Here is a 576,716-nt window from a genome sequence, read left to right as displayed (position 1 = left end):
TATCCGGCAGCACAGACTGCTTCAGCTGCCGCTGGATAGCCGTTTATGGTGCCCCGTGTGGTCCGCTGACGATCACTCACCTGTCCTCGGGGCTCCGTAGCGTACTCCTCAGGATACCCTGCATTGCCGGCGCTCTCCTTCATCGTCATCACGTCGCTGCGCGCGCCGTCCCGTCATCCAATAGGAGCGGCGTGCGTAGCGATGTGATGGCGGCAACGGAGAGCGACGTTCCCAGGCAGCAGAGAACTTCCCGGAGCATCGGCGACACCCCTGGGATGCGGCAACAATGATGGCGGGGACGACATCCAGGGTAGCGGTGTTGAGCGGTGACGGTCCGGAGCGACAGGGACACGTGAGTATAACCTCCAGTACCAGTGGTCTTCAACCTGCGGACCTCCAGATGTTGCAAAACTACAACTCCCAGCATGCCCGGACAGCCGTTGGCTGTCCGGGCATGCTGGGAGTTGTAGTTTTGCAACATCTGGAGGTCCGCAGGTTGGAGACCACTGTCCTATACTTTACATTGCACGGATCCCTCAACATACGATGGTTTCAACAAACAATGGTTCATTTGGAACGGATTACCATTGTATGTTGAGAGACCACTGTACTAGATCACTGTGTGCAAATACTGCTTCACTTTTGCAAACAGAACTCTGGACAGTTACTTTTCAGTCGAATGCATTTATGCAGGCCAGGCATGGTTTGTTGCACAAAGCACACCCTACTGTTAGAACGAGGAATTGCAGCAACAGTGACATTTTCACCAAGTAATGCATACAGTATATATTGCTGTGGCCAGGAAAAGGAGAATGGTCTAGGTGCCAACTTCCACATGCTCGCTCAATATGTAATTTTGCGTGATACTGCCAACTTTTGTTAATATCTTCTAAAATGTATAAAGAAATGTGCACAGGCAGTATGATAATAAATTCCTTATGCAAGATTTTAAAAGATCCCTAGTTACAGAAGAATGGAAGGCGACCCTTTGATGTACTGTTAACTTTCTTACACTGTAACTTACTATTTCATTTTCAGATAAGAATTACTTTGGCAATTTTATCCATGCAGTTCATCATAATAGGTTTCGCAATTTTCTCTGTGTTCTGACTGAAAATGAATGATTGTAGTGATGATCACTACGTCTCATTGAGCTAAGTAATGTGACCCGCTACAACATTCCAATTGATCACCATTAAGGCTTATCAGGTAAGTGGGGATTTTTACAGAAGACTTCATTAACAGAACAGAAGGGTTTGTTTTACTAAAACGAGAACAATGAAACCTGTAAAACTGCTTAAATTATGGGAAAAAATATATGTGAAATTGGCTTAATCGTGTGATCGTCCTGATAATGAATTATCAAGGAAAAACTTTTAAAGTGCGACTGTCACCTGCTTTGACCATAGCAAACTCCACACAATAAAGGAGAGGATTTAGGGCACTAATAGTAAGCATACCTTTGTTATTGCTGCCTGCTTTAAAAACTGCGAAAAGCAAGTTTATTCATTGCATCTGAACAGTCAGATGGGTGGTGCCAAAGCTTGAGAGCCAGCAGGCAGCTTCTAAAGCTTGGGACCGCCCATCTGACTGTTCACCTGCAATGAATAAACTTTCTTTTTGCCATTTCTAAAGCAGGGACAGATATAACAATGACTAAGGGTCCAGCTTGACCCGAAACGCGTTGGGGTTTTCTGTGTATTCCATTTGATCCGTAATAAAGAACCTGTTGCATTGATCCTGCACTGGAAATTATTTTTTCTGTACAGATATAACAAAGATACTTTCATTATTACTGCCCTAAATCCTTCCCTTCATTGTGTTGGTTCTGCTATGGTCAAAGCAGGTGACAGTCGCACTTTAAAGTGACTGACACACTACAAGAAACTGCGATCAACTGATTGAGGCTAGCCAGATATTTCACCTGCAGCGGCCACTGTAGGGAATATGCAGTATTACAAGGTAGTAGTAGCTCCAGTCTACCAGGGTGGGAACCACTCTACAGATAGCACTGTAGCCAATCAATCTTCCAAGGGATTAAAAAATAAATAAATCACATTGAGTTTGTACAAAGTGGCAAATTATTAGGAGAATACAGATGAATATGACATACACATACATTTTTCCCAGCTGACCACAAATGAAAAAGTCAGTTATGGCGTATCAAAAAAAAAAAATAATAAATAAATAAAAAAAAAAAAAAAAAAAAAAAAAAAAAAAAAAATATATATATATATATATATATATATATATATTTTTTTTTTATTTTATTTATTTATTTATTTTTTAAATAAAAAAGTCACTTTGATTTTTGTTGCAGTTTTCAACCCGAAGTGGATTCAAATATAGCATTATTTTTTAATCCACCCCTGGCTTTGGTTTAAAAACTAAATGAAGATCTACCATAAATATTGTATGTAAAAACAAACATTACAAAATAGCTCTTCATTGTGGCTTGTGGGGGTAAATACTGAGCAAGGGACACCCACTTATGACATGAATAAACCCTTTTAATTAAAAAAAAAAAAAAAAGAAGAAGAAAGAAATGGAACTATGCACAATGATTTAAACATTTAAGACTACTGATACAATATAGTCAAGAATTTTTGGTTATACCAATAAGCTGTGCATTTAAAGAGATTTAAAGGTAAGTTGTCCCATTGACAGTGCAGTCCAGTTGGCGTCATGTTAAAGAGCAAGGGGAGTGGAACAGGTTGATTTATATAGTAGTTTTATGGGAAATGTTTCAGGGTAACTCGTCATTTATTCATGTAAATCTTTGCTCATTCTGGACTAAGTAGTCAAGTGGTGGGACCGCCCATGACTACTTACCCCAGAATGAGCCAAGATTTCCATTAATAAATGATGAGTTTTCCTTGAAATTTCCCTGCAAAACTACATATCAGTCTGCTTATCCCCACCTACTCTATAACATGCTACGTGCAGGCTGGACAGATTTCTAGATTCCTTTAAAGTGATTTAATTGATTTGATCTTTTTCTAAGATATATAATATTTTATGCCTTATTGGCAAACAAGTAATAACCTGTAAATGGGAAAAAAAACAATTATGATGAATGAAAGGTCTTTGCTTAGTCATTCCACTGAGCTCGGACTGGTCCATTAACATTCAGGGCTAAATTTACATTTGCAGTTTACTATATAATTTTTTAAGCAGTTTTTGAGCCAAACATAACAGTGCATACAAGAGAAAAGTACAGGTCTTTTATTTATAATTTTCTTTATTTTTATATCTATGTTCTATTTTTGGCAAAAAAATTACTGAAAGCATGAATGCAGCCTTAGGCTGGTCTTAAACAAACGTAATAAGGTTGAACTTTTGCTTTGATAAGTCCCAGTCTGAGTGTAAGTCTGATGACTTCTAGTGTTGGGTGCGAATATTCGCATTTCGATTTTTTATCGTGAATATTGCAAATTCATGAATATTACGAATATATTCCCTATATATTCGAAATTGTGAATATTTGCTTTTTTCCCCGCATAAGTGAATATTCGTATATGCGCATATTCGCATATGTGAATATTTGCATATTCCTCCTTTTCACTTCAGGGCCAATTAGAATGATGCAAATACACTTGTCAGAGGTTATCAACAACATCCCCAGCAATCAATAGTAAAGTTGCCCACCCCCTCACTGTATTCCTCCTCGAATTTGCGAATTTGCGAATATTCACATATGCGAATATTCACATATGCGAATATATAACGAATACGCGATATTCACGAATATAGGATGAATATTTGTCTATATATTCACGAACTATCGCAAATTGAAATATGGGCATTGCCGCTCATCACTATTGACTTCAACAGAAAGCTGTCAGTTTGGGTTATCAGGCTTCCAGTTGGCCAGAACTTGAGGAATTAATGGGGTACTCTGGCCCTAGACATCTTATGCCCTATCCAAAGGATAGGGCATAAGATGTCTGATCGTGGGGGTCCCGCCGCTGGATCTACCTGCTGCACCCGGTGTTTGTTTAGATTGTCGGGTACAGTGCCAGAGGCTTGTGATGTCACGACCACGCCCCCTCAATGCAAGTCTGTGGAAGGGGGTGTGATGGCCATCACGCCTAGGGATGAGTGGATCGAATCTGACAAATCCGAATTCATTAAGAATTTCAGGAAAAATTGGATTCGTAACAAATGCGAATATCTCGGCGATTCGATTGTGCAAATTGATTAATGAAACACCATTTAATGCGGTCCAGGGGCCGGGCAATCTAAAATGGCGGATCCACATGTGAGGACATGGGGCAAGGAATCCTGGGAAGGCGGGTAGGCTGGATGACCCTGAATCACATGCAGCATGCAGCCTATCAGCAGCCCTGTGATGTCATAGCCCTATATAATCAGCAGCCATCTTGCAGCCAGTCACATCAGCGTTCTATTACAGAGAGAGAGGGACAGACAGCAGTGTGTGTTCCACATAAAACCTTTTTTGCAGCAGCGATTCACCTCCCAGTCACATCAGCGTTCTATTACAGAGAGAGAGAGGGAGAGCGAGCAGTGTGTGTTGCACAGAAAATAATTTTTACAGCAGCGATTCACCTCCCAGTCACATCAGCGTTCTATTGCAGAGAAAGAAGGACAGAGAGCAGTGTGTTGCACAGAAAAGCCTTTTTACAGCAGCTATTCACCTCAAGCCCAAATCCAGCCTTGAAGCACTGATAGGGAAGGCAGTGAGATTGAGAGAGAGAGTGCAATTTTGGGTGTAGTACACAACGACTGTGTGCTGCAGCACTGGTGTGTACAACAACTGAAAAGCTAATAGTAGCCAGACAGTTAGGGCGAGCAGAGCACTAAAAACGTATTGTCCTCTATTAAGTGAAACCTGTGCGTACATCTAAGTGGTGTACCATTTTGTTCCTGTTAAAGTCTTAAGGGGCTAGCTACTGTGAAAGGCCAGCCAAAAGTACCAACCTGCTGGTGTTGTAGACAAATACTGTTTTAAGCGTACTGAAGCGCATTGTCCTCCCCTCATAAATGCATGCCACATACGTACATCTAAGTGGTGTACCATTTTGTTCCTGTTAAAGTCTTAAGGGCCTAGAAACTGTGAAAGGCCAGCCAAAAGTACACATCTACTAGTGTTATAGACAAATACTGTTTTAAGCGTACTGAAGTGCATTGTCCTCCCCTCATAAATGCATACCACATACATACATCTAAGTGGTAGATGTATTTTGTTCCTGTTAAAGTCTTAAAGAGGTACTATGGTGGAAAGACAAAAAACAAATTCAAAAATAAAATAATTTCCTCTGTAGCATACACCTGCTAATAAGTACTGGAAGGGTAAAGATTTTTTAATAGAAGTAATTTACAAATCTGTTAACTTTCTGGCACCAGTTGATTAAAAAAAAATAATGTTTTCCCCTGGAGTACACATTTAAGGGCCTAGATACTGTGAAAGGCCAGCCAAAAGTACACACCTGCTGGTGTTGTAGACAAATACAAAGGAGAGGCAGAGGCCTAAATTCATCAGGTAGAGGTCACAGCAGACTAGGAGCGAGTGGCAGCAGGAGTCGCAGTGAGAGGCCTGAGCTCCATATATCAGCTAGCGGTCGTGTCTCGACCAGCAACCCATCTGCCGTCATCGATTGTTAACACGGTCATCCACTTCATCACAAGTGACGTCTGACACCCCCAGTCAACAGTTCCTCAGACACAACCCACAGTTGGCATGGCCTGGGAGCAATCCCTGTCCTCCCATTGCCTCTGTCCTATCCCCACAGAAGTATCATATCTATTTAGTGAGGACGATCTACTAAAGAACAGTCAGCAGCTACTGCCCAGCCAAGAAGTGGAGGAGACATTCGCTGCTTCCTCTGCTAGGCGGGCAAGTAGTGATGAGGAGAGTGGCGTGGGAGGTGGTGTTGCGAGCATTCAGTCTCCTGAAGCAGACACTGTTGAGGAACCTGAGGAGGACATCAGTGACGTGCAGACACAACTTGATGATGATGAAGCTGATCGCACTTGGGAGCCAGGTGCAGAAGGGGCTTCATCATCAGAAGAAAAGGGTTGCAGGTTGCCTGTGAGGCAGCAGCTGAGCCATCAAGGTGGTAACATGGTTGGCAGTCAGCATGGTGGCAGAAGTGGAAAGTCCACTCCCTGTTTCAGCCAGCCAAAGCTCCACTACCTCAGCCGAAGGGAGCTGTGTTTCATAACGTTATTCTGTCGCTCCAGATGCTCCTGCTCCTTCTACGCCGAGTCAGTCATTCCGACAGCAATTCATCAGCGAAGCCATGTCCAAGAGACAACAATATGCGCCCACTCATCCAACGGCACAGAAGCTGTATGTGCTCCTGCCCAAGCTGCATGTGCTGCAGTCCCTCCCTTTTCAAGCGGTGGACTCTGCACCTTTCAGAGAACTGATGGCTTGTGCTGAGCCGAGGTGGAGAGTCCCAAGCCGTCATTTCTTTGCGAAGAAGGCAGTACAAGCCCTGCACAATTTTGTGAAACAGAAGGTGAGCCAGTACTTGAGCCTGTCGGTGTGTACCAAAGTGCATGGCAGTGAAGACGTGTGGAGCTGTAACTACGGTCAAGGATAATACATATCCTTTACAGCCCACTGAGTGAATGTGGTTCCTGCACAGTCACAACAGCAACTTGGACCGGTCCCAAGGATTATGAGGAAGGAAAGGCAGAGGACCCAGACACACAGTGGCAGTATGCAGTAGAGATGGAGGCAGGGATTTCCTCCGAGTAACTTGCACAAATGGCACAATGCATGCTCAGTTGCTTGCGTAGTGAGCGCCGAATTGTCACCATTCGGCAGCAGGATGACTTCTGGCTCTCCACCTTATTGGACCCTGGCTACTGGCAGAAAATGGGTGCCTTTGTTACTTCCCCTAAGAGGGAGGACAAACTAACCTACTACAGAGACATCTTACGTAGTCAGTTGGCCAATGCCTATCGGCACCATCGTCCATTCTCTCGCAGTTCGGACTCGGGGGCCCTCTGCGCTTACCTTCCACTGCCATGGCTGCTGGGGAGGGGTGGGGTGGCAGGAGCAGTACCAGCTCCATTAGCAGCAGCCTAATTCTACAGTCGCTGATGAATACTTTCTTCACCCACATAGTGAAGCAATTCAGCAGCAGGTAGACCTGGAGCAGGACCTGAACCAGCAGGTGGTGGCATACCTTGACATGCCCATGCCAACCTACCTTGAAGATCCGCTGGACTTCTGAGCAGCCAAACTTGATTTGTGGCAGCAACTAGCAGAGTTTGTCCTGCAAAAGCTGTCTTGCCCGGCCAGTAGTGTGCCATCTGAGTGAGTGTTTAGTGCAGCGGGGGGCCATAGTAACCCCAAGGAGAACTCGTCTGTCCACAAACAATGTGGAGAAACTGTCCTTTGTGAAGATGAATTAGGCATGGATCAGCCAGGATTTCCAACCACCAATGCCTGATGCATCAGAGTAGATTGACCATGGTGCCACACAAACACATAACAAATATAGATAGTGCAAAACATATTTAACCCCTTCCCGACCCAGGACATACCGGTATGTCCTGAGTCTTCTCCCATTCTATAACGCAGGGCCACGGCCAACGTCTGGGACCAGTGGATAATAGCACACGGCTATTAACCCTTTAGACGTGGTGTTTAAAGTTGATCGCCGCATCTAAACTGAAAGATAATCAGTGCTGGTTCGCTCAGTGGGCATTTCGGGACTGCCGCGGAGAGATCGCAGTGTCCCAAACAGCTGGAGGACACGAGGAGGGTGCCTTACCTTCCTCCTCTGTGTCCGATCGCTGAATGACTGCTTTGTGTCTGAGATCCAGGCATGGGCAGTAAAGCAGCAGAATCATTTATCAATGTTATCCTATGAGATAACAATGATCAATGTATAAGATCAGTGTGTGCAGTGTTATAGCCCCCAATGGGAGCTATAACATTGCAAAAAAAAAAAAAAAGGGAAAAAAAAAGTTAATAAAGATCATTTAACTCCTTCCCTAATAAAAGTAAGAATCAACCCCCTTTTCCCATAAAAAAGGGTGTAAATAAAAATAAAAATAAACATGTTGTATTGCCGTATGCGGAAATGTCCGAGTTATAGAAATATATTGTTAATTAAACAGCACGGTCTATGGCGTACGCGCATAAAAATTCCAGTGTCCAAAATAGCGTATTTTTGGTCACTTTTTAAAAAGTGATTAAAAAGTCCAATCAATACAAACATGGTACCGCTAAAAACTTCAGATCATGGCGCAAAAAATTAGCACTAATACCACCCTGTTTTCGGAAAAATAAAAAAGTTATAGGGGTCAGAACATGACAATTTTAAACATATACATTTTCCTGCATGTAGTTAGGATTTTTTCCAGAAGTACAAAAAAATCAAACCTATATAATTAGGGTATTTGCGTAGAAACGGAAACCCCCAAAATTTACAAAATGGTGTTTTTCTTCAATTTTGTCGCACAATAATTTTTTTTCTGTTTCACCATAATTTTTGGGGTAAAATGACTGATGTCATTACAATGTAGAATTGATGGTGCAAAAAATAAGCCATCATATGGATTTTTAGGTGTAAAATTGAAAGAGTTATGATTTTCTAAAGGTAAGGAGGAAAAAACGAAAGTGCAAAAACAGAAAAACCCTGTGTCATGATGGGCTTAAGGTGCTGTTTAAATGTTAAAAAATACCTTTAATCTTTTCAATTGTGAGGCACTACGGTCTCGTAAGGTTGTTTCCATCTCCAGGCTGGATCATTCAGCCAGTATATGGTATGCTCTTGCTGCCGCCAACTCCATGCTGTGTCATTCAGCCACTATATGGTCTCCTCATGCTTCTGTGACCTCCAGGCTGTGTCACTGTACCACCATGTGGTCTCCTCATGCTGCTGGCACATTAAATAAAACTTTTTAGGTTCATCTATTTGAAATCTTCAATTTAAATGTAAAAAATATCTTTAATATTTTCAATTGTGAGGCCCTATGGTCTCGTCAGGCTGTTGCTACCTCCAGGCTGGGTTATTCAGCCACTATATGGTCTCCTCATGCTTCCGCCACCTCCAGGCTGTGTCACTTTACCGCCATGTGGTCTCCTCATGCTGCTGGCACATTAAATAAAACATTTTAGGTTCATCTATTTGAAATCTTCAATTTAAATGACTATATGGTCTCCTCATGTTGCCGCCAACTACAGGCTGTGTCATTCAGCCACTATATGGTCTCCTCATGCTTCCGTAACCTCCAGGCTGTGTCACTGTACCGCCATGTGGTCTGTTCATGCTGCTGGCACATTAAATAAAACTTTTTAGGTTCATCTATTTGAAATCTTCAATTTAAATGCTCTTTCTGAGTGTTGCTGTGTAAGAGTGGGCTTGAAAGAGGAGTTTCAAAAAAAGTTAGGTCTATAGATTGACTGCCTATAGACCTCATTCATATTTTGGGTAAGTATTTTTCTCTTGCACATAGTGGGATAACTGTTAGAGTTTAAACACCCTTTTTCTGCTCTTTTTTTCTCTTTTTCTCTGTTCCACCTCTAGGGGGAGGAGTTGATTGGGCACAGGTGTATAAATCTTAGCTTGGGACTCTTTATTGAGCTTGCTCTTTCTGAGTGTTGCTGTGTAAGAGTGGGCTTGAAAGAGGAGTTTCAAAAACAGGAGTTTGAAAGTAGGAGGTTGAGATCGCTGTGAGTGTTAAAATCTTAACCCACAAGGCCTACAAAAAATTTGAGGTGTAATTTTGACTGTCTGTTTTTGCCAATACATTTGTGAAATCCCCATAACTAGATGACCTCTATGTTGGAAAATGCAGTCCGGTGTACATCCTGCGCGATGTATGCAATCCTTGAGCAGCAGTTCGAGGGTGCATACTAATGTGTGAGATGTGAGCGAGTTGTTCATTTGGAAGTCCAGATCCTGGATCTAGAGGAACAGCTTGCAACATTGACACACATTGACAACCCGGAGAGGAGTCTCCTGCTCACTGAGCAGGTACTCTCTGGGGTAGAGGTGGGGGAGGATAGTGGGACGGAGGTGCAGGACAGTCAGGCAGTTAGCTGGGTTACAGTTAGAAAGCGGGGTAGGGGAAAAAGTGTCAGGGAGGCTAGTCCTGAACTGGCACACCCCAACAAGTTTGCCCGCTTGGCAGATGAGGGGGATGCCATTACAGAGCTAGCAGAACTGCAGCAGGATACTGCCTCTGACCACCAGGGGGGTGTCTGCTTCAGTAAGGAGGGAGGGAGGAGTGCAGGGCAGGTAAGACAGGTACTAGTGGTGGGGGACTCAATTATCAGGGGGACAGACAGGGCGATCTGTCATAAAGACCGGGATCGCCGAACAGTGTGTTGTCTGCCTGGCGCTCGAGTTCGGCACATCGCGGATCGGGTTGACAGGTTGCTGGGCGAGACTGGAGAGGACCCAGCAGTCATGGTACATATTGGCACCGATGACAAAGTAAGAGGTAGGTGGAGTGTCCTTAAAAATGATTTCAGGGACTTAGGCCGCAAGCTTAAGGCAAGGACCTCCAAGGTAGTATTTTCTGAAATACTGCCAGTACCACGAGCCACCCCAGAGAGGCAGCAGGAGATTAGGGAGGTAAACAAGTGGCTCAGAAGCTTGTGTAGGAAGGAGGGGTTTGGGTTCATGGAGAACTGGGCCGACTTCACTATCGGCTACCGGCTCTACTGTAGGGACAGCTGCACCTCAATGGGCAGGGTGCAGCTGTGCTTGGAGCAAAGATGGCTAGAAGGGTGGAGGAGTGTTTAAACTGGGGACTTGGGGGGAGGGAACCTACAGCAAACAGGGGGAAGATAGTGTAGATAGAGAGGGGGGACTTAATAATGTACCTGGGGGTGGAGCGTGGGGAGGGGTTAGAATAGTTAATAGGAATAGGCTTCATAGGAAAATAAAACTTAAACCCTTGAATCCCATTAACCCCAATAACATAAAGGATGGAAATGTAAAGTGTATGTTCACAAATGCCAGAAGCCTAGCAAATAAAATTGGGGAGCTTGAGGCCTTGATACTGAAGGAACATATTGATATAGTTGGGGTCACTGAGACATGGCTGGACTCCTCGCATGACTGGGCAGTTAATCTGCAGGGGTTTACATTGTTTCGCAAAGATAGAATGAACAGAAAAGGTGGTGGAGTCTGTCTGTATGTAAGAAGTGGTATGAAAGTCAGTGTGAACGATGCCATAGTGTGTGATGATTCTGAGGATGTGGAATCACTGTGGGTAGAATTACAAAAGGAGGGAAATACTGATAAAAATAATATTTGGTGTAATCTACAGACCCCCTAATATCACTGAAGAGATAGAAGGTCGGCTGCATAAACAAATAGAGAGGGCCGCCCGGGCAGGTACAGTGGTAATAATGGGAGATTTTAACTATCCAGATATAGATTGGGGTCCGGGGTCGGCTAAAACTGCAATGGGGCGACAATTCCTAAATTTATTGCAGGATAATTTTATGGGCCAGTTTGTGGAGGACCCAACAATAAGTGATGCCTTGTTGGATCTGATCATTTCCAACAACGCAGAGCTGGTTGGTAATGTAACTGTGCGGGAAAACCTTGGTAATAGCGACCACAATATAGTTACTTTTGAATTAAAATTTAGAAAACAAAAACAGGCAGGGAAGGCAAAAACATATAACTTTAAAATGGCGAAATTCCCTGGGCTGAGAGCTGCACTGCAGGACATAGACTGGGAGGAGGTGTTGTCAAACACTGATACAGAAGGTAAATGGGACATCTTTAAATCAACTCTAAATAACTATACAGCTAAATATATACCAAAGGGGAACAAATATAAACGATTAAAACTAAATCCTACATGGCTGACAAATGATGTTAAAAGAGCAATAAACAGCAACAAAAATAGCTTTCAAAAAAATACAAATCTGATGGGTCAGCTATAACATTTAAACAGTACAAGGAGCTTAATAAAATCTGTAAAAATGTAATAAAAACAGCAAAAATTCAAAATGAGAGACAGGTGGCAAAAGAAAGCAAAACTAACCCTAAATATTGTTTTAGATATATAAATGCAAAAAAAACAAGGACAGAGCATGTAGGACCCCTTAATATTGATAATGGGGAGGTTGTCACAGGCGATAAAGAGAAAGCAGAGCTACTGAATGGGTTCTTTACTTCTTTATATACTAAGGAAGAAGGAGCTGACATTGGACAGGTCAGTGCTGGTAACACATCATGTAATGTACTGAACTGGCTTAATGTAGAAATGGTACAAGGTAAGTTAAGTAATATAAATGTAAGCAAATCTCCAGGGCCAGATGGATTGCACCCAAGAGTTCTTAGAGAACTAAGTTCAGTAATATCTGTACCCCTGTTCATGATATTTAGAGATTCACTGGTGTCTGGTATTGTGCCAAGGGACTGGCGCAAGGCGAATGTGGTGCCAATCTTCAAAAAGGGCTCTAGGTCTTCCCCAGGAAACTATAGACCGGTAAGTCTAACGTACATTGTGGGTAAATTGTTTGAAGGACTTATAAGGGATTACATACAGGAATACATAGGGGATAATTGTATTATAAGTGATAGCCAGCATGGGTTTACTAAGGATAGAAGTTGTCAAACCAATCTAATTTTCTTTTATGAAGAGATGAGTAGAAGCCTTGACAGAGGAATGGCTTTGGATACTGTCCCTCATAGACGTCTGACAGGTAAGTTAAGGTCTTTGAGTTTGGAAACTTTAGTTTGTAGCTGGATTGAACACTGGCTCATGGATCGTACCCAGAGAGTTGTGGTCAATGATTCGTACTCTGATTGATCCCCGGTTATTAGTGGTGCACCCCAAGGTTCAGTACTGGGCCCGCTGTTGTTTAATTTATTTATCAATGATATAAAGGATGGCATTAACAGCTCTGTTTCTATCTTTGCAGATGACACCAAGCTTTGTAGCATGGTACAGTCTATAGAGGATGTGTATAGGTTACAAGATGACTTGGATAGACTAAGTGTCTGGGCATCCACTTGGCAAATGAGGTTCAATGTGGATAAATGTAAAGTTTTGCATCTGGGTACTAATAACATGCATGCGTCGTATGTCTTAGGGGGGATTAAACTGGCAGAGTCACTGGTAGAGAAGGATCTGGGTGTACTTGTAGATCACAGACTACAGAATAGCATGCAATGTCAGGCTGCTGCTTCCAAGGCCGGAAGGATATTGTCAATTATAAAAAGAGGCATGGACTCAAGGGACAGGGACATAATACTCCCCCTTTATAAAGCATTGGTACGGCCTCACCTGTATTATGCTGTTCAGTTTTGGGCACCAGTCCATAAAAGGGACACTGCAGAGCTGGAAAGGGTGCAGAGACGCGCGACTAAACTAACATGGGGCATGGAACATCTTAGTTATGAGGAGCGATTAAAGGAGTTACAATTGTTTAATCTTGAGAAGAGACGTTTAAGGGGGGATATGATAAATGTATATAAGTATATAAATGGCCCATACAAAAAATATGGAGAAAAACTGTTCCAGGTTAACCCCCCCCCCCCCAAAGGACGAGGGGGCACTCCCTCCTTCTGGAGAAGAAAAGGTTTAGTCTCGAGGGGCGGCACGCCATCTTTACCATAAGAACTGTGAATCATTCTACCTCAGGAACTGGTCACAGCAGGAAAATTTAACAGCTTTAAAACAGGGTTAGATACATTCCTGGAACAAAATAACATTAATGCTTATGAAGAAATATAAAATCCCATCCCTTCCCCAATATCGCGCCACACCCCTACCCTTCAATTCCCTGATTGAACTTGATGGACGTATGTCTTTTTTCAACCGTACTAACTATGTAACTATGTAAATGTAAAAAATATATCTTTAATCTTTTCAATTGTGAGGCCGTATGGTCTTGTCAGGCTGTTGCTACTTTCAGGCTGGGTCATTCAGCCACTATATGGTCTCCTCATGCTTCCGCCACCTCGAGGCTGTGTCATTGTACCGCCATGTGGTCTCCTCATGCTGCTGGCACATTAAATAAAACTTTTTAGGTTCATCTATTTGAAATCTTCAATTACAATGTTCTTTAATCTTTTCAAATGTGAGGCCCTGTGGTCTCCTCAGGCTGTTGCCTCCTCCAGGCTGGGTCATTCATCCATTATATGGTCTCCTCATGCTTCCGCCACCTCCAGGTTGTGTCACTGTACCGCCATGTAGTCTCCTCATGCTGCTAGCACATTAAATTAAAAACTTTTTAGATTCATCTATTTGAAATCTTTAATTTAAATGTTAAAAAATATCTTTAATCTTTTCAATAGTGAGGCCCTATGGTCTCATCAGGCTGTTGCCACCTCCAGGCTGGGTCATTCAGCCACTATATGGTTTCCTCATGCTGCCGCCACCTCCAAGCTGTGTCATTCATCCACTATATGGTCTCGTCATGCTACCGCCACCTCCATGCTGTCATTCAGCCACTATATGGTCTCCTCATGCTGCCGCCATCTCCACGCTGTGTCATTCAGCCACTATATGTTCTCCTCATACTGATGCCACCCCAGGCTCTGTCATTTTACCGCTCTGCGACAGTGATTCTAATAGTGACGCCTCTAATCTGCATGTCATACTGAATAACAGTATTATTTCACTAACCCAGCACACAACCTATGCGTGTTATAGCAAGGCAAAGAGTTCTACACCCCTATTGAGGCTCTCTGTAGGCCAAAAATAGCCATTTTTAATACAGGTCAAATCGAACTGTTAAAAAATTTGCTCATCTCTAGTCACGCCCCCTCCCATAGACTTGCATTGAGGGGGGCATGGCCGTAACATCATGAGCGGGTGTGACCATGACATCACGAGCCTCCACCCCGCATTGCTAGTCATCCGGCATGGAGCGAAGTTCGCTCCGTGCACCGGATGTCTGAGGTACCACAGCTGAGAGTGCCTATCCTTTGGATAGGGGAACCTGTAATCATTTTTATGTTGCCTGAACAACAAGTCACCAGCCTTCATTGAAAGATCTCTCCTTGTTTGAGTAGAGGGAGGTCTATTAATCAAGGCTAGAACGGCAGGCAGAAACCACCGGGGACCTCCCTAATGACTCATGCTTCAGGCAGAATAAATATGATTATAGGTTCCCTTTAAAACAAAGGAAGGTTGGCTGCATAGCTTTCTTTGCTCTGGAACGTGTAAGACAGGAATAAGTCAGAAAGGTGTGATTTCTCTAATGTAAGAAGGGAGTGAACCTCCCTAGCCACAAGGCAATGCACGCTGGATGGTTGCACGTGTTTTTCTTTTCCACATCATATTATTTCTTGTTTGTTGATCATTACGTTGACAATCATAGATAATTGTCCTAGGATTTTCCATATCTGTGAAGGGGCCTCACACTGTTGTATGACTAATTAATGGAGCGTGACAAACAGCACAGCACTCGGCAAGATCATAGCAAATTTGCCAAGTGCACCTCAAAGGTACGGCATAGCAGAACACCTATTTTTAGGTTTTCATAACTATTATTTGTATGCAGCTTCCAATTTAGACAGCATTTAATGCCGTTTACCACAACATGAAAACATAGCCAATATCTTAAGTATCAGTTCATGTAAACAGACTATACCAGTAGCTGCTGCTGAGCAGACAATGACATACTGTTACCAATTTGCTGGCAACAGAAAAAGCTAAACACAAATAATCCTCTTGGTAATTTCTAACTGAAAACTATGTGGAAAAAAAACTGTGACCACACAGTTGACAACAGTATGTTTGTCAAAATCTATTATTCATTTCTTTCTGGCACCCTTTCCTCAGACTAATTACTAGTGAGTTGTCATAGCCTTGTGATTTCTTGTCAGTTCTGTTGACCTAATCTTGGCTTAGAAGAATTTAGCTTTTTTTTTCTCTTAAGGCAGAAAAAAAAGACAAACATACTTGTCAACTTAGCCCACCCACATATCACTGAGCCAACAATTCCATAGTGTGGTTCACCACACACCAGCTTCACCTGACTGCCTCTTACCTGGTGCGTGACCTTCAATTGAAAATTCCAACAATGTGCAACTTGTGTTTGGCAAATGAATTGTAAGTATGCCAGCTGCCAGATGTCTTCATTCTTATAACACCTTCAAGACTGCTTCTGGCAGAGATCCACATACAAAGCAGGCTAAGCGGTAATCGCACTGTGCCACTGTCCATGCGCTGCAGGAGAAGAAAAAAAAAGGCACAACTACACTAGGGTAAAAACAGAATAATATAATTAGAAAGATGACATTGATAAACTAGAATGTCTTAAGGTATTCTGCTGTTCTGAATAAGTTTGGCAGTTTTTGTTTTTTAAATCAATTGATTACAGAATGACAAAATTAATGATGATAGTATATAATGATAAATAATAATAACAAGGAGATAACTAAATATATTTTATTGGTAATTCATTGGCTTGCTTGTGGATATCTTTTTCCAATTCAGAGGGTTACAGAGATATCCAAAACGCTAAAAGGGGTACTCCGCCCCTAGACAACTTATTTCCTTTCCAATGGATAGGGGATAAGAAGTCTGATCACGGGGGTCCCGCCGCTGCACCCGGCATTCGTTTAAAGCGCCAGGTGCAACGCCAGAGGCTTGTGATGTCACGACTACGACCCGCTCATGATGTCACAGCCACGACCCCTCAATGCAAGTCTATGGGAGGGTTCGTGATGGATTTCACGCCCCTCCAATAGACTTGCATTGTGGGGGCGTGACCGTGACATCACAAGCCTCCACCCCACATTATCAGTCATGCGGCACAGAGCAAAGTTCACTCCGTGCACCGGATGTCTGGGGTGCCGCAGCTGAGATCGCGGGGGCCTCCAGCGGCGGGACCCCCGTGATCAGTCATCTTACCTTAGGGGATAAGATGGCTAGGGGCAGAGTACCCCTTTAAAGTAAATGTGTCATCAGAAAATGACCTATTGTTTAATCAAGTTTTTAGCTTAATCATTTTTTTTTTTTAAAGTGTATATAAATAAAGAGAAAGTAGCGGAGCACTCACGCGGTGATTGTATTCAAGGCAGGTAGATAGACATCAAGAGATTTCTTCTGTTAACGAGGAGGCGGTAGATGGTCCGGGAAGAGCCTCAGACATTGGCGTCTGAGGCTCCCCCTGGACCATCTACCGCCTCCCCATTAATGGAAGAAATCTCTTGAAGTCTATCTATCTGCCTTGAATACAGTCACCATGTGAGTGCTCCCCTACTTTCTTTCTCTTTATTTATGTGCATTGATACCTCTGTTACAGCGTGAGCACCTCCGGACATCCCGGTTCCCAACATATCATCCATAGTACACAATACCCATATACTTTGTTCTCCAACTATCAAACAGTTACTTTTCACAGGTATAACAGTGCCGGTTAATACAGTCTCATTTAAAAAATATATATTTTGTGATGTTTTTCTAATATTTAATTTTACTATCCATATTTTGTAAAGTGATTCTGATATGTTACAGCTTTTACTCCGACTACTAAGCCGAATAATATTTGCGACAAAAATATAGTATCGTTTTGGTGCATGCTGTACACAAATACAATAACTGAACTCACCATGGCAGCCCTTTAAAATTTGAGAAAAGAAATGATCCAGCACTTGGCACATTTTGCGGCTTTATTGTAAATGGGTCGAGATTTGAATCTGCAATGTAAAGTTGGTGTACTTTTAATTAGTGAGAATGTACACAAAGCCGCATAAAGTGCAAAGTGCTGGATCATTTCTTTTTTAATTTCTAAGTGTACTATAGGAATGAGCGAATCGATTTTGATGAATTCGAATTCGTTACGAATTTCAGGAAAAATTGGATTTGCAACGAATGCGAATATCACCGCTCTTCGATCGCACAAATCGCTTCATTAAAATTCATTTAGTGCGGTCCATGCTCCAGGGCATCTAAAATGGCGGATTCATGTTTGAGGACATGGGGCAAGGAATTATGGCAAGGTGGGAAGGCGGATCGGCGGGATGACCCTGAATCACATAGAGCATGCAGCCTATCAGCAGCCAGCCACCCCTGTGATGTCCGCGCACTATACAATTGGCAGCCATCTTGTGACCAGTCACATCAGCGTTCTATTACAGAGAGAGAGGGACAGACAGCAGTGTGTGTTGCACAGAAAACATGTTTACAGCAGTGATTCACCTCCCAGTCACATCCAGTGGCGGATCCAGGGGGGGGGGGGCAACGGGGCAATTGCCCCCCCCCCCCCCCGAGATTGCTGCCCCCCCGCCCCCTAGAATGGTGGAGCCGAAGCTGTAAGCTTCCGCTCCACCATTCACCAACCCTGGCTGTCACACGCTGTGAGTACACAGCATGTGAGCTGCGGGGACGCGATCCTCTGCAGGCCGGCGCAATGACGTCACATCATCGCGCCGGCGCCCGGAAATCCCGTACCCGCGGCCGGCATACTGTAAGTACTTAGAGTATGCTCAGGGCCCAGGGGATTTGGGGGACCGAATATGTGCCACTGTTAAGGGCACTGTATCGGAGGGGGAGGGGAATTTAAAAACTTAGGAGGGGGGGGGAAGAGAAAGGGGAATTCTTAATGTGAGGTGCTGCAGCGAAAAGCACTGGGGGCACTATATGTTAAGAGCACATGACAGGGGGGCCCCCTGTGCTGTGCCCCTCACATATAATGCCCCCTATGCTGTGCCCACACATATAAATTATATGTGTGGGGCACAGCGCAGGGGGCATTATATGTGTGGGGCACAGCACAGGGGGTATTATATGTGTGGGGCACAGCACAGGGGGCATTATATGATATAATGCCCCCTGTGCTGTGCCCCACACATAATTCCCCCTGTGCTGTGCCCCACACATATAATGCCCCCTGTGCTGTGCCCCACACATATAATGCCCCCCGTGCTGTGCCCCGCACATAATGTCCCCTGTGCTGTTCCCCTCACATACAATGCCCGTGCTGTGCCCCACACATATATTGCCCCTTGTTCTGTGCCCATCACATACAATGCCCCCTGTGCTGTGCCCCACACATATAATGCCCCCTGTGCTCCTCACAAATAATGCCCCCATCATGCGCCCCTCATATATAATGCCCCCATCCTGTACCCTCATATATAATGCTCCTGTCATGTGCCCCAAACATATAATGCCCCCTGTGCCCCTCACATATAATGCCCCCTGACTGGACAGGACAGGGGGCATTATATGTGAGGGGCGCATGATGGGGGCATTATATGTGAGGGGCAAAGAACGGGGGCATTATATGTGAAGGGCACAGCACGGGGCATTATATGTGAGGGGTGCATGATGGGGGCATTATATGTGAGGGGCAAAGAACGGGGGCATTATATGTGAAGGGCACAGCACAGGGGGCATTATATGTGTGGGGCATATGACAGGAGCATTATATGTGAGGGGCACAGCATGGGGGCATTATATGTGAGGGGCACAGCACAGGGGGCATTATATGTGAGAGGAACAGCACAGGGGACATTATATGTGAGGGGCACAGCACGGGGGGTATTATATGTGAGGGGCACAGCACAGGGGGCATTATATGTGAGGGACGCATGATGGGGGCATTATATGTGAGGGGCAAAGAATGGGGAATTATATGTGAAGGGCACAGCACAGGGGGCAATATATGTTAGGGGCACAGGGCATTATTATGTGGGGGGAACAGGACGGGTCATAATTATTACATGTAGGGGCACAAGATGGGGCATTATTACTATATGTGAAGGCACAGAGTGTTCTGCATTTCAGAAGTATATTGTAGATTATGAGGAATTTCTGGGATGGTACATTTTTTAATGGGCCACAATACATTTGGGTATTTTATTCAGAGGGTGCACTGCACAGCAAGTTATATTCAGAGAGTGCAGTGTGTGGTACTATTAAATTTAGAGGGTACAGTGTGTGGTAGTATTATTTTCAGAGAGTGCAGTGTGTGGTAGTATTATATACAGAGGGTACAGTGTGTGGTAGTATTCTATTCAGAGAGTGCAGTGTGTGATAGTATTATATTTAGAGGGTGCAGTGTGTGGTAGTATTATATTCAGAGAGTGCAGTGTGTGGTAGTATTATATTCAGAGAGTGCAGTGTTTGGTAGTATTATATACAGAGGGTACAGTGTGTGGTAGTATTCTATTCAGAGAGTGCAGTGTGTGGTAGTATTAAATTTAGAGGGCACAGTGTGTGGTAGTATTATATTCAGAGAGTGCAGTGTGTGGTAGTATTCTATTCAGAGAGTGCAGTGTATGGTAGTATTAAAATTAGAGGGCACAGTGTGGTAGTATTATATTCAGAGAGTGCAGTGTGTGGTAGTATTATATTCAGAGGGTGCAGTGTTTGCTAGTATTAAATTTAGAGGGCACAGTGTGTGGTAGTGTTATATTCAGAGGGCACAGTGTGTGGTAGTATTATATTTAGATGGCGCAGTGTGTGGTAGTATTATATTCAGAGGGTACGGTGTGTGATAGTATTATATTCAGAGGGTACGGTGTGTGGCGGTATTATATTCAGAGGGTACAGTGTGTTGTATATTCAGGGGGTACAGTGTGTCAGAATTATATTCAGAAGGTATGTGCCAGTATTATATTCAAAGAATACAGTGTTTGGCAGTATTATAATAATTATTGTTTTCATATAGAGGATCAGAATCCGCTGACATAGTGAGGAGACGTCTGGGCATCAAGTTCTGCAGAGAGAGCATTTAGCTGGAACAATTCCTGGCGGTATGTACATCTGAATTAGATAAGGAAAGACTATAGAGAAGACGTCACCTGTAGTCACTGATATCATTCTGTATTCTCCTCACTATAGAGAAGACGTCACCTGTAGTCACTGATATCATTGTGTATTCACTATAGAGAAGATGTCACCTGTAATCACTGATATCATTGTGTATTCTCCTCACTATAGAGAAGACGTCACCTGTAATCACTGATATCATTGTGTATTCTCCTCACTATAGAGAAGAGGTCACCTGTAGTCACTGATATCATTCTGTATCCTCCTGTGTGTGTCCCATCAGAGCTGGAGTCACTTGTAAGTTCTGCAGTAATGATGGGTGAAACAACAACTCCCAGCATCCCCTTACCACTACTTATGTCATACTGGGAGCTGTAGTTTTAAATGGTAAAAACTTCTTTAGCACTTTCCCATTCTGTGGCAATTGGTATATTTGATAATTATTCTGACATGTGAACATGGCCTAAGAGTCTTAAACAAGGTTAGGACTGTATGATACATTTAATAATATTGTAAGTTCCGTAAGCAACACCTTGTTTTCTGTCCGCCAACACAAAATATTCTAATAGTGCCCCTCCCGAGACTCGACTCTGGATCCGCCCCTGGTCACATCAGTGTTCTATTGCAGAGAGAGAGGGACAGAGAGAAGTATGTTGCACAGAAATTAATTTTTACAGCAGAGATTCACCCAGAGCCCAAATCCAGCCTAGAAGCACTGATAGAGAAGGGAGTGAGATTCAGAGAAAAAGTGCAATTTTGGGTGTAGTACACAGCGACTGGGTGCTGCAGCACTGGTGTGTACAACAACTGAAAAGCTAATAGTAGCCAGCCAGTAAGGGGGAGCAGAACACTAAAAGCTTATTGTCCTCTATAAACCCTTAGGGACTCAGCCTATTTTCACCTTAAGGACTCAGCATTTTTCCGTTTTTGCATTTTCATTTTTTCCTCATCACCTTCTAAAAATCATAACGCTTTCAATTTTGCACATAAAATTCCATATGATGGCTTATTTTTGCACCACCAATTCTACTTTGCAGTGACATTAGTCATTTTACCCAAAAATCCACAACGAAATGGAAAAAAAAATTAATTGTGCGACAAAATTGAAGAAAAAAATGTCATTTTGTAACTTTTGGGGGCTTCTGTTTCTACGCAGTGCATTTTTCGGTAAAAATAACACCTTATCTTTATTCTGTAAGTCCATACGGTTAAAATGATACTCTACTTATATAGGTTGGATATTGTCGTACTTCGGAAAAAAATCATAACTACATGCAGGAAAATTTCTATGTTAAAAATTCTCATCTTCTAACTAGTGTTGCTCGCGAATATTCGCAATTCGAATTTTATTCGCGAATATCGCATATTCGCGAATTTGCGAATATTCGCGAATATAGCGCTATATATTCGTAATTACGAATATTCGTTTTTTTTTTTTTTTTTTTTTTTTTTTTTCACAGTACACATCACAGTGATCATCCCTCTCTGCTTCCAGCTTATGTGGTGTAAGAAGGCTCTAATACTACTGTGTGAGACTGGTGTGCGAATATTCGCATATGCGAAAATGTGCATATGCTAATTTTCGCATATGCTAATTTTCGCATATACGAATTTTCGCATATGCTAACTTTTTGTATATACAGATTTTCGCATATATTAATTTTCGCATGCGTGAATATTCGCATATGCGAAAATAAAACGAGACTGTTACGAATATGCGAATATTCGCGAACATGACGAATATTCGTCCATATATTCACGAATATTCGCGAATTCGAATATGGCCTATGCCGCTCAACACTACTTCTAACCTCTATAACTTTTTTTTTTCTGCATACATGGTATGAGGGCTCATTTTTTGCGCCGTGTTCTGAAGTTTTTATCAGTACCATTTTTGTATTGATCTGACTTTTTGATCGCTTTTTATTCATTTGTTCATGATATAAAAAGTGACCAACAATACACTATTTTGGACTTTGGATTTTTTTTGCGCGTACGCCATTGACCGAGCAATAATTTAATTAACAATATATTTTTATAGTTCAGACATTTCTGCACGCGGCGATACCACATATGTTTATTTTTCTTTTTTCTTTTTATTTTTTTCCATATTCAAAGTTTTATTGAAGTTTTTCAACAATGGTGCATCAAAAACAGCATTACAAATATAAATCTGTATGAGGTACATATGTACGTAAGTAACTAAACAATAGTAAGAAGCATAAAAGCAAAACATACTGTATGTCAGCCTTCCAAAATATCAAGACACCATTATGTATAGACAGTAGGCAAGCGATCGCCATGAAAATAAGGACAGGTTGCTAGTATAGAGCGGTGCGCAATGCATTTCTGGAATGTGTGTCTAAGGCACATTCGGCATCTAATACTAGCAGAGATAGTGGTCATTCGCTACGTCGTCTGTACTGCGTACATACATATCAGGTAGTCATACATCACAAGTCTACTGGCATAAGTTGCAGGGCCGTGTCACTTTGATAAAAGTACGGTCTGATGGCTACATACTCTTGTGGAGAAGAAGAACAAGTATAAGAGGCTCAGGGGTAGAAGAAGAAAGAGAAGAGGAGAGAGAGATGGGTGATGGGAGTAGGGTTTACTGAGGGGTACACACAAGAAGACAAGGGGAGGGAGTACGAGAGGGCGTGTAGACGGATCACTAGAAAGAGGGTAAGACTCACCTTGCAAGCCGGATCGGTTACTCTCCCTTTGGCAAAGTCCAGTCAGTTTGGAATTAGGCAGTCAGCGATGGGCATATTGGGTCTGTATCCGGATCAGGGGGAGGGGGGGCCATGTGTTAAGTGTCGTGGTCGTGGGCTGGGGGAGAGGCTGTGTGTCAAGGTGGGTGGCAGAGAATTCTGGTGAATTTAGGAAAGTGGTCCAGGGATGCCAAATGGTGAGATATCGAGTGATTTGATTGGATGTGTCGGCCGTGAGTTCCTCCATCCTATGGATATGGGATACCTCCTTGAGCCACATTGAGATCATCGGGGGAGCCGTAGATTTCCACAGTCTAGGAACAATGGTTCTAGCTGCCATCAAGAGAAACCCAATCAATCTCAAGGTAGGCCCAGGCAAGTCTGTCGGTAGAATGGACAATATAATCACTTCTGGGGTGAGAGCTAACCGTGTTGAGGTGATATGTTCTATGACGTCGAGTACGTTAGTCCAATAATCAGATAAAGCAGAACACGTCAGCCATATGTGAGTCCTGTTCCCTCTACCCGCGGAGCAGCGCCAACACACCTCCGAAACTCCCGGGTAAATGGCAAAGAGCAAAGTAGGTACTCTGTACCTCCGGGTTAAGATTTTATAGTTCGTTTCCTGGAACTTGCAGGATATGTAGACATGGTAGTGATGGCCCTGCGCCACTGACTCTCCGGGATCTGGCGATCCATTTTCTTCTCCCAACCTAGTTTGAAGGGCAAAGGAAGTTCGGTATCTGCCTGTAGAAGGGTGGAATAGAGTAGGCTGATTGAGTGAGAGATAGGGCGAGTGGAAGCACATAATGTCTCAAAGTCAGTCAGTTGTCTGGTGAGGTTCAGCTATTTATTTCTTTTTATTGGAAAAGGGGGATGATTCAAACTTTTATTAGGGAAGGGGTTAAATGGCCTTTGTTAACTTTTTTTTTCACTTTTTTTTTGCAGTGTTATAGCTCCCATAGGGACCTATAGCACTGCACACACTGATCTCTTATGCTGATCCTTGCAAAGCCATAGCTTTGCACGGATTAGTGAGATAGGGGCTTGATTGCTCAAGCCTGTAGCTCAGGCTTCGAGCAATCGAACCCCGATCGGACGCTGCGGAGACAGGTAAGGAGACCTCCGCCTGCGCCCCAGCTGATCGGAACATCGTGATTTTATCGCGATGTCCCAATCAGTCCGACTGAGCTGCCGGGAAGCGTTTACTTTCACTTTCAGACGCAGCGGTCAACTTTGACCGCCGCGTCTGAAGGGTTAATAATGCGGCACAACGATCGGTGCCGTGCGCTGTTAGCCCAGGGTCCCGGTTATGACTTGCAGCCGGGACTAACCCGGTGTGATGCGGGGTCACGGCGTGACCCCAATTTAAACACCGGGACCGGGCTCAGGGTGTACAGGTACGCCCTAAGTCCTTAAGGATTGGGGATGCATGGCGTATGCATACGCCCTGCGTCCCCAAGAGGTTAAGTGTAACCTGTGGGTACATCTAAGTGGTGTACCATTTTGTTCCTTATAAAGTCTTAAGGGCCTAGATACTGTGAAAGGCCAGGCAAATGTACACACCTGCTGGTGTTGTAGACAAATACTGTTTTAAGTGTACTGGAGCACATTGTCCTCCCCTCATAAGTGCATACCACATACGTACATCTAAGTGGTGTAACATTTTGTTCCTGTTAAAGTCTTAAGGGCCTAGATACTGTGAAAGGCCAGCCAAAAGTACACACCAGCTGGTGTTGTAGGAAAATACTGTTTTAAGTGTACTGGAGCGCATTGTCCTCCCCTCATAAGTTCATACCACATATGTATATCTAAGTGGTGTACCATTTTGTTCCTGTTAAAGTCTTAAGGGCATAGATACTGTGAAAGGCCAGCCAAAAGTACACACCTGCTGGTGTTGTAGACAAATACTGTTTTAAGCGTATTGGAGCGTATTGTACTCCCCTCATATATGCACTAAGTAGTTACAGAGGCCTAAATTCATCAGGCAGAGGTCGCAGCAGACTAGGGGTAAGTGGCTGCAGGAGTCGCAGCGAGAGGACTAAACTCCCGGTATCAGCTAACGGTCATGTCTCGACCGGCAACCCATCTGCGGTCATCGAATGGTTAACACGGTCATCTGACACCCCCAGTGAACAGAAGGTGGGTTCCTCAGACACAACCCTCAGTTGGCATGACCCGGCAGCAGTCCCTGTATTCCCATTGCCTCTATTCTATGCTGTTCCCTCCCCACAGAAGTATCTTATGCTGTGGGTTCAGCTCCACTATTTAGTGAGGACAGTCAGCAGCTACTGCCCAGCCAAGAAGTGAAGGAGACATCAGTGGCTTCCTCCACTAGGTGGGAAAGTAGTGATGAGGAGAATGGCGCGGGAGGTGGTGTTGCGAGCGTTCAGGCTCCTGAAGCAGACACTGTTGAGGAACCTGAAGAGGACATCAGTCATGTGCAGACACAACTCGATAATGATGAAGACGATCGCACTTGGGAGCCGGGTGCAGAAGGGGCTTCATCATCATCAGGAGAAGAGGGTTGCAGATTGCCCGTGAGGCAGCAGCAGAGCCAGCAAGGTGGTATCATGGTTGGCAGTCAGCATGGTGGCAGAAGTGGAAAGTCTGGAGCCAAATGTGCCCGGGGTAGAGCACCTGCTTCACGGCAGCCTACCTTCCCGGGAGGTAGTGGAAAAGGGGTTCCTGGAGTCTGCAGCAGTAGCGATGAGTCAGTGCGGACAGTTGGTGGGAAAATCAGCTACTCAGCGGTGTGGCAGTTCTTCATCTGGAGGATGTTAACCTGGCCACATGCCAGATGTGTCGGCAGAAGGTGAAGCTTGACCAGGGTCCCAATGTTGGCACCACGGCCCTGCGTCAACATATGCAGCATCACCATAAAGCGGCCTGGGAGAACTGTGGCTCTGATATGGTGGTCCAGCCTGCTGCATCACCCAGTGGCGCGCCTCTTTGTGTTTAGCCAGCCAAGGCTCCACCACCTCAGCCAAAGGGAGCTGTGTGTCATACCCATCTTCTGTCCCTCCAGATGCTCCTGCTCTTCCTACTTGAGTCAGTCATTCCACAAGCAATCCATCGGCGAAGGCATGTCCAAAAGACAACATTATGCGCCCACTCATTGCATGGGGCAGAAGCTGAATGTGCTCCTGTGCTGGTGCTGCAGTCCCTCCCTTTTCAAGTGGTGGACTCTGCACCTTTCAGAGAACTGATGGCTTGTGCTGAGCCGAGGTGGAGAGTCCCAATCCGTCATTTATTTGCGAAGAAGGCAGTACCAGCCCTGCACAATTTTGTGGAACTGAAGGTTGGCCAGTCCTTGAGCCTGTCGTTGTGTACCAATGTGCACAGCATGTGGAGCTGTAACTACGGTCAGGGACAATACATGTCCTTTATGGCTCACTGGGTGAATGTGGTTCCTGCACAGCCACAACAGCAACTTGGACAGGTCACGCCACTTCCGCCTCCACACTCTCATGCCGTTGGTCCTTTGACAGTGTGCGACTCCACCTCCTCATCCTCCACCATGTCCTCAGCCTCCACTGCACGTCTCAGTGCCCCTCCAGCATACCATGTGTGCAGGGCACCGCAGTGTCACGCTGTTCTTCACATGGTTTGCCTTGGCAAACTGAGTCACACAGGGGAGGAACTGCTAAAAGTCATTTATCAAGATATCGAATCATGCCTTACTCCACGAAACTGGTAATGGGAACCATGGTGACCGACAACGGGAAGAACATCTTGTCTGCGCTGCGTCAAGGAAGCCTGAGGCATGCACCTTGCATGGCACACGTGTTCAATCTGGTTGTCAAGCGGTTTCTGAAGTGTTTCCCCCATCTGCAAGACATCCTAACAATGGAAATGAAACTTTGCATGCACTTCAGCCACTCGTACACAGCAAAGCACACCCTCCTTGAGCTGCAGGGTCAGAACAGTATTCCCCAACATAGTTTGATTTACGACGTTTCCACACGTTGGAATTCCACCCTCCTTATGTTGGACCAACTATACGAACAGAGAAAAGCCATCACCGATTTCTTGATGATCCAAGCGGATCATCAATGTCAACCAGTGGCAGTTCATACATGACATCTGCCGTTTGCTCAGGCCCTTTGAGGAAGCTACCTTATTAGTCAGTTGCCAGGATTACGGGATGAATGACGTCATTCCACTGCTTCATTTACTACAACATATGTGGGAAACGATGGCTGGTCAGGGCACTGGAGACGTGGTGCCTACATCTCACTGCCACATGAGCCCTGTGGGGTCTGAACTGGAGGGGGAGGGGCACAGTGGAGCCCAGTTTAGGTTTTGCGAGATGGACAGTTTTTCTAGTCATCTGACTGGAGAGGAGGTGCAGGAGCAGCCAGAGGAGCTAGAGGGTTATGAGGATGGCGAGACAGAGGACCCAGACACACCAGCTTGCTCTTTCTGAGTGTTGCTGTGTAAGAGGGGGCGTGAAAGAGGAGTTTCAAAAACTGTGATTATCTGTTGTGCGGAGTGAATCTGTGGAGTGGGTGCGACTGCCTATAGGCCACATTCATATTTTGGGTAAGTTTTTCTCTTTTGCACATAGTGGGATAACTGTTAGAGTTTAAACACCCTTTTTCATTTTTTTTTTTTTTTTTCTCTGTTCCACCTCTAGGGGGAGGAGGAGTAGATTGGGCACAGGTGTATAAATCTTAGCTTGGGACTCTTATTGAGAGCTTGCTCTTTCTGAGTGTTGCTGTGTAAGAGGGGGCGTGAAAGAGGAGTTTCAAAAACTGGAGTTTGAAAGCAGGAGGTTGAGATCGCTGTGAGTTTTAATTTTTGAACCCACAAGGTCTACAAAAAATTTTAAGTGTAATTTTGACTGTCTGTTTTGCCCTATACATTTGTGAAATCCCCATAATTAGATGGCCTCCATGTTGGAAAATGCAGTCCAATGTACATCCTGTTCAATGTATGCAATCCTTGAACAACAGTTTGAGGGTGCATATTGTTGTGCGAGATGTGTGCTAGTTGTCCGTTTGGAAGCCCAGATCCTGCATCTAGAGGGGCGACTGGCAACAATGAGAAGCATTAACAACATGGAGAGGAGTCTCGTGCTTACTGAGCAGGCACTCTCGGGAATAGAGGTGGGGGAGGACAGTGGGACGGAGTTGCAGGACAGTCAGGCAGTTAGCTGGGTTACAGTTAGAAAGAGGGGTAGGGGAAAAAGTGTCAGGGAGGCTAGTCCTGAACTGGCACACCCCAACAAGTTTGCCCGCTTGGCAGATGAGGGGGATGCCATTACAGAGCTAGCAGAGCTGCAGCAGGATACCGCCTCTGACCGCCAGGGGGGTGTCTGCTCCAGTAAGGAGGGAGGGAGGAGTACAGGGCAGGCCAGACAGGTACTAGTGGTGGGGGACTCAATTATTAGGGGGACAGACAGGGCAATCTGTCACAAAGACCGGGATCGCCGAACAGTGTGTTGTCTGCCTGGCGCATGAGTTCGGCACATCGCGGATCGGGTTGACAGGTTGTTGGGCGGGACTGGAGAGGACCCAGCAGTCATGGTACATATTGGCACCAATGACAAAGTAAGAGGTAGGTGGAGTGTCCTTAAAAATGATTTCAGGGACTTAGGCCGCAAGCTTAAGGCAAGGACCTCCAAGGTAGTCTTTTCTGAAATACTACCAGTACCACGAGCCGCACCAGAGAGGCAGCGGGAGATCAGGGAGGTAAACAAGTGGCTCAGAAGCTGGTGTAGGAAGGAAGGGTTTGGGTTCATGGAGAACTGGGCTGACTTCGCTGTCGGTTACCGGCTCTACCGTAGGGACGGGCTGCACCTCAATGGGGAGGGTGCAGCTTTGCTTGGGGAGAAGATGGCTAGAAGGGTGGAGGAGTGTTTAAACTAGGGACTTGGGGGGAGGGAACCTACAGCAAAGAGGGGGAAGATAGTGTAGATAGAGAGGTGGAAATTATAAATGTACCTGGGGGTGGAGCGGAGGGAGGGGTTAGAATAGTTAATAGGAATAAGCTTCATAGGAAAATAAAACTTACACCCTTGAATCCCATTAACCCCAATAACATAAAGGATGGAAATGTAAAGTGTATGTTCACAAATGCCAGAAGCCTAGCAAATAAAATGGGGGAGCTTGAGGCCTTGATACTGGAGGAACATATTGATATAGTTGGGGTCACTGAGACATGGCTGGACTCCTCGCATGACTGGGCTGTCAATCTGCAGGGGTTTACATTGTTTCGCAAGGATAGAATGAACAGAAAAGGTGGTGGAGTCTGTCTGTATGTAAGAAGTGGTATGAAAGTCAGTGTGAACGATGCCATAGTGTGTGATGATTCTGAGGATGTGGAATCATTGTGGGTAGAATTACAAAAGGAGGGAAATACTGAAAAAATAGTATTTGGTGTAATCTACAGACCCCCTAATATCACTGAAGAGATAGAAGTTCGGCTTCATAAACAAATAGAGAGGGCCGCCCGGGCAGGTACAGTGGTAATAATGGGAGATTTTAACTATCCAGATATAGATTGGGGTCCGGGGTTGGCTAAAACTACAAAGGGGCGACAATTCCTAAATTTATTGCAGGATAATTTTATGGGCCAGTTTGTGGAGGACCCAACAAGAAGTGATGCCTTGTTGGATCTGATCATTTCCAACAACGCAGAGCTGGTTGGTAATGTAACTGTGCGGGAAAACCTTGGTAATAGCGACCACAATATAGTTACTTTTGACTTAAAATGTAGAAAACAAAGACAGGCGGGGAAGGCAAAAACATATAACTTTAAAAAGGCAAATTTCCCTGGGCTGAGGGCTGCACTACAGGACATAGACTGGGGGGAGGTGTTGTCAAATACTGATACAGAAGGTAAATGGGACATCTTTAAATCAACTCTAAATAACTATACAGCTAAATATATACCAAAGGGGAACAAATATAAACGATTAAAACTAAAGCCTACATGGCTGACACATGATGTTAAAAGAGCAATAAACAACAAAAAAATTGCCTTCAAAAAATACAAATCTGATGGGTCAGCTATAACATTTAAAAAGTACAAGGAGCTTAATAAAATCTGTAAAAATTTAATAAAAACAGCAAAAATTCAAAATGAGAGACAGGTGGCCAAAGAAAGCAAAACTAATCCTAAATATTTTTTTAGATATATAAATGCAAAAAAACCAAGGACAGAGCATGTAGGACCCCTTAATAATGATAATGGGGAGGTTGTCACAGGCGATCAAGAGAAGGCGGAGCTACTGAATGGGTTCTTTAGTTCTGTATACACTATGGAAGAAGGAGCTGACATTGGCCAGGTCAGTGCTGGTAACACATCATATAATGTATTGAACTGGCTTAATGTAGAGATGGTACAAGGTAAGTTAAGTGATATAAATGTAAGCAAATCCCCAGGACCGGATGAACTACACCCAAGAGTTCTTAGAGAGGTAAGTTCAGTAATATCTGTACCCCTGTTCATGATATTTAGAGATTCTCTGGTGTCTGGTATAGTGCCAAGGGACTGGGGCAAGGCGAATGTGGTGCCAATCTTCAAAAAGGGCTCTAGGTCTTCCCCAGGAAACTATAGACCGGTAAGTTTAACGTGCATTGTGGGTAAATTGTTTGAAGGACTTTTAAGGGATTACATACTGTCACGATGCCGGCTGGCAGGAGGTGGATCCTCTGTGCCAGAGAGGGATTGGCGTGGACCGTGCTAGTGGACCGGTTCTAAGTCACTACTGGTTTTCACCAGAGCCCGCCACAAAGCGGGATGGTCTTGCTGCGGCGGTAGTGACCAGGTCGTATCCACTAGCAACGGCTCAACCTCTCTGACTGCTGAAGATAGGCGCGGTACAAGGGAGTAGACAGAAGCAAGGTCGGACGTAGCAGAAGGTCGGGGCAGGCAGCAAGGATCGTAGTCAGGGGCAACGGCAGGAGGTCTGGAACACAGGCTAGGAACACACAAGGAAACGCTTTCACTGGCACAATGGCAACAAGATCCGGCGAGGGAGTGCAGGGGAAGTGAGGTATACATAGGGAGTGCACAGGTGAACACACTAATTAGAACCACTTGCGCCAATCAGCGGCGCAGTGGCCCTTTAAATCGCAGAGACCCGGCGCGCGCGCGCCCTAGGGAGCAGGGCCGCGCGCGCCGGGACAGGACCGACGGAGAGCGAGTCAGGAACGGGAGCCGGGGTGCGCATCGCGAGCGGGCGCCACCCGCATCGCGAATCGCATCCCGGCTGGAGGCGGTATCGCAGCGCACCGGGTCAGTGGATCTGACCGGAGCGCTGCAGTAGCGAGAGTGTAGCGAGCGCTCCGGGGAGGAGCGGGGACCCGGAGCGCTCGGCGTAACAGTACCCCCCCCCCCTTGGGTCTCCCCCTCTTCTTAGAGCCTGAGAACCTGAGGAGCAGACTTTTGTCTAGGATATTGTCCTCAGGTTCCCAGGATCTCTCTTCAGGACCACAACCCTCCCAATCGACCAAAAAAAAAGTTTTCCCTCTGACCTTCTTGGAGGCCAGTATCTCCTTTACGGAGAAGATGTCCGAGGAGCCAGAAACAGGAGTGGGAGAAACAAGTTTGGGAGAGAAACGGTTGATGATGAGTGGTTTAAGAAGAGAAACGTGAAAGGCATTAGGAATACGAAGAGAAGGAGGAAGAAGAAGTTTGTAAGAGACAGGTATAATCTGGCAAAAAATTTTGAAAGGACCAAGATAGCGTGGTCCCAATTTGTAGCTAGGGACACGGAAGCGGACATATTTAGCGGAGAGCCATAACTTGTCTCCAGGAGAAAAAATGGGGGGAGCTCTTCTTTTCTTATCAGCAAACTTCTTCATGCGTGATGAAGCCTGTAAGAGAGAATTTTGGGTCTCTTTCCATATGGTGGAAAGATCACGAGATATTTCATCCACAGCGGGCAAACCAGAGGGCAAGGGAGTAGGGAGGGGGGGAAGAGGGTGACGGCCGTACACCACGAAAAATGGGGATTTGGAGGAAGATTCAGAGACTCTGAAGTTATATGAGAATTCGGCCCATGGTAGAAGATCTGCCCAGTCATCCTGGCGGGAGGAAACAAAATGCCGTAAATAATCACCCAGGACCTGGTTAATTCTTTCTACTTGCCCATTGGATTGAGGATGATAGGCAGAAGAAAAGTTTAATTTAATCTTGAGTTGTTTACAGAGAGCCCTCCAGAATTTTGACACGAATTGGACGCCTCTGTCCGAGACGATCTGCGTGGGCAACCCGTGAAGACGAAAAATGTGTACAAAAAATTGTTTTGCCAACTGAGGCGCTGAAGGAAGACCAGGAAGAGGGATGAAATGTGCCATCTTGGAGAATCGATCAACGACCACCCAAACAACAGTGTTGCCACGGGATGGGGGTAAGTCTGCAATAAAGTCCATACCAATCAGAGACCAAGGCTGTTCGGGGACAGGCAGAGGATGAAGAAGACCAGCGGGCTTCTGGCGAGGAGTCTTATCCCGGGCACAGACAGTGCAGGCTCGCACAAAATCCACAACATCCGTCTCCAGAGTCGGCCACCAATAGAAACGAGAGATGAGTTGCACGGATTTCTTGATGCCCGCATGACCTGCGAGATGGGAGGAGTGACCCCATTTGAGGATTCCGAGGCGTTGGCGTGGAGAGACGAAGGTCTTCCCTGGAGGAGTTTGCCTGATGGAGGCTGGGGAAGTGGAGATCAGACAGTCAGGAGGAATGATGTGTTGCGGAGAGAGCTCTACTTCCGAGGCATCCTAGGAACGAGACAGAGCATCGGCCCTAATGTTCTTATCGGCAGGCCGAAAGTGAATTTCAAAATTAAATCGGGCAAAGAACAGAGACCACCTGGCCTGGCGAGGATTCCGCCGTTGGGCAGACTGGAGATAGGATAGGTTCTTGTGATCGGTGTAAATAATAACTGGAAATCTTGATCCCTCCAGCAGATGCCTCCATTCCTCAAGTGCTAATTTAATGGCTAGTAGCTCTCGATCCCCGATGGAGTAGTTCCTCTCCGCCGGAGATAAGGTCCTAGAAAAAAAACCACAAGTAACAGCATGCCCGGAAGAATTTTTTTGTAGAAGGACCGCTCCAGCTCCTACTGAGGAGGCATCAACCTCCAATAGGAAGGGTTTAGATGGGTCAGGTCTGGAGAGCACGGGAGCCGAAGAAAAGGCAGACTTGAGCTGTTTAAAGGCGTCTTCCGCTTGAGGAGGCCATGACTTAGGATTGGCATTCTTTTTGGTTAAAGCCACGATAGGAGCCACAATGGTAGAAAAATGTGGAATAAATTGTCTGTAATAATTGGCGAACCCCAAAAAACGTTGGATAGCACGGAGTCCGGAGGGGCGTGGCCAATCTAAGACGGCAGAGAGTTTGTCTGGATCCATTTGTAGTCCCTGGCCAGAGACCAAGTATCCTAGGAAAGGAAGAGATTGACATTCAAACGGACATTTCTCCTTTTGGCATAAAGTTGATTGTCACGAAGTCTCTGAAGAACCATGCGGACATGCTGGCGGTGTTCTTCTAGGTTGGCAGAAAAAATCAGGATATCGTCCAAATACACAACAACACAGGAATATAAGAGATCACGAAAAATTTCATTAACAAAGTCTTGGAAGACGGCAGGGGCGTTGCACAGGCCAAAGGGCATGACCAGATACTCAAAGTGTCCATCTCTAGTGTTAAATGCCGTTTTCCATTCATCCCCCTCTCTGATGCGGATGAGGTTATAAGCACCTCTTAAGTCCAGTTTGGTAAAGATGTGGGCACCTTGGAGACGATCAAAGAGTTCAGAGATGAGAGGTAGGGGGTGGCGGTTCTTTACCGTGAATTTATTAAGACCGCGGTAGTCAATGCAAGGACGTAGGGAGCCATCTTTTTTGGACACAAAGAAAAATCCGGCTCCGGCAGGAGAGGAGAATTTGCGGATAAAGCCCTTTTTTAAATTTTCCTGGATGTACTCAGACATAGCAAGAGTCTCTGGGGCAGAGAGAGGATAAATTCTGCCCCGGGGTGGAGTAGTGCCCGGGAGGAGGTCAATAGGACAATCATAAGGCCTGTGAGGAGGTAGAGTCTCAGCTTGTTTTTTGCAAAAAACATCCGCAAAGTCCATATAGGCCTTAGGGAGACCGGTTACAGGGGGAACCACAGGGTCACGGCAAGGAGAACTGGGAACCGGTTTAAGGCAGTCCTTGAAACAAGAGGAACCCCAACTCTTGATCTCCCCAGTGGACCAATCCAGGGTTGGGGAATGGTGTTGAAGCCAGGGTAGTCCGAGGAGAATTTCGGAAGTGCAATTGGGGAGGACCAAAAACTCAATTTTCTCGTGATGAGGTCCGATGCACATTAGGAGGGGCTCCGTGCGGAAACGTATGGTACAGTCCAATCTTTCATTGTTAACACAATTGATGTAGAGGGGTCTGGCGAGACTGGTCACCGGGATGTTGAACCTGTTGATGAGAGAGGCCAAAGAGTTGACATCAAGGACTGTCTCACCTTTGTGCGGAGTCAGCGTACGTCTTTCCAGGCGGGGAGGACGGATAGGACAATCCTTCAGGAAGTGTTCGGTACCGGCACAGTACAGGCAGAGATTCTCCATGCGGCGTCGTGTCCTCTCTTGAGGTGTCAGGCGAGACCGGTCGACCTGCATAGCCTCCACGGCGGGAGGCACAGGAACGGATTGCAGGGGACCAGAGGAGAGAGGAGCCGGGGAGAAAAAACGCCTCGTGCGAACAAAGTCCATATCCTGGCGGAGCTCCTGACGCCTTTCGGAAAAACGCATGTCAATGCGAGTGGCTAGATGAATGAGTTCATGTAGGTTAGCAGGGATTTCTCGTGCGGCCAGAACATCTTTAATGTTGCTGGATAGGCCTTTTTTAAAGGTCGCGCAGAGGGCCTCATTATTCCAGGATAGTTCAGAAGCAAGAGTACGGAATTGTACGGCGTACTCGCCAACGGAAGAATTACCCTGGACCAGGTTCAACAGGGCAGTCTCAGCAGAAGAGGCTCGGGCAGGTTCCTCAAAGACACTTCGAATTTCCGAGAAGAAGGAGTGTACAGAGGCAGTGACGGGGTCATTGCGGTCCCAGAGCGGTGTGGCCCATGACAGAGCTTTTCCAGACAGAAGGCTGACTACGAAAGCCACCTTAGACCTTTCAGTAGGAAACTGGTCCGACATCATCTCCAAGTGCAGGGAACATTGAGAAAGAAAGCCACGGCAAAATTTAGAGTCCCCATCAAATTTATCCGGCAAGGATAGTCGTAGGCCAGAAGCGGCCACTCGCTGCGGAGGAGGTGCAGGAGCTGGCGGAGGAGATGATTGCTGAAGCTGTGGTAGTAGCTGCTGTAGCATCACGGTCAGTTGAGACAGCTGGTGGCCTTGTTGCGCTATCTGTTGTGACTGCTGGGCGACCACCGTGGTGAGGTCGGCGACAACTGGCAGAGGGACTTCAGCGGGATCCATGGCCGGATCTACTGTCACGATGCCGGCTGGCAGGAGGTGGATCCTCTGTGCCAGAGAGGGATTGGCGTGGACCGTGCTAGTGGACCGGTTCTAAGTCACTACTGGTTTTCACCAGAGCCCGCCGCAAAGCGGGATGGTCTTGCTGCGGCGGTAGTGACCAGGTCGTATCCACTAGCAACGGCTCAACCTCTCTGACTGCTGAAGATAGGCGCGGTACAAGGGAGTAGACAGAAGCAAGGTCGGACGTAGCAGAAGGTCGGGGCAGGCAGCAAGGATCGTAGTCAGGGGCAACGGCAGGAGGTCTGGAACACAGGCTAGGAACACACAAGGAAACGCTTTCACTGGCACAATGGCAACAAGATCCGGCGAGGGAGTGCAGGGGAAGTGAGGTATACATAGGGAGTGCACAGGTGAACACACTAATTAGAACCACTTGCGCCAATCAGCGGCGCAGTGGCCCTTTAAATCGCAGAGACCCGGCGCGCGCGCGCCCTAGGGAGCGGGGCCGCGCGCGCCGGGACAGGACCGACGGAGAGCGAGTCAGGTACGGGAGCCGGGGTGCGCATCGCGAGCGGGCGCCACCCGCATCGCGAATCGCATCCCGGCTGGAGGCGGTATCGCAGCTCACCGGGTCAGTGGATCTGACCGGAGCGCTGCAGTAGCGAGAGTGTAGCGAGCGCTCCGGGGAGGAGCGGGGACCCGGAGCGCTCGGCGTAACACATACAGGAATACATAGGGGATAATTGTATTATAAGTGATAGCCAGCATGGGTTTACTAAGGATAGAAGTTGTCAAACCAATCTAATTTGCTTTTATGAAGAGGTGAGTAGAAGCCTTGACAGAGGAATGGCTGTGGATATAGTGTTTCTGGATTTTGCTAAAGCGTTTGATACTGTCCCTCATAGACGTCTGACAGGTAAGTTAAGGTCTTTGGGTTTGGAAATTTTAGTTTGTAACTGGATTGAACACTGGCTCATGGATCGTACCCAGAGAGTGGTGGTCAATGATTCGTACTCTGATTGGTCCCCGGTTATTAGTGGTGTACCCCAAGGTTCAGTACTGGGCCCGCTGTTGTTTAATTTATTTATCAATGATATAGAGGATGGTATTAACAGCTCTGTTTCTATCTTTGCAGATGACACCAAGCTTTGCAGCACGGTACAGTCTATAGAGGATGTGCATAAGTTACAGGATGACTTGGATAGACTAAGTGTCTGGGCATCCACTTGGCAAATGAGGTTCAATGTGGATAAATGTAAAGTTATGCATCTGGGTACTAATAACCTGCATGCATCGTATGTCTTAGGGGGGATTAAACTGGCAGAGTCACTGGTAGAGAAGGATCTGGGTGTACTTGTAGATCACAGACTACAGAATAGCATGCAATGTCAGGCTGCTGCTTCCAAAGCCGGCAGGATATTGTCATGTATCAAAAGAGGCATGGACTCAAGGGACAGGGACATAATACTCCCCCTTTATAAATCATTGGTACGGCCTTACCTGGAATATGCTGTTCAGTTTTGGGCACCTGTCCATAAAAGGGACACTGCGGAGTTGGAAAGGGTGCAGAGACGCGCGACTAAACTAATATGGGGCATGGATCATCTTAGCTATGAGGAGCGATTAAAGGAGTTACAATTGTTTAGTCTTGAGAAGAGACGTTTAAGGGGGGATATGATAAACGTATATAAGTATATTAATGGCCCATACAAAAAATATGGAGAAAAACTGTTCCAGGTTAAACCCCCCCAAAGGACGAGGGGGCATTCCCTCCGTCTGGAGAAGAAAAAGTTTAGTCTCAAGGGGCGACACGCCTTCTTTACCGTGAGGACTGTGAATTTATGGAACGGTTTACCTCAGGAACTGGTCACAGCAGGAACAATTAACAGCTTTAAAACAGGATTAGATACATTCCTGGAACAAAATAAGATTAATGCTTATGAAGAAATATAAAATCTCATCCCTTCCCCAATATCGCGCCACACCCCTACCCCTTAATTCCCTGGTTGAACTTGATGGACATATGTCTTTTTTCGACCGTACTAACTATGTAACTATGTAACTATGTAACCATGACAGTATGCAGTGGAGATGGAGGAAGGGAGTCCCTCAGAGTCACTTGCACAAAACGCAAGATGCATGCTCACTTGCTTGCATAGTGACCGCCAAATTGTCACCATTCGGCTGCGGGATGACTTCTGGCTCTCCACCTTATTTGATCCTCACTACCGGCACAAAATGGGGGCCTTTTTTACACTCACTGAGAGGGAGGACAAACTGATTTACTACAGAGACATCCTCTATATCCTACAAAGAAAATGGTAGATTGAAACCGGTGCAGGCGGGAGAATACTGATACAATACAAAATATAAAATATAAAATGCAAGTAAAAGTACAAAAATTGCTAAAACAGTACACTAAGCGATGTGGACATAGATGGTTAGGACAGATTTAGAAAAGCAGTAGCATAAAACAGTATCATGTAATAATGCTCTAAACATATAAATAATATATAGATGGAAAAACTGCATTTTCAAGCGAGGAGGTTGCAATGCGGTATTAATAGTGAAATAATAATTATCTTTTTAAATTTAACCCTTTAGGGGCACTAGTACCCAAGGTAAATTGCCAATATGCTTCACGTTCAAGTAATTTTCGCCGCATGCAACCGCCACGGGGTCCTGTGTGAACACGCTCTATTGCATATATTTGAAAACTATTGGTGCTTCCACCAGGAACAGTTTTAAAGTGTAATGAAGCTGCTGAGCGATTTCTAATAGCATTACTAGATATGTCATTGAGATGCTCCAGTGCCCTGATTTTTAACTTTCTAGTAGTTGATCCTACATATTTTAGCTGGCACTGTGAGCACTCAATGACATAAATGACATTGTGGTGATTACAATTAATGTAATCTTTTATGCTATAGTTTTTAACTTGTTCCGCATCTGAAAAGTGTGTACACAACTTGGCATAGTTACATGTTCTACAAATCCTGCCACCACATTTAAAAGGTTCTAGAAGGTGTACCTGCAAGTTTCCCGATCGATATCAGAGACTTGTTAACTTAGCGAATCATTTTGGATTTTTAAGATTAATTCTTTGTGGCCCCTTGGTCTGAATGAAACTATTGAGTGAACAACGCAAAACTGAAGAACCACATTTTGTTCTCCACTCCACTGCTTGCATGTCTCCTTGAGTTCGATGGTGAAGTCAATTCCGGTCTTAGTGTATTGAGGTATGTATTTAACTGATGTTTCTGTCTGTATCCTGCATGTCTGATGAAAGGGGCAGACCGTCCCTGAAACGCGTTACATGTTACATAATGTACACTTTTTTTTTCTAAATTTTTCACTTATCTCTGCACCTTATCCTTGGCAGTGCTCTTTTGAACATCCCAATAACCGGCACTTTACTTAGTGTGGGAACCTCTTGTATATTACAGACTATACGAAGAAATCTTTGGCCCCTTGCTGTGGCAGTGTGCATAGTTCACAAGGTTGAAAAAAGTCCATCAAATTTAAAGAGTACCTCTCATTAATTTGATAAATCTTATAATCCTCCCAGTTCACTGCCCACATCATAATAAACCACTCCCTGCCTTTATTTTTATTATTTGTTAGTTTCTACCTTTATATTGCTCTGTATTTTCTGCTCAGCCTCAGGTTTAGGTTCACAGACTGGGAAGGGGCATTACCAAGCAGGTGTGACATCATTGGAAGCCAAACAGGGGAGAACTTCCTCCCTTACTCTGTAACCAACAGCACACAGCAGTTAAGTGTGAGAGGAACTATGATTAGATAAGGCTGGACACACCCCCTCAGCACTCCAGACTGCATTTCCTGTGTTTGGACTTCTGCCAGGCCAGCAAGAGTCAAAAGTCTGTGCAAAAGATGGGTGGAAATGTGCTCCGGGCAAGTAGGGAGACACCTAGTGGCAGCTTTTTTAAACACAACTTCATATTTTTTTTTAAACAAAGTGCATTAGAAGATACAGCATGCGTGTATTTCCAACTCTTCCATAGAGATACATGGAGGGGGCATGTCAACCACTGCACTGCAGAGATCGACAGTCTCCTTGCATGGAGCAGAGATCACTCCATGCATGGGAGAGCTGGGGCACCATGTAAGAGATCGTGGGTGATCCCCTCGGTTTGAACCCCTGCAATCAAAAACTTAACTGCTATCCTTTCGATAGGGGATACGTTATTTAACACTGCAGTACTCCCTTACGATACTCTAGAATATCATCTCTCAGAAAACCCTCCATCATGAATTGAGGGGGCGTGGCCATGATGTCATAAGCGGGGCACGGCCGTGACCTCACGAGCCTCCAGCGCTGCTTTTGAGGCTTTAAACGAATGCCAGATGCAGCATGGAGGTGAGACCTGTTTCGTAGGTTATTACCTACTTATTTAGACCAAGAAGTAGGTAGCAACGTACGAAACAGCTGTCACACCAGTTTCAGGATCGCTCCGGCAGCCATGCCCACTGCAGAAAATGCTGTTCGTTGCACTATGTCACTTTATTAAGCATGAAGAATAAAGAGGAATCACTCTCTTAATAGGTGGTGAGTACTATCCTTTCATCTATATACCTGTATTTGGATTTAGGCGCTGTGTGCAATACTGGAGGGAAGCCCTCCTCTCAGCTCCTGTGTTAGAATCAAGGTATCGCACCTGAACTGTATAACATGGCTACATATATCTTCAGTGCAGTGCCAGACATACACATCTTTTCCTATTACATTTCTTATTATTTAAGAAGGTGAATAATATTTGGGGGGGGGGGGGGGGGGGGTCTTTTAACTTTCTGTGGCAATTGTTCTCTCTGTTCCAATTTTTGACATCTTTTTATTTTTTTTACAGAATTTTTTCTTCTCTTTATAATTTTTAAGTGCCTGTCATCTGAACACTTTCCTTTTATCATTTATCACATCCCTAACTGTTTTGGTTAACCATAGTGATTTCTTTCTATTTCTAACACCTATTGCCGTATTGAATGTGTAATTCACAAGATCTACTCAGGATGCTCCTAAAATGTCCCATTTAACTTTTGTTCTTTTGTTCCTGAGGACCCAATCCATGTCACTAATGTCCTCTCTTAGCTGGTGGAAAATGGCATTCCTGAAGCTTAATGTTTTTGTAGCCCAACTAGTTGACAGGATGAATGAAAACTTATTGGGGGACATTTATCATTGCTGTTTTTGGTAGGCGAGTTCTGAAGGTATTTATATATTTTTTTTGTATGGCATGTGGTATAGCTAAAATTTCAGAGAATTCTACCATGGAGGTCCTTGCCTTAAGTTTACTGCCTATATCACTGAAATATTTTTTAAGGACACTCCACCTACCCTTAATTTTGTCATTGGTGCCAATTTGCACCATGACCGCTTGGTCTTTCCCAGCCCCTCCCAGTAATCTGTCAACCCGATCAGCGATGCGCTGCACTCGAGCGCCAGGAAGACAACACACTGCTCTGTCTGTTCCCCTAATAATTTAGTCCCCCGACACCTGTTTACCCTGGCCTGCACGCCTCCTTCCCTCCTTACTTGAACAGGAACCCCCTGGCTGTCAGAGGTAGTGTCTTGATGGAAAACTGCTAGCTGTAAACTGACATCCCCCTAATCTGTCAGCTGTACAAACTTGTTAGGGTGTCCCAGCTCAGGGTTGGCCTTCCTGACTCTTATTCCTCTACCCCACCTTCTGTCACAAATCCAAATGTCTCTTTTTCTGCACATCCATACTCCTATGCCCCAGAGATTGCTCGCTTAGTGAGCAGCAGACTCCTATCCATGTTATCCCTGTCACTCAATGTTGCAAGTCATTCATTTGGATCCAGGATCTAGGTTTCCAAGCGTACACCAAGCTCACATCTTATACAGCAATATGCTGTATCGCCCTGATGTAAGGATTTTTTAACATCATCAGATGTCCGTACGTTTTTAGCTGTTAATTGGCTCTTGTTGTGCTCTATTTAGAGCTAAAGGACCTTTGATGAAATTATCATAGGTCCTTAAAGGGTAGCTCCCACCAACCCTCTTTTTCTTTTTTTTTGTCTCTGCCTATTGCCCTTCTATCCCTAACCCCCCACCCGCCTTTATTTTTATATTTATTGACTAATAAATGCCATTTTGTCTGCCTGGTAGTGTGCTCACTACCAGGCAGACTTCCCCAGCAGGCACCACGTCACTGATGCCTGCTGGGGGCGACTTCCGCCCTTAGTTCTAACAGGGTGCCTCCAGCTGTTTCACAACTACAACTCCCAGCATGCCCTGACATCTATTAGCTTACAGGGCATGCTGGCAGTTGTAGTGGTGAAACAACTGGAGGCACCCATTCATACCCATTCATGCCGCCGGCAGCAGATGGGGAGAAGAAGCCGGGACCGCGAACTCTGTGTTGCGAGCTGCGGAGATACAGGGAAACCGGATGCAGGACGTTCCGTGGAATCCAATTCGGTTACCGGAGTCTGCAGAGAGAGTGCGGCCGCCATGACACCAACTGGGCTGAGGTACAGGCTGCGTACCTGCTGCGGCCAGGGAGGCTGCTCCTGGACTTTACTGCGCTGGCTTCCTGCCTGTTTGATTGACAAACAGGAAGCCAGCGCACAGTGAACAAATTTCGACTCATTGCCAGGCTGAAATTAGTCGAAATTCTGTAGTGACATCACTAGGAGGGCGACCCCTTGTGGCCGAATTTAAAAGTGATTTTAAACTGTTTTAAAATCACTTTTTTTTTTAATTAAACTATATTAGAAATATGTTGTAGTACTTAAGTACTACAACATATCAATTTTTTGTTTTCATGACAGTGCCCATTTAAGTTTCTAGCGATTAAATTGCTGTTTTCCTCTAGCTAAAGTTTAAGGACCTCTGATAACATCATGAAAGGTCCTTATGCATTGGGTTATTTGTTGTTGGCCACAATTTACATGAAATTGAAGAACAATACAAAAATGTTCCTGCTGCAGCCTCTGATCTGATTCAGACAGAACCAGGATGGACAATGTATGCCCATGTCATGCGCCCCTGACACTGTGGGCCTTATAGCAGCCACTAAGGGTGCTAAGGCAGTAGTTCTGCCTCAGTGATGACAATAACCATAACATTTTGATCAAAAAGTGCGCTAAGAGCCTCCATTTTTAGATCTATAGTGCTGTTGCAACTTCCTTTTTTGTACATTATGACAATAACAATTCCTAGGGCTGATGTCAAAAGTATAGTTGAATGTCCATCAACTTAGAGCAGGAATGCTTGAAGCTGTAATGAGCAGCATTACAGAAATGACACCGCAACTCCGGAACTCTGATGGCCTGCCCCATTGACTCCAGTTACTGGATTTGTATAAAGGATGCTCTGAAAATATACAATATTTTTGGAACAAATATGATAAAAATTTTTAAAGCACAGGCATGACTTGGATACTGTATAAGAGCTCCACAGCATTGTGCAGTAGATTGAAAGGCAAAAGGTTAATGACAGGTCTCGATCAGGTCACCAATCAGATAGCTTCAATACTGGACTCTGGTTACCATGAAAAATAGATAGATAGATTGGAAATAGATAGATAGATAGATACAAAGCATCGAAAAGGTCCAACAGCACTCCAAAATTGTGCAAGCAAACATGCTTTATTAACCCATGTTCTGGTGGATGCAACGTTTTAACAGCATCACGCTGTCTTTCTCAAGCCTGCTTGAGAAAGACAGCGTGATGCTGTACAAACGTTGCATACACCAGAACATGAGTTAATAAACCACGTTTGCTTGCACAATATTGGAGTGCTGTTGGACCTTTTTGTGGCTTTGGATCTACTTTTCAGTCAGCAACTGAGTTTGAGTCTTTGTTCCATTTGGACCCTGAACTTTGATTACTGCTTTGGTTGTGCTGCTTCTACCATTTCTGCTAGATAGTTAGATATAAAATAGATAGATAAAAGATAGATACACTGCTCAAAAAATAAAGAGAACACTAAAATAATGCATCCTAGATCTGAATGAAAGAACTAATCATGTGAAATACTTTTGTCTTTACATAGTTGAATGTGCTGACAACAAAATCACACAAAAATGATCAATGAAAATCAAATTTATCAACCCATGGAGGTCTGGATATGGAGTCACACTCAAAATCAAACTGGAAAACCACACTACAGGCTGATCCAACTTTATGTAATGTCCTTAAAACGAGTCAAAATGAAGCTCAGTAGTGTGTGTGGCCTCCACATGCCTGTATGACCTCCCTACAATACCTGGGCATGCTCCTGATGAGGTGGCAGATGGTCTCCTGAGGGACGTCTATCCAGACCTAGACAAAAGCATCTGCCAACTCCTGGACAGTCTGTGGTGCAATGTGGCATTGGTGGAAGTAGCGAAACATGAGGTTCAAGATGTGCTCAATCGAACGGGCAGGCTAGTCCATAGCATCAATGCCTTCCTCTTGCAGGAACTGCTGACATACTCCAGCCACATGAGGTCTAGCATTGTCTTGCATTAGGAGGAACCCAGGGCTAACTGCACCAGCATATTATCTCACAAGTGGTCTGAAGATCTCATCTCGGTACCTAATGGTAGTCAGGCTACCTCTGGCAAGCACATGGAGGGCTGTGCGGCACCCCAAAGAAATGCCACCCCACACCATTACTGACCCACTGCCCAACCGGTCATGCTGGAGGATGTTGCAGGCAGCAGAACGTTCTCCACGGCGTCTCCAGACTCTGTCACGTCTGTCATATGTGCTCAGTGTGAACCTGCTTTCATCTGTGAAGAGCACAGGGTGCCAGTGGCAAATTTGCCAATCTTGGTGTTCTCTGGCAAATGCCAAACGTCCTGCACGGTGTTGGGCTGTAAGCAAAACCCCCACCTGTGGATGTCGGTCCCTCATACCACCCTCATGGAGTCTGTTTCTGATCTTTTAAGTGGACACATGCACATTTGTGGCCTGCTGGAGGTAATTTTGCAGGGCTCTGGCAGTGCTCCTCCTGCTCCTCTTTGCACAAAGGCAGAGGTAACAGTCCTGCTGCTGGGTTGTTGCCCTCCTACGGCCTCCTCCACGTCTCCTTATGTACTGGCCTGTCTCTTAGTAGCGCTTCCATGCTCTGGACACTATGCTGACAGACAGCAAACCTTCTTGCCACAGCTCGCATTGATGTGCCATCCTGGATGAGCTTCACTACCTGAGCCACTTGTGTGGGTTGTAGACTCCGTCTCATGCTACCACTAGGGTGAAAGCACTCCCAGCATTCCAAAGTGACCAAAACATCAGCCAGGAAGCATATGAATTGAGAAGTAGTCTGTGGTCATACCTGAAGAACCACTCCCTTATTGGGGGTGTCTTGCTAATTGCCTATAATTTCCACCTGTTGTCTGTACCATTTGTACAACAGCATGTGAAATTGATTGTCAATCAGTGTTGCTTCCTGAGTGGACAGTGTGATTTCACAGAAGTGTCATTGACTTGGAGTTACATTGTGTTGTTTAAGTGTTCCCTTTATTTTTTTGAGCAGTGTATGATAGATAGATAGATAGAAGACAAGCAAACATCTAACCTTACCAATGATAGATCATTATCAGTCCTATACTGTATATATACTCTCCCTTCAAATGAAATTGTATCTTCAGCTAACTGTGTCTTGCTAGAGCCAAACAAACTAGCGGCTTGTGAATCTAAAGGGGCTCACAGAGAATACGGATTAATGAAGGATTATGTCATAATGAGTTGGCAGAGCAAATCCAGTGCTTGTCTTGTACTGCCAAAATACAGTTCTCATTTCCAGCAACTAAAGTCTATCAGAGAGCAAGCACAGAGACTCTTTAGAAATGGAAAGTCCGATGCATAATAATAGCTAACTCTTCTTGTGCCAAAGCTCTTCAGAACTTTCAAGGTGAAAGGTCAATGCTGTGATTCACAGGGGCCTGATCCTTATCTAAGCTTTTGCAACAAAATGAGTGTTCAGTAGTCTTATTAAAGAAATGTTTGTTCCTCTGTCAATGAACTGAAAAGGAACCAACTCAATGTACTTTTCCAGACCACAGTTCAAATTAACCACTTGCTCATACATGTATAATTATTTAACTCAAAGTTTATATTTATACACGTATCTTAAAATAAAAAAAATGCAATAAAGACTAAATGTAAAGTACCGTACATTAACATATATTATAGAGTATATACATATATATATATATATATATATATATATATATATATATATATATAATAAACTATATAACTATTTAAATATTGAATATGAACTTCTGCAAGGATTTTGATAAGTATTGCTGCATTATACCTGTTTATAATATAAAATGAATTTATTGTTCATTTATAATGTTTATCTCGTTGATGTTTAGAACAACAAATAAAAAAATTCTAATTATTTATCTCTTTTTTTTTGGTAATTTTTTTATTCATTTTGAAATTTATAGTTCGGTAATTAATTATTTAGTCAGGTATATTTAAAGCATACATAATAAAGTTATCATTTTGATGGCTAAAAGTATATATATATATATATATATATATATATATTTTTTTTTTATATATATACATAAATATATTATAATAATTAACAAAAAAACATTTAAATATAATTAATTGTATTGATAATACAACATTTGAATTCACTTTAATTTCTTCTTTTCAAGCTAGGTTCCTTTGACACTTTACCATTTTTGAAACACAATGGTTATTATTATGTACGTTTTATTTTTTTACTTCATAAGCAGATAAATATGATGTCTTGAAAGATGAATAAAAGTAAAAAATGTTGTTGCTTTTTTGTTTTTTTATGTTCTGAGAAAACACACAAGAAGTGGATACAATACATGAAAATTATTAGACTCTTGAAGTTCACATTAAGACATTTCAAAAGGCAATTTGATGGGCTCTCCATAATGTTTAAATGCCCTGCAACACATATCCCATTCACTGTTCAGCAATCTGCCATGTAGGTCTGAGCCTCCCATTGCAGCTCTTAAAATATGTATTCGGTAAAAGCACAAAAGTGCTGAATATATTTGCAATCTTTTTGTACTAAGATTTAGAGCTAATGACCTCAAGCAATGTCATGCATGTAAAACAAAATTACCAGACCACCCTGGCTTGAGCAGACTTAAGATACAGAATAATGCTCTTGATTCGTATTTAAATTTAGATGGATAGAACAAAAACTACACATAGCAATAAAGATAAACCTATTTCATAGTTTTACTTTGTAGAGCCCATCTCTTCACTGGTGTTTTGATATGACAGGATTCATGTAAGTAGACAATTATCTAAGCTTAGCGCTGGGAATGACAGCATATTAAATACATGCAAAAAGGCTTCTGAATCGCCATCTATAGCCTGCGGGGATAAAACACTCATCAGTTGTTCCCTAGACTACTAGTGGTTTAAAACGTCCCTGCCCATGCTGACATCTAGTGAAATCGTAGTTTGAGTTTCATTCAGAAGCAAGCTCAGCAAAGCCTGATTTCAGGATGTCTTCCCTTGGCAGCCTGCCTCCCCCCACCCACATGCACTGCAGGCTAATTTCTGTCCCACCACTTTGAATGAAAGAAGCCCTTTTACTTAACTGCGGCAGTTGGCACATTGCCCTTTTCATGGACCAAACCAACCATCATCTTGGATGTAACAAATTAGTACATTCTCAGAATAATAATAAGTTCAGACATGAAAACACCATTGTTTTTATTTGGAATAGCAGTCACTGCATCTGAAACATGTGACTTTTTCAGTCCTCTGCTATGCTGCTTAAATGTTTTAAAGGGCACAAATGCATTTTTGGACCCTCTTAAATTCTAAATAGGTTAAAATCATAATCCAAATAATTACAGCAGCCCAAATTATATCACACTATTTTTCCTCTTCTGCACAGTAAGCTAAGGTAAAAGCTGACAGATGCATGTTTCTCTGCGGGAATATGTTTCATGACTTGCTGTTTTAACACCTTATTTTTATTTATATTCATTCCCAGACAAGCAGAATGTCTCAGAATTATGCAAACAAATAAACAATAAGCTAAAAACTGTATTTTGTTTACATTTATTCATGTATTTAACTATTTTTTAATTGTTACAAAGTATTCACTCATTTGAATGATAGCTATTAGAGATGAGCAAATTTTTTAAAAATTCGCTTCGGTCTGAATTTATTTGCGGCGAATCGCTATTAAAAACGACTATTTCTGGGCTACAGAGAGCCTCAATAGAGGTGTAGAACACTTTGCCTTGTCGTAACACGCATAGGGAGTGTGCTCTGTTAATGAAATAATACTGTTATTCAGTATGACATGTAGATTACAGGCATCGCTATTAGAATCACTGCCGCACAGTGGCACAATGACAGAGCCTGGTAATTGGAATGAGCAAACTTTAAATCCTTTTTTGAGGACTCATTGGAGGGCAAGTGTGGTGCTAGCAGCTGCGGTAATTCCGGCTCCAATAGTGTATAATTGCTGCAGTGTATAAGTTGGTGCAGTGAAAAAGCTCGTTCTTGTATCTTAAAATCGAGCTGGCGGTCCTCCGCGAGTTGAGCTTCCACATGTTCCAGCCCCTGGAACATGGCTGTACATGCATGCTGGGAGTTGTAGTTGTGCAACAGCTGGAGGCACCCTGTTTTGTTAAACACTCCCCATACACTCCACATACAATGGTCATCCCAGAACCAATAAGCAGTTTCCCATAGAGATATGTATTCAACATACAATGGTTCCGAGGCCCCAGAACCAATTACCATTTTTACATAGACATATGTACTCGACATATGATGGTTTCAACATATGATGGTTCTCCTGGAACCAATTAATATCATATGTTGAGGGACCACTGTATATATATATACGATCATGGCCATAAATGTTGGCACCCCTGATTTTTTTTCAAGAAAAATAAATATTTCTCACAGAAAAGGATTGCAGTAACATATGTTTTGCTATACACATGTTTATTCCCTTTGTGTGTTTTCGAACTAAACAAAAAAAAAGAGGAAAAAAAGTAAATTGGACATAATGTAACACCAATCTCCAAAAATGGGCTGGACAAAATTTGGCACCATTAACTTAATATTTGGTTGCACACCCTTTGCAAAAAATAACTGAAATCAGTCACTTCCTGTAACCATCAATAAGCTTCTTACACATCTCTTATTGGAAGGGCGACTTTTCCCAACAGCAATTTTAAGATCTCTCCACATGTGTTCAGTGGGATTTAGATCTGGACTCATTGTTGGCCACTTCAGAACTCTCCAGCGCTATGTTGCCATCCATTTCTGGGGGCTTTTTGACGTATATTTGGGGTCATTGTCATGCTGGAAGACCCACGATCTCGGACACAAACCCAGCTTTCTGACACTGGGCTGTACAGTGCGACCCAAAATCCATTGGTAATCCTCAGATTTCATGATGCCTTGCACACATTCAAGGCACAAAGTGCCAGAGGCAGCAAAACAACCCCAAAACATCATTGAACCTCCACCATATTTTACTGTAGGTACTGTGTTCTTTCTTTTTTTTTTTTTTGTAGGCCTCATTCTGTTTTTGGTAAACGGTAGAATGATGTGCTTTACCAAAAAGCTGTATCTTGGTCTCATCTGTCGACAAGACATTTTGTCAGAAGGATTTTGGCTTACTCAATTAATTTTGGCAAAATGTAGTCTTGCTTTTTTTATGTCTCTGTGTCAACAGTGGGGTCCTCCTGGGTCTCCTGCCATAGCGTTTCATTTAATTTAAATGTTGATGGATAGTTCACGCTGACACTGATGCTCCCTGAGCCTGCAGGACAGCTTGAATATCTTTGGAACTTGTTTGGGGCTGCTTATCCACCAACCGGACTATCCTGCTTTGACACCTTTCATCAATTTTTCTCTTCCGTCCACGCCCAAGGAGATTAGCTACAGTGCCATGGGTTGCAAACTTCTTGATAATGTTGCTCACTGTGGACAAAGGCAAATCTAGATCTCTGGAGATGGACTTGTAACCTTGAGATTGTTGATATTTTTCCACAATTTTGGTTGTCAAGTTCTCAGACACTTCTCTTCTCCTCTTTCTGTTGTCCATGCTCAGTGTGGCACACACAGACACAAAATGCAAATACTAAGTGAACTTCTCTCCTTTTAATCTGCTTTCAGGTGGGATTTGTATATTGCCCACACCTGTTACTTGCCCCAAGTGAGTTTAAAGGAGCATCACATGCTGGAAACAATCTTATTTTTCCACAATTTTGAAAGGGTGCCAATAATTTTGTCCAGCCCATTTTTGGAGTTTGGTGACATTATGTCCAATTTGCTTTTTTTCCTCCCTTTTTTGGTTTAGTTCCAATACACACAAAGGGAATAAACATATGTATAGCAAAACATGTGTTACTGCAATCCTTTTCTGTGAGAAATACTTCATTTTCTTGAAAAATTTCAGAGGTGCCAACATTTACGGCCATGACTGTATATACACACACTGTCTAATTCCTGTATACTGAGACCAATATTACCACCACTATGGCTGCTTTCACACTATAAAAATTCATCCGTAATGAACGTCCGTCATAAAAATCTTGAAAATCGACATCTGTTAGAAAATCCCTATCGGCCGTTAGAAAATCCCATGATAGTCTAAGGGATTTATCTAATAGCCGTTTTAATCCGTTATTGCCCTTTATTAATAACGGACGTTATTTTGTGACAGGCAACAGTAACGGGAGAAATAGTGCATGCATAATGGCCTTTATTAATAACGGGCGACAATGGGTTAAAACGGCTATTAGAAAATCCCATAGACTATAATGGGATTTTCTAACGGCCAAAAGGGATTTTCTTACAGCCGTTTAACGGTTGATTTTCAAGATTTTTATGACGGCCGTTCATTACGGATGAATTTTCATAGTGTTAAAGCAGCCTAATACTAGTATACTTAGCAAAAGGATTGCAGTCAGGGACCGGAGCGGGATATTGGCGGCACTACGGGAGCGCTGGGGGTATGTAAAAGTTTATTTTTTTCATATATAACATAGAATGGGCATGCTTCTAGAAAAACAAAACCCTCCACCTGGATTATCCCTTTAACCCCTTGGGGACCGAGCCCATTATGACCCTAAGGACCAGAGTGTTTTTTGAACATCTGACCACTGTCACTTTAAACATTAATAACTCTGGGATGCTTTTAGTTATCATTCTGATTCCGAGATTGTTTTTTCGTGACATATTCTACTTTAACATAGTGGTAAAATTTTGTGGTAACTTGCATCCTTTCTTGGTGAAAAATGCCCAAATTTGATGAAAAATTTGAAAATTTAGCATTTTCCTAACTTTGAAGCTCTCTGCTTGTAAGGAAAATGGATATTCCACATAAAAAAAATTTTATTCACATATACAATATGTCTACTTTATGTTTGCATCATAAAATTTATGAGTTTTTACTTTTGGGAGACATCAGAGGGCTTCAAAGTTCAGCAGCAATTTTCCAATTTTTCACAAAATTTTCAAACTCACTATTTTTCAGGGATCAGTTCAGTTTTGAAGGGGATTTGAAGGGTCTTCATATTAGAAATACCCCATAAAAGATCATTACAAAAACTGCACCCCCCCAAAGTATTCAAAATGACATTCAGTCAGTGTTTTAACCCAGGAATAGCAGCAAAGGGAAGGAGGAAATTCACAATTTTCATTTTTTACACTCGCATATTCTTATAGACCCAATTTTTTTATTTTTACAAGGGGTAAAAAGAGAAAATTTTTACTTGTATTTGTAGCCCAATTTCTCTCAAGTAAGCACATGCCTCATATGTCTATGTAAAGTGTTCGGCGGGCGCAGTAGAGGGTTCAGAAGGGAATGAGCGACAAGGGGATTTTGGAGAGTACATTTTCCTGAAATGGTTTTTGGGGGGCAATTCGCAATTAGGAAGCCCCTATGGTGCCAGGACAGCAAAAAAAAAAAAAAAAAAAACACATGGCATACCATTTTGGAAACTAGACCCCCTTGAGGAACGTAACAAGGAATAAAGTGAGCCTTAATACCCCACAGGGGTTTCACGACTTTTGCATTTGTAAAAAGAAAATAAAAAAAATTTTTTACTAAAATTTTGGTTTTCCCCCAAATTTCAAATTTTTTGCAAGGGTTATTAGCAGAAAAGACCCCCCCCCCAAATTTTCAACCCCATCTCTTCTGAGTATGGAAGTACCCCATAAGTGGAGCTGAAGTGCACGATGGGCGAACTACAATGCTCAGAAGAGAAGGAGTCACATTTGGCTTTTGGAGAGAAAATTTTGCTTGGGGGGCATGTCGCATTTAGGAAGCCCCTATGGTGCATGGACAGCAAAAAAGAAAAAACACAAATGTACATGGTGCACTCTCCCTTCTGAGCCTTGTAGTGCGCCCGCAGAGCACTTTGCGCCCACATATGGGGTATCTCCGTACTCAGGAGAAATTGCGTTACAAATTTTGTGGGGCTTTTTTCCCTTTTACCGCTTGTGAAAATGAAAAGTATAGGGCAACACCAGCATGTTAGTGTAAAAAATTAGATTTTTTTACACTAACATGCTGGTGTAGACCCCAACTTCACCTTTTCATAAGGGGTTAAAGGAGAAAAAGCCCCCCAAAATTTGTAAGGCAATTTCTCCCAAATACGGCGATACCCCATATGTGACCCTATACTGTTGCCTTGATATATACGACAGGGCTCCAAAGTGAGAGCGCCATGTGCATTTAAGGCCTAAATTAGTGATTTGCATAGGGGTGGACATAAGGGTATTGTATGTCAGTGATTCCCAAACAGGGTGCCTCCAGCTGTTGCAAAACTCCCAGCATGCTTGGACAGTCAATGGCTGTCCGACAATACTGGGATTTGTTGTTTTGCAACAGCTGGAGGCTCTGTTTTGGAAACAGTGCCGTACCAGACGGTTTTCATTTTTATTGGGGAGGGGGGCTGTGTAGGGGTATGTGTATATGTAGTGTTTTTTACTTTTTATTTTGTGTTAGTGTAGTGTTTTTAGGGTGCAGTCACATGGGCAGGGGCATGTTGGGAGCTGTAGTTTTGCAACAACTGGAGAGACACTGGTTGGGAAACATTGTCTGTTTCCTAACTCAGTGTTTCCCAACCCGTGTGCCTCCAGCTGTTGCAAAACTATAACTCCCAGTATGCACTGATAGACCATGCATGCTGGGAGTTGTAGTTTTGCAACAGCTGGAAGCTAATTTTTTCTATGAAAAAATGTGCATCCAGCTGTGGCAAAGCTACAACTCCCAGCATAATCAGACTACCCAAGGGCATGCTGGGAGTTGTAGTTGGAACTCCAGCTGCTGCAAAACTACAACTCCTAGCATGTATGGACTATCAGTGCATGCTGGGAGTTATAGTTTTGCAACAGCTGGAGGCACACGGGTTGGGAAACACTGAGTTAGGAAACAGACAATGTTTCCCAACCAGTGTCTCTCCAGTTGTTGCAAAACTACAACTCCCAGCATGCCCAGACAGCTGAAGGGCATGTTGGGAGTTGTAGTTTTGCAACATCTGGAAAAGCACAGAATGGAGACCATTATACAGTGGTCTCAAAACTGTAGCCCTCCAGATGTTGCAAGCATGCTGAGACTGTCCAGGCATGCTGAGAGTTGTAGTTCGGCAACATCTGAAAGGCCAGATGTTGTCGAACTACAACTCCAAGCAGGCCTAGGCATGCTTGGAGTTTCAGTTTGCAACATCTGGAGGGCTACAGTTTTGAGACCATTGGTATAATGGTCTCCAATCTGTGCTCTTCCAGATGTTGCAAAACTACAACTCCCAGCCTGCTGAGACTGTCCAGGCATGCTGGGAGTTGTAGTTCTGCAACATCTGAAGGGCCAGATGTTAGAAAACTACAACTCCCTGCATGACTGGGCAGGCTGAGATGTGTAGTTTTGCAACATCTGGAAGAGCACAGATTGAAGACCATTATACAGTGGTCTTCAAACTGAGGCCCTCCAGATGTTGCAAAACTACAATCCCAGCCTGCCCAGAAAGCCAAAGGCTGCTGCGAGTTGTACTTTTCAAACTGTTAGCAGCAACAGTGAAGATCACCGGATGGTCACTGTTGCTACGAACAATGCCGCTGACGTCCACTTACCCACCAACGATCCGCCGCCGACGCCGCTCCTGGTCCTCCGCTCCTCCGGTCCCCACCGCCGCTGCTCCTTCAGAGATCCAGGGGCGGGGAGACCAGGGGAAGTTAACCCTGTCCCCGGCCTGAGGCCTGCGATAGGCCATTCACAAGAGAACGGCCTATCACAGGTGATAGGAGCGGGGTGGCAGGGTGCCACCTTGCTCCTATCAGTTAGGATGATCGGGGTTGTCTATGACAACCCCGATAATCGCCATTTTCCGGGCTGGTCGGGTCACAATAGACCCGATTAGCCCGTAATAGCCGCAAATCGCAGGTGCGATTTCACCTGTGATTTGTGGTGATTGCCGACATGGGGGGGGGGTCTCAGGACCCCCCTCGGCGATGTCAGGGAATGCCTGCTGAATGATTGCAGCAGGCATTCCCCTCAGATCACTGCCAGGCGCCGCGACAGTGATCTGTTTTTGCTAGGACGTTTGAGAACGTCCTCGGTCCTTAACTACTCTAGACCGAGGACGTTCTCAAACATCCTATGTCCCCAACAGGTTAAGCCCCCTGTGCCCCATATACATCACACGAAGATTATATAATACCACCATGCCATGAGTAAATAATGCCACCATTCAGTGATTCAGGTAAAAACAACTATAGAAATACCAATATTGCCACCATACTGATACTTGATACACATACAATATATCAATAGCAGATAACACATGTTGGCCTGTAGAGTGTCACCACAATCAGTGCTGTATAAAGGATTATATTTCTGATAAGACAAATTCAGAGGCAGAATAATCTTCTCTGTTATGGTCTATTCACATGTACAGTATCCTCTGCACATTTAATGCACAGGATTTGAAAATGCAGATTTGAAGCTGTGTTCAATTAGTTTTCATTGAAATCTAAAACATAAAATCTGCAGCTTCAAATTCTGTTGATTAATTATGCGCAGGATACTGTTAGTGTTAATACCCCCTCAGGAGTTATTTTCTTTTCCCATCTTCTCACTCCACCCCAAACCGCCATAATGACTACAAAACCTCTGAGTTTGCAAAAAGAAAACTGAATAATACGTTTTCACACTGCAATACAGCCAGGGAACCTCTATACCAGAGAGCACCCATAAAAGTCATCCATCTGGCACTAACTTGGTAGTGCACTTAATTCTCACAGAAGCCAAGTGGGTAATGCTGAACCTTTTAATCCCACAGAAGTTAAAGCGCAGCAGAGCCACAAGTTAACTTTGTATTTCAGAGTGTTAAAATGTATCTCTAGAGTTCTTTTTCCCATATGACTATAACTCAGCACTGTGCATGATACTCATTTGTATAAATATGAATTATTTTAAAATCAGCGCCTAAAAAGCTAAACAGCATCAGCACCTAAAAAGCCTTCAGCTGTATATTGATGTGCAGGGCGGCGATAGGGCGGGGCAAACCAGGCAAATGCCTAGGGCCCCCATCCCGGCTGCTCAGCATAGGTGTGCGCACATCAACCAGGGAATTGAAGGGAAGGGTGTAAGGGGATAAGGGGGAGGGATGTACTTTTATAATTCTGCATAAGCATTAATGTTATTTTGTTCCAGGAATGTATCTAACCCTGTTTTAAAGCTATTAATTGTTCCTGCTGTGACCAGTTCCTGAGGTAGACTGTTCCATAAATTCACAGTTCTTATGGTAAAGAATGCATGTTGCCCCTTTAGACTAAACCTTTTCTTCTCCAGACGGAGGGAGGGCCCCCTTGTCCTTTGGGGGGGGGGGGTTTAACCTGGAACAGTTTTTCCTCCATATTTTTCGTATGGGCCATTTATATACTTATATACGTTTATCATATCCCCCCCCCTTAACCTCTTAAGGACCAGGGGTTTTTCCGTTTTTGCACTTTCGTTTTTTGCTCCTTGCCTTTAAAAAATCATAACTCTTTCAATTTTGCACCTAAAAATCCATATGATGGCTTATTTTTTGCGCCACCAATTCTAATTTGTAATGACGTAAGTCATTTTGCCCAAAAATCTACGGTGAAAAAAAAATCATTGTGAGACAAAATTGAAAAAAAACACGCCGTTTTGTAATTTTGGGGGCTTCCGTTTCTACGTAGTAAATTTTTCGGTAAAAATGACACCTTATCTTAATTCTGTAGGTTCATACAATTATAATGATACCCTACTTATATAGGTTTGATTTTGTCGGACTTCTGGTAACAATCATAACTTCATGCAGGAAAATTAATACGTTTAAAATTGTCATCTTCTGACCCCTATAACTTTTAGATTTGTCCGCGTATCTGGCGGTATGAGGGCACATTTTTTGCACCGTGATCTGAAGTTTTTAACGGTACCATTTTTGCATTGATAGGACTTATTGAAAAATGCACCATTTTGGACTTTGGAATTTTTTTGCGCGTACGCCATTGACCGTGCGGTTTAATTAACAATATATTTTTATAATTCGGACATTTCCGCACGCGGCGATACCATATATGTTTATTTTTATTTACTTTCACTTTTCACTCAGCTTTGAGTGCGCGGCTAAAGGGTTAATAGCGCGCGGCACCGCGATCAGTGCCGCACGCTATTAGCGGCGGGTCCCGGCTTCACTATGATGCCGGGCCCACCGTGATATGATGCGGGGTCACCGTGGGACCCCACGTTATATCACTGGAGCGGGACCAAGGACGTACTCACACGTCCTTGGTCCTTAAGAGGTTAAACGTCTCTTCTCAAGACTAAACAATTGTAACTCCTTTAATCGTTCCTCGTAGCTAAAATGTTCCATGCCCCATATTAGTTTAGTAGCGCATCTCTGCACCCTTTCCAGCTCCGCAGTGTCCCTTTTATGGACAGGCGACCAAAACTGAACAGCATATTCCAGATGAGGCCGTACCAATGCTTTATAAAGGGGGAGTATTATGTCCCTGTCCCTTGAGTCCATGCCTCTTTTGATACATGACAATATCCTGCCGGCTTTGGAAGCAGCAGCCTGACATTGCATGCTATTCTGTAGTCTGTGATCTACAAGTACACCCAGATCCTTCTCTACCAGTGACTCTGCCAGTTTAATCCCCCCTAAGACATACGACGCATGCAGGTTATTAGTACCCAGATGCATAACTTTACATTTATCCACATTGATCCTCATTTGCCAAGTGGATGCCCAGACACTTAGTCTATCCAAGTCATCTTGTAACTTATGCACATCCTCTATAGACTGTACTGTGCTACAAAGCTTGGTGTCATCTGCAAAGATAGAAACAGAGCTGTTAATACCATCCTCTATATCATTAATAAATAAATTAAACAACAGCGGGCCCAGTACTGAACCTTGGGGTACACTACTAATAACCGGGGACCAATCAGAGTACGAATCATTGACCACCACTCTCTGGGTACCATCCATGAGCCAGTGTTCAATCCAGTTACAAACTAAAGTTTCCAAGCCCAAAGACCTTAACTTACCTGTCAGACGTCTGTGAGGGACAGTATCAAATGCTTTAGCAAAATCCACTGCTGTGGTCTATAGGCGGAGGAGTGGTGGTCGGAACGCTGCATCATAGTCATATGTTAAAAAGAACTCTAGTCTAGAGTTACAATTTATTATACAACATAGGACTATAACTCCCAGTGTGGTCTCCCTGTCTGTACCCCTCCCCCAGCCTTAAAGTGATGTGGTGAGTAATTACATAGGCCATACCAAAAGACCACACTGGGAGTTGTAGTTTATATTGTACATTTACAGTTTGGCAAGCAACATTAACATAAGGCTCTGCTGTACTGTAGCTCATGTTGGACTAATAGACTCAGCCTGATGCAGCAAGCTGTCAGTGTTTCCTCCCCTCCCCACAAGGACGATTTTCTTACATTTAATCACATATGCAGACAGTAACAAGTACTTACATCTATCACTGTCACTGCCTGCAGTCCGGGCTGGTCAGTGTGTGTGTGTTTGTGGGGGGTGTCCTTACACTTCCTTCCTCCTCAGCGGTGCCTGTGCTATCTGACAGGATGATAGTACTAGGTAACTTGTATAGAGCAGAAGGAGAAGAGTTGTCATCTCCCTCTTGCTCTGCAGGCTCTCCTCAGCACTCCTCTCTTCTTGTTGTCTCCCCACAGACTGCACAGGCTGGTTTAGACCTGCAGTCTATGAGAGAGGGGGAGCACATGCTGGTGACCTCTGAGATGTCATCAACGTGCTCCTGCAGGTCTAAACCAGCCTGTGGCCGTAGGGCATAGGGATGTAAGTTCGGCCATGGGTCCCATAGCTGCTGCCAATCAGGGTTGTAATTGACCCTGCCAGTGCCTGAAAAATGACAAATCTGGCCCTGACTGTATTTTGCAGCTATTTGCGCAAAATTGCTATAAAACCGAAGCGATTTTACAGTGATTTGCCCAAATCGCAGCAAAATACAGTATTGTGAGTATGGATGTAAATATGTTTAGGGGGGCCTTTTTTGGATGGGGGCCCTGGGCAACTGTGGAAGGAGGAAATACCCTCCGAAACGCGTCATTGGAAGCTTTATTAATAAACGTAGTGCCTCCGGGCACTTTACTTTCGATACATATTCGTGTTTCATTAACCTGGATCTGCGAACAGCGCCTAGAAAAGGTTCTATTTTTTCTCTCTTTATTTCTTCTTGATCATACGGGAGAAGAGTTCATCCTCTCCCGTTGGACCCTGGTCCGTGTAGTTCGCTTTCACATGCTGAGTGATGAGTGGTGATATGCCTATTTCTACATACTTCTGGTGAGCAGCCATTTTATAGATTCGTGGCTCCACTAGTCCCAGATTGGGACACAGATACCATGGGTAAAACACGAGGCGCAGCCCTCTCCCCTTTTTTCTTTTTCCACAGGTCCTGTGTATGGTATGTCTCTTGATGCTGAGACACATGAACACAATCAGTTAGTAGATATTTTATGGTTCGTTGGTTTTAGATAACAACCCAAGTCTAAGAGTTTGTAAAGACCCAAGCTCAAAGGGATGGTGACCAGTGACATAGAGGAGTGGGAGGAGAAAGGTGGGCCTTATAGGAAGACTGACAGCCTCTTCTCCTGAAACACCAATTCATAGTAGACTTGAAGGAAACATATATACAGATTAAAATTGAGTATGTTTATGGTATGAGTATATATAAGGTAATCCATCTAATCCATCTAAAGACAAGATATATATGCTGTGCTACTACAAACAAACCAACTTCTCTTTGAGCTGTGAGGTCAGAGAGCAGAATTAAAAGTATTCACTGAGATGAGTGAGATGGCGAAAGGTAAATGTGTAAACTGATTATAGGTACACTTGAGATCATTCGACATGTATGAGTGTATTGGTGGAGTGGAGATTTTGGTAAATCATTGGGTAAACAAATGAAAATGTGTTCATAGTCCTAGAGCTGCCAAAGAAAGTGGCCAATATGAAGTTCAGGCCTATATGAAGGAAACAACCCCAGTAAAGGGGGAACAGATGGTGGAGGAGGCTGCCAAGGCTGCAGTGCTCCTATCCTCCCCACAGTTATTGTACAGAGTGTACAGGTGGATGGGGAGGTGTTGATCTGTCTGGTTAGGTCTCTTACATGAACCAGCAATGCATGCTGAGAGATATAATGGAAGGAGAAAGAGGTGGTACAGGGCAAAGACGGTATTTAGAGAATTGGTAAGAAACTGTGAGTGCCAGCAGCCTTGTACCCCATGGTAACTTATACGGTCCTGTACAGTAAGCGAAGGGAACTGTGTGTAGTAATGTCCGTACATTGGATGGCCTCAGGATTCAACAATGCAGAAAGAAGGTTTGCACAGAGTTGCATTATTTGCATCTGTTATGAACTAGGTAAAATATTAAAGGGGTATTCCAGGCAAAACCTCTTTTTATATATATCAACTGGCTCCGGAAAGTTAAACAGATTTGTAAATTACTTCTATTAAAAAATCTTAATCCTTCCAATAGTTATTAGCTTCTGAAGTTTTCTGTCTAACTGCTCAATGATGATGTCACGTCCCGGGAGCTGTGCATGATGGGAGAATATCCCCATAGGAACTGCACAGCTCCCGAGACGTGAGTCATCAGAGAGCAGTTAGACAGAAAACAACAACTCAACTTCAGAAGCTAATAACTATTGGAAGGATTAAGATTTTTTAATAGAAGTAATTTACAAATCTGTTTAACTTTCCGGAGCCAGTTGATATATAAAAAAAGTTTTGGCCTGGAATACCCCTTTAAAGGTACCTGCCTGACACTCCATGACCATCTTACCTGTTCCAGAGACTATGGGGAGCTTTATCAAAGCTGTTTATGTCCCGCATCAATATAGAACAAACTACAGAGTGTTAGGCCGGTCTATTGTGCACGGCCCTTGATTAATTCTGCACACAGACTTCGAGATCTATGCTTTAGACTGTATTTAAACCTGCTCCAGTATGGTTTCACATTTCGGCGTACTTTCAGCCGATGCAACTTGTCGCTGAAAAGTCGCTTTTGATAAATTCAGCACCAATGCATTTTTCCATCAAAAATAGACTAGAATGCATCATGTCCTAAAAATCCTGTAAAGCAAAAGTCACAGAAAAAACTTTCTGTGCGACAAATTTAGACAGGAAAAAACGGTCTAAATCCTTTGATAAATCTCCCCCTATGAGTTGACTTCATCTTACTGCCTAAGGTGGACCAATATAAGTATGTCCTTGTCTGACTGTACATAATAGACAATTGTATAATTATATGAAATCTTGGAGAAAATCCAGCGCAGGTTCTTGTGCAATAAGAACTAAATCTTTATGTTTATCACGCCAAGGCAGGATACAAGTGACGCGTATGAGTATAAGTAAGGCTAGTAAAAAAGTCTGAAATGCATCACTTGTATCTTGCCTTGTTATGGTGAAAATAAAGATTTACTTCTTATTGCACAAGAACCTGCGCTGGATTCCTATTTTCTTCTATTTGCCTTTCGGTGTTGGTTCACACCGTCCCATGTGCAGGGTTATGGCTAAGAAGGTGAGATGAGATATCACTTGTCTATATGAAATCTTGGAGATTTGATTTCTGTATATGTTACTAATTTCATAAAGTATAATTATTGAGGGCATGTAATAAACAAATGAGGAAAAAGACGCCCAGATGTGAGAATTCTGTCCAAATGTATCCAACTGTTCCATAGATGAAGAATATACACCAGCCATTGGAAAAGACTGTGATTCTTCAGTTGTTGTAATCTAATTGTATGGACTATGGACTTGATCAACTGCAGAAGACAATGTGGCAATATGTTTATAAACATCATTAATGATTGGCAGTATGAATAATTGATCGAAATGTTGGATCTTAACATGCCTGATAGATTTATGTTGTATATTGCTATTTCAGAAGAGGGGCTAATGTTCAAAGGGAAATTATGTTTTAAAGGGGGAAATTACATGGTAATTTTGTATATTCAAGTTTAAACATAATTCACTAAAGAAATACACTATGGGTTTTTGTGTAATACCACTGAAACATTATCTCTCCAAGAATAGTCTTCTGAGTTCCAGAGTTGTCTGTTGCATGGTTGTGACACAATATTTAGACATTACCCCATAAGCTGTGTTTTCACTTCCCAAAAGAGAAGATGCTATACATATATTGTCTGTCCTTAGAAGATTTAGTCTAAACTGCTTATTCTGCTGTATTGTAAATGAAAACACATCATCCCATTGGTCGAAATACTACTGTGGACATAAATAAAAACGCATGGGCAGCAGTCAAGTGGGAGATGAGCTGAAGCTGCTACAATGGAGTAAAAGTTGTGTGTTGTGTGTCTTTGCTTGTATGCATGTGAAGCTCACAGATGGACGAAGGGCCTGATGGGGTACACGCGGTATTACCCTAACAATGGCAGCACAATGATAGAGCCTGGAGGTGGCAGCATCGGCATGAGGAGACCATATGGCGGCACAATGACAGAGCCTGGAGGTGGCAACATCAGCATGAGGAGACCATATAGCAGCACAATGAGAGAGCCTGGAGGTGGCAGCATAAGCATGAGGAGACCATATGGGGGCACAATGACAGAGCCTGGAGGTGGCAGCAGCAGCATGAGGGCCATGCCAACTGAGTGTTGAGTCTGAGAAACCCACTGACTGTCGACTGGGGGTTTCAGATGTCACTTAGGATGAAGTGGTTGACCAAGTGAACCAATCAATCACTGCTGCTGGGTTGCTGGTTGAGACACTACTGCTAGCTGACACCGGGAGTTCAGACCTCTCACTGGGACTCCTGCTGCCACATGCCCCTACTCTGCTGCGACATCTGCCTGCGCCTGATTAATCTAGGCCTCTGCCACTCCTCTGTGCATGTCCTGGTACTTCTCTGCCTGACATACTTATACACCAGCTGAGTGCGTATACTGTATGTTACACTTGAGGACAATGCGCTCCACTATTCTTAAAACGGTGTAAGACTACAGAAACAAGTGTGTAGCTTTGTCTCGCCTATCACAGTAACTAGGCCCAAATTAGTTTAACAGGAAAATATATAAAGGACACCAATATATAAAGGACACCAAAAAGGTGTAGTGTCCAGTGTCACGCCGCTCCCTGGTACCCGCAGTTTTCCTTTTTGTTAAAGGGTCGCTCCCACCATCCTTTTTTTTTCCCCTTCCCTGCCTATTGCCCATCTCTCCCTAACCCCCTCCCTGCTTCCAAATTTTTTTTTTACTATATAAAAAATGCCTTTTTGTCTGCCTGGTAGTGTGCTCACTACCAGGCAGACTTCCCCAGCAGGCAGACGTTACTGATGCCTGTTGGGGAGGCCGACTTACGCCCTTAGTTTATCTACACAGGGTGCCTCCAACTGTTTCACCACTACAACTCCCAGCTTGTCCTGACATCTATTGGCTGTCAGGGCATGCTGGGAGTTGTAGTGGTGAAACAGCTGGAGGCACCCTGTGCAGCCCCCCCCCCCCCCAGAACAATACATTTGTTATGGCCGAGGCACTAATCATACCCCCCCCCCACGGCCGCAACCGCCGAAAACAATACATTTTCTATGGCCGCGGCGCTAACAACCACCCCCCTATCCCCCTCCCTGCTCCCCACTCCCACTCCCCCTCCTTGCTCCCGACATACCCAAGTTCTGCATCCAGCAGCAGCGCCGCGTATATGCCGGGAGGCGGGTGAGGCCATGGAGCCAATTCGCTCTTGGAGCTCGCTTCGGCCTGTCTGATTGACAGGCAGGGAGCGAGCGCAGGCTGCATGAATAAGGACCGATGCCCGGCCGGCATCGGTCAGAATTCATGCGTGACGTCACGCCAGCCTGCAGCCGGCCACTAGGTGGGAGACCCCTAGTGGCCGGTTTCCAAATGTAAAATAAACGAATTTAATGGAAAAAAAATAGATCTATATTATGTAGAGAAAACATCCGCAGCACTCCTGAAATAAAGGTGATTTATTCTCCCATAGAGGAAAAGCCAGTGTGAGACTGGTGAAACGTTGTATCACTATGGGAGAATAAATCACCTTTATTTCTACTTGGAGTGCTGCGGATGTTTTCTCTACATATACCAGGCTGACAGACCGTGACCAGGGCTGTGCCGTCGGCACCCGAATAAACTTTTTGTAAAATACAGGGTAGTGCTGCTTGCCCAACTTCTGGATAGATCTATATTAGAGATATGTTGTAGTACATGAGTACTACAACAAATCAAAAAAAAATGTTTGGTGACAGTGCTTATTTAAGTATGTATTACCATAATGTAATGAATGTTTATATCCGAGTCATATGTAGCATAAGTTGTATGCACTAGATATACATGTATGCAGCATTCATATATGTTATAGTATGGTCTTAAGTTTGTGAGGTGTTATGCCAGGGTCCAGTGTGACACTTTTTGGTGTCTTTCCCCCACTTTTGTGGAATTTCTCTATGTGTTTTAAATAAGTGCATTAATAAAATTATGTTTTTTGTATTTTGAGTGAATGACTCAATTTTTGCTTCGGTTTTTCTATGGTTAGTGGCAGTTCATGATAGCAGTCTTTATTTTGGGTTATATTTGATACTACCATTCTATATATATTAGGACCCTATACCCTGTGTACCAATATTTTTTCATCATAAATGTATTATTTATTATTTATAACCTTGTCAATGTGTTTGAGGTTTACACTTATGAGAGGTGGATAATACACTCCACTAAAAACTGTATAAGGCTACAAAAACAAGTGTGTAGCTTTGGCTGGCCTTTCATAGTAACTAGGCCCAAATTAGTTTTTCCAGGAAAAAAAACGTACACCAGGTGTACTTACAGTTTAAACTTATGAGAGGAAGACTATGCACTCCACTACAAACTGTATACATCTACAGAAAAAAATGGGTAGCTTTGGCAGCCTTTCACACTGACTAGGCCCAAATTAGTTTTACAGGAAAATATATAAAGGACACCACGTAGGTGTATGTACAGTTTAAACTTATGAGAGGAAAAATATGCACTCCGCTACAAACTGTATAAGTCTACAGGAAAGAGTGGGTAGCTTAGGCTGGTCTTTCACATTAACTAGGCCAAATTTTTTTTTCAGGGGAAAAAAGCGTATACCACGTAGGTGTATGTACAGTTTACCCTTATGAGAGGTGGACAATACGCTCTGCTTAAAACTGTATTAGGCTACAAAAACAAGTGTGTAGCTTTGGCTGGCCTTTCACAGTAAATAGGCCCAAATTAGTTTTTACAGGGGAAAAAAAACATACACCCCCTATGTACGCACAGGTTACACTTAAGAGAGGACAATAAGCTCTGCTACACAACATGCATTAGGTACTGTAATCAGGTGACTATGGCTTTTCGTGCTCACCCTAACAGGACCCTGTTAGCTTTAAAATTGTTGTACAACCAACTGCAGCAGTGCAGAATCACTGTGTAGTAGAGCCCAGTACAGTATTATTAGGCACTCATAGCAGGTCAACTCAGATCAACTCAGTAGGGACTCAATAGGGTTATAGGTTGGACTCTGGTCTTTTTTCAACCTCATGAACTATGTCACTATGTTACCATGGCTTTTAGTGCTTAGCCTAACTAGGCCCTATAAGCTTTAGAGTTGCTGTACACCACTGCAGCAGGACAGAATCATTGTGTAGTAGAGCCCAGTACAGTATTATTAGGCACTAATAGCAGGTGACAATGGCTTTTAGTGCTCAGCCTAACTGGCCCCTATAAGCTTTAGAGTTGCTGTACACTAGCGTGAATATTCGAAATGTTGAGCTCGAATATTTGAATTTTACAGCGAATATTGGCAGTTCGCGATTTCACGAATATTTATAATATAGACCAGTGGTGTACCAAGGGGGGGGGTGGGGGGGGGGGCTGCCCGGGTGCCACTCTCAAGGGGGGTGCCAGGGGCGGACTGACCCACCACCGCCGCTGCTGAGGTCCGGGACACTCATCCTAGATCCCAAGCAGACAGCGCTACATTCTCCTGTATGCGTGATACACGCACATACGGGAGAAGGCGTCCCCTCTGTGTGAGCCGCATCTGCAGCTACACAGAGGAGACGTGACCTCCGCCCCCACGCAGCACGCAGTACATCCGGCACCTGTACTGTGGAGGGGAGAAGACGCGGGCCCTGCAGCTGAGGAGATCGCTGCACGGGATAACAGGTGAGAATCCTTTTTTTTTCTCTGCGTATACCTACAGGGAAGGGGGGAGAGGGAGGGGGGGGTGCTCTGCATTTACCTTTAGGGAAGGAGGAGGGGGGTGCTCTGCATTTACCTACAAGGAAGGGGGGGTGCTCTGCATTTACCTATAGGGAAGGAGGGAGAGGGGGGGTGCTCTGCATTTGCCTATAGGGAAGGGGGGAGAGGGGGGGTGCTCTGCATTTACCTATAGGGAAGGGGGGGGTGAGGGGGGGTGCTCTGCATTTACCTATAGGGAAGGGGGCGAGAGGGAGGGAGGGTGCTCTGCATTTACCTATAGGGAAGGGGGAGAGGGGGGTGCTCTGCATTTACCTAAAGGGAAGATGGGGTGAGGGGGGGTGCTCTGCCTTTACCTAAAGGGGAGAGGGGGGTGCTCTGCATTTACCTATAGGGAAGGGGGGGAGAGGGGGGTGCTCTGCATTTACCTATAGGAAAGGGGGGAGAGGGGGGGTGCTCTGCATTTACCTAAAGGGAAGGGGGGGGAGAGGGGGGGTGCTCTGCATTTACCTATAGGGGAGAGGGGGGTGCTCTGCATTTACCTATAGGGAAGGGGGGGGGAGAGGGGGGTGCTCTGCATTTACCTAAGGGGAAGGGGGAGAGGGGGGGTGCTCTGCATTTACCTAAAGGGAAGGGGGAGAGGGGGGGGTGCTCTGCATTTACCTATAGGGGAAAGGGTGGGTGCTCTGCATTTACCTATAGGGAAGGGGGAGGGGGGTGCTCTGCATATACCTATAGGGAAGGGGGGAGAGGGGGGGTGCTCTGCATATACTTATGGGGGAGGGGGGGTGCTCTGCATATACCTATAGGGAAGGGGGAGAGGGGGTGTTCTGCATTTACCTATAGGGAAGGGGGGGAGGGGGGTGCTCTGCATATATCTATAGGGAAGGGGGGGAGAGGGGGGGGTTCTCTGCATATACCTAGGGCTGGGCGGTATGACGATATATGTGTATCACAGTATTTTTTTAACTTACGGTGGTTCCACAGTATATAACGGTATTCCCCCCCCCCCAAAACCATGTGACCCGCCAGCGCTGTTCTGCTCCCCCAATTAATGATCAGCCCAGCGGGGTACTACTCACATATGTCAAGCACTGCCCTCCTCCTCTTTGTTGGGGGCTGCCGGCGATGGAACTCACTGTACGCCAGTGGTCTTCAACCTGCGGACCTCCAGTTGTTGCAAAACTACAACTCCCAGCATGCCCGGACAGCCGGTGATGGAACTCTCTGTTCGCTGAGCCCACTGTCAGGTAAGAAGCCAGCTTCATACATGACAGTGGGCTCAGCCTATCACTGGCCAGGGCGGGGCATCGCTCTGGCCGGTGATAGGCTGATGGCTGTCCGGCGTTCCCGTCCCCAGCGTGCGGCCGACGTGGGTGAGTTAAGTTTATTTTCTGTATCTTTTGCAGCCCGGGCATAGGTATACAGCGTACAGCAGTGGTCTCAAACCGGCGGACCTCCAGCTGTTGCAAAACTACAACTCCCAGCATGCCCGGACAGCCAACGGCTGTCCGGGCATGCTGGGAGTTGTAGTTTTGCAACAACTGGAGGTCCGCAGGTTGGAGACCACTGGCGTACAGAGAATTCCATCTCCGGCTGTCCGGGAATGCTGGGAGTTGTAGTTTTGCAACATCTGGAGGTCTGCAGGTTGGAGACCACTGCCGTACAGTATAGAGTTCCAGCGGCCGGCGGCCCCCAACAAAGAGGAGGAGGGCAGTGCTAGACATTTGTGAGTAGTACCCAGCTGGGCTGATCATTAATTGGGGGGAGCAGAACAGTGCTGGCGGGTAACATAGGATTAGTTCCCCGATGTGGGGACACCGCTGTGCTAGGCTGATAATACATTCCCGAGGGGGAATGGCCCAACCGGTATTGCGGTATGGGGGAAAATTCATATCGTGCAGCCCAAAAAATTTGGTATTCGGTATGAACCGGTATACCGCCCAGCCCTAGATATACCTATGTGAAAGAGGGGGTGGGGGGTTTAGCTTTGCATATACCTATGGGAAAGAGGGGGGGTGTAACTCTGCATACACCTATGGGAAAGAGGGGGGTGTAGCGTAGCTCTGCATATACCTATGGGAAAGAGAGGGGGGTGTAACTCTGAATATACCTATGGGAAAAGGGGGGGGGGTGTAACTCTCCTATACCTATGGGAAAGAGGGGGTTACCTGGCTACCTATCTACCTGCCCTTTTACTATGCAGGACACCAAGGAGGGCATTATTACAGTTTGTGGGCCTATAGATGGGAAGATTGTGTAGAGGAGGGCACTGAATATATGCAGAGTCTGACATGTTTGTCCTGTAGATGTTAAGAGATCCACATGGCGGTCTTATCCGGACAGAGAAGAAAAGGAAAGAGGACGCCCTGATCAGAAAAGACGTAATTGTGAGTCCCAAAATGTAACTGTAATCGCTTATATGGTATACACATCCTGTGTACAGCTGATATCTACCACCATATGGTCCTGTATATAATCACTTATATTGTATATCCTGTATAGTATACTGGTCTGTGTATAGTGGTTTTATTCAGTACAGTATGGTGGTATTATCCAGTTATTGTGTGGTGGTATATATTTACTCCTTGTATACCAGTATTATTTGTCATGGAAATTTACCTACGTTAAAGTGTTTCTTATATATATAAATTTTAGTTTATTGTGTGTGGGATTTGGGTGGAATAGGGGAGCGTGGCAGAAGATTGACGAGCTGCAGAGCCTAGCAGGGGCCCTTGCCTTTTTTTGGTCCGGGGGCCCCGAGTGTTGTCAGTCCGCTCCTGGGGGGAGGGGGTGTAATTAAGGGGGGGTGCGTGTGTGTGTGTGTGTGTGTGTGTGGGGGGGGGGGGGGTGCCAAACAAAGGGTCCGCCCCGGGTGCCAAATGCTCTAGGTATGCCCCTGATATAGACATATATCTTAATGCGAATATCGGCACTTCCAGACTGAACACAGATTCCTCCCTTCTTTTAGGTGAAATATATAATTGCGCATGCACACTATGCGAATTTCATTCAGAATTTTCGCATGAAAAAAAAAAAGAGAATGAACATAGCGAATATGCCAATTTCACAAACATAGGATGAAAATTCTTCCATATATTCGCAAAATATCGCAAATTCTAATATGGCCCCTGACACTCATCAGTACTGTACACCACTGCAGCAGGACAGAATCGCTGTATAGTAGAGCCCAGTACAGTACTATTAGGGACTAATAGCAGTTGACTAGTGTTGAGCGGCATAGGCCATATTCGAATTCGCGAATATTCGCGAATATATGGACGAATATTCGTCATATATTCGCGAATATTCGCATATTCGTTATATTCTCGTTTTATTTTCGCATATGCGAAACTTCGCGTATGCGAAAATTAACATATGTGAAAATTAGCATATACAAAATTAGCATACGCGAAAATGCGCATATGCGAAAATAGCATATGTGAATTTGCGCATATGCGAATTTGTGCGCGCCAGTCTCACACAGTAGTATTAGAGCCTTCTTTACACCACACAAGCTGGAAGCAGAGAGGGATGATCACTGTGATGTGTACTGTGAAGAAAAAAAAAAAAACTAATATTCGTCATTACGAATATATAGCGCTATATTCGCGAAATTCGCGAATTCGCGAATATGCGATATTCACGAATAACATTCGAATTGCAAATATTCGCGAGCAACACTACAGTTGACAATGGCTTTAAGTGCTCAGCCTAACTGGCCCCTATAAGCTTTAGAGTTGCTATACACCCCACTGTGTATTACACCCAAAAGTGTACTTTCTCCCTCCCCTGTCAGTGCTTTTCTGCAGTGATTTTGGCTTGTGCGGAATCACTGATGTGAAGCTGTTTTTCTGTGCAACGCAACCTCTCACTCTACTCTATCTCTCCCTGCAATGAAACACTCTCTGGCCGCAAGATGGCGTTTTATTTCAGAGAGCATTTAATTGCAGGGAGAGATAGAATAGAGTGAGAGTTTGCGTGACATCACAGGGGTGGTTGGCTGCTAATAGGCTGCTTGCTGCATGTGATTCAGGGTCATCCCACCTACCCGCCTTCCCAGAGTTCCTTGCCCCATGTCCTCACATGTGGATCCGCCATTTCAGATGCCCTGGAGCCTGAACAGCACTAAATGGAGTTTAATGAAGCGATTCGTGCAATTGAATCGTAGCGATATTCGGATTCGTTGCAAAGCAAATTTTTCCTGAAATTCGTAACAAATTCGGATTTGTCAGATTCGATTCGCTCAACCCTAATAGCTATGATTTCATTTTTGATTCTATCTGTTTCTCTAGCTTCCTATCTAGCTAATATTTATAGAGATATTTACTTACTTTGTTATTCTGACCAGAGCTTGGGAACAATTCTACAAATGTGTTCTATAACAATGAATATTACAGTAAAAGGCAAGTACACGTGTATATGTGGAAGTTATTAAAATCACAAACAGGCATGCCAAAAAAAACACAGTTGCACTTTTGCTGCAAATTTTTGGTGTATAGTTTAGTACAGTTTATCTAGACCGATTGTACAGTTGATACACTCATATTGGTTTGCATTGTTTTTAGATCTGGTTCTATTTCAAGGACTTTAGTGGGCCAAACATAGTCTAATTTTGAATACTTTTGGTCCATTTCCTGAACGTATATACTTTCTCAAAAACATTATCAACCACGTTTTTGAGTCCCACACAGACAACGTATACATTCGACACATGTGGATTAACCCCTTCCCGACCTATGACATACCTGTACGTCATGGGTGGCATGGTGTTCCCGACCCATGACATACAGGTACGTCATGAACATTTTTGCCGCTACTCGTGGCATCCCGCAGCGCCCGGTAAGATGGTGGCTGATAGCCAGCCATCTTACCATGCGACCACGGGGGGTTTCATCCCCCCCCCCATCCCCCCCCCCCCAGCGATCGCTGCTATCAGCTAGTCAAATCTGACTAGCTGATAGCAGCGTTTCGCTATGAGAATACTTAGCAGCGCGGTGTGTGAGTCCCGATCACGGGGATCGGGACACACACCGCTCTGCTAAGTGTCCCTGACCCGTCCCCCAGCGTCACTTACCCGGCCATGCGGCGTCCCGAGCGGTCCCGGCGCGAGCGGCGTCCTCCAGGCGTTCCCGGCGGCACTGCGTTCTGGCGGTGAGTTTCCGGCAGCAGTGCGGCATCTTCATTGGCAGCAGGGAGATCGCCGTAAAGCGATCTCACTGCTGCCTCTGGGAGTTTCAAAACTGCAACTCCCAGCATGCCCAGACAGCCTTTGGCTTTCTGGGCATGCTGGGAGTTGCAGTTTTGCAACATCTGGAGGTCCACAGTTTGGAGACCACTGTATAATGGTCTCCAATCTGTGCTCTTCCAGATGTTGCAAAACTACAAATCACAGCATGCTCAGTCTGTCCAGGCATGCTGGGAGTTGTAGTTCTCTAACATCTGGAAGAGCACAGATTGGAGACCATTATACAGTGGTCTCCAAACTGTGGACCTCCAGATGTTGCAAAACTACAACTCCCAGCATGCCCAGATTGCCCAAGCATGCTGGAAGTTGTAGTTCGGCAACATCTGATCCTTTAGATATTGCCGAACTATAACTTCCAGCATGCCTGGACAGTCTGGGCATGCTGGGAGTTGTAGTTTTGCAACAACTGGAGGCACACTAGTTGGGAAACATTTCCTACCTCAGTGCCTCCAGCTGTTGCAATTGTTGCAAAACTATAACTCCCAGCATGCACTGACAGACCATGCATGCTGGGAGTTGTAGTTTTGCAACAGCTGGAGGCACATTGGTTTGGAAACACTAAGTTTGGTTGCAAAACACTTGAAAGTTTATGACTTAGTGTTTCCAAACCAGTGTGCCTACAGCTGTTGCAAAACTACAGCTCCCAGCATGCACGGACAGCCAAAGGGCATGCTCGGAGTTTGCAACAGCTGGATGTTTGCCCCCTCCCCCCAATGTGAATGTACAGGAAATGGGAGGCCACTGTTTTTCAAGCCTGCGATTCCTCCCATCCTCCGTGCCTTCTAACCTAGAGAATGTCAGGTGCAGTGTGTCCCATGGAGCTCCGCCGACGCGGTGATCTGACATCTACCCGGAGCAACTCTCGGCCGGGAGAACGGGTCTCCCATTTCCTGTGTGGCCAGTTCCTCCTCTGCTGTGCGGTTTTTCATCTCACCAGGAACCACGGCACTGGACCACTGAGCTTCATTACAACTATTGGCGGCCCAAACAAAGGAGCCACCCGAACCCTTAACCTAGGATCTATGAGTGAGCATACTATCATTATAGTTTCCTCTGATCTTTCCCCTTCCTCTTTTTCCAGCGGGAATTCTTTTAATCTTTTTAATGTTTATATATATTATTGATTATTGATATGTACATTTAAATAGGATGTATATTGTGTAACGCAATTTGATTCGCCAGTGTGTACTTTTTCGCTGGCTTTTTTCTGTATAAATGGGACGGGAACCTATCCCAACATATGATTGGATCTGACGAAGAGGGGGTCTCCGCCCCTCGAAACGCGTTATCCCTTTTGTTATTGCATGTGCGAATAAAGACTTTTCTCTTTATGCCATACCCGAGTTCGTAGACTACAATCTTTCGTCTCTCGCTGGAAACGAGCGCTACCAAGCACCGCTTCTTTGTGGAACCAGGATTCCACTGTCCTTTTCCTTATACCAGACGTCCAGGACCAGTTCCCGAGACGAACGGGTGCCCAGCAGCTCTTCCACCACTACCTCCCAGGGATCTGGGGAATAAGCCTTCAACGGTGTTGTGTCTGTAACACAACACCCCCAGGTGAGCGCACCAGTCTTTGTTCACCTGTGTATCTCCTATACATACAGAATCATGGCACATTAGTGCGCTCTCTTTTCTTTTTCTTTTTTTTGCATATACTTGAGTCTGTACCCTAAAAACACTACACTAACACTAACCTAAAATAAAAAGTAAAAAAACACTACATATACACATACCACTACACAGCCCTCCTCCCCCCAAAAAATGAAAAACGTCTGGTACGCTACTGTTTCCAAAACGGAACCTCCAGCTGTTGCAAAATAACAACTCCCAGTATTGCCGGACAGCCATTGACTGTCCAGGCATGCTGGGAGTTTTGCAACAGCTGGAGGCACCCTGTTTGGGAATCATTGGCATAGAATACCCCTATGTCCACCCCTATGCAAATCCCTAATTTAGGCCTCAAATGCGCATGGCGCTCTCTCACTTTGGAGCCCTGTAGTATTTCAGGGCAACAGTTTTGGGACACATATTGGGTATCGCCGTACTCGGGAGAAATTGCCTTACAAATTTTGGGGGGATTTTTCTTCTTTAACCCCTTATGAAAAGATGAAGTTGGGGTCTACACCAGCATGTTAGTGTAAAAAAATAAATTTTTTACACTGACATGCTGGTGTTGCCCTATACTTTTCATTTTCACAAGAGGTAAAAGGGAAAAAAGACCCTCTAAATTTGTAATGCAATTTCTCCCGAGTACGGAGATACCCCATATGTGGGCGCAAAGTGCTCTGGGGGCGCACAACAAGGCCCAGAAGGGAGAGTGCGCCATGTACATTTGAGGTGATTTGCACAGGGGTGGCTGATTGTTACAGCAGTTCTGACAAACGCAAAACAATAAATATCCATATGTGACCCCATTTTGGAAACTACACCCCTCACGGAATGTAATAAGGGGTGCAGTGAGAATTTACACCCCACTGGCGTATGACAGATTTTTGGAACAGTGGTCTGTGAAAATGAAAAATAAAATTTTTCATTTGCACAGTCCACTGTTTCAAATATCTGTCAAACGCCAGTGGGATGTAAATGCTCACTGCACCCCTTATAAAATTCCATGAGGGGTGTAGTTTCCAAAATGGGGTCACATGTGGGGGGGTCCACTGTTCTGGCACCATAGGGGCTTCCTAAATGGGACATGCCCCCCAAAAACCCTTTCAGAAAAACTCACTCTCCAAAATCCCATTGTCGCTCCTTCCCTTCTGAGCCCTCTACTGCGCCCGCCGAACACTTGACATACACATATGAGGTATTTCCTTACTCGAGAGAAATAAGGTTACAAATTTTAGGGTGATTTCTCTCGTTTTACCCCTTGTAAAAATAAAAAAAATTGGGTCTATAAGAACATGCGAGTGTGAAAAATGAAGATTTAGAATTTTCTCCTTCACTTTGCTGCTATTCCTGTGAAACACCTAAAGGGTTAAAACACCTACTGAATGTCATTTTGAATACTTTGGGGGGTGCAGTTTTTATAATGGGGTCATTTATGGGGTATTTCTAATATGAAGACCCTTAAAATCCACTTCCAACCTGAACTGGGCCCTGAAAAAGTACGATTTTGAAAATCTTGAGAAAAATTGGAAAATTGCTGCGGAACTTTGAAGCCCTCTGGTGTCTTCCAAAAGTAAAAACTTGTCAATTTTGTGATGCAAACATAAAGTAGACATATTTTATATGGGAATCAATATGTAATTTATTTGGAATATCCATTTTCCTTTCAAGCAGAGACTTTCAAAGTTAGAAAAATGCTACATTTTCAAAATTTTCATGAAATTTTTAGATTTTTTACCAAGAAAGGATGCAAATATCAGTGAATTTTTACCAATAACATAAAATAGAATATGTCACGAAAAAACAATCTCGGAATCAGAATGATAACTAAAAGCATTCAAGAGTTATTAATGCTTAAAGTGACAGTGGTCAGATTTTCAAAAAATGCCCAGGTCCTGAAGGTGAAAATGGGCTGGGTCATGAAGGGGTTAAATGTAGTTAAAATTAGACTAATTTTAGCCCCTTGATGTCTATGGGCCTATATATTGGCATCCCTTTTTGATATTTTTCCAATGTAGAACCTGACAGATTCACAAAACTTGATGTAAATGGGGCTTAACTTGTAGGTGCAGTGTGAACTCTGTTTGAGATGGTTAGGAAGTCAACACATGTCTTGGTTCTTTTTGTCTAGAAAGATGAGTTAACAGGAGCAATTTAAAGGAGTTCTCCAACTGAAATCTTTTATCCCCCGCTGTGCCCGGGCTGTAAAACTATACATAATAAGCTTTCACTTACCTGCCTACGATCTCCCGTTGTTCCGATATCACTGCCCGTGCTCCGGTCCCTGTCAGCTTCCTCTTCCTATGCGTCGGTGACTTCACTCTGCACTCAGCCTATCAGCGGCCGCAACGGGTCACCGACCCGCAGGAAGTGGAAGAGACCGGGACCGGAGAACAGGACGGCGATATCGGAGCAACGGGGGATCGTAGGCAGGTAAGTGAAAGTTTATTATGTATAGTTTTACAGCCCGGGCACAGTGGGGGTTAAAAGTTTTAGCTTAGAGAACTCCTTTAAAGACATAGCAAGATATAGAATTGTGGTTATTATTAAATTTAATGAGAAGGAAAAAAATATAATTTTTACGATGCGGATCCGTCCATGTGAACGTACCCTTCTACAGTACAGTGACCCCCGACAGGCGATGGCCCCGACATATGATCAAATCGACATACGATGGCCTCTCAGAGTCCATCGCATGTCGATGTCAGCATCGACATACGATGCTTTTATATGTCGGGGCCATCGCAATAACTGCTATCCGGCAGCGCAAAATGCTTAAGCTGCTGTTGGATAGCAGTGTAATGTGCCCCAGCAGGTTCACTTACCTATCCCTGCTGCACCGGGTCCTCTCCGGGGTCTGGGCCTCGCTTTCCGGCATCGTTATTACGTAGCTGCGCACGCTGGCCCGGCGCACCAACGTAATAACATCACCAGAAAGCGAGGCCCGGACCCCAGTGAAGATGCGGAAGAAGCCGGAGGATCCAGGAGAAGACGCCGGAGCAGCGGGACCCCATTGGGAGCCCCTGGGAGACCATCGGGAGCGGTGAGGACGTGGTCCGGAGTGGCGGGGACAGGTGAGTATTTAATGCACTTTTACATTGCACGAATCCCTCAACATACGATGGATTCGACAAACGATTGGTCGTTTGGAACGAATTACCATCGTATGTTGAGGGACAACTGTATGTATCATGTTTTGGGCTATTAGTGAAGAACAAGTTTGGACAGAACCAAAACTTTTTGACAATGTTCTGCAAACCAACAGAACTCAACTTTTTAAAAATATGCTAATTTCAACCAGGCAGTTAACATAAATGATCATGTATAGAGGTATGCTAGTATAACTTGCTCCAGTAAGAATTAGGAATAAAAATATTGAGTACAGATGCTGAAAGACCTAGTACACATTAAAGGGGTACTCCAGCGCTAAGACATCTTATCCCGTATCCAAAGGACAGGGGATAATATGCCTGATCGTGGGGGTCACGCTGCTGGGGACCCCCATGATCTTGCACGCAGCACCCCGTTGGAATCAGTCCCCGGAGCACGTTCGCTCTGGGTCTGATTACTGGCGATCACAGGGGCCGGAGCATTGTGACGTCACGGCCCCGCCCCCTCCGCTCCAAGTTGTCCGCCATTTAGGGTGGATGGGCAAGTAGATAGGGAGAGATGTCTTGGGGACAGCTTAGGGCTGCACTGCGACCTGGAAAATCCTGAGACCTGAGTAATTATGTTTGCTGTTAAAAATGAATAATGGGGTGGAAATCACAGAAGAATTGTGAGACAATCATTACACACAGGTACAGACACTATATTATGAAGTACACTAACTTTACAGCCACTGTAGCATAGTCAAATAAAATAAATTCCTGGAATACCCCTTTAAAGAAGACATTTATATTGTGGGAGTGGCATTTTACAGAGTTTTTCAATTGCTACATTTGCTTTAATGATAGGATAATGTGGAAGAACTGTTTGAGAAAATAATCCACACCAAAAGTCTCTATTTAAATCATCATGGTTGTAAAATATAAAATAGAGATATTTCGGGCAGAGTCCCTCTTCAGGCTGAAGGCAGAGTATCTTATGATAAAACATCATACCCTCACAAAAATGCCAAAAACTAGGACCAGGTCGCAAATTGCAAATCAGGGGATCCAAAGGGGAATAAAGGAATGGAGACTACAGCCTGAAACTAAGTACAGCTTTTTTTTTTTTTAACTCACTGTTGGGGTTATCATTATAATTTTTTTTACATACCAAACATACAGCAGCCAATCCAATATCCACTTTATCCACACTAATGAGAATTAGTTAATTAAAGTGAACATAAGATTGGTTGGCATGGGTTATAGTACAGCTTTTTGTAAGTCAGGTTATTTAAAATGACATTCCTTGCCAATATACTAAGATATCTAGAATGTACAGCAAACAGCCCAGTGAAGAGGCAGCGAAAAACTGGGGTGACATACATTTTCTGTCTAAAATTAGATTTAAAAAATCTCCTTATAAATGAGGACAGACTTAGGAAATCCCCCAACCATGACTAAATAGATCCATCTTAAAAATAAATCAGTCGCTTTATTTTACAGACATCATTAAGATATTTGGGCAGCCACAGGGAAAATACATAATCTACTTTCACATTGAGATCATATATATATATATATATATATATATATATATATATATATATATATATATATACATACAAGCTTTGCCGTAATTTGGGTTTATTAGATACTGGATGACGCTGCAATTTAGTGGATAATTCAGTGCATAGCAGAGTTTAAATGATCATATTATTAAGTGTAATGTTAAGAAACAGCAATTTTAATAATATTACTGTGTGATTATAATGTGTGTTATTGTGAGTTATAAATGTCTAACAATGCTGTTAAAATCATATCTACTGTACATTCAAATTTCATCAATTTGGAATCTGCTATTTCAGAAATTCTAATAATCTGGGCATTATTTCCAGTACAGAGCTGCAAAAGGATTGGTGATTTCAGAATTATACTGAGCAGAGGAAAACTATTTAGAAATCCCTCTAAATAGAAAACTATAGTAAATGGACATGTTCACTTGCGGTGGTCACGATGCAGATTTGTTTTACATTTGTTGCAGATTTTCCCAATTAACTTCAATGGAGAAGTCAAAATCTGCAACAAATCTTCAGCAAATCTTCAACAAGCCTGTATTTTGCTATTAGCTGCTGCAAGTCTATTAACCCTTTAGATCCTGCAATCAAAGTCCTGCAGTAAAGCTGATCTGGACCACCGCAGGGTGATCACAGGGTCCTGATCAGCTGGCATGATGGCCAAAGGGTCCCTGTCTGCCTCTGTGCCATCTGATCTTAGTGGTGGATTTCTCACCGGCAGTCACGAGCGGCCACACTGAGCTACCCAGCTGCAGCAGTGAGCTCACTCTTGTAACATGCATGACATCCGCAGTGTTAAATACGCTGCGGATGCTTCCTGTGTAACCCTACCCTTATAAAAAAATTTTTTTTTACGTAGGCCCCATTCATACTGCATTTCTGTAGTATGTTAGAGGTATCTGTCAGTATTACGTTAAAAAAGTGATGCCAATGTATACTGTAGCAGTCCCATTCATTTCTGAATAAGACTACTACAGTATACGGTGGCATCACTTTTTTGACATGACTCCAATGGACACCTCTAACATACATAGAGGGCTATAACACTGCATACTTTGATTCTATGCAGAGATCACTGCCATGGGTTACCATGGCAGCGACCAGTGCTATCGGTGCTTGACTGCTCCTGCCTGGATCTCAGGCACGGAGCAGCCATTCGGGGATCGCACGCTAAGGAGGCAGGTAAGAGCCCTCCCAGCGTACTGCTCGCTGTTCGGGACGCCAGTTTGGTTTGACAACTTGTATCCTTAGTAAACCCATGCTGGCTATCACTTATAATACTATTATCCCCTATGTATTCCTGTATGTAATCCCTTATAAGTCCTTCAAACAATTTACCCACAATGCATGTTAAACTTACCGGTCTATAGTTTCCTGGGGAAGACCTAGAGCCCTTTTTGAAGATTGGCACCACATTCGCCTTGCGCCAGTCCCTTGGCACAATACCAGACACCAGTGAATCTCTAAATATCATGAACAGGGGTACAGATATTACTGAACTTAGTTCTCTAAGAACTCTTGGGTGCAATCCATCTGGCCCTGGAGATTTGCTTACATTTAAATTACTTAACTTACCTTGTACCATCTCTACATTAAGCCAGGTCAGTACATTACATGATGTGTTACCAGCACTGACCTGGCCAATGTCAGCTCCTTCTTCCATAGTGTATACAGAACTAAAGAACCCATTCAGTAGCTCTGCTTTCTCTATATCGCCTGTGACAACCTCCCCATTATCATTATTAAGGGGTCCTACATGCTCTGTCCTTGGTTTTTTTTGCATTTATATATCTAAAAAAATATTTAGGATTAGTTTTGCTTTCTTTGGCCACCTGTCTCTCATTTTGAATTTTTGCTGTTTTTATTACATTTTTACAGATTTTATTAAGCTCCTTGTACTGTTTAAATGTTATAGCTGACCCATCAGATTTGAATTTTTTTAAGGCAATGTTTTTGTTGTTTATTGCTCTTTTAACATCATATGTCAGCCATGTAGGATTTAGTTTTAATCGTTTATATTTGTTCCCCTTTGGTATATATTTAGCTGTATAGTTATTTAGAGTTGATTTAAAGATGTCCCATTTACCTTCTGTATCAGTATTTGACAACACCTCCCCCCAGTCTATGTCCTGTAGTGCAGCCCTCAGCCCAGGGAAGTTTGCCTTTTTAAAGTTATATGTTTTTGCCTTCCCCGTCTGTCTTTGTTTTCTACATTTTAAGTCAAAAGTAACTATATTGTGGTCGCTATTACCAAGGTTTTCCCTCACAGTTACATTACCAACCAGCTGTGCGTTGTTGGAAATGATCAGATCCAACAAGGCATCACTTCTTGTTGGGTCCTCCACAAACTGGCCCATAAAATTATCCTGCAATAAATTTAGGAATTGTCGCCCCTTTGTAGTTTTAGCCAACCCCGGACCCCAATCTATATCTGGATAGTTAAAGTCTCCCATTATTACCACTGTACCTGCCCGGGCAGCCCTCTCTATTTGTTTATGCAGCCGAACTTCTATCTCTTCAGTGATATTAGGGGGTCTGTAGATTACACCAAGAATTATTTTTTCAATATTTCCCTCCTTTTGTAATTCTACCCACAGTGATTCCACATCCTCAGAATCATCACACACTATGGCATCGTTCACACTGACTTTCATACCACTTCTTACATACAGACAGACTCCACCACCTTTTCTGTTCATTCTATCTTTGCAAAACAATGTAAACCCCTGCAGATTGACAACCCAGTCATGCGAGGAGTCCAGCCATGTCTCAGTGACCCCAACTATATCAATATGTTCCTCCAGTATCAAGGCCTCAAGCTCCCCCATTTTATTTGCTAGGCTTCTGGCATTTGTGAACATACACTTTACATTTCCATCCTTTATGTTATTGGGGTTAATGGGATTCAAGGGTGTAAGTTTTATTTTCCTAAGAAGCCTATTCCTAGTAACTATTCTAACCCCTCCCTCTGCTCCACCCCAGGTACATTTATAATTCCCACCTCTCTATCTACACTATTTAAAATGTTCATTGAAAAAAATTGCTGTCAAAATAAAGAAGACATCAGAAAGTATAAGTCTCATAAACTATTTGCTCAGTAAGTATAAATATATGCAACCTATTAGTGTTAAAATAGCAAAAATATTTTTTTGTTGTTGAAAATGTTATGATTCTTTGCATTGTAAAAAAAAAAATACTAAAAATGATATCGGCTTACTTTTACTATGTACATGAAGTACAACTTGTGACAAAAAAACAATGTCAGAATTATCGTGATTGGCAAAACATTGCCAGAGTTATTCTCTAATAAAGTCAGACATCCCCGATGTGAAAAAAAACAGGCCTGGTCTTTAATGGTCGTACAGGCCTAATTGTCCTGGTCCTTAAAGGGTTAAAAGGGATCAAAAAGTCCCATCAAAACAAAAATGGTACCAATAGCAAATACAGATGACCATGCAAAAACAAACCCTCAAACAGGATTTTATAAAGAAAATTCAAAGTTATAGGGGTCAGAAGAAGACAATTTTAAGCATAATTTTTCCTCACAAAAAATTTAAGATTTTTTTTAAAGTAGTAGAATAAACCAAAACCTATAAAATCTAGCATCGTTGTAATCATAGGAACCTATATAATAAAGACAACATGCCATTTTAACCGTACACCCTCCAAAAGATGTAACATTGTGTCATTTTGTTCCGCAAATAATTTTTTTTTGACCATGATTGATTTTATGGTAAAGGGAAAGGTACAAAGTACAATTGGCCCCCCCAAACATCAAACCCTCATATGGGTCTGTAGCCGAAAACTTGAAAGAGTTATGGATTTTAAAGCAGAGGAGAAATAGGTGAAAACACAAAAATGAAAAATTGCTGCCCCATTAAGGGATTTAAGGAAATTTCTTAGACATTGAGATGCAACAAGCATTTGCAATCTCATTCACAACTTCTTAATATATTATTTTATTAAGTTTTTTTTATCTAGAAATGACACTTGCATGTATGCATTCTGTTATATGTGCTTACGGGTCACCATATGGCATCACATAGTGGATGGACCAAGTTATGGCAACAGATGGACAATCGACTTTTACTGTTTAACCATAAACCATGGTGTACAATCTAGAGAGCTCTGCCACCCACTTTCTATAGTGTTTAACTATTCATGAAAAATCTGTACTTACCTTCCCTTTGTAAAAGTTTTACAGGGAATGATCTTGTTAAGTGTCCCCCGCAGAGTCCCACTAAGCACTGGTCTATAAAATGTTCCTTCAAAGAGTCACTAGGGTTTTATGAGTCCTCTCCAAGAGAAACTTTCACACTGCTACTTGTTAACACACAATTTACAGCACCTCCCGGCCAGGTTTCTAGGTAGTAAATTTGTCGCTATGACAAATGTATAGGCGAATACTGACTACATGCTCTACAATGGTACATGCATGTCCAAAACTGTCATTTACCCAAGATATTCTGCTTTACCTCCAAGGGCGGTAAGTACTGATGCAACAGGTAAGTCAGAGCTTTGTATAAAAGCTCACATTTTAAACTACCATGCAATGAGTTGTACACTTTATGATGGTTATAATGGTCAAATATTGTGATATATTGATTCTACATTTATAAATAAGATGTAACTATTGCATCCAAATATTTATCCTACATAGGCAAACATTTAAAAAAAAAAAAACATCCACTAGCATTCAAAAACATTTTGGCTTGCTGACTTAGCTAAAAAACCAATTATGCAAATAATCGGTCTCATTATTGATCAATAACCATAACCAAAACCAGGCATAGGCAGCTTTCGGCACTGCAGATGTTTTGGACTTCATTTCCCATGCTGCTTCGGCAGCATTTAAGCTTTAAGAGTATTATGGGAAATATAGTCCAAAACATCTGCTGAATGTTGCCTATGCCTGACCTAAACCATAGTGTAAGGCAGAGTTTCCCAACCATGGTGCCTTCAGCTGTTGCAAAACTACAACACCTACCATGCCCAGACAGCCAAAGGCTGTGTGATATGTTTTGAGATCTAGAGATACAATGAGATTTTAAAACAAAGATCCAATAACTAAAATAATCTGGGTTCACATTTACAGTATGTTGCATCCGATTCAGTTGTTTTATCAAAACCAGACCACAACTAATGCCACAAAAAATTGCATCAGTTGTCACCAGTTTTTACCCAGATTTTTTTCCACTTTTCCCAAGCAAATGTTCCAGAAGATTTCATTATTCTGTAAGCATCCTGTCAAAAAGATATGACTATGTATATTGCTGTGTACCGGCAGTGGCCCCATTTATATTAGGCTGGGTTCACATATGTCCGGCATCTGGCATAGGTGAACTCAGCTTAGATCTCAACGCAACTGATGACAAGTTGTCATCAGTTGTATGGCATCCGGCGCCCATTGTTTCTGAATGGCAAACTGCTTTTTTGAGGATTATGACAGAATTCATGGTGTTCATTTGGCCTCCAAATTCTCCAGATCTCAATCCGATCAAGCATCTGTGGGATGTGCTGAAAAACCAAACACAACTTAAAGCAGACCTGTGGCCAACCCCCCAAAAATGAGATTGCATTATCATTGTATTGCATAGGGTGCTCTGATTAAACACCTTTTGACAGTATATGTTGTATCAGGAAACTGTAAAAAGGTGTGTGATCAGAGCACCCGAAGCTATTTAATGATAATGCAATCTATTTTTTTTTGGGGGGGGGGGGGGGGGGTTTGACCACAGGCCCTTTTTTAACAGGAGTTAAAGCGTGTCCTGCTTACGTCTTGGTGTCAGATACCACAGGACACCTTCAGAGATCTTGTGGAGCCCATGCTTTGGCAGATCAAAGCTGTTAAGGTGGCAATAGTGAAACTTAAATTAGGCAGGTGATTTTATTCCTATGGCTTGTTTACTGTATGTATAAGCAAAATTAGGTGTAGAAAATAGCATGGTTCAAAAAGTTTATTTTCTTTATTTTCTGGAAGTTCTTTAATTGTGGTTGCCTGCTTTAGACAATCCCAAATTGTTAGATCACCTATACACATCCACAGTAAAATAGTCTGTAATGCATAATTCAAAATAGAACCTATTCACAATTACAATGCAGGGCCAATATTATGATACACTATAAATGCTTTATTGAGCTGTACATTCATTAATACAATGGATGAAAACAAAGAAAGTAATGGTCCATTAAAGTCTATGGAATTACAGCTGTCAGTGATCACACATTGGGGAGATTTATCACAATCTGTGCAGATGAAAAGTTGACCAGTTGCTTATAGCAACCAAGCAGATCGCTTCTTTAATTTTTAAAAAAGGCTTCTGCAAAAAGAAGCAATCTGATTGGTTGCTATTAGCAACTGGTCAACTTTTCCTCTCCACAGTTTTTGATAAATCTCTCCGATTGTTTCACTGTGTGAACACTCTAGACTGTGTGAAAATAGCCTTAGTATACAGTTGTATAAAAAAAAAAGAGTCTGATAATAAAGTGTCCCACCACTTAGACCCCCATTATTCAGCTGTAATCTGTGTGGAAACTGGCCAGCATGAAATCAAATTCTCTGCAGCGCCACCACGGGAGAACTGTAGCCATAATTAACTTATCCCTTATCCCCAAGATAGAGGATAAGTAGCTGATTGCGGGGGATCCAACTGCTGGGAATAGGACCCTGTCATGCTCAGTGAGGGGCAAGTGCAAATGTCGTCTACCGCTTGACAGCACGTGCTCCATTCATTTCTATGAGAGCGCCAATGATACCCAAATGCTGGACTTGGGTCTCTTTGGAGCTCCCATAGAAAACTATGTAGCACCTTGCTGTCTACTGCACACGCTCCTCACTCAGAGCCGGGTCCCGTTCCAGAGATCGCAGGGAGTCCCAGCGCGATCAGCTACTTATCCCCTATCCTGTGGAGAGGGGATAAGTCCATTTTTGCTGCAGTACCCCTTTAAATATTACACAGTACTCAATCAAATAAATTGTCTGTCACTGTAAGGCAGAAGAGGAAGAGTATCCAGGGTGACCAACACCCATTATATATTTATTCCAAATCCTGTGAATATATCTAAGGAGGGAAGTGTGTGCAATAGGTCAGTACCGTCATGTGTGTTTTATGTTCCCAGAGATGATAAAGGAAACATTTTAATTGCCTAAAAAGTTTTGAGTTTTTAAAATGAAGAATACTACAGTATATAAAGGAGATCATTCTTCACACTAGTTATATATATTTTTTGTTTTTTAGAAAGCAAACTAAAAGTCACAAATGACCACAACAAAAAATAAATCACTACAACCAAACAGAAAGCTCGCCATATTTTCCTCTTTCTCCCAAACAGCATGCTGTACATTTCCCTTGACAATTATAGAATCATGTTACTAAAACATGAGCCACGCAGTATTGTAATCTATATACTAAGCCCTGCGGAATCTGCACTGGCACTCAATAGAACATGTAAAGATCAATTGAGGGAATCATTAGTATTTCAAATACAGTATGTGTACCAATGTTGATATGACACTTGCCAAAAGGAGCCAGGGGCCCCATGTGTCATGCAGTGTATTTCATTACTGAGTCACGGTGTGCCTTTCATTTCATTACATGCAATTTCAAAGACATTTGTGTTGTAGTCAAAGATGGGAAATCAGAGCTAGCCAATGTTTACTCCTTCTGGAAACTGTTATTCGATTGATTTCTGTACCTAATTTAATTCTTTTCCTTGGCTGTAACATCACATCTCCCACAGGGGCAAAGATGTACTCAGGGAGAAAGAATGAGACTCAATAGTGTCTAGGATGACACTGGAAATGATTTCAGTGTCAAATTACAATTTGTCAAGTGGATTAAATGCTCACTTTGAAGAAAGGCATCCTTTAGTTTTCAGTTGGATTACCCTGCACAGAGCGTACAGAGAGCATACTATTATACTGTGTATGTCTGAGTTACATATTATCTTTCTTTTAACTTAAGAGAACATTTATGCAAAAATCTACTTACTATATTTTAGTTTTGCCTATTTAAAAAAAAAAATGATTGTCTTATAATATTTTAATTACTGTTTTTTAAGAATCAGAGGCAAAATGATATATTCCTAACATATAATCTGTTATATTCCTACAGTGTTAATACCTTTATGGAGGTGTATATATGTATTTGTATTACAGATTTTAGATGAATTTCTTCTGATCTCTTTGAAGCCTGCAGTATCAAAAAGAGAATGTATTTTATTAACTGAAACACATACAGAAACATACTCAATTTTTTGTTATTTTTATATTTTGATTCTATTTTTGTGTAATTCTAGGGATGATCATCTTTAGAGATGAGCGAACTTTTGAAAAATTTGATTCGGCCGATTCGCTAAAATTTATTTGTGGTGAATCTATATTAAAAATGGCTATTTCTGGCCTACAGAGAGCTTCAATAGGGGCGTAGAACACTGTGTTCTAATACGTATATATAGTGTGCTGGGGTAGTGAAATAATACTGTTATTCAGAATATCATGCAGATTACTGGCATTACCGTCAATTGAAGACGTATGGTACCTAGTGCTACCATAAACATATATAGTTAATATCCTAGGCTCAGCAGCAGGGACGTGCACAGGAATTTTGAGGGGCAGGGGCTCAATGTGAAAAAAAAAAGGCACACCCGATCCATATGCAACTCCCTAGACCAGTGTTAACCCAAGCACGGTCCTTAACCCCTTCCCGCTATTGGACGTATGCATACGTCCAGGCAAATTACACGTTCGCGCAAATGGACGTATGCATACGTCCAAGCGATCTCCTGCTCTGCCGCGGGCAGCGCAGGAGATCGCGGGTGGGACTCAGCTGTCAATCACAGCCGGAGTCCCACCGCAGCTGCTGGGGCCGCGATCGCGCCGGTCCCGGCAGCATTAACCCCATAGATGCCGTGATCAGTTCTGATCACGGCATCTACGGTGTTTGCAGGGGGAGCGCTCTCCCCCTGCCCATCAATCGCGGCGCCGCGATAAAATAAGGGGGATCGGGGGTGTCCAAGACACCCTCGATCCTCCTTGAAGAGATAGGAGTGAGGTGGCAGGGTTGCCACCCCTCCTATCCCTGCTATTGATCGGCGGAGCGGCCGACCAATAGCAGACTGGGGCGGGGGGGTTAAAGTTCGGTTCCCCCCGCTATGCCCGCCCATCGGTGTCCGGGCACAGCGGGGGGAACCGTGTAATAGCGGCGGCGGCAGCGGCGGTCACTTACCCGGCGGCTGTGATTACGGCGGTGGTGGAGGTAAGTATGACGCCGCGTGTGCAGAGTCTGTTGCCTAGCAACATCTGCAGGGCGACAGTTTAGAGAGTGGTTTCTAAACTGTCGCCCTCCAGATGTTGCAAAACTACAACTCCCACCATGCCTTGACAGCTGTTTGCTGTGTTGGCATGCTGGGAGTTGTAGTTTTGCAAGATTTAGAGGGGTTCAGGCTGGAGATCACTGACAGTGGTCTCTAAACTGTAGCCCTCCAGATATTACAAAACTACAACTCCCAGCATGCCCAGACAGCAGTTTGCTGTCTTAGCATGCTGAGATTTGTAGTTTTGCAACATCTGGAGGGCCACAGTTTAGAGACCACTGTCAGTGATCTCCAGCCTGAACCCCTTTAAATCTTGCAAAACTACAACTCCCAGCATTCAGGAACAGCAAATGGCTGTCTCGGCATGCTGGGAGTTGTACTTGCGTGCCTCCAGCTGTTGCATAACTACATCTCCCAGCATTCCCTTTGGCAATCAGTACATGCTGAGAGTTGAAGTTCTGCAACAGCTGGAGGCACACTGGTTGGGAAATACCGAGTTAGGTAATAGGTTCTATTACCTAACTCAGTATTTTCCAACCAGTGTGCCTCCAGCTGTTGCAAAACTACAACTCCCAGCATGCACGTTCTGTCAGTGCATGCTGGGAGTTGTAGTCCCCCCCCCCCCCCTCCCATGTGAATGTACAGGTTACATTCACACTGGCGACGGATTACAGTGAGTTCCCTGCTTCAAGTTTGAGCTGCAGCCGCAGCTCAAACTCCTAGCGGGAGACTCAGTGTAATCCGCCGTCAGTGTGAATGTAACCTAAAAACACTACACTACACTAACATAAAATAAAGAGTAAAACACTACATATACACACGTACACTGCCCCCCCCCCACCACCACCCCTTCCTCCCCAATAAAAATGAAAAACGTATCCTACAGCAGTGTTTCCAAAACGGAGCCTCCAGCTGTTGCAAAACAAAAACTCCCAGCATTTCCGGACAGCCATTGACTGTCCAAGCATGCTGGGAGTTTAGCAACAGCTGGAGGCACCCTGTTTGAGAATCACTGGTGTAGAATACCCCTATGTCCACCCCTATGCAAATCCCTAATTTAGGCCTCAAATGCGCATGGCGCTCTCTCACTTCGGAGCCCTGTCGTATTTCAAGGCAACAGTTTAGGGCCACATATGGGGTATTTCCGTACTCGGGAGAAATTGCCTAACAAATTTTGGGGGGCTTTTTCTCCTTTTACCCCTTATGAAAAGGTAAAGTTGGGGTCTACACCAGCATGTTAGTGTACAAAAATGTTTTTTTTTTACACTAACATACTGGTGTTGCCCCATACTTTAAAATTTCACAAGCGGTAAAAGAAAAAAAGCCTCCAAAATTTGTAACGCAATTTCTCCTGAGGACGGAGATACCCCATATGTGGGCGCAAAGTGTTCTGGGGACGCACAACAAGGCCCAGAAGGGAGAGTGCACCATGTAAATTTGAGGTCTAAATTGGTGATTTGCACAGGGGTGGCTGATTTTACAGCGGTTCTGACATAAGTGCAAAACAATAAATACCCACATGTGACCCCATTTTGGAAACTACACCCCTCACGGAATGTAATAAGGGGTGCAGTGAACATTTACACCCCACAGGTGTCTGACAGATCTTTGAAACAGGGGTCTGTGAAAATGAAAAATAAAATTTTTAATTTGCACAGCCCACTGTTCCAAAGATCCGTCAAATGCCAGTGGGGTTTAAATTCTCCCTGCACCCCTTATTACCTTCCGTGAGGGGTGTAGTTTTAAAAATGGGCACCACGGGGGGGCTTTGCAAATGCACATGGCCAAATTCTCTCTCCAAAAGCTCAATGATGCTCCTTCTCTTCTGAGCATTGTAGTTCGCCCCCAGTGCACTTCACGTCCACTTATTGGGTATTTCCATACTCAGAAGAGATGGGGTTACAAATTTTGGGGGGTATTTTCTGCTATTATCCCTTGTAAAAATGTAAAATTTGGGGGAAAACAAGCATTTTAGTGTAAAAATTTTTTTTTTTTTTTACATATGCAAAAGTCGTGAAACACCTGTGGGGTATTAAGGTTCACTTTACCCCTTGTTACGTTCCCCAAGGGGTCTAGTTTCCAAAATGGTATGCCATGTGTTTTTTTTTTGCTGTTCTGGCACCATAGGTGCTTCCTAAATGCGGCATGCCCCCAGAGCAAATTTTGCTTCCAAAAAGCCAAATGTGACTCCTTCTCTTCTGAGACCTGTAGTGCGCCAGCAGAGCACTTTTCATCCCCATATTGGGTGTTTTCTGAATCGGGAGAAATTGGGCTTCAAATTTTGGGGGGTATTTTCTGCTATTACCTTTTTTAAAAATGTAAAATTTTTGCTAAACCAAGCATTTTTGGTAAAAAAAAAAATTATTTTTTTTACATATGCAAAAGTCGTGAAACACCTGTGGGGTATTAAGGTTCACTTTATCCCTTGTTACGTTCCTCAAGGAGTCTAGTTTCCAAAATGGTATGCCATGTCGTTTTTTTTTGCTGTCCTGGCACCATAGGGGCTTCCTAAATGCGACATGCCCCCCGAGCAAAATTTGCTCTCAACAAGCCAAATATGACTCCTTCTCTTCTGAGCATTGTAGTTCGCCCGTAATGCACTTCAGGTCAACTTATGGGGTACCTTCATACTCAGAAGAGATGGGGTTACAAATTTTGGGGGGTATTTTCTGCTATTAACCCTTGCAAAAATGTGAAATTTGGGGGGAAACACACATTTTAGTGAAAATTTTCTTTTTTTTTTTTACATATGCAAAAGTCATGAAACACCTGTGGGGTATTAAGGCTCACTTAATTCCTTGTTACGTTCCTCAAGGGGTCTAGTTTCCAAAATGGTATGCCATGTTTTTTTTTTTTGCTGTTTTGGCACCATAGGGGCTTCCTAAATGCAACATGTCCCCAAAAAACCATTTCAGAAAAACGTACTCTCCAAAATCCCCTTGTCGCTCCTTCGCTTCTGAGCCCTCTACTGCGCCCGCCGAACAATTTACATAGACATATGAGGTATGTGCTTACTCGAGAGAAATTGGGCTACAAATTCAAGTATAAATTTTATCCTTTTACCCCTTGTAAAAATTCAAAAATTGGGTCTACAAGAACATGCAAGTGTAAAAAATGAAGATTTTGAATTTTCTCCTTCACTTTGCTGCTTTTCCTGTGAAACACCTAAAGGGTTGAAACGCTTACTGAATATCATTTGAATACTTTGGGGGGTGTAGTTTTTATAATGGGGTCTTTTATGGGGTATTTCTAATATGAAGACCCTTCAAATCCACTTCAAACCTGAACTGGTCCATGAAAAATAGCGAGTTTGAAAATTTTGTGAAAAATTGTAAAATTGCTGCTGAACTTTGAAGCCCTCTGGTGTCTTCCAAAAGTAAAAACTCATAAATTTTATGATGAAAATATAAAGTAGACATATTGTATATGTGAATCCAAAAAAAAAAATATTTGGAATATCCATTTTCCTTACAAGCAGAGAGCTTCAAAGTTAGAAAAATGCAACATTTTCAATTTTTTCATCAAATTTTGGGATTTTTCACCAAGAAAGGATGCAAGTTACCACAAAAATTTACCACTATGTTAAAGTAGAATATGTCACGAAAAAACAATCTCGGAATCAGATTGATAAGTAAAAGCATCCCAGAGTTATTAATGTTTAAAGTGACAGTGGTCAGATGTGCAAAAAAGGGCTGCGTCCTAGAGGTGAAAATGGGCTGTGTCCTTAAGGGGTTAAAGGACAACTGCAGCCAAAATGTAACTTATCCCCTATCCTCAGGATAGGGGATAAGTGTTTGATCGCGGGGGGTCCGACTGCTGGGCCCCCCTGCGATCTCCTGTACGGGGCCGCGGCTGTGCCGTGGCTCTCCCGTGCAGGGGGCATGCCGGCCGCAACGAGATGCCCCCTCCATACATCTCTATGGGAGAGGCGGGGAGGCAGCGTTCATGCCTCCCCAACTCCCCCATAGAACTGTATGGGGACGGGGCGGGGACGGCGCGTAAACCTTCGAGCTCAGAGCTCGACGCTATGTGCATTAGCGCTCACAATGAACGCTAATGCCAGCGCCCTGTTAGGGAGATCGCGGGGGTCCCAGCGGTCGGACCCCCGCAATCAAACACTTATCCCCTATCTTGTGGATAGGGGATAAGTTAAATTTGGCTGCATTTGTCCTTTAAATACCCCCAACAGGTCATGTTATTAGGTGATATAGTTGTAGAGATGCCTGATGCACAGATTATTTCACCTGTGAAAGACTAAGGGAATCTTGAAAACATGAACTGTTAGGAGGACTTGAGGACTGCGCTTGGGAAATCTACAGGATAGAGGATAAGTGTTTGGCCCCCGCAATCTCCCTAATGGGGCCCCAGCATTAGCACTCAGTGAAAGGTTGACAGTTACGCAACCTCCCCGCCCTTTCCCCATACAGTTCTATGGGAGAGGCGGGGAGGCACAAACGCTGCCTCCCCGCTTCTCCGATTGAACTACATGGAGGAGGTGTGTCAGCCGTGACATCATGCCGCGGCTGGCACGCCCCCTGCGCAGCAGAGCTGTGGCCCCGTGCACGAGATTGCGGGGGGCCCAGCGTTTTGACCCCCGTGATCAAACAATTATCCCCTTTAACATACCATCCACAGCTCCCCGTTGCACTGATATAGCTTTTCTGTCCTCCGTTCCGGCCTTCTTTCTGCTTCCTGTGCACAGATGGAAACACTGCGATGAACGTATTGCCGGGCGCAACGATTTCCAGCCTTGACCAGTGGAACAATGAGCGCAGTGTCATATAACATGCCAAGGCTCCTTATATGACATGCGCTCAGCCTATTACCGACCGAGGTGGGACATTACTGCGGCTGGAGATAAGCTCATGGCAGTGTCCTGGTGCTGTCCACACCTCGTGTCACACTGGGTCTGGTGCTACATAAGCTACATATGGACTATGCTCAGTTATCAGCTGTGGACAATTCCAGGAGTGGGGAGAAAGGAGCCCTGTTAAAAGGGTACTCTGGTGGAAAACATTTTTTTTTTTTATCAACTGGTCCCAGAAAGTTAAACAGATTTGTAAATTACATAGGAGATAGTGCGGCACTGCATGAGTGTGCTGGATTAGGAATGGCAGGTGGGAGTTGGTGTAGCTGTAATGCCTCAGGTGGTGCTCAGATAATACAAGCAAAGTTCATGATATCCGTGAAGAGAAATGAAAATATCGGCACTCACCAATGTGGCTGCAGGGTCTTCTTTATTGAGACATACTCACATGCGGGGTACAGAAGAGAGGGGAGTGGGGGGACAAGTGGTGGCGACCGAGCTCTAGTTTCGCACACTTGGTGTGCTTCGTCCGGCTGGGCGGTTTTAGGTCCGGTTGAAAAACTGTATTAAACCGTATACGTTTTTTTAAAACATGGGAGTCAATGGGAACCGTACAGAACTGTATGTGCATACAGTTCCATCCAGTTTTCACCATACGGTTTTTGACTTTGCACAGTTTTTTTTCTTGGAATTTCAATCAAACAAGTAAAACTTTATTCAAAATGGAGTGAAAAGTTAAAAACGTATACGTTTTATTCTTAAAAAACGGATGCAACCGGATGTCAGTTTTCAAACCGTATATGGTTTTTAACTGTATAAGGGTGAAAATTTGTACACACGTTTTGATACAGTTTAGTCAAGTTTTGAGGAATCCGTTTTTCCTCAAAAACCTGATACGGGAACTGTATTGCAAAAACGTGGTGTGAATGCACCCTAATTTAGAAATCTGTTTAACTTTCTGGCACCAGTTCTTTAAAAAAAAGAAGTGCCCCTTTAGGGTATTTAGAAGCCAAATTGGTTCTGCACAATAGGTATTTATCATAAGCAATGGAGTTGTGCTTTACAGTGTGAATCCAGCCATTGGGATTTTGCTACAGATTTTTTTGCTGCAGATTTTATACTGTGGATTTTGTTATTGAATTACCAGCAGAAATTCTGCAGCAAAATGGGGGAGATTTATCAAAACCTGTCCGGAGGAAAAGTTGTCCAGTTACCCATAGCAACCAATCAGATTGCTTCTTTCATTTTTAACAAGGCCTTTGAAAACTGAAAGCAGCAATCTGATTGGTTGCTATGGGCAACTTTTCCTCTGGACAGGTCCACAAAAAGGTGGGGCAATACAAAGATTGTAGGGACTGATGATGTGGGGAAGATACAGATGTGGAATGGCATTATAGGGGCACAGGTGGGTAAAACTATTGGTTTATAGCAGTGTTTCCCAAGCAGGGTGCCTCCAGCTGTTGCAAAACTGCAACTCCCAGCATGCCTGGACAGCCTTTGGCTGAGAGTTGTAGCTTTGTACCAACTGGAGGCACCCTGGTTGGGAAACAATGGTTTATAGTGAGGGAAAGAACAACTATGCTGGACTAAGCATTTCAGGTACTGTAGGTGGCGGATACTATGGGGGAGATTTAACAAGACCTGTCCAGAGGTCATTTCGTTCATTTTTCAGAGGCCTTTTCAAAAGTAAAATAAGAAATCTGATTGGTTGCTATGGGCAACTTTTCCACTGGACAGGTCTTGTTAAATCTCCCCCATAGTGTATATAAGAATGAATAAGGAAAAAAACAAAACAACACAACACAAAAACACAATACAATTTCCCTGAAGCTGCTTGTACAGAGGAGGCCAGTCCTCCCTGACAGACCACCCTGCTGATCATCAGTTACTGTCACTGTGGACTCTTCTAACTCTTCTAAGTCCCCTCACACAGTCCACCGTCCCTACAGTCCTCCCTGACAGACCCGGCTGATGATCACTTACTGTCCCCTCATGGCAGCTTCAGCTGATCTTCTATCCTCCATCTCTTCCTTTCCTTACCCAGAGAGGAGCAGGGAGGGGGAGGGGCCATCAACAGCAGGACCCCGGGAGACAGTGTCCAGAGAATGCCTGTATGACAAGATGTCACTTCCTAACACTTGTATCTGCTCTTTCTTCTTGTCCTCTGCTGTTATCTCTACCAGCTGTGCCTCTATACACTCCTGCCCCTGTGCCTCTGTGCCTCACACCTTTAAAAAATAAATAAATAATAAAATAAAGTGCATTAAGGGGCAGGTGCATGAAAAGGCAGGGGCTCAAGCCCCCTATGTGTGCACGTCCCTGCTCAGCAGCATCACTAAACCATGTAGTTACCATATGACACATACAAGAGCAGGCAGCAGCATGGGTACACAAGAGGGATTCACAACTCCTAACATTAAAGGGTGAATGTTGAAATCTTTATTGAAGATGCATGTTAGCTAGTGCAACCATCCAAAAATGTAAGGCCCAAGCCCAGCAGCATCAGTAAGCCAAGTAATTCCTGAAAGACACAGTCAGGAGCAGGCATCAGCAGTACACCAGAGGGTTTCATAACCCCTTACATTGTAAGGTCAATGTTGAAATGTCAATTAAGCATGTATTTAGCTTGTGCTAAACATCCAAATATGTAAGGCCCAAGCCCAGAAGCATCAGTAAGCCAAGTATTTCCTGAAAAACTCAGGAGCAGGCATCAGCAGTACCCAAGAGGGTAACCCCTTACATTGAAAGATCAAACTTGAAATCTCAATTAAGCATTTGTTAGTGTTACGCCGAGCGCTCCGGGTCCCCGCTGCTCCCCTGAGCGCTCGCAGCGTTCTCTCATTTGCAGCGCCCCGGTCAGACCTGCTGACCGGGTGCGCTGCGATATTACTCCCAGCCGGGATGCGATTTGCGATGCGGGACGCGCCCGCTCGCGATGCGCATCTCGGCTCCCGTACCTGACCCGTTCCCCGTCTGTGTTGTCCCGGCTCGCGCGGCCCCGCTCCTTAGGGCGCGCGCGCGCCGGGTCTCTGCCATTTAAAGGGCCGCTGCGCCACTGATTGGCGCAGCAGGCCTAATCAGTATTCTCACCTGTGCACTCCCTACTTATACCTCACTTCCCCTGCACTCCCTCGCCGGATCTTGTTGCCATTGTGCCAGTGAAAGCGTTTCCTTGTGTGTTCCTAGCCTGTGTTCCAGACCTCCTGCCGTTGCCCCTGACTACGATCCTTGCTGCCTGCCCTGACCTTCTGCTACGTCCGACCTTGCTCTTGTCTACTCCCTTGTACCGCGCCTATCTTCAGCAGTCAGAGAGGTTGAGCCGTTGCTGGTGGATACGACCTGGTTGCTACCGCCGCTGCAAGACCATCCTGCTTTGCGGCGGGCTCTGGTGAATACCAGTAGCAACTTAGAACCGGTCCACCAACACGGTCCACGCCAATCCCTCTCTGGCACAGAGGATCCACCTCCAGCCAGCCGAATCGTGACAGTAGATCCGGCCATGGATCCCGCTGAAGTCCCACTGTCAGTTGTCGCCGACCTCACCACGGTGGTCGCCCAGCAGTCGCAACAGATAGCGCAACAAGGTCATCAGCTGTCTCAACTGACCGTGATGCTACAGCAGCTATTACCACAGCTCCAGCAACAATCTCCTCCGCCAGCTCCTGCACCTCCTCCGCAGCGAGTGGCCGCTTCCGGCTTACGATTATCCTTGCCGGATAAATTTGATGGGGACTCTAAGTTTTGCTGTGGCTTTCTTTCGCAATGTTCCCTGCACTTGGAGATGATGTCGGACCAGTTTCCTACTGAAAGGTCTAAGGTGGCTTTCGTAGTCAGCCTTCTGTCTGGGAAAGCTCTGTCATGGGCCACACCGCTCTGGGACCGCAATGACCCTGTCACTGCCTCTGTACACTCCTTCTTCACGGAGATCCGAAGTGTCTTTGAGGAACCTGCCCGAGCCTCTTCTGCTGAGACTGCCCTGCTGAACCTGGTCCAGGGTAATTCTTCTGTTGGCGAGTACGCCATCCAATTCCGTACTCTTGCCTCCGAATTATCCTGGAATAATGGGGCCCTCTGCGCGACCTTTAAAAAAGGCCTATCCAGCAACATTAAAGATGTGCTGGCCGCACGAGAAATTCCTGCTAACCTGCATGAACTTATTCATCTTGCCACTCGCATTGACATGCGTTTTTCCGAAAGGCGTCAGGAGCTCCGCCAGGATATGGAATTTGTTCGCACGAGGCGGTTTCTCTCCCCGGCTCCTCTCTCCTCTGGTCCTCTGCAATCCGTTCCTGTGCCTCCCGCCGTGGAGGCTATGCAAGTTGACCGGTCTCGCTTGACACCTCAAGAGAGGACACGACGCCGCATGGAGAACCTATGCCTGTACTGTGCCGGTACCGAACACTTCTTGAAAGATTGTCCTATCCGTCCTCCCCGCCTGGAAAGACGTATGCTGACTCCGCACAAAGATGAGACAGTTCTTGATGTCTACTCTGCTTCTCCACACCTTACTGTGCCTGTGCGGATATCTTCCTCTACCTTCTCCTTCTCTGCTACGGCCTTCTTGGATTCCGGATCTGCAGGAAATTTTATTTTGGCCTCTCTCATCAACAGGTTCAACATCCCGGTGACCAGTCTCGCCAGACCCCTCTACATCAATTCTGTTAACATTGAAAGATGAAAGATTGGACTGTACCGTGCGTTACCGCACGGAACCTCTCCTAATGTGCATCGGACCTCATCACGAAAAAATTGAATTTTTGGTCCTCTCCAACTGCACTTCTGAAATTCTTCTTGGATTACCGTGGCTTCAACGCCATTCCCCAACCCTTGATTGGTCCACAGGAGAAATCAAGAACTGGGGTACTTCTTGTCACAAGGACTGTCTTAAATCGGTTCCCAGTACTCCTTGCCGTGACCCTGTGGTTCCCCCTGTATCCGGTCTTCCTAAGGCTTATATGGACTATTCTGACGTTTTTTGCAAAAAGCAAGCTGAGACTTTGCCTCCTCACAGGCCTTATGACTGTCCTATTGACCTCCTCCCGGGTACTACCCCACCCCGGGGCAGAATCTATCCTCTGTCTGCTCCTGAGACTCTTGCCATGTCGGAGTACATCCAGGAGAATTTAAAAAAGGGGTTTATCAGCAAGTCCTCCTCTCCTGCCGGAGCTGGATTTTTTTTTGTGTCCAAAAAAGATGGCTCCCTACGTCCTTGTATTGATTACCGCGGACTTAATAAAATCACGGTAAAAAACCGCTGCCCCTTACCTCTTATCTCGGAACTCTTTGATCGCTTACAAGGTGCCCACATCTTTACCAAACTGGACTTAAGAGGTGCTTATAATCTCATCCGCATCAGGGAGGGGGACGAATGGAAGACCGCATTTAACACCAGAGATGGACACTTTGAGTATCTGGTCATGCCCTTTGGCCTATGCAACGCCCCTGCCGTCTTCCAAGACTTTGTTAATTACATTTTTCGTGATCTCCTATATTCCTGTGTTGTGGTTTATCTGGACGATATTCTGATTTTTTCTGCCAACTTAGAAGAACACCGCCAGCATGTCCGCATGGTTCTTCAGAGACTTCGTGACAATCAACTTTATGCCAAAATGGAGAAATGTCTCTTTGTATGTCAATCTCTTCCTTTCCTAGGATACTTGGTCTCTGGCCAGGGACTACAAATGGACCCAGATAAACACTCTGCCGTCTTAGATTGGCCACGCCCCTCCGGACTCCATGCTATCCAACATTTTTTGGGGTTCGCCAATTATTACAGACAGTTTATTCCACACTTTTCCACTATTGTGGCTCCTATCGTGGCTTTAACCAAGAAAAATGCCAATCCCAAGTCCTGGTCCCCCCAAGCGGAAGACGCATTTAAACATCTCAAATCTGCCTTTTCCTCTGCTCCCGTGCTCTCCAGACCTGACCCATCTAAACCCTTCCTATTGGAGGTAGATGCCTCCTCAGTGGGAGCTGGAGCTGTCCTTCTACAAAAAAATTCTTCCGGGCATGCTGTGACTTGTGGTTTTTTTTCTAGGACCTTCTCCCCGGCGGAGAGAAACTATTCCATCGGGGATCGAGAACTACTGGCCATTAAATTGGCGCTTGAGGAATGGAGGCACCTGCTGGAGGGATCAAAATTTCCAGTTATCATATACACTGATCACAAGAATCTCTCCTATCTCCAGTCTGCCCAACGACTGAACCCTCGCCAGGCTAGGTGGTCGTTGTTCTTTGTCCGTTTTAACTTTGAAATCCATTTTCGCCCTGCTGACAAGAACATTAGGGCCGATGCCCTCTCTCGTTCTTCTGATGCCTCTGAAGTAGAGGTCTCTCCGCAACACATCATTCCTCCGGACTGTCTGATCTCCACTTCTCCAGCTTCCATCAGGCAAACTCCTCCAGGGAAGACCTTCGTTTCTCCACGCCAGCGTCTCGGGATTCTCAAATGGGGACACTCCTCCCACCTCGCAGGCCATGTGGGCATCAAAAAATCCTTGCAACTCATCTCTCGATTTTATTGGTGGCCGACTCTGGAGACTGATGTTATTGATTTCGTGCGGGCCTGTACTGTCTGTGCCCGGGATAAGACTCCTCGCCAGAAGCCTGCTGGTCTCCTTCATCCTCTGCCTGTTCCTGAACAGCCTTGGTCACAGATTGGTATGGACTTTATTACGGACTTGCCCTCATCCCGTGGCAACACAGTTGTTTGGGTGGTCGTTGATCGATTTTCCAAGATGGCACATTTTATTCCTCTGCTTGGTCTTCCTTCAGCGCCTCAGTTGGCAAAGCAACTTTTTGTACACATTTTTCGCCTTCACGGTTTGCCCACGCATATCGTCTCAGATAGAGGCGTCCAATTCGTGTCTAAATTCTGGAGGGCCCTCTGTAAACAGCTCAAGATCAAATTAAACTTCTCTTCTTCTTATCATCCCCAATCCAATGGGCAAGTAGAAAGAGTTAATCAGGTCCTGGGTGACTATTTACGGCATTTTGTTTCCTCCCGCCAGGATGACTGGGCAGATCTTCTACCATGGGCCGAATTCTCATACAACTTCAGAGTCTCCGAATCTTCTGCTAAATCCCCATTTTTCGTGGTGTACGGCCGTCACCCTCTTCCTCCCCTCCCTACTCCCTTGCCCTCTGGTTTGCCCGCTGTGGATGAAGTGACTCGTGATCTTTTGGAAAGAGACCCAAAATTCTCTTTTACAGGCTTCATCCCGGATGAAAAGATTTGCTGATAAAAAAAGAAGAACTCCCCCCATTTTTGCTCCCGGAGACAAGGTATGGCTCTCCGCTAAATATGTCCGCTTTCGTGTCCCCAGTTATAAACTGGGACCACGCTATCTTGGTCCTTTCAAAATCAAGTGCCAGATCAACCCTGTCTCTTACAAACTCCTTCTTCCTCCTTCTCTCCGTATTCCCAATGCCTTCCATGTCTCTCTCCTTAAACCACTCATCCTTAACCGCTTCTCTCCCAAAGTTGTTTCTCCCACTCCAGTTTCTGGATCTTCTGACGTCTTTTCTGTGAAGGAGATTCTAGCATCCAAGACGGTCAGAGGTAAAAGATTCTTCTTGGTCGACTGGGAGAATTGCGGCCCTGAGGAGAGATCCTGGGAACCTGAGGACAACATCCTGGACAAAATTCTTATCCTCAGGTTCTCAGGCTCCAAAAACAGGGGGAGACCCAAGGGGGGGGGGGGGTACTGTTACGCCGAGCGCTCCGGGTCCCCGCTCCTCCCCGGAGCGCTCGCAGCGTTCTCTCATTCGCAGCGCCCCGGTCAGACCTGCTGACCGGGTGCGCTGCGATATTACTCCCAGCCGGGATGCGATTCGCGATGCGGGACGCGCCCGCTCGCGATGCGCATCTTGGCTCCCGTACCTGACCCGTTCCCCGTCTGTGTTGGCCCCGCTCCTTAGGGCGCGTGCGCGCCGGGTCTCTGCCATTTAAAGGGCCGCTGCGCCACTGATTGGCGAAGCAGGCCTAATCAGTATTCTCACCTGTGCACTCCCTACTTATACCTCACTTCCCCTGCACTCCCTCGCCGGATCTTGTTGCCATTGTGCCAGTGAAAGCGTTTCCTTGTGTGTTCCTAGCCTGTGTTCCAGACCTCCTGCAGTTGCCCCTGACTACGATCCTTGCGGCCTGCCCTGACCTTCTGCTACGTCCGACCTTGCTCTTGTCTACTCCCTTGTACCGCGCCTATCTTCAGCAGTCAGAGAGGTTGAGCCGTTGCTGGTGAATACGACCTGGTTGCTACCGCCGCTGCAAGACCATCCCGCTTTGCGGCGGGCTCTGGTGAATACCAGTAGCAACTTAGAACCGGTCCACCAACACGGTCCACGCCAATCCCTCTCTGGCACAGAGGATCCACCTCCAGCCAGCCGAATCGTGACAGTTAGCTAGTGCAACCATAACATATTTGGAGTTAATATTCCTGTCCCAGTAGCATCAGAAAACAATATATTGGCTGAATGACACAGCCTGGAGGAAGGGAAAGCATACAGAGCCCATGTAGTGTCTGAATGGTACAGCCTGAAGGTGGCTAAAGCATGAGGAGACCATTGAAATACAAGATTTTGACATTGAAATTGAGGGTTTTGAAATGGAACATTTAACTCCCAAGTTTTAGTGTCCCAGGCCCCGGAATGTGGGTACAAAGGACCTAATCTAACAAGGAGTCCCATGTCACATGGCAGCACAATGACAGAGCCTGGATTGTGTCTGAATGGCACAGCCTGGAGTTGGCAGCAGCATGACAAGACCATTGAAATCTATGATTTTTAAATTTAAGATTTTTAAATTGATATCATGGATTTAGTAATTGAAATTTCACTACTCTGCCTGACATACTTATTGCGTATATGAGGGGAGCACAATACGCTTCAGTTCACTTAAAACAGTATTTGTCTAGAACATCAGCAGGTGTGTACTATTGGCTGTCCTTTCACAGTATATAGACCCTTGATAGATTAACAGGTACAAAATAGTACACTACTTAGATGTAGGTATGTGGTGTGCACTAATGAGGGCAGAAAAATGTGCTACAGTACACTTAAAAATACTTTTTTTTTCCTGTGTCCCAGATTACAACATTCCTTTACAATCAGAAATTGTCAGAATACCACCTTGCATTCAAAATAATAAAATGATAGATACGTTCTCTGAAGAAAAGGATCCTTCATTAGATGACAATATGAGTATTGTGTGTTCCAGTGACATTAGCTCATCTGAGGAAGAGGAAAACCTGATACAACTTAATTCTGCAACTGAAGAACCACAACAAAGAATGAACAACTTAAAGCCTACTGGAACTGAGGAACTTCAAAATGGTAAATCTACCACCTGGGATAGTCAGTCAATTCCAACAGCCGGTGGTCAGTATCCACAGTTCCCTGTTTCTGCTAGTTCTTGGCAATATTCCTTGTATTATTGGTATCCACATGGCAATAATGCTGGGAGAGTAACTCAAGGATAGCCACATGTTTTCTACAATACACAGTCAATATATGGAGACCATATAGTAGCTGAATGACACAGCCTGGAGGTGGCTGAAGCATGAGGAGACCATATAGTGTCTGAATAGCACAGCCTGGAGTTGGCGGCAGATGAGGAGACAATCTCTAAGAATAAAAGATGAATTTTGAAATTTCCATTAAAGATGTATGGTACCTAGTGCTACCATAAACATATATATATATAGGTAATGTCCTAGGCCCAGCAGCATCACTAAACCATACAGTTGCTGAATGACACAGACAGGAGCCATCAGCAGCAGGAGTGCACAAGAGGTTTTCATAACACCTAAGATGGAAAGATCAATGTTGAAATATCAATTGAGCATGTATGTAAGCTAGTGCTAACATCCAAAAATGTAAGGCCCAAGCCCAGCAGCATCACTGAGCCAAGTAGTTCCTGAAACACATAGCCTGGAGAAGGCATCAGCATGAGTTTACAAGAGGGCTTCAAAACCCCTAACATTATGTTAATGTTGAAATCTGTATAGAAGATGTATGTTAGCTAGTGTTAACATCAAAAAATTTTTAGGCACAGGCCCAGCAGCATCACTAAACCATATAGTTGCTTAAACACACAGCCTGGATCAGGCAGCAGCAGAAGTACACAAGAGGGCTTAACCCCTTAAGGACCCGGGGTTTTTGCATTTTCGTTTATTCCTCCTTACCTTATGTTTTGCTCCACCAATTCTACTTTGTAATGACATCAGTCATTTTACCCAAAAATCTACGGCGAAATGGGAAAAAAAATCATTGTGAGACAAAATTGAATAAAAAAAACGTCATTTTGTAATTTTTTGGGGCTTCCGTTTCTACACAGTACTTTCGGTAAAAATGACACCTTCTCTTTATTCTGTAGGTCCATACGATTAAAATGATACCCTACTTATATAGGTTTGATTTTGTCGTGCTTCTGGAAAAAAATCATAACTACATGCAGGAAAATGTATAAGTTTAAAATTGTCATCTTCTGATCCCTGTAACTTTTTAATTTTTCCGCATATTGGGCGGTAAGATGGCAATTTTTTTTGTGCCGTGACCTGAAGTTTTTTGCGGTAGTATTTTTGCATTGATAGGACTTATTGATTCATTTTTTTCATGATATAAAAAGTGACCAAAATACACTATTCTGGACTTTGGAATTTTTTTGCACGTACGCCATTGACCGTGCGGTTTAATTAATGATATATTTTCATAATTCGGACATTTCCACACGTGGCGATACCACATATCTTTATTTTTATTTACACTGGGTTTTTTTTATGGGAAAAGGGGGGTAATTCAAACTTTTATTTGGGAAGGTGTTAAATGATCTTTATTCACTTTTTTTCACTTTTTTTTTTGCAATGTTATAGCTCCCGTAGGGTGCTATAACACTGCACACACTGATCTTTTACATTGATCAGTGGTTTCTCATAAGAAACCACTGATCGATGATTCTGCCACTTGACTGCTCATGCCTGGATCTCAGGCACTGAGCACTCATTCAGCGATCGGACACCAGGAGGCAAGGTAGGAGACCCTCCTCGTGTCTTACAGCTGTTCGGGATGCCACGATTTCGCCGGGGCGATCCTGAACAGCTCCCTGAGCTAACCGGCATGGTTTTACTTTCACTTTAGACGTGGCGGCAACTTTGAACGCTGCGTATAAAGGGTTTATAGTGCGTGGCACCGCGATCAGTGCTGCGCGCTATTAGCCATGGGTCCCACGCCGTGGCCCCGCATTATAGAACGGGAGTGGACTCATGACGTACTGGTACGTCATGGGTCCTTAAGAGGTTAATAATCCCTAACATTAAAAGGTGAATATTGAAATCTGTATAGAACATGTATGTTAGCTAGTGCTAACATCCAAAAAATGTAGGCACAGGCCCAGCAGCATCAGTAAGCCAAGTAGTTCCTGAAACACACAGCCTGGATCAGGCAGCAGGATGTGTACAGAAGAGGGCTTTACAACCCCTAACATTAAAATATCAATGTTGAAATCTTTATTGAGCATGAATGTTTGCTAGTGCTACCATAAAAAAATTGTAGGTAATATCCAAGGCAGTCCCAGCTGCATCAGAAAAAAAAATATTGTCTGAATGACAAAGCCTGGAGGTGGGGAAAGCAAAAGGAGCCCATATAGTGTCTGCATGGCAGAGCCTGGAGTTGGCTGCAGCATGAGGATACCATATAGTGGCTGAATGGAACAACCTGGAGGTGGCATCAGGAGTCCTGAAAGTGACCCTAATGCAAGGAATTTCTTAAACTGAGGACCAGCACCTTAGCTATGTTTTGCAGTATCCATGGCAGCACAATGAGAGAGCCTGGAGGTGGTAGCATCAGCATGAGGAGACTATAGAGCAGCGCAATTATAGAGCCTGGAGGTGGCAACATCAGCATGAGGAGACCATAGAGCAGCACAATTAGAGAGCCTGGAGTTGGCAGCATCAGCATGAGGAGACCATATGGCGGCACAACGACAGAACCTAGAGGTAGTAGCATCAGCATGAGGAGACCATATGGTGGCACAATGACAGAGCATGGAGGTGGTAGCATTAGCATAAGGAGACCATAGAGCAGCAGAATGAGAGAGCCTGGAGGTGGCAGCATCAGCATGTGGAGACCATATTGCAGCACATTGACAAAGCCTGGAGGTGGTACAAATAGCATGAGGAGACCATAGAGCAGCACAATGACAGGGAGCCTGGAGGTGGCAGCAGAAGCATGAGCGCCATGCCAACTGAAGGTTGAGTGTGAGGAACCCACCAACTGTTGACTGGGGGTGTCGGATGTCACTTGAGATGAAGTGGATGACCAAGTGAACCGATCAATCACGGCTGCTGGGTTGCTGGTCGCGACACGACTGCTAGCTGACACCGGGAGCTCAGACCTCTCGCTGCGACTCCAGCTGACACACACCCCTACTCTGCCGTGACCTCTGCCTGCGCCTGATGAATTTAGGCCTCTGGCACTCCTCTTTGCACATCCTGGCAATACTCTTCCTGACATACTTATTGCGTATATGAGGGGAGTACAATACACTTCACTAAACTTAAGACAGTATTTGTCTAGAACATCAGCAGGTGTGCACTATTGACTGTCCTTTCACAGTATCTGGGCCCTTGACAGATTAACAAGTACAAAATAGTACACTACTTAGATGTAGGTATGCAGTATGCACTGATTAGGGCAGAAAAATGCTCTACAATACGCCTAAAAACTTAGTAATTTTTGTAAATCACCAGCCGGTGATTGCTTTTAGCTGTCCTTTCTCAATATGTAGGCCCTTTACAGACTAACAGGTACAAAATAGATGTACGGATGCGGTATGCACTTATGAATGCAGAAAAATGTGCCATAATGAGCCTAAAAATTGCTGCGGTCCTCTCTGTTGTCTTTATTTCCCTGCAGTGATGATGTGCCCAAAAACACTGCAGCTAATCATTGACCTTAGAGGTCTCGGTCTGACTGTCACTGAGGCCAAAGAATGGGTGCAGGGTGCCCCAAAGACATGATCAAGGTAATAGTAAAAACATGCCACAAAGGAAAGTATACAAACCCATTGGGAGGACCAAAGTACCTTCACTGGACTCAATAAGCATAAAACAGATTGTATGGTGTATTTTACTACATTATTACCCTAGAGGGCAGCAATTGTTTTTATTTTAATTAACTTGGACAATCCCTTTAACTGTCAGATTTATAATGACCACCACTAAACCTCCTGCAATTGTATGAGTAATAATTATCATTACCTTGCATTTTACCCTCTGCAGTCTGATTAAAAGGATGTCTACAGCAGCAGCTTTATGCACTGAAATATTAGTCATCTACCTATAAACTTTTAATTCACCGACATTGAATGATTTTTGAGCATGAATTCTCTAAGGTCTTACTACTGCATCTTTATGGGACTGAAATCAGACACTCCAAAACTTTTATTACTTTTATTCCCTTTGAGCCATTTCAAGGTCCTGCACTTGATCTTTAGGTCATGAACTGACAGGTGGACATTCTCCATGAAGGTAGGGTCACACACAGTGCATCTGCAGCATATTTGAAGCTGCAGAAGCGCTGCCAGCAGTCACAGAGCAACTGCAGAGTGAGCCCCCTGCTGCGGCCGGGTAGACTTGCGTGTCAGCTCGTGTCTGCCGGTGGGAAATCCGCCACTAAAAGCGAACACAGAGAGCTACAGGGAGCAGGGAGCACACTGCAATTGCTCTGTGACTGCTGGTAGTGCATCCATAGCATCAAATACACTGTGGATGTGCTGTATGTGACCCTAACTTTAGTGTTTTCTAATAAAAATTACTTTTTTTTTTCATCATTTATGACAAACTGTCCAGTCCTATAGGAGCAAAACAGCCCAAGGCCATCACACTACTACCACCATTTTTGACTGTTGGTATGATGTTATTATTAGGGAATATAACTTTTAAAAAGTTCCACCTTTAAATTATCCGTTTACAGATTATGATCCTATAAGTCTTGGGGGTTTTCCAGATGTTTTTTGGCAAATATGAGATAAGCCTTTGGGGGCATTTATCAGGCCTCTACTTGGTGAAAAATATCAAAAAGTCACATCATTTTTGTGCAAACAAATGTGTCAAGTAGGCAGGGCTTGTTGTGGCGGGGCATGGTTTTGCATAAAGAGGGTGTGCTCATAATTTACTACAGTTTATACTTTCTAACAAGCATAAAATACAGTTGAAATCCAGTTCAGAGCTGGTGTAGATTTCATCAAAGGCAGTGTCAGATGCACAGGGATTTAGGCGCAGGCATTTGCATTTACATAATTCCAATGTGAATGTGTGTTGGGGGGGGGGGGGGGGGTTAATGATGTAGGCTGACGTATGAGATGCCAGTCTTGATAAATCCACCCTATGTGTTCCTTTTGGTCAGCATTATTTGTGCCTTGAAACACTGCCATAAATATTGACCTTATTTGTGCCAAGTATAGCCTGAAATTCTTTACATGTTCATCTGGGTTCTTACATGACCTCTCTGATAGGTTTTTGTTGCAGTTTTGGTGATACTTTGGTAGGCTGGCCACTCCTGGTAAGGTTTACTATTGTTTCAAGTTTTCTTCATTTGAGGATAACAGCTCTCACTTGGGTTTACAAGCTACCAGAGTACTAGGATCTCAAAGCCAGTACACCAGAGCTTGCTATCAGGAGTTTCCCCGGCGGGTGTGACATCAGCTGGAGCATTGCCAATGAAAACTTCCACCCTTCCTCTTCATAGCGGTGCTGGGTACTTCGGAAGCACGCATCAATCATGCAGCCAATCATAGCAGGCTGCTTCTGAAGCCCCTCCTATGTTTACCTCCACACGTGTTCCACAGAATGTAAGATGTTCTAAGCTGCAGACCTGTGGAGTCACCTGCAATTTACGCTGAAAGAAAATGGTGAGTGTACTCTCCACTATTATCAGCTGTATATCACCGTATATAACTCTCCACCATCAGAGGTGGATAGTTATAGGGTAGGTTCACACGTAACAGATTCACCTATGACCCGACCCCATAGTGTACCTCCAGCTGTTTTCCCCCCTGTGTCCTGCTTGTAGCAGCAATCCGCCGCTAGGAGCAGCCACACAGGGATCCGCGAGTCGTTGCGTGCACACGCAGTGTACTGGAGTGGCCGTAATGTCGGAGTACACTGTGGTTGCAACAATGTATCTCTTAAATGATAAATAAAAAAGAAAGGAAACAAGAGAAAATATTCCACCGATGAGAAAAATAGCACTGCTGTAGCTATGGCAAAAAACATATCGTGGTTGCTTCAGTATGGAAAAAAGAAAGCAGATGGTCCTTGTTGGCATGACATCATGGCTGGTCTCAAGTGTGCAAAGTGTTCTATAATTCAATAAAGAAAAGAAAAACTTTATATATAGTAAATTCATATCACAAATCATCATATATCAAGATTTCTGCGAGCGCATTGTAAGATTTATCCGTTAACGCTTAATCATTTTTGGCAAAACAGTAAATTCAACATTCAGTCTGTTAGGCTTAAGGCTATTCAATTCATATATCCACTTTAGTTCTCTGGTTTGTAGCAGGGTCACTCTATCACCCCCTCTTTTTAGGGGAAGTATGTGATCAACTATCATACATTTGAGATCTGTTTCAGCATGTCCGGCATCAACTATAGGTTTAGAGATCAGCAAGTTGCTAGGCTTTTTTCTAATAGAATAACTGTGCTGAGTTAGCCTCGTTCTCAGATCACACTTGCTTTCTCCAATGCATATTAATTTGCAGGGACGCCACAATATGTACACAATATGATCAGTTGTTTATGGGATATGTCTTCTGTGTAGCAGGATGAATAAACGCATTGCCTTTTCGTATGTGTGGTTTCCCGGTACAGGACCTGGTCCTGTCCCTTTGTCTAGAGTCCCCACAGCTAGAGTCCCTCCATGACAATAGGGCTCTCCCTTAGGACTAACCCCTAGTTGCCTCATGTAAATGTTATTTAATGTACAAATAAATGTATATTTAATATGTTATATAGGAATGCCTCTGTATAGGACCTTTAAGGTCACGTGCCTTTAACTCCTTAACGACGCAGGACATATAATTACGTCCTCATATCGTCCCCGTGTCATATCGGGTTGGTCTCGGCGGCTATCAACGGTCGAGACCCGCGGCTAATACAGGACATCACCGATCGCGGTGATGCCCTGTATTAACCCTTCAGACACGACGATCAAAGCTGACCGCCGCGTCTGAAGTGAAAGTGAAAGTATCCCGGCTGCTCAGTTGGGCTGTTCGGGACCGCCGCGGTGAAATCGCGGTGTTCCGATCAGCTTACAGGACACCGGGAGGGCCCTTACCTGCCTCCTCGGTGTCCGATCGACGAATGACTGCTCCGTGCCTGAGATCCAGGCAGGAGCAGTCAAGCGCCGATAACGCTGATCACAGGCGTGTTAATACATGCCAGTGATCAGCAAGAGAGATCAGTGTGTGCAGTGTTATAGGTCCCTATGGGACCTATAACACTGCAAAAAAAAAGTAAAAAAAAAGTGTTAATAAAGGTCATTTAACCCCTTCCCTAATAAAAGTTTGAATCACCCCCCTTTTCCCATAAAAAAATAAAACAGTGTAAATAAAAAAAAAATAAACATATGTGGTATCGCCGCGTGTGTAAATGTCCAAACTATAAAAATATATTGTTAATTAAACCACACGGTCAATGGCGTACGCGCAAAAAAATTTCAAAATCCAAAAAAGCGTATTTTTGGTCACTTTTTATACCATTAAAAAATGAATAAAAAGTGATCAAAAAGTCTGATCAAAACAAAAATTATACCAATAAAAACTTCAGATCATGGCTCAAAAAATGAGTCCTCATACCGCCCTGTAAGGGGAAAAATAAAAAAAGTTATAGGGGTCAGAAGATGACATTTTTAAACGTATACATTTTCCTGCATGTAGTTATGATTTTTTTTTCCAGAAGTACAACAAAATCAAACCTATATAAGTAGGGTATCATTTTAACCGTATGGACCTACAGAATAATGTAAGGTGTCATTTTTACCAAAATATGCACTGCGTAGAAACGGAAGCCCCCAAAAGTTACAAAATGGCGTTTTTTCTTCGATTTTGTCGCATAATGATTTTTTTTTCCGTTTTTCCGAATCTTTGGGTAAAATGACTAATGTCACTGCAAAGTATAATTGGTGACGCAAAAAATAAGCCATAATTTGGATCTTTAGGTGGAAAATTGAAAGGGTTATGATTTTTTAAAGGTAAGGAGGAAAAATGAAAGTGCAAAAACTGAAAAACCCTGAATCCTTAAGGGGTTAATTGATTGTACTATGGTTCAAGGACCTTTTGGTCATGTGATAGCCAGAGTTCACTGGGTTCATAACTGACAGGTTCTGCTGACCAATGAGCTTTGTCCAACCCCCTAAATATATAAGGGGCTGCTGCCACTAGTTTCTCTCTCTTGGTTCTGGCTCTTAGTTCCGGATTATCAGAGAAGCACATCTCAGCACAAATCATCAAATCAAGCCAGGCCCATAGCCTAAGAATCCGCAGCCACTAAACGTGAGTTACTCAAGCTCAAATTACTGAATCCTGTGTGACTACTAGAAACTGGAATCTATTAGAAATAGTAGCACAGTGGCTAGCAATCAAAGCTCATTGATCCAGAATCACAGATCCAAACCTCACCCTGGTGTCACGACATTTCAGGGTTAACATCAACATACCCTACACTATCAACAGCACCTCCCCGCCACCACATATGTATTTACAACTAATGCAGCATCTACATAAAAAACACCCTTTTGCTTTGACCGACAAATATTTTTGTGTTTTTTGAATATTGCCTGATATATCTGATTTGACCAATTGGTCCTTAAAGTTTCCTGCTCTACGATATGACATTAAAGGTGGTGTTTGAAACTGTATAATTTCACTAAATGCCAATGACTTAATGCCAATGTTTCCTGATGGCTTGAGCAATATAGCCAGACATTTCCTTTTATGTGGAAATGAATGGTATGTGATTAGACTTTTCTTTTTTTGTGATCTGGGATTTGCCAAATTTCCTTTCTGTTCTGACCCTCTGCACATGGCAAGAAATAATACTAGAAGGGTAACGCCTATCCTTAAATTGGTTGACCATCTGGTCCATTGCGTAATAAAATTTTGAATCAGATTCCGTTATGCGACTAGCTGTCAATAGTTGGCTGTATAGAAGTGAGGAGATGGATGGGCGGACTCAAATTTGAGAATGGTACTACAATCAGTAGGCTTATAGTAGATGTCAGTGGAAAGTTTATTACCCATGATGGTGACCTCTGTGTCTAGGAAACTTACTTTGTTATCTGAAAGGGTAAGAGTGAATTGCAAATTGGAGTCAATACTATTTAAAAAATCTTTAAAGTCATGTAATTCACTGTCACTGCCATTCTATATTAAGGAGATAACATCGATGTATCTCCACCACCCCAGGAGCTTCCTGGAGTGGTGGGACACATAGACAAACTCTTACCCGAAGTCCGCCATGACAATATTGGCGTACATAGGCGCCATATTACTGCCCATGGCGGTATCACGTAATTGCAGGTCTCATAAAATATGAAATAGTTATTATCATATACAAAAGACAATAGCTCCATGATGAAATCAGTTTGTTTGATAGAAAAATTGGTTCTATTCAAACCCTTTCTGACTGCTCCCAATCCCCTAGTATGTTGTATAGAGGTATAGAGAGAGACAATGTCAAATGTGGCAATAATGCAATTGTCTGGAAGAATAATTGAAGTGATGATAGAGAGAAAATGCATGGTGTCACGTAGGAATGATTTTGTGTCAGTGGCCAGTGGTATCAAGACTTTGTCTAAAAAAATGGAAATGTGATTGGATAAAGAGTCCCTGCCTGAAACAATGGGCCTACCCAGTGGATCCAGTAGGCTCTTGTGAATTTTTGGCAGGAGATATAAGACTGGTGTAATGGGGAATTCCACCAATGAGATCTCACTCAACTTTTTATCAATGATTCTATCCTCTAGAGCTCTATTCAAAATGTCCTCAGTCCTCATCTCAGTTTTAGGATCCCTACTCAATATCTTGTATACCCATTCATCATTTAATTGTCTATGTGCCTCCTTTTGATAAGTTCTTCGATCCATGACCACAACCCCACCTCCCTTGTCAACTAGCTTAATGATGAGGCTGTGGTCATGGATCAATTCTTGCATAGCTAGAATCTCATCATGAGTTAAATTAGGGTGTTTGAAACGTGTCTGTTGTTGTGTAAGATGTGAAAATTCCCTTTAAAGGCAATCAGAAAAGGTTGAAATAGTAGGTGATTGCACTGGGGATTGGAACTCACTGTTAGCTGACAAATCATTATTATTAAATACAAGCACACTAGTCTGTGAAATGTTCTGTTCTGGACCAATTTTCCCACCAGAATATTCCCTTGCTTGATTATGAAACCATACTTTCAACTTAAGTTTACATATAAACCATGTGGTATCTAGTTTTAGTTGGAATCAATCATTATACATATTTGGGCAAATGCTCAATCCTTTAGATAAAAGACATAATTGTTGGTCAGTTAATTAAAAATTAAAAGAGATATTTACCACAGTATTAGATTCTTGTTCCTTTATTTCTTCTTTTGTTGTGATGTCTTGGCTGTTACACCTTTTATGGCTCTCTGCGCTCTAGTTTTTGCGACCTCGCAAGTGCTTATAGCTCTTCTCCCTAAAAAAAGTCACTGGTTTTCCTTGGCGATTGGATGATTTAAGTTGTCTCGGAACCTCTATATCTCCGTCCTCTCCTGTATTTGTTTGTCTCAGGTGACGTCTGTTGGATAGGTTATCCCAAGAGTATATGCGACCATTGGAGTAATCTTGGCAATCCCGAAACCCAAGATCTGAGACTGTGAGCACTTTGCACACTTGAGACCAGCCATGATGCCATGCCAACAAGAACCATCTGCTTTCTTTTTCCATACTGAAGCAACCACTATAGGTTTTTTGCGGTGGCAACAGGAGTGCTATTTTTCTCATTTTTTTCTGTTGTTTCCTTTCTTTTTTTCTTTTTTAACATTCAAGGGGTACATTGTTGCAACCACAGTATGAATGAGATCCATACTTGTGAGGGTGCGTTTTGACACGTCCCGTTTATTGCATGTGTCATGGGATAGTGGACCATTATGACCATTACCATTGATGTCCTTGGATTAATCTACAGGGTGGGCATTTATATATATACACCTTAATAAAATGGGAATGATTGGTGATATTAACTTCCTGTTTGTGGCACATTAGTATATGTGAGGGGAGAAACTTTTCAAGATTGGTGGTGACCATGGTGGCCATTTTGAAGTCGGCCATTTTGAACTTTGTTTTTTCAATAGGAAGAGGGTCATGTGACACATCAAACTTATTGGGAATTTCACAAGAAAAACAAGGATGTGCTTGGTTTTAATGTAACTTTATTCTGTCATTAGTTATTTACAAGTTTCTGACCACTTATAAAATGTGTTCGATGTGCTGCCCATTGTGTTGGATTGTCAATGCAACCCTCTTCTCCCACTCTTCACACACTGATAGCAACACCACAGGAGAAATGCTAGCACAGGCTTCCAGTATCCGAAGTTTCAGGTGCTGCCCATCTTGTATCTTCACAGCATAGACAATTGCCTTCAGATGACCCCAAAGATAAAAGTCTAAGGGGGTCAGATCGGGAGACCTTGGGTGCCATTCAACTGGCCCACGATGACCAATCCACTTTCCAGGAAACTGTTCATCTAGGAATGCTTGGACCTGACACCCATAATGTGGTGGTGCACCATCTTGCTGGAAAAACTCTGGAAACGTGCCAGCTTCGGTGCATAAAAAGGGAAACACATCATCATGTAGCAATTTCGCATATCCAGTTGAATGGCCCCCAAGGTCTCCCGATCTGACCCCTTTAGACTTTTGTCTTTGGGGGTCATCTGAAGCCACTTGTCTATGCTGTGAAGATATGAGATGTGCAGCACCTGTAACTACGGATACTGGAAGCCTGTGCTAGCATTTCTCCTGCGGTCTTGCTATCAGTGTGCGAAGAGTGGGAGAAGAGGGTTGCATTGACAATCCAACATAATGGGCAGCATATTTAACGCATTTTATAAGTGGTCAGAAACTTGTAAATAACTCATGAAAGAATAAAGTTACGTTAAAACCAAGCACATCATTGTTTTTCTTGTGAAATTCTCAATAAGTTTGATGTGTCACATGACCCTCTTCCTATTGAAAAATACAAAAGTTGAATTAAAATGGCCGACTTCAAAATGGCCGCCATGAACACAAACAGGAAGTTAATATCACCAACCATTCCCATTTTATTAAGGTGTATCCATATAAATGGCCCACCCTGTACTTGGATGCCACTGGTCCAGACACCTATGGGACCTATAACACTGCAAAAAAAAATGTAAAAAAAAAGTGTTAATAAAGGTCATTTAACCCCTTCCCTAATAAAAGTTTGAATCACCCCCCTTTTCCCATAAAAAAATAAATAAAACAGTGTAAAAAAATAAAATAAACATATGTGGTATCGCTGCGTGCGTAAATGTCCGAACTATAAAAATATATCATTAATTAAACCGCACAGTCAATGGCGTACGCGCAAAAAAATTCCAAAGTCAAAAAAAGCGCATTTTTGGTCACTTTTTATACCATTAAAAAATTAATAAAAAGTGATCAAAAAGTCCGATCAAAACAAAAATCATACCGATAAAAACTTCAGATCACGGCGCAAAAAATGAGTCCTCATACCGCCCTGTACGTGGAAAAATAAAAATTATAGGGGTCAGAAGATGACATTTTTAAACGTATAAATTTTCCTGCATGTAGTTATGATTTTTTCCAGATGTGCGACAAAATCAAACCTATATAAGTAGGGTATCATTTTAACCGTATGGACCTACAGAATAATGATAAGGTGTCATTATTACCGAAATATACACTGTGTAGAAACGGAAGCCCCCAAAATTTACAAAATGGCGTTTTTTCTTCGATTTTGTCGCACAACGATTTTGTTTTCCGTTTCGCCGTGCATTTTTGGGTAAAATGACTAATGTCACTGCAAAGTAGAATTGGCGACGCAAAAAATAAGCCATAATATGGATTTTTAGGTGGAAAATTGAAAGGGTTATGATTTTTAAAAGGTAAGGAGGAAAAAACGAAAGTGCAAAAATGGAAAAACCCTGAGTCCTTAAGGGGTTAAAGGAATACAAATGATAATCTCACCCATACATCCTGTCTGCAATATACCAACTTGGAGATTACAAGCCTACAAGCAGCGCAAAGTTTTGCTGGATAATCTTTTTTTCTCTTCTAATTATGCAGAGGATATGCTATTATATCCACTACCAGCTATCAAGGAGGCTGAAGCTTCTCTATATGGACCATACGCTAAGTACAAGACAGCAATGAACTCTGTATCCAAGGACGCTTATACCTGACTGCTCTGGGCATGCGCTGACTGTGATGTTGGATTCACTGCATCGGTAGCTAGGGACATGTTGTTACATCATGGACTTACGTCCGAAACTGGAACTCAGCGCTTTCACCGCGACTCCCAGCCGGATCATGCTGACTGAACGTCCTGGATAGAAGGCATCATGGCGGGCCTGCATGAGGAAATTTACGAGCACATGGAATATGGACACTGTTTGTTTTAGGTGTATAATGTGGATCACAACTTTACTAAGCATAATATGAATCATGGCAGCATTTATATACGGTTATATACCCTGGATGATGATATATTGCACACCGATCTATGTACTGATCTTCTCCTGTATGAGATGTATGTTTTGCCTTTGTTTATTTACACATGTAAATTATAAATGTGTGAAGTCACTTCTTTGTAATGGGATGGTCTATAAAAGCCGGGGTCATATCACATGTCTTCACTTGAGAAAGCCAGTGTGATACTTTTGAAATGTAGTCTTTTGCACATTTTGGAATAAATCTACCTTTTTGATTCCAACTACGCGGTGTGCTGCATCTATTTGCATATTTGGATTGTGGGACCGGTGGACCGAGGTTCCGGATATGTGGGCACCCCAATTCATCTCTTCAATATTTCTAGATGTGCTGCTTTTATTTTAGTTTTTTATTAATTAATTTATTTATAAAAAAAAAACTGCAGTACTGCAGTGTTCACTGATAGCAGCTTTTTCTTAGTCTTCAATGGAGCACATTGTTAGAACTATCATCTTTTATATCAATTTTGGTGCAGCATGTTTGTTTTTATCTTATACTGTGTGAATCCTGCTTTAAAGTGTATGTGCATAATGAATGTGGCATGTCAGTAAGATGTGCCATAAAGGAATGGCGGGTGAAATTTCCATCACTGGCCCTTTACCCAATAGTACAGTCATAGTAAGGAATGGAATACATTATGAAAGCCAGACACTTTTTCTGTATCTCCCAATTATTATTCTTATTATTAACTTTCCACCAAGAATGGGAACCGGGGCACTATTATAATAACAGAGTGTGCATGACCCCAAAGTCCGTCATCAATGCTACACCAACTTACTGTATATTTAAAAATATTGTAAAGATGTACAGTTTTTCCACTTTAGTTTTTTCTTCTATCTTTCTAAAAATCATAACGCTTTTAATTTTTCACCCATGTAAGGGCTAACATAATCTGCAGCAAAACAAAAACAAAAAGTATTTGTTGGGTGAAATAAAAAAAACACTTTTTTGTAACTTTTGGGGGCTTCCGTTTCTACGCAATGCACTTTTTGTTAAAAAATGACACCTTATCTTTATTTTGTAGGTCTATACAATTACAGGGATACCCAATTTATGTAGGTTTTATTTTATTTTACTACTTTAAAAAATATATAATTACATGCACCAAAATTGGTATGTTTAAAATTGCAATTTTCTGACCCCAAAAACTTTTTATTTTTCAAAATATGGGGCCGTATGAGGGCTAATTTTTTGCACCATGGTCTGTAGTTTTTAATGGTACCTTTTTTGTTTTGATGGGACTTTTTGCTCACTTTTTATAATTTTTTTATGTGGTATATGAAGTGAACAAAAATGCACAATTTAGGTATTTTTTTTTACGTGTACGCCATCGACTGTTCGGTTTATCTAACCTTATTTTTTAATAGTTCGCACATTAATGCACGTGTCGGTACCTAATATGATTATTTTTATTTGTTATTACATTATTTTATTTAATAGATAGGAAAAGCAGGATTAAAATTTTTGTTAGGAACTGGTTAATTTACTTTTATTAAGTTTTTTTTAACACTTTATCTTTTTTAAGTCCCCATAGGGGTCTATAACATGCTGTTCAATCCTATGCCATAGCATAGCTGCTCCAGTCTGCAGAGCCAGGCTGGGGACATCAGAGCACCAATCGGACGTCGAGGAAGCAGGTAAGGGCTCTCCCGCCATCCTCTCAGCTGATCCGGACATCGCAATTTTACCACAATGGTCCCGATCAGCTCTATTGAGCTGCCGGGATCATTTTACTTTCCTTTTAGATGCCGCAATCAACATTGATTGTGGCGTCTAAAGAGTTAATGCAGGGCATCGGCACGATCAGCAGTGTCCAGCATTAACCCTGGGTCCTGATTGCTGATAGCAGTCAGGACCCACGAGGATCGAAGTGTGATCAGCTCAAACCCTGGTAACAGGACCAGGGCATACAGGTACGTCATTGGTCCTTAAGTATCCGGGCGTAAGGGCGTACCTGTACGCTTTTGGTCCCCAACAAGTTAAAGGGGTACTCCAGTGGAAAAAAAAATGTTCTAATCAACCAGAAAGTTAAACATATTTGTAAATTATTTCTATTTAAAAATCTTAATCCTTCCAATACTTATCATCTGCTGTATGCTCCACAGCAAGTTCTTTTCTTTTTGAGTTTCTTCAGTCTGATCACAGTGCTTTCTGCTGTCACCTCTGTCCATGTCGGGAACTGTCCAGAGCAGGAGAGGTTTATTATGGGGATTTTTTCCTGCTCTGCACAGTTCCTGACATGGACAGAGAGCACTGTGGTCAGGCTTCCTCTGGAGCATACAGCAGCTGATAAGTACTAACTAAATAATTTACAAGTCTGTTTAACTTTCTGGCACCAGTTGATTTAAAAAAAAAAAATAATAATAATGAATTCTACTGGAGTACCCCTTTAAAGAAATGCAACCAAAACAATGGTTTTCACATGAATATAGCTGATTTTCAGTCACTTGAGTTTCCTGCATCATATCTGCTGTGTGTGTACATACCCTTAACCTCTTAAGGACGAACGACGTCATGGCCTTTTCCGTTCCCTGACGCTCGCCGGGCAGAGATCGGGACTGGATGCCTGCTGAAATCCTTCAGCAGGCATCCAGGGCAAACGCCGAGGGGGGCCATGTAGGGAAATCGCCCTTGCGATCTGCGGCGATACCGGGCTGATTGGGTCTCTGGGACCCGACCGCCCGGTAATTTCGCATGATCCCGGCTGTCACAGACAGCCAGGACCATGCTAAAGCACAGGAGCGAGGTGGCAAGCCTGCCACCTCCTCCGATCCCCTGCGATCCGACGGTTAGTTAACCGACCAATCGCAGGGGGGGGGGGGGGCGGTTACTTCCTCCCGCCCTGCCCGGCCCCTGAAAGTCCGGAGAGGACGGGAGGAAGACCGGAGGACGCGGCGGGAGACAGGGGAGTGCTGGGGACCGGCCCCGGTACTTACCTCGTCCCTGAAGACCCGGATCCCGGCGAGGAAGACGGCGGCGGCGACAGGTGAGTAGATCTTCAGCCGCGGTCGGGCCCTTTACAGCAATGCACGTCGCCGTAAAGCGACATGCATTGCTGTATTGGGACCCTGTATACTACAACTCCCAGCATGCCCAGACAGCCCTTGGCGTCTGGGCATGCTGGGAGTTGTAGTTTTACAACATCTGGAGGTCCACAGTTTGGAGACCACTGTGCCCTTCCAGATGTTGCAAAACTACACATCCTCAGCATGCCCTTACTGTCCAGGCATGCTGGGAGTTGTAGTTCTGTAACATCTGGCCCTTCAGATGTTGCAGAACTACAACTCCCAGCATGCCTGGACAGTTTGGGCATACTGGGAGTTGTAGTTTTGCAACATCTGGAAGGGCACAGATTGGGAACCACTGTATTAGTGGTCTACAAACTGTAGTCCTCCAGATGTTGCAAAACTACAACTCCAAGCATGCTGGGAGTTGTAGTTCGGCAACATCTGGCTCTAAAGATGTTGCCGTACTACTTCCAGCATGCCTGAGAATGCTGGGAGTTGTAGTTTTGCAACAACAGGAGGCACACTGGTTGGGAAACATTGTCTGTTTCCTAACTCAGTGTTTCCCAACCCGTGTGCCTCCAGCTGTTGCAAAACTATAACTACCAGCATGCACTGATAGACTGTGCATGCTGGGAGTTGTAGTTTTGCAACAGCTGGAGGTCCCCCCTGTGAATGTACAGGATACATTCACATGGGCAGGGGGCTTACAGTGAGTATCAGGCTGCAAGTTTGCAATGCAGCAAATTTTGCGCGGCAGCTCAAACTCGCAGCGGGAAACTTGCTGTAACCCCCCCTGCCCGTGTGACTGTACCCTAAAAACACTACACTACACTAACACAAAATAAAATAAAAAAAGTAAAAAACACTACATATACCCATACCCCTACACAGCCCCCCTCCCCAATAAAAATGAAAAACATCTGGTACGCCACTGTTTTCAAAATGGAGCCTCTAGCTGTTGCAAAACAACAACTCCCAGTATTGCCGGACAGCCGTTGACTGTCCAGGCATGCTGGGAGTTTTGCAACAGCTGGAGGCACCCTGTTTGGCACCTACTGGCATAGAATACCCCTATGCACATCCCTAATTCAGGCCTCAAATGCACATGGCGCTCTCACTTTGGAGCCCTGTCGTATTTCAAGGCAACAGTTTAGGGTCACATATGGGGTATCGCCGTACTCGGGAGATATAGCCTAACAAATTTTGGGGGGCTTTTTCTCCTTTCACCCCTTATGAAAAGGTGAAGTTGGGGTCTACACCAGCATGTTAGTGTAAAAAAATAAAATTTTTACACTAACATGCTGGTGTTGCCCCATACTTTTCATTTTGACAAGAGGTAAAAGGGAAAAAATTTGTAATGCGATTTCTCCCGACTACGGAGATACCCCATATGTGTGCTCAAAGTGCTCTGGGGGCGCACAACAAGGCCCAGAAGGGAGAGTGCGCCATGTACATTTGAGGTGATTTTCACAGGGGTGGCTGATTGTTACAGCGGTTTTGACAAACGCAAAAAAAACAAAACCCCACATGTGACCCCATTTCGGAAACTATACCCCTCACGGAATGTAATGAGGGGTGCAGTGAGAATTTACCCCCCACTGGTGTCTGACAGATCTTTGGAACAGTGGGCTGTGCAAATTAAAAATTTTGTACAGCCCACTTTTCCAAAGATCTGACAGACACCAGTGGGGGGTAAATGCTCACTGTACCCCTTGTTATGTTCCTCAAGGGGTCTAGTTTCCAAAATGGTATGCCATGTGGGGGTTATTTTGCTGTCCTGGCACCATAGGGGCTTCCTAAATGTGACATGCCCCCCCGAGCAAAATTTGCTCTCAAAAAGCCAAATATGACTCCTTCTCTTCTGAGCATTGTAGTTCGCCCATAGTGCACTTCAGGTCAACTTATGGGGTACCTCCATACTCAGAAGAGATGGGGTTACAAATTTTGGGGGGTATTTTCTGCTATTAACCCTTGCATAAATGTGAAATTTGGGGGGAAACACACATTTTTGTGACATTTTTTAATTTTTTTTTTACATATGCAAAAGTCGTGAAACACCTGTGGGGTATTAAGGCTCACTTTATTCCTTGTAACGTTCCTCAAGGGGTCTAGTTTCCAAAATGGTATGCCATGTGGGTATTTTTTGCTGTCCTGGCACCATAGGGGCTTCCTAAATGCGACATGCCCCCGAGCAAAATTTGCTCTCAAAAAGCCAAATATGACTCCTTCTCTTCTGAGCATTGTAGTTCGCCCATAGTGCACTTCAGGTCAACTTATGGGGTACCTCCATACTCAGAAGAGATGGGGTTACAAATTTTGGGGGGTATTTTCTGCTATTAACCCTTGCATAAATGTGAAATTTGGGGGGAAACACACATTTTAGTGAAATTTTTTTACAATTTTTTTACATATGCAAAAGTCGTGAAACACCTGTCGGGTATTAAGGCTCACTTTATTCCTTGTTTATTCCTCAAGGGGTCTAGTTTCCAAAATGGTATGCCATGTGTTTTTTTCCCCTGTTCTGGCACCATAGGGGCTTCCTAAATGCAACATGCCCCCCAAAAACCATTTCAGAAAAACGTACTCTCCAAAATCCCCTTGTCGCTCCTTCGCTTCTGAGCCCTCTACTGCGCCCGCCGAACTCTTTACATAGACATATTAGGTATGTCCTTACTCAAGACACATTGGGCTACAAATATAAATATAAATGTTCTCCTTTTACCCCTTGTAAAAATTCAAAAATTGGGTCTACAAGAACATGCGAGTGTAAAAAATGAAGATTGTGAATTTTCTCCTTCACTTTGCTGCTATTCCTGTGAAACACCTAAAGGGTTAAAATGCTGACTGAATGTCATTTTGAATACTTTGGGGGCTGCAGTTTTTATAATGGGGTCATTTGTGGGGTATTTCTAAGATGAAGACCCTTCAAATCCACTTCAAACCTGAACTGGTCCCTGAAAAATTGTGATTTTGGAAATTTTGTGAAAAATTGGAAAATTGCTGCTGAACTTTGAAGCCCTCTGGTGTCTTCCAAAAGTAAAAACACGTACATTTTATGATGCAAACATAAAGTAGACATATTTTATATGTGAATAAAAAAAAAATGATTTGGAATATCCATTTTCCTTACAAGCAGAGAGCTTCAAAGTTAGAAAAATGCAAAATTTTCTATTTTTTCATCAAATTTTTGAATTTTTCACTAAGAAACGATGCAAGTATCGACAAAATTTTACCAATAACATAAAGTAGAATATGTCACGAAAAAACAATCTCGGAATCAGAATGATAGGTAAAAGCATCCCAGAGTTATTAATGTTTAAAGTGACAGTGGTCAGATGTTCAAAAAACGCTCTGGTCCTAAGGTGTAAAATGGCCTGGTCCTTAAGGGGTTAAAGTGGTTTAGGATGGCTCATATGAGAAATGTTTGCTTCCATTTTAAATTATGTAACTTTCTTGCAAAAAAATTGCTATATTGCTTGCCGGGATAGGGTTTGTTTAATGTACATAAATTTTTCAAATTTCTCAGTCATTTCAAATATCTCTGATACTGCAAACTGGAATAGACAAAGGAAAAGCTCTTCTCTTGGTCTGTCCAGTCCTTTAAATTCTGTTCTATTGATACATATTTCCTATGACTAACAGAGACCATCTCCTAACAAGTCATGGATTTATACCTAGCTTCACTAGTTTTTTATCCATCTTTCTGGTCATTGAATAGTTAATTTTTAACAATAATTGCTTTACATCTTTGTTCATAAATAATTATAAAGAATAAATTCTATGAATAATACGTAGTATTCTATATGCCAGGCTTTCAAATAGTCATTTTTCATAATTTTACACAATGTTAAATAGTAATTGTTTTATTAAATAGTTTTATTTTTATTAAATGTCATTCAATAAAAGAAAATACTCTCATATTGGGATAAATTGCGATTTTATAATGAAACAGAATGAAAAAATGTATGGAAGTTTTGTTCTGTGGCATAAAACTTTGGGCATGAATATGTGTGCAGCAATATGTGTGCAGCAGCTAGATCTTTCCCTTGAACCTAGATGTTTAGTTGTTACCCAGCTCTAACAAACAGGAGCCATACAAGATACTGCCGGATTCGGTTACTGTAGGTTCTGCTTTTTTTTACAATAAAGGAAAATTAAACTATTCTAGGACACCTTGTTAAGTAATTATATAGCAACTGTGCAATTAAATAGCCATCAGGCCCTGCAGCTGAGAAATTTCAGGTAATTATTCAAAGATAATTTAATAGACGAATTACTGTATTCAAGCAAGCATTAGCTAGTAATCTGGCTCAATTAAAGTATCCAATTAATTTCTGCACCTTGATAATAGTTGTCCTTAAAGACCATCTTTTTCTTCTGTTCTATGATGCCACATTTCAGGTTTGACTGCAATATCTGCTTTTATTATTTATTTAGGCAAGGCTACACTACATCTCGATGCCCAGTACTCATGAATAAATAAATAAAAAAATATAAAAAAATAAAATTCCAAATTTATATAAAATGACTTTAGTTTATCCATTGTTGTGTCAAGCCATTTGAAATGAGAGGTGTTAAAATGAGTATTGCGTATATATACATTAGGCAAAAATGTGTTTCCAAACTGTAACAAAAATACATGCATTTTAAAAGCCAGAGTCTGTGTCCAATGAATATATTACAGACCTCTAAACTCTGCAGAAGGCTTAAATAAAATTAAGTCTGGGGATCACTGGGTAATTTTTGCATTTCCCCAGGACACTTAATAATAGCATTCAAAACAGTTGGAGGACTATTTAAGGCTACAGCACTCTAGTCATAACCATGCAATCTCATTTTTAGGCATCATAGGTCTTAATAATAGCATTTTAGACTGTGGATTGTGGGGTGGTAGAAATGTTAGAGACCCCTGTGACCATGAACTGACATGGCAGCAGAGCGTTGTGCTACAACTGTACAAATGAGATGTAAATGTCAGGGTAAATGCAAGAAACTAGACCTACCAGGTCTGGATGTGTTATAAAGGTTAAAATAATTATCCACATAAAACAGAATCAACCTCCCCCCAGCCAGGCAGGATGCAGGCAAAGCTTTCCCTTTTCACTACTCAAAGTGACATCTACAGAAGGGCGTCTGGAATATGAATACAAAAAAAATATATAAAAGAAAAACTTAAAAAGGGCAATTTGCACGTCTCATTACCAGCTGAATAACATTTTCTATTTGGAGACTGAAGTAGTCCATTCCAGTTGTTTTATCAACAGCGTGAACTGCTTCAAAAACTTATCTAATGGCTTGTCCGGTCAATAGTTTTCACTTGGCCCATACTCCCATGAAACCAGTCTTTCTCTGAGGAACAACCATTGGGGCCAATATAATCAAGATGTCCAGGTCTAAAGCCATAAACGCATGTTCTGAGATTATCTCTGGTTATATTGCCAGGTAGATCGGTAGAAAGCTATAAACAGGCATGTGAACTGATCTAGAAAAAAAAATGTTTTAACATTAGCAATTTTTGCTTACATTTACCTGTCTCCATTAGCACAAAAAAGTTTAACATTAAATAATTATTAGTATACAGAATGTAAAAGGAAAATGTAATCCAGTATAAGTCATATATGATCATAAGAAGGTCAGAATGGTAGTTATACCTTTCTTTATCTGGTCAGATCTCTGCCCTAGCTCTATATCTAAATACTCGAACCAAGGCAGCGTGGCACCTCCATGGCACCAAGGGTATGCCGTGTTTGCTCAATTCCCTGAATACATAATATAACTGAGAAATGTAATAATAAAGGAGTTATGATAAAGACAATTCTGTAAGGTCCTGTTTACATTCTGTAGTTATATCATTTTCAGATCTCCGGGTTATTTTATGGCAGTGAACTGCTGTTAGTGATTGGAAGTTTTTGAAAGGAGAAACAGTTTAATGAGTTTTTCCTAGAACTGCCTATTTATAAATGTAGAAATATCCTATTCCTTACCCCACACACAAAATGTATAAACATACTGTGGTGGCCCATTACCCTTGCTGCCCTGTCAGACAGCCTCCTTCAGTGCCCCCAGGGCCCCTTGTACCTTCCCCCCCCCCTGTACATATGTTCTGCAGTGTATTGTACTATAAAATGTGTTGTATCTTTAAGAGTTATGTCATGTGATTGTTACCCAGGAGGTACCAGTGACCAAATTGATCCAAGGGGTGACCTATGGGCTCCCTGCTAGTCTCCCCCTTATAGGCCCCAGGTGGAGCTAGCTCTTTCTCTTTCTTTACAAGTCTTTGCTGAGGTCCAGTGCAGGCGTGCCTAATGTGTGTGTCCAGAGTGTTGGAGGCCTCAAAGTCAAGTCCTGCAGCCACCATCAATTCAAGAAAGCTAAAGTCACAGCTTTATGAGTTAAGTCAGTCAGTCCAAGTCATCTGTCAAGTCAACATGGTCTGCATTCAATTGTCCAGTCCTACTACAAGTCCAAGCAAGTCTTTATTGCCCCCGTGCCTAGCCCAGGATCCAGCAGTATACCTTTGGGAGGTTTTAGGCTAAACCACGCCCTGGCATCATGAATACAAGAGGTTAATGTCATCTGCCCCTAGGGTAACAACATCTGCCCTCATCACACCCCGCTACCACAATACCGTGTCCATAGCTTTCTTTGAAGGGTCATAATGGTGACATGTGAGAATGTCCATGTGGATCTGCCATTAGTATTGATATAGGTATCATGGAGAATAGCATATTATCATATATCATGACAGATCCGCTTTATTAGATATTTCCAGGCATCTTTTTGTATCTGCTAGGATCAATGTCCTACTTCTATGTAGTTATAAGGGGTCATGCAGATATGTATGAGTGTGTTTTTGCCTGTTTCTTCAATAACATGACAATTTTTTCTCTCGAAATTTTTGATTAAAAATCAGCTCATCATTTTCTAAAGTATAGAGGTGACTTTCTTCAACGAAATTTTGGAGCATGAAGTCCAGAATGCTGAACATGCCTCATGCCTCAGGCGCATATGTAAACCAGAGAGCTTGCATATCCCCAGCACCATCAAATATTAATAGAGGCTTACCAATGTATTTGTTTAAAACATTGAAACTTGGAATTTACATCTCACACGCTGATCTTTAGTAAAATCCAGCATCCATAGGGTTTGGCAGATTCAATAATGAACCAGCAACTGCCCTGTGCACTGTGTTGTGAAATCTAAGCTACCTTTGAGCTATCATAGATTTCTGCTACAGTATATGCTAGCTCTCTAGTATATATTTTAGTAAATTGGCTTGCACTTCGACGCTTGCACTTGGGCCTTGTCACGCCCCCTCGATAGGCTTGCATTGAGGGGGCAGAGCATGACGTCACGCGGGGCGGAGCCGTGACATCACTATGCTCCGTATCGAGCACGCTCCGGGGGCTGATTCTAACAGGGTGCGGCGTGGAAGATCACGGACATTTAAAGGTTTGAAATGCACAAGCATCATTGTTTTTGTGGATTTGCATTGTTATTGCTGTTGTTAAATAAATGATTTGCTGTTGTTAAATAGAAAGTCCTGCATGCTTTTATATTGATGGTGCTGGAGAACTTTTATGCTCTCTTGTCTATTTCATATTCCCATTGTTGGATGTTATAATTCTTACCCAGAGCAGTATTTTTGTGCACAAAAGACTAGACTTTTCTGACTGTGCTTCTTGCAGGTGCAGAGCGTGTAATTTTATGTTCAGTAGGACGCAGGCAGAAAGATTTCATAAGATCTCTGTATTTTGGAAACCATAGTCAGGTAGGCTTCGAGGGAGAACCACCCTAACCTGGTCCAAACTAAATTTATGCATTTTTCAATGCAGATATCCATGATCTAAAATTCTGTAGCATACTACTAGGTCATTTTAATAGGTGTACCAGGCCACAAGCCCTGGCCTGATGCAGGTCTAGAGATCTGAAAGCATCGTAGACCAATAGGATGCTGTCAGCTCAGATCATTAAACCAGCGATCAGGCGTGGACTTGCAGCTGTAATATGGACACACAAAAAAATTGGCCACATTGCACTTGTACAAAACCAACATAACATTTTTTGTTTTGTTTTGAAACAAACTTAAGAAATATAAAGTAGTTAATGTGACTGATGTGCCTTTATATACAATATTCCTTAAAATATTTAGCTATTTAAAACATTTAACATTATTTAAAAAGAAAATGGCTCATCCCTTTAGAGTAATTCCATTAAGGTAGTAAGGACTCAACTCAGCAGAAAGGCTTATAACATTTTTCATTTTGATCATATCAGATTGGGAACAGATACAGAGTAGGCCACACTCTTTGGTAAGTTAAGAGTATAGTAGCTATAACATTTTTGCTCCAAGTATTTTATGATTGGATAGGAACATAGTCTTTAATATTGTAGAGTACTATAAAATATTTAAAAGGTAAAAAAAAAAAAAAAAGATATTTTTTATGTCATAAATTATATTTACACTAAACTATTGACTACACTATTGTTTTAAAAATGTACCCTTCTGTGTCTGCATAAAAAGTGACCTTTTCTGCTTATATTGTCAGTGTTTCTGATAAGAAAGTATATTTTAAAGGGGTACTCCACCCCTAGCATCTTATCCCCTATCCAAAGGATAGGGGATAAGATGTCAGATCGCGGAGGTCCCGCCACCGGGGACCCCCGGGATCTCGGCTGTGGCACCCCGCTATCATTACTGCACAGAGCAGACTCGCTCTGTGCGTAATGATGGGCAATACAGGGGCCGGAGCATCGTGACGTCACGGCTCCGCCCCCTCATGACGTCATGGCTTGCTCCCTCAATACAAGTCTATGGGAGGGGGCGTGGTGGCCTTAACACCCCCTTCCATAAACTTGCATTAAGGGGATGGGCCGTGACATCACGAGGGGGCGGGCCGTGACATCATGATGCTCCGGCCCCTGTATTGCCGGTCATTACGCACAGAGCGAGTTTGCTCTGTGCGGTAATGATAGTGGGGTGCTGCAGCGGAGATTCCCGGGGTCTCCAGCGGTGGGACATCTGCAATCTAACATCTTATCCCCTATCCTTTGGATAGAGGATAAGATGCTAGGGGCGGACTACCCCTTTATGCAATTGTTATGCACACAATAACCAAATATACTAATATATATATATATATATATATATATATATATATATATATATATATATATATATCACATTTATTCCACAGACTGTTCCTTACACTTATTCTTTATCATTTCTTAGATTTAAAAAAATCCCTTACAATTTATGGAGTTCTTTGAAGATATATATATTATTCATTATATATAGGGATGAGAGAATCGAATCTGACAAATCCGAATTTGTTACGAATTTCTGGAAAAATTCGATTCACAACGAATGCGAATATTGTCGCGATTCGATCACGCAAATCGCTTCATATAAACTCCATTTAGTGAGGTCCAGTCTCCAGGGCATCTAAAATGGCAGATCCATATGTGAGGACATGGGGCAAGGAATCCTGGGAAGGCGGGTACAAGGGTAGGTGGGATGACCCTGAATATTATTCAGCATGCAGCCTATCAGCAGCCAGTCACCCCTGTGATGTCACAGCCCTATATAATCAGAAGCCATATTGCGGCCAGTTACTTCAGCCTTTCATTTCAGAGAGATAGATAGGGACAGACAGCAGTGTGTGTTGGCCAGAAAAGCTTTTTTCCAGCAGCGATTCACCTCCCAGTCACATCAGTGTTCTGTTGCACATAGGGACAGAGAGCAGTGCGTGTTGCACAGAAAAACATTCTTACTGCAGCGATTCACCTCCCAGTCACTACAGCGTTCTATCACAGAGGGACAGAGAGCAGTGTGTTGCACAGTGTGTTGCACAGAACAGCAACGATTTAGCTAGGCACTGACAGGGAAGGGAGTGAGATTGAGAGAGAAAGTACAATTTTCGGTGTAGTAGACAGTGATTGTGTGCTGCAGCACTGGTGTGTACTGCTGGTGTTGTACACAAATACTTTATTAAGCAGACTGTAGCGCATTGTCCACCCCACATAAATGCATACCACATACGTACATCTAAGTGGTGTGCCATTTTGTTCCTGTTAAAGTCTCAAGGGCCTAGATACTGTGAAAGGCCAGGCAAAAGTATACATCTGCTGGTATTGTAGACAAATACTGTTTTAAGCCTACTGGAGCGCTTTGTCCTCCCCTCATAAGTGCATACCACATACGTACATCTCAGTGGTGTACTATTTTGTTCCTGTTAAAGTCTTAATGGCCTAGATACTGAGAAAGGCCAGCCAAAAGTACACACCTGCTGGTGTTGTAGACAAATACTATTTTAACCTCTTAAGGACCCATGACGTATGCATACGTCATGAGTCCCGGTCCTGCGATATAACGCGGGGTCACACGGTGACCCCGCATCATATCGCGGCGGGCCCGGCATCATAGTGAAGCCGGGACCCGCCTCTAATAGCGCGCGGCACTGATCGCTGTGCCGCGCGCTATTAACCCTTTAGCCGCGCGCTCAAAGCTGAGCCGCGCGGCTAAAAACGAAAGTAAAAGTGCCCGGCTAGCTCAGGGAGCTGTTCGGGATCGCCGCGGTATAATCGCAGCATCCCGAACAGCTGTAGCACAGGAGGAGGTCTTCTTACCTTCTCCTGTGCTGTCCGATCGCCGAATGAATGCTTCAAGCCTGAGATCCAGGCTTGAGCATTCAATCGCCGAAAACCCTGATTGATCCATTCCTATGGAGATGGATCAATCAGTGTAAAAGATCAGTAAATGCAATGTTATAGCCCCCTATAGGAGCTATAATATTGCATTAAAAAAGTGTAAAAAAAATCATTAACCCTTTCAATTATCCCTTCCCCTAATAAAAGTTTGAATCACCCGGCATTTCCAAAAATAAAAAAAACATTATGTAAATAATGATAAAAATAAACATATGTGGTATCGCCGCGTGCGGAAATGTCCGAATTATAAAAATATACCACTTTTTAAACCGCTCGTTCAATGGCGTACGCGCAAAAAAATTCCAAAGTCCAAAATAGCGTATTTTTGATCACTTTTTATACCACAAAAAAGTGAATAAAAAGTGATCAAAAAGTCTAATCAGAACAAAAATTGTACCGCTAAAAACTTAAGATGACGGCGCAAAAAATGAGTCCTCAAAGTGCCCTGAACACAGAAAAATAAAAAAGTTATAGGGGTCAAAAGATTACCATTTTAAACGTATAAATTTTCCTGCATGTATTCATGATTTTTTTCGGAAGTGATACAAATTCAAACCTATACAAGTAGGGTATCATTTTAACCGTATGGACCTACAGAATAAAGATAAGGTATCATTTTTGACAAAAAATTTACTGCGTAAAAACAGAAGCCCCCAAAACTTACAAAATAGCGTTTTTTCATCAATTTTGTCGCACATTGATTTTTTTCCCCGTTTCACCGTAGATTTTTGGGTAAAATGACTAATGTCATTACAAAGTAGAATTAGTGACGCAAAAATTAAGCCATTATATATAATTTTAGGTGAAAATTTGTAAGAGTTATGATTTTTTAAAGTTAAGGAGGAAAAATTGAAAATGAAAAAACGGAAAAAGCCCGGGTCCTTAAGGGGTTAAGCATAGGTTTATGGAATGGACTGTTGCAGGAATTTCTACAGCTTAAACTCTCCCCCTTTTAAATCCTCCCCTTGATTACCTTGTCACATATAATACTACCTCTTTTTTTATAGCACTTTTTTTGCAGATTTTAGTGTTTTTTGAAATTTGTGTTTTTTGCACTTGTATGTTCTGTAATCAGGGCTCTGGCTCTCATGAAGCAAGTGAGGTGATCGCCTCAGGTGCGCTGTTGCAAGGGGGAGCAAGGGGGGTCCAGCACACATTACACTGAGGCATTGATTCCCAACCAGGGTGCCAGGACACTCTGGTAGGAAATATGGCGCTAAAAATTTTTGATTTTTCTACCCAGGCCTGCACACCTGTGAGTCAAAGGCGTGCAAGCCAAGTGGGAGGGAAGCCTGTGTGCAGTGCCGGGACGGGTAAAGCTGCAGCTCCGGTCCTCCTGTATCCTACCTCTCCTGTGGAGCAGCTCTGGACTCTGCATTCTCCCTGGTCCCTCAGCAGAATGATGTGGATGGAGGGAAGGAGCAGAGGCCTACTTAGCTTCAGGTAGTGCACCCCCACCCTTCTTTCACTCCTCCACACCTCTCTGTCACCCCTCGTAACCTCTCTGTAACCCCTGGACACCCCTCTGTTATCCCGTACACCCTTCTGTCACCCCTCTACACCCCTCTGTCACCCCTCTAAACCCCATAGTTACCCCGTGCACCTCTCTGTTACCCCTCTACACCTCTGTCTCTCATGTACACCCCTCTGTCACTGTGTGGGGTAATGCAGGAGGCATTGTGTGTGCTTGTGGGGTGGGGGGGCTGGAGGCATTTGAGTGAGGCTTTAAATATTGGGGGAGATTTATCAAAACCTGTGCAAAGGAAAAGTTGCCCAGTTGCTCATAGCAATCAGATTTGTTATTTCATTTTGCAAAGGCCTTGTTAAAAATGAAAGAAGCAAGCTGATTGGTTGCTATGGGCAACCGGGCAACTTTTCCTCTGCACAGGTTTTGATAAATCTCCCCTCTTTGTGCGTTGTGGGAAGGCTGGTGGCATTGTGTTTGGAGGAGGCTGGAGTCATTTGTAGGGAAAAGTGGAGGATAATGCTCGAAAAGTGCAGAGTCTGATACTAATATGTTTGTGTTGCAGGTTCCATGATGTCCTGTGCCAGATGGAGCAAAAAGAGCTAGCTACAGCTCTGTCTGTAAGGTGCATGTAACAATGTTTAGCACTTATCTGATCACCTTGTAGTTTGCAGACTTTGTTTACAGACTTTTTATAATGTATGAAAAGTGACTTGTTAATTTTGAAATAAAATCCATAAAAGCCAGGTAAGAAGTCCAGAATGGAAGGTAACGCTTGTCATTACATTCTCATGGCATGAAGGACATTTCCAAAAGAATCTGCATGTCCTACTGAATAACAGTATAATTTCACTAACACAGCACACACCCTATGCGTGTAACAACAAGGCAAAGTATTCTACACCCCTATCGAGGCTCTCTGTAGCCCGGAAAAATGTAGCCGTTTTTAATAGCAATTTGCCACAAATAAATTCGGATGAAACTGAAATTTTGGGTGAAATTCGGCGGATCGGCCGAATAAAATTTTTCAAAAATTTGCTCATTTCTACATATATATTATTATTATTATTATTATTATTATTTTAAGATTTCAATATAATCAATTTCAATCTAATCTAATTTTTATGCCAACCTATCCCTGGGAAACACACAGAGGCTATTATGCTTTATTGCACATTTTGGAATATAAATAAGTATTCTATCTGAGCAGAAGTGAAGAATGTGCATTTTTATATTACATGTTTGAGCATTGTCTAGAGGTATAGGAAGCCATTTCTCAAGGTTAAGGTGCTGAGGAAATATATTGCAGGTCACAGTTGATTTTTTTAAAACATTCTTTGCTTCATGGCTGTGGAAGTGCAATGGAAAATTAATACAAAAGACCAAAAAGTAATTCACACGGCAGGAATACAGAAATTGTAAAAGCACAGACAGCACTACAGAGGAGCAGTGCCATTCACACACAAAGAATTTTGCTCATGTAGATGGCTGATTAATTGCTGGCCTGCCTAGTTGAAACTGCAACAAGCTAGATACTGCCAGCATGCCATCTGTTACCATGGAAATGCACAATGTTCCTGGTTCTGACAAACCCTTGAATGCTGGAAAGATTGTGCCATATGTAAATAAGGCAAATTAGTTTTCCTATATCATCCAGACAAGGTTATACTAATATAAAGCACATATTCTTACCATAACCCCTAGCGTGTCATGAATAGAAGCCACCTCTTCACACAGAGGAACCTGCACAGTACTCTCACAATAAATACCCTGCACAGATTTCTGAATACCATTTCATCTGCCTGGAACACATTTAACTCTTTCATGTCACTGGGCCTGCCTATTAAGCAGAATGAGGAAATAATTGAAAAGGAAAAAAAAAAAAGAAAAGATGCCATATGTATTTTTATTGTATTAATATCCTCATTTTTGGTATGTATTTATTGGAGTGTAGCCAGGCACAGGATGTTTGCTTTTTGCCACTTCAAGTCCTTGTACGCAAAAGAGCAAGAGAATTGGCTGTTGTTCAGCGCAAAAATAGAATAAAAAAATAAGAACTCATAATGAATTGTGCTTCAAAATAATATATGTCTTGCCTATTTTAAATATGGTTTAATATTCACCAGAAGGCCCTGATGTTACTTCAATTTCACATACCCCTTTCCATGGCCCTCTGGCCAATTTGCCAGAATTGTTTTCTTGTTTACAATTCTCACCTCTCAGTAATAAAAGGAATGAAACCACCTTAGCCTTGGCCTCCTCTCTTAGGGGGCTTTATGTTAGACACACAGGCTGCCTAAGTTCTATGTACGACTTTGCTTAAGATAGTCCTTGCATTACGAACTTAAGCATTCATTTGCAAGTTCCTCTGTCATAATCATATAAATTTGTATTTATTTGATTAATAATTCTGCCACACCATGACAACATATTATCACGATACTGTTACTAAATTATAAAATATATATACACTTACCTATATCTCCCCAAGTGTGCCCATAAAGCAGTAGATACCACCTTTACACAGTCTTTGTAAGTCCGTGTAAGGGATAACAGTGCAGGTATATCCAATGACTCACAGGTTCATTTTCCCTTCTGCATGTCAATAAGGCCCAGACCGGCATTACAATTTCTTTTAGCCACAATTCATGACAAAGTTTGCAGTAGAAGGCTACTTTTTACTATTAGACCATCTTTAGGCTAAAAGAGGCGATCAGCAACACAGTTCACCATGGTTCTATGGATGCCCATACAGTTGAAAAAGGCTCAAGCTGCCCCCTTGCATATGCCCCTGATTTGTTCGGCAAAGGGCCCAAAATGTACTAACCCCTTTTTTGTGTTTTTCTTTTCTTCTAATTTCAGATATATGAATGCCGTAGACAACTTAATTTGCTTAAAGGGGTTATCCAGGAATAGAAAAACAGCTTATTTATTTTTTAAAAAATGCTACCTTTCTGTCTCCAGGTTGGGTGTGGTTCTGCAGCTCATTTCCATTGAAGTGAATGGAGGAAAAGAAGAAAAAATAAATAAAAAAAATAGGATAGTACATATTGGGCACTTTTCCCTGGGGAGAGCGCCAAAAAAGTGCATAAAGGGTTGGTTCACATTTTACATGTTTAACATTACTTTTTTAAACAAAAAGAAATGCTGAAAACCCAAAATGTGAAATGTGAGCCAGACTCACCAGCCCTGTTCCTGTCTGTCATTTTCCTCTGTAGCTCAACCTCTAGTGATGTCATCACTAGAGGCAGGGCTACACAGGACCAAGAATGGATTTCTGCTCACTGTATATAGTATACAGCCATCTTTATAGATAGTTGTATACTGTATACCCCTATCCCCAAAGGAGCTAACTAATCCTGCTCTGCAGCGCTAGCTATCTCTTTCCTTGAGGGGCTCATGCATAGTGCTCAGCCCAGGGGGGTTACAGTAAACCTGCAATCTATACAGACTTATGGTTTACTGTACCTTCTGCCCTGCCCAGCCTGAGTTGTACATGCAGCTGTATAGCCACTGGCACAGCACAGCCCCATTAGGAGCAGGGACAGTATGCAGTGGTGTACTATGCACTGTTTGTATACTGTACCACCTGAACAGGTAATTAGTAATGCTATGCATTACTACTTACTTCCATCGGTGCTGACACAGGTAAGTTGACACACTTTGATACAAAAATCCCCCAAAAAAGGGCTAATGCTAAATTAGCATGGCATTTTTCATGGCTTTTTATTACCCTCCCATATACTTTTGTTGGAGAGAAATGTCAAAAAACACCATAGATTCAGCATGCCGTCATTTTGGCAAACTGCCTGCATTTTATAATTCCCTATTCACATCATGTCAACATTTGGTTGCTGCGTTTTTGCCTTGAAAAAAATGCTGTGTGGCAGTTGTGGTGTTTTTTGGGGGCATTTTTGCACAAAAAACACAAGTTTAAACCTAACCTAATGTCGCCTTCCTTTTAAGGTGTATAAAAAAAATTGAAAAATGTGAGTGGGCTTTTTAGTGCTCTTCTGCATTTTTCTGATGCAGTTTGTTGCTTTTTTTTTTTTTTTTAAATAGCCGTTTAGTAAGTGCATGTTTTGCTTTTATTTCTTCTTGTGGTGTTTAACTCATTACAAGTCGTTTTATGACTCTTTGATCATGTTAGTCAAGGAATTTTGTGTTGAAACCTTAACCCCTTAAGGACTCAGGGTTTTTCCGTTTTTGCACTTTCGTTTTTTCCTCCTTACCTTTAAAAAATCATAACCCTTTCAATTTTCCACCTAAAAATCCATATTATGGCTTATTTTTTGCGTCGCCAATTCTACTTTGCAGTGACATTAGTCATTTTACCCAAAAATGCACGGCGAAACGGAAAAAAAAATCATTGTGCGACAAAATCGAAAAAAAAACGCCATTTTGTAACTTTTGGGGGCTTCCGTTTCTACGCAGTGCATATTTCGGTAAAAATTACACCTTATCATTATTATGTAGGTCCATACGGTTAAAATGATACCCTACTTATATAGGTTTGATTTTGTCGCACTTCTGGAAAAAATCATAACTACATGCAGGAAAATTTATACGTTTAAAAATGTCATCTTCTGACCCCTATAACTTTTTTATTTTTCCACGTACAGGGCGTTATGAGGACTCATTTTTTGCGCCGTGATCTGAAGTTTTTATTGGTATGATTTTTGTTTTGATCTGACTTTTTGATCACTTTTTATTCATTTTTTAATGTTATAAAAAGTTACCAAAATACGCTTTTTTGGACTTTGGAATTTTTTTGCGCGTACGCCATTGACCGTGCGGTTTAATTAATTATATATTTTTATAGTTCGGACATTTACGCACGCGGCGATACCACATATGTTTATTTTTTTTTTTTTTTACACTGTTTTATTTTTCTTATGGGAAAAGGGGGGTGATTCAAACTTTTATTAGGGAAGGGGTTAAATGACCTTTATTAACACTTTTTTTTTAAATTTTTTTTGCAGTGTTATAGGTCCCATAGGGACCTATAACACTGCACACACTGATCTCTCATCCTGATCACAGGCGTGTATTAACACGCCTGTGATCAGCATTATCGACGCTTGACTGCTCCTGCCTGGATCTCAGGCACAGAGCAGTCATTCGTCGATCGGACACCGAGGAGGCAGGTAAGGGCCCTCCCGGTGTCCGATCAGCTGTTCGGGACGCCGCGATTTCACCGCGGCGGTCCCGAACAGCCCGACTGAGCAGCCGGGATACTTTCAGTTTCACTTTAGAAGCGGCGGTCAGCTTTGACCGCCGCTTCTAAAGGGTTAATACCGCACATCGCCGCGATCGGCGATGTGTGGTATTAGCCGCGGGTCCCGGCCGTTGATTAGCGCCGGGACCCACGCGATATGATGCGGGATCGCGGCGCGATCCCGCTTCATATCGCGGGAGCCGGCGCAGGACGTAAATATACGTCCTGCATCGTTAAGGGGTTAAAGGGGTACTCCGGTGAAAACATTTTTTTCTTTTATATCAACTGGCTCCGGAAAGTTAAACAGATTTGTAAATTACTTCTATTAAAAAATCTTAATCCTTCCTGTACTTATTAGCTTCTAAATACTACAGAGGAAATTCTTTACTTTTTGGAATGCTCTCTGATGACATCATGAGCACAGTGCTCTCTGCTAACGTTATTATAATAATAATAAGTCTTTATTTATCTATTGTTGTTTATCTATTGTTGCCACCATGCTGCCCTTAGCATACATCTGCTATGCACAGTTGCTAAAATGGACAGAGATGTCAGCAGAGAGTATTGTGCTTGTGATGTCATCAGTGTTCCAAAAAGAAAGGAATTTCTTCTGTAGCATTCAGCAGCTAATACGTACTGGAAGGATTAAGATTTTTTAATAGAAGTAATTTACAAATATGTTTAACTTTCTGGCACCAGTTGATTTAAAAGAAAAGAGGTTTTCACTGAAGTACCCCTTTAAGGACAGAGACCATTTTTTTTCTTGAGGACACAGTTTATTTTCATTTTTGTTTTTTCCTCATGGCTTTTTAAGAGACATAAAGCCATGTGAGGGTTTGTTTTTTGCCAACTGTACTCTAAATACTCTATAAATAACCATAAAATGTTCAGCAAAATAAAAATATTACTATTTATGAACTGCCCTATTTTGACCCCTATAACTTAAAAATTTTTCTGTGTATAGTTTTTTGTTATGCTGTAGTTCTTATCAGTATCATCACTTTTTATTTCATTTTTCTGGGATGCCATCTGACCAAAAATCATCAATTTTGGACTTTAGTATGGTTTTAAGATCCCTGTATTGGATCTTTAACATTATAATTAAATAGTTTGGACAATTTTGTACTAGATGATACCAAATATGTTTATTATTTATTAATTTTGTTTATTTAAAAATTTTCTATATTAAAAATTGGAAAGGGGGTGATTTGAAGTTTTACTAGGAGAGGGCTTTTTTATATGTTACAAAGCATTTTTTATTTTTACATTTTCACTTTTTAAGTCCCCTCAGGGGACCATTATATTTAATCACTTGATTTACCATGTAATGCTATGCTATTGCATAGCATTATTCAGTTTCATTGGTGGTATGCTGGTGGATTCTGCTAAGTCAGGCTCTAACAGAAGATCTCCATGGGACCTGAATGGGCTGCAAAAGTAGGCCTTTTGGCAGAATGATCGGATCACTGCAGTCATATTGCCAATCGCTAGGTAAGAGATGCGGCACCTGCCAGAAACCTTTTAAATGCAACATGTGAGTGGCAGCTGCTGAAAGCATTTATCACTTACTGTCCATGAAGGGAGTGCAGTATAAAGTGTTGTAAGAACCAGGCAGCAACATGTTCTCTAACATGTTAAGAAGGTAAAGAAAAAATAAGCACCCAAAATGCGGCGTCTGTCTCCATCCCAGCTAATAGTAGGGGGCCTATCCCCTTTCTAATTGGCTCAGATCCATCTTGCCCAGCCCCCTTTTCTGCTTAACAGACATTCCAACTAAATAATCTAAAGCTCATTTATCATCATTTCTGGACCAAAAAATAATATTATTTTATTACTTACATTGGGGAGTTTTTTTTTAGAAGTGAACCCAAACTCTGGGCAATTCTTAAAGAAAGTTTAAATACATTTCCTGATTGGAGTCCGGAGCCAGCCAGCAGTTGTTATGCACTTAATGCTTTGTAACTAAGTTCTAACTTCCAGTTTTAGAGAGGTGTTTAAAATATTACTGCAAATGAAGGTTATGTAATTATAACCATAGGTCTTTTCAGTGAAATCCATTAGCAGAGTTTGATGAATTTTCTGGGAAATAATACAGCAGGAAGCCTTCAGCATGCAGTAGTCATTTCTCAACACGTTCTCAAAAGTTCTGTAATGATTATTTAGTGTTTGATACACAATAAACTAAAATAACAAAAGAGAGAAAATAAACTTTTAACAAACAATATATACAAAGTTATTCTGTACATATAGTAAATTGGAAGATTATTATTAGATTTATGTTAACAAGTAAGCACTTGCCATTATGTGATATAGATCATATATGGACGCATAAAATCACCATCTGAATGCACCCTTAGACCAGTTTAATCCATTCATCATCCAAATTAGGCTAGGTTCACACTGTGGAATTTCTGGGCAGAATTTCTGCCGGAGATCGAGCTGGCGGCACTAGGACCGCACGGACTACATTGCCGTCCTCATAGATGGCAATGCATTTCTGAGCAGATCTCCCAAAAGATCCACCCAAAAATGCATTGCAGTCTATGGGGGCAGCAATGCAGTCTGCTCGGTCCTAGCGCCGCCGGCTCGATCTCAAATTCTGTCCAGAAATTCCATAGTGTGAACCTAGCCTTACAGCTGCAATCCTCAACATCCTGCAGTTTAACTGATTTAACTTAGATCACCAAGTCATACTATGGTGGTCTAGATTAGGTCTAATGGCACCATGCGAGGTATTAGGACTGCAATAAGCTGCAAAAACTATGGCACCCTGGTTTTCTTTGAGGGTTACTGAGCAAAATTGCCATCATGACATGATTATCATCACCTTATTTTACTGTACTCTAAATATGGCCCTCTGGTTTCTTTGCAGATTTCTTTGCAAAACTGCACCTGCACCTTTAAATTACCCTCATCCATGCTGTAACCTGTAACTGAGGAACGGATAGGTGAGTGCCATGTTTTATTTTCACCACTGTTACATTTTTGTCAGTAAAATTATACAAATTCTCAAATGTTACGTTTTTGAATCATGTATACTAAAGCCTAGTGTTTTTGACTGTAAAAAAGGCATACTTGTTTCCTAAATATGCTAAATGTGAAAAACTAAATGGAGCTTCCTGATTGGCCCTGCATGGCACCATTCACAAATATATATATAGTGTGTGCTCCATAGTGTGATCCAGTATATCTACCTATATATATATATATATATATATACATATGCTCCATAGTGTTAGTCAGTGTTTTGTTAAAATGATCTACTTTCAACATACAAAGGTCTTAAAACATAAACAGCTTCTATACATTTTACAGAACTCAGGTTGACACAAGACCATCTATCTAGTAAATCTATATCAATCAGCTTTAGTTTCCAAGCTTATGTTGAAAGAAATCTATGAAGAGTTTTGATTCTGTATAGTAGAAATATGTAATAAATATTGTAGAGAATTTAATGCATGTTTAGGTGTGGTAGGTATTAACCCCTTAAGGGCACAGCTCATTTGGCCTTAGTTTTTCCCTCTTCACATTGTAAGAGCCATAACTCTTGTTTTTCCATCCACAGACCCATATGAGGGTTTGTTTTTTACAAGACCAAATTTTTTATGAGACCAAATGTTTTTTATGAGACCAAATTTACGAGTATTATTGTACTGCTTAAAACAACTTTCTCAACAAAATAAGTTTAAAATTGCCCTATTTTAACCCCTATTACTTTATTATTTTTCCATATATGGGGTTGTATGAGGGCTAATTTTTGTGCCGTGATCTGTAGTTTTTAGTGTTACTGCTTTTGTGTATATGTGACTTTTTAATCACTTTATATTACATTTTCTTGGAATGTGATGTGACCAAAAAGCAGCAATTTTGTACTTTTTTGTTCACAGCATTTACCATACAGGATAATTAACATTTTTTGATAGTTAGGACATTTTCACTTATGGCAATACCAAATATGTTTATACATTTTTTTTAAACACTTTTTTTTTTTTTTGTAAAATGAAAAAAAAGGTGCAATTTCAATTTTTATTTGGGGATGATCATTTTCCTTTTTTATTTTTAACTTTTATACTATTTATTTATTTTTCATTTTCATGTCCCCCATAAGGGAAAATTTTCACCTTTTGGTTGCTAATACTAAATATGCATGGGCATAGTACTGATCAGTATAATTGGCCCTCTACTTCTCTGGTCTGCTGGGAGCCATCATGCATCAAGAGAGCCCAGCTTCTGAACTTCCTACATATACAGGATGTAAATGTATGTCCCGATGCGGGAAAGTCCAATGTTCTTAAGGAATTCAGTGTTTATAACAACCTTTTGGAAAGAGATATTAAAAGGAAGGAGGCTTACCATATTAGGCTATGTTTGCATTATACAATGTTCTGGGTATAAGTTGGCATACCAGCTTCCGCAAATAATAATTTTGGAGAATACCGCGGCATGGAGTCCTGCAAAATAACAGTAAAAAGGCATAGTGAAAAATTATGAGACAGCTGCTTCTATAGTTTTTCAACTTTTACTTATAAATACATCAAGTTTATGCAAAGTCTCAAAGTTTATAGTGTTGACCCTTCTTTTTCAAGATTTCTGCATTTTTCCCTGGCATGCTGGATATCAGCTGCTAAGCCTACTCCTTACATAGTTATACAGTATAGTTAGCACCGTTTAAAAAAAAGACACATCAGCTGACTTGACTTATGGTGACCTATTCTTGCTTATCAGTGCTTGGAGTTTATCCAAGTATATGCACCATAATAACCTTTATTTATATAGTGCTCTTTTTTCTGAGAAAGCTCTGGTTCACACAACACAGTTTATTATGTACTGTATCTTTTAAGCGTACAGGAGGAATTGATACTGGAAACAAGAAAATATTGAGTACCCAAACTGGTAAACAAAAAATTGTATCATATCTTCTTAAAATCACAGAACAGAGACTATACTTACAGGTTACTAGAACAAAGACACTTTAATAAACAATTTCCAACATGATTCAGATATGCAACAATGCTACTGTCAATAAAGAATTATGCTTTATAGACAGTAGTCCCCAGTTCAGAACCTATAACCCACAGCAGAGAGTGGCTAAAAAGAGTAATTTTTTTGGAGAACATGGCACTTCTGATTTCAGTGGGTATTTAGTCATGCTTCATTTTTCCTGGTAGGGCTACACAGTAATCGATTGGTTGGTGACCTCCAGATTATAGCTGAATGCTGGCAGTCCTAATAGTGGATCAGTTTTGAGGACTCTTCTGATATAAAGTGTTGTAAAATTAGAACAGCATAATTAAAGGGGTATTCCAGTGGAAAACCTTTTTTTTTTTTTTTTTTTTAATCAACTGGTGCCAGAAAGTTAAACAGATTTGTAAATGACTTATATTAAAAAATCTTAATCCTTCTAGTACGCATTAGCTGCTGAATACTGGAGAGGAAATTATTTTCTTTTTGGAACACAGAGCTCTCTTCTGAATCACGAGCACAGTGCTCTCTGCTGACATCTGTCCATTTTAAGAACTGTCCAGAGTAGGAGAAAATTTCCATAGCAAACATATGCTGCTCTGGACAGTTCCTAAAATGGACAGAGATGTCAGCAGATAGCACTGTGCTCGTGATGTCAGCAGAGAGCACTGTGTTCCAAAAAAGTAAAGAATTTCCTCTGTGGTATTCAGCAGCTAATAAGTCCAGGAAGGATTAAGATTTTTTTATAGAATTAATTTACAAATCTGTTTAACTTTCTGGAGCCAGTTGATTAAAAAAAAAAAGTTTTCCACCGGAGTACTCCTTTAAGTGTATTTGTTTCCATAAACCAATATTGTGCTTTAAAGGGGTACTCCGCCCCAAACATCTTATCCCCTATCCAAAGGATAGGGGATAAGATGCCTGATTGTGGGGGTTCCACTGCTGGGGACCCCAGTGATCTCTGCTGCGGCATTCGAGACTTCCGGTGCATGGAGCAAACATCGCTCTGTGCCAGATGACTGGCAATGTCGGGCGGAGGCTCGAAATGTCACGGTCATGCCCCCTCAATGCAGGTTTATGGGTGGGGTGTGATTCCTTCCAGCTCTTCAAGGTCTATATACAATCAGATTTTTTCAGAATTTCAAAATCGTTAGTTGAGGGTTCTATGAAGGACACATTCAAAAACATGCTAATCTTTACATAGACTAGGCAGTTTAAGATTGCATGAGATTTTTAACAATGAGTCTGGCTGTTTGAAAATAAGCAGCACGCCCCTTTTTCCAAGGCCACTCCTACCTTTTTTAAAGATCGGCTCACATGGTGAAATGCTTTCAAAATGTGTGCTGCACAACTTTTTCAACCAATCTGGTGTAGATTACAGACATACACACACGCACAATAAGCGGATTCAGTTTTGAATATTCCCTCTTCTATATTAATATATAGCTAAAGGTAGAAGATAAGATTTAGCCCAATTAATTTTCAGACCAGGTCACAATTGAGTGTATATATTATCTTACCTTTAAATAATCTAAAAAGTTAATAACAAATAATAAATATAATTGGAAAATGTTCTTGTATTCTGTATGTTTTGTTAAATATTAATACTGCCATGTTTGCATTACAGCCATAATATCATTTGTTTTGAAAGTTCTGACAAATATTGTTAGTTTTTTTGAATTTTGTGTATGAAACATCTTTTTTTTTTATTACAGGACATTTGAAAAGTAAGCCTCACCATAAATACACATTTACACCATATATTTTTAATTTTAATGCATATGTAGTTAACAGGTAGCCAGTTTTCATGTGATGTTCTGGTTTACATGCTTGCTGAGTTTATATACAACCAGATGATCAGCGCTATTTAATACATACGTTGCTATGGTGAATTTCCAATCATTGTTAAGAGAAAGGTAAACATATAATTTAGCAGTACATATAAATCACCGTGGGTGTCAATTTGCTGCTCATGTCGATTATTTATATGCGCTTTAAAATAATTACCCAAGTTTGTTACATCCAGTTTAATTTTGCTTTTAAGTAGTTACATGTTGGAAAGAATACAGGTAGGTAAATATATTGATTCTTCTTTATTGAAGCAAATACAACAACCTTCACTATTAGTTGGCAAGGAGCGCTTTATGGAAGCTGCATATATACCTGATAACAAGATACCTAAAAGCAAATGTGTTTTTCTTTCCTTCACAAACCCTTTTTCAGAACTTATATTTTCTCTTAGGCTAGGTTTCCACTTGGTTTTTTTTGTACACCTAAAAAAACGCCAGCAAAAACGCCAGAAAAACTGCCACAGGTTTTTCCTGAGTTTTGGCAGTTTTTCTGGCGTTTTTTTCTGGCATTTTCCCTGGTGTGTGGAAACAGCCAAATTTGTCCCCTGTTGCAGTTTTCTCACTGTCTTCTGGGTACCACTCTGTGGGTCGGATGCTGAGCGTCCGGTCCACAGAGTGTAAGGAGATGATGAGTGATGTACAGCATCACTACTCACCTCCCCGGCTGTATAGTATACAGGAGTGCATAGTGTACCTGTGTATACTATACAGCCGCCGGGAATCCTGTCACCAGACTGACAGGACTCCCTGCTCCTATAGCCCCTTTGGGCGGTATACAGAATATACAGCTATCTATAGATAGCTGTATATAGTGTATACAGAACAGGAGGTCCACTTACCTCCCTCGTTTCTGTCACTACCGGTCCGTGTAGCTCCGTCCCCTAGTGATGATGTAATTAGGGGCGGGGCTACAGACATATATAGATATGTAGATATGGCATTATGGGTGCTCTCCCCTGCAGAGAGGGCAAAACATTTCCTAACCAATTTTTTTTGTGTTTTTTTTTCTTCTCGTTTCAGATCCATGTATGCAGAGGATTATGACGGATTCGATGGATTACGACGGATGAACTTTATTTTTTTAATTTTAATAAAATGATTAACGAGGGCTGTGGGGGAGTGTTTTTTTAAATAAAATATTTTTTCCAATGTGTTGTGTATTTTTTTAATTGAATATTCAGGCTTAGTTATGGAGGCTGTCTAATAGACGGAATCCATGACTAAGCCGGGGCTTAGTTTTAGCCCGTAAAACAGCTGGCGCTAACCCCCAATTATTACCCTGGTACCCACCGCCACAGAGGTGCCAGGAAGAGCCGGTACCAACAGGCACAGAGCGTCAAAAGTGGCGCTCCTGGGCCTAGGCGGTAACAGGCTGGCGTTATTTAGGCTGGGGAGGGCCAGTAACAATGGTCCTCGCCCACCCTGGTAACGCCAGGCTGTTGCTGCTTTGTTGGTATCGTGCTGATACTGAATATACAGGGAACCCTATGCATTTTTTTTCATAAATAAAAAACAAAAAAAAATGCATAGGGTTCCCCCTATTTTCAGTATCAGCCAGATACCAACCAAGCAGCAACAGCCTGACGTTACCAGGGTGGGCGAGGACCATTGTTACTGGCCCTCCCCAGCCTAAATAACACCAGCCTGTTACCACCTAGGCAAAGGAGCGCCACTTTTGATGCTCCGGGCCTGTTGGTACCGGCTCTTCCTGGCACCCCTGTGGCGGTGGGTACCAGGGTAATAATTGGGGGTTAGCGCCAGCTGTTTTTGGGGCTAACACTAAGCCCCGGCTTAGTCATGGATTCCGTCTATTAGACAGCCTCCATTACTAAGCCTGAATATTCAATAAAAAAGAAAACACAACACATTGGAAAAATTATTTTATTTTAAAAAACACTCCCCCACAGCCCTCGCTAACCATTTTATTAAAATATAAAAAAATCCTGTTCATCCGTGGTAATCCATCAAATCCGTCGTAATCCTCTGCATACACGGATCTGAAACGAGAAGAAAGAAAAAAACACAAAAAAATAGGAAATTTTTTGTGCTCTCTGCAGGGGAGAGCGCCCATAATGCAATGTCTACCTAAACAGTGAGCCTCCAATTGGTGCAAAACTACAACTCCCAGCATGCCCAGACAGCCTTTGGCTGTCTGGGCATGCTGGGAGTTGTAGTTTAGCAACAGCTGGAGTCTCCCTGTCTGGGAAGACACTGGCAGAAGGGTCTGTTCACATTATCTAATACGGACAATGTTAACAGAGCCAGGCTGGATTGCGTCTGTAGCTCAGCTCCTAATGACGTCATCAATAGGGGGCGGAGCTACACAGACCCGCGGGGACTGGACAGAGGTAAGGGGACTTCTCCATCTTCTTTATACACTATATACAGCTATCTATAGATAGCTGTATATAGTGTATACCGCCCAAAGGGTTAACCTACACTGTCCAGCAGTGTAAGTTAACTCTTTCCTTGCTGGGCTGGTGCATAGCGCACAGCTCAGCAAGGGGTTAAGTGAGCCAGCAATGTGTATACTGTATACACATTGCAGGCTCACTGTAAGTTCTTGCTGGGCAGTATGTATACGATGTATATCTACTGCTCAGGATCAGCTGTTCTCCCGGCTCTGTAGCCCTGAGAACAGCTGATCCCAACAGTCACTTTGATCGCAGCGGGTGCCAGGAGAAGTGACATCCGCTGGGATCTGTCCCTTACTGCAGGTACTAATACTCCCAACATGGAGTACACTCTGCTCCATGCTGGGAGCTGTAGTACTTGCATTAATAGACAGATTGCAGCGAGTGTCACTCCTCCTGACACCCATTGCGATCCTCCAATATAATGTATAGATGTGGCCGGCTGCTCTTCTATGGTCCCTGCACTGCCGTATATATACACATATTCCTATTTCCCACAGAGTTGTGATTGGCTGGAACCATCTGGCCAATCACAGCTCTCTGCGGAAAATAGGAATATGTGTACATATACGTCAGTGCAGGGGACCATAGAAGAGCAGCCGCTGCATCTATACATTATACAGGAGGATCGCAACGGACCCCAGCGATCTTTCAATTAGTACAGGTAACTACTACTCCTATCATGGAACAGTGTGTTCCATGCTGGGAGTAGTAGTACTACCTAAAAAATGTAAAAAAAAAGTGAAACATACACACACACTACATTTTTATTATTGTCGGCTACATTTTTAGTGCCCTACCCGCGCACATAAATTGATCCCTGTTTAAAAATTAATAAAAATGTTGTTATAAAAAAGATATATTTAGTTAAATACAATTTTTTCCATCACTACTGTATCTTTTTTATTATTATTTTTTAATAGTACCCTACTAAATTTTAATAAAAAAAGGTATCTCCAACACTTTTTTTGGATCGCTAAAGTCAAAAAGAGAATAAAAAACGCCTGAAAAAACGCCAAATTTAAAACCCACATGGCGTTTTTCTTGGCGTTTTTTCACTCCCATAGACTTCCCGAAAAAACGCCAAAGTCTCGACAAGAGGTCGTTTTTTAAAAACTGCCAAGGAGCCCAAAAACGCCAAAAGGATTAAAAAAACGCCAAACTGAAAAACGCCAAGTGGATTTGGCATTTTGCAGTTTACTATTGACTTGCAGCTAACATCTGGCCGCAGCGTTTTTTCACAAAAGAAACGCCATGTGGCAGAATGGGCGTTTTTATTGGTGTTTTTGTCAAAAAAAAAACAAGTGGAAACCTAGACTTACAGTATCTAACAAGTGAGTCCACCCGTTACATTTTTGTAAATATTTTATTATATCTTTTCATGTGATAACACTCCGCTACAATGTAAAGTAGTGAGTGCACAGCCTGTAGAAAAGCGTTTTTGCCCCCTTTAGAATAACTCAACATACAGCAATTAATGTCTAAACCTTAAAAACAAAAGTGAGTACACCTTAAGTGGAAATGTCCAAATTGGGTACAATTAGCCATCTTCCCTCCCTGGTGTCATGTGAATTGATAATTTTAAAAAGGGAGCAGGTGTTTTAAAATTGGTGTTACCACTCTCACACTTTCTAACACTGGTCACTGGAATTTTAACATGGCATCTCTCTAAGGATCTCAAAAAAAGGATTGTTGCTCTACGTAAAGATGGTCTTGCCAAGTGTATCTTGCCTGCAGTCAACTATGGTGGTGGGAGTGTCATGGTCTGGGGCTACTTGAGAGCTGTTGGCACTGAAGAGCTACAGTTCATTGAGGAAACCATGAATGCCAACATGTACTGTGACATACTGAAGAAGAGCATGATCCCCTCCCTCTGAAGACTCGGCCGCAGGGCAGTATTCCAACATTAATACCCCAAATACACCTCCAAGATGACCACTGCCTTGCTAAAGGAGCTAAAGGCAAGAGTGATGGACTAGTCAAGCAAGTCTCCAGACCTAAACCCTATTTATCATCTGTGAGGCATCCTTAAACAGAAGTTGGGGGAGTGCAAGGTCTCTAACCCCTTAAGGACGCAGCCCATTTGGGCCTTAAGGATGCAGACAATTTAATTTTTACTTTTTCGTTTTTTCCTCCTCGCCTTCAAAAAATCATAACTGTTCATGTGTATTTTCATCCACAGACTAGTATGAGGGCTTGTTTTTTGTGTGACCAGTTGTCCGTTGTAATGCCATCACTCACTTTACCATAAAATGTATGGTGCAGATAAAAAAATACTATTTGTGTGGTGAAATTAAAAAGAAAACTGCAATTTTGGTAATTTTGGATGGTTTTGTTTTCACGCCGTACAATTTACGGTAAAAATGACATGTGTTCTTTATTCTTTGGGTCAATACGATTAAAAGGCTACCCATGATGTTGTGCTTAAAAAAATTTTTGCGCCGTGACCTGTACTTTTTATTGAAACCATATTTGCTTATATAGAACTTTAAATCCATTTTTTATTAATTTTTTGGGGAATAAAATGTTATAAAAAAGCATCTATTTTGTACTTTTTTTATTTTTACGTTCACGCCGTTCACCGTATGGTATCATTAACATTTTATTTTAATAGTTCAGATATTTACGCACGCGGCAATACCAAATATGTATATAAAATATTTTTTAACACTTTTTGGAGGTGAAATAGGGAAAATGGAACAATTAAAATTTTTATTGGGGGAGGGGTTTTTTCAAATTTATTTTACTTAATTTTTTTACTTTTTTTACTTTTATTTTTACACATTAATTTCTTTAGTGTTGTCACATAAAAAGACATAAAATATTTACAAAAATGTGAGGGTTGTGTTCACTTAGGTGAGATATATGTTTTCTATACCATACATTTTGTGTTGCAGGATCCTTTTCTTTTTTTCAGAAGTGTCTTGCATAGTATCACTGTTGTATAACGAATCACTTACATGGGCATCACCTCTTTGGGAATTACATGATATCTAATCTGCAAGAATTCCTGACTACATTTAGTCTTTGAAGAACCTAGTTGGGCTTCAGGGAACCTCTTCTTTAGGAAAGTTTTATTCCTGTATCAATACTGCACCTATAAGGGCCATTTCTTGAGGTCCAAGGTAATGCTAATGGCTAGGGTAAGTAGGAGAATAAGTGAAACATATTCATTAGTCTAACTTTTTTTTGGATCCCTCTTCTCAGTTCAAGGCTTTCTTAATTCAAGATCTACCCGTCACATTATTTATCAGGTATTGGTTTAGATTCCTGTAAAGCAGCTTGAATAGCTACTTTCTATGGCTTCAGTGAATAAAGAGGTCCTGCCAGAAATCATCCACTGTGCCACAGACCCTTTGACCCCGCAGCTTGGGGTTTTTCTGGAACAAATTGCCCTTTATGTCCAATAGAGTCTTCCAGCACATGTTATTGACTAAAACACTTGCTAGATAAAACATTGAGGAGATCACTGCTTCTATCATTTTCTACCTGTCATGTGTCTTCCTTTGTCTCATCCTGTGGTTCAAAGTTTGCCAGGTCAATTAAAGCCTTATGCAGACTTTGAAGGTGTTTTTCCTTAGCAATGAGACTAAGGATGTATCTTTCAACAGAGGATTGAAGAAAAAATGGAGCACTCACCCCAAGCTGAAATCTTTATAAACATTTATTCCATTCAGGACATCACAGAACACGACAGGGAGCAAGGTTTGCGGGTGCGGATATGAGGTGGGGGTAGACGAACAAACTGAGGAGCGACAATTATTTCACGCTATGTAGCACTTCCTCTGGTGGAGAATAGCTTCATAGCATGAAACAATTGTCACTCCTTCATTTGTTCGTCTACCCCCGCCTCATGTCCGCACCCGCATACCTTGATCCCTGTCGTCTTCTGTGATGTCCTGAATGGAATAAATATTTATCTAGACTTCAGCTTGGGGTGAGTGCTAAATTGTTTTGCTCAATTTTTCTCAATGTCAACTGTTCTCTAACATATGTGAGCGCCCCCATAAGTCTAACACATGAGTCGTGCAGCCAGCATAATAGAAGCACTACATCGGTCAGTGAATGTCTCCACATATTGCTTCACATTGACTTTGGTGCCAGTGTCTGCTCTATCTTGCTGTAGACTAAGGATGTATGTTTTCAGATGTATGTTTTTTACAGTAAGTCAACTGGTTGTATTGCAGACTCAAAGTATAATGTACGTTGAACCCAATGTAGCATCTAGACAAATGAATATAGCCTGTCTAGCATGATATGGCACAGTGTTTACTCTTTATTGCTTAGTTGATGATAATGTTGGATGTACCAAAGTGTTCCACATAGTTCACTTCTGCATTATATCACCAATACATATATATATATATATATATATATATATATATTTTTTTTTTCAATTTGAGCTTGAAAGAACTGATTCCACGGGGTCGGATGTCACACATAAGTGGTACTTTTAAACATGTTAGGCTTGAAAAAAATAATATCACATTCTTTAATTTGCCGCATTAAAAATAAAATGGACAATATGTTCAGGGCAAATAATTGTTTGAACTGAGGATTTTATTATTAATCTGTGAAGACTGTTGAATTTCGGGTCACAGTAAGGGTTGATTACGTACAAGATGCACAAAGCTTATTCTGCCAATGCTTTTGAAAAAAGCAAGTAATTTAGATTCAGAATTGGTCCTGGATTGAAGCTCAGTCCATTACTGGCCATTTTCAATTTCAGCTTTACAATAAACATCAAGCTCTGCAAGGAAATTAGTACATTTGGTATCTATTGGGAGAGATGGGAGGGTCTTTGACGAGATGACACTTATCACCAAAGCTTCAGTTAATGAAATCCTTGAGTGGTATCTACGTTTGACATATTTTGACATTTTTTGAAATCACATCCAGCGTTTTTTTTAACCACAATGTTCTTCTTTATAAGATGAAAAAAATCCATCTAGCTTTCAAACGAGTGTTGAAGAACAGCAATATTAATGGAAAAAATTAATGGATTCTTACAGCAATTTGGATTTTTTTAAACCTAAGAGATAGATATACAAGATTGCGTATATTTAAATGAAATTCTCAGCGCAATGCATGTGATAACATATACTCAGGCTTAAAAGACATTCATTTACTTCAATTTGTTGTTTGAAAGTTTTTAATAATGCAGCATATGGTTATCCTCCTCTTCACTCATTTCATTGATTTAAAATATACAGAATAGAGTCAATAGGGGTGCAATTTAAAATCCATCTATGATATAAGTACACAACTACACATAGCATATGATAATTGCAAGTATCATGCGAACAGGAAAGATGCAGTAAATTAGACACTTATAGCTGACCATCATGCTTTTATGTCTCCCTTCCTAAAGTGGCATACTGCATATACACTTGGAAGCACTGAACATGGTTGCATAATTGAAATTAGGAGTAAACAGCAGCACTGTACTATGCATCAAAATATAAAGCAGTTGTGCCCCCATTTGCATATCTATAAGTGTCATCTTTATAGTACATATAACAAATAAAGATAACATATACACTGCTCAAAAAAATACCTCCTAGATCTGAATGAATGAACTAATCGTATGAAATACTTTCGACTTTACATAGTTGAATGTGCTGACAACAAAATCACACAAAAATTATCAATGGAAATCAAATGAATCAACAAATGGAGGTCTAGATATGGAGTCAAACTCAAAATCAAAGTGGAAAACCACACTACAGGCTGATGTAATGTCCTTAAAACAAGTCAAAATGAGACTCAGTAGTGTGTGTGGCCTCCACGTGCCCGTTTGACCTCCCTACAATGCCTGGGCATGCTCCTGATGAGGTGGTCTCCTGAGGGATGTCCTCCCAGACCTGGACTAAAGCATCTGCCAACTCCTGGACAGTCTGTGGTGCAACGTGGTGTTGGTGGATGGAGCGAGACATGATGCCCCAGATGTGCTCAATTGAATTCAGGTCTGGGGAACGGGCGGGCCAGTCCATAGCATTAATGCCTTCCTCTTGCTGGAACTGCTGACACACTCCAGCCACATGAGGTCTAGCATTGTCTTGCATTAAAAGGAACCCAGGGCCAACCGCACCAGCATATGGTCTTACAAGGGGTCTGAGGATCTCATCTCGGTACCTTATGACAGTCCCCCAAAGAAATGCCATCCCACACCATTACTGACCCGCCACCAAACCAGTCATGCTGGAGGATGTTGCAGGCAGCAGAATGTTCTCCATGGCGTCTCCAAACTCTGTCACGTCTGTCACATGTGCTCAGTGTTAACCTGCTTTCATCTGTGAAGAGCACAGGGCGCCAGTGACAAATTTGCCAATCTTGGTGTTCTCTGGCAAATGCCAAACTTCCTGCACGGTATTGGGCTATAAGCACAACCCCAGCCTGTGGACATCATGCCCTCATACCACCTTCATGGAGTCTGTTTCTGACCATTTGAGTGGACACATGTACAATTGTGACCTGCTGGAGGTCATTTTGCAGGGCTCTAGCAGTGCTCCTCCTGCTCCTCCTTGCACAAAGGTGGAGATTGTGGTCCTGCTGCTAGGTTGTTGCCCTCCTACGACCTCCTCCACGTCTCCTGTTAGTGCCTCCATGCTTTGGACACTACACTGACAGACACAGCAAACCTTCTTGCCACAGCTCGTAATGATGTGCCATCCTGGATGATCTGCACTACCTGAGCCACTTGTGTGGGTTGTAGACTCACACAATGCCTCATGCTACCACTAGAGTGAAAGTACTGCCAGCATTCAAAAGTGACCAAAACATCAGCCAGAAAGCATAGGAACTGAGAAGTGGTCTGTGGTCAACACCTTCAGAATCACTCCTTTATTGGTGGTGACTTACTAATTGCCTGTAATTTCCCCCTGTTGTTGGTTTCATCATGTGAAATTGATTGTCAATCAGTGTTGCTTCCTGAGTGGACAGTGTGATTTCACAGAAGTGTGATTGACTTTGAGTTACATTGTGTTGTTTAAGTGTTCCATTTATTTTTTTGAGCAGTGTATATCAATAGAATAAAAAATGACCAATTGTATGCTCTAAGAAACGAATGGCATCTTGTAGATTTGAATCATTCAACTCAAATTATTCAAAAATAGCCATATAGTCAACAAGATTGCCAAACATGCAACATTGTAGGGTCTAGGGCCAGAACTACACGTGCAAAGTTTTTAAAAAGTATCTCAGAAAGGTTTTTGCCAACATACTAAAGTAGGAAAGCATACATATACATATTTAGGACTAGGGAAAGACAAAACAGACTTTAAAAAGGTCTGTAAAACCAAACAAGTTAAGTGATCATGAAACCAGGAATCAAACAAGCCACGTTCATAATCAAAGGAAGCTCAGTTGTCCAAAGTGTGAAGAGATCGAGGCCAATTTTTTTTATATGTATTATAACTGCCCACGGGTGTAAAAAGCTTGGCTTCTAATTAGAGAAGTTATAGGAAATAGGTTACAAATGAATCTAACAGTAAATCCGTTAATATGGCTTTTGTGGATGGTAGAGAGGGTTGAGGGAGGGGGAAAAATTGTTAATAGTTAAGTTATTGTTTTTTATGATAGCTAGGAAATGGATGGCAAAGAAAGTCCAGTGGTGAAAGAATATATCAAAAGGATTTGTAAAGTATGAAATCTTGATTTTGTGAAGCTGTAAAAACAGGGAAGGTAAAGAGATTTCATGGAATATGGTATGAGCACATTTTAGAGATGCCTCTGTAAGAAACAGTACGATTGGTGGAAGGGTTAAGATGATTTGGGATATTTTTTTCTTCAGGGAGGGGAAGCAATACTTGGATGAAGATTTATGTGATGCTTGGCGGCCTACATCTATCTCAAACATGCACCAGAGTTGGTAAAGGTGGGGAGATGAGTGGTTGTTCAATTGTCAGTAAGAAGATGCTAGAGGGCTCACTGGAGAAGGGGAAGAGGCCGTAAGGATTGAGGGCTGTTAGTGTCACTTATATTATTAAAAGAGCTGACTGACTGTTGTATGTGGTGGCTTCCCAGATCATCCCACAGCAGTTGGGGAAGTGTGTCACTTCATAGCAAATACAGGATAAGTCTCACTACAAGTCCCCCCATACAAACTACTCCATGCTTATCATATCCTAAACAGAACCTGGATCCATCACTAAAGACATTATGGTTCCAGTTCATAACAGTCCAAGTTTTCTCTTGCGACACTACTGAATATAAAGAGAACGGTGGCACGCTCTCAATGGCAAGACATATAATTGGCACCATGGAACCAAATTTCCTTCTGCTAAGTGCCTGCAAATGATCCAGGCAGATGGGTGTAAAATGTGCCATCTGTGTCCAGTTGGTGAAAATTGAAACTGTGGGAGCTGTTTGTGCTTGTCAGTGGAACAAACAATCCTCTTTACTGGTGGCCTATCTGGCCATTCAGAGCCTGCTGGCAGTGTTTGCGTGTCTTTACGTAGCTGCTGCTCACATACTTTCTAAAAGCTTGGTCATGATGGTCTAGATGGCAGGCAAATACTCAAAACGACCATCCTGCTTCCTGTGAGTCAACTGGGCAAAATGTCTTCGAGCGCATTTTAGAGGCATGTCTAGTAGTCAACACTCTCTAACCAAGAGAAATACTACCCAAGAATAGTCTTTGAGGGCCGTTTTAATATGGCAATGTGGAAAGCATTTTTACACCCTCTGTGGCAAGATCTGGTGTCTTATCAGATCACACCTTTGGACACCTTTAGTCATTATACATTTTTTTTATCTACCTAAACATAACTGCATGCTGAGTTTTAAAGCAATACAACATTTCTATCTGCATTAATTTTTTTATCAATGAGTATAGGAGTGTAGTGAGGAATTAATATATCTGTTTACTGATCAAATAGACCACATAGATCTAGAAAAATAAGATTAGTTTAAAGAGATTTTTCAGAGCTGTGGCCTAGCAAACAGAGCGGGAAGCAGATACATCCAGTGAATGGGATATGAACTGTATTAACTCAGAAGGAACACTACAAAATGTATGAAGCCATCTGCTTACTGCTCTGGTTCAGTGTGCATGGTGGCATCATGGCTCTGGCAAACAACTGGCAGAGGTGTTGGGTGTCGGCAGCCCATCAATCTGTTGATGATCTATCCTTAGGATAGACCAAAAATTAATTTACCTACTTTAAACACAAGTTTCATAATAATTTATAATATAATAATTACATATAGAAATATGTTTCCACTTTATTAGTCATAGAAGTAGAAATTCATAATTTTTTGGGGTCAGTGCAGAGTGGCAAAAGTTGTACAACCTTTTTTCACAAATGCTTTCTTTGCGCAAAAAAATGTTGTACAAACTCCAACTTTGTGCAAACATTTTGTGCAAAAAAGAGATTGTAGCTAATTCTTGAGCAATTTTGCCATTCTGCAATGGCGCAAACAATGATGAATTACCCCCGAGTGATAAACAAAACAAATTATGTATGTGCCCAATTCAGAAGTTCATGTATACACAGGTGAAGAAGAGGGAAAAGCCGGCACAACTTCAGCACAGGTATAGCTTTAACACACAGTTCATAGGCAGGTAATAGCTGGTATAGTATAAATGGACCTCATACACGTAACGGCTTTGGGTGCTCAATCCATAAAGCAGAGTTCATATAGAAATATGCAAGGCAAGTATAGGAGGAACTCACCACCGAATTTCATGATAGAAAATGTTCTTCTTTATTTTAGAATATGCACCAGCAGACAGGACATGTGTGGACGCAGCACACTACAGACAGATAACAGCTATTTCACTCCCCTTCTGCTTGAGAAAGGCTTACTTTTAGCCGAAACATTGCTGTTATTGATGCAATAAACACCAGTTTGCTATTATACTGGACCTGGCGATTGTTGCTGTTTCCTTTGGAGAGAGTGTGAAGTGTACCCGTCCTTGGCGTTCGGGTGGATTACGGGCACATCCCCAGTGGTCATCCAGTGCTGGCTCCCTCTGTGTGTTTCTTTTCACTCCCCTTCTAGGGCGCTTCATCAGACTACACCCTTGCTCTTCCGTTCAGATGCTTATATCCAGACACCTGAGTGACGTCAGAGCAAGGGGCGTTTACATATACAATAAAACCACATAAAGTGCAAGAGTTAAAAGCAATGTTAAGTGTGAATAATTTTTCTATTATTCTATACATATGCAGCAGCTTAGTGAGATGTATAACTAGGGAGAAAGAATTTACAGTCAAGCATATGTTAAATAAAGGGGCTCAGATCAAGCCGATCATTGAGTCCCAGGTTCCCCTGCCCATTGGTTTTCAATATTCAACTAGCTTCATGTTGAAGCAGCATTTTTTGTCTGTTTATTCACTGCGCAGTGTGAACACGCTCCAACCCGAAAAAGGTAAGCACATTGGCATCGCCTCCGTGTTCCTCATGGACATGTTGTATAAGTCTTGGACATCCTTTTTGTGTTTTTATCCAATGCACATGCTCTTGGAAGCGTACATTTAGTGCTCGAATTGTGCATCCTATATAGAATAGAATAAAATTGGTCCTACGGCAGATGAAATCTTTAATGGCTGCCTCTACTCCTCCCAGAGATACAAATTTATTAGAGGAGAAGAAGGAACACCAAGAGCAATTTCCACAGCGAAAATTTCCTGTGGGAATCACATTTTTTAACCAGTTATTGCTTGCAGTTGGGGATTTAAATCTGCTGTGCACCAATATATCACGAATATTTTTGCACCTTTTAAAAGTCACTATTGGCTTATTTTTTGTATAATCTAGTAGATCGGGATCACTTTTCAAGATAGAGTAAGTAATTGCATATAAAACAATTTTTATAGAGTAAGTAATTGCGTTTTTGTACTAATGCCTTATTCAGAGCGGCATTTAACAATGAATCGGGGTACCCTCTTTTTGAGAGACGTTCCCGCAAATCGATTGCCTGCAGAAGGAAGTCAATATCATTGCTGTTTATTCTCCTTAATCTTAAGAACTGTCCATATGGGACAGCCTTTTTTACATGTTCCAGGGGAAACTTTGAAAATGGAGTAGCGCATTGCAGGCGGTTGGTTTGCGGTAACCAGTAGTTACTAGATCTCCTGTGTTTAATTTTATTTTTGTATCCAAAAATTCCAATTCATCTGTGGCTGTCTTGAACGTGAATTTCAAATTCATAGTATTTGATTCATTCAGGACGGACACAAAGTCACCAAAGGATGACTCCGTGTCCGTCCACACGATAAACACATCGTCCACAAAACGTCTGTAACATCTAATAAATGTAAGAAATTTATTATATTCCGAGAGGATATATCTTTTTTCAAAAGCAACCACGTATAAATTAGCTAGGGTGCATGCTACTGGTGTTCCCATAGCTACCCCTCCCACTTGGGAGTACCAGGTATTATCAAATGTAAAGGTGTTGTTGGTAAGAATAAAGTGTAGGGCATCACAGATAAAATCTATATATGCTGCACTTTTGTCTGATAGTAAAAGAATTTCTCTGATGACATTTATACTCTGGAGCTGTGGAATGCTGGTATAGAGGCTTTCGATATTAATCGAAGCTAGGATGCAATTCTCCGGCCATTCCACATCCTCCAGAGTAAGGATAAATTCATTTGTATCTTTCACTAATGTTGGAATTTCGGAAAGTAAAGGGTGTAATAACCAGTCAAGGAATTTTGACAGGGGTTCTGTGACGGAACCCACCCCGGAGACAATAGGTCTTCCGTGGGGAGTTCCAAGGTTTTGTGGACTTTGGGTAGAAAATACCAACAAGCTTCTTTTGGATGTGGAGGGTAGAGTTTTTCTGCTACTCTCCTAGATAACACTCCCTTTTCGGTATAGATTCGTAGTAATGTCTGTAATCTGTCTGAGATTTTATTTAGGGGATTGCTTGGTAATTTCTTATAATTTCTGGTATCTTGGATTTGACGCAATGCTTCCCCTTCATAATATTGTCAAGACATTAAAACAATGTTACCGCCCTTGTCGGACCTTTTAATTATCACGTTTTCATCTCTTCTTAACTTTTTTGGAGCTTCCCTCTCTTCTCCGGTCAGGTTATCGGGGGCTGTGGGGTAGCATAACGCCTTAACGTTTTCCAGAACCATGATTCAGTACCTGGTACTAGCACTTGTGTTGCCCCATTAGAAGAAGGACGAGGAGAGGGCACAAGAGAATGGCGAAACAGAAATTAAGGTAACAAGAGAAAGAAAGTTTCCTGAAGGAACCGAATAATCCTCCAGTACGTTGTGACAACTTAAATATCATTAACTTATCTGATTATGTGCTAAACGATGCAACTGTATCTGTACTGTCTAAGGGCTTAAACTTCTGTGTAACGAATGAATTTGACCAGACCGGTTTCAAAATCGACCTACACAAATTAATTTGAAAACTTAATCTGAAAAAGGTTTTTTAAAAAAAAAATGCATCTACAAGCAGACATGAAGGTGAAATACCTGTATCAATAGGGCCATTAGGTTTCAGTGCACTCCACGAAGCCGTTCCTGCAGAGTTAGGCTGCCTAGACACTCTGATGTCCCTCTTGTCGGACTCAGAATTGGTCGATGAAATCGACACGATTACTGTGCCCGAATTTATGGGCAAAGTAAAATCCTCCTTCTCTCCCTAGGTCAAGACAGGGGGATGCCTCGACGTTTTCCAGCACAAGGTGCTGGAAGACGTTAAGGCGTTATGCCACCCCCCTGCCCCCGATAACCTGACCGGAGAAGAGAGGAAAGCTCTAAAAAAGTTAAAAAGGGATGAAAACGTGACAATTAAAAGGTCCGACAAGGGTGGTAACATTGTTTTAATGTCTCGACAATATTATGAAGGGGAAGCATTGCGTCAACTCCAAGATACCAGAAATTATAAGAAATTACCAAGCAATCCCCTAAATAAAATCTCAGACAGATTACAGACATTACTACGAATCAAAACCGAAAAGGGAGTGTTATCTAGGAGAGTAGCAGAAAAACTCTACCCTCCACATCTAAAAGAAGCTTGTTAGTATTTTCTACCCAAAGTCCACAAAACCTTGTGTGGTGTCCCGGTACCGGATTGCATCTGTTACCTTGTGGTGAGGTCCCCAAAGTCAGAGTCCCTAGGTACCAGTGGGATCCTCATCTATAGTTAGCCCCTAGTCACCCCTTTAATAATTGAAATTATTCAAATTCTAATTGTCTATATGTATATAAAGTGTACTTACCTTGCTGTAGTGTCGCAGGACCTGTGGGTCACGTGATGCGTTCCAGAACTCTATGGTTTTTACTCAAGGACCTTTGGAGGTAGTCAGGTGATCACCCACCATGCTTTGTAACGGTGAGTGAATGCTGACATGGACCAATCCAAAACGGCCCTGCCCCTGCCCATATAAGGGAGCGGAGGCCATTAATCTCTCTCTTTCCTCGTGGGTTGCTGATGAGGATGGATCTGCGCAGCTGTCATCTGCAACCACTAGGCCGAAGCCTTGCGGCATCGGCCTACATTCCAAAACTGTGAGTTACTTCAATTCCCTATTACTCCGCAAGATCACTGGACCTAAACAGACCCCTAAATCCAGCGGATCTCTGCAAAACCTAATTCTACTAATCTCAGGATAACCTATCGGTCCTAAGCAACTGTCAGTCACTGCCGTGCTGATAATAGACTCTGTTACTAAGACTGTTACCGTTACTGAATGTACCGCAATTCATCAGTAAAGTTCCTTCAAGTTCAGCACTGCCGTGGACAATCGTTTATTTCTGCACGCACCTATCGTTTCTGGGAAGGTTGGAGATAGGCCTAGCAACTACCTCAGCGTATTAACCCTCACCCTGGCATCATGAGTGACAAGGGTGAAATTAACCCCTCATATTCTAACACAGCAACACCCCAAATACACTATACCCCCAAGGGCTACCACTATACCCCCCCCCCCCCCCCGACCAGAAGACCTACTGTCTCCGGGGTGGGTTCCGTCACAGAACCCCTGTCAAAATTCCTTGACTGGTTATTACACCCTTTTCTTTCTGAAGTTCCAACATTAGTGAAAGATACAAATTCATTTCTCCTTACTCTGGAGGATGTGGAATGGCCGGAGAATTGCATCCTAGCTTCGATTGATATCGAAAGCCTCTATACCAGCATTCCACAGCTCCACAGTATAAATGTCATCAGAGAAATTCTTTTACTATCAGACAAAAGTGCAGCATATATAGATTTTATCTGTGATGCCCTACACTTTATTCTTACCAACAGCACCTTTACATTTGATAATACCTGGTACTCCCAAGTGGGAGGAGCAGCTATGGGAACACCAGTAGCATGCACCCTAGCTAATTTATACGTGGCTGCTTTTGAAAAAAGATATATCCTCTCGGAATATAATAAATTTCCTAAATTTATTAGATGTTAAAGACGTTTTGTGGACGATGTGTTTATTGTCTGGACGGACACAGAGTCATCCTTTGGTGACTTTGTGTCCGTCATGAATGAATCAAATACTATGAAATTGAAATTCACGTTCAAGACAGCCACGGATGAATTGGAATTTTTGGATACAAAAGTTAAATTAAATAAAGGAGATCTAGTAACCTGCAATGCGCTACTACAAGTTTCCACCCGGAACATGTAAAAAAGGCTGTCCCATAAGGACAGTTTTTAAGATTAAGGAGAATAAACAGCAATGATATTGACTTCCTTCTGCAGGCGAACGATTTGTGGGAACGTCTCTCAAAAAGAGGGAACCCCGATTAATTGTTAAACAAAGCTCTGAATAAGGCATTAGCACTAAAACGCAATTACTTACTCTATAAAAAAAAACTACAACAAAGAAAAAACTGCAGATAATCCTAATACCAGAAATCACTAAGGGCAATGCTTCTGTTTTTCTTTTCAATATAGTCCAATGTCCTCTATTGTAAGAAAAGCTATATGCGACAATTGGGCTATCTTGAAAAGGGATTCTGTCATCCTGATCTACTAGACTATACCAAAAATAAGCCAATAGTTACTTTTAAAAGATGCAAAAACATTAGTGATATATTGGTGCCCAGCAGATTTGAATCCCCAACTGCAAGCAATAACTGGTTAAAAAATGTGATTCCCACAGGAAATTTTCAATGTGGAAATTGCTCTAGGTGTTCCTTCTTCTCCACTAATACATTTGTATCTCTGGGAGGAGTAGAGGCAGTCATTAAAGATTTCATCTGCTGTAGGACCAATTTTGTAGTGTATGCCGTCCAATGCACATGCTCAAGATTCTGTATAGGATTCACAATTCGAGCACTAAATGTACACTTCCGAGAGCGTAAAAAGGATGTCCAAGACTTATACAACATGTCCATGAGGGACACGGAGGCGATGCCAATGTACTTACCTTTTTCGGGTTGGAGCGTGTTCACACTGCGCAGGGAATAAACAGACGAAAAATGCTGCTTCAACGTGAAGCTAGTTGGATATTAAAAACCAATGCGCAGGGGAACCTGGGATTCAATGATCGGCTTGATCTGAGCCCCTTTATTTAACATATGATGTACTGTAAATTATTTCTCCCTAGTTATACATCTCACGAAATAGTCTCATCACTAAGCTGTTGCATATGTATAGAATAATTATTCACACTTAACATTGCTTTTAACCCTTGCTTTTTATATGGTTTTATTATATATGTAAACGCCCTTTGCTCTTACATCACTCAGGTGTCTGGATATAAGCACCTGAACGGAAGAGCAAGAGAGCAAGGGCTTGGTCTGATGAAGCACCCAGAAGGGGCGTGAATTAGCTGTTACCTGTCTGTAGTGTGCTGCGTCCACACATGTCCTGTCTGCTGCTGCATATTCTAAAATAAAGAAGCAAATTTTCTATCACGAAATTCGGTGGTGAGTGCCTCCTATACCTGCCCTTGCATAATTATATTTTATCCAGATGTATGCAACTACATGTTACAGAAACATAAAAAATTCAAAGGAGATGAAAACCTCATTATCCATTTAGTCTGCATTTATATTATTGCCCTTTTGGTCCATCATTTTCAAGAAGAATATTATATGTGTATACAATAATAAAGTAACACCTATCTATCATTGTATAAGTAAAAAGAGCAATGCAAAATATGTGAGGATCTTAATATGGCTTCCAAAATGTTACCGTGTTTTGTAATGCTTTTGTTGATTATGTTTTTTGTTTCCTTTAAATATTAGCAACTTAAACTTTTTTAGTCCTCTTTTATTGTTTTCACATATTTTGCGATATTCTTTATACAAGTACAGTGACACAATATAAATAATTTATTATAACATGCATAAATATGACTTGAAAAATTTTCACAACAGACTGAAATGTTATACGTCTGGATAAACTATATGTATACATAATCTAATGAGCCTTCAGACCCTTTAATTTTTTTCACATTTTGTTATGCTGCATCCAAAAAAATCATTCTATACTCAATGGCCCCTAATGAAAAGTAAAGACAAAATGTTTGCATGGCCAAAAGTATTCAGATCATTTGCTATGGGAGCCTCCCATTTCTCTTATTTCTAAGATGCTTCTACACTTTGATTGGAGTCACCTGTGGTAAATTCAGTGGAGTGGACATAATTTAGTAAGACACAACCCTATATATACAGTATAAGGTATCCAAGCTGACAATGCATATCAGAGCAAATACCAGGCCGTAAGGAAGAGAGAACCACATGTAGAGCTCAGATACAGGATTGTGTGGAGGGACAGATCTGGAGAAGGGGATTAAAAAGATTCTACTGCACTGAAAGTTCCCAAGAGCACAGTGGTCATCATAATTCCTAAATAGAATAAGTTTGGAAGAATCATGACACTATCTAGAGATGGCCACCCCACAGAGCTAAGTAATCACGGGAAAAGGGCTTTGGTAAGAGAGATGACCTACAACCTATCAGGCTGTTGAGTTATTTTTTAGCATCCAGGTCAGGGAAACTAGTCAGGGTGTAGGTTAAGCTAAAAATGGAGCAAAGTACAGAGATATTCTCAAAGAAAGCCTATACCAAAGTGCACTGGACCTCAGACTGGCCCAAAGCTTCTTCTTCCAAAAAGACAATGACCATTATCACACAGCAAATACAACACAGCCATGGCTTATTGACACCTCTGTGAATATCCTTGAGTGGCCCAGCCAGAGCCCTGACTTGAACCCAGTTGAACATTATTGCAGAGACATAAAAAATTGCGGCCCATCAATGATCCCCATCCCACCTGACAAAGCATGAGAGGATCTGCAGAATAGAATGACAAAAAAAAATCCACAAGTCCAGGAGCATAAACCTTGTGGCATCATCCTCAAGTGTAAAGGGTCTAAATGCTTATGCCAATGCAAAATTGCACTATTTCTAACCATAAGTTATTTGTATATGTAATTCATTACCAGATATCTGTTCTGAAGGCTCCATATCTAAATTCCAGTTGTACTTAAAGGGGTACTCCAGTGGAAAACAATTTGTTTTTTTGTTCCAAAAAGTTAAACAGATTTGTAAATTTATTCTATTTGAAAATCTTAATCCTTCCGGTACTGATAAGCTGCGGTATTCTACAGAGGAAGTTGTGTAGTTATTTTCTGTCTGACAACAGTATTCTCTGCTGCCACCTCTGTCCATGTAAGGTACTGTTCAGAGTAGGAGCAAATCCACAATAGCAAACCTCTCCTGCTCTAGACAGTTCCTGACATGGTCAGAAGTGTCATCAGAGAGCACTGTGGTCAGACAGAAAATAACTATACAACTTCCTCTGCAGCTGCTGATAAGTACTGGAAGATTTAAGATTTTTAAATAGAAGTCATTTACAAATCTGTAATCGGAGTACCCCTTTAACCCCTTAAGGACTCAGCCCATTTTGGCCTTAAGGACTCATTTTTTCCTCCTCGCCTTCTAAAAATCATAACTCTTTTATATTTTCATCCACAGACTAGTATGAGGGCTTGTTTTTTGTGCGACCAGTTGTCCTTTGTAATGACATCACTCATTATATCATAAAATGTATGGCGCAACCAAAAAACACAATTTTTGTGCGGAAATTAAAACGAAAAACGCAATTTTGCTAATTTTGGAAGGTGTTGTTTTCACGACGTACAATTTATGGTAAAAATGACGTGTGTTCTTTATTCTGAGGGTCAATATGATTAAAATGATACCCATTATTATATACTTTTATATTATTGTTGCGCTTAAAAAAAATCACAAACTTTTTAACCAAATTAGTACGTTTATTTTGATGACCTCTAACTTTTTTATTTTTCCGTATAAGCGGCGGTATGGGGGCTCATTTTTTGCGCCATGATCTGTACTTTTTTTTGATACCACATTTGCATATAAAAAACTTTTAATACATTTTTTATAAATTTTTTTTTAATAAAATGTATAAAAAAAGTAGGAATTTTGGACTTTTTTTTTTCTTCACGCCGTTCACCGTATGGGATCATTAACATTTTATTTTAATAGTTCGGACATTTACACACGCGGCGATACCAAATATGTCTATAAAAAATGTTTTTTACGCTTTTTGGGGGTAAAATAGGAAAAAACGGACATTTTACTTTTTTATTAGGGGAGGGGATTTTTCACTTTTTTTTACTTTTACTTTAACATTTATTTACATTTTTTTTACACTTGAATAGTCCCCATAGGGGACTATTCATAGCAATACCATGATTGCTAATACTGATCTGTTCTATGTATAGGACATAGAACAGATCAGTGTTTTCGGTGATCTTCTGCTCTGGTCTGCTCGATCACAGACCAGAGCAGGAGACGCCGGGAGCCGAACGGAGGAAGGAGAGGGGACCTCCGTCCGACGTTCTGTATGATCGGATCGCCGCAGCAGCGCTGCGGGCGATCCGATCGTTCATTTAAATCGCGCACTGCCGCAGATGCCGGGATCTGTATTGATCCCGGCACCTGAGGGGTTAATGGCGGACGCCCGCGAGATCGCGGGCGTCGGCCATTGCCGGCGGGTCCCTGGCTGCGATCAGCAGCCGGGATCAGCCACGCATGACACGGGCATCGCTCCGATGCCCACGGTTATGCACAGGACGTAAATGTACGTCCTGGTGCGTTAAGTACCACCTCACCAGGACGTACATTTACGTCCTGCGTCCTTAAGGGGTTAAACTACTGGGTGGAGACTAACCTCTTTGATGGCTCCCATACATTGCAACACATAAAAGATAATCCTCCTGATATAGATATCTCTATAGTACAGTCTCAGAAGCAGCAGACATATGGATGTTGTAAAGCAGCAGGAATCAGCCTAATATGTTAATCAAGTCCTGGGGTGAGATAGCCAAGTATGATTAACTATGACTGCACTAACTATTTGACAAGTGAAAAAGCAATTGCTTTTTACAAGCCATCCAAAAATTTCCCAATTCTGGAAAGTATCAATATGATCGGCATCCTGAAAAGTGAAAAAGAAATGTTTTATTTTACAAATTAAAAGCTGAAAAAAGGTATTCAATTTTTGGGATCATCTTGTTGGGTAGGCCTGGTAGTAGTAGCAGCAGGAGTGGTAGTAAAAGTAGCTGCATCAGCACAGGTATACAAGGTTATAGTTATAATAAAGTTATAGTAGCAGTTAGAAGCAGGAGTGGTGTACTAATTGTAGTAGAAGCGAGTCAACAGCAGGAGTGGTGGACTGATGGTAGCAGTGGTGAGTCAACAGTAGGGGTGGTAGACTGGAGGTAGTTGTTGGCAGTAGACAGCCAGGTAGAATTAGTAGCAGGGGTGGTGGTATTAGTTGTAGTTGACAACAGCAATGCGAAATCTAAATCAGTGGCATCAGGTATAGGAGTTTTAAATTCCAAATTTTAAATGATCCAAGCCTAATTCATTTTAACAAATGTGAGTATTTACACCTTGTTCGCAGACAGTCTCATTCGCATAGGGGTGATGCTGCCATCTACCACACTGAATACTCTCTCTATTGCTGTCTCTAATGCTCTCTAATACTCTCTCTAATGCTCTACTCTCTCTAAACTGGTGGGTGGACAAGACAGAACACCCATGGCAAACTGAGCAAGCTTTCACCAATGGTTTAATCTGGTGACCATAAAGTCTTGGCTGATGGTGTCTGCCAAAGGGCATAGCTCCGGTATGAATCAAAATGGTTGTTAACTTGATAGTAAAGACCCATTTGGTCACAGTTAATGTCAAGATGGCATACTGGATGTCAAAACATAGTCATCATGTACTCAAACATTAAATGCTGCTACCTCTTGAGGGGTTAGTAGTTGAAGATGCATTGGAGTATTGACTCATCATCAGAGACTAGAGAGTGGCACCCTCATTAGGCTCCTTGCCAGCTTTTCCAAGGGCCTGGCTGATTCCACCTCCATCCTATACTGCCATGGTTGTCCATCATCTTGGTTGTCATTATAACCACTCATCATCATGTTGTCTGAATGCCCTGTCCCCTAGCCCTTCCTGTGGACCAATTCCATCTCCAAATCCTCCTCAGGCCCACTTCCTCATCTAGCTTCTTCTCAACATCCATACTGCAGCAAACCAGATATGAACTTCCTCCATCCCTTGCTTTATCATCACTGTGAGACTTTTGCTCCAGAAGGGATATCAGCAGCATAATATTATTCATTCCTCTGTTCCCCCTGCTTACAAATCTTGTTACCTCTTCAACAGGCCTCACACACAACATGCCGTGCCTGAGCTAAAAATCACACTGGCTCAAATAGCTACCCCTCTCCTGCATAAGAAAATTACTCACCACATTTCACTGCTGGTACAAGCAGTCCAACATGTGTTAGTGTGAGTACCAGTGTGTTGGAACGTTGCAGATTGAGTGGTGTTTGGGTGTTCCCATTATCAGGGTCAACATTGCCCAAGATTACTATAAGACAGCCAATTTAGCACAGGTTTAGAACATGTTATACAGAGTGACAGTGCTTCTCTTTGCAGCGATGGAAGGTGGGAGAAGGAGGGTAATCTATGCTCGTATCATCTTCTGTTGCAATTACTGTACTGCACTGACTGCATGGAGTGGCCTACTCTCCCCTCAACATGATTGTGCAAGATGGGGATATTATTTTTAGAAAAATAATCGTGACTAGGTATGTGCCACCTGGGCACACTCCCTTTTTTTTTTGCATAAAGGACTCAACCAGATGATATAACAGCAACTGCACCACCAACAAATTGGCAAGATGAGAAACCAACTGCATGATAACTGGATGACTGGGGGAATATGGATAGCTTTAGCTACGGATTACTTGAAGGATGAGGGGCACAATATAAAAGTGATGATGACAACACTTCCTGTGGGTGAGGCCTGGCTAGACAAATGGATTGGGAGCTTCTGCAGCAACCTGGGAAAAGGGGAAGCATATTATAAATGAAATTATTTTTACCTCCATTTTCTTGTGCATACATCAAAAAGATACACATTATTCATAAATAGCTAAATAGCATGGCTTAAAGCAAGTTTTTAAAAAAAAATTCTGCTGTTACGGTCATTTGTATGATTTTTTTTATTTTTTTTTTTAAAGTAAACTAAACTCAGTAACCACTGCATAAGAAATAACAGAATTTACTTCATATAGAACACATTTGGCAAAAGGCCTAAAGTTAAAATGTGGCACATTTTTTGAGCGAATCAAACTTTTAGTGTAAATTGCAACAAATGTACACAATAAAGCTATGTAAATAAAATTATAAATTCCCCCTATTGTTTTATGCTGGTGATGGCTGAGTGTAGTCATTTTGCAAAATGACCAAGACTTGTAGTTTAGGAGCAAGCTGTCAATCAAACAGTAGCCCCACCCACACTTAGCTGTTTAGCATTATAAACATTGGGACCAAAACTAGTGCAAAAAGATTTTTTTATGTTTGGATGTACTGAATTTAGTATTACTATATCCAAATATTATCATATATATTGCACACAGAGACAACCCCTTTAGCTCTCAGCTACAGAAATTACATTGTGCTGCTTGGGTCCAAGAGTTCATACGACAGTAAATCTGACATTGTATCTTTATTCTGTGGGTCAGTATGATTCCAGTGAAACCAAACTTGAAGAATTTTTGTTTTGTTTTAAGGTAAAAAAAAAAAAAAAAAAAAAAAAGGTTTGTTCAATGCCATGCTCTGACCCCTATAACGTTTTTCCCACCTACAGAGCATTGTTAGGGATTATTTTTTGCGCCATGAGCTGAAGTTTTTAACAATAATATATTTGCGTGTCTATGACATTTTGATCACTTTTTATTATGTTTTTTCTGGGACGTGTTGTGACCAAAAATCAGCAATCTTGGCGTTCTGAATTTTTTGCATTTACGCTGTTCACCGTTCACAATCAGAAACACCATAAATTAATAGTTTGGACAATTGCGCACTTGGTGATACCAAATATGTTTTTATTTATTAATTTTCAGTGTTTTATTGGGAAAAGAGGGGTGATTTAAACTTTTATTTTATTAATGTATTTAATGTAATGAGCCTGTCATAAGCCATCAGTAGATTAAATAGATCTATGTAATGCTATTGCATTACATTGATCTATGCTTCAGGTGCTCGATTGCTAAGGGCTGCCAAAGGCAGCCTTAAGCAATTGTCGATCCACCGAGGACCAGGAAGAACAGGTCTCTGTTCTTCCACAGCAAATCATTTGCAGCCTGCGATTACATTGCAGAGCAGCAGATGGGTCCCTTAGACCCCAGGGATTACGACATTTAATGTTTAAATGTCGTGATCGCTATTGATCACGGCATATAACCATTTAAATGAAGGATGTCGGAGCCAGCTCCAATGTCCATCATTACCAGCAGATATCAGCTGCTGATAGCAGCAGGGATCTGCCGATTATGATGCGGACCCGACCCATGGGCCTGAGTCATATTCCCCTCACCTGACTCATGACGTATCGGTACATCATGGGTTGGGAAGGAGTTAAAAATCTTCTCAGGGCGGCAATTTGTCAGCCATGTGAAGTTGACGCCTTGGTCCAAAGGACCCAGCAGGACCCTGCATTACACAAAAAAATAAAAGATTATTTTCTAATATTATTGTGATATTTTTATAGTGTACAGTATATGACAAACTAAATTATCTAGTGGAACGTTAGTACCAATATTACTGCCCACAATTAATTTGTTTTCTTTTTAATTTCAGCAAAATAGAAATTGTATTCTAACACCAACTGAAGGATAACTTGCCTTCCACTTTGAAAGGTTACTCATGGATGGCAGGTACAAAGATGAAAAGGTTCATTCAATTTTCTGACCTATGTTACAGGTCCAACTAAATGTACTTATTCTGGATCTTGTACATTTAAGAAAAAAAATCATCGGATTATGGTGCATATAAAAAAATCACGGAAAACCATCTGTCATTTCTCTTTGAGGCTTTGAAAAGAGATTTCACACACACCAAGAAATATGAATTTAAATCTTCCACTTCACTGAAGGGATACAATGTACCTCACAGTACAGCAAGCATGGCATGTGAACATCATATTAACTGCTTCATTTCCAGGAGCAAGAGTGATGTACCAATCAACCTTTTTTTTGCAGAAGTCTTTTAAATTTATTTACAGGTGTTCTTGTTGCTGTACCCACCACCAAAGCATAAAACAACAGTGTAGGAGTATTTACACATTTTAAGATGTAGCGAAATGGCATGTTATAGCAGAAAAGTCTAGCTAATAGATCGGCATAAAGGTAATATTGGGAGTCTCTTTAATATGTTTAATATGCACAAAGAAACAAGGAGCCTCCAAGGAGGTGGCGGACATCAAGAGGCACTGGACACACTCGGAGGGTAAAATCCACTTTAATCACCCATCATGCATGATGGGTGATTAAAGTGGATTTTACCCTCCGAGTGTGTCCAGCGCCTCTTGATGTCCGCAACCTCCTTGGAGGCTGCTTGTATCTTTGTGCATCTGTTCTAAGGTGGACCGGCTGCTGGCATACTCACACACAAGCCTTTTTCCATTGTTACACTTGGCGAGTGTAACATTCTGGGTGAGCATTGTAATTACCTCTGTTCACCCTTGTTTTTAGTGGTAATGCGCTGGGTAGCGCCTTCTCTATTCCCTTGATTAGTTTAATATGACAGTAATGTGAACACATGTAGGAAACTGTTATGTCTTATCTTCCCAACACCCAGATACCCCAAGCCCCTAACCCAGCGTAATAATTCTACTGAACCATAAATCCTGTTTCAGATTGGAGTGTTGAGGTGGCAGCATCCCGGGACTTTGCAATACAGTTCTATCATATCTGATTGGTACGCTGCCTGTAAATATACTCTTTGCCTTTGTACAGATTACTTAGATAGGAATATTTTTAGTGGCTATACAGCTAAATATACATACAGTATATATTATGCATCATATATACACCATCTCTCTGTATATGTCAAGATCTATTGATGTCAGGCTTTCTGACCTAATTTCCTGATTTCTTTCTACAACTTTTTTGTGAAGGGGCACAACATTTGCTCATTTCTAATCTTCTTGGAGACTCCTGTTAGCATAGTATGGTTAACCAAAGCCGATAATGGTTTTATTGTATACCACCCAATCTTTTATTAACTTTGAGTGTATCCCATCAGGCTCATTTGTCTTTACTTTAGACAACTGACATGGAACCTCCTCTATAAAGACACATGCAATAAATGATTAATTAGTCTTCCTCCCATACTGAGGTCCTTTCCCTTCATTTTCTTTTGTAAAAAATGAACAGAAGTATTCATTGAAACAGTCAGCTAGTCATTTATCCTCTGCTACATACCTCTTTACCTTTGTTTTTAATGTATTCATTGTGTTAATTTCCTTTTGTCTTATTCACTTTTCACTGAGCTCTTTTCTCTTCTGCCTGTGCTTTAGAATCTCTTATAGGTTGCATGGCGTCTTCCTGACTAATCTTACAGATGTGTCTATTTTCTTTGCTCTGTTTTTTATTTATTTTTTATAATTAATGCTAGCTTCTTTTATTTGGGCCACTTCTGCTGAATACTACAGTGGTCTCTTCCTTTTTTGCTTTTACTGCAATTACATTAAAAAAGTATTTAGTCAGCCACCAATTGTGCAAGTTCTCCCACATGAGAGAGGCCTGTAATTTTCATTATAGGTATACCCCAACTGTGAGAGACATAATGAGAAAAAAATCCATGAAATCACATTGTCTGATTTTTAAATAATTTATTAGCAAATTATGGTGGAAAATAAGTATTTGATCACATACAAACAAGCAAGATGTCTGGCTCTCACAGACCTGTAACTTCTTCTTTAAGAGTCTCCTCTGTCCTCCACTCATTACCTGTATTATGGCACCTGTTTGAACTTGTTATCTGTATAAAAGACACCTGTCCACAACCTCAAACAGTCACACTCCAAACTCCACTATGGCCAAGACCAAAGAACTGTTCAAGGACACCAGAAACAAAATTTTAGACCTGCACCAGGCTGAGAAGACAGAATCTGCAATAGACAAGCAGCTTGGTGTGAAGAATTCAACTGTGGGAGCAATTATTAGAAAATGGAAGACATACAAGACAACTGATAATCTCCCTTGATCTGGGGTTCCACGCAAGTTCTCACCCAGTGGTGTCAAAATGATCACAAGAAGGGTGAGCAAAATTCCCATAACCACACAGGGGGAAATAGTGAATGACTTGCAGAGAGCTGGGAACAAAGTAACAAAGGCTACCATCAGTAACAAACTATACCACCAGGGACTCAATTCATGCAGTGCCAGATGTGTCCCCCTGCTTAAGCCAGTACATGTCTGGGCCGTCTGAAGTTTGCTAGAGAACATTTGGATGATCTAGAAGAGTATTGGGAGAATGTCATATGGTCAGATGAAACCAAAGTAGAACTTTTTTGGTAAAATCTCAACTCGTTGTGTTTGGAGGAGAAAGAATTCCAAGTAGCATCCAAATGCAACCATACCTATTGTGAAGCATGGGGGGTGGAAACATCATGCTGTGAGGCTGTTTTTCTGCAAAGGGACCAGGACGACTGATCTGTGTAAAGGAAAGAATGAATGGGGCCATGTATCGTGAGATTGTGAGTGAAAACCTCTTTCCATCATCAAGGGCATTAACCCCTTGAGGACCAAGACCATTTTAACCTTAAGGATCAGGCCAATTTTATTTTTGCGTTTTCGTTTTTTCCGCCTCGCCTTTTAAAATCCATAACTTTTTACATTTCCATCTACAGACAAATATAAGGGCTTGTTTTTTGTGTGATCAATTGTGCTTTGTAATGAAACCTCTCATTTTACCATAAAATGTATGGCAAACCCAAAAACTTATTTTTTTTATGGATGAAATTTAAATGAAATCCACAATTTTGCACGTTTTGGAGGGTTTCGTTTTCACAATGTACACTTTACTGTAAAAATGAAATGTCTACTTTATTCTGTGGATCAATACCATTAAAATGATACCCATGGCTAAATACTTTTATATTTTTGTACCTATTAAAAAAAAATCTAAAACTTTTTGTACAAAATCAGTAATCTAAAATCGCCCTATTTTGCCCACCTATAACTTTTTCATTTTTCCGTATATAGGGCGGTATGTTGGCTTATTTTTTGCGCCCTCATCTGTACTTTTTATCGATACCACATTTGCATGTATAAAACTTTTAGATAATTTTTTTATAATTTTTTTTTATAAAATGAGACAAAAACATTTTTGGACTGTTTTTAAATTTTTTACGTTTACGCCGTTCACCGCACGGGATCATTAACATTATATTTTGATAGTTTGGATATTTATGCATGTAGAGATACCAAATATTTTATACAAAAAAAGTTACGCTTTTTGAGGGTAAAATGGGAAAAACAGACAATTTTAATTTTTATTGGGGGAGGTGATTTTACACTTTTTACACTTTTTATGTCTCCATAGGGGACTATCTATAGCAATCATTTGATTGCTAATACTTTTCAGTGCTATGCAGAGGGCATAGCAATGATCAGTGTTATCGCCGATCATCTGCTCTGGTCTGCTCAATCTCAGACCAGAACAGGAGATGCCGGGAGACAGACGGAAGCAGGTCAGGGAACCTCCGTTCGCCATTACAGATGATGCGCACTGCCGCAGATGCCGTGATCTGTACTGATCATGGCATCTGAGGGGTTAATGGCAGACGTCCCCGTGATAGCGGATGTCAGCCATTAACGGTGGGTCCCCGGGTGCTGATAGAACCTGCCGTGTATGACGCGAACACCGCTCCGATGCTCACGGTCATACACAGGACATAAATGTACGTCCTGGTGCGCTAAGTACCGCTGTACCAGGACGTACATTTACGTCCGTGGTTAAGGGGTTAAAGATGAAATGTGGCTGCGTCTTTTAGCATGACAGTTGTCACGATGCCGGCTGGCAGGTAGTGGATCCTCTGTGCCAGAGAGGGATGGAGAGGACCGCGCTAGTGGACCGGTTCTAAGCCACTACAGGTTTTCACCAGAGCCCGCCGCAAAGCGGGATGGTCTTGCTGCGGCGGTAGTGACCAGGTCGTATCCACTAGCAACGGCTTACCTCTCTGGCTGCTGAAGATGCTGAAGATAGGCGCGGTACAAGGGAGTAGGCAGAAGCAAGGTCGGACGTAGCAGAAGGTCGGGGGCAGGCGGCAAGGATCGTAGTCAGGGGCAACGGCAGGAGGTCAGGAACACGGACTAGGAACAGACTAGGGAACGCTTTCACTAGGCACTAAGGCAACAAGATCCGGCCAGGGAGTGCAGGGGAAGTGAGGTGATATAGGGAAGTGCACAGGTGGGAGCCAATTAAGCTAATTGGGAAGATTGGGCCAGGCACCATCATTGGTGCACTGGCCCTTTAAATCGCAGAGACCCGGCGCGCGCGCGCCCTAGGGAGCGGGGCTGCGCGCGCCGGGACAGGACCGAGGGAGAGCGAGTCAGGTACGGGGACCGGGGTGCGCATCGCGAGCGGGCGCTACCCGCATCGCGAATCGCACCCCGGCTGAAGGCGGGACCGCAGCGCACCCGGTCAGTGGATCTGACCGGGGCGCTGCAACAACGAAGATGAGGCGAGCGCTCCGGGGAGGAACGGGGACCCGGAGCGCTCGGCGTAACAGTACCCCCCCCCTTGGGTCTCCCCCTCTTCTTGGGGCCAAAGAACCTGAGAAAGAAAAACTCAATTTTTTCGTGATGAGGTCCGATGCAAATTAGGAGGGGTTCTGTGTGGAAACGTACGAGACAGTCCAATCTTTTATTGTAAAAACAATAGATGTAGAGGGGTCCGGCGAGACCGGCCACAGGAACGCAGAACCTGTCGATGAGAGAGGCCAAAAAAAAACTCTCCCGCAGATCCGGAATCCAAGAAGAGCACAGTAGAGAAGGAGAAGGCAGAGGCAGACATCCGCACAGGCACAGCAAGGCGCGGAGAAGCAGAGTTGACATCAAGAACTGTGTCACCTTTGTGCGGAGTCAGCGTACGTCTTTCCAGGCGGGGAGGACGGATAGGACAATCCCTTAGGAAGTGTTCGGTACTAGCACAGTACAGGCAGAGGTTCTCCATACGGCATCGTGTCCTCTCTTGAGGTGTCAAGCGAGACCGGTCAACTTGCATAGCCTCCGCGGCGGGAAGCACAGGAACAGATTGCAGAGGACCAGAGGAGAGAGGAGCCGGGGAGAAAAAACGCTTCGTGCGAACAAAGTCCATATCCAGGCGAAGCTCCAGACGCCATCCGGAAGAACGCATGTCAATGCGAGTGGCAAGATGAATGAGTTCATGTAGGTCAGCAGGAGTCTCTCGTGCGGCCAGAACATCTTTAATGTTGCTGGATAGGCCTTTTTTAAAGGTCGCGCAGAGAACCTCACTATTCCAGGACAACTCGTAAGCAAGAGCACGGAACTGAATGGCGTACTCGCCAACGGAAGAAACACCCTGGGCCAGGTTCAGCAGGGCAATCTCGGCTGAAGAAGCTCGGGCAGGTTCCTCAAAGACACTTCGAATTTCCGAGAAGAAGGAGTGTACAGAGGCAGTGACGGGGTCATTGCGGTCCCAGAGCGGTGCGGCCCATGACAGGGCTTTTCCAGACAGAAGGCTGACTACGAAAGCCACCATAGACCTCTCAGTAGGAAACTGGTCCGACATCATCTCCAAGTGCTGGGAACATTGCGAAAGAAAGCCACGGCAATACTTAGAGTCCCCATCAAATTTGTCCGGCAAGGACAGGCAGAGGCTAGGAGTGGCCACTCGCTGCGGAGGAGGTGCAGGAGCTGGCGGAGGAGAAGATTGCTGGAGAAGTTGCGACTGAAGTTGGTGCGAAATGGTGGACATTTCCGACAGCTGACGGGTTAGAAGGGCGATCAGTCGGGCTTGCTGGGCGGCCACCGTGGTGAGGTCAGCGACCACTGACAGAGGAACTTCAGCGGGATCCAGGGCCGGATCTACTGTCACGATGCCGGCTGGCAGGTAGTGGATCCTCTGTGCCAGAGAGGGATGGAGAGGACCGCGCTAGTGGACCGGTTCTAAGCCACTACAGGTTTTCACCAGAGCCCGCCGCAAAGCGGGATGGTCTTGCTGCGGCGGTAGTGACCAGGTCGTATCCACTAGCAACGGCTTACCTCTCTGGCTGCTGAAGATGCTGAAGATAGGCGCGGTACAAGGGAGTAGGCAGAAGCAAGGTCGGACGTAGCAGAAGGTCGGGGGCAGGCGGCAAGGATCGTAGTCAGGGGCAACGGCAGGAGGTCAGGAACACGGACTAGGAACAGACTAGGGAACGCTTTCACTAGGCACTAAGGCAACAAGATCCGGCCAGGGAGTGCAGGGGAAGTGAGGTGATATAGGGAAGTGCACAGGTGGGAGCCAATTAAGCTAATTGGGAAGATTGGGCCAGGCACCATCATTGGTGCACTGGCCCTTTAAATCGCAGAGACCCGGCGCGCGCGCGCCCTAGGGAGCGGGGCTGCGCGCGCCGGGACAGGACCGAGGGAGAGCGAGTCAGGTACGGGGACCGGGGTGCGCATCGCGAGCGGGCGCTACCCGCATCGCGAATCGCACCCCGGCTGAAGGCGGGACCGCAGCGCACCCGGTCAGTGGATCTGACCGGGGCGCTGCAACAACGAAGATGAGGCGAGCGCTCCGGGGAGGAACGGGGACCCGGAGCGCTCGGCGTAACAACAGTGATCCCAAACACGCTGCTCAAGCAACGAAGGAGTGGCTTTATAGGAAGCATTTCAAGGTCCTGGAGTGGCCTACCCAGTCTCCAGATCTCAACCCCATAGAAAACCTTTGGAGGGAGTTGAAAGTCCCAAAATATCACTGCTCTAGAGGAGATCTGCATGGAAGAATAGACCAAAATACCAGCAACAGTGTGTGAAAAGCTTGTGAAGATTTACAGAAAACATTCGACCTCTGTCATTGCCAACAAACAGTATCTAACAAAGTATTGAGATAAACTTTTGCTATTGACCAAATACCTATTTTCCACCTTAATTTGCAAATACATTCTTTAAAAATCAGACAATGTGACTTTATGGATTTTTTTTTCTCATTATGTCTCTCATAGTTGAGGTATACCTTAGGTTTATGATGAAAATTACAGGCCTCTCTCATCTTTTAAGTGGGAGAACTTGCACAATTAATGGCAGACTAAATACTTTTTTGCCCCACTGTATCTCTTGCCTTCAATAATGCAACTTTTAAGTAGCGATGTACTGTGCTAGTGTTCAGAGTTTCAATCTTGAGAATATCACCCAATATAACCGATATGCTCCTTTTCATACTGTCCTCCAGGTGATGTGGATATAGCAATGTCCTTGCAGGTAATGCTTGATAGTCTGAGTTTGGGAAAGTTAGTTAGACAGCCCCGTCCGGTGGCATCTCGACCTAAACCTTTCCCGCTGAAGTCTGTGTGTTTGGTTCGAGTCACGTCACTACTGTGAACCTGAAAGGTCAGAAAGGCTTCCAATGCGTTTCAAAGGCAAATACTAGGGATGAGCGAATCGAATCCGCGAATCCGTGATTCCGTGAATTTCAGGAAAAAGTTGATTTGCAACGAATGCAAATATCGCCGTGATTCGATCGCATCTATAGCTTCTTTTAACTCTATTTATTGCGGTCCAGGCTCCAGGGCATCTAAAATGGCGGATCCACAAGTGAGGACGTTGACCAAGGAATCCTGGGAAGGAGGGAACAAGGGTCGGCGGGATGACCCTGAATCACATGCAGCATGCAGCCTATCAGCACCCAGCCATCCCTGTAATGTCAGAGCCCTATATAATCAGCAGCCATCTTGCAGCCAGTCACTTCAGCCTTTTATTGCAGAGAAAGGGGGACAGACAGCAGTGTGTGTTGCACAGTAAAGCATTTTTGCATCATTGATTCATCTCCTAGTCACATCAGCGTTCTATTGCAGAGAGGGAAAGAGAGCAGTGTGTTGCACAGAAAAGTTTTTTTTAAACCCTTAAGGACCCATGACGTACCGGTACGTTCTATAACACGGGGCCACCTCTAACAACGTCCGGGACCCGTGGCTAATAGCGCGCAGCATTGATTGCGGTGCCCTGCGCTATTAACCCTTTAGACGCGGCATTCAAAGTTGAATGCCATGTCTAAAGTGAAAGTAAAACCATGCCGGTTAGCTCAGGGAGCTTTTCGGGATCGCCGCGGCGAAATTGCGGCATCCCGAACAGTTTACATGACAGCCGGAGGGTCTCTACCTGCCTCCATACTGTCCAATCGCCGAATGACTGCTCAGTGCCTGAGATCCAGGCATGAGCAGTCAAGCGGCAGAATCATCGATCAGTGGTTTCTTATGAAAAACCACTGATCAATGTAAAAGATCAGTGTGTGTAGTGTTATAGCCTCCTATGGGAGCTATATCATTGCAAAAAAAAAAGTGAAAAAAAAGTGAATAAAGATCATTTAACACCTTCCCTAATAAAAGTTTGAATCACCCCCTTTTCCCATAAAAAAAAAAACAAAAAACTGTGTAAATAAAAAAATGCGGAATGTAAATGCGGAAATTTCTGACTTATAAAAACATATCGTTAATTAAACCGCACGGTCAATGGCGTACGTGCAAAAAAATTCCAAAGTCCAAAATACTGCATTTTTGGTCACTTTTTATATCCTGAAAAAATTAATAAAAAGCGATCAATAAGTCCTATGAATGCAAAAAATGGTACCGCTAAAAACTTCAGATCACGCCGCAAAAAATTAGCCCTCATACCGCCCCATATGCAGAAAAATGAAAAAGTTATAGGGGTCAGAAAATGACAATTTTAAACGTATAAATTTTCCTGCATGTAATTATTTTCCAGAAGTACAATAAAATCAAACCTACATAAGTAGGGTATCATTTTAATCGTATGGACCTACAGAATAAAGATAAGTGTCATTTTTACCGGAAAATGTACTGTGTAGAAACGGAAGCCCCCAGAAATTACAAAATGGCATTTTTTTTTCAATTTTGTCTCACAATGTTTTTTTTTTTCCGTTTCGCCGTAGATTTTTGGGTAAAATGACTAACGTCATTACAAAGTAGAATTAGTGGCAAAAATAAGCCATCATATGGATTTTTAGGTGCAAAATTGAAAGAGTTATGATTTTTTAAAGGTAAGGAGGAAAAAACGAAAATGCAAAAACGGAAAAACCCCGGGTCCTTAAGGGGTTAACAGCAGCCCAAATCTAGCCTAGAAGCACTGATAGGGAAGGGACCGAGATTGAAAGAGAAAGTGCAATTTTGGGTGTAGTACACAGCGACTGTATACTGCAGCATTGGTGTGTACAACAACTGAAAAGCTAATAGTAGCCAGCCAGTTAGGGTGAGCAGAACATTAAAAGCAAATTGTCCTCTTTTAAGTGCAACCTGTGCGTACATCTAAGTGGTGTAACATTTTATTCCTGTTAAAGTCTTAAGGGCCTAGATACTGTGAAAGGCCAGGAAAAAGTACACACCTGCTGGTGTTGTAGGCAAATACTGTTTTAAGTGTACTTGAGCGCAATGTTCTCCCCTCATAAGTGCATACCACATATGTACATCTAAGTGGTGTACCATTGTGTTCCTGTTAAAGTCTTAGACAGCCTAGATACTGTGAAAGACCAGGCAAAAGTGCACACCTGCTGGTGTTGTAGACAAATACTGTTTTAAGCATACTGGAGCGCACTGTCCTCCCCTCATAAGTGCATACCACATACGTACATCTTCGTGTTGTACCATTTTGTTACTGTTGAATTCTTCAGGGCCTCGATACCGTGAAAGGCCAGGCAAAAGTACATACATGCTGGTGTTGTAGACAAATCCTGTTTTAATCATACTGGAGCACATTGTCCTCCCCTCATAAGTGCATACCACATACGTACATCTAAGAGGTATACTATTCTGTTCCTGTTAAAGTCTTTAGGGCTTAGATACTGTGAAAGGCCAGGCAAAAGTACACACATACTGGTTTTCTAGACAATTACTGTTTTAAGCGTACTTGAGCGCATTATCCTTCCCTCATGAGTGCATACCACATACTTACATCTAAGTCGTGTACCATTTTGTTCCCGTTAAAGTCTTAAGGGCCTAGATACACTGCTTGTGTTGTAGACAAATACTGTTTTAAGCATACTAGAGCGCATTATTTTCCCCCTCATAAGTGCATACCACTTACGTACATCTAAGCAGTGTACCATTTTGTTCCTGTTAAAGTTTTAAGGGCCTAGATACTGTGAAAGACCAGGCAAAAGTATGCACCTGCTGGTGTTGTAGACAAATACTGTTTTAAGTGTAGTGGAGTATATTGCACTCCCATTATATACGCACTCAGTATGTCAGGCAGAGAAGAGGATTGGCAGAGGCCTAAATTCATCAGGCAGAGGTCGCAGCAGACTAGGGGCAAGTGGCAGCAGGAGTCGCAGCGAAAGGCCTGAGCTCCTGGTATCAGATAGCAGTCTTGTCTCGACCACCAACCCATCTGCCTTCATCAATTGGTTAACACGGTCATCCACTTCATCACAAGTGACATCTGACACCAACAGTCGGTGGGTTCAGACATAACCCTCAGTTTGCATGGCCCGGGAGCAGATCCTCCCATTGCTTCTGTCCTATGCTGTTCCCTCCCCCACAGAAGTATCTTATGCTGTGGGTTCAGCTCCCCTATTTCGTGAAGAAGATCTACTAGAGGACAGTCAGCAGCTACTGCCCAACCAAGAAGTGGAGGAGACTTTCGCCGCTTCCTCCGGTGGCGGCAAGTAGTGATGAGGAGAGTGGCGTGGGAGGTGATGTTGCGAGCGTTCAGGCTCCTGAAGCAGACACTGTTGAGTAACCTGTGGAGGACATCAGTAACGTGCAGACACTACTCGATGATGATGAAGCCGATCGCAATTGGGAGATGGGTGCAGAAGGGGCTTCATCAAGAGACAACAGTCCGCCAAGAGACAACAGTATGCGCCCACTCCAACGGCGCAAAAGCTGAATGTGCTCCTGTCCAAGTTGCTGGTGCTGCAGTCTTTCCCTTTTCAAGTGGTGGACTCTGCACCTTTCAGAGAACTGATGGCCTGTGCCAAGCTGAGGTGGAGAGTGCCAACCTGTCATTTCTTGCTGTCATCTCTTTCACAAAATTGTGCAGGGCTGGTACTGCCTTCTTCGCAGAAGGCAGTACCAGCCCTGCACAATTTTGTGGAAGAGAAAGTGGGCCAGTCCTTGAGCCTATCAATGTGCACCAAAGTGCACGGCAATGCTGACGTCTGGAGCTGTAACTATGGTCAGGGACAATACATGTACTTTACAGCCCACTGGGTGAATGTGGTTCCTGCACAGCCATAACACCAACTTGGACAGGTCACGCCGCTTCCGCCTCCACACTCTCAGCCATTGGTTCTGTGACAGTGCGCGACTCCGCCTCCTCATTCTCCACCGTGTCCTCAGCCTCCACTGCATGGACAAGTCTCAGTGCTTCTTCAGCATACCATGTGTGTAGGGCACGGTGATGTCCCGCTGTTCTTCACATGTTTTGCCTTCACGAACGGAGTCACACAGGGGAGGAACTGCTAAAATTCATTCATCAAGAAATCGAATCATGGCTTACTCCACGGAAACTGGAAATGGTAACCATGGTGACCGACAACATGAAGAACATCTTGCCTGAGCTGCAACAAGGAAGCCTGAGACATGCGTCCTGCATGGCTCACATGTTCAATCTGAAGTGGTTCATGAACTGTTCCCCCCATCTGAAAGAAATCCTAACAATGGGAAGGAAACTTTGCATGCACTTCAGCCACTCGTACACCGCAAAGCACACTCTCTTTGAGTTGCAGCATCAGAACAGCATCCCCCAACATAGGCAGGTGGTGGCATACCTTGTCATGACTATGCCTACATACCTTGAAGATCCGCTGGAATTCTGGGCAACCAAACTTGATTTGTGGCCACAACTAGCAGAGTTTGCCCTGGAAAAGTTGTCCTGCCCAGCCACTAGTGTGCCACCAGAGTGGGTATTTAGTGCGGTGGGGGCCATAGTAACCCCAAGGAGAACTCGCCTGTCCATGAAAAATGTGGAGAGACTGACCTTTGTGAAGATGAATCAGACATGGATCAGCTAGGATTTCCACCCACCAATGCCTGATGCATCAGAGTAGATTGACCATGGTGACACACCAACACAAATATGGATAGTGCTAAACATATTTAAGGCACTGCTCCCCAGTTACAGACATTCCTCCGCATCAGACCACAAGTAAGTATTGAGGATATGCATTACGTAAAACTTAATTTTAATAAATATTCTTAGGATAAAATATATGTACCCAAATTTTTTTTTTAATTAAACAAAAGGAAAGGTGTGCAAAAAAACACCATGTGCCACCTACACCACGAAGTATTCATGTGATGCAAAGACCTCTAAAAGGTGGCAGGGAACAACGTATGGTCCATTGTAACTGGTGGGCTTAAAAATTTCCCCTGTAAGGCCCTACTCACGCATTATTAATTCCCTTCTTGGCAAGTGTTACTCGCCCTAAAAAACACAGCAACCTCTCCCTATTTCCCCCTACAAACAGTGCCATTTCCCAGGGTTTTTAGGTGGAAATAGATAGTTTCCTTTGTGGGGCCGTCCTTTTTAGTTTGAGTAACACTTGCCAAGAAGGGAATTAACCTCTTAAGGAATCAGCCCATTTGGGCCTTAAAGGGGTTCTCCGGTGCTTAAACATCTTATCCCCTATCCTTTGGATAAGATGCCTGATCGAGGCGGGAGTCCCGCCGCTGGGGACCCCCGGGATAATGCACGCGGCACCCCGTTTGTAATCAGTCCCCGGAGCATGTTCGCTGCGGGTCTGATTACGGGCGACTACAGGGCGATGTTTAAGCACCGGAGAACCCCTTTAAGGACTAACAATTTAATTTTGACGTTTTCGTTTTTACCTAATTTCCTTCTAAAAATCATAACTCTTTCATATTTTCATCCACAGACTAGTATGAGGGCTTGTTTTTTGCGCGACCAGTTGTCCTTTGTAATGACATCACCTAAATGTATGGCACTACCAAAACAATACTATTTCTGTGGGGAAATTGATAAGAAAACCGCAATTTTGCAAATTTTTGAAGGTTTCGTTTTTATCCTGTACATTTTACGGTACAATAGACATGTTTTCTTTATTCTGTGGGTCAATACAATTAAAATGATACCAATGATTCCTTAATTTTCTATTATTATACCTCTTTAAAAAAATCACAAACTTTTTAACCAAATTAGTGCATTTAAAATCCCTCTATTTTGCTGACCTATATCTTTTTCATTTTTCCGTATAAGCAGTAGTATGAGGGCTCTTTTTCTGCACCGCGATCTGTAATTTTTTTTATATATTTGCATATATAAAACTTTTCATAAATTTTTGTAATCAATTTTATTTGGAATAAAATGTTCTAAAAAAATATTTTTACGTTCACGCTGTTCACCGTACAGAATAATTATATTTTAATAGTTCAGATATTTACGCATGCGGCGATACCAAATATGTTTATTACATTTCTTTTTACGCTTTTTGGGGGTAAAATGTGGAAAAACGGACACTTTACATTTTTATTGGGGGAGGGGATTTAAAAATTTTTATTTTTACACTTTAATAGTCCCCATAGGGGACTATTTATAGCAATCATTCGATTGCTAATACTGTTCAGTGCTATGCATAGGGCATAGCACTGATCAATGTTATCGGTCATCTTCTGCTCTGGCCTGCTCAATCTCAGACCAGAGCAGAAGACCCATGGAAGGCAGCGGAGGCCTCCATCTGCCATTCTGGATGATCGGATCGCCGCAGCAGTGCTGCACGCGATCCGATCATCCATTTTAGTGACCGCACTGCCGAAGATGCCCTGATCTGGATTGATCATGGCATCTGAGGGGTTAATGGCGGACATCCGCGTGATCGTGGATGTCGGCCAATACCGGCAGGTCCCTGGCTGCTATTAGCAGCCGGGACCTGCCTACATGACCCGAGCCTCACTCCGATGCTTGCGTTCATGTATATGACGTTAATGTATGTCCTGGTGCGTTAAGTACCACCGCACCACGATGTACATTTACGTCCTGCGTTGTTAAGGGGTTAATAGGGAAAAAGTAGGGCCTTACACTGGAAGTTTTTACCCCCACCTGCTACAATGGACAATATGTTGTTCCCTTCCACCTTTTCGAGGAAAATGTTACTCGTCTTAAAAAGGGCAGCCCCAAACAGGAACCTCTCCCTATTTCCAACTTAAATCCCTGGGAAATGGCAGTGTTTGTATGTGGAAATAGGGAGAGGTTCCTGTGTGGGGCCGCCCTTTTTATGGCGAGTAACACTTGCCAAGAAGGGAATTAATAATGCGAGAGTAGGGCAGGGGAAGTTTTTACCCCCACAGGTTACAATGGACCATACGTGGACCTTTCCTTTTGTTTGATTTAAAAAAAAAATTGGGGTCCGTATATTTTATCCTAAGCATATTATTAAAAGGTAAGTTTTACATAATGCATATCCTCAATACTTACTTGTGCACACTAACACTTTTACAAAAGAGACCGTTTTCTTCTGCCTACCTGTCTCAGCTACTATTCTAATCCTGCCACCCACCTGATGCCACACATCTAATGCCAAGTTCTCCTTTTTTCACCCACCTTCATCACCGGGTACTGGTATTGCCACCCACCGCACCACTCTGTCACCGGGTCACTTTCATGACTCCTGATGCTGCCACTGCCACCTCCAGGCTGTCTCATTTTGCCACCATATGTTCTCCTCATGCTGATGCCACTTCCAGGCTGTCTCATTTTTCCACCATATGTTCTCTTCATGCTGAGGCCAGCTCCAAACTGTCTCATACTGCCACCATATGTTCTCCTCATGCTGCTGCCACCTCCAGACTGTGTCATTCAGCCACTATATGGTCTCCTCATGCTTCTGCCACCTCCAGGCTGTGTCATTCAGCCACTATATGTTCTCCTCATGTTTCTGTCACCTCCAGGCTGTGTCATTCAGCCACTATATGTTCTCCTCATGCTGCCGCAAACTCCGGGCTGTGTCATTCAGCCACTATATGCTGCCGCCAACTCCAGGCTGTGTCATTCAGCCACTATGTTGTCTCCTCATGCTTCCGCCAACTCCAGACTGGGTCATTCAGCCACTATTTGGTCTCCTCATGCTGCTGCCCCCTCTACGCTGTGTCATTCAGCCACTATATGATCTCCTCATACTGATGCCACCTCCAGGCTTTGTCATTGTGCTCTGCGACAGTGATTGTAATAGCGATGCCTCTGATCTTCATGTGATACCGAATAACAATATTGTTTCACTAACCCAGCACACACCCTATGCGTGTAACCGCAAGACAAAGTGTTCTACAACCCTACTGATGCTCTTTGTAGGCCAGAAATAGCAATTTTTAATAGTGATTCGCCACAAATAAATTCAGACCGAAACTAATTTTTGTGGAAAATTTGGCAAATCGGCCAAATCAAATTTTTCTAAAATTCGCTCATCTCTAGCAAATACAGCCTACTTCGTCAGATAGACCTCTCCCTGATAAAGGAGGTCGTATTTGCCTTTGAAACTCATTGGAAGCATTTCTGACCCTTTAGGTTCACAGTAGTGACGTCACTCGAACCAAACACACAGACTTCAGCGGGAAAGGTTTAAGTCGAGATGCCGCCGGACAGGGTTGTCTCCCAAACCTCCCCAAACTCAGACTATCAAGCATTACCTGCAAGGACATCGCTATATCCACATTATCTGGAGGACTGTATGAAAAGGAGCATATAGGTACAGAGCCTTATTGGGTGAGATTCTCAAGACTGAAACTCTGAACACTAGCACAGAACATCGCTTCTTCATAGTAAGTTCTATTATATACTGACTTTTCTAAGTCCCTATTTTTGTGATTTGGATACACTGTTTATATAAATTTTAACCTTTTATATGGTAAACAGGGAACCATATATTTGAAAATCGTTGTGTAGTTAAATATATACATATAAGGTAGCGTGCCCTCTGATCAGCTCTGGCTCTGGTTACAAAGTCTCAGAAGCTGATTGGCATTTATGCCAAGTAAGAGTTCTCTCCAGAAGGGAAAAGGACCCATCTGCAGACAGCTGTTTAGGGGTGCTTGCCCCTCATCAGTACAGAGCAGGGTGTTCTGGCTTGGCTGAGGATGAGAGACCTGTAGCGACTAGCTAAAAGAGACAAGTATTTTCCTCAGGGAAAGGCACCGCTTCCGATGTAAAACGGAGAATCAAAAAGGCCATAAGCACTCCGCGGGCTTTCTGGGTAAGAAATATGCAAATATATATATATATGTATATATATATATATATATATATATATATATATATATATATATATATATATATAAAACTTTTAAGTAGCCTTATGTCTCCTGGACTTCATTTAAACTGTTCCAGTCTGATAGGGACTCATTTACCACTAATCTAATTTTTATAAAAGTCAGTTTTTCTAAAATCTAAAACTTTTTTCACTGTTCTTATATTACACCACACTGAATGGTGACCACTAGATCTCAAGCTTTTCCCTACAGTTATATAATATACCAAATTACTATTTGTAAACATTCATTCTAAAATGACCTCCTTTTGGGCTGGCTCCTCGACTATTTCTGGTAGAAATAATTCCATTGGTGAACTAGACATTTTGGTTATCCATTTCACATGAGAAAGACCACTGACCCTCAGGATGATAACTTCCCCTTTCAACGTCATTTTAGCAATTTGCTCAATTAGTAGTTTATTTCATTCTTTTATTTTACCAGGAAGTCTATAATTCACACATACACAAGTTACTGTATGATTACCAAACTGCAATGTAACCCAAACTGACTCTATGTTGGCTTTTACTTAAAAGGCCATCCATCCCCCTTTCTTGCCTTCTCTGTCTTTTCTATAAAAAAAAAAAACACTGGTATTGTTATATCCTAGTCATTACTCTCATTATACCATGTCTCAGTAACAGCCACTAAATCTATATGCTCAGATGCCATTTAGTCCTTTAATTTAGAAAAAAAAGCAAAGTAAAATGACATTTGGAGTGTAATCTAGCTCTATATTTTCCTGCATTGCGTTTTTGTCCTTCTTATCATTGCAGTATACAGCATCATAGGATCATATAAAGTATAAATAATAATAATACCTGTATGAATGCCGTGTTTATTCAAAGATTATTGAATGGAACTTTTACTTTGTAAAGAAACATTTCTTTCCATTTCTTTTAAATATTTCTTTATTTTTAATTGATCTTCCTTGTTCTAAATATCCTTTTATATTTAAAGATGTCATCCTCCTACTCTAGTGCCGCTGTTAATCTCATATATGCTTACCCAAGTGCTACTTTATTTTACATCCAACATATTTAATTTCAGTTGGTATCATGCTATAGAAAGCTTAACCAATTTATTTTTTCAACCCAATGTCTATTACTGGAGGAAGTGTTATCTTGCCCTGAACTATTCTTCTCTTGCTTACTAAGCCCCATTTTAATTTTAAATGTATTCAATTTGAATAAATCCTATTTTGCACTTTATATGAAATTTGCAACTGCTGTGTCTCTGTAGTCTGTGCAGAATTACAAAATTACAACCTAATTGTACAAACATTATGCTCACACTTTGGTATGAATTAATTAGTACAATTAGTCTGGAGCACAAAATCTCTGCCCAAAATATCGGCCCCCATGTTGCTAACAAAAAAGCATATTCTGCATATACACCTTCTAACTGAAGATGAAAGCAATTATGTTTGTTCAGAAGATCATAGTAATTACCAGGACTCCAGATGTATTACCATCACAGTGGAGTTTGTTATTTGAAGAACCATATGCATTGTTTATAAGGGCTCAAAGGTATTGGTGTCTTTGCTATGACTAATAAAAAGCATCCTCATATGTACAGCAACAAAATATAGAAAGGTGCAGCAGGTGTACAGAATTTGTATGTCATTATAGGGGATTATTGTGTTTTATCTCATTTGAACATTGAAGCTTACAGAAATGTCACACATCACACAAACCTAAATCAAACACTATGCAGAGTATCCAAAATTGGAAAGAAAGGTTCTAGAAAATAATGGCATAAATAATGATCAGGAATAGTTTGTCATCATACTCTATACCCCCATCTACTACTAATGCCACCAGTTAATCTTCAACAATATACTTCTTTATTATCCATGTTACCATGTCTTGTCTCACTTCTGCCTATACTTTTGCTTCATTGGCTGCCAGTGACAGATGTAGCACTACAGCTTACAGCAACACTTTACTATGTAATGCAATGGGGATAGATGAGGGAGTGATGTAGCCAGAGTATCAAAATCAATCCTAAATACTTGACATCCTCCTAAGTCCTTGAGCCTTTAGCTGTGCTGTCACTAGAGATGAAATTACCTTGGATGGAATCGTATGGATATTGTAGAAATGGCTAAGGTTTCGATGACCCTGCGGGCCTCTATAGCAGCAGCAATGGCTGCTACAACAGTTGTTTTGCTCCTAATATTATCCCTCCCACAGTTTTTTTTCCCAGGCCAAGGTTAAAGATGTTATTTTGTGGTGTCCCCATTTTCTCAACTATACAGTAGTCCCTCAACATACGATGGTAATCTGTTCCAAACCATCGTTTGTTAACACCATCGCATGTTGAGGGATCCGTGCAATGTAAAGTACAGTATAGGACAGTGGTCTACAACCTGCGGACCTCCTGATGTTGCAAAACTACAACACCCAGCATGCCCGGACAGCCGCATCTGGAGGTCTGCAGGTTGTAGACCACTGTTAGACGAAGTTGTACTCATCTGTCCCCTCCGCTCCGGACAGTCACTGCTTGTCACCGCTGCCCGGGATGTCGGCATCCATCGCTGTTGCCGCATCCCCGACGCTCCGGCAAGGCCTCTGCTTCCCCGACATCCGCGCTCTCCGTCGCCGCCATCACGTCACTATGCACACCGCTCCTATTGGATGACGGGACGGTGTGCGCAGCGACGTGATGACGACGATGGAGAGCGCCGACGATGCAGTGGATCCTGAAGAGGACTCGCCGGAGCCCCAAGGACAGGTGAGTGACCATCACCGGAGCTCACGGGGCACTTTACACGGCTATCCGGCGGCAGCTGAAGCAGTCTGCGCTGCTGGATAGCCGTTTATGCGATGGCCCCGACATAAAGAAGCATCGTATGTTGATGCTGCCTTCAACATGCGATGGCCTCTGAGAGGCCATCGCATGTTGAAATTATTGTATGTCGGGGCTATAGTAGGTCGAGGGGTCACTGTATATAGGATCTACCATGTTGTAAATAATTAGTTTGCTGTAATCGTTTGTTATCATGGTCCCCTCCTAGTATTGTGTGTTCTCCTTAAATCATTTTTTTGTCCATCTCCATATTACATACATACAAATAGAACTGTGACTGAATGTTGTCTGTGTTTATATAATAAATTATTCCTTACCTATGAGTGCAGTTAAACAGAATTCAAGTCCAATATTTGCAGGACCTCCAGCTTTTTTTTTAAGCTATGTATTTTGTATATAATATGTATTATTATAAAAATGAAGGAATAAAATAACATTTAATTAAAAACTCAACACAGATGATTTAAAATTCCAAAGTTTTGCCCCTTTATGCTTGCTGCGCTGGAAAAAGGGCAGAAATAGCATTACAGTTGTCCCTTATCTGTGCCTCACTCACCAGATAGTGTATAATTTAAGTTATTCTATGCTTAAACAACTCTTCTGGCCTTATTCAAACTAGATTTAGCATTTATTGTGCTGCCTTAACTATAGTACAGGCTGGTGAACCTCTGTAACAACCTGCGGTATAAGGTCAAGTGATTAGTATACACGCTACATTAGCTGCACGCACCATGACAATCTCAGACTGAAGGAACAAGCTGTTGAACCTCTCTGAATATACAGCCCAGGAAGAATTAAACAAATTTACACATCAAGAATTGCGTTCCCCTAAGCCATATTCCGGATTGGTTTTGTATGTAGCCATAAAAGGGTTTCCATAAGGCCACAAGACCTCTACTGTACCACTATATGGTTCATATGAAGGTTTACAGAAGGTTTTGTCTCACACAAATCAGACAGAATAAAAAAATTGGGGCATGTTTCATAAGAAGCCAATGGGGGAGATTTATCAAAACCTGTCCAAAGGGAAAAGTTGCTGAGTTGCCCATAGCAACCAATCAGATCGCTTCTTTCATTTTGCAGAGGCCTTGTTAAAAATTAAAGAAGCGATCTGATTGGTTGCTGTAGGCAACTCAGCAACTTTTTCTCTGGACAGGTTTTGATAAATCTCTCCCCATGTCTGTACATACAGAGTCCAAGGGATCCTGTATGGCAGTGCACTGTTGTGTACTAGGAGCTGTATGGGCTCCATAAATTGCTGTATAAGCTCTGTTTAGAGGGCCCTGTCATGTCTGTAAGCCTTTATATGGCAAATAGTTCACATCTGAGCACTTTTCACTACCGAGTTATTTAATCGTTCAGGTTCTAAGCAATGTAGCTGTAATTGGATATTGCACATTAATAAATCTTCCATTAAGCATTTTAAATCATGCTAGGAAAATGAAAGAGCAAAAATACAGCTGCCTGGGAATAAGCATTTTCATTAACTGAACATCAATATATTTCAACAATGAGAATATTAGAATAAGGTAATAAATAGAGAAGGTTAATTAAGCCAGAGAAAATCTCCCAGTCCACCGGTGGATGTTGTTGTGAGGATTTATCCAATACTTCGCTATCTACCCATTGGAATAGAGGATTGCCATTCTGAAGAACTTTGTTACACATTAACATCAAAGGTGGGATAAAAACATCATGCACAAGAAGACGGAGAATATGATTCATTGATATATCTTAGGAGTGATTCTTGCAGAAATCGGTAGCAACCCTCAACACTAATAATCTTGATGTTAATACAAAATTACAAATAGTCCTTGAACAAACAATGTGCAAAGTCTGTTGTTCTAATAAATACAGTGATAAGATACCAGGGAGGAAAGGCTTGGCTTAGCTGCCAAGTAAACAGGCTCTGATTGGCAAAATAAGCAATGATAACACCAGTCAATTCTCATTTGGAGATATTTCTGCCTGAGTCAATTGAAAGTTATCCATTTAACACTAATGGACAAATAGACAGCATCCTTAACAATTTATTGAGTCTCCACATCAAAACAGGAGCTGCTGTTTCCTGGTATTATATATCCTGGCAGAACACATAATTAAATATAGACAGCGGGAGCGTCTAGAACAAGTCATTTATCCAAACTCATCTTTTTAGGCGTTTTAGCCATATACCGGACTATTTAAAAAAAATTTAATTTCACATTAGGTAAAACTGTATATTTTAGGTTAATCTAAAGAAAAAAAACAGCAACATTTTCAGTCTTTAAAAACAGATTATTTATAAGAATAGCAATGTTTCAGTTTCTCAATGGAACCTTTTTTAACCAAGTGCATCAGATTAGTAATCAATCAGTGACATTCTAATACAAACCATTTGATACAACAAGTGATACATGTCATGTGATACAAATCATGCAAGACAAGTAACAGGTATATAGTAAACAAAAGTCATGTGATATGCAACATATACAGTAGTACATAAAAAAATGCTCACATAACATCAAAATAAAGTGTCAAACAAGAGTCAACCAGTTATATAAATAAAATAAGTAACACTTAAGGGGGTTGTCCGGTGCTAATAATCTTATCTTCCATACACAGTATAGGGAATAAGTAACCGATTCCATAAAAGTGAATGAGAGACAGAGCCCCATTCAGGAGATCGCAGCGTTCCAATGCGGTCTAATGCGAGTACATCCTCTATCCTATGTATAGAGGATAAAACCATTTTCAGAAACAAGGAAAGTTACTGAAACAATACTTAGCTTATATAGTGGTTTTACAAAATCTGTGCGCATGTCACTGATGCCCATGTCCCGGAATTCAGCCAAGGGAAACAAGTGCATACACAAGGATTGTAAAACAGCATAGTCAGCCATCTTACATGTTGGCACAAAGTAGGTAAGTATAAATAAAATAAGAAAATGAATAATAATAATAATTAAAAAAAAAACACCTTAAACACCTTAATTGGTAAAGTCACTGGTAGTCAGTAAAGGTTCAAATACCCGACTCTCATGGTCCATTCTTAAAGGGGTACTCCGGCCCTAAGACATCTTATCCCCTATGCAAAGGTCTATGGGAGGGGCATGATGGCCAAGTCTATGGTAGGGGCATGATGGCCAGAAGTGGGTGCTGCATGTGAGATAGCGGTGGTCCCCAGCGGCGGGACCCCCACGATCAGGCATCTTTTCCCCTATCCTTTGGATAGGGATAAGATGTCTTAGGGCCAGAGTACCTATTTAAAACTGGCCATTCATATAGGATTTTGATCAGCCACACATGATTGATCAAAGTTCTATTGGATTGTTACTATGATCATGCCACCAACATTCCAGACTAAATTGTGTTTTTGTGCAAAGTGGCAACTGATCAGCCTAATTCAGCCAATCATGCCAAACCCTAACCATGGCCAAAAAAATTCAGCATCGCTAATCACACTTTTGGAAAACATACGTTTGCCATCAGCCATAGGGAATGATACGTTGTTATGTTGTTCGCATGTCATTTCCAGATCATAGTTGGTTCTTTTGGTAGACCACTATCTTATATATGGGCAGCAAAAGGGTCCTGGACAATAAGTTTATTACCATCCAAAAATTATAGTACTATATGAAACAGATATGCATACGCACTATAATACATACCACAGGAAAAGGTATTGTGGGAACAGAGTCATTTCTTTATGAGATGATTTCTTTTTATAGATGGCAATAAAACTGTCAGGATCCGGATACTGTGAGGATACTGGTGGTGGATCCTCTGTGTCAGTGGGGTGATGACGTGGGCCGTACCAGGGGAACGGAGTCTAAAGGGTTACTGGTTTTCACCAGAACCAGGTTTTCACCGAAAAGCGGGATGGACTTGCAGCGGCATGTAACCCCCAGGTCGTTCCACCCGATAGCGACTCAACCCCAACTGACGGCTGAGATAGGCGCGGTACAAGGGATTAGGCAAGAGCAAGATCGGACGTAGCAGAAGGTCAGGGCAGGCAGCAAGGATCATAGTCAGGGGCAACGGCAGAGGGTCTGGAACATGGGCTTGGGACATACAAGGAACGCTTTCACTGGCACAAGGGCAACAAGATCCGGCAATGCTAGGAAGGGGAAGTGAGTTTATATAGAGAGGGCACAGGTGTAATCACTAATTGGGCCAGGCGCCAATCAGAGGTGCACTGGCCCTTTAAATCGCAGAGAGCCGGCGCGTGCGCACCCTAGGGAGCGGGGCCGCGTGCGCCGGGACTGAGCCGACGGAGGACAGGACGGGTAAGGAGACTGGGATGCGAACCACGAGAGGGCGCGTCCCGCTACGCGGGTCGCATCCCCGCCGGTGACATTAATGCAGCGCTCCCGGTCAGCGGGTCTGACCGGGGCGCTGGGACAAGGTGAACGCCGCGAGCGCTCCGGGGAGGAGCGGGGACGCGGAGCGCTTGGCGTAACAAAAACATTTCATCTTTCATTTTGTTTTGATTTTAATTAATTTACTATATTCTAATATATATATATATATATATATATATATATATATATATTCATATATATATTCACATCATGAATTGTAGTCAAGCAATTAACGCAATGATCCAAAGGTCTATAAAGACATAATTCCGTTTTCTGCCATGTTGTATGTTTAGTTGATCAAAGTTTCATCTTAATATAATTGTATCAAATCAATTTCCCAGTTAGCCTACTGCTGTGCCCAGGGACAGCATCCTCTTCCAGCCCTATCTGTTGTGGAACAGGTGCTATGATGGCAAATTAATTAGTCTGCCGAGGCGCACCTAGTTTTCAATCACTGCAGGCCTGCAATAGGTCAGGGCCATCACAAGAATGCCATCTGGGTTCCATTTGCCCAAGAGAGACAATCAAAGCTTATAAATTACACATTACTGAACAGGGCCATGGGGCAATTAACCTTATTAGCCTTCATTTTTACAGTTTATGCTATGTCAACATGTATGCACTCTAAATAATCTGTAACATTATACCACTGCTTCCTCAGTGACTCCACTTGTATATCATTAAGACTGGGTATTTCCTCCAAGGCTGTCAGATGCACACACTGTAAGAAGGCTAAAATTAGCATCCACACATAAAATAGCAGCAGTGTAAGTTAAATACATGTATGTTTTCAGCTAAGACAGCTATAAAAATATAAATAGACATCCTTAATTTGACAACTTACAAAGGTGTATACTCATTTTGTAAATTGCTTGCTGTTAAGTGAGAATCCTATGTCATTAACCTGCACGGTTCTTATTGTCCAAGAGAAAAAAAACTATTTGTGTTACTGCTGGTATTTTGTTTGTTTTGATATGTTCCTTTGAATCTTTTGGTCTTTGTGTATGACTTGGCGAAGAATAGTCTAACGTGTAAGTGTTTGTGCTCTATTGTATTTCTTGGTGGTGTGGAAATCAGTTTAATGGAAAAAGAAAAAAAACATTGCCTGTTTCTAGATAAACAGAAGAAGCCATAAGTTATCACAAGTTAATGATTATCAGTTAGTTTATTTTATACTTTACATTTTTCTTTAGATTATATTTTTAACTTACTTCAAAATTATGTATACCAAACAATATTCATACATTTCACATTACACACAGCTATTTTTGGTCAAAACACTAATGCACCAGGAAAGGGTTGTTGGAATTAAATGAAAATGTATATGTATATAGTTAAATAAAAAGGTTGAAAAAATAAACATGTCCATCAAGTTGAACCAAAGATGGGAGGAAGAAAAAAAAGGGGTACAGGTGGGTGAACTTGGGGGGATATGATTCTATATTACTACATACACATTAATATTATTTTGTTCTAAGAATTTGCCTAACCTTGTTTTGAAGCCTTCGACTTTTTTTTTTTTTTTGCTGTGACCAGTTCCACAGGTAGACTGTTCATTCACATTTTTTATAGTAAAGAAGGCTTGTCACCTGTGGAGATTAATCCTTTCTTTCTCCAGGTGGAGGAGTTGCCCCCTTGTCTTTTCAGGTGGTTTTACCTGGAACAGTTTTTTCCCATATTTTTGGTACGATCCATTTAAATACTTAATAAAGTTGATAGTGTTGAGCGGCATAGGCCATATTCGAATTCGCGAATATTCGCGAATAAATGAACGAATATTCGTCATATATTCGCGAATATTCGCATATTCGTAATATTCTCGTTTTATTTTCGCATACGCAAAAATTCGCGTATGCGAAAATGTACATATGCGAAAATCAGCATTTACAAAATTAGCATAAGCAAACATTCGCATATGCTAAAATTAGCATATGCAAATTTTCGGATATGCGAAAATTCGCACACCAGTCTCACACAGTAGTATTAGAGCCTTCTTTACACCACACAAGCTGGAAGCAGAGAGGGATGATCACTGTGATGTGTACTGTGAAAAAAAAAAAAAAAAAAAAAACAATATTCGTAATTACGAATATATAGCGCTATATTCGCGAATATTCGCAAATATGCAATATTCGCGAATAAAATTCGCATTGCGAATATTCGCAAGCAACACTAGAAGTTGATTACGTCCCTCCTTAAAGTCACTTCTCAAGACTAAACACATTTAATTATTTTAATCTTTCATCATAACTAATATGCTCCAGTCCCCTTATTAGTTCAGTTGAATGCCTTTGTACCTTTTCTAGCCCCAGGACATTCTTTATATGCACAGATGTTCAAAACTGAACAGCATATTCGTGGTAAAGGCACTCCAATGCTTTATAACATGGAATTATTATGTCCCTGTCCAGCCAGATCCTTCTCCACCAGAGACTCTACCAGTTTTACTCCCCCCTAGGACAAATGTGGCGTGGCAGGTTATTAGTTTCCAGATGCAGATACATAACTTTACATTCATCCAAATTGAACCTCATTTGCCAATCGGCTGCCCATACACTACAAGTCATCTTGTAACTTATGCACGTCTTTTATAGAATGTACTGTGCTACAAAGTTTGGTGTTATCTGCAAACATAGAAACAGAGCTGTAAATATCATCCTCTATATTATTAATAAATATTGGAAACAAAATTGGGCTCAGTGCTGAACCTTGGGGTACACCAATAGTAACCAGGGACCAATTAGAGTATAAATCATTGGCTACCACTCTCTAGGTACAGTCAAGCCAATTTTTTATCAAATTACAAACTAAACTTTTTAACCCCTTAAGGACCGGAGGTTTTTCCGTTTTTGCATTTTCGTTTTTTGCTCCTTGCCTTTAAAAAATCATAACTCTTTCAAATTTACACCTAAAAATCCATATGATGGCTTATTTTTTGCGCCACCAATTCTACTTTGTAATGACGTCAGTCATTTTGCCCAAAAATCTATGGTGAAGCAGGAAAAAAAATAATTGTGCGACAAAATTGAAAAAAAAACGCTGTTTTGTAATTTTGGGGGCTTTCGTTTCTACGTAGTACATTTTTCGGTAAAAATGACACCTGATATGTATTCTGTAGGTCCATACGATTAAAATGATACCCTACTTATATAGGTTTGATTTTGTCGGACTTCTGGAAAAAATCATAACTACATGCAGGAAAATTAATACGTTTAAAATTGTCATCTTCTGACCCCTATAACTTTTTAATTTTTCCGTGTATGGGGCGGTATGAGCGCTCATTTTTTGCGCCGTGATCTGAAGTTTTTAACGGTACCATTTTTGCATTGATAGGACTTATTGATCACTTTTTATTCATTTTTAAATGATATAAAAAGTGACCAAAAATGCACTATTTTGGACTTTGGAATTTTTTTGCGCGCACGCCATTGACCGAGCGGTTTAATTAATGATATATTTTTATAATTCGGACATTTCCGCACGCGGTGATACCACATATGTTTATTTTTATTTTTATTTACACTGTGTTTTTTTTTTTATTGGAAAAGGAGGGTGATTCAAACTTTTAATAGGGGAGGAGTTAAATGATCTTTATTCACTTTTTTTTTTCACTTTTTTTTGCAGTGTTATAGGTCCCATAGGGACCTATAACACTGCACACACTGATCTTCTATGTTGATCACTGGTTTCTCATAAGAAACCAGTGATCAACGATTCTGCCGGATGACTGCTCATGCTTGGATCTCAGGCACTGAGCAGTCATTCGGCGATCGGACAGCGAGGAGGCAGGAACGCTGTCCTGTCAGCTGTTCGGGATGCTGCGATTAGCCGCGGCTATCCCGAACAGCCCGACTGAGCTAGCCGGGAACTTTCACTTTCACTTTTAGCCGCGCGGCTCAGCTTTGAGCGCGCGGCTAAAGGGTTAATAGCGCGCGGCGCCGCGATCGGCGCTGCGCGCTATTAGAGGCGGGTCCCGGCTTCACTATGACGCCGGGCCCGCCATGATATGACGCGGGGTTACTGTGTAACCCCGCGTTATATCAGAAGAGCAGGACCAATGACGTACCGGTACGTCCTTGGTCCTTAAGGGGTTAAACCTAATGACCTAAATTTGCACATCAGGCATCTATGAAGGACAGTGTCAACCGCTTTTACAAAGTCCAAAAACATTATGGGGGGAGATTTATCAAAACCTGTGAAGAGAGAAAGTTATCAATCATATCGCTTCTTTCATTTTTTCAGAGGCCTTTTCAAAAATGAAAGAAGCGATCTGAATGGTTGCTATGAGCAACTAGTCAACTTTTTCTCTGCACAGATTTTGATAAATCTCCCACCATATCCTCAGCCACGCCTCCATCCAGGCTTCTACTGACCTCTTTATATAAACAAATTAGTCTGGTTTTACAACCATGCTTTGTCGTACTTCTGAAAAAAATCATAACTACATGCAGGAATATTTATACGTTTAAAAATGTCCTCTTATGACCCCTTTAACTCTTTTATTTTTCCACATATGGGGCGGTTTGAGGGCTAATGTTTTGCGCTGTGATCTGAAATTTTTATCAGTACCATTTTTGTTTTAATCAGACTTTTTGATCACTTTTTATAAATTTTTTATGGTATAAAAAGTGACCAAAAATATGCTATTTTGGACTTTGGAATTTTTTTTTACGTGTACACCATTGACCATGCGGATTAATTAATGATATATTTTTATATTTTGGACATTTACGCATGCGGCGATACCACATATGTTTATTTTTATTTCCACTTTTTTTTCAATGGGAAAAGGGGGGTGACACATATATTTACACTTTTTTTTCACTTTTTTTTTGTAGTGTTATAGCCCCCATAGGGGGCTATAACACTGCACACACTGATCTTTTACACTGATCACATGCCACTGATCAGTGTCATTGGCACTTGACTGCTCCAGCCTGGATCTCAGGCATTGAGCAGTCATTCGCCGATCGGACACCGAGGAGGCAGGTAGGAATCTTCCTGGTGTCCTGTAAGCTGTTCGTGACTGAGCTGCTGGGATACTTTCAGTTTCACTTCAGACACGGCGGTCAACTTTGATCGCCACGTCTGAATGGGTTAATACAGGTCATCACCGCGATCGGGGATATCCTGTATTAGCCGTGGGTCCCGGCCGTTGATGGTCGCCGGGACAACCCAATTTGATGCGTTATATCGTGGGAGCCAGTGCAGGACGTAATTATACATCCTGCGTCGTTAAGAAGTTAAAGGAGTAGTGTAGTGAAAGATAACTTGGAGTAGTGTAGTGAAAGATAACTTATCCCCTATCCAAAGGATAGGGGATAAGTTATAGATCGCGGGGGATCCGACCGCTGGGACCGTCTGCCATCTCCTGAATGCGGCCTCGGCAGTCTGCTGGAAAGGGGCGTGCCGACCTCTGCACGGACCAGCGGCCGACATGCCCCCTTCATGTATAACATAGAGATAGATGGAGGGGGTGTGTCGTCCATGGCTTCCTGCGGGGGTCGGAACGGCCACTTCCGGCAGACTGTTAAGGCCTCATTCAGGAGATTGCGGGGGTCCCGGCAGTTGGAACCCCTGCAATCTATAACTTATCCCCCATCCTTTGGATAGGGGATAAGTTATTTTTCACTGTACTACTCCTTTAAGGACTTAGAGATTTTCTATTTTTGCACTTCCGTATTTTCCTCCTCACCTTCGAAACAACATAACACTTTCAGTTTTACACCAACAGACCTATATGAGAGCTTACTTTATGCACTACCAATTTTTTACTCTGCCACGAAATCTACTGTGAAACCAAAACATTTTTATTTGTGGGACAAAATTGGAAAAAAAAATCTTGTAATTTTTGGCATCTTCTGTTTCTGCGCTGTGCAATCTTCAGTAAAAATTTCACTTTATCTTTATTCTGTAGGTCCATCTGATTAAAATGATCCCCAACTTATATAGGTTTGATTTTGTTTTACTTATGTTAAAAAATTATAACTTTGTGCACGAAAATTAGTACATTTAAAATTGCCCTCTTCTGACCCCTATAACTTTTTAATTTTTCCGTATACAGGGATGCGTTGGGGCTCATTTTTTGTGCCTTGATCTGTAGTTTTTACCGATACCATTTTTTATTTGATGGGTCTTTTTGATCGCTTTTTGAAAATTTTTAGGGTACGCAAAATGGCCAAAATATGCAATTTTGGACTTTGGTAGTTTTTTTTAAGTATACCCCATTGACCATGCAGTTTAGTTAACATTATATTTTTATAGTTCGGACATTTACACATGTGGCAATACCACATATGTTTATGTTTATTTATTTTTTATGGGAAAAGGGGGGTGATTCCTTTTATTAAGGAAGGGGTTAAGTCACATTTATTAACATTTTCTTTTTAACAGAAAATTGTTTAGCAGCTCACCCACTACTAGTGTCGAGTTCCAACTTCTAGTGCCACCTCTAAATACTCTCAATGAATAAATATATTAAAATATGTGGTGGTTTCTCAAGGTCACACACAACCAAATAGATTCCTATAGACTGCTACTGAATATAGAATAAAAAAATTTTTATATCATTAATTTAACCACATACATAAAAGTTACAATATAAAATTCAACTGCATATTGTCCAAATCAAGAAAAGATAAGACTAAAGAAGAAATGCAAAACAAATAAATAAAACATCAAAAGGTGCTCCAAAAATTTGAGAAAAAAAACCAAGTAAAACAAAAACTGTCCCTTACTTTTCGATATTCAATGTGCATATATTTCACATGTCTGCTTGTTTGACACCATCTATACTTTAAACATTTCTACTGATTGTGGAAACTATAAACCATAGCCCGATTTCACTAAACCTGAGGGCGGCGTCCCAGCAACTCGGTGATGATATCAAGCGGGGAAGTGCTCCAAGTTGTTCATTCTTTGGTCTGCCAACCAACGCATGCGTACACCAGCTGGTGTTGCTGTGACTTCTGGTTAAGATATTGTTGCATGTGCACAGAGTAAGGTCACGTTGTGGCTTGTAGTTGGAAATGGATCTCGCTTACGTCATCGATTCTTTTCAGGATTCTAGTATTTCTTAATGCAGGAGTTCTTTTGTTGTCCTGAGTAAACGCACCTCCGTAATAGACGGTATGCTCCTGCAACTTCCTTATTGCCAGATAATGTCCATATACATATTATAGTCCATACATGACTGCAGGCTGATGTAAAAGTCCATATATTAGTGACGCCAACTGTATGGTTCAATGCTGAATGCGTTTCAGGTTCTGCTAGAACCCTTTTTCAACAGCGTGTTCTGTTACATTGTCCGTGGCATTTTATAGGAGGCCTGGAAAATGTCCTTCTCACATAGCTTATGGAGATTAGATTCTCCAGATCAAACTTATTTTATGATTGTAGTAGATCCCGTAATGGCACACATAAAACTCCATAATATTCAAGATAAATAAAAACAAAAATAAAAGTGTCAAAACAAGAAAGAAATTTTAAAGGAAATATAGAAATCAAGGGGTACATGTATCCCCAGAGGGGACTATTACATGCAATCTTTGGATGCCATAGTAGAACATTGGTCAGTGTTATCAGTGCTCGATTGCTCACGGCTGCTGAGGCATCCTGGAGAATCCTAGCAGCCATCAGACAACAAGGAGGCAGGTTAGGGCCCCCCCCCCCTCCATCCTCTCAGCTGATTGGGACACCTGTGGCTCTGCTGCCAGGATAATTTTTTTACTATTTTAGATGCCATGATCAATTTTGATTGCGATGTCAAAGGGGTTTATTCCAGGCATCCCCGCGATCGGTGATGTCCGGCATTAGACACAGGTCCTGGCAGGTAATAGCCACTGGGATCACCCCTCAATGGCATGGGGTCAGCGTCCACATCACAGGAGGGGAGAAGGCGAGAAGGCGCAGGGCGTACAGGTATGCCCTGTGTACTTAAGTGCTTTTTTGGGGATTTATTGCCCTTTAACATCAGTTGTCAGGCATGTGGGATTTAGATTTAGTTGTTTATGTTTGTTCCCCATAGGAACAAATTAAGCAGTATAGTTATTAAATGTTGATTTGAAAATCTTCCATGTATCATCTGTATCAGTATGTGACGACAGCTTTTCCCAGTCTACATCCTTACATGTAGACCATAGCCCAGGGAACTTGGCCTATTTAACCCCTTAACGGCAATGGACATACATCAGCAACCGTGGCTTATGCTGGACATTGCCAATCTGGCCGATGCCGGGAATTAAACCTTTAGGCGCCACAATCAACTTTGATTGTTGGGTCTAAAACTGGAAAATCCCATTGATGGCAACTCATTGGAGCTGATTGGGACACTGGAGGCAAAATCACCAGGTCCTGATTAGCTGAGAGGTTGGTGGGAGGGCCCTTATCTGCCTCCTCGTCTGCGCTTCAATGCTCCAGGCATGGCAAGCTGATGCAATGGAGCACCAATAACATTGATTAATTCTGTTCTATGAAACAGCATTTTTCAGTGTTTGCAATACAAAGATTGCCAGTAATATAAAATATGGGGACTAAAATATAGTGAGTAAAATATTAAAAAAAAAAAGTTAATAAACATGAACTAATAACCCCTTCCCTAATGAAAGTTTGAATTCTCCCTCCTTTTCCCTTTTTTTAAAAAAATAAAATAATGTAAACAAAAATAAACATAAACATATGTGGTAAGTGTACAAACTATTAAAATATAACATTAATTAAACGGCACGGTCAATGGTGTAAATGTAAAAAAAATACCAAAGTGCAGAATTGCTTATTTTTGGTCACTTCATACACTAGAAAAAAATGGATAAAAAGTGATCAAATGTATCATCAAGACAAAAATGGTACCGATAAAAACTACAGATCATTGTGCAAAAAAATGAGCCATATACATTACTGTATGCACAAAAAAAATGTTATAAGGGTCAGAAAGGACAATTCTAGGCATACTAATTTTCGTACAAAAAGTTATCAATTTTGGGTGTCCTGATCTTGTTAAATTTTATAATCCTCCCAGTTCACTACCCCCATCATGATAAACCACCACCTGCCTTTATTTTTATTATTTTTTAGTTTTCTACCTTGATATTGCTCTGTATTTTCTGCTCTTTTCTGTATTTTCTGGGAAGGGGTGTTCCCCAGCAGGCGTGACATCATCTGAAGCCATGTAGGGGAGAACTTCCTCCCTCCTTCTGCTACACATAGCCCAGAGCAGTTCAGTGTGAGATGAGCTATGATTGGCTAAGACTGCACACACACCCTCAGCACTCCAGACTGCATTACCTGATTTTGGACTTCTTCCAGGCCAGCAGGAGTCCAAAGTCTGTGCAAAAGATGAGGGGAAATGTGCTCTGGACAGGTAGGGAGACACCTAGTAGCAGGTTTTTTTTTAAACACAGATGAAACATAGAAAACGTAATTTTTTATAAACAAAGTACATTAGAAAGAATTTTTATTTACCATAAGGAGTGCAATAGCGAAAATTAGTTTTAATGACAGTGCCTATTTAAGGGTTACAAGTGAATGTTTTGTCCTGCCAACGAGTGTTGCTTTCTACACTTTAAGCTGAAAGTAAGTAACTTTTGGTTGCTATTTTCAAGGTTTTTATGGACATTGAAGGGGTACTCTGGCGCTTAGACATCTTATGCCCTATCCAAAGGATAGGGGATAAGATGCCTGATTGCGGGGGTCCCGCTACTGGGGACCCCCGTGATCTTGCAAGCAGCACCCCAGTTAAAATCAGTCCCCAGAACATGTTCGCTCTCACGCCCCCTCCCATAGGCTTGCATTGAGGGGCGGAGCGTGACGTCACACGGAAGCGGAGGCGTGACATCACACGCCGGCGGCCCCCTGGTCGCCGGTAATCAGACCCAGAGCGAACATGCTTTTGACTGCTCTTAACTGTGGTGCTGCGTGCAAGATCACGGGAATAAGATGTCTAAGTGCCGGAGTACCCCTTTAATGTTTAAAATGTTATTGATAAAACCCTGCAGACTGACAGCCTAATCACGTAAGGAGTTTATCCATGTCTCAGTGACACCAACTACAATGTATTCCTCCAGTACCAATGCCTCAAGCTCCTTTATTTTTCTTGCTAGAGTTCTGTAATAGTGAAATATAATGTAAGTGATTATCATTTAAGAGTGAAAGGATACATTTATTTGGAAAAACTGTACAAGTTCGTACAATTTCGCCATGTGAATGTACCCTAAAAGGTTGTTTCTAAGAATCTATTCACATAGATATATAGGACATACCATAACTAGTGTATAACAGTAATATCTAGACAAGGGAACTTTTTTTTTTTTTTTTTTTTTAAATATTCCAGTTTAAGACTTTACAGCAAAAAATTATTTTCATCCACTTTAATATTTGTAACACAGTAGAAAACATTGCATGCAAGATTTAAAATTGCCCATGGCCAATCTATTCTCCCATCTGGTATTTTTACTTTGTAATCAATAGAACAATATATATATATATATATATATATATATATATATATATATATATCAGGCTACAATCTGTGTACATCTCCAGTTTTTGCTTTTATGTTTAATTTGTTGTTTTATTTCAAAACATTGAATAGGAAAAAATTCCAACTCTAAAATGTTAAGATAGAATGACATAATATAAGATAATTCTATTTCAACTGTTTCCATTTTTAAGGTATTTTATTGGGCAACATTAAAGGGGTACTCCACCCCTGGACATGTTATCCCCTATCGAAAGGATAGGGGATAAGATGTCAGATTTCGGGGGTCCCGCCGGCTGCAGCACCCACCAGTTGCTGCTTCTGGCAGCGCTGGAGGCTCTCATCCTAACGCCGAAGCCTCCAGCGTTTCTGGAAGCCGCAACAGGAGTGCTGCAGCCGAGATCGCAGGGGTCCTCAGCGGTGGGACCCCCGCGATCTGACATCTTATCCCCTATCCTTTGGATAGGGGATAAGATGTCTAGGGGCGGAGTACCCCTATTTAAAAATCTATTTAAAAATTACTTCTATTTAAAAATCGTAATCCTTCCAGTACTTATCAGCTGCTGTATGCTTCAGAGGAAGTTGAGTTATCCTTTTCTGTCTGACCACAGTGCTCTCTGCTGACAATTCTGTCCATGTCAGGGACTGTCCAGAGCAGGATAGGTTTGCTATGGGGACAGTTACTGACATGGATAGAGGTGTCAGCAGAGAGCACTGTGGTCAAACAGAAAATAAGTTTAAAAAGAAAACAACTTCCTCTGGAGCGTACAGTAGCTGATAATACCAGAAGGATTAAGATTTTTAAACAGAAACAGTTTTACAAATCTGTTTAACTTTCTGGCACCAGTTGATTAAAATAAAAATAAAAGTTTTCCAAAAGAGTACCCCTTTAATAATGATCAAAGTACCAAATACAGAAGGGTTTATCATCTCATCATCAGCCATGACATTACAATCACCAAGGGTAATAATTTTACAGTGACAGCCCTTGGTCCATCAAAGGCCCCCAAGCTGTTCCATCATAATGCCTGCTTTTTTCAAAACTATTATTAATTTACAAACTGGCTTAATAATATATAATATATCTAAAAACACATCACATTTGCGCGCTGGGACGTATGCATACATCCTAGCGATCTCCTGCACTGCTGCAGGCAGCATAGGAGATCGGCTGTAGGACCTGGCTGTCAATCACAGCAGGAGTCCCGCCGCAGCTGCCGGGGCCGCGATCGCGCCGGTCCCGGCAGCATTGAACCCATAGATGCTGTAATCAATCCTGATCACACATCTATGGTGTTGACAAGGTGAGCGGACCATGTGTCATTTTTTTTTTCCCGGCATGTGTGTCCCGGGCGTTGCTATGGGCAACACTCCGGTCATTCAGTCCAGCCATGAGCGCACCCCTTCTTATGGCTGCGGAGGCTCCGGGACTCGCTGTGCGGGACGCGCTCCCATATCCTTACCCCACAGTGCTCCCTGTCCCCCTCTCTCTGTGCATCGCCGGCACGTGCCTCCCCTTTCCTTAGGGCGTGCGTGCGCCGGCGCTACTAGATTTAAAGGGCCGGTGCGCTATTAATTGGTCAGCTGCAGGACCTTGTTTTAGTCCGGATCTTCGTGCCTTGTGCAAAGAGAAAGCGTTCCTCAGTGTTTACCTACTTAGTGTTCCTGACCTCCAGCTCGTGACCTGTCTTCGCTCCTGCCTCCTTACCTAGTGCCTGTGACCCGACTATGCTTTCTAGCTGCCTGCCCTTCTGACCTGTGCCTCATCTGACTACATCTTACCAACTGTGTCGAGTTACATCTGGGCAACCTGTGTGGACAGATCGTGCCAAGGGTACCGACCTGGGTGCTGCCTGCTGCAGCAAGTCCATCCTGCTTGTGAAAACCAGCATCACCTTAGATTCTGCTCCCTGGTATGGTTCAGTTATTGTCCACACAGGCCCGCGGATCCACTACCCATCCTCTTACACTTAGTAGTGGAAGCCGTCTTATTGACGGAATCCATTACTAAGCTGGGCTTAGCGTTAGCCCCAAAAACAGCTAGCGCTAACCCCCAATTATTACCCCGGTAACCACCGCCACAGGGGTGTAGGGAACAGCTGGTACCAACAGGCCCGGAGTGTCAAAATGGCGCTCCTGGGCCTAGGCAGTAACAGGCTGGCGTTATTTAGGCTGGGGAGGGCCAGTAACAATGGTCCTTGCCCACCCAGGTAACGTCAGGCTGTTGCTGCTTGGTTGGTAACTGTCTGAGAATAAAAATATGGGGAACCCTATGCGTTATTTATTTATTTATGAAAAAAAACGCCTATGGTTCCATATATTTTTATTCTCAGCCAGATACCAACCAAGCAGCAACAGCCTGATGTGACCAGGATGGGCAAGGACCATTGTTACTGGCTCTTTCCAGCCTAAAATAATGCCAGCCTGTTACCTACTACTAAGCCTAAAAATTCAATAAAAAAAAAAACATGACACATTGGAAAAATTATTTTATTTAAAAAAAACACTCCCCTACAGCCCTCATTAGCCATTTTATTAAAAGAAAAAAATCTAGTTCATCGCCGTAATCCACCGGATCCACCACAATCCTCTGCATATACAATATCTGAAACGAGAAGAAAAAAGAAGCACAAAAAATGGGTTAGGACATTTTTGGTACTCTCCAATGGGGAGAGTGCAAAAAATGCAATGTCTTCCCAAACAGAGAGCCTCCAATTGTTGCAAAAATACAACTTGCAGCATGCCCAGACAGCCTTTGGCTGTCTAGACATGCTGGGAGTTGTAATTTAGCAACAGCTTGAGCCTCTCTGTCTGGGAAGACACTGCCAGAAGGCTCTGTTCACATTATACAAAATGTACAATGTGGGCAGAGCCTCATACTTACCACTCGGCCTCCCGTCTGTAGCCCTGCCCCTAATGACGTCATCACTAGGGGTGGAGCTACACGGACCCGGCAGGGACAGGGAGTGAGGAAGGTAAGGGGATCTCCTCTTCTGTATACACTATATACAGCTATCTATAGATAGTTGTATATTCTGTATACCGCCCAAAGGGTTAACCTACACTGTCCAGCAGTCTAAGTTAACTCTTTACTTGCTGGGCTGGCACATAGCGCACAGCTCAGCAAGGTTTAAGTGATCCAGTAATGTGTATACTGTATACACATTGCAGACTCACTATAAGTTCTTGCTGGGCAGTAGATGTATGACGTATATCTACTGCTCAGCATCAGCTGTTCTCCCGGCTCTGTAGCCTTGAGCACAGATGAGTCACGAAATTCACATCAGGAGGATCGCAATAGGTAACAAGGGTGACGCTGCTATTTGTCCCTTACTGCAGGTACTACTGCTCCCAACATGGAGCACACCCTGTTCCATGCTGGGAGTTGTAGTACCTGTACTAACAGGCAGATCGCAGCGGGTTTCAGAATTGCGATCTGTGCATTAATGCAGGTACTACAGCTTCCGGCATGGAGCAGATTGTGCTCCATGTTGAGAGAAGTACCTGCAGTAAGGGACAGATCGCAGCTAGTGTGCTGTATAATGTATAGATGTGGCCAGGCAGCTCTTCTCTGGTCCTCTGCACTGCTGTGTATATACCTATTCATATTTCCCACAGAGAGTTGTGAGTGGCTGGAACCATCTGGCCAATCACAGCTCTCTGCCGGAAATATGAATTGTCATGAATACACATCGCAGAATACAGTGCAGGATAGCGGAGAAGCAGCAGGCCGCCGGCTTCTATAAATTATATAGGAGGATTGCAACGGGTGTCAGAAGTGACACCAGGGGTGATCTGTCTATTAGTGCAGGTACTACTACTCCCATCATGGAACAGACTGTTCCATGCTGAGAGTAGTAGTACTACCTAAAAAATTTAAGAATATAAAGGAAAAAAAGGGAAAAAAGTTAAAAACATACACACTTTATTAAACACATTATTAAAATACAACACTAATCAAAACTTTAACAAAATACATTTTACATTTAAAACATTTACATTTTTACATTTAAATGGCCCCTTTCTATATTTTTATTATTCCAGGCTACATTTTTAATTCCCTGCCCGCCCACATAAATTGATCCCTGTTTAAAAATGAATAAAAATGTCATTATAAAAAATATAAATTTTGTTAAATCCAATTTTTTCCATCACTACGGTATCTTTTTTCTTTCTTTAATGATACCCTACAAAATTTTAATGAAAAGGGTATCTCCAACCTTTTTTTGGATCGCTAAAGTCCACAAAAAAGATAAAAACCACCTGCAAAAACGCCAAAGTTAAAAGCCTTTTTTTTAACTCTCATAAACTTCTATGGGAGGAATACACCAAGATTTTCCCTTAAAAAGCCAAAATCTCAACAAGAGAGGGATCCAAAAAATAGCTGAAAAACGTCAAAGGGTAAAAAAAACACCAAACTGAAAAATGCCAAGTGGATGTGGCATTTTGCAGTTCCCTACTGACTTGCAGCTAACATCTGGCCGCAGCGTTTTTTCACAAAAAAAAAAGCCAAGTGGCAGAATGGGCATTTTATTAGCATTTTTGCAAAAAAATTAAAAAAAGTGGAGACCTAGCCATACTGAAGCTTTTCTGAGTAGATTTTGTATGGTTTTTGTGTTGCATGTGTGTTGCAGAATTTGCGAATACATTTTTTTGTTAAAAAACCCTACTAACTCTCCACTTTACTCAGAAAACCTAAAAAAGGGGGCATCACTGCCAGGAAAAGGGGTGTGTCTTTGAAAAGTAGAGTGTCCCTGACATTTAAAAAAAAAAAAAAAAAAAAAAACACGCCCCCTCCCATAGGCTTGCATTGAGGGGGCAGAGCATGTCATCACAAGGGAGCGGGGCCGTGATGTCACAATGCTCCGGCCCTCGTGATCGCCATTAATCAGACACAGAGCGAACGTGCTCCGGGGACTGATTCTAACAAGGTGCTGTGTGCAAGATCACGGGGGTCCCCAGCAGCGGGACCCCCACGATCAGGCATCTTATACCCTATCTTTGGATAGGGGATAAGATGTCTTAGCGCCAGAGTACCCCTTTAATAAATGAGGCCCATTGCTTGCACTGACAGTTGCTTTCAGATAGACTTTGATGGAAATCGACTATTATATTTAACCCCTTAACGACAAGTGCCGTAAATGTACGTCCTGGTGACGTGGTACTTAACGCACCAGGACGTACATTTACGTCCTAAGCACAACCTCAGGCATCGGAGCGATGCTCGGATCATGCGTGGCAGGTCCCGGCTGTTGACCGCAGCCAGGGACCTGTTGGTAATGGCAGCCATCCGCGATCCCGCGGATGTCCACCATTAACCCCTCAGATGCCGTGAACCCCGGCATCTGCAGCATCGCGGTCACTTAATTGGATGATCGGATCGCCCGCAGCGCTGCCGCGGCGATCCGTTCATCCAGCACAGCAGCCGGAGGTCCCCCCCCCCTGCCTCCGCTTTCTTCCGGGAGTCTTCTGCTCGGATCTGCCTTCCCGCAGACCAGAGCAGAAGATGACCGATAACCCTGATCAGTGCTGTGTCCTATACATAGCACTGAACAGGATTAGCAATCGAATGATTGCTATAAATAGTCCCCTGTGGGGACTATTAAAGTGTAAAAATAAAAGTAAAAAAAGTAAAAAAAATTAAGTTAAAAAATGTGAAAAACCCCCTCCCCCAATAAAAACGTAAATTGCCCCATTTTCCCTATTTCACCCCCAAAAAGTGTTAAAAAAATATTTTAGATACATATTTGGTATTGCCCCGTGCGTAAATATCTGAACTATTAAAATAAAATGTTAATGATACCGTACGATGAACGGCGTGAACGTAAAAAAAAAAAGTCCAAAATAGCTGCTTTTTATAACATTTTATTCCAAAAATTTTTTATAAAAAATGTATTAAAAGTTTTATATAAGCAAATATGGTATCAATAAAAAGTACAGATCACGGCGCAAAAAATGAGCATCCTTTCCGCTGCTTATACAGAAAAATGAAAAAGTTATAGGTCTTCAAAATAGGGGGATCTTAAACGTACTAATTTGGTTAAAAAGTTTGTGATTTTTTTTAAGCGCAACAGTAATAGAAAAGTATTTATAACGGGTATCATTTTAATTGTATTGACCCAAAGAAAAAAGAACACATGTCACTTTTACCGTAAATGGTACGGCGTGAAAACGAAACCTTCCAAAGTTAGGAAAATTGCGGTTTTCTTTTTAATTTCCCCACACAAATAGTATTTTTTTGGTTGTGCCATACATTTGATGGTAAAGTGAGTGATGGCATTACAACGGACAACTGGTCACGCAAAAAACAAGCCTTCATACTAGTCTGTGGATGAAAATATAAAAGAGTTATGATTTTTTGAAGGAGAGGAGGAAAAAATGTAAACGTAAAAATAAAATTTTCTGCGTCCTTAAGGCCTAAATGGGCTGCGTCCTTAAGGGGTTAAAAACTACCACATTGTATACCTAGTTCACTGCAGTATTTTTGCTTTCATTTTACACTGTGTGAACACTGCCTAATAAATCTAACTTTTAATTTGTTCAGTGGAGGTAACATTTTTTATGTACTCCATAAAAAATGTGAACAAATTAGGTGGTACGTTACCTGTTTAAGAAAAATATCATTAAAAAAATTTTTGTAAAACAAAAATCACAAGAACTCACAAACAACTGTCAATGAAAAAAGGTTATGCCAAGAGGCAAAAATGAAAAATAAATAAATAAAAGTGCATCCATATGGGTAATATAAGAGTAGTTTCCTGTGAATAAAAAAAAAAAAAGTACTAAAATTGAGGACACATTGGATAAAAAGTGTTAATGCTTCAAGGTAAAGTAGTGAGAACACTGGCAGGCTACTGAGGGATAAACCTCTCTGTTGCAATCATTTATTGGATAATTAAAAAGTGATAGCAGTTTGTTTGTATTGGCAGAGTATCTTTCACAGCAGGTCCCCATGGTCCACAGATCATCTCTCTTGAAATATAAGGGTTTAATAGAGTTTAAGCAAGTCTTCAAACAGATGGTGTGGAAGGTTCTGTCAACATTGCCAGTAATTGCTGAAAAACAGAGATACTTGTTAAACTGATAGGTCCTTGGAGACCATCTCTCCGGGCTTTATCTAAAGCACTGGATCTCATCTACAAACAAGAGCGGCAGCACACAGAGATTTTCCTTCAGCTGATCTTGTCATTATTGAATATTGCTCTGATCATATAAATGAAGACATGGCAAGGAACCGGAATCAAAGCAGCAGGGCTGTTTACTGAATGTGTTTGTAAATGTACTGTCTGCATGAAAAAGAATATATACTCAAGTGGATTACACAAGACTCCGCTCTTTTTTTCTTTTCTTTTATTCTATTCAACGGAATAGAGTTTACTAGAGTCAGCTGACTATGTAATAACTGTGTTACACAATTATTATTATATTTTACACAGCGGGAGCCATTTATGATGGTAAACTATACAGGTTTAAAGTGAGGTTCTGTTTCCATTGTAAAATTGTGTGTGCTCCAAAAATAGCATCTATTTTAAATAGAAAAAAATTATCTGGATTTACATATAAAAACACTCTGTTTGCAGGCAGTGTTATCAGGGTCCCACACACATAACAATCCCGGTGGGTGCCATTTACTTTGAATTGCTATATCCCATGATGCCCTGAGCTGTGTAGAACTTGCAAATCTTTAAGATACTTTCCTCCCTTTCCTACACTCATTTTATTTCCTTTTTTAGAGACTTGGCAGAGATAGTGTCAGCCGCAATGCCTCCTACACCAGTACCAGCTACATTTCCTTCCAAATGGAATCAACCCCATAACAGTATAGCAAAAAAGAAACCAACACTTGGGCAACAGTTATAGTCTCCTATTAATTGTCCCACTCTACAGCGTGGCGTGCGCTTCATCGCTACTATCTGAAACACACTATCAGCGTGTGGTGCTCACTCATGTAGGTTACAGTTCATGAAATATATTCAGTGGAAGATATGAAGAAAGAGAGGGCACTCACCCAATTTCTGATGAATCAAGTAGATTTATTCATGGCAAACAGTGCAGCATGTAAGACAAAGACAGGACGGACGGGTCTGTCCGGTCTTTGTCTTACACGCTGCACTGTTTGCCATGTATAAATCCCATAACAGTGCCCTACAACAGTAATACCTACATACCCATCCAATGCCCCAATACATCTTCTACAAAACTCCTTATATAGTGCAGTCCATGCATGCCAAATGGCAATCTCCCTCATAAGGTGACAAAAAGTGCCTTTCAAATATGTTAACTAGAGTGCCCCATATACAGTGTCAGACATAGACAATGCTAAGCACTTTGCGGGAATTTATTAAGCCTTTTACCCTGGTTTTCTTGGGTAACATTGTCGCAATATTTTGGTGCAGTGTGTCTTTTTGCGACTTTTCATTTACCTGTGTTTTTGATTGTTGCAGTGGTAGACATGTTTTTTCTTGATCTTTTTGCAGCGTTCAGGTATTTATGAAACTGCAACTTAAAAAAAATGCATACTTTGGTGCAACCCACCAAAAAGGGCGTTAATCACCATCAAATGAAAAAGAGCTTACAAACCAGCTGTGGACAGCGTTATTTAAAAAAAAAAAAAAAAAAACACATTGGAAGAGATTTATCAAAACCTGTGCAGAGAAAAGTTGCCCAGATGGCTTTTCATTTTTAAAGAGACCTCTGAAAAACAACAGAAGCAATCGGATTGGTTGCTATGGGCAACTGGGCAATTTTTCCTCTGGACAGGTTTTGATAAATCTCCCCCATTGTTAAGAAACCAGCAAAAAACATACCATAAGACGCACACCAAAACTGGCAATACATATAAATCTTTATTGTTGCAGAATAATAGAAAATCGTGTACAAAAAACAGACAGAATAAAAACACAGGGAGGGCAAGAAAAATTCTAAAACCCATCCCTCAACCATGGAGGGGATCCCAAATAAATAGGACCTCCCCACAGGGACACCCTAGCTCCACTAATAATAAATAGAAAATCCCTATGCAGACACAGGTATAAAATAATACATCCTTAAAATAACTGTATACAATACCCGTCCTTATTTGGGTATATAACCTGGAAACATACACAGGACACAATAGAGTCAGACAAGATAACAGTCCTCTGAGTCCCAACACCTTTCGTCACCCAATAGTGAATTCCTCAGGGGCACTATGGTTCTATATGCCATCTATACAAATATATTAAACTTCATGCCAGCAGGTGCCATTCCACACACACGCCACATGCACACTTCCTTGCACTCCCGCTTCCGGGATCATAGGCACCCTGTCCACCTCCTCTCCTGTCTACTACAAACTGCAGCTGCATGTTGGCACAGGAATAAGAACTTGTGTAGGGTTGTGTTTTCCAACCAGTGTGCCTCCAGGTTTGCAAAGCTACAACTCCCAGCATGCCCAGACAGCCAAAGGCTGTCCGGGCATGCTGGGAGTCGTAGCTTTGCAGGGGAAAGAAACAGCACCTATGTAGCACTGCTTATTTCAGTACAAACCAACATAACAGCAAGAGATCAATACAATTCAAATATACATATGTGTCAATATAAGCACTAGAAAGTAATAAATGGCAAGTAGATGCTAGTTTATAGTTTGATTATAAATCCAAAAATGTAAACATATGCTAAGATTAGTGGGAAAAAATAACCAACTGGAAGAAAAAACACTGTAAACACTGATTAAAAACGGAATGGATACATTGTATAACAATAACAAACATACTAAATAAATAAATATATCTATCTATCTATCTATATATATATATATATATATATATATATATATGCTCAACACTCAAGCCTTCATTTACAAATAGTTTTTTTTACAGATGTCAAAATCTCTAAATCCATATGTTATCCAATTGAGTTGTCAATACATGCAGAATATGGGGTAAATAATGGAGCCAACTGGCAGAAATATTTTTCTATCTCCGATACATCTCTTTAGGAATCAAATTTAACTAGAGTATACATAACTCTATGACCCATCAGAGCAGAAGGTGCTAGCAACCATAGTACCCCCTACTGGCAGTCTCCTGCATAGCAGATTTTAACATTCGCTTCTCAGTCTGCAGGTGGTGGTGATGCACAGTATTGGCAACTGCTGCAAATTGCAAAGAGTAAATCATTTAAAAATCTGGCTGCTCTTATTTAACTGTGCACTGCTGGAGGAGTATAAGCCCAGCTGCCCGTAGTGGTCTGCGTATTATTGCTGTCTAATAAGGAGGTAAAGCTGACTGTGTCTATGCATAGAATGAAAACAAAGAGCAGTAGTATATTTGCTTCCTATACCTTGCAATGTTAGCAAATCAAAACACAGGAAAAGGAAGTACAAGATTTATAAAATTCTATATTTTTAAGTTAAAGGGCTACTCCGGTGGAATATTTTTTTTTTAAATCAACTGGTGCACGAAAGTTAAACAGATATAAAAATTACTTCTATTTAAAAATTGTAATCCTTCCAGTACTTATCAGCTGCTGTATACTAAAGAGGAAGTTCTTTTATTTTTGAATTTCTTTTTTGTCTGACCACAGTGCTCTCTGCTGACACCTCTGTCCATGTCAGGAACTGTCCAGAACTGGAGCCAATTCCCATAGCAAGCCTATCTTGCTATGGACAGTTCCTGACATGGACCCTAAGTGTCCCGATTCCCCAAGGCTAGATTTCCACTTTTATGCCAAAAACCCCCCAAAAAGTGCAACAAATGCTGTACCTTGTTTTTTTTGTTTTATAACGCTATGGACATATCTTAGCTGCAAGACTATAGAGATTTTTGAAACGCCATACCCACTTGATTTTTTTTTTATCTTTGGTTTTATCCCTCCAATTTGGGGCTTTTCTGCTATTTGCAAAATTCTAGGACGTTTTTTTTCACTGAAATCTTAGTATTTCTCTCCCATAGAAGTCCATGGGAGATTTAAAAAAAAAAAAAAACACCATTAAAAACGCAATGTGGGTTTTGCATTGGCATTTTTTCTGACGTTTTTACTTTTTATAAAAAATATTGAAAAGAAGGGTGAACATAGGAACTGTAAAAACTGTGAAAGGTGAAAAAAACACAATTTCTACACAAAGGTAAAAATGCTGGAAAAATGCCAGAAAAACAGCAAAGATGCAGGAAAATGGAGTGGCAGGTTCTCAGGCATTTTGTCCGGTGTGTCTATTAACAAAAATAAAAAAAAAACACTGGCAACAACTGGAAACCTAGTCTACAACTATGTTCACAATTTTTTATTTTTTTTTATGAGCATTGTTTTTAACAGTTCACAAACTCTTTTTTCATTTTGGGCCTTTTTAAGCTATTTACAGCTCAAAAAAGTGTGTGTAAACATAGCTTAAGGGTCGGTGCACATGAATAACTGTAATAGACTATACATTAGAACACATCACATTTATTTTTCACCCTGACGCTATACAGTATAAATTTGTGAGAACAAAAAATGCTATGTGTCTGTGGTTAAAACTGGAGGCATAAGAAATACAGTAGTCAATAGCAATATACCCTAAAAAGGATTGTAGTTTAATGTGACTACTAGGTCCATAGCATGTCTGGGCATCACTTACAAAATGCTCTATGTTCTAAGTTCTAGAACGTGAATCTAAAAGGGAAAACCTAAGCAAAAACACAATGCAAGGAACCCAAAATCTATTAAGCCGTGGGAGGGACTTGCAACCTCTCTGCTGTACTATGGTACCGTAGCCCTCTTCTGTATAGAATGATGACAGAGTGAGAGGTGCACGCACCTTTCCTCGCATTAAATGGTCTTGCTGTGCTGTTCTGAACACCTGCACTATTACATTCTTTTCTTGGATTGCTTTTAATAAGAAGAAATTAACAAAGTAAAATTTGTTGACAGTGTGCACAGTCTCCCCAGCAGGCGCTCTGCTTCTCTGCTGTCACAGTCCTCACGTTCATTTCTGCAGGTGCTAAATACATGCTGACAAGAACATATGTTACTAATCTTAACCTCTTCACTGCCAGATGGACCCTCTAGCAATAAAGACTCCCTTTGTTAAGTGCCTGGCAAATGCACAATAGCATAATCCTAATTTATACTAAGTGTATATTTATTATGGCTGCTAATTGCTTTATTTTATGCCTGGCATCAAAATGTAAATGGTGTGAAAAATGTCACTTTTACTAATAGCACTATCCTCCATGCGAGAGTTGGCTTCATATTAAAATAAATATGTTACTTTATCTTAATAAATTACAATCACAATTTAGAAGCAGTTATTCTATTACTGCCGCAGATGTGCCACATCATCATGGATCTCACGCTTTTTCCACTTTTGCTACTGTACAGCAAACCAAGTACAACCTGTTCCTATGTACTAATACACTTCTAAAAAAAAAAAAAAAAAAACATATATATATATATTTTTTTAAATCAACTGGTGCCAGAAAGTTTAACAGATTTGTAAATTACTTCTATTAAAAAATCTTAATGCTTCCAGTACTGATTAGCTATTATCCACAGGAAGTTCTTTTCTTTTTGAATTTCCTTTCTGTCTGACCACAGTGCTCTCTGCTGACACCTCTGTTCCTGTTAGGAACTGTCCAGAGCAGGATATGTTTTCTGTTGGGATTTGCTCCTACTCTGGACAGTTCCTAAAATGGACAGAGGTGTCAGCAGAGAGCACTGTGGTCAGACAGAAAGGAAACTCCAAAAGTCAAAACTTCTTGTGGATCATACAGCAGCTGATAAGTACTGGAAGGATTAATTTACAAATCTGTTTAACTTTCTGGAACCAGTTGATTTAAAAAAAAAAAAAAAAGTTTTCCAGTGGAGTACCCCTTTAAACAACACAATGTAACTCCAAGTCAATCACACATCTGTGAAATCACACTGTCCACTCAGGAAGCAACACTGATTGACAATCAATTTCACATGCTGTTGTGCAAATGGAACAGATAGCAGGTGGAAATTATAGGCAATTAGCAAGACACCCCCAATAATGGAGTGGTTCTGCAGGTGGTGACTAGAGACGAGTGAACTTACAGTAAATTCGATTCGTCACAAACTTTTCGGCTCGGCAGTTGATGGCTTTTCCTGCATAAATTAGTTCAGCTTTCAGGTGCTTCCGTGGGCTGGAAAAGGTGGATACAGTCCTAGGAGACTCTTTCCTAGGACTGTATCCACCTTTTCCAGCCCACCGGAGCACCTGAAGGCTGAACTAATTTACGCAGGAAAAGTCATCAACTGCCGAGCCGAGAAGTTCGTGACGAATCAAATTTACTGTAAGTTCGCTCATCTCTAGTGGTGACCACAGACCACTTCTTAGTTCCTATGTTTCCTGGCTGATGTTTTGTTCACTTTTCAATGATGGCGGTGCTTTCACTCTAGTGGTAGCATGTGATGGAGTCTACAACCCACACAAGGGGCTTAGGTAGTGCAGCTCATCCAGGATGGCACATCAATGCAAGCTTTGGCAACAAAGTTTGCTGTGTCTGTCAGCATAGTGTCCAGAGCATGGAGGCGCTACCAGGAGACACTCCAGTACATCAGGAGATGTGGAGGAGGCCGTAGGAGGGCAACAACCCAGCAGCAGGATCGCTACCTCTGCTTTTGTGCAAGCAGGAGCAGGAGGAGCACTGCCAGAGCACTGCAAAATGACCTCCAGCAGGCCACAAATGTACATGTGTCCACTCAAACGGTCAGAAACAGACTCCATGAGGGTGGTATGGGTAAACGTATCTAAAAAACAAAGTGGAGCTTCTCATGGGACAGTAACTCGAGTTAAATCAATAGGCGAACATGATAGGGCAATCTTGCTCACCTTTTTTGGTTGTGTGCCAGACGCTACCACCTTAAATAGCCTGTAGTAAACGGTGCAGCCACCCGGGTTTTGGCAGTGGAATGTCCTCAGCCGACAGTAGAGATGTCTGGATGCAGGAAAAAGGACATGGGTAATCCATGCAGAAATACTCACAGTCAGTGGTATATGTTAAGAAAGTCCATTTATTAAGGTGCCAATATAAACAAATGCGTTTTGAGGCCTTTGCTAGCCTCTTTCTCAATGTTAAAAGTGGCATGAGGGTGGTATGAGGCCCCGTCGTCCACAGGTGGGGTTTTGCTTACAGCCCAACACCATGCAGGACATTTTGCATTTGCCAGAGAACACCAAGATTGGCAAATTTGCCACTGGCGCCCTGTGCTCTTCACAGATGAAAGCAGGTTTACACTGCGCACATGTGACAGACGTGACAGAGACTAGAGACGCCGTGGAGAATGTTCTGCTTCCTGCAACATCCTCCAGCATGACCGGTTTGGCGATGGGTCAGTAATGGTGTGGGGTGGCATTTCTTTGGGGGGCCGCACAGCCCTCCATGTGCTTGCCAGAGGTAGCTTGACTGTCATTAGGTACCGAGATGAGATCCTCAGACCCCTTGTGAGACCATATGCTGGTGCAGTTGGCCCTGAGTTCCTCCTAATGCAAGACAATGCTAGACCTCATGTGGGTGGAGTGTGTCAGCAGTTAATGCAAGAGGAAGTCATTGATGCTATGGACTGGCCTGCCTGTTCTCCATACCTGAATCCGATTGAGCACATCTGGGACATCATGTCTCGCTCCATCCACCAACGGCACATTGCACTACAGACTGTCCAGGAGTTGGCGGATGCTTTAGTCCATGTCTGGGAGGACATCCCTCAGGAGACCAACCGCCACCTCATCAGGAGCATGCCCAGTCATTCTAGGGAGGTCACAAGGGCACGTTGAGGCCACACACACTGATGAGCCTCATTTTGACTTGTTTCAAGGACATTACATCAGCCTGTAATGGTTTTCTACTTTGATTTTGAGTGTGACTCTATATCCAGACCTCCATGGGTTGATAAATTTGATTTCCATTGATAATTTTTGCGTGATTTTGTTGTCAGCACATTCAACTATGTAAACACGAAAGTATTTCATATGATTAGTTCATTCATTCAGATCTAGGATGTGTTATCTTAGTGTTTCCTTTATTTTTTTAAGCAGTGTATATATATATATATATATATATATATATATATATATATATATATTATACAAAAAAGAAGGTTGCAGCAGTACTCTTGGTCAAAAAATGGAGACTCTTAGCGCACTTTTTGATCAAAATGCCCTCTGTAGCCGTGCACCTCTCCGTGTTCCACTGGAGGTTTTTTAAATTGCTAGTTGATCCAGCATGTCACCCAGTCAGAGGCTGTATGCCCAGCAGAAGTGAGTGAAATGAGTGTTAGGGTCCCATCCGAAATGAGGCCACCTCCACGTGGTGGATGGGGGACACGTTTTGATCAAAAAGTGTGCTTAGAGCCTCCATTTTTTGACCAAGAGTGCTGCTGCAACCTTCTTTTTTGTATACTTTGTACTTGCCACAGCAGCGTGCACCCGTGTATTAGGTAGTTGTGCTGGCTATTTTTCTTTTTGTTTTTGCTGTGCAATTTTGGGAGAGTGGCACCCTCTGTAGCCGTGCACCCCTCCCTGTTTCACACAGCAGTATTAGGTAGTTGTGCTGGCTATTTTTCTTTTTGTTTTTTAGAGATATATAATATATATATATAGATATATATATACATATATATATATATATATATATATATATATATATATATATATATAGTAAATTTGAGTAGCCGTATTAGTCCAGTGATGCAGATGCAAATCCTAAAATGTTGCAGTATCTTGTAATACCTTTTTTATTGGACTAACAGCATTTTGTAGAGACAAGCTTTCGGGATTCCTCCCTTTATCAAGTCCTGCTTTGGACTTGATAAAGGGAGGAATCCCGAAAGCTTGTCTCTACAAAATGCTGTTAGTCCAATAAAAAAGGTATTACAAGATACTAGACACCTACATAAGAGCCTATACCTCAAAGAGGTAAGTAATGTGCATGATAGAAGCACCACCAAAAACACAGAAAAAATTATGCACAAATGGGGTTGGTAGGTAAGGTCTGGCATACTTGTCCTTTTTAGTCTTTGGGTTTGGCTCTCTCATTTATTTCCTCCTTGCCCTCTTGGGTTTAGCAGTATTTTGGTGCGATCTTATGTTGATATAGGTATCAACTTAAGATTGCACCAAAATACTGCTAAACGCAAGCAAGAGGGCAAGGAGGGAATAAATGAGAGAGCCAAACCCAAAGACTAAAAAGAACAAGTATGCCAGACCTTACCTACCAACCCCAACGATGGTTTCACCACTGAATGGCTTCCTCAGGGGTTGTGGCTATCCTACCTTCACACCAGCCTAATATACCAAGATCCAGCCACTTACATCTCATCACAATTAAACTGACATTAATCACCCCCAATCAGAACATCCTAAGAGATATCACCGCCCATAGAACCTAGCTATATCCAATCCTGCTTTGATGATTTTCACACACCTGAATTTCATTGCGTCTCACATATACACACACATATATATATACATTTTTCGTCTTCCACCAATCAACATTACACTAATTAACTATTAGCACTTATCCATTAGTAATTTATAAAATATATGTTTTTTTTTATTTTTTTATTATTCACTATTATTTCTCATTTACTATTCATTATTATTCTAATTCATTTTGTATTTTAATGAATTATATTTTATCATTTATTATTTATTTATAAATTAATTAATTTTTTTCAAATCTACTTATTCATTTTATGTAGTATTATCATTAGTATCAGTTTTTCTCATTTGTATAATCATGTTTCAAGCTTTTTCTAGCATTATTCATTTATTCACTGCATGATTAGCATTTGGTTGTATTGGGTAATTCATTAAATATATTGATTTTTCTTGTATCTTCACGGTTGGGTTGCTGTGTTTCACTTTTTTTCTCTCATTCAATTTCACTCCCCTCTCTCACTTCACTTCTGCCCACACTTCTCCCCTTCTTGTTTTTTTTTTTCTGTCATTTTATTTGCCTGATCACGTGGGATACACATCATGTGTTACTATTTTCTTACCCTTCTGCGCTTGCGCTTATTCTTTTATCCACGCTAGCGCCTCTTGACTTACACTGCGCCTGCGTGTTCCTGCCGGAGAGCCCGGTCATATGGTCGATGTACCACATGACCGTACCCTACTCGCGGAAGACGCAGTGCGCGTGTGCACGCATCTTCATAGCCCGGTCATGTGATTACATTAGTCATGTGACTTGGCTTGTTTTACCGGAAGCACGCAGACGGCGTCCCGGACATCAGGAGTTCTGGCAGACACCATCTCTAGGTAAATTCGGAACACCATTGGATATAGCTAGGTTCTATGGGCGGTGATATCTCTTAGGATGTTCTGATTGGGGGTGATTAATGTCAGTTTAATTGTGATGAGATGTAAGTGGCTGGATCTTGGTATATTAGGCTGGTGTGAAGGTAGGATAGCCACACCCCCTGAGGAAGCCATTCAGTGGTGAAACCATCGTTGGGGTTGGTACGTAAGGTCTGGCATACTTGTTCTTTTTAGTCTTTGGGTTTGGCTCTCTCATTTATTCCCTCCTTGCCCTCTTGCTTGCATTTAGCAGTATTTTGGTGCGATCTTATGTTGATACCTATATTCCATTGCCCTCTGACCTCATACTTATGTTTATTATCATTTCTATGCTGAGTTCCAGTCCCTACCTACCTATTTGAAGTTTCTTTCGGTGCCTTGTTTTTATCATGTATATGTATTGTTGTTTTTAATTGATGATACACTTTAATAAAGATTTTGTTAACTTTTCTTCTATATGCTGTCCATTTGTGCATAATTTTTTCTGTCTTTTTGGTGGTGCTGCTATTACAAGATACTGTAACATTTTATGATTTGCATATATATATATATATATATATATATATATATATATATATATATAAAACAAAGAATAAGTTGGCCAGCACTATTGATTCCAAACTATTATACGGACCTGGCTTACAGGTTCAGGCTGCTGGGCTAAATATACAGCAATTCACACAGAGGCATATTCATAGTGTAGGGTCCGTCCCAATGAGATCACCTTACCGTGGTGGGATGGTCCAAGCTATTTGGCCGCCAAATTACAAGCTAAGTATCTCACTATTTCATTACTGCACCATAGCTGAATAGCTTCTCATGTTGTATCTATATACTCATGTTTTATCTATATCTTTGTGCTAGCAGTGTGCTGCTGTATTCTCCTGTTGCTGTGTATACATATATATATGTTTTATATGGATTTGTTTTTAAAACCACTAACCCATGTCTGGATGATTTATGTACATCCCCTAAATTGTTTGTGATGCACTTTGATTGCACGTGCACTTTATACATTTGTATACATTGTTTTAATTATGTTTTGCAGTATCAATGGAAGCACAATTAGAGAGCCTGGAGGTGGTAGCATCAGCATAAGGAGACCATATGGTGGCACAATGACAGAGCCTGGGGGTGGCAGCATCAGCATGAGGAGACCATAGAGCAGCACAATGAGAGAGCCTGGATGTGGCAGCATTAGCATGAGGAGACCATAGAGCAGCACAATAAGAGAGGTTAGAGGTGGCAGCATCAGCATGAGGAGACCATAGAGCAGAACAATGAGATAGCCTGAAGGTGGCAGCATCAGCATGAGGAGATCATAGAGCAGCACAATGAGAAAGCCTGGAGGTGGCAGCATCAGCATGAGGAGACCATATAGCAGCAAAATGAGAGAGCCTAGAGGTGGCAGCATCAGCATGAGGAGACCATATGGTGGCACAATGACAGAGTCTGGAGGTGGCAGCAGCAGCATGAGGGCCATGATAACTGAGGGTTGAGTCTGAAGAACCCACCGACTCTTGACTGGGGGTGTTGTACGTCAGTTGGGATGAAGTGGATGACCGAGTGAACCAATCAGTCACGGCTGCTAGGTTGCTGGTCAAGACATGACTGCTAGCCGACACCGGGAGCTCAGACCTCTCGCTGTGACTCCTGCTGCCACACGCCCCTACTCTGCTGAGACCTCTGCCTGATGAATTTAGGCCTCTGCTGTGACCTCTGCCTGCGCCTGATGAATTTAGGCCTCTGCCACTCCTTTGTGCACATCCTGGCATTTCTCTGCCTGACATATTTAGTGCATATATGAGGGGAGTGCAATACGCTTCACTATGCTTAAAACAGTATTTGTCTAGAACAGCAGCAGGTGTATAATCTTGGCTGGCCCTTCGCAGTATCTAGACCCTTGGCAGATTAAATGTTACAAAATAGTACACTACTTAGATGTAGGTATGTGGTATACACTTTTGAGGGCAGAAAAATGCGCTATAGTACGCTTAAAAAAGTATTGGAGTAAAACACCAGCCGGTGATTACTTTTACCTGGACTTTAACAGTATCTAGGCCCTTGACAGATTAACAGGTACAAAATAGTACACTACTTAGATGTAGGTATGTGGTATGCACTTATAAGGGGAGGACAATGCGCTACAGTACGCTTAAAATTATTGGAGTAAAACACCAGCCAGTGATTACTTTTGTCTGGCCTTTAACAGTATCTAGGCCCTTGACTGATTAACAGGTACAAAATAGTACACTACTTAGATGTAGGTATGTGGTATGCACTTATGAGGGGAGGACAATGCGCTACAGTACGCTTAACAAAGTAGTGGAAAAAAAAAACAGCTGGTGATTACTTTTGCCTGGCCTTTAACAGTATCTAGGCCCTTGACTGATTAACAGGCACAAAATTGTACACTACTTAGATGTAGGTATGTGGTATGCACTTATGAGGGCAGAAAAATGCGCAACAGTACACTTAAAAAATGTATTTGTGCACAACACCAGCAGCACACAACAGTGCTACAGCACACAGTCACTGTGTACTAAACCCAAAATGTCACTCTCTCTAAGACTATTAGGAATGGACTTCTGGGTATGTATTATACCGTCTACAGACTAGTATAACCAGCAGACCATTTGCTGTGGAACAAAGACACAGAGTTGTGCTAAAAACTTATTCCTCCCTCCTCTGCTAAGGTTTCTCCAGCTGAGCCAGCTTGTTCAAACATATGAGGCAACACACAGATCTCTGTCCCTCACTGTAATACAATGCTGTAGAAAGTGACTGGGTGGTTAATCGCTGCAGTAAACATTATTTTCTGTGAAAAACGCACTGCTCTCTGTCTACCAGAACGTTGATGTGACTAGGAGGTGAAACGCTGCTGGAAAAAACTTTTCTGTGTAATACACAAAGCGCTGTCTATCATATCTCTCTGCAGTGAAAGGATGAAGTGACTACCCGGAATATAGGGATGTGACATCACAGGGGTGACTGGCTGCTGATAGGCTGCGTCCTGCATGTGGATCCACTATTTTAGATGCCCTGGAGCCTGGACCGCACTAAATGAAGTATAATTAAGCGATTCGCACGATAGAATCATTGCGATATTCGCATTCGTTGTGAATCAAATTTTTCATGAAATTCGTGACGATTTCGGATTCGTCGTATTCGATTCTCTCATCTCTATTCACAATGAAAGACAAACCTAGTAACAAGTTTCTCTTACACAGCTAAATAGAGGAAACTAGAGTGGAGTCTAAGTTTTACTAGTTCCAGCGCTTTGAGGGAATACCTGAAGCTTAGTTCCAGCGCTTTGAGGGAATGCTCCAGTGCTTGCATCATGTTCAGGAGGTAAAGTCCCAGGGCACCAGGATGTACATTTATGTCCAATGTCCTTAAGGGGTTAAAAATATGTTATCAGGCCCCCTCCCAAGCTATGAAAAGGTTACGCTAACTTGTTTCTTTATGAGTGACCACAAGTCCTTTAAAGTTTATTCTTTTTAAAGTTATATAGCTTTAACTGATAGAGGAATAAATAACAATACCTTCCATGTAGAATACAAATTTAACAAGTACACTAACTTTAAAGTTTTGTCAATAGGATAAACAATCATCCAAACAGTGTAGGAGAAAAGCGGTCAACATTTACAAACCTGAAAAGAAGATGAAGTCCCATTCATAGCAGAAACATTTCCTCACAGACATTAACACTAGATGTTTAAATAGAGGTAATATCAGAGCTATGACATATTCGGGGCAATAAAGTTTGGGCAGTCTGGTTGTCTGTCCTGCCGATTTATTAATAAAAAAAAGAGGAGCACGTTGCTTAAAATGAGGTGTGCCAAAAGCTGTCAATCTGGCAACTTAAACTTGGCATAAAATGTGTGATCATGCGTCAAAAAAATGACACGCAACTTTTAAAAATACTTCTGGGAGGTTAGTGTTCTGTCAGGTCATTGGGTTTCCTCCGATTTGATAGGAAGAACAAAGACTGGCACAAACAATTGTGCAACTTTGGTACATGACACAACAAAGTTTTGTAGAAAAGTGCTTTAATTACCCCCCACTAAGTATCCTTGCATTTTTCTACTGCTTCTGCTGCTACTATTAGGGTATGTTCACATGACAGAATTTGTGCGGAATGTCCCCACAGAATATTCTGCATAGACATTCCGCTGAAGCAGAGTCCCACTGAATTCAATAGGATTCTACAAAATTCTCCTAATCTAGCAATGTTATGGCATACCTGTATTAGAAAGAAACAGTGGTGGATAGAAGAAGTAAGATGAAGAGGTTAATATGCCATATCATTCCAGTGTTTTTTCTTCCCATGAAAAGATTTAGTTTCAATATCACCAAATGTAGACATGTCTCACCTGTCGTATTGTAGAGCTTTAAGATCTAGCTTCATCTTAGGGTCCATCACTGGCCATAATCAATGCCTTCCTCCTGAGAACATTAATTGTGTATAATGACTGCCTCCCACCAATACATCCTTGAACTTAAAAGGTCTTTACAGCCTTTTCCTTTATTCAATCAAATCATCTCTACAATTGTCCTTCTTAAGTTAAATAATACCTTTTAAGTTCTGTATTTTAATATTAAAAAAATGAGATGTAACAGGCAAACCTAATGGAAGTGCTAACATTTGAGAACTAGTAGAATGGCTGCCATTATACTATATAATGTTTGAAGATTACAGAAAACACAGTGGCCCTGATTTACTAAAACCCAAGTGTTTAATGTGGAGTGTTTTTCTTTTTACTCTGGTTTCCCCCCCCCCCCCTTGATTTACTAATCTGTCGCCCATCTCCGTTTTTTTGTGTCGCAGGGGTTTAAATCTGTCGCATGAAATGTATTCTCCCCTAACAGGCAATATTGCCATGATGATTACAGAAACATCCAATTAAAGATAGGAAACTGAGAAGCAAAAACACTAAACAGATTAAGATATATGGGTCAAAAAGAATTTTAAAAAGTTGTACAATGTAACATGTTGAAAGGCTGCATTCACACAGCCGTTTGTCTCTGTCAATTCAGACTAAATAAGTGCTTGTACTACTACCCCCATCATGGAACAGGGTCGGTTCCATGTTGGGGGCAGCAGTACACGGGCTGAGGGATTGATCGTATCCAATCAGAAGTTATTAAGCAGGGGAGTGGGCATCCCCAGCGATGTACAGTGTACTTTTAATTTAATTTTTAAATTCCCCTCCGGGAGAAACGATGCGGTGGGGAAAGATATATAGAATGGCTGAGGGGTGTGTATATGTCTGGCCCCTGCAGCGCTTCTATATATCTTGCCCCCTGCTGCACTGTATAAGTCTTGCCCCCTGCAGCGCATTTATATAGATATTGTCCCCCGCAGCGCATGTATATATATATATATATTCCCACCACAGCGCTATCATAAGCCCCCGGCTTAAAGAATAATTTTCTTTCATAGCGCTGCGGCGGCACATGTACATAGAAGCACTGTGGGGGCAAGATAACACTATATGTCTGGCTCCCCATGGCGCTTCTATAATCATATGCCTCCACAGCTCTATAAATGAAAAGTATTCTAACAGCAGCGCATCTGGCCAGGAAGCCGGACTGCCCGATGCGCTGCTGATAGAATACTTTTCATTCATAGCGCTGCAGAGGCATATAATTATAGAAGCGCTGTGGGGGCCAGAGATATGGATGTATGTCTGACCCCCGCAGCGCATCTATATACAGATACTACCACAGCACTATGAATGACAAGTACTTTTTCAGCAGTGCATCGGGCCGGCCGGCTTCCCGGCCAGATGCGCTGCTGTTGGACTGTTGGAATACTTTTCATTCATAGCACTGCTGGGGACTTAGGATAGCGCTGCAGAGGGGAAATATATATACACATGCGCTGCGGGGGGCATATGATTGCGCTGTGGGGGACAATACCTATATAAATGCGCTGCGGGAGCAAGACTTATGTAGCGCAGCAGGGGGCTAGATATATAGAAGCGCTGCAGGGGGCCAGACATGTACCCCCCCAGCGATTCTATATATCTTTTCCCACCGCATAGCTTCTATTTGAAAACCCCGTTGGGAGCCCTGAATGGCTCATCAGTACCGGCCATTCAGGGCTCCCAGTGGGGAATTTAAAAATGAAAGAAAAAGTACACTGTACATCGCTGGGGAGCACAGCATGCTGCCTGCTCCCCTGCTTAATAACTTCTGATCGGGTCTCAGGAGTGAGACCCGGTGTGATCAATACCTCGGCCCCTGTACTACTGCTACCAACATGGAACAGACCCTGTTCCGTGATGGGGGTAGGATTCACTCGGTTTTGAATAATTTTCTGACAGCTCAGAGCTGTCGGGTTTTGGTGCAGCAAAATTCACATGTTTTCCTGTGAGTTTTTCATCATACTTGGAGTGTTTTTTCTTTTTTGTCGGGGATGTGCACCTTTTTTGGCTAACCACGCCCATTTTAACGGTTTTAAAAAACACTCTGAGTGAGGGTATTTTGTGTTGAGAAATTGTGTCGCACAACGTGTCGCATGGGCTATGCGACACAAATTTGATCGCACAACCCGAGAAAACGAGTGGGGTTGACATTAGTAAATAAGGGCCAGTGTTTCAAAAGGTAGAAAATAATCCAGCACTTTGAAATAATTTCATGAATAAAACTCATAGAATAATAGTTTTTCTTCCAATGCATATATAGCATTTCAATAATATGACTGGGGAAAGAAAGGCAGAAGGTAATATACCGTATTACTGGCAAGTATTGGGGGAAAGTTACCTTAAGCATCTTTACATTGATATAGTTACATTTCTGTAGATTGTATTTTGCTAAATATTAAATATTTAAACACAGAACCATTTGATGTAAAATATTTAGCAATAACAAATATAAAGTGCATGTATAATATACAGTGACCCCTCGACTTATGATGGCCTCGACATATGATCATTTCAACATATGATGGCCTCTCAGAGCCCATCGTATGTTGAAGGCAGCCTCGACATATGATGCTGCTGTGTGTCGGGGCCATCATACAAACAGCTATCTGACAGCGCTGACAACTTCAGCAACTGACAGATCGTTGTTTAATGTGCCCCGTTCTGCCTCCTGTTATTCACATGCTGTCCTGCTAACTCATACAGGCTTTCACTGTGAGCTCCGTGTAAGCCCCGCCCCCCCAGTGCCTTGACTTGCTGCAGGCATCCAATGAGCTGTTCCCCTTCCTTTCCTATAGAGCTGTAATCGGCAGGATCGTAATGGAGGACATTCTGTCCCCCCTGAAGGTATTTAAAGAACTGTACAGTACTGTATGCGATGTCACATCACATACAATACATATACACACTATACACCCCATACATCAATGTTTCCCTATCAGTGTGCCTCCAGCTGTTGCAAAACTATAAATCCCAGCATGCCCAGACCGTCAATGGCTGTACATGCATGCTGGGAGTTGTAGTTGTGCAACAGCTGGAGGCACCCTGGTTTGTTAAACACTCCCCATACGCTCCACATACAATGGTCATCCCAGAACCAATTAGCAGTTTCCCATAGAGATATGTATTCAACATACAATGGTTCCAAGGCCCCAGAAGCAATTACCATTTTTACATAGACATATGTACTCGACATATGATGGTTTCAACATATGATGGTTCTCCTGCAACCAATTAATATCATATGTTGAGGGACCACTGTACTAAAAAGATGATTCCATTTTAAAGAATTTTCTTTTCTCATTGAGATTATAGATACCGTATTTATCGGGGTATACCACGCACCGGCCTATAACACGCACCCTCATTTTACCAAGGATATTTGGGTAAAAAAAGTTTTTTACCCAAATATCCATGGTAAAATGAGGGTGCGTGTGTGCGCGTGTATACCCCGATATACCCCCAGGAAAGGCAGGGGGAGAGAAGCCGTCGCTGCCCGCTTCTCTCCCCCTGCCTTTCCTGGGGTCTAGAGCGCTGCTGTCGCCCCTTCTCACCCCCTGGTTATCGGCGCCGCTGCCCGTTCTGTCCCCCTGACTATCGGTGCCGGCGCCGATAGCCAGGGGGAGAGAAGCGGCGCCGACAGCCAGGGGGAGAGAAGGGGCAGCGGCACCCATTGCCGGCGCCGCTGCCCCGTTGCCTCCTCCCATCCCCGGTGGCATAATTACCTGAGTCATGCGCCGCGCCGTTCAGCGCATAGCAACGATGCCGGGGACGCACGACGGAGGCCTGCAGCAGCGCGGACCTGACTCAGGTAATTATGCCACCGGGGATGGGGGGAGGCAACGGGGCAGCGGCGCCGGCAATGGGTGCCGCTGCCCCTTCTCTCCCCCTGGCTGTCGGTGCCGCTTCTCTCCCCCTGGCTATCGGCGCCGGCACCGATAGTCAGGGGGACAGAATGGGCAGCGGCGCCGATAACCAGGGGAGAAGGGCCGACAGCAGCGCTCTAGACCCCAGGAAAGGCAGAGGGAGAGAAGCGGGCAGCGACGGCCTCTCTCCCCCTGCCTTTCCTGGGGGTGTATCGGCGTATAACACGCACACAGACTTTAGGCTAAGAATTTTAGCCTAAAAAGTGCGTGTTATACGCCGATAAATACGGTAATTTGTTGTTTTATTTACAAAAATATTCCTGTGACAAATAATCTATTATATTGTGTTTATATGTGCCTAACGTTTACATGGTAATAGCTTGTGTCATTTGGGGGTACTGGTGGACAGTAAACTCTAAACAGTAAGCCTTAGTGATTAGTGCCAAGCAGCTGCGGACAAACCTAACAAAGTCATGGGATGTGTCAAGAGAGGCATAGAGGCTCGTGACAAGGACATAGTTTTGCCTCTGTATAAATCATTAGTCAGACCACACATGTAGAATTGTGTACAATTTTAGGCACCTGTATATAAAAAAAGACATGGCAGAACTAGAGAGGGTGCATAGGAGGATGACAAGGATAATTGATAGTAAGAGAGGATTAAAGGACCAAGACAGGTTATCAAGCTTGGGGTTATTTAGTTTAGAGAAAATATATCTTAGGGGAGATTTCATCACAATGTCCATATTAGAGAAAAGAAGGTTCCGCCATCATCACAGACGGGGATTCTTTATGGGTAATGCAGTGAGACTATGGAACGCTCTGCTGCATGATGTAGTGAAGTCTGACTCCATAAACAAGTTCAAGGGGGGCCTGGATCTTTTTCTAGAGAGTAATAACATTAAAGGTTATGTTTACTAGGTTTATGGGGATAGAACGTTAATCCAGGGATTTATTCTGATCGCCATATTGGGAGCCTTATGGGGGGGGGGGGGGGGGGTTGCCTTCCTCTGGATCCACACAGTCGATAGACAGTTTTTTCAACTTTACAAACTATGTTACTATATTCTGCTTAAGTGCTAGGTGGCTTGTGTAGGTAGTCTTAGGGTACCCATAAACCTTCAATAGCTGTTGGCTGAACATTTATATGGACAACAGCTGTCTCTCCTTATTTTCCCCTATGCATAAACAGGCTAAGTCGCTGGCAGACAGCTCTGGTGTTGGCCTATTTCTTGGAGAGCAAAAGGTTTGGGCAGTTGAAATTTAACATGCCTGACCCGTCTCTTCCCCAGTTTAAATGAAGTAAGAAGGCCCCTATACAGGTAAGAGAGACAACCAAACCTAACAAAGTCAGCAGATTCGCTGACATTTGAACTGAAGTGTTATCCCAAGCCAGACAATTGTTACCTAGGAAGAAAATGTGCAGATTAGTAGGGATGAGCGGATTTCTGAAAAAAATGTATTTGGCTATATAGTGGCTGAATGGCACAGCTTGGAATTGGCGCAGCATGAGTAGAACATATAGTGGCTGAATGACACAGCGTGGAGGTGGCGGCAGCATGAGGAGACCACACAGTGGCTGAATGGCACAGCCTGGAGTTGGCGGCAGCATGAGGGGAACATTTAGCGGCTGAATGACACAGCTACTAGTTTGCGGCAGCAAGAGGAGACCATATAGTGGCTGAATAACACAGCCTGGAGGTGGCGGAAGCATGAGGAGACCATATAGTGGCTGAATGGCACAGCCTGAAGTTGGCGGCAGCATGAGGAGAACATATGGTGGCTGAATGGCACAGCCTGGAGGTGTTAGCAGCAGCATCAGGAGTCCTAAAAGTGACCCAGTGACAGAGTGGTACGGTGAGTGGCAATATCAATACCACGTGACGAAGATGGGTGAAAAAAGGTGTGATGCGGAGTAATGTTTTTAACTGGGGAGCAGTGCCTTAAATCTATTGGGCACTATATATATTTGTGAAGTGTTGGTGTGGCACCATGGTCAATCTATTCTGATGCATCAATAACAAAACACCAGTGCCAAAAAGGCACAAAAAGCCCGTTACCCCTAATATTAAAACATAACTTTTATTTGATGTATGTTAAGATAGACGTGAATTAAAAATGCCTATATTGTCACAGTCTTATAAGGTTCTTAAATTGACTCAGTGTGGTAGTATTGGGAAAACTATTTAGCACCCAATACTAGGGCCAATGCCTCCAACACTGTAATACACTTAGAATGTATAATATTTTAGCCCAAGGCTGCAGTCCATTATGCTGTGTACCGTGACAACAATGAGAATTTTAAAAGCAAACAGACACTGCCACCTAGAAAACAGCAAGTAGCCAGCGGTAAAGGAACTTCACTTTATTTCACGATCAGACAACAGTAAAAGCACTCAAACGGCAGTCCATAAAAACAGGAACGCTGAAACATGCATGACGTTTCTGGTCTTGCGACCTTTATCAAATGCAATGAACTGGTGGTATGGGATGAAATATATGGGATACAGACAGGTGTAGGTAATAGGGACTGCTGATGGTGGAGGAGGAGTAAAACTTCCAAACCTCCAACCAAAAGGGGTGCTACCTCATGGGATTTTCTCCACCTACCTCGACATACCAGCCAATGGCTTAGCTTACCTGGATAATAAGGGTAATAAGGGTATCGGTGGTGTTTTTTCTCTGATGCATCAGGCATTGGTGGGTGGAAATCCTGGCTGCTCCATGCCTGATTCATCTTCACAAAGGTCAGTCTGTACACATTTTTCTTCGACAGATGAGTTCTCTTTGGGGTGACTATGGCCCCCGCCACACTAAATACCCGCTCTGATGGCACACTACTGGCCGGCTTTTCCAGGGCAAACTCTGCTAGTTGCGGTCACAATCAAGTTTGGCTGCCCAGAAGTCAGGCGGATATTCAAGGTGTGTTGGCATGTTCCTGTCAAGGTATGCCACCACCTTCTGGTTCAGGTCATGCTCCATGTCTACCTGCTGATGATGAGTTGCTTCACTATGTGGGTGAAGCAAGGTACTCATCAGCGACTGTAGACTCAGGCATCTGCTGATAGAGCTGGTACTGCTTCTGCCACCCCACCCCTCCCCAGCAACCATGGCATTGGAAGGTGAACACAGAGGGCCCCCCGAGTCAGACCTGCGAGAGGATGGACGATGTCGCCGATAGGCATTGGCCAACTGACTACATAGGATGTCTCTGTAGTAGATCAGTTTGTCCTCCCTCTCAGTGTGTGTAAAAAAGGCCCCCATTTTGTGCCGGAAGCGAGGGTCCAATAAGGAGGAGAACCAGAAGTCATTGCACAGCCGAATGGTGACAATTCGGCGGTAGCAACTGAGCATGCATCGTGCCATTTGTGCAAGTGACTCGGAGGGACTCCCTGCCTCCATCGCCACTGCATACTGCTATGGTGTGTCCGGGTCCTCTGTCTCGTCTTCCTCATAACCCTCTAACTCCTCTGGCTGCTCCTGCTTCTCCTCTCCTGTCAAATGACTAGAAAAATTGCCCATTTTGCGAAACCTAAATTGTGCTCCACTGTGCCCCTCCCCCCTCCTCTTCCAGTTCAGCTCCCACGGGGCTCATGTGGCCGTGAGATGTAGGCACTGCGTCTCCAGTGCCCTGACCAGCCATCGTTTCCAACACGTGTTGTAGGAAATGAAGCAGTGGAGTGACGTTGTTCATCCCGTAATCCTGGCAACTGACTAATAATGTGGCTTCCTCAAAGGGCCTGAGTAAATGGCAGGTGTCACGTATGAGCTGCCACTGGTTGACATTGAAGTTACACAGGGGAGTCCCGTTATCCGCTTGGATCAGCAAGAAATCGATGATGGCTTTTCTCTGTTCGTATAGTCGGTCCAACATATGGAGGGTGGAATTCCAACGTGTGGAAACGTTTCAAATCAGACTATGTTGGGGGATACCGTTCAGACACTGCAGCTCAAGGAGGGTGTGCTTTGCGGTGTACGAGTGGCTTAAGTGCATGCAAAATTTCCTCCCCATTGTTAGGATGTCTTGCAAATGGGGGAAACACTTCAGGAACCGCTTGACAACCAGATTGAACACGTGTGCCATGTAGGGTGCATGGCTGAGCCTTCCTTATCGCAGTGCAGACAAGATGTTCTTCCCGTTGTCAGTCACCATGGTTCCCATTTCCAGTTTTCGTGGAGTAAGCCATGCTCCGATTTCTTTATGAATGACTTAGCAGTTCCTCCCCTGTGTGACTCCGTTCACAAGGCAAACCATGTGAAAAACAGCATGACACTGAAGTGCCCTGCACACATGGTATGCTGAAGGGGCACTGAGACTTGTCCGTGCAGTGGTGGCTGAGGACACTGTGGAGGATGAGGAGGCCGAGTCGCACACTGTCACAGGACCAACGGCCTGAGAGCGTGGAGGAGGAAGCAGCATGAACTGTTCAAGTTGGTGTTGTGGCTGTGCAGGAACCACATTCACCCAGTGGGCCGTAAAGGATATGTATTGTAACTGACCATAGTTACAGCTCCAGACTTCGGCTCTGCCATGCACTTTAATACACCGACAGGCTCAAGGACTGGCCCACCATCTCTTTCACAGAATTGTGCAGGGCTTTTACTGTCTTCTTCACAAAGAAATGACGGCTTGGCACTCTCCATCTCAGCTCTGCACAAGCCTGCAGCACCAGCAACTTGGACAGGAGCACATTCAGTAAACTGTTGTTTATTGGACATGGCTTCGCCAATGGATTGCTGGCGAAATGACTGACTAAAAGTAGGAGGAGCAGGAGCATCTGGAGCGATAGAAGAATGTTATGACACACAGATCCCTTCGGCTGAGATGGTGAAGCCTTGGCTGGCTGAAAGAGGGAGCTGCGTGCCACTGGGTGATGCAGCAGGCTGGACCACCGAATCGGAGGTTCTCCCAGGCCACTGGGCCGTGGTGCCAACATTAGGACCCTGGCCACGCTTCACTTTCTGCCGACACATCTTGCATGTAAACCTCCTCCGGATGCTTAATGAAAACCTGCCACCCCGCTGAGTAGCTGATTTTCAGTCCCCTCTAATTGACTGCTACTGCCGCTGTCTCCAGGAACCCCTGTTCCACTACCTCCTGGGAAGGTAGGCTGCCGCGAAGCAGGTTGGCTTCCCTTGGTCCCGTTTGAGTCCATATTTCCACTTCTGCCACCATGCTGACTGCCAACCATGCTACCACCTTGCTGGCTCAGCTGCTGCCTCACGGGCAACCTGCAATCCTCTTCTCCTGATCATGATGAAGCCCCTTCTGCACCCCGCTCCCAATTGCGATCGGCTTCATTATCTGCACGTCACTGATGTCCTCCTTAGGTTCCTCAACAGTGTCTGCTTCAGGACCCTGAACGCTGGCAACACCTCCTCCAACGTCACTCTTCTCATCACTACTTGCCCGCCTCGCGGAGGAAGCAGCAGATGTCTCCTCCACTTCTTGGCTGGGCAGTAGCTGCTGACTGTCCTCTATTAGATCGTCCTCACTGAATAGTGGAGCTGAACACCACAGCATAAGATACTTCTGTAGGGGAGGGAACAGCATAGGACAGAGGCAATGAGTGGACAGGGACTGCTCCCAGGCAATGCCAAGTGAGGGTTGTGTCTGAAGAAGTCACCAACTGTTGAATGGGGGTATCAGATGTCACTTGTGATGAAGTGGATGACCGTGTTAACCAATCGCTGATGGCAGATAGGTTGCTGGTCGAGACACGACTGCTAGCTATACCGGGAGATCAGGCCTCTTACTGCGACTCCTGCCTCTGCCTGCACCTGATGAATTTAGACCTCTGCCACTCCTCTGTGCACGTCCTGGCACTTCTCTGTCTGACAAACTTATATGAGGGGAGTACAATACGCTTAAAACAGTATTTGTTTAGAACAGCAGCAGGTGTTTACTTTTGACTGGCCTTTTACAGTAACTAGGCCCTTAAGACGTTATCAGGAACATAATGGTACAACACTTAAATGTACGTATTTGGTATGCACTTATGAGGGCAGAAAAATGCGGTATAGTACACTTAAAAAAGTATGTGTACAACACCAGCCGGTGAGTACTTTTGGCTGTCCTTTCACAGTATCTAGTCCCTTGAGACTTTATCAGGAATAAAAATGTACAACACTTAGATGTATGTATGTGGTATGCACTTATAAGGGCAGAAAAATGCACTACAGTATGCTTAAAAAAGTATGTGTACAACACCAGCCAGTGAGTACTTTTGGCTGTCCTTTCACAGTATCTAGGACCTAGAGACTTTATCAGGATCAAAATGGTACAACATTTAGATGTACATATTTGGTATGCACTTATGAGGGCAGAAAAATGTGCTACAGTACGCTGAAAAGGGTTTTTGTGCACAACACCAGCAGTAGATACAAGTGCTGCAGCACACAGTCGCTGTGTACTACAGCCAAAATTGCACTTTCTCAATCTCACTTGACTAGGAGGTAAATCGCTGCTGGAAAAAGCTTTTCTGTGTAACAAACAGGTCTGTCTGTCCCTATCTATCTCTCTGCAGTGTAAGGATGAAGTGACTGGCCTCAATATGGCTGCTGATTACCGTATATACTCGAGTATAAGCTGACCCGAATATAAGCCGAGGCCCCTAATTTTACCCCAAAAACCCAGGAAAAGTTATTGACTCGACTGTAAGCCTAGGGTGGGAAATACATCATTCCCCCATGTAATCATCCAGACCCCGCCATCATCCCCCCCTTCATCATCACCGTCTGTCAATCCCTTCATCAGTGGTCTTCAACCTACGGACCTCTAGATGTTGCAAAACTACAACTCCCAGCATGCCCGGACAGCCATCGGCTGTCCAGGCATGCTGGGAGTTGTAGTTTTGAAACCTTTGGAGGTCCGCAGGTTGAAGACCACTGCGGCCTTCCTCATCACTCCCCCCCCCACCCTTCATCATCACCGCCTGTCAATCCATTCATCAGTGGTCTTTAACCTGCGGACCTCCAGATGTTGCAAAACTACAACTCCCAGCATGCCCGGACAGTTTTGAAACCTCTGGAGGTTTTGTACTCTTTTGTTTTGTACTCACCTCCCCTCGGCGGGAAGTTAGGGTGAGCTGGTCCGGGCCATCTATGCTGCAGGGACCGTCCGGTGGGGATGGTTAGTCATTGCGGGCTTTCCATTTTCACCAGGGGGGGCCTCTTCTCCGCGCCCGGCCTCGGACTAGTGACGTTGCCTTAACGACGACGCACAGGGATGTTACGCATGAACGTCCCTGTGCGTCGTCGTCAAGGCAACGTCACTAGTCTGGGGCAGGCCAGGAGGGCGGAGAAGAGGCCCCCTCGGTGAAAATGGACAGCCTGGAACGACTAACCATCCCCACCGAACGGTCCCTGCAGCATAGATGGCCGATGGCTGTCCGGGCATGCTGGGAGTTGTAGTTTTGCAACATCTGGAGGTCCGCAGGTTGAAGACCACTGATAAGGGAATGACAGGTGGAGAGTTCACTCGAGTATAAGCTGAGGGGGGCGTTTACAGCACGAAAAATCGTGCTGAAAAACTCGGCTTATACTCGAGTATATACGGTATATAGTGTTGTGACATCACAGGGGTGATTGGCTGCTGATAGGCTGCATCCTGCATGTGATTCAGGGTCATCTCGCCTACCCTTGTTCCCGCCTTCCCAGGATTTTTTGCTCCATGTCCTGGACCGCACTAAATGGAGTTTAATGAAGCGATTCGCACAATAGAATTGTGGTGATATTCGCATTCGTTGCGAATCAAATTTTTCATTAAATTCGTAACTAATTCGGATTCGTCAGATTCGATTCGCTCATATCTAACGATTAGCTCTGCTCCCGAAAGAATGTGGTATCTCTAGAGCCACCTATTGGAAGAAGCTTTAAACTAGCCCAAACCAAAGCTTTGAAACATGAGCAGAGATTTTAGCCAAGCCATATTTTCCTCCAAATAGAAAACACACTGATCTGTAAATAGATGTTTCAGTTTCTTGTAAGGTACTGGTTGGCTGGGAGAGTAGCCTTTAACATAGTTCTTGTGAAGATCTCCAGCTGGCATGGGTAGTTTTACAAGCCAGGAAATGCTACCTGGGAACAGTATTCAAAATAATGCTACTCCAGAAGTAAGAAAGCTGTCTCTCTAATGGCACCTACAAGCAACTACCCTGTAAGGCAGTGAACGACCCATATGCATACAGTGATTTGCCGATACTGCATATTTTTTACATTCTAGCATCAACTGACTGCTATCTCCATGACTCAAATAAATCAGATAAATAAACGAGTCAGTGTGTAGTATTTGCCTGTCCCTACAAAGACATGTATTAAAGGCCCAACTAACACATAAAAATGACACTATCCTGTTGTTTAGACTAATTCAGATCAAGCTGGCGTGTTGGTGCATTCTTTATGTAAAAAAAAACTTTTGGGACAAGTGGAACTCAATGACTCTGACCAAAGCTGAAGTGATTAAATAAAAAAAAATATTGTGTTATTATAGCTATATATTTAGTGCCTAGGTTGAGATCAAATTGTGCTTGTGTAATGCTGGATCAGGGAAACCTTTCCATTACCCTTTATTTGAAAAGCCTTTACTGATCTACTGTTGTATGATCCTGTTTTTGTCACTGAATGTACCATACCCTGACAACATACATGAAGAGCAACACTAATCATGTCTTGGCTGCCCATGTACACTACAGATGTGGCACTAAACATTGCCTCTATATAGACTACAGGAGGATGATAGTCTATATAGAGGCAATGTTTAGTGCCACATGGGTAGTGTACAGTGAGACCACAAAGAGCCCTGAGATAGAAGTAGGCCTGAACTTGTCCACTGAAATACACTTGTGGGCTGAAAACCTGGGGCAAGGGATGGTGTGCTTGAGTGGAATCTGTGAATTGAGACACCAGAAGTTGAAGCAGAGGTCCAGAAGTATAGGTGTGTTATGTGCAGCAAGGCCAGAGTGTTGTCACCAAGAGACAGTCAGTGGCCCTCATTTACTAAGAAAATCGGGTTGTAAGTCTATGTTGCTTTCTTACCCGACTGCTTTTTTCCCCTGGTATTTATTATTATGTCGCATCTTGTTTGTCGCACGTGGGTTTTGTAGGTTTTGGTTTCCAACTCCTCTGAGCTGTCGGGAAAAAAATCCACAACAATTCAACAAATTCGGGTTGGAAACCTTAATAAATACGTGGGAAAGCTCAGAAATGTCGGGTAACGCCCCTTTTTCGGGTTTGGGAGAATCCACATCGGGTCTGTCGGGAAAAAATGTCGCATAGTGTCGCAGACTGGCGCACGATGTCTGCGACATGGCGCAGACAAAGATGCGACAAAAAAACCCGACAAAAGAGGTCGGGTTTAGAATAGTAAATGAGGGCCAGTGTGTTGGTCTAGGAGAGTGTCATAAAGTCTGGTTAGGCTTTGTGAGACCTCAGCCTTGTGAAAAGCCAAATAAAACAGACTGTGTGAGCTGTGTGAGGCTTCATCACTGTAAAGAGTCATAGCTAAGGTAGTGTAGTCTATGTTAGGCCTAAGCCATGTAGGGTATTCTAGTTAGGTCAACAAAGTCTGTGGGTTCCCATTGGAGGATAATATACAGGGGGAGAACAAGTATTTGATACACTGCATATTTTGCAGGTTTTCCTACTTACAAAGCATGTAGAGGTCTGTAAATAATTTTATCATAGGTACTCTTCATATGTGAGAGACAGAATCTAAAACAAAAATCTAGAAAAACACATTTTATGATTAAAAAAACTATTATTAGCATTTTATTGCATGACATAAGTATTTGATCACCTACCAACCAGTAAGAATTCCAGCCCTCACAGACCTGTTATTTTTTCTTTAACCCCTTGGGGACCGAGACCATTTTTTTGACCTTAAGGACCAGAACATATTTTTTGCACATGTGACGATTGTCACTTTAAGTATTAATAGCGCTGGCATGCTTCTACTCATGAATTTGATTCCGATATTGTTTTTTCGTGCCATATTCTACTTCAACATAATGGTAAATTTTCGTTGATACTTGCACCATTTCTTGGTGAAAAATTTGAAAATGTCATGAAAAATGAGAAAATTTTGCCTTTTTCGAACTTTGAAGCTCGAAAAAAATATTTGAAGCCCAAAAAATTATACATTGATTCTCATATACAATATGTTAACTTTATGTTTGCATCATAAAGTTGACATGTTTTTACTTTTGGAAGACATCAGAGGGCTTCAAAGTTCAGCAGCAATTTTCCAATTTTTCACAACATTTTAGAAATCTGAATTTTTCAGGGATCAGTTCAGTTTTGAAGTGGATTTGAGGGGCTTTCTTATTAGAAATACCCCATAAATGACCCAATTATAAAAACTGAACCCCTCAAGGTATTCAAAATGACATTCAGAAAGTTTGTTAACCCTTTAGATGTTAAACAGGAATAGCAGCAAAGTGAAAGAGAAAATTCAAAATCTCCATTTTTTACATGAGTTCTTGTAGACCCAGTTTTTCAATTTTTACAAGGGGTAAAAAGAGAAAAAGCCCCCCAAAATGTGTAACTGTGACGATCCGTCTTGGGGATTAGCTCTGGGATCGTCCTGGACCACGCCACAGGATGCGTTTCTTCTCAATAAACCAGCAAACAAACGCTTATAATGCAAATCTGGCACCTTGCCAGTTTTATTAGACAGGTTGCAGGGTAAGAAATAAACAAAAAAAACAGGAACAAAACCAAATCCTAGACAGTCTGGTCACTGACTAAACAGATCAGCTTGTCCTGACTAACAACCGCTGAGCTTCCCTCAGCCGGTTAAACATATGTCCCCTGCAACCTTCTACTGACAATTCATGGCAGTCTCTTTGAGCCTCTCATAGCTCGGGCTGTGTACTCCTCAGCAGGCTCTGTCTCTTCCCTACAGCCCACATGCTGTCTCCTAGGAAGAGCCTAGATTAGACTGAGTCTCCATCTCATATACACTTCCCTTCCTTCCTGCCTCATTACCTAAGAAGCAGGTGAGAGCTTCTGCAGAGTGAGCCAAGGAAATACACCCTTTCCTTGCCACACTGCCACAGTAACCTAATTTCTCTTGAGTAAGGAAATACCTCATATGTGAACGTAAAGTGCTCTGTGGGTGCACTAGAGGGCTAAGAAGCGAAGGAGCGACAATGGGATTTTGGAAAGTGAATTTTGCTGAAATGTTTTTTGGGGGCATGTCACATTTAGGAAACCCCTGTGGTGCCAGAACAGCAAAAAAAAAAAAAAACACATGGCATACTATTTTGGAAACTACACCCCTCATGGCACGTAACAAGGGGTACAGTGAGCCTAAACATCTCACAAGTGTTTGACGACTTTTCACTAAAATGCAGTTTTAGGCAATAGGAGAAAATACCCCCCAAAAGTTGTAACCCCATTTCTTCTGAGTATGGAAATACTCCATGTGTGGACGTAAAGTGCGTTGTGAGCGCACTGCAATGCTCAGAAGCGAAGGGGCCACATTTGGCTTTTTGAAAGGAAATTTGTCTTTTTTTTTTTTTTTTGGGGGGGGGGGCATGTTGCATTTAGGAAGCCCCTATGGTGCCAGAACAGCATACTATTTTGGAAACGACACCCCTCAAGGCACGTAACAAGGGGTACAGTGAGCCTTAACATCCCACAGGTGTTTGACGACTTTTCATTAAAGTCGGATGTGTAAATGAAATTTTTTTTCACAAAAATGCATTTTTTTCACAAAATTTACAATTTTTATAAGAGGTAATAGGAGAAAATGCCCCCCAAAATTTGTAACCCCATTTGTAAAGAATTTGTAACCCCATTTCTGGAACTACCCCATGTGTGGACATCAAGTGCACTGCGGGTGAACTAAAATGCTCAGAAGAGAAGGAGCCCCATTTGGCTTTTGGAAAGCAAATTTAGCTGGAATGGTTTTTGGGGGGCATGTCGCATTTAGGAAGCCTCTATGGTGCCAGAACAGCAAAAAAAAAAGTCCCACATGGCACACTATTTGGGAAACAACACCCCTCAAGGCACGTAACAAGGGGTACAGTGAGCCTTAACACCCCACAGGTATTTGACAAATTTCCGCAAAATTTGGACATGAAAATACATTTTAAATTTTTTTTACTAAAATGCTGTTTACCCAAATTTTTCATTTTAACAAGGGGTAATAAGAGAAAAAGCCTCCCAAAATTTAACCCCGTTTCTTCTGAGTATGGAAATACCCCATATGGGGATTTAAAGTGCTCTGCGGGTGAACTACAATGCTCTGAACAGAAGGAGCGCCATTGGGCTTTTGGAGAGAGAATGTGTCTTGAATTGAAGGCCATGTGCGTTTACAAAGCCCCCATGGTGCCAGAACAGTAGACCCCCCTTCCCCACATGTGACCCCATTTTGGAAACTACACCCCTCACGGAATGTAATAAGGCGTGCAGTGAGCATTTACACCCCACTGGCATTTGACAGATATTTGGGACAATGGGCTGTGCAAATGAAGAATACAATTTTTCATTTTTACGGACGACGGTTCAAAAAATCTGTCAGACACCTGTGGGGTGTAAACGCTCACTGCACCCCTTATTAAATTCTGTGAGGGGTGTAGTATCCAAAATGAAGTCCCATGTGGGGGAGGTCCACTGTTCTGGCACCATGGGAGCTTTATAAATGCACATGGCCTTCAATTCCAGACACATTCTCTCTCCGAAAGCCCAATGGCGCTCCTTTTGTTTTGATCATTGTAGTTCATCGGCAGAGCACTTTACATCCACACATGGGGTATTTATATACTCAGATGAAATGGTGTTACAAATTTTGGGAGGCTTTTTTCCTATTACGCCTCGTGAAAATAAAAAAATTTGGATAACAATTTAGTGAAAAAATTCTAAATTTTCATTTTCACATCCAACTTTAACAAAAAAATTCAAACACCTGAGGGGTGTTAAGGCTCACTATACCCCTTGTTATGTTCCCTGAGGGTATAGTTTCCAAAATGGGGTCACATGTGGGTGTGGGTTTTTTTTTATGCGTTTATGTCAGAACCGCAGTAACCTTCAGCCACCCCTATGCAAATCACCTCAAATGCACATGATGCGCTCTCACTCCTGAGCCGAACATTTTATGTCCACATATGGGGTATTTCCATACTCAGAAGAAATTGTATTACAAATTTTGTGGGTCTTTTTTTTCCTTTTACCTCTTGTGAAAATGAAAAGTATGGGGCAACACCAGCGTTAGTGTAAAAAAAAATAATAATAATTTACAATAACATGCTGGAGTAGACCCCAACTTTACCTTTTCATAAGGGGTAAAAGGAGAAAAAGCCCCCCCCCCCAAAAAAAAATAATTTGTTAGGCAATTTCTCCCAGAGTATAGAAATACCCCATATGTGGCTCTAAACTGTTGCCTTGAAATAAGACAGGGCTCTGAAGTGAGAGAGCGCCATGCGCATTTGAGGCCTAAATAAAGGATTTGCATAGGGACGGACTCGGATGCAAGAATTAGACTTGCCTCCGATACCAAAATTATCCTACGGCAGTGTTTCCCAAACAGGATGCCTCCAGCTGCTTCAAAGCTCCCACCATGCCTGGACTGTCAATGGCTGTCCAGCAATACTGGGAGTTGTTTCACAACAGCTGGAGGCTCTCTTTTGGAAACAGTGTCGAATGAGACATTTTTTTTTATTTGGGGGGAGGGGGGTAAATGTGTAGGGGTATGTGTATATGTAGTGTTTTACTTTTTATTTTGTGTTAGTGTAGTGTAGTGTTTTTAGGGTACATTCACACAGGCAGGGTTTACAGCGAGTTTCCTGCTGGGAGTTCCTTACTGATCTTCACTGCTGCCTCCGCCGCCGCCTCCTTACTGCAGCCGGACCCACCGCTGCCTGTTGCCGGTCATTCGCCGCTGCCTGTCGCCGGTCCCTTGCTGCTGCCTGTCGCCGGTCCCTCGCCGCTCCGGCACCTGCAGCCATCTTCCCCCCAGCTCTGCCCGGACATCCAGGGCTGGGCAAAGTTGGGATTTCAACTTTAACCATCCCTCCCCCAACTTCCATTGGTCGGTCAGTCCTAACCAACCAATGGCAGGGGATCGCTCCTATCCTTCGGGATGGTTGGAGCTGTCTCTGACATCATCCCTATTTCCCGGGCTATCGGGTCATTAGAGACTGCTTACAGGTAATAGCCGCAAATCGCCGATCTGAATTAATCGGCGATTTGTGGCAATCGCTAACATGGGGGGGTTCTCAGGACCCCCCAGGTATTGCCACGGGATGCCTGCCCACGCGGGATGCCAGCCGCGCGGCAGGGACCGAAATACAGGTACGCCCTTGGTCCTTAAAGGGGTATTCCAGGATTTTTTTTTATTTGACTATGCTACAGGGGCTGTAAAGTTAGTGTAGTTCATAATATACTGTAGTGTCTGTACCTGTGTGTGACAGTTTTCTCACAATTCTTCTGTGATTTTCACTCACTTCTGTGATTTTTCCCAGCTTGCAATGTGGCTGAGACCTGACTAACTAGTCAGCTGATGACAGGGAGCCTGTCTGCTTCAATGGGTGGAGGGATCAATCCGCAACTAATGCAACGGATGTAGGCACCCTGATTGACAGCCACACTGATTTGAATGGATGCAGCTCATTTATGTTTCAATGGTTGGGGTGGCTGATGTGTGGGAGGGAGGAAGATGGAATTATGGGATTTGTATTCAAAAAAAGAAAAGTCAACCAGGAAATACTAGTTCACAAACAGCTAGCCACAGTGTTAAGGTAATCTCACAACATAGCCATTTAGCCCCAAGACAAGCGCAGATCCTTCCTAAGCATGTCCATTACTGTCTGCCAGGTACATACTAAAATCACCTTATGGTGGATAACCCTTTTAAGCACCAGGGCGCAAGGGTGTACCTGTACGCCCTTGGTCCCCAAGAGGTTATGAAGCCCTCCTGTTCTTCACTCATTACCTGTATTCACTGCACCTGTTTGAACTTGTTACCTGTATAAAAGACATCACACACTCAATCTAACAGACTCCAACCTCTCCACAATGACCAAGGACAGAGAGCCGTGTAAGAATATCAGGGATAAAATTGTAGGCCTGCACAAGGCTGGGATGGGCTACAGGACAATAGGCAAGCCGCTTGGTGAGAAGGCAACAACTGTTGGTGCATTTATTAGAAAATGGATGAAGTTCAAGATAAACGGTCAATCTCCATCGGTCTGGGGCTCCATGCAAGATCTCACCTAGTTAGGCATCAATGATCATGAGGAAGGTGATGGAACAGCCCAGAACTACACAGCAGGACCTGGTCAATTATCTGAAGAGAGCTGGGACCACAGTCTCCAACAAAACCAACAGTAATGGTCATGGATTAAAATCCTGCAGCGCACACACAAGGCCCCCCTGCTCAAGTCAGCGCATGTCCAGGCCCATCTGAAGTTTACTGATGACCATCTGGATGATCGAGAGGAGGAAGGGGAGAAGGTCATGTGGTCTGATGGGAAAAAATAGAGCTATTTGGTCTAAACTTCAATTGTGTTTGAAGGAAGAAGAAGGATGAGTACAACCCCAAGAACACCATCCCAACCGTGATGTGTGTGTATGTATATATATATATATATATATATGTGTGTGTGTGTGTGTGTGTGTGTTGGTATCATTGCTAACATTTTTGTAGACATGTTAGAAGATTTATTAATATTTTCTTATATGTAAGCATTTAGAAACTTCAGAGCATGCCTGCCTGCAAAGGGTGTCTAGAGCGAGTGGCTTGTAACACAGTTGCTTTATTTCATTGCTCAAAGACCACACACACATAAATGTGTGCAACAATTAAATGTTCCCAAAAGAAAATCAATAAGGAGGTATTGCTGCCTGCTGTACCTGTAACAATTACTGCCATTGTATGAATAGACTTACAGAGTGTACCTCCTGTTCTTCAATAATTGTTTTTTATTCTTACATGGAAAGATGAGCTTGCAAGATGAATTCTCTCCACAATCAACACTATACGAAGGCACACTACATAACACAGACGACTGTCAGCTCAAGGACAACAGACTGATATTTTTTTTACATTGCAGCCTAATAACATTTAAAAAAGAAAAGTTGTCCTTGAGATTATTTGTAATGATTTCCTTCGTATTGTTTTTGTTTTCGTACTTTTACCAGATTACAAAAACTTTGTACGCTTTGTAAGAAGCCAAGGAAGGTGTATATGAGGCAATACAAGCAGTAAAATAGAATAAACCCATAAACTTCATGACACGTACCTCAAAGAGATTTATTGATAATATTTATAAATTTTTTTTGAGGTACAGTCCCCAGACATATCACATAAGTTTAAAAGGGAGAGAGCTCTGTCTCTTAAAGAGAAACTGACAGAGCAAAAGTACTAAACCCAATATACTAAGTTATAGTGCCAGTAAATAGGTGTAAAAGAGGGGTTACTCACATAGGTGTATTGTGTGTACTAGGTGTACTGTTTCCTGAGTTCTGCCCATTCCTAATTCCGTTGCCATTGCACAGTTTTGGGAGAGAGCCAGTTTGCTGAGCTTCCCTGCCTCATCAATATTCACTCCCCGTCCGACAACTTCCTGAATATGCAAACTTCATGACTCTCACGTCATTAGGACATGAGAGCCTGCGAGAGAGGGTGAGTGCTCTGTTATGGTTGCAGAGCGCAGGCGCTGCTGTGAGGGCTTCTTCTTTGGGGGCCTATTTTACAAATTTGGGGGGGTTTGTTTTTATATCGTAAAGGTTACAGTAAAACTAACATATCTGTATTCTGCGGGTCATTTGCATCACAGTAATACTCAATTATAAAGATTTTATAGTTGTATAGTTCTTTTCTGTCTGACCACAGTGCTCTCTGCTGACACCTCTGTCCATGTCAGGAACTGTCCAGAGCATTAGATGTTTGCTATGGGGATTCGCTCCTACTCTGGACAGTTCCTGACATAGACAGAGGTGTCAGCAGAGAGCCCTGTGGTCAGACAGAGAAGAACAACTCAACTTCCTCCCTAGTATTTAGCAGATGATAAGTACTGGATGGACTAAGATGTTTAATAGAAGAAATGTACAAATCTGTTTAACTTTTTTGTACCAGTTGATTTAAAAAAAATTGTTTTCCACTAGAGTACCCCTTCAACCCCTTAAGAACCAAGCGTTTTTTAAATCATTGAAGAAAACACAATATTGAAGAAAAAAACACAATTTTGTAATTTTTGGGAGCTTCCGTTTTCGCAGTACAATTTTTGATAACAATTACACCTTATCTTTATTATGTAGGTCCATACAATCAAAATGATACCCTACATAGGTTTGATTTTGTCGTACTTCTGGAAAAAATCATAACTACATACAGGAAAATTAATACGTTTAAAAATGTCCTCTTCTGACCCTCGTATGGGGTGGTATGAGGGTTCATATTATGCATCGTGATCTGAAGTTCTTATTGATTCCATTTTTGTTTTGATCAAACTTTTTTTTTATTTATTTTTTATTTATGGTTTGGAATTTTTTGGCCCGTACGCCATTGACAGTGTGGTTTAATTAATTATATATTTTTATAGATCGGACATTTACGATGGCGATGCCTCATATGTTTATCTATTTTTTTTACAGTTTTTTTTAATGGGAAAAGGGTAGTGATTCAGACTTTTATTAGGGAAGGGGTTAAATCCCATTTATTAACTTTTTTTTACACTTTTTGTCTGCAATGTTATAGCCCCCAAAGGGCTGTTCAATGCTGCGCTTGATTGCTCAAGCCTGGATCTCAGGCTTTGAGCAATCAAACGCCAATCGGACAACATGGAGCCAGGTAGGGAGCCTCCCGCTGTCCTCTCAGCTGTTCACTTTTTACTGTGGCGGTCCTGAGCAGCTCCACTAAGCTAACCGGCAGCATATTTTCCCGCTTTAGATGCCGCAATCAACTTTTATTGTGGCGTCTAAAGGGTCAATACCGGACATTAGCCAGAACGGCGATGTCTGGTATTAGCCACGGGTTCGAAGCATGCTCAGCTTGTGAGCACGCATCACAGATCGGGAGCCGGCCAGAGACGAAAATATACGTCGTAAACTTTAAGGGGTTAAGCAATCGTCCGTTCTTCCCCACAACCTGTCTGTAGCTCTGCGATGTAATCGTCCCCTAGACCCCAGGGATGATCGTTATTTAATGATAAAATGCTGTGATGGTTATTGATCACGGCATTTAACCATTTAAATGACAGACAGCAGAGCCAGCTCCAACGTCCGTCATTACTGGCAGATGTCAGCTTCTGATAGCAGCGGGGATCTTCCGGTTATGACCCACTGGTCTCCGTAATATTCCCTTCACCTGACCCATAATGTACCAGTACATCATAGGTCAGGAAGGGGTTAAAGGGAAATTGCCACCACAAAAATATAATCTAATCTGATAGCATAATGTTATAAAACAGGAGTAGTGTTGTACTGAACAAACTACCCTAGTAGTAAGGAGCCATATATCAACTCAATAGCTAAACCCCAAGGCCGGAGCCCGGGGTGTAAACCCCTATTGCTTACCCCTTAAAAAATAACTTTTATTAATTATTGTTGAAAGATATCTCCCAACTACAAAATAAGGTTAAAACTGACAACCAGGTGATCCAAATATAACAGTGAGTTCGTTATGTGGGAGCAGTCTCCTCTTAAGTAACTAGGTAGCCCTGCAGGGGCTACCTATTATAAGGATCAATTTGGTGTCGCTTAAAAGATCCCACAATTGCCGCCTCTACATGTTTCGCCACCTCCGCGGCTTTCTCAAGAGGCAATGGTGGCAATGACAATAATTAATAAAAGTTATTTTTTAAGGGGTAAGCAATAGAGGTTTACACCCCGGGCTCCGGCCTTGGGGTTTAGTTATTGAGGAGTAGTGTTGCTCGCGAATATTGGCAATGCAAATTTTATTTGCGAATATCGCAAATTCGCAAATTTGCGAATATTTGTGAATATAGCACTATATATACGAAATTACGAATATTTTTTTTTTCACAGTACACATCAGTGATCATCCCTCTCTGCTTCCAGCTTGTGTGGTGTAAAGAAGGCTCTAATACCACTGTGTGAGACTGGCGCACAAATTTTCGCATATGCGAAAATTTACATACGTTAATGCTTGCATATGCGAATTTTCGCTCATGTTAATTTCCGCATATGCTAATTTTCGCATATGCGAAAATAAAACGCAAATATTACGAATATGTGAATTTAGCGAATATATGACAAATATTCATCCATATATTCGCGAAATATCGCGAATTCGAATATGGCCTATGCCGCTTAACACTAAACAGGAGGAGCTGAGCAGATTGATATATTGTTTTGTGGGAAAGTTTCCAGGATAATTTGTCGTTTATTCATGTAAATCTCTGCTCATTCTGGGCCAAGTAGTTAAATGGGGGGTCCTACTCAGTGATTGGCAACTCCCTATAAGCATGCTTATACACAGATAGCTGAAGAAGGACCACACACATCACTACTCAGATATACATGAATAGATGACGAGTAATACTGCATTTTCCCCACAAATTTATATATCAATCTGTTTATTTCTACCTGCCTTATAACATGCTGCCTGCAAATAGGACTTCATTCATTCATTTTTATAGTGGAAGGTTTCTATTCTGTTTTTGAACTGTTGCCTCGAGCTATCTGATCATGATCTGATTAGATATCTGATATAATGATCATGAAAATGACTGACAATGCTAGCTCTCATTTCATCTTCTGTTTACATTGTTCAGTTTATATTCTATAGGTTTCCACTTTGACTTTGCTAAAGGCAACTATGTACACTCAATAAATATTATGCAGGCCTCCAGAAACCCCATTACTGCTGGAAAACTTTTTTTTTTAAATGAACTGGTGCCAAAAAGTTAAACAGATGTGTAAATTACTTCTATTAAAAAATCTTTACCCTTCCAGTACTTTTTAGCAGCTGTATGGTACAGAGGAAATTATTATCTTTTTGAATTTTTTTTGTCTTGTCCACAGTGCTCTCTGCTGACACCTGATGCCCGTATCAGGAACTGTCCAGAGAAGGAGAAAATCTCCATAGCTAACCTATGCTGCTCTGGACAGTTCCTGATATGGGCATCAGGTGTCAGCAGAAAGCACTGTGGACAAGACAAAAAAAGAAATTAAAAAAGAAAAGCATTTCCTCTGTGGCATACAGCTGCTAAAAAGTACTGGAAGGGTAAATATTTTTTAATAGAAGTATTTTACAAATCTGTTTAACTTTCTGGCACCAGTTGATAGAAGATAGAATGCGGGGTCACGTGCTGACTCCGCGTCATATCGCATCGGTCCCGGCGGCCATCAATGGCCGGGACCCGCGCCTAATACCGGACATCACCGATTGCGGTGATGCCCGGTATTAACCCTTCAGACACGGCGATCAAAGTTGATCGCCGCGTCTAAAGTGAAAGTAAACTTTGACGGTTAACTCAGTGGAGCTGTTTGGGACCGCCGCAATGAAATTGCGGTGTCCCGAACAGCTTGCTGGACAGCTGGATCACTGAATGACTGTCCGATCGCTGAATGACTGCTCCGTTCCTAAGATCCAGGCAGGAGCAATCAGGCGGAAAAAATGAGCCATAATATGGATTTTTAGGTGCAAAATTGAAAACTTTATGATTTTTATAAGGGGATGAGGAAAAAATGAAAATGCAAAAATGGAAAATACCCTGCGACATTAAGGGGTTAAATATGGTATAAAAACCTGCAACATTTCCACAACACAATGAGCATGTTGTTTCTATGCAGATCTTTTCCGCTAAGTGTAGACAGTTTTGAATATACCACTCACATGTACTGTTCTGTAAAATTTCAAAGATTTTGATTTTCATTTCATGGTAAGCAGCAAAGAACATTTAGTTTTATATTCTGACATAATACAAGCCCACTGAGTTTCATAACCTCACTTTGTATGCCACATAATATGCCTCATTTACTTAGCTGAAATCGACCAGTTTTTGTCAGGTTATTTTGGCGCAGAGTGTCTGCGACATGTCTGCGCCAGTCTGCGACAATCTGCGCCTGAAAAATCCGACAAACGCGACATTTCACTGTGAAAAGCCGAAAAAAGGGGCGTGGTCTGTCATAAAGTAAAAAAAAGGGGCGTGGTTTCACAACTCAACCGATTTACTATTGAAGTCACAGAAAATCCTGTGGATGAATGACTGGAAATTTCCACCTAGAAAAAGCTGGTCAGAAAATGTTCCCGACTTTTCCCAATAGTAAATAGAGAGGAATCCTGCAAGTCTGAAACAACATTTCCCACTAGTAAAATCGGGGTTAGCATACCCCTTCGTCAGATTGACAAATCTGTCAATCTGAAGAAGGGGTATGCTAACCCCGAAAGGCGTTGTTGTATACTAATAAAGCTTGAATTCGTATCCACCTCCATGACCTGGTTGTGAGACTTCCTTGGACCTCCGAGCGCCTGATGAAAGGTCACCTTTTCTATTATTAAGCTCATCAACAGGATCTCCTTTTGGATCCATCCTGAAGACCTATAGACTTGCACGGATTCCTTCATGATTACCTCAAACTGAGGTTATATGCGTATATACTATACGCTCCAGGTGAGCGGCCATCTATTAGACCCCTTAGTTTGGGTTTTTTGAAATATATTTTTTAGGGTAATGCACTAGGCACCTTTTTGGGCCCTTTCTCTTTTCTTCTGCTTACAAAGTCTGTCAAGGCATGCTGGGAGTTGTAGTTTTGCAACAACTGGAGGCACACTGGTTTGTAAACACTAGCATACACACACACACACAACCGGGACTTCAACTCCCAGCATGTGTCATTCAGGAGTCCCCCCCTCCCCCTTCACATATAGGGGGAGATTTATCAAAACCTGTGCAGAGGAAAACTTGCCCAGTTGCCCATAGCAACCAATCAGCTTGCTGCTTTAATTTTTATGAAGGCCTGTGAAAAATGAAAGAAGCGATCTGATAGGTTGCTATGGGCAACTGGGCAAGTTTTCCTCTGCACAGGTTTTGATAAATCTCCCCCATAGAGATCATTCCCAGTATGAGATTTATTCTCCTGCAGTCCATACATCCCCAGCCCGTGCACCTTCTCATCCTCCCCTTCAGATAACACTTATCTTCTCTGTGTTCCTTCTCCTGTGCAGACCTGCGTCCTCAGAATACAGAGCAGGGGGAGGGGAGGTGAGGAGCTGTGTACTCAGCTGGATGAGATGAGGGGGCGTGGCTTATTCCTCTCATGCAGACAGAGAAAAAAAAGCTGTGACATCTTGTCCACAACAGACTCAGAACTGTAGACAACAGTAAAAGAAAACACTCAGAACTACAGAACTTCCTGCCCAACAAACAGGTAAAAAAAAGACACACATGCTGCCAAAACATATAACACATGTTTATTGCAAAAAAACTAAACTTACAAAGAAGATGCCATATAGTCAAAAAAATCAACCACCGGAGTACCCCTTTAATTAAACTCCATTTAGTGCGGTCCAGGCTCCAGGGCATCTAAAATGGTGGATCCACATGTGAGGACATGGGGCAAAGAATCCTGGGAAGGCGGGAACAAGGGTAGGCGGGATGACCCTGAATCACATAGAGCATGCAGCCTATCAGCAGCCAGCCATCCCTGTGATGTCAGAGCCCTATATAATCGGCAGCCATATTGTGGCCAGTCACTTCAGCCTTTCATTGCAGAGAGATATATAGGGACAGACAGCACTGTGTGTTGGCCAGAAAAGCATTTTTCCAGCAGTGATTAACCTCCTAGTCACATCAGCGTTCTGTTGCACAGAGGGACAGAGAGCAGTGTGTGTTGCACAGAAAAATATTTTTACAGCAGCGATTCACCTCCCAGTCACTACAGCATTCTATTACAGAGAGGGACGGAGAGCAGTGTGTGTTGCACTGAAAAGCATTTTTACAGCAGTGATTCACCTCCCAGTCACTACAGCGTTCTATTACAGAGAGGGACAGAGAGCAGTGTGTTGCACAATGTGTTGCACAGAACAGCAGCGATTCAGCTCAAGCACAAATCCTGCCTAGAAGCACTGATAGGGAAGGGAGTGAGATTGAGAGAGAGTGCAATTTTGGGTGTAGTACACAGCTGTGTGTTTCAGCACTGGTGTGTACTGCTGGTGTTGTGCACTGGAGCGCATTGTCCTCCCCTCATAAATGCATACCACATACGTACATCTAAGTGGTGTTCCCATTAAAGTCTCAATGTCCTAGATACTGTGAAAGGCCAGGCAAAAGTACACACCGGCTGGTGTTGTACACAAATACTTTTTTAGGGGGCGTTCCCACCTGGCGTATACGCAGCCTATTTCACGCTGCGCAAAATTTGTGGCAGCAGCGGGAAATGCGCTGTAAATTCCTCGCTCACTATACACACAAGGCTTTCCGGCGGCAGCCCTATGCGTGTTGCGAGTTTTAGAGGTGGGGCCGTGTGCTGGCATGACGGTGACGCGTGGCTCCACCTCCAAAACTCACTACACATATAGGGCTGCCGCCGGAAAGCCCTGTGTGTATAGTGAGCGAGGAATATGCAGTGTATTTCCCGCTGCTGCCAAAAATTTTGAAATACACTGCATATACGCCAAGTGGGAACGCACCCTTAAACGTACTGGAGCGCATTGTCCTCCCCTCATAAATGCATACCACATACATGCATCTAAGTGGTGCACAATTTTGTTCCTGTTAAAGTCTCAAGTACACACCTGCTGGTGTTGTAGACAAATACTGTTTTAAGCGCAGTAGAGCGTATTGTACTCCCCTCATATATGCACTAAGTATGTCAGGCAGAGAAGTGCCAGGACATGCACAAAGGAGAGGACGAGGCCTAAATTGATCAGGCAGAGGTCGCAGCAGACTAGGGGCAAGTGGCAGCAGCAGTCGCAGCTAGAGGCCTGAGCTCCGGATATCAGTTAGCGGTCATGTCTCGACCAGCAACCCATCTGCCATCATTAATTGGTTAACTCGGTCCTCCACTTCATCCCATGTGACATCTGACACCCCCAGTCAACAGTCAGTGAGTTGTATAGCAATTATTTCTTTAAATTATATGAAATATTATTTAAAAATGTACAAGCCACATGCAGATTACAGGCGTCGCTATTAGAATCACTGCTGCAGAGCATCTGGATGTGGCAGCAGGGTCGGGGGACCATATGGTGTCACAATTGAGGATATTAAAGAGATTTTTTATTTACATTTTTATTTAATTTAATTTTAATGTATTTAAATTTTTTTTAATCCTTTTTTGAGGACCCATTGGAGGGCAAGTCTGGTGCCAGCAGCCGTGGTTATTCCAGCTCCAAGAAGTGGAAGTGTTAAGATTTTTAAGTAGAAGAAAATTACAAATCTGGATAAAAAATTTTGAAACCAACTGGTGGCAAAACATTAATCTCAGAGCTCCCCTCACCAGGTTTATGGAAATTTCTACAACTTAAACTGCCCCCCTTTTAAATCACCCTTGATGACCTTGTCACATATAATACTACCTCTTTTTTTTTAGCACTTTTATCACAGATTTTAGAGTTTTTTGAAGTTTGTATTTTTTGCACTTGCATGTTCTGTAATCAGGGCTGTAGCTCCGATGAGGTGAGTGAGGCGATCGCCTCAGGTGCGCTGTTGCAAGGGGGCGCAAAGGGGGTCCAGCACACATTACACTCTGGTGAGAAATCTGTCGCTAACGTTTTTCGATTTTTCTGCCCAGGCCTGCACACCTGTGAGTCACAGACGTGTAGCTCAGGTGGGAGGGAAGTCTGTGTGCAGTGCCGGGATGGGTGATGCTGCAGCTCTGGACTCTGGATTCTTCCCTGTCCCTCAGCAGAATGATGTGGATGGAGGGAAGGAGCAGGGGCAGCGCTGACAGAGGCCTACTCAGCTTCAGGTAGTGCACACCCACCCTTCTTTCACTCCTCTACACCTCTCTGTCACCCCCTCGTAACCTCTCTGTAACCCCTGGACACCCCTCTGTAATCCCATACACCCCTTTGTCACCCCTCTAAACCCCTCTGCCACCCCTGTACACCCCACGGTTACCCTGTACACCCCTCTGTCACCCCTCTACACCCCTCTGTCAACCCTGTATGCCCATCTGTTACTCATGTACACCCCTCTACACCCCTGTCACCCATGTACATCCCTCTGTCACTGTGTGGGGTAAGGCTGGTTATAAGAGCCTTGTAGTTTGCAGACTTTGTTTAAAGATGTTTCATAATTTATTTAAAAAAAAAGGGTCTTGTAAATGTAATCAATAATCATAATTTATTTTGCATTGTGGGAAGGCTGGTGGCATTGTGTTTGGAGGAGGCTGGAGTCATTTGTAGGGAAAAGGGGAGGATAATGCTGGAAAAGTGCAGAGCCTAATACTAATATGTTTGTGTTGCAGGTTCCGCCCAAGAGTTTTGGCTGGAACAGATTATCATGATGTCCTGTGCCAGATGGGGAAGAAAAAAAGAAGAGAATGACTCTGATCTGTGAATATGTCATTTGTGAGTATGTAATTTTGCTGCATAAAACCGTACAGTAATTTACATAAAAAAACATACTTAAAAAACTATTCGGTAAGGGTGTCCTAATTTTTTTTCTCCAAGGGGTGCCCCAAGCCAAAATGTGTGTGTGTGTGGGTAAGGGGGGGGGGGGCACAATTTTCTGTTCTCGCCTCAGGAGCAAAAATACTTTTTTTTTTTTATACTTTATGAAAAGTTTCTTGTAAATTTTGAAATAAAATTTAATAGAATTTAAATAAGTAATTTTTATCCATAAAAACCAGGTAAGAAGTCTAGAACGGAAGGTAACTCTTGCCACCACATTCTCATGGCATGAAGGACATTTCCAAAGGAATCTGCATGTCATACTGAATAACAGTATCATTTCACTAACACAGCACACACCCTATGCGTGTAACAGCAAGGCAAAGTGTTCTACACCCCTATTGAGGCTCTCTGTAGCCCAGTAATAGCCGTTTTTTAATAGTTATTCGCTGCAAATAAATTCGCACTGAACCAAATTTTTTCGGAAAATGCGGCGAATCGGCCAAATCAAATTTTAAAAAATGTCATTCATCTCTAGTGTATATAATAGCCAAAAACTATAGAAATTAATAAATAAACATAAATATCATTAGATGGCATAGCAAAGAGGTATAGAGAGGTTTCTACATGTTTAAAATTTTGTACTAAAAACACAGAACATTTCATCTTGAAGAATATAATGTAATGTGTCATTTTAAGTGTAAAGTAATGTTCAACTCTTTATTCTTTACATTAAGATTCAAAGTGAGTTGAAAAAGTGAGGGACTTGTAGTACAGGCAGTCACTAGGATTAGTATCACAGCAGCGACAGTGGAACCTCTGGCCCTGGGGGAACTTTTAAGGTAAATACAGCAAGAAGTGCACTAGTAATGAAAGTCTCAGTCCCCTGGAGCTTACCCTGCGTTGCATAGTAAATGAAGGTGTCCGTGCTGCTCACAGTGCAATAAGGTAGCCACACAAGGGTTTAACAAAACAATTGAACAGTTATTTACTGAAGTCAATTTGGCAATACAAATCCTGGGAAGAAGAATTAGGAAAACAAATCTCTCCTGTGGTACAGATATAAGAGATGTCAAAGTCTTAAAATGCTTTACTAGGGAGATCTTCTCTGGTTGGCTTCCAGTTGGTGTATAGTGTTAAAATAGTATTCACTAAGGTTAAACTGCAGTTTCCTATTGCAGGATGTAGGCCTGAAGCAATTTCAGGTACCAGGAAAGAGCAAAAAGGCTTTTTTTTTAAAGCTTATACTCACTGGTTTGACAATAGTTTCCTCTCAGGAGTGGTAGAGTATGCCACTCCTTCTTGGAGTGATGCAAAAAATTGCAAAAAAATTGGTCTGCAGTGGTGCTGCCTTGTAGAGAACGGAATGGAGTTTCAGTCTTATAATTTAAAATCTCATTTATTGAAACATAAACTGAGATGTGGAAATGCAAAACGCGTTTCGAGGGTAAGTTCCCTCTTTCTCAATTGCAAGGAATAATATTATAAGGTACATACAGTCGGGCGCCATTTATATAAGAAAAAAAGGCTCAAAAAACAAAAACTCTGTACTGCCCACAAAGGGGCGTTTTCAATAAAATTCACATTCACTGTTAAAAAATGCATATGATCAGTTTTCTACACATATTATACAAAGACTTATAAAAGAACAATGCAAGTATAAAAAGCATGTGATTGCGTAGAATTATGTTAAAATTCTATATATCTGTAGTCTTTTATGAGCGAGCGTTGTATTACAGTGTATAAGTCCAGAAAACAGGGTTGGACTTTGGGATAACCAAGACGAGGCTTGGAGCCGGATGTATACGTCATATCTAGCGCTGGTACGCTGGTTCATTCACAAACCACAGCGACCAATCATCATAGAGCCGCACATGACGTCAAAATAGTTAGTAGCCAATAGAGCACGTTATCGGCTGGGGGAATGTACGTCGTAAAGGTCGCTTCGTATGTGATAAATACGCCGACCAATCGCTATGAAGTGCAGAGCGAGGTGGCCAATCAGAATCACTTGTATTCTGTCAATGGATTGTGCAAGATTCAGATTTCAAAAAACGGCTGCTAAGCCATTCAGATCTTTTGCCGGATTGTTTGGTATTATCTGGTAAGGTGCTCGTATGTGTACGTACGAGCACCTTACCAGATAATACCAAACAATCCGGCAAAAGATCTGAATGGCTTAGCAGCCGTTTTTTGAAATCTGAATCTTGCACAATCCATTGACAGAATACAAGTGATTCTGATTGGCCACCTCGCTCTGCACTTCATAGCGATTGGTCGGCGTATTTATCACATACGAAGCGACCTTTACGACGTACATTCCTCCAGCCGACAACGTGCTCTATTGGCTACTAACTATTTTGACGTCATGTGCGGCTCTATGATGATTGGTCGCTGTGGTTTGTGAATGAACCAGCGTACCAGCGCTAGATATGACGTATACATCTGGCTCCAAGCCTCGTCTTGGTTATCCCAAAGTCCAACCCTGTTTTCTGGACTTATACACTGTAATACAACGCTCGCTCATAAAAGACTACAGATATATAGAATTTTAACATAATTCTACGCAATCACATGCTTTTTATACTTGCATTGTTCTTTTATAAGTCTTTGTATAATATGTGTAGAAAACTGATCATATGCATTTTTTAACAGTGAATGTGAATTTTATTGAAAACGCCCCTTTGTGGGCAGTACAGAGTTTTTGTTTTTTGCGCCTTTTTTTCTTATATAAATGGCGCCCGACTGTATGTACCTTATAATATTATTCCTTGCAATTGAGAAAGAGGGAACTTACCCTCGAAACGCGTTTTGCATTTCCACATCTCAGTTTATGTTTCAATAAATGAGATTTTAAATTATAAGACTGAAACTTCATTCCGTTCTCTACAAGGCAGCGCCACTGCAGACCAATTTTTTTGCAATTTTTTGCATCACTCCACAAGTTTATTGCCGATCTCTCATCGAGGACCCGGCTGGACCCTGCAGGCTGCAGCCAGAGACCATCTGACCCCATACGGAGGGGAGATATGCACATATCAAGCTATACCCCAGGTGAGTACCACTAATACTGGGGTTGCGGACCGGGATCATCCCACTGAATTACGCGAGGCGCTATCCTCTCCCTGTCTCTTTTATCTTTTTTCCACACTCCTTCTTGGAGGTATACAAAAGCTTGTAATCCTCTAAAATGTGATGAGTGAATGATGATGAATGAGTTAACTCTGTGCATTCCCAGGTAAGAAAATGTTTTTTGGCTATGCTAGACTAATTAATTCTGGTCTGATCTAAACCAGATCCTGCCCTCTAGCTAAGAGGGTTAGAGAACATCCAACTTCAAATTCTACATGCTGCGTTTATGAAGCTGCTTTTTGGATGGGGTCCTTCCTCACATGCACATACAAAAATCTAACAATAGATGTCAGCAAAGTAGTGGATGCAGAAAACTCATAGTACAGAATTAATACAATGACCGTGATATACTATTGTAAACCCATATGTAAGTGTGAACCCAGCTCTCTTCCTCCAACACCATGCGCACGGACTGGCGTGGCAGGAACGAAGGAAGATTGTCCAGTGCAGAATAAGTCCAATGGTGCAATTTTACTGTTTAAAAACCCTTAGTACATGGATACAGCAGGCACAGGTGATGCGTTTCGGCTCAAAAGGAGAGCCTTAGTCATACAAAGTGCATACATAGACGCCAGTCTTTTATGGAGCAAGATGATTTGGAAGACGTGGTGATCTGTCAGGCAGATAAGGGAGGGGCTGTTGTGATCTTGGACAAGGGTCTGTATGCTAAATTGAATCTGAACATGTTGCAGGATTCGAGCACATACAGGCTACTGACAGGACATCCAACAGCCCCTTTCAAGAGGGAATTGTCACTCCTTGTGGACCATGGGCTAGCTAGTGGAATTTTTTCTAAAAAAACAGGCTGAGTATATGATTATTGAAAATCCCGTAATTCCCATTTTTCACTCTCTGCCAAAGGTCCACAAGGAGTGTTTTCCTCCCCCGGTAAGACCCATTGTGGCGGGGATTTCTTCCCTAAATGAGAGAATTTGTTCATCGGTGGATAGGACATTGCAACCCCTCATCATACAAATGCCAGGTTATATTAAAGACACTGGACATGTCCTCCAGATGTTGGATAGAATGAAGTGGAACGACAATTTGGTCTGGATTACAGACGATTTTGTTTCCCTTTATTCAGTAATCCCCCTCCGGCTAGCTATCTCCGCGCTATCCTGGTTTCTCAGGACCTATTCTCACTACACACTGATTTTACAAGAGTACATCCTTCAGGTTGTGGAATTTTTGCTTGTCCATATTTTTTTCATGTTCAATAAAAAAATTTACCTCCAGATTACTGGAGCTTCGATGGGGGTGAAGTTCTCCCCCTCTCTCGACAACATTTATATGTGTTGGTGGGAGAGGGGGACAATCTTCTCCCCTTCGAATCCATTTATGTCATCCATAGTCTGTTATGGTCGCTACATTGATGATCTGCTCCTTATTTGGGGGTCTGGAGTGGCGACCATACCAGACTTTAACACTTATTTGAACAACAATGTCCACAATCTTAAATTCTCAGTTTCCCATCATGAGGACACTGTGAATTTCTTGGATCTCTGTTTAAAGGGATGTTGGGACTATGGTAATATTAGAACCTGCACATATAGAAAGAATACAGCAGTGAATTCTATTTTGCATGCTACATCCTGCCATCCCCCCATGTGGTAAAACATTTGCCTGTGGGGGAGATGGTGAGAGCCCACAGAAATTGTTTTGCGGACTCAGATTTTGAACGGGAGGCTCCTCAAATCCAGGAACGACTTTTGAATCGGGGTTATTGCATACAAGACATTGATCGGGGGAGAATGATTGCCAAACAGAAAAATCACAATGTGATAAATAAATAAATGTGATAAATAAATAAATAAATAAAAACCTAATAATGTCCGTAGAACCAGACATACAGATTCACCTGTGGTCTTCTCAACTAAATACAGTAACGAATATCACATAATTTTTGTAATATCATACATAGATACATGCCAATTATAACTTGTGACCCTGCATTTCAAGGGGTATTTTCACAAGGTTATAAGAGTGTATCGAGGAGAGCTCCGACAATATCACAAAGTATTTTTCTGAGTCTTTTTGTGGAACACACTTCTACCCAACAACCCACCTGGCTCCGTCATTCTGGTTCATTTAGATGTGGACACACAGTATGCATATGCTGTAGATACAGGGCCAATTGCAATTCTGTTGTGTCCACAACTACAGGGGAAACGCACAATATTAGACAGTATATTAACTGTAACACCTCCAACATAGTATATGTTTTTCAGTGCACGGAATGTCAAGTGCAATATGTGGGGTGTACGACCACCCCACTGAAAGTATGCATTCGAAAACACATTTCGGACGTTAAACATTTCAGTTTAAGGCATGTTTCGATGGTATCACGGCATTGTGCTGAAATACATCAAGGGAACACTTTTTTACTCACACTACAGGGACTGAACGGGTTACTCCCCCCGTGAGAGGGGGGGATGCCAGGCAGAAACTTTTGTATCGGGAGGTGTATTGGATTTTGAGGTTAGACAGCCGGATCCCAAAAGGACTGAACAAGAGAATGGACACCATCCTACACTATTGATTATGTTGTACATTAATATTATTTAGGGGATGGTGTTCTTTCTCTTTTATGTCAGACCTTTTTACCACCAATACTATTTTCTCATAGCTATATATGCTATGTATGTCTATATTATCATCACACATATTTGGTGTCTTTGACACTAATATTTATAGGCATATTCTTTACTCCCCTCTCATAGGCATTAGAATTCCAGTGCTTTTTCTTCTTCTTTTTCTTTTTTCATGTGTATTTTTGTCTTTTTTGTTTCATTCTCTTCTTTTTCCTAATACATGCTTATAAGGTGTTTTCATATGGATGTTTATTTATTGATCATGATTTATTATATGTATCGGAAATATCAGGAGAGATGCTCTAGTTCTCAACTGTAGCATATTGATAGTTGGATGTATACACGTTGCATTATACGGTATTGAGCATGTTTAATTCATTTTCAATATATATAATTTTTTTATATTTTTATAACATGTTCTAGATTATTATATGTTCTACATATTTCATGTTACCTGTATCTCCTAATGTGTTTTTTATATTTTGCACTTTCTTGTGTTATCCCCGTATGTTGTCAAGTTCAAATATAGCCTCATTTATGGGCTCGTTTCCACCTGTACATACGGGGAGGACAGGTCACACCCGATCCTGCCCCTCTATTTCCTGGGGAGGTTCCCGGTTTGTCTTGCTCCATAAAAGACTGGCGTCTATGTATGCACTTTGTATGACTAAGGCTCACCTTTTGAGCCGAAACGCGTCACCTGTGCCTGCTGTATCCGTGTACTAAGGGTTTTTAACCCCTTAAGGACTCAGGGTTTTTCAGTTTTTGCACTTTCGTTTTTTCCTCCTTACCTTTTAAAAATCATAACCCTTTCAATTTTCCACCTAAAAATCCATATTATGGCTTATTTTTTGCATCACCAATTCTACTTTGCAGTGACATTAGTCATTTTACCCAAAAATTCACGGCAAAACGGAAAAAAAATCATTGTGCGACAAAATCGAAGAAAAACGCCATTTTGTAATTTTTTGGGGCTTCCGCTTCTACGCAGTGCATATTTCGGTAAAAATGACACCTTATTATTCTGTAGGTCCATACGGTTAAAATGGTACCTACTTATATAGGTTTGATTTTGTCGTACTTCTGGAAAAAATCATAACTACATGCAGGAAAATTTATACGTTTAAAAATGTCCTCTTCTGACCCCTATAACTTTTTTATTTTTCCACGTACAGGGCGGTATGAGGGCTCATTTTTTGCGCCGTGATCTGAAGTTTTTATCAATACTATTTTGGTTTTTATCAGACTTTTTGATCACTTTTTATTCATTTTTTAAAGGAATAAAAAGTGACCAAAATACTCTTTTTTGGACTTTGGAATTTTTTTACACGTACATCATTGACCGAACGGTTTAATTAATGATATATTTACTAGCCACCGGGACCGACCCGATATGACGCGGGAACACCGCGTGACCCCGCGGCATATCGCGGGAGCCGGCGGAGAACGTAAATATACGTCCTGCGTCGTTAAGGGGTTAAACAATAAAATTGCACCGTTGGACTTATTCTGTGCTGGACATTCTTCCTTCATTACTTTTGTAAACCCGACCTGTTTTGTCGGGTTGTGTGCCAAAATGTGTTGCATTGCGCCAGAAGTTGTGTCTGTGCCAGAATTTGCACACAACACACACAACAACCAAAACACTTGGGACTGGGATACTGCAAATACAATTATCAATATCTACACCAGGAAACTCCCTGTACGATTCAGGTATTGTCATTACGCAATCTAGTCACCGGCATTCCTCCCTAGGTGCTAAGACTGACAAGCAGAGGCCAAAGTGGCATCTAATGAGGACAACGTGGACTTGATAACAGATGAGGGTCTAAAAATGCTCAGGGGTCACAGAGCATTAAATTAATTGTGTGGACACAGTGAATTGAACAGTATAGTGTATGTTATCATTAATGTTATTAGAGGCACATTGTGCATTATAATATCAAGGAGTACAGTGTGTTTTATAGTTAATGTCAGGGGGATCAGTGTTTATAAGTAATATCAGAGAGCAATGTATTATAGTTAATCAGGGGACACAGTGTAAGGTATAATAAATATCAGGTTGCATAGTGTGCTATTATAGTTAATATTATAGGCCAGGGTATGCAGAGTATATATTATAATGCATTTTACTTGTATCTGTATATATTATAATGATTTTTAAGGAGCCCAGTGTGTATTATAATGCATTTCAGGGGGCACAGGGTAAAATAAAATGAATTTCAGGAAGTATGATATGTTATATACAGGAAACTGAATTTCAGGGGCCACAGGGTATATTAAAATGAACTTCAGGAAGTATGGTACATATTACATTGAATTTCAGGGGAAACAGTGTATATTATAATGAATTTCAGGGAACATCGGGTGTATTTTAATTCATTTTGGGGGCATGAGGTTGTTTTTAGGTGGTACAGTATGTGATGGTATTATATGTAGGGCACAATGTGTGGTGGCACCATATTCGGGGGTCCCAATGTGTGTAGCTACTGTTTTTAGAGGGCACAGTGTATAGTAGTGTTAAAATCAGAGGCACAGTATGTGGCAGTGCTATATACATTGGGCACAGTGTGGAACTTTCTTTTGGGGGGGCATAATGTGTGAAGCTGTAGTGCCACTATGAGGAGCTTGTCTTTGTATAGAGGACAAGGGTCTGCTGCAAAGGTGAGCAGCCAAAGATTTCTGTGCATCAAATTCTGCAGATAAGGGCCTTATTTTGACCCATGCACTTTTTTACGATGCAGAATAAGGTGGCTTGTGGTGGGATAGTGGGACCTTACAGCTGGGCACTTGCAAATCATGACTGCAGCATTTAAAGTATCTGCCACCCCTTCAGCAGCTCATAACATAATTGTCAGGTGTAGATAATGGCAGTTGTGGGCATGCACATTACCTTTATACAGCTTTACCTGTCAGTGCACACACATAGAAACAAGTCAAGCACCCAAAATGTTAACTTTTATCTACAAGAACATGCTAAACATAGGGGCTAAATAAAATATGTAAATTTGACCTACAAGCCAGATCTAACAGAATTTTCCAATCTCATAAACTAATAAAAAAAAAGTCTAATATTGTATATTGTCACCCAATATATTATACATTCTTTTGGCATTCCTCATTGTTAATAGTTTTATCAAAGGTTTCAGCAATCTACTATTGTTGAGCGGCATAGGCCATATTCGAATTTGCGATATTTCGCGAATATATGGACGAATATTCGTTATATATTCGCTAAATTCGCATATTCGTAATATTCACGCTTTATTTTCGCATATGCGAAAATGTGCGTGTGCGAAAATTAGCATATGCGAAAACTAGCATAAACCAAAATTAGCATAAGCAAAAAATTTGCAAATGCGAAAATTAGCATATGCAAATTTTCTCATATGCGAAAATTCGCACGCCAGTGTCACACGGTAGTATTAGAGCCTTCTTTACACCACACAAACTGGAACCAGAGAGGGATGATCACTGTGATGTTAACTGTGAAAAAAAAATGTTTTAAAAAATAATTAAAAAACTAATATTCGTAATTACGAATATATAGTGCTATATTCGCGAATATTCGCGAATTCGCGAATATGCGATATTCACGAATAAAATTTGCATTGCGAATATTCGCGAGCAACACTACAATCTACAGAATGAAATTCGATGAATTACGATGAAATTCAATTGCACCGTAAAAATGTCACCTACGTTACGTCACCAAACCGTTTTAAAGTGCAAAAGGGAAAAAATCCACCCTGTTCCAGAACTTGGAAAATAAGTAGCTTCTGCTTTTATGAGCTGAAAGCTCAGAACCAAGATAGAAATATAATGTGACATTTAGTAATGATCTCTAATAGATGTATATAATTCAACACTGCATTCTGAAGTTATATCAAGGAGGAAAAACCCCTTACCACCCTTTCCATTGTAGTCAATGCCTGTTTTGCTCACTTTTTTCTATCTCATAGGCTGAGAAAATATTGAACTCACGTTCTCAGTTTGATCCTATTATAACCATGATGTGTTTTAAAAAAAAAAAAAAAACTAAATGAAAACTATTCCCAAAATATATTAAACAGTTGGTAAGTGAGATGTAAAAATGATATCCTGTCAGCCAGTGGCTCCAGTAGGAAGCACAATGTATTCTTTCCTGGCAAGAAGCTGAAAAATAAGGATAAAATGAAATGAATGAATTACATTCAGGACACAATGGGACATGAGATTTGTCTGAAGTATATTGCACGGCAGGACACTACTCCAAATGAAGACCATGTTAAAAAAGTAATTTTCGATATTTTACAAATTTTAATGGATAAAAGGAATATTGGAGCCGACATAGCAATACACTAACAGCAGTATATCTGGATTTTACATTTGTATAGAACATTTTACGCAACACTTTTAATGCAATAAGGGGATGTTTTAATGCAGGAAAACCCTACACAATTATTTCTCAACAAGTATCATTCACAGCACTGCTCAGTTTCTTGTGATACAGTCTTCTATTCAGTACATTCCTGATAGAAAGGAGCGATTCTGTGAAATTCTCTTCCCCAGCATTTCGATTACAGGTAAGTCGCCTATTACAAAGCTGTGTTTCCTTTCCTGTATAAAACAATGGATCCTGACATACATAAGCTAGTGACAGAAAATTCAATTTCAATTATATATTACGTACATTGTGTAATAAATAGTGTTGCTCGCGAATATTCGCAATGCAAATTTTATTCGCGAATATCGCATATTCGCGAATTCGCGAATATAGCACTATATATTCGTAATTACGAATATTCATTTTTTTTATAATTTTTTTTTTTTTATCACAGTACACATCACAGTGATCATCCCTCTCTGATTCCAGCTTGTGTGGTGTACAGAAGGCTCTAATACTACTGTGTGAGACTGGCGTGCGAATTTTTGCATATGCAAATTTTGTATACGCTGATTTTCGCATACGTGAATTTTCACATATGCGAAAATAGAACGCGAATATTACGAATATGCGAATTTAGCGAATATATGACAAATATTCGTCCATATATTCGGAATATTCGCGAATTCGAATATGGCCTATGCCGCTCAACACTAGTAATAAAGCCATTCCTGTAATATATTTGCTGATATTGAGAAGACCATGCACAAGGAAGAACAGCTGCATTGCAGTATGTAGATAATTGATCATTGTAATCCGCTTCAATAGTTTATGCCATTAAATTAAATGGAAATGGTCACATTTTTTACAAGTTTTCCCTCTGCAGATTTTAGTTGTCCCTGTGCTAGTGGGTGGACACTAGCTGCTATTATGTCTCCCATAATCTGCACACACAGAAGAAGAATCCTCTGCTATTTCTCTATACCATACCCTTGAGGTGTTGACTAGGTGATGAATCGCCCGCTTCACCAATTTTAGTTGGAGTCGGTACACGGAGTGAGAGGTAAATGTTTAGCTTTATTGTTCCAAGTCATTACAGAAAATTACAGTGGTCATTTGTATGTAATTATATCCAGCAGTTCAACTTGTAACAATTCAAATAGAACAATGTTTTGGGCTTTTGCCCTTCATCAGGTTTGGAGAGGTTTGTCACAAGGGTCTGCCAGCAAGTATGCAAGGGTGAATTATAATGAGGGCAATCTGGGCTACTGCCCCTCCATAATCCCCTCTAATTTCCCTCCTGTATAATCTTTTTTTGCTGTGCTCATCCTAGCTGTGCCGCACCCTCAATCAACTGTAGGCCACACATAACAGTGACACCAGCCTGGGACTCAAGAAGGCAGAAGGCCCTTTATTCCCAATGTAGTGTGGAGATAGAGCTGCACTGCCGCACCATCATCACACCGAACGGGAGGAGATCAGGAATAGTGTTGCTCGCGAATATTCGCAATTCGAATTTTATTCGCGAATATCGCATATTCGCGAATTCGCGAATATTCGCGAATATAGCGCTATATATTCGTAATTACAAATATTCGTGTTTTTATTTTTTTGATTTTTATTTTTTTCACAGTACACATCACAGTGATCACCCCTCTCTGCTTCCAGCTTGTGTGGTGTAAAGAAGGCTCTAATACTACTGTGTGAGACCGGTGTGCGAATTTTCACATATGCGAAACTTTGCATATGCGAATGTTCGCATAGGCGAATTTTCGCTTATGTTAATTTTTGTATATGCAAATTTCCGCATATGTTAATTTTCGCACACGCGAAAATTCGCATATGCGAAAATAAAACGAGAATATTACGGATATGCGAATATTCGCGAATATGACGAATATTCGTCCACATATTCGCGAATATTCGCGAATTCGAATATGGCCTATGCCGCTCAACACTAATCAGGAAGAGTGATAACCACAAGCTGCAGCAGGCTTTCTGGGGGTTGGGGGCACCAACAGAAAAAGAATGTATACTATGTGCACAGCAGCATATTACATAGCATTATTATATAGGCAAAGGGATAAATGCATTAGATGAGAAAACCCTATGCTGCGAATTTTGAGTTATCATAATCATTTATTATACCTATAAATGCAACATAGGATTTTGCCATGTAGTTTATTTAAGCTTTTACTTACATAATTATGCCCTATGTGAAACTATCTTCCTGCTGGGGGACCAATAAACCTAATGGGAGTCAAATCTATCTAATGAATTACCAGAAACACACCATGGGTAAGAATCAGAGGTCAGCAAAAGAACCAAATCAAAATCTAGCACAACAGAAGGTCTTGTCAAGGTCCAAATCAGAATCCAGAAGGCAGAAGTCAGAAACACGGTCAGGGGTAAAAGAATCCAGGATTATAGACAGCAGCTAAACACAGCACAAAAATAAGCCCTCATACAACTCCACAGGTGGAAAAAATAGTTATAGTGTCAGAAAATAGCAATGCACATATTTTTTTTCCATAATAAATTATAAGATAAAATCAATGCCAAAAAAGTACAACTTGTCCCACAAAAAATAAGCCATCATATTACTCTGTCAGAGAAAAAAAAATGCAATGGGACTTAGAAGGTGAAGAAGATAACATAAGCAAATTTTAAATTAAAACATTAACTTAATTTTTGGGGAGGTCACAGGGTTAAAGTATCCTTTAGGGGAGGTCAGAGCTTTGAAGTATCCCTGTCCTGTCAAGTAAGTGGGTGCCACAGGGAGTATGATCCGTGTATGTGGCTGCCATAGGTAGTATTGTGTGTGGCAAGGGGGGGGGGGGCGACGTGGTGACTTTGCTTGTGACATTGATTACGTGGTCAACATTTGCCATGTTGTCCTCTCTGCTGTCCTCGTGCTTAATAACAGCTAATGTAAGTAATTAGGGTCATCTTGTAACTCCCACATTACTACGCCAACAAATCCATCCTGGATGGAATTATCATGTTTGTCAGATCATAGTCACAGCCACTTGCGGTTTGCATGACAACCTGATTTACTCAGATTAGCTGAGACACAGCGCAATTCAGGGAGCACAGCATCATGATCTTTGGTCTGGCAACCCACAGCCCCATTTTTAATATTTTCCAGGGCCACACCTAGTCTAAAACCGGCCCTGTCTGCAGGCAATTAACAGCTTCCTGAAGGGAGGCAACTAACTGCTATGATGTGTACCCTACAAAGCACACACTCTTGGAGTACATTATGCAACGGTATTAAGCAGTGTAATCTGTAAACCTATAAAACACATACTACAAGCTTCATCTGCCCCTCTGTGTCTCATTCTATCTCTATTTCTCCAATTGCTTACTCCTCTCCCCCTACCTACTCCAAAGACATCTACAAGCAGCATGTAAACTGACCCCTTACTGAGCTAATAGCCTATCTCATCTCTAAGTCCTCCAAATAGATGTTTGTACTCTGTCTGAGATCAGTACAAGTTCAATTTGCATAATGTGGGTACTTCAACCACAAATAAGCTTATGGACTGGGTTAAGTTACCTGAAACATAGATACACATTAACCTGAAATTCAGAATCGAGATTGCCTTCAAGCAGCATTGGAATCACATAATAACTTGTCTACAAGAGATTTAGTAATCTCGTTGATTAATTGAGAAAGAACTACTCAATTCTGCCTAATGGACTCTCATTGCTAATGAGAATTTATCAGTTGTCTATGGGAATCTCCACAGTATTTTCATGGTGTTCATGTGTTGTCACAAAACAGTTTAGACTCTAAGATAATTGAGAACAACTACTTACAATTAAATCCAATAAACCTTTAGAGGAAACACAGACCTTTTAGCTAAGTCATTTCCTCTTGTGGCTTGTTCAATAAAATAAACAGAAAGTGGCTATACTTCATACTGTGAACTAACACGATGGTGATGCTAGAAAAATGAACAAATTACAGACATGCTTAAAAGCATGCATTAAACATTTTGACTTCTCAGATTCCCAGCAAAGGATCACAAAAAGCTTTTTTTTTTATTTCTAGCTACACAGTGGCATAGTGTTGGTTGCCAGAATGTTGGTCTAGGCAAGTATTGTGCCACCTAACCCAGCCTGGTGAATGTAAGGTGAGTGTTGATGCATAAATATTCCACAGTTGTACAAGTGCTAGCACTCCTGTTCATTGCCACTCCCTGCCATTTACAGTACAGTACTATGTGGGGTATGTATTGCTGCTCACTTCATATTCACTGGACCAGGTACAGAAGCAATGATGAATATAGTGTATGCAACACTGCTTACTTTGCACCCCATCTTTGTTCCATCCAGGGTAACCTCGCCTGTGGCCTCCCACAAATTACATTGCTTTAATGGTTACTTTTTCCCTTTGCACAGGGCCTACAAGTGGGAACTGCCAAGAAGCAAATAGTATTGCCTTCTTGATGGTAAACATTTATTATTTGATATACTGGGCATGTCTTTCTTAAGGCCCTTTTGGCCACTTATTAGGAGAAGGGCTAGAGTTCAGAATAGCAACAAATAAATACTCACCAGCATCTATTGTGCAGCCAATACAATTGGAGATTTTCCTATCCTAGGTTACCGAAAATGTAGATTTTATGAAAGACAGGTGGCATTCGCATTATGCAAATCCTTCTTATGCAAATAGTGAAAGGTTTTTTTTACAATAATGAACAGAAGAAAACCTTTAAGATACATAGGAATACAGGTACACAGGTGTATAGACAACCAAACGTGCTATGTAATGACATTAGCCAATTAGTGTGTAGGCTAGGTTATATAAGACCCAGAGTAACGGAAATAATCTTTTTTCTTTGAGGGCAAAATAATAGACAATAAAATATGTAAAATAATAAGAAAAAGTCCAAGTCATAGCATGAACTGAAGAGGAAGACATTCCATTCTTCCAATGGAGAAGTCAGGCTTGAGACTCAGTAACAATGTAGTCCATCAGAATAGGAGAACTGTATAATAAACTTGAACTCGTAGAACTAGGAGATATGTAGCAACGATGGAACATAAGATGAGTGATATCCATGATGATCAATAGGCTGAAAAAGAAAAAATTATATGCAAAGAATTATCATGAGGGATGGGTCAATGGGTGGGATAATGCTCTCCTCCTGTCTTTCATAAAATCTACATTTTCCGTCACCTAGGATAGGAAAATCTCCAATTTTATATCAGACAGGAGGCATTCGCATTATGCAAGTTTAAAGCTAATAATGCTACAAAATTAATATAACACAATGTAGTTTAACAAACAAGTATTTATAAAAGATTCATAGAAATATGGGTTTCAGGTCTGAAATAGAAGGTCTTGAAGGTAAATTCTGAAGACCAATCTGCTGCCTTAAGGAGGTCTGATAGGGAACCACCCTTTTGAATAAGTTTGGTAGAAATGGCAACCCTAGTAGCGTGTGCCCCAAACGCAGAAATATCAATAGTTGCTTGGGACATAACTTGTCTAATCTATCTGGCTAGGGTTGCAGAAAATTCTGGTAAGTAGGGTTTACAGTAAGAGATTAGTAATTGAGAAAGAGATGAACATCTAAGAGGTTCTGTCCTAGATTCATAAGATTTAAGGCAACAAACTACACAAAGTTTATCCTGATGAGGAAAAGCAGGGTAGAAAACTTCATGTAAATTGTTTTTTGTGCCTCTATGAATAGAGAATACAACACCTTGAGGAGAATAGCATCTTCATGATATGTAGTAGGATGGACTACACCCAAGAGTTCTTAGAGAGGTAAGTTCAGTAATATCTGTACCCCTGTTCATGATATTTAGAGATTCTCTGGTGTCTGGTATTGTGCCAAGGGACTGGCGCAAGGCGAATGTGGTGCCAATCTTCAAAAAGGGCTCTAGGTCTTCCCCAGGAAACTATAGACCGGTAAGTTTAACGTGCATTGTGGGTAAATTGTTTGAAGGACTTATAAGGGATTACATACAGGAATACATAGGGGATAATTGTATTATAAGTGATAGCCAGCATGGGTTTACTAAGGATAGAAGTTGTCAAACCAATCTAATTTGCTTTTATGAAGAGGTGAGTAGAAGCCTTGACAGAGGAATGGCTGTGGATATAGTGTTTCTGGATTTTGCTAAAGCATTTGATACTGTCCCTCATAGACGTCTGACAGGTAAGTTAAGGTCTTTGGGTTTGGAAATTTTAGTTTGTAACTGGATTGAACACTGGCTCATGGATCGTACCCAGAGAGTGGTGGTCAATGATTCGTACTCTGATTGGTCCCCGGTTATTAGTGGTGTACCCCAAGGTTCAGTACTGGGACCGCTGTTGTTTAATTTATTTATCAATGATATAGAGGATGGTATTAACAGCTCTGTTTCTATCTTTGCAGATGACACCAAGCTTTGTAGCACGGTACAGTCTATAGAGGATGTGCATAAGTTACAAGATGACTTAGATAGACTAAGTGTCTGGGCATCCACTTGGCAAATGAGGTTCAATGTGGATAAATGTAAAGTTATGCATCTGGGTACTAATAACCTGCATGCATCGTATGTCTTAGGGGGGATTAAACTGGCAGAGTCACTGGTAGAGAAGGATCTGGGTGTACTTGTAGATCACAGACTACAGAATAGCATGCAATGTCAGGCTGCTGCTTCCAAAGCCGGCAGGATATTGTCATGTATCAAAAGAGGCATGGACTCAAGGGACAGGGACATAATACTCCCCCTTTATAAAGCATTGGTACGGCCTCACCTGGAATATGCTGTTCAGTTTTGGTCACCTGTCCATAAAAGGGACACTGCGGAGTTGGAAAGGGTGCAGAGACGCGCGACTAAACTAATATGGGGCATGGAACATCTTAGCTATGAGGAGCGATTAAAGGAGTTACAATTGTTTAGTCTTGAGAAGAGACGTTTAAGGGGGGATATGATAAACGTATATAAGTATATTAATGGCCCATACAAAAAATATGGAGAAAAACTGTTCCAGGTTAAACCCCCCCAAAGGACGAGGGGGCACTCCCTCCGTCTGGAGAAAAAAAAGTTTAGTCTCAAGGGGCGACACGCCTTCTTTACCGTGAGGACTGTGAATTTATGGAACGGTCTACCTCAGGAACTGGTCACAGCAGGAACAATTAACAGCTTTAAAACAGGATTAGATACATTCCTGGAACAAAATAAGATTAATGCTTATGAAGAAATATAAAATCTCATCCCTTCCCCAATATCGCGCCACACCCCTACCCCTTAATTCCCTGGTTGATCTTGATGGACATATGTCTTTTTTCGACCGTACTAACTATGTAACTATGTAACTATGTAACTATATCAAGAGCCCTGACATCTGAAACCCTCTTGATAGAAATAAGACAGAGGAGAGTGGTGAGTTTAAAAGATAATAACTTAAGAGATAATGAATCATTATCATCCCAAGAAAGAAATACATTAAGAATTAAATTGACATCCAAGGTGGAATGATATTTGGGTAGAGGAGAAGCGAATACCTTTAAGGAGTTTGCAGACAAGAGGATGTTTACCTATAGGTAAAGAATTAATGAGATAGTGATAGAAAGAAATAGCCGAATGATACAGATTTGTAGTACGGTAAGCTTTACCCATGTCAAAAGAAATGGAAAGGTAATTCAAGATGTGTGATAGAGATGCAAGAACGGGATCCAAGTTCCGTTGTGCACACCAATCAACCTAAAGTTTCCAGACTGATTGGTAAGCAGTCCTGGTACCTGAAGCCCAGGCTTCAGAGAGGATAGCTCTAGTTGATGAAGAAAGTGTTTGACCCGAAATTAGCCATGCAACCAGAGGAAGTTGAAGAGAAACAACGAGAGGATGAGAAAAGTTGGATGGGTCCAAGAGAAGGTCTGGGAAGAGAGGAAGAATCCTCGGGAAGTCTATGACCATGCTGAGGATTTGGGGAAACCACGATTGAGTCTGCCACCAAGGTGTGATCAAAACTATGGTCGACTTCTGAATGAGAACTTGAAATCATACCCTGGAAATGAGGGTGAAAGGAGGAAATGCATAAAGTCTCTGTGTAGGCCAGGTTTGGAGAAGAGCGTCCACACTGGAAGCTTCCAGATCTGGGTGCCAACTAAAGAATAGCGGGAGTTCCAATCTGCTACAGTATTGGATAGACCAGGAAGATATTCTGCTTTCAGAATAATATTCCTGTCTAGACAGAGGTGCCAAAGATATTTTGATATGTTGGCAAGAAGTTCTGATCTCGTTCCCCCCAAGCGATTTATATATTTGACAGCAGAGATGTTGTCCATGTGAAGGAGTATACAGCAGTGAGACATTTCTCTTGCAAAACTTTTTAGAGCAAAGAAACCTGCTGTGAGTTCCAGGCACATGATGTGTAGAGTAGATTCCAAGGGAGACCATTTGCCTCCCGTGGAAAGGGAACCGAAGCTTGCTCCCCATCCTATCAGGCTGGCATCCGATTCCAGGATCACATCTGGATGGTGTTGAAAATGGTCTTGCCATTCCATTCTTGAATGTGTTGAAGCCACCAAAGGAGTTCCTTTTTGGCTTCTGGAGAAAGTTGAATTTCGTCCGAGTGTCCCAAGCCTTCCTGTAAGTGTTGGATTTTTACAGTGGGGATCAAAAGTTTGGGCACCCCAGGTAAAAATTTGTATTAATGTGCATAAAGAAGCCAAGGAAAGATGGAAAAATATCCAAAAGGCATCAAATTACAGATTAGACATTCTTATAATATGTTAACAAAAGTTAGATTTTATTTCCATCATTTACACTTTCAAAATAACAGAAAACAAAAAAATGGCGTCTGCATAAGTTTGGCGTATCTTTGCCCATTCTTCCTTACAAAAGTCTTCCAGTTCTTTGAGATTTCTGGGCTGTCTGTCACACACTGCTCTTTTAAGGTCTATCCATAGATTTTCAATTATGTTGAGGTCAGGAGATTGTGAAGGCCATGGCAAAACCTTCAGTTTATGCCTCTTGATGTAATCCCCCGTGGATTTCAAGGTTTGTTTAGGATCATTATCCATTTGTAGAAGCCATCCTCTCTTTAACTTCAGCTTTTTCACAGATGGCATCAAGTTAGCATCCAAAATTTGCTGAAATTTTATTGAATCAATTTTTCCTTCTACTCGTGAGATGTTCCCTGTGCCACTGGCTGCAATACAACCCCAAAGCATGATTGATCCACCCCCATGCTTAACAGTTGGACAGAGGTTCTTTTCATTAAATTCTGTTCCCCTTTTTCTCCAAACGTACCTTTGCTCATTCCGGCCAAAAAAGTTCAATTTTAACCTCATCTGTCCACAGAACTTGTTTCCAAAATGCATCAGGCTTGTCTATATGTTCATTTGCAAAGTTCAAACGCTGATTTTTGTGGTGAGGATGTAGAAGAGGTTTTCTTCTGATGACTCTTCCATGAAGACCATATTTGTAAAAGTATCTCTTTATAGTGGAATAGTGTACCACAACTCCAGCGTCTGTCAGATCTTTCTGGAGGGATTGTGCAGTCAAACGTGGGTTTTGAATTGTTTTTCTCACAATGCTGCAAGCTGTTCTGTCTGATATTTTTCTTGGTCTTCCAGATCTTGCTTTAACTTCCACTGTTCCTGATGACTGCCATTTCTTAATTACATTCCGGACAGAGGATATTGACATCTGAAAACGTTTTGCTATCTTCTTATATCCTTCTCCAGCTTTGTGAGCGTCAACTATTTTCAGTTTCAGATTTCTAGACAACTGCTTAGAAGAACCCATGGTGCTGATTGTTGGGGCAAGGTCAGATGTCTGGGAATTTAAAACTTTTGAGATTGACATCAACCAGTCTTCCCAGATGATGATTGAGAACAATCCACGACACTGGCAGGTCTCAGCTTTGCAAAGGGGGCACTGCATGCTATAAATTCTGCAGGGTGCCCAAACTTTTGCAGACGCCATTTTTTTGTTTTCTGTTATTTTGAAAGTGTAAATGATGGAAACAAAATCTAACTTTTGTTGACATATTATAAGAATGTCTAATCTGTAATTTGATGCCTTTTGGAGATTTTTCCATCTTTCCTTGGCTTCTTTATGCACATTAATACAAATTTTTACCTGGGGTGCCCAAACTTTTGATCCCCACTGTAGTCGTTGTAGAGCCCTGTAATGTAATGGGGCAGGAAATATCACTTGTATGGAGGCTGATAGGAGACCTACAACACGGGCTATGGAACAAAGAGATATCAGATCATCAGGCCATGATGAGGATGTTGTCTAAATAGATGATCAAATGTACTACTCTGGAGCGAAGGGGTGCTGCCACAGGTTTCATTATCTTTGTAAAACACCATGGAGTTGGAAGAAAGGCTGAAGGGAAGGCAGGTTACTATCCATTTTTTGTTGTTTCAAATAAATTGGAGAAAATGTTGAGATGATTGGTGAATGGGAACCGTGAGGTATGCGTCTTTGAGATTGATTTTGATTAGCCAATCTCTTTGGATCAAAAGGTCTCTGAGAAGATGGATTCCTTCCATCTTGAAATGGCGGTAGTGAACAAAATTGTTCAGAATCTTTAGGTTTATGACCGGTCTGTGTCCGCCATCCTTCTTTTTCACTAAAAGGAGGTTGCTGATAAAAACCCAGGGAATGTAGAGGTACCTGAATGATAGCATTTTTGGAATAGAGAACTTCTATATAGAGAACTTCTATTTCTGAGTTCACCAATTTTTGATCCTCTTTCAAAAATTGAATGGGATGAGGAAGGTGAGTCTGAATGGGATTGAACATAAATTCTATCTGATAACCTTTTACAGTAGACAGTATCCATTGATCGGAAGACACCGTCTCCCATTCATGGGAAAAAAGGAGTCTTCCGCCCACTGGAAGATGGAAAGAATTCAAATTGGTTAGACTTACCTGAGGGCATGGAGCGTGGTGCACCTCTCTGGCCTCTTGCCCTCCAAGGGCGTCCCCAATAAGGGAAGAATGGTTGTGGTTGGACAGGAGGGATATATATTGGTCTGTCTTGTTGTAGTTGGGGCCTTTATATTGATTTCTAAATTGTGTGGCCCAGCTGGGAAAACGGCCCGGTTTTTCCCAGCCCGTCCAAAAATTTTATTAGTAGAGAAAACCTTCTTTAGCGAGGTCTGAGCTGTGTTCAAGCTAGAGAAAAGACCCACGTACTTGGAGATTTTCTTTATAAAACTTTCTCCAAAAAAGAAAACCTCCAGTGGATGTAGATGGCTCCAAAAATGCCAAATTTGTCAATTGAGGGTCTAGTTTCATCAATATAGATCGCCTTCTCTCTGTACAGAAGGCTTCGTTCACATTGCCAAATAGGCAAATTGCTCTCTGCGCCCAACCTCTAATGCTTGGAATATAGATAGGGGTGCCAGAAGTAAGGGCATCTTCAGAAATATACAACATTTTGGAAAGAGAACCCAACAGACTAAAGACTACGGTCAATACCCTTTCTTGCCGGATTTCTGATTGGGTTCTTGCCGGATTTCTGAATATATTTAATTAGAATGGGGTCCACTTCAGGAGTTTGGGCAGCATTCAATGACAATGTGGGTCTTTGGCATTCTGCCCGTAATTTGTTTCTGGTTTTTCTGTCAAGGCCTTTTTTAAGCCAATGACAGATAAATCTTTCTACTTCGGGATTGGATGCCCATTCCCCAGATCTCAGGTGCTTGATTTGGCACGGATTGAAAAATGATACCCCTTGCCTGTCAAGGACAGTTGTGACAGTAACCATGACAGAAAACTCCCTGAAGGAGTCAGGTTTAGAGGCTCTCCCCCCCCCCCCATGTATTATAGGCTTTCTCACGGGTAGAGGGTTGTAGATGCAACTGATGGGCATCTGTTTGGTGGCTGCAGGAGGGATGCACGTTTTTAAATATGTCTTGACCCTGATCAATACTGGGGTCGTCTTTATTAAGTGGCCTCTTTTTTGAGTGACTCTTGGATGATTTCTCAGTCTGCGCTTTCGGAGAAGAAAATTGAGTAATCGTTATAGCAACAGACTTAGCAATTGTTTCATGCATGGAAAACATAGCAGAGGAAACTGCAGATTTTACTGATCTGGCTACAGATTGATCCACCAGTTCTTGTATCTGGTCACTATACAAGAAATTAGGGTCTTTAGCAATGACCTCTTCAGTAGACATCTTTTAGTTTAATATGATATATGTAGTATATACCAAATAAATTAGTTGTAATATGATAATATTTAGTAGTAATATCAAAATGATCTATTGATAATTGCCTTGTAAATATTATAATATATTAGAATAATGATTTAATAAATAAAATTATATGGATGCAGTTAGGGCCCGTTCACACTGAGTAATTCAAGAGGAATTCACTCGAGTAATTCCTCTTGAATTCTCCGCTCCAAATTAATACACATCTCCTCTGCCCATTGACTTTAATGTTTTTTCCGCTGTCCTGTTCACACTGCGGAAATTCCGCTAGCGGAATTCCGACACTTAAGTCCTTTCTGCTTGAAGACAGAACATGAAATAATGAAAAGATATATAGATTAGATTATAAATAGATATAAATAAGGAAAGAGAAAAAATTTTTATGAAATGAAAGCGTAGTGACATAAAATGAAAACGGAGGTCCTGTAAAAAAAAGAATAATAAGGATAAGAAAAAAAAGAAAGGCGAATTATAATTATTATTGCTAATATAGGTTGAGAAATATAAATATATACTAATACAATTATACATAAACAATGACAGTAAAATACTTAACTTAAGCTGAGGGCAGCAGCAAAGAAAGAAGATTATTTCAGTTACTCTGGATCTTATATAACCTAGCCTACACACTGATTGGCTAATGTCATTACATAGCATGTTTGGTTGTCTATACATCTATATACCTGTTCATTATTGTAAAAAGCTTTCACTATTTTGCTGCTAGGCTTTGCAATATATAAAATCATAGTTAGAAGCCACACATCACGTTATGTAAACAGGGGATGTGAGGCCAATAATGATGAATTTAAAGGGCCAATAGTACAATCCAGTGATCCTTTGTTTGCCCTGGCTGCACTGTTATTCAAGCCTTCTGAAGGATCTCTTCCCCTCAGCCCATTGGCCCATGTAAAAGGGCTAGGTTCAGATTATGTTTTCACATTATACTGTATTTAGTTGGACATATAGTTCTATATGCCCGTATACTTCCATATGTCTGCCATTCACAGCTCCATCGACAAGTGTAAAATAAATAAAATAGGTAATTACAATTTTCAATTGAGGTAAAAGTATAATGACATATCAAAGATCTTGGGTAGGTGTAATTCTCCATAGCACCATATTATGGGGTTATGGAGCAATGCTTGTTAAAAAAACAATTCTATAATGTATCATTCAATGAAGCATGCCACTGTTATATCTATTCATATTCCATATAATTAAAAACAAGAGTCCTTGAACAGTCATTTGAAAAAGGCCTTAAAACGACACATAAACAATTAACACACAGCAGAGTTACATGGTTGTTTAGGCCTTTAAAGGGGTACTCTGCCCTAGACATCTTATCCCCTATCCAAAGGATAGGGGATAAGATGTCTGATAGCAGGGGTCCCGCTGCTGGGGACCCCCGCAATCTCTCCTGCAGCCCCCCGAGTCATCACAGCACAGAGCTAAGTTTGCTCCCTGCGTGATGATTCACGGTACAGGGGCCGGAGTGTCGTGAAGTCAGGGCCCCGCCCCTCATGATGTCACGCTCAGCCCCCTCAATGCAAACCTATGGGAGGGGGTGTGATGGCGACACTACGGCCCCTGTATCGTGAATCATCATGCAGGGAGCAAACTTAGCTCCATGCAGTGATGACTCGGGGGGCTGCAGGAGAGATTGTGGGGGTCCCCAGCAGCGGGACCCCCGCGATCAGACATATTATCCCTTATCCTTTGGATAGGGGATATGATGTCTAGGGCTGAGTACCACTTTAAGCTATAGATGAAGGACATGTTCAAACATCTATCAAGTGCTAGAGTAATTAAAAACATATTTATAGGTAATGTGTGCCTATCTCTAAGGATATGGCTCTTCCTTCATCCTTATCTATAAGTCAAACAGCTTGATGTGGGGTTTCGCTCAATGTATTTTCTTTCTATGTAGTGGACTGAAGCTGTTTCAGGGTCATATACAGTACATGCAGCCTTCTTCTGGTGTCAAAAGGAGCAAAACATATACAATACATCCAACACCGCACTATATCTCATTGATACACTATGGGTATTTTAAAAGTTGTTCTTGTTGCTATACGTACATTTTGAGTGCCTGTGGCATTTGAAGTTGAATGCAATTTTAATTTTTGATGGTCAATTAAATAAATTGTAAGTTGAAAATATTGTAAATGGAGGTCATTTTAACCACTTTCCCAACCAATGATGTACCTGTACGTTGGAAGTCAATATACTGTTATCTGCAGATCCCTCAGATGCCATTCATTTTACTGTTCAATAGTAATCACAGCATTTAAACAGTGTTGACATGCATTATTGGTTTCATGGAATCAGATTGTCACCCACCACAATGTTATCACAGGGTGCCAGCCAGTTGACAAGGCAGCCTAAGACCTTTACCAGGCCTTCATGACTGCCATGACAGGTCTATGACACGGTCTACCATTAGAGCATTGATTGAATAGATCAATATAATGCATATGCATTTCATTCATCTATATAAGCCATAGTAGATCTGCTAATCAGGTTGGTAGACCAATCAGAGCAAAGACTGAACTGATCCATGTTATACCAGAGCACTGCATGGATTAGTGTAAGCAATACAATGATTGTTTATAATAGTCCACTGGGGTGGGGGCTAAAAATGTATAAAAAATGTAAAAATTATTTTAAAAACATTTAAAAAAATCCTGTAATAAAAATTTAAATCCCCCTTTCCTATTTTACAAATAAGTATATATATATATATATATATATATATATATATATATATATATATATATATATGGTAGTGCAGTGTTTGTATCTGTCCAGTCTATTAAATAATAATGTTATTCATCCTTCAGGCTCAACAATGTTAGCAAAAAAAAAAAAAATTGCCAGAATTGCTGATTTTGATCACATACCAGAGAAAATTGTAATAAAAAACAATTGTAGTTAAAAGTCCCACCTATGTCAAAATGGTACCGATAAAAACTACAGATCATGGTTCAAAAATTAGCCCTACATAGCTCCATAGGTAAAGGGAAAAAAAGTGCATGGGTCAGAACAAGGCAATGTAGAGATTTTTAGCTTTTTAAAAGTAGTAAAATGGAGCAAAAAGGATACATGTTTGGTATCATTGTAATAATAATAATGACCCATAGAATAAAGATATTACAGCAGTTTTAGATTCTGTTGACGCTAAGGATATTCTAAATTCCACAAAAAATCAGCTTGTAGCAGCCTCCCATTGGAGATGGTGCATTTCTGTTATGCGAATATTGCCTTACTATGTGATGCTCAATGCCCCCAAAAAATTGCTGAATTGCATTTTCTTAAAAATGTTGCCGCATAAATAATTTTTTATGGTTTCAAAATACATTATGGGGTAAAATGAAGGGTGCCAGAGAAAGTTCCAACTTGTCCTGCAAAAAATAAGCTTTTAAATGGAAAAATAAAAATGTTATGAGACTATGACAATGTAGAGGAATAAAACAAGTGCAAAAATCGAAAATTTGGGGTGTCAGGAGGCAATCATTTGTGAGACCACTGTACCCTAATATGTCATGTATTGTGGATCTTCTCAGTGTTTTCTAATAAATTATTTAATGAATGTGCATTAATAATTGGAACACATTGTCCCTATAGAAGTCCTTATGGTCTCACACACACAGTAGAATTACATGCATTGACCCTGTACAACATGGAATATTCATCCATGCCAGGAAAGGGACCCCTCTAAAAGGCAGGAGTCCCTGCTTCTTTACTCTGAGCATCCCATAGGTAAACGGCCAAGTTGGCACCTCACGTGACGTTCTATAGTGCCTCTGTGTATACAGTGGTCCCTCAACATACGATGGTAATCCGTTCCAAATGGACCATCGTTTGTTCAAACCATCGCATGTTGAGGGATCCATGGAATGTAAAGAATAGGACAGTGGTCTACAACCTGCAGACCTCCAGATGTTGCAAAACTACAACACCCAGCATGCCCGGACAGCCAACGGCTGTCCGGGCATGCTGGGTGTTGTAGTTTTGGAACAACTGGAGGTCCGCCGGTTGTAGACCACTGTTAGAGGAAGTCGTACTCCCCTGTCCCTGCCGCTCCGGACCGTCACCGCTCATCACCGCTGTCCGGGATGTCGTCGTCCATCGGTGTCGCCTCGTCCCCGAGGTGTCCCCCGGCATCCTCGCTCTCCGACGCTGCCATCACGTCGCTACGCACGCCGATCCTATTGGATGACGGGACGACGTGATGACGTCGATGGAGAGCGCCGACGATGCAGGGGATCCCAAAGAGGACGCGCCTGGAGCCCCGAGGACAGGTAAGAGACATCACCGGAGCTCACGGGGCACCGTAAGCGGCTATCCGGCGGCAGCTGAAGCAGGCAGCGCTGCCGGATAGCCGTTTATGCGATGGCCCCGACATACAAAAGCATCGTATGTTGATGCTACCTTCAACATGCGATGGCCTCTGAGATTTACATAAGGAAAAAATTCCTGGGAATTGGAGGCAGACAGACATGCTGTGATGTGTGCCTTGACCTAAAACAAGATGTGTTTAGAATTAGAAAAAAACATTTTAGCGGAACACTGCTATGAGGTTTTATCTGGCATTACACTTCATACACCAGATGATTCTGGGAGGATGCATTTCAATATATGTAAATATTTCCAATCTATATTTGGCAATAACATAAATAACCTTACCAGTTCCTGCTTAAGAAGTATATTTCTCACTAAACGCTGCTTATTCTCTTGTGAAAACAAGGGAAGGGAAGGTACGAAAGCCGCTGCTTACTAATTTTCTGAAATACTGTTTGTGCAGCAATCTGAAGGAAAAAATAGCATTTTTTTTACCCCTTCCTAAAACATGCCTTTGAGGGGAGCGTGAAGATCAGATAAAGAAGCGAAATGCTATTCAACTTCAACCTTGAGTTTTACTCTGTCTCTTTAAGAAAAGGTGGCTAAATCAATACAGACCAATAATAACTTCACATTTGTGGAAGCAACATGAATGGTTCTCCAAAATATTGAGACACATCCAAGTACATTTCAGCAGAGCTGATATTTATCAGAAGTCATTTGCCCTCAAGCAGATGCTTTCTTTCATTGTCCTCCTGTCACAAATGACTAAGATTTATGACAGACAATTACAGCATCTGCAGTTAGCAGCCTTATAATCAGCGCCATTATTTAACGATTGGCGCAATAAACTGACTCCTGTTACTGTTTATCAGATATCAGTCAGTTTCGCCTATTTTCTTCAGCTCCCAAATCACAGTATGGTGCAACCACTGGCTTTTAATGGCCACTAAGAAACACAATTTTTACAGACTGCTAGGGAGAGAGAAAAAAGAGCAACCAATTACATATAAACGTGGGGCCCTCACATTTCAAATGTCTGTATACATAACTATCTCTTTACCGGCTGAGAGAGAGAGAGAGAAAAAAAATAACAGCTCTACTACAGCTGATAAGTGGCTTTTATTTAGACTCCTTGCATGAATTTTTCTCACCTTATTACATTTTTTAGCATTGTTAAGAAAATCCATGCACGCAACATGCATCATGATGTGCACTGGAAAGCACAGAATTTGTATCCAGCGCCCTCCTACTGAGCGCTCAATAGTCCTCCTGTTAGTCTATTAGTATAATCATGTAAAAATAAATATACTGTTCAGAATCATTGCAGCTCATCAGCTTTACAGCTCTCTTTTTTTCCCTTTTTTTTCCCTTTTTTTAAACAAAACACAGTAAATAAATACACACGGGGGATTTCTCAAGCTGTCTTATAGTAAGATTCTCTTTACTGCTTATAGCAACCAATCGCAGCTCAGCTTACCTTTCTTATATTACTCTGGTAGAATGAAAGCTATTGGTTTATTGGTTATTGGTTATTATTGGTTGCCATGGGCAAGAAAGAGAATCTTATTATAAGATAGCTTGATAAATCTAGCCCATACTCCTAGATAGATAAATAATGTGAGTAGTGTGTACTGCATGTGTAAAAAAAAAAAAAAAAAAAAAAAATATATATATATATATATATATATGATCCAACAACAACGCAGCACTCCAAAAAATGGTGAAAAAAGTGTTGATTTATTCCTGTCACATCAGTACAAGCAATGTTTCTGCTCCTATGGAGCCATTTTCAAGCTTAGTGTCACACATCAGTAAGGGGTTTAAATACCCATGTGCGTAAAACATCATTAAAATCCCAATTGAGTGCTAATTATACAAATACATTAAAATTTCATAAACCGTGTGTACATAAATCTTCATTGTGTGTATACCGTACATATATTAATGAGTTGGCACCTCATGTGACGTTCTATAGTGCCTCTGTGTATACAGTGGTCCCTCAACATACGATGGTAATCCGTTCCAAATGGACCATCGTTTGTTGAAACCATCGCATGTTGAGGGATCCATAGAATGTAAAGAATAGGACAGTGGTCTACAACCTGCGGACCTCCAGATGTTGCAAAACTACAACACCCCGCATGCCCGGACAGCCAACGGCTGTCTGGGCATGCGGGGTGTTGTAGTTTTGCAACATCTGGAGGTCCGCAGGTTGTAGACCACTGTTAGAGGAAGTCGTACTCACCTGTCCCTGCTGCTCCGGACCGTCACCACTCGTCACCGCTGCCCGGGATGTCGCCGTCCATAGCTGTCGCCGCGTCCCCGAGGTGTCCCCGACGCTCCAGTAAGGAGTCTGGTTCCCCGGCATCCGCGCTCTCTGACGCCGCCATCACGTCGCTACGCACGCCGCTCCTATTGGATGACAGGACGGCGTGCGCAGTGACGTGATGACGTTGATGGAGAGCACCGACAATGCAGGGGATCCCGAAGATAACGCCCAGTAAGGGGTTTAAATACCCATGTGCGTAAAACATCATTAAAATCCCAATTGAGTGCTAATTATACAAATACATTAAAATTTCATAAACCGTGTGTACATAAATCTTCATTGTGTGTATACCGTACATCCTTAGTGCACATCTCATATATTAAAGTGCATATTAGTGCATATAAGTGTTTTAAAAATATAACAGCGCTCGAAATGTAATGCTCCACTATCATTATGTTAATACATAGCAGCTGTATGATATAATTATACATACATAATACAATGAAATAGGGAGTTTGACTCTTACCCACTCTGTACTTGTTTAATGGCGTCTGATAGCGTGGGTAAAAACACCACTGCGCCTGTGCAGGGAGCGATCCCGGTCCAGAGCCGTCGCGCGAGCAAGTCACGCGACTCGCTCTGGGTCACATGATCGCTTCCGCATACTACTGCAATGAAAGCGTCGCCCGTTGTCCTGGCTACCACCTGAGCTAATCAGCCCCTGTGTAAGACAGAAAACAGACGCAGCGATCGCCATGAGGATACATGCCAGACCTGAATATAAGTTTTAATCTACAAAGAATTATAATATACATTCATTAACAACTTAATCTACATATACCATGCATGAAGGTCAGTTCCCAAGCCAATAAAGAAATACTAAATGTCGGGTCCCGACATGAACACAGCACATAACTGGCGCTGTGAGTCACCTCTCATGGGAGCTGGAGTCCTGCAGTGTGAAGCCTTAAAGTGTAGTTAGCTTTGGACATGCAGGGAAGCCCTGTTAGAACTATAGAACTATATGCCTGTGTGCCTGGCTCTACGGGGCTAATCTCCCACAACATAAATGTATATGTATAAAATATAAATGTATATATGTATATATATATGTATGTTATTATTTTGTGCAGTATTTGCAGGGTTAGTGTCCACACAAAGAACAGTCTGCTCAGCCAATCACTGCCTGCAGCAGTGTATCGGCCATTAATTATAGGCAATTTCTCATGCCAAACCTAGGAGTACTGTGAATCTGAACCAGGATCTGTGAAAAGAATGGCGGTGGCAGAGACTAAGTATAGTTTTTATTTTTTGTTTTTTTCCACCTTCCTTTGCATAATTATACTGAAAAATTATTCCATGAAATATTTATTTTAAAGCAGAATTGGGGTCTAAATTCTGACAGAATCTTGAACATGTGAGCATGGCTTTCTGATGTAAAAAATTATATTCAATCTTCAGTCTGTAATGACTTGAATTAGCTGCAGGTCACATCGTATATTTGTGGCTAATTCATACTTTTCAATTAAACAAAGAAATAAATTACTGTGGGGGACGTTTTGACAGGTTCACCTTGTTGAAGCATCAGCCACTACACCTTACAGTATGTCCTCTTATCTCATTTACCTGCTATTTACCAGTTTTCATTAGCTCAGATGACAATATGTCTCCATTAAAATGGAGAAAGTTTATCGTTTTGATCTGAGAGGCTTTTTTTCCTCTGCTGGATTTGTGTAATAAACTGTTTTATATCACATAAAGTTATTTTTGTTGCTTTAGGTTGTATTCACTCACAGTATTCCTCAGCAGTTGCAAGATGAGCAAAGTTAGGGCTTGCTGAAACGGCCTAGCAGGAGAAAATTGTATAGAAATGGAAATCTCCTGCTCTGACATGTCATCTAAGAAAGCAGACACAAGCGGGGAGCAGTTGAGGACTGCAGTTGAAATCTCTGGACTGGAGGCTCCAGGGGACTGGGGTAGGTAAGTATTGTTTAACTTTATTTTTACCAATGGCCCTGGCATTCCCCTTTAACAAGTGTACACCAAGACAATGCATTTATTGATGATGTAAAACACTAAAATCTTCATCAATTTTCAGTCCTCTGCCATTGATTGTGTATTTTTCCAACCAACCCTCCAAGCCGACATCAGTACCTGCCAAATGTGGAACATCAGAGATACCTTCTAATCACTCCATAAATGTGTGATTACTTTACAAATGACTACCATTCCTTCCTGTAATTTATACAAATTAGCTTGTACGTCAGATTTGCAGCAATGGAATTCTGTTTTCAAAGCCTTAAATGAAATAATTTTTTAAATCAAGCTTCAAAAAAATCCTATAGATATATATATAGCATTAGTCAAAGTGGTTCATGCTCTAAATTGGAATTTTCTTCCCAACTACCACACACATTTTATTTATAGACATATTTATTTTGCCTGTTTATGTTGAAACCTATGAATTTATCAGTCAAATAAATTATACATAATGTATACAGTAATGCACACGTTAGAATAAATGCTAAAATGGTGTTATTCTAGTTAACGTAACCCTAAATCATAACAGATTTTATTTTGCAAGGTAATATTATAGTAATGAGATAGGGCAGTGGATTGGCAGTTTACTTATACAGCATAGGACCTAAAGATGTAAAGTCCTCCAGTATTATTCTTTTATTCTTGTACTCTTTGATCCCAATTTGCAGTATGGCTCACGTAACCATGTGAGTGTGAGAAAGGGGCGACAAAAAAGACATAGGCATACAGGCTGAAGTCTAAATTCTCTATCTGAGGTGAAATATCTCATGGGGTACAAACCAGATCTCTCTGGGGTACACTAACTGTCCTTAAGCTGTGCTTTTAGTGTGTTGAACTGTTATTATTCATGGTTTTTAATTTGAGTTGAAGGTTCTTGGCTTTGAAACACTGAGCAACACTAGGCTAGAACACAGGAGGAAAGGAAAAGAGCATGCATCACAGGGAATGCCTACTTACAGCTGGCAGCTTACATGAAGGCATGTTAAGGAAAGTAAGCATGTCAGATGAAACACTGATAAAATCAGCCAGAAACAAGTGTAACTCTTAAGGTACATATGTATTGTCTGTATTCCATGTTTTTCTGTGTTGGTGTGTATTCACACCATCTTTTCATGCCTCACCAGTTTTTGTATGTTGTGTGCTTTGATAGTGTTAATGTTTCCAGCCAATAGGCTCATGGGTGGGGTTATTTAGACCCCAGCTCTGCTTGTATTTCTGGCTGCTAACTGTACTATGTTTCATAGTGTGGTAGCCCTTGGGGGGTGTATGGTAGTTGGGGTGTTGTTTAGGTAGATGAGGGGTTAAGGTTAATCCTATAGTTCGTGACGCCAGGCTGAGGGCTAGTATGCTGAGGTAATTCTCCGGCCTATCGCCGCCCTTCCCAGTAACGATAGGTGCATGTATAAAATGACTGAAGGTCCACAAGGTAGTTGAACTTGGATAAACTTTACTGAAAGGCTTGCGGTACATCCAATGCACAATAACAGTCTCATGCAAACTGTCTCTATATGGTTCAGTGACTGACAGTTGTTGCGGACCTTGAATAGTAATTCAAGTCTCTGAATTTAGGGTAATTTGTGAAGATCTGTCCGGATTTAGGGGATAGATAAGGTCCGGTGATCTTGCGAAGTGCTTGGGGATTGATACACTCACGATTCTGAATAGATCAGCCGTTGCCGCAATGCTCGGGTCTAACTCACTGCGGAAGATAGCTGCGCAGATCCTGCTCATTTGACAGCCCGGGAACAAGAGAGCGATTAATGGCTGCAGCTCCTTTATATGGGCAGGGGCTGAGCTGTTTTGGATTGGTCCAATCAGCTGTCACTCACTGTTACAAAGCATGGTGGGTGATCACCTGACTTCCTCCCAAAGGTCCTTGAACCATAAACCATAGAGTTTCACCCGATCACATGACCCACAGGTCCTGCAACACTAACTAGGTAAGTACACTTACTATACAAATATATACATTACATTTAAATAATTTTAATTACAAAAGGGGTGACAAGGGGCTAACTAAGGATGAGGACCCCACCTACACCTAGGGACTCTGACTTTGGGGACCTCACCACAAGGCAACGGATGCAATCCAGTGCCAGGACACCACAATAGCACCTTAGTCTGTGTGTGTGCACATGTATCTTGAGTTCAGCCATGCCTTCTTATCCTGTACTTGTGAATCTAGATTTTAGCCTTGTTATATTTGGACTTGGCTTGGGGTTTCAGTGTTATGCTTTGTATATATTGTGTGTACCTTATTTAGACCCGTGTTCATATTGTATTCTGTTATCAGTCCTGTTTAGTCCTGGTAGTCAGTCCCTTTAGAATCTTGACCCGTATTCCTCCATGTTATGGAGTTTGGCTTTTGAAGTTCCCATATTCCTCCATGTATGAAGTTTGGCTTTTGAAGTTTTTCATGTATCTGTCTAGTTTGAATTGTGTTCTAGTATCCTGACCTGTATGGTGTCTGACCATCAGTCTGACCCCTGCACATCCTGCTCCTGTTTAGCTGTGTTATTATCCAGTCTTGTTGATATAATATATCTTGCCTTGATATTTCTGTTTATTGCTATTTAGCATTCCTGCTGTGTATTAGGTCCTTTATTCCTGTTTGTTGGTTATATTTACCCCTTGTGTTGTTGAAGTGTACCCCGATCTAGTACAGTTCTTTTATTATTTTGACTCTTACGTTCTTTGCAAGTAGTCAAGGAAAGTGTCATTAGGGAACGTTAGGGCACACTTTTTCCCTGCCCTAAGTGATGTGATCATGACAACATATTTCTAAAAATCATATTCACCATGCAAAATGGACATGTATGCTTCATGTCCTTTGTGCTTTAGTAAAATTAGTAGTTTTGTAATCCAATAGCTTGCAGTGTTCATGATTGTTTGAAATTAGTTTATTATCAATCATATATATCAGCAGATATAAATCTATGAGTGAAATATTTACATTTAAGAGGTATTCCAATATCAATAATCAATAAAATTTTTTCAACTGTAATTTTTATTGAAATGTTCAAGTATATAAATCCAAAGAAAAACATCCAGCGAATAATAACAATACAGGCCACGCCTGCAACAACGTAAAAATGTATACAAAGAAGGCTTGTAGTAAACTACCATGGCACATCTAAAAGAGGAAGGGCGTACCCCTGAGGAGACGTCCCACCCCGGGAGCCACAAAATAGTGAGCAATACAAAAGCTAAACAATGCCAAAGATTAAGGCACATCTCTGTATGTGGACACAGTAACCTACAAGGCCCAAAGGGCGATACACCCACATACATAAGGGGGGGGAGGAAGATGAGGTTAGTGAGAGGGGAGGAAAACACTAAGGGACCATGTAGACTAACACAAAACAAAACATAAAACATGAAACACGGAACTAGGAGAAAGAGGAAAAGGGAGGGGAGAAAGAAGGTGAAAAGAAAATAGAGGCCGACAGATCAAGGCGGCTGCCGGTCAGAAAGGCGATCCCAAGGTTCCCAAATCTTGAAGAAAGGAAGGGACAGAGTTGATATGTTGCTGGGGGAGTGGTAAAAAAACAAAACAAGTCACACTTACCTACCTCCACAACTCCCCTTCCAGCAGTTCTCAGTCCCCTGCTCAGAATTTTTTGTTGCTACTTAGAAGACAAGTCCTGCTCTGACGTCTCATGTTTGGAGCAGTAAGAAGCAGTGACCAGCAGGGGACCAGAAGGCTCTGGAATGGGATCTGTGGGGGACCGACATAAGTAAGTATGACTTACTTATGATACCAAGTCCCCAACAGCATGTCAACAGTTTTTTATTTTATTTCAAGATATTATTGAAAAGAACAACAAAACTCATTAAAAGGTAACATTTTTTTTAGAATTACTTAAATTATTCTTAAGAACCAACTTCATTGTTATGACATGTGTTTGTAATACCAGTTAAGGACTGAAGACATATTGTAGAGTGTACTGTTCTGTGGAGAGCAAGGCACACAGTCATGTAAATCATAAACAACTCAAAGTAACAAATGAAAGCTTGGGTCATTTTTTCTCATAAAGAAGTTTGCCACTGTTTTCTTACATGACCTAGAGCAAAGCTTTGCAAACTGTGGCTTTACATCTATAGCAAAACTACAGCTCCCAAACTTCAACGGTCAGGACGTACTTGCAGTTGTAGCTGTAGCGCAGACATCACACGCAGGCAGGGTGTAACATCACAAGGGAGCGGGGTGTGACTTCACGATACTCTGCCCCCTGTATCATGAGTCATCAGCCACGGAGCATACTTAGCTCCGTACAGCTGATGACTCGGGGAGCTGCAGGAGAGATCGCGAGTTTCCCAGCGACGGGACCCCTGCGATCAGACATCTTATCGCCTATCCAAAGGATAAGATGTCTAGGGGCGGAGTACCACTTTAACCCCTTAAGGACCAGGCCCATTTTGGCCTTAAGGACCAGACCAATTTTATTTTTGCATTTTCGTTTTTTCCTCCTCGCCTTCTAAAAATCATAACTCTCTTATATTTCCATCCACAGACCCATATGAGGGCATGTTTTTTGCATCACCAATATTACTTTGTAATAACATCACTTATTTTACCATAAAATCTACGACGCAACCAAACAAATATAATTTATGTGGTAAAATTGAAAAGAAAACCACAATTTAGCAAATTTTGGAAGGTTTTGTTTTCACGCTGTACATTTTCCGGTAAAAATGACATGTTTTCTTTATTCTGTGGGTCAATACAATTAAAATGATACCCATGTTATATGCTTTTATATAATTGTACCGCTTAAAAACAAATTTCAAACCATTTTAACAAAATTAGTATGTTTGAAATTGCCCTATTTTGACCACCTATAACTTTCAAATTTTTCCGTATATGGGGCAGTATGAGGGCTAATGTTTTGCGCCATGATCTTTAGTTTTTATCAGTACCACTTTTGCTTAGGTTTTACTTTTTATTCATTTTTCATAAAAATTTTTTGGAATAAAATGTGACAAAAATGCAGCAATTTTGGACTTTTTAAATTTATTTCTTACGTTTACGCCGTTCACCGTACGAGATGATTAACAATATATTTTAATAGTTCTGACTTTTACACACGCAGCGATACCAAATATGTGTATTAATTATTTTTATTACGCTTTTTTGGGGGTAAAATGGGAACAACGGACATTGTACTTTTTTATTGGGGAGGGGATTTTTCAAATTTTTTTACTTTTTTATTTTAAATTTTTTTTACTTTTTTCTTTACACTTTTCATTTCACCATAGGGGACTATTCATTTCAATCAGTTGATTGCTAATACTGTGCAGTGCTATGTATAGGACATAGTAGTGATCAGTATTATCGGTCATCTTCTGCTCTGGTCTGCTCGATCTCAGACCAGAGCAGAAGACCCCGGCAGTGCTGCGGGCGATCTGATCATTCGTGCAAAATACCACACTGCTGCAGATGATCTGTATTGATTACGGCATTTGAGGGGTTAATGGCGGACATCCGCGCGATCGTGGATGTCTGCCATTACCGGCAGGTCCCTGGCTGCTGATAGCAGCCGGGACCTGCTGGGCATGACGCGAGCACCGCTCCGGTGCTCGCGATCATGGCGGCGCGTAAATGTACGTCATGGTGCGTTAAGTACCACGTTACCATGACGTCCATTTACGTCCATTGTCGTTAAGGGGTTAAGGTGTACTTGTCATTTCAGGTAACTTTTCAGAATATGCTGTTCTTTGTGTGTACATGAGAAGTAGTATTTTTGTGGACATGGTATAACTTATAAATGTTCTGCTTTCTGCTCTGTAGGCTTTATCTGTATTTTAAAGCTGTATTTTAAAGCTGTCCCTTAGCTGGTGGGTGGAGCCAAATGTCAAGGATGTATGCTATACGCAACCGAAAGAGGGGACTCTGCATGTCCATGTCTCCCTACACACCAAAAGAAATAGCAGCTTGAAAGGCATTATTGAGTACTAGTGAAGTTTTCCCAGATTTCAGTGTGGCCCAAGGCATTACATAACTAGTCATATGTTGAAAGGGAGCCTGCCTGAGTTTCAATGGGTGGAGTGACTGCGGGGTGGGGGCAAATCATTCTCCACAGGGCTGCAGGGATTGTAGTTTCATGAACAGAACGCATAGCTTGGGTGTGCTGCAAATGTTGGGTCGACTGATGTGTGGGAAGGAGAAAAGTGAACTCACTCTTACAAACAAGGTATCCTGGGACTTTTAGTTGGAGGGAGGGAGCTCCAACAGGAAATAGCCATTTCACAAAATAAAAGCAGCAGCATTATGGTGAACTCACAACACAGCTATTTAGCCCTAGGTCAAGCACAGACAGAGGTGTGGAAATAAATAAAAAAAAATCCACTTGTCCTGGTAGACAAAATAATTTTAACCAAAATAGTACGTAAATTTGGTCTTTATTGGTTTCTGCGCTTTCATTTTTTCCTCCTCGCCCTATAATAGCCATAACTCTTATTTTTCCATCTACAGACCCATACAAAGGCTTGTTTTTTGTGGGACCAGTTGTTCTTTGTAATGACACCTTTCATTTTTCCATAACTTATGCTCTTAAACAAACAAAAATGATTTGTGAAGTGAAATTGAAAAAAAAAATAAAAACATGCAAATTTAGGGGTTTTCTTGTTATTTCATTCACCTTGTGGTCAAACTTACAAGTTATTTTGATACTTTAGGTCAGACTGACTACACCAATACCAAATTTGTTTAGTTTTCATCATGTTTTACTAATTTAGAAAACATTTTTGAATTAAAAAAAAAAGTTCCTGACCCCTATAACATTAAAACTTTTCCGTATACTGGGCTCTATGAGGGCTCATTTTATGGGCCGAAATCTGCTGTTTGTATTGGTACCATATTGGTAGTGATCAGACTTTTTAAACACTTTTTACTTTATTTTTTCTGGGATATGATGTCATAAGCATAAAATATGCAATTCTGTGGTTTGGTATTTTTTTTTTTATGTTAACGCCATTGACCTTACGGGATATATTATATATATATTATATTATATATATATATATTTATATATATTTTACGACAATTACGCACACGCCAATACCAAATATTTTTGTAGTTATTGGGCCTCATTTACTAAGACCGGAGGCTTTTTTTGGAGTGTTTTTGCTTTTCCTCCATTATTTTTCTCACATTATTTACTATTGTGTCGCAAGTGTCGGGTATTTTCTGTCGCACGGAATATTGTTTGGTCGCACAAACTAGGCGAGTAAAACCCGAGTAAAAAAAAAAAAAAAAAAAGCAGACTTGGAGACCCTATTGAGAAGAGAGGGCATTTGTAGAAAATGTTCACAGCAACAACAATCAAAATATTCATCACTTGTCAAAATTAATTTTAAAGTTTACAAAAATAGTCCATGTAAAGAAAAGCTGACTAAAGGGCACAAAATCCACCACCAGCTTGTTTATCTAGCCTGAGAGATGCTCTCTGTTGTTGTGAACATCATTAAAAACCCTCCGTTTTTATGAACTTTCCGACTGCTGCCCGCAGGCGGGTTTTCATTTTCACAATCTCACACTTTTTCCGTGTGTTTCACATTGTACGCCGAGAGATTTTTTTCTAATTTACTCGGGAACACGCCCCATTTTGTTGAAAACACGCCCATTTGGTGTGTTTTACTAACTCGGAGAGTTTGCAAATATTCTGTTGCACAATGTATGCGACAGTGTGTGGTCACACACACTGTCGCATACATCGTGAGACAGAATATTAGGCGCAAAACCCGACAAAAACACTCGGGTTCACGTTAGTAAATCAGGGCCATTATGTTTACATATTTTTTATAAGGAAAATGGCAAAGGGGGTGATATGAACAGTTAATATGGAAGGGGTTAATGGGTGTTTTTTAAAACTTAAAAAAATATTTTTTTTTTAAAGACACTTTATTAGGAGGAATCATTAGATTTCTCATACAGATCAATGCAGTTCTATTGAACTCCATTGATCTCTTCATTTGGTTGAACACCAGGGATGGTTATAAGATCCCTGTAGATGCCGCTATATCCCTTTAGAGCGGCGATCTAAAGCGTTAATAGCCAGCCACTGCGATCTCCACATGTCGGGCTATTAGCAGCCTTCAGGTGCTCCCGTGGGCTGGAAAAGGTGGATACAGTCCTAGGAAAGAGTCTCCTAGGACTGTATCCACCTTTTCCAACCCACCAGAGCACCTGAAAGCTGAACAAATTTATGCAGGAAAAGTCATCAACTGCTGAGCCGAGAAGTTTGTGATGAATCGAATTTACTGTAAGTTCGCTCATCTCTAGTGGATAACCCAATTAAGGCTGGGTTTCCACTTCTGCTATTTTTTTTTTTTTACTGCCCCTGCAGTTTTTGAGCTAAAGCCAGAAGGAATGGCAAATATAAGGAAGAATTTATACTTTTGTTTCCTCCAACTTCCGGCTTTGGCTCAAAAACTGCAGTTGCAGTTTTAAAGAAAAAAAAACACTGCCAAGAGGAAAATGAATGGATACAATTAACCTGTTAAGAACTAAGGGCATACCTGTACACCCTGGCCTCGTTACCGGTGGGTCCCGGTTGCTATCAACAGCCAGGTCCAACGGTTATTGCCAGACATTCACGATCAGGCCAATGCCCGACATTAAAGGGGTTCCCCGGTGGAAAACTTTTTTTTTTTTTATAAATGCACTGGTGCCAGAAAATTTAAACAAATTTGTAAATTACTTCTATTAAAAAATCTTAGCAGTTTCAGTACTTTTTAGCAGCTGTATGCTACAGAGGAAATTCTATTCTTTTTGAATTTCATTTTTGTCTTGTCCACAGTGTTCTCTGCTGACACCTCTGTTCGTGTCAGCAACTGTCCAGAGCTGCATAGGTTTGCTATGGGGATTTTCTCCTGCTCTGGACAGTTCCTGATATGGGCATCAGATGTCAGCAGAGAGCACTGTGGACAAGACAAAAAAAAGAAAAGAATTTCCTCTGTAGCATACAGGTGCTAATAAGTACTGGAAGGGTAAAGATTTTTTAATTGAAGTAATTTACAAATCTGTTTAACTTTCTGACACCAGTGGATTTAAAAAAAAATGTTTTCCACCAGAGTACCCCTTTAAGCCTTTAGACACAGTGAGCAAATGTGAAAAGCTGAGTGGATGACAGGAGGGCCATTACCTGCCTCCTCTCCATCCGATCGGTGCTCTGAGGCTCTGGCCAGGCTCTGCAGGCTAGAACAGCAAAACACCGATAACACTGATCAATGCTTCGCCAAAGCTCAGCATTGAACAGTGTATGCAATCAAAAGATTGCATGTTATAGCCCCCTATAGGGACAAAAAAAGTAAAAAGTGCAAAAAGAAAGGGGTTAATAAAAGTGAATTAACCCCCTTCCCTAATAAAAGTTTGAATCCCCCCCTTCCTATTTTTTAAATAACATAATGTAATTAAAAATAGACATAATCATATGTGGTACTACCACATGCGTAAATGTCCAAACTATTAAAATATAAGGTAAGTTAAACAACACGCTCGATGGCATACAGGTAGAAATTTTCAAAGTCCAACATGGAGAATTTTTGGATCACTTCATATACCATAAAAAAAATTATAAAAATCGATCAAAAAGTCCCATCAAAACAAAAATGATATCAATAAAAACTACAGATCACAGCGAAAAAAATTGGCCCTCATAAATCCCCTATGTGTAAAAAAAAAAAAAAAAAGTTATAGGGGTCAGAATTGGAAAATTTTAAAAATATTTTGGTGCATATAGTTAAGATTTCTAAATTAATTTTTATAACCCCTTAAGGACGCAGCTCATTTTCACCTTCAAGGGGTATTCCAGGCGAAAACTTTTTTTTTATATATCAACTGGCTCCAGAAAGTTAAACAAATTTGTAAATTACTTCTATTAAAAAATCTTAATCCTTCTAATAGTTATTAGCTTCTGAAGTTTTCTGTCTAACTGCTCAATGATGATGTCACGTCCCGGGAGCTGTGCATGATGGGAGAATATCCCCATAGGAACTGCACAGCTCCCGGGACATGAGTCATCAGAGAGCAGTTAGACAGAAAACAACAACTCAAATTCAGAAGCTAATAACTATTGCAAGGATTAAGATTTTTCAATAGAAGTAATTTACAAATCTGTTTAACTTTCCGGAGCCAGTTGATATATAAAAAAAAGTTTTGGCCTGGAATACCCCTTTAAGGACTGAGCCCTTTTTTGCAATTCTGACCACTGTCACTTTAAGCATTAATAACTCTAAGATGCTTTTACCGATTATTCTGATTCTGAGACTGTTTTTTCGTGACATATTCTACTTTATTTTGGTGGTAAATTTTCGTCGTTACTTGCATCCTTTCTTGGTGAAAAATCCCAAAATGTCATGAAAATTTTTAAAATTTAGCATTTTTCTAACTTTGAAGCTCTCTGCTTGTAAGGAAAATGGATATTCCAAATACATTTTATACTGATTCACAAATACAATGGGGGAGATTTATAAAAACCTGTCCAGGGGAAAAGTTGCCCAGTTGCCCAAAGCAACCAATCAGCTTGCTTCTTTCATTTTTAACAAGGCCTCTGCAAAATGAAAGAAGCAATCTGATTGGTTGCTATGGGCAACTGGGCAACTTTTCCTTTGCACAGGTTTTGATAAATCTCCCCCAATATGTCTACTTTATGTTGGCATCATAAAATGGACATATTTTTACTTTTTGAAAAAATTAGAGGGCTTCAAAATATAGCAGCAATTTTCAAAATTTTCATGAAAATTGCAAAACCTGAAGGGACAGATGTTACAGAACTACAACTCCCAGCATGCCTGGGCAGTCTAGGCATGCTGAGAGTTGTAGTTTGGCAACATCTGGAGGGCTACCGTTTGGGCACCACTGTAATAGTGGTCAAACTGTGACCCTCCAGATGTTGCCAAACTACAACTCCCAGCATGCCCAGACAGCCTTTGGTTGTCTGGGCATGCTGGGAGTTGCAGTTTGGCAAACACAAGAAGGGCAGCAGTAAATATCGCTTTACTGCCACCTTTCTTTTTCCCCCCACAGTCGCCTCTCTACCTGCGCCGCTGATCTCCGCTGATGTCTCCGATGATTGGCGGTCCCCACGGCATCTTCTTTCCAGGTACCGGCCGCCATCTTCTCCCCTCGTTCTGCCCGACATCCAGGGGTGGGCATAGCAGGGGGTTTCCATTGCAACCCCCTGTCGTGCACTGCCATTGGTTAGTATTAATTTCTGACTAATGGCAGGGGATAGGAGGAGATCGCAGCACTGCAACCTCGCTCCTATTCCTCAGGATGATCGGGGCTGTCACTGACAGCTCTGATCATCCCTATTTTCTAGCTGATCGGGTCAACAGAGACCCGATCAGCCCGGAATAGCAGAAAATCGCATGTCTGAATTGACATGCGATTTCCTGCGATCGCCGACATGGGGGGGGTCTCAGGACTGATGACTGAATTATTTTAGCAGGCATCCTGGTCCGGTCTCCAACCGGCTAGCGGCGGGGACCGGAATTACCACGGGCATATCCATACGCCCTACCTCCTTAAGGACTCGGGATGCAGGGTGTATGCACACGCCCTTTGTCCTGAACAGGTTAAAGTAGTAAAATAAAATAAAACCTACATAAATTGGGTATCCTTGTGATTGTATGGACCTACAGAATAAAGAGAAGGTGTAATTTTTACACTGCGTAGAAACGGAAGCCCCCAAAAGTTAAAAGTTACAAAATAACGTTTGTTCTTTTATTTTCAATTTCACCCCACAAATATATATATATATATATATATATATATATATATAGATATGTGGTGTTCCGGTAACGCATCCTATCCGGTAACTTTGTATATAAGTCCCCATAGCCAGAGTCCCTAGGACGTCGGGGTTCTTCTTAACTAGCCCGCCCCTAGTCACCTCTCATCTAGGTATTAGTTTTCTAATAATTCTTCAGGATTTGTATATATATATAGGATTGTACAAGTGTATATAAATGGTTAATTATCTATGCATAGCGTAACAGGACCTGCGGATCACGTGACCGGGTGAACTCTATGGTTTCATGCTTGAGGACCTTTGGAGGTTCCTGTGACGTTTATCTCCCATCACTCCATGTAACAGTAAGTGACAGTTGATTGGACCAGTAAAAACGGCCCTGCCCCTGCCCATATAAGGGAGCGGCGGCCATTGCTCACTCTCTTTCCTCGTAGGCTGTTGATGGAGAAGGATGTGCCCTGCTGTCATCAGTGAGTTTAGGCCTGAGCCTTGCGGCGACGGCTGATATCTGCTAAATTGTGAGTGTGTCAATCCCTAAACACTCTGCAAGATCACCGGACCTTATCTATCCCCTAAATCCAGACGGATCTTCGCAATATTGCCTATTTCTTTTATGAGAAGTCAAGGTCTGCAACAACTGTCAGTCATTGCACTAGATAGAGACTGAATTCCTGAGACTGTTACTGTTCATTGGATGTACCGCAAGCATTTAAGTAAAGTTATCCAAGTTCAAGTTCAAGTACCTTGTGGACCTTCAGTCATTTTATGCATGCACCTATTGTCATAGATTTTATAATGAAATGATTGATGTCATTGCAATGAACAATTGGTGACGCAAAAAACAAGTCCTTATATGGGTCTGTAGGTGCAAAATTGAAAGTGTTATGATTTTTAGAAGGGGAGGAAGAAAAAACGAAAAACTGCCATGTCGGAATTCTGCCCCGTGCAACAAGAATTTGATTTATCTAGGCCTTACAGCCACAGTACAGCCACAGGCATAGTCCCTTGAAGAGCCTAGTGCAGGTAGTAGGATATCTGAGATGTTGTCAATGTTCTGCATCACCAGGAGGCTTGGGCTCCAGTTTTACTCCAATCAGAGAGTGCATCGACAGCTATTGGGAGGTGTCAGTGGAAGGGGCTGGTTTTATGAAAGAAAAGATCTGTGGCTTGAACATCAGGCTTAAAACTTGTCCTTCTGTAAGAGAGGTAGAGTGGCTGGAGGCTGCTGTGACACAAGTCCACTTGAGACTGTGATTGTGAAATGGACTGTGTAAATATATAAAAGAGGGTTGCCTGTGTGGTAAGGGGCTAGTTTCTGATGAAGAAGCAGTCCAGTTGTTTTGCCACAAGGGCCTGATCCTCGTGAAGTACATGGTGAGCAGATAGTAAAAAGAAGCTTCTACTAGTGTAAAGTGGAAGTCCAGGAATAGTTAGATCTGGGGAGTCTGCCTGGTATGAGGAATGGTAGACTACTCTACTGTTGGAAAGCTAAAGGGGAATCCATAATCCCGGGACATAGCTGTAGTGGGATTTGGTTGCCCTGCAGGGTTGTAGAGTGCCCTACTGTAAAGTAAAGTGTCGCCTAGATAGTAAAACTAAAGAAAATAATAAAACTGGAGGGGAAAAAAATTAAAGTACCAGCACTGCATAAATCACAAGGAATAACCTTAAGGGTAGGATCACTTGTGTCGTATTTTGCTGTGTATTTGCTGCTTTGTATTTTGCTACCCATTGACGTCAATGGGTAGGAAAATACGCAGCAGCAAATACTCAGCAAAATACGGCATATGTGACCCTACGCTGAAGAGGACCCCCTGACATATCTATTATAGTATATTAACTTAGACTTTGGCATTGGGCCTTTTCTCAGCTATTTCCCCTAAAAAATTTAATGAATTGGTACAGAAATTCTCATTTCATTTTATTGTTTGTTCCTGTAACATTATCATAGCATTAATAAGTCTAGATATCATAGTATCAGTAATACTGCTATAAAGACATAGCTATTTTTCAGACTAGAATATGATTTTTTTTTTTTTTTTAACACTGCCCACTACCATTAGAGGGTGCAGTGAATGGTTTAGACAGAAAATTACAATATTACTTTTGGTAGAAATGCAATTTGCATAATGTATTCCCTAATACTTCCATTTATAACTGTAAAAGTTTAAACATATAGTTTAAAATGACTCCCCTTTGACCTAAAATATTTGTAACATATATTAGCTTGATTTTTGTATCTACCCGTACACAAGCAAAAACATTTTGTTTGTTTTTAATCCATTTTTTATTTGCTAAAAAAGCATAAATGAAATATAAAATCATGTACATAAGCTGAACTGAGCAATCTAGCACTTCTATTCCCTGGGGAATTCTACTATTACAGTCTATCAACTTTAAGTATTCTAATTTGACCAAGCCTTCCCTTTGAAGCACCACACTTAAGAAACCGTATTGCAGATTTGATTTGAAATAGTTCTGCAATCATTCCTATAAGTATTCTGCACTGGTGGGAAATGGCTAGAATGTTCCTACACAGTGTATTTGCTTTTAACCAGTTTTCGATAACTGCCATAAGAAGATCACTTCTTGGAATCATATATGCAACTGCCTAAAAAAGGATGCGCTTCATTTTTATTTCCACTTCCTGTTTTTCTGTTTTTATTTTCAATAAAATAAAAATTCACAAGACATAAAAAAAACTAATGTTTTTTGCAACAGCTTGAATAAGGATATTGGAATCTTTCCAAGATATCTCTGTGGTCTATATACTTATATACTGTTATGCTGGCAATATTTTTTCACGCCATTTTTTTTTCATGCAGCTATTCATATAATATTCTGTATGTTGAAGTATCAGAATCACACAGAATACAGATACTGGCATATAGTTAACCCTTAAAGGGGTACTCCGGTGCAAAACAATTTCTTTTAAATCAACTGGTGCCAGAAAGTTATACAGATCACTTCTATTAAATAATCTTGATCCTTCCAGTACTTATCAGCTGCTGTATACTACAGAGAAAGTTCTTTTCTTTTTTAATTTCTTTTCTGTCTGTCCACAGTGCTCTCTGCTGCCACCTCTGTCCATGTCAGGAACTGTCCAGAGTAGGAGCAAATCCCCATAGGAAACCTATCCTGCTCTGGACAGTTCCTGACACAGACAGAGGTGTCAGCAGAGAGCACTGTAGACAGACAGAAAAGAAAATAACTTTTTCTGTAGTAAACAGCAGTTGATAAGTACTGGAAGGATTAGGATATTTTAATAGTAATAAGTCATTTACAAATCTGTTTAACTTTCTGGCACCAATTGATTTAAAATAAATAGTTTTCCGCCGGAGTACCCTTTTAAGGAAACAGCCAGTTTCATTTTTACATTTTTGTTTTTTCCACTTCGCTTTCTAAAACCCATAACTTTTTTATTTTTCCATCCACACACCCATATGGGGGCTTGTTTTTTGCGTGACCACTGTAATTTGTAATGACCCCTTTTATTTTACCATAAAATGTACGACGCAACCAAAAAAATAAAAATTTTTGAGGATATTGAAAACAACAATTTAGCAAATTTTGGAGGGTTTAGCTTTTATGCAGTGCACTTTAATGTACAAATTACATGTTTTCTTAATTTTGTGGGTCAATACGATTAAAATAAAAAAATGTTTACTTGCTTTTCTATTATTTTACTTCTAGATTTGTTTTTTTAAACGAGTGTGTTTTAAATCACCTTATTCTACACCCCTCTAACTCTCTAATTTTTCTATATACGGGGCTGTATGAGGGCTTATTTTTTGCCACATTTGCGAATGTGTGACTTTTTGATCACTTTTTATTTCATTTTTCTGTGATGTGATGTGACAAAAAAAAACAGCAAATAAATTTTTTTTACGTTTACACAATTCATCATACGGGATCATTAACATTTTATTTTGATAGTTAAGATATTTGCGCATGCGCCGACACCAAATATGTTCAATAATAATTTTTTTAATGCTTTTTAATTTTTTGTTGGGGGAGGGTCTTTATTTACATTTTTCTTTAACTTTTTTTCACATTAATTTTACACTTTTAGTAAATTAAAAGGGTTTTCCAGGGAGCAGAAAAGGTCCTAAGGACCTATTGACGCGGCAGAATTTCTGAACATCCACACCAATTCCGTGTCCACATTCATTTAAGTGAGTTCTGGCTTGTGCGGTTTTGTGCAGAATTGGTGCGGAATCCGTGCAGAATCCGCATGCAGAAATTCTGAATTGTGAATGGGAGTGCGGTATCCCATAGAAGTCTATTGGGCTTTAATTTGAGGCGGAATCCGCATGCGGATATTCTGCTGTGTGAATAGACCCTTACTCTTCTCTTCTGCTCCCAGGTGCTCCCTTTCAACTTCTCCTCATTTCAGAACTATACCTTGCAAGGAGAGAGGGTGGTGGCTGGTAGTCACGATCATCACATGAGGGCCAAACCACGACTGCACGCATTGTCTAACAGCTGTAAGTTGTCGCACCATCAGCAACATCGTGCACTTTCTAGTTTCTGTGACTGAGATAGTGATAGTGCCATCTGCCTCATCTTGCAAGCTATTGTTCCAAGATGAAGAGAGGTCGTAAGTGAGCACTGGAGAGCAGAAGAGATATTACCTTTTCTGGACAGCCCCGCTATAAGAATATTTTGAATTGATGTACTTTACTCGGCTGTAAGTTGCGATGTAAATGTTTGACACATTTGGACAATATGACAGTGACAGTAAAGTCCTGTAATTACGGTTTAGACTTGTTTTCCCAGCACATCCCACAGATTTTAGATTAGATTAAACTATTTCTCATGTTCTTTAAACCATTCCTGAATATTTTTTTGCAGTGAAGCCCAGTTGCACTACCTGACTAAAATACCACTTTCATAAAGGATGCATTCCAAGTTCTTCATTTTTTGCCCATATAATGCATACTCACAATCACTATTCCCACTATGCCATATGTTTTATTCCTACCCAGTTGCAAGGTGTTTCATTACTGTTACTGGGCCATGTGATCACTAGCTTATCCCATACAAAATCACAGTGTTTAAAGTGTCAGAAAAATATGTCTGTCCTGGGCCAGCTGACTTCTTGTAACCTATTAGATGTATCCAGGTAGCTCTCTTTGGGCTTGTCCTCTTCTAATAACGCATCCTGCACATGGTGTAAAACAATACATGGTTTATCAAACCAGATCATCTTCTTCCATTGCTCCATGGTCGTGTTCTGATGTGCATGTGCCCAAAAAAGGACCTTAAGGGGTGGACAGGGGTTCGCAGCAACACTGTGACTAGTCTTTAGCTACACAGCCTCATATGCAGAAAGCTGCAATACACTGTGTGTGTGTGTGTGTGTGTGTGTGTGTGTGTGTGTATAATAAGATCTTTACTCTTGTTTTGGATAGTTGATGACACAGACAGAAGTGTCAGCAGAGGGCACTGTGGTCAGATAGGACAGAACTACACAACCTTCTCTTGAGCATACAGCAGCTGATAAGTACTGGAAGGATTAATATTTTTAAATAGTAATTAAAAAAATCTGTTTACCTTTCTGACAACAATTGATTTAAAAACATGTTTCCCCCTGGAGTACTACTTTAAGCCGTTAAGACCTAGTGACCTTAGCAACAAATGTTTAGAAAAAATTGCAGAGTACTTGAAATCACAGTGAAACAAAAAAGGAGCCTATGCTGTCTTGCTTAATCTTTTGTTTACATGACTACAGTGATTATTTGCCCATGATATAACCACATCATATTAACCCCTTTAGGATACACCCCTTTAGGATACACCCCATTTTTTCCCCTACCCTCTTTTAAGAGCTATAATTCTTAGATTTTTTTCATCCAAAGACCCATATGGAGGGCTTGTTTTTGCATGACCAACTGCATATTTTTTTTGTGACACCTTTTATTTTATACAACACAACCCAAAAAAAAAACATTATATGTGGTGGGATATTCAATAGAAAATCAAAAATGTTTGCAACTTTTGGGGTATTTCGTTTTATGCAGTGCACTTTATGGAAAACTGACATGTTTTCTTTATTCTGTGGGTTGATTCGATTAAAATGGTACCCCTGTTTATATTCTTTTCTATTATTGTAATGCTCTTAAACAAATTCAAATTCAATCAAAATAAGTATGCTTAACCGGTTGCCGTCTAAGGATGAGCCGGCTCGTCCTGAGACAGCAACCGTTGTATTATTCCTGTAGCTGGGGGCCGGCGTTAATAGCCGACATGCGGTGATTGCCACGGCCGGCTATTAACGCTTTAGATTGCCATTGACAGTGCCGTCTAAAGGGACATATAAACCATCCCTGGTGGTCCAGTAAGGTGGATCGCCCCCTGCAGTGCCATCGCAGCGGGGCGATCCACTGTTGAGGTAGCCAGGTAGCTTACCTCTTCTCCTGTGCTGGCTGCTGCGCTGAGAATGATAAAGCCTGGCAGGACCAGGCTATATTAATCGAGCCCAGAGCACACAGATCAATGTGGTTCTATGAAACCACATTGATCTGTATGAGGAATCTAATGATTCTTCCTATAAGTCCCCTAGGGGGACTAAAAGTGAAAAAAAAAAAAAAGTTTAATAACCCATTAACCCCTTCCTTATTAAAAGTTTAAATCACCCCCCTTTTCCCAAATTCCATATAAAAAAATATGTAACCATAATAAAAATAAACATATGTGGTATTGCCACATGCGTAAATGTCCAAACTATAAAAATATATCATTAATTAAACCGCATGGTCAATGGCATACACGCCAAAAAAATTTAAATTCCAAAATAGCGAATTTTTGGTAACTTTACATCATGAAAAAATGAATAAAAAGTGTTCAAAAAGTCCAATCAAAACGAAAATGGCACCGCTAAAAACTTCAGACCATGGCACAAAAAAATGAGCCCTCATACCACTCCATACACGGAAAAATAAAAAAGTTATAGGGGTCAGAAAATGACAATTTTAAACGTATACATTTTCATGCATGTAGTTATGATTTTTTCCAGAAGTAAGACAAAATCAAATAAGTAGGGTATCATTTTAATTGTATGGACCTACAGAATAAAGAGAAGGTGTAACTTTTACTGAAAAATGTACTGCGTAGAAATGGAAGCCCCCAAAACTTACAAAATTGTGTTTTTTCTTCAACTTTGTCACACAATGTTTTTTTTTTTTGTTTAACCATAGATTTTTGGGTAAAATGACTGATGTCATTACAAAGTAGAATTGGTGGCGCAAAAAATAAACCATCATATGGATTTCTGGGTGAAAAATTGAAAGGGTTTTGATTTTTGAAATGTAAGGAAGAAAAAACGAAAGTGCAAAAACGGAAAAATGGTCTTTCCTTAAGGGGTTAAAATTATCCTATTCTGACCCATATAACTTTCTTATTTTTTTCATATACGTAATTTTTTTTTTTATTTATTTATTTTTTGAGATAACATCTTTATTTTTATTTAAATTTTTTTTTAATATGTTCCAGTTTTCTATATTTGTGGCTTTATTCCTTTTATTATTTTTTATTCCTTTTTTTTCCTGGAATGGGATATGACCAAAAATTATCTAGTTTGTACTTGTATTTTAATAGTTCAGACATTTTCACATGCTGCGATACCGAATATGTTGGTTTATGAATTTCTTTTTTTTACATTTTCTTTTATTTGTAAACCAGGAAAAGAGGGATATTTTATACATGTTACAACTGACACATTATTTCCTACAAATGTAGTCATTTTATGACAAAGTAGAAGTGCTTTGGTCGGGGTCATCTTTTAAGCCATTTCACAGATGTTGATTAGTATTATGTGTATCTAAGTAATGAGTAAATAAATGATCAACACAAGGCAGGACTGAAAGATGAAAGTTATTTCTTGTCCCCACAAAGTACATGGAAACATGTATAACATATTGGTTCTTGAAGTAATGTAACAAGTTTTAGCTAATAGTGGAATAAAAAAAAAAAAAATAAATAAAAAAAAAAATATATATATATATATATAGATATATATATATATATATATATATATATATATATGTCTAAAGGTTGTTAGGCTGTAAAGTCTGGTTGTGACCAGAAAAGTTAAAATTGAGTTAAAGCAATGAATAAGCTATACATAGAACACGTAATCTATACAAAGGGAGATAATTAACGCGCACCTAAAATCTACATCCTCACAGATTTTCTTTTTCATGGTTAAGGTCATGTTTTTCAAGAACATAAAAAAAGGAAATTTTTTAGAAATATGGATTGATCTGTTTCATTTGATTTCATTGCACCTCAGCCAGCATACATCTTGGGCAGCGAGACAAGAAAGTAACTGCTTTATCAAGCTGATTATAAAGCTATCCATGGATTGTCAGCAGGTGTTTCTGAAAAGAGTGATCAGTCACTATTCAGAGGCACACACAGATGGCAATTTTCTATTGCACCTCTATGGCTGCCCTCCGCATTGAGAGAAAAACACATGGAGAATTACATGAGCAGAGACATAGATGAAAAACTGAAGAAAGGAAAAGGATGAGCAAACATATAGAAGGAATATAACCAAAGGCCAGAATAAAAGGATCTCTTAGGGGGCAGCTTATAATAACAAAAAATTCTATGGGAAAATGTTACAATAATGTAGAGTATAGCACTGATTTTTTTTGTGTAATGGTCTCCCCTCTCCACACAACCTCTTGTATAGGAAAGTCATACATTTATACTTTAGTTCCAACCTGCCTTGTCTCAAAATAGCTGCATTATATTGTAGAATAAATATCAAATATATAAAGTGTTTTTATCTTTTCAATTTATTTGAATCAAATAATGTATTTGTTTCTCTATTTGTGTTTGCATTGTGCTGTAATACCAGGTCTGAAATCTTTTTTTAAGCTTGGGGTCACATTTTATGCAAGCTCTACAATGCCAGTATATGGAGAGATACCCACAGGGGCTATCCAGCGTTAGAAAAGCACAGAATTGCGGTATTGCAGTTCAGTCCTATTGAATTGGACAGAGCCAGTTGCAATACTACACAGGAAAGGAGTGGAGCTGTTTTTGGAGAAAGCAACCTTGTTTCTGTAGTCCTGGATGTTTGTTTTCCTACCACACAGAATGCTCTGGGTATGGGATTTTTGGAGTTCTCTGATAGGCTTCTTTATTACACATAAAAAAAAATGGCAGATCACATACAAACTGTCACATTTGACAAAATTTTACTAAATGACTGGTGAATGTTACAGTGAGATGAAAAAAACACAAAACCATTAAATAATGTACCTATAAGTATGCTTATAATGTAGTATAAGGTATAATTCCAAAGTCTAAAAACATGCACATTAATTATGTGCTTAACTTGCATTGAAACTGCGTCACTTAAATTAAACAGCTTGCAATTTTGCCCTGTGGTACTTACAGCAAACTACCACATCATGGCTGCTACTTGTGTACCCAGCTCAAGCCTCTGTTCATATATTATTTCTGCACTACATTCAGTTTATGTGCTGGGAAAGCTCCTGTCCTTATGCATATGCTGAATGTATCCAATGGGGGCTTCCTTGACTATGCTCACATCAAGTGTCTAATTGGCATAAGCAAGCTACTATGTGTCATTTTCCTTTTTATGTTGTATAGAAAAGAGTAGTCTACTGCACTTTCCTATACAGAAGGATATTGTCACATTGGGCAGAGATAGAGTGCAACCCTAAACTAGCCTACACCCTTTGTCCCTGCCTACTAGCATACCCATCCTAAATAACGGGTAAACAACCACAAAGACTGTCCCTTCCTATAATATGTGAAGGGACAGTAAACATCAAAACAATGAAATACAATACAGTAGGCATTGGGAAACAGCTGGAGGCACACAAAACCAACAGGAATAAAACTAGACAAACACACAGTCAAGTCAGAGTCAAAACAAGCCGAGTCAAAGCCGAGTACAACAACAAAGAACAATAGAGGAGTCAAAGGCTGAGCCAAGATCAACATCCAGATAACAATAAATGCTCGTTACTCTAAACTTAGTTCTTTCACTGGTAGCTAGACACAGAGTGAGCTGGACTTGAGTAACTAAGCCCACAGGTGCAGGTTCCGCCTGGTAACACCTCACAGTTTGACCAAACAGTTATCCCCCATCCTGTGGATAGGAGATAAATTACTTTTTCGATACACAACCCCTTTATTAAAATCTGTAAAAATGTAATACAAGCAGCAAGCAAATCACAATGAAAGGCAGGTTAAAGGACAGAGGATGTAGGACCCCTGAATAATTATAATGGGGAGGTGGTCACTCAAGAAAAGGAATAGCTTCTGAATAGGTATTTTAGAAAAGGGAGTAGCTGATGCAGGCTGAGCCAGTGCTGGTAATACATCATGTAATGTACTGAACTGGCTTAATGTAGGTATGGTCCAAGGTAAATCAAAAAAGTGAAAGTAAGCAAGTCCAGGACCAGATAGAGTACACCCAAGAGTTCATAGGGAATTGAGTTAGTCATTTATGTACTTTTGTTCATAATATTTAGAAATTCTCAGGTGTCTGGCATTGTGCCGAGGGACTTGCGCATGGCAAATGTGGTGCTAATCTTCAAAATGGCTCTTGGTCATATACAAATAATTATAGCAAAGAACTTGTAAATTTATAGCAATTTCCTACAAGAGGAATAATCACTCCCAGCTCATAAATAATACAAAAAGTACCAAAAATAACAAAAATAAAGTACAGTGGGGAGGTGCCTAACTGTTAAAATGACACCACTTTGCCGCTACTCCTGGCTATACAGTTCACTCCTCAGACGAACCTGTAACAAAAGGGATACGGAAACCAATCACAAATACTCCCTAATGCCAGCCTATGAGTCGAAGATGTATAAATTGCAGCTCACGGCTACTTGCAATCCCCTGTCCAGTAAGGCATTCACGGAGCAGCGTGTTACCATTGCCGTGTAAACAGGCTACAGCTACCATACACTGACAGCTGAGAAGCTGGCGCTTGATGTCATATCCTGTCGGCTGGAGTCTATGTCAGCATTCCCTGCCAACTGTGACCGCAGCAGGACTGAGTTGAAATCATGCTGTAGGAGAACAGGTCCCAGCCAGGTAAAAAAAATAAACTGTGATTGCGGCTGTTGGATGCAAAGCTGCTCCATCTGGATATACACTTATTTGGGTATCTAAAATTTTTCTTGGATTGTCAAATGCTCGCTAACTATTATGCCCTCCCACTGTGTAGTAGGGGACCACAACTCCCATGTGTCCCAAACTTATTATTAGAAACACTGGGTCCCTGCATCATTCATGGAGTTGGGGCCACCACCCCACAGTTATATTGTATAGGGCATATAGAACAACATATGTTGGGATTCTATTAGTCTAGTGAACAATTTACCAGTTCAGATATATGCACAGAGAATGACGGGGGGGGGGGGGGGGGGGTTATCTACTGAATTAAGTATATTATTAACAAAGGTTGGCACAGTAACCCCCTATATATGGGGGGAAATCCCGTTTGTCACATATAGGGGGCAGGGGGGATTAGATATGGGCCTCAGGTACCTGGATCTCCCTAAACTAACTATATAGGTGCTAGTCTTAGGCGGCGTAACTGCCCTAAAAAGGGTGACCCGCTCTCCAACCTCCTATCAACCCTATTATCCCCTTACTATTGGTAAGTCTATCTGTAGATCAGCTACAATCTAAACTAGCTGCCTAAGCATCACCGTTTTAATAGGGGGTCACAGTCCACAACTTATAAGTAACATGCAAAATTCAACTGATCATTAAGTCCTGATCATTAAGTAATATGGTTCCTAGTTTATAGATCCATCAGCATTCTTTTTGGTCTCCCACCTCAGGAGACTGTTCGTTGCCATGGCCTTTCTGTAAATGGTAGTTTGCAACTGACCACTGTCATCCTTCTGAACACATACATCCAAAAAAGATAATTTAGTTACATGAGTGTCAAACATGAAAAATAGACCAATGTTGTTTACATTTATAGATTTTAAAAATTCCTCAAAAAAAGAAACCGAACCCTGACACAAAATCATAATATCATCAATGAATCATGCCCATAAGAGAGTACATTCACTGAAATGTTCTCTATGATCGGCAAAAGCAATGGTCTCCCCCTACCAGCCTAGGTTTAAATTAGCATATGTGGGAGCATGAACTCCATAAGCTACAATAATTTCATGTGAATCCCTATAAATGATAGAAAATATGCCAACGCCTTTAATCCAACTTCATGTGGGATAAACGAATATAACGACTTGACATTGATGTTTGCTAGGAGTGTATCCTTATCCACAATTAGACCTTCTAGCTTTTTAAGGAGGTCTGTGGTATCCCTGGTGTAAGAGGGAAGAGACAATCCAAATTCACGAATCACCTGGTCGACATAAATGCTGATATTTTGTCCTAAACTACCTATCCCAGACACAATGACACAATGGGGCGACCCCTTTGTGAATTTTTGGCAGTGCATAAAAATTTGGAATTATCACAGTCTTAGGTAACATGAATTCACTTTCTTTATTGCTAATTAGTTTCTCAGCCCATGCTTGAGCCACAATAGTGGACAATTCCTGTTTGTATGATGATGTGGGGTCCTGCTGCAATACCTCATAAGTAGATTTGTGTTCGGGGCTCCATACGTGTACTAGTGACAGGAAAGATTGCCTACATACCTATACAAGATCTTATCCTAGCATAGCGGTCTGAGTTGTGCCATAACCGCGCAATGAGGGCACGCCTATAGAGGGCATGCACTATAGTGAAGGAATAAGATAAGGGAGGGTTGGGAGGGTTCCACAAACGACACGTGCTCCGCCCCGTAGGAGAGGGGGAAGTTATATACACACGCCCCCACCTGTTCCCAATAAGCCACACCTGGAAGTGCAGGGAGCGATAATTACTTCCGTGAAAATGTAAGGAACGTTATGAATTTATGCTCTAACAGCATACATGCCTAGAAAATAAAGTGTAAACAACATATATCTAAAAAGATAAAAGACAACGTGCAACTATGCCAGGTAGTTGAATATGTCTACTATAAGTAACTGATAACGTGGTCATGAAATACCACGGAGGAGGCTGTATCTGTCCTGAGAACGTCTCAGGTCATGACAATAAACCACAATGTAATTGCTCTGAAAATTCGTCGGTAGCAACCGACATTAACCCCTTAAGCCGAAGGAATCAGGCAAATAGGGCAACATCCTAACAAAGCTGTATAAGCTTTCCGTATAAACACTATGCACGAATATGCAGTATGAAAGCTATGAGCATGAGTACAGTAAAGCTACGGGAGCATATGTGTAGTGTAGACTCTAAGGATGGAAATGCAGAAAAACTATTACCCATGTGCAGTACAACAAAATAAAGCTATGAACGTAACCAGACTACCAGACTATGAGCGTAACGTGCAACTATGCCAGATAGTTGAATCTGTTTACTATAACGAAATTATAACGTAATCGAGAAATACAACAGACGAGGTTGTATCTGACCTGAAAACATGTCAGGTCATAACAAATACACAAACGACAAAATTGCTCTTAATACGAGTCAGTAGCAACCGACATTACCCCTTAACCTGAAGAGGAGTCAGGCAACAGGTTAACATTGTGAGTATTCCTGAAATTGGTTGCTCTGAATGTGAGTCAGCAACAACCGCAATTCAACCCCTAATCCTGAAGGAACGAGTCAGGTGACCGGGTATTGAACAGCCGATTATTGCCACTAAAATGATGACCACCCTTTGAACGAGTACCTGTGCCGGATAGTTGAATATGTGTACTATAACTAACTCATAACGTAATCATGAAATACAACAGAGGAGGTTGTATCTGACCTGAGAACTTGTCAGGTCATGACAATAAACAACAATGCGATTGCTCTGAACGAGTCAGTAGCAACCGACATTGACCCCTTAACCTGAAGAGGAGTCAGGCAATAGGGCAACATCCTGACAAACCTGAGTGAACTTTCCGTATGAAAGACTATGCACGAATACACAGAATGAATGCTATGAACATACGTACAGTAAAAGCTACGGGAGCATGTGTGTAGTCTAGACGCTATGGATGAACATGCAGAATAAATACCATTACCCATGTACAGTAAACGCTATGGATGTTAGTGCAGAGAACATAACAGAATGAATGCTACATGTACGCAGAATAAGTACTACAATGTGTCAGCATAATAATTACTACCATCGTATGTACAGAATGAATGCTACAAATGTCCGTGTAGTGTATTGCTACAATTATATGTGCAATATACATGACGTGGACATGTCTGGGGTATGAATACAACGAGCGTATATATGGTATAAATGCTATGAGCGTATAGTGGTATGATACTATGAGCAGTATAATGCTATGAGTATACATGCGGTATCAATGCTAAGAGCGTATGTGCCTGATGTAGGCCATGTGTATGTGCAGTATAAATGTTACAAGTACATGTGCAGTATAAGCGTCGAGCATATGTGCTACGAATTAATATGTGGTATGATGCTATGAGGTATGAGTACTATGAGCAGTATAATGCTGTGAACATGCTATGAGCGCGTGGCCACAACTGCACGAAACAGCATGACACTATGTGTGAGAACCGTAAGAAACCTGCGTGTATGAATGCGGTGAACGTGTGAACAACAAAACCATGACCGTGTAACCAATCTAACTGCCATGAGCGTATGAACCGTATGAACCCTGCGTGTATGAATGCGGTGAACGTGTGAACAACAAAACCATAGCCGTGTGACCAATATAACTGCCATGAGCGTATGAAACCTGCGTGTATGAATGCGGTGAACATGTGAACAACTTAAGAACCTTGAGCATGTGACCACTATAACTGCCATGAGTGTATGAACCGTATTATTGCCATAGGCAGTATACTGCCGTAACCAGTATGAAATACCATTAACATATGAACCTAATGATACTTTGAGCGTATGAACCAGTGATAATTACGAGGTGTTTGATTGCCATGAACGTAACATGGTAGAAAGAACGTAAGACCATGAACATGCCAAGAATATGTGAACAGCATAAAAGCAAAGTTTGTGGACCGTGTAAAACACCAGTGAGTGAGAGAATAACCATGAGGTGAACAGCATAAACGAGTTTGCACAGTATAAATGCTGTGAATGTATCGTCAGTGAGTATATGTACCGTATATAATAATATTAGCACATGAAACTGTATACATACTATGCGTGTACGAGCAGTGTGCCATAAGCGTATGAATTAACCATGAGAGTAAGGACGATGAGAAACTCATGGAGTTATCAAACCGTGAAGATGCTCTACTCGTGTGCACCTTATACCAGTAATGCGTGTATGCCCATTGTAAACCAAGCGTATGAACACCATGATCATGCAAATAACAAGTATTACACTGTGTATACTATGATTTAATTAGATGTAGCCTATGTTATATCTCTACAGAGCATTGCACCCTACTGTATACTATATTGAAACAAGACACTCTGCAGAGCACTGCAACACCACACACAGCATATGCTACCCTGCAACGAGATCCTCTGCAGAGTATTGCACCACACCAAACAGTAAATGCCACCGTGTTGCAACGAGACCCTTCGAATAGCATTGCACCACACTGCACATGCTAACTGTAATGACCCTCTGCAGAGCATTGCACTATGCCCTATATAATATGTTATATTGAAACCATCCCATCTGAAGAGCATTGCACTAACTAATATGGGGAATGGAACATCTTAGCTATGAGGAGCGATTAAAGGAGTTACAATTGTTTAGTCTTGAGAAGAGACGTTTAAGGGGGGATATGATAAACGTATATAAGTATATTAATGGCCCATACAAAAAATATGGAGAAAAACTGTTCCAGGTTAAACCCCCCCAAAGGACGAGGGGGCACTCCCTCCGTCTGGAGAAGAAAAAGTTTAGTCTCAAGGGGCGACACGCCTTCTTTACCATGAGAACTGTGAACTTATGGAACAGTCTACCTCAGGAACTGGTCACAGCAGGAACAATTAACAGCTTTAAAACAGGATTAGATACATTCCTGGAACAAAATAAGATTAATGCTTATGAAGAAATATAAAATCTCATCCCTTCCCCAATATCGCGCCACACCCCTACCCCTTAATTCCCTGGTTGAACTTGATGGACATATGTCTTTTTTCGACCGTACTAACTATGTAACTATGTAACTATGTAACTGTATAAAGTTTGTTTATAATGAGACCATCTTCAGAGTATAGCACTATACTGTATATAGTATATATTATATTGTAACAAGACCATCTGCAGAGCATAGCACCATAGCTGTATATCATGTATACTATATTGTAACGAGACCATCTGCAGATTATTGCACCATAACTGTATATCATGTATACTATATTATAACGAGACCATCTGAAGAGCACTGCACTATACCGTTATACAGTACATGTTATATTGTAACGAGACCCTGCGGCACCGCAGCAGACAGCAAAAGTTATATTGAAACGACACTTTGCAGAGCATTGCACCACACTGTATACAGCAAACGTTATATTGAAACAACCCTCCGCAGAGCATTACACTATACTTTAGATTAACGATAGCAGACAAGCTGACAGGACAGCCTAACGAGGACTGGGCAGCTGCCGCAACCTGTCCCAAGGGCATAGACAATTGTAGCTGTGCGGGTGGCGGGCGGTCCACATGTCGCCATGAGGCAGCTAGCGGGCTGCGCGAAATGCTAAGGCCGCACCACCCCCAGGACTGATTTAAGTCACCTGCTTGCCGCTCCTGGCCCCCACTACCGCTGCGGGCAGAGCCAGCGAGAACCATACCTGCCCAATATTACCTTATAATCAGAGTGAGACACAGCATCCCCAGATAAGACAGGCAGCGGAGCTGCCAGGGATGCCGCGCCTGCACCCTCCAAGCCAGACTCATGAACAGCGAGGCCTCTGCACCGTGAGAAGCAGCTCTGAAGATTTTTGTTGGAGATTCAAACACCAGACAAAGGAAGCAGAGATTCCACAAACGACATGTGCTCCGCCCCTGTAGGAGAGGGTGAAGTTATATACACACGCCCCCACCTGTTCCCAATAAGCCCCACCTAGAAGTGCAGGGAGCGATAATTACTTCCGCCCCTCGCACAAATACAGGCCATCAGGCTTTATACTTATTATCAAGCAATCTATAGCACATATGTTTATATTGTGAGAGGTTCATGACAATTATATTCCCCCCTTGTCCACAGACTTGACAACAAGGTTGGAATTGGCCTGTAATTGTTTTATGGCCCTTCTTTTTTTACCTTGTCTGTAACAAAGGGGACATCTATACATGATGTTTCTCCAATTGGAGGTAACTTTTTGTTTTAGGTTTACGAGTTGTGAAAGGGCCCTCAGGTCTAGATCTGTAATTTTCCTCCATTAGAGACGCCATTTCTCTAATCGCTGGAAGTTCACTCATGTCACTATCCAGTTCTTGGCACTCTTTTCTTTCACGTATTTTGCGAAATTTGTGCCTGAACAGGTGGAAATTTCCAAATGAACAGGTGGAGGTCCTCGGTCCAGTTAAAAGGGTCAAAGCCCACTGTAGGGACAATTGATAAGCCACGACCAAGGACCTCCAGCTGCGCAACCATTAAGGGGCGTCCTGACAAATTGACCAACCTGCAATGATTTCTTGTTCGTCACTGACTGTCCTATTTTGTTCTTAATTGGTAGGGATCCCGATTGGTCTCTCAATTGGCATCCCCTAAAAAAGCAGAGGAAGAGGCAGATGAACCATCTTTAGTTCATTCTAAATTGTATTGTTTTCTGTTTGTTCCTCGGTTTACAGTAGGGCCTCGACCTTTCTGATTACTATTATTCCCTCTGCCTCTCCTTCCTTGTGTACCTGATCTATCACTATCCCCAGGTTCTTTATCTGATGAAGATATTTCCGTTTCTGTCTCTAAAATTGCAGATGATCTCTTTATTACAGTATGAGCCTTGTTTCCCTAAAATCTTGAAGATCAGGAATGAATTGTGAGTGTTTACGCTCCTTGAGTTGATACTGAAACCTTTCAACTGTGTTTTGTGCTGGAGTTTCATTGGTCACAAAATCAGGATTGTCCTTAAATCGAAGGACTATCTCTTTTTGTTCATTTAGTTTTACTTCCGCTAGTGCTAGATTGCTATTTTCTTCCTCAAGAAGAATCTGTATACATTTCAGTGAGGTATTAGTTGCCTCGGTTTCCTACTTTTTTTTTTTTTAGTACTCTAGGAGTTCTGAGCCTTACTGCTGGGAGAAAAGGGATCCTGAGGCCCCTCAGAACTATTCTGTGTTTCAGGTAGCTTTCAAATCCCTGTATCTCCCAGAAGGAGGTAGCGTATATGTTTATGGCAGGTCACTAGGTCTCTATCTGTAAATTAATACCTCCCCTGCTGATGCCAGCTATTATGAAACGAGTTGGAAATTTATATCTACTGTATGGGAGTGATTGGAATTACATATATTCCTAAAGTGGGGATCAAAAGTTTGGGCACCCCAGGTAAAAATTTGTATTAATGTGCATAAAGAAGCCAAGGAAAGATGGAAAAATCTCCAAAAGGCATCAAATTACAGATTAGACATTCTTATAATATGTCAACAAAAGATAGATTTTATTTCTATCATTTACACTTTCAAAATAACAGAAAACAAAAAAATGTCATCTGCAAAAGCTTGGGCAATCTGCAAAGTTAATATCTTGTACTGCCCCCTTTGGCAAGTATCACAGCTTGTAAACGCTTTTTGTAGCCAGCCAAGAGTCTTTCAATTCTTGTTTGAGGTATCTTTACCCATTCTTCCTTACAAAAGTCTTCCAGTTCTTTGAGATTTCTGGGCTGTCTGTCACGCACTGCTCTTTTAAGGTCTATCCATAGATTTTCAATTATGTTGATTGAGGTCAGGAGATTGTGAAGGCCATGGCAAAACCTTCAGTTTACGCCCCTTGATGTAATCCCCAGTGGAGGTGTGTTTATGATCATTATCCATTTGTAGAAGCCATCCTCTCTTTAACTTCAGCTTTTTCACAGATGGCATGAAGTTAGCATCCAAAATTTGCTGAAATTTTATTAAATCCATTTTTCGTTCTACTCATGAGATGTTCCCTGTGCCACTGGCTGAAATACAACCCTAAAGCATGATTGATCTACCTCCATGCTTAACAGTTGGACAGAGGTTCTTTTCATTAAATTCTTCCCCCTTCTCATTCCAGCCAAAAAGTTCAATTTTAACCTCATCGGTCCACAGAACTTATTTCCAAAATGCATCAGGTCTATATGTTCATTTGCAAAGTTCAATGCTGATTTTTGTGATGAGGACTTAGAAGAGGTTTTCTTCTGATGACTCTTCCATGAAGACCATATTTGTACAAGTATCTCTTTATAGTGGAATAGTGCACCACAACTCCAGTGTCTGCCAGATCTTTCTGGCGGGATTCTGCAGTCAAACGTGGGTTTTGAATTGCTTTTCTCACAATCCTGCAAGCTGTTCTGTCTGATATTTTCCTTGGTCATCCAGATCTTGCTTTAACTTTCATTGTTCCTGATGACTGTCATTTCTTAATTACATTCCGAACAGAGGATATTGACATTTGAAAACATTTTGCTATCTTCTTATAGCCTTTTCCAGCTTTGTGAGCGTCAACTATTTTCAGTTTCAGAATTCTAGACAACTGCTTAGAAGAACGCATGGTGCTGATTGTTAGCGCAAGGTCAGATGAGTCTGGGCATTTAAAACCTTTGAGATTGACATCACCTGGTCTTCCCAGATGATGATTGAGAACAATCCATGACACTGGCAGGTCTCAGCTTTGCAAAAGGGGGCAATGCATGCAATAAATTCTGCAGGGTGCCCAAACTTATGCAGATGCCATCTTTTTGTTTTCTGTTATTTTGAAAGTGTAAATGATGGAAATAAAATCTAACTTTTGTTGACATATTATAAGAATGTCTAATCTGGAATTTGATGTCTTTTGAAAATGTTTCCATCTTTCCTTGGCTTCTTTATGCACATTAATACAAATTTTTACCTGGGGTGCCCAAACTTTTGATCCCCACTGTATAGGGAGACAACAGATTCCCCTACTTGGATTATTTTAGTGGAACTGGGTTTCACTGGAGCACAAGAGGGGTGTGGTTTTAACAGCACACCAATAATAGTTATGTTTTAGTCACCTCCCCACTGCGCTTTATTATTGTTATTTGTGGTACATTTTGTATTAACAAATAATTAAAGACCATTAATGGTCATTGTTGAAAATTATTTAAGGGGGTTATAAGGGACTGCATACAGGAATACATAGGGGGCAATTGTATTATAAGTGACATCAAGGATGAATTTACTAAGCATAGAAATTGTCAAATAATTTACCTATATGGCGAAGTGAGTAGATATAGCCTGGATAGAGGGGTGGCTGTGGATATAGAGGGAAATGTATCATAACCTGTGAAGATAAAAAGTCAACCAGTTGCCCATTGCAAGCAATAAGCTCACTTCTTTTATTCTTAACAAGGTGTAACGCCTGCGCTCCGGCCAGACACGCCGGCCATGAGTGCTCTTTGCTCATGTCCCCGCTGCTGGCGGGGCTGGGATTCGCATTGCAGGACGTGCCCGCAAGCGAATCCCAGCCCGTCACTTACCTTCCGCCTTTCCGTATCCTCGCAGCTCCGGTGCATGTGCTCCCGCCTCCTAGGGCGCGGGTGCAGGAGCTCTCACTCTTAAAGGGCCAGTGCTCATTTAATTAAGTGTCTACACCTGCACCCTGGTCCTTAAATATCAGCTCCTCCATTGGTTCCCTGCCGGATCTTTGGTTGTCTATTGCTATAGTGAAAGTTCTGTATCTCTTTTACTTTGTACCTGTTCCTTGCTACCTTCCTACCTTGCACCTGTGTTTCTGCCCTGACCTACTGCCATCTTGCCACATCCTGCCAGTCTCCTTCTGTGCCACGCCACCTCCCATCTACCTGTGTGGACAAGTCATGCCAGGGGTAGTGACCTGGGTTCTGCCTGACGCAGCAAGACCATCACACTTTGCGGCAGGCTCTGGTGAAAACCAGAAACTCCTTGGACTCCGCTCCCTGGCATGGCTCACATCATCATCCACACAGGCCTAGAGGATCCACCACCTTTCGTGACCATAACACAAGGCCTCTGAAAAAAAAGAAGCAATCTTATTGGTTGCTGTTGGCAACTGGTCAAGTTTTCCCTCTACAGGTTTTGAGAAATCTCCCCCATAGTATTTTGTGGATTTTGCTAAAACGTTTGCCACTGTTCCTCATAGATGCCTGATACGTAAATTAAATGGGTACTCCAGTGGAAAGCATTTTTTTATATCAACTTGTGCCAGAAAGTTAAACAGATTTGTAAATTACTTCTATTTAAAAATCTTAATCCTTCCAGTACATTTCAGCTGCTGTATAGTACAGAGGAAGTACTTTCCTTTTTGAATTTCCTTTCTGCCTGACCACAATGCTCTCTGCTGATACCTCTGTACATGTCAGGAACTGTCCAGAGCAGAAGCAAATCCCCATAGCAAACTTCTCCTGCTCTGGACAGTTTCTGATATGGACAGAGGCGTCAGCAGAGATCACTGTGGTCAGACAGAAAAGAAATTCAGAGAGAAAATAACTTCTTGTGGAGCATACAGCAGCTACTAAGTACTGGAAGGATTGAGATATTTATATAGAAGTAATATACAAATCTGTTTAACTTTCTGGCCCCAGTTGATTTGAAAAACATCATTGTTTTCCACCAGAGTACCCCTTTAAGGTTTTATAGGTTAAGAAAGTTTAGTGTGTAACTGGATAGAAAACTGTAGAGAATGATGGTCAATGATTCGTACTCTAATTGGACCCTGGTTATAGGTTTACTGCAAGATTCAGTATGGGCCCGCTTTTGTTTAATTTGTTTATCAATGATATAGAACAGCTTTGTTTCTATCTTTGCAGGTGACACTTAGCTTTGTACCACGGCACAGTCTAAAAGTCTACAGTATAGAAGACATACCTAAGTTACAAGCCGACTTGTATATACTAAGGCTACGTTTACACGTATTCACATGTATTCGTGCTGAATCTGCATGCATTCCGCATGAAATCTGCATGAACTTTGACTGTTGAATTAAATAAAGTCTATCTTTTTATTTAGCTGCAGAATATTCTCCATACATTTCCACACCAATTCCGCAAATGTTTAAAAACTGTCCGGGTTCACACAGCAGAATTTCTGCATGAATTTATAGCCAATACACTTCAATGGGATTCCACTGTCCCATTCACACAGCTGAATTTCAGCTGCAGGAATTACATTGAAGTGGATTGGCTATAAATTCACGAAGAATTCCATGCAGAATTCAGTGCAGAAATTCTGCCGTGTGAACCCGGTCTAAGTATGTGGGCATCCACTTGGCAAATGTGGCTTTACTGTGGAAAAATTTAAAGTTATCCATCTACGTCTGGAGGCATCATATGTCCTAAGGTGCGTGCTGTTTTGTAGTCTATGATCTACAAGTACACCCAGATCCTTCTCTACCAGTGACTCCCCCTAGGTGAGTTAAACTGGGAGAGACATTGGAAGAGAAGGTTCTGGTTATACTTGTAGATTATAGACTACAGAAAAACATGCACTGTCAGGCAGCTGCTTCTAAGGCATGGACTTGCGGGACAGGGAAATAATACTACCGCCTTATAAAGCATTGGGCATCGGTTTATAATAGGGACATTATGGAAAGATTACAGAGGAATGCAACTAAACTAATAAGGGGCAAGGAACACCTTAGCTATGAGGAAGCTTTAAATAATTAAATTTGTTTAGTCTTGAGAAGAGACATTTAAGTGGGTAAACGATCCACTTATTTAAATATGTAAATGGCCAATACAAAAAAATTGGGAAAAACTGTTTAAGGTAAATTCCCTTGAAAAGATAAAGGGCCCTCCCTAAAGGGGCAAAATGTCTTATTTACCATAAGAACTGTGAATTTATGGAACAGTTTATCTGAGAAACTGGTCACAGCAGGAACAATTGAGGGCTTCAGAACAGGCTTAGATATATTCATTGAGGTTAAATTGTGGTTAAACTTACATACTGTATAATCATTGTGGTTACTGAAGTATTAGATGAAAACTATTTTTTTTCCATTATTTAAAACAAAATTAAAGCAAAGACAACAACTTCACTAATTATACTATATTTGCCTAAAACTAATGCCAGGCGTTTGAGCATAAAGGGGTACTCCCCTGAATTTTTTTTTTTTTTAAATCAACTGGTGCCAGAAAGTTAAACAGATTTGTAAATTACTTCTATTAAAAAATCTTAATCCTTCCTGTACTTATCAGCTGTTGTATGCTCCACAGGAAGTTCTTTTCTTTTTGAATTTCCTTTCTGTCTGACCACAGGGCTCTGTACTGATACCTCTGTCCATGTCAGGAACTGTCCAGAGTAGGGTCAATTCCCATAGCAAACCTATCCTGCTCTGGACAGTTCCTAAAATGGACAGAGGTGTCAGCAAAGAGCACTGTGGTCAGACATAAAGTAAATTAAAAAAGAAAATAACTTTCTGTGGAGCATACAACAGCTGATATGTACTGGAAGGATTAAGATTTTTTAATAGAAATAATTTACAAATCTGTTTAACCTTCTGGCACCAGTTGATTTAAAAAAAAATGTTTATCAGGGGAGTACCCCTTTAACCTGTTGGGGACGAAGGGCATATGCATACGCCCTTGCGTCCTGGTACTTAAGGACGAAGGGCGTATCCATACGCCCGTGGGAATTTCGGCCCCCGCCGCGCGCCGGGCGGGGACCGGGCCGGGGTGACTGCTGATATCTATCAGCAGGCACCCCGTGCAAATGCCCAGGGGGGTCATTAGACCCCCCCCCCATGTCAGCGATCGGCGCAAATCGCAAGTGAATTCACACTTGCGATTTGCGCCGATTCCGGGTCATTACGGGTCTATGGTGACCCGGTGACCCGGAATAGAAGGGGGATCGCGGGTGTCTAAGACACCCACGATCCCCCTAAAGCGATAAGAGTGAGGTGACAGAGTTGCCACCCCTCCTATCTCTTCAATTGGTGGTCTAGACGCGACCACCAATAGCAGATCTGAGGCGGAGGGGTTTACTTTCGTTTTCCCCGTCCTGCCCTCCCACAATAGGCGGGGCAGAACGGGGAAAACGAAGAGGAGCGGCGCCGGAGTCCACTTACCCCTCCAGAGGCAGCGGAGCGACAGGGATCGGCGGTCGGCGACGGAGATCTGCTGCGGCGTGCGGCAGAAGAGGACGGCTCCCGGATGCGACGGAAGCCGGTGAGTAGTTGCCTAGCAACATCTAGAGGGCTACAGTCTGAGACCACTATAGTGGTCTCTAGACTGTAGCCCTCCAGATGTTGCAAAACTACAACTCCCAGCATGCCCAGACAGCTGTTTGCTTTGTGGGCATGCTGGAATTTGTAGTTTTGCAACAGCTGGAGGTCTGCAGTTTAGAGACCACTGCACAGTGATCTCTATACTGCCCTCTAGATCTTGCAAAACTACTACTCCTAGCATGCCCACACAGCTGTTTGCTGTCTGGGCATGCTGGGAGTTGTAGTTTTGCAACATCTGGAGGTCCACAGTTTGGAGATCACTGTTCAGTGGTCTCTAAATTGTAGCACTCCAGATGTTGCAAAACTACAAATTCCAGCATGCCCACACAGAAAACAGCTGTCTCGGCATGCTGGGAGTTGTAGTTGCGTACCTCCAGCTGTTGCATAACTACATCTCCCAGCATGCCCTTCTGTGATCAGACATGCTGGGAATTGTAGTTTTGCAACAGCTGGAGGCACACTGGTTGAAAGATACTGAGTTAGGTAACAGAACCCAACTCAGTATTTTCCAACCAGTGTGCCTCCAGCTGTTTCAAAACTACAACTCCCAGCATGTACTGACAGACCGTGCATGCTGGGAGTTGTAGTTTTGCAACAACTGGAGGCTCATTGGTTGGAAAATACTGAGTTAGGTAACAGAACCTAACTGAAGGTTTTCCAACCAGTGTGCCTCCAGCTGTTTCAAAACTACAACTCCCAGCATGTACTGACAGACCGTGCATGCTGGGAGTTGTAGTTTTGCAACAGCTGGAGGCTCACTGGTTGTAAAATACTGAGTTAGGTAACAGAACCTAACTGAAGGCTTTCCAACCAGTGTGCCTCCAGCTGTTGCAAAACTACAACTCCCAGCATGTACTGAAAGACCGTGCATGCTGGGAGTTGTAGTTTTGAAACAGCTGGAGGTTTGCCCCCCCCCCCCATGTGAACGTACAGGGTACATTCACACGGGCGGGTTTACAGCAAGTTTCTTGCTTCAAGTATGAGCTGCGGCAAATTTTTCGCCGCAGCGCAAATTCCTAGCGGGAAACTCACCGTAACTCGCCAGTGTGAATGTACCCTAAAAACACTACACTACACTTCACTAACACTTAATAAAGAGTAAAACACTACATATACACCTCCTTACACTGTCCCCCCCCCCCCCCCCCAATAAAAATGAAAAACGTATTGTACAGCAGTGTTTCCAAAACGGAGCCTCCAGCTTTTGCAAAACTACAACTCCCAGGATTTCCGGACAGCCACTGATTGTCCAGGCATTCTGGGAGTTTAGCAACAGCTGTAGGCACCCTGTTTGGGAATCACTGGCGTAGAATACCCCTATGTCCACCCCTATGCAATCCCTAATTTAGTCCTCAAATGCGCATGGCGCTCTCTCACTTTGGAGCCCTGTCGTATTTCAAGGAAACAGTTTAGGGCCACATAGGGGGTATCTCCGTACTCGGGAGAAATTGCACTACAAATTTTGGGGGGCTTGTTCTCCTTTTACCCCTTATGAAAAGGAAAAGTTGGGGTCTACACCAGCCTGTTAGTGTAAAAAAAAATTTTTTTTACACTAACATGCTGGTGTTGCCCTTTACTTTTTATTTTCACAAGAGGTAAAAGGAAAAAAAAGACCCACAAAATTTGTAACTCAATTTCTCCTGAGTACGGAAATACCCCATATGTGGGCGTAAAATGCTCTGCGGGCGCATAACAAGGCTCAGGAGTGAGAGCGCACTATGTACATTTGAGGCCGAAATTGGTGATTTGCACAGGGGTGGCTGATTTTACAGCGGTTCTGACATAAATGCAAAAAAATAAATACCCACATGTGACCCCATTTTGGAAACTACACCCCTCACGGAATGTAATAAGGGGTACAGTGAGCATTTACGCCCCACAGGGGTCTGACAGATTTTTGGGACAGTGGTACGTGAAAATGAAAAATTTAATTTTTTTGTTTGCACAGCCCACTGTTCCAAAGATCTGTCAAACACCAGTGGGGTGTAAATGCTCACTGTACCCCTTATTACATTCCGTGAGGGGTGTAGTTTCCAAAATGCGGTCACATGTGGGGGGGTCCACTGTTCTGGCACCACGGGGGGCTTTGTAAATGCACATGGCCCCCGACTTCCATTCCAAACAAATTATCTCTCTAAAAGCTCAATGGCGCTCCTTCTCTTCTGAGCATTGTAGTTCGCTCGCAGTGCACTTGACGTCCAAACATGGAGTATTTCCATACTCAGAAGAAATGGGGTTACAAATTTTGGGGGGCATTTTCTCCTACTACCCTTTGTAAAAAAGTAAAATTTGGGGAAAAACCAGCATTTTTGTGGAAAATTTTTTTTTTTCATTTACACATCCGACTTTAACAAAAAGTTGTCAAACACCTGTGGGGTGTTAAGGCTCACCGTACCCCTTGTTACGTTCCTTGAGGGGTGTCGTTTCCATAATAGTGTGCGATGTGGTTTTTTTTGCTGTCCTGGCACCATAGGGGCTTCCTAAATGGGACATGCCCCCCAAAAACCATTTCAGAAAAACTCACTCTCCTAAATCCCATTGTTGCTCCTTCGCATCTGAGCCCTCTACTGCGCCCGCCGAACACTTGACATACACATATGAGGTATTTTCTTACTCGAGAGAAATTGGGATACAAATTTTGAGAGGATTTTTTTCCTTTTACCCCTTGTAAAAATTCAAAAACTGGGTCTACAAGAACATGCCAGTGTAAAAAATGAAGATTTTGAATTTTCTCCTTCACTTTGCTGCTATTCCTGTGAAACACCTAAAGGGTTAACACACTTACTGAATGTCATTTTGAATACTTTGAGGGGTGCAGTTTTTATAATGGGGTCATTTATCGGGTATTTCTAACCAGAAGACCCTTCAAATCCACATCAAACCTGAACTGGTCCCTGAAAAATTCCGATTTTGAAAATTTTGCGAAAAATTGGAAAATTGTTGCTGAACTTTGAAGCCCTCTGGTGTCTTCCAAAAGTAAAAACTCATCAATTTTATGATGCAAACATAAAGTAGACATATTGTATATGTGAATCAATATATAATTTATTTGGAATATCCATATTCCTTATAAGCAGAGAGCTTCAAAGTTAGAAAAATGCTAAATTTTCAAATTTTTCATGAAATTTTCAAATTTTTCACCAAGAAAGGATGCAAGTATCGCCGAAAATTTACCACTAACATAAAGTAGAATATGTCACGAAAAAACAATCTCGGAATCAAATTTATAAGTAAAAGCATTCCAGAGTTATTAATGCTTAAAGTGACAGTGGTCAGATTTGCAAAAAATACTCCCGTCCTTAGGGTCATAATGGGCTCCGTCCCCAAGGGGTTAAAGAGGCACTACCGTGGCAAACTTTTTTTTTTAAATCAACTGGTGCCAGAAAGTTAAACAGATTTGTAAATCACTTCTATTAAAAAAAATCTTAATTTTTCCAGTACTTTTTAAGGGCTGTATACTAAAGAGAAATCCAAAAAGAAATGCATTTCCTGTGATGTCCTGACCACAGTGCTCTCTGCTGACCTCTGCTGTCCATTTTAGGAACTGTCCATAGAAGCATATGTTTGCTATGGGGATTTTCTCCAGTTCCTAAAATGGACAGCAGAGGTCAGCAGAGAGCACTGTGGTCAGGACATCACATGAAATGCATTTCTTTTTTGGATTTCTCTTTAGTATACAGCCCCTAAAAAGTACTGGAAGGATTAAGATTTTTTTTATAGAAGTGATTTACAAATCTGTTTAACTTTCTGGCTCCAGTTGATTTTAAAACAAAAGTTTTCCACGGTAGTACCCCTTTAAGCCTTTAAATCATAATTGGTAAAAATGGTCTCCCAGCACAGAACTGGGAATAACAGCCACTGTAACTTCTACTCCAAGCTTTCAATCACATTTGTCCTTCTTTTATTATAATATGTCATTTTTTAGGTTATAGTCTATTTTTTATATTTATTTATTTAACATTATTCACTATGTTTAAAAATTCACCACCACAAGTCTTCATTCAAGAGTTTTTAGTAACGCATCCCTAACTGTATAGGGGTTAATGCAATCAAAAGGGCAAAAAATAAATAATACATTTATAAGTAAACACAGATACATTAAGGTATCAAATCTCATTGCAAGTGTGCAGGATCCAGACTTTTTCTGTGATCCTGTAATTTTTGTGAAAATGTCAAACATTTTGTCAGCAGCTGATGGGAAGGCAAGTGTCCACATAGCACTAAGCCCTGTATTAGGTGATTGCTTCTTCTTGAGAAGGAGGAGATGTCTTCCCAGTTTGATGGCTAAGATATAAGCAACAAAATCAATCTCTCTAAATAATAAAATATATTTAGAAGGGCATGTAGATTTTCACCACTACAACACATTCGGATGTGAGCTAAATTATAGCTTAAATGGAATGTCAGTGAGAAAACTACAGCACAGGGATATTCCCTTAAAATCATCAGAGTGAACCTTCAGATGGAGGATGTTCAACATCCCCCTGAAATTGCATTACACATTAAGTGCATGTTTGAAGTCAGCAGGGTGCCAGCCTAAGATGTTCTCCATGGCTAATTTGATACATATTGTGCTATAAGCTGCTGCAAGTAGCTAGTAATGAAGAAAGTCAAAGAAATTTATGGATGAGCAAAATAGGAGCTCTTATGGATGGAGTGTTTTTAAATCAGGTGCATAATTTACCCAGCATCAGACGATCAGACCACATGGAGAGTACATTACTAAATTGGACCTGCAAGCAGATAGAAAAGCAGCTTCTTTTAATAAGTAGTCCTTCAACTTATTGGCTCTACAATTACTCACACCAAATTATCAGCAGCTGCTCAGTGTTTGGTGATTTATCCAGATAGAGAATTACATTTATTTCCAATCAACAAACCATTCAAGTGCTCTTCAGAACTTTCTAAAATTATTTTCAAAGCCAGCCTCGATATATCTATAAAAGTGCTAGATAGAGTGTGAGCTCTTCATTTTTTTTAAAATAACCTATTGTGAAATGACCTCGCTTTTATAAATACAGTATCAGTGAATGCCTATTCTACTCTGGCATAGACCTTGTGAACTTGACACAATCCACCTCTGGTTTACCCTTAAGAAAAATAACCATAGCAGACAACTTTTTGACAAAGTGCACGATACCATAGATTCATATCAATGAAGCCACACTATTAAAAATATGAGTATCAAGAAAAAGAGAGAAAACGGTGCGCACCTCGTGCAGGTAAACCAGGATAATATGGTCAGCAAGAAGTAGTCAAATCACGGGCCAGCAAGATGGACCCTTACCTTAGGGTGTTATGCTAAGAGCATAATACCTACAGTCGCTTGTAGTGTGGTTTGAAGGTCGCAGCATCCAGGTTCCTCTGGAATACCAGCTGTGGGATCCAGTGCGTCAATGGAAGAAAAGAACCGATCAGGTCGATCACGTAAAATTGGAACATCGGAAGGAGCGCAGACCTATAATCACACAGTCACATGACCATCCCAGAAGGTATCTCTTCCAGCACCTCGCGAGATGCTGGAAGAGATATCTTCTGGGATGGTCATGTGACTGTGTGATCATGGGTCTGCGCTCCTTCCGATGTTCCAGTTTTACGTGATCGACCTGATCGGTCCTTTTCTTCCACTATTAAAAAGACAGCACTTCCAAGATTTGTATGTATCTTTTGGTTGCTACCCATACCTATTACAACAAAGATATTGTTCTTCTACCAAAGTAAAATACCCCAAATTACACTCTGTACAATGATCATGAAAACAAAAACTGGAAGACAGTCCGGGCCTAACTTTTCTTTTTATTAAAAGGCAGCACAAATATCCCTGCTAACTATAGTGGGAACCACACTGAATTCCCCTAGATGGGTCAATGTAGAATCAGCATGCCATTGGTAACCATATTTCCAGCATGCCCCAGATCCCCAGACTTCACTTGTTAGTCGCAGAACAAACTGTAACAACTACATTGTTAAAGGCTTGGCTCCTAACTACTCTCTGTAGATGACTTTAAAATACATAAAATATTTCCCAACAAAAAGTTTTTCACTTACACCTAATTTATAATTTCTTCTATTCACTCCCACCCCTTCCAATCTTCTTATCTCCATTCAGTTTGAGTCAATTTATCAATCTGTCCCTTTGGATGGGGAACCATATCCCTTTTGTGCTCTTCTATTTCAACTCTTCACCCATGCAGACCAAAGTAAATATCAAGGAGCAATGGGTGTCAGATCTGGAACTCCACTCTCTGAACAGGTTGAACAGCTGTGTAATTGTAATGAAAGATAGCAACCAGATTTCAATAATGGAAACTTCTAAGTCTACCATGTTTTAGCTTATTATATTGGCTCTAATTAAATTAATTAGATAAATGTTTTAAAGGATGCAATGTTACTGGGACTCTGTGGCACATCTCTTGGTCTTGGCCAATAGTGGTAGCTTTATGGCAACAATTAAACTCCCTTCTTACCAATTTGTTTCGTTGTAGGTTTTCCCAGCCATTAAATGGGCACTGCCAGAATTAAAAACTTTTTATATGTTGTACATCTAGGCAAAACATAAGCCTTGTTAATATACTTTAGAAAAAAATTTATCTCTTTTATAGAAGTCAATGCTTATTGAAAAAAATAAAAATAAAAAAAGACCACTAGAGGACCCCATACCATCCAGAACATAATCTGCTCTAGTCACAGCAGCATCATCAATGTTCTAGCTGAAGCACAAGCTGGGACAAAGTCCAATAAGTGAGTTTGGGACATGGATTCCTCTGTGCTAACTCCTGTCTATCAGACTTTGAAAACAGAGAGGGGGGTAAGGAGCAGCCTGCAGTGACTGGATGAAAAGACCCAGCACAGCAGACTCAGGGAGGAAGTGAATGCATGTGAGTGGGGGGGAGGGACTTGGCACTTGCCTCAGAACAGAGAGTTTTGTGAGCCAAATGCAGAAGCTAGACACGTGTAAAGACATGCAAAGCATTTGCATGACCTTGTGAGTAACATATATGAGCATTATTTTGTTTTCAGTGTGACCACAGTGCTCTTTGCTGACACCTTTGTCCATGTCAGGAACTGTTCTAAGCAGGAGAGGTTTTCTATGGGGATTTGCTACTACTCTGGACAGTTCCTGACACAGACAGAGGTGTCAGCAGAGAACACTATGGTCAGACTGAAAAGAACTACTCAACTTCCTCTGGAACATACAGCAGCTGTACTGCAGCTGTACTACAGAAGTACTGGAAGGATTAAGATTTTTTTCCATAGAAGTAATTTACAAATCTGTCTAACTTTCTGGAACCAGTTGATTTGAAAAAGAAAAAAAAAAAATTCCACCGAAGCACTGGCCTTAGTACCCATTTAAGCACTGGCCTTAGTTTTGATGCTGCCCTGTGTGAGAATTTAGATCATTGCCCTCGCAACCCTTTATGCTTTGCTCATACAGTGCTTTTGAATGTTCACTATGCCAGTTTAACTGTAAAATAGTTTTTAAAAAATCTACTTTTTATGCAGCTACTCGAACAGCATTGCTCTTACCGAATTCATCCCCCCTACATAACTCAGACACCTAATAGGTATGTTATAGTTTATTTTCACCTTCATCTCACTGGGAGCCGGGTCCGACACCACTTGGACACCTCTAGTCTAGTCTAGTGTCTGGGACACCACACATCTATCTCCTTGCGAGCCTCTGTCCTTCTTCTCTTCCTTTCTTTTCTATATCTTCTTTCCTTTCTTCTCTTTTCCTATTCATAATCTCTCTTACACACTTCCTATTTCACTCTTACAATCTGGCATAGCCAGAAGAATTCTTAGTTAGGAATTCACGAGTTCCTTCATAGGCCTGTCGAACGTTATAGACTATTTTATTGGAGGGTGTTAGGTTATATATAGAATCTCTTGTTAACATTGCCTGACCATAGAGGGCGGATATGTTTGGTGAATTTTTAGGGGGCAGGTACATGTAGGTGACTTAGCTGGAAGAGGAAATGACCAACTTCTGACATGTACAGGTCTTTTCAATGTCCTCTGTAATGATTTGTTATATGTTTTAAATGAAAACTTAAATAAAGCATTGACAAAAAAAAAAAAAAAAAATCTAATTTTATTTGTTCCCCAAACTGTGGCAAAACCATCAGAAACCATGGGGCTACCATTTTGTGATGTTTACAGCAATAAACCTTGATTTGACCCTTACTTTAAAAATAAGCCCATAGATCCCATTCACACTTTTTCAAGCAGAATTCCACTTGGAAATTCCCCTTCCTTTACCTGTTCACACTGCAGAATTTCCAAGGTAGAAAATTCCACAGCTGAAATTTCATATTCTGGAACAAGTGAAAAAATGAAAATTTTCATTCTTACAGCAGAATTCCACATGGCCTGCGTTGCTATCAATAGATGCTGTTTGCTAAATATTTGCCTGGAGTTTTTTGATGTGGATATTCCATATTGTGAATGGGACACTAGGGTGTATTCACATGTGTTTTTATTTGCAATTTCAGGAGTTGATGAAAGTTATAAAAAATTGTGATTATATCAGGAAAAAGACAAATGTGAGTACATTTCAAAACTGTATATTTTACTTGACTGGTCCTTTACTTCTATAGTAATTGTTACACTATGTAAATGCAACTTGCACGGCCTTCCACCAAATTTTTCTTACCAATGTGCTTGATATGCATTAGTTGCATGAATATCTCCTGAAAGATGTATATACATTCAGCATTATATTCCTGTCACTGGTTTTATTATAAAAGTTAACAGTACTGCAGCTCAACCTAAAGTCTTCTCAAAGGCCCTGGACTACTAGTCGCAGGTGGGGGGTTTGACTGGGGCTCGGTCAAATCGTAACGCAGGTGTCCTAAGCGAGCTCAGGGAGGAAAGAAACCTACCGTGGAGCAGTAGTATACATAACATTGTTGTTATGTATACTAGATCTATAGGGATAGAAGGATGATCCAGAGATTTATTCTTACTGTCATATTTGGAGTCAGGAAGGAATTTTTACCTCTAGTATGAGGGTTTTTTGCCTTCCTCTGGATCAACTCAACTCATTAGGGTTATAGGTTGAACTTGATGGACTCTGGTCTTTTTTCAACCTTATGAACGATGTTACTATACCCTTGTGGGCACCACAGAAAAAGCATCTATTACTCATCAGTGGCAGCCCAAGGGAATACATTGAGTTGTATGTACATGCAAGTTAAATGGAAATTTATCAAAGCATATTTTTTTTAAGTCAATGACAGATGCATTAATAAACATGTGAATATGTTTGCATAGTACAAATTATGGAATTGCCCTAATCCAGTTTTCACGGCATCAAAGTTGTTCCTTGTTATCCCTTAGAGGATAGGCTACATGCATGTACGCCACAGGGTTCTGCGATCACCCCATGTTCCGACACGGTGATGGGAACCAGTCAGCAGCACCAACCTATTAGATACTCACTGATCATGGCATCTGAAGTGTCTGAGGAGCTCGGGGGGACACTCATCGGACAACCTGCAGCCCAGCTGCACAAGTCCAATAAATAAAGATAGTGGCAGAAGCTTCTCTTACCTGCTACTTGTCAGATCTAGCAATATCACTCATCAGTGCTATGCCTATTAATAGTTTTTTTTAGTGCTTATATAATTGATCATGCTGTAGTTACACTGTGCGACTACTACAGTGTGATTGGAATCAGCTATTATCTATCTGTTAGTTGACAAAATAAATACTCGATTGTTCTCCTAATGCTAAATGCATGAGCCATATAGATCTGTTATGCTATATATGAGTCATCCTATCACAGAGTACTGTAATCAACGCAACTCCCGACACGGTGATCAGAGCCAGCCAGCTGCTGTTCTCAGAGGCCGCAACCTTATGGATAATCACTGATCATGGCATCTAAAGCATCTGCAGAGCTCGGGGGGGGGGGGGGGGGGGTGGACTTATCTGACCACCACGACTGGAGGGGTCTAATGATTAAAGGTTGTAAGCTCATCAGTGCTATGTCAGACATGTCAAAAGTTGTTGATCACACCGGGTCTCAAGAGTGAGACCCATCGTGATCATGAGTTATTAGCCAGGGAAGCAGCAGCATTGCGCTCCACTCTCTGGCCAGCTGAGAGATTTATACATTTCTCAGTATAAAAATCTAGAAGCCAGGGAGTGAAGTGCAATGCCATCTGATTTTCTGAAATATAATCCACAATTACAGCGGGCCTCAGAAATGAGAAAAGGTGTTATCAACAACTTTTGACATATCTAATTGACATGTCAAAAGTTGTTTTCAATGACAGTAACACTTTAAAGCTTAGAAGAAAATGGGTGTTCCAAATCTAAAATGACCTGAAGGGGGTTCTCCGGTTCTTAGACATCGATAAGATGCCTGATCGCGGGAGTCCCGCTGCTGGGGACCCCGTGATCTTGCACGCGGGACCCCGTTTGTAATCAGTCCCCGGAGCGTGTTCACTCCGGGTCTGATTACCGGCGACCACAGGGCCGGCGGCGTGTGACGTCACACCTCCGCCCCGTGTGACATCACGCTCCGCCCCTCAATGCAAGCCTATGGGAGAGGGCGTGACAACCATGACGCCCCCTGCCGCAGGCTTGCATTGAGGGGTGGAGCGTGACGTCACACGGGGGCGGAGGCATGACGTCACACGCAGGCGGCCATGTGGTCGCCGGTAATCCTTCGGATAGGGGATAAGATGTCTAAGCACCGGAGAACCCCTTTAAGAATGCTCCAAAATTTTGCAAAATGGCTTAGCCGCTTAAGGACGGACCCATTTCTTACCTTAACCCCTTACTGACAATGGACCTAAATGTACATCATGGTGCTGTGGTACTTAACGCACCATGGCGTACATTTAGCACAATGCTCGCGTCATGCGCCGCACGTCCCGGCTGCTATCAGCAGCCAGGGACCTGCCGGTAATGGCGGACATCCGCGATCTCACAGATGTCTGCCATTAACCCCTCAGATGCCGTGATCAATACAGATCACGGCCTCTGCGGCAGTACGGTACTTTAAATGGATGATCGGATCGCGTGGGGATTTGATCATCCAGCATGGCGGCCGGAGGTCCCCTCACCTGGCTCTGGCCATCTTCTGGGCCCTATGCATAGCACTGAACAGTATTAGCAATCAAATGTTTGCTATAAATAGTCCCCTATGGAGACTATTAAAGTATAAAAATGAAAGTAAAAAAAGTTTTTAAAAAAGTTTTAAAAATGTGAAAAATCCCATCCCCCCAATAAAAATGTAAAATGTATTTTTATCCCATTTTATCCGTATAAAGTTTAAAAAAATAAATAATCAATACACATATTTGGTATCGCCGCGTGAATAAATGTCCAAACTATTAAAATATAATGTTATTGAACCCGTACAGTGAACGACGTGAATGTAAAAAAAAGCGCAAAATTGCTGCTTTTTTATTACATTTAGAAAAAAAAGATATAAAAGTTTTATATTCACAAATGTGGTATCAATAAAAAGTACAGATCATGGTGCAAAAAATGAGCCCTCATACCGCTGCTTATACGGAAAAATTAAAAAGTTATAGGTCATTTTAAACATGCTAATTTGCGTGTGGCCACTGCGCAAACATGTCAGGTGCTGGGACTCATGCATACGTCCTATAGTGGGAAGGAGTTAAGGAAATTGAGCGGCCCTCACAAAGCTCTGACCTGAACCCCATAAATTAAAATTTTAAGTTAGAAGAAATTTAGGCAAAGAAAAGGAAGCACATGGGAACCATTACATACACAGAAATTATGGTTGTAGCTGATTTCTAAAGAAAAGCTGTTACTGCTATATCAGTTACTGCATTAGAAATACCCCCTTGGTGGAATCTTCTACATTTTGTCATGGTATAACCACAAATTCAAACTTATTTAACCCCTTAAGGACCACGGGCGAATGGGTACACTCTTGCTCGTTGGTACTTAAGGACCATGGGAATTTCCGTCCCTGCTGCGTGCCTGGCGCCGGGTCCTGAGACCCCCATGTCAGCGATCGCTGCAAATCACCAGTGAATTCACACCGGAGATTTGCGGCAATTCCGGGTCATACGGGTCTCTGGTGACCCGGAAAATAAGGGGGATTGGGGTGTCCACCCCCGGTCCCCCTGAAGGGATAGGCGTTAGGTGGCAGGGGTGCCACCCTTCCTATCCCTGCTATTGGTCGGTCAGAAGCGACCGACCAATAGCAGATCAGGGAAGGGGGGGTTAAAGTTTGGTTCCCCCGCTCTGCCCACCCACTGTAGTCCTTGCAGAGCAGGGGAACTGTCGGTGACCGGCACTGGAGGTCACTAAACCATCGGCGGCGGCAGCGAGTGGCGATTGGCAGCGGTGGCAGCAGGCGGCGATGACATGCGGCTGGCTCCCTGGTGCAGACTATGGAAGCCGGTGAGTTGCCTAGCAACATCTGGAGGGCCACAGTATGGAGATCACTGTGCAGTGGTCTCTAAACTGTGGCCCTTCAGATCTGGCAAAACTACAACTCCCAGCATGCCCAAACAGCTGTCTCTGCATGCTGGGAGTTGTAGTTGCGTACCTCCAGCGGTTGCATAACTACATCTGCCAGCATGCCCTTCCGTGACCAGTACATGCTGGGAGTTGTAGTTCTGCAACAGCTGGAGGCACACTGGTTGGGAAATACCGAGTTAGGTAACAGAACCTAACTGAAGGTTTTTCAACCAGTGTGCCTCCAGCTGTTGCTAAACGACACACTCCCAGCATGCACAATCTGTCAGTGCATGCTGGGAGTTGTAGTTTTGCAACAGCTGGAGGTTTCCCCCCCCTATGTGAATGTACAGCGTACATTCACACAGGCAGGTTTACAGTGAGTTTCCTGCTTCAAGTTTGAACTGTGGCAAATTTTCCTAGTGGGAAACTCACCGTAACCCCCACCAGTGCAAATGAACCCTAAAAACACTACACTGCACTACACTAAAACATAATAAGGGGTAAAACACTACATATACACTCCCTTACACTGTCCCCCCCAATAAAAATTAAAAATGTATATCGTACAGCAGTGTTTCCAAAGCGGAGCCTCCACTGACTGTCCAGGCATGCTGGGAGTTTAGCAACAGCTGGAGGCACCCTGTTTGGGAATCACTGGCATAGAATACCCCTATGCCCACCCCTATGCAATCCCTAATTCAGTCCTCAAATGTGCATGGCGCTCTCTCACTTTGGAGCCCTGTCGTACTTCAAGGAAACAGTTTAGGGCCACATATGGGGTATTTATGTACTCGGGAGCAATTGCACTACGAATTTTGTGGGGCTGTTTCTCTTTTTACCCCTTATGAAAAGGAAAAGTTGGGGTCTACACCAGCCTGTTAGTGTAAAAAATTAAAAATTTTACACTAACATGGTGTTGCCCCATACTTTTTATTTTCACACCCAAAATTTGTAACGCAATATCCCCTGAGTACTGAAATACCTCATATGTGGGCATAAAATGCTCTGCGGATGCACAACAAGGCTCAGGAGTGAGAGCCACTATGTACAGTTGAGGTGTAAATTGGTGATTTGCACAGGGGTGGCTGATTTTACAGTGGTTCTGATATAAACGCAAAAAAATAAATACCCACGTGTGACCCCATTTTGGAAACTATACCCCTCACGGAATGTAACAAGGGGTATAGTGAGCCTTAACATCCCACAGGTGTTTTGACAAATTTTCGTTAAAGTTGGATGGGAAAATGAAGAAAACATTTTTTTTTCATTAAAATGCTAGTGTTACCCTTAATTTTTCAAATTATGGAAAATAGGAAAAAAAAGCTCCCCAAAATTTGTAACCCAATTTCTTCTGAGTAAGAACATACCCCATATGTGGATGTAAAGTGCTCTGCGGGTGAACTACAATGCTCAGAAGAGAAGGAGCACCATTGGGCTTTTGGAGAGAAAGTTTTTCCGGAATTGTTTTTACAAAGCCCCCATAGTGCCAGAACAATGGACCCCTCCACATGTGACCCCATTTTAGAAACTACACCCCTCACGGAATGTAATAAAGGGTGCAGTGGGGCACAGGTGTCTTACAGATTTTTGGAACAGTGGTCTGTGAAAATGAAAAATTTAATTTTTCATTTCCACAGCCCGCTGTTCCAAAGATCTGTCAAATGCCAGTGTGGTGTAAATGCTCACTGCACCCCTTATTAAATTCTGTGAGGGGTGTAGTTTCCAAAATGGGGTCACATGTGGGGGGGGCAACTGTTCTGGCACCACAGGGGGCTTTGTAAACACACATGGCCTCTGACTTCCTTTCCAAACAAATTCTTTCTCTAAAATATCAATGGCGCTCCTTCTCTTCTGAGCATTGTAGTTCGCCCCCAGTGCACTTTAGGTCCACACATAGGGTATTTCCACACTCGGAAGAAATGGAGTTACACAATTTGGAGGGCATTTTCTCCTATTACCCCTTGAAAAATGTAAAATTTAGGGAATTAACAGCATTTTAGTGAAATTTTTTTTCATTTACACATCTGACTTAAACAAAAAGTCGTCAAACACCTGTGGGTGTTAAGGTTCACTGTACCCCTTGTTACATTCCTTGAGGGGTGTAGTTTCCAAAATAGTAGGCCATGTCTTTAATTTTTTTTTTTTTTTTTTTTGCTGTTCTGGCACCATAGGGGCTTCCTAAATGTGTCATTTCCGCAAAATTTGCTTTCCAAAAGCCAAATGTGACTCCTTCTCTTCTGAGCATTGTAGTTTGGCCGCAGAGCATTTTTCGTCCTAATATGGGGTATTTCCATAGCTGGGGTTACAAATTTTGGGGGACATTTTCTCCCATTACCCTTTGTAAAAATGTTTTTTTTTAAATTTATTTACACATCCAACTTTAAAGAAAAGTCATCAAACACCTGTGGGATGTTAAGGTTCACTGGACCCCTTGTTACGTGCCTTGAGGGGTGTAGTTTCCAAAATAGTATGCCATGCGGGTTTTTATTTATTTATTTGTTTTTGCTGTTCTGGCACAATAGGGGCTTCCTAAATGCGACATGCCCCCCAAAAACCATTTCAGAAAAACTCACTCTCCAAAATCCCATTGTCGCTCCTTTCCTTCTGAACCCTCTACTGCACTCGCCGAACACTTCACATACACATATCAGGTATTTCCTTACTGGAGAGAAATTGGGTTACAAATTTTGGGGGCTTTTTCTCCTATTACCCCTTGTAAAAATTCAAAAACTGGGTCTACAAGAGCAAGCTGCTATTCCTGTGAAACACCTAAAGGGTTAACAAACTTTCTGATTGTCATTTTGAATACTTTGAGGGGTGCAGTTTTTATAATGGGGTAATTTATGGGGTATTTCTAATATGAAGGCCCTTCAAATCCACTTCAAAACTGAACTGGTCCCTAAAAGATTGCGATTTTGAATATTTCATGAAAAATTTGAAAATTGTTGCTGAACTTTGAAGCCCTCTGATGTCTTCAAAAAGTAAAAACATGTCAACTTTATAATGCAAACATAAAGTAGACATATTGTATCTGTGAATCAATACATAATTTATTTGGAATGTCTATTTTCCTTACAAACAGAGAGCTTCAAAGTTAGAAAAATGCAATATTTTCAAATTTTCATCAAATTTTGGAATTTTTCACCAAGGAATGATGCAAGTATTGACGAAAATTTACCACTATCATAAAGTAGAATATGTCACAAAAAAAACTGTCTAGAATTCAGACTGAAAAGTAAAAGCATTCCAGAGTTATTAATGCTTAAATTGACAGTGGTCAGATGTTCATAAAAACGCTCTGGTCCTTAACCCTTTAGCAATGCAGGACGTATATTTACGTCCTGCGCCGGCTCCCGCGATATGAAGCGGGGTCGCACTGCGACCCCACATCACATCGCGTCGGTTCTGGCGCTCATCAACGGCCGGGACCCGCAGCTAATACCACCCATCGCCGATCGCGGCGATGTGCGGTATTAACCCTTTAGAAGTGGCGGTCAAAGCTGACCACCGCTTCTAAAGCGAAAGTATCCCGGCTAGTCATTCGGGCTGTTCGGTGAAATCGCGGCATCCCGAACAGCTTGCAGGACACCGGGAGGGCCCTTACCTGCCTCCTCGGTGTCCGATCGACGAATGACTGCTCTGTGCCTGAGATCCAGGCAGGAGCAGTCAAGCGCCAATAACACTGATCACAGGCGTGTTAATACCCGCCTGTGATCAGGATGAGAGATCAGTGTGTGCAGTGTTATAGGTCCCTATGGGACCTATAACACTGCAAAAAAAAAGTTAAAAAAAGTGTTAATAAAGGTCATTTAACCCCTTCCCTAATAAAATAACCCCTTCCCTAATAAAAAGTATGGGGCAACACCATGTTAGTGTAAAATTTTTAATTTTTTACACTAACAGGCTGGTGTAGACCCCAACTTTTCCTTTTCATAAGGGGTAAAAAGAGAAACAGCCCCACAAAATTCGTAGTGCAATTGCTCCCGAGTACATAAATACCCCATATGTGGCCCTAAACTGTTTCCTATCTGTCAGTGCATGCTGGGAGTTGTAGTTTTGCAACAGCTGGAGGTTTCCCCCCCTATGTGAATGTACAGCGTACATTCACACAGGCAGGTTTACAGTGGAAAATAGGAAAAAAAAGCTCCCCAAAATTTGTAACCCAATTTCTTCTGAGTAAGAACATACCCCATATGTGGATGTAAAGTGCTCTGCGGGTGAACTACAATGCTCAGAAGAGAAGGAGCACCATTGGGCTTTTGGAGAGAAAGTTTTTCCGGAATTGTTTTTACAAAGCCCCCATAGTGCCAGAACAATGGACCCCTCCACATGTGACCCCATTTTAGAAACTACACCCCTCACGGAATGTAATAAAGGGTGCAGTGGGGCACAGGTGTCTTACAGATTTTTGGAACAGTGGTCTGTGAAAATGAAAAATTAAATTTTTCATTTCCACAGCCCGCTGTTCCAAAAATCTGTCAAATGCCAGTGTGGTGTAAATGCTCACTGCACCCCTTATTAAATTCTGTGAGGGGTGTAGTTTCCAAAATGGGGTCACATGTGGGGGGGGGCAACTGTTCTGGCACCACAGGGGGCTTTGTAAACACACATGGCCTCTGACTTCCTTTCCAAACAAATTCTTTCTCTAAAATATCAATGGCGCTCCTTCTCTTCTGAGCATTGTAGTTCGCCCCCAGTGCACTTTAGGTCCACACATAGGGTATTTCCACACTCGGAAGAAATGGAGTTACACAATTTGGAGGGCATTTTCTCCTATTACCCCTTGTAAAATGTAAAATTTAGGGAATTAACAGCATTTTAGTGAAATTTTTTTTCATTTACACATCTGACTTAAACAAAAAGTCGTCAAACACCTGTGGGTGTTAAGGTTCACTGTACCCCTTGTTACATTCCTTGAGGGGTGTAGTTTCCAAAATAGTAGGCCATGTCTTTAATTTTTTTTTTTATTTTTTTTTTTGCTGTTCTGGCACCATAGGGGCTTCCTAAATGTGTCATTTCCGCAAAATTTGCTTTCCAAAAGCCAAATGTGACTCCTTCTCTTCTGAGCATTGTAGTTTGGCCGCAAAGCATTTTACGTCCTAATATGGGGTATTTCCATAGCTGGGGTTACAAATTTTGGGGGACATTTTCTCCCATTACCCTTTGTAAAAATGGTTTTTTTTAAATTTATTTACACATCCAACTTTAAAGAAAAGTCATCAAACACCTGTGGGATGTTAAGGTTCACTGGACCCCTTGTTACATGCCTTGAGGGGTGTAGTTTCCAAAATAGTATGCCATGCGGGTTTTTATTTATTTATTTGTTTTTGCTGTTCTGGCACAATAGGGGCTTCCTAAATGCGACATGCCCCCCAAAAACCATTTCAGAAAAACTCACTCTCCAAAATCCCATTGTCGCTCCTTTCCTTCTGAACCCTCTACTGCACTCGCCGAACACTTCACATACACATATCAGGTATTTCCTTACTGGAGAGAAATTGGGTTACAAATTTTGGGGGCTTTTTCTCCTATTACCCCTTGTAAAAATTCAAAAACTGGGTCTACAAGAGCAAGCTGCTATTCCTGTGAAACACCTAAAGGGTTAACAAACTTTCTGATTGTCATTTTGAATACTTTGAGGGGTGCAGTTTTTATAATGGGGTAATTTATGGGGTATTTCTAATATGAAGGCCCTTCAAATCCACTTCAAAACTGAACTGGTCCCTAAAAGATTGCGATTTTGAATATTTCATGAAAAATTTGAAAATTGTTGCTGAACTTTGAAGCCCTCTGATGTCTTCAAAAAGTAAAAACATGTCAACTTTATAATGCAAACATAAAGTAGACATATTGTATCTGTGAATCAATACATAATTTATTTGGAATGTCTATTTTCCTTACAAACAGAGAGCTTCAAAGTTAGAAAAATGCAATATTTTCAAATTTTCATCAAATTTTGGAATTTTTCACCAAGGAATGATGCAAGTATTGACGAAAATTTACCACTATCATAAAGTAGAATATGTCACAAAAAAAACTGTCTAGAATTCAGACTGAAAAGTAAAAGCATTCCAGAGTTATTAATGCTTAAATTGACAGTGGTCAGATGTTCATAAAAACGCTCTGGTCCTTAACCCTTTAGCAATGCAGGACGTATATTTACGTCCTGCGCCGGCTCCCGCGATATGAAGCGGGGTCGCACTGCGACCCCACATCACATCGCGTCGGTTCTGGCGCTCATCAACGGCCGGGACCCGCAGCTAATACCACCCATCGCCGATCGCGGCGATGTGCGGTATTAACCCTTTAGAAGTGGCGGTCAAAGCTGACCACCGCTTCTAAAGCGAAAGTATCCCGGCTAGTCATTCGGGCTGTTCGGTGAAATCGCGGCATCCCGAACAGCTTGCAGGACACCGGGAGGGCCCTTACCTGCCTCCTCGGTGTCCGATCGACGAATGACTGCTCTGTGCCTGAGATCCAGGCAGGAGCAGTCAAGCGCCAATAACACTGATCACAGGCGTGTTAATACCCGCCTGTGATCAGGATGAGAGATCAGTGTGTGCAGTGTTATAGGTCCCTATGGGACCTATAACACTGCAAAAAAAAAAGTTAAAAAAAGTGTTAATAAAGGTCATTTAACCCCTTCCCTAATAAAAGTTTGAATCACCCCCCTTTTCCCATAAAAAAATATAAAACAGTGTAAATAAAAATAAAAATAAACATATGTGGTATCGCCGCGTGCGCAAATGTCCGAACTATAAAAATATATCATTAATTAAACCGCACAGTCAATGGCGTACGCTCAAAAAAATTCCAAAGTCCAAAAAAGCATATTTTGGTCACTTTTTATACCATAAAAAAATGAATAAAAAGTGATGAAAAAGTCCGATCAAAACAAACATCATATCGATAAAAACTTCAGATAACGGCACAAAAAATGAGCCCTCATACCGCCCTGTACATGGAAAAATAAAAAAGTTATAGGGGTCAGAAAAGGACATTTTTAAACGTATACATTTTCCTGCATGTAGTTATGATTTTTTCCAGAAGTACGACAAAATCAAAATTATATAAGTAGGGTATCATTTTAACCGTATGGACCTACAGAATAATGATAAGGTGTAATTTTTACCGAAATATGCACTGCGTAGAAACGGAAGCCCCCAAAAGTTACAAAATTGCGTTTTTTCTTTGATTTTGTCGCACAATGATTTTTTTTCCGTTTTCTCATGAATTTTAGGGTAAAATGACTGATGTCACTGCAAAATAGAATTGGTGACGCAAAAAATAAGCCATAATATGGATTTTTTGGTGAAAAATTTAAAGGGTTATGCTTTTTAAAAGGTAAGGAGGAAAAAAGGAAAGTGCAAAAACGGAAAAACCCTGAGTCCTTAAGGGGTTAAGGTGCAATTGGGCTTGGTATTTAAGGGGTTAAATAGTGATTTTATGTAATGGACCAACACAAAATAGTCCATCATTTGAAAGTGGAGAAATAGTACGTGGATTTCAAATTTATTTACAAATAAAAATCTAAAAAATGTTGAGTGCATATGTATTCACCCCTTTAATGTAAAACTACTAACTGTGATCCGGTGTGACCAATTGCCTTCACAGGTCACATATGAAAGTGCATACTGTCTACATGTCTGAAATTTAATCTCAGCATAAAAACGCCCGTTCTCTGAAGGCCTCAGACTTTGTTAGCATTACTGAATAAACAACAGCATGGAGAAAAAGGAACAAGCTTTGAACATTTCACCATAAAATCCATCAGCAGAAAATAGAAAAAATATGGCACAATTTCAAACTGACATAGACAAGGCCGTCCCTCCAAACTAAAAAGCCTGGCATGGAGAAAATTTATCAGAGAAACCAAAGGTAACACTGGAGGAGCTGCAAAGATCAATAACTATTAGGCTAAGTCTCCACTTGTTTTTTTTTTTTTGCAAAACGCAAAGAAAAACGCCAATTCTGCCGCATGGTGTTTTTTTGGGTCAGAAAACGCTGCGGCCAGATGTTAGCTGTAAGTCAATGAGAAATCGCAAATTTTGAATTCCACTTTGCTTTTTTTCGCTTTGGCCTTTTTTAATCCTTTTGGCCTTTTTTTCCCTTTTTCTGCGTTTTTTTCCGCTCTTTGGCGTTTTGAAAAAAAAGCTGTAGTTCCCTCAAACTGGCGTTTTTTGTCAAAATAGTGGCGTTTTTCTCCAATAGAAGTCTATGGGAGTGAGAAAACGCCAAGAAAAGCGCTATGTGGATTTTAACTTTGGTGTTTTTGCAGGCGGTTTTTAATCTTTTTTGGACTTTAGCTATCCAAAAAAGTGATGTAGATAGCTGTTTTTAATGACATTTCGTAGGGTACCATAAAAAATTTTTTATCAAAAATATACAGTTATGAAGGAAAAAATTGTATCTAACGAAATGTATATTATTGGGGAAAAAAAACTATTACTTTTTAAACAGGGATCAATTTATGTGTGCGTGGAAATACAAATGTAGCCGACAATTATAAAAATGTATTGTGTGTTTTTCACTTTTTTGCTTTATTTTTTACATTTTTTTAGTTAGTACTACTACTCCCAGCATGGAACACACTGTTCCATGATGGGAGTAGTACTACCTGTACTAATAGACAGATCGCCCACTGCGATCTTTCTGTATAATGTATAGATGCGGCGGCCGCTCTTCTATAGTCCCCTGCACTGACGTATATTTACACTTATTCATATTTCCCACAGAGCTGTGATTGGCCAGATGGTTCCAGCCAATCACAGCTCTCAGTGAGAAATAGGAATATGTGTATATATACGGCCGTGCAGGGGACCATAGGAGAGCGGCCGCTTCTATACATTATACAGGAGGATCACAGCAGCTGTCAGAAGTGATATCCGCTGTGATCTTTCCATAACTGCAGGTAATACTACTCCCAACATGGAGCACACTCTGCCTCATGTTGGGAGCTGTAGTACCTGCATTAATAGACAGATCACAGCGGGTGTCAGAAATTACACTTGCTGCGATCTGTCTATTAATACAGGTACTACAGCTCCCAGCATGGAGCAGAGTGTGCTCCATGTTGGGAGTAGTAGTGCCTGCTTAAGGACACATCGCAGTGGATGTCACTACTGACACCCGCTGTGATCGTCCTGTCTATAGCAGAGATGGAGCGACTGTATACATCGCTCACATCCCGGCTCTGCACTATACTCCGGGCCGGCCACTCATTCATTCATCTTTTCCTCAGAGCTGTGATTGGCTGCAACCATCCGGCAAATCACAGCTCTGGGTGGGAAATATGAATTTCTGTTGACATCAGTGGCCGGAGTATAGTGCAGAGAGGCGAGCGCTGTATAGACCCGCTCGCTTCTCTGCTATATTATGGACGATATACGTCTATAGTACAGGTACTATCACTCCCAGCATGGAACAGTCTTTTCCTTGCTGGGGATAGTAGTACTACATAAGAAATTTAAAAAATTTATAAAAAAAAGTGAAACACACACTTTATTAAAAAATAATAAAAAATTGGGTTATAAAATATATACATTGCGTTTAATAAAAAAAATTTCCATCACTGCTGCATCCTTTTTTTTTTTTGGTACCCCAGAAATTTTGGGTACCAAAAAATACCGCCAAGGTGCAATTTCCAGACAAATGAAAAAAACGCCGGAAAAAACGCAAGAAAAAACGCATGATGATGTCACTTGCACTGGCGATTTTTCAGGCGTTTTTTTAATCCCTAAAAACGCTGTGCAAAAATCCAAGTGGAGACTTAGCCTTAGTCACATACTCCACAAATCTGAGCAACAAGAAGGAAGCCATTGTTGAAAGTTAGCCCCAATAAATCCCATTTGGAGTTTGCCACAAGCCATGTAGAAGACACGGCAAACGTGAAAGAAGGTCCCCAAAAGATCTGTACACTGGTGCTTCAAAGTAAATGGAAGATTAAGATATATCCACATAGATGCTAAAGTTCCACAGTGTGGAACCCCATATTTCACACTAATAGAGTATGCAAAAATCAATAAATAGAACTTTTTGGCCATTGGGATGAGTTTAGTAGAGCTGCCGCCAGCCTGGGCAGTCTCCCATTACCTCTAGAAAAAATCTGTGGTCTTTTGTTTTATCTACGATGGTGGATTAACAATAAAGAAAGGATATACAGGTACCTATATTCATTACTGTAGGAGAGATGGTTCATTTACAAATGTATCATATACGTCAGTGATCTGAACCACGCTGGTATTAACTCTATATATGCAAACCATGCATATCAGTTCCACCAAGTGCTGAAAGTTCTATTTATTGTTTTTTGCATACCAAGTGAAAGAAGTTGCTTTAGTTAGATGAGATCAAAATGTGACGTTTTGGCCTTGGTGCAAAACGCTATGTGGGGCAGAAACCTATCCCTTCAGTGAAACATGGTGATGGTAACATCATGCTATGGGGATCCTTTGCTTCAGCAGGTACAGGGAAACTAGTCAGTATTGATGGAAAGGTGGATGGAGCTAAATGCAGGGCAATCCTTGAAGGAAATCAGATGCAGGCTGCAAAAGACTAGAGCTTGGAACAAGCTAATCATTCAGCAGGACAATGGGGGAGGTTTATCAAAACCTGTGCAAAAGAAAAGTTGCCCAGTTGCCCATAGCAACCAATCCAATTGCTTCTTTCATATTGCAGAGGCCTTGTTATAAATGAAAGAAGCAAGCTGATTGGTTGCTATGGGCAACTGGGCAACTTGTCCTCTGGACAAGTTTTGATAAATCTTCCCCAATGGCCCTAAACATACAGCCAGATATACAATAGAACGGTTTAGATCAAAGCATGTTAATGTCCAAAAATGGCCCAGTGAAAATCGAGACTTGAATCCAATTGAGAATCTATAGCAAGACTTGAAAATTGCTGTTTACAGATGAATGGACAAACATTTCCATCTTTAGACACAAACACATACCCCAAAAGACTTGCAGCTGTAATTGCAGAAAAAAGTGGTTCTACCAACTGACGACTATTTTTTGTCACATATGGGCAGAAGAAGGTGAAGTCCTGCACTCACCCACAACCCTTGTCCTTTCCTATTGGGTATCCACCCTAACTGATGGATCCACAACCCAGAAGAGGGTCCCTGTCAATCTACGTGCTGGGACTTCAGAGTCAAAATAACAGACTACAGTAAACTCTTGGGAAAATTTTGGGAATACAAAAATGATAAATGCACAAGACAATACTCAGGGGAGGCAAACAAACACAGAGGATAGTCAACACGCCGAGTTGGAAACCAAGAAGACAAATACAAGGCAAGACGAAAAACCAGAGAGAATATTCTAAGACAAAAGCCGGGGTCACATAATGACAGATAATCCAGAGGAATGCAGGAAGCAGTATAGAGAAGGTAGCTTCAGAAACAATGTTCTTTCACAGGAAACCCAGAATAGATCATGCAGACGTAAAAAGTTATTTTAAAGTCTGTTGGAATTGTAACAGTAGCAAAATGGGCAAAAGGTCTTATGCAAGGCACAGTATAATAATAATAATAATAAAAGTAATATTTTTTTTATAAAAAACAGATAGATAGATATATAGATTGATGGTCTGAATAGTTTGCACAAAATTTATAGTATGTATTGGATAGCATATTTTGATTTTGTGCTCTGTTCGCCTCAGTGTAGATTTTTTTTCCCTCTTTGGGACGTGGTTTCTCATTGACATGTGTTTTTGAGTGATTTATTGTATTGTTTAATTGCAAAAATCATGCAGAATTATTTGCATCTGTACTCCACCTCTGACCAGGCACAGCTTATAAACACTCAACCCAAAGGTAAAGGGGTATATGAAGAAGCTTGCACATTATTTTAACTGTGCACAAAAACTGCATGTGCAACAGTAGTAAATAAAAGCCCCAAAACAACAACAACAAAAATACAAATGATACATTTCCCTGTATATATGTCTTATCATTCCGAAGTAAATCCATTATTCTGCCTGCTGTCAATCTAAAAGCAAAGCATTAGGAAAGTATGACGCTCTGTGACAGTGCTAGATTAGCGAGAAATTGAGGTTCAGATGCTCCAAGCAGTTATCACATGAACACGACAGGGAAGTATGGATTAACCTTTTCATAAAGTGGCCGGTGTGAGGTCAACAAGACATCTTACAAATATATAGCAGAATGGATTATATGTTTTTATGTCTGGGTTTAAAATTTGTAGGCTACACAAACTGCATCAGCAGCCTTAGCAACAATTTAGTGAAAGTTGTAATCTATTTGTCTGCAGGACAGATATAATCCTCCAAAGCAAACCACAGGGATAATAGACAGATCTAGATATCTATTATATATATAAAAAAAAAAAAAGAAAAAATATATTGTCTTCATTTTATTTTACTAGAAACTGAAAAATTCTGAATTATGTCTTCAGTATATTAAAAATAACCATACAGAAGTGAACCTTAATTATATTTCACACATGATGAAGAAGCACAATATTGCGGTTTCAACAAATAAATATTATTTTTTGTAAAATGGAAAATGACATTTGTATGATACCTTTTTGCATCAATTGTCTGAATAGGGGATAAGTGTCTGATAGTGGGGGGGTCCGACCGACTGCCCGGCAACACAGCTCTCCTCTTGAAAGGAGCTTTGTCAACCACAGCACAAAGAGGTGGTCAACATGTAACTTCGGCTCTCCCATAGAGATACATGGAGGGGGCGTGTCGACCACCATTTTGATCTCCTGCCCAGCGGTCGGAGCACCTTACCCCGTGATCAGACAATTATTCCCTACATTTTACTATGCGAGTACCCCTTTAATGTGGATGATGCCATGTCATACTACATTTATGAGAAGCTGACTGCATATTATCAGTTTGCTGGAGTACTTAAATTGTAACTCTCATTAAAACTAATTTTGGTACATTATGGTAATTATGGTAAATAAAACATATTTCTAATATACTTTGTTTGAAAAAAAAAGAAGTTTTCTATGTTTTATTTGTGCTTAAAAAAGCTCAAGAGCACATTTTCCCCCTTCTCATACACAGACTTTGGACCGAAGCCCAAACACAAGAAGTGCAGCCTGAAGTGCTGAGGGGGGTGTGTCCAGCCTCATCCAATCATAACTCCTCTCACACTTAAATGCCATATGCTGTTGGTTGGACACCCCCCCCCCCCCTCAGCACTCCAGGCTGCACTTCCTGTGTTTGGGCTTCAGTCCAAAGTATGTGTATGACATGGGGGAAAATATGCTCTTGAGCTTTTTTTAAGCACAAATAAAAAATTTTTTTTAAACAAACTGTATTAGAAATATTTTTTATTTACCAAAAGGAGTGCAATAGCAAAAATTAGTTTTAATGAGAATGACCATTTAAGAATAATTGGCTTAGATAAAACTCATTTAACAATTTTTTTTTTTTTTAAACACTATGGACAAAGCTACAAAAAGTTATTACCAGAATCATTATTGATGATAAGTGGGAGAAATTCTGAGAATAAAGGAGTGTCTCACTGATGGGGTGAAAAAAAAAAAAAAAGATTTTGTAACTTTTGGGGTCTTCTGTTTCTACGCAGTGCACTTTTCAGTAAAAATGACACCTTATCTATATTCTGTAGGTCCATACGATTACAAAGATATCTAATTTATGTAGGTTTTATTTTATTTTACTACTTTAAAAAAAATGATAACTACATGCATCAATATTTTTCCACAAATGGGGCTATGTGAGGGCCCGTATGCCGTACGGCTCTTCCATAGAGATACATGTCGTGATGTGCCACTCTGTGGGAGAGCCGGGGCTCTGTACAGACGATCGCGGGGGCCACAGCGCTCGGTCCCCCTACCCCCCCCCCCCCCCCGAGATCTAAAACTTATCCCCTATCCTGTCGGGCATAAGACTTCTTTTTTAACACAATCATTGTACTCACCTCGGCTGAATTCACTTTTCATCAATTTAACACCTTAAGCACACAGGACGTAAATGTACATCCTGGGGCCCTGGTACTTAACACACCAGAATGTACATTTACATCATGTTCATGATGCTAGCACTGGAGCGGTGCTCGCATCAGTCACGGCAGGTCCTGGCTGCTATCAGCAACCAGGGACCCACCGGTAATGTCAAACATCAGCGAACTTACCGATGTACGCCATTAACCCCTCAGATGCTGTGATCAATACAGATCACGGCATCACGGCACAGCCCGGAGGTCCCCTCATCTGCACTGGCCATCATCGCGGGTTTTTTTACTCTGGTCTGACATCAAGCAGACCAGAGAAGATCACCGATAATACTGATCATTGCTATGTCTAGCACTAAACAGTAGTAGCAATCTAAGGATTGCTATAAATAGTACCCAATGGGGACATAAAAAGTGTACAAAAACTTTGAAAAAGCCCATCCCCAATAAAATTTAAATAGCCTCTTTTTGCCATTTTACCCCACAAATTGTAAAAAAAAATTATTAATAAACATATCACCGCATACGTAAATGTCCAAACTATTAAAATATAATGTTAATGATGGTGAACAGTGTAAATGTTAAAAAAATCCCAAATTGCTGCAATTTTGTCACATTACATTCCAAAAAAATTTAATAAAAGCTATTAAAAAGTTACATATATGCAAAATTGGTACCGAAAAAACTACAGATCCCATCGTGCAAAAATGAACCCTCATACAGCCCCATATACGGAAAAGTTGGAATGTTATAGGTGGTCAAAAAAGAGTAATTTTAAACATACTAATCTTGTTAAAAAAACTTTGAGGTTTTTTTAGCAATGCAATAATGTAAAAAATTGATTGCTTTACTAGAGCCTAGGGTCCCAATAAGTCTTGTAAAGACCAGCTGCAGAAAGCCGGACCCTGTTACAGTGTCTAGTATACACGAGTATATCTGGGGGTATGAAACTGTTGTTGCTTGTATTTCGGCTCAAGGTATGGGAACCACAGTGTGTCCCAAGGTTGGGATAGACCCTGCTTTGAGTACCCTGCTTTGAGTATGATGTTGTTCTAGGAAAGGATTTTCAGCTACTGTGGGAAGGCAGTCGAGACAGTAGAAAGCGTACACTTAATAGGCCCACAACACCTGACTTGCGCCACACACTAGTTGAGAGTTACTCAGCAGAGGCTGAGGATGAGGAGTGTCTACAGTCACTGGATATCTGTCAGTCAATGATCTGCCAGAGTGCTGGAAGAGCTAAAGATCAGACTAAGAATCAAGTGCTGGAAGATACAGAAACTGGAGCGACAACTGATCCTGTGCCTAAAAGAGCGTCATCTGTAAAGGCAGAAATAGAGCAAGTGCAGGAACATGGGTTCCATCCGCCAGCTGGTGATGAGCCCAAAGTGGGGCTAGAGTCACACTGTCATCTGGAAGAAGTGATGGTGACCGAGAAAGAGAAAGATTTGCTGAAAGTTGTGGATAATGCAGAGCCTAAGGTAGGGCATATCCCGATTACCTCCTCAGAGCTTAAAGAGAAGAGGAGTGGAAGCAGGGTAAGGGGCCCTGGTCTTTCCCAAGCCAGAGAAGATGCTGAGTGAAGTGCATGAGGAACCGGGTACTGCACTTACTGTCACAGACAGAGTCCTGAATGAAGGAGACATGACATCTGTACCAGAGACTGAACGTGGCTAGAAGGTTGAACGGCTGAGCCAGAGATGGTTGCACACCCTGGAGCCCTAGTCGTCTCTGCCAAACAGCAACAATACAACAAAAGAAAATACCAGGAGTGAGCAGAGAGACAGAGAGAGACTGTCCGGGAGCTACCCTGAAGTCCAAGTGGCCAAGACACTTGCAAGGGGGATGACCATTCCTAAAGGTGAAGAAGAGTCAGACCAAGAAAGCTCAAAGAAAGAGACAGACCAAGGACAGGTGACTGTAAGAAAGTGAAGAGACCACTGTAAGTAAAAGACCTCTGAAAAACCAGACCGATCCTGATGAGAAAAGGGGCAGGTATGTGAGGCCATGGCGGAGGAATAAAAGTCTGGGAAGCAGACTGATGAGGACTGCAAAGAGCCAAAGGCTGAAGAGTCTGAACAATTTAGTCTAATGTTTATAAGCAGGGGAGTCTGGGCTCCGATAAAGCCAGTGGAGTTAATTTTATCTTGACTTAATGTAGGCCAGAAAGGTTCTTTTAGATCAGAGAGAGTAAACATTTTAGCTAACATGCAAAATAGTAAAATGACATTCCTTAACCCCTTAAGGACCATGGACGTACGCGTACGTCTAAGCATCCAGGTAGATAAGGACCAAGGACGTACGCGTATATCCGTGGGAATTTCGGTCCGTGCCGCGCGCCGGGTGGGGACCGGACCGTGGTGACTGCTCATATCGATCAGCTGTCACACTGCACAAATGCCCAGGGGGGTCATCAGACCCCCCCATGTCGGCGATCGGCGCAAATCGCAAGTGAATTCACACTTGCGATTTGCGCAATTCCGGGTCATTCCGGGTCTATGGTGACCCGATGACCGGAATATAAGGGGGATCGCGGTTGTCCAAGACACCAACGATCCCCCTGAAGGGATAGGAGTGAGGTGGCAGGGGTGCCACCCCTCCTATTCCTGCTATTGGTGGTCTAGACGCGACCACCAATAGCAGATCGGGGGAGGGGGGGTTAACTTTCGTTTGCCCCATTCTGCCCACCCACAATAGGCAGGGCAGGACGGGGAAAAGAAGGGGACCGGCGCCGGAGTCCACTTACCCTGCGGGTGAGGCTGCGGGTGACAATGACTTGCAGCAGGCTCCCTGGATCCGACTGAAGCCGGTAAGTTGACTAGCAACATCTGGATGGCTACAGTCCAAGACCACTATACAGTGGTCTCTATACTGTAGCACTCCAGATGTTGCAAAACTACAACTCCCAGCATGCCCAGACAGCTGTTTGGGCATGCTGGGATTTGTAGTTTTGCAACAGCTGGAAGGCTACAGTTTGAGACCACTGTACGGTAGTCTCTGAACTATAGCCCTCCAGATCTTGCAAAACTACAACTCCTAGCATGCCCACTCAACTATTAGCTGTCTGGGCATGCTGGGATTTGTAGTTCTGGACCACAGTTTGCAGCGGTCTCTATACTGTAGCTCTCCAGATGTTGCAAAACTTCAAATCCCAGCATGCTGGGAGTTGTAGTTGCGATCCCTTCAGCTGTTGCATAACTACATCTCCCAGCATGCCCTTCGGCGATCAGTACATGCTGGGATTTGTAGTTTTGCAACAGCTGGAGACACACTGGTTGGAAAATATTGAGTTAGATAACAGAATCTAACTGAAGGTTTTCCAACCAGTGTGCCTACAGCTGTTGCAAAAGTACAACTCCCAGCATGCACGGTCTGTCAGTACATGCTGGGAGTTGTAGTTTTGAAACTGCTGGAGGTTTGCCCCCCCATGTGAATGTACAGGGTACATTCACACAGGCAGGTTTACAGTAAGTTTTCTGCTTCAAGTATGAGCTGCGGCAAATTTTTGGCCGCAGCGCAAACTCCTAGCAGGGAACTTACTGTAAACCTCCGCCAGTGTGAGTGTACCCTAAAAACACTACACTACACAAACACAAAATTAAGGGTACACTACATATACACCCCCTTACACTGCCCCCTCCCCAATAAAAATTCAAAATGTCCTGTACGGCAGTGTTTCCAAAACGGAGCCTCCAGCTGTTGCAAAATAACAACTCCCAGCATTTCTGGACAGCCACTGACTGTCCAGGCATGCTGGGAGTTTAGCAACAGCTGGAGGCATCCTGTTTGGGAATCACTGGCGTAGAATACCACCCCTATGCAATCCCTAATTTAGTCCTCAAATGCGCATGGCGCTCTCTCACTTCAGAGCCCTGTCGTATTTCAAGGAAACAGTTTAGGGCCACATATGGGGTATTTCCGTACTCAGGAGAAATTACACTACAAATTGTGGGGGTCTTTTTCTCCTTTTACCCCTTCCCTTATGAAAAGGAAAACTTGTGGTCTACACCAGCCTGTTAGTGTAAAAAAAAAATTTTTTTTTACACTAGCATGCTGGTGTTGCCCCATACTTTTTCTTTTCACAATAGGTAAAAGGAAAAAAAGACCCCCAAAATTTGTAACGCAATTTCTCCTGAGTACGGAAATACCCCATATGTGGGAGTAAAATGCTCTGCGTACGTATAACAAGGCTCAGGAGTGAGAGTGCACTATGTACATTTGAGGCCTAAATTGGTGATTTGCACAGGGGTGGCTAATTTTACAGTGGTTCTGACATAAGCACAAAAAAATGAATACCGACATGTGACCCCATTTTGGAAACTACACCCCTCAGGTAATGTAACAAGGGGTATAGCGAGCCTTAACACCCCACAGATGTTTGACAAATTTTCAATAAAGTTGGATGGGAAAATGAAAAAAATTTCTTTTTTTTCACAAAAATGCTGGTGTTACCCTAAATTTTTTATTTTCACAAGGGAAAATAGGAAAAAGCCCCCCAAAATTTGTAACCCATTTCTTCTGAGTAAGAACATACCCCATATGTGGATGTAAAGTGCTCTGCTGGTGCACTACAATGCTCAGAAGAGAAGGAGCGCTATTGGGATTTTAAGAGAAAATGTGTCCGGAATTGAAGGCCACGTGTGTTTACAAAGCCCCCATAGTGCCAGAACAATGGACCCCCCCAACATGTGACCCCATTTTGGAAACTACAGTGACTCCCCGACTTATGATGGCCCCGACATATGATCATTTCAACATATGATGGCCTCTCAGAGCCCATCGTATGTTGAAGGCAGCATCGACATATGATGCTGCTGTGTGTCGGGGCCATCATACAAACAGCTATCTGACAGCGCTGACAACTTCAGCAACTGACAGATAGTTGTTTAATGTGCCCCGTGTGCCCCGTTCTGCCTCCTGTTACTCACATGCTGTCCTGCTAACTCACGCAGGCTTCCACTGTGAGCTCTGTGTAAGCTCCGCCCCCCCCCCCCAGTGCAGCCATAGCCAATAGCCTGCAGCATCTTGCTGCAGGCATCCAATGAGCTGCTCGCTGCCCTCCCCTTCCTTTCCTATAGAGCTGTAGTCGGCAGGATCGTAATGGAAGACATTCTGTCCCCCCCTGAAGGTATTTAAAGAACTGTACAGTTCTGTATGCGATGTCACACATCACATACAATACATATACACACTATACACCCCATACATCAATGTTTCCCTATCAGTGTGCCTCCAGCTGTTGCAAAACTCCCAGCATGCCCAGACAGTCAATGGCTGTACATGCATGCTGGGAGTTGTAGTTGTGCAACAGCTGGAGGCACCCTGGTTTGTTAAACACTCCCCATTCACTCCACATACAATGGTCATCCCAGAACCAATTAGCAGTTTCCCATAGAGATATGTATTCAACATACAATGGTTCCGAGGCCCCAGAACCATTTACCATTTTTACATAGACATATGTACTCGACATATGATGGTTTCAACATATGATGGTTCTCCTGGAAACAATTAATATCATATGTTGAGGGACCACTGGTACTTTGTAAAGGCACATGGCCCCTGACTGCCATTCCAAACAAATTCACTCTTCAAAAGAGGCGCTCCTCCTCTTCTGAGCATTGTAGTTCGACTGCAGAGCACTTGACATCCACACATGGGGTATTTCCATACTCAGAAGAAATGGGGTTACAAATTTTGGGGGTCATTTTCTCCTATTACCCCTTGTAAAATGTAAAATTTGGGGGAAACCAGCATTTTAGTGAAAAGATATATTTTTTTTCATTTGCACAACTAGGGGTACTCCGCTGGAAAACATTTTTTTTTTTTAAATCAACTGGGGCCAGAAAGTTAAACAGACTTTTAAATTACTTATATATAAAAAATCTTCCAGTACATATCAGCTGCTATATGCTTTACATGAAGTTCTAGCCTTTTTAAATTTCTTTTCTATCTAATCACAATGCTTCTGCTGACACCTTTGTCTATCTTAGAAACTGTCCAGAGTAGGAGCAAATCCCCGTAGCAAACCTATCCTGTTCTAGACAGTTCCTAACATGGACAGAGGTGTCAGAAGAGAGCACTGTGGTCTGACAGAAAGGAAATTTAAAAAGGAAAAAACTTCCCGTGGAGCATACAGCAGCGGATAAGTACTGGAAGGGTTAAGATTTTTAAATAGAAGTAATTTAAAAATCTGTTTAACTTTCTGACATCAGTTGATTTAAAAAGAAAAGGTTTTCCAGCGCAGTTTACCTTTAACCCCTTAACTACCCATGACAAAAAAGTGCACCATGGCTGGCTGTCAGTGCCAGCACTGCAATGTTACAGTGATCTGACAGTGATCAAACATTTTTACTCTATTGGAGGCAAATAGTTTGACGGGTAAACCAGGCACACAAGCTTGGTGGTTCTTAGTTAGAGGCACAATTCTTAGATACAATACTCAAAAATGCAGATGGTTGCGGCTGCGCCTACAGTTCCTACATAAGTAAAGAATTCAGTAAAGAATTGAAGTCCATAATAAAGTGGTTATCCAGCAGGAGGGAGGAGGGGGTTCAGAACTTTGTCAGTTAACAACATTTACTCACCTCCTGTGCTCTAGCAGTAACTCTGGTGACCCACTCTGGTCCCTGGCAGCAAACCTCTTTTTTTGCCAAAATCGTGAAGCTTGGGCCCAGAGTGACAATGGGGCCCAGAGTGTCACACTACCCCTTAGCCAATTACTGGCATCAGCAATGTCCTGCCTTTGCCAGTGATTGGCTGAAAGGCAGTGTGACACTCTGGGCTGCGATGTCACTCCAGGCTTAAGTGTCATGATGTGGGTAAGGAAGAGGATCGCAGCCGGAGACCGAAGAGGGCAACTGGAGACTGCTATAGCTCAGGAGGGGAATAAAGTTTTTTATTTTTTCAATTTCTCCCAACAAATACTTTTTTAAATTTTATGGTTAAATGAAAGGAGCCATTGCAAAGTACAATTGATCCCACAAAAAACAAGCATCATTTGGCTCTGTGGATGGAAAAATTAGAAGATGGGGAGGAAAAACATAATGTTATGCCCTGCCTCCTTAAGGTGATACATTTGATAGGTTAGGCTAAGTCAAGGAAGGATGAAAGTGAATATGACTGCAGGATTAGACCAGAAAGGGTTTGTTTGTTGTTTGTGACCACGGAGAAGAATATGTCTGTAAAAGAAATGATTGACTCTTTTTTGAAGACTTAGTTGTTAGGTATCATGCCACTTTGAAAATGCTGTGTAATCTATGTGCAGTTTGTTTTTTAGCTGAGCAATTTAATGTATAGTATTGTGCAAAAACATTTGTTATTTATTGATCTAAGTTACTGCACACTCTGACTAGGAAAATACGAAAACATCATTGCTTTGTTTATCCTATTTTTTCATTTTTTTAATTTCACCAAAATCACAACAAAGCTGCTATATTTGAACTCTGCCTAAAATATGTAAGGTATACAGTATTTACAGTTGCATCTCTGTTTTGACCTACCTGCACACTGACTTGCATTACAGGCAGTGCCCCCTCTAAGCCTTTTAAGTAAGTGAGTGGGAAATTAAGGGAACTGGGCACTGGTTCCTATAAGCTGGGTAATACAGAACATCATCAGATGGGCATTAAAGGGGTACTCCACTGCCCCAACTTTTGGAACATTTTGTTCCGAACGCTGGGTGCAGGCTGCGGGGGTCGTCAAGACCCCCGCAGCCCACACTCAGCTTATGGAACAAAATGTTCTGAACGCTGGGGCAGGGGAGTACCTCTTTAAAGGGGTCTTTCCACAAAGCAAAAGTTGATAGCAAAGTTGGTAAAGTCATATGAGTACCACACGTATGTAAAGGAGGACAAATGTGCTGTTTCTAGGTAAAATGATCTATATGCCTGTATTTTTCTTCTCCCCTACGGATCCGATCACTTCCCGGTTCCCTCTTTGAACTGTGACCCATGCAACAAAGCACACACTTTTCCACATCCCCCTTGCTTATACAGGGGGGCAAAAAAGTATTTAGTCAGCCACCAATTGTGCAAGTTATCCCACTTAAAAAGATGTGAGTAGCCTGTAATTGTCATCCTAGGTATACCTCAACTATAAGAGACATAATGTGCAAAAAAGTCCATAAAATCACATTGTCTGATTTTTTAAGAATTTATTTGCAAATTATGGTGGAAAATAAGTATTTGGTCACCTACAAACAAGCATGATTTCTGGCTCTCACAGACTTGTAACTTCTTCTTTAAGAGTCTCAGTTGTCCTCCACGTGTTACCTGTATTAATGGTGCCTATTTGAACTGTTAACAGTATAAAAGACACCCGTCCACAACCTCAAACATTCACACTCCAAACTCCACTATGGCCAAGACCAAAGAGTAGTCGAAGGACACCAGAAACAAAATTGCACCAGGCTGGGAAGACTAAATCTGCAATAGGCAAGCAGCTTGGTGTGAAGAAATCAACTGTGGGAGCAATTCTTAGAAAATGGAAGACATACAAGACCACTGATATTCTCCACCCAAAATCTCACCCTGTGGTGTCAAAATGATCACAAGAACGGTGAGAAAAAATCCCAGAACCACACAGGAGGACCTAGTGAATGACCTGCAGAGAGCTGGGACCAAAGTAACAAAGGCTACCATCAGTAACACACTACGCCGCCAGGGACTCAAATCATGCAGTGCCAGTACATGTCCGGGCCTATCTGAAGTTTGCTGGAGAGCATTTTGATGATCCAGAAGAGTATTGGGAGAATGTAATTTGGTCAGATGAAACCAAAGTAGAACTTTTTGGTAAAATCTCAACTCGTCGTGTTTGGAGGAGAAAGAATGCTGAGTTGCATCCAAAGAACACCATACCTACTGTGAAGCATGGTGATGGAAACACTATGCATTGGGGCTGTTTTTCTGCTAAGGGACCAGGACGACCGATCTATGTAAAGGAAAGTATGAATGGGGCCATGTATTATGAAATTTTGAGTAAAAACCTCCTTCCATCAGCAAGGGCATTGAAGATGAAACGTGGCCAGGTCTTTCAGCATGACAATGATCCCAAACACACCATCCGGCAAGGTCCTGGAGTGGCCTAGCCAGTCTCCAGATCTCAACCCCATAGAAAAACATTGGAGGGAGTTGAAAGTCCGTGTTGCCCAGCAACAGCCCCAAAACATCATTGCTCTAGAAGGAGGAATGGGCCAAAATACCAGCAACAGTGTGTGAAAACCTTGTAAAGACTTAGAGAAAACATTTGACCTCTGTCATTGCCAACAAAAGGTATATAACAAAGTATTGAGATGAACTGAAACTTTGTTATTGATCAAATACTTTTCCACCATAATCTGAAAACAAAAATTCTTAAAAAATCAGACAATGTGATTTTATGGATTTTTTTGTCATTATGTCTCTCGTAGTTGAGATATATATGAAGAAAATTACAGGCCTCTCTCATCTTTTAAAGGAGTATTACGGCTTTAGATATTTTATCCCCTATCCAAAGAATAGGGGACATGATGTCTGATCGTGAGGGGCCCGCCGCTGGGACCCCCCGCGATCTCCCTGCAGCACCTGCATTATGTGCAGAGCTGCATCTCCAGGCTTGTAGACTGGAAGTTTTTGGGACTGGAGACGTGATGTAATGCCATGCCCCCCTTGTGACGTCATGTCACGCCCCCTCCCTTCATGTCTATGGGAGGGGGCTTAACGGCCATTACGCCCACTCCCATAGACATGAATGGAGGGGGCATGACGTGTCGTCATGAGTAGGGCATGGCGTTACATTTTTGGGACTGGAAAACTTCCGGTTTCCGAGCCTGGAGACGCAGCTCCGTACATAATGCGGGTGCCACAGGGAGATTGCAGGAGGTGCCAGCGGCGCCCCCCCCCCCCCCCCCCGCGATCAGACATCATAACCCCTATCCTTTGGATATGGGATAAAATGTCTAAAGCCAGAACATCCCTTTAGGTTGGAAAACTTGCACAATTGGTGGCTGACTGAATACTTTTTTGGCCCCACTGTATACACAGTAAAGAATAACAAGCATTTTGCAGTTTAACTGTGCATGTTGAATTAAATGGGACTATGCTGCAGCGGAATTTCCATGCGGACATTTCTGGCAGAATTCCACACAGAAATTCCCCATGTGAACATGGCCTAAGTCTTGGTGCAATTTAAACTCGCCCCTTTTCTTAAGACCACACCCTTTTATACATGTTGTGAACAAGGTGAACTTTATTTGAAAAGGAGACGAGCGCCACTTTAAAAAAAAAAAAGCGTTTTTTTTATCAAATATGATTCACATACTCCACATAAAATGCAAAGACATTTTTAGAAGATATCTCTGCAACACAATGACATACAGGGCACCGTGCAACAATGCATGAAGTGCTTATGGCTCCATAGTACAAGTTCTCTTGAATGTTTTATACAGATAATAATTTAAGATAAATATAAAGATCCACTTCCTTTTAGTGATGCTCATGTAGATATTTGTTTCAGTCTACCCCATAGATTAAGAGAAGCAGACGATAACTTTGACAATTTTAGGAAATGAAACATGCAGTCAAACTGATTGTATGTGTTGGTTTTAAAAGAAGTTACAATATTTCTAATATTTCTAAGAAAATGTAGCTTTCCTGTAGTTTTTAACCAGAACAATTAATCAATCAATAAATATATCCAAACAACATATAAATAAAAGTTGGGCATAAAAGGCCTACTACGCAGACATCTAACTTTTCTTGTGGCAGGGATTTATTCTTCATTGTCCACACACCGACTGTCACCTTTCCAAAAGATGCTCGCAAGCTCTCAGCAGCACATTCACACAAATGTGTAAATGATGCTGCAAATGAAATTAAAAACAATTACCTACAAAATGGATAAACTGGCATTGAACACACAGTGCAGGGCAATCAGTGTTAGATGCCTACGGCTATTATAGGGCTTGCCAATGCCACAAGGGAAAAGAAAAAAAAAACACTTGGCAGAGGAGATCACATAATAATAATATGTTTCCTTTTGCCTATGGTGACATCTGCTGGAAAAATGATGTAGTTCTTGTCATTTTTTAGCTCTAGTGATCTTAATCCATACAGAAATGCTTTCTAATAAATCAGAGTTTTGCTTACTATATCAAAAACAGTTTAACGTCTGAAAGAAATGGGCACAATAGTGTAGACTGGATATTTCAGAACACTCCAGCTGCATGCAGATATACCATGAATGAAGGATACAGTACATGGCAGGGACTACAGCTGGCGCTCATGGAAGTGCTGCACATGATATCAAATTATTTCTTAGGAATATTGAAAACCTAGTATTTCCAGTTTGTATTCTGCATACCCAACATAAAGAACATCAATATATAAAATCACCTTACTAGAAAAGAATGGAGGATTTAGGAACCAAGAGAAAAATAATAAAATATTTTATATTTATAAAAATATTGTAAATACTGTAAAAACTGCTGTACTTAAAACAAAACTAGACCGAGTTCATGGCAGAACAAGAGTGATGGTGGTGAGACCAAGATTCATCACTTGCTGCAGTTTATGCATAGTGTGTTATGTAAGGCTATATCACATAATAATCGGCTGGTATGTTTAGTAGAACTGTTTGAAAAAGACCCATTGAATGCATGCCCAGATATTTGCTACTGTAAGCCTACAACGTTCCATATATCTGGTATATTTCATTACTTTTTTGTATACAGTTTTAGTTTTTAAAAAATCATTGTTTTTTCCATATAGTTGTGGCTACGAGATTCCAATGTGTTTTGTCCAAATGTTTTCCAAAAGGTTACCCTTTTGATGTATGTATAGCTGTTTAAATATATGGGTAGGGTATCTTTGTAGATTGTCCCTACAAAAGTATACATAGACATATGCAGCACTGGCTCTGTGGCACAAACAAGGAACAGATTTACTGTGAAGTCAATAAGAAAATAAATTCTCAAAAGCACCAATAAAATGTCATATCTCTAGCAACTGCAATTCAAAAACACAATGAACACATATGGCCAAAAATGCCCTAAAACCTATTATTTACACGATAACATGTAACATCCAGCCACTAAAACAATGTCACAGAAATTAAAAAGGTTACAAAATGCTGAATATGAACCCAACCTGAAAGGTCTGTAATAGGCTGGATTCACCCAACTACATACAGGGTTCTTCTTCTTGCCCACTTGAATAGATCAAACACACCTGCAGTGATGCTGGCACACAATAGTAAATTGTGAGATTGTAATATAAATATCCTATTGACATCATCCCCTGATGTCCAGGAATACTCAAAAATAAAAGATTTTCCACCATGATTTATAGAAATCAAAATACATTAATAAAAACATATCTATCGCGTTGCAATATTTGGCTTATAAAGTAATTACTGAATGGTATATACAAGACATACAAAAGTAATATATGATAAACCAACAATAAGACAATTGCTTTTAACACTTCTATTTCCATCTGTGAAATGTGATTTGACACTGCAGACTATGTTGATGTATGTTTATTTGACTCATCCTCACATAGCAGGATCTGATTTTACTATACATGAAGAGTCTGTAGAAAACATTACCAGATCATGTCCTTTTTTATTTTGATATTTTTCCTCTCTTTCTATAATTTTATGATCAAGGTAACATAAAAATATTTAAAATCATAACTGGCTAGATATTTATACAGAATGGGTGCCATAACCAAATTAATACTTTTTTAAAGGAAATAATACAACATTAACGTAATGGTTTTGATTATGGTTCTCTATCAATAAACTTTATTGTATTTATTTTGTAGTATATTTTTTTATTTATTGTGTATTTAATTTTTTTTTATTTATCTAGTTAGGTATAACATATACGCATATATTTCAGTCACCATTCTCTTGCATTTAAAGATGTATAGAAAGCATGAAATGATCACACAATAGGTGATGCGCATTTATATGTTGAAGGAAAAGTAATGTAAACATGACTATAGGGGATCACAATATAATTTCTTTAATAGTATAATATATATATATATATATATATATATATATATATATATATATATATATATATACACAGTATTTAAAGGGCTAAAATAGTGATAATAATAAGATTTTCCTTAGTTATTGTTAAGCACACATAACAAAAATTACAAAAATAAAATGATGTAAGAATATTATTTGTGCTGTTATTATTTTGGCAACTAAATCACCCATACAAATATAAAAACTAAAAATGTGTGCAGTACCTAGTGTGACCAAACCCCTCAGAATTAAATGATCAACACATGGATTAATCTGTTAAATAAAGCAGATGTGCCTGGCACCCTGCCATAAGTGTTGTTTGAGACTGCTGTCATTAGGAGGCAGCAAATGGCTCTCAAATGAAAATAAATCCGCTTTAGCAATATCTACCTGGTCTACAAATTTTCTGTCTGGTTTGCAAGCATGTAGATATGTTTTTTGTGTATATATATATATATATATATATATATATATATATACATTTACATATTATTTTCATGTTTTGCAATAACTCTTACATATAGAAAAATCAAAAAATATTTATGTGCCACATAATGTTAAAAACAAGAAATACAAACGTGAGTGGTATGAACAAATAATATAATGAATTATCTGCTAAATATATATTTTATATAAATTCCAATTTTTCTAAAATTATTATCATTTGATATACATTACCAGAATATTGTATAATAGAACATGTTGTTTTTTTTATTTATTCTTTCTGATATGATTAAAAAGCTAAATAAATAACAAAATTCTACAAAAAGCTCCTGTTCTTTATGCCATGAACATATTGTGACTATTTGAAATTAATTCCATGAACTACAGATTTTATTGCTATAAGAGGTTTACCTCATGGTTATCATTTCAATTCTACAAAGGTATTTTTGCTGGCAATTATGCATATTACCCACAGTTGTCCCCCATAAACACACGCCAGCATATTTGTAACGACAGGCCCCGGATGACACATCATTAACCCCTTCTGCCTCAATAATCTGCCGGCACATCTTCCTTAGTGTATTCTGCAGTGCGTTCTGTCAGCGCGCAGGTTAAATGCTGATTTGCAGCAGAACGCACACGTTTAGCTAAATGAATCTCAGTTTCTCACTAGCAAGAATCAAGCAAGCTGAAAACTTACAGAGAGGGGAATGTCCACAATAATCCATCTTCAATCCAGTCATGGCAATCGATTGGTGGAAATAGAGCAGGAAGCAAAATCTGTGTCCCAATGTTTTCGTCCCTTGTTATTACAGGCTAAAGAATAAACATGGCTACAAGCAAATAAAAAACTATTGCAGCTCTGTGAATGATGTCAAACTACAGGAAACTTTCAGCAATAGAGGCACGAAATCCAAGCGATACAAGAAAAAGTTCGGGTTGTCAGTATGGTACGTGAATTGTAGTATATTCCCCGAATTTGGCAACTTTCTATATTCCATCATTCATGCAACGGGCACATGAGGTAGTTCATCCCGAACACCCTGAGCAAGGCCTGGCTTTCAAATGTGTTTCTGTCTCTACACACAAGCTGCTTTCATCATGTGTAGAGTCCCACCAAGGCCCAGCTTTAAAAGCTACCAATTCTTTTATCTTTAGCCCGGCTCACAAAAGAAGGGTATTTTGTAAATTACCAGCTCGTTCAGATCAACAAAAGGTACTTTCATAGAAAGCCCCATTTGATTTTTCTCAAATTTGATTACAAGGATGGAAAAAAAAGGAGAGGAAGTCAAAAAAGAAAAACCCCAGATGGCTTTTTCATTCATCACACTGAATGAGCTTTATCTGTTCCCTTTCAAACTGGAGCTGTGGAGAAGCATTTCTGTTGGCTTATAAAACTTGACAAAAATTATTGGTTTGCCATCTCTCATGTAACTGCCATTGGGAACTGGATGAAAAGACTTGGGATCGCCTGCTTGGATCAAAATAATGGAGATTAGGTATTTCATTATAAATTACAGTGGGATATAGAGGAGGCTGTCATATTAATAGCAACCTGCATGGCTGTCAATAGAAGCTATTCTGTTAGCGAGAAGGCCCGGAGGGAATGACTGTTGAACTGGTACATTGGGCCTCATCGATTTTCTATCACCTACAGTAGGCAAAAGAAAAGGTGAGATTATGAAGTAGAAATTTCATACAGGAATGACCAATGACTTCTCTTTCTGGGACCTAACATGCTGAACAAACATGGGAAAAATTCTATCAAACTTATTGACCCGAAAATGCTAATAAAAATTATTACTATAATAAGATGTTTATATCCCCACCAACCTGAAAAATTAATGAACAATAAGATTTAGTATCCTGAAATAAAGGAAATAGACCAAATGAAATAAAATTAACATGGAAGGAAACTATGTAATTTCATATAAAAGAAAAATAGGTAAAAAAATAATAAATGCTAAATGCATAAAAAGGACACACATGGGGGTGTGTGACCAGCAGAGCTTACCAGACACATGTTTCAGTACCTCCTGTACCAGTGGCTTCTACAGTGGTTTAAACCCCTTTAAAGGTAAAATTTTTCTTCTGCCCCTAAGCGGGGGGGATCAGATTGAGCTATTACTTGCCTAAATTAGTGCGGCTTTTACTGCTCCAGCACCTGAGGCCTTCCTCTTCTATGCGGGCCCTTCCTAACTGCCTCACCCAGAGCCACGGCTTTTACCATTAGGCACACATGCTGGGATATCACTGCCTGTTTATTGGCCCACCAAACTTCTCACAAACAGCCAGGAACCTCAGGAGTGAATCCACTTAATGGAGAAGCTCTCGGTCTAGCACAGCAGGCACCATTTTGCACGAAAGGCTAAGAGGCTATGCAGCAAATCTCAAAAATGCTGTTGCCAACACCACTACACCTGAGTGAAAGTCAGCGGTCTCCTGTTACCTCCCACCACTGCCTGCACCCGACTTACCAGGTGTCACTCCAGACTAGTTATTTGCTGCATTTGGCAGGTATTGAGTTGCAACAGCCTAAGAGGCTCCTCCGATGGTGGATGCTATATTGGCTCCTTCACTCCCTGCTATCACCAGTCTCAGAGAAGGACATCTTCCCAGCAGCTCTCTGCCTCTGTTGACTGAAACGGATGATCAGGTACTCATACCTATAGGTTTGAGTGATGGATCAGCGAATGGCCTGCTCAGTTTATTTTAAGGGAAACTGACAGTAGCATCACAAGCACTAACCTGCTGGTACTGCACTGCCTGATAGTGTGAGTGACACTGATCACAAGGGTGTTTTTGGTGTGTCTTTACATTGTGCCGGTGCAGAGATATAGGTAAAAATAGTTATATGTAAATTTGGTCTTGTGAACTTTGGGCATTCCCTAGCCCCTTCGTGCACTTATACTTCTGTCCGGCTGGTACCTAAACAATGCGCCTTTTATAAATAATCATAACTTCCTCACAGGTACATAATCTTCCTAAGCTGAGATCCCATGCCAGCAATGTGAGACCTATAGGAGAATCCCTGCACATGCGCCACTTCCTCATTACACCAGGAAGCGGAAAGCACATCAGCTTCATAGAAGCCACTGAAGATCTCACATTGCTAGCACAGGATCTTGACACATTTTTATTTTTACCTACTGCATATCTCAGCATAACATTTAGATACACCTGAGTGCCAGTAGGTTAGTGCAAGTTATGTTATAGTCTGTTTCCCTTTAAATTTTTCATACAGCCTGGCAGGACTCTTTGTCTGTCATTGAATTTACTGCCATATCACTAGGAAAAGTACAACTTAGGGCTTACTGGCCATAGAAGTGCATTTCCCCTGGCACATCCTCATCTTAGAATGGGCATTTCTTTTTTCATACTTGAAACAGTGATGTTCTCCTGCAACATAACCATTATTTATCATTGAGTCTGCTTAGAGCCTTTGCTATACTATCATTTCATGGAACTGGGCTCTTTAAGTTTTGCCTTAGGCCATGTTCACACGTCTGGAATTTCCGTGCAGAATTCTGCCAGAAATTCCAAAGCAGCAGAGTCCCGTTGAATTTAACAGGATTCTGCTGTGCTGTACACACTGCAGAATTTCTATTTTCCTTGTCCGCAGAAAAAATTAACCTGTTCATTCTTTCTGCGAACTCTGCAGGGAATGCATATCCGTCTATGAGATGGCGCATTCCTGTGGGGTCCTAGCACATTCTGCCGGTGCCCGCAGTCCCGGTAATGTCCGTGCAGAGATTTTTCCTACATAGCAAAGACACAGCTTTGGCATTACCTTTGAGTGCACCATCAGGGTACAAGTGAACTTTCCTAAGACTTGGCTTCTTTATATCTTCCTTCTACACTGGATTTACCTGTTAATGTGTGCACACTCCTTTTACTCTACCTAATGCTTTAACTTACAACCTCTCACATGGACCTCTAGGCGTGTGCTGGGTTCTGCTTTAAATGGCTACAACTACCTCCTAAAGGGGACTTTTATGTTGCTTCAATTCATTTAATGGATAACATTGTGATGCAGTTCTTCCATCCCTCTTCTCCCTCACAATCTTTTACAAGATCAGATCCTCTCCCTTCAGGGTCTTGTGCTGCCATCTCTCAGAAACAGAAAAGGTCTACTGCCTGCTCTGTCTCTACACTTTGTGTTCTTTCTACATCTAAGCCTTCATCTGCATTGCCAGAAACAACGATTGGCATGATTCTTAGGACTTCCTTTGCCCTTCTGCACTTGGATCACACTTTGGTCTCTCTTCAGGACTCAGACCCAGATTGGTCAAACCTCCCACCTCTGTGGTGGCATCAATAGCTTCAGCAGCTTCCCACATAAGATAATTTCACGGTTATGATCTCTGAGGTCAATGAAAAATTCGATTCGGCCGATTCGCCAAATTTTTCCAAAAAAATGCAGTTTGGGTCGAATGTATTATTTATTTATTTAATCGCTATTAAAAATGCTATTTCTGGCCTACAGAGAGCCTCAATAGGGGTGTAGAACACTTTGCTTTGTCCTAACGCCCATAGGCAGTGTGCTGTGTTAGTGAAATAATACTGTTATTCAATATGACATGCAGATTACAGGCATCGCTATTAGAATCACTTCGACAGAGCGTCTGGATGTGGCAGCAAGGAGACCATATGGCGTCAAAATTGAAGAGAGAAAATCCTTTTTTTATGTAATTTTTATTTAATTAAATGGCATCAAAATTGAAGAGAATAAATAATGTTTTATGTAATTTTTATTTAATAATATTTGAATTTATTTCAATTTTTTGAGTACCCATTCTGGTGAGCATCGGGCTAGCGGTTTGACGTGAGGCGTGCTACCACCTGTTTCAGTCCGTGCTTCTCAGTGCCCTTGCCCCCCCCCCCCCCACTGTCTTACTCTTTGTGGAACTGCAAATGTTTCATTTAATCAGTTATGGTTCATTGTGGTCGCTCCAACCTGTTTCATTGGATTCTTGTGGTAATTCCACAGTTACTATATGATGTCGACGACCATAGGGCCTCAGTTTTGAAAAGATTACATCGACTTTTTTAAATTAAAATTTAAAGTTTTGAAACTGATATTTAAAGGGGTACTCCCGTGGAAAACTTTTTTTTTTAAATCAACTGGTGCCAGAAAGTTAAACAGATTTGTAAATTACTTCTATTAAAAAATCTTAATCCTTTAAAACAGATATTTGAGAATAAGAAAATAAAAGTACATATTCTATGTACTTTTATTTTCTTATTCTCAAATATCTGTTTTAAAGAAAAATTCTTTAATAAAAAAAACTGTTATAATAAAAAAATTAAAAATAAAATCTTAATCCTTCCAATATATTTTATGGGCTGCATACTACAGAGGAAATGCTTTTCTTTTTGGATTTCTCTAATGTCATGTCCACAGTGCTCTCTGCTGACCTCTGCTGTCCATTTTAGGAACTGTCCAGAGCAGCATATGTTTGCTATGGGGATTTTCTCCTGCTCTGGACAGTTCCAAAAATGGACAGCAGAGGTCATCAGAGAGCACTGTGGTCGTGACATCAGAGAAATCAAAAAGAGAAAAGCATTTATTTTGCAGTATATAGCCCCTAAAAATCACTGGAAGGATTAAGATTTTTTAATAGAAGTCATTTACAAATCTGTTTAACTTTCTGACACCAGTTGATTTAAAAAAACTAAAGTTTCCACAGAAGTACCCCTTTAAGATTTTGAAATTGAAATGAAAGATTTGGAAATTGAAGTGAAAGATTTTGAAATTGAAATGAAAGATTTTGAAATTGAAATGAAAGATTTAGAAATTTAAATTTAATATTACACTCCCTAATTTTAATGTCCCAGACCCTGGCGTTTACTTTGAATAAATAGTGTGCTTACAAAGGACCAAATCCAACAAGAAGTCACATGTCACATGGCGGCACAATGACAGAACCTGGAGGTGGCACCAGTATGAGGAGACCATATAGTGGCTGAATGACACAGCCTGGAGTTCGCAGCAGCATGAGGAGAACATATAGTGGCTGAATGACAAAGCCTGGAGATGGCAGAAGCATGAGGAGACCATATAGTGGCTGAATAACACAGCGTTTAGGTGGCAGCAGCATGAGGAGAACATAGAGTGGCTGAAAAGCACAGTCTGGAGTTGGCGGCAGCCTGAGTAGGACATATAGTGGCTGAATGACACAGCCTGGAGATGGCAGCAGATGAGGAGACCATATAGTGGCTGAATGGCACAGCCTGGAGTTGGTGGCAGCACAAGTAGTACATATAGGGGCTGAATGACACAGCCTGGAGTTGGTGGCAGATGAGTAGGACATATAGTGGCTGAATGGCACAACCTGGAGTTGGCTGCAGCATGAGGAAAACATATAGTGGTTGAATGGCACAACCTGGAGTTGGCAGCAGAATGAGTAGAACATATAGTGGCTGAATGACACAGCCTGGAGTTGGCAGCAGATGAGGAGACCATATAGTGGCTGAATGGCACAGCCTGGAGTTGGCGGCAGCACAAGTAGTACATATAGGGGCTGAATGACACAGCCTGGAGTTGGTGGCAGATGAGTAGGGCATATAGTGGCTGAATGGCACAGCCTGGAGTTGGCAGCAGAATGAGTAGAACATATAGTGGCTGAATGACACAGCCTGGAGTTGGCGGCAGATGAGGAGACCATATAGTGGCTGAATGGCACAGCCTGGAGTTGGTGGCAGCACAAGTAGTACATATAGGGGCTGAATGACACAGCCTGGAGTTGGTGGCAGATGAGTAGGACATATAGTGGCTGAATGGCACATCCTGGAGTTGGCTGCAGCATGAGGAAAACATAAAGTGGCTGAATGGCACAACCTGGAGTTGGCAGCAGAATGAGTAGAACATATAGTGGCTGAATGACACAGCCTGGAGTTGGCTGAAGATGAGGAGACCATATAGTGGCTGAATGGCACAGCCTGGAGTTGGCGGCAGCACAAGTAGTACATATAGGGGCTGAATGACACAGCCTGGAGTTGGTGACAGATGAGTAGGACATATAGTGGCTGAATGGCACAGCCTGGAGTTGGCAGCAGAATGAGTAGAACATATAGTGGCTGAATGGCACAGCCTGGAGTTGGTGGCAGAAGAGGAGACCATATAGTGGCTGAATGGCACAGCATGGAGTTGGCTGCAGCATGAGGAAAACATATCGTGGCTGAATGGCACAGCCTGGAGTTGGCGGCAGATAAGGAGACCATATAGTGGCTGAATGGCACAGCCTCGAGTTGGCGGCAGCACAAGTAGTACATATAGGGGCTGAATGACACAGCCTGGAGTTGGCTGCAGCATGAGGAGAGCATATAGTGGCTGAATGTCACAGCCTGGAGTTGGCAGCAGAATGAGTAGAACATATAGTGGCTGAATGGCACAGCCTGGAGTTGGTGTCAGATGAGGAGACCATATAGTGGCTGAATGGCACAGCCTGGAGTTGGCTGCAGCATGAGGAGAACATATAGTGGCTGAATGACACAGCCTGAAGTTGGTGGCAGCATGAGTAGAACATATAGTGGATGAATGACACAGCCTGGAGGTGGCAGAAGCATGAGGATACCATATAGTGGCTGAATGGCACAGCTTGGAGTTGGCGGCAGCATGAGTAGAAAAATAGTGTCTGAATGGCACAGTCTGGAGTTGGCGGAGGATGAGGAGACCATATAGTGGCTGAATGGCACAGCCTGGAGTTGGCAGCAGAATGAGTAGGACACAGTTCCTCATTTCTTTGAAAAAGCCAGGGTACACTGGCGAAACCATATAGTGGCAGCAGCATGAAGAAACCATATAGTGGCTGTATGGCACTGTTGGCGGCAGCAGCATGAAGAGACCATATAGTGGCTGTTGGCACTGTTGGCGGCAGCATGAGTAGAACTTCTGGAGGTGGCAGAAGCATGAGGATACCATATAGTGGCTGAATGGCACAGCCTGGAGTTGGCGGCAGCATGAGTAGAACAAATAGTGTCTGAATGGCACAGTCTGGAGTTGGCAGCAGAATGAGTAGGACATAGGTCCTCATTTCTTTTAAAAAAAGCCAGGGTACACTGGCGAAACCATATAGTGGCAGCAGCATGAAGAAACCATATAGTGGCTGTATGGCACTGTTGGCGGCAGCAGCATGAAGAGACCATATAGTGGCTGTTGGCACTGTTGGCGGCAGCATGAGTAGAACAAATAGTGTCTGAATGGCACAGTCTGGAGTTGGCAGAGGATGAGGAGACCATATAGTGGCCGAATGGCACAGCCTGGAGTTGGCAGCAGAATGAGTAGGACATAGATCCTCATTTCTTTGAAAAAGCCAGGGTACACTGGCGAAACGTCAGCAGGAGGGGCTATAATGTTTTTAAAAATGGCATTCAAGTGACACATTAGCAATATTTGCTGGAGGGGGCAGAAGCATGATATAGAGGCTGAATGACACAGTGTGGAGGTGGCAGCAGCATGAAGAGACCATATAGTGGCTGTATGGCACAGCCTGGAGTTGGTGGTAGCATGAGTAGAACGTATAGTGGCTGAATGACACAGCGTGGAGGTGGCAGCAGCATGAGGAGATCATATAGTGGCTGAATGGCACAGCCTGGAGGTGGGTGTAATAAGGTCTGATGCGGAGAAATGTTTGTAACTGGGGAGCAGCGCCTTACATCTGTTTGGCACTATCCATATTTGTGAAGTGTTGGTGTGGCCCCACGGTCAATCTACTCTGATGCATCAGGCATTGGTGGGTCGAAATCCTGGCTGATCCGTGCCCGATTCATCTTCACAAAGGTCAGTCTCTCCACATTTTTCATAGACAGACCAGTTCTCCTTGGGGTGACTATGGACCCTGCCACACCAAACATCCGCTCTGATGGCACACTACTGGCAAGGCAGGACAGCTTTTCCAGGGCAAACTCTGCTAGCTGCGGCCACAAATCTAGTTTGGTTGCCCAGAAGTCCAACGGATCTTCAAGGTGTTTTGGCATGGGAATGTCAAGGTATTCCACCACCTGCTGGTTCAGAAGAAAGGTACACATCAGCGACTGTAGACTCAGGCTGCTGCTGATGTAGCTGGTACTGCTCCTGCCACTCCACCCCTCCCCTGCAGCCATGGCAGTGGATGGTGAGCACAGAGGGCCCCCCTAGTCAGACCTGCAAGAGGATGGACGTTGGCGTAGATAGACATCGGCTAACTGACTACGTAGGATGTCTCTGTAGTAGGTCAGTTTGTCTTCCCTCTCAGTGGGTGTAAAAAAGGCCCCCAATTTTGTGTCGGTAGCAAGGGTCCAATAAGGTGGAGAGCCAGAAGTCATCCCGCTGCCGAATGTTGACAATGTTGTCTGGGTTCTCTGTCTCGCCTTCCTCATAACCTTTTAGCTCCTCTGGCTGCTTCTGCTCCTCCTCTCCTGTCAGATGACTAGAAAAATTATCCATTTTGCGAAAACCAAACTGTACTCCACTGTGTCCCTCCCCCTCCTCCTCCTGTTCAACCCCCACAGGGCTCATGTGGCTGTGAGATGTACGCGCCATGTCTCCATTGCCCTGACCAGCCATCGTTTCCAACACATGTTGTAGAAAATGAAGCAGGGGAATGGCGTTGTTCATCCCGTAATACTGACTAATAATGTGGCTTCCTCAAAGGGCCTGAGCAAACGGCAGGTGTCACATATGAGCTGCCACTGGTTGACATTGAAGTTATTCCTGGGAGTCTCCCTATCTGCTTGGATCATCAAGTAGTCGGTGACTGCTTTTCTATGTTCGTATAGTCGGTACAACACATGGAGGGGGGAATTCCAATGTGTGGCAACGTCGCAAACAGACTATGTTTGGGAATTCCGTTCTTATGCTGCAACTCAAGGAGGGTGTCCTTTGCGGTGTATGAGTGGCTGAAGTGCATGCAAAGTTTCCTTCCCATTGTTAGGATGTCTTGCAAATGGGGGAACACTTCAGGAACCGCTTGAAAACCAAAGTGAACACGTGTGCCACGCTGGGTGTATGGCTCAGCCTTCCTTGTCGCAGCGCAGACAAGATCTTCTTCCTGTTGTCAGTCACCATGGTTCCCATTTCCAGTTTTTGTGGAATAAGACATGCTCCGATTTCTTTATGAATGACTTTTAGCAGTTCCTCCCCTGTGTGACTCCGTTCGCCAAGGCAAACCATGTAAAAAACAGTGTGACACTGCCATGCCCTGCACACATGGTATGCTGAAGGGGCACTGAGACTTGTCTGTGCAGTGGAGGCTGAGGACACAGTGGAGGATGAAGAGGCAGAGTCGCACACTGTCACAGGACCAATGGCCTGAGAGTGTGGAGGAGAAAGCAGCGTGACCTGTCCAAGTTGGTGTTGTGGCTGTGCAGGAACCACAGTCACCCAATGAGCCGTAAAGGACATACATTGTCCCTGAACATAGTTACAGCTCCATACGTCGACACTGCCGTGCACTTTGGCACACACCGACAGGCTCAAGGACTGGCCCACCTTCTCTTCCACAAAATTTTGCAGGGCTGGTACTGACTTCTTCGCAAAGAAATGACGGCTTGGCACGCTCCACCTCAGCTCGGCACAAGCCATCAGTTCTCTGAAAGGTGCAGAGTTCACCACCAAAAGGGAGGGACTGCAGCACCAGCAACTTGGACAAGAGCACATTGGATGAGTGGGCGCATACTGTTGTCTCTTGAATAGTGTTGAGCGGCATAGGCCATATTCGAATTCGCGAATATTCGCGAATATATGGACGAATATTCGTCATATATTCGCGAATATTCGCATTCTCGTTATAGTCCCGCGTATGCGAAAGTTACATATATTAATAATAGCATAAACAAAATAAGCGCACGCAAAAATGCGCATATGCGAAGATTAGTGCAAATGTTCGCATATGCGAATTTCTGCACGCCAGTCTCACGCAGTAGTATTAGAGCCTTCTTTACACCACACAAGCTGGAAGCAGAGAGGGATGATCACTGTGATGTGTACTGTGAAGAAAAAATAAAAATAAAAAAACGAATATTCGTAATTACGAATATATAGCGCTATATTCGCGAAATTCGCGAATTCGCGAATATGCGATATTTGCGAATAATATTCGAATTGCGAATATTCGTGAGCAACACTACTCTTGAACATGGCTTTGCTAATGGGTTGCTGTAGGAATGACTGACTAAAAGTAGGAGGAGCAGGAGCATCTGGAGCCACAGAAGGAGGGTATGACACACAGCTCCCTTCGGCTGAGGTGGTGGAACCTTGGCTGGCTGAAAGAGGGAGCGGCGTGCCACTGGGTGATGCAGCAGGCTGGACCACTACATCAGAGCCACGGTTCTCCCAGCCCGCTTTATGGTGGTGCAGCATATGTTGGCACAGGGCCATGGTGCCAACATTGGGACCCTGGCCACGATTCACCTTCTGCCGACACATCTTGCATGTGGCTATGTTAACTTTCTCTGGATGCTTGATGAAAAACTGCCACACCGCTGAGTAGCTGATTTTCCCACCAACAGTCCACACTAATTGACTGCTACTGCCGCTGTCTCCAGGAACCCCTGTTCCACTACCTCCCGGGAAGGTAGGCTTCTGCTAAGCAGGTGGTCTCCCCCGGGCATGTTTGGATCCAGAATTTCCACTTCTGTCACCATGCTGACTGCCAACCATGCTACCACCTTGTTGGCTCAGCTGCTGCCTCACGGGCAACCTGCAACCCACTTCTCCTGATGATAATGAAACCACTTCTGCTCCCGGCTCCTAATTGCGATCGGCATCATCATTATCAACAAGTGTCTGCACGTCACTGATGTCCTCCTCAGGTTCCTCAACAGTGTCTGCTTCAGGACCCTGAACGCTAGCAACACCACCTCCCACGTCACTCTCCTCATCACTACTTGCCCTGCCTAGTGGAGGAAGCGGCGTATGTCTCCTCCACTTTTTGGCTTGGCAGTAGCTGCTGACTGTCCTCTATTAGATCGTCCTCACTGAATAGTGGAGCTGAACCCATAGCATAAGATACCTCTTTTGGGGAGGGAACAGCATAGGACAGAGGCAATTGGAGGACAGGAACTGCTCCTGGGCTGTGCTAACTGAGAGTTGTGTCTGAGGAACCCACCGACTGTTGACTGGGGGTATGAGATGTCACTTGTGATGACGTGGATGACCGTGTTAACCAATCGATGATGGCAGATGGGTTGCTGGCCGCTAGCTGATATCGGGAGATCAGGCCTCTCGCTGCGACTCCTGCGGCCACTCGCCCCTAGTCTGCTGTGACCTCTGCCTGTGCCTGATGAATTTAGGCCTCTGCCACTCCTCTGTGCACGTCCTGGCACTTCTCTGCCTGACATACTTAGTGTGTATAGGAGGGGAGTACAATACGCTTCACTAAGCTTAAAAGAGTATTTGTCTAGAACAGCAGCAGCATGTGTGTACTTTTATCTGTCGTTTCACAGTATCTAGGCCCTTGACAGATTAACAGGTACAAAATAGTACACTATTTAGCATCTATTTAGGTAAGCCAGTATCACTGGTGGGCGATCAGTGTCATTGGCTGGCAGGCATGTCCATTATTGCTGTTCTCCCATTTGATTGGTTCCCTAGCTATATGTAACCTACAGCTAGAGTCAGTTTTAGCCACTCCCCCTGACGAAGCGCAGTAGCGCGAAACGTGCGCTGGGGTAAGTGCAGGTGGCATATGGCTCTACACTGATGTCTTATGTTTTCCTTTTGTGCCTATGTTTCGGATGTTATCATTACCTGTAGGGTTGATATGTACCTATTATGACATACTTATACCTGTAACTACCATTTACTGGCACTTGTATCTACTTTTTCCAGTGTTTGTTGCCTATACCTCCTGTATTTTATCAGTTCTGCGCACTGTGCTATTTTATCTACAATTTATTATATGTACTATTCCAATAAAGTTTTCTATTTTTCATACATACATTGTTTATTGCTGACGTCTGTTATTTGGTGTTTTGGTATGTTAACTTTTCAGCAATTATAGTCTTATTATATTTGTTTGGTGATGACAGATGAACACGTACAAAATAGTACACTACTTAGATGTACGTATGTGGTATGCACTTATGAGAGCAGAAAAATGCGCTACAGTATGCTTAAAAAATATATTCATTGCGAATCAAATTTTTCATGAAATTCGTAATGAATTCGGGTTCATCATATTCGATTCGCTCATCTCTAAAGTGCACAGCAAGTGCTTGACAGACACATATATCTGTCATGCAACAATATTCAGCATATTATTACTACTCATATTGAGACTCATGACTCAAGGAGAACCAATCTGTTACTATAAGAGATATGCACAGGCATATTGAGGACTTGGACAATGATGGCCATAGAAACAATTCATTAGTTTATGGCCTTCCAGAAGTCACTTAACAGATAAATTTGCATGTGACCCTTGAAGCCATGTTTAATCTTATCCCTGAGAACCAGCCACTTATACAATCCATCTGGATACCTTAATCCACTCACCTCCCTTTTAGGTTTGGCAAGAGGTCTGATGAAACCTCTACTGAGTGTTTACCCTACTCTCTTTTGGAATGGCTCTTTCCTCCCCGATGCCCCCTATTAATTAATTCGTTTCTATTAATGAACATCGTTTAGTTACAAGCCTGTATACAAAACCTACAGACTGTAACTCCATGTTACATTACAAAAGCAACCATCCTCGCCCGATGGTCCGATCTCTGCCCACAAGTCAAATGATGAGGGCGAGACGGATCATCGAGAGAGAGGATGAATTGGAACCAGCCCTGGACAAAATGATCAGAAATTTTTCTCAACGTGGCTATCCCTCCAAACTCTTGGAGGAGAGCAAACAGCATGTCATGCAGATGGATAGAACAAAATTGATTCATGAATCTAGAACTAAGTCTTCTGTGCCCCGAGTCCCTTTTGTATCCACATTTGGTGATCACTCGGGATTAATTTCCAGAGTGATCAACAAACATTGGAGATTACTGGGTGAGTCTTTTCCGCAAATCCCCGAGTTTGCGAGTTCGCCCCTTATGTCCTATCGGCGACCTCGCAACCTCAGGGATAGATTGATTAAAGCTGATGTGTCTCGCCAGACTTCTACTCAGCGTTATCTCACAGTACAAAACAAGGGCTCATACCCTTGCTGCAGGTGCGTTAACTGTCCCCAGATGGCCAAGGGTCCACAGTTTACGCATCCCACTAGCGGCAAGGTGTATGATCTCAAGTACTATTTGACCTGTACTTCCACATTTGTTGTGTATGCCTTGGTTTGCCCATGTGGTCTCATCTATGTAGGTGAGACCACATGGGATTTTAAAACTCGGTTTAATCACCACCGGTATACGGTAAGGAAAAAACGGCTAGACCTGCCAGTGGCAAAACATTGCACTGAATATGGTCATACCGAACGGGATTTGAAATTTACTCTGATCGACCACGTACCCCAACAAAAGAGGGGAGGTGACCGGATTAGTAAATTGAAAAAATTAGAACTGAAATGGATCTTTGAGCTACAGTCACTTCGCCCAAAGGGTCTCAACGTGGATTTTACTTTAACACCCCAAATATATAGTGCATAAACCCCACTTCACTGAGGACTTAAACATCACGAATGTATAAGAAATGTGATCACTTACCAAATATTATAATACTTTGTATTGACCTCAATTTTCTCTTATGTTTTTCAGGTTGGCGAGAGGAGGACGTTGCAGCCACCCTATAAATTTTGTTATCTTGCCACATTATTATTTAGTTCAGTGTGACCTATATTTAATTTCATTATGCCATTATCATGGTGACTCTTTCTTTCAATAAATGATTCTTCATTTTATCTTCTTTTTCTGGTTTCTTTTATCTCTCAATTTTTAATTCTTATTTTTATTTTATTTCATTTATTTATTTATTTATATATAAAAATTCTTTATTTTTTCATTGTATTCATTTATTTATATTTTCTTTTGGACATATAGAGCACTAGTCTGATAAAGTACGGATGACTCTATGGATACAGTGGCCATTAAAGGGGGTGACCCAACCTCATGATTTGGCCTTCCATAGTCGGCTAGATGCCGTTTAATTACGCCTTCGCGTCTCCTGTGGTAGGGCTCACCTGGGTGAGGATACACCACCTTCCTGGGTGGCCCTATAATAGGCACAGAGGTATAACAATATAAAAAATTGGCCCTGAGTGATTGATATACATGCCTGGTTAACAGACAGAAATGTGCATCTTTGTCCATTTTGTTTAACATCTTTATTTATTCTTATTTATTTCTATTTGATTTTTATTATTTATTTATTTATTTATTTTTTATATTTATTTTTATTTTTATTTATTTATTTATTTTATTTTTATTTTTTATTTATTTTTTATTATTCATTTTTATTTTTTATTTATTATTTTTTTATTTATTATTATTTTTTTCATTTATTTTTATTTATATTTATCTATATTTTTATTATTTTCTTTTCTTTTCTTTTCTTTTCTTTTATTTCTTTTATTTTATTCCACTTATATTTTATTCTCATTCTTCGTTCTATTATTCTACACATCTTCCTCTGTTTAATTTATCTTATTTCACTTTATTTATATTTTTCTCTTATACTTGCTATTTCTCAGACTCTATTCTGACCCCTTTTGCGGCCGTTGCGAACCGCATATAGAGTCACATCGTTGGACATGCGCACATGCGCATTTGTTCCAATAGGGCTGTTCATTGTTTACGTGTCGGTGCGCATGGCCGGAAGTGCGCGCGGACACGTGACGCGATGGAGGAGGATCATGTGACTTGGTTTGTCACGTGGCCGCGTGCGCGGACGCCCATGCTGCATCGCTGGTTACACTGTACGTATGATTTGAATATAACATATAGGGTGAGTGCAACTGAACCATCCCGCCTCCCGTATTGTCATTAATTATGCAACACATGTTTGAACTTAATGATGTAATTACTGTATTATGATATTTTCGGCTGTAAAACGTAGCCTTTGTAAAGTTTTATTGTGTTTTTAACATACACTGTCCACCATGCACTTTATCATTATAGTGGCAATTTATACTCTATATCTTATAGCACCTTACATGGTATATACCTCTTAATTTTTTGATTGGTTACTTTATTGATTTGTTTGTGTATTTGCATATATATATAGCACCCATGTGATCACTGTTTGTTGCTTGAAAAAGGCTGCACTGGCAGCAGAAACGTTGCGCTTTTTGTATTGATATGGAATAAACACCTTTTCTACACTCGTAATCTTGAGTGCTGCAGCTTCTTCTTGGATATATATATATATATATATATATATATATATATATATATATTTTATTTTTTATTCGCTGATGGTGTCTTTATTACCTTAAATGAGTACTCCGGGGAAAACTCTTTTTTTTTTTTTTTTTAATCAACTGTTGCCAGAAAGTTAAACAGATTTGTAAATGACTTCTATTAAAAAATCTTAATCCTTCCAGTACTTATTAGAAGCTGAATACTACAGAGAAAATGATTTTCTTTTTGGAACACAGAGCTCTCTGCTGAATCAAGAGCTGTCCAGAATAGGAGAAAATTCCTATAGCAAACATATGCTGCTCTTGACAGTTCCTAAAATGGACAGAGATGTCAGCAGAGAGCACTGTGCTCGTGATTCAGCAGAGAGCTCTGTGTTCCAAAAAGTTAATAATTTCCTCTGTAGTATTCAGCATAAAATAAGTACTGGAAGGATTAAGATTTTTTAATAGAAGTAATTTACAAATCTGTTAAACTTTCTGGCACCAGTTGATTTAAAAAAAAAAAAAAAAAAAAAGCTTTCCACTGGAGTACCCCTTTAAATATATTGTTAACATTAAAAAAAGATTAAAAAAAATCAAAATGACTAAATTTTGGTCCCATCACATCCCCAAAAAATTTAAGAGTGATTCAAAAGTCACACATACCAAAAAGTGGTACTGATAAGAAGTACAGATCACAGTGATAAAATGAGCCCTCATACAGCTGTGTATACGAAAAAATTTGAAAGATATAGGTGGTCAGAATAGGCCAATTTTTAACACCCTTTTTTTTAAAAGCATACCAATAATAGAAAAGCATGTAAACATGGGTATTATTTTAATCATATTGGCCCACAGAATTAAGAGAGCATGTCAGTTTTACCCTAAAACTAACTTCATAAAAAAAACTACAAAAGTTGCATTCATTTAGCTTACTAGTCTGAATTCCTCTCAAGGGGAGGTGTGGCCTCACTGTGCAGGTCTCCACCCCCTCCCTCAGTATGCTGTCTGATCACATCTCCCCTAGCATTAGCAAAACTACAACTCCCAGATTTTCCTCACTGACAGTAGCGGGACACAAGCTGACAGGGGGAGAATTTTTCCTCCAGCTGTGAGCCCTGCGCTCACAGCTGTCAATCAAGGAAGTGTGTCCATGACATAGGTGATGACACATGGACACAGCAGGACTAGTATGTGAACCAAGCAGGCATGGGGGGGGGGGGTCAGTTGTTTGACTGGCTTTTTCAGTATGAAATACTGAAACTTTTCTAACGAAAGCACTTGTAAAACCTATTGGTTTTGTATGCTTTACAACATATCACAAGTTTTTGTATCTGACAGTGCCCATTTAAGGCAAAAATAAGCTGTGTCCTTAAGAGGTTAACTGGGTATTTTATTTCCCCTAAAGACTTCTTGTTTGCAACCATTAGAGACAGACAAAGTGGGTGAGTTATAGAATTTGAATAACTCCCATTAACTCCCCGGAGTTATGTAAACAGCCTAGCACACAGGGCTATGCCGTTTGCACAACTCCCATTTCCACGTTTACGACCATGGATGTGTATACACGTCCAGGGGGGGATGCACGTTGCCGCACCTGGACGAGTATTCACGTCCATGGTTCTCGTGGGTACTACCCAGTGTACCCACGAGATCGTGGCAGGGACTAGGCTGTAACATGCGGCCAGGACCCTGCCGCACTGCCGGGACCAAAGTAAACTTCTGGCTGTAAGGGTTAAACTGCCTGGACAGAAGTGACAGGGGGCTGTAAGTGTTTTGACAGAGGGAGGGAGCTCTCTCTGTCTTCCCTGCAGCACCCCACAGCGAGATCACGGGGTGCTGTGTGTGATCTCTGGCGGGCGGGGACCTGCCGGACTGCAGGGACCATTGGAAGCGACCATGAGCTGTAAAGAGTTTGACAGAGGGAGGGGGCTCCCTCTGTCTCTCTCCTGTAGTACCCCGCATCGATCGCGGGGTGCTGCTAGATACCTGGGCAGCCGGGGGTCTTACAAGGACACATCCTGATATACTGCCTGCCAGTGTAAAACTAGCAGGCAGCATATAGCTGCAATGCTTTGGAATGCTAAGTATTCCAAAGCATTAATAAAAAGTGTAAAAAAAAATATGTGCTACCTGTGGAAGAGGCCTGACACCACACGGGGGCGGAGTCGTGATGTCACGATACTCCGTCCCGTGGTCGGGGGGGCATAAGACTTGGAGCCTCTAACGCTTCCTGCAGTGCTCACAGGTGGGTGCTGCATGCTAGATTGCAGGGGTCCCCAGCATACCCCTTTAACAACCAGACCGAGGCCTAACTCAGCAGTCCCCTTTCTCTGACAGATACCATGAGCCATCTGTCCTCCATCTCATGCTATACGCTAGTGACATCAGTCCGCCATCTCATGCTGTATGCTAGTGAAATTGTCTGCCATCTCATGCTGTACACTGGTGACATCTGTCCGCTATCTCATGCAGTACGCTAGTGACATCTGTTCGCCATCTCATGCTGTACAATAGTAACATCAGTTAGCCACCAGCCCACCACCTTCCTGCTACTACTAGTCCACCATCTCATGCTTTACTCTGGGGACATCAGCCCACCATCTCATGCTGTACACTAGTGACATGTGTCCGCCATCTGATGCGGTACGCTAGTGACATCTGTTCGCCATCTCATGCTGTACAATAGTAACATCAGTTAGCCACCAGCCCACCACCTTCCTGCCACAACCAGGCTGCCATCTCATGCTGTATGCTAGTGACATCTGTCTACCATCTCATGCTGTATGCTAGTAACATATGTCCGCCATATCATGCTGTACGCTAGTGACATCTGTCTTCCATCTCATGCTGTACTCTATTAACATCAGTCAGCCACCACTTGCTGTACACAGGCTACTACAGGTAACACCAATCCACCATCACCCTACTTCCAGCCAGGCCTACACATGCACAAACCATCATCCGCAGAAAAGGGATCATTTTTTCGGCTTTTCATACAAGAGCTATTTCTTCTTCAGTCTTCACTATTTTAGAACGCCAATTCTGTTACTATTCCCAGAAAAGACATAATATTTGGAACATTTGGAAAAATCCATGCCATCTTCTTCTCTTGCTAGACTAAGAACCTGTTATTACTCCCAAAAAGGCCATTATAAACTAGTTAAAGGCTTGCCAGTTAAGCTAGAATATCAGCACAAAATACAAAAAAATAATGACCAATATAAGAACAATAAAAAAAAGAGAAAAAGGCCTCCATGATAAGGTTATAGCACCTGTTGTTATGGCAGACTGTCTCTTATTGGAGGCCATTGTACGCTATCCACATGATTAAACCAAAACTATGTGATAAAGTTGTTTTGGACACATTTAATCATGTGAAGAAATGAATATTTGATGACCTAAGGTAGTGATGTCCAAACTGTAGCCCTCCAGATGTTGCAAAACTACAACTCCCAGCATGCTTCCAGCATGCCTAGACAGCCGTTTGCTGTCTGGGTATGCTGGGATTTGTAGTTTTGCAACATATGGGGGGCCGCAGTTTGGACATCATTGACCTAAGCTATTTTGCATTGCCTTAAAATAGTTTCTAATGCCTGCTCACATGTCATCCTGACTATAAAATACAGGATAAGCAATGCTAGGCCTTAACATTTGAGGTGTGATTACTAACAAAGTGCAAGGAGTAAGGAGTATGCGGAACAACAGAATAACAACACTATGTGCAATTTTGAAACTCTATTAAATATTATAATAACACGTGTTTCATGTCTGATACTGTACACAGCTAATTATATGCAGAGTGTGTATCAAATATATGTCAGGTGTGATGCACCATTTTATCTTCAAATAAATAACATTTATTATTTAGTCCTGAGACCCCTCATGTTGGCGATCGACGCAAATCGCAGGTTGGTCAGAAGCGACGACCAATAGCAGATCGGGTGCGGGGGGGATAAAGTTTGGTTCCCCCATTCTGCCCACCCACGGTAGTAAGGGGAGAGCGGGGGAACCGTGATGTGACCGGCGGCGGCGGTGTAGGACCCTTACCGGCGGCGATCATCTCCCTGGTGCGGCGTGCAGCGATCCTGCTGACTACAGAAGATGGTGAGTTGTTCCCTAAAAACACTACTCTACACTAACACATAATAAAGGGTAAAACACTACATATGCACCCCCTTACACTGTCCCCCCAATAAAAATGAAAAACGTATCGTACAGCAGTGTTTCCAAAACAGAGCCTTGAGCTGTTGCCAAACAACAACTCCCAGCATTTCCGGACAGCCACTGACTGTCCAGGCATGTTGGGAGTTTAGCAACAGCTGGAGGCACCCTGTTTGGGAATCACTGGCGTAGAATACCCCTATGTCCACCCCTATGCAATCCCTAATTTAGTCCTTAAATGCGCATGGCGCTCTCTCACTTCGGAGCCCTGTCGTATTTCAAGGAAAGAGTTTAGGGCCACATATGGGGCATTTCTGTACTCGGGAGCAATTGCGTTACAAATTTTGGGGGGCTTTTTCTCCTTTTACCCGTTATGAAAAGGAAAAGTTGGGGGCTACACCAGGCTCAGGAGTGAGAGCGCACTATGTACATTTGAGGCCTAAGTTGGTGATTTGCACAGAGGTGACTGATTTTACGGCAGTTCTGACATAAATGCATAAAAATAAATACCCACGTGTGACCCCATTTTGGAAAGTACACCCCTCAAGGAACATAACAAGGGGTATAATGAGCCTTAGCACTCCACAGGTGTTTGATGAATTTTCGTTAAAGTTGGATTGGAAAATGAAAAAAAAAATGTACTAAAATGCTGGTGTTACCCTAAATTTTTCATTTTCACAAGGGAAAATAGGGGAAAAAAGCCCCCCAAAATTTGTAACCCCATTTCTTCCGAGTAAGAAAATACCCCATATGTGGATGTGGCTTGCTCTTTCTGAATGTTGCTGTTAGAGTTTAAACACCCTTTTTCCTCTTTTTTTTTTTTTTTCTCTCTGTTCCACCTCTAGAGGGAGGAGTAGAGTGGGCACAGGTGTATAAATCTTAGTTTGGGACTCTTTACTGAGCTTGCTCTTTCTGAGTGTTGCTGTGTAAGAGGGGGCTTGAAAGAGGAGTTTTAAAAAAAAAAACAGTGAATATCTGTTGTGCGGAGTGAATCTGTGGAGTGGGTGTGACTGCCTATAGTCCACATTCATATTTTGGGTAAGTCTTTTTCTCTTGCACATAGTGGGATAACTGTTAGAGTTTAAACACCCTTTTTATGCTTTTTTTTCCTCAGTTTTTCTCTGTTCCACCTCTAAGGGGAGGAGTAGAGTGGGCACAGGTGTATAAATCTTAGCTTGGGACTCTTTACTGAGCTTTCTCTTTCTGAGTGTTGCTGTGTAAGAGGGGGCTTGAAAGAGGAGTTTTAAAAACAGGACTTTGAAAGCAGGAGGTTGAGATCGCTGTGAGTGTTCATTTCTGAACCTAAAAGGTCTACAAAAAATTTGAAGTGTAATTTTGACTGTCTGTTTTTGCCTCTACATTTGTGAAATCCCCATAACTAGATGTCCTCTATGTTGGAAAATGCAGTCCGGTGTACATCCTGCGCAATGTATGAAATCCTTGAGCAGCAGTTCGACGGTGCATACTGCTGTGTGAGATGTGAGCGAGTTGTTCATTTGGAAGCCCAGATCCTGGATCTAGAGGAGCAACTGGCAACACTGAGAAGCATTGACAACCCGGAGAGGAGTCTCCTGCTCACTGAGCAAGTACTCTCTGGGGTAGAGGTGGGGGAGGATAGTGGGACAGAGGTGCAGGACAGTCAGGCAGCTAGCTGGGTTACAGTTAGAAAGCGGGGTAGGGGAAAAAGTGTCAGGGAGGCTAGTCCTGAACTGGCACACCCCAACAAGTTTGCCCGCTTGGCAGATGAGGGGGATGCCATTACAGAGCTAGCAGAACTGCAGCAGGATACTGCCTCTGACCACCAGGGGGGTGTCTGCTCCAATAAGGAGGGAGGGAGGAGAGCAGGGCAGGCCAGACAGGTACTAGTGGTGGGGGACTCAATTATTAGGGGAACAGACAGGGCGATCTGTCACAAAGACCGGGATCGCCGAACAGTGTGTTGTCTGTCTGGCGCTCGAGTTCGACACATCGCGGATCGGGTTGACAGGTTGCTGGGCGGGGCTGGAGAGGACCCAGCAGTCATTGTACATATTGGCACCAATGACAAAGTAAGAGGTAGGTGGAGTGTCCTTAAAAATGATTTCAGGGACTTAGGCCGCAAGCTTAAGGCAAGGACCTCCAAGGTAGTATTTTCTGAAATACTGCCAGTATCATCAGCCACACCAGAGAGGCAGCGGGAGATTAGGGAGGTAAACAAGTGGCTCAGAAGCTGGTGTAGGAAGGAGGGGTTTGGGTTCATGGAGAACTGGGCCGACTTCACGTAGGGACAGGCTGCACCTCAATGGGGAGGGTGCAGCTGTGCTTGGAGCGAAGATGGCTAGAAGGGTAGAGGAGTGTTTAAACTAGGGACTTGGGGGGAGGGAACCTACAGCAAAGAGGGGGAAGATAGTGTAGATAGAGAGGTGGGAATCATAAATGTACCTGGGGGTGGAGCGGAGGGAGGGGTTAAAATAGATAATAGGAATAGGCTTCATAGGAAAATAAAACTTACACCCTTGAATCCCGTTAACCCCAATAACATAAAGGATGGAAATGTAAAGTGTATGTTCACAAATGCCAGAAGCCTAGCAAATAAAATTGGGGAGCTTGAGGCCTTGATACTGGAGGAACATATTGATATAGTTGGGGTCACTGAGACATGGCTGGACTCCTCACATGACTGGGCTGTCAATCTGCAGGGGTTTACATTGTTTCACAAAAATATAATGAACAGAAAAGGTGGTGGAGTCTGTCTGTATGTAAGAAGTGGTATGAAAGTCAGTGGGAACGATGCCATAGTGTGTGATGATTCTGAGGATGTGGAATCACTGTGGGTAGAATTACAAAAAGAGGGAATACTGAAAAAATAATAATTGGTGTGATCTACAGACCCCCTAATATCACTGAAGAGATAGAAGGTCGGCTGCATAAGCAAATAGAGAGGGCCGCCCCGGCAGGTACAGTGGTAATAATGGTAGATTTTAGCTATCCAGACATAGATTGGGGTCCGGGGTTGGCTAAAACTACAAAGGGGCGACAATTCCTAAATTTATTGCAGGATAATTTTATGGGCCAGTTTGTGGAGGACCCAACAAGAAGTGATGCCTTGTTGAATCTGATCATTTCCAACAACGCAGATCTGGTTGGTAATGTAACTGTGTGGGAAAACCTTGGTAATAGCGACCACAATATAGTTACTTTTGACTTAAAATGTAGAAAACAAAGACAGGCGTGGAAGGCAAAAACATATAACTTTAAAAAGGCAAACTTCCCTGGGCTGAGAGCTGCACTACAGGACATAGACTGGGGGGAGGTGTTGTCAAATACTGATACAGAAGGTAAATGGGACATCTTTAAATCAACTATAAATAACTATACAGCTAAATATATACCAAAGGGGAACAAATATAAACGATTAAAACTAAATCCTACATGGCTGACAAATAATGTAAAAAGAGCAATAAACAACAAAAAAATTGCTTTAAAAAAATACAAATCTGATGGGTGAGCTATAACATTTAAACAGTACAAGGAGCTTAATAAAATCTGTAAAAATTTAATAAAAACAACAAAAATTTAAAATGAGAGACAGGTGGCCAAAGAAAGCAAAACCAATCCTAAATATTTTTTTAAATATATAAATGCAAAAAATCCAAGGACAGAGCATGTAGGACCCCTTAATAATGATAATGGGGAGCTTATCACAGGCGATATAGAGAAAGCAGAGCTACTGAATGGGTTCTTTAGTTCTGTATATACTAAGGAAGAAGGAGCTGATATTGGCCAGGTCAGTGCTGGTAACACATCATGTAATGTACTGAACTGGCTTAATGTAGAGATGGTACAAGGTAAGTTAAGTGATATAAATGTAAGCAAATCTCCAGGTTCAGATGGATTGCACCCAAGAGTTCTTAGAGAGGTAAGTTCAGTAATATCTGTACCCCTGTTCATGATATTTAGAGATTCACTGGTGTCTGGTATTGTGCCAAGGGACTGGCGCAAGGCGAATGTGGTGCCAATCTTCAAAAAGGGCTCTAGGTCTTCCCCAGGAAACTATAGACTGGTAATTTTTTTTTTTAAATACGTTTTATTGAAGATTAAACAAACATCAGCAAAATCGCCTCACAGAAACAAATTGGTACAAAGTGAGTTATACAGATAAAAAGGCACTGAGAACATGGACATGTGGGCAGAATGTAAATGACAGAATACCATAGAAAATCTGTCAGTAATCAGTGCAGTGAGGACATAGACTATAGACCGGTAAGTTTAACGTGCATTGTGGGTAAATTGTTTGAAGGACTTATTAGGGATTACATACAGGAATACATAGGGGATAATTGTATTATTAGTGATAGCCAGCATGGGTTTACTAAGGATAGAAGTTGTCAAATCAATCTAATTTGCTTTTATGGAGATGTGAGTAGAAGCCTTGACAGAGGAATGGCTGTGGATATAGTGTTTCTGGATTTTGCTAAAACATTTGATACTGTCCCTCATAGACGTCTGACAGGTAAGTTAAGGTCTTTGGTTTTGGAAACTTTAGTTTGTAACTGGATTGAACACTGGCTCATGGATCGTACCCAGAGAGTGGTGGTCAATGAATCGTACTCTGATTGGTCCCCGGTTATTAGTGGTGTACCCCAAGGTTCAGTACTGGGCCCGCTGTTGTTTAATTTATTTATTAATGATATAGAGGATGGTATTAACAGCTCTGTTTCTATCTTTGCAGATGACACCAAGCTTTGTAGCACGGTACAGTCTATAGAGGATGTGTATAGGTTACAAGATGACTTGGATAGACTAAGTGTCTGGGCATCCACTTGGCAAATGAGGTTCAATGTGGATAAATGTAAAGTTATGAATCTGGGTACTAACATGCATGCGTCGTATGTCTTAGGGGGGATTAAACTGGCAGAGTCACTGGTAGAGAAGGATCTGGGTGTACTTGTAGATCACAGACTACAGAATAGCATGCAATGTCAGGCTGCTGCTTCCAAAGCCGGCAGGATATTGTCATGTATAAAAAGAGGCATGGACTCAAGGGACAGGGACATAATACTCCCCCTTTATAAAGCATTGGTACGGCCTCACCTGGAATATGCTGTTCAGTTTTGGGCACCAGTCCATAAAAAGGACACTGTGGAGCTGGAAAGGGTGCAGAGGCGTGCGACTAAACTAATATGGGGCATGGAACATCTTAGCTATGAGGAGCAATTAAAGGAGTTACAATTGTTTAGTCTTGAGAAAAGACGTTTAAGGGGGGATAGGTTTAATGTATATAAGTATATTAATGGCCCATACAAAAAATATGGAGAAAAACTGTTCCAGGTTAAACCCCCTCAAAGGACGAGGGGGTACTCCCTCTGTCTGGAGAAGAAAAGGTTTAGTCTCAAGGGGCGACACGCCTTCTTTACAATCAGAACTGTGAACTTATGGAACGGTCTACCTCAGGAATTGGTCACAGTAGGAAAAATTTACAGCTTTAAAACAGGGTTAGATACATTCCTGGAACAAAATAACATTAATGCTTATGAAGAAATATAAAATCCCATCCCTTCCCCAATATCGCGCCACACCCCTACCCTTCAATTCCTTGGTTGAACTTGATGGCCGTATGTCTTTTTTCAACCGTACTAACTATGTAACTATGATGTAAAGTGCTCTGCGGTTGAACTACAATGCTCAGAAGAGAAGGAGTGACATTTTTGAGAGAAAATTTGTCTGGAATTGAAGGCCATGTGCATTTACAAAGCCCCCATGGTACCAGAACAATGGACTTGTGACCCCATTTTGGAAACTACACCCCTCACGTAATGTAATAAAGGGTGCAGTTAGCATTTACACCTGACAGGTGTCTGAGAGTTTTTTGGAACAGTGGTCCGTGAAAATGAAAAATTTAATTTTTAATTTGCAAAGCCCACTGTTCCAAAGATCTGTCAAATGCCAGTGCGGTGTAAATACTCACTGCACCCCTTATTCAATTCTGTTAGGGTTGTAGTTTCCAAAATGGGATCACATGTGGGGGGAGTCCACTGTTCTGGCACCACAGGGGCTTTGTAAATGCACAAGGACCCCGACTTCTATTACAACCAAATTCTCTCTCCAAAAGCTCAATGGCGCTCCTTCTCTACTGAGCATTGTAGTGCGCCCCCAGTGCACTTGACATCTACACAAGGGGTATTTCCATACTCAGAAGAGATGGGGTTACACATTTTGGGGGGGGGGGGCATTTTCTCCTATTACCCCTTGTATAAATGTAAAATTTGGGGATAAAACAGCATTTTAGTGAAAAAAAATTCATGTACACATCCAACTATAACGGAAAGTCGTCAAACACCTGTGGCGTGTTAAAGCTCACTAGACCCCTTGTTACATTCCTTGAGGGGTGTAGTTTCCAAAATAGTATGCCATGTGGGTCTTTTTATGCTTTTCTGGCACCATAGGGGCTTCGTAAATGTGACATGTCCCCCAAAAACCATTTCAGAAAAATTCACTCTCCAAAATCCCATTGTCGCTCCTTCCCTAGTGCACCCACAGAGCACTTGACATACACACATGAGATATTTTCTTACTCGAGAGAATTTGGGTTACAAATTTTAGGGTGATTTCTCTCCTTTTACCCCTTGTAAAAATTCAAAGACTGGTTCTACAAGAACATGCGAGTGTAAAAAATGAAGATTTTGAATTTTCTCCTTCACTTTGCTGATATTCCTGTGAAACACCTAAAGGGTTAACACATTTACAGAATGTCATTTTGAATACTTTGAGGGGTGCAGTTTTTATAATGGGGTCATTGATGGGGTATTTCTAATATGAAGGCCCCTCAAATCCACTTCAAAACTGACCTGGTCCGTGAAAAATTCTGATTTTGAAAATTTTGAGAAAAATTGGAAAATTGCTGCAGAACTTTGAAACCCTCTGATGTCTTCCAAAAATAAAAACATGTCAACTTTATGATGCAAATGTGAATCAATATCTAATTTATTTGGGATGTCCCTTTTTCTTATAAGCAGAGAGTTTCAAATTAAAAGAAAATTTTGGAATTTTTTACCAGGAAATAATGCAAGTATCGATGAAAATTTACCACTAACATAAACTAGAATATGTCACAAAAAATATTCTCAGAATCAGAATGAAAAGTAAAAGTATCCCAGAGTTATTAATGCTTAAAGTGACAGTGGTCAGATTTGCAAAAAAGGGCTGAGTCCTTAGGGTGAAAAAGGGCTGAGTACTTAAGGGGTTAAACATGGCTGCCAGAGTAAAAATGGAGACTCATGTCTCTCTGCATCATTCTGACCTGGTCAGACTGTATGACATTACCTACCCACCACCACACAATTTCCCTACCCTTCCCCCACAACACACTTACCTACTCCCTTATACTATGCAGGGCACCAAGGGCGAGGGGGATTATTTGGGGCACGGAGGGTAGTGAAAAGGTGGGGAAGGTGCTGAAAAAATTTGGAGCCTAATATGTTTGTTGTTATTGGAGGAAGACTTTATGGTGGTCTGAGCAAGACAGAGAAGAAAAAAAAGAGATTGACTACAAGAAGAAGCCCCCTGTGAGTCAGTAAATGTAATTGCACTGTAATCACTTATACAGTCTGCAGTCCCTGTGTAGATCCGGGGTTACCCCTTTATATGAGCTTTGTATGGGAATATATTGTTCTATCTACAGTGATTTTTATACAATCACTATGTGGTGATAATGGTAGTGGTTATGGTGTGGTGGTACTATTCTACCTCTCTATAGTGACAGGGACTGTTCCCCTGGACTGGTGCATAGCAAATGTGGTGCTAATATTTAAAAGGGGTCAAAAAGCATCCCCTTGAATAATAGGCCTGTTAGTTTAACTTCCATTGTATGTAAATTGTTTGAGGTTTTCTAAGAGATGCTATTTTGGAGTATCTTGATAAAAATAAATGTATGACTCCATATCAGCATGGCTTTATGAGGGATCAGTCCTGTCAAACTAACCTGAACAGCTTTTAAGAGGAGGTAAGCTCCAGATTGGACCAGGGGGAATCGCTGAATGTTGTATATCTTGATTTTTCCAAAACATTTGATTCAGTGACACATAAAAGATTTGTACATAAATTGAGAATGCTCGGGCTGGGGGAGAATGTGTGCAAGTGGGTAAGTAATCGGCTCAATGATAGGAAACAGAGGGTGGTTATTAATGGTACTTATTATGGTTGGGGTACTGTTAATAGTGGGGTACCACTGGGGTCAGTTTTGGGTCCTATTCTATTTAAAATATTTATTAATGGCCTTGTCGAGGGATAATATAGTAAAGTAGCAATCTTTGCAGATGATACTAAACCCTGTAAAGTGGTTAACACAATGGAGGCCAGTGCACTATTACAAATGGATTTGGATAGGTTTGAGGTTTGGGCTGAGAAAGGGCAGATGAGGTTCAACACTGATAAATGTAAGGTAATGCACATGGGGAGGAAAAATCCAGGCTGGGATCATGTATTAAATGGGAGAACACTTGGGACAACTGACGTGGGAAAGGACTTGGGAGTCTTAGTTAACAGTAAATTTAGCTGCATCGACCAGTGTCGGGCAGCTGCTGCCAAAGCAAATAAAATCATGGGGTGCATCAAGAGGGATATAGATGCCCACGACAAGGGAATAATTCTACCACTGTACAAATCACTAGTCAGACCACACATGGAATACTACGTACAGTACTGGGCACCAGTGTACAAGAAAGATATAGTGGAGCTGGGGAGGGTTAAAAGATGGGAAACCAGGGTACTAAGGGGAATGGAAGGACTACAGTACCCAGAAAGATTATTAGAATTAGGGTTATTTAGTTTAGAAAAAAGAAGCCTAGGGGGCAACCTAATAACTATGTATAAATATAACAGGGGACCGTACAGTGTTCTCTCTAATGACCTATTTATACCCAAGACTGTATTCATAACAAGGAGGCATTCTCTATGTTTAGAGGAAAGAAGGTTTCTACACCAGCACAGATGGGAGTTTATACTGTAACTACCTTCTGGAGGAGGTGGTCAGGGTGAACTCAGTAAAAGAGTTTAAAAGGGGTCTTCTAGAGAGTAATAACATTACAGGTTATAGATACAAAATTTATAGGGACAGAACGTTGATCCAGGGATTTATTCTGAGTCGGGAATGTATTTTTACCCCTAGTATGAGTTTTTTTTTGCCTTCCTCTGCATCAACTCAGCAGGGACTCAATAGGGATATAGGTTGAACTTGATGGTCTTTTTTCAACTTTGTGTACTATGTTACAATTTTACCTTGTGTACTGGTATTATTGGTAATATTGGTCTCGGTGTACACGATTTGGTCATTAACAGTATTTTGGTGATAATACTTTCTTTTTTCTTCCTTATTTAACTAAAAGGCTCTTGTTTTTCATAGACAGTGAGAAAAATAATGGACAGGTCCTGGGGGGGGGGGGGGTGGGGGGGTTCCAGGCCTTGAGCTGTGTAAGGGGCTCCAATACTTCTGATGGCATCTCTGTGTGTAATCTATGCTGAGCACATATCCTGTTTCTCTTAGCTTTTCCTCCAAGCAGAAAGTCCAATAATTCTTATCACACATGATGACTTGGGGGAATCAGTTTGTCCTGTGGCCACATGTGTTGCGTCTCATAGTAGGGTTTACAGCTAGCATTTTTCAGCAAGATAATGTTCCTAAGAATGTCTCTGCCAGATTACAACTCTCCCTTGGATTGCCCTGTCACCAGAGTTAAAGGGGTATTCCATGAAAAAACTTTTTTTTTATATATCAACTGGCTCCAGAAAGTTAAACAGATTTGTAAATTACTTCTATTAAAAAATCTTATTCCTTTCAATAATTATCAACTGCTGAAGTTGAGTTGTTGTTTTTCTGTCTGGCAACAGTGTGCAGTTCCCGAGACAAGCAGAGATGTCAGCAGAGAGCAGAGTAGAAGAGGTTTGCTATGGAGATTTGCTTCTAAACTGGGCGGTTTCCGAGACACGTGTCATCAGAGAGCACTTAGACAGAAAAAAACAGCTCAACTTCAGCAGCTCATAAGTACTGAAAGGATTAAGATTTTTTAATAGAAGTCATTTACAAATCTGTTTAACTTTCTGAAGCCAGTTCATATATATATAAAAAAAAGTTTTTTCCTGGATAACCCCTTTAATGCCAGTTTCAGCAACCTAAAAGTATGCAGGATAGCTGCAACAATTAAGGCAAAATTAAGGCAAAAAGGATGACAATTAAGGCAATAAGGATGACATGTGGTACCTGTATGTCTCCATGTTCACCTGCATCTCATCTTGTATCCAGGCTAAAGGCAGTCCAATAGAACTTCCTTTCAATAGCTTAGTTTCCCCAATAAACCTACCCTTTCACACTAATATTGTAATCACTTTCATGTATCATCATTACATTAACACACAGGGGGAGATTTATCAAAACCTTTCGAGAGGAAAAGTTGTTGAGTTGCCCACAGCAACCAATCAGATCGCTTCCTTCATTTTTAAAAAGGCCTCTGAAAAATGAAAGAAGCGATCTGATTGGTTGCTATGGGCAACTCAGCAACTTTTCCTCTGGACAGGTTTTGATAAATCTCCCTAACAAAGTCTTATTCCATTCAAACAACTACTTCTTGGTGCTTTATTTTTTTGGGCTCAATTATTATACATCACTAGTTAAACCTTCTACAACAGTGAGCCTAGATTCAAACATCACATATTTTGGCCTCTTTCACATTGCCGGTATGCCCCGTCAAATATGGCCGTCAAACTCCCTATGGGCCCCATTATAGTCAATGGGGTCCGTCCGGCACCGTTACTTTCAGAGAGAATAGCTGGAGAAAAAGACAGTGCAAGCACAATTTTTTGCCCGGCTATTCTCGATCCAAAATAACAGGCTTCACACTGCCGGAGACAAACGGCAGTGTGAATGTAGCCTAATACTGTTCTTCCTGGCATATTTTTTTCTGCTTTCCTTTGGGGAAAAAATGAAAAATTATTGGTTGTTGCTGATCATAATATATCAAATGTAATGTCCCTGTGTACACCAGAACGCAAAAAAAAACATGGAAAATGGGAAAATTATGCAGAGTCTCTCTGTGTTTTAAGGAATTAGCTCCAGATGAATTCTTAAAGGAGTACTCCGGCACGCACTTTTTTCCTTTTATCCCGTCCGGGCTGCAAAATAAAAGAAAACACACTTTCACTTACCTGCCAACGAGCCCCCGAAGCTCCGGTACAGGTGTTCGGTCCCCGGGCTGTATTCTTCTTACTTCCTGTTAGCCCGGCATGTCACACGGAGCTTCAGCCTATCACCGGCCGCAGCGATGTCCCGCCTCGGCTGGTGATAGGCTGAAGCTCCGTGTGACATGCCGGGCTATCACCGGCCGAGGCGGGACATCGCTGCGGCCGGTGATAGGCTGAAGCTCCGTGTGACGTGCCGGGCTAACAGGAAGTAAGAAGAATAAAGCCCGGGGACCGAACACCTGTACCGGAGTGTACTGGAGCTCCGGGGGCTCGTTGGCAGGTAAGAGAAAGTGTGTGTTCTTTTATTTTGCAGCCCGGATGGGATAAAAGGAAAAAAGTGCTCGCCGGAGTACTCCTTTAATACAAAAGAAGTCAAATGCAACAAGCTGTAAAAGAATCATGTTGGGTCCTGTTTAGGCTAGGGCTATACCTTTCTTTCCCAAAAAAATTACAGTGAAATCGTTGTCCATGAGAATGTATTGAATAGCTTGAACATTTCTTCAAAATCTCTCCCTTCAAGCAAATCACAAGAAATGTATTATTTTTTCCAATGGGTACATGCTGGGATTTCTGAGCAATTTTAAAAAGTTGTAGCTACATTTATCCTCCAAAGAATACACTGAAAACTAAATGAAAACCACTTGTTCATGTTTTGATTACTCCATAGAGGAAACTACAAAAGCTCTAGGTGCTGCCCTAACCTGAAAGGTTACTTTTTACTTATCCTGCAAAAAAAGCAGTACCTTTCAACAGGATAAAAAATATGGTGTGAACTGTGTTTTTAAAAAGACTGTTTAACTATAATTTTGTAATCTAAATTATATTTCCATAAAAAAATGTAAATGTTCCCATAGGAACTAAATGAAAAGTTACAGGCAGAGAGTTGTTATGTTATTTCATTCATAATATTTGTTGTTGCTTGGTAGAGTAGAAAACCTTATTGTTAGTTGTGGGATGATGAACTTACATGCCCACCTTCAAGCAGGAACATGGTAGAGAAGGCTCTTAAAGGGGTACTCCAGTGGAAAACTTTTTTTTTGTAAATCAACTGGTGCAAAAACGTTAAACAGATTTGTAAATCACTTCTATTAAAAAAAATCTTAATCCTTCCAGTACTTATTAGCTGCTGAATAGTACAGAGGAAATTATTCTCTTTTTGGAACACAGTGCTCTCTGCTGTCATCTCTGTACATTTTAGAAACTGTCCAGAGCAGCATATGTTTGCTATGGGGAGTTCTTAAAATGGACAGAGATGTCAGCAGAGAGCACTGTGCTTGTGATGTCAGCAGAGAGCTCTGTGTTCCAAAAAGAAAATAATTTTCTCTGTAGTATTCAGCAGCTAATAAGGACTGGAAGGATTAAGATTTTTTTAGTAGAAGTAATTTACAAATCTGTTTAACTTTCTGGCACCAGTTGATTTAAAAAAAAAAAGTTTTCCACCGGAGTATCCCTTTAACTGCACTGCATGGTTGTTTCTCTATCTCTTTTCTTAATAAATCTGCGCCAATCGACTTTAACCATCGACAACCCCATATGTGTCTTCTCAATATAGCTATACATATAGCCTTTGTCTTGGGTACAGTTTGATCTCCTCTGTCTCTGAGAATTAACTTGTCAGACCCTCAAACCCTTCTAGGATCTTGAAACCAAATACTACGCTAAGTCTAAGTTTCTACTTGTTTTTTTGTCCTGCGTTTTTTGGTTTGAAAAAAACGCAAGAAATAACGCCTGAAAAAATGGCAGTGCAATTTCCTGCATTTGGCATTTTTTCTGGCGTTTTTTCATTTGTGTGGAAATTGCATTTTTGGCACCTTGGCAGTTTTTTCTGGTACCCAAAATTTGTCGGGTACCAAAAAAAAAAAAAAAAAGAATGCAGTAGTGATGGAAAAAAAATTATTTAACGAAATGTAAATTTTTTAAAACTGAACTTTAAAAATTTTCAAGAAAGGGTGTGTGTTTAATTTTTTTTCCTCTATTGTTTACATTTTTAGGTAGTACTACTACTCCCAGCATGGAACAGACTGTTCCATGATGGGAGTAGTAGTACCTGTACTAATAGACATATTTCCCCGGGTGTCAGTCGTGACACCCGATGCGATCGTCCATAATATAGCAGAGATGCGGAGCGGCTCTATACAGCGCTCGCATCTCTGCTCTGTACTCCGGGCCAGTGATGTGAATAGAACATCACTCACTCATATTTTCCGCCCAGAGTGGTGATTGGCTGGATGTTTGCAGCCAATCACCGCTCTCAAGTGAGTGACCGGCTGGCATATAGTACAGAGATGCGAGCGCTGTATAGAGCCGCTCCGCATCTCTGCTATAGACAGGACGATTGCAGCAGGTGTCAGTAGTGACACCTGCTCTGATCTGTTCTTACCTGCAGGTACTACTACTCCCAACATGGAGCACACTCTGCTCCATGCTGGGAGCTGTAGTACTGCATTAATAGACAGATCGCAGCGAGTGTAACTTCTTACACCAGTTGCGATCTGTCGATTAATGCTGGTTCTACAACTCCCAGCATGGAGCAGAATGTGCTCCATGTTGGGAGTAGTAGTACCTGCAGTTAAGGAAAGATCACAGCGGATGTCACTCCTGACACCCGCTGTGAACCTCCTGTATAATGTATAGATGCGGCTGGCCGCTCTTCCATGGTCTCCTTCACTGAGGTATACATACACCTACTCATATTTCCTACAGAGAACTGTGATTGGCTTGAATCATCTGGCCAATCACAGCTCTCTGCGGGAAATATGGATATGTGTATATATACGGCAGTGCAGGGGACCATAGAAGAGCGGTCGGCCGCATCTATACATTCTGCAGGAGGATCGCAACAGACCCGGGGCGATCTGTCAATTAGTACAGGTACTACTACTCCCATCATGGAACAGTGTGTTCCATGCTGGGAGTAGTAGTTCTACCTAAAAATGTAAAAATAAAAGAAAAAATGTGAAAAACACACACACACACACACTACATTTTTATTATTGCTGGCTACATTTTTTAGGTCCCTGCCCGCACACATAAATTGATCCCTGTTTAAAAATTTATAAAAAATTTTGTAATAAAAAAGGTACATTTCGTTACATACAATTTTTTCCATCACTAACTGAATCTATTTTATTATTATATTTTTTTTTAAATTGTACCCTACGAAATTTAATTAAAAAAGGTATCTCCATCACCTTTTTGGATCGCTAAAGTCCAAAAGAGAATAAAAACCATCTGAAAAAACGCCAAAGTTAAAACCCACATGGTGTTTTTCTTGGTGTTTTTTTACTCCCATAATTTTACTCCCATAGACTTCTACAGGAGAAAAATGCCATGATTTCAGGGAAAAAAACGCCAGTGGCTCAACATGCTGCGATTTTGCAAAACTGCCAGGGAGCTGAAAAATGCAAAAAAAGAGTGAAAAAACACCAAAGGGATTAAAAAAACGCCAAACTGAAAAACGTCAAGTGGAAAAAAAAATTACATTATCACATTGATTTACAGCTAACATCTGGCCGTAGCGGTTTTTTTTTCTTTGTGCCAAAAAAACGGCATGCGGCAGAATTGGTGTTTTTCTTGGCGTTTAAAAATTAAAAAAAAAGAAGTAAACTTAGCCTAAGATATATAGACAAAACATAATGGCTACAGTTTGCCTAACATGAAGTTAGTTGAAGTGGAAAATGTCTTATAGCTCGAGATGACCACCAAAACACCCAACTACTACAATAAATTGCGGCAACAGTCCCTTGTTAGGGCTATACATTTCAACAGCAAGCCTAAAAAGCTTGCAAAAATAGAAGATAAAATACTGAAAATTCTGGGAAATTCTGTAGGAAAATGTGCTGTAGTCTGCAAGAGAACTGTAACATTAGGGGATATTTACTGAACAGCAAGACAAAGACCACAAAGTCAAAGCTACACAGGAATGTCAATGAACTTAAAAGGCCAAATCTCAAAACACTACTTACTGATGGTTTATAGGAAGCCTGACAAAAGATAGACTACCTGTCACATCCCACACAAAATGTTACATGTTAGTACCTAATTGTGATCATGTACATATCATTTTTATATGTCTAGCACTAATTTTTCTCTAGCATATCTCTTCATCCCATCACTGCAGGCTGCTCTGTGACCCTCTCTTCTCTTTTTTTATGCTGCAGTCTGATAGGACTGGAGTGAGCACAGAGGAGTGCTAGTCTCATCCTTAACTTACTGGACATTATCCCTGCCTGTGCTTTAGCTGGGACAAAGTTGACGCTGCAGCCGGATAGGATTATGTTCTAGATGGTATGCCAAGACTTACAACATATAAGACTTACTACCCTCGGTCCTACATAAAATTTACCCTCTGGTCTTTGACTCTTGCTGGAGATGCATGAGAGAAGTGGGCACACTGTTTTATGGATGGTGGGGATGTTTCTTACTTCAACCATTTTGGCTAGGGGGTGTTGGATTTAAAGGGGTATTCCAGGATTTTTTTTTATTTGACTATGCTACATTGGCTGTAGTTCATAATATAGTGTCTGTACCTGTGTGTGACGGTTTTCTCACAATTCTTGTGTGATTTTCCCCCCAATATTTATTTTTACCAGCATACAAAATGACTGTTGACTCAGATTTTTCCCAGCTTGCAATGCAGCCGAGACCTGACTCACTAGTCAGCTGATGACAGGGAGCCTGTCTGCTTCAATGGGTGGAGGGATCAATCTGCAGCTGTAGGCACCCTGATTGAAAACCACAGGTCTTTGAATGGATGCAGCCCATTTATGTTTCAATGGGGTGAGGTGGCTGATGTGTGGGAGGGAAGAAGATGGAATTGTGGGATTTGCAGTAAAAAAAAAAAAAGTCAAACAGGAAATACTAGTTCACAAACAGCTAGCCACAGTGTTATGGTAATCTCACAACATAGCCATTTATCCCCAAGACAAGCGCAGATCGTTCCTAAGCATGTCCATTACTGTCTGCCAGGTATGTACTAAAATCACCTTATGCTGGATAACCCCTTTAATTTTAAAAATATCAGGTGTCCGTATTGAGAATGATCCAGCCCTTTACTCCTCTCTGTACTCCAGAATTAAAAAATCATTATAACGTTTTCTATTGCTGGCAGTGAGGCAGATGATACCCCATTTATAGAAGAATACACATCCTCCATTTTTCATGGAGCGGTTTGCAGTGATAGGTCATTAGCACCATATGGAAGAATTGCTGGCAGATTCACATGAGCTTCTATAGAAGCCATGGATGGATTTTCCACAGTCGGATTCATATAGGAGGATAACTTCTTCCTGCCAGGGTTCATCCTGACTGCACTATATTCTACCCTCTGAAGTGTCTTTAGCTGTTTACTGTCCTATGTGTTATTAATATTTTGGATAGTCTTTTGTTTATAGTCTAACTGAGAGGCTCATGATTTGATCCTCTATACACTTATGACCTGTTCGGTTTCCATCGTGGGGAATTTGCCGGTCTTGTTATTTTCATATAGATGACTCTGTTGTTACTATGTTGAGGTGTTTGACCTCTAAGTTTTTGTTCCTCTTTTTATTTTTTTGTACCCTCTCCCCCCCCCATTGACTTTTATTGTTCATATATATTATAGAAAAATTTTGAATGAGAGAAAAAGTTTTTAAATCTGACATTGTCCTTTAAAATGAGTTTGTTAACGAGGCGATATAGCATAGATTGAAATAACGGCACACCCACTCTAGATATTCAACTTCATTTTATTCATCTCCGGTGCATGATAAAAATTGCATATCTACAGTGGGTGAGTGCCGTTATTTCACTATATTGCCTAATGTTGGAAGTTTCAGTACTGAGCACAACCCTGAATGTAGTAAATGGTGAATGTTTTTGCACAGCCTTCCTATTCTAATGTGAATACGGCCAGAAAACTCGGATAGTGCCAGACTAATACTATTACTATATTTGGTTTGTTAATGAAGCCCAATAGGTCTGTAACACTCATGTTTCTGAAGACAGGACTCCGGTGTATGTGGATCCGCTGGACCTGTGTGGCAGATGACCCGGATCATACCAGGGAGCGGAGTCTAAGGTGCCGCTGGTCTTCATCAGATCCCCCCACAAAGCAGGATGGGCTTGCAGCTGCAGGTGACAATCAGGTCGCTACCCCTGGCATGGCTCGACCACACAGGCGGCTGAGGAAATGTGAGGCACAGGAGGGATGAGGCAACTCATAGTCTGGATAGCAGTAGGTCAGGGCAGGCAGCAGAGGAGCAAGGTCAAGTCACAAGAGCAGGAGATCTGGTGCACAGCAAGGCAATACAAAGGAACGCTTTCTCTAGGGCACAAGGCAACAAAGATCCGGCAGAGAACTGAGGAGGGTGGAAGAATTGATAAACAAGCCACTGGTGGTAACACTAATGAGCGTACTGGCCCTATAAATCTTAAAGCTCCGGTGCGCGCACGCCCTAAGGGACAAGGACACGCGCGCCGGAGCAGAGAGGTGGAGGCAGAGGCAGGAGAAACACCTGGAGAGTGACGGACTGGGGCTCACATGCGGGCGCGTCCCGCGATGCAAGTCCCAGCACCGTCGGCAGCAAAAGGTAAGGGGACCATGCGCTCACGGCCAGCGTGTGAGGCCGGAGCGCATAGTGTAAGAGTGTAAGAGTACCCCCCCCCCCTTTGGTCTCCCCCTCCTTTTAAGAGAGAAAACTCCTGAGAAGGTCATGGTCCAGGATATTCTCCTCAGGTTCCCAAGATCACTCCTCAGGACCGTAACCCTCCCAGTCGACCAAAAAAATAGTTTACCTCTCACAGTTTTGCAGCAAGAATCTGTTTAACTTTGTAGACGTCAGATAAGCCGGAGACAGGTGTTGGGACAGGATTCTTCTGAGAGAACCGGTTTATGACAAGAGGCTTGAGGAGAGAGACGTGGAAGGAGTTGGGAATCTGTAACGTAGCAGGTAGACAGAGTTTGTAGGAGACTGGATTGATCTTTTGTAGAATCTGGAAGGGACCAAGGTAGCGGGGACCGAGCTTGTAACAGGGGATCTTGAAGCTGATGTATTTGGATGAAAGCCCCACCATGTCACCAGGAGAAAAGGACGGAGGAGGTCTTCTACTTTTATCCGCTTGCGCCTTCATGCGTGAAGAAGCTTGGGACAATGACTGTTGGGTCTGTTGCCAGATGGTGGAGAAGTCACGCACCAGCTCATCAACAGCAGGCACACTGGAGGAGACTGGGAGAGGAAGAGGAGGATGGAGATGGAGTCCGTGGACAACAAAAAAGGGAGACGACCTTGTGGACTTGGAATCCTTAAGATTATATGAGAATTCAGCCCAGGGGAGAAGGTCGACCCAATCATCTTGGCGAGCTGAAATAAAATGCCGAAGATAAGTCTCAAGGATTTGATTAATCCTCTCCACCTGACCGTTGGACTGAGGGTGGTAGGCCGAGGAGAAGTCCAGACTGATGTCCAGACGGTTACAAAGGGCTCACCAGAACTTAGAGAAAAACTGCACCCCTCAATCCGAAACTATATTCTGTGGAAGACCATGTAAACGAAAGACATGCAACAAGAAGTACTTCATCAGCTGGGGAGCAGAAGGAAGACCTGGTAGAGGAATGAAATGAGCCATCTTGGAAAACTGATCTACTACGACCCAGATGACAGTGTTATTATGAGAACGTGGCAAATCGGTGATGAAATCCATGGCGATTTAGGACCAGGGAGTCTCTGGAATGGGTAAAGGCTGTAAGAGTCCTGCAGGTCTTTGCCGAGGAGTTTTGTCACGGGCACAAGTTACACAGGACCGAACAAAATCTGAAACATCACGTTCAAGATGGGGCCACCAGTAGTGCCGGGAAATAAGAAGTAGGGTCTTGCGTATTCCAGGATGTCCTGCTGTCAAGGAAGAATGACCCCATTTCAGTGCCTTGCATCTCAATCTGGTGGGCACAAAGGATTTTCCTGGAGGAACTTGCTGAATCTCGGCAGGAGCGGCAGGAATCAAACAGTCAGGAGGAATAAATTGCCTAGGTGTGGAGTCCAAACCAATGACGTCAGAGAACCTGGAGAGAGCATCAGCCCTGATATTCTTGTCTGCTGAACGGAAGTGAATGAAGAAGCTGAACCTGGAAAAGAACAGTGACCATCTTGCCTTGCGGGGGTTCAAACGCTGAGCAGACTGAAGGTATAGAAGATTCTTATGATCGGAGTAGATGCTGACCGGATGAGAAGAACCTGCTTGATAGCAAGGAGTTCACGATCTCCAATGGAGTAATTCCTCTCAGCAGGAGAGAAAGTCTTGGAGAAGAACCCACAAGTCACACTCTTGCCCTTGGCGTTTTTCTGAGTGAGAACAGCACCCGCTCCAATAGATGAGGCATCAACCTCCAAAGCAAAGGGCCTCTCTGGATCAGGTCTTGTAAGCAAGGGAGCAGAGGCAAATGCAGACTTTAAACGGGAGAAGGCCTCCTCAGCCTCTCGAGGCCAATATTTAGGATTAGATGCCTTTTTAGTGAGAGCCACAATAGGAGCAACCCAGAATGAAAAATGTGGGATAAACTGAAGATAATAGTTAGCAAATCCCAGAATGCATTGAATCGCACGTAGGCCCGAGGGATGAGGCCAATCCAATACTGCAAACAACTTATCTGGATCCATCTGCAGGCCCTGATGAGAGACAATGTAGCGGAAAGAAACGGAAGACTAGATTTCTCGAACAGGCATTTCTCCAGTTTGGCGTAGAGATGATTCTTCCGTAGTCGCTGAAGAACCAGACGAACATGAGTACGATGCTCCTCTAAGTTGGAAGAGAAGATCAGGATGTCATCTAGGCATACGACAACACAGGTGTAGAGAAGATCAAGGAAGATATCGTTGACGAACTATTGGAAAATGGCTGGAGCATTGCAGAGACCAAAAGGCATTACAAGATACTCAAAATGTTGAATATTGTGTAGCTCACTTAGAGTAGAAGAAGGGGTGAGTGCTCGAGCTTAAAGGTGATGCCTTCACCAGATAGGCCTATGACAATATGTTAAATGGGGAATATAAATAAATAATTAATATGGACCAGTCCTCGAGAGCACAAGGGAAGAGAGAAAAAAGTGAGAGAGAGAAGTTAGGATCCAATAAGTATGTATTTATTATGTGATATAAGATAAAATAGGATATATTATAAAACAGGATAGATATAACACCAATGACCTAGCAGGGCCCTTGCATATGGAAAAAAGTGTATATCATCTAATAAAATTAATACAATAAGCAAATGAACAAAATAAAAATGGATACAATAAATATTATAAATAAATAAATAGACAAAATGGTAACACCAATAAGAATAAAATTTAGTCCATATCCGCTATAATGTGCATAAGTTGTAATAAAAGAGAAAGTCACTTATAAATTGTTCAGTCCAAACTCAAAGTTTTCAGTGGCAACAGTTATCCACAGTATCAAGAATGTAGCAGAGATCAAAGATTAGTAGCAATAATGTGCCTCCAGTTAAGATAGTGTAGCAAGGCAATATCAATGGTGGTACAGGGAATGCGATGCTGCGGTGCACGACACCGCTTGCCCTCCTTTGCAGGCCTTATTAGAAACAATGTAGCAAGGCAATATCGGTGGTGGTACAGGGAATATGATGTGACGGTGCGCAGCACCACTCACCCTCCTTTATAGATCTTCGTAGACGGGCTGGCACGGCTGTATCCGGCGCATGGGAGGCGATACCCGTCTGAGCTGCGGTCCGGGTGAGTGGCTTGATCTCCGGCGGCTTTGTGTGTCCTGAACTGGTACGGAACGGCGTCCGGCCCGATGTAGTTAGACTGTCCAAGAGAGGCTCTGCCGTCCGGGGCTGTAAGTAGATTTTAGGAAGCAGGTGAGTGTGTGAATGCTGCGCTATCAATGCGCACGTAGCAGTGGTCGCGAATCTGGGGGCATCCAGCTGTTGCAAGGCGTGAATAGTGGATACAGTCTTTAAAAAGTGATATACACTTATGAATATGGTGTCACAGGATGGCTAGATGCGTTTCAAGGCCACGGGCCTTTTCTTCAGTAGCGGTAAGTATAATGGGTGGAGGAATTTATAAACATGCCACAGGTGGTTACACTAATGAGCATATTGGCCCTTTAAATCTTAAAGCTCCGGTGTGCGCACGCCCTAAGGGACGGGGACACGCGCGCCGGAGCAGAGAGGTGGAGGCAGAGGCAGGAGAAACACCCGGAGAGTGACGGACTGGGGCTTGCATGCAGGCGCATCCCGCAATGCGAGTCCCAGCCCCGTCGGCAGCAGAAGGTAAGGGGACCATGCGCTCACGGCCAGCATGTGATGCCGGAGCACATAGTGTAACAAGGTCTATATTAATTAATTATGTAAATCAAAAATGCTTTAAAAGTTAAAACATTTCTAAAAAAATACTTACTAAACTAGCCCATACTAATGCAGGCTATAAACATCTTCACTGGATAAATAAAGTCTCATATTCCTCATGACATACTTCTGGAACATTTTTGGGTGAACACCTGTTATTCCTCCTACTAATGTATTAAAAAGAAGTACAACTGTATTCAACCACTCTGCCTGCCAAATGGTGTGTCCTTACACAGTTGTCTAATTATTCACAAATACCTTGGAGAAACAACATAGGAACAGCACAACAAAGAATTCTAAGAAATGTGTTCCATAATCCTTATTTCATGGGAATACAATTGTTTAATAAAACATACATGTCCTGGTTACAGGTCCTTTTTAACCATTTTCTGCCATAAGATGTATGCATCCTATCTTCTGACAGATTCACGCAATAGGATGTATGCATATGTCCTACTGATCTTGTCACATCTGGGTAGGGAAGGAGTGCACACTATACTCACCCACTCCCCCTATCCCTGCCCACTTACGTACCTGCCCTAGGTAGCGGATCCATAACCATGGTGACGGTCCCTACTTACAATAAGTAAAGGCAGTCCAGTCAAAATAATAAACTATAATGCAGACAGAGGTCGGGACACAGAATGGAATCACTCAGACTGACAGAAAAATAACTAAACATTCACACAATAAGTTGCTGTCCACAGTCCGAGTTGATACCAAGTGGTTACAGATAAGCCAAAGCAAAGCCAGGTGAAGAGTCAGAGAGCAGAGCCAAAGGGTAAAAATGCCAGAACTAACAGATACAATATAAATGCTAGCTAGGATTACACAGAGCTCTATAGCAGGCAAGGATTGGGAGTAGACTGCCAGCTTATATGGAGCCAGAACAGGTGCTTACATCAAGTCAGCAGACCAGTCCAGAAAGCTGGGAATAGCCCAAACCAAAACAAAACACAGAGCTGTCAGAACCGTTTAACCCCACGGGTTCTGACACATCTCTTTTGCTCCAGGATGCTGGAGATTGGCCGCGGGTCCTGATGGATGTCATGACAGTATGAGGCCAGCTGGTGTCTTCCTGTCTGCCAAGCACAGAAGCTCATGAGGTCCAGCCATAGGTTATAGTATAACAGGTAAAAAATATAAAAAATAAAAGGGTTCAAAATAAATAAAGTGTAAAAAAAATTTAATTCAAAATTTTATTCATCCAGCACAGTAAATAGCTTTAAAAAAATGAGCAAGAATCACATATTTTGGTCCAAAACCTAATAAATATGATCAAAGGTTGATCAAAAAAGGGTACCAATAAAAAGTAAAGATTGTCCCACAAAAAATAAGTGTTGTCATATTCATACCAACCCACACCACAGAATAAAGATGACAATTTTTACCGCACAGTGAAAATATATACTAAAAATACTAAAAATTTTAAATTTTTGACAGTATTTTGTTTTGTTTAAAAAAAAATGCTGCATTAATCAGCAAAGATTTACCACTAATATGAAGTACAATATGTCATGAAAAATCATCACAGACTAGCTTTTCTCAGTAAAAGCATATCAAAGTAGCTAACAGGCTGTGTTCACACAGAAGAATTTCCCAGTGGAATTCCATGGGAATATTTCGCTTGATTTCAATGGGATTCTGCTGCACTGCGCACACGGCTGGAAATCCTGTTTCTGGCCTATGCAGAAAGAATAGAGACGTGTATTCTTTCTGCAGATTTCATTCGAAAATGCATTGTCGCATTTCTGAGCGGTCCTGGCACCCGCTGGAACATTTCCGGCCATATGAACAGTGCCTTAAAGAGACACATGCCAGATTTTAACCCCTTAAGGACCAGGGGTTTTTCCGTTTTTGCACTTTCATTTTTTTCTTCTTTACCTTTAAAAAATCATCTCTTTCAATTTTGCACCTAAAAATCCATAAAATGGCTTATTTTTTGCGCCGCCAATTCTACTTTGTAATGACATCAGTCATTTTACCCAAAAATCTGATGAGGAAAAAAAGAAATCATGTGAGACAAAATTGAAAAAAAACGCCCTTTTGTAACTTTTGGGGGCTTCTGTTTCTACGCAGTACATTTGTCCGTAAAAATGACACCTTATCTTTATTCTGTAGGTCCATACGGTTAAAATGATACCCTACTTTTATAGGTTCGATTTTGTCTTACTTCTGAAAAAAATCATAACTACATGCAGGAAAATTTATACGTCATTGTCTGACCCCTATAACTTTTTTTTTCCACATATGGGGCAGTATGAGGACTCATTTTTTGCGCCGTGATCTGAAGTTTTTAGCGGTACCATTTTTGTATTGATCGGACTTGTTAATCGCTTTTCATTCATTTTTTCATGATATAAAAAGTGACCAAAAATACACTGTTTTGGACTTTGGAATTTTTTTGCGCATACGCCATTGACTGTGCGGTTTAATTAATTGTATTTTTTAATAATTCGGACATTTACGCATGCAGCGATACCACTTATGTTTATTTTTACTTTTACTTAGGGGAGTGATTGAAACTTTTATTAGGGGAGGGGTTAAATGATCTTTATTCACTTTTTTTCACTTTTTTTTTTTGCAGTGTTATAGCTCCCATAGGGGACTATAACACTGCAAACACTGATCTTTTACATTGATCACTGGTTTCTCATAGGAAACCAGTGATTAATGATTCTGCCGCTTGACTGCTCATGCCTGGATCTCAGGCACTGAACAGTCATTCGGCGTTCGGACACCAGGAGGCAAGGTAGGAGTCCCTCCTCCTGTTCTACAGCTGTTCTGGATGCCGCAATTTCACCGCAGACATCCCGAACAGCCCCCTGAGCTAACCGGCAGTGATTTACTTTCACTTTAGATGCGGCGTACAAGCTTGATCGCCGCGTCGAAATGGTTGATAGTGCGCGGCACCGCGATCATTGCTGCGCGCTATTAGCCACGGGTCCCGGCCATTGTTAGAGGCTGGGCCCGACCCGCTATGACGCGGGCCACGTCATGGCCCCACGTTATAGAAAGGGAAAGGACTCAGGACGTACTAGTACGTCCTTGGTCCTTAAGAGGTAAAAAATTGGGCCAGGTCAGTAAGGTAAAGACAGGTGGTGTCCTTATTGGGGTAAGCTACAATAATAAGTACAGTTCTGGTTACGTAAAACTTAAATTCTTTGACACATTAAGGTCATTCAAGTTCCAAAAGGCACAAGCTTTCATTTTATAATTCTAGCTGATTAAATGGTGATGTGGGAATACCATCTCACCTTACTGCTGCCACATGGAGACATGTTAAACCTTAATGCAAAATGGTAACATTCTAGAAACTTCAGCTCTGTGTCACCATGGCAACAATACCATATAATTATAAGGAGGATTGGAAACAAAATTAAAGAGCATTACAAAAGCATTTGGAAAACTCTCTTCTACTTTATAATAAAAGGCACTGTATCGTAATAATGATTGTGTTAATATGAATGGATTTGTCATAAGGAAAAGAAAATATATATATCTGTATCAGCGCTAATTATCTCTAACATGGATTTTAAATTAAACTGCTAAAACAATAGGAAAAATAATAAAAAATATTAGCACTACGTGAATTAAAGTCAAGTGAGAAGATTTTAAACAGTAAATGAGATTTGACTATCGGCTAAAATACATATTTGAGTCAATTAGTTAAGTAATCAGATAGGTAGTACAGTTAAAGGGCTACTCCTGTGGAAAACTTTTTTTTTTTAAATGAACTGGTGTCAGAAAGTTAAACAGATTTGTGAATTACTTCTATTTAAAAATCTTAGTCCTTCCAGTACTTAATAGCAGCTGTATACTACAGAGGAAATTCTTTTCTTTTTGAATTTCTTTCTTGTCTTGTCCACAGTGCTCTCTGCTGACACCTGATGCCCGTATCAGGAACTGTCCAGAGCAGGAGAAAATCTCCATAGCAAACCTATGCTGCTCTGGACAGTTCCTGATACGGGCATCAGGTGTCAGCAGAGAGCACTGCGGACAAGACAAAAAAAATTAAAAATAATAATAATTTCTTCTGTGCTGGAAGGACAAATATTTTTTTAATAGAAGTAATTTACAAATCTACTTGGGGATGTATATATGTGTGTAATGAACATATATGTTACAGTACGCGCTTACATTAATGGCTACACATACCTGGCTGAGATAGAAGAAGTCGGACCATAGGTATGGTATATTTGTTTTATGCAGGGTTATTCTTTTACGTTGTGCTCTGATTTGGACAAAAATGTATATATATATTAGTTGTATTAATGGACTTCTAGTTTTAGAATGAGTGAAATTAAAGTTATATATATATACTAGTATAATATATACCAGTATTAGTCATGGATATATAAAGATCCTGAGTGGCGTTTCTATGTCTTTGTTTCTGTAGATGTCAGGGTGTGCAAAGTGTTCTATTTCATTCCTTATTGCAGATAACAGTAGATAGCTATTGCTTTGCTTGTGGCACTATAAGTCAAAGAATACCCATTAGATTATTCCGTACGGAGTACTGTTTAGCTAGGCAAAATGAGCGGGCTTCGATTTAGTTATTGGGTGCACACCTATGACTATGCGTGATGATAATACTACAGTGCGGATTTTTCAAAGGTTTTACTTGCGGTTACTTAGGCCGATATTCCTTCGTGGTTCTTCTATGTTCTGTGGTGTTGCGGAGAATGCGTGTCCTTTTTGCTGAAGATCCAATTGGGGATTACGGGAGTACGCCCCGGCCGATGGCGTTCTCTGCCGTGGTAGCCGTGGTTCGCGGTTTGTCGAAGATCGGTTAGTGACGTCACTACGGTACAGGGTCAGATCCAAGATACCTCCAACGGGTTTTGAGAAGCACGGCTTCCTTCGTCAGGGAAGCTTACTGGTACCAGATGACTTAAAAAAAAAATGTTTTCAGGAGTATCCCTTTAAGTTTGTCACCAAATTTGAAAAATATATTTAGCAATGGTATATCAAGTACTAAGGAAAAAGGGCTGAGACCAGAAATGTCATTATGAAAGGGTCATTATTAGAGATGAGTGAATCGAAGTTGACGAACCCGAATTCGTTACGAATTTCCTGAAAAATTTGATTCGCAACAAATACGAATATCGCCGCAATTCTATCGCACGAATCGCTTCATTAAACTCCATTTTACAGCGTTCCAGGCTATTGGGGACCTAAGATGGCGGATCCACATGTGAGTACATGGGGCAGGGGATTATGGGAGGGGCGGGAAACAGCGGCGGGAATGAAGGTAGGCGGGCTGACCCTGTATCACATGTGAGATGCAGCCTATCAGTGTTCACTGACCCCTGTGATGTCACAGCCCCTATATAATTGGCGTCCATCTTGCCTCTCTTCGTTTCATCTATGCACTCAGATGGAGAGGACGAGACTGCGTGTGTGTGAATAGCTCATACCACAGCGTTACACTGCAACTGCTAGTCACATCAGCATTAGGGAAAGGCAGGAGTGCAGAGTGCTTTGCTGTTACACTGAGAAGGATCATTGATTGCTAAACCTCCTATTCACGTTATTGAGCATTGCAGCAGAGAGGGGCAGATAGCTGTCAGCTGCCTCATACAGATCTCCAAGCTGCCTGAACTTTCTGAAGCATCTCATCTCCTCATTGTTCAGCCCAATTGAGTTTATTTTTATTTGCTTCACAAATCTTCTGCTGCTCATAATTGTGTGACAGAGTGCAATTTAGGGTTTAATCCCTGGATAATTTTTTTTTTTTTTGTGGTGCTGCACTGTTGGGTCCTGCTGCTGTTCAGAAATATGTGATTGTTCAGTGGACTGTAGTGCATTTGTACCATTTTGTACCTGTTAATCTGTCAAGGGGCTGACTACATACTGTGCAAGTCCAAAAAATACTATTCACCGGCTGTTTTTTTTTTTTTTTTAAACAGTTTTTTCTGCGTATAGTTACGCATATATAACTGCCCTCATCAGTGCATACCGCGTAGGTACATCCAAGTATTGTACCATTTAGTACTTGTTAAGCTGTCAAGGTGCTCAATACCGTCAAAGTCCAAACAATAGTATCCACCGGCTGGTGTTTTACAAAAATACAGAGTTTTTTCTGCTAATAGGCATATTACTGCCCTCATCAGTGCATACCGCATAGGTACATCCAAGTATTGTACCATTTAGTACCTGTTAAGCTGTCAAGGTGCTCCATACCGTCAAAGTCCAAACAATAGTATCCACCGGCTGGTGTATTACAAAAATACAGAGTTTTTCTGCTAAAAGGCACTCATCAGTGCATACTGCATAGGTACATCCAAGTATTGTACCATTTAGTACCTGTTAAGCTGTCAAGGTGCTCCATACCGTCAAAGTCCAAACAATAGTATCCACCGGCTGGTGTTTTACAAAAATACAGATTTTTTTTCTGCTAATAGTTAGGCATATTACTGCCCTCATCAGTGCATACCGCATAGGTACATCCAAGTATTGTACCATTTAGTAGCTGTCAAGGTGCTCCAAACCGTCAAAGTCCAAACAATAGTATCCACCGGCTGGTGTATTACAAAAATACAGAGTTTTTCTGCTAAAAGGCACTCATCAGTGCAAACTGCATAGGTACATCCAAGTATTGTACCATTTAGTACCTGTTAAGCTGTCAAGGTGCTCCATACCGTCAAAGTTCAAAAAATAGTATTCACCGGCTGGTGTTTTACAAAAATACAGATTTTTCTCTGCTAATAGTTAGGCATATTACTGCCCTCATCAGTGCATACCGCATAGGTACATCAAAGTATTGTACCATTTAGTAGCTGTCAAGGTGCTCCAAACCGTCAAAGTCCAAACAATAGTATCCGCCGGCTGGTGTTTTACAAAAATACAGAGTTTTTTCTGCTAATAGTTAGGCATATTACTGCCCTCATCAGTGCATACCGCATACGTACATCCAAGTATTGTACCATCTATTACCTGTTAATCTGTCATGGGCCTACATACTGTTCAAGGACAGCCGTAAGTAATCACCTGCTGCTGTTCTAGACAAATACTGTTTAAAGAGTAGTGTAGCGTATTGTAATACCCTCATAAATGCATTAAGTATGTCAGGCAGAGAAGTGCCAGGACGTGCACAGAGGAGTGGCAGAGGCCTACATACTTCAGGCAGAGTTGGCAGCAGACTTGGGGCGAGTGGCAGCAGGAGTCGCAGCGAGAGGCCTGAGCTCCTGTTATGAGCCAGCGGTCGTGTCTCCACCAGCAACCCATCTGCCGTCGTCGATTGGTTAACACGCTCATGGGGTTCCTGGAGACGGCACCAGTAGCAGTCAATTAGTGCGGACTGCGGGTGGGAAAATCAACTACTCGGCGGTGTGGAAGTTTTTCATAAGGCATCCGGAGGAGGTTCACGTTGCCACATGCAAGATCTGTCGGCAGAAGGTTAAGCGTGGCCAGGGTCCCAATGTCGGCACCACGGCCCTGCGTCAACACATGCTACGCCACCATAAAGCGGCCTGGGAGAACCGTGGCTCCGATGTAGTGGTCCAGCCTGCTGCATCACCCAGTGGCAATCCGCTCAGTCCTTCATCCAGCCAAGGCTCCACCACCTCAGCCGAATGGAGCTGTGTGTCAAACCCTCCTTCTGTCGCTCCTGCTTCTCCCGCTTTTAGTCAGCCATTCCACCAACAATCCATTGGCACAGCCATGTCCAAGAGACAACAGTATGCGCCCACTCATCCAACGGTGCAGAAGTTGAATGTGCTCCTGTCCAAGTTGCTGGTGTTGCAGTCCCTCCCTTTTCAAGTGGTGGACTCTGCACCTTTCAGAGAATTGATGGCTTGTACCGAGCCGAGGTGGAGAGTCCCAAGCCAATTTTTTTTAGAAGAAGGCAGTACCAGCCTGCATAAGTTTGTACAAGAGAAGGTGGGCCAGTCCTTGAGCCTGTCGGTATGTTCAAAAGTGCACGGCAGCGCCGACGTGTGGAGCTGTAACTACGAGTAGGGACAATACTTGTCTTTTATGGCTCACTGGGTAAATGTGGTTCCTGCACAGCCACAACAGCAACTTGGACAGGTCACACCGCTTCCTCCTCCACGCTCTCGCTCCCAGGCAGTTGGTCCTGTTACAGTGTGCTACGCCGCCTCCTCATGCTCCACCATGTCCTCGGCCCCCACTGCACATCCAAATCTCAGTGGCCATTCATCGTACCATGTGTGTAGGGCATGGCGGTGTTAAGCTGTTCTTCACATGGTTTGCCTTGGCGAACGGAGTCACACAGGGGAGGAACTGCTAAAGTTCATTCGTAAAGAAATCCGAGTATGGCTTACTCCACGAAGTCTGGAAATGGGAACCATGGTGACCGACAACGGGAAGAACATTGTGTCCGCGCTGTGACAAGGAAGTGTGAAACATGCGCCCTGCATGGGACACGTGTTGAATCTGGTTGTCAAGCGCTTGCTCAAGTCTTCACCCCATTTGCAAAACATCCTGAAAATGGCAAGTAAACTGTGCATGCACTTCAGCCACTCGCACACCGCCAAGCACACTTTCCTTGAGCTGCAGCGTCAGAACTGTATCCCACAAGATAGTCTTATTTGTGACTTTGCCACGTGTTGGAATTCCACCCTCCATATGTTGGACAGACTATACGAACAAAGAAAAGCCATCACCGATTTCTTGATGATTCAAGCAGATAGGAGTACTCCCCTGTGTAACTTCAATGTGAACCAGTGGCAGCTCATACGTTACACCTGCCGTTTGCTGAGGCCCTTTGAGGAAGCCACATTATTTGTGAGTCGCCTGGATTACGCCATGAACAACGTAATTCCACTCCTACATTTCCTACAACAAATGATTGAAACCATGGCTAGTCACGGCAATGGAGATGTTGCGCCTACATCTCCAGGCTACATGGGCCCTGTGGGGGCTGAACTGGAGGAGGAGGATGATGAGGTGCAGAGCAGAGCACAGTTTAGGTTGGATGAGATGGCCGGTGTTTCTAGTCTTCAGACAGGAGAGGAGGAGCAGGAGCAGCCAGAGGAGCTGTAGGGTTATGAGGAAGTTGAGACAGAGGACCCAGACACACCATGGCAGTATGCAGTGGAGATGGAGGCAGGTAGTCCCTCCGAGTCACTGGCGCAAATGGCATGATGCATGCTCAGTTGCTTGCGTAGTGACCCCCGAATTGTCAAAATTCGTCAGCGGGATGACTTCTGGATCTCCACCTTATTAGACCTTCGCTACCGTCCCAAAATGGGGGCCTTTTTTACACCCACTGAGAGGGAGGACAAACTGACCTACTACAGAGAGTTTCTACGTAGTCAGTTGGCTGATGCCTATCAGCCACATGGTCCATCCACTCGCAGGTCTGACTCGGTGGGGCCCTCTGTGCTCACCTTCCACTGCCATTGCTGCTGGGGAGGGGAGGGGTGGCAGGAGCAGTACCAGCTCAATCAGCAGCAGCCTGAGTCTACAGTCGCTGATGAGTAGCTTTCTTCACCCGCATAGTGAAGCAACTCATCAGCAGCAGGTAGACATGGAGCAGGACCTGAACCAGCAGGTGGTGGCTTACCTTGACATGGCCATGCCAACAACCATTGAAGATCCGCTGGACTTCTGGGCAGCCAAACTTGATTTATGGCCACAACTAGCAGAGTTTGCCCTGGAAAAGCTGTCCTGCCCGGCCAGTAGTGTGCCATCAGAGCGGGTGTTTAGTGCGGCCGGGGCCATAGTCACCCCAAGGCGAACTCGTCTGTCCACTAAAAATGTGGAGAGACTGACGTTTGTCAAGATGAATCAGGGATGGATCAGCCAGGATTTCCAGCCACCAATGCCAGATGGCTCGGAGCAGATTGACCATGTCCCAAGAACAAAAATTTCTCAATTATGGTGGTTATGAAACCCTCTGGGGCAGACCTGGGCATTGTATGGCCCGCTTGCCATATACGGCCCTTTGATTGGCTCTGACCGGCCCGCGCTGACTGGGGGACAACTATGCTGTCTAATCTGGGGGACATCTATGCTGCCTAATCTGTGGGACATCTATGCTGCCTAATCTGGGGGACAAGTATGCTCCTAATCTGGGGGACATCTATGCTGCCTAATCTGGGGGACATCTATATTGCCTAATCTGGGGGGCATCTATGCTGCCTAATCTGGGGGACAACTATGCTCCTAATCTGGGGGACAACTATGCTCCTAATCTGGGGGACATCTATGATGCCTAATCTGGGGGACAAGTATGCTCCTAATCTGGGGGACAACTATGCTCCTAATCTGGGGGACATCTATCCTGCCTAATCTGGGGACAACTATGCTCCTAACATGGGGGAAACTGATGCTTCTGGCCTTGGGCCTATAATTTTTTGAAGTTTAGCAGTAGCTAAATACATGTTTAATGCAAATGTCAACATTGATCTTTAAATGTAAGGGGTTATGAAACCCTCTTGGGTACTGCAAATGACTGCTCTAGAATCCTCTAGAATCCTCTAGAATTCTGTGTCTTTCAGGAACTACTTGCCTCCCTGGTGCCTCAGGCCTTGGGCCTATAATTTTTTGAAGTTTAGCAGTAGCTAAATACATGCTTAATGCAAATTTCAACAATGATCGTTAAATTCTCGGCGCTCTGCCAGGGCCTTCTCCTACCCCGCCGGGGCCGATCCGAGGACCTCACTAAACCATCCAATTGTTAGTAGAGACATGCGGTGTGTACAAGGGGCAGGGACTTAATGAACCCTAGCTTATGACCCGCACTTAGTTGTGATTCTTCTTTCCTGGCAAAAATGATCCCTATCGCCAATGGGAGCCGGGTGCAGAAGGGGCTTAATCATCATCAGGAGAAGAGAGTTGCAGGTTGCCCTTGAGTCAGCAAGGCGGTAGCACGGTTGGCAGTCAGCGTGGTGTGGCAGTAGTGGAAATTCAGGAGACAAACGTGCCCGGGGGAGACCACCTGCTTCGAGGCAGCTTACCTTTCAGAGAGGTAGTGGGTTACCCTCACCTGTCGGTGAAAGATAGAGACACGCTAATCCGTTCAGGGGAGCGCTAGTCTGACCCAGACATCTGAGGCCATAACACACCTGTTATTGCTCGATCTCGCAGTTGATTGTGCAATGTAAGGGGTTATTAAAGCCTCTTGGGTACTGCTGAGGTCTACTCCTGACTGTTCCTGGTGCAATGTATGGGGTAATTAAACACTCTTGGGTAGTGTTATTTTTTTATTTACTGATAGTTTTATCAGTAATAAAATTTAATTTTACAGAATGCTAACCGTTACACAACGGAACGCTTGTTGCGTGTGATTTTTAATGAAAATGAAAAAATAAATACGGAGAGGGATTAACTCTGCTTAATCATTTTTGGCGAAAAAACTCCTTTGGTGATCTGATCTTTTGGAGACAGATGCGCTTACACACATATGTCATAATTTTATTTTTTTTATTTCAAACATTGTGTGGTTTATTATTTTTGAGAAGAAAGTCTTTGGGTGGTCCACCATCCTGCATTATAGAGTCTTCTGAACTGTTGGATATGCGCTTGTTTTTACACAAAGGAATACATTTTTTTTTTTTATAATACAATTTTGTTGATTTTGGGGGGGGGGGGGGGGGATTGTGAAGCCCTGTGTGTACTGATGCCGCTGTTGGGCCTGGGTCTGGGAATTTCAAATTTTCTCATAGGTAGCACCCGCTATCCAAAATCTTCGGTTTAAATTTCTTAATTCATCTTTTAAACTTAGGGATTGTGAAGGCCTAGTGCCTACTCATGCTGCTGGCAACTCCATGCTGTGCCATTCATCCACTATATGGTGTCCTCATGCTGCCAACACCTCCACGCTGTGTCATTCAGCCACTATATGGTCTCCTCATGCTGCCAACACCTCCACACTGTGTCATTCAGCCACTATATGGTCTCCTCATGCTGCCAACACCTCCACGCTGTGTCATTCAGCCACTATATGGTGTTCTCATGCTGCCAACACCTCCACGCTGTGCCATTCAGCCACTATATGGTGTCCTCATGCTGCCAACACCTCCACGCTGTGTCATTCAGCCACTATATGGTGTTCTCATGCTGCCATCACCTCCACGCTGTGCCATTCAGCCACTATATGGTGTCCATATGCTGCCAAAACCTCCACGCTGTGCCATTCAGCCACTATATGGTGTCCATATGCTGCCAAAACCTCCACGCTGTGCCATTCAGCCAGTATATGGTGTCCTCATGCTGCCAACACATCCACGCTGTGTCATTCAGTCACTATATGGTCTCCTGACACTGTTGCCACCGCCAGGCTCTGTCATTGTGCTGCTGTGCGGCAGTGATTCTAAGAGCGATGCCGGTAATCTGCATGTTATTCTGAATAACAGTATTATTTCACTAACCCAGCACACTCCATATGCGTTTTAGAACACAGCAAAGTGTTATATACCCCTATAGAGGCTGTATGAAGGCTAGAAATAGGTTTTTTTAATTCCTTGGGGACGGAGCCCATTATAACCCTAAGGACGGGAGCATTTTTTGCAATTCTGACCACTGTCAATTTAAGCATTAATAACTCTGGGATGCTTTTAATTTTCATTCTGATTCTGAGATTGTTTTTTTTGTGACATATTCTACTTTATAATCCGTAGAGAAGAGAAAAGAAAACCAGGGCAACTCACCAATTACGTAAACTTCAAGCTTCATTATTGATCCATGAAGGGTATAAACTGTGCAAGACACGGGTGGACAAACAACAGGGGGACGTTCGTTCGGGGCTACGGTGCCGTTTCGCAAGATATGCTTCAACTGGCCCACTGGGCCAGTTGAAGCATATCTTGCGAAACGGCACCGTAGCCCCGAACGAACGTCCCCCTGTTGTTTGTCCACCCGTGTCTTGCACAGTTTATACCCTTCATGGATCAATAAAGAAGCTTGAAGTTTACGTAATTGGTGAGTTGCCCTGGTTTTCTTTTCTCTTCTCTACGGATTATTTGCATTGGACTTTGCTATTACCAGTGAGCACCATCAGACGTGGTTGAGCCAGCAGAGGCATTGGATGTCAGGTGCTAATAATTAAGGAAGCAGTGCCGAGTTTGTTTCTTTCTACTATTGAATATATTCTACTTTATGTTATTGGTAAATTTTTGTCGATACTTGCATCATTTCTTGGTGAAAAATTCCAAAATTTTATGAAAAAATAGAAAATTTTGCATTTTTCTAACTTTGTAGCTCTCTACTTGTAAGGAAAACAGACATTCCAAATAAATTATATGCTGATTCACAAATACAATATGTCTACTTTATGTTTGCATCATAAAGTTGACATGTTTTTACTTTTGGAAGACATCAGAGGGCTTCAAAGTTCAGAAGCAATTTTCCAATTTTTCACAAAATTTCCAAAATCTGAATTTTTCAGGGACCAGTTCAGTTTTGAAGTGGATTTGAAGGGCCTTCATATTAGAAATACCCCATAAATTACCCCATTAAAAAAACTGCACCCCTCAAAGTATTCAAAATGACATTCAAAAAGTTTGTTAACCCTTTAGGTGTTTCACAGGAATAGCAGCAAAGTGAAGGAGAAAATTCAAAATCTTCATTTTTTACACTCGCATGTTTTTGTAGACCCAGTTTTTTAAACTTTACAAGGGGTAACAGGAGAAAAAGCCCCCCAAAATTTGTAACCCAATTGCTCTCGAGTAAGGAAATACCTCATATGTGTATGTCAAGTGTTCGGCGGGTGCAGTAGAGGGCTCAGAAGGGAAGGAGCGACAACGGGATTTTGGAGAGTGAATATTGCTGAAATGGTTTTTGGGGGCATGTCACATTTAGGAAGCCCCTATGAACAGCAAAAAATAACGCCATGGCATACTATTTTAGAAACTACACCCCTCAAGGCACTTAACAAGGGGTCCAGTGATCCTTAACACCCCACAGGTGTTTGACGACTTTTCGTTAAATTCGCATGTGTAAATGAAAAGAAAATTTTTTCACTAAAGTGCAGTTTATTTTCCAAAATTTACCATTTCTACAAAGGGTAATGGGAGAAAAATCCCCCCAAAATTTGTACACGCAATTTCTCCCGAGTATGGAGATAACCCATATGTGGCCTTAAACTGTTGCCTTGAAATACGACAGGGCTCTGAAGTGAGAGAGCGCCATGCGCATTTGAGGCCTAAATTAGGAATTTGCAATAGTGGTGGACCCGGTTACAAGGATGGTGCTTGCAACAGCTGGAGGCACACGGGTTGGAATCACTGAATTAGGAAACAGACTCTAGCTCAGTGTTTCCTAACCAGTCTGCCTACAGCTGTTGCAAAACTACAATTCCCAGCACGGCCAGACAGTCAGGGATGTTGGGCGTGTAGTTCTGCAATATCTGGCCCTTCAGATGTTGCAGAACTACAATTCCCAGCATGCCTGGACAGTCTGGGCATGCTAGGAGTTGTAGTTATGCAACAACTGGGGAAGAACAGTTTGGAGACCGCTAAGTAGTGGCCTCCAAACTGTAGCCCTCCAGATGGTGCAAAACTACAACTCCAAGCATGCCTAGACTGTCCAGGCATGCTGGGAGTTGTAGTTCTGCAACATCTGAAGGGCCAGATATTGCAGAACTACACGCCCAGCATCCCTGACTGTCTGACCATGCTGGGAGTTGTAGTTTTGCAACATCTGGAGGGCTACAGTTTGGAGACCACCATATAGTGGTCTCCAAACTGTGCTACTTCAGATTTGCAAAACTACAACTCCCAGCATGCCCAGATAGTCAGTGCATGCTGAAAGTTGTAGTTTTGCAACAAATGGAGGACCACAGTTTAGAGACCACTACACAGTGGTCTCCAAACTGTGACCCTCCAGATGTTGCAAAACTACAACTCCCAGCATGCCAGGACAGCCTTTGGCTGTGTGGGCATGCTGGGAGTTGTAGTTTTGCAGCTTTTAGAAGGCCACAGTGAAGATCACTTATCGCGATCTTCACTGCAGCCTTCTCCGACGCACTTTCCGGCCGCCGCTCAGATGATGACGTCGCTGCTCCGGGATGCCGCCTCCACCGCCGCAGGTCCGGGTAAGCCGGGCCATGTCCCCCCCCCCCCCCCCCTCGCCGCCCGTGTTCCCCCCGCTCTGTACCGACTTCGATGGGCAGAGCGGGGGGAAATTAACTCTAACCCCCCCGCCCCCCTCCTGCCATTGGTGGTCAGCCTGACCGACCAATGGCAGGGGATAGGAGGGGGTGGCAAAACTGCCACCTCCCTCCTATCCTTTAGGCTGGTCAGAGCTGGCTCTGACAGCTCCGATCACGCTTATTTTCCGGGAGATCGGGTCACCAGTGACCCGATTTGCCCGGATCGCGGCAAATCGCAGGTCAGAATTGACCTGCGATTTGCTGCGATCGCCGACATGGGGGGGTCTCAGGACCCCCCTAGGCATTGCCACGGGATGCCTGCTGATAGATATCAGCAGGCATCCCGGTCCGATCACCGCCCGGCGAGCGGCAGTGATCGGAAATAAGGAGGGTGTATGGATACGCCCTCCATCCTTAAGTGACGGGATGCGAGGGTGTATGCATACGCCCTCTGTCCCCAAGGAGTTCATATAGATTCGCCACGAAAAAATTTGAAACAAAACAAACTTTTTCGAAAAATTCGGCGAATCGGCAGAATCGTATTTTTGAAAAGTTCGCTCATCTCTAGTCATTATTGTTTACAGAACAATCCAAACTTTAATCCAAACCACTGTAAAGATAAAACATTTTGGGAGTCATTTAATAATGTTATCCTGACTGATCTTGTGCGACAGAATTTGCAAATATTTTATAAACCCAACCTCCTTTCTATTTTACTTTGAAAACCATAAAAAGGGGACATGACCACTGGAGGAAGAGGGCGTGGCCACTGAAAAGGGGCGTGCCCCAGACAGTGTCGAAATATCACAACATATTTACTAATGTTCCAACATAAAATGTGGTTTATTTGAGCTCAGGAAAACCTGACCGCTCAGAGCAGTTGTAAAAAAATAAGCAAAACATTGGGAAAAAAATGTAAATACCATGGAAAATACCTGTCTGGGGAAAAAAAACACAAAGAAAACTACACTTCACAAAAGCATATCCCTTGTGTCATTATTGTTTCCATTTGTTATCATTAGTAGGGCCAATTTATTTTTCTTCCTATGTAAAATCGTGATGATCAACTAAGATAATGGCAAATGTTCTGGATATACAATCAATATTTTTTTCCCAGATAAACTAAGAGGTGCTAATACCTCATTAAATACTACTGTATACTGTATACTACAAGTGTATGTTTAAACATGGCAATTTTTTTTCTTACTGAAAGTTCTCTTAAAAGGGTACTCTGGTGCTTAGACATCTTATCCCCTATCCAAAGGATAGGAGATAAGATGCCTGATCGCGGGAGTCCCGCTGCTGGGGACCCCCGGGATCTTGCCCGCGGCACCCCATTTGTAATCAGTCCCCGGAGCGTGTTCGCTCCGGGTCTTATTACCAGCGACCACACGGCCGGCGGCGTGTGACGTCACCCCTCCGCCCCCGTGTGACTTCACGCTCCGCCCCTCAATGCAAGCCTATGAGAGGGGGCTTGACAGCTATCAAGCCCCCTCCCGTAGGCTTGCATTTAGGGGTGGAGCGTGACGTCACACGGGGGCGGAGGCATGATGTCACATGTCGCCGGCCGTGTGGACGCTGGTAATCAGACCCGGAGTGAACACGCTCCGGGGACTGATTACAAACGGTGTGCCGCGGGCAAGATCCCGGGGGTCCCCAGCGGCGGGACTCCCGCGATCAGACATCTTATCTCCTATCCTTTGCACCAGAGTACCCCTTTAAATTCCCTCTGTTTTTAATTCATTAGAGGAGGGAACATTCCCTAGATTTTATAACTGATACTTGCATTAGTTAGAAGGTAATTGCTACTTGGCAACTTTCACAATAGGATTCCCATAAGAATTCTATAACTACAATAGATGATACGTCAGGTACTGATGTACAAATGATCAGTTAAATATCCTAAAGGGGTAATCTGGATTTTTACTATTTTTATGAGCCTCTGTTGCCAAGTTATGAGCCCCTGACTACAAGTTATGTAACTTTGAAATGAACTAGTAGTATCTGTGAGGGGTTGATTGTTCTATTTTTTGTCATAATGCCCCAGGAAGTTCTGCATATGTCAGCTCTAGGGATTAGTATCATCTTAAACCTTTGTGATGTGCAGCTTAAAACAATCCGTCATAAATCAGATAATCACAGGGGGCTTGGCTGCTTCTCATTTTGCCTGACAAGCCAGCCCCCTGCTGACGTGTGTCTCCAATATCCGCAGACTGTGCTGAGATCATGTGATAGCGGGGACGCATTGAACACCGTACACATCATCAGGGGGCTGGCCTGTCAGGCAAGACAAGTAGCCGCCAAGCCACCTGTGATGAGCTCACATGTGCCAAAAAATTCAGAACTGTCGGTGGCATCAAAAAAGACAAAAAAGGCGATGATCCACCCTTCACAGGTACTACAAGTTAAGGGGGTATTCCAGGCAAAACCTTTTTTTATACATATCAACTGGCTCCGGAAAGCTAAACAGATTTGTAAATTACTTCTATTAAAAAATCTTAATCCTTCCAATAGTTATTAGCTTCTGAAGTTTTCTGTCTAACTGCTCAATGATGATGTCACGTTCTGGGAGCTGTGCATGATGGGAGAATATCCCCATAGGAACTGCACAGCTCCCGGGACGTGAGTCATCAGAGAGCAGTTAGACAGAAAACAACAACTCAACTTCAGAAGCTAATAACTATTGGAAGGATTAAGATTTTTTAATAGAAGTAATTTACAAATCTGTTTAACTTTCCGGAGCCAGTTGATATATAAAAAAAAAAGTTTTGGCCTGGAATACCCCTTTAATTTCAATGTTACATAACTTGACATTAGGGGCTTATAACTTAAAACTAATAAAATTTGAATGTCCCTTTAAAGATGAGGTAGGGTGTGATGAATGTTCTCATTTATTTTTTATATTCTATGTATGGGTTTGGCAAACATTTTTATCATGTGGTTACATATTTTGTAAGTAATAGAATGTGCAGCTCAAAACTTGTTAGCTAGAGGTTTAACCGTACAAGGCGCTAATACCCAAAGCATCCATAAAACTATATATAGGAAAGTGCATATCTGCATCGTGGGAAAGACTCCACAGGGGTCTTTTTAGCTATTGAGGACCATCTTTCCTATTTTTCACTTTCCAGTGGTTACATATGTTGGTTAAAGACTTCATTGTTCATATTTACAAACCTTAGTTGGCACAAACCAGGCAAAACCAATGAATAAAGAGCCCCAGTAGAAAGTCCTTCTTGACCGCTTAAAGGAATCCGACAGATTAGCATGCAACATAACATAATTTCTTCTACATCAGTTTCCTTTTTAATCATATATATTAAATGTATATACTTGTTTTTGTTTTCCTATTTTTTGTATAATAAATTCATTTGACCCCTTTATGACCCCTTTTCTTTACCCCATTTTGTTCCAAGTTTTCCTTTTCCTTGCCACACTTTATTTTATCATATAAAGTATTACAAAGCCATGAAAAATTATATGTATGGCTATATTTAAAAAAAAAAAAAAAAAAAAAAAAGACTAAATGGAATTGCATAATTTGGTGGGGCAATAATTTTTTGGGAGATTCCAATATGACATGATACAGTAACTTTATTCTATGGGTCAGTAAGTTTCAATTGATACAAAATTTGAATAATTTCTGTTTTGTTTTTTATTTTTGTGTAGTTCTGCCTTGATGATCACCTTTTAAAAACATTTTCTGGGATGTGATATGACCAAAAATCAGCAATTTTGTCATTTGGAATTATTTTGGACTTACGCTGTTGAACATGCGGGATCAGGAATTAAATGATTTTATATTATATTGAGGGGAGGCGCGGCCCTAGGACTGGTTTGAGTGGCATTGGGGCTGCTCTGCCAGTGGGTCATTCCCCCTGTGGGCTCTGGTGTTGCAGCGGTGGTGGTCGCCGCTCAGTGCTACGCCATTTTATGCTAGGGACATTAGGGGCCTGCTACTTACAGGTGGCTGTGACGTGGTTGGCGGGCTTGCACTTCATGATCATAAAGTAGGATAACGACTTGTTAGATTTCTTGATGTTGCTGGATGTGCGACCATGTCTGTTTTCTCTATTTTAATTCACATTAAAATATAATGTTTATTTATTTATTCATTATTTATTTTTTAATTCTTTATTTTTCACATTTTCATACTCCACAGTAACAATTATATTCAACAGCACAATGCAGTGGTCCCTCAACATACAATATTAATTGGTTCCAGGAGGACCATTGTATATTGAAACCATTGTATGTTGAGTACATATGTCTATGGAAAACTGTTAATTGGTTTTGTAGCCCCGGATCCATTGTTTGTTGAGTACATATCTCTAACGAAAACTGGTAATTGGTTCCACGGACGACCATTGTATGTTGAGTGTGTGAAGGTCCATACGATTAAAATGATACCCAACTTATATAGGTTTGAATTTGTTTTACTTCTGTTTAAAAAATATAATTGCACGGAAATTAGTATGTTAACAAATTTCCTATTCTGATCCCTATAGCTTTTGAATTTTTCCGTATACGGGGATGTGTGAGGACTAATTTTTTGCACCATGGTCAGTAGTTTTTATCGGTACAATTTTTGTTTTGATGGGAGTTTTTGATCACTTTTTATAAATGTTATTTAGTGTATACAAAGTGACAAAAAATACGCAATTGGACTTTGGTATTTTTTTATGTATATGTCATTGATCGTGAGGTTAACATTATATTTTTATACTTCGGACATTAACGCATGCGGCAATACCCCATATGTTTATTTTTATAATGTTTAAATTTTTTTAATGGAATTTGGGTGTTTTTGTTAAACTTTTATTAACCCCTTAAGGACCAGGCCCATTTTGGCCTTAACCCCTTAACGACCAAGGATGTAAATGTACGTCCTAGCGAGGTGGTACTTAACGCACCAGGACGTACATTTACATCCTATGCATAACCGCGAGCATCGGAGCGATGCTCGCGTCATGCGCGGCAGGTCCCGGCTGCTGATAGCAGCCGGGGACCCGCCCGTAATGGTGGACATCCGCGATCGCACGGATGTCCGCCATTAACCCCTCTGATGCCGTGATCAATACAGATCACGGCATCTGCAGCATCGAGGTACTTTGAATGGATGATCGGATCTTAAAGTGTAAAATTAAAAGTAAAATAAGTAAAACATAAAAGTAAAAAAAATTTGAAAAACCCCCTCCCCCAATAAAAACGTAATTTGTCCCATTTACCCTATTTCACCCCCAAAAAGTGTAAAAAAATATATTTTATATACATATTTGGTATCACTGCGTGCGTAAATATCCAAACTATTAAAATAAAATGTTAATGATACTGTACGGTGAACGGTGTGAACGTAAAAAAAGAAAGTCCAAAATAGCTGCTTTTTTTTAATAACATTCCAAAAAAATGTTATTAAAAAAGTATTAAAAGTTTTATATAAGCAAATATGGTATCAATAAAAAGTACAGATCACAGCGCAAAAAATTAGTCCTCATACCACCGCTTATACGGAAAAATGAAAAAGTTATAGGTCTTCAAAATGGGGTATTTTAAACGTACTAATTTGGATAAACAGTTTGCGATTTTATTTAAGTGCAACAGTAATGGAAAAGTATATTTTCATGGGTATCATTTTAATCGTATTGACCCAAAGAATAAAGAACACATGTCATTTTTACCGTAAATTGTATGGCGTGAAAACGAAACCTTCCAAAATTTGCAAAATTGCGGTTTTCTTTTTAATTTCCCCACACAAATAGTATTTTCTTGGTTGCGCCATACATTTTATGCTAAAGTGAGTGATGGCATTACAACGGACAACTGGTCACGCAAAAAACAAGCCCTCATACTTGTCTGTGGATGAAAATATAAAAGAGTTATGATTTTTTGAAGGTGAGGAGGAAAAAACAAAAACGTCAAAATAAATTTGCGTCCTTAACCCCTTCAGGACGGAGCCCATTTTGGCCTTAAAGACCGGAGCGTTTTTTGCACATCTGACCACTGTCACTTTAAACATTAATAACTCTGGAATGCTTTTAGTTATCATTCTGATTCCGAGATTGTTTTTTCGTGACATATTCTACTTTAACATAGTGGTAAATTTTTATCGATACTTGCATCCTTTTTTGGTGAAAAATCCGTAAATTTGATGAAAAATTTGAAAATTTAGCATTTTTCTAACTTTGAAGCTTTCTGCTTGTAAGGAAAATGGATATTACGAATACATTTTTTTTTGGTTCACATATACAATATGTCTACTTTATATTTGCATCATAAAATTGATGAGTTTTTACTTTTGAAAGACACCAGAGGGCTTCAACGGTCAGCAGCAATTTTCCGATTTTTCACAAAATTTTCAAACTCAGTATTTTTCAGGGACCAGTTCAGGTTTGAAGTGGATTTTAAGGGTCTTCATATTAGAAATACCCCATAAATGACCCCATTATAAAAACTACACCCCCCAAAGTATTCAAAATGACATTCAGTCAGCGTTTTAACCCTTTAGGTGTTTCACACGAATAGCAGCAAAGTGAAGGAGAAAATTCACAATCTTCATTTTTTACACTCGCATGTTCTTGTAGACCCAATTTTTGAATTTTTACAAGGGGTAAAAGGACAAAATTTTTACTTGTATTTGTAGCCCAATTTCTTTCGAGTAAGCACATACCTCATATGTCTATGTAAAGTGTTCGGCGGGCGCAGTAGAGGGCTCAGAAGGGAAGGAGCGACAAGGGGATTTTGGAGAGTACGTTTTTCTGAAATGGTTTTTGGGGGGCATGTTACCTTTAGGAAGCCCTTATGGTGCCAGAACAGCAAAAAAAAACCACATGGCATACCATTTTGGAAACTAGACCCCTCGGGGAATGTAACATGGGATAAAGTGAACCTTAATACCCCACAGGTGTTTCACGACTTTTGCAAATGTAAAAAATAAATAAAATTTTTTGCCTAAAATGCTTGTTTTCCCAAAAAAAATTTATTTTTAAAAAGGGTAATAGCAGAAAATACCCCTAAAAATTTGAAGCCCAATTTCTCCCGATTCAGAAAACACCCCATATGGGGGTGAAAAGTGCTCTGCTGGCGCACTACAGGTCTCAGAAGAGAAGGAGTCACATTTGGCTTTTTGAACGCAAATTTTGCTCTGGGGGCATGCCGCATTTAGGAATCCCCTATGGTGCCAGGATAGCAAAAAAAAAACACATGGCATACCATTTTGGAAACTAGACCCCTCGGGGAACGTAACAAGGGGTTAAGTGAACCTTTATACCCCACAGGTGTTTCACGACTTTTGCATATGTAAAAAAAATTTTTTTTTTTTTACCTAAAATGCTTGTTTTCCCAAAAATTTTACATTTTTAAAAAGGGTAAAAGCAGAAAATACCCCCCAAAATTTGTAACACAATTTCTCCCGAGTACGGCGATACCCCATATGTGACCCTAAACTGTTGCCTTGAAATACGACAGGGCTCCAAAGTGAGAGCGCCATGCGCATTTGAGGCCTAAATTAGGGATTGCATAGGGGTGGACATAGGGGTATTCTACGCCAGTGATTCCCAAACAGGGTGCCTCCAGCTGTTGCAAAACTCCCAGCATGCCTGGACAGTCAACGGCTGTCCGACAATACTGGGAGTTGTTTTGCAACAGCTGGAGGCTCCGTTCTGGAAACAGTGGTGTACCAGACGTTTTTCATTTTTATTGGGGAGGGGAGGGGGGTTGTATAGGGGTATGTGTTTATGTAGTGTTTTTTACTTTTTATTTTATTTTTTGTGTTAGTGTAGTGTAGTGTTTTTAGTGTACAGTCGCACGGGCGGGGGTTCACAGTAGTTTCTCGCTGGCAATTTGAGCTGCAGCAGAAAGTTTGCGGCAGCTCAAATTTGCAGCCGGATACTTACTGTAAGCCTCCGCCCATGTGAGTGTACCCTGTACGTTCACATTGGGGGGGGGGACATCCAGCTGTTGCATAACTACAACTCCCAGCATGCCCGTTGGCTGTCGGTGACTGCTGAGAGTTGCAGTTTTGCAACAACTGTAGGCACACTGGTTATGTATCACGGAGTTTGTGACCTAACTCAGTGTTTCACAACCAGTGTGCCTCCAGCTGTTGCAAAACTACAACTCCCAGCATGTACGGTGCATGGTGTACGGTGACTGCTGAGAGTTGTAGTTTGCAACAGCTGGAGGCACACCGGTCGTGAAACACTGAGTTAGGTAAAAAAAAACTCTGAGTTTCACAATCAGTGTGCCTTCAGCTGTTGCAAAACTACAACTCTCAGCAGTCACCGACAGCCAACGGGCATGCTGGGAGTTGTAGTTATGCAACCAGCAGATGCACCACTACAACTCCCAGCATGCACTTTAGCTGTTTGTGCAAGCTGGGAGTTGTAGTTATACAACAGCTGAAGGTACACTTTTCCATAGAAAGAATGTGCCTCCAGCTGTTGCAAAACCATAAGTCCCAGCATGCCCATAAGGGAATGCTGGGAGTTGTGGTGGTCTGCCTTCTGCTGTTGCATAACTACAGCTCCCAGCATGCCCTTTTTGCATGCTGGGAGCTGTTGCTAAGCAACAGCAGGAGGCTGTCACTCACCTCCAACGATCCAGACGCTGCAGGTCAGTCCCGCCGCCGCAGCTGCTCCTGGGGCCCCGATCCCAACAGGGGCGCCGGGGATCGGGGTCCCCAGCACCGGGGGTCGTCTTCCCGCACCCGCTCACGTCCTCCGGAAGAGGGGCGGAGCGGGTGCGGGAGTGACACCCGCAGCAGGCGCCCTGATTGGTCGGCCGGTAATCCGGCCGACGAATCAGGGCAATCGTGAGGTGGCACCAGTGCCACCTCACCCCTGCAGGCTCTGGCTGTTCGGGGCCGTCAGAGACGGCCCCGAACAGCCAGTAATTCCGGGTCACCGGGTCACTGGAGACCCGATTGACCCGGAATCGCCGCAGATCGCTGGACTGAATTGTCCATTGCTGAATTGGCATAATGACCCCCCTGGGCGATATGCCGGGATGCCTGCTGAACGATTTCAGCAGGCATCCGGCTCCGGTCCCCAACCGGCTAGCGGTGGGGGCCGGAATTCCCACGGGCGTATGGATACGCCCTCGGTCCTTAAGGACTCGGGATTCAGGGCGTATCCATACGCCCTATGTCCTGAAGAGGTTAAAGGGGTACTCCGGTGAAAAACTTTTTTTTTTAAATCAACTGGTGCCAGAAAGTTAAACAGATTTGTAAATTACTAGGAAACAAAAGAAGAAGAAATATGTGCAGCTCACAATTATATCACCAACCGAGGACAAATGGGTTATGCACCGATACCTATGGTGCCAATAATAAATCTTAGAAAAAGAGACAAAAATACCCAGACCTCAAGGAAGGTAAACTATATGAATCAATTGAAGGAAACAAGGATCGTGCTTCAATTATAATAGGATATACAGATTTTATTAAAAATGTATATAAAATATAAAATATTCCACCTCACAAGGGGCCCCTTGTGAGAGGAGTAGACAATGACCTAAAATAGACTATCACTGGTAACTAATTAATATCACAGAATGCACTATTAAACTGGAACAGTTATAGACAAATTGCACTGTAATAGTGAAGGCAAAATATGCTGATTACATTTAATGATTTTTTTTAAAGAAGTCATTTACAAATCTGTTTAACTTTCTGGCACCAGTTGATTTAAAAAAAAAAAAAGTTTTTCACCGGAGTACCCCTTTAACCCCTGAAGGACTCAGCCCATTTTGGCCTTAAGGACTCAGATAATTTAATTTTTACGTTTTCATTTTTTCCTCCTCGCCTTCTAAAAATCATAACTCTTTTATATTTTCATCCACAGACTAGTATGAGGGCTTGTTTTTTGTGCGACCAGTTGTCCTTTGTAATGACATCACTCATTATATCATAAAATGTATGGCGCAACCAAAAAACACTATTTTTGTGGGGAAATTCAAATGAAAAACGCAATTTTGCTAATTTTGGAAGGTTTCGTTTTCACGCCGTACAATTTACGGTAAAAATGACATGTGTTCTTTATTCTGAGGGTCAATAAAATTAAAATGATACCCATTATTACGTACTTTTATATTATTGTTGTGCTTAAAAAAAATCACAAACTTTTTAACCAAATTAGTAAGTTTATAATCCCTTTATTTTGATGACCTCTAACTTTTTTATTTTTCCGTATAAGCGGCGGTATGAGGGCTCATTTTTGCGCCATGATCTGTACTTTTTTATGATACCACATTTGCATATAAAAAACTTTTAATACATTTTTTATAATTTTTTTTATTATAAAATGTATTAAAAAAGTAGCAATTTTGGAAATTTTTTTTTACGTTCCCGCCGTTCACCGTACGGGATCATTAACATTTTATTTTAATAGTTCGGACATTTAGGCACGCGGCGATACCAAATATGTCTATAAAATTTATTTTTTACGCTTTTTGGGGGTAAAATAGGAAAAAACGGACGTTTTACTTTTTTATTGGGGGAGGGGATTTTTCACTTTTTTTTAACTTTTACTTTTACATTTTTTTAAATTTTTTTTTACACTTGAATAGTCCCCATAGGGGACTATTCATAGCAATACCATGATTGCTAATACTGTTCTGTTCTATGTATAGGACATAGAACAGATCAGTGTTATCGGCTATCTTCTGTTCTGGTCTGCTCGATCTCAGACCAGAGCAGAAGACGCCGGGAGCCGGAAGGAGGAAGGTGAGGGGACCTCCGTGCGGCGTTCTGAATGATCGGATCCCCGCAGCAGCGCTGCGGGCGATCCGATCGTTCATTTAAATCGCGCACTGCCGCAGATGCCGGGATCTGTATTGATCCCGCCACCTGAGGGGTTAATGGTGGACGCCCGCGAGATCACGGGCGTTGGCCATTGCCGGCGGGTCCCTGGCTGCGATCAGCAGCCGGGATCAGCCGCTCATGACACGGGCATCGCGGTTATGCACAGGACGTAAATGTACGTCCTGGTGCGTTAAGTACCACCGCACCAGGACGTACATTTACGTCCTGCGTCCTTAAGGGGTTAAGGCCCAAATGGGCTTCATCCTTAAAGGGTTAAGGACCAAACCAATTTTATTTTTGCATTTTCGTTTTTTCCTCCTCGCCTTCTAAAAATCATAACTCTTTTATATTTCCATCCACAGACCCATATGAGGGCTTGTTTTTTGCGTCACCAATTGTTCTTTGCAAAGACATCACTTATTTTACCATAAAATGTACCGCGCAACCAAGCAAATATTATTTATGTGGGAAAATTGAAAAGAAAACCGCAATTTAGCAAATTTTGGAAGGTTTTGTTTTTCACGCTGTACACTTTCTGGTAAAATTGACATGTTTTCTTTATTCTGTGGGTCAATATAATTAAAATGATACCCATGTTATATGCTTTTCTATAATTGTACCGCTTAAAAAAAATCTCAAAACAATTTAGCAAAATCAGTATGTTTGAAATTGCCCTATTTTGACCACCTATAACTTTCTCATTTTTCTGTATACGGGGCGGTATGAGGGCTCATTTATTGCGGCATGATCTGTAGTTTTTATCAATACCACTTTTGCTTAGGTTTTAATTTTTATAAATTTTTTCAAAAATTTTTTTGGGAATAAAATGTGACAAAAAAGCAGCAATTTTGGACTTTTTAAAAAAAATGTACGTTTACACCGTTCACCGTACGGGATAATTAACAATTAACAATATGTTTTAATAGCTCAGACTTTTAAGCACGCTGCGATACCAAATATGTGTATTCATTATTTTGTTATGCTTTTTTGGGGGGGGGGGGGGAATGGGAAAAACTGACGTTTTACTTTTTTATTGGGGGAGGGGATTTTTCAAATTTTTTAATTTTTAATTTTATATATTTTTTAACTTTTTTTTTTACACTTTAATAGTCCCCATAGGACTATTTATAGCAATCATTTCATTGCTAATACTGTTCAGTTCTATGCATAGGACATAGCACTGATCAGTATTATCGGTGATCTTCTGCTCTGGTCTGCTCGAACTCAGACCAGAGCAGAAGAGCAGAAGAACCCGGGAGACAGCCACAGCCAGGTGAGGGGACCTCCGGCTGCTATGCTGGACAATCGGATTCCCGCGGCAGCGTTGCGGGCGATCCGATCATCCATTCAAAGTACCGCACTGTCGTAGATGCCCTGATCTGTATTGATCACGGCATCTGAGGGGTTAATGGCGGACATCCGTGCGATCGCGGATGTCCGCCATTACCGGCGGTTCCCTGGCTGCTAAATGTACTAAATGTGCCTAATCAACTGGTGCCAGAAAGTTATACAGATTTCTAAATTACTTCTATTAAAAATGTTTTATCCTTCTAGTACTTATAAGCTGCTGTATGCTCCATATAAATTCTTTTCTTTATGAATTTATTTTCTGTCTGACCACAGTGCTCTCTGCTGACACCTCTGTCCATGTCATGAACTGTCCAGAGCAGGAGAGGTTAGCTATGGGGATTTGCTCCTGCTCTGGAAAGTCCTGACATAGACAAAGCTGTCAGCAGAGAGCACTGTGTGTTACGCCGAGCGCTCCGGGTCCCTGCTCCTCCCCGGAACGCTCACGGCGTGTCTCTCCCTGCAGCGCCCCGGTCAGACCCGCTGACCGGGAGCGCTGCACTGACATTGCCGGCGGGGATGCGATTCGCATAGCGGGACGCGCCCGCTCGCGAATCGCATCCCAAGTCACTTACCCGTCCCGGTCCCCGGCTGTCATGTGCTGGCGCGCGCGGCTCCGGTCTCTAGGGCGCGCGCGCGCCAGCTCTCTGAGATTTAAAGGGCCAGTGCACCAATGATTGGTGCCTGGCCCAATTAGCTTAATTAGCTTCCACCTGCTCCCTGGCTATATCTACTCACTTCCCCTGCACTCCCTTGCCGGATCTTGTTGCCTTGTGCCAGTGAAAGCGTTTAGTGTTGTCCAAGCCTGTGTTACCTGATCCCCTGCTATCCATATTGACTACGAACCTTGCCGCCTGCCCCGACCTTCTGCTACGTCTGACTTTGCCTCTGCTTAGTCCTTCTGTCCCATGCCTTCTCAGCAGTCAGCGAGGTTGAGCCGTTGCTAGTGGATACGACCTGGTTGCTACCGCCACAGCAAGACCATCCCGCTTTGCGGCGGGCTCTGGTGAACACCAGTAGCCACCTAGAACCGGTCCACCAACACGGTCCACGCCAATCTCTCGCTGACACAGTGGATCCACAACCTGTAAGCTGAATCATGACAGTAGATCCGGCCATGGATCCCGCTGAGGTGCCGCTGCCAAGTCTCGCTGACCTTACCACGGTGGTCGCTCAGCAATCGCAGCAAATTGCCCAACAAGGACAGCAGCTGTCGCAGTTGACCGCCACGTTACAGCAACTTCTGCCTCTGCTACAGCAGCAACCATCTCCTCCGCCAGCTCCTGCACCTCCTCCGCAGTGAGTGGCCGCTCCTAGCCTCCGCTTGTCCCTGCCGGACAAATTTGAACTGGGACTCTGCTTGCCACAAGAAATGCCTCTCCCCCCCTCCCAGTCCCGTCAGGCAAGCCTCAGTGCCTCCTCATGGCCCCCGTCCTGGTGACACCCTGCCCCGTGCCAAGCTTCACCCTTTGCCCTCCCTCCCCATTCCCACTCCTGCTGTACTGCCTGCCTTTGAGGAAACCCTAATTTCACTCCCGGTGTCCTCGTCCCAGGTAAAGCAGTTGCCGGACAAAAAAAGGGGGAGACCTAAGGGGGGGGGGTACTGTTACACCGAGCGCTCCGGGTCCCTGCTCCTCCCCAGAGCGCTCACGGCGTCTCTCTCCCTGCAGCGCCCCGGTCAGACCCGCTGACCGGGAGCGCTGCACTGACATTGCCGGCGGGGATGCGATTCGCATAGCGGGACGCGCCCGCTCGCGAATCGCATCCCAAGTCACTTACCCGTCCCGGTCCCCGGCTGTCACGTGCTGCCGCGCGCGGCTCCGCTCTCTAGGGCGCGCGCGCGCCAGCTCTCTGAGATTTAAAGGGCCAGTGCACCAATGATTGGTGCCTGGCCCAATTAGCTTAATTAGCTTCCACCTGCTCCCTGGCTATATCTACTCACTTCCCCTGCACTCCCTTGCCGGATCTTGTTGCCTTGTGCCAGTGAAAGCGTTTAGTGTTGTCCAAGCCTGTGTTACCTGATCCCCTGCTATCCATATTGACTACGAACCTTGCCGCCTGCCCCGACCTTCTGCTACGTCTGACCTTGCCTCTGCCTAGTCCTTCTGTCCCACGCCTTCTCAGCAGTCAGCGAGGTTGAGCCGTTGCTAGTGGATACGACCTGGTTGCTACCGCCGCAGCAAGACCATCCTGCTTTGCGGCGGGCTCTGGTGAACACCAGTAGCCACTTAGAACCGGTCCACCAACACGGTCCACGCCAATCCCTCGCTGACACAGTGGATCCACAACCTGTAAGCCGAATCGTGACACTGTGGTCAGACAGAAAATAAGTTAAAAAAGAAAATAACTTACTTTGGAGCATACAGCAGGTGATAAGTACTGGATGGATTAAGATTTTTAAATAGAAGTAATTTACAAATCGGTAAAAATTTCTGGCACCAGTTGATTTTAAAAAAATCGTTTTCCACTGGAGTACCCCTTTAAAAGCCGGCCACAGCAATTGCCACAGGCAGTGGCGTTGCTAGAGTTGGTGTCACCCGGTGCGGTAGAAAATGGTGTCACCCCCATACGTACCCCCTCCCCCCAGTAAGTTTTTAGCCTGTTGTGACAGACACCACTGTTGTAGCGCATTGTGAGAAATTCCAGTATAAATAATCAGATATACCAGTTGCCACAGAATGGGAAACTGTTAAAGAAGTTTTCACCATTGAAATATACAGCTCCCAGAATTACTTAAAGGGGTACTCCACTGGAAAACATTTACTTTTATATCAACTGGTGCCAGAAAGTTAAACAGATTTTTAAATTACTTCTATTTAAAATCTTAATACTTACAGTACTTATAAGCTGGTGTATGCTCCACAGGAAGTTGTGTAGTTCTTTCCAGTCTGACCACAGTGCTATTTGCTGACACCTCTGTCCATGTCAGGAACTGTCCATGTCAGGAACTGTCCAGAGGTGTCAGCACAGAGCACTGTGGTCAGACAGAAAAGAAATTAAAAAAGAAAATAACTTCCTGTGAATCGCTTATACAGCAGCTAATAATTACTGGAAGGATTAAGATTTTTAAATAGAAGTAATTTACAAATCTGTTTAACTTTGTAGCACCAGCTGATTAAAAAAAATGTTTTCCAGTAGAGTACCCCTTTGAGCAGTGGTGAGGTTATGCTGGGAGTTGTAGTTTCACTGACCTAACTGTAGAACTGACAAGTGACTACAGCTCTGATAGGACATAGAGAGGAGAATGTACAATGATATCAGTGACTACAGGTGACGTCTTCTCTATAATGAGGAGAATACACAATGATATCAGTGACTACAGGTGACGTCTTCTCTATTGTGAGGAGAATACACAATGATATCAGTGACTACAGGTGACGTCTTCTCTATTGTGAGGCGAATACACAATGATATCAGTGACTACAGGTGACGTCTTCTCTATAGTGAGGAGAATACAAAATGATATCAGTGATTACAGGTGATGTCTTCTCTATAGTGAGGAGAATGTACAATGATATCAGTGATTACAGGTGACGTCTTCTCTATAGTGAGGAGAATCTACAATGATATCAGTGATTACAGGTGACGTCTTCTCTATAGAGAGGAGAATGTACAATGATATCAGTGACGTCTTCTCTATAGTGAGGGGAATACACAATGATATCAGTGATTACAGGTGACGTCTTCTCTATAGTCTTCCCTTATCTAATTCAGATGGTACATACCTCCAGGACTTGTTCCAGCTAAAACTTCTCTCTGCAGAATGTGACGCCCAGACGTCTCCTCACTATGTCAGCGCATTCTCATCCTCTATATGAAAACAATTATTATTATAAACCTGACAGACACTGTATCCTCTAAATATAATACTACTATACACTACACTCTTTGATTATAAACCTTCCATACACCATACCCACTGAATATAATACTACCAACCACACACTGTACATTCTGAATATAATACCAACACATACTGTACCCTCTGAATATAAATCTGCCACATACTATACCCACTGAATATAGTACTACCACATACTGTACCCTCTGAATATAATACTACCACAAACTGCGCCCTCTGAATATAATACTACCACAAACTGCGCCCTCTGAATATAAATCTGCCACATACTGTACCCTCTGAATATAAATCTGCCACATACTGTACCCTCTGAATATAAATCTGCCACATACTGTACCCTCTGAATATAAATCTGCCACATACTGTACCCCTGAATATAATACCGCCACATACTGTACCCTCTGAATATAAATCTGCCACATACTGTACCCTCTGAATATAAATCTGCCACATACTGTACCCTCTGAATATAAATCTGCCACATACTGTACCCCTGAATATAATACCGCCACATACTGTACCCTCTGAATATAATACTTAGAGATGAGCGAACTTACAGTAAATTCAACTCATCACAAACTTCTCTGCTCAGCAGTTGATGACTTTTCCTGCATAAATTGGTTCAGCTTTCAGGTGCTCCCGTGGGCTGGAAAAGGTGGATACAGTCCTAGGAGACTCTTTCCTAGGACTGTATCCACCTTTTCCAGCCCACCGGAGCACCTGAGAGCTGAACTAATTTACGCAGGAAAAGTCATCAACTGCCAAGTCGAGAAGTTCGTGATGAATCGAATTTACTGTAAGTTCACTCATCTCTAATAATACTACCACAAACTGCGCCCTCTGAATATAATACTACCACAAACTGCGCCCTCTGAATATAACGTTGGCATACAGTGCACCCTCTGAATATAATACCACAACCGCAGTAACACCCCTCAACATCCGTTAGCTGATGCTATTACCACGGGAGGGGGGTATTGGTGGTGTTGCTAGTGGATGATGGGGGTGCTACTACTGGGGGGGGGTGTTGCTGGAGGATGATGAGGGTGCTACTGGCCATCCCCCCTGGCAGTATCACCCCCATCATCCATCCGCAGGATCATCCTCCTGGCAGGAGCACCTCCATCATCCACCATCAGGATCTGCTGATGGAGGTGCTGCTGGGGGGGGGGGGGTGTTGCTGGTGGATGATGAGGGTGCTACTGCCAGGGGGGGGAGCATTAGGTAGGCACAGGGTGGTTTCACACCACGTTTTGTACTTACGGTTCCCGTATACGGCTGGGAGGAGGGGGCGGGGCTTAATCGCCGCGCCCGCACTCAGCCGTATAGGGGAACCGTATTTAATGCATGTCTATGAGCCGACCGGAGTGAACTGCAGCCTCCGGTCGGCTGCGTTTTCGGCAGTATGCGGTTTTCCGACCGCAGGCAAAAACGTGATCGACCGTGTTTTTGCCTACGGTCGGGAAACCACATGCGGACGAAAACGCAGCCGACCGGAGGCTGCGGTTCACTCTTGTCGGCTCATAGACATGCATTAAATACGGTTCCCCTATACGGCAGAATGCGGGCGCCGTGATTAAGCCCCGCCCCCTCCTCCCAGCCGTATACGGGAACCGTAAGTACAAAACGTGGTGTGAAACCACCCTAACATAGTTAATAAGGTTGAAAAAAGACCACATTGCACCCTGTCTGAAGTACAGGGTGCAATACTCTGCACATACCCCACCTGTATAGTTATGTACATACATACATACACACACACACATTGCAATTTGCTATGCACATGGGTGGTATGTGCAGAGTCAGACTGAAAAGCATTGGTCCACTAAGGTGAACATTCGGCGCGGAACGGTCCTCCCAGTGTGATCCCCCCAGACAGTCTGCTCTGCGCTGCTATGCACACGGGGGTATGCGCAGAGAAGGCTGCAGACAGAGCATTTCACCTTAGTGGACATTAAGGTGCAATGCTTTTATGTCTGACTCTGCACATACCCCCCATGTGCATAGCAAATTGCAATGTGTGTGTATGTATGTACATAACTACTCTGCACATACCCCACCTGTATAGTTATGTACATACAATGTATGTACATAATTATACAGGTGGGGTATGTGCAGAGTATTGCACCCTGTACTTCAGACAGGGTGCAATGCTCTGCACATACCCCACCTGTATAGTTATGTACATACAATGTATGTACATAACTATACAAGTGGGGTATGTGCAGAGCATTCATTGCACCATGTCTGAAGTACAGGGTGCAATACTCTGCACATACCCCATCTGTATAGTTATGTACATACATACACACAAGACCTGCTGACAATTAGTGCCAAAAACTAGGAAAATGTAAATGCCTTTTAAATATCAGGAGAAATATAAAAAAGGACAAGCCCTTCTATGGTTTCACAGCTGCTTAGTCAGGGTGTAAAATATTGAAAAACCCAACAGAAACACATGATAAATCTGTTGTATAAAAACTCTGAAAAGTAAAAAGAAAAAAAAATTTCAGACCAGTGTGTGAAGATATTGTCTTGTATTTTTTATATTATGCATTCATTCATCCAGACACCCTCTGCTGCCTACAGTATGAGCTGGTGAACAATTGTCTTATCCTAGATACAGTGTCTTGGGAGGACCTGCTGCAGAAGCCAGAAGAGGTCACTAGAACATTTAGTTCTAAAAGATGTCACGGCCCCACCCCCTCAATGCAAATCTATGGGAGGGGGCGTACGCCCCCTCCCATAGACTTGCATTGAGGGGGCATGGTGGAACTAAATGGGCTTTTGGAACTAAATGTTCTGAACACTGGGGCAACGGGGTACCCCTTTATTGTGAACTAGCTGAGTACCCGGAGTTGCCCGATTTTTCCTTCCTAATCCTCATTGGGGAGGAAAATAAACAAAGGAGGGAGCTTTTCACTTCATATGCAGTCCTCATATATTGTTGTCATATCCCAACCCCTATCCCGACCTCCTGTCCCGACCTCCTATCCCGACCTCCTATCCCGTCCTCCTATACCGTCCTCCTATCCCGTCCTCCTATCCCGTCCTCCTATCCCGACCTCCTATCCCGTCCTCCTATCCCGTCCTCCTATCCCGTCCTCCTATCCCGTCCTCCTATCCCGACCTCCTATCCCGACCTCCTATCCCGTCCTCCTATCTCAACCTCCTATCCTGTCCTCCTTTCCCGTCCTCATATCTCGACCTCCTATCTTGACCTCCTATCTCAACCTCCTATCCCGACCTCCTATTCCGACCTCCCATCTTGACCTCCTATCTCGACCTCCTATCTCGACCTCCTATCCCGACCTCCTATCCCGACCTCCTATCCCGACCTCCTATCCCGTCCTCCTATCACGTCCTCCTATCCCGTCCTCCTATCTCATCATCCTAGCCCGTCCTCCTTTCCCGTCCTCCTATCCCGTCCTCCTTTCCCGTCCTCATATCTCGACCTCCTATCTTGACCTCCTATGTAGAAATCCTATCCCGTCCTCCTATCCCGAACTCCTATCCCGAACTCCTATCCCGAACTCCTATCTCGACCTCCTATCCCGACTTCCCATCCTGTCCTCATATCCCGACCCGTAATATGTGTACCAGGTATTGAAATAGCTCCAGCCATACGGAAATTATATGGGAACATACATTTCCCATTGATTTGCATGGGACTTTAAACAAAAACCCTGACCCTCACAAATGGGGGTAGTTAAGGGTTAAATTAACTAAGTGGACATATAAGTAACATGTGACCAAGTATTATCGAAATATCTCCAGCCGTTTGGAAGTTATGCAGTAACATATATTTCCCATTGACTTGCATGGGACTTTAAACATAAGCCCCGCCCCTGGCAAATGGGGGTGAGTAAGAGTTAAATCACCTATCCTATGTTTGTTGTTGACATATAAGTAACATGTGTGCCATGTTTCATGTTAATTTGTTTAGCCGTTTGAAAGTTTTTGTGGAACATACACACATACATACATACATACATACACACGTTGAGTTTTATATATATAGATGTTGCAGAGCTGAAAGTGCTGCCATGCAGTGTCTGCATGTAGGGTTGTTTGTTACATCTATTTAAAGGGGTACTCCACTGCCCCATTGTTCAAAACATTTCGTTCCAAAAGCCCATTTAGTTCCACCACGCCCCCTCAATGCAAGTCTATGGGAGGGGGCATACGCAGAACTAAATGGGCTTTTTGGACTAAATGTTATGAACACTGGGGCAGTGATGTCACGGCCACGCCCCCTCAATGCAAGTCTATTGTGTTTTGATTCCTGGAGTACACCTTTAAAGGCTGTGTGGCAATTATGTGTGGCAATTAAGTGTTGATTCCGCTGGAGCCCTGGCCTCTGCACATACCTTATGACCTTTGTGGTTCATCCAGAAAAAACTGAGCCGCGTGGCCAGCCAGGTCATGTTCACACTCACCTAGGTGTCATTTTTTTTTTTTTATCTTGTAGTGCCTAGATGCCAGCCGCTCCTGGCTGTGCTATAGGATAGTCCATAATCCAAATCCACTCCACTGTCTAACCTGTCCTTGCTAGTGAACCCATCCCTGAATCTGTGGCATCAAGGTGAGTGTTGTATTGTGGTTCAACCAGAAAAAACTGAGCCGCTTGCCCAACCAGGTCATGTTCACTTCACAATCACCTGTGTGTCACTTTTTTTGTTTTAATCTTGTAGTGCCCCTAGATGCCAGCCGCCCCTGGCTGTGTTATTGGATAGTCCATAGTCCACTCCACTGTCTAACCTGTCCTTGCTAGAGAACCAATCCCCGAATCTGTTGCATTAAGGTGAGTGTTTTATTTTGGTCCAACCAGAAAAAAATGTCCTGGCTATTTATTTCTGTAATTTTACTGAGCACCAATAATGTTGTTTTTTTTTTTTTTTGTGTAATGTAAAATGGACAACCCCAGTGAAAATAGTGAAACTGAAGAACGGGCAGAAAATGAAAAAGAAGTAGAACTAGTACCAAAATGAGGGGCCATCTCTGTTGTATGGAATTATTTCGAATTAAAAAAATTTGACGTTGATCAAACTACAATATGCTGCAAGATTTGTCAGTCTAAAGTTGTGGCCACAGGAGGCAATACAAGCAATTTGCTCCACCACCTTAGCCGTCATTATGTCCTGCAGTATCAAGAATGCATGAATCTAAAATCTTTGTCTGGAGGTAACGGTGGGACTGCTAGACAAACGACCAGTCAGATGTCAATCAGAGAGGCATTTGCTAGGGGGACTGCTTACGACAAGAAAAGCAAACGTTGGAATGATATTACAAACGCTATCACTATCTACTTAGCCAAAGACATGGTACCGCTTAGTACTGTTGAGAAAGATGGATTCAGAGAGATGATTAAAACGCTGGATTGCAGATATGTTTTACCAAGTCGCAAAAACTTCAGCCAAACAGCAATTCCCACCTTGTATCTAAAGCACAGAGCCAGGCTACAAACAGTCATGGCTGCCGTTACTCACTTCTCAGCAACAACTGATTTATGGTCTAGTCGCAGCATGGAGCCATACCTAAGCCTGACTGTTCATTTTATAAGTGACAACTGGGTGTTGCAGAGTCGTTGTCTGCAGACAAGCTTTTCCCCTAATGACCACACTGGCGAGTTATTGGCAGCAGGTTTGCAAGAGGCATTTGATTCCTGGGGACTTCCGGAGCAGAGACTAGTGGCCATCACAACTGTCAGTGGAGCCAACATCATTAAGGCTATCAAGCTAATTAATTGGACAAAACTACAGTGCTTTGGTCACATGCTTCACATAGACATTGGTAAGCATTTATTAGCCATTGGTATAAAGTTAATCACGTCTTTATGATCTAAAAAAAAAAAAAAAGGCATCAAACACGCTATTTTGGACTTTAGAATTTTTTTGCGCGTCTGCCATTGACCATGCAGTTTAACTATATATTTTAATAATTTGGACCTTCCTTTTCTTACGCGGCGATTAAAATTTTTGGATTTTCCCTTTTATTTTTAAATGGGAAAGGGGAGGGGTGATTTTTACTTTTATTAAGTAATGGGTTAAATGATTTTTATCTTTTTTTTTTAAATATTTTGCAATGTTATAATCCCCACAGGGGGCTATAACACTGCATAAACTGATCTTTTTGTTCTTTGTTATCCCATAGGATAACATTGATCAATGATTCTGCTGCTTGGCTGTTCCTGCCTGGATCTCAGGCATGGAGCAGTCATTCGGAGATCGGACGTGCAGAAGGCAGTTAGGGGACCCTTCTGCTGCATACTAGCTGCTGCATTTGTGTTTGTTTGTGCTAATAATAAATCCAAATGACCCTAGGGCAGAAAGGGGCCCTTATTATTGACAAAAACCTAACCCCAGGGCAAAAGCCCAGGGTAAAAAACCCCTTTAGAATCAACCCCCTTAAAAATTAACTTTTATTGCATGCATTTAAGACACTGCTCTGTGCCCCCAATAGGTTAAAATGTTATCAGGACAGACCCTGTGTACTGTAAATATATATATGGAGTGAACACTCCCTTTCACTAAGTAGTATGGCTCTGCAGTGCCATTATGAGGTCTGTACTGATATATTAAAAGCACTCAATTGCCCGCCTCTACATGTTTCGCCGTCTCCACGGCGTTTTCAAGAGGCAAGAGTGGCATGTTTGTGCTAATTTAACATTAGTAAAATAACATTGTTTCCTTTCCTGTCATTTTACAGAGAAAGGTGTGAAAGATGACCGCATACAACGCGCAGTTGGAGTGTGTAAAAGAATTGTGGCATCTTTCTCATACTCTTGGAAGAAAAGGAGGGACCTGGCCGTGGCTCAGGATGAACTCGGTGTTCCAAAGCACATGCTCACAATTGAGACACCCACCAGGTGGGGATCACGTCAGATGATGATCCAAAGAATACTTGAGCAGGAAAGAGCGATTACTCAGGTTCTGAAAGCTGACAAAAAATCAAGACATTTGATCCTCAGTTGGCAAGAAATGGATGTCCTGCAAGGTGCGTCAGGGTTTCCGTGGGGTTTTAAAAAGTCTCAAAAGCAATTTTATAAATTTAAGGCCTTAAGAAGTCTTAGGGGGAGATTTGTCAAGACCTGACCAATCAGATTGCTCCGCAACTTTTCCTTTGGACAGGTTTTGATAAATCTACCCCTTAAATTTGCCAAAAATGTGTGCACTTGTTTGGTCTTAAATATTTTTAGACAGGTCAAAAATGCTGTTACAATTTCTAAAAATGCTGTTACAATTGAAGATTTTCCTACCCTTGATGACGGAAAATATAGATTTTATGAAAGACAGGAGGCAAGCATTATAAGGCATATTCTTTCTTTACTGCAAATCATAGCAGCCATAAAACGTGAGTAACAGTGTAAAGAAAAAAGTTAGATGGCACACGCAGGTGCTCAGGTGTCACATACACACCTGCTAGTATAACAGGTAACCAATAGGTGAATACAGTAGGTTATATAAGGACCTGCAGTACAATACCGGTCCTCTTTCTTTGTTAAAAGTAATAATAAACACAAGTCCAACATAACAAGTCGATAAACAGTCGATCAGATGTCATCAGATGAAGATGAAGGTCCCCGTGGAAAAAAGTCCGATTCCGGATGTCGTTTCATCGGAAGAAGAGATGATAAGCTTGACAAATCAGTAGTAGACAGAACCAGGAAGATATGAAGGAGACCATGCAAGTGCCGAAATCAAAATTTTTTGTACGCTGAAAAGAAAGCAAAAAACATTATAGGGATGGAAAATAGGGAGGAATAATGCTCGCCTCCTGTCTTTCATAAAATCTATATTTTCCGTCATCAAGGGTAGGAAAATCTTCAATTTTAGATCAGACAGGAGGCTCCCATTATAAGGCAAGTTCAAAGCTGTAATAATAGCATGAATTATCATCATTAAAATATACCATAAAAATATTACAATAAAGACATTGAGACATGAGGTTCAGGTCTATAATAAAACGTTTTAAAAGGAGATTCTGAAGACCAGTCTGCTGCCTTGAGCAGATCTGATAAAGAACCTCCTGATTGAATTAATTTAGTAGAGACAGCGCCCCTAGTTGAATGAGCTCCAAACATTGGAGTATCAATGTGGGCGAAGGACATAACTTGTCTGATCCAACGGGCTAGAGTAGCCGAAGATACAGGTAAGTGTGGTTTACAGAAGGAAATGAGAAGTTGAGGTAAAGAAGGAGGTCTAAGAGATTGAGTCCTTGATTCATATGATTTAAGACAACGAACTACACAGAGTTTTTCCTGATGTGGAAAGGATGGATAAAAGATTTCATGAAGATTAGTTTTAGTTCGTCTATGTATGGTAAAGACTACCCCGGAGGGGATGAAGCATCTTCGAGAGATGTCCAAAGCTTTGACATCAGATACCTGTTTAATAGAAATGAGACAGAGGAGAGTAGTGAGTTTAAAAGATAATAATTTTAAAGAGAGGTCTTCATTATCCTCCCAAGAAATAAAGAGGTTAAGAACTAGATTCACATCACATGTAGATTGATATTTGGGACGAGGGGGACGTTTAAGATGAATACCTCTTAGGAGTTTATAGACCAACGGGTGTTGGCCGACAGGAATGGAATTGATAGAGTCATGATAAAAAGAAATGGCAGAACGATATAGGTTGATGGTACGGTAGGCTTTACCTGAATCAAAAAGAGATGAAAGGTAATTTAATATTTGTGGGATAGGTGCCGTAACGGGATCCAGATCCCGTTGTGTGCACCAATGAGTCCAAAATCTCCAGGCTGATCGGTAAGCCGATCTGGTACCTGGAGCCTAGGCTTCTGAAAGGATGGCTCTAGTTGATGACGAAATTTCTGAATCGAATGCGTTTGGCCCGAAATCAACCATGCCACTAGGGACAACTGGGATGATAAGATGAGAGGATGTGGATTGTTCGATGGATCTAAGAGGAGGCTCGGAAAGGATGGGATGAGTCTCAGGAAGTCCACTAGCATACTGAGAAGTTGGGGAAACCAAGCCTGTGTTGGCCACCAAGGAGTTATTAGGACAATGTTCGATTTCTGGAGGAGAACTTGGGTAAGTATCCTGGTGATAAGAGCGAATGGGGGAAAAGCATATAGTGTTTGGGGTGGCCAGGGTTGAAGGAGAGCATCTACTCCTAACGCTTCCGGATCCGGACGCCAACTGAAGAACCGAGGAAGTTGACGGTTTAGGCGAGATGCAAAGAGGTCTAAATGAATGGGGCCCCATAAAAGATTGATCTGTTGAAAGATTCCGGGATCCAATCTCCAGTCGCTGGAGTCCACTAAATACCGTGAATTCCAATCTGCTACGAAATTGGAAAGACCAGGGAGGTATTCTGCTTTCAAAAAAATCTCCCTGTCTAAACAAAAATGCCATAGATCTTTTGTTAGATTGGCTAGACTTTCCGATGTCGTGCCTCCGAGGCAATTGATATATTGGACAGTGTCACGATTCGGCTTACAGGTAGTGGATCCTCTGTGTCAGCGAGGGATTGGCGTGGACCGTGCTGGTGGACCGGTTCTAAGAGGCTACTGGTGTTCACCAGAGCCCGCCGCAAAGCGGGATGGTCTTGCTGCGGCAGTAGCAACCAGGTCGTATCCACTAGCAACGGCTCAACCTCGCTGACTGCTGAGAAGGCGTGGGACAGAAGGACTAGGCAGAGGCAAGGTCAGACGTAGCAGAAGGTCGGGGCAGGCGGCAAGGTTCGTAGTCAAGATGGATAGCAGGAGTTCAGGTAACACAGGCTTTGGACAACACTAAACGCTTTCACTGGCACAAGGCAACAAGATCCGGCAAGGGAGTGCAGGGGAAGTGATGTGAAATAGCCAGGGAGCAGGTGGAAGCCAATTAAGCTAATTGGGCCAGGCACCAATCATTGGTGCACTGGCCCTTTAAGTCTCAGAGAGCCGGCGCGCGCGCGCCCTAGAGAGCGGAGCCGCGCATGCCAGCACATGACAGCAGGGGACCGGGACGGGTAAGTGACTTGGGATGCGATTCGCGAGCGGGTGCGTCCCGCTGTGCGAATCGCATCCCCAACGGCCATGTCAGTGCAGCGCTCCCGGTCAGCGGGACCGACCGGGGCGCTGCAGGGAGAGAGACACCGTGAGCGCTCCGGTGAGGAGCAGGGACCCGGAGCGCTCGGCGTAACAGTACCCCCCCCCCTTAGGTCTCCCCCTTTTTTTGTCCGACAACTGCTTTACCTGGGACGAGGACACCGGGAGTGAATGGAGGGTTTCCTCAAAGGCAGGCAGTACAGCAGGAGTGGGAATGGGGAGGGAGGTCAGAGGGCGAAGCCTGGCACGGGGCACTGTGTCACCAGGACGGGGGCCATGAGGAGGCACTGAGGCTTGCCTGACGGGACTGGGAGGGGGGGAGAGGCACTTCCTATGGCAAGCAGAGTCCCAGTTCTTGATCTCCCCGGTGGTCCAGTCAAGGGTGGGATAATGAATCCGGAGCCATGGCAGACCGAGGAGGACCTCAGAGGTACAGTTAGGAAGGACGAAGAACTCAATCACTTCGTGATGGGGTCCAATACACATCAAGAGGGGTTCTGTGCGGTAACGCACGGTGCAATCCAATCTGACTCCGTTGACCGCGGAAATGTAGAGCGGCTTGACGAGACGGGTCACCGGGATGCAGAATTTATTCACCAAAGACTCCAAAATGAAATTCCCAGAGGCACCAGAGTCCAAGCAGGCCACGGCTGAGAGGGAGGAGTTGGCTGAAGGAGAAATCCGCACGGGCACCGTGAGACGTGGAGAAGCAGACTTTGAACCAAGAGACGCCTCACCCACGTGAGCTGGGTGCGTGCGTGCGTTTCCTAGACGTGGAGGACGAATAGGGCAATCCACCAAGAAATGCTCGGTACTGGCACAGTACAGACAAAGATTTTCTTCCCTACGGCGATTCCTCTCTTCTTGGGTCAGGCGAGACCGATCCACTTGCATGGCCTCCTCGGCGGGAGGCCCAGGCGTAGACTGCAAAGGATGCTGTGGGAGAGGTGCCCAGAGATCTAAGTCTTTTTCCTGGCGGAGCTCCTGATGTCTCTCAGAAAAATGCATGTCAATGCGGGTGGCCAAATGGATAAGTTCTTGCAGGTTGGCAGGAATCTCTCGTGCGGCCAGCACATCCTTGATGCTACTGGATAGGCCTTTTTTAAAGGTCGCGCAGAGAGCCTCGTTATTCCATGATAATTCGGAAGCAAGAGTACGAAATTGGATGGCGTACTCGCCCACTGAAGAATTACCCTGGACCAGGTTCAGCAGGGCAGTCTCGGCAGAAGAAGCTCGGGCTGGTTCCTCGAAGACACTACGGACTTCAGCGAAGAAGGACTGGACTGTGGCTGCGGCAGGATCATTGCGGTCCCAGAGCGGTGTGGCCCAAGACAAGGCCTTTCCTGAAAGAAGGCTCACTACGAACGCCACCTTAGACCGTTCTGTAGGAAACAAGTCCGACAACATCTCCATATGCAGGGAACATTGAGACAGAAATCCACGGCAGAGTCTAGAGTCCCCATCAAATTTGTCCGGCAGGGACAAGCGGAGGCTAGGAGCGGCCACTTGCTGCGGAGGAGGTGCAGGAGCTGGCGGAGGAGATGGTTGCTGCTGTAGCAGAGGCAGAAGTTGCTGTAACGTGGCGGTCAACTGCGACAGCTGCTGTCCTTGTTGGGCAATCTGCTGCGATTGCTGAGCGACCACCGTGGTAAGGTCAGCGAGACTTGGCAGCGGCACCTCAGCGGGATCCATGGCCGGATCTACTGTCACGATTCGGCTTACCGGTAGTGGATCCTCTGTGTCAGCGAGGGATTGGCGTGGCGGTGGACCGGTTCTAAGAGGCTACTGGTGTTCACCAGAGCCCGCCGCAAAGCGGGATGGTCTTGCTGCGGCAGTAGCAACCAGGTCGTATCCACTAGCAACGGCTCAACCTCGCTGACTGCTGAGAAGGCGTGGGACAGAAGGACTAGGCAGAGGCAAGGTCAGACGTAGCAGAAGGTCGGGGCAGGCGGCAAGGTTCGTAGTCAAGATGGATAGCAGGAGTTCAGGTAACACAGGCTTTGGACAACACTAAACGCTTTCACTGGCACAAGGCAACAAGATCCGGCAAGGGAGTTCAGGGGAAGTGATGTGATATAGCCAGGGAGCAGGTGGAAGCCAATTAAGCTAATTGGGCCAGGCACCAATCATTGGTGCACTGGCCCTTTAAGTCTCAGAGAGCCGGCGCGCGCGCGCCCTAGAGAGCGGAGCCGCGCGCGCCAGCACATGACAGCAGGGGACCGGGACGGGTAAGTGACTTGGGATGCGATTCGCGAGCGGGTGCGTCCCGCTGTGCGAATCGCATCCCCGACGGCCATGTCAGTGCAGCGCTCCCGGTCAGCGGGACCGACCGGGGCACTGCAGGGAGAGAGACGCCGTGAGCGCTCCGGTGAGGAGCAGGGACCCGGAGCGCTCGGCGTAACAGACAGCAGAGATGTTGTCCAAGCGAAGGAGGATACAACAATGAGACAGGTCATTCGCAAAACTCTTCAATGCGAAAAATCCTGCTAAAAGTTCTAAATAATTGATATGAAGGCAAGATTCCGAAGGAGACCATTTGCCTCCGGTAGAAAGATGACTGCATCGGGCTCCCCAACCTATCAGACTTGCGTCTGATTCCAAGATAACGTCTGGTCTAGAACTGAATATAGTTTTCCCGTTCCAAGCTTGTACGTGACCAAGCCACCAGAGAAGTTCCTCTTTGGCTTCTGGGGATAGGGCTATTTCGTCTGAATAGGCTAGACCTTCTCGTAAGTGTTGAATTTTTAGCCATTGGAGAGCACGGTAATGCAAAGGCGCTGGAAAGATCGCTTGAATTGAGGCCGAAAGGAGGCCTACTATACGAGCAATTGATCGAAGGGAAATTAGATCCCTGTTGAGAACGGATCTGATCTCCTTCCGTATTGTTTTGAGTTTTTTCGGAGGAAGACTAAAAAGAGTGGAATTGGTATTGATCAAGAAACCTAAAAATTCCAATTCCTGAGTGGGAGTCAGAACTGATTTCTCGAGGTTGATGAGAAAACCTAAATTTGATAAGAGAGAGATTGTCCAATCCATGTGACGAAATGCAATGGATCGGGAAGAAGCCATAATGAGGATGTCGTCTAAATAAATTATTAGACGGACTCCTCGAGATCGTAAGAGGGCTACTATGGGTTTCATTAGTTTCGTAAAACACCAAGGGGCTGATGAAAGCCCGAATGGGAGACAAGTGAATTGCCATTTCACAGTTTCCCAGATAAACTGAAGGAAGTGTTGAGAAGTAGGATGGATAGGGACGGTTAGGTAAGCGTCTTTCAGATCGATCTTTATTAACCAGTCTCCTTGAATGAGTAGATCTCTTAAAAGATGGATTCCTTCCATCTTGAAGTGCCTGTAATGGACGAAATTGTTCAAGAGGCGGAGATTTATAACTGGTCTGTGACCTCCATCCTTTATCTTTACTAGAAAAAGATTGCTGATGAAACCTGGAGAGTCCCAGGGGACCTGAATTATGGCTTGTTTGGCGGACAGATCTACGATCTCTGATTGTATTAGATATCGATCTTCTTTTGAGAAGTGTATGTCCAGACTTTTCCTAAGCCAAAAGGCAAAGAATTTCTCAACCTGAGGGTTTAGAGTCCATTCACCCGAGCGGGGATGTTTTATTTGTGAAGGGTCAAAGAAGGGCAGTCCGAAACTGTCCCTTACAGTCTCACTGTTAGTGAGAGGATTGTCATCTGTAAAATCACTTCCCTCATCATCATCCGGATAATAAGAGGGGTCATTAGAGTCTGAGGACTCATCATTATCATCTGATTCTTCCTCAGAATGTTCTACAAAGGAATCAGGTTTAGAACGTTTTGAGGGTCGTTCTCCCCGTTTATCATAGACTTCCTCTGGGGAAGAGGGTTTGTGATGCACCACAGAGGCATCTGTATGGTAGCTGCACGAGGGGTGTGAGCCGGTATTTGAAGGGTCAGAGACCGTTTGTTGTGTGGTATCATCATTGGTATGGTGTCTCTTAGTTGTCTTTTTACGTGGTCTATTTTCAGGTTGAACCTGTTGAGACCCAAATTGTGTGATAGATTGTGCCACTGACATGGCAAGTGTCTCCTGCATTGAGGACATAGCTGCGGACACGGCCGATTTGACAGATCGGGCCACGGATTGGTCCACAAGGTCTTGGATGTCATTGGAAAGAGTAGAGGGGTTTTTAGTCTGTTCGGTAGACATAGTTATGTAAATAGATGTATATAATAAATATATTATTTATTAATATATTTTTAATATATTATTTAATATTATTTATTTAAAGTAGATATTTAATATTATATATTTATTAAATGTATTTAATATAGTTGATAATAAATTAATTAATATTTAATAAGTTAGTCAGAATTTATAGACTAAATAAACTATGCTATGTAATAAGCTATGCTCAGCAATAAATGATGTCTCTAATATTAATTATTATAGGCAGGACAATATATATTATTAATAGGGTAGGACTGAAATATAATAAGTTGTCCTAAAAAGGACAACAGAGGGGAGAAAGCTACAAGGAGAGCCGAAATTTGTGACAGGAATTATGTGAGTGACAGGACCGGGCTGTGATAGCGATCCTCCCTCTGACGAGCTCCTGACGCGTCTGAGGAAGGAGGCGGGAACGGCCTGACTGAGCGCCAATCAGGCCGAGATCTCGCGAGAGGTGGGGAAAAGATGCTACGTCACACACAGCAATGACACAAAGGAGAGCCGGAGTGCGCGAGGAAGAGAAAAAACAGATAAGTAAAATAAGGGATAAGGTATTAATTGTAAGAAAAGACCATAAGAAAAGAGTATGTTGTGTGAATGTAGCGATATAAAACCGGAGGAGACCGTGACTGAGTAGCGAAGGATAATAAAAAATATACGTGCACGAGATGAAAATGTATTAATAAATATAAAGGGACATTTTAGCAATAATTAATAACTAAATTAATAAACAATAAGTCTGTATAAGCAAGATTAATGAGAACAACACAGTCATTAATATACTCATCTGAACAGTAGCGGAGCAGCAAAGAAAGAGGACCGGTATTGTACTGCAGGTCCTTATATAACCTACTGTATTCACCTATTGGTTACCTGTTATACTAGCAGGTGTGTATGTGACACCTGAGCACCTGCGTGTGCCATCTAACTTTTTTCTTTACACTGTTACTCACGTTTTATGGCTGCTATGATTTGCAGTAAAGAAAGAATATGCCTCATAATGGGAGCCTCCTGTCTGATATAAAATTTTCAATTTTCTAATCTGCTGAGGAAGCACTTCTTTATTTTTTTAATTATGGAAATAACAATACTGTCTTTCTCTTTCTCTCTCTGTCAGGTGTTGAGCCCACTTCAGGACTTCACAGATGCCTTGTCTGGAGAGCGGTATGTCAGTGTATCCTACGTCAAGCCTGTACTTCATCTGTTCAATACCACAATTCTTGTTGAAGAAGACAACGATACTGAACTAACCAAAGATATAAAGAGAAACATTCTAGCCTATTTGAACGAGAAATGCTCAGATCCAGACACATATGACCTGCTCGATATCGCATCTTTCCTTGATCCACGATACAGAACCACCTATACAAAAGAAAAAAAAGGTCGAACATGTAATTTCCAGAGCAGTCGAAGAGATCAAGTCACTAAAGGATCAACAGCAGGCCCCTCTCTCAGGGCATCCTGGTGCCACCGATGCAGAAGCAGCAGGGCCTGTTGCTCCTCCTGAGGAAAAAAAGAAAAAGTTGTCCAGCTATTTCAAAAAGCACAGCACTAGCAGCATGAGCATGGGCGAGACCAGTGAAGCTCTTTCAGAGGAGGAAACCATCAAAATTGAGCTTAAAGCCTACTTGCAGACCACAGAGGTTGACATTGATACAGACCCTTTGGATTGGTGGAGATCCCATGAGGCAAATTTCCTAGTTCTACTTCTTTTTCATTTTTCATTTGTCCTCAAACACCCCCAACAGGTCATGTTTTCAGGATTTTGCTAGTTTTTCACAGGTGATATAACTGTGATGATTCCTGAATCACTGACCATAATTATATCACCTGTGAAAGACTAAGGAAATTCAGAAAACATGACCTGTTGGGGGGTGTTTGAGGACCACGTTTGAGAAACACTAATGTAGTGCATATAGTGCCTAGTTCAACGAGCAAAAGCAAATCTATACGCGTTTCAGGGTACTTGAATTTGTTTAGTATGACCCCTTCCTCAGTAGACATAAAGTTGTGCCTTTATGTCTACCGAGGAAGGGGTCGTACTATACAAGTTAAAGTACCCTGAAACGTGTATAGAATTGCTTGTGCTAGCCTGAACTAGGCACTATATGCACTACATCTATGGGAGAAATTTTGAGACGGACTTACTAACCATCTATCCGGTCCAGAGTTTGTGAAATCTCATTTGGAACCTGTGAGATCCATCTGCACATATAACGCTGAAAACCACAAGGGACGCCGTATTCTGCTACCAGCCGGCACCGCATCTCTGTTTAGGAGACAGCACGGAGAACACTGCCCTAAGCACACCTCTGTATGAGTGACAGCCCAGCCATCGCTGTCACACGCACATCCTTGTAGGAGCGACAGCCCAGCCATCACTTACAGCGCATCCCTGGAGAAGTGACAGCCCAGCCACCGCTGTCACCGCACCCCTGTAAGAGCAACAGCCCAGCCATCGCTGTCAGGTACACGGGAACAGAGAGAGCGGCAGGTATGGGTCTCATCTGGTGAGCGCATATAATACCAGTAACTTTATAACATCATTATATGAACTGTCTCATTATAACCATCCTACAAAAGGCCTGTGGCAGTACAGAACAGTGACATTCAATATAATATCTACTCAGATTGGAGTTTCACGAGTTGCCTTTCCTGGCATCACGACATTAGGGACTAGTGTTGAGCGGCATAGGCCATATTCGAATTCGCGAATATTCGCGAATATATGTACGAATATTCGTCATATTCGCGAATATTCGCATATTCGTAATATTCTCGTTTTATTTTCGCATATGCGAATATTCGCGTGTGCGAAAATGAACACATGCAAAAATTCGCATATACAAAAAATTCGGATAGACGGAAATTCGCATATGCGCAAATTAACATATGCGAAAATTAGCATATGCACATTTTCGCATATGCGAAAATTCGCACACCGGTCTCACACAGTAGTATTAGAGCCTTCTTTACACCACATAAGCTGGAAATAGAGAGGGATGATCACTGTGATGTGTACTGTGAAAAAAATAATAATAAAAAAAAATTAAAAAACGAATATTCGTAATTACGAATATATAGCGCTATATTCGCGAATATTCGCGAATTCGCGAATATGCGATATTCGCGAATAAAATTCGAATTGCGAATATTCGCGAGCAACACTATTAGGGGGACCTCATACCTAATTACTATACCGGATTATATGTTGCCGGACTATCGGATTTATTACTAATCCAGCCATTTACTACATAGATCTAAGTGCATTTCTATTTTATGTAATTACCACTAGGGCCCAGTAGTTTTTTATAATATAAATTCATAGTGACGTTATTTTATGCATTTACATTTACTTCATTTGTTTTATGTTTGTCAGGCTACGTTTCCACTTGGCTTTTTTTCTTGCAGTTTTTGGATTTCTGCCACTGCAGTTTTTGAGCCAAAGCCAGAAATGGATTAAGAAGGAATGGGAAATATAAAAGGACGTATACTTCTCCTTCCTTCTTGATCCACTTCTGGCTTTGGCTCAAAAACTGCAGGGGCAGATATGAAAAAACTGCCATAAAAAAGCCAAGTGGAAACGTCTTAGCCTAATTTATGAATTTGAAGCATGTCCCTATCATCTATTTTACTTAGTTAATTATGTACCAGCAATGGTAAGGTCTTTGAGAAGTGGTTACACATTTTACTAATTTACAAATCTGTTTAACTTTCTTGCACCAGTTCATTAAAAAAAAAAAGTTTTCCACTAGAGTACCCCTTTAATGCAAGTTGCACACCTTTCCTATGTTTTTTATATGGCTGGTACCATAATGAGTATTCAGTGGATAAAGAAGTCTTCCCTTTGCAGTTACAGGGAACGTATTGTTAGCCCGTTGGTTTACAAAATATGTTTTTTCAAGTTGCACAACATGCACAATAAAATGTTCTGTATTTTGACTGCAGCTGTCAGTATTCTGATTCCTTCACTTCATTACAATTCTGATGGACACCTCTTTAGCAACAGCAGGAAGCATTTTGTGGGGCCATGCAAGCAAACCTGTATTAGTACTAGTGTGAACATGATTAATGTTTTTCTACAATATTCAGTACTCTTTACAGTAAAATAGGTAACTGTACGGCAATTTACTGCAGTAATTTGTCTAAATTATTAGAAAATTAGGTTAAAAAAAAAAACGTGCAATACCGTGATACTCATTTTTGGTCATATCGCCCCGCACTACTCCTATCTTGACCTCCTATCTCGACCTCCTATCCCGTTCTCCTATCTCGACCTCCTATCCCGTCCTTCTATCCCGTCCTCCTATCTCGACCTCCTATCCCGTCCTCCTATCTCAACCTCCTATCCCGTCCTCCTATCTCAACCCCCTATCCCGTCCTCCTATCTCCACCTCCTATCCTGTCCTCCTATCCCGGCCTCCTATCCCAACCTCCTATCTCCACCTCCTATCCCGTCCTCCTATCTCCACCTCCTATCCCGACCTCCTATGCCGTCCTCCTATCTCGACCTCCTATCCAGTCCTTCTATCCCGTCCTCCTATCTCGACCTCCTACCCTGTCCTCCTATCCCGTCCTCCTATCCCGTCCTCCTATCTCGACCTCCTATCCCGTCCTTCTATCCCGTCCTCCTATCACGACCTCCTATCTCAACCTCCTATCTCAACCTCCTATCCCGTCCTCCTATCCCGTCCTCCTATCTTGACCTCCTATCCCGTCCTTCTATCCCGTCCTTCTATCGTGACCTCCTATCCCGTCCTTCTATCCCGTCCTCCTATCCCGTCCTCCTATCCCGTCCTCCTATCCCATCCTCCTACCCTGTCCTCCTATCCCGTCCTCCTATCCCCTCCTCCTGTCTCGACCTCCTATCCCATCCTCCTATCTCGACCTCCTATCCCGTCCTCCTATCCCGTCCTCCTATCCCGACCTCCTATCTCAACCTCCTATCTCAACCTCCCATCTCAACCTCCTATCCCGTCCTCCTATCCCGTCCTCCTATCCTGTCCTCCTATCTCCACCTCCTATCCCGACCTCCTATCTCCACCTCCTATCCCGTCCTCCTATCCCGTCCTCCTATCCCGTCCTCCTATCTCGACCTCCTATCCAGTCCTCCTATCCCGTCCTCCTATCCCGTCCTCCTATCCCGTCCTCCTATCTCGACCTCCTATCCAGTCCTCCTATCCCGTCCTCCTATCCTGTACTCCTCTCTCCACCTCCTATCCCGTCCTCCTATTCCGTCCTCCTTTCCTGTCCTCCTATCCCGACCTCCTATCCCGACCTCCTATCCCGTCCTCCTATCTCGTCCTCCTATCTCGACCTCCTATCCCGACCTCCTATCCCGTCCTCCTATCCCATCCTCATATCCCGACCTCCTAACTCGACCTCCTATCCCGACCATCTGTACTCCTATCTTGACCTCCTATCCCGACCTCCCATCCTGTCCTATTATCCCGACCCGTAATATGTGCACCAGGTATTGAAATATCTCCAGCCGTACAGAAGTTATGTGAGAACATACATTTCCCATTGATTTGCATGGGACTTTAAACAAAAACCCCGACCCTCACAAATGGGGGTAGTTAAGGGTTAAATTAACTATCCTATATTTTATAAAAGTCAATACAAAAAGTCATATGTATCCTATATTTTAAGTGGACATATAAGTAACATGTGACCAAGTATTATCGAAATATCTCCAGCCGTTTGGAAGTTATGCAGTAACATCTATTTTCCATAGACTTGTATAGGACTTTAAACATAAACCCTGCCCCTGGGAAATGGGGGTGAGTAAGGGTTAAATCACCTATTCTATGTTTGTTGTTGACATATAAGTAACATGTGTGCCAAGTTTCATATTAATATCTTTAACCGTTTGGAAGTTTTTGTGGAACATACACACATATATACACACATACAGACATACATACACACACACATGTTGAGTTTTATATGTATAGATAGATTCCAAAATAGCATGTCTTAGAAAACCCTCAAACAATTTACATACAACAGAGGTTAAACCAACAGGCCTATAATTCCCGGGGTCACCTTTTGACCCTTTTTTAAATATTGGCACAACATTTGCCATGCACCAGTCCTGGGGAACAGTCCCTGTTACTACGGAGTCCATGAATATTAAAAAAAAAGGGGTCTGTCTATTACATTACTTGGTTATTTTAGAACACGGGGGTGAATGCCATTTGGACCTGGTGATTTGTCTATTTTGATTTTTTGTAGGCGGCACTGCACTTCTTCCTGGGTTAGACAGGTGACCTGTACTGGGGAGTTTACCTTATCTTGCTGTATTTCACCTGGCATTTCATTTTCCTCAGTGAACACAGTGGAAAAGAGTTTGTTTAACCCCTTCAGGACCAAGCCCATTTTGGCCTTAAGGACCGGAGCGTTTTTTGCACATCTGACCACTGTCACTTTAAACATTAATAACTCTGGGATGCTTTTAGTTATCATTCTAATTCCGAGATAGTTTTTTCGTGACATATTCTACTTTAACATAGTTTTTAAATTTTTGTGGTAACTTGCATCCTTTCTTGGTGAAAAATCCGTAAATTTGATGAAAAATTTGAAAATTTTGCATTTTTCTAACTTTGAAGCTTTCTGCTTGTAAGGAAAATGGATATTACGAATAAATTTTTTTTGGTTCACATATACAATATGTCTACTTTATGTTTGCATCATAAAATTCATGAGTTTTTACTTTTGGAAGACACCAGAGGGCTTCAAAGTTCAGCAGCAATTTTCCGATTTTTCACAACATTTTCAAACTCAATATTTTTCAGGGACCAGTTCAGGTTTGAAGTGGATTTGAAGGGTCTTCATATTAGAAATACCCCATAAATGACCCCATTATAAAAACTACACCCCCCAAAGTATTCAAAATGACATTCAGTCAGCGTTTTAACCCTTTAGGTGTTTCACATGAATAGCAGCAAAGTGAAGGAGAAAATTCACAATCTTCATTTTTTACACTCACATGTTCTTGTAGACCCAATTTTTGAATTTTTACAAGGGGTAAATGGAGAAAATTTTTACTTGTATTTTTAGCCCAATTTTTCTCGAGTAAGCACATACCTCATATGTCTATGTAAAGTGTTCGGCGGGTGCAGTAGAGGGCTCAGAATGGAAGGAGCGACAAGGGGATTTTGGAGAGTACGTTTTTCTGAAATGGTTTTTGGGGGGCACCCTTATGGTGCCAGAACAGCAAAAAAAAAACACATGGCATACCATTTTGGAAACTAGACTCCTCGGGGAATTTAACATGGGATAAAGTGAGCCTTTATACCCCACAGGTGTTACACGACTTTTGCAAATGTAAAAAAAAAAAAAAAAAAAATTTTTACCTAAAATGCGTTTTCCCAAAAATTTTACATTTTTAAAAAGGGTAATAGCAGAAAATACCCCTAAAAATTTGAAGCCCAATTTCTCCCGATTCAGAAAACACCCCATATGGGGGTGAAAAGTGCTCTGCTGGCGCACTACAGGTCTCGGAAGAGAAGGAGTCACATTTGGCTTTTTGAAAGCAAATTTTGCTCTTGGGGCATGCCGCATTTAGGAAGCCCCTATGGTGCCAGGACAGCAAAAACAAAACCACATGGCATACCATTTTGGAAACTAGACCCCTTGGGGAACGTAACAAGGGGTTAAGTGAACCTTTATACCGCACAGGGGTTTAACGACTTTTGCATATGTAAAAAAAAAAAAAAAAAAAATTTTTACCTAAAATGCTTGTTTTCAAAAGAATTTAACATTTTTAAAAAGGGTAAAAGCAGAAGATACCCCCCAAAATTTGTAACACTATTTCTCCCGAGTACAGCGATTCCCCATATGTGACCCTTAACTGTTGCCTTGAAATACGACAGGGCTCCAAAGTGAAAGCGCCATGCCCATTTGAGGCCTAAATTAGGGACTTGCATAGGGGTGGACATAGGGGAATTCTACGCCAGTGATTCCCAAACAGGGTGCTTCCAGCTGTTGCAAAACTCCCAGCATGCCTGGACAGTCAACGGCTGTCTGACAATACTGGGAGTTGTTGTTTTGCAACAGCTGGAGGCTCCGTTTTGGAAACAGTGGCGTACCAGACGCTTTCATTTTTATTGGGGAGGGGAGGGGGGCTGTGTAAGGGTATGTGTATATGTAGTGTTTTTTACTTTATTTTTTGTTAGTGTAGTGTAGTGTTTTTAGGGTACAGTCGCACGGGCGGGGGTTCACAGTAGTTTCTCGCTGGCAGTTTGAGCTGCAGCAGAAAATTTGCCGCAGCTCAAACTTGCAGCCAGATACTTGCTGTAAACCTCCGCCCATGTGAGTGTACCCTGTACATTCACATTGGGAGGGGGAACATCCAGCTGTTGCAAAACTACAACTCCCAGCATGCGCTGACAGACTGTACATGCTGAGAGTTTTAGTTTTGCAACAGCTGTAGGCACACTGGTTATGTATCACTGAGTTTGTGACCTAACTCGGTGTTTCACAACCAGTGTGCCTCCAGCTGTTGCAAAACTACAACTCCCAGCATGTACTGTGCATGTTGTACATTGACTGTTGAGAATTGGAGTTTGCAACAGCTGGAGGCACACCGGTCGTGAAACACTGAGTTAAGTAAAAAAAAAAAAAACTCTACGTTTCACAACCAGTGTGCCTTCACCTGTTGCAAAACTACAACTCTCAGCAGTCACCGACAGCCAACGGGCATGCTGGGAGTTGTAGTTATGCAACCAGCAGATGCACCACTACAACTCCCAGCATGCACTTTAGCTGTTTGTGCAAGCTGGGAGTTGTAGTTATACAACAGCTGAAGGTACACTTTTCCATAGAAAAAATGTGCCTCCAGCTGTTGCAAAACCATAAGTCCCAGCATGCCCATAAGGGAATGCTGGGAGTTGTGGTGGTCTGCCTCCTGCTGTTGCATAACTACAGCTCCCAGCATGCCCTTTTTGCATGCTGGGAGCTGTTGCTAAGCAACAGCAGGAGGCTGTCACTCACCTCCAACGATCCACGCCGCGCAGGTCAGTCCCTCGTCGTCGCCGCCGCCGCTGCTCCTGGGGCCCCGATCCCAACATTGACGCAGGGGATCGGGGTCCCCAGCACCCGGGGTGCACATCCCGCACCCGCTCACGTCCTCCGGAAGAGGGGCGGAGCGGGTTGCGGGAGTGACACCCGCAGCAGGCGCCCTGATTGGTCGGCCGGTTATCCGGCAGACGAATCAGGGCGATCGTGAGGTGGCACCAGTGCCACCTCACCCCTGCAGGCTCTGGCAGTCTCTGACGGCCCCGATCAGCCAGTAATTCCGGGTCACCAGGTCACTGGAGACCCGATTGACCCGGAATCGCCGCAGATCGCTGGACTGAATTGTCCAGCGATCTGCGGCCATCGCCGACATGGGGGGGCATAATGACCCCCCTGGGCGATATGCCGGGATGCCTGCTGAACGATTTCAGCAGGCATCCAGCTCCGGTCCCCAACCGGCTAGCGGTGGGGACCGGAATTCCCACAGGCGTATGGATACGCCCTCGGTCCTTAAGGACTCGGAATGCAGGGCGTATCCATACACCCTGCGTCCTGACGAGGTTAATATATTTGCTTTTTCCTGATTCCCGTTTGTAATTTCTTCTTTATCGTTTGTGAAGGGTCAACACTTTCATTTTTAACCTTTTTGCTATGTATATAGTTAAAGAACATTTTGGGATTAGTTTTACTCTCTTTGGCAATTAGTCTTTCTGTCTCAATCTTTGCGGGTCTTATTAGTTTTTTTTTACATATACTACATTTTTCTCTATAGCTTTTTAATGCTTCTTCACTGTCATCCTGTTTTAGTAGTTTAACAGATTGGAAAATTCCTGTGATGTAATGTATTTTGCAATCTGTGAAAAGTGCCATACGCATGCGCGAGTCTACTCTATTAGCTTAGACCTAGCATAGGCTACGTTAGTAGCGTAAACCTGCGCATGCGCAGTAGTAACTTTAGCTTATTGGAAAATACTTTAGATCATATGCTTGCGTTAATAGCTTATCTCTTAGCGTAGCCGTGGAAATTAGCGTAGCGTAGTTAGTGGGTAGGCATGCTGGGAGTTGTAGTTTTACACAGGTATAGAGTAGTTAGCGTAGTGTTTGCGCAATTTCAGTAAAGTTAGTGTAGCGTTAGCGCAATTTTAACGTATTTATTGTAGGTTAGTGTTAGCGCAGTTTTATCATATTTAGTGTAGGGTAGTGTGTAGTTTTAGTGTATTTAGTGTAGCTTGGTGTTGGAGCAGTTTTAGCGTATTTAGTCTAGTGTAGTGTTAGCGCAGTTTTAGCGTATTTAGTGAAGTGTTGTATTAGCGCAGTTTTAGCGTATTTAGTGTAGCTTAGTGTTAGCGCAGTTTTGGCGTATTTAGTGTAGTGTAGTGTTAGCGCAGTTTTAGCGTATTTAGTGTAGTGTTAGCGCAGTTTTAGCGTATTTAGTGTAGTGTAGTGTTAGCGCAGTATTAGCGTATTTAGTGTAGTGCTGTGTTAGCGCAGTTTTAGCGTATTTAGTGTAGTGTAGTGTTAGCGCAGTTTTAGCGTATTTAATGTAGTGTAGTGTTAGCGCAGTTTTAGTGTATTTAGTGTAGTGTAGTGTTAGCACAGTTTTAGTGTATTTAGTTTAGCTTATTGTTAGCGCAGTTTTAGTGTATTTAGCGTAGTGTAGTGTTAGCGCAGTTTTTGCGTATTTAGTGCAGTGAAGTGTTAGCGCAGTTTTAGTGCATTTAGCGTAGCTTAGTGTTAGCGCAGTTTTAGTGCATTTAGTGAAGTGTAGTGTTAGCACAGTTTTAGCGTATTTAGCATAGCTTACTGTTAGCGCAGTTTTAGCGTATTTAGCGTAGCTTAGTGTTAGCGCAGTTTTAGTGCATTTAGTGTAGAGCAGTGTTAGCGCAGTTTTAGCGTATTTAGCGTAGCTTATTGTTAGCGCAGTTTTAGCGTATTTAGCGTAGCTTAGGGTTAGCGCAGGTGTAGCGTATTTAGCGTAGCTTAGTGTTAGCGCAGGTTTAGCGTATTTAGCGTAGCTTAGTGTTAGCGCAGGTTTAGCGTATTTAGCGTAGCTTAGTGTTAGCGCAGGTTTAGCGTATTTAGCATAGCGTAGTGTTGGTGCAGTTTTAGCATAGCTTGGTGTTAGCGCAGTTTTAGCATATTTAGCGTAGCGTACTGTTAGCACAGTCTTAGTAGTAGGTGCAGCGTAGTATTAGCGTAGTGTTAGTGCAGTTTTAGCATAGTTAGCGTAGTTGTATGCAGGTGTAGTCAGCTAACTTAGTTTTACAGGCAGATAAAGTGTAGTTTAGTGAGTGTAGCTTAGCTTAGTTCTAAAGTGAAGGGGCTACAACTCCCAGCATGCCTAGAGAGCCAAAGGCCGTCCGGGCAGGATGGAAGTTGTAGTTTTGCAAAAGTAGCAGAGGCACTTGCGCTCTGCTACATTAAAGTAACAGAGGCCATTGGGCTCTGCTACGTTAATGTAGCAGAGGCGAGTACGTCCTTGTACGTGAAAGTAGCAGAGGCAGTTGCGCTCTGCTACGTTAATGTAGTATTCAGCCCTCTGTATAGATGGCTGGATACAGTGATCAGAAGGCCACTTACCCACCTCAGTTCCTGCTCCATCACTGGACGTGTAGCATCGCAGGAAGATGACGGAGCTGGAACGGGGGTGGTAAGTTAGGCTCTCCAGGGGAAGATCCCCCAAAAATGTACTAACCCATTTTTTTGTGTTTTTCTTCTCGTTTTAGATATGTGAATGAGTAGATAGAATGTATAAAGTAAGAGGTTAAACATGAACCCTAATTAAATAATACCTCACGGCAAGAAAGTGGAAAGTAAAAAACTGTCCTATACCTGTTTTATTTAATTATGCATGGAGGAGCTGACTCACTATCTGTCTATTTCCCAGAGGTGGCAGTATGAGGTAGAGAGGGAAGGTCCTAGTGGGCCTCTTCATCTAGAAGCCACCATTATAGTTAGGGCTAAATAGGGCATGTAGGAGGTTCCTGTGAATCCGGTACCGCCCTTTTTAGGGCGTCCATGGCGACTAGGTATAGGTAAAACAGGATAGGTCCAAACAGGGAATATATAGGCTTCACTAGGCCCTGTACTATACATTTTTTTCACCTCCTGATAGGGCATTCCACCCCTCTTTCTTTATATAGTGAGCCATAATTCCCAATATATACCGTTTGCAGTAATAATTACTGCCTGAACTTTATAATCTACAGTTATGAAATCTTACAATGCCCTTTACTGAGGCCTCGCCATTCCTATGTTAGGACCCCAAAAGATAGCTCCAGATGATGCTCCATTGGTAGCTCCCCCCCCCTTCCCCCCCCCCCTTTCCTCTGTTTCACACGTGTGCCCCAGCCTCTAGTCTGTGTATACTAACATTACCTGTCATACTAACACTCTTGTTAGCTAAATGTTTTATAAACATGAAAATACAAGATTTAGATACAAGACATATTCCTTTCTATAAATAAAAAAAATAAACATTTCTTATGAGCAATTACAAAAAGGATTATTGGCAGTTATATTATGTAAAAGCTGGCACTTGAATCCTTTTTGATAAGGAGATGGTTTACATATGTGGGCTTTATTAACCTGACATATGCTCCTGCGGAGATTAGATTGCCCATAGATATTAGTCTTATCATTAGCCTAAGTCAGGAATTTCGTTAACCCCTTAAGGACCAAGGACGTACCGGTACGTCCTTGGTCCTGCTCTTCTGATATAACGCGGGGTTACACAGTAACCCCGCGTCATATCATGGCGGGCCTGGCGTCATAGTGAAGCCGGGACCCGCCTCTAATAGCGCGCAGCGCCGATCGCGGCGCCGCACGCTATTAACCCTTTAGCCGCGCGCTCAAAGCTGAGCCGCGCGGCTAAAAGTGAAAGTGAAAGTTCCCGGCTAGCTCAGTCGGGCTGTTCGGGATAGCCGCGGCTAATCGCGGCATCCCGAACAGCTGACAGGACAGCGGGAGGGCCCCTTCCTGCCTCCTCGCTGTCCGATCGCCGAATGACTGCTCAGTGCCTGAGATCCAGGCATGAGCAGTCATCCGGCAGAATCGTTGATCACTGGTTTCTTATGAGAAACCAGTGATCAGCATAGAAGATCAGTGTGTGCAGTGTTATAGGTCCCTATGGGACCTATAACACTGCAAAAAAAAAGTGGAAAAAAAAAGTGAATAAAGATCATTTAACTCCTCCCCTATTAAAAGTTTGAATCACCCCCCTTTTCCAATAAAAAAAAAAATACAGTGTAAATAAAAATAAAAATAAACATATGTGGTATCACCGCGTGCGGAAATGTCCGAATTATAAAAATATATCATTAATTAAACCGCTCGGTCAATGGCGTGCGCGCAAAAAAATTCCAAAGTCCAAAATAGTGCATTTTTGGTCACTTTTTGTATCATTTAAAAATGAATAAAAAGTGATCAATAAGTCCTATCAATGCAAAAATGGTACCGTTAAAAACTTCAGATCACGGCGCAAAAAATTAGCGCTATACCGCCCCATATACGGAAAAATAAAAAAGTTATAGGGGTCAGAAGATGACAATTTTAAACGTATTAATTTTCCTGCATGTAGTTATGATTTTTTCCAGAAGTCCGACAAAATCAAACCTATATAAGTAGGGTATCATTTTAATCGTATGGACCTACAGAATACATATCAGGTGTGATTGTTACCGAAAAATGTACTACGTAGAAACGGAAGCCCCCAAAAGTTACAAAACAGCGTTTTTTTTTTCAATTTTGTTGCACAATGATTTTTTTTCCCGCTTCACCATAGATTTTTGGGCAAAATGACTGACGTCATTACAAAGTAGAATTGGTGGCGCAAAAAATAAGCCATCATATGGATTTTCAGGTGTAAATTTGAAAGAGTTATGATTTTTTAAAGGCAAGGAGCAAAAAACGAAAATGCAAAAACGGAAAAACCTCCGGTCCTTAAGGGGTTAATATAATAATTTATTTTATTGACCGTACCTCTGGTAGCTACCACACCCGACGTCTGAACATGTTCCAATCTTAGGAACGGGGTTCTAATGATTGACAGGGAGGCAGTGCCCCTATTGACGGCGTCATAGGGAGCGCCCTCCGGTGACGTAAAAAAGGTGCGCGCGGGCTTCAATTAGACGCCGGCGTGTTCACCCTACACGCACCAGCTCCGGACACCGCTCCGGCACTCGCTGCCATTGCAGCGTTTCTTGCGTGCATCTCTATCAACAAACTGTAAGTACATCTGGAACAATACTATGGTCTCCATACTACACACTTGTCTGTATGGCATCTCTATAGATATCTAATGTAGGCATATTGCCTTTACAGCACCCGGTGGTCTCTCAAGCTAGCCCACTATCCACACATGATCGTGAGTACAAGCCCTAAATATCCCTGTCAGGCATGATTCCTGGTGAGTTACAACATGTTGCTAAGGGAGATTTTTGTGTTTATTTTAGGTTGCGCCCAGGACCCAGAAGGGAACAAATGGTGGATAACTGATCACTTTAAGCTATTAGAGAGACACAGGCAGTGACACACCATATTCTTGTATATTATTTCACTTGGAGTACAATGTATTTGTTCTCCATATTACTATTCGGATACTTGTAATATATGAAGTTGATTTCTAGTCCCCTGATGAAGTGGTGGGAACAAAGTTATTTACTAGTTCCACCAATGGAAACGCGTTGGGACAAGGGACTCTAAAATAATATATTTAAGATGCAGTTATTCCGTTCTTTTAGTATCAGTATTGATATGGTGGCATGTTGACAAGTACTATTTGTTACAGCCTTTATCGAAACACGAGGCTGATATATGAGCGCCATACGCTAGCCAACTAGCTCTCTAGCGTCGATTTGTTTGGTATATATATATTTGTTTGGTTGCACTATTTGAGCACTATCATTTGATAAAGATAATATTTTTAAGCGATTAACTATTAAAAGTTACATTTTATTAAGGCACCTCAATCCTATATAGGGACCACTTTTTTTTTACTAGATATGTGAATGCAAAGGACTACGTCGGATTCAGTGGACTACGACCATGACCTGCATTTTTTCTTTTGTTTTAATAAAATGGTTAACGAGGGCTGTGGGGGAGTGTTTTTCCCAATAAAAATTTTTAACTTGTGTGCGCTTTTTTTTATTATTACTTTACAGGCTTAGTAGTGGAAGCCGTCTTGTAGACGGAGTCCATTACTAAGTCTGGGCTTAGCGTTAGCCCCAAAAACAGCTAGCGCTAACCCCCAATTATTACCCCAGTACCCACCGCCACAGGGGTATCAGGAAGAGCCGATACCAACAGGCCCAGAGCGCCAAATATGGCACTCTTGGGCCTAGGCGGTAACAGGCTGGCGTTATTTAGGCTGGGGAGGGCCAATAACAATGATCCTCGCCCACCCTGGTAACGTCAGGATGTTGCTGTTTGGTTGGTATTTGGCTGAAAAATGAAACGATGGGGAACCACACGTTTAAAAAAAAAAAAAACGTGTTTGGTTCCCCCGTCTTTACATTTTCAGCCAAATACCAACCAAACAGCAACAGCCTGACATTACCAGGGTGGGCGAGGACCATCGCTACTGGCCCTCCCCAGCCTAAATAATGCCAGCCTGTTACTGCCTAGGGCCTGTTGGTATCGGCTCTTCCTGGTACCCCTGTGGTGGTGGGTATCCGTGTAATAATTGGGGGTTAGCGCTAGCAGTTTTTGGGGCTAACGCTAAGCCCAGACTTAGTAATGGACTCCGTCTACAAGACGGCTTCCACTACTAAGCCTGTAAAGTGATAATAAAAAAAAAAGCACACACAAGTTAAAACATTTTTATTAGGAAAAACACTCCCCCACAGCCCGCGTTAACCATTTTATTAAAACAAAAGAAAAAATGCAGGTCATGGTCGTAGTCCACCGAATCTGATGTAGTCCTCCGCATTCACTTATCTGAAACGAGAAGAAAAACACAAAAAAATGGGTTAGTACATTTTTGGGGGATCTTCCCCTGGAGAGCCTAACTTACCACCCCCATTCCAGCTCCGTCACCTTCCTGTGATGCTACACGTCCAGTGACGGAGCAGGAACGGAGGTGGGTAAGTGGCCTTCTGATCACTGTATCCAGCCATCTATACAGAGGTCTGAATACTACATTAATGTAGCAGAGGGCAACTGCCTCTTCTACTTTAACATACAAGGACGTACTCGCCTCTGATACGTTAACGTAGCAGAGCCCAATGGCCTCTGTTACTTTAATGTAGCAGAGCGCAAGTGCCTCTGCTACTTTTGCAAAACTACAACTTCCATCCTGCCCGGACGGCCTTTGGCTCTCTAGGCATGCTGGGAGTTGTAGCCCCTTCACTTTAGAACTAAGCTAAGCTACACTCTCTAAACCATGCTTTATCTGCCTGTAAAACTAAGTTAGCTGACTACACCTGCATACAACTACGCTAACTATGCTAGAACTGCACTAACACTACGCTAATACTACGTTGCACCTACTACTAAGACTACGCTAACAGTACGCTACGCTAAATACGCTAAAAAACTGTGCTAACACTAAGCTACACTAAATACGCTAAAACTGCACTAACACTAAGCTATGCTAAAACTGCACTAACACTACGCTACGCTAAATACACTAAACCTGTGCTAACACTAAGCTACGCTAAATACGCTAAAACTGCGCTAACACTACGCTACACTAAATATGCTAAAACTGCGCTAACACTACACTACGCTAAATACGATAAAACTGCGCTAACACTAAGCTACGCTAAATACGCTAAAACTGCGCTAACACTACACTACACTAAATACACTAAAACTTTGCTAACACTACACTACATTAAATACGCTAAAACTGCGCTAACACTATACTGCACTAAATACGCTAAAACTGCGCTAGCACTAAGCTACACTAAATACGCTAAAACTGCGCTTACACAACACTACACTAAATATGCTAAAACTGCGCTAACACTACACTAGACTAAATACGCTAAAACTGCGCTAACACTAAGCTCCACTAAATACTCTAAAACTGCGCTAACACTAAGCTACACTAAATACACTAAAACTGTGCTAACACTACACTACACTAAATACGCTAAAACTGCGCTAACACTACACTAAATACGCTAAAACAGTGCTAACTGTACACTACACTAAATACGCTAAACTGCGCTAACACTAAGCTACACTAAATACACTAAAACTGTGCTGACACTACATTACACTAAATACGCTAAAACTGCGCTAACACTACACTAAATACGCTAAAACAGTGCTAACCCTACACTACACTAAATACGCTAAAACTGCGCTAACACTAAGCTACACTAAATACACTAAAACTGCGCTAACATTACACTACACTAAATACGCTAAAACTGCGCTAACACTACACTAAATACACTAAAACTGCGCTAACACTACACTAAATACACTAAAACTGCGCTAACACTACACTACACTAAATACACTAAAACTGCGCTAACACTACACTAAATACGCTAAAACAGCGCTAACACTAAACTACACTAAATTCGCTAAAACTGCGCTAACACTAAGCTACACTAAATACGCTAAAACTGCGCTAACACTACACTACACTAAATACGCTAAAACTGCGCTAACACTACACTAAATACACTAAAACTGCGCTAACACTACACTACACTAAATACACTAAAACTGCGCTAACACTACACTACACTAAATATACTAAAACTGCGCTAACACTACACCACATTAAATACGCTAAAACTGCGCTAACACTACACTACACTAAATACGCTAAAACTGCGCTATCACTAAGCTACACTAAATACACTAAAACTGCGCTAACACAACACTACACTAAATACGCTAAAACTGCGCTAACACTAAGCTACACTAAATACACTAAAACTGCGCTAACACAACACTACACTAAATACACTAAAACTGCGCTAACACTACACTACACTAAATACGCTAAAACTGCGCTAACACTAAGCTACACTAAATACGCTAAAATTGCGCTAACGCTAACTACACTATACCTGTGTAAAACTACAACTCCCAGCATGCCTGGAAAGCCTTTAGCTGTCTGGGCATGCTGAGAGTTGTGGTCCCTTCAATGTAATATAAGCTAAACTACAACTCCCAGCATGCCTTGGCATGCTGGGAGTTGTAGTATCTTCAAAACCGATACCCTACCTCCTTTCCCTATTAATACTAAACTACGCTAAATTGAAACCTACGCTAGGTACACTACACTAATATAAATCTATGGTAAGCCTAAGGCTACACTACGCTACCCACTAACTACGCTACGCTACGCTAATTTCCACGGTTACGCTAAGAGATAAGCTATTAACATAAGCCTATGATCTAAAGTATTTTCCAAAAAGCTAACGTAGCCTACGCTAGGTCTACGCTAATAGCGTAGACTCGCGCATGCGTATGGCACTTATCACAGATTGGAAAATATTTTACATCATAGGTATTTTCCAATCTGTGAAAAACACCATGCGCATGCGCGAGTCTACGCTAGAACTACTGCGCATGCACTACATTACGCAGACATTACACAATTAGCGTAGCGTACACTAATAGCATGAACTCGCGCATGTGCATGGCGTTTTCCACGGATTGGAAAAAACTTTACATCACCCCCTTAACATTTTTATTCATCCATATTGGTTTTCTTTTATTCCTGACCCTTTTATTCCCATAAGGTATATACATCTTACAGTGAGAATTTAAGATATTTTTAAAAGGACATTATATCATTTTATATTGTTAAGGGCTTCTCTGAGTTGATCAAACTTTGCCTTCCTGAAGTTCATTGTTTTTGTGGGCCCTCGCGAGGTTCCCTTATTGCAGAACAAGCTATAATGTATTATATTATGGTCACTATTTCCTAGGTGTCCTTCTACTTGCACATTAGTTACTCTGTCAGGTCTCTAGGTTCATTTTAAGTCTAGCAGGGCGCCCCCTCTGGTTGGGCCCTGCACCATTTGGGAAAGATAATTGTCTTTACCTATAGTCAAAAACCTGTTTCCTTTATGAGATTCACAGGTCTCAGTCTCCTAGTTTATATCAGGATAGTTAAAGTCTCCCATTATTATCACCTCGTTCTGATTTGCTGCCTTGTTTATTGCCTCAGTAATTTATCTTCTGGCTCTTCCATTATGTTTGGTGGCTTAAAGCAAACCCCTATCAGAATTTTTTTATTTTTATCTCCATATATTTCTACCCATAAGGATTCCACATTATCGTTTCCCTCCCGTATATCCTACCGTAGACTGGATTTTACATAAAGACAAACTCCTCCCCCTTTCCGTTTTGTCCGATCCTTCCTGAATAGACTATAACCCTGTATGTTGACCATCCAGTCACAGCTATCGTCCAACCAAGTCTCTGTTACACCCACTATGTCATAATTCTCCTCAGACATCAACCACTCCAGTTCGTCAGTTTTATTGGTCAGACTTCTGGCATTAGTCAACATGCATTTAAATGGTGTATGTTTTTTTTCCCTATGAAGCCTATCCCTATTAACTATTATAACCCCTCCCTCCGCTCCACCCCCAGGTACATTAACAAGTCCCTCCTCTCTATCTACACTATCTTCCCCCTCTATGTTGTAGGTACCTTCCCCCACCAGTCCCTAGTTTAAACACTCCTCCACCCTTCTATCCATCTTCTCCCCAAGCACATCTGCCCCCTCCCCATTGAGGTGCAGTCTGTCCCTACGGTAGAGACGGTATCCGACAGCGAAGTCGTCCCAGTTCTCCATGAACCCAAACCCCCTCCTTCCTACACCAGCTTCTGAGCCACTTGTTTACCTCCCTAATCTCTCGCTGCCTCTCTAGTGTGGCTCATGGTACAGGTAATATTTCAGAAAATATTACCTTGGAGGTCCTTGCCTTAAGCTTGCAGTCTACGTCCCTAAAAAATAATTTTTAAGGACACTACACCTACCTCTTAATTTGCCATTGGTGCCAATATGTACCATGACGGCTGGGTCCTCTCCAGCCCCACCCAGCAACCTGTCAACCCGATCCGCGATGTGCCAAACACGAGCGCCAGGAAGACAACACACTGTTCGCCGATCACGGTCTTTGTGACAGATCGCCCTGTCTGTCCCCCTAATAATTGAGTCTCCCACTACCACTACCTGTCTGGCCTGCCCTGCACTCCTCCTTCCCTCCCCCCCCCCAGGCGGTCAAAGGCAGAGTCCTGCTGCAGTACTGCTAGCTCTGAAATGGCATCCCCCTCATCTGCCAACCGGGCAAACTTGTTGGGGTGTGCCAGATCAGGACTAGCCTCCCTGACACTTTTCCCTCTACCCCGTTATCTAACTTTAACCCAGCTAGCTGCCTGACTGTCCTGCATCTCCGTCCCACTATCCTCCCCCACCTCTACCCCAGAGAGTACTTGCTCAGTGAGCAGGAGACTCCTCTCCAAGTTGTCAATGCATCTCAATGTTGCCAGTTGCTCCTCTAGATCCAGGATCTGGGCTTCCAAATGAACAACTCGCACACATCTAGCACAACAATATGCACCCTCAAACTGCTGTTCAAGGATTGCATACATTGCACAAGATGTACACCGGACTGCGTTTTCCAACATGGAGACCATCTAGTTATGGGGATTTCACAGATTAACAGCCAAAAACAGACAGTAACTATAGCCTTCCTTTGGAAGGCTTTTTTCTGCAGCCTACAAATGTAGCAGTAGTGTCCTCATCACCTTCTCTTGGTCTGACTATATGAACAGGCCTAAGTCTGAGATTTATTTCGATGTTCTGGCTGACAGTGCTGCCCCTACCATCCGGCTCTGACATCACCGCCTTGTCCCCTGGTTCTGTCCAAAACAAGATCATCATTGCCCTCCTCCCCGTCCACGCCACTTCTCTCAGTCTGAACCTATGATGTCTCATAGGCTCCTTGACTGACACTAACATCACACCACCTCTGAGGCTGAAAGAAGCGCACGTCACTGCCCGAAAATGCCGGCAGTTGCCTCTGAGTGCCCTACGTTGGGCCTGATCCTCCTGTCCTTCGGTTCTTCTATGTAGGTATTCTTGTCCTTCGGTTCTTCTATGTAGGTATTCTGAGCATCAAGTGTGCGGATAACTCTAGAGGATGAGGAATCCACTCTCATTCTGTCAGACTCTTCCTCTACCCGAGATGACCAAGAACAGTCTACAATTGGGGATATTTATCAGATCTGTATAGAGGAAAGGTTGGCCAGTTCCTCAAAGCAACCAGATTGCTCCTTACATGGTTTAGATACCTTTTTCAAAATGAAAGAAGCAATCTGCTTGGTTGTTGTGGGCAAATGGTCAACTTTTGCTTTGCACAGGTTTTGATAAATCTCAAAGGTATTATCTTCAGAAACAACACAAAAACAACACAAAAAATTGTCAAATTTCGCTTGTTGATGCTCTTACTACCACCAGGCATATGACTGCTGCTGCTACTTGTGCCAGGTCTGTGCAAATGGCTGGTGCCATCAGTGCTGGTTCTGCCATCAACATGTTTACTGGCAGAGGACATGGCAGGGGTGTAAACTTACCAAATAGAGGGTGTTTGGGGTGATTTATCACCAACAATGCAGATGCCGCACAATGTGGCAGTCAAGTTTGAATCAGATAGCAACAAATCATTAATTTATTGTACAGCCTGTGGATGAGGCCTGGCTACTAGGCAAATGACAGATTTTAATCTGAAGTAGCAACAGTAGTTAAATTAAAATTGTTATCCAGTAATAGATAAATATAGCTAATTTATTCCAAAAACAACACCATGCCTGTCCACCGGTTTGTGGTATTACAACTTGGCTCCATTTACATTAGTGGAACTGAGCTGCCAAACTACAGTCAACCTGCAGACAAATGTGGCGCTGTTTTTGGAAGAAGAGCCCGTTCACACTAAGGACCTTCCGCCAGCAGAATTTCCCTGGGGAATTTTACTTGCAGCAGGGTCACATTGTTTTTAATGGAATTCTGCTGCTCTGTGCAGACTGCAGAATTGTTGCAGTGGAATTTTGCTGGCAGAATGGACAAAAAATGTACATGTTCTTGCTCTGGGTGGAATTCTGACGAACTGCATAGCCATATATGAGAAGGTGCACCCCTGCGCAGTCCTACCCCATAAGACACTAATGGTCTTATGGTGGCTTCTATTTGCCTTTAGCAGGTGCTTGCCATAATTTAGAAGTTTTGGATCCTGTTCACATTACCAGGTACCTGGAGATATAGGCCTGAATGTATGTTGTATGTTGTTCAACTGATGTGTTTAAAAGTTTCGTTAAATTCCCTGGTTCAGGAGTACTATATTTTTATCAATGTCTTTAGCATTTACCCTAGTTACTTTACTTTACTATTACATAGAAGATATGTTGATGTATTAAAAATATTATAGGACCATGCACTAAAGGACCTTTTCTTACTTTTGCATTCTGCTTTATATAAAAAAAACTGCTAATTTATTTCTAATTGTTTTAACGAGTTATGAAGCTGTACAATACAGTACAGGGATGTGGAAATCCTATTGCCCGGTGCTCAGGACATGCAGTTCAGGGTGCCGGGCAGATAAATTTTTCATGCGTTTAGCCCTGCTTCAGGCAGGATCAGACCGACTTCCCCCCTTTGATTTCATTACATCGATGCTCGGGGTGTTTGGAGTGGGCTCCTGACCATACCCGGCGGCCCCCAGCTACTGAAAAAAGGCGATCCCCACGGGCGGCAATTAACCCTTTAGATCGCTGCTGTACATAGCCGTCATGCCTTCTCCCATAGACGAGAATGGAGGTGGCGTTGCGGCTGTGTTCGCCAGTCATCAGGCACGGAGCTGAGTTTGCTCCGTGCACCGAATGACAGAGGTGCTGCAGGGGATAGGGGATAAGATGTTCTCAGCAGAGAACTCCTTTAAAGGGGACTAATAAAAAATTTATAAAAGTTTAACCCCTTAAGGACCAAGGCCGTACAGGTCAAATCATTCAGCAGGCATATTTTGTTGGGCTTTTTCTCCTTGCAAGTACGGAAATACCCCATATGTGGACGTAAAATGCTCTGCGGGTGCACAACATGGCTCAGGAGTGAGAGTACCATGTACATTTGAGGTGATTTGCAAAGGGGTGGCTGATCGTTACAGCGGTTCTGACATGAACGCAAAAAAGGAAACACCCACATGTGACCCCATTTTGTAAACTGCACCCCTCACGGAACGTAACAAGGGGTATAGTGAGCCTTAAAACCCCACGGGTGTTTGAAGAATTCTCATTAAATTTGATGTGAAAATGAATTTTTTTTTTCTGACTAAAATGCTGGTGTTATCCAAAATTTTTCATTTTCACAAGGTGTAATAGGACCCCCCCCCCCCCCCCCATAATTTGTAACACCATTTCTTCTGAGCATATAAATACCCAATATGTGGAGGTAAAGTGCTCTGCTGGCGCACTGCAGGGCTCAGAAGAGAAGGAGAGCCTTTGGGCTTTTGGAGTGAGAATGTGTCTGGAATTGAAGGCCATGTGCATTTACAAAGCCCCCATGGTGCCAGAACAGTGGACCCCCCCCCCCCCCCACGTGACCACATCTTGGAAACTACACCCCTCAAGGAATGTAACAAGGCATGCAGTAAGCATTTATGCCCCACAGGTGTCTGACAGAATCTAACAAGGGGTGCAGTGAGCATTTACGCCCCACAATGTAATTTTTCATTTGCACAGCCCACTGTTCCAAAGATCTGTCAAATGCCAGTGGGGTGTAAATGCTCACTGCACCCCTTATTACATTTAATGAGGGGTGTAGTTTCTGAAATGGGGTCACATGTGGGGGGCATTGTTCTGGCACCATGGAGACTTTGTAAATGCACATGGTGCCAGACTTCCCTTCCAAACAAATTCTCTCTCCAAAAGCTCAATGGCACGCCTTCTCTTCTGAGCATTGTAGTTCGCCCGCAGAGCACTTTACATCCACATATGGGGTATTTTCATGCTCTACATATGGGGTATTTGCATGCTCATTTTTGGAGGTTTCTTCTCCTATTACCCCTTGTAAAAATAAAAAATTTGGGGTAACACCAGTATTTTAGTGAAAAAAAATTTAATTTTCATTTTCACGTCCAATTTTGTCAAACATCTGTGGGGTGTAAAGGCTCACTGTACCCCTTGTTACGTTCCATGAGGGGTGTTGTTTGCCAAATAGCGTGCCATGTGGGGCTTTTTTTGCTGTTCTGGCACCATAGAGGCTTCCTAAATGTGACATGCCCCCCAAAAACCATTTCAGCAAAATTTGCTTTCAATAAGCCAAATGTGGCTCCTTCTCTTCTGAGCATTGTAGTTATCCCGCAAAGCACTTTACGTCCACACATGGGGTATTTCCATACTCAGAATAGATGGGGTAACAAATTTTGCGGGACATTTTCTCCTATTACCCCATGTAAAAATTTAACATTTGGGGGAAAACCAGCATTTTAGTGAAAAAAATTAATACATTCATTTACACATCCAACTTTAACCTATAACCAGCATTTTAGGGAAAAAAATGTATTTACACATCCAACTTTAACTAAAAGTCGCCAAACTCTTGTGGGGTGTTAATGCTCACTGTACTCCTTGCTACGTTCCTTGAGAGGTCTAGTTTCCAAAATAGTATGCATGCTGTTTTTTTTTTTTTTTTTTTTTGCTGTTCTGGCACCATAGTGGCTTCCTAAATGCGACATGCCCCCCAAAAACCATTTCAGCAAAATTTGCTTTCCAAAAGCCAAATGTGACTTGTTCTCTTCTGAGCATCGCAGTGTGCCCACAGTGCACTTGACGTCCACAAATGGGGTATTTCCATGCTCAGAAGAGATGGGGTTACAAATTTTGGGGGGCATTTTTGCCTATTACCCATGTTAAAATGTAAAATTTGGGGGAAAACCAGCATTTTGGTGAAAAAATTTATACATTCATTTACACAACCAACTTTAACGAAAAGTCTTCAAACACCTGTGGGGTGTTAAGGCTCACTGGACCCCTTGTTACGTTCCTTGAGGGGTGTAGTTTCCAAAATAGTATGCAATGTTTGTATTTTTTGCAGTTCTGGCCCCATAGTGGCTTCCTAAATGTGACATGCCCCCCAAAAACCATTTCAGAAAAACTCACTCTCCAAAACTCACTGAACATTTTACATACACATATGAGGCTTTTTATTAGTCGAAAGAAATTGGGTTGCAAATTTTAGGGGGATTTCTCTCCTTCACTTTGCAGCCATTCCTGTGAAACACCTAAAGGTAAACACATTTACCGAATGTCATTTTGAATACTTTGAGGGGTGCAGTTTTTATAATGGGGTCATTTATGGCATATTTCTAATATGAAGGCCCTTCAAATCCACTTCAAAACTGAACTGGTACCTGAAAAATTCCGATTTTTAAAATGTTGTGAAAAATGTAAAACATTTCTGATGAACTTTGAGGCTAAGTTTCCACTTGTTTTTTTTTTCTGGCAGTTTTTAGAAAACTGCCACTGCAGTTTTTGAGCCAAAGTAAGAAGTTTATCCATAATGGAGGAGAAGAGTAAGTCCTTCCTTTATATGTCCTATTCCTTTTGAATACGTTTCTGGCTTTGGCTCAAAAACTGCAGTGGCAGTTATCCAAAAACTGCCAGAAAAAAACAAGTGGAAACTTAGCCTGAAGCCCTCTGATGTCTTCCAAAAGTATAAACATGTCAACTTTATGATGCCAACATAAAGTACACATATTGCATATGTGAAACAATATATAATTTATTTGGTATGTCTATTTTTCTCAGAAGCAGAGAGCTTCAAATTAAAAAAAAAATGCAAAATTTTCTAATTTTTCATGAAACTTGGGAATTTTTCACCAAGAAATGATGCAAGTATCAACTAAAATTTACCACTATGTTAAAGTAGAATACCGTATGTCACGAAAAAACAATCTCGGAATCAAATTCATAAGTAAAAGCATCCCAGAGTTGTTAATGCTTAAAGTGACAGTGGTCAGATGTGCAAAAAAATGCTCTGGACCTTAAGGTGAAAATGGTCTTGGTCCTTAAGGGGTTAAAAAACATCCATTAACCCCTTCCATATTAAACATTCACATCACCTCCCTTTTCCCATTTTCCATATAAAAAATATGTAAACATAATAAAAATAAATGTATTTGGTATCGGTGTGTTCGAAATTGTACAAACTTTTAAAATATAACATTATAAATTCTGCACTGTAAATGTAGTTCTGCAACATACAAAAAATACCAAACCACAGAATTGCGGTTATTTATAACATCATAGCCCAGAAAAAAGGTAGTAAAAAGCGTTCAAAAAGTCAGATCAATACCAAAATGGTACTAATACAAACCGCAGATTACGGTGCAAAAAAATGAACTCTCATACAGCCGGATATACGGAAAAAAAAAATATTACAGGGGTCAGAAAAAGTTTAGAATTTTTTTTTAAATTAGTAAAACATGATGGAAATTAAACAAATTTGTTATTGGTGAAATCAGGTTGACCTAAAGGATCAAAATAACATGTAAGTTTGACCATAAGGTGAAAGGCGTAAAAAAAAAGAAAAATCACAAATTTGCTAAATTGCATTGTTGGAGGTCAGATTTACCTTCAGCTCATATGCTTTTAGCATATACTCATGCTATACGTGAACCTACCTCATCAGTTGGTCTCCTTAATATCATTAAGAGCACGGCAGCGTCCTTTGACTTAAAATAGAGCACTGAAAAAAAGATAGATGAAAGAAAAAGGGTGAAGCTCACTTCCCTGCTTTCATCCCTTGCTTTTCTAATAATCGGTGGGGGTCTCAGCACTGAGACTGTGACTGATCAAAACTTTTGACATTTCCCTACGACATATCATAGGAGTTTTCAAGGGACAGGACACTTTAAAAAGGGCCATAATCCCCTTAATCTGCTGATAACGGCATTAAAATGTACATTGATCACTAGGAAAATACTGATCTTATCATGATGATAAAGAGAGATAATTTTCTCCAATGATCACTATTTTTGCTTAAACCAGCTGAAAAGGCCAGTATTCTAGTTATTATGATTAAGGATTATTTCAAAAGACTTAAAGATAGGAAGACAATGTAATGGAGCTGCAGGAAATGCTAGCAGAATGCTTGGATGTACAGGAAGAGGTATTAGCAGTAGAAAGAAGGAAGTGCTCATGCTGCTGTACAGAACACTGGTGAGGCCTCACTTGGAGTACTGTGCACAATACAATACTTTGGAGAGAGTTCAGAGAAAGGCTACTAAACTAGTACATGGATTGTAGGATAAAACTTACCAGGAAAGGTTAAAGGACCTTAACATGTATACCTTGGAAGAAAGAAGAGACAGAGGGGATATGACAGAAACCTTTAAATACATAAAGGGAATCAACACGGTAAAGGAGGAGAGCATATTTAAAAAAAGAAAAACTACCACAAGAGGACATAGTTTTAAATTAGAGGGGCAAAGGTTTATAAGTAATATCAGGAAGTATTACTTTACTGAGAGAGTAGTGGATGCATGGAATAGCCTTCCTGCAGAAGTGGTAACTTCTTTTTTTTTTTTTTTTTTTTTAAATCAACTGGTGTCAGAAAGGTAAACAGATTTGTAAATTAGAAAAAGAGACAAAAATACCCAGACCTCAAGGAAGGTAAACTATATGAATCAATTGAAGGAAACAAGGATTGTGCTTCAATTATAATAGGATATACAGATTTTATTAAAAATTTATATAAAATATAAAATATTCCACCTCACAAGGGGCCCCTTGTGAGAGGAGTAGACAATGACCTAAAATAGACTATCACTAGTAACTAATTAATATCACAGAATGCACTATTAAACTGGAACAGTTATAGACAAATTGCACTGAAATAGTGAAGGCAAAATATGCTGATATGGACTGAAAGAGTTAAAGACCCTTGAATTGCCAGAAAGTCTCTTGGAAATCAGTCCTTTTCACTGGAGAGATGATAATGTAATATTGTAACAAGTTCCTCTTAATGGATGGCAATGAAAAATGTTTGGTGTGTTAAACTGAGGAAGTATTAAAGTTCATAGTTGCTAGTTTCACTGTATCACTGTGTTAGGACAGATAACAGGCAGCTTAGTGGTACATTACCGGTCCTGAGAGCGGAAGACTCCCGTGAGGCTGGATGTATCTAGCACTTGGATGGTCACTGCAGGTGGGCTGCCTCCGAGTCCCGGCGCTGGCAGGCATCGGGGATGGACACTTTCAGAGGTGGCACTCGCTGGTGGAAAAGTCCTGCCGTGGAGACCAGGTCTGCAGCAGACCGGTAGTAGATGCCTCTGCCTCGTGAGGGTGGCGTGTGATGTCAGTGCCAGCACCTGCAGGATGTGCTTTGATTCCACAGCTCGCTGAGGATCCACTCAAAACTAGATGTAAATTATGGACCGGAGCGGCAAGATCAACAGGGTCGTCTCCGGACCGGACCAGCAAGGCCACAGAGGTATGTCCAGATAAAATTTAAGTGCCAAGTACAGTCAGTGATAGTCCGCAAACTGACTAGACGCGTTTCAGGGTATATGAATGGACCCTTTCTTCAGTACTTGACTACTGGTTTATTGATGGTAGTCCTCCTTGACCTGTTCTTCTCTCCCTCCCTCTGACTATGTCTTCCTTCTTCTTTTTCCTTCTTTGCTCCTTCTATTCTTTCCCCCCCCCATTCCTCTTATTTTTCCCTTCCTCCTCCTTCTTGTTGAGTGTTTTCCCAAGTTTTTGCCCTCTTGTCCTTTCCTCTACCACCCCTTTTTTTCCCCTATTTTCTCTGGTCGACCCTTTCGCTATTGAAGTTGTACTTTTGTGTCACTCTTACCGAGCTCTTTATTTGACTGGATTGGCTTTCATTAGCACTGTTTTTGCCTTACTACTTAAGGTCGTTTGTAATGCTGTAACTTATTTTGTTCTGCTAAGTTGAAGACGTCGTGCTCTTCTTTTGCTTTGTCTCTGTACTTTATTGTGTTGAAAACTACAAAAAACTCTAATAAAAACTTACAGTATAAAAAAAAAGAAAGCAATATAAATGGGTATCGCCATAATCATACTGCCCCACATAATGAATATACCATCACTTTTACCGCACAGTGTATACCATAAAAAAAAGACATTTTCCAGTTTTTCACAATATTTTGGAGTTTTTCACAAAAAATGCTGCATGTGTCAACAAAAATGCACCACTTACATAAAGTGCAATATGTCATGAAAAACAAACTCAGAATCGCTCAGAAAAAATGTTCTAAAGCTCTTATCAATATCCAAGTGACTCTTTTGTAGTGGTTTGGTTTTGTAATTAGTTCGGAGTGCACAACATACTATAGGCTTAGTACATACAGGGGGTATTTCAGTAGTTTTCATTTACTACATACCTACATGCTGTTGCATAGCTCTGTCATTTTTTTGACACAGATTTCTAGTGTAGAGACAAGCCTTATCTCAAAACGTTTGATAATAAGAACTAACTTCAGGATTATCAGACTCAGGCATAGAACAAGAACTAAAGGGAGGATGAAAACTGGAGATGAGCGAATTTAAAAAAAAATTGTATCTGTCCGAATTTACTTGCGGCAATTCACTATTAAAAACAGCTATTTCTGGCCTACAGAGAGCCTCAATAGGGGTGTAGAACACTTTGCCTTGCTGTAACACGCATAGGGTATGTGCTGGATTAGTGAAATAATACTGTTATTCAGTATGACTTGCAGATCAGAGGCGTCGCTATTAGAATCACTGTCGCAGAGAGGCACAATGACAGAGCCTGGAAGTGGCATCAGTATGAGGAGACCATATAGTGGCTGAATGACACAACCTGGAATTGGCAGCAGCATGTAGTGGCTGAATGACACAGCCTGGGGTTTGCGGCAGCATAAGGAGAACATATAGTGGCTGAATGACAAAGCCTGGAGGTGGCGGAAGAATGAGGAGACCATATAGTGGCTGAATGACACAGCGTGGAGGTGGTGGCAGAATGATGAGAACATATAGTGGATAAATGACACAGCCTAGAGTTGGCAGCAGCATGAGGAGACCATATAGTGGCTGAATGACACAGCCTGGAGGTGGCGGAAGCATGAGGAGACCATGTAGTGGGTGAATGACAGCGTGGAGGTGGCGGCAGCATGAGGAGAACATATAGTGGCTGAAAGGCACAGTGTGGAGTTGGCGGCAGCATGAGGAGAACATATAGTGGCTGAATGACAAAGCCCAGAGGTCGCGGAAGCATGAGGAGACCATATAGTGGCTGAATGACACAGCCTGGAGTTGGCGGCAGCATGAGGAGACCATACAGTGGCTTAATGACACAGCCTGGAGTTGGCAACAGCATGATGAGACCATATGGGGGCTGAATGACACAGCCTGGAGTTGGCGGCAGCATGAGGAGACCATAGAGTGGCTGAATGACACAGCCTGGAGTTGGCGGAAGCATGAGGAGACCATATTGTGGCTGAATAACACAGCATGGAGGTGGCGGCAGCATGAGGAGACCATATAGTGGCTGAATGACAGAGTGTGGAGGTGGCGGCAGCATGAGGAGAACATATGGTGGCATTATGAGACAGCTTGGAACTGATATCAGCATGAGGAGAACATATGGTGGCAGAATGAGAAAGCCTGGTGCTGGAATCAGCATGAGGAGAATATATGGTGGGAGAATGAGACATCCTGGAGGTGGCAGCAGCATCAGGAGTCCTGAAAGTGACCCGATGACAGAGTGATGCAGTGGGTGGCAATACCAGTACCCGGAGGTGGTGGGTGAAAAAAGGAGAACTTGGCATCAGATGTGGCATCAGGCGGGTGGCAGGATCAGAATAGTAGCCGAGGCAGGTAAGCAGAAAACGGTCTCTTTTGTAAAAGTGTTAGTGTGCACAAATATTGAGGATATGCAGTACGTAAAACGTAACTTTTAATAATATGCTTAAGATAAAATATATGGATCCAACATTTCTTTTTTTAAATCAAACAAAAGGAAAGGTGTGCAAAAAACACCATGTGCCACCTGAACCACCAAATATTGATGTGATGCAAAGACCTCTAAAAGGTGGAAGGGAACAATGTATGATCCATTGTAACCGGTGGGGGTAAAAACTTCCCATGTAAGTGCCCACTAAGGTCAGTCCACATTTTTCGTGGACAGACGAGTTCTCCTTGGGGTTATTATGGCCCCCGCCGCAGCAAACACCTGCTCTGATGACACACTACTGGTCGGGCTGGACAGCTTTTCCAGGGCAAACTCTGCTAGTTGCTGCCACAAATCAAGTTTGGCTGCCCAGAAGAACAGCGGATCTTCAAGGTGTGTTGGCATGGTCATGTAAAGGTATGCCACCACCTGCTGGTTCAGGTCCTGCTCCAAGTCTACCTGCTGTTGATAAGTTGCTTCACTATGCGGGTGAAGAAAGCTACTCATCAGCGACTATAGACTCAGGCTGCTGCTGATGGAGCTGGTACTGCTCCTGCCACCCCACCCCTCCCAAGCAGCCATGGCAGTGGAAGGTGAGGGCAGAGGGCACCCCAAGTCAGACCTGCGAGAGGATGGACGAAGGCGCAGATAGGCATCGGCCAACTGACTACATAGGATGTCTCTGTAGTAGGTCACTTTGTCCTCCCTCTCAGGGCCCCCATTTTGTGCCAGTAGTTAGGGTCCAATAATGTGAAGAGCCAGAAGTCATCCCGCTGCCGAATGGTGACAATTCAGCGGTCACTACGCAAGAATGCCATTTGTGCAAGTGAGTCGGAGGGACTCCCTGCCTCCATCTCCACTGCATACTGACATGGTGTGTCTGAGTCCTCTGTCTCGCCTTCCACATAACCCTCTAGCTCCTCTAGCTGCTCCGGCTCCTCCTCCTGTCAGATGACTAGAAAAACCACCCATCTCTGAAACCTAAACTGTGCTCCATTGTGCCCCTCCTCTTCCAGTTCAGCCCCCACAGGGCACATGTGGCTGTGAGATGTAGACGCCATATCTCCATTGCCCTGACCAGCCATTGTTTCAAACACGTGTTGTAGTAGATGAAGCAGTGGAATGACGTTGTTCATCCCATAATCCTGGCGACTGACTAATAATGTGGCTTCTTCAAATGGCCTGAGCAAACGGCAGGTGTCACATATGAGTAGTGTTGAGCGGCATAGGCCATATTCGAATTCACGAATATTCGCAAATATATGGACGAATATTCGTCATATATTCGCGAATATTCGCATATGCTCATTTTATTTTCGCATATGCGAAACTTCGCGTATGTGAAAATTTACATATGTGAATATTAGCACATACAAAATTAGCATACGCGAAAATTCGCATATGCGAATTTTCGCACGCCAGTCTCACACAGTAGTATTACAGCCTTCTTTACACCACACAAGCTGGAAGCAGAGAGGGGTGATCACTGTGATGTGTACTGTGAAGAAAAAAAAACAAAAAAAAATGAATATTCGTAATTACGAATATATAGCGCTATATTCGCGAAATTCGCGAATTCGCGAATATGCGATATTCGCGAATAATATTCGAATGCGAATATTCGTGAGCAACACTACATATGAGCTGCCACTGTTTGACATTGAATACTTGTAGAAAAGAAAAAAGAACAGACAAAGGTGCACACCTAAGTGCCGTGAATCCAACTATAATAAGACCAGATGAGTAATGAATAGTGCTCACCTGAGGATGTTATACTCAGAGCACAATATCTATTGTAGCCTCTCGCCCTACTAAGGGGCAGGTAGCCGGGGTGCAGCCAGGAGCTCTTCCCATCCGAGGGGTACTTGGTTCGGTCAGGCAGTATCAGGAATAAATAATAAAAAGAGCAGTTGGGGGGCCCACACTAAAATTTTGAATGAAGTGTATACCGAGGTTTCTGCGTTACACGTAACCCTACGTATAAAATTGAACACAATAAAAGAAAAAGGGTTGCAGACCTCAAGGTATATACTTACTATATGTGGAATGGATCACTGGGTTTTTAATAAACAGCTATTGAAAAAGGGGTCTCCCCGAAACGTGTCTAGCCCTGTACCTACTTCACACAGACCACCTCTGGAACTATTACCCACTACCAACTTTGGCAAAAGCTGGAACCTCCCATTGCCGGGACCACTGTTCAGGACGTGCACACGCTGCTGCGCATACAAGGATCACCTGCATCCACTCACCAACCTGCCTATTTGCTGTGACTCCACCCGTAAGACCGAGCAATCGTCTGTGCCCCACCGGAGGAGGTTTGGGACACACTGTGCAGACACATCTATTGTGTCGGCTGCCCAGCCGAGCCAGTCTGCGACGAGGAGCCCAGCAAACCAGGGGCTACCATCTCGAACCAAACGGAGCGGTGAGTGGTGCAGTAGCACCAGCAATCAATACTTGCTACAGTATCTCTGGATCCATACTTGTTACAAAATTTGATGGATTACAACACCTATTACTGTTATTCTAATTGCTACTGTTATTCTAAGACTGCTGATAATTGCTACTGTTATTCTAAAACTGCCGATAATACAAATCAGATAACAGAAACGGCTGGATTTGACCAAATATAATCCAAGTTATACAGAGGTGGCTGCTATAAACTATTATTTTATTTTATTTTACATCATTGTTTTAATATTATTTTGTTTTTTAATACTGGTCTCTAGCAAGGGCCCTGCTGAGACCATTTATGTAACTAATTAACCCCTTAAGGGCGGAGCCCATTTTCACCTCTAGGACGAAGCCCTTTTTTGCAAATCTGACCACTGTCACTTTAAACATTAATAACTCTGGAATGCTTTTATTTATCATTCTGATTCTGAGAATGTTTTTTCGTGACATAATCTACTTTAACATAGTGGTACATTTTTGTGGTAACTTGCATCCTTTCTTGGTGAAAAATCCCCAAATTTGATGAAAAAATTTAAAATGTTGCCTTTTTCTAACTTTGAAGCTCTCTGCTTGTAAGGAAAATGGATATCCCAAATAATTTTTTTTTTTTGGATTTACATATACAATATGTCTACTTTATGTTTGCATCATAAAATTGACGTGTTTTTACTTTTGGAAGACACCAGAGGGCTTCAAAGTTGAGCAGCAATTTTCCAATTTTTCACAAAATTTTCAAACTCACAATTTTCCAGGGACCAGTTCAGGTTTGAAGTAGATTTGAAGGGTCTTCATATTAGAAATACCCCATAAATGACCCCATTATAAAAACTGCACCCCCCAAAGTATTCAAAATGACATTCAGTAAATGTTTTAACCCTTTAGGTGTTTCACAGGAAAAGCAGCAAAGTGAAGGAGAAAATTCAAAATCTATATTTTTTACACTCACATGTTCTTGTAGACCCAATTTTTGAATTTTTACAAGGGGTTAAAGGAGAAAATGTATACTTGTATGTGTAACCCAATTTCTCTCGAGTAAGCACATGCCTCATATGTCTATGTAAAGTGTTCGGCGGGCGCAGTAGAGGGCTCAGAAGCGAAGGAGCGACAAGGGGATTTTAGAGAGTTTTTCTGAAATGGTTTTTGGGGGGCATGTCGCATTTAGGAAGCCCCTATGGTGCCAGAACAGCAAAGAAAAACACATGGCATACCATTTTGGAAACTAGATCCCTTGAGGAACATAACAAGGAATAAAGTGAGCCTTAATACCCCACGTGTTTCACGACTTTTGCATATGTAAAAAAATATATTATTTTTTTCACTAAAATGTGGGTTTCCCCCCAAATTTCACATTTTTGCAAGGGTTAATAGCAGAAAAGACCCCCAAAATTTGTAACCCCATCTCTTCTGAGTATGGAGGTACCCCATAAGTGGACCTGAAGTGCACTGCGGACGAACTACAATGCTCAGAAGAGAAGGAGTCATATTTGGCTTTTTGAGAGCAAATTTTGCTCGGGGGGCATGTTGCATTTAGGAAGCCCCTATGGTGCCAGGACAGCAAAAAAAGAAAAAACACATGGCATACGATTTTGGAAACTAGACCCCTCACAGAATGTAATGAGGGGTACAGTGAGCTTTTACCCCCCACTGGTGTCTGACAGATCTTTGGAACAGTGGGCTGTGCAAAATTTTTCATTTTCACGGACCACTGTTCCAAAGATCCGTCAGACACCTGTGGGGGGTAAATTCTCACTGCACCCCTTATTACATTCCGTGAGGGGTGTAGTTTCCAAAATGGGCTCACATGTGGGTGTGTTTTTTTTTTGCGTTTGTCAGAACCGCTGTAACAATCAGCCACCCCTGTGCAAATCACCTCAAATGTACATGGCGCACTCTCCCTTCTGGGCCTTGTTGTGTGCCCCCAGAGCCCTTTGCGCCCACATATGGGGTATCTCCGTACTCCGTAGGCTGTTTGCCACACACCCGCACAGCTCCGGCTGTTGCGCTCCTTTTCCCGATCCCACCAGGCCGACTATCCCTTACTTGATGAGAATGATGATGTAATAAAGTGAAGTTATATCCAGGTGAGTGCAGATGTGAATTCTTTCTCCGTGCAATAATGATAGTGTGTCTTGGGTTTATAAACACGGGCTCTGTACAATCTGTAAGTTTAATGGAGCCATAATACAATTTTCTTAGTAGTCTGTAGAGCCATACTGTACACAATGCCTCAGATTTGAAAATCCTGGCATGCTCCATCTAATCTGTATTACAGATATCCTCCCAAACAAACATTGGTTCTAGGGTGAACCCCTTCATAATACAGAGCACTATAATAGCACGATATGCGGCTACAAAGAGTAACTTTGGCTTTGTAATACAGAACCCATGTATGATACCTTATCGTGATCATTGTCCAATATTGAGTCATGCTTCTGCTAAAAAGTGTTAAATCAAGATTATTCTAAAAAATTGCAAGTGTAAAACTGCCTAGATCTACATTCTGTAACTTACATTATGTAGCTGAATCACGTTGGTATTCATCATTTCCAGTAATGAGCTAGGAAGGTATGTATTTTATACCAACAACAGCTGCATATTCTCAGACGGCTTCCACTGAGTGCTCTACCAATCTGTAGCTTATAAATGTGGAGCTGTTACTGATTTTGATAATAGGTTGTTCTAAGCAGGTTACTCACATCAGTGCATCAATGCAAAATTTGTTTGGCAGGTTAGTGTAATAAAAATAATGATTGCTCCCCACTGGCATTTTTTTTTTATTACACAGCAGGGTTGACTTATTCTGTGTCATATTAGATTTTAGTATTTTTTTGTGCCTTTTTCCTAAGAATTTTCAACATTATATATATATATACCCCGTTCCAAATTATTATGCAAATTATATTGTTCTCTTTTACCTAAATAATTGCTGAAAATAACAGGCAGCATAATTCTTATGTTATCAACTATTAAGAATACAATACAAATTTTATTGAACAAATCTACAAATGATAAAAGTATTTTTTTTTTAAACATAAAAAACATACAATGCACTGTTCCACATTATTACGCACAGTAAGTTCAAAACCCTTTATAGGTTGTAAAGAACTGAAAATTGTTATTTGTTGTGTTTGAAGCATATTTACTGAAATCAAAAGCTATTTCAATAACATTTTTAACAACATTTTATATTTTTAAACATTTTAACAGGTCACGTTACATTTTAACATTGGACTCCTTATTTGATGGCAGCTTCACAAGTCTTGCATCCACTGAACTTGTGAGTTTTTGGACAGTTTCTACTTGAATTTGTTTGAAAGATGTCAGAATAGCCTCCAAGAGCTGCTGTTTGAATGTAAACTGCCTCCCACCCTCATAGATCTTTTGCTTGAGGATGCTCCAAAGCTTCTCAATAGGATTGAGGTCAGGGGAGGATGAAGGCCCCACCATGACTTTGTGGTGTCCCGGTACAGTTTCCTATCCGGTACCTGCGTCTGGGTCCCCTTAGCCAGAGTCCCTAGGACGTCGGGGTCCCCATTGTCTAGTTCACCCCTGGTCACCTCTCATCTAGATAGTTATTGAGCTAATAATTTATTTAGGATGCATGTAAATATGATGATTTAAATGTCTATAAATAGTTAATTACCTGTATACAGCATAGCAGGACCTGCGGGTCACATGATCAGGAAAACTCTATGGTTTCTGCTTTAGGACCTTTGGAGGTCCCTGTGACGTATGCTACCCATAACTCCTTGTAACGGGGAGTGACAGTTACTGGGACCAATCCAAAATGGCCCTGCCCATATAAGGGAGCGGCGGCCATTGCTTTCTCTCTTTGCTCCTGTGCTCCTGACGAGGAAGGATCTATACAGCTATCTCCCGCAGTGAGTTAGGCCCGAGCCTTGCGGCAACGGCTGATCGATTCTAAATTGAGAGTGTATCAATCCCTAAGCACTCTGCATGATCACCGGACCTTATCTATCCCCTAAATCCGGACGGATCTGCAAATATTCCCTAAATTCAGAGACTGTGTCTAAAAGTCAAGGTCCGCAACAACTGTCAGTCATTGCACTATATAGAGACTGTATTCCTGAGACTGTTATTGTGCATTGGATGTACCGCAAGCCTTTCAGTAAAGTTTGTTCAAGTTCAAGCACCTTGTGGACCTTCAGTCATTTTTATATATGCACCTATCGTTACTGGGAAGGGCGGCAATAGGCCGGAGAATTACCTCAGCATACTAGCCCTCAGCCTGGCGTCACGAACTATAGGGTTAACATTAACTCCTCATCTACGGAAACAACTCCCCAACTACCATACACCCCCCCCCCCCCCCCACGAAGGGCTACCACAACTTTCTCTCCTTTTATCCCCATAGCAGCAATTAATGCAGAGGTATTCTTTGCAGCATGAGATGGTGCATTGTCATGCGTGAACATTATTTTATTACGGAAAGCATAGTTCTTCCTTCTGTACCAGGGAAGAAAGTGGTCAGTCAGGAACTCCACATACTTTGCAGAGGTCATCTTTACACCTTCGGGGATCCTAAAGGGGCTGACCAGCTCACTTCCCATGATTCTGGCCCAAAACATGACTCCACCACCACCACCTTGTTGACGTTGCAGCCTTGTTGGAACAGGGTGGCCATCCACCAAGCATCCATTACTCCATCCATCTGGACCATCCAGGGTTGCACGGCACTCATCAGTGAATAAGACTGTTTGAAAATTAATCTTCATGTATCTTTCTGCCCAATGCAGCTGTTTCTGCTTGTGAGCATTGGTTAGTGGTGGCCAAATAGAAGATTTATGCACAGTTACAAGACTCTGGAGGACTCTACACCTTGATGTCCGTGGGACTCCAGAGGCACCAGCAGCTTCAAATATCTGTTTGCTACCATGTAATGGTATTTTAGCAAGTGCTCTCTTGATCCGATGCATGGATCTGGCAGAAATCTTCCTCAATGTGCCTTTATCTGTACAAACCCGTCTGTGCTTTGGATGAGCCACAAATCTCTTAATAGTGCGATTATCACGCTTAAGTTTCTGTGAAATATCTAATGTTTTCAAACCTCTTCCAAGGCATTGAACTATTTTATTCTTTTCGGTAGCAGATAGATCCTTTTTCTTCCCCATATTGCTTGAAAATGGTGCTCTGCTTAAAAACCCACCTTTAGTAGTTTTTCCTTAAATTGGGCTCACCTGGTAATCTAATTTTCACAGGTGTCCGAGATTGTTTTCAGTGATCAAAAGGGCCCTGAGACACAATGCCATCCATGAGTTAACCCCTTAAGGACACATCCCTTTTTCACCTTAAGGACTGAGCCCTTTTTCGCAATTATGACCACCGTCACTTTACGAATTAATAACGCGAAAACGCTTTTACCGAATATTCTGATTCTGAGATAGTTTTTTTGTGACATATTCTACTTTATTTTGGTGGTAAATTTTCGGCGTTCATTTTTCTAACTTTGAAGCTCTCTAATTGTAAGGAAAATGGATATTCCAAATACATTTTATTTTTCTTCACAAACACAATATGTCCACTTTATGTTGGCATCATAAAATGGACATAATTTTGCTTTTTGAAAAAATTAGAGGGCTTCAAAGTAGAGCAGCAATTTTCAAAAATGTCATGAAAATTGCTAAATTTGAAGGGACAGATGTTACAGAACTACAACTCCCAGCAGGCCTGGGCAGTTGAGGCATGCTGAGAGTTGTAGCTTGGCAACATCTGGAGGGTTACTGTTTGGGCACCACTGTAACAGTGGTCTCCAAACTGTGACCCCCCAGATGTTGCAAAACTACAACTCCCAGGATGCCCAGACAGCCTTTGGCTGTCTGGGCATGCTGGGAGTTGCAGTTTGGCCCCCCTAGTGGTTGCCACAGTAAAGATCGATTTACTTTCACTTTCAATTCCCCCTCCCCCCCCCCTGTCGATTCCCTACCTGAGCAAAGATCCAGCAGGCTCCACCGAAGATCCCAGGTCCCCAGGCACCTTCTCCTGCAGGTACGGCCTCCATCTTCTTCCCAGAGGCCCTCGACATCCAGGGGCGGGCAGAACGGAGGGTTGCATGGAAACCCCCTGTCCTGCGCTGCCATTGGTCAGAACTCCGTTCTGACTAATGCCAGGGGATAGGAGGAGATAGCAGCTTTGCAACCTCACTCCTATCCTTTAGGCTGATCGGGGCTGTTGCTGACAGCTCCGATCAGCCCTATTTTCCGGGTGATCGGGTCACCAGAGACCCGATCAGCCCGGAATTGGAGAAAATCGCATGTCTAAATTGACATGCAATTTTCTCCGATCGACGACATGGGGGGGTCTCAGGACTCCCCATGGGCGATGTGCCAGGGTGCCTGCTGAATGATTTCAGCAGGCATCCGTCTCCAGCCCCCAACCGGCTAGTGGTGGGGACCGGATTTCCCACGGGCATATGGATACGCCCTTGGTCCTTAAGGACTCGGAATGCACGGCGTATCCATACGCCCTGTGTCCTGAAGAGGTTAAACTAAAAAAAACTAAATATTTAATCTTTGTGACACTTAAATATCATTTGCATAATAATTTGGAACAGGATGTATATATATATTTTTTTCATTTGTACTGTTTTTGCTCCAAACTTTTCACTTAAAAAAGGAAAGGGCCCCTGCTAATACATTCCTTCCCATAGTGAGATTGTTATCTAGATCACCTGTAAATGCTTACTATGTAAATGGTTACAGGCACTTTCACATGGAATAACCTGTCCCACTACACACAAGACCCTAAGGCACTGTACTAATGAGCAATAGACAGTCCGTAAGCCATCAAATTGTGTCTCTATATGACACAGTATTACTGAAATATTTCCATGAAGAAGCAAAGGTTCTTGGGAAGAAAGCTTTCAAAATTCAGATGGATTAAGTTATTTTGAAATAAATTAATACGGTCGGTACAGTAGACTACTATAGAGCATAAAAGTTTAAAGGTGGGGTGACAGTCATAAAATGTCCATATGCATGAGCCCTAAGGGATGTTTTATTATTTCATTGTAGAATTAAATAACTAGGAATTTCTCCATCTGTCATTATCAAAATAGCTTGACTTACTAATAGGAGTAATATTGAAAATCTGAGCTGTCAGTTACTTCAGATACCCCTTCCCCTTTCCCTCATAAAGCAGACAGCTGAATACAGAAGTTGTTTGTGGTACCTCATGTTGTGTCATTGCACTGCAAACACTAGAGAGACAACTTTCTTCCTTCGGGAGGTTAGCTAAATTGTTTATTTTTTTTGTTCAGGGTATATTACCTGCCTATAACGCTTACTACACCAGCTTGGTGGTCTTTCCAAGGAGACGCATTATTTTTTCATACATATAACGGAATATAAAGGAATCTCTTCCAGTCAACCAGCACTCTGATCAGTACTGACAAGGGTTAAGAATCCCAAAACAGCTGTCTCCAGATGCGTCCTCTTCCTTTTGTGGGAGATTCTGGTTTGGCAGATAATCCAATTAAGTTCCAATGCTTTTATGGTTCAAGCATTGATTTACAGGGCAAGCATGTGCCATAGAGACCTCTGCATTCCCATTTGACTGCTCAGCTGCAGCCGAGAGTGAAAAGAAAACTATCCACTAAAATCTACAGTTAAATATATTTCTATAACATATTTCTATAACAGGTATTCCTGGCAACATACAGAAGAGGGCGGGGAGGTACCATGTTTCCCCGAAAATAACTGTAAGACACTGTCTTATATTTATTCTTCCTTAAGAAGACACACTATGGCTTTTTTTCAGGGGATGTCTTATTTTTATTACGTATGGTACAACAATACAGTGACCCACAGACTGTTGCTGGTTGGTGCTGGGTGAGAGAAACCCACAGTTCTTAGTAAAATGGCAGGCATAGCTTTAGTCTCCCCCCTAAGGACCTACAAAATAGAACTTTTTGTTCCTCACTTCACTGAGGAGACTTTCACTTTCTGTCTCCCTCTGTGCCACGACTGGCAGCACGAACAGAAGGACCGGGATCTGACAGGGGGAGCCAACCTTGTTTATGGGGCTGCCTCTCTGGTCACATCTAAGATAGCAGCTGTCACGATGGGGCAGATCAGAAGATACAGTGGTAATGTGGGCTGAGCAGCAATGCCACTCTTTTTTCTTAGTGAAGAAGGAAGCAATCATGGGAGAAATTGACCCAAACAAATAAGAATTAAATTGACTTAAAAGCATTAGATTAAAAGAAATTGTAGACTCATGGGAGGAGATTTCTCAAAACCTGTCCAGAGGAAAAGTTGCAGAGTTGCCCTTAGCAACCAATAAGATTGCTTCTTTCATTTTTAACAAGGCCTCCGAAAAATGAAAGAAGCAATCTGATTGGTTGCTATGGGTAACTGGGCAACTTTTCCTCTGGACAGGTTTTAATAAATCTCCCCCATAGTCTATATTGTGACTATGTTTTCAGTCATATTTAAAGGGGAATTTTGGTGAAAAACTTTTTTTTTTCTAAATCAACTGGTGCCACAGTTGATTTCTTTTTTAATTTCTGTCTGGCCACAGTGCTGTCTGCTGACACCTCGGTCCATAGTAGGAACTGTCCAGAGCAGGATAGGTTTGCTTTGGGGATTTGGTCCTGCTCTGGACAGTTCCTGACATGGACAGAGATGTCAGCAGAGAGCACTGTGGTCAGACAAAAAAAAAATCTAAAAGAACTACCTTTGGAGCATACAGCAGCTGATAAGTACTGGCAGGATTAAGATTTTTAAATTGAAGTACCTTCTGGCACCAGTTGATTTAAAAAAAAAAACTGTTTTCCCCCGGAGTACCCTTTGAGCCATCTTTCTTCCATTGCCCACTGCACATAAATAGTTCAACAATATGGGTCACAATACATCTCTTTTCAGGTTCCACTGAATACAGTGACTTTAAGAGAAAAAAAGATATGTCAACAAAAGCTTAAAAAGTTAATTAAAAAAAAGTTCATAAAAAAAATAACACGATGGGAGCCTAGTCTGGAGGATTGCACACACTTAACATACTTTCCCACAGACGGTATATGTTCGGGAAATGGACCATAGTCAATAGCAGAGTGCATTCATTGCATTAACCCCTTAACAACAATGGATGTATAGTTATGGCCATTGCCGGCTCCCGTTGTGTGAAGAGTGCTCAGAGATCAACAACCAGGACCCGCAGCTAATATTGGAAATGACCGATCAGGATGATGTCCGGTATTAACCCTTAAGATGCTGTGATCAAAGTTGATCAAGGCATCTAAAACGGGAGAAAACACATGCCGGTTAGCTCAGCAGGCTGTTCGGGACCACTGCAGTGAAATCGCGGCATCTCCAACAGCAGAGAGGATGGCGGGAGGGTCCTTAACTGCCTCCTCGCTGTCCGATCTGTGCCTCAATGCTCCAGCCAGGCTCTGAAAGCTGGAGCAATCGAACACAGATAACACTGATCAATGCTATGCTATGACATAGCATTGATCAGTTTATGCAATCTAAGATTGCGTGTAAAAGTCCTTTATGGGGACTAAAAAAAGTTACAAAAAAAGTTAATAAATGTGATTTTACCCCTTCCCTAATAAAAGTTTGAATCACTACCCTTTTCCCATAAAAAAAATGTAAACAAAAATATGTAGTACCATCGCCTGTGGAAAGGACCAAACTATAATAATATTATGTTAATTTAACTGCACAGTCAATGGCATACACATAAACAAAATTCCAAAGCCCAAAATTGTATACTTTTGGTCACTTTGTATACCCTAAAAATTGTTTAAAGGGCGCTCAAAAGGTCCCATCAAAACAAAAATAGTACCAATAAAAACTTCACAGCGCAAAAAATGAGCCCTCATACATCCCTGTATGCGAAAAAATAAAAAAGTTATGGTGTCATTTTTACTTAAAATGCACTGCGTAGAATAGGAAGCCCCCAAAAGCTACAAAGTGGCCCCACAAATATTTTTTTTCTGGTTTCACCATAGATTTTGTGGTGTAATGATTAAATGATTAAGCCCTTCTTAAGCAGGATTGGAAATAAAATAAATTAGATTTTGACAATTTTGAAAAAAAATTCTATATTTGCTTTTTTTTGGCATTATTGCCAAGCCCTGTTGAATTATTTATTTCATAAATATTTATTTTAGACAGATAACTCTATTGTAAAATTATTAATGACATTGTTCAATTATTTTACAAGCAAGGAGCAGTAACATAGTTGCATGAAAAGCTAGTACACGAACAGGAGGGTGTACTTGCAAGGCACTGGACTGTACATGACAAGCAGACAGTATTATTAATGCCCATATTGTCTTACACCCTCAAATGGACATTATTTCCCAAATTACATGTGTATACTGCTATTTATCAGGTGGTTCTCCTTGTCTTTTAAGAGACATTACATATTTATTTTTCCATTTAGGTTAGGATTCCACTGAGGTTTTTTTTTTTTTACAAAACCCTGTGACCAGATGTTAGCTGCAAGTCAATAGAGAATTGCAAAATGCCATATCTACTTGTCGTTTTTCAGTTTGGCATTTTTTTTTATCCTCTTGGCGTTTTTTGGCTGTTTTGGGCTGAGTGGCAGTTTTTCTGAGACTGTTAAGACAATGGCATTTTTCTCCCACAGCTCTAAAAGCACAACATCCTATGCACGGCCTCCTAATGGAACCCCTCCGCTAATGCAGGCGGGGGGCACATTGTATACCGGATCTGCCTTTCATGGGAGTAGTAGGTTGCATTTTTATATATATACATATATATATATATATATACACATATATATATATATATATATATATATATATATATATATATATATACATACAGTGGTACAGTGGTCCCTCAACATACGATGGTAATTCTTTCCAAACGACCCATCGTTTGTCGAATTCATCGTATGTTGAGGTATTCGTGCAATGTAAAAAGTGCATTTAATACTCACCTGTCCCCGCCGCTCTGGACCACGTCCTTACCGCTCCCGATGCTGTCCCAGGAGCTCCCGATGCTGTCCCGCTGCTCCGGCTTCTTCCGCATCTTCTCCGGTGTCCGGGCCTCGCTTTCTGGTGACGGCGCCAGGACGGCGTGCGCACGACGTAATAACGATGCCGGAAAGTGAGGCTCGGACCCCGGAGAAGATGCAGAAGATGCCGGAGGATCGCGAAGTGGACCCGAAGAAAAGGGGATAGGTAAGTGAACCTGTCCGGGATGCTTAAACTGCTATCCGACAGCAGCTTAAGTATTTTGCGCTGTCGGATAGCAGTTAATGCGATGGCCCCGACATATAAAAGCATCGTATGTGGATGCTGACATCGATATGCGATGGCCTCTGAGAGGCCATCGTATGTCGATTTGATCATATGTCGGGGCCATCGCATGTCAGGGGGTTATTGTATATATAATATATATATATATATATATATATATATATATACATACAGTGGGGAGAACAAGTATTTGATACACTGCTGATTTTTCAGGTTTCCCTAATTAGAGGTCTGTAATTTTTATCATAGGTACTTTTCAACTGTGAAAGACGGAATCAAAAAAAAAATCCAGAAAATAACATTGTATGACTTAAAAAAAATGTTTGCATTTTTATTGCATGACATAAGTATTTGATCACCTACCAACCAGTAAGAATTCCGTCTCTCACAGACAGTTATTTTTTCTTTAAGAAGCTCTCCTGTTCTTCACTCATTACCTGCATTACCGTTACCTGTTTGAACTGTTTGAACTCAACAACAACTGTTGGCGCAATTATTAGAAAATGAAGACGTTCAAGATGACGGTCAACCTCCCTCGGTCTGGGACTGCATGCAAAATCTCCTCTCATGGGGCATCAATGATCATGAGGAAGGTGAGGAATCAGCCCAGAACTACATGGCAGGACCTGGTCAATGTCTTGAAGAGAGCTGGGACCACAGTCTCCAAGAAACACATCAGTAACACATTACGCCGTCATGGATTAAAATCCTGCAGCGCATGCAAGGCCCCCCTGCTCAAGCAAGCACATGTCCAGGCCCATCTGAAGATTGCTAATGACCATCTGGATGATCCAGAGAAAGGGGAAAGCTGATGAAACAAAAATAGAGCTTTTTGGTCTAAACTCCACTTGCCGTGTTTGGGGGAAGAAGATTGAGTACAACCCCAAAAACACTATTCCAACTGTGAAGCATTAAGGTGGAAACATCATTCTTTGGGACTGCTTTTCTGCAAAGGGGACAGGACGACTGCACTGTATTGAGGGGAGGATGGATGAGGCCATGTATCGTAAAATCTTGGCCAACAACCTCCTTCCCTCAGTAGAAGATGGGTCGTGGCTGGATCTTTCAGCAGGACAACGACCGGAAACACACAGCCAGGGAAACTAAGGAGTGGCTCCATAAGAAGCATTTCAAGGTCCTGGAGTGGCCTAGCCAGTCTCCAGACATTAACCCAATAGAAAATCTGGGGGAGTTGAAAGTCTGTATTGCCCAGTGACAGCCTCAAAACCTGAAGGATCTGGAGGAGTGGGCCAAAATCCCTGCTGGAGTGTGGGCAAACCTGGTCAAGAACTACAGGAAACGTTTGATCTCTGTAATTTCAAACAAAGGTTTCTGTACCAAATATTAAGTTGTGCTTTTCTGATGTATCAAATACTTATGTCATGCAATAAAATGCTAATTCGTTTTTTAAAAACCATACAATGTGATTTTCTGGGGATACAACCCAGCAGCAGGACCGCTACCTCTGCCTTTGTGTAAGGAGGTATATGGAGGCAGACTTCAGACAGAGGTGCCGGCTTTCAATGGCACAGGTCACAGAAGAAGCATGGATAGGTAAAAGCAAGGGTAGTTTATTCTCCCAGCATGCAACGCGTTTCACTGCGATGCCTGATGAAGCTGCTGTTGCAGTGAAACGCATTGCATGCTGGGAGAATAAACTACCCTTGCTTTTATCTATCCATGCTTCTTCTGTGACCTGCACCATTGAAAGCCGGCACCTCTGTCTGAAGTCTGCCTCCATATACCTCCTGCTCAGCCGGCTGGCTGCGGACACTACATGCGCTCACCATTGTTGTGTATGTGGGTACACAACACTTCCAGGTGAGCCTCCTCTTTCAGCGCATAATTTGCCTGACAAGTTACTCGTTTATTACACCATGGAGCGCTTTGTTTTTTATCGTTTTTAACTATTTGTGTAAGGAGGAGCAGGAGGAGCACTGCCAGAGCCCTGCAAAATGACCTCCAGCAGGCCACAAATGTGCATGTGTCCACTCAAATGGTCAGAAACAGACTCCATAGGGTGGTATGAGGGCCCGATGTCCACAGGTGGGGGTTGTGCTTACAGCCCAACACCATGTAGGATGTTTGGCATTTTCCAGAAAACACCAAGATTGTCAAATTCGCCACTGGCACCCTATGCTCTTCACAGATGAAAGCAGGTTCACACTGAGCACATGTGACAGATGTGACAGAGTCTGGACACCATGGACAATGTTCTTCTCCCTGCAACAACCTCCAGCATGACCGGTTTGGTGGTGTGTCAGTAAAGTAATGGTGAGGGGTGGCATTTCTTTGGGGGGCCGCACAGCCCTCCATGTGCTTGCCAGAGGTAGCCTGACTGCCATTAGGCAGTGGCGTACCAAGGGGGGGGGGCGGGGGCGGCCCGCCCTGGGTGCCACTCTCAAGGGGGGTGCCAGGGGCGGACTGACCCACCGCTGCAACTACTGAGGAACTGGGACACTCGTCCCAGATCCCAAGCAGACAGCGGTGCCTTCTCCTGTATGCGCGATACACGAACATACAGGAGAAGGCGTTCCCTCTGTGTGAGCCACATCTGAAGCTCACAGAGAGATGACGGGAACTCCGCCCCCACGCAGCACGCAGTACAGGCGCCGGTGACGTCACTCATCCGGCGCCTGTACTGTGGAGGGGAGAAGACGCGGGCCCTTCAGCTGAGGAGATCGCTGTGTGGGATATCAGGTGAGCATCCTTTTTTTATTTTCTTAACCCTGCCTATACCTATAGGGAAGGGGGGTGCTCTGCATATACCTATGGGAAAGGGAGGGAGAGGAGGGTGCTCTGCATATACCTATGTGAAAGGGAGGGAGAGGGGGGGCTCTGCATATACCTATGGGAAAGGGAGGGGGGTGCTCTGCATATACCTATGGGAAAGGGAGGGAGAGGGAGGGTGCTCTGCATATACCTATGGGAAAGGGAGGGAGACAGAGGTGCTCTGCATATACCTATGGGAAAGGGAGGGAGAGGGGGGGTGCTCTGGATATACCTATGGGAAAGGGAGGGAGAGGGAGTGCTCTGCATATACCTATGTGAAAGGGAGGGAGAGGGGGGGCTCTGCATATACCTATGGGAAAGGGAGGGGGTGCTCTGCATATACCTATGGGAAAGGGAGGGAGAGGGAGGGTGCTCTGCATATACCTATGGGAAAGGGAGGGAGACGGAGGTGCTCTGCATATACCTATGGGAAAGGGAGGGAGAGGGGGGTGCTCTGCATATATCTATGGGAAAGGGAGGGAGAGGGGGTGCTCTGCATATACCTATGGGAAAGGGAGGGAGAGCGGGTGCTCTGAATATACCTATGGGAAAGGGAGGGAGAGGGGGGAGGTTCTCTGCATATACCTATGGTAAAGGGAGGGAGAGGGGGGGTGCTCTGCATATACCTATGGGAAAGGGAGGAAGAGGGGGGTGCTCTGCATATACCTATGGGAAAGGGAGGGAGAGGGGGGTGTAGCCCTGCATATATCTATGGGGAAGAGGGGGGGTGTAACTCTGCATATACCTATGGGAAAGAGGGTGGGGTTTAGCTCTGCATATAATTATGGGGAAGAGGGGGTGGGGTGTAGCTCTGCATATACCTATGGGGAAGGGGGGTGTAGCTCTGCATATACCTATGGGGAAGGGGGGGGTGTAGCTCCACATATACATATGGGAAAGAGTGGGCAGTGTATCTCTGCATGTACCTATGGGTAAGAGGGGGTAGCTCTGCATATGATATAGGAAATGCAGGGGGGCAACTCAGCTCACTCACCACACCGTAATGTAGTCCTGGGCTTCGTGGAGAGAAGACAGTCTGGAGCACGAACATGCGGGCCGCTTCCCGTTTGTAGCATGCAGAAAGAAAGGGTAGGAAGTTCAGCTCACTGACCAGAGATATTAAAACGTAACCTTTACTGTGGACGGTTAAAATCCATGAGGACAAGAAAAACTAAATAATGTATAAAAACATTGCGCCAACACGTTTTGGGCTACAGACGAGCCCTCGTCTGTAGCCCGAAACGCGTTGGTGCGATGTTTTATACATTATTTAGTTTTTCTTGTCCTCATGGATTTTAACCGTCCACAGTAAAGGTTACGTTTTTATAGCTCTGCATATACCTATGGGAAAGAGGGACGGGGGTAACCCTGCATATACCTATGGGGAAGATGGGGGTTGTAGCTCTGCATATACCTATGGGAAAGAGGGGGGGAGTGTAACTCTGCATATACCTATGGGAAAGAGGGGGGTAGCTCTGCATATACCTATGGGAAAGAGGGGGTGGGGGTGTAGCTCTGCATATACCTTTGGGAAAGAGGGGGGGTGTAACTCTGCATATACCTATGGGAAAGAGGGGGTTACCTGGCTTCCTACCTACCTGCCCTTTTACTGTGCAGGACACCAAGGAGGGAATTATTGTAGTTTGTGGGTCAATAAATGGAAAGATTGTAGAGGAGGGAGGGCACTGAAAAAATGCAGAGTCTAACATGTTTGTTCTGCAGATGTAAAGAGATCCACATGACGGTCTTATCCGGACAGAGAAGAAAAGGAAAGAGGACGCCGCTGATCAGAAAAGACGTAATTGTAACTGTAATCACTTATATGGTATACACATCCTGTGTATAGCTGATATCTACCGCCATATGGTCCTGTATATAATCACTTTTATTGTATACCGATTCTTTATAGTATACTGGTCTGTATATAGTGGTTTTATTCAGTACAGTATGGCGGTATTATCCAGTTATTGTGTGGGGGTATATATTTGCTCCTTGTATACCAGTATTATTGGTCATGGAAATTTACCTACGTTAAAGTGTTTCTTACATATATAAATTTTAATTTATTGTGTGTGGGATTTGGGTGGAATAGGAACATGGCAGAAGATTGACAAGCTGCAGAGCCTAGCAGGGGCCCTTGCCTTTTTTTTTGGTCCGGGGGCCCTGAGTGTAGTCAGTCCGACCCTGGGGTAGGGGAGGGAAGGAGTGTAATTAAGGGGGGGTGCGTGTGTGTGTGTGGGGTGCCAAACAAAGGGTCCGCCCCGGGTGCCAAATGCTCTAGGTACTCCCCTGCCATTAGGTACCGAGATTAGATCCTCAGACCCCTTGTGAGACCATATGCTGGTGCAGTTGGCCCTGGGTTTGTCCTAATGCAAGACAATGCTAGACCTCATGTGCCTCATTTTTACTTGTTTTAAGGACATTACATCAAAGTTGGATCAGCATGTAGTGTGGTTTTCTACTTAGATTTTTCAGTGTGACTCAATATCCAGACCTCCATGGGTTGATAAATTTGATTTCCATTGATAATTTATGAGGGATTTTGTTATCAGCACATTCAACTATGTCAAGACAAAAGTATTTCATATGATTAGTTCATTCAGATCTAGGATGTGTTATCTTAGTGTTCCATTTTTTTTAGCAGTGTATTATCATCCCACCATACACTTAACAAAATGAAAGTAAAGTGGAAGTTAAAAAAATATGTATATATTTATTAAACAATATATAAAACAATAAAAATTCAAAAATGTATACTATTATTATGTCCTTAGATCTAACTAGCGATCACCCTTTTCCCTCTTATTGCCCAGTCCCCCTACCTTTTTATGCCCATCTCAACCCCAATAACTGCATCATGATTCCCTAAATAAAATAATATTGACGTGTTCAAAATTATTTTTATAAATAATAATTTACCTATTTGTTAGGTTTGTATTCCCAAATAGAACGTAGCAGAATGAATTAAACAGTAATGACATAAATGAAACACAAAGATTTAAACATTTATTTATTTGCCCCGGGTGCCACTCACAAGGGGGGTGCCAGGGGCGGACTGACCCGCCGCTGCCGCTACTGAGGTCCGGGACACTCGTCCCAGATCCCCAGCAGACAGCGGTGCCTTCTCCTGTATGCGTGATACACGCACATACAAGAGAAGGCGTGCTCTCTGTGTGAGCCGCATCTTCAGCTTACACAGAGGAGACGTGACCTCCGCCCCCGCGCAACACGCAGTACAGGCGCCGGTGACGTCACTCATCCGGCGCCTGTACCGTGGAGGGGAGAAGACCCGGGCCCTGCTGCTGAGGAGATCGCTGTGTGGGATATCAGGTGAGCATCCTTTTTCTTCACCCTCAACTCTGCATATACCTATTGCGAAGAGGGGGGTACTCTGCATATACCTATGGGAAAGAGGGGGGGTTACTCTGCATATACCAGGGGTCTGCAACCTTTAAGACAAAAAGAGCCACTTGGACCCGTTTCCGAAGAAAAAAAAACTGGGAGCCGCAAAACCATTGCGACATTTAAAACAAATATAACACTGCATATATTGTTTCTTACCATAATGCTATACATATAGGATCGTGCAGTCAACTGTCAATCTGAAGAAAAAAAGGACTTTCACTTAACAATGTAAAATATATTTTTGCTGGGGTGGGCTTTTTTTGGGCCCAGGCCTGGGGTGGGCTGGGGAGAGGGGGGTTAATGCACTGGGGAGAGGGGGGTTAATGCTGCCGCGGGGGGAGGGGTTAACGCTACCGCTGCCATGGGGCAGGGGGTTACTTAACCCCTCACCCCATGGCAGCGGCAGCGTTAACCTCTCACCCCGCAGCAGCGATAACGCTGCCGCTGCCTTGGGGTGAGGTGTTAAGTTACCCCTCACCCCATGGCAGCGGTAGCGTTAACCTCTCACCACGCAGCAGCGATAACGCTGCCGCTGCCATGGGGTGAGGGGTTAAGTTACCCCTCACCCCATGGCAGCGGTAGCGTTAACCTCTCACCCCGCAGCAGCGATAACGCTGCCGCTGCCATGGGGTGAGGGGTTAAGTTACCCTTCACCCCATGGCAGCGGTAGCGTTAACCCCTCACCCCACGGCAGCATTAACGCTGCCGCGGGGTGAGGGGTTAACGCCCCGCTGTCAAGTGAGTAATGTACTTTACATACTCACCAGTTCCTCGCGTGGTGTCTTCCTCTCCCGGCGGCGCTCCTCGACTGAGGCGCAGGCCGGCGACGTCACTGTCATGTGACGTTACATTGTCACATAACAGTGAGGATCCGCGTGGCCCCGGAAGAAGAGACTCCACTCCGATGGCACCAGGGCAGGTAAGTAAACCGACGACGCCGTGACGGCGGCTCACGGGCTCAGATCATTCCGGGACACTGCATTGTCCCGGAATGAGTGTGACCAGGACCCAGGACAGACTCGCCCAAAGGTGTAAAAGAGCCGCAGGTTGCCGACCCCTGGCATATACCTATGGGGAAGAGGGGGGTTACTCTGCATATACCTATGGGGAAGAGGGGGGGATGTAACTGCATATACCTATGGGAAAGATGGGGGGTAACTGCATATACCTATGGGAGAGAGGGGGGTAACTGCATATACCTATGGGAAAGAGGGGGGGTGTAACTACATATACCTATGGGAGAGAGGGGGGGGTAACTGCATATACCTATGGGAAAGGGGGGGTAACTGCATATACCTATGGGAAAGAAGGGGGCGGGTGTAACTACATATACCTATGGGAAAGAGGGGGGGGTTACTCTGCATATACCTATGGAGAAGAGGGCGGGGTGTAATTCTGCATATACCTATGGGGAAGAGGGGGGCAACTGTATATACCTATGGGAAAGAGAGGGGGTGTAACTATATATACCTTTGGGAAAGAGGGGGAGGGGGGTTACTCTGCATATACCTATGGGGAAGAGGGGGGTGTAACTCTGCATATACCTATGGGGAAGAGGGGGGCTGTAACTCTGCATATACCTATGGGGAAGAGGGGGTGTAACTCTGCATATACCTATAGGAAAGAGGGGGAATGTAACTGCATATACCTATGGGAAAGAGGGGGGTAACTGTATATACTTATGGGAAAGAGGGGGGGGTAACTGCATATACCTATGGGAAAGAGGGGGAGCGGTAACTCTGCCTATACCTATGGGGAAAGGGGAGGAAAGGGGGGGGGGGGGGGTAACTCTGCCTATACCAATGGGGAAGATGGGGGGGGGGGTAACTCTGCCTATACCAATGGGGAAGAGGGGGGGAACTCTGCCTACACCTATGGGGAAAGGAGGAGGGGGGGTGTAATTTTGACTATACGTACAGGGAAAGGGGGTGGGGGGACTCTGCTGCCTATACCTAAAGAGAAGGGGGGTTAACTCTGTTCCTATACCTATTGGGAAGGGGGTTTAACTCTGCTGCCTATACCTATGGGGAAGAATGGGGTGCTAACTCTGCTGCCTATACCTTTGGGGGAGGGGGGTTTACTCTGCTGCCTATACCTACAGGGAAGGGGTGGCTACCTAACTTTATACCTGGATGCCTAACTACTTACCTACATACCCAGCTAACTATGTACATTCCCGGCCTTCATACATGGCTGCCTAACTACCTAGCTAGCCCCCTACCTACCTAACATGTCACCTACCAACATATCTGGCTTCCTGATCTACCTACCTAGTTACCTATTTACCTGGCTACCTATCTACCTGCCCTTTTACTGTGCAGGACACCAAGGAGGGCATTATTACAGTTTGTGGGTCTATAGATGGAAAGATTGTAGAGGAGGAGAGAGCACTGGAAAAATGCAGAGTCTGACATGTTTTTCCTGCAGATGTTAAGAGATCCACTTGGCGGTCTTATCCGGATGGAGAAGAAAAGGAAAGAGGACGCCGCTGATCAGAAAATACGTATTTGTGAGTCCCAAAATGTAACAGTAATCTCTTATATGGTACAGATCCTGTGTACAGCTGATATCTACCGCCATATGGTCCTGTATATAATCACTTATACAGATCCTTTATAGTATACTGGTCGGTGTATAGTGATTTTATTCAGTACAGTATGGCGGTATTATCCAGTTATTGTGTGGTGGTATATATTTACTCCTTGTATATCAGTATTATTGGTCATGGAAATTTACCTACGTTAAAGTGTTTCTTACATATATAAATTTTAGTTTATTGTGTGTGGGATTTGGGTGGAATAGGAGCGTGGCAGAGGATTGACAAGCTGCAGAGACTAGCAGGGGCCCTTGTTTTTTCTTTTGGTCCGAGGGCCCCGAGTGTTGTCAGTCCGCCCCTGGGGGGGAGGGGAGGGAGGGGGTGTAATTAAAGGGGGGGAAGGGTGGGGGGTGTAATTAAGAGGGGGTGCGGGTTGGGGGGTGCCAAACAAAGGGTCCGCCCCGGGTGCCAAATGCTCTAGGTACTCCCCTGGTCTGAAGCCTCACCCCCCTCCCATAGATGCCTCCTCCCATAGACTTGCATTGAGGGGGTGGGGTATGATGTCACAAGGGGGTGGAGTCGTGATGTCACGATACTCCGGCCCAGTGGTCATGAGGCTTCAGACACGGAGTGATCATCACTTCGTGCAACTGAGACAGGTGAGGGCTGCATGAGAGATTGTGGGGGTCCCCAGCAGCGGGACCTCGGCGATCAGACATCTTATCCCCTATCCTTTGGATAGGGGATAAGATGTCTTAGGGCCAGAGTACCCCTTTTACCAGAACTGGTGGTAGACTGCCTGGCACGAGACAACTTAGAGTTAGGACTGTAGAGTAATACATGTCAGCCACCCAACAAGCATGGGGTCTATTGTACCACCCCTGGAATGCTAAACCATGCCAGCCACCCAACAAGCATGGGGTCTATTGTACCACCCCTGAAATGCAGGAAATACTAATGCCAAACAAGTCAGCCACCACATTTACTTTAAGAAGTAAACAGTATTTTCACAAATAATACTGTATACATAAATATTAACAAACATGTGCATAATTTTGCATTAAAGGGTTACCATCAATAACAATAATCATTTCATAAAATTTCTTGACACTACCAGGTTAAAGGGGTACTCCCGTGGAAAAAAATTTTTTTAGATCAACTGGTGCCAGAAAGATAAACAGATTTATAAATTACTTCTATTAAAAAATCTTAATCCTTCCAGTACTTTTTAGGGGCTGTATACTACAGAGCAAATGTTTTTCTTTTTGGATTTCTCTTATGTCATGACCACAGTGCTCTCTGCTGACCTCTGCTGTCCATTTTATGAACTGTCCAGAGCAGGAGAAAATCCCCATAGCAAACATATGCTGCTCTGGACAGTTCCTAAAATGGACAGCAGAGGTCAGCAGAGAGCACTGTGGTCGTGACATAAGAGAAATCCAAAAAGAAAAACATTTCCTCTGTAGTATACAGCCTCTAAAAAGTACTGGAAGGATTAAGATTTTTTAATAGAGGTAATTTACAAATCTGTTTAACTTTCTGGCACCAGTTGATTAAAAAAAAAAAAAAAAAGTTTTCCACAGGAGTACCCCTCTAATTAAAGACATATAAACCTTTAAAGGGACTATATAGTCCTACTTAAAAACTCAGAACAGAGCATGGCCTTATTATATAGACCATATTATAATGATGTTTTTTTTTCCCAATAGATCTCAATGACTGCAGCATCCAGGGAGCATCTGGTTTATTACACACAATATCTGCTGATAAATTTTTAAAGAACAAACCTAAATATACCCCAGGTAAATAATCCCTTAATGCAGATCGCTGTGTACAGCAGCTGTATTCTAACTAACTATGAAGTGACCTCACAGATAGTGGGTGTCAGCTGCCATCAGTGATCGATATCAGCGATCAAGCTGATGTTGATCATTTAACTCTATAAATCTCATAATTATTAGCCACAATAAGTGGTATTCCTGTCAGGTGTCCGATCAGCATATGTTTGCTATGTCAGATCATGCAAATGCGGGTGCTGATCTGTTACTATGGCACCCAGAGGACTGCTGAAACAGTCTGCTTCAGGCAATAGCATAGCATTGATCAGTTTAAGCAATATAGTTCCCTAGAGGTACTTAAAAAGTGTAAAAAAAAAAATGTTATGTTTTTAAAAATTCCCTCATAAATTCACCCTAATAAGAATTCAAATCACCTTCATTTTCACATTTTTCCCAAAAAAAATTAAAAATAAAAATGTAGGCAAAAGAAACATATTTGGCATCTGGAAATGTAAGAACTGTTATAATATAACATTATTGGTCTCACACAGTGAACAGCGCACACGAAAATTAAAACTACGTCAGAAGTGCTGACTTTTGGTCATATCTAAAGATGAGCGGATCGAATCGGACAAAGTCGAATTCGTTCCGAATTTCATGAAAAATTTGATTCAGACTGAAACCGGAGTTCAACTCGATTCAAAATAACAAATTTCTTCATTAGCAACACCCCTGCGATCTTCCTGTATAATGTATAGATGCAAGCGGCTTTCTCCCGCGCTCGTATCTCTGCAATAGATTGGATGATAACAGCGGGTGTCAGCTGTGATCTGTCCTCAACTGCACCACACTCTGCTCCATGCTGGGAGCTGTAGTACCTGCATTAATAGACAGATCATAGCGGGTGTCACTTCTGACATCCGAAGCGATCGTACTATATAATGTATAGATTCGGCCAGCCGCTCTTCTCTAGTCCCACTGCAGTATGAGTATATGCTGTCTATATACCTATTATTCATATTTCCCGCAGAAAGCTATGAGTGTCTGGAACCATCTGGCCAATCACAGCTCTCTGTGGGAAATATGAATAAGTGATGTGAATTCTATTCACATCACTGGCCAGCCGGAGTATAGTGCAGTGATGCTAGCATAGGAGAAAGCCGCTCCATCTCTGCAATAGATAGGATGATCGCATCGGGTGTCAGGAGTGACACCTGCTGAGATCTGTCCTTAACTGCAGGTACTACTGCTCCCAACATGTAGTGCACTCTGCTCCATGCTGGGAGCTGTAGTACCTGCATTAATAGACAGATCACAGCGGGTGTCACTTCTGACACCCGATGCGATCGTCCTGTATTGTCACGATGCCGGCTGGCAGGAGGTGGATCCTCTGTGCCAGAGAGGGATTGGCGTGGACCGTGCTAGTGGACCGGTTCTAAGTCACTACTGGTTTTCACCAGAGCCCGCCGCAAAGCGGGATGGTCTTGCTGCGGCGGTAGTGACCAGGTCGTATCCACTAGCAACGGCTCAACCTCTCTGACTGCTGAAGATAGGCGCGGTACAAGGGAGTAGGCAGAAGCAAGGTCGGACGTAGCAGAAGGTCGGGGCAGGCAACAAGGATCGTAGTCAGGGGCAACGGCAGGAGGTCTGGAACACAGGCTAGGAACACACAAGGAAACGCTTTCACTGGCACAATGGCAACAAGATCCGGCGAGGGAGTGCAGGGGAAGTGAGGTATACATAGGGAGTGCACAGGTGAACACACTGATTAGAACCACTTGCGCCAATCAGCGGCGCCGTCGGCCCTTTAAATCGCAGAGACCCGGAGCGCGCGCGCCCTAGGTAGCGGGGCCGCGCGCGCCGGGACAGGACCGACGGAGAGCGAGTCAGGTACGGGAGCCGGGGTGCGCATCGCGAGCGGGCGCCACCCGCATCGCGAATCGCATCCCGGCTGGAGGCGGTATCGCAGCACACCGGGTCAGTGGATCTGACCGGAGCGCTGCAGTAGCGAGAGTGTAGCGAGCGCTCCGGGGAGGAGCGGGGACCCGGAGCGCTCGGCGTAACAGTACCCCCCCCCCCCTTGGGTCTCCCCCTCTTCTTAGAGCCTGAGAACCTGAGGAGCAGACTTTTGTCTAGGATATTGTCCTCAGGTTCCCAGGATCTCTCTTCAGGACCACAACCCTCCCAATCGACCAAAAAAAAAGTTTTCCCTCTGACCTTCTTGGAGGCCAGTATCTCCTTTACGGAGAAGATGTCCGAGGAGCCGGAAACAGGAGTGGCAGAAACAAGTTTGGGAGAGAAACGGTTGATGATGAGTGGTTTAAGAAGAGAAACGTGAAAGGCATTAGGAATACGAAGAGAAGGAGGAAGAAGAAGTTTGTAAGAGACAGGATTAATCTGGCACAAAATTTTGAAAGGACCAAGATAGCGTGGTCCCAATTTGTAGCTAGGGACACGGAAGCGGACATATTTAGCGGAGAGCCATACCTTGTCTCCAGGAGAAAAAATGGGGGGAGCTCTTCTTTTCTTATCAGCAAACTTCTTCATGCGTGATGAAGCCTGTAAGAGAGAATTTTGGGTCTCTTTCCATATGGTGGAAAGATCACGAGATATTTCATCCACAGCGGGCAAACCAGAGGGCAAGAGAGTAGGGAGGGGGGGAAGAGGGTGACGGCCGTACACCACGAAAAATGGGGATTTGGAGGAAGATTCAGAGACTCTGAAGTTATACGAGAATTCGGCCCATGGTAGAAGATCTGCCCAGTCATCCTGGCGGGAGGAAACAAAATGCCGTAAATAATCACCCAGGACCTGGTTAATTCTTTCTACTTGCCCATTGGATTGAGGATGATAGGCAGAAGAAAAGTTTAATTTAATCTTGAGTTGTTTACAGAGAGCCCTCCAGAATTTTGACACGAATTGGACGCCTCTGTCCGAGACGATCTGCGTGGGCAACCCGTGAAGACGAAAAATGTGTACAAAAAATTGTTTTGCCAACTGAGGCGCTGAAGGAAGACCAGGAAGAGGGATGAAATGTGCCATCTTGGAGAATCGATCAACGACCACCCAAACAACAGTGTTGCCACGGGATGGGGGTAAGTCTGTAATAAAGTCCATACCAATCAGAGACCAAGGCTTTTCGGGGACAGGCAGAGGATGAAGAAGACCAGCGGGCTTCTGGCGAGGAGTCTTATCCCGGGCACAGACAGTGCAGGCTCGCACAAAATCCACAACATCCGTCTCCAGAGTCGGCCACCAATAGAAACGAGAGATGAATTGCACGGATTTCTTGATGCCCGCATGACCTGCGAGATGGGAGGAGTGACCCCATTTGAGGATTCCGAGGCGTTGGCGTGGAGAGATGAAGGTCTTCCCTGGAGGAGTTTGCCTGATGGAGGCTGGAGAAGTGGAGATCAGGCAGTCAGGAGGAATGATGTGTTGCGGAGAGAGCTCTACTTCCGAGGCATCCGAGGAACGAGAGAGAGCATCGGCCCTAATGTTCTTATCGGCAGGCCGAAAGTGAATTTCAAAATTAAATCGGGCAAAGAACAGAGACCACCTGGCCTGGCGAGGATTCAGCCGTTGGGCAGACTGGAGATAGGAGAGGTTCTTGTGATCGGTGTAAATAATAACTGGAAATCTTGATCCCTCCAGCAGATGCCTCCATTCCTCAAGTGCTAATTTAATGGCTAGTAGCTCTCGATCCCCGATGGAGTAGTTCCTCTCCGCCGGAGAGAAGGTCCTAGAAAAAAAACCACAAGTAACAGCATGCCCGGAAGAATTTTTTTGTAGAAGGACCGCTCCAGCTCCTACTGAGGAGGCATCAACCTCCAATAGGAAGGGTTTAGATGGGTCAGGTCTGGAGAGCACGGGAGCCGAAGAAAAGGCAGACTTGAGCTGTTTAAAGGCGTCTTCCGCTTGAGGAGGCCATGACTTAGGATTGGCATTCTTTTTGGTTAAAGCCACGATAGGAGCCACAATGGTAGAAAAATGTGGAATAAATTGTCTGTAATAATTGGCGAACCCCAAAAAACGTTGGATAGCACGGAGTCCGGAGGGGCGTGGCCAATCTAAGACGGCAGAGAGTTTGTCTGGATCCATTTGTAGTCCCTGGCCAGAGACCAAGTATCCTAGGAAAGGAAGAGATTGACATTCAAACAGACATTTCTCCATTTTGGCATAAAGTTGATTGTCACGAAGTCTCTGAAGAACCATGCGGACATGCTGGCGGTGTTCTTCTAGGTTGGCAGAAAAAATCAGGATATCGTCCAGATACACAACAACACAGGAGTATAAGAGATCACGAAAAATTTCATTAACAAAGTCTTGGAAGACGGCAGGGGCGTTGCACAGGCCAAAGGGCATGACCAGATACTCAAGGTGTCCATCTCTAGTGTTAAATGCCGTTTTCCATTCATCCCCCTCTCTGATGCGGATGAGATTATAAGCACCTCTTAAGTCCAGCTTGGTAAAGATGTGGGCACCTTGGAGGCGATCAAAGAGTTCAGAGATGAGAGGTAGGGGGTAGCGGTTCTTTACCGTGATTTTATTAAGACCGCGGTAGTCAAGGCAAGGACGTAGGGAGCCATCTTTTTTGGACACAAAGAAAAATCCGGCTCCGGCAGGAGAGGAGGATTTGCGGATAAAGCCCTTTTTTAAATTCTCCTGGATGTACTCAGACATAGCAAGAGTCTCTGGGGCAGAGAGAGGATAAATTCTGCCCCGGGGTGAAGTAGTGCCCGGGAGGAGGTCAATAGGACAGTCATAAGGCCTGTGAGGAGGTAGAGTCTCAGCTTGTTTTTTGCAAAAAACATCCGCAAAGTCCATATAGGCCTTAGGGAGACCGGTTACAGGGGGAACCACAGGGTCACGACAAGGAGAACTGGGAACCGGTTTAAGGCAGTCTTTGAAACAAGAGGAACCCCAACTCTTGATCTCCCCAGTGGACCAATCCAGGGTTGGGGAATGGTGTTGAAGCCAGGGTAGTCCGAGGAGAATTTCGGAAGTGCAATTGGGGAGGACCAAAAACTCAATTTTCTCGTGATGAGGTCCGATGCACATTAGGAGGGGCTCCGTGCGGAAACGTATGGTACAGTCCAATCTTTCATTGTTAACACAATTGATGTAGAGGGGTCTGGCGAGACTGGTCACTGGGATGTTGAACCTGTTGATGAGAGAGGCTAAAATAAAATTTCCTGCAGATCCGGAATCCAAGAAGGCCATAGTAGCGAAGGAGAAGGTAGAGGCAGATATCCGCACAGGCACAGTAAGACGTGGAGAAGCAGAGTTGACATCAAGGACTGTCTCACCTTTGTGCGGAGTCAGCGTACGTCTTTCCAGGCGGGGAGGACGGATAGGACAATCCTTCAGGAAGTGTTCGGTACCGGCACAGTACAGGCAGAGATTCTCCATGCGGCGTCGTGTCCTCTCTTGAGGTGTCAGGCGAGACCGGTCGACCTGCATAGCCTCCACGGCGGGAGGCACAGGAACGGATTGCAGGGGACCAGAGGAGAGAGGAGCCGGGGAGAAAAAACGCCTCGTGCGAACAAAGTCCATATCCTGGCGGAGCTCCTGACGCCTTTCGGAAAAACGCATGTCAATGCGAGTGGCTAGATGAATGAGTTCATGTAGGTTAGCAGGGATTTCTCGTGCGGCCAGAACATCTTTAATGTTGCTGGATAGGCCTTTTTTAAAGGTCGCGCAGAGGGCCTCATTATTCCAGGATAGTTCAGAAGCAAGAGTACGGAATTGTACGGCGTACTCGCCAACGGAAGAATTACCCTGGACCAGGTTCATCAGGGCAGTCTCAGCAGAAGAGGCTCGGGCAGGTTCCTCAAAGACACTTCGAATTTCCGAGAAGAAGGAGTGTACAGAGGCAGTGACGGGGTCATTGCGGTCCCAGAGCGGTGTGGCCCATGACAGAGCTTTTCCAGATAGAAGGCTGACTACGAAAGCCACCTTAGACCTTTCAGTAGGAAACTGGTCCGACATCATCTCCAAGTGCAGGGAACATTGAGAAAGAAAGCCACGGCAAAATTTAGAGTCCCCATCAAATTTATCCGGCAAGGATAGTCGTAGGCCTGAAGCGGCCACTCGCTGCGGAGGAGGTGCAGGAGCTGGCGGAGGAGATGATTGCTGAAGCTGTGGTAGTAGCTGCTGTAGCATCACGGTCAGTTGAGACAGCTGGTGGCCTTGTTGCGCTATCTGTTGTGACTGCTGGGCGACCACCGTGGTGAGGTCGGCGACAACTGGCAGAGGGACTTCAGCGGGATCCATGGCCGGATCTACTGTCACGATGCCGGCTGGCAGGAGGTGGATCCTCTGTGCCAGAGAGGGATTGGCGTGGACCGTGCTAGTGGACCGGTTCTAAGTCACTACTGGTTTTCACCAGAGCCCGCCGCAAAGCGGGATGGTCTTGCTGCGGCGGTAGTGACCAGGTCGTATCCACTAGCAACGGCTCAACCTCTCTGACTGCTGAAGATAGGCGCGGTACAAGGGAGTAGGCAGAAGCAAGGTCGCACGTAGCAGAAGGTCGGGGCAGGCAGCAAGGATCGTAGTCAGGGGCAACGGCAGGAGGTCTGGAACACAGGCTAGGAACACACAAGGAAACGCTTTCACTGGCACAATGGCAACAAGATCCGGCGAGGGAGTGCAGGGGAAGTGAGGTATACATAGGGAGTGCACAGGTGAACACACTGATTAGAACCACTTGCGCCAATCAGCGGCGCAGTGGCCCTTTAAATCGCAGAGACCCGGCGCGCGCGCGCCCTAGGGAGCGGGGCCGCGCGCGCCGGGACAGGACCGACGGAGAGCGAGTCAGGTACGGGAGCCGGGGTGCGCATCGCGAGCGGGCGCCACCCGCATCGCGAATCGCATCCCGGCTGGAGGCGGTATCGCAGCGCACCGGATCAGTGGATCTGACCGGAGCGCTGCAGTGGATCTGACCGGAGCGCGGCGTAACATGTATAATGTATAGATTCGGGTGGCCGGCCGCTCTTCTCTGGTCCCACTGTTGTATGAGTATATGCCACATATATACCTATTATTCATATTTCCCGCAGAGAGCTGTGAGTGGCTGGAACCATCTGGCCAATCAAAGCTCTCTGTGGGAAATATGAATAAGTCATGTGAATTCTGATCACATCACTGGCCAGCTGAAGTATAGTGCAGAAATGCGAGCGCAGGAGAAAGCCGTTCCATCTCTGCAATAGAAAGGACAATCGCATCGGGTGATCTGTCTATTAGTACAGGTACTACAGCTCCCATCATGGAACAGTCTGTTCCATGCTAAGATTAGTAGTGCTCCCTAAAATTTGTAAAAAATAGAGAAAAAAAAGTGAATCACACACACACACACTTTATTAAACACAATATTAAAATACATTACTAATAAAAAAAATAAGAATAATAATAAAAAAAAATATATATTATTTTTACATTTAACCCCTTAAGGACACATGACATTCTCATACGTCTCCATTTCCGAGTCCTTAAGGACACATGACGTATGAGAACATTATGTGTTTTACCGCCCCCCGCAACCATCTGGAGCGGAGCCGGTGCCCGATGCCTGCTGAAATCGTTCAGCAGGCATCGGGGCATATCGCCCAGGGGGGTCATTATGACCCCTCATGTCGGTGATGGCCGCAGATCGCTGGACAATTCAGTCCAGCAATCTGCGGCGGATTCCGGGTCAATCGGGTCTCCAGTGACCCGGAATTATTGGCTGATCGGGGCCGTCAGAGACGGCCCCGAACAGCCAGAGCCAGCAGGGGTGAGGTGGCACTGGTGGCACTGGATTACCGGCCGACCAATCAGGGCGCCTGCTGCGGGTGTCACTCCCGCAACCCGCTCCGCCCCTCTTCCGGAGGACATGAGCGGGTGCGGGACGTGCACCCCGGGTGCTGGGGACCCCGATCCCCGGCGTCCCTGTTGGGATCGGGGCCCCAGGAGCAGCTGCGGCGGCGACAAGGGACTGACCTGTGCGGCGAGGATCGTTGGAGGTGAGTGACAGCCTCCTGCTGTTGCTTAGCAACAGCTCCCAGCATGCAAAAAGGGCATGCTGGGAGCTGTAGTTATGCAACAGCAGGAGGCAGACCACCACAACTTCCAGCATTCCCTTATGGGCATGCTGGGACTTGTAGTTTTGCAACAGCTGGAGGCACATTCTTTCTATGGAAAAGTGTACCTTCAGCTGTTGTATAACTACAACTCCCAGCTTGCACAATCAGCTAAAGTGCATGCTGGGAGTTGTAGTGGTGCATCTGGTGGTTGCATAACTACAACTCCCAGCATGCCCGTTGGCTGTCGGTGACTGCTGAGAGTTGTAGTTTTGCAACAGCTGAAGGCACACTGAGTTAAGTAGCAAACCAGTGTGTCTCCAGCTGTTGCATAACTACAATCCCCAGCATCCCCAGCCAAAGTAGTATGCCTCCAGCTGTTGCATAACTTCCGCTGTCCGTACATGCTGGGGGTTGTAGCTTTTGCAACAGCTGAAGGCACACTGGTTGCAAAACACTGAGTTTGTTACCAAACTCGGTGTTTCACAACCAGTGTGCCTCCAGCTGTTGCAAAACTACAACTCCCAGCATGCACTGATAGACCGTACATGCTGGGAGTTGTAGTTTTGCAACAGCTGGATGTCCCCCCCCCCCCCCAATGTGAACGTACAGGGTACACTCACATGGGCGGAGGATTACAGTAAGTATCCGGCTGCAAGTTTGAGCTGCGTCAAATTTTCTGCCGCAGCTCAAACTGCCAGCGAGAAACTACTGTGAACCCCCGCCTGTGTGACTGTACCCTAAAAACACTACACTACACTAACACAAAATAAAAAGTAAAAAACACTACATATACACATACCCCTATACAACCCCCCTCCCCAATAAAAATGAAAAACGTCTGGTACGCCACTGTTTCCAAAACGGAGCCTCCAGCTGTTGCAAAACAACTACTCCCAGTATTGCCAGATAGCCGTTGACTGTCTAGGCATGCTGGGAGTTTTACAACAGCTGGAGGAACCCTGTTTGGGAATCACTGGCGTAGAATACCCCTATGTCCACCCCTATGCAAGTCCCTAATTTAGGCCTCAAATGCGCATGGCGCTCTCACTTTGGAGCCCTGTCGTATTTCAAGGCAACAGTTTAGGGCCACATATGGGGTATCGCCGTACTCGGGAGAAATTGCCTAACAAATTTTGGGGGGTATTTTCTGCTATTACCCTTTTAAAAAATGTTAAATTTTTGAGAAAACAAGCATTTTAGGTTAAAAAAATTTATATTTTTTTACATATGCAAAAGTCGTGAAACACCTGTAGGGTATTAAGGTTCAAATTACCCCTTGTTACGTTCCCCGAGGGGTCTAGTTTCCAAAATGTTATGCCATGTGTTTTTTTTTTGCTGTCCTGGCACCATAGGGGCTTCCTAAATGCAGCATGCCCCCAGAGCAAAATTTGCTTTCAAAAAGCCAAATGTGACTCCTTCTCTTCTGAGACCTGTAGTGCGCCAGCAGAGCACTTTTCACCCCCATATGGGGTGTTTTCTGAATCGGGAGAAATTGGGCTTAAAATTTTGGGGGGTATTTTCTGCTATTACCCTTTTTAAAATTGTAAAAATTTTGGGAAACCAAGCATTTTAGGTAAAAAAAATATATTTTTTTTACATATGCAAAAGTCGTGAAACACCTGTAGGGCATTAAGGTTCATGTTACCCCTTGTTCCGTTCCCCGAGGGGTCTAGTTTCCAAAATGGTATGCCATGTGGTTTGTTTTTGCTGTTCTGGCACCATAGGGGCTTCCTAAATGCCGCATGCCCCCAGTATTTTCTGCTATTACCCTTTTTAAAAATGTAAAATTTTTGGGAAACCAAGCATTTTAGGTAAAAAATATATATATTTTTTTTACATATGCAAAAGTCATGAATCACCTGTAGGGTATTAAGGTTCACTTTACCCCTTGTTATGTTCCCTGAGGGGTCTAGTTTCCAAAATGGTATGCCATGTGTTTTTTTTTTGCTGTCCTGGCACCATAGGGGCTTCCTAAATGTGGCATGCCCCCCAAAAACCATTTGTCGCTCCTTCCCTTCTGAGCCCTCTACTGCGCCCGCCGAACAATTAACATAGACATATGAGGTATGTGCTTACTCGAGAGAAATTGGGTTTCAAATACAAGTAAAAATTTTCTCCTTTTTACCCCTTGCAAAAATTCAAAAATTGGGTCTACAAGAACATGCGAGTGTAAAAAATGAAGATTTTGAATTTTCTCCTTCACTTTGCTGCTATTCCTGTGAAACACCTAAAGGGTTAATACACTTACTGAATGTCATTTTGAATACTTTGGGGGGTGTAGTTTTTATAATGGGGTCTTTTATGGGGTATTTCTAATATGAAGACCCTTCAAATCCACTTCAAAACTGAACTGGTCCCTGAAAAATAGTGAGTTTGAAAATTTTGTGAAAAATTTCAAAATTGCTGCTGAACTTTGAAGCCCTCTGGTGTCTTCCAAAAGTAAAAACTCATAAATTTTATGATGCAAACATAAAGTAGACATATTGTATATGTGAATCCAAAAAAAATATATTTTGAATATCCATTTTCCTTACAAGCAAAGAGCTTCAAAGTTAGAAAAATGCTAAATTTTCATTTTTTTCATCAAATTTTGGGATTTTTCACCAAGAAAGGATGCAAGTTACCATAAAATTTTACCACTAAGTTAAAGTAGAATATGTCACAAAAAAACAATCTCGGAATCAGAATGATAACTAAAAGCATTCCAGAGTTATTAATGTTTAAAGTGACAGTGGTCAGAATTGCAAAAAACGCTCCGGTCCTTAAGGTATAAAATGGCCTGGTCCTTAAGGGGTCAAATGGCCCCTTTCTACATTTTTATTATTGTCAGCTACATTTTTAGGTCTCTGCCTGCCCACATAAAGTGATCCATGTTTAAAAATGATCAGTAAAAAAAAATTTTGTCTTTCAATTTTTGGGACCGGGCAGGGACCAGAAAATTCAGGGCTCAATATTAAAAATGAACGAGGAGTGCAATTCATAATTTGTTTTTCTAGTTTTTGTTCTAAATCATATTTTTTATTTATTTTCACTTTACTTTTTTAGGCCCATTTATAAATTTTTTGGGGGCATTTAGATGTGCTTCCATGAATAATTGCGGGGGCACAGAGGAGCCAAGGACAGGAACATCAGTAATATGAATAATGCAGTAGGCAAAAAAAAGGAGTTTCCCAAATGTACCAAAAATTCATAAATTTCTTCTATCAGAAATCAAAGATTCTTCAAATTTTAATTTGCAGAGGCAGATGGCCGGGTCAATAATGTGTGTATGTATTTAAAGTAATTGTGAAGGATGATGTCATTCTAATTATTATTACTTTTTTTTGCCTAATGTATTATACAGGGTGGGCCATTTATATGGATACACCTTGATAAAATGGGAATGGTTGGTGATATTAATTTCCTGTTTGTGGCACATTAGTATATGTGAGGGGGAAAACTTTTCATGATGGGTGGTGACCATGGCGGCCATTTTGAAGGCAGCCATTTTGAATCCAACTTTTGTTCTTTCGATAGGAAGAGGGTCAAGTAACACATCAAACTTATTGGGAATTTCAATCACTGTTGGTGAATTTTAAGTATGGGGACTTCTATGGGTCTATGGGGACTTCTATGGGGACTTCAATGGGGACTTAAAAGCATAAAATATATTTTTTAACTAATATAAAAGCTCCTGTTCTAATAAAAATTACCCTTTTTTTCAAACATATTTGGCATTGCATTTGGCGTGCAGAATTGTCTGAACTATCAACTATTGTCGACAAAGGTTTATCCCCAAACTCGCATTGAAAAGGTGTCACGACGCTCCCTGGTACCCATTGGTGCTCATTGTGGTTAAGTATGTACTGGCATAATTGATGGATACTTGTATCTGATTAATATGTAGCATGATTTGTATGCACAGGATACATGCAGCATATATGTTTTAATAATTTAAGCTTGTGAGGTGTTATGCCAGGGTCCAGTGTGACACCTTTTGGTTTCTCTTTCTCCCACTCTTGTGGAATTCTCTATGTGTTTTTAAACAAATGTATTAATAAACATTATTTTTTTTTGTATTCCGAGTAAAATGCAAAAAGGGCCAATAGTTAGGGGTTTAAATGATGGAGGTCCGGCTGCTGAAGCTCCTTATGTTTAGCTGATATCAACTGTAGTGTTTTCAGCTTTTGCACATTTACTTAAACTTTAGTGTTCCACAAGTAATTTAGTCACTTGGGGGGGGGCGGGTGTCATTTATTAGCCTATATCTGCCTACTATCTTTTGCCCGCTTCCCATGCGTTAAATTTGGGGTAATATAGATCTACTTTTTATGATCCTATAGTAATGAGGCTGCTCTGCTCTGAGTTTATGCCGGACATCTGCCGGAACGGCGATGTCCGGCATTAGCCACGGGTCCTGGCTGCTGATAGTAGCCGAGACCGTAGGGGTATAATGCGAGCTCAGCTCCGGAGCTCGCTTCATAACCCTCCCATGCCGCAGCGCCGGGTAAACCCGGCGTTCTGCGGCAAGGGGTTAATTCATATAAACTTTGAACCCCCGTTTCATCCCTTCAGGGGTGGAATTTTCAAAATCATTAAAACATTTGTTTCTTTGTCTCTAATTGTTAGCCTAAAAACAAAGTTTCATGCTTCTAGCTTCAAAAATGACGGACTTCCATACAAACTTTCAACCCCTTTTTCACCCCCTTAAGGGTTGAATTTCGAAAAATCCTTTCTTAATCCTCGTTTACGTCTTAAAAACAACACCTGTGAAAAAAATTCAGCTTTCTAGGTCCAAGGGTTTAGACTGGGTGTTAATGAGTCAGTGAGTCAGGCCTTCTCTTTTTATATATATAGATATGTTCGTGAAATCGCGGTGTAAAGCATTCACCCCATTTATGATGCAACTTTCGCTGGCAAATCTAGTGGACGTTTTATGGGCATGGTTTGCTAGGGACAAACTTTATGAACTGATTTATGATGAGCGATTTTTGCAAAAATTACACAGTTTTCCGCAACGGCCATTTCTGCAGGAACCAGACGCAGATAGCAAAACTGTGCTGATTGACAAGTGTACTCCATGTTAGATCCTAAAACATTAACTGGCATTTATCAAAAGGCACAGGCATCTTGATAAAAGCAAAACTGCAAACAAAAAGAAAAAAAGTTGTACATATTAAAGGGGTATTCCAGGATTTTTTCTTATTTGATTATGCTACATGGTCTATATGTAAAGTTAGTGCAGTTAATAATCTAGTGTCTGTACCTGTGCTTGATGGTGATCTCGCAATTCTTCTGTGATTTTTGGCCCAAAGTTTTTTATATTTTTAAAGGGGTACTCTGCCCCATACATCTTATCCCCTAGGTTAGGGGATAAGATGTCTGATCGTGAGGGTCCCTCCACTGGGGACCCCTGCAATCTCTTCTATGGCACCCGCCATCATCACTTAAGAGCAAACTGGCTCTGTGAGTGATGACGGGGTGATGCAGGGGACGGAGCATCGTGATGTCATGGCTCCGCCCCGCGATGTCACACCCCGCCCCTTTAATACAAGTCTATAGGAGGGGGTGTGATGATCGCCACGCCCCCTACCATAGACTTGTATTGAGTGGGCGGGATGTGACGTCACGGGGGCGGAGCCATGACATCACAATGCTCCATCCCCTGCATCACCCCGTCATCACACACAGAGCCAGATTGATGATGGCGGGGTGGTGCTGCAGAGATCGCGGGGGGTCCCCAGAGGTCTCAGGTTTTCCCAGGTTTCAGTGCAGCCCAAGACATTACATCACTAGTCAGGTCAAAGGGAGCCTGTCTTTCCTTCAATGGGTGAAGTGACTGCTGGGTGGAAAGGAGATCATTCTGCAGTGAATTGTACCTTTGCAACAGCTGGATGCCCCCTTGTTGGAAAACACTGGTCTAATGCACTGAAGGGGGCACGGGTGTGTTTCAATGGGTGGGGTGGCTGATGTATGGGAAGGAACTCCAACAGGAAATAGCCAGTTCACAAAAAAATTAGCCACAGCATTATGGTTGACTTAGAACATAGCAGTTAAACTCCTAGACAAGCACGGATCCTTCCTAAGCATGTCCATTACTGTCTGGCAGGTAAGTACTAATATCCCCTTATGGTGGATAACCTCATTAATAAATGACACCCTTAGAATCCATCAGAACCCTTAGCCACAGTTCTTCACTCTGGATTTAGGGAAAGATGTGAGGTAGTCCTCCATAACATCCATATGCCTTAAAAAAGAAATATACATGGAGGTTTTTCTGAGTGGACAACACCTATAAGGCCCAATTCACACAGCAGAATTTCCTGACGGATATTCTGGTGCTGGCAGAACAAACTGATACACGGACTATTCAGAAATGTGCCGTTTCCATAGAAGGCAATGCATTTCCAAGCAGGTTTCGCAGAAAGAATTGACATGTTTATGAGATGTTTTCACCACTGTGCAGCAGAATCTTATTGAAAACCATGGGAGGCCGCTGCAATAGAATTTTTGAGTGGAATTTTTCAGCCAGATTTTGCTCGGAAATTCTGCCATGTAATTTAATACACTATAGCCCAGATTTATCAAACTGTGAGAGAAAAAATTTAGAGATTTCCCCACAGCAACCAATCACAGCTCAGCTAATGAGCTCTGGTAAAATGAAAGCTAAGCTGTGATTGGTTGATGTGGGAAATCACCCCACTTTTTCTCTCACACAGTTTGATAAATCTGGACCTATAAGAACAAAACATTACATAGACTACAATGCATTCCTCCTAGCCTATTAAGGACGGATGACCTAAGTACAGGATGTAGGAAAAAAAAAAAAAGAAAGGATAGGAGTGCTCTGTAGCATAGTAAATTCAATATATGTGCAACATAAAATCAAGGGGTAAAATTCTGCTTACCCCAAAAAGTTGTGTACCCCATAAACAACCATGGCACAGCATAGACAAATGATCGCAGTCATTCTGAAGCCCTTCCACCAAGTAATACAGGATAAGATGTGAGAACTTGCTTCAAAAGGTGGTGGGTAACTCCGGCTCTGAACAGACCACACAGAAGGTAAAAGCCAATAATGGTTTATTTCTCAAGATGCAGCACGTTTTGCAGCACAACAGGCTGCTTCATCAGGCATGCCAGAGTTACCCACTGCTTTTTGAAGAAAGTTCTCAAGTCTACTCCTTAGTACAGGATGTCAGTAGCAAGTGTTTAATAGTTACAAGTTCACCTCTAAACCTCTAGGTTTCACCTCTGGGGTTCCCTATAAACCACAATTAAAGCTGGAACATTGTTTTTCCTGTGTTCTATCTTTCTGCAATTACACCCACTTGCTTGGCCAGGCTTCTGTTCTATCTGCATGGTGCTCCCATCCATATGATGGCTGCAAGTAGAAGGACACTTGAGAAGACACATCATTCAGCCTGAAGGATGAGACTGAATTACATATCTCATCACATGCCCCTCTAACTAGAGCATTAAGGAGTACAATCAGGACATATGGCTGTCCAAGCAATGAGGTATGTCTTCAGAAATATGGAAGCAGGTATACAGAGCATATAATCATCCATAAAATGACCAACCCCTCTAACTTATTCATAGAATAAAGGGTTATCTTATGAAACGGAATCTGTCAGCTCTACATCATGCTCAGAGCTCGAATGCCTAGGAGGCAGTGCTAAGCCGCATGATGCACACCTCCTCCGCACAGCACATACAGTCTACCAACACAGAATGTGGATGCACTAGAAGATGAGGAGACTTAACTCTAGGGGGCACTATAATACATGCTAACATTTTCTGACACCAAAAAAATGTAACTAAATTATCATATAACCCATTAATTCTGCTTTGGGGGGATTACATTAGACCAGTAGCTGACAAGTGGCAGCCCAAAGGTTGAACCTTGGCTTCCTTCTTTAGTGTACAGTACACAATTGGACTCTGAATAATAAACTATATTATCTTCAGACCCAGGTCCAAATTCTGAGAAAACCAACAATCTTTAAAAGCAAGATTCAAGAAAAGTAGCTCAAAAGAGGAATGCCGTGTGAAAATGGAGTATGAGGAACATTAAATCTAAAATGCAACCCTTGGACAGAGCTGAAGGCTACATCTATAGTCTCCATAATGTGACATGGTTATCATCATTTGCTTTAACAATTAACATAATCAAAATGCATAATCTATATATAGGATAAATAATGTGTCAGATTGGTAGTGGTCCATCCAACTGGACCTCCACTGATCAAAAGAACAGAGTATGGTGATCCTCTGGTTGAAAAGAGCAGCAGGTGAGCATGCACAGTACTGCTCCATTCAGTGTGTTTGGTAATGCAAAAAAGTAGCCAAATATAATGCTCTGGGTAGGTGATACATTTTGGTTACTTTAAGCTCCATTGATCCATAAAGCAACATGTATTCCCTTTGCTATTGATGTATTGCCACTTATGTATATTGATGATAAATATATTTAGTATAGGAAATAGTTTATAGGTTGAACTTGTATACAATACAGAACAGTTTTTTGCATTAAATAGTAAATGATAAACGGAGGGCCAAATTGGATACTAGGTGACTTCAAATATCCAAAAGAGTCTACAGTTTGAGAACTATCCAATAGAATAAGCACACTTTCAACACAATAAGATACACATATAATTTGAATTCTAGGACTTTATCTGGTTTCAAATTTAGTAAGTTTTAAGGCATACATCAAATTGCTATATTTGGCATAAAAAGCCTAAAAACATATAGATAGGCATTCTGAAATATACAAATAATAGACACTTACCAGTGGATGTTCGGTACAGTTCTAAAAGTGTAATGTCCATAGTTTAGAATGTTTAGACATGTTCCAAGGATAGTTGGTAAAGCAGTGATCCACAGTTATTTTCAATCGTTCAAGAAGAACATCTTAGTCCTTTCTTAAGAGCCGAGATACCAGGTAGAGAAGATACCCTTATAAGATATGGTTTGGTGTGCTTAGTCTCTGTACATGCCCTCTTCCTGGGTTGTGCATCTCCATGTTTTCTGTGCTGCACTCACATCTTACTTAGTTGACACGTTTTTGTTTGCTGAATAGAATATAATAGCAGGGTGAAAAATTCCCATTCAGGCTAAAAGAAAAGACATTTTTAAAAGGAGATTAATGAACTATTTAGAATGAAACATGCATGATGTTATTTTTAGCAGCAAACAGATGACAGAACCTAGAAACTTGAATGAAAATTAAAGGGAAATAGAAAATGGGACAGCAACATAAAGATCCTTGTTTTATCATACTTAATGAATGAAATATCATGCAGATGCCACTCAAGCAGCAGCTCTGTATATTAAAAGCCTCAACATAATGGAAGCAACTGGTTGTGCAAAATCAGCATTTCCTTAAAAATTCTATACACATACAATGCATTTGCGAAATCTTCAGACCCTTTTACTTTTTTCACATTTTTGTTATGCTGCGGCCTTGTTCCCTTAAAGGGGTACTCCGGTGCTTACACATCTTATCTCCTATGCAAAGCATATGGGATAAGATGCCTGATCGCTGGAGTCCCGCAGCTGGGGACGCCCGTGATCATGCACGCGGCACCCCGTTTGTAATCAGTCCCCGGAGCGTGTTCGCTCCGGGTCTGATTATGGTCGACCACAGGGCCGGCGGCGTGTGACGTCACGCCTCCACCCCCGTGTGATGTCACGCTCCGACCCTCAATGCAAGCCTACGGGAGGGGGCGTGCATGATCACGGGCGTCTCCAGCTGCGGGACTCCAGCGATCAGGCATCTTATCCCCTATCCTTTGGATAGGGGATAAGATGTGTAAGCACCGGAGTACCCCTTCAATCTGCAGTCAACATCCCAAAATGAAAGTGTGCAAACATTATTTTAGAGAATTTTGCTAATTTATGAAAAAGTAAAAAACTAAAATGTTGCATTAAAGTAAATTAAATATTTAGACCCTTTATTCAGTACTTGAAGCACCTGTGGCATAAATTGCTGCCTCCAGTCTTTTTGCATATGATACTACAAGGTTTGCACATCTGGATTTGGGGATTTTCTACCATTCTTCTTTGCAGATCCTCTCAAGCTTTGTCAGGCTGGATGGGGACCATCGGTGGAAGCCATTTTCAGGTCTCTCCAGAGAGGTTCGATTGGGTTCAAGTCAGGGCTCTGACTGGGCCACACAGGAATGTTACCAGAGTTGTCCCTATGCCACTCCTGTGTTGTCTTGGCTGTGTGCATAGGGTCATTGTCTTGTCTTTGTCTTAGAAGGTGACCTTCAGCACGGTCTGAAGTCCACAGTACTTGTGGATCAGGTTCTTAAACATCAAGATAGCTGTAGGTCTATCCAAACCCAATGGATTCCTCAAAGCAAAGAGACAATTATGGAAAGAAACTTGAAGTGCCTAAAACATAGTTTTTAATAAATAGGTTAAAATTCACCAAACGAATGTGTTTACTTGTATAATTAGAACATCCTAACAAAAGTTCCCACTATAAGGGTATGTTCACACTATGGAATTCCCGCAGAATTCCGCGGTATGAACTTAACAATAGTGTGAATGGGTATCCGCGAGACCCATTCACACTGCGGAATTTCAGCGGTGGACAATTCCGCCGCTGAAATTGTTCCGCGCAAAGAAAGAACATGTTCATTCTTTGCGCAGAAGTCCGCGAGTACTGCATAGCCGTCAATGGTGACGGCGCAGTTCCGCACGGTCCTACCGCCGCAGTCGGCTGCCAGGCTGAATCTCCGCTCGCGGAATTCTGCGAGTGGAGATTCCGTTCACACTCCGTAGTGTGAACATACCCTAAGAAGTAGTGGGTGGGAACTCTGTGTAAATTAATCACATTATCAACAAACTAACAATATGCTACTATTAGCACAATGTAGAGTCTATAACACAATCTAAGAGAAAATGTCCCTACTGATAAAGTGCCATGAGAAACCTGAATAAGGGTGGAGTCAGTCAAAAACAATGCTCATACAGCAATTCCTCCCAAGTCTTGGAAGGTATTGCTGTATGAGCATTGTTTTTGACTGATTCCACGCTTATACAAACTCCTCGTAGCGCCTTACCTGTTAGGCCATTTTCCTGTTAGAGGGTGGTGTAGTCATTACAGTGTGCTAATAGTAGCACATGGTTAGTTAGTTGCTAATGTGATTTGTATACCTGGAGGTTTCCCTCACTACTGCTTATCTGTTTATAGTGGGCACTTTTGTAAGAGTTTACTATTTTTACAGGTACAAACATTGGGGGAATCAGGTTTTCATTAAGAATATATCTGTGCTTTGCTCCATTCAGCTTTCCTTCAACTCTGACCAGTCTCCCTATCCCAGTCGCTAAAAAACCCTCACAGCATGATGCTGCCACCACCCTGCTTCACTGAAGGCATGGTATTGGGCAGCTGAAGAACAGTGTCGGGCTTCATCCAGATGCTTAGAAATGAGGTCAAAAAGTTACATTTTGGTTTCATCAGGCCAGAAAATCTTGTTTTTCACAGAATGAGAGTTTTTTTGGTGATATTTTGCAAACTGCTTTTTTGTGACTTTTACTAACGAGAGGCTTTTTTCTGTCCACTGTGCACTGTAGTCATGCTTAAGAGTACCTGTCATTATGCAAATTTGATTGGCAGGGGTCTGAGTGTACAGACCTCCGCCGATCATGATGCCACACGCTTATCTCCCTACACCCCCCCCCCCCCCACCTGCCTGTGTCAATTGATCAAGACACCCTCATAGACACGGAGTCAGGAGAGATTGTGCTAAGCGTGAACTTCTCCCGACTCCTTCTCATGATCAACGGAGTTCTGAACACTTAGACCCCCTCCGATCTAAAAATTTTGACATGTAGCTAGGACATGTCAAAAGTATTGTAGAATGACAGTATGTTTTTCCCAAGCCAGAATAACTATTGGGTTCTTGGTCACCTCTCTTACCAATGCACTTCTCCCCCGATTACTTAGTTTGCTGGGGAAGCCATCTTAAGGTAGAGTCCTGTTTTTTCCAAACATCTTCCAATTATAACTATATAGGTCTTTATGTACACTTCTCCAAATGTGTAGTTCACACAATCCTGTCTCTAAGACCTAGAAGCAGTTCTGTCCACCTCATGGCATTCTTTCTCTGATATGCATTGTCAGCTGTCAGACATTATATAGACAGGGCTGTGTCATTTCCATTCAACTGAATTTTCCACAGGTGATGTAAAAACTTCTCAAAGAGCCATTGCTTCAAATGTTTGGCTTAGAGGGCTTGCCAAACTTTTCAAGAAACGTTGGCAATGAAATAAGCCTCAAAACACATGCATAACACTTCCTAACAGCTCTAAAGCCCTGTAAAGTACTGCTAGGAATGTATTCATGTAGTTTTAAAGTTGTTTTAAGGCTAAAAGTTCATGTCAAACTTATAGAAACATGTGGTAACCCATGGTTATGAACAGCTTGTTTAAAAACACACTACACTTATATTTTGCATAATTTTTAACACTAAAATAAAGCCTGCTGGTGTTAAAATGCACACAGAGTAATTGAAAGATTCCGTAAACATGCACACAGAGGAATTGATAGCTTTTGTAAACATTAAACCGTTGTAAACATTTTTTTAAAATCTCCCTTTTTTGGCAGTTGCAACTGGATTGGTGTCTCAAAATAGTGAATGGTAAGCAGTGAAGATATAGGTTTGTAAACACTGAAAAGTTGAAAAAATTATCAAAAATTCTCCCTGTTTTGGAGTTCTAACAGGATTAGTGACGGTGTCTCAAAATAGTAAAGAAACAGTTAACAGTAAGGAAATAACTTTTGTAAATGTTGCAAAGCTGAAAAAAAATATCAAAAATTCTGCTTTTTGAGACTTGCAACAGGATTGGTGTTTAACCCTCCCACTGTTGGAGTCCTCCAAGGCTCTGCCCTGGGGCCCCTTCTTTTCTCAATCTATTTTCTTGGCCTGGGACCGATTATTCAATCCCATGGCTTTAAGTGCCACTTATATGCTCAAATCTACCTCTCTGGTCCAGGTGTTACCTACCTTTTATCCAAAACCCTCGGTTGTCTGTCAGCTATATGTTCCTTCTTTTCCTCCCACTATCTCAAACTCAACATGGAAAAAATAAAATTCATAATATTTTTCTTATCTTTCTCCACCCCACCCGAACTATCAATTACAGTCAATAGTTCCCGTATTTCACCTGTCCCACAAGTCTGCTTTATTGGGGGACCTTCAACTCTGCGCTGTCATTCAGACCACACATCCAGACACTTATCACCTACTGTCGCCTTCATGTCAAAAACATCTCTTGAATTTGCTCATTCCTTAACTTTGACTCAACTAAACTATTAGTAAATGCCCTTATATATCTCACTTGGACTACTGCAAAATTGACCTCTGTGGCCTTCCTTTTCCCCCTCCATTTCATCCTCAACTCTGCTGCTTATCTATTCCACCTCTCACCTCCCTTCTCTTCATCTTCTTCCCTCTGCCAATCCCTTTACTGGCTGCCCATTGCCCAACATATTGGTCCCGATTTACTAAAAGTGGAGTGAAGTTTTCTTTGTGGGTTTTAATTCCTACATGTATTTTTCCAGGGTATTTACTACTGTTTCCCTACATTTTGCACTTTTCCCTACGTTTTGCTTTTTTTTTGTACACATGCTCTAAGCTGTCAGGTTTTTCTCAGCTTAAATCCACCACATTTTCTTTGAAAACCATAGTAAATATAGGAAATATGTTGGAATTTTTTGAAAATATCAGGGACACACCCCTTTTTGGAGACCACACCCCCAACAGTCACACCCCTTTTAAGGTTTTCTAAGCGAAATGGAGAGTTGGTCAGATTTTTTTTCCAATTTTGGAGCAAATTCTGGCACAGAAATAATTTCTTGCGTAACACAATCCAACAAGAAAGGTCGGGTTTACAATGGTATATAGGGGCCATAAAGTTTAAATTGTTCACCACATCATACAAGCCTTCCACAACCTGTCCACCCTGACCTGATCTCCTGATCCTTTCATGAAATCTCTGATCCTCTCAAGACCTCCACCTGTGCTCTCCCCTCCTCCACACCTCACACAACTGTCTCCAAGACTTTTCCCATAATTCCCCCATGGTATGCATTACCCCAACAAAACTGCCAGACAACTTTCACTCTCAATGCTTTTAATGCATAGGTATGTTAAACACAGGTAGAAATACTGTATATTTGACTAAACCCAGAAAATACATGTACCTTGGCCTAAGATGCCTATTCCACACTCACTCTCAATGCTTTCAATGTATATTTACTTTAACCCCAGTATAAATGCTATATGTTTGATTAAACCTAAAAAAATACACATAACTTGCCCTTAGATGGCTATTCCGTGTTCACTCTCAACTGTTTTAAATGCGTAGTTATGTTGAACACAGGTAAAAATACTGTATGTTTGAGTAAACCCAGAAAATACAGGCAAATTAAAAATAACTTAAAAAATAACTATACTATACAAGCATTCATTACCTACAAAGGCTATTGTACAAAGTATTAAATAAATATCAGTAAGCGTGTTCAATGTCATTTTACATTATTACACATAACTTAATTTCTGAACTTATGTGTTTGGGTGTCTTTGTATGTATGGATTATTTGGGTTGTTACCTACATCTGGTGAACATTTCATGTCAATAGCACCTTTGGAAATATATTTAGTGAGAAAAATGGTGATGTCTATTTTGCTGGGAAACATTAAAAGAAGGTTAAACTTCTTTAAAAGTCCTAGGTTAAGTTGAATGAGTAGACATATATACACACACATAAATATCAGTGACATTAAGTCACATCAACCACCTGTCTACTGTTGTGTAGTCCCCCCTATGATACTAAAACAGTTCTATATAAGAATGTGGTGTCTATAGCTTATAGATTCACTACATTCAGTGTGTACATCCTCTTTCTAACTTGTACCTAATACAGCTAAAGGAGTAATTTCTCTCATTTAATTGCAAGCAGCAGTAAGGAGTTATGGGCTATTGCAATAGAGAAAGTGTACTTTGAAGACCTCTATTTGCCTGAATACACACTAAGGGTACGTTCACACTGCGAAATTCTCACGGAATTCTGCAAGTAGAATTTTGTGCAGTGAACAGTACCATCAGTGTGAATGGGTCTTCCGCGAGACCCGTTCACACTGCAGAATTTTTGCAGCGGACAATTCCGATGCTGAAATTGTTCCGCGCAAAGAAAAAACATGTTCATTCTTGCGCGGAATTCCACGAGTACTTCACAGCCGTCAATGGTGACGGCGCCGTGCCCGCGGTCCAACTGCCGAAGTACTTTCGGCGGCAGCCGTCTGACGGAATCTCCGCGAGTGGAGATTCTGCAGTGTGAACATACCCTTACTGATGTAGCTAACCCTGATCTAGTCAGGACCCTATATATTTCTAGCTCATTTTTATTGATCAGCTATTCCATGACCTGCAGTGGTTTGTGATGTGTGCGTATTAAGAGCCACACCTTACACCCATTCAGCAATAAGGCAGACTGTAAATACATATTGTACAGCAGACCATTTAGCTATATCCAGTTGGACTGTATGCACCCTTTACTTGTAGTCTTGTAGTGTTAGGCTATATGACACTGGAATTTTAAACAGTTTTTCATATTAGGGTATAAGTTTATTATGTGCACATATTAAAAGTTAACTTTTATTTCTTTGGTATTAAAATTCTCCAACAACCACTGTGAAATTGGTCCTTTTTGTCTGCAGATTTGGTGTATATACAGTAATTTTATGAATGCCAGTGGGTGAAGGCCCTTTTTGTACATAAAAAAATAGGTCTGACTCATTGAGGCATGGACTCCACAAGACTTTTGAAAGGGTGCTGTGGTATCTTGCAGCAGATTGGATTAAGATTAGGGAATTTAAAGGCCAAGTTAACACTTTCAACTCTTTGCTATGCCCTTTGAATTATTCCTAAACAATTTTAGGTGCATTATCCTGCTGACAGAGGTCACTGCCATTAAGGAATACACCTGTAATGGTGGGGTATAATGGTCTTAAACACTGTTTAGATATGAGTAACATGTCAAAGCAGCAAAACATTGCCCAGAGCAACACTGTCTCTGCCATGGCACCTTCTTTCATTGCTCCATGGTTCAGTTCTGAAGTACATATTCATTTTAAAGAAAAGAAAAGAAAGGACCGATGGACGGCGCCTCGTGTATTTACCCTCAATAGATCGGGTGGTGGGTGGGGGGCAACCCCGCGGGGCTTATAGATGGCCACTCAGCTTGAGATCTATGCAAAAAAGCATATCACCCACGATATAATCGGGGTACTGTAGTGCAAGTCGCTGCTATGCCGATGGGTTACAGGAGGAAACAAGTCGTTGGACAAGATTACGCGTTTCGGGAGGATCCGTCCCTTCCTAAGATCAGATCCTGATCTGAGGAAGGAAGGGATCCTCCCGAAACGCGTAATCTTGTCCGTTTTATTGTTTTTTTAATAAAATGTCGTGCTGAGGACTTTCCTATTTCCTTTGGCATCCGCCTCATCTGTCTACAAGAGTCTGCAGCGCCATACCTGAGGGTTTTTTCCTGCTCCCTTTCTAATATTCATTGTAAGCGCTTTAAGTCTTAAACCACATGGGCACTCTCACCAGTTTGCAGTGATGAACCCTTATACATATCAAGCTGTGAAATACCGTGGATTCTCACACTATTCTATCATAATCAGCATTCAGTTTTTCAGCAATTTTTGCTGCAGTAATTCTTCCATAGGATAGGACTGGACATGCTAGACTTTTGCTCTCCATTTGCATTAAGGAGTCTTTAGTACCCATGACCCTGTAGCCAGTTCAATGTTTCTGTTTTTGTTTCTAACTACTGCATAACAGGACACTCACCGATAACCTGCCGGTTTGGAGAAGCTCTGACACAATCATCTATCCATTAAACCCTTAATGACACAGGACATAAATGTTCGTCCTGGTGTCCTGGTATTTATGTCCTGTACCTGACGCGAGCACCGAAGCCCGCATGGTAGGTAATGGCGGATATCAGCAATCACGCTGAAGTCCGCCATTAACCCCTCAGATGCTGCAGTCAATACTGTTTACAGCATCTGCGCCAATGTGGGCGTTCTAATGAATGATCCAATCACCTGTGGCATGACCAGGGGTATCTGATCATCCAAGATGGAGGTTCCCTCACATGCCTCTGCTAGTCTTCTTCTCTGGTCGGCTTTCCCTACCTTCTCTGGCTGCTGCAAACAGGCTGGAGGAGCCAGTAAATCCCGAATCCAGACAATGGGAAACCCCTTTATAAGTTATCCAGGACCTGTCGAAGAGTACAAGTTAAAAAAAATTTCTGGCAAACTAAGGGTATCTGCATCGGATTTTCCACCATTGAACAGCTGCCGCGGCTCACACCCGCAGTGGTGACTCACCGGTTACCTGCCCATGTGAACGTACACTAAGGCTGGATTTACAGATAGTATTTTGGTCAGTATTTTTAGTCAAAACCAGGAGTGGAACAAACACAGAGAAAACTGTAATGGAAAGAACCACTTGTAGAAAGCAAAGCTGGCACTCCCACAATCCCTAAATATTTTCAGCTTTCCATTCTTTTAGGTTACAAATCTGATGCTTTCCTCTGAGATGGGACACATATCAGTTATAGACAAATTAATCTCAATAATAATTTTTCAGTACTTACCATTCCATTCTGCTGCAGCGTTTTTCTTTACCCACGGTTCTGTAATGGAAAGATTTGCACCTTTCTCTGTGTTTTGGAACCACTCTTGGTTTTGGCTAAACATATTAACTAAAATACCAACCTACATACCATGTGTGATCCCAGCCTTAAATAAAATAAAAAAGACAATTGTGTACAGTTGTGTTGTGCCCAGTGTCTACAAGCTGAGCATTGGAATGTTGGCAGGAGTGTAGCATTACAATTGAGAAATCTGCTGTGGGGTTCTGGTATGCACCCCAAAAACTATTACACATGTGGGTCTAGGAAGATAATAATGATAATTCCGTAGGCTTTGTTATTTCTGATGACACACACACATTACATTTTTCAGTGCTGTTTTAGAGTGCTGCGTGCAGTGCATGTGCAAAAAAACATACACAACACACCAATTACAGCAGACAGTTAGAAGATATACAGGATGAGGCCTGTTCTCTCTGCCAATGGACATGGTCATCTCAATTCATCAAGCTGTCCTAAGTTTTCCTAAGGGTACATTCACATGGGTAGGTTACCCAAGGGTTACCTGCGGGTTTCAGTCACATTGACCATTGAAGTCAATGTGATCTGCTGCGGATTACCTGCCTTGTGAAAGTACCCTAAGAAAAGATTTCAGAAAATGTATCAGTTTTGCAAAGAAAAAATCCATAATTTTCCAAAAATAAACCAATCAAGTTATTGCTTTCATAACTGGAGAAGGATTGGTTATCTTGGGCAACACCTACCATACAACTAAATGTTTACCATTACAATTGATTGATATGTAATGTTTGTGTAATCAATACTCAGAAACATTGTATCTAAGGGAAAACAGGGAGTCCAGTCAGGTAATTTATAGCTTACAAGTCCAAGTTTGTTTTGTAGGCCATGTAAAGCCTCTGCATAGTAATAATAGTATTTTCACACTAACCCAGTTCTCATATGACAATTATATTTTTAAATGGTGTAGTGTAAACAACAGGGAGGCAGTATACAATCATGGACCTACAAAGTGCACTGTGTAAAAATAATAACACAGTCCAAATGTCATTTCTGTGCAGGCGCCAAGATTGCAGCTTTAATCTATAGTTAAAAAAAAAATCATGCCTTAAATACGGACAGTATAGCAATTTCCAGTTCAATTTTGACCTACATCTTATAGTAAAACTCAATACAAAGAAACCAAATGCTATAAAAGAGACATAAGAAGATTAAAGCTGGGAAATGATCTTATTAATGCATACTATTGCCCTATAATGTGAACATTAATTTAGACAAGGGAAGTGTGTGAAATAGTAAGAAGTTATTTGCTTTGTATTCTGCTTAATAAGGATAGATGATAAATAGATGACTGAGAGATATGTAGTTTCCTTATGGTGTAAAATTATTTCTATTTATATTGGAAATTAAAGCTTAACAACTTTCTAAATGTAAGTATTGCAATTCTTGTAATTAATGTTCTTCTAAGTAAAGATGTAAATGACAAATGTATAGGACAGAATTTTTTTAACAATTTAGAATTTTTATGGCATGACATAAACATGATTTTTTTTCCTGTAAAACAGCTGATATTAAGAAATACTGTACATTGTCATGTATTTCTTTTCATTTCACTTATTGGTCATTTTGATGTTTAAATATTACATGTGTCAGCTACAGGTTGTCCTAAGAAAATGATAGAAACAAACTTTATCTGTGCTTTTATATAGTTAATAGGGGTTCGTCATCTGTTAAGCAAGGGGAAGTGACTTATAATGAATTAGAATGATATCATGCAAACAATCTGCTAGTAAATAAAACATGGTTATAGGTCAGTTAACCTTCTATAAGGCTGGTCCTATGTCAATTTGGGGCAAAATTCTTTCTACAGTGTCTCAGGATATGTGACTGTCATATTATTAATGCTCAATAAGGAGTATTGGATTTTTTAAAACATGTTAAACAAAAGTCTAAAATTTACTCAGTAACTAATAATAACCACTGTTACTTCTTAATACATGAGCCTACTGATTTTTACCGACCACTATTCCTTACATAAAAGGGTTTTGTCAGCAACAAACTATATAATACACATCTACACATTTCAGCAACAAGTCCTATAACCAATATTTTATAGACTGTGTTCACATGGTGCGGATAATTATGAGTACCGCAACTAATTACCGCATACATGTTTGACTGCAAATGACCAAAATGGCAGTAAAAATTAAGTGTTTTACCACAGCTTGCATAATCTTGGTAAAATGTGTATTTTTTACCGCAATTTCTGGCGGTTGCAGTACTGCTAATTAGTGACAGCCTTACTTTCCTGTAACAAAGGTTAAAAAAAATGCATCAATTACAAAAAGAATACATCAATTACAAAATACATTAAACTGTAATGGAACTGATAGAGCCAAGTAATTACAATGGCTTCCAGGGTCAGGAGGCAAAAAAAATAATTTAAAGTTCTATTTAGTATAAACAAACAGTTGCAAGTATTGTATAGAACAACTCAGTGCACCCAGATAGACTTAACTTAATACTTAACTGACATAGATCTGTAAAAATTACACATATTAATTAGATATAATGGATTCTGCCAAGACAACAATGTCTGTAGTTCAGCGTCTGCAAATAATTCATACGATTTAATACTCAATATATTTAGGATCTACTGTATTGTGTGGATACTAGAAATCTTTTTTCCATTATAGCATGGTAATCAAACTTCACCAACGTCCCTGTAATGTACCAGTTCTGGACTAGAACATCCCACCAAAAACTTTCATGAAGTATGAAAAAGTTGGGCACTCATGCAGAGATGAGATGAAATGGATTTAAATATCACTACCTTTATGTATTATGTAGGATAGATATACTCCATTACTCTCTTTCTCTCTCTCTCTCTCTCTCTCTCTCTCTCTCTCTCTCTCTCTCTCTCTCTCTCTCTCTCTCTCTATATATATATATATATGATATAAAGTATTACTTAAAGAGGATGCATGTACACATAATGACATTCCATACTGTCAGAGTATTGAGAAAAGTTTCCTAGGAGTATCATGACAAGGTATTCAACAAATTAGTAAACAAATGACTATAAAAACTTAACACTTTCAAGAGCAATTTGTGATTTTAAAATATGATACAGTATTGTGATAATTGCTTTCCCCTATTATATGTATGACTTCATTAGGGTACATGACTTTCAGAAATGCAAAATAAATGTTGCTCCCTAGGCAGGATACAAGACGTATGCAATATGTTATCACCTAAAAGTCACATAAACGTATAATTATTAAGCTAAACAACCACAACCCAACTCAGCTCAGTTTGTAAACAAGACAGGCTAAACTTTGAGCATAGATGGTTGTTGCCCCTGAGAGATCACCTTTCATACCCAGAACAAATGACAATGAAGGAAAAAAAATGACAATACCTTCGTAAACCCCAAGGAAAGACTGTGGACAAACAGATTATGTGATATATCTCTTCCTTCCCATTCTTGGGCAGCCTCTCCTCTCTGCTGCTGAAAGCAAATGCTCTGAGACTCAGTGGCATATTTAATTAGAAGCAAGCTGCTTCCACTATCAGTGTGTGAATCTACCTCTCCAATCTCTCGTGAGTCAATCTTTCCCATCTCTGATTTTCTTTTATATTTATGCTAGAATATTTAATTGTAGACAAAAGGTTACTCTGGCTGTATTCACTGCACAGAGGCAGAATAATCTGCTTTAAAAGGCTTGACATTTCAGGCTTTTCAAAAAGGCTGAAAAAATTATATCCCTGCTTTTGTTAATCAATGAAGTAGAACTCTCCTGAACAAAAGAATTAAATTGCTTGGTTGGTTTAATAAAAACCAACAGAAATAGCTGCTTCCTCTGGGCTGTATTGTGTAGGCATGGCACATGCTTCCAGAACTGTAATTCCATATGATTCAGGGGCAAAACTCTAATTTCTGCACACAGTTGGGTTTTTAAATCCTTTTCAAACACTATCCATTCTGACTGGTTCTCCGAGGACAGATTTATCATTAAACGTGACTCCTTTTTTCTTCTTCTGTGCAGCATCTTTAAGACCTTTAATTTTTGGGGAGGAATTATCCAGAGGAAACAATATGTTGTCCTCCCACCTGACCTCATCAAGACAGTGATACCGCTGTCTGACAGCATCTATTTATTAGATTAATTAACCCATTAGTGTGCAGATGAAATCCTGGGGTTCATTTGTTGCAATATAGTAGGGAGGGCACTGATCTTTACCTTTTATACATAACATCTATGCATTAAGTAAACTTGTAGTAAAAAAAACTGTAAATATTTTGGTTTAAAATAAACTGATATCCACTGTAATTTCTAACTGGATAAGTGAAAACATTTAAAAATGTTTTCATTTTAACTATTAGTTTAATTTTATTTTGGAACAAAGAAACATGCTATCCAAGCTTTTATTTGTGTATTCCCAAACTGCCTACATAATGTTATCACACTAAATATTTTGACACTATAATACATGATTGGATGACCAGTCCCTATGGATACCATATTGGATCTGATTTTGGTTGAACTGTCAAGCAGTTCAACAAATTAGTGATTCTTTATGAATTCAGTGCTTACCATATGAGTTGTCACTACATATACAGAGTTTAGGGCACCATCATGTTGTAGCACAAACACCATTTCTACTGACTCTACCACCCATGGGTCCAGTGCTTGATTTTCTCCACTTCTACCTGTTGTAGAAGTGGCGTGAACTCCAGCCTTGCTTTTTAGCATTGAGTCACAAGTCACATGGCAAGCCTTTGCTAAGAGCCATCCTTTCTATGGTCCTCATAGCAGTCACATGTAATAATGTAATTTCTAAGGGACTGGCCTATATGGATCATTTATGGGCTGCATTAGAATGAACCACTCTAACATGATTAGTTGGGTTCATTCTAATATGATTAATAGAAATGTTAGTTGTGATTTCTGTCTGAGGTTTTACATGTAATTATAAAGAAGATTGTGTTTACTATGTTATAAGACAAATAAAATAATGCATTTTCTTGAAAATGTATGGCTTTATTTATGCACAAAACTTTCTAGTCTGCATCCAAAAGAGGTGCACTCATAATATGTAATTTAAAAAAATTGTCCTCTATAGCGAGAACAAGTGAAGGATCTTGTGGACTCAAGGGCAAAAGTAATCGAGAAAAAAAGCTTCCAGCTCCAATAGATTCAAATTTTATACTTTAATGATAATCTTTTTTAAAAGCTGATATTTCATGTAGGACGTGCAGTAAAGGGGACCTGTGCCCACTAAAAAAAAAAAAAAAACAAGGTGCTATTATTAAACAACTGAGGGGATCCTGATCACATACCTTTTTACAGTTCCTTGATATGTCTTTACATTCCAATACAAGATATGTCGGTTTATAGCTGTTTGACAATTCAGATGGGCATGAACTTAATTTAAAATAGGAGTGATTATCAGGTAATGGGCTGGATTATACAGTCGGGGGGTATGAATGTTGTATATTGAGGGGCATGTATGGTGTACATTGAGGGGCATGTATAATGTACATTGAGGGGCATGTATGACTTTTACATACTTCACCTGATAGTCACACTCATATTTAATATTGAAATCATACCCATCTGACAGTAAACTGAATTGTCAGACAAACTACAAACTTTTATATCTATGGAATTGGAGGCTGTATCACAAAACTGTGAAAAGATGTGTGATCACGGCATGCTAAGCTGTTCAATGATAGTAACATCTCTTTATTGTCTGGAGTGGCCACACATTCTCTTTAAATCATGTCTTGACACGTTTTGATATCTCCATGCCCCCAATGTTACGCATGCAAAGATAGAGAGGATCATATTTTCAATGAAATAACCAAGGATAGGTATTAGAGATGAGCGAGTTTTTAAAAAATTAGATTCGGCTGATTCGCTGAATTTTCCGAAAAAATTTGGTTCAGTCCGAATTTATTCACGGTGAATCGCTATTAAAAACGGCTATTCCTGGCCTACAGAGAGCCTCAATAGGGTTGTAGAACACTTTGCCTTGCTGTAACACTCATAGGATGTGTGCTGGGTTATTGAAATAATACTGTTATTAGGCATAACATACAGATCAGAGGCGTCACTATTAGAATCACTGTCGCAGAGCGGCACAATGACAAAGCCTGGAGGTGGCATCAGTATGAGGAGACCATATATTGGCTGAATGACACAGCGTTGAGTTGGCGGCAGCATGAGGAGAACATATAGTGGCTGAATGACACAGTGTGGTGGTGGCGTCAGCATGAGGAGACCACATAGTAGCTGAATGACACAGCCTGGAATTGGCAGCAGCATATAGTGGCTGAATGACACAGCCTTGAGTTTGTGGCAGCATGAGGAGAACATACAGTGGCTGAATTACACAGTGTGGAGGTGGCGGCAGCATGAGGAGACCATATAGTGGCTGAATGACACAGCATAGAGTTGGCAGCCGCATAAAGTGGCTAAATGATACAGGCTGGAGTTTGCGGCAGCATGAGGAGACCATAAAGTGACTGAATGACACAGCCTGGAGGTGGTGGAAGCATGAGGAGAACATATAGCCTCAATAGGGGTGTAGAACACTTTGCCTTGCCCTAACACGCATAGGGAGTGTGCTGTGTTAGTGAAATTATACTGTTATTTAGCATGACATGCAGAGTACAGGCATCGCTATTAGAATCACTGCCACAGAGCATCTGGATGTGGCAGCAGGGAGACCATATGGTGTCAAAATTGAAGAGAATAAAGAGATATTTTATGTAATTTTTATTTAATTTAAATTTATTAAACATTTTTGAGTGCCCATTCTGGTGAACATTGAGCTGTCGGTTCTTCCGCCAGGCGAGATACCGCCTGTTCCAGCCCCTGCCCTGCCTGAAAGTGCGAATGTTTAATTTAATCAGTTATGGTTCATTGTTCATTTGCCAAGAAGGTAATTAATAATGCGAGAATAGGGCCTTACAGGGGAAGTTTTTACCCCCACCGATTACAATGGACCATACGTTGTACTCTTTGCATCACATCAATACTTGGTGGTGTAGGTGACACATGGTGTTTTTTGCACACCTTTCCTTTTGTTTGATTTAAAAAAAAGTACATATATTTTATCCTAAGAAAAGTTAAGTTTTAGCTAATGCATATCCTCAATACTTACTTATGGTCTGATAGCGAGGAATGTCTGTAACTGGGGAGCTGCACCTTAAACATGTTTTTCACTATCCATATTTGTGAAGTGTTGGTGTGGCACCATGGTCAATCTACTTTCATGCATCAGGCATTGGTGGGTGGAAATCCTTGCTGATCCATGCCTGATTCATCTACACAAAGGTCAGTGTCTCCACATTTTTCGTGGACAGACGAGTTCTCCTTGGGGTGACTATGGCCCCCGCCACACTAAACACCCGCTCTGATGGCACACTACTGGCCAGGCATGACAGCTTTTCCAGGTCAAACTCTGCTAGTTGCGGCCACAAATCAAATTTGGCTGCCCAGAAGTCCAGCAGATCTTCGAGGTGGGTTGGCATGGTCATGTCAAGGTATGCCATCACCTGCTGGTTCAGGTCCTGCTCCAGGTCTATCTGCTGCTGATGAATTGCTTCACTATGCGGGTGAAGAAAGCTACTCATCAGTGACTGTAGACTCAGGCTGCTGCTGATGGAGCTGGTACTGCTCCTGCCACCCCACCCCTCCCCAGCAGCTATGGCAGCGGGGGAGTCAGGCCTGCGAGAGGACGGACGATAGCGCAGATAGGCATCGTCTAACTGACTACGTAGGATGTCTCTGTAGTAGGTCAGTTTGTCCTCCCTCTCAGTGGGTGTGAAAAAGGCCCCCATTTTGTGCCGTAGCGAGGGTCCAATAAGGTGGAGAGCCAGAAGTCATCCCGCTGCCGAATGGTGACAATTCGGCAATCACTACGCAAGCAAGTGATCATGCATCATGCCAAATGACTCGGAGGGACTCCCTGCCTCCATCTCCACTGCATACTGCCATGGTGTGTTGGGGTCCTGTGTCTCACCTTCCTCATAACCCTCTAGCTCCTCTAGCTGAACCTGTTCCTCTCCTCTCAGATGACTAGAAAAACCAACCATCTCGTGAAACCTAAACTGTGCTCCACTGTTCCCTTCCCCTCCTCCTCCAGTTCAGCCCCCACATGGCTCATGTGTCCATGAGATGTAGGCACCTCATCTCCAGTGCCCTGACCAGCCATCGTTTCCAACACGTGTTGTAGTAAATGTAGCAGTGGCATAACTTTGTTCATCCCATAATCTTGGCGACTGACTAATAATGTGGCCTTCTCAAAGGGCCTGAGCAAACGGCAGGTGTCACGTATAAGCTGCCACCGGTTGACATTGAAGTTACACAGGGGAGTCCCCCTTATCCTCTTGGATCATCAAAAAAATCAGTGATGGCTTTTCTCTGTTTGTATAGTCGGTCCAACATGTGGAGTGTGGAATTCCAACATGTGGAAACGTCGCAAATCAGACTATGTTGGGAGATGCCATTCTGACGCTGCAGCTCAAGGTGGGTGTGCTTTGCGGTGTACCAGTGGCTGAAGTGCATACAAAGTTTCCTTTCCATTGTTAGGATTTCTTGCAGATGGGGGAACACTTCAGGAACCGCTTACCAACCAGATTGAACACGTGTGCCATGCAGAGCACATGGCTCAGGCTTCCTTGTAGCAGCGAAGACAAGATGTTCTTCCCGTTGTCGGTCACCATGGTTCCCTTTTCCAGTTTTCGTGGAGTAAGCCATGATTCGATTTCTTTATGAATGACTTTTAGCAGTTCCTCCCCTGTGTGACTCCGTTTGCCAAGGAAAACTATGTGAAGAAAAGTGTGACACCTCCATGCCCTGCACATGGTTATGCTGGAGGGGCACTGAGACTTGTCCGTGAAGTGGTGGCTGAGGAGACGATGGAGGATGAGGAGGCGGAGTCGCACACTGTAGAGGACCAATGGCCTGAGAGCAGAGAGGCGGAAGCGGTGTTACCTGTCCAAGTTGGTGTTGTGGCTGTGCAGGAACCACATTCACCCAGTGGGCCGTAAAGGACATGTATTGTCCCTAACAGTAGTTACAGCGCCACATGTCGGAGCTGCCATGCACTTTGGTACACACCGACAGGCTCAAGGACTGTCCCACCTTCTGTTCCACAAAATTGTGCAGGGCTGGTACTGCCTTCTTCGCAAAGAAATGACGACTTGGGACTCTCCACTTCTTCTCGGCAAAAGCAATCAGTTCTCTGAAAGGTGCAGAGTCCACCACTTGAAAAGGGAGGGACTGCAGCACCAGTACCTTGGACAGGAGCACATTCAGCATCTGCGCTGTTGGATGAATGGGCGCATACTGTTGTCTCTTGGACATGGCTTTGCCAATTGATTGCTGGCGGAATGACTTACTCGAAATAGGAGGAGCAGGAGCATCTGGAGTGAGAGAAGATGGGTATGACACACAGCTCCCTTCGGCTGAGGTGGTGGAGCCTTGGCTGGCTGAAATAGGGAGCCGCGTTCCACTGGGTGATGCAGCAGGCTGGACCACCACATCGGAGCCACGGTTCTCCCAGGCCGCTTTATGGTGACGCTGCATATGTTGACGCAGGGCCGTGGTGCCATCATTGGGACCCTTGGCACGCTTCACCTTCTGCCGACACATCTTGCATGTGGCCATGTTAACCTCCTCCGGATGCTTGATGAAAAACTTCCACACCACCGAGTAGCTGATTTTCCCACCATCAGTCTGCACTGATTGACTGCTACTGCCACCAACTCCAGGAACCCCTGTTTCACTACCTCCCGGGAAGGTAGGCTGCCGTGAAGCAGGAGGTCTGCCCCGGGCCTGTTTGGTTCCAGACTTTCCACTTCTGCCACCATGCTGGCTACCAACCATGCTATCACCTTGCTGGCTCAGCTGCTGCCTCACGGGCAACCTGCAACTCTCTTCTCCTGATGATGATGAAGCCCCTTCTGCACCCGGCTCCCAAGTGCAATTGGCTTCATCATCATCGAGTTGTGTCTGCAAGTCACTGATGTCTTCTTTCGGTTCCTCAACAGTGTCTGCTTCAGGATCCTGAACGCTCGCAACACCACCTCCCACACCACTCTCCTCATCACTACTTGCCCACCAAGCAGAGAAAGCGGCAGATGTCTCCTCCACTTCTTGGCTGGGCAGTAGCTGCTGACTGTCCTCTAGATCTTACTCACTAAATAGTGGAGCTGAACCCACATAATAAGATACTTCTGTGGGGGAGGGAACAGCATAGGACAAAGGCAATGGGAGGAAGGGACTACTCCCGGGCTATGCCAACTGAGGGTTGTGTCTGAGGAACCCACAGACTATTGACTGAGGCTGTCAGATGTCACTTATGATGAAGTGGATGACCATGTTAACCAATCGATGACAGCAGATGGCTTGCTTATCGAGACACGACCGCTAGCTGACACCGGGAGCTCAGGCTTCTCGTTGTGACTCCTGCTGCCATTCGCCCCTAGTCTGCTGCGACCTCTGCCTGATGAATTTAGGCCTCTGCCACTCCTCTGTGCACGTCCTGGCACTTCTCTGCCTGATATGCTTAGTGCGTATTTGAGGGGAGTATTGTGAGCCTTGGCCGCACAAAGATATCAGTGACTACAGCACTGATGGGACACAGTCAAGAGAATACACAACGATATAAGTGATTAACAGGCAGGGCTGGACTGGTATCAAAAATACGCCCTGGCATTTTAAAATAAGCAGACCATTTTTTTGGTGGAGGTCCGAATGCTGGGACCCCCACCAATCACTTTGGTTCCAGTTGCTCTCCAGATGTTGTAAAGCTATAACACCCATCATGTCTGTAGAGCCTCAGGCATTATGGGAGTTGTACTTTTGCAACAGCTGGAGAGCCAAGCATGGGTACAGCCATCATCACTGCATACCTTACAAGTGATTCCAGCTGATGAGACAGTCAGAAGAATATACAAAGTGACCTGAGTGACGGCTTCTCTGTTGTCTTACCTTTTCTTCTTCAATTGGTCCAGACGTCAGGACGTCTTCCAGCTACATCTTCTCTGCAGAGTCCACCCGGATATCATTGGTTGCTCACTTTGTCAGTAGATCCTCATCCTCTGTATAAAAACAAAATCATTATAATCCTGCCAAATACTTTACCCCTGAATATAATACTGCCACACACTATACCCCCTGAATATAATACTGCCACACACTATACCCCCTGAATATAATACTGCCACACACTATACCCCCTGAGTATAATACTGCCACACACTATGCCACCGAAATATAACCCTGCCACACAATATATCCCTGAATATACTACTGCCACACTCTGTACTCTCTGAATATAATAATACCACATACTGAGCCCTCTGAATATAATACTGCCACATACTGTACCCTTTGAATATAATACTGCCTCACACTGTACCCTCTGATTATAATACTGCCAAACTGTGCCCATGAATATAATACTACCACCACTGTAGCCCCTGAATATAATACTGCCACACACTGCCCCTCAATAAAAATCCACAAAATATAACCCTGCTATACACTGTACCCTCTGAATATAACCCTGCCACACACTGTGCTAATAATAATAATAATAATGTCCTCAGACAGTTTCTTCTCAGTTTAGCTGAATCCAACCTGTCCTCCTCCTGGCTCCTTTGTTCCACTCCCCCCTCTCAGACTTCTAAGTCCTCTCCAGGCTCCTCCTCCCCCTCCCCCCCCCCCTCCCCCCCCTCCCCCATGTCCTCCTACATGCTCCTCTTCCCCTCTTCCTAGACCCCCAGATTCCGCTCCAGGCTCCTCTGCCCCACTCCCCAGAGCCCAATATCCGACCTGTACCCAATCACCCCCTGGCCCCTCACCCCTCCGCATTGATGTACAGTATATGTATTTATGTATGATAGATGTGTATGTGACTGGTGTATGTATGGTAGATTTGTATATGTATGATGATAGATGTATGATACATCTACACATCATACACCCATATATCATACACATACAAATCTATCATACATACACACACCTATCATACTTACATCTATCATACACACATCCATCATACATATATCTATCATACATACACACATCCGTCATACATCATACATACACACACATACATCATACATACATCTATCATACATACACACATCTGTCATACATACATACATACATACACACATTCTATAATACATACACACATCCCCAACCTCTCACCCTCCTGGAGATCAGCACCATGGCCTGCCACTCACCAGGTGCCGGGGATGCAGTGAGGCAGAGGAGATTATACAGCTGGTGACTGTAGGGGATGGAGTGGAGCAGAGGCTGCTGCTTTTTCTGCAGATGCTGTGGATGTAGCGACGGTCGCAGGCAGGGACTTGTCAGGGGCTTGGAGCAGATGTGCTTACCTGCGTGGGGCATGTCTGCTCCCAGCAGCCCTCTGCTCTTAAGGGGGCAGTGTCCCTGCCCAATCTTACTGCGCTAACGGCCAGCCCAGAGTGAGGCTCCTGCAGGGGGAAAAGCGGCCAGAGCTTGCCCTTAGCTTTTTTAAAATTATTATTTATTTATTTATTTTTAAGGGCCCAGCATTAAAATAAATAAGTGTGCTAACAGCAACAGGCCTCCCCTTCAGACCTGCAGCTGTAGTATTACACAAATCTATCAAGCTTACATACAGACACATCAATCATACACGCATACATACCAACATATCAATCATACATGCATACATACTGACACATCAATCATACATGCTTACATACTGACACATCAATCATACATGCATACATACTGACACATCAATCATACATGCACACATACTGACACATCAATCATACATGCATACATACTGACACATCAATCATACATACATACTGACACATCAATCATACATGCATACATACTGACACATCTATCATACATGCATACTCACTGACACATCAATCATACATGCATACATACAGACACATCAATCATACATGCATGCAGACACATCAATCATGCATGCATACATACTGACACATAAATCATACATGCATACATACTGACACATCAATCATACACGCATACATACAGACACATCAATCATACATGCATACAGACACATCAATCATACATGCATACATACTGACACATCAATCATACATGCATACATACTGACACATCAATCATACATGCATACATACTGACACATCTATCATACATGCATAGACACATCTATCATACATGCATACATACAGACACATCAATCATACATGCATACATACTGACACATTAATCATACATACATACTGACACATCAATCATACATGCATACATACTGACACATCTATCACAAATGCGTACATACTGACACATCAATCATACATGCATACATACTGACACATCAATCATACATGCATACATACTGACACATCAATCATACAAGCATACATACTGACACATCAATCATACATTCATACATACTGACACATGATACACGCATACATACTGACACATTAATCATACATACATACTGACACATCAATCATACATGCATACATACTGACACATCAATCCTACATGCATACATACAGACGCATCAATCATACATACATACTGACACATCAATCATACATGCATACATACTGACACATCAATCATACATGCCTACAGACACATCAATCATACATACATACATACAGACACATCAATCATACATGCATACATACAGACACATCAATCATACATGCATACATACTGACACCTCAATCATACATGCATACATACTGACACATCAATCATACATGCATACATACTTACACATCAATCATACACGCATACATACTGACACCTCAATCATACATGCATACATACAGACACATCAATCATACATGCATACAGACACATCAATCATACATGCATACATACAGACACATCTATCATACATGCATACACATACAGACACATCTATCATACATGCATACATACTGACACATCAATCATACAGGCATACATACTGACACATCAATCATACATACAGACACATCTATCATACATGCATACATACAGACACATCAATCATACATGCATACATACTGAAACATCAATCATACATGCATACATACAGACACATCAATCATACATGCATACATACTGACACCTCAATCATACATGCATACATACTGACACATCAATCATACATGCATACATACTGACACATCAATCATACAGGCATACATACTGACACATCAATCATACATGCATACATACTGACACATCAATCATACATGCATACATACTGACACATCAATCATACATGCATACATACTGACACATCAATCATACATGCATACATACTGACACATCAATCATACATGCATACATACTGACACATCAATCATACAGGCATACATACAGACACATCAATCATACATGCATACATACTGACACCTCAATCATACAGGCATACATACTGATACACCAATCATACATACAGACACATCTATCAAACATGCATACATACAGACACATCAATCATACAGGCATACATACTGACACATGAATCATACATACTGACACATCTATCATACATGCATACAGACACATCAATCATACATGCATACAGACACATCAATCATACAGGCATACATACTGACACATCAATCATACATACAGACACATCTATCATGCATGCATACATACAGACACATCTATCATACATGCATACATACTGACACCTCAATCATACATACATGCATGCATACAGACACCTCAATCATACATGCATACATACTGAAACATCAATCATACATGCAGACATACAGACACATCAATCATACATGCATACATACTGACACCTCAATCATACATGCATACATACTGACACATCAATCATACAGGCATACATACTGACACATCAATCATACATACAGACACATCTATCATACATGCATACATACAGACACATCAATCATACATGCATACATACTGACACATCAATCATACATGCATACATACAGACACATCAATCATACATGCATACATACTGACACATCAATCATACATGCATACATACTGACACATCAATCATACATGCATACATACTGACACATCAATCATACAGGCATACATACAGACACATCAATCATACATGCATACATACTGACACCTCAATCATACAGGCATACATACTGATACACCAATCATACATACAGACACATCTATCAAACATGCATAAATACAGACACATCAATCATACAGGCATACATACTGACACATGAATCATACATACTGACACATCTATCATACATGCATACAGACACATCAATCATACATGCATACAGACACATCAATCATACAGGCATACATACTGACACATCAATCATACATACAGACACATCTATCATGCATGCATACATACAGACAAATGATCTATCATATACACATACACACCCATCCTCTGTATCTTCACCCCACAGTTCACTCACCCGACTCCTGGGGATCACTGCCGTGGCTTGCTGCTTACCGGGTGCCAGGGAAGTAGCGGGGTCGGCGCCAGAGGAGATCGCAGTGCAGGTAGCCACACAGGATTTATGAGGCTGGGTTGCTGCTTCCGTTTACAGTGTAATGTGGCAGGGTTGAGCGCAGGGACTTGCTTGGAGCCGATGTGCGTGCCTGCGCACGGCATGTAATCTCCCAGCATTCCCTGCAACTATCTATGGGGTATAATAGAGGCATGGCGGCCGCAGCCGCACACATTAAAAATAAATGCTTTAAAGCAGGCAGATGACCCGATGTTCAGTCCGGTGTGAGGTGAAACACCGGCCCTGCTGCGCTCATTTTCTAAAGGACAGCATGAAGGAACTTGCTGCCAGCTATGCCCCCTTCCACCCCAGACCTAGGCCCGCGCAGTGCCGACCTGTCAGCATTTAGTGTAGTGGCAGGAGGGGCCCCGCGGGCCCCCCTGACTGTCGGGCCTGGTCGCCATGGCAACCTCTGCGCCCTCTATAGCTATGCCACTGGCAGCCGGTGTGTACTTTTGCCTGGCCTTTCACAGTATCTAGGCCCTTGAGACTTTATCAGGAACAAAATAGTACACCACTGAGATGTACGTATGTGGTATGCACTTATGAGGGGAGTACAATGTGCTCCACTATGCTTAAAAAAGTATTTGTGTACAACACCAGCCGATGTGTACTTTTGCCTGGCCTTTCACAGAATCTAGGCCCTTGAGACTTTAACAGGAACAAAATAGTACACCACTGAGATGTACGTATGTGGTATGCACTTATGAGGGGAGTACAATGCGCTCCAGTATGCTTAAAAAATATTTGTGTACTACACCAGCCGGTGTGTGCTTTGGCCTGGCCTTTCACAGTATCTAGGCCCTTGAAACTTTAACAGGAACAAAATAGTACACCACTGAGATATACGTATGTGGTATGCACTTATGAGGGGAGTACAATGTGCTCCAGTACGCTTAAAAAAGTACTGTTTTGTGCAACACATTGCTCTCTGTCCCTCTGTGCAACTGAATGCTGATGTGACTAGGAGGTGAATCACTGCTAGAAAATAGCTTTTCTGGCCAACACACAGTGCTGTCTGTCCCTATCTATATCTCTGCAATGAAAGGCTGAAGTGACTGGCCGCAATATGGCTGCCAATTATATAGGACAGGGGTGACTGGCTGGTGATAGGCTGCATGCTGCATGTGATTCAGGGTCATCTCACCTACCCTTGTTCCTGCCTTCCCAGGATTCCTTGCCCCATGTCCTCACATGTGGATCTGCCATTTTAGATGCCCTGGAGCCTGGACTGCACTAAATGGAGTTTAATGAAGTGATCTTAATATCTATTTTCATGGGGACTTAATGGGGTACTCCGGTGGAAAACATTTTTTTTTTTTTTTAAATCAACTGGTGCCAGAAAGTTAAACAGATTTGTAAATTACTTCTATTAAAAAACCTTTACCCTTCCAGTACTTTTTAGCAGCTGTATGCTACATAGGAAATTCTTTTCTTTTTTAATTTCTTTTTTTGTATTGTTCACAGTGCTCTCTGCTGACATCTTATTCCTATATCAGGAACTGTCCAGAGCAGGAGAAAATCCCCATTGCAAACCTATACTGCTCTGGACAATTCCTGACACGGACAGAGGTGTCAGCAGAGAGCACTGTGGACAAGACTAAAAAGAAATTCTAAAAGAAAAGATTTTTCTCTGTAGTATATAGCTTCTAAAAAGTACTGGAAGGGTAAAGATTTTTTAATAGAAGTCATTTACAAATCTGTTTAACTTTCTTGGCACCAGTTGATTTAAAAAAAAATGTTTTCCACTGGAGTACCCCTTCAATGCAGATTTTCACACAGAATCCCCAAAGGATTTAAAAGGAAATGTATTCCCAATTTATCCTACAAACAATTCAAATCTCAAAACTTAAGAATAAAAAGTTGCTTTATTATTTAAATTGATAACCCTTACATGGTAGTGCCAGTGTTTCTTACATCTGGGTTAATTCAGTCAAGGGATCTCCCACCCCTTCCTCTTGATGTCAACAAATGACTGGTGGCTTTCTTGACTGGTGTTGGGTGAGTGGCTCAGTTCAATAGCTAGGCCAGACCCTTTTTTCCATTCCTTTTTCCATATGTAAAATTTATTCCTGATATCATGATCCAGTAGAATCCATCTTATAGCAAAATATATAAGCAAGCAAAATATACTCACAGTGGTGACTTGACCAGAAAGTTATGTCTCTTGAACCTGATGGGAGAAAAAAAAGATAGGGAGAAGGTTATCAGCATTTTAACAATACCCACTCTGCACCATAACCTGGCCTTGGTGGATGTACATATTCTTATGTCTAAAGAAAAACTGTATATTTTGTTTCCCTCATTATTTTGGGTTTATCACGGGACTTTTATTATGTGTGCACCAGAATGTGTCTGCGGTAAGACATTTTTATCCCACCGGATGGAAGAGAAGTACTTGACAGAAGTAATTCACAAGCTCAAGTATTGTGATTTGCTTCTATTGTAGAATGTATTGCGCGTATCAATAGGTAATAGTCATTATATAGGAGAGGCCCTGAGACATGAACAGCTTGACAGTCAGAAACAGATTTCCTATACTGAAATTTGGATTTGTATGCCTGTATCTAAATACCTGACAGATGGCACCTGTCGCTTCACTGCCACAGACTGCCCCTATGGCTTACTTTTCCTATGCCTCCCTTTCTCACACATAGGTACCAGAAAAGATGTACTATACTGTATATACATTGCTATGCCAAAATTTGTTCCTCAACTAAGTCCCTCAACAAGCCCTCCAGTTTTCACAGCTTATTCTACCTGTGAAAGTACACCCACATGATCACAGGGGGCATGTGGCCATGGACGTAAAACCACCTTGTCACAACTGCATTCTTATATCTACCATGCCTGCACCCGACATCCTTTCAGAGGTGAGTTCCTGCTAATTTATCTGATCAGCTATAGATTTTATTCTTCTTTTTTAACAATTCTTTATTTTTCAAGTTTTCAAATAACAAAGTAACAAGCCATAAATTTGCTCGCAGAGCCAAACATATGCACATCTGAGATAGAATTAGATTGCAAGCATCTACATTTAGCATAGAAACAGAAACATTACAACAAATAGTCCAAAAAGACTAGTAAACTAAATTAAGGAGCTCTTAAAGGGGTATTCCGCCCCTAGACATCTTATCCCCTATGATGTCTAGGGGCGGAATACCCCTTTAAGGCAGGAAGGTAAGTAATTATTTGGTATTACTTGGGGAGCTCGCTATTTTTGTATAGTGACCTAATAGGGGTGAGGTAGGAGAAAAGAAAAAGGGAAAGCTAAAAGAGAATGGAGGAGATGGAGAAGCTATTAATTTAATTCTTAAGACTAGTCAGATAACCAAAGAGCCAGTGCAGTCTGTATAGATCTAGTTCTGAACTGTCAGGTGCACTGCATCCTGTTTGCAAAGAGGGTCCCACTGGTCCTACTAGCAGGATGGGGCCTGTTGAGAGAGGAGGATATATTATGGGAGCAGAGTCAGTGAGGGTGCATTCACGATGCATTTTGCAATCTCCCTTTGAGAAATACATCAGATGCATTTCCCCTACAGTAAGTATACAGTACCTCCCATAGATGCCTCCAAAGGATGCCACTGTATAAGCATGCAGTGGCATCTGTTATCCATAGGCTACCTATATATATATATATATATATATATATATATATATATAGGTGCACTACTGTGGTGGATGTAACAATGACAATGGCTAACCCTCAAAACTGATGTAAAATTGAGACATTAGCCAGTATATCCTTATATGAAGGACATACCTGAGCCAACACCAACGCCAAGGTTTCTCAAGTGGCACGGGACCTAACCTTAAACCTGCCTGTGCATGATAAGCAAAAAACAGGGGCCAGTGCGCTTTTGGTCCGACTTACAGACTGCTCCCAGAAATACCTCCAGTGGGAGTGAGCACACATACAATGGGAGGAGGGAGGCAGGCTATAAGCCCCACCCAAGTAGGCTGATGAGTTGCCGGCCTCACAGGTGCACATAAATGCTACCTATACATTATCATACAGGCGCATTAATATAACATTTCAAAGTAAACACAACTACAAGAACGTGGTCTAAGATGACAGGCAGGAAGTGCTCAAAACCAAAATACGGATGTGCATTTATACTAAGGGAGAGCAAGTCCTACACTTGTGGTCCGTTGCTATGGGCAATCCCCAGCAAAAATTGCATACAATGGAGGATGCCTGCAACTGACCGCAAGTACCACAATGGCATCCTTCCCTGATGATGTGTGTGGATGTAAATTCCATTCGAATTTTATTCGCGAATATCGCATATTCGCGAATATAGCACTATATACTCGAAATTAGGAATATTCGCTTTTTTTTTCACAGTACACATCACAGTGATCATCCCTCTCTGCTTCCAGCTTGTGTGGTCTAAAGAAGGCTCTAATACTACTGTGTGAGACTGCCGGGCGAATATTCGCGAATATTGATCCCTCATTTCTGCTGCTTCTATCAAGTTACACTGGTATACTTGCTATAAAATTCATAAATTTTCACTTATGCGAATTTTCGCATATGCGAAAAAAAACGTAAATATTCCGAATATGCGAATTTAGCGAATATATGGCGAATATTAGTCCATATATTTGCGAAATATCGTAAATTCAAATATAGCTTATGCCGCTCAACACTATATGACATTAGCATGAATATGAGTGACATGAATGTGGGGTGAGATTTCTTTGAGTGACATCAGTACAGAATGAATGATTATTCTAGTTGCCACTGTTCATGGGATGCAGCATATACAACTGATCACCAGTGCTAATATTAGCATTGTTAAATGTTACAGAGTAAGAATCCTCTGTGAGGAGAGAAGGCAGGCATGTAAAGGGGTTGTCTGGTGATGTAATTTTATTCTGAAAAGTGGCCAGGCTAAGCTAAAAAATATATATGTTTCATTATTTACCTGACAGGATTCCCCACCACTGTCGTTCCAATAGGGCACAATTCTCACTGCTCACTACTTGTCTCACTGTACTTGTCTCTGTCTTAACACTGGTTGACAGACAACTTCTATAAGTGATAAGAACAGCATCACTGTCACTGGGGGACATTTATCAAAACCTGTTTAGAGGAAAAGTTGCTGAGTTGCCCATAGCAGCCAATCAGATCGCTTCTTTCATTTTTCAGAGACCTTTTCAAAAATGAAAGAAGCAATCTGATTGGTTGCTATAGACAACTCAGCAAATTTTCCTCTGGACAGGTTTTGATAAATCTCCCCCTATATGTGTGAATTTGGCCTGTGTAAAAGGATACACGACTTTACTTTCTAAAGTCATCGAAGAGTTTGCAGTTTTGCAGAAATCAGAGTTAAATGGTCACTGTCAGATACAAAAACATTTGATATGTTGTAAAGCATGTATAACCAATAGGCTTTGCAATTGCTCTCATTAGAAAATTTTCAGTATTTTATACTGAAAAAGCCAGTCAAACAACTGCCCCCCCCCCCTGCCTGCTTGGACACATACTTGTCCTGCTGTGTCCATGCGTCATCATCTTTGTCATGGACACACTAGCCCAGCTTCAGTCTAACTGAAGCTGGGTTTGTATTCTAAAGTGTTGTATTATTAAGTGTTAACATCTGAGAAGTTTTATACGCAGAAGTTTAAAAAGCAGGAGTTGTAAGCAGGACCCACTGTAACTGTAAGTATTACACTCCCTTGATAAAAGTAGTTTTTCTTAATAGTTAATAACAGCTGTTTGTCACCAAGGATATGGACAGCAGGATTGGAGGTTTTCTTCAGTGCACATTGTGCCACATGTATACATCTCTGGAGCAGCAGCTTCAGGGTGAATACCGCTGTGACAAATGTGAGCATGTTGCCCACCTGGAAGCTCGTATTAGAGATCTAGAGGAGCAAAATTCAACATTGAGGGCGATTGACAATCTTACAGAGCAAGCAGTTAGTGGGGTAGAAATGGAGGTTGGAGAAACTAGCCAGGAGGCCCAAGTAGGGAGCTGGGTTAATGTAATTAGAGGGACTGGAAAGGGGGCAAGGAAAAGGAAGGTCACTTCTGCTTCTGATCTCCCAAGTAAAATTGCCAAGTTGGGCGATGATGCGAGGGCCTCAGTATCAGAGATGGCAACCCTAGTGGATACTGGTCTCCCTAACAGCCAGGGGAACAGCTCAACCAGTAGTGTGGGGGATGGTAACGCAGGTAGGCCAAGACAGTTAGTTGTGGTAGGGGATTCTATAATCAGAAAGACGGGTAGAATAATTTGTCGCCAAGACCACCTCAACCGAATGGTTTGCTGTCTCCCTGGTGCCAGGGTTCGGAATGTGGTGGAAAGGGTGGACAAATTACTAGGGGGGGCTGGGGATGACCCAGCTGTCGTGGTCCATGTGGGAACCAACGACAGAATACATGGTAGGTGGAGGTCCTTGAAGAATAATTACAAGGAACTAGGTGCCAGGCTGAAGGGAATGACCTCTAAGGTTGTGCTCTCTGGATAACTTCCTGTGCCATGCGCATCGCAGGAAAGACAGCGGGAGCTTAGAGAGTTAAATGCATTGCTTAAGTCGTGGTGTGAGGGGGAAGGGTTTGGGTTTTTAGAGCACTGGGCTGACTTTTCATTGGAGTACAAACTCTATTCTACGGATAATTTGCACCACAATGGAAGGGGGTCCGCTGTGCTGGGGGAGAGAATCCTGGAAGGGGTGGCTGAGTATTTAAACTAGGTGAGTGGGGGGAGGATAATAAAGCAAAGAAAGCAGACAGTGGGATGGATAGGTTAGAGAGGGGTCAGGACATAATGGTGGGTGGAGAGGAGTCCTGTGGGGGGAGGTTAAGAGCAGTGGATAAGGAGATCCATGGGTTACAAACCAGCCGTAAAAATAAATGTAGCCCAAAAAATTGTAATCCCAATAATTCAAAAAATTCCATTAGCCCCAATAACTCAATAACTACAATAAGCCCCATTAACTCAAAAAATACTGTTAGCCCCAATAACTTAAATAACAACGTTAGACCCAATAACGCAAAAAATCCCATTAGCCCCAATAACTTAAATAATAACGTTAGACCCAATAACTCTAAAAATCCCATTAGCCCCAAGAACTTAAATAGTACAATTAGCCCTTATAACTCAAATAATAACATTAACCCCAATAACTCTGAAAATCCCATTAGTGAGACTATATGTGTAAAACTTAATGGAAATGTAAAGTGTATGTTCACAAATGCCAGAAGCCTAGCAAATAAAATGGGGGAGCTTGAGGCCTTGATACTGGAGGAACATATTGATATAGTTGGGGTCACTGAGACATGGCTGGACTCCTCGCATGACTGGGCCGTTAATCTGCAGGGGTTTACATTGTTTCGCAAGGATAGAATGAACAGAAAAGGTGGTGGAGTCTGTCTGTATGTAAGAAGTGGTATGAAAGTCAGTGTGAACGATTCCATAGTGTGTGATGATTCTGAGGATGTGGAATCACTGTGGGTAGAATTACAAAAGGAGGGAAATACTGAAAAAATAATATTTGGTGTAATCTACAGACCCCCTAATATCACTGAAGAGATAGAAGGTCGGCTGTATAAACAAATAGAGAGGGCCGCCCGGGCAGGTACAGTGGTAATAATGGGAGATTTTAACTATCCAGATATAGATTGGGGCCGGGGTTGGCTAAAACTACAAAGGGGAGAAAATTCCTAAATTTATTGCAGGATAATTTTATGGGCCAGTTTGTGGAGGACCCAACAAGAAGTGATGCCTTGTTGGATCTGATCATTTCCAACAACGCAGAGCTGGTTGGTAATGTAACTGTGCGGGAAAACCTTGGTAATAGCGACCACAATATAGTTACTTTTGACTTAAAATGTATAAAACAAAGACAGGCGGGGAAGGCAAAAACATATAACTTTAAAAAGGCAAATTTCCCTGGGCTGAGAGCTGCACTACAGGACATAGACTGGGGGGAGGTGTTCTCAAATACTGATACAGAAGGTAAATGGGACATCTTTAAATCAACTCTAAATAACTATACAGCTAAATATATACCAAAGGGGAACAAATATAAACGATTAAAACTAAATCCTACATGGCTGACAAATGAGGTTACAAGAGCAATAAACAACAAAAAAATAGCCTTCAAAAAATTCAAATCTGATGGGTCAGCTATAACATTTAAACAGTACAAGGAGCTTAATAAAATCTGTAAAAATGTAATAAAAACAGCAAAAATTCAAAATGAGAGACAGGTGGCCAAAGAAAGCAAAACTAATCCTAAATATTTTTTTAGATACATAAATACAAAAAAACCAAGGACAGAGCATGTAGGACCCCTTAATAATGATAATGGGGAGGTTGTCACGGGCGATCAAGAGAAGGCGGAGCTACTGAATGGGTTCTTTAGTTCTGTATACACTATGGAAGAAGGAGGAGCTGACATTGGACAGGTCAGTGCTGGTAACACATCATGTAATGTACTGAACTGGCTTAATGTAGAGATGGTACAAGGTAAGTTAAGTAAAGTAAATGTAAGCAAATCCCCAGGACCTGATGGACTACACCCAAGAGTTCTTAGAGAGGTAAGTTCAGTAATATCTGTACCCTTGTTCATGATATTTAGAGATTCTCTGGTGTCTGGTATTGTGCCAAGGGACTGGCGCAAGGCTAATGTGGTGCCAATCTTCAAGAAGGGCTCTAGGTCTTCGCCAGGCAATTATAGACCGGTAAGTCTAACGTGCATTGTGGGTAAATTGTTTGAAGGACTTATAAGGGATTACATACAGGAATACATAGGGGATAATAGTATTATAAGTGATAGCCAGCATGGGTTTACTAAGGATAGAAGTTGTCAAACCAATCTAATTTGCTTTTATGAAGAAGTGAGTAGAAGCCTTGACAGAGGAATGGCTGTGGATATAGTGTTTCTGGATTTTGCCAAAGCGTTTTATACTGTCCCTCATAGACGTCTGACAGGTAAGTCAAGGTCTTTGGGCTTGGAAACTTAAGTTTGTAACTGGATTGAACACTGGCTCATGGATCGTACCCAGAGAGTGGTGGTCAATGATTCGTACTCTGATTGGTCCCCGGTAATTAGTGGTGTACCCCAAGGTTCAGTACTGGGCCCGCTGTTGTTTAATTTATTTATCAATGATATAGAGGATGGTATTAACAGCTCTGTTTCTATCTTTGCAGATGACACCAAGCTTTGTAGCACGGTACAGTCTATAGAGGATGTGCATAAGTCACAAGATGACTTGGATAGACTAAGTGTCTGGGCATCCACTAGGCAAATGAGGTTCAATGTGGATAAATGTAAAGTTATGAATCTGGGTACTAATAACATGCATGCGTCGTATGTCTTAGGGGGGATTAAACTGGCAGAGTCACTGGTAGAGAAGGATCTGGGTGTACTTGTAGATCACAGACTACAGAAAAGCATGCAATGTCAGGCTGCTGCTTCCAAAGCCGGCAGGATATTGTCATGTATAAAAAGAGGCATGGACTCAAGGGACAGGGACATAATACTCCCCCTTTATAAAGCATTGGTATGGCCTCACCTGGAATATGCTGTTCAGTTTTGGTCGCCTGTTCATAAAAGGGACACTGCGGAGTTGGAAAGGGTGCAGAGACGTGCGACTAAACTAATATGGGGCATGGAACATCTTAGCTATGAGGAGCGATTAAAGGAGTTACAATTGTTTAGTCTTGAGAAGAGACGTTTAAGGGGGGATATGATAAACGTATATAAGTATATAAATGGCCCATACAAAAAATATGGAGAAAAACTGTTCCAGGTTAAACCCCCCCAAAGGACGAGGGGGCACTCCCTCCGTCTGGAGAAGAAAAGGTTTAGTCTAAAGGGGCGACACGCCTTCTTTACCGTGAGGACTGTGAATTTATGGAACAGTCTACCTCAGGAACTGGTCACAGCAGGAACAATAAACAGCTTTAAAACAGGGTTAGATACATTCCTGGAACAAAATAACATTAATGCTTATGCAGAATTATAAAACTACATCCCTTTCCCTTATCCCCTTACACCCTTCACTTCAATTCCCTGGTTGAACTTGATGGACGTATGTCTTTTTTCAACCATACTAACTATGTAACTATGTAACTTCCTTGATTGACAGCTGTGAGTGCAGGGCTCACAGCTGGAGGAAAATCCTCCCACTGTCAGCTTGTGTCCCATTACTGTCAGCGAGGATAAGCTGGGAGTTGTAGTTTTGCTAATGCTAGGGGAGATGTGAGCAGACAGCATATTGAGGGAGGGGGCGGAGACCTGTACAGTGAGGCCACACCCCTCCCTTTGAGAGGAATTCAGACTAGTGAGCTAAATTAAAATTGTAATAAAAAAATAAATAAAGGTGCTTGACACAAAATAATCAGATGTACATGATCAGGATTAGGTACTGAGTGATATATAAACAAAAATGTTTTTTTGTTGGATCTAACATGTACGCTTTAAGCCATCAGTCAGAGAGAAGGCAGGAACAGTTTATAACTGCCCTTACCATCCTATTCACTGTATACACAGCACTCAAAACCTTTGTAGAGGAAAAGTTGCTGAGTTGCCCATAGCAACCAATCAGATCACTTCTTTAATTTTTGAAAAGGCCTTTGAAAAATGAAAGAAGCAATCTGATTGGTTGCTATGGGCAACTCAGAGTCAAGAATAACATTTATCCCACAGTGGTTATTTAAATAACCACTGTGAGATAAATGTTATTCTTGACTCTGTATATATGATTTTACATTTTTCCTTGACATCATGGACAAGTAGTTCACAATACGGTGTTAGAATTAGAGGGGAACCGTTCTTTTCCTTTTGGGCAGTTTCTTAGATTGTGGCGTATCAATTCTAGAGAGGGTATCCAGAAAGAGATCTCAACAATTCCTGGGAAAAAGGGTATTCCTCGTAAACAATTACTTTTGGAAAGTGCAAAAACATCAAAAAAAAAAAGATGCATCATGTGAATTAGGCTTAATAGCTAGTAATGTAAGAAGTAAGTGGTTCGTCTTTTCTTTCGCTTTTGGACCTACGGAACAAACCATTAAAACAGCCATACATAAAAATTGGCATTTACTGCAATATAATGAAGTTCTGAGTATTTGAATACAGGAAAACCACTGGTTTCTTTCCGTAGAAGCAAAAATATACAAGATATTCTGGTTAAAAAAAAGGGGTGTGTAGCTCACTTGGACCAGAGATATGTACCCAAGGTTACTGGTGATGCCTTCACCCAAAAGGCCATAAATAAATAAAAATTGTGCCATTGATTATGTAAACCAGTCTTCAAAGGTACATATGGAAAGAAAATAGGATAGATCCAGTTGTAATTAGCGATGTTGCGAATTGTTCGCCGGCGAACGGTTCCCTGGGAACATAGCTTGTTCACGTTCGACGCGCCATGCGAACATATGCGATGTTCAATCCGCCCCCTATTCGTCATCATTGCAGTAAACTTTAACCCTGTGTGTCACAGTCAGCAGACACATTACAGCCAATCAGCAGCAGATCCTCCCTTCCAGACCCTCCCACCTGCACGGACTCCATTTTAACTTCATTCTGAAGCTGCATGGTTAGAGAGAGGAGGGATAGTGAAGCTGCTCCTGATTTAATAGGGAAAACGATAGCTAGGTGGTTTATTCAGGGTCCACTACACTCCTGAAGCACTAATCTGATCTCTGCTGTAAGGGCAGCACCCAAAAAAGCCCTTTTTAGGGCTCAAACATCAATCTGCAATAGCATTTTCCTGCCTTGCAGTGTCTATGGCAGGCTCGCTCACAGATTATATTGTGCCCACTTGCCCAGTGGGACCACTGATATCTGGTTTCAGAATAGCTTGCAATGTAGCAGTAATATAGCAGTCAGTTTCTTTCTCACATCTTTTTTTGCAACAGCTGGAGGCACCCTGGTTGGTAACCACTGTTTTAAAGGGGTACTCCGGTGGAAAACTTGTTTTCTTTCAATCAACTACAGTATTCAGTGTACACTAAAGTCCTGAAGGACTCAACTGATCTCTGCTGTAAGGACAGCACTCAAAAAAGCCCTTTTTAGGGCTCAAACATCAGTCAGCATTTTTTTACCCTGTGTAATCTAATAGCATTTGCCTGCCTGGCAGCGTGTGTGCCAGGCTAGCTCACAGTGTATATTGTGCCCACTCGCCCAGTGCCACCACTGATATCTGGTGTCACAATAGCTTGCATTTAAAAAAAAAAATAATGTTTTGACTGTGAAAAAATAACAGTCAGTATCCATCACACAAGTGCGTTTTGAGGGCCTTCAAGGGCGCAGTGTTACACCAGTGCTACTCATATATGGTGTAACAGTAGTGTAAATTTATTAAAAAAATAAAATAAATTTGGACTGTGAAATGATAACAGTCAGTTTTCATCACACAAGTGCGTTTCAGGGCCTAGTGTTACACCAGTGCTACTCATATATGGTGTAACAGTAGTGCACATTTAAAAAAAAAAAAAAAAAACTTTTTTGACTGTGAAATAATAACAGTCAGTATCCATCACACAAGTGCGTTTCAGGGCCTGCAAGGGCATAGTGCTACACCAGTGCTTCTCATATATGGTGTAACAGTAGTGTACATTTAAAAAAAAAAAAAAACTTTTTTGACTGTGAAATAATATCAGTCAGTTTACTTCACACTTGGGAGTTTTTGGGCATGCCAGGGCTCTGTGTCACACTAGTGCAATTCATATCTGGTGTAACAGTAGTTTAAATTAAAAAAAAAATAAAGAAAACTTTTTTGGCTGTGAAATAATATCAGTCACTTTCCGTCACACAAGTGCGTTTCAGGGCCTGCAAGGGCACAGTGTTACACCAGTGCTACTCATATATGGTGTAACAGTAGTGTACATTTAACAAAAAAAAATAAAACATTTTGGGCTGTGAAATAATATTAGTCAGTTTACTTCACACTTGGAAGTTTTTGGGCCTGCAGGGCTCTGTGTCACACTAGTGCAAGTCATATTTGGTGTAACAGTAGTGTACATTTAAAAAAAAAAAAAAAAAACTTTTTGGGCTGTGAAATAACAATCTGTCAGTTCACTTCACACTTGGGATTTTTTTTTTTTTTTTAAGTCTCTTAATAGTTTGTTACAAATAATGCAGACAATTAAAAAAAGTCCCCATCAATTCCAATACAACTTAGGGTTTTAACCCTATTAAAGAAATAAAACAATCAAAACAGTATAGTGTATTAACATTGTTACTCTTTCCTTTTTAATATATACTGTGACAGTGCAAATACAATTTGGTCTAAATGTACAGACTGATGAGAGAAACAATGTACAGCTGTCTACACTCTTCCAAGGTGGAAATGCTAAGGGTCAGAGCAGTTGTACAGGACTCATGGTTACAAATGGGGGACACCTTACTTTGTATCCAGAAACCCAAAGTCATTGTTATAGAAGTACAACTACCAAAGCTCATTCCTGGCTTAAAGTCTACTGTTTTAAATAAGAACATGTGTAAACAGTACTGGGAGCACTTCTGATGTCTATGTTAAAATGAACAGTAATTCCCGTATGAATATCAAATGTCGATTATATGTAAAGAGTTCATTTTGTTTTGTATGGCTACTCTGTCAGTGACAATGCAAGCATTACAGAAAGCACTCCCTTGACAGAGCTCATATACTGGATACACAATGTACTTAGGAGACTAATTATTAAAGGGGTATTCCAGGAAAAAACTTTTTTATATATATCAACTGGCTCCAGAAAGTTAAACAGATTTGTAAATTACTTCTATTAAAAAAAATCTTAATCCTTTCAGTACTTATGAGCTTCTGAAGTTAAGGTTGTTCTTTTCTGTCTAAGTGCTCTCTGATGACACGTGTCTCGGGAAACGCCCAGTTTAGAAGAGATTTGCTATGGGGATTTGCTTCTAAACTGGGCGTTTCCCGAGACACGTGTCATCAGAGAGCACTTAGACAGAAAAGAACAACCTTAACTTCAGAAGCTGATAAGTACTGAAAGGATTAAGATTTTTTAATAGAAGTAATTTACAAATCTGTTTAACTTTCTGGAGCCAGTTGATATATAAACAAAAAAAATTAAAAATGTTTTTTTTCGTGGATAACCCCTTTAACCCCTTAAGGACGCAGGACGTAAATGTACGTCCTGGTGAGGTGGTACTTAACGCACCAGGACGTACATTTACGTCCTGTGCATAACCGCGGGCATCGGAGCGATGCCCGTGTCATGCGCGGCTGATCCCTGCTGCTGATCGCAGCCAGGGACCCGCCGGCAATGGCCGGCGCCCGCGATCTCGCGGGCGTCCGCCATTAACCCCTCAGGTGCCGGGATCAATACAGATCCCGGCATCTGCGGCAGTGCTGCGGGGATCCGATCATTCATAACGCCGCACGGAGGTCCCCTCTCCTGCCTCCGTCCGGCTCCCGGCGTCTCCTGCTCTGGTCTGTGATCGAGCAGACCAGAGCAGAAGATCACCGAAAACACTGATCTGTTCTATGTCCTATACATAGAACAGATCAGTATTAGCAATCATGGTATTGCTATGAATAGTCCCCTATGGGGACTATTCAAGTGTAAAAAAAAATGTAAAAGTAAAAGTTAAAAAAAAGTGAAAAATCCCCTCCCCCAATAAAAAGTAAAACGTCCGTTTTTTCCTATTTTACCCCCAAAAAGCGTAAAAATTTTTATTTTATAGACATATTTGGTATCGCCGCGTGCGTAAATGTCCGAACTATTAAAATAAAATGTTAATGATCCCGTACGGTGAACAGCGTGAACGAAAAAAAAAAAAAGTCCAAAATTCCTACTTTTTTTATACATTTTATTAAAAAAAAATTATAAAAAATTTATTAAAAGTTTTTTATATGTAAATGTGGTATAAAAAAAGTACAGATCATGGCGCAAAAAATTAGCCCCCATACCGCCGCTTATACGAAAAAATAAAAAAGTTAGAGGTCATCAAAATAAAGGGATTATAAACGTACTAATTTGGGTAAAAAGTTTGTGATTTTTTTTAAGCGCAACAATAATATAAAAGTATGTAATAATGGGTATCATTTTAATCGTATTGACCCTCAGAATAAAGAACACATGTAATTTTTACCATAAATTGTACGGCGTGAAAACAAAACCTTCCAAAATTAGCAAAATTGCGTTTTTCGTTTTAATTTCCCCACAAAAATAGTGTTTTTTGGTTGCGCCATACATTTTATGATATAATGAGTGATGTCATTACAAAGGACAACTGGTCGCGCAATAAACAAGCCCTCATACTCGTCTGTGGATGAAAATATAAAAGAGTTATGATTTTTAGAAGGCGAGGAGGAAAAAATGAAAACGTAAAAATTAAATTGTCTGAGTCCTTAAGGCCAAATGGGCTGAGTCCTTAAAGGGTTAAGTCATGTTGTAGTTGTTTTATTTTTATTTCTCTATTCAGCATTTCATTTTGGAGAACACATGCCCCCATATAAATCAAGAGTAAATGAAAACTTACTATAACCACATAACAAGATAAGGGATACACAATATACTGTAATGTGTTATGATAATTTAAATTAGCAGCTCCATATTAAGCATTCAGGGATGTCCCGTACAATTGTAACTTCTAACCCCTGGTAAGTGCCATTCGGTGATACACGAACAAGGCTGACTGGAAGTACTCTGTATTTACAACTTGGGTATCGGAAGGTGTGTGGCCATTTCAGGCGTTCCTACATGGCTATGGCGCAAAGCACTGAATAGTACGATAGGTAGTTCCTGGGTACTAAGTCTCTAAATTCAGGTTCCAGGGCGTTCAATAGGCCCTGCGCAAAAGGGCACTGCCAAAAGACGTGCATAGATGTTTCCTCCACATAGTATCTGGTTTTGCACAGGCCACGGACATGCATGAATGACCTCAGAGATAGTCCTCCCTGAATGCCATCCACGACAAGTCCTTGTGTCCATTGATTAGCCTTACAGAGGCTACATTGTCCCAAACAATCTCTGCCGTGGCCTTAGGGAGCCCTGGAACTGGCTACAGCAAGTCCTGATGAGCTTGTAAACAGTCTTAGGCTTCCACAAATCGGGCTTGAGTCCCTCCAGATGGTGTTCCCCTATGAACCGGACAACATCCCCATAGTACCAGGGAGTGTGCCAGTTGTAATGGGATGGAGCTGTCCCACTTGTCCCAGCCGATCCTCTTCCAGTGGGGCAGGAGAAACAGGCGGGACATGCACCTGCCCGTGGAGCCTTTCTTTTCGACCAAAGTCCTCTGCATGCTGACACATGCAAAAGAAGCCCGCAGCAGAGTGGGGACATCGGGGACTCCCTTCCCACCCTTGCTGGGCTCCTTGTACATAACAGTCCATTTAACTCTGTCCATTTTGCCCCAGATGAAGCGAAACACGGTCTGGGTGATGGCCCTGCAAATGGTGGCAAGGGGGGGGGGGGGCAATTGGTGGAGATGTTGAGCTGAAGTCTCAGCACAGGCCAGCAGGGAGGGGGTTAATAGAGCAGCAGCAGGATCAACTGTCAGCACCACTCAGGCTCCAGCAAGTCCTGCAGCCAGGACACTTCCTCAGCACGAGAGCCCCACCGTCCCAGCAGCTGGAGGAGCGGGGGTTGCCCTGGAGACCTACACTACCTTATCGATACAACATCATATCTGATGTTTTAAAGCAAGTTATTCTAAACTATTTAGGAATGTTAGGTGATTTATGCCCTTTATGGATTAAAACCAGACTCTGCATCAACTATGTAATTTTCCATGGGAGTTTTGCCATGGATCCCCCTCCGGCACGCCACAGTCCAGGTGTTAGTCCCCTTGAAACAACTTTTCCATCACTATTGTGGCCAGAAAGAGTCCCTGTGGGTTTAAAAATTTGCCTGCCTATTGAAGTCTATGGCGGTTCGCATGTTCACGAACATTTGCGGAAATTCGCGTTCGCCTTCGCGAACTGAAAATTTTATGTTCGTGACATCACCAGTTGTAATATAGAAAACAATTTATTCAGATAAAAATATATGATCAAGCCACCAAACGCCCTAGCAGGGCCCTTGCATCAGGCAAAGGGGCTCAACGGATGTTATAGAATGTCAGGGAATAACTTAAAAATAAAAAAGTTGATAAAAAATGTGTGCCAATATAATAAATAGTTCAGATGTGTATACCAACTAAATATAATAGTAGCAGCTGGGTAGAATAACTATTGACTAATGCGCTATTTTCTGGAAAAGTTCATTGGTAGCGCAGTGCAAAGTTCAGCAATATAATAAAATGTAGGCAAGTTCCATTGGTGCTGTATAATTGTTGGTGGTATAATGGCACTTGTCTGACACACAGTTTGGTGCACAGCACCACTCACCAACCATGTGAATACTGGAACAGCATACAGTCCGGGCTGGCATGGAGGCGTCCGGCACTAGGGAATTTTGCCTTCTGTGCGATGAAGCTTTTGGATGTCTCGGCAGTCTACGGCTGGCCCAGGATGGCGTCTGGCTTTGTGGGGAGATGATTGCCATGGCTGACGATGTGGAAACAGCGGAAAGTTCTGTATTGGTGCAGGAGAGGATTCCGGCGTCCGCGTGTCAGTGATGCGCGTGAGTGAGAGTGGTCCCAAAACAAGGGGCATACTTGGAAACATAGAATGTGTCGGCAGATAAGAACCATTTGGCCCATCTAGTCTGCCCAATAATCTGAATCCTATCAATAGTCCCTGGCTCTATCTTATATGAAGGATATCCTTTTGCTTATCCCATGCATGTTTAAACTCCTTCACTGCATTTGCAGTGATTACTTCTGCAGGAAGGCCATTCCATGCATCCACTACTCTCTCAGTAAAGTAATACCGTATTTATCGGCGTATAACACGCATTTTTTAGGCAATTTTTTTTAGCCTAAAGTCTATATGTGTGTTATACGGCGATAAGCCGCTGCAGTTCAATGATTTAAAGCGGGCGCTTTAAATCAATGAACTGCCACAGCTTTTGCAGGTGCAGAGACCTGCCGTCGCTGCCGGCTTCTCTGCCCCTGCCTGTCCTGGGGTCCAAGGACTGCCTCCCCCATCCCCGGTTGTATAATTACCTGTTGCCGGGGTCGGGTCCGCGCTGCTTCTGGCCTCTGGTGTGGCGTTCCCCAGCATCGTTGCTATGCGCTGCACGGCGCAATGACGAGTGACGTCATGTTGAAGATGTCACTCGTCATTGCGTCTCGCAGTGCATAGCAACGACGCAGGGGACGCCACACCGGAGGCCAGAAGCAGCGCGGACCCCGGCAACAGGTAATTATACAACCGGGGATGGGGCAGCGGCACTGGCAATGGGTGCCGCTGCCCCTTCTCTCCCCCTGGCTATTGGCGCCGCTGCCCCATTGCCGGCGGCGCTTCTCTCCCCCTGGCTATCGGCGCCGGCAATGGGGCAGCGGTGCAGATAGCCAGGGGAAGAGAAGGGGCAGTGGTGCCGATAGCCAGGGGGAGAGAAGCGGCGGCAGCAGGGCTCTAGACCCCAGGAAAGGCAGGGGGAGAGAGGCGGGCAGTGACGGCCTCTCTCCCCCTACCTTTCCTGGGGTCTTCTGTGGGGTCAGAAACAGTGTATCAGGGTATACACATGCACACACGCACCCTCATTTTACCAAGGATATTTGGGTAAAAAACTTTTTTTACCCAAATATCCTTGGACAAATGAGGGTGCGTGCTATAGGCCGGTGTGTGGCATACCCCGACAAATATGGTACTTCCTGATATTACTTTTAAACCTTTGCCCCTCTAATTTAAAACAATGTCCTCTTGTGGTAGTTTTTCTTCTTTTGAATATGCTCTCCTCCTTTACCGTGTTGATTCCCTTTATGTTTTTAAAAGTCTCTATCATATCCCCTCTGTCTCATCTTTCTTCCAAGCTATACATGTTAAGGTCCTTTAATCTTTCCTGGTAAATTTTATCCTGCAATCCATGTACTAGTTTAGTAGCTCTTCTCTGAACTCTCTATCTATATCCTTCTGGAACTCTCTATCTATATCCTTCTGTAGATACAGTCTCCAGTACTGCACACAATATTCCAAGTTAGGCCTCACCAGTGTTCTGTACAGCGGCATGAGCACATCACTCTTTCTACTGCTAATACCTCTCCCTATACATCCAAGCATTCTTCTAGCGTTTCCTGCTGCTCTATTACATTGTCTTCCTACCTTTAAGTTTTCTGAAATAATTACTCCTAAATCCCTTTCCTCAGATACTGAGGTCAGGACTGTGTCAAATATTCTATATTCTGCCCAAGGGTTTCTACGCCCCAGGTGCATTATCTTGCACTTAACCACATTAAATTTCAGTTGCCAGAGTTCTGTTCTTCGAGTTTGCCTAAATCCTTTTCCATTTGGCGTATCCCTCCAGGAACATCAACATATCTTTGTGTCATAAGCAAAAAGACATACCTTACCATCGAGACCTTTTGCGATATCACTAAAGAAGATATTAAACAAAATTGGTCCCAGTTCAGGTCCCTGAGGTACCCCACCGGTAACAAGACCTTGTACCATTGACTACAACCCTCTGTTGTTTGTCACTCAGCCACTGCCTAATCCACTCAACAATATGGGAGTCCAAGCTCAATGACTGTAGTTTATTGATAAGTCTTCTATGTGGGACAGTGTCAAAAGCCTTACTAAAATTTAGATATGTGATGTTTACTGCCCCTCCACCATCTATTATTTTAGTCACCCAGTCAAAAAAATCAATAAGATTTGTTTGACATGATCTACCTGAAGTAAGCCCATGTTGTTTTTCATCTCGCAATCCATGGGATTTTAGATGTTCCACAATCCTATCCTTTAGTAGGGTTTCCCTTAAAGGGGTTGTGCGCTGCCCTGCAGTTCGGAGCTCAGCTCACAGCGTCCGGAGTTCATTACTCCGAACGCTGTGTGCAGGCTTCCGTGTTCGCTGCCGGCGGGCGTGACGTAACGCCCGCCCCCTCAACGAAAGTCTATGGGAAGGGGGCGCGACCGCTGTCACGCCCCCTTCCCATTGACTTTGGTAGAGGGGGCGGGCGTGACATCACGAGGGGGCGGGTGAGACGTCACAAAGGGGCCGGGCGTGACGTCACGCCCGGCGGCAGCGAACGCGGAAGCCCGCACACAGCGTTCGGAGTAATGAACTCCGGACGCTGTGAGCTGAGCTCCGAACTGCAGGGTAGCGCACAACCCCTTTAATTTCCCCACTATTGATGTCAGACTTACTGGCCTGTAGTTGCTTGATTCCTCCCTACTACCTTTCTTGTGAATGGGCATGACATTTGCTAATTTCCAATCTTCTGGGATGACTCCAGTTACCAGTGATTGGTTAAATAAATCTGTTAACGGTTTTGCTAGCTCACCACTAAGCTCTTTTAATAATTTTGGGTGTATCCCATCAGCCCCTGTGACTTATTTGTCTTCACTTTAGATAGCAAACGTAGAACCTCTTCCTCTGTAAAGACACATGCATCAAATGATTCATTAGTCTTCCTCCCTAATGGAAGTCCTTTTCCTTCTTTCTCTTCTGTAAAAACTAAACAAAAGTATTCATTAAGGCAGTCGGCTAGCCCTTTATTCTCTTCTACATACCTTCCTTCCTTTGTTTTTAATTTAGTTATTCCTTGTTTTAATTTCCTTTTTTCATTTATATATGTGAAGAATGTCTTTTCCCCTTTTTTCACAGACTGAGCTAGTTTTTCTTCTGCCTGCGCTTTAGAAGTTCTTATAACTTGCTTGGCTTCTTTCTGCCTAATCTTGTAGATTTCCCTATCTTCATTGCTCGTTGTTTTATAATTACTAAATTCTAGCTTTTAGTTTTTTATGATTTTGGCCACTTCTGCTGAGTACCACAGTGGTCTCTTCCTTTTTCTGCTTTTACTGACAAGTTTATGCAATTTTCTGTTGCCTTCAATAATGCGTCATTTAAGTAGTCCCATTTCTCCTGGACTCCATGTAATCTGTTCCTGTCTGATAGGGACTCATTTACTTGAAAAGTGTTTTTCTAAAACTCCTTCACTGTTCTTATATTAAACCACACTGACTGGTGATCACTAGATCCCAAGCTTTCGCCTACAATAACATCATATACCAAATCCCCATTTGTATATACCAAATCCAAAATGGTCTCCCTCCAGGTTGGCTCCTCAATGACTTGGTGTAGAGATAATCCCAGTAGGGAAATTAGAATATCTGTACTCCTGGCAAGAACTAGCTATTTTGGTTTTCCAGTTTATATCCGGAAGATTGAAGTCTCCCATAATGATAACTTTTCCTTTCATTGTCATTCTAACTATTTCTTCAACTAGTAGATCATCTAATTCTTTAACTTGACTAGGTGGTCTATATATCACACCTACTCAAGTTACTGTCTGATTACCAAACTGCAACGTAACCCAAACTGACTCTGTGGTTGCCTCACTAACTTGTATTAGGTTAGATTTTATGCTATCTTTCACATATAGGGCCACTCCTCCTCCTTTCTTGCTTTCTCTGTCTCTTCTGTATAAAGAGTACCTTGGTGTGGATATGTCCCAGTCATTACTTTCATTAAACAATGTATCAGTAACAGCCACTAAATCTACATTCTCAGATGCCATTATTGACCCAAGTTCATTGATTTTATTAACCAAACTGCGGGCAAATGTAGACAGGACTCTGAGCTTGTCATTTCTTAACCTCTGTGCTACATACATGTCCTGGTATTGTTTCAGGGGGCAATTGAACTCATGGACTTTCACTTTTTTGACCCCCTAATTTAAATACTCCTTAGCAAATTCTTGAAATTGTTCACCCAGTATGTTCGTTCTTTTGAGAGAAAGATGCAAACCCTGTTTTCTGTACAGTTCCTTTCTATTCCAAGTAGAGCTATCATGAGACACAAAGCCAAATCATTGCTCTTGACACCATTTACTAAGCCATAAATTGAACTCCTTAATGCGCCTCTGCCTATGTGTCCCCGCGTCATATGGGGTCGGTCCCGGCGGCTATCAACGGCTGGGACCCGCGGCTAATATAGGACATCACCGATCGCGGTGATGCCCTGTATTAACCCTTCAGACGCGGCGATCAAAGCTGACCGCCGCGTCTGAAGTGAAAGTGAAAGTAACCCAGCTGCTCAGTCGGGCTGTTCGGGACCGCCGTGGTGAAATCCCGGCATCCAGAACAGCTTACAGGATACCGGGAGGGCCCATACCTGCCTCCTCGGTGTCCGATCGACGAATGACTGCTCCGTGCCTGAGATCCAGGCAGGAGAAGTCAAGCGCCGATAACACTGATCACAGGCGTGTTAATACACGCCAGTGATCAGCATAAGAGATCAGTGTGTGCAGTGTCCCTATGGTCCCTATGGGACCTATAACACTGCAAACAAAGTTTTAAAAAAAGTGTTAATAAAGGTAATTTTTCCCTAATAAAAGTTTGAATCACCCCCCTTTTCCCATAAAAAAAAATAAAACAGTGTAAATAAAAATATGTGGTATCGCACAATGATTTTTTTTCCGTTTCCCCGTGCATTTTTGGGTAAAATGACTAATATCACTGCAAAGTAGAATTGGTGATGCAAAGAATAAGCCATAATATGGATTTTTAGGTGGAAAATTGAAAGGGTTATGATTTTTAAAAGGTAAGGAGGAAAAAACGAAAGTGCAAAAACGGAAAAACCCTGCGTCCTTAAGGGGTTAACAGATAATTTAAACATCTCAGATTTCAAAAATGCAATTTCCTTCTGCTGTAAGAAAAGCTGTCTACAGATCTGACAGCATCCAAACCTCCAAAGAGTGGAAGCTGAAATAAATGCACAACAATTCATGAACTGAACCAAGTCTGCCATTTTAAAGCCAGCTGTTGCAAATGTGAAAGTCAAAACTTATGTTTGGTATACAGGTTGGTATAAAAGCTGAAGGGTAGCAGGGGTACATAGGTATATTGCTAGATGCGTTTTGAGGCCGAGAGCCTTTTCTTCAGTAGAGATATATTGTCTTGAGGCATCTACACTTTCTAAAACAGGATCCTATGTTGGCACATATTTTATCTGAAGGCTGCATGATAGTGTCCAAAAAAGCCTGTTCATCAGGGGATCACATAGCCTCGAATAGTAAAAGCAATTATTTACACATGTCCGACACTTTGTTGCATTGCAAGGGATTTTACAAGTGCGGCAGACATCTGTGCCACACTTGTAAACATGTCAAAAACACCAACTCGTTTGTTAATGCAGGAGGAGAAAGAAATTTTAAGATCAATCAGTTCCTCAATTGTTGTTCCACCAATGTAGTCTATGTCATTGAATGCACTATATGTACATTGAAATATGTTGGATGCACCAAACGAAAATTAAAAACTAGGATTTTGGAACATCTTAATGACATTGGTAATCCATCTAGATGAACTTTGTCAGCTGCATCCTCCCATTTCATAAATATCCACCGTGGTTCACATGAAGCATTTGTGGCGTATGCAATAGAAAAAATTAATATACATGCTCGTGGGGGTGACTGGCACAGAAGACTCTTGAACCGTGAAGCCTCCTGGCAATTCCCTCTCAACAATGTAGAGCCTTTTGGTCTCAATATTCGTAAGGAGTTGTTCTTTCATTACTAAATATGATGTTGACCCATGGATTTAGAGTGTTTGTATTGTTTCACTTTCATTAAGTGGTTTTTGCTTCATCATGATTAATTTTCTTTTCAGGTTTATAGTATTACATTATGTTTTCTTTGTGAAACCAGCTTGGTGTAAATTGGTTTCTATTTGTTTTCCGGCGCATTGGATGTTCACGTGGAGCAGAGTTTTTATGTGCATCTGGGATGATTACCGGTCCCTTTGGAGATCCCTGTTCACACCAAGCAGTTCAGTCCAATCCAATCAGATTCAATTCGACATGTTGTGTTTGGTCACATGGTTTTAATCACTTATTTAATGCTCCTGTGCATGTCTTACTTTACAAATTGTGGTTACCTATATAAGAAGAATATGTGCATTGCTGTGTTATCTGTGACAAGGAACGGATTACGGTTCAAAACGCGTCCAGTATCTGCCTTCATTTTACATGTGATGTACTGCTTTCACGCCTAATAAAGATGGAATTTGCATTACTCTGCTGGATCATCTTTCCATTGTTTCCTGACTTCAAGAACCTGGTCCGGACAGATCCATGCAAAGTGCTCGGGAGGTGAGCCGGCATCTATTTTGTAAGCTCTCTGTAAGCCCTCACTCCTCCTGTTTGAATAGTTAGTGTGTAATATTGTTATGTCTTATACTTAATGTCTTTATTTGGACCCCCAAATTGTAAAGTGCTGTGGAATCTGTTGGTGCTCTATAAATAAAATTGTTATTATTATTATTAGCTTTGAAAGGGGTGAACAAAAAATCCAAAACTCAGGGCTTTTCCCTGCACTCAGGCTGTCAATCAAGTCTGACTGAACGGGAGGAAGTGTGGCAAGCATAACTGGAAGCTGCCGAGTCACCTTCCCTTTGACTGGGTTCTAGTCGTGGCCACAGCAGTTTAACGGATCTTTTTCAACTCTATGCGGCATGGCATAGAGTGGAGGCAACAGTGCCAGAATGCTGTTCTAAGAATATCACTGCTTTGCCTTTTATGAAGATTCAAATAAAACATGGTTGGATTGTGTCAGACCATCTTACATCAAACATTGAGCTTTAGGCTTCTTTCAGACTGCTGTAATGTCAAGGCCTTTAAATCACAATAAAGAGTCTAAAGTATGGTTGAATTATGGTGGTCCATATGAGGCATTATAGTTTACTGTGACTAGCACAGTCTACCAAACTACAGGATTATTTGAATGATTTGGATTGGATGGTATTGAAAGACTATGTGAAGATAATGGCCCTGATTTACTAAGAGTGGAGTTTTCTTTGTGGGTTTTAATTCTCTACAATTTATTTTCCATGGTATTTACTAAGGTTTCCCTACATTTTGCACTTTTCCCTACGTTTTGCTTTTTTTTTTTTTTTTACACATGCTCTGATCTGTCGGGTTTTCCTCAGCTCTGTGGAAACCTTGTGAAAATATTGGACATGCCCCTTTTCGGTAACCACGCCCCATTTCTGAGGACCATGCCCCTTTTTCAAGGTTTTCTCAGTAAAATTGAGAGTTGGTCTGGTTTTATTTTTTTCCCAATTCTGGCGCTGACCAAATTTCTGGTGCAAGGATATGGCGCACAACCCGGGTTTACAATAGTAAATGAAGGCCAATATGAACAGATTGTGATTTCAAATAGAGAGAAAAACAGACACCTACAACATATACAGAGATCCTAGGCTTCATGGCAAAATTTATTAAACTAACAGGTTATTAGTGTACTTAATGATTCAGAAGTGCAAACCCAAGAGCCACGTCAAGGCCACCCCTAAGTAGCAGGTCTCCCTAGTATAAAATGGCGCTGCACTGAGCAGCGACCACCACTGCTGTAACACCAGTGCCCACAGGCGGAACGACCCACTGGCCGAGCAGACCCTGGGCCATGCCTCCCCCCAAACACGGCACCACCAATGTGAACAGCTGACAAAGTTTACTTACCATGTGCTCCCAGTCAAAGACTGGGAGACTGCCAGAAAGAATATGGCCTTCTGCAGCTTTCTAAGATTGTATGGAGAGGGCTCACTTATGCTGTATGCAATTTACCCGAGCAAGCCAAACAAACACCCACACCTAAAGTGAAAAAAATAGCAATTAAAGTGATTGCTCAAGGGTAAATGGATATCGAGGTCAAGTATACAGATAAATATATGGGGAAAAACACCATACCATTAGGGACTGGATGAATATTAAATAATAACAGTTTATTATATCGCCATATGAACAAATAATATTAGGTAGTGTAGGGCCCTTGTGACACACCCCTGATATAAATTATAAATACAATATAAAAAATAGTATAAAATATTATAAACATATAAAAAATAGACCTATTACTTGCTGCCTGTAATATTGCTATTTGTAAAAAATATGTCCTTATAGTTGCTGTCATACAATGGCAGGAGGGGCGGTTTAAAGTTGAAATCCCCCACTCTCCCCACCCATAGAAGTCCCGGCAGAGCGGGGGGGAGGGTGTTGGAAAGTGGCGCAGGGGTCGTACCCGGCCAGCAGCGGCGGCTGGCAGCTCAGGAGCTGCGGCGGCAGGCACAGGAAGAGCTGCGGCGGTGGAGGAGGAGACTGCAGGCAATAGTGAAGATCCTCTTTGGTGAGTGATCTTCACTGTGGCCTGCTAGAAGTTACAAAACTACAACTCCCAGCATGTCCACACAGCCTTTGACTGTCTGGGAATGCTGGGAGTGGTAGTTTTGCAACATCTGGAGGGGCACAGATTGGAGACCACTGTGCAGTGGTCTTCAAACTGTGGTTTCCAGATGTTGCAAAACTACAACTCTCAGCATGCGCAGACAGTCCAGGCATGTTGGGAATTGTAGTTCTGTAACATCTGGCCCTTCAGATGTTGCAGAGCTACAACTCCCAGCATGCCTGGACAGCCTTGGCATGCTGGCAGTTGTAGTTTTGCAACATCTGGAGGGGCACAGTTTGGAGTCCACTATACAGTGGTTTCCAAACTGTAGACCTCCAGATGATGCAAAACTACAATTCCCAGCATGCCCAGACAGTCAAGCATGCTGGGCTTTGTAGTGCTGCAACATCTGTCCCTTCAGATGTTGCCGAACTACAACTCCCAGCATGCCAGGACAGTATGGCTGAAAAGGGGGCGTGTTCACCAAAAAGGGGCGTGTTCCTGACATTTTCACAAAAACCCAACATATTTACTAACGTTTTCACAGAATATGTGGTGGAATTCAGCTGGGGAGAACACTACAGATCAGAGCATGTGTTAAAAAAATAAAAAATAAAAAAAAATAAAAAAAAAGCAAAATGTAGGGAAAGTGGAAAATGTAAGTGGAAAAAGTAGGTGAACCTTAGTATATACAGTGGAAAATAAATTGTAGGGAATTAAAACCCACAAAAGAAACCTACACTCCACTCTTAGCAAATAAGGGCCTATGTACATTTGAGGTCTAATTTGGTGATTTGGTGAGGGGGCAGTTCTGACAAACGCAAAAAAAAAAAACAAAAAAAAACACCCACATGTGACCCCCATCTTGAAAACTACACCCCTCAAAAAACGTAACGAGGAGTATAGTGAGCCTTAACACTCCACAGTTCTTTGACAAATTTTTGTTAAATTTGGACGTGAAAATTAAAAATTCTTTTATTTCCCCTGAAATGCTGGTGTTACCCCAAATTTTTAATTTTCACAAGAGGTAATAGGAATAAAGCCCCTGAAAATGTGCAACACCATTTCTTCTGAGTAAGGAAATACCCCATATGTGGATGTAAAGTGCTCTGCCGGCAGACTACAATGCTCAGAAGAGAAGGAGCGCCATTGGGGTTTTGGAGACAGAATTAGGCTGGAATTGAAGGCCATGTGTGTTTACAAAGCCCCCATGGTGCCAGAACAGTGGGGTTATACATTTTTGGGGGCTTTTTCTCCTATTACCCCTTGTGAAAATAAAAAATTGGGGGTAACACCAGCATTTTTTTGACATTTTTTTTTTATGTCCCACTTTAACGAAAGTTTGTCAATCACCTGTGGGGTGTGTTAAGGCTCACTTTACCCCTTGTTAAGTTTCTTGAGGGGTGTAGTTTCCAAAATAGAGTGCCATTTATTTTACTGTTCTGGCATCATGGGGGCTTCCTAAATGCGACATGCCCCCCAAAAACCATTTCAGCAAAATTTGCTCTCCAAAAGCCCATTGCCGCTCCTTCCCTTCTGAGCCTTCTAGTGCACCCACAGCGCACTTTACATTCAGATATGAAGTATTTCCTTACTCGAGAGAATTGGGGTTACAAATTTTGGGGGGGCATTTTCTCCTATTACTCCTTGTGAAAATGAAAAGTTTGGGGTAACACCAGCATTTTAGTGTTAAAAATCTTATTTTTCATGTCCCACTTAAACGAAATTTCCTCACCTGTGGGGTATAAAGACTCAAGTTACCTCTTGTGTTGTTCCTTGAGGGGTGTAGTTTCCAAAATAGTGTGCCTTGTGTTTTTTTTTTTACTGTTCTGGCATCATGGGGGCTTCCTAAATGCTACATGCCCCCCAAAAACCATTTCAGCAAAATTCGCTCTCCAAAATGCCATTGTTGCTCCTTCCCTTCTGAGCCCTCTAGTGCACTCACAGAGCACTTTACATACACATATGAGGTTTTTCCTTACTCGAGAGAAAACGAATTACAACTTTTGGGGGCCTTTTTTTTTTTTTACCATTTACCCCTTGTGAAAATGAAAAAAAAATGGGGCTACAATACCAGGTTAGTGTAAAAAATTGAGATTTAGATTTTTCTCCATTTTGCCACTATTCCTGTGAAACACCTAAAGGGTTAAACTTTTTGAATGTCATTTTGAATACTTTGAGGGGTGCAGTTTTCATAATGGGGTCCATTATAAGAGATTTCCAATATAAAGACCCTCATATTCACTTCAAAACGTAACTGGTCCCTGAAAAATTCTGATTTTGAAATTTTCATGAAAAATTGCTGCTATGCTTTGAAGTCTTCTGATGTCTTCAAAAAGTAAGAAAAAATGGCAACTTTATGATATCAACATAAAGTTAACATATTGCATATGTGAATCAATATGTAATTTATTTGACATGTCCCCTTTCCTTACAAGTAGAGTGCTTCAAAGTTAGAAAAGTGCAACATTTTAAAATGTCCTGAAATGATGCACGTATCGACAAAAATTTACCACTAACATAAAGTAGAATATGTCACGAAAAAACAAACAATCTAGGAATCAAATTTATAAGTAAAAGCGTCCCAGAGTTATTGCATAAAGTGATAGAGGTCAGATTTGAAAAAAAATGCTCACGTCCTTAGGGTCATAATGGGCTCCTTCCCCAAGGGGTTAAATATCTCAGTACCTGGATGAAAGCAAATGGGCTGGGATAGCAAGCGTGTGTTAAAACAAGCGAAAAATACATAGTTAAAACCACCAAAAGCTGTGTTGATAGGAATACACCCAAGTCAATCCGATCATTTAGACCCGCGATCTCCTGTCTTTAGTATCCAAAGGGGCTCTATTTCTCTTAGAGCTTTTATATTATCTTTACCTGTGCAGCAAGTTAACCATTTAATACCTAGGAATTTAAAAGTGCTAGTATCTTTGTTGTGTTCATTATTGATGTGCTCTATTAGGCTAGGTGAGCCTTTTCCGGATGTCTCCGACCATACGTGTTCACTAAACCGGGTGTTTAACGCACGAGTAGTGCTGCCTATATAAAACCTTCTGCAGGTGCAAATTAATGCATACACTACGAAGGTTGCTTTGCAACAAATAAATTCTGTTATTTTTTGTGTGTCCTCCAATGGAGACATGTTTTCCCGGCATGAACTGATAGCACCAATTACATTGACCGCATTTGTAGTTCCCAATCAATGCTGCCTTCTCTAGCCATGTTCTGCTTTTCTCTGCTTCCTTGAATTTACTGCATATTAGTTCATCCTTTAAATTAGTCTGGCATTTCCTAGTATCTCTTTCAATTAGGTGCCAATTGGAAAAGATAGCATGTTTTATGATCTCAGCTATATTTAAAAGAGGAGAATCTTTCATTTTCTATTTACATCTTTTTTTCTTTTTGTTTTTTATGTAATAATGTTTTTCTATCAATTTTTCTAGCTTTGTTTAGTGCTTTATTTAGAATTTACTGTGGGTACCCTCTTTTTAACAGATGTTTTGATAAGGCATGAGCTTGCAGTTCAAATACTTCATCTGCACTATTCATTCTTTTTAATTGCAGGTAGTGGCCGTATGGAATTGCGTTTCTGGTATGTGCAGGGTGGTAGCATGAAAAATGTAGATATGAGTTGGAAGCTGTACTTCTGTAACCTTTTGTCACCAGCTCATTATTTTCTGTCACCACCTGCACATCCAGGAACTCCAATTGCCTTTTAATGGACTTACTTGTAAAATGCGTATTCATATGATTTTTGTTCAGCATAGACACAAATGCGTTAAATTCTTCTATTGACCCGCTCCAAAGCATAAACACATCGTATACGAATCTAATGTAACAACGTACAAATCTTAAAAAAGGATTTTGTAGGGAGAAGACGTACTTTTCCTCAAAACAGGTCAAGAAAAGGTTTGCCAGAGTACGTGCAACCGGGGTACCCATCGCAGTACCCCGGTTTTGACTGTATCACTGATCCCCAAACTTAAACACATTATTTTCGAGGATAAAGGTAAGAGCCTTGACGACAAATTCCACATAATCCTTGCTTTTTTCAGCCTTGACCTAGATTTCCTCTATGCACTCAATGGCCAACCCCTGGGAAATCCTTGTATATAAGCTTTCCAAGTCTATTGATGTTAATAGGAAATCTTCCTGCTAGGGGATACCATCAAGTGCGCAGAGGAAATCATTGGTCTCTTTAACCAGAGATGGAATGCTGTTTAGGAGAGGCCTGAGGAACCAATCAATATATTTAGATAAAGACTCTGTTAGAGACCCCACCTGGAGACTGTCTCCCGGGTGGGATCTCCAACATCTTATGTATCTTCGGCAAACCGAATTTTGCCTCTTTTGGCACCTCTGGCAATAGTTGTTCAGCTAATTTTTCTGACAGTACTCCTATCTCAGTTGGTCTCCTCAAGAATGACTGTAAGCCTTTCATTGGATTTTGTTAGTTTCATGTACATCTCAGTGTCATTTTACTCTTGCATTGCTTCTCTCACGTAGTAGTCCCTTGACAATATCACCGTTACCCCCTTTTTCTCCTTTTTTTAATAATTATCTCATTTAGAAATTTTTAAATATTTTAGAGTTTATAATTCTTCTTTATTCAGGTTAGGGGTACACGGGGATATATCAGAGCCTTTTACATCCGACAATACTTTTTGTTGAAAAAGAGGGTACCCACAGGAAATTCTAAATAAAGCGCTAAATGGATAGAAAAATGTTACTACATAAAAAAGAATAAGCATGTAAAAAGACAATAGAAAATGAAAGATTCTCATTTTCTTTTAAATATAGCCCCGTCGCTGAGATAATAAAACATGCTATATTTTTCAATTGGCACCTAATTGAAAGAGGATACAATAGGAAATGTCAGACAAAATAAATCCGTAATTAATTTTAAAAGAACAAAGAATTTAAAGGATGAACTAACATGCAGTAAATGCAAGGAAGCAGAACATGGCTATAGAAGGCAGCATAGATAAGGAACTACATATGCGGTCAATGTAATTGGTGCTCTCAGTTCACACTGGGAATATATGTCTCCATCGGAGGACACACAAAAAATAAAAAATGTATGTGTTGCAAAACAACCTTCGTAGTGTATGCATTAACCCCTTAAGGACTCAGGGTTTTTCCGTTTTTGCACTTTCGTTTTTTCTTCCTTACCTTTTAAAAATCATAACCCTTTCAATTTTCCACCTAAAAATCCATATTATGGCTTATTTTTTGCGTCGCCAATTGTACTTTGCAGTGACAGTCATTTTACCCAAAAATGCACGGCGAAACGGCAAAAAAATCATTGTGCGACAAAATCGAAGAAAAAAACGCCATTTTGTAACTTTTGGGGGCTTCCGTTTCTACGCAGTGCATATTTCCGTAAAAATTTCACCTTATTATTCTGTAGGTCCATACGGTTAAAATGATACCCTACTTATATAGGTTTGATTTTGTCGCACTTCTGGAAAAAATCATAACTACATGCAGGAAAATTTAAAATGTCATCTTCTGACCCCTGTAACTTTTTTATTTTTCCACGTACAGGGCGGTATGAGGACTCATTTTTTGCGCCGTGATCTGAAGTTTTTATCGGTATGATTTTTGTTTTGATCGGACATTTTGATCACTTTTTAATAATATAAAAAGTGACCAAAAATGCGCTCTTTTGGACTTTGGAATTTTTTTGCGCGTACGCCATTGACCGTGAGGTTTAATTAAAGATATATTTTTATAGTTCGGACATTTACGCACGCGGCGATACCACATATGTTTATTTTTCTTTTTACACTGTTTAATTTTTTTTATGGGAAAAGGGGGGTGATTTAAACTTTTATTAGGGAAGGGGTTAAATGACCTTTATGAACACTTTTTTTTTAACTTTTGTTTTGCAGTGTTATAGGTCCCATAGGGACCTATAACACTGCACACACTGATCTTCTACACAGATCACAGGCATGTATTAACACGCCTGTGATCAGTGTCATTCGCCGACCGAGGAGGCAGGTAAGGGCCCTCCCGGTGTCCTGCAAGCTGTTCGGGACGCCGCGACTGAGCAGCCGGGTCACTTTCACTTTAGAAGCGGCGGTCAGCTTTGACCGCCGCTTCTAAAGGGTTAATACCACACATCGCCGGGATCGGCGATGTGTGGTATTAGCCGCGGGTTCCGGCCGTTGATGAGCACCGGGACCGACGCGATATGATGCGGGATCGCGGCGCGATCCCGCTTCATATCGCGGGAGCCGGCGCAGGACGTAAATATACGTCCTGCATCGTTAAGGGGTTAATTTGCACCTGCGGAAGGTTTTATATAGGTAGTACTACTCGTGCATTAAACACCCAGTTTCATGAACACGAATGGTCGGAGAGATTCGGAAAAGGCTCACCTAGCCTAATAGAGCACATCAATAATGAACACAACAGAGATTCTAGCACTTTTTAATTCCTGTGTATTACCGTATTTATCGGGGTATACCGCGCACCGGCCTATAACACGCACCCTCATTTTACCAAGGATATTTGGGTAAAAAAAGTTTTTTACCCAAATATCCTTGGTAAAATGAGGGTGCATGTGTCTGCATGTGTATACCCCGATACACCCCCAGGAAAGGCAGGGGGAGAGAGGCCGTCCCTGCCCGCTTCTCTGCCCCTGCCTTTCCTGTGGTCTAGAGCCCTGCTGCCGCCGCTTCTCTCCCCCTGGCTATCGGTGCCGCTGCCCGTTCTCTCCCCCTGACTATCAGTGCCGATAGCCAGGGGGAGAGAAGCGGTGCCAGCAATGGGGCAGCGGCGCCGATAGCCAGGAGGAGAGAAGGGGCAGCGTTACACATTGCCGGCGCCGCTGCCCCATTGCCTCCCCCATCCCCGGTTGTATAATTACCTGTTGCCGGGGTCAGGTCCACGCTGCTTCAGGCCTCCGGTGTGCATCCCCTGCGTCGTTGCTATGCGCCGCGCCATGCATAGCAACGACGCAGGGGACGCACACCGGAGGCCTGAAGCAGCGCGGACCCAACCCCGGCAACAGGTAATTATACAACCGGGGATGGGTGCCGCTGCCCCTTTTCTCCCCCTGGCTATCGGCACCGCTGCCCCATTGCCGGCGCCGCTTCTCTCCCCCTGGCTATCGGCGCCGGCACCGATAGCCAGGGAGAGAGAACGGGCAGCAGCACCGATAGCCAGGGGGAGAGAAGGGCTGGCAGCAGGGCTCTAGACCCCAGGACAGGCAGGGGCAGAGAAGCGGGCTGCGCTGGCAGTCTCTGCATCTGCAAAGCCGCTGCAGTTCATTGATTTAAAGCGCCCGCTTTAAATCATTGAACTCCAGCGGCTTATCGGCGTATAACACGCAGATAGACTTTAGGCTAAAAATTTTAGCCTAAAAAGTGCGTGTTATACGCCGATAAATAGTTAACTTGCTGTGCAGGCAAAGATAATATAAAAGCTCTAAGAGAAATAGAGGCCCGATGGATACTAAAGACAGGAACTCAGGAGCTTGCTGGTCTAAATGATCTGATTGACTTGGGTATATTCCTATGAACACTGCTTTTTGTGGTTTTAACTGTGTATTTTTGTATATTTCAATTTTTTTAACCGCCATGCTATCCCCGCCCATTTGTTTTCCTCATCCAGGTACTAAGATATTTAAGGGATGTAAAAGCAAAGGAAGGGGAGGATCTGTTGAAGCTC

General features: G+C 42.3%; 2 long non-coding RNA genes across 3 annotated transcripts; both read right to left on the bottom strand.

Annotated features, from left to right (window-relative positions):
* Window positions 1–121,577: 121,577 nt before the first annotated feature.
* Window positions 121,578–530,830, bottom strand: LOC130361793 (uncharacterized). The gene is made up of 4 exons (XR_008891156.1): window positions 530,676–530,830; window positions 518,345–518,669; window positions 138,759–138,856; window positions 121,578–122,494 (listed from the first exon to the last, which is right to left on the bottom strand). It is a non-coding gene; the product is annotated as an uncharacterized LOC130361793 (long non-coding RNA).
* On the bottom strand, window positions 207,931–352,305 carry LOC130361795 (uncharacterized). 2 transcript variants are annotated; one of them, XR_008891158.1, is made up of 3 exons: window positions 352,191–352,305; window positions 222,679–222,751; window positions 207,931–208,076 (listed from the first exon to the last, which is right to left on the bottom strand). It is a non-coding gene; the product is annotated as an uncharacterized LOC130361795 (long non-coding RNA). The 2 variants fall into 2 exon arrangements; XR_008891159.1 differs by lacking the exon at window positions 352,191–352,305 and adding an exon at window positions 236,247–236,321.
* Window positions 530,831–576,716: the final 45,886 nt, after the last annotated feature.

This window comes from Hyla sarda, chromosome 3 (assembly GCF_029499605.1).
Source record: "Hyla sarda isolate aHylSar1 chromosome 3, aHylSar1.hap1, whole genome shotgun sequence".
NCBI classification, from domain to species: Eukaryota; Metazoa; Chordata; class Amphibia; order Anura; family Hylidae; genus Hyla; species Hyla sarda.
Note: the sequence above shows the minus strand (reverse complement) of the source record. Positions and strands in the feature narration are given on the sequence as shown.